The following is a 576,716-nucleotide window of genomic DNA, read 5'->3' as shown; positions in this document are numbered from 1 at the left end:
CTCAGCCAAGAATGACTCTGTCTTTAAGACCTACCCAGGTAATACAGGAGAATCTCTCAGTTCGAGGTCTATGACCTCAGTCACATCTGCCATGTCTCTTTGCTAGGTTAGGTGACATTCACAGGGTGCCTGGATTAGGATGTGATTATCTTTCAGAGGCCATTATCCTGCCTACTATACTGATTTTTCATTTTTCTTCACTTAGCTTCTAGAGTGCCACTCTTTTCTTATTTTCCTCCTTTATTGAGCTTAGTTGTAGCTCCTTCCCTGCATCTTCCTCTTCATCTCAACAATGACAGAGGGACCTGAAGCACAGTCCTCAGCCCTCTACACTCACTTTCTAAAAACCTCACTGAGGCCATTGGCCTTGCATGTGTGCTCAGCTTCTTGTCTCCTCTGAGACTAGCAAAATACCTGCTGGGCATCTTCTCTTTCCTGGATAATAGCCACCTTCAACTTAACATGTCCAAGCTCTGAAATTGATCCAAATATCGTCTCCCTCCTTATCGTCTGCATCTCAGGAAGAGACGCCGCCCTCTAGCTCAGGCCCAAAGCCTGGGAGTTATTCTTGAGACAGTTCACTTTCTTACACTCTGCTTTCTATTCAGCAGCAAGCCCTGTTGACTATTTCTTCAAAACAAGTCTGGAGTCCCCCCTTTGTCATCACTGACACCATCAGCACACTGATCCAAGCCGCCTCATCCCACCTGGGTCACTGCAGTGACCTTCTAAGTAAGAGCCCTGCTTCCACCCGTGTCCCCCACTCCACCCTCACCACCAAGTCTCCACACAGCAGCCAGAGCAAAATTTCCCCTTTCTCTGCTCACCCCACACCGCCAGTGGCAACAGTTTCCATCCCTTCTCAAAAAATGCAACATCTTTGCCACGTCCTCCTAGGCCCTATGTTACCTGACCTCTGACATCAATCCATTCTTTCACCCATGAACCCCTCATTTCCTGCACCCCAACCCTACTGGCTGCCTTGCTGTTTCTCATACACACCGTAGAGTGTGTTGTTGATGCAAAGTCTTCACCATATTTTATCCTGCTATTTTGGAAATGAATACACATCGTAAATTCTTTTGACAAGTGTCCACTGAGCCCCTGCTCTGAGCCAGGTGGGCTGCGAGGAATAACAACAGCTTGAATGTTTACTGAGAACTGTAGCCTCCAGGCCAGACACTGTTCTGTTCCTTTGCTCAAAGCCTCCGCCTAGATACCCAAATGGCTGCGTCCTCACACTCTGGCGCTGCTTAAACACCACTTCCTCTGAAAGGCCATTTATGCATAATTTTCTTTGTAGCACACACATTTATTTGTTTATTATCTCTCTTCCCCACTAGAACATAATCTATAGGAGGGCAGAGACTCCACTGTCTGTTCAGTCCTGTATCTACGGCACCTACAAGAGGACGTGGCATTTATATAGTAGGCATCCACTAGGCTTGTTTTCTGAATGAATGAATGATGCAAAGGCAGACATGGGTCAGCCTGGGGCGGAGGGCTCCCTGTCAGGGGGAACAGGAGGAGTCAGAGATGGGAGGCAAGGCCTCTGAGGGAGACGGTCTCCATGGCAACCGTGGCCAGAGGCCCAGTGGCTGCTCTTGGGGAAAGGCCAGAGGAGGCAGGTGAGCTGACGGCTCCTATGGAGACACCAGAGGAGGCAGAAAGTCAGTGCCCAGGCTGGCATCCAACTCAGACACTGGGACTCCTTCCCGGCTTCCCCATCTCGGCTCGGGCCTTGGCAGACCCAGCAGATGGGCTCCCAGCAGGGACCTGGGCCCCACCAAGCACAGCCCTGCTCACGCAGGACAAGTGCCCGACCTCCCGCTCTCTAGCCGGCAGAGGCGCCCAGAACCGTGAAATCCCGGCTCACAAAGCTGGAGCGGCCCCCGCCAGGCGGAGAGCAGCCCAGCAGCAGGGCTGTAAAGGAGGGTGCGGCCACCATGCTGCCCGGGGCGATCCTGAGAACAGCGTCCTCACGGCCTGCCAGGAGCAGCGCTGAGCTCACCTCGCCTAATCCTCACAGCGGCTCCCGGGGAAGGGGGCTGCTTATCCTCAGTTAAGAAATGTGCCAGAGCGGAGCTTGTCCAAAGTCACACAGTCCCCCTCCTCCTTCCGCTCCTCTGTGGGTCTAGTGCAAGACTCCCCTGTGGGCCACCAGGCAAGGGCCCCGCCTGCACCTTCTCCTTAGACTGCCCGCCATGGGACCCCTTCTCCCCTGGGCAGCCTGTTACCCTGTGTATCTTGTCCCCTGGGTGCTGTTGATTCCAGACTGTTGTCGAACCATATTTTATCCTGCTGTTTTGGAAACGGATACACGTTGTAAATTCTTTTGACAACTGTCCACTGAGCCCCTGCTCTGAGCCAGGTGGGCTGCGAGGAATAACAACAGCTTGAATGCGTACTGAGGACCGTAGCTTCCAGGCCAGACACTGTTCTATGTACCTGCGTGTGTAGACCCTTTCGGTTCTCACAGGTACCCTACAGGGTAGGAAATGTTGTTGTACCCAGTTTTCAGATGAGGAGACTGCGCTACACCAGGTGAGTGAGTGGCACGGTGGGGTAGAGACAGAACCCACCTGACAGCAACTCTTAATCCCTGGTCTATACCGAGCGATAAGGTAGGAGAGAGGAAAGGACATGGGGCTATGGGGGTGCAGAGAAGGGAGTGACGCATTTGGTGGGTTCCCATGGGAGTGGACAGTGAAGATACAAGGGATGTCACCTGGCAGAGGTGACAAGGACAGTGAAGGCAGAGGACGAAAGTCCAGGCAAAAGCACAGAGGCCCTAAGGTGCAGAGTGAGTTCATGCATATGTTGGTTTCTAAGCTCCTCAGAGGCAAGGAAAGAGTCTTGTTTATCTACATCAATAATTATTAGTTGAATTTTAAAAAATTAAATGAAGATTTCATCTGGCTCGGCTGCCAGCTTTTGGGCAAGACAGGAGGAAACGTGCATTTCCTGAGCACCTACGAAGTGCCGGGCCCTGTCCCGTGTGCGTCAAGTGACCGAGCCTGTATGGGAGCCCCGGTGCCACTTCTCAGACCAGGAGACTGAGGCGCAGACAGGAAGTGCAGCCTCCCACTCCCTTCCTCCTGAGGCCTCAGAGCCGTTCCCTCCATGTCTCACACCATAAGGCCTCCGGAGCCGTTTCCCACTCCTGAGGTACGAACTGTAAAACCAGTGAAGCAGCGTCCTGCAGCATCATGTCCTCTCCGCCCTGAGCATTTCCTCTCGCCCCTTCCCCCTGTCCCTTATAACCCACCAGGCACTGTTCTCCGGGGTCTGAACAGCTCCCTTCCTTTCCGAGTCATGTGGGTGATAGGACTTTCGAGGGAATAATAACCATTAAAAAAAAAACAACAACTAAACACTAAAAATATACTTAAGGACCCCTTTTTCTGTTACAGACCACTCCATGTTTACTGTTGACAAAGAAGATCCAGGAAAGCCACATGCCACTGGGTGACAGGGGGCAAGCTTCATAGGCAACGAGTCTCACTCTAAAACAAAGGGGATCAAAATTATGTATCCTGAGAGCACAAAGAGCTTTATGTACAGATCTGCTCTTGAAAAGTTAGAAACTAACCTCGTGTCCATCAACAGAGGATCGGTTCAGTAAATTTGGTAAAACCACTAAAAGCATGATGTCAGTCTATGCTCATTGAATCAGAAACTTCTTGGCTTACCATAGAAGGATAAAAAGCAGTAGTATAGTGGATGTAACGGCTGCTTTCTGCTTGCCTCTCCTATTCATTCTCTGTTTTTCTCCACCCTGCTCTGTGCCCTGTGGTACCGGCCTCTATGGACTGCTGTCAATGGGCTTCTATGCCTTCTAACGCTGGTTGGGTTGTCCAAGGGGAGGCACCAGCCGTTGGAGGGTTGCGGGAGAGTGAGGTGAAGGTTATTTACTCCTCTGGCTCCATCTCTGTTGGTTTTGTGGCTCTGGCTGTGTCTCTACTGAAGGGCACAGTTTCTGACAGGCAGCCTTCACTGTACAGCTCTGGTTTGCAGTAAACACTCCCTCCCCTTGACCTTCAGACCTAGGGGTAATAACAGCCCTCCCCTGTTGCTAGCTCTAGTGTGAACCATTATTCCTTGCTGGTATTCCTAACATCTGCCCAGACCAATGTAAATAGTCCCTTTATTAAACTTCCTTCAACTACTCACTTGAATGTTGCATCTATTTCTACCAAGAGCTCAACCAACACAATCATATAACCCTACTTAAATGAAATTATATCCATCTATAATCTAATAAGGGAGCTTTAGAAGGATGTTCATGAAAACATTGCCACAGTGTGGTGGATTTGGGTGAGATTCTTTCCTTTTTATGCTTATCTGAAATTTTAAAACTTTTCTCCACAAGCAGGCATTAGCTTTGACTCCAGAAAACCAAAGAAGCAACTCAAACTGGTGTTGTGAAGGTCAGATGAGAGAGAACCTGGAAAGTGCTTTGTACATTGGGAGCTGCTGTTCAAACTTGAGGTCCTAGCGGTGAGCCCAGTGGCGCGAGGGTTTCTAAGATACTTACATTGAGACCTGATTTCCTCAAGACAGAGACTGGCTTCCCTCTAGAGAGAAGGACTCCAATGTGAATGGACCAGCCCCGCATCCCTGGCTTTTTCATTAGGGAGCATCGCCGAAGAGTCAAGTTCAGAGGCTCTTCTCTGCTCCTCTTGCCCTCACATCAATCAGCGACCCACCAACTCTCCTCAGCCCCCACCACATACAAGGGCAAAAAGAGCCAGATGAAACCCAAGGTAATAAACTCACAGCAAAACTGCCCCTCTGGTCTCATGGGCCAGCATATCTCTGCCAAAATGAAAGAGAGGACTTCCAAAGGAATGTGTCCTTTTTCATAGACGTTGGCAATTAATTAATCACTGTTTATTGGGACTGTGTGATCCTTGAGTCTCAGCAATGGTGCTAAGACATAAATCACAGCTCTTTGGGGTAGGACTGAGGAGGGGGCCTGGGATAGCAATAAAGAGCTGTTCTTCTAACAGGGGAAAAAAATCCTTGTTTTCAAGCGGCTGGGAGAGCATTCTGGGCTATTTATAATCTGCTGCCGAGCTAAGGCATTTCTGCAGCTGGGCCTGGGAGATAATCAGCCCAGTTTTCTTCTCAAATCAGGTCTGCAAGAGAGACCCCTCTTCTCCCAGCCCACCCCACCCCATCTGCCCCGGGGCTCCCGAGCCTGGCCTCCCTTGCTTGGCTTCAGCTTCCAGAAAAGCAAAGGGTGCATTTAAAAGCAGAAAGGCCAAAATACATCTCGACTCAGAGATGAAGGCAAGGATTGTGACACGCTGGCAGATGGAGTTGTCTAGAGCAAGCCTGTGGAATGTCCGTTAACTTGGCACAAAGGGCCTTTCAGAGCTCTGGGGAAGGCGCACATGCCACAGGCTCCGTTTCGTTCTCCCAGAAGTTACTCCCGATAGAAAAACAGGGTCCCAGGGAGGATAAATTCCAAAGTACTCCCATTGTATGTCTTGGCAGGAGAGCGAGCGTCCAGTCAAAACTTCTGGAACAGGGCTTAAGAGACCAGCCTCCTAGTCTTGTCTCTGCTGAGACCACCTGAGGACCCAGGGCAAAGCCTTCATATCTCTGGACCTCGGCTTCTTTATCTATATAATGGGGGGCTAGGCTCAGTGTTTTCTTTTTCACACATTTAAAACTCATTTAAAGTTATCTTATAAAAATAATATTGCATAGAAGCCGAGTGTGAAACAGATACCAGCAGGGACACTGGTTGAAGTGAAATGGGGAGGAAGGTTGAGACGGACGCCCACCCATTTGGCCTCTTTCTCAGGCTGACCTGACAGATGATCACTGTTCAGGAGTTCAGGGCTCCATGACAGTTTGATCATTGCTGGCTCTGAAGTTCCCTTGTTCATCTGTCCCTCCATCCTCCCCAAGTATGTACTGAGCTCCTACCCCGTATCAGGCTGGACTTGGCGTTGGAGATACAAAGACAAGAAATCCATTGTCCTTCCTCATGGAGTTTGTAATCAAGTTGGGGAGATGGATATTGATTAAATAAGCACATTATTTAATATAGATATTGATTAAATAAGTACTATAATATAGATACTGATGAAATGTATTTTTAAATTATATATAATATGTAAAATAAATATGTATCTGGGTTGAGTCGAGTCCTCTCTCCAAAATTCATGTCCTTCCCAGAACTTCCGAATGGGATCTTATTTGGAAATAGAGTCTTTGCAGATGGAATTAGTTAAGATCAAATTATACTAAAATAGGTTGAGCCCTAAATCAGATATGACTGGTGTCCTTACAAGAAGAGGAGAAGAGAGGCAGAGACAGAGCACGCGACAGAATCTTATTTGATGACTTAGGCAGAGATGCAGCTGGAATCAAGGGAATGCCAAGGATTGTCAGCAAAGCACCAGAAACTAGGAAGAGGCAAAGGAAGGGTTCTCCTCTGGAGCCACTGCAGGAAGCATGCCCTGCTGACACTTCGGCTTTGGACTTCTAGCCGCCAAAACTGTGAGAACAAAATTCTGTTGTTTTAAGCTGCCCAGTCTGTGGTGTTTGTTATAGCAACCCTAAGAAACTGCTAAAAGTGCTGTTGCTCCTTAGTGTTTGTGGCAGTTACGTTTTATAAAGTTACCATAAGCAGTGAGTGAGTGAAGACTACACTATTGCTCCTAGGGGTTAGGCTCCTACAAGGCTCTGGTCATTTAACCAATCCATACATAATCTTGTTTTGTGTGTGCTTCTGTTTAAAGACACCTTATTTAATATATATTGTTGATTCATTAATGTTGAACTTGCAGCCAGACACAGTACAATTCCTGCCTTTGCTTTTCTCCAGAGAGTACTTCCTAGCCTTCTTGAGCCTGGGAACATGAGATAGCACTAAAGCACTATGCTTGGGAGCCATTGCAAATAGCAAAACCACCAACCAAAAGCCAAAAAGTGTGAAAAACACGGCACGAAAGTGGCTGTGAAAAGGACACATCTAGAGCTTGAGAGACGAAACAAGAAGCAGAATGTCACCTTCATGAACCTCAGTTGCGAATGTGTGCATTGAGTGATTCAAATTTTTTGCCACTTTGTGCATGTCCACACATGACCTTGAAAGCACTGCAAGTATTAATTTGGGAGCTACAAATAAATTTAGGGAGTAGGCAAACTCAGAAATACAGAACCTGCAAATAGTGAGGGTCAACTGTACACACACACACACAAATTGTAAGAAAGGCTGTGAAGGAAAAGAACAGAGTGTTTGAAAAACGAGAGGGAACACTTACCTTAGCTACCATAGTCAGAGCGCCACCTAAGTGGTGGCATTTCAAGCCAAGGCCTGAAAGGCAAGAGGAGCCAGGGAGAGAGGGGAAAGGTCTATCAGCAGAAGAGGCATCTTGTAGGAAGTCTGGGAGTAGGGAAGACCTCAGACCATTAGCTTGGGGTGGCTGTTCAGTGAGCAAGGTGTTGAATGGCATGGGGTGACAGTTCTGTTTAAAGTACAGTCAGATGTTACTAGAGCATCTTGAGCAGACAAATGAAACGTCCAAGGCAGAGAGTTCAAGTTCTCTCCAGCTGCTCCATGGATTTGCTAGAGCAAGATCTAGTTGCCTCAGCTGGCTACTTTGGGAAATAAATTTGTGAGACTCTCAAATTCTTCCTTGGATTTATGCAGGGATATAAATAAATGCCAAGTAAGGTGTCATGGCATAGTCATGCCTCAGTTTGTTCTGCACATAGTAGTATTTAATTTTTTAAATCAGGTTTACTAAGAATATAATGCCTCAAACCAAGGGAGTAAAACTTGCATGTGACCATCTCAGCATTTCAGCTTCCACAGCAGGAAAAGGGGAGGGAGGTATTTTTAGCAGGGAGACCTCTCAGTGCCCCTAAACCACGCTGGAGACACTGCCCTGCCCGGCATTCATCGGGCCTTGCCTATCAGCTTTCACCATGGACAAGGCGTTGGGGGCAGGGGGCGGGGGAGTGTCCCATGTTGCCAGGAATGCCTGACCAGAAACTGCTCTCGGGTGTGTCTCGAAGCTGCCTCCCCTTCATTTGACCCCAGGACTGCGCTTCCTGGCCTTGTGAAATCTCCATGAAGCAAGAAGGAGCCTGAGCTTCGGGTGAGGCTGATGGAGTTTGAATTCATGGGTTCGCCACGTGCTCAGGAACAAGCTGCCCGACCTCTCTGTGCCTTAGCTCCGTATGTCCATCTCACGGGAATTTTCAGCCCCCACCTCCACCACCACCGAACCCTCCCAGAAGAAACGGTGTGACGTTACAGAAACATGAAACCCGTTGGCACCTGGGTCACTGTAAGGGGGAGAATGCTGTAGCAGCCATTTCTTTCCTTCCTTGGGGAGAAGGTCCTTGTTCACCATGGAGACAGTCTGAGGAAGCGTGTTGCCTGGCATTTGATGAGTAAGGAAGCCCCTTGTGCTACCTCATCGTATTTTCTTCTTCTTCTCCGTGGCTTACCAACACTCCCTTCTGTAGGACATGCTGAGGAATCATTATGAGTCAGAAGGAAGAATGACGAATAAGTGATTTTCCTGGTCTGGTATTTGGAGGACAAATTCAGTCCAGGAGTTAGCTTTTCCAATCTTGTGAAAGGTGTAGAGGCTTTTGGGTGAAAACACATGGTATTTTAATACGAAAACTGCCTGCCTGCCCCGGAGAACCTGCCTTTGTTCCCCAATTTACCTGAATACTCAGCAAAAGGTTGTAAGGATCAGTCCTGGTCAGGAACTGTGGCTTTGACCTGATTCTGACACTTTCCAGTGGGGCCTTGGGCAAGTCCGTACCCTCCCTGTCTGCAAAGGGTGTGTGTGTACAGACAGCCGGGGCAGCCTGCTAAGCAGCCGTCTGTGCTTCCAGCGAGCAGGTATTTTATTACATTCTTTTGTGCTCAAGGACTCCAGAATTAGATCCCCAAATATGCCCAAGAAACATTTACACCACAGGAGTGAAGTAATGAAAACCGTCAAAAACAACGAGGTGTCCTGAAGCCACCTCGTCCTGGGAGTCCAGGTGGTGCCTTCCCTCTGCTTACCCTGAACTTGACTTCTCTTCCCTCCCGTAGGGCAATTCCCACTGCTCAGCAGATCCCGTGTTCGCATGCAGATGTTCAAGTACACACTTAACCATGTGAAACTGTACACAGGAGGGGACCTCACTTTATAAAGCAGGACTGTCCTTAGAAGGAGGTCTTCTGGCTAAAATTATCAAGTCTCCCAAATTCAGTTGAGGTCAGCAAAATTTGACAGTGCTTTGTCTGGCTGCAGGCTCTGGGCTGGGTGCTGGAATGAGCAAATAAGGAAGAGGGAATTCCTGCCTGAGGATCCCAGTCAGGGAGAGGGTGGGAGGAGAAGGGCCTGAAGAAGTTCCTCACCCCACCCCCCACCACACCGCGCTCCCAGGTGACAAGTCTTGTGATGAGATAAATACGAAGTGCTAAGAGAAGACAGACAAAAAGCTCAGCTCTCTAAGAAATGTTCTGATTAACACCTTGATCAATCATTTCTTGCCTTTTTTTTTCAACAGGTTATGAAGCATTCTCACACGGCAGAGCTAATTTGTTTTCACACACACACGCACAAGGTGACTGTGCCCCTTGATAGTCCATTAGACTAAAGTCTCACGGCAGACACCAGCAGTTACTAATAATAAGAATAATAAGCAACACTTCCATCAGTGACGGACTCCCCAGTGCCAGGCCTGTGCTGAGCCCTTGATAAACATTGTAAGGGACAAAGAAGCCAGTGACTCTCAAACCAGTAGGAGATAATTAACAGATGAATCATGGAAAAGGGGTCAGGAAATGACATTCCGCAGCTCCTCACACATATCTCTGGGACCAAAAGGAGGAAAATTGTCATCACCAAATGCAGAGAAATGCGAAGATGTAGCTAGATAACTTTGCAAATAAGTTGGAGATAGACCTATAACCAGATTACCCTCAGTTAATTACACACTGAGTTAAGTAGTTAATCGCGTTAGATTGTGAAACCAGATTAACTAGAAATAGAGAAACAGGGGAGAAGGAGAGGGGAAGGGGAGCTAATCGCGTTAGTATAAAACCAGTTTACTTGGCCTGCGAGCCAAGTGAGCCAAGTGTCACTGGTCCGATTCCCAGTCAGGGCACATGACTAGGTTGCACGTCAGGTCCCCAGTTGGGGGCACGAGTGAGAAGCAACCACACAGTGATGTTTCTCTCCTTCTCTTTCTCCTTTCCCCTCTCTCTCAAAATAAACAAACAAACAAACAAATAAATAATTTTTAAAAATTAAAAATTAAACCAGTTTATTTCATCTACTTCGGGCACGCATGCCCCTGGCTGGCGGTGCCCGGATCTGCAGACCCGTGAATAAACAAATGCCTCGCTTTGCTGCTCAAGTCCTGTGTCCCATTGTTTTATTATTTCGTACAACATGACCTCGACTCTCACAACTCTTCAAAACAGGCATCATCATTTTCCCTTTTAAAAAACATTGTGATGAGTATACAGCACATAACATTCGTCACTTCCACCGTTTTTCCGTGGGCACATTGTCCAGCAGCACCAGCACTGGTGTGCTACCCTAACCGCAGCCATCATCTCTTTTTATCCTAGAGTTGTGAGAGGTTTGGGTTGAGTAGTTAGGCTGTCTGGGTCCCAGCCCGGGGACAGCGGCCTACATGCTGTTGTAACCTTGAGCCGGGCGCTCATTCCTGAGACAATAACAGAGCTGCCGTGAGGGTTAGGTGAAGAGACGTGCCTGGCATAACTCAGTGCTCAACCAATGCAGGCTGTGAGTATTCTTCTTGTGATGACCAGAAGAAACGCTCGACTTGGCTTCTAAGGGGCAGACCAAGAGCAGTGAGAAGGGCTATAGTGACACCAAAGGTCATTCAGCTGTGACTCTGGGGGACTCCTCTGATAGCCACACCAACAGTAATCTTCCCCAGAAAGTTGTGGTGGGGATTAAATTAGTTAATAAAGGTAATGTGCCTGGCATAGAGTGAGGGCTTAATAAACAGGGTGGTAGAATTATTTCTATTTTACAGTTTTAGAACTCTGCTCCTTCTCATATGTTGTTGCAGAGGATGTAAATTGGTATAACTCCCATGACAGGCAATTTCGCAAGAGCTATTGAAACAACAAGTTTATCTGCCTCCTGACCCAGCAACCCCATTCCTGATTACACATAACAGTTGGGAAGTGATGTATATCAAGGTTACCCACTGCAGTACTGGTTGTAAATGTCCAACAGTTTAGCGCTGATTAAAGTAAGTTATGATTCGGAAAACTACATAGCTATGAAAAATGACAGAGCATGCTTTTCCTGTTCTGATATGGAAGTCTCCAACATATATTCGTTGAGAACATTAAGAAACAGAGCACTATGTATCACCATACAAGGTTTATCATATTTACAAAAAGAAGTGGGGAGTAGATAATCATATTAGCATGTAAATGCTTGCATATGCATTTTTTTAAACCCCTGAAGGGAAATACAGCAGGCATTGAGTCTCTGGGAGCTCATGAAGGGAGGAGGAATTTTTACTTTATCTTTTTATAATAACTTTTGTAACATCAAGAATGTATTAATGTTTTAAAAATTAACTAGAGTAAAATTTTATTAAGGAAAGAAGAAGGAAAAGCAGAAAATCAGGGAGGAAGCGACAGCGGGTGGAAGGGAGGAAGGGTCTGTTCCAGGCAGTGCCGGGCACAGTAAGAGCAACCAGATAGGACTGAAGGAGAGCAGGTCTGTCCCAGCCGAGGAGAGGGACATGCGGAGTGTCATCCTGCACTGGATCTGGCCGCGCCTGATTGTGATAAGGAAGGGGACGCTGACTTACCAGATAGAACGTGACAGGAGGAGCCTGGCTGCTTTGAACACGGGTGTGGCCTCCGCTACTGTCAGCAGCTGCTCCCACGCCCACGGCCTCCTCACTCCCAGAAAGGAGGGCACACGCTCAGCCTGTTGGCACTCCCTCTTTCCTGGGAAAAGAACATAAACATAAAAGGAAAGGCCTAGTACACTTTTTTTTTCTTTTTCTTTCCACTGTCTGATTCCTTAGATTAATTTACATGGCAAATATAGGAGCCAAGGGTATAAAAATCTTCTAAAAACCAGAAAGTCTTAAACACATAAAAGGCTGGGGTGGTGATAGTCAAATCCCTGGCGAGCATCTCTCTGCCTTCCTGGAAAATCATTTAGAGCTCAACTATCATTTTTCAGCCTAGGAGTTATACTAATTTCTTGTCATTGATGGTATGAAGGTAGAGATGAGTACATAGTTGTACATATACATATATATTTCTGATTGCTTTCTCAAAATTTGACTTTACCCAAATCTCTTTGCCTAGGCTTTGGCATCTATTACTATTATCATAATATTACTAACAAATATGTTACATATGTAATATTTAATACAAAACAAAATAATACAATGATACACATGTCAGTTGGTATAAAATTCATAAATGTATCCATGGGAAATAATAAATGCAATAGTAATTTACAGTTCGTTTTCACATCCATTATCTCATCTGATCTTCAAACATACCTTTAAGGTGGATATTTATTCGACCTTTACTGAGCTCCCATTATGTCCCAGATGCCATGCTGGTATTTTAGAGAAAAAACGACACCACAATGGTGTATATAAGGTCCAGACTAGTCACAGAGACCAACACAAAGCGAACATGTAATTATAGAGCTATATACAGCATGATGCTGGAGCCCAACTGAGCAATGGGGAAAAGACCAGAAAAGATTTTCAGGCAAGATGTGGCTGAGTTAAGCCTTAAAAGGTAAACAGGACATAACCAGGCAAAATCAGGGACTTGATTGACCTTGGACAGTAACCACCCTCCGCAAGTCTTCATTCCCTCGGGGTGGGGGTGGGGAGGATTGGAGAAAGAGTAAGGAGTGGTAAGGGAAAAGACAGATGAAAACATGAAGTTTTTGAGGTAGAGCAGAGAGAGAGAAAGAGAGAGAGAGACTCATTTTATAGAAGAGGAAAGTGAAGTTCCCACACATGGATCCTTACCACTCTTCCCATGTTGAGTTGCCCTTACCCTACCCTTCCCTTTTGAGTCAAAAGTAAACCAATTAGGACATTAAACTTGGCAGTTGCAAACAGCGGTCTGTTAACATAAGTCTTGAATTTTGATTCCATGTGGACCAAGATAGGAGAGCCATTAAATCAGCTATCTTAAAGGGACCACTGGGTTTCCTAACATCTTTCTCCTTTGAGCTGCAGACAAATGTTGGGAGAAATTCAACGCAACCTTGGGTGGCTATGCTTAACTCTATGTGACACATTCTTCGGGAAACTTCTCAGTCCTATTCTTTCGTGCTGGGCCTTTATTTATCAGTTTGGCTTCTGTCCCTGGGGAGTGATCTGTCTGGTTCGCTTGCCCCAGACACACCAGGGCTGATCCCTCATGCATCTGACTCTTCACCACCCACAAGTCTGAACAGGGTCCTGGAAACCCGCCTCTGACTTTACAGCCCATTGTCCCACGCCCTGGGAGGTGGGCTGTGTCTGGGCTTGTTCAAGCCTGGGAACTGCAAAATCCAGCCAGAGCCTGCGCAGCTCAAACCCTGCTTGAAGGTGGGCACAAGCCTCAGTCACGGGGCTCTGGCTGGAAGGAAAGGCCCGTGGAGCACACAGGCAGTGGGAGAGGGGCGGGGAAGGAAAGTTAGTCTTTGCTCCCTAGCGGAGTGCGAGCAGCTCCTAAAAGGTAAGGGCGATGAGCAAAACCATGGTGCCTTGATGGTGGTTCAGAAGCCAAAGAATTCCTGTGCAGGGGTTCCCCAAAGCAGACCTCGAGAAGAAGGTTCAAAGGCAGGTGAATCATTAAGGAAGTACTCCCAGGAGAGAACAGGATGGTCATGGGAAAAGTGGGACAGGGAGGGGGAAGAAGCTAAACTAGGGAGAGGTTGACCTTGAACCCAAAGGGCTTGCATCCTTTGGAGGGACGGAGGGATTTCCCGCTAAAGTCCTGGCTTCAGCCTGGTCCCTCAGGGGAGCTTTGGAGTGTAAGTTATGCCATAAAGGTTGTCCCATCTGGAGAAGAAGGACCCTCACACTGCCACACTTAGACATTGGCTAAGGGCTGCCTGGGGACATCAGCTCCCACGCACTTCCTCCTCGCTGGGGACAAAGCAGCCCCAGCAGCCCAGGCCTTCAATGAGAGCTTTGGGAGCAGGCTGCTGGCAGCAAGAATATAGAAGCTGGGACAGTGCTCAGAAATAGTATAAGGGAGTCAGATGAATGTGGGGCAGGTAGCATCAGACCAAACTGTGTTCATGTCCAGCTCAGCTTCGACCTTTGTGACCCAAGGGAAAATTATTTAACCTACTGGCAGTTCTCTTGACTGCTAAGTGGAGACACTCTTATCTATAAGACACCCTTTCACAGGGCTGTCATGCAGGGTAAATGAGATAATATGAACAAAGTGTTTAGTATAGGGGCCAGCACATGTTAAGAATTATTTATAATGTCTAATCCTGGCAGGTGCGCTTCTGGGGGGATTTCATCAAGGCAATTCTGACCCGTGAAGCTGAGCTCCATTGCCTCTGCATCTGCTCTTAGTGTTTTCGTTCCCACTGTGGGGTGTTTCTTCCTTCCCCTTCCAGAAACCCAGCCCCACTGGCTCTTAGCCTCCCAAAACCCAGTCGGGTAAAATCTCAGGACCTCGGTCTCCATCCTACCTACTGTCCCAGTGGCTCCCTCACCTTGGCCTTGCTTCCAGGAAGCATTATAGAACACTGTTCAAGAGTTATGGAGCCAGACAGTCTGGCTTCAAATTCCTGGTGTGAAACCTTGGCAAAGTGCTTAGTCTTTCTGTGCCTCGGTTTCCTCACCTGCCTAATGGGGATAACAATTGCCCTGCCCCTTGGAGCTGTTGCGAGGTGTTAGAGAATTGGTGCATGCAAAGTGCTCAGCGCACGTTTGCTGGTATGCTCAGTGATATAAAGTCCTCCTGGGTAGGACCCGCCTTTGTTTGCCACCCTGATTCTTGGGTTTGTAGTTTCCTGGTCAGCCCCTGCTATTTTTATCCTCTGGCTCTAGGTTGGGCTCCTACCCTTGTCCCTGGAGCAAAAGGTCACTTCCTGTTGGAGCCCCAGATGGTCAACACAAGAACCAGCACCAGCGTGTGCCACTTTTCTACTGGCACATGTCTGAACTGAGCTTCGCCTACTTTTTTAAATGAGGAAACGGAGGCCCAGAAGGGTTAAGCGACTTGCTGAGTTCACCCAGCTCCCAAGAAATGGAACCCAGATTACCACATACCAGGACAAACTAGGTAAAAGGAAAATTTAGGGGGCCATCCAGGCTGCCTTGAGGAATGGGGCACAGACTTATTGTGTGGCCCCAGGAAGTGGGATTAGGACCAGGGGGCCTTAGTGGGGGTGATTCCTTCCGGCTCAGGCAGTGAGAGGTGCGTTGTTGTGGAGAAGTTTAAAATGATGAAAAACACGTGAAAAGTTAATATGCTTTTGTTAGAATTGCACAGTAGGAATTCTAAGTAACATTAGTGATAAAATATTAATTCCTGCTGAGACAGACAGCTCCTCTATTGCATGACACACACTACCCATGTGCAGAAATTACAGGGAGCTAAGTTTCAACTTTGGTAAAGAAAGATGTTTCCAACAGGCCATAAAGGAATGTAGTACCTTGGGGTTGATGAGTTATCCATTACTGGCACTATATGAATACAGGCTGGAAAACCTCTTTCTGGGAGACTATTCTGGAGGCTATGGAATTCAAGGGAGGATTACCTTAAATGACTTTGAAGACACCCTCTAATCCCACAAGCCTCTACAAGGAATAACAAGTGAGGGACAGAAACAACCCTGTTCAAGCTAGAAAAGGGTCTTTGAGTAAAAGGAAGCTATTTGGGGTATTCCCCATCAAGATGTGAGTAGCAATAATATAAAAATATCCCAGGGTCTTCTGCGCACGAATCCTCTCATGAACATTGGGAATCAAACCACACTGAAGGTCTGGAAAGTAGGAGGTGAAGTCTGGTTGCTAATGGTCAGAATCATGCTACGTCTAAGAGCTAGGGCATGAGCTAAGGGAGGGAAAGGCCCAGAACCCAAAAGGTCATGGAGAAGAAGGTCCAAGCACTAGCAAAGAGACTTCAGAGTGAGCATGATCCCATCACACTAACTTCGGGTAGATTATTTAACCCCTCTGCATAGGTCCCACCGCATTGGATTATAGATATTAAATGAATTACTATGTGTATAGCCCTCAGCATAGCACATGGCACAATGTAAGCGCTACATAGACATTAACAATCTTTTGTGAAAGGGCCTACCCTAGTGAGCTGCAGGCCTCTTTCTACTCTACCCTCTGCCATGAACCGTCTCTCCCAGGTCAGGACGAAGCTATTTATTCCATCCAGGTCTCATTCCAAACCCTTAGTAGCCACTGATTGGTTTCTTGAAGTCTAAAAGTTTTGATTGTTTTTTGTTTTTTTCCTACTATAATACCTCTGTGTCACTAGAGTATGTTTAATATTGCATATTATTTACTTGTTCATTTGTTTTTTATTTGTTCAAACACTTACTGGTGCCTACTTAGAAACTGAGGTACGGGAGACAATGAACGGTGAATAAAAATAAAGACCCTTGTCCTCACAGAGCTGGCAGTCTGACTGGCACGGGGCTGCGGGAGATAACGTGGGACAGACATAAGTTAATCATAACCACACTGGCGCAGGCGAAATCACAGCTGTGTTGCTGCTGTCACGAAAGCTAGACAGTGCTGTAAGCCTGTGAAATTGGGCAACACCTTGGTCTGGGTTGGGGCTTGCTTCTCTGGGCAGGTGGTGCTCGAGCCAGGACCTAAAATGCATCTTAAGTGAAAGTTAGGAGAGTTCCAAGCAAAAGCACCGTTGCACTCAAATGTTCTAATGTCTGTCCAACTATTACTTACGAAGCGCTGACCCTGTGTCAGGCACTCTGATAATAACTTTATGTTCATTATTTCGTCTAGACCTCACATCAGCCCTTTGAAATGGAAGTTATTGTCTGGCCCATCTTACAGATGAGGAGAGTAGCACTCAGGGGGTCCAGTGACAGACACGACATCACCCATCTGTCCTCTAAGCAGGATTTAAATTCAGTTCTATCTCCAGAGCCTGGACTTTTAACCCTGAGGGCTGAACTAGGCACTCCAATGGCAAAGCTTGCAGGTGGGATTACACGTGGCTTAAGAGGAGGTACTGCTGGAAACAATGCTCTTCCTTGACAGGGAGTGTGCTCTGGGTCATTAGAAGGGTTCAAGGGCCCACGAGACGGACACTTTGGCTAACCCTGAAAATATAGGTTTAAATGATCTTTTCCACATCTTCCATTCTGGGGCTGATCTAACACAAAATGTTCATTCAAATGCGCACAAAAAATGTACCAGCTCCCAAAGCCTGCTTACACGGGGACCTAAGTAGAATGACGGTGAATGGAGTGCGCTGGCAGCCACTGAGAAAAGCCAGACAGCGTGACAGACCCAGCTGGATCTCAGATGACTTTCAAACCACAGCCTTACACAAAAGAGATGGGTGTGGGCCCCAATGGCAGTGTCTAGCTATAACGTGGGAGACGTGGTACTGTTTCTCCTTACTAGTTACTCAATTTTTAAAAATTATTTTTTAAAGATTTTGTTTTTTAGAAAGAGGGGAAGGGAGGGTGAAAGAAAGGGGGAGAAACATCGATGTGTGAGAGAAACATCAGTCAGTTGCCTCTAGTACACACCTAGTCAGGGACCTGGCCCGCAACCCAGGCATGTGCCCTGACTGGGAATCAAACCAGTGACCATTCTGTTTGCGGGCCGGTGCTCAATGCACTGAACCACACCAGTCAGGACTAAAAAAAAAATTTTTTTTTGCCAGATTACTACTTTTATTTCATAAAAACATGGCTTTGGCTCAAACTGAAATTCAAGGGGTTGAGGAATAAAAGGTTATTTTCCCTTCCTGCCAAGAGATAGTTCTTTGGAGCTTGCAGGGGTGTATCTTGGCAAGCACTGCGATTTCATTTTCTTCATGCAGGTTAAGTGAGTGTTGCCAGAGACCCGGGTCCCAGACCTTCTGCGGACTGCAGAGTCTGGAGGTGAGTCGTTTCTGGGACTGGATGCTCAAAGCCGCATTTCCTTTTGCCGAGTTCAAAAGGTAAAAATGAATATCTATGTCATATTGGCTAATTCCAGGTCTTCAAAGCACAGAACCGTAAACCTCTGTACATTGTGGACAATATACGATCAACCCCCTTCTCACAATATTGCACGAGGGGGTACTTTGTTTGTTAGGTGGTACTATTATTGTCCCCATTGTAGAGGGGAGAAAACTGTGGGTTAACTGTGCCCTAGGTCCCACAGCTTGAAAGCGGCAGAGTTCCCTTCCCCTCAGAAGGAAGCGTAACAAAGCACTCAAGAGCACAGCCCTCCATGTCAGTAAGAACTGAACTTAGCTCTGGCCGGCGTGGCTCAGTTGGTTGGAGCATTGTCCCGTAAACTGAAAGGTCGTAGGTTCGGTCTCTGGTTAGGCCACATGCCTACATGGTGGGTTCTGTCCCTTGTTGAGGCATGCAAGAGTCTCCATCTTAGTTTGTAGGCATACTGTTTTTTCCCCCTTCTTTTTTGCCAGCCTTTCTTCTTGTCTCAATAGATGCTGCCAAACAGTCCATCATTTTTCCTCTTTTCTTCCCCTTTTCTCTATATTCTCTTCTCCTTGGAAGTCTTGGTCTCTGTGGCATGGGAAGGAGTGAATGCAGAGTTCCTATTGGCTTTTGAAGCTTGCACTTGGAAATAAGACACACCCTTTGTGCTTACACTTCATTGCACAGAGCAAATCACAGGTCCATATCTAACTTCAAGATGAACGTGCTCTTGAACTACAGGGGCACTAAGTGAGGAGGCTATCCGGTGTCTCTTTCAGAGCTGTCTTATACAAGTCAGAGTCTTCAACTCCCTCTCTGTCCCAGAGATTTAAAAATATGTATTTATCATCCATTAGAAATCTAAAAACTAATAATTGCTTCCCCTCTTTGCTTGGGCTGCTAGGAAGTTCAAAGCCTAATCTGCTGTCTACCTCTAGCAATTTGACAGGACTTTATGGCATGAAGATTACATGTTAACCTTGTGGCTTAAATTTAATTTTATTTCATATCCTTGTGTTTTCCTTTTAAAAACTCTGATGTGCATATTTGCACATGCCATTCAAACCATTTTTGAATGAGTCAGAGTATAAACGAATGCAGGCATATGCACATATCACATGCCCATATAATATCTCAGCCCTCATCTCTCATAAGAAGTACAAATGGTAACTGATCACTGCCCACTGGGTATGTCTTCCACTGGCATGTCCTACAGTTACCTCAGACGCAATGTGCTCTAAACAAAACCTCTCTTTCCCCCAGACAGTCTCCTCACTTAAAATCCTCTTTCCACTAATAGCTTAGTCACATGTGGAAGATTACAAAAGAAAAAGCTAACAACTTTCACCCCTTTCTGTATCCTTGTCCTGTAGGTTTATCTTTCACAACTTCTTAATATCCAAGTGAGTCACTCCATGTTCTCCAAATACACCGCGTGTTTCCCCATTACCATATCGCTGCTCATGCTATTTCCTTTGTCTGAGATGTGCGTCCCCCACCAAATCTTCACTTGTACAGATCCTTTCCGTTCTTTAAAATCATCTCAGCTGTCATTTTTTTATGATGTCTGGCCTCATCAGCCAAGCAAATAAGAATATCCTTTCCTCCCAATCTTACTACATTTGACTTCATTGACCTCTCCCTATCCATTTCTCACAGACTTATTTTACTTCCTAACATTTAGGAAGCAACTTGGGGACAAAGACCACGTGTTACTTTGCTTTTTATTTTCAGCACCCAACTCTTTCTGCAAGAGTTGTGAACTGCCTTGAGCCTTAAGTTCATCATAGGCGAACTTGACTACCTATCAAAATGGAACATGTGTACACCTGATCCTTCCCTCTCCTTCACCCATCACATCTTCAAGCCCTTCAAGCACCTCTCCCAGTGTATCTTAAACCCATCATACTTCCTACTATCTTGGTTCGGACCCCATGCTTTCCAGCTACTTTTCCAAGCAGCAACCCCAATTTGGAGCCAGCAATGATTGCAGATGCACAGTGAATCCTGCTTCCCGGGTTAGGGCATGGATAAAAATAACCTACCTATAGGAGAGAACCATGGGAGTTCTAAAAGTAAAAACCCAGAGAAAATTATGTTGACATGAATTTTTAAAATATACTCATAGAAGAGGAGGGAGGGTGGTCGGTTCTGTCTGAGGCAGCCTGCTGCACATGTCTGAAGCAGCCCTCATAGAACAAGATTGGCACATGTACAGGGCACAGAGACAAGAACCCTAAATCACAGCTCACTTCTTGCTTGGTACCCCACATGAGTCACTTAAGATTTCTGGATCCACAGTTTCTCCACCCTCAAAGTATGGACAAATCTACCTTTCTCTGCTAGAAAACTCATGATGTAAAGCATTGAGCAATGAAGAGGGTGCTATGTGCCTGTGGGATGTCATGTAAATATACCCAAAGTCCCTCCCACCTCCACATGCAATTCCCAGAGCCCTGATTAATCCCTTTTGAAATCTCTGTAGATGGGTATTACCTCTGCCTGCCTCTCTCCCAAGATGGCACAGTTGATTAATTTTGAAATTGTCAACAGCCATAAGACTGTTTAAACTTGTAAATGGCAATTCTGTGACTCTAACTGGTTCAGAGTTGTGAGATTTGGCACACCCAGGAACCAGAAACCCACAGAGCAGGTTCACCTAGCCCCAGACACCCTGAGAGATGACAAGAGGGGTCTATAGAATTTAATGCTCTGATCATGGGTGTGACAAGAAAGAGCTGTTTTTTCTCATTTGGGGAACCTTCTTTAAAAAAAACTGAATAAGTAATCTACATACATTGTAAAAACACTAGATAACATAGCCAAAAAATAGGAGAAAATATAAATTACTACAGTCCTACCACCCACAGAAATTCGGAGTTAAGCTATGTAGCATATATAACTGTTAACATATATATCTTTTGCTAATCTATTGTCATATAGCCTTCCAGACTGCTATATATATATCGTCGTCGGCAGCCGTCCGTCTCGAGAGACGATGGTGTAGCTTCTTAAGAGTCTATCTGCACCGCCGAGAATGGCTGTGCAGTCCAACTCGGGAGTGACACGGTATCTGTCTCCTCCCGTGTTGAATCGACATCTTGCGATGACGCTGGAGTGTCCTCTCCAGTGAAGCTGAAGCTACAGAGCCTGGGCAGGGTGATATGGAAGGTCTGCTGTTGCCCATGCAGCAGACCCCCCCTCTCTTCGCAGCTGAAGGGTCCAAGGGAAAGACGGAGTCAATACAGCTTGGCTTCAGGTGCGCCGCAGGAGTTGCCGGTGTTGACTACAACGTCAAACCGCCTTAGGGACTCCGGCTCCAGATTTTCTGTCGGGGTTTACTCCCTTAGCCTTTCCCCTGAAGAGGTATGCCGCAAGGCAGCGGAGGTTTTTTGGAGTCAGAGTTTTCCTTCTCTGATGTGCCCTGACTGGAAGATCGAACCAGCGACACTTAGCTCGCAGGCCAACGCTCAATCCATTGAGCCAAACCAGCCAGGGTCTATATATATATATATATATATATGAGTGTATTCAAAAAATTCATGTCAACATAATTTTCTCTGGGTTTTTACTTTTAGAACACCCAAGGTTCTCTCTTATAGGCTATTTCTATCCATGCCCTAACCCAGGAAGCCAGATTCATTGTGCATCTGCAATCAGTTGTGGCTCCAAATTGGGGTTACTGCTTGGAAAAGTCACTATGTTGCAGACATGTCCTCCCTCTGAGGTTTAGCTCATTTCCAACCTTGGCAGCTTCCGCAATCCCACCTTAGCCCATCGCTGCCACCTATCCGGCCCTCTACGCACATGCTGCTCCAGCCCCCTGGGTCGTGGACTGTGTCCCCATTTGCCATGCATACCTCCAAACCTGGAGCAGTGACCTCATGGCTGGAATACCTTCCTGCATCTTTCTCTACCTGTTCATCCTACACTTGGGTTTACCAGTCACTTCCAGAGTACTCACTTGGTGTCAGGCTGAGCAAAGAAAGCCACGTGATCAGTCACTGGCCAAGTGAGGCCGAAGAGTACAAAGATCTAGTACCTTTGGCTTCTTTAGCAGAAGTTGGTCATTTCTTTCCCTTAAAAATAAAATGATAGTTAGGGTACCAACAAAAATTTAATTTATTTAAGAATAGCAAAGAATTGCAGTTCAGGACATGCAAGTTATGAGAAGACCATAGACAAGTTTGGAGAAAAAGGAGAACTTTTTTTATAGACGGAAAGGAGAAGTTAGGATGGGTTGATACAAACAGTCTATTGGAGGAAACTGGAAGTTGGAAGTGAGCGGGCCTTTCATTGGCTGAGTTGTGACGGTCTCTCATTGGCTGAGCTGTTGCCAGGTGAAGAGAAAATCTTTCATTCTCCTGCTGTGGTGGGAAAGTAGAAAACATCTTCCTGTTGAAGATGCAAGGTACCTCTCTTCCTGTTTGGGGTAATTGATGATGCATAGTAGGGTGTGAGAATTCCCCCTACAAGCCCTCGTGACTCCAATTTTAATTGAGGTTTCCTTTATTAGTTTTCACACCATCAAGAACATAGACATGGTGAATTCCCTTAGGAGATCAGCATTCTAATACAAAGAAAATGATGTTGGGTACTGGACAACGAAAAGAACCCAAAGGTCCTCTATGATAAGTATTATAGAATTCCAACAGTAGGCAGCAAGGAAGGAAAGACATGCTAGGAATGGAACAGAATCTGCAAAGGGAGGAAAAAAGTTCAAGGTTGTAGAAGGAACAGAAGACATGTTAGTGGCATCAGACTGGTATAACGCAGAAAGAGTCATGCCAAGAGACAAAATCACAGGTCTTAGAAATGCCATGATTAAAAGTGTAGTCCTCAAGCTGCAGCCAGGAGCAGCCACAGAAGTCTTTGAAGTAAGTACGGAGTTGTGTCTGAGAGAGAAGATTAGGTTGAGGCTGCGTTTCTAACCTGTTTTCTCGGCATGCTCGCCTGGGGCTGGCTGCCCTGTCACAGTATGGATGGAAACCACGGGAGCACTTTGCATAAAACGAGGGAGCACAGCCAGTGGAAGGCAGGAAGAACTTCATCCCTGTGCGATCAGGTGCAGCAGCACAGCCTGAGTCTGATGGCCCCGCGGGAACCCAATGGCAGAGCCCAGAACTCAGAGAGCAGGGATGAAGCTAATGGGACCAGCTAATGGGGAAGAAAGCGTTCAGGTTGCTTCATTTGCCACTGGGTTTGCTCTTCCTTATTAGTCTGATCCAAGGCAACCAGGTAACAGTCCAGGGTCTCCCTGGAAATCTGTGGTATTGTTTTACCTGCCCAATATCTGTTTCCACTTTCTATGGAAACAGTTCCTCACATTGTTTAACTTTAAGCACCCCACCCACCCACACACACACACACACACACACACACACCACAGACCCATCAGATTCTAAGTCCAAGAACTTTTAGAAGGGGTTGGCCCTACGCCCTGGCTTCTGGGGTGGTGACCTGTAACCCAGGTTTAGCCAGTCAGAGTATGCCTCCCCCCACCCCCACCATGGGGATTGGTTTAGGAATGAACACATGACCCAAGTCCAGAATATCTGCTTTGATCATTTGGTTGGGGGGCACTGGGAAAGAGGGATCCTCTTTCTGCAGGGTTGCTAAGTGGGTACAAGTTACAGTGGAGCTGTTGCTGGCTCCCCTTGGCCATCTCATTGGGAGACTCTGCCAAATAATGAAGCCAACCCAGAGGAACTTGGGATTGGGAGTTGGAGAGATGGCGTTGGGAGTTCTGGGTTCAGCCATATCGGACCCACATTCCCCAGAGATCAGTTTCTGGTTTCTGGAACCAATACATCATCTCTATTTCCTGCTTAGGCCGCTTTGAGTTCTTTTTGTCACTTAAAACTAAAAAAACCTCAATAAAATCATCTTTCACAAAAAAGTAGTGGAGTCAGGTGGACTAAAGGAGGAAGCCTGAAGACTAGATGGTGCAGGAGAGGTGTCTGCCAAAGGGCATCAGAAGCATCATAGCCCGAGGCAGAATGTGGTTCTGCTGGGCCCCTCAGTCCAACCCATTCAGGCAGTTTTTAAAACGAGCTATATCTCCTTCTAGCAAGAGGGTTTGAAGTATCTGATTGCTTTTTTCATAGTATCATGATGGGTATTAGCAGGTTGTATTTCTCCGCCATATTTTTTTTAATGAATGTGGAGAACTCAATTTTAACTTGAGGATAAATCAATAATAGTGGAAGCTCAGGCCACACTCAGTGAGATATCTTATTTAGGGAAATGAGGCCACTTTATCAATGCTACTCAAATCATAGCACCTGGGAGACCGCCCTCTGGAATTTCCCTCAGGCCAGAAGTTACAAAATGGTGACCCATGAACCATAGTTGGCCTACAAAGGTCGTCGTCGGCAGCCGTCCGTCTCGAGAGACGATGGTGTAGCTTCTTCAGAGTCTATCTGCACCGCCAAGAATGGCTGTGCAGTCCGACTCGGGAGTGACATGGTATCTGTCTCCTCCCGTGTTGAATCGACATCTTGCGATGACGCTGAAGCTACAGAGCCTGGGCAGGGTAATATGGAGGGTCTGCTGTTGCCCATGCAGCAGACCCCCCCTCTCTTCGCAGCTGAAGGGTCCAAGGGAAAGACGGAGTCGATACAGCTTGGGTTCAGGTGCGCCGCAGGAGTTGCCGGTGTTGACTACAACGTCAAACCGCCTTAGGGACTCCGGCTCCGGATTTTCTGTCGGGGTTTACTCCCTTAGCCTTTCCCCTGAAGAGGTATGCCGCAAGGCAGCGGAGGTTTTTTGGAGTCAGAGTTTTCCTTCTCTGATGTACCCTGACTGGAAGATCGAACCAGCGACACTTAGCTCGCAGGCCGACGCTCAATCCACTGAGCTAAACCAGCCAGGGCACGACCTACAAAGGTATTATATATGGATTGCAAAATATTGCCATTTAAAAATCACTAATGCACAGCCACCATGCCACCCCGGCCTGGCCTGGCCCACACAGGTGGGGCAGTGAGAGTAAAAGGCTTGTTGGTCCTGAGATCCCCATGCTGGGAGCCGGAGAAGGAAGCTCAGGCTGCACAGGGGCCGTGCTGAAATAAAACACTGGCTGAAAAAAGGAGAAAGCATGAAGATGGCAGAAGCTACCAGAAACTTCGTGAATACTTTCATTAAGTTTAAGAAGCTATTATTGCAGCAGTAAATTACCCAGCCATTGGACTGGGAATGTTCCACGTATCGCCTCTTTGTGATGTGGTTTGGACCAATGAAAATGTTTGGTCTCAAAAACCCTACACCGCCTTTGGACAGAGTCCAGATGGTTGTTCCACCATCGTGTTCCCCAGGATTACAGGAGGAGCACCTGCAAATGAAACGATGCTCTGTGGCTGTAAGCTGGCAATGCCTGGTCTCGCAGGTGTTCTAATCAGGGACCTTCACCCAAGAAGTCGTAGTTCTCACTAAGCAGCGTGCCTCATGCAATCCAATTGTGCTTGGGGAATCCAAAGCTCTTATGTGCTGTAACATGAAGAGAGAATTGTCGTGGGTCAATGAGAGGAAGTGTGAAGTGCTGAAGAAAATTTGGGGCTCTGCTCGCAGGATGGACTCCATGGTGAAATACCGGAGAAGGAAGATTGATGAGTTTTGACCAGGATGCCTTCTAATGACACTGGAATTGTGGAGCAAGACATCTGGGGGCTCCAAGTCACCCTAATTCATCCTGACAGCCTGAGGCAAGTTCACCCTTAGCTCATGCTTAGAAGCAGGACTTGAAACATCCAAGCTGTTTATTATCAAGAAGTTTTTAAGTACTGTAACTTTAAAATAAATAACTACAAAGCTCCTTTGGCCAAACATCATTATTTTATACTTAATATGCATGCAAGTATGAAAGTATAATGGTGAGCTCTAGACTGCTCTTAGAAGCTCTAATTTTTTTAAATCTTTGGCTTGCACTGTATGAAAAAGAGAAGTGTGTTTTGCTGGTTTGGGGTGGCACAAAAGTCTGGAATAATGTTTTCTATTTTTTTCTTCTAGAACAGACTCTAAAAAGGTACTAGAGGTCCTCAGAGATCCTCAGCTCCTCTGCCCCAAATAGAGATATAGAAAGATGTGAGATGTGCCTTTGTCTACAAGAAGGTAAAGCTATCTAAATCAAAAGTAAGACTTATCTTTTAGGATATTTCTGATGAAAAATCCACTGATGAACATACCCCAAACTAAAGTACGCTTCGGATTTATGGAAAATCAATTGATTTTCCTTTTTTAAAAATATGACTGGCTCTGTCCTGGCTGGTAAGGCTTAGTGGCTTGAGTGCCAACCTGCAAACCCAAAGGTCACCAGTTCAATTCCCAGTCAAGGTTCATGCCTGGGTTGTGGGCCAGGACCCCAGTGAGGGGCGTGTGAGAGGCAACCAATTGATGTATTTCTCACACATGGATGTTACTCTCCCTCTCTTTCTCCCTCCCTTCCCCTCTCTCTAAAAACAAATAAAGAAAATCTTTTAAAATATATATATATCTAGGTCTTACTCAGTTAATCAGAGAAGGAAAACTCTGATTCCAAAAAACCTCCGCTGCCTTGCGGCATACCTCTTCAGGGGAAAGGCTAAGGGAGTAAACCCCGACAGAAAATCCGGAGCCAGAGTCCCTAAGGCGGTTTGACGTTGTAGTCAACACCGGCAACTCCTGCGGCGCACCTGAAGCCAAGCTGTATTGACTCTGTCTTTCCCCTTGGATCCTTCAGCTGCGAAGAGAGGGGGGGGTCTGCTGCATGGGCAACAGCTGGCCCTCCATATCACCCTGCCCAGGCTTTGTAGCTTCACTGGAGAGGACACTCCAGCGTCATTGCAAGATGTCGACTCAACACGGGAGGAGACAGATACCGGTTATAAGCTCATCCGATTGGCGAAGGAAACGAGCGCCAGGGGTCTCCTCTGACGGTGGGAGAGGTCATCGCACCTCACTGGACAGCTACTGCCCGCCTCAAGCTGGGCAGCCCCCAGCCAATTAGGTGCCGTCTCGCCATGGCTCGCCTGCCCCACTGGGTGCGTGGGGATCAGAGAGGCGTCTCTCGAAAAGTGAGCCACAAAACACTCGCATCAGGCAATTCCAAGCAAAAAACAAGAAAGAAGCCTCCAGCTCTTCGCCTCGCTAGCTGGAACATCAGGACCATGTGTCCCGGACTTACTGCAGACTTTCCATGGATCAATGGTGCCAGGAAAACCGCCGTCATCGACAGGGAACTGGCACGACTAAACATCGACATTGCGGCTCTACAGGAGACCCGGTTGGCCGACAACGGAACTATCAGAGAAACCAACTACACCTTCTACTGGCAAGGGAAGTCTCCGGACCAACCAAGACAGCACGGTGTTGGGTTCGCTGTGAAGAACACACTTGTTAACTCCATAGAGCCACCCACAGGAGGCACAGAGAGATTACTTACCCTCCGATTGTCAACAACTTTCGGCCCAGTCAGCATTCTTAGCGCGTATGCCCCAACCCTCTGCGCCACCACCGAAGAGAAAGAACAGTTCTACCATGCACTGGACGAAGCGTTATCCAAGACCCCCAGAAGTAACGCTCTTTATCTCCTTGGAGACTTCAACGCAAGAGTAGGAGCCGACCACATGGCCTGGCCCACCTGCCTCGGAAACTTTGGGAGAGGAAAGATCAATGAGAATGGTCAGCGACTGCTTGAGCTTTTGTGTCACCACGGCCTGTGCGTGACAAACACATTCTTCAAGTGCAAAGAGATCCACCAGGTGTCATGGAGACACCCCCGCTCCCGCCACTGGCACCAGCTTGACCTCGTCATCACCAGAAGAACGGATATTGGCAGCACCCTCCTCACCCGCAGCTACCACAGTGCAGACTGCGACACGGACCATGCCCTCGTGGTAAGCAAGGTGCGCATAATGTCGAAGAGGTTGCGCCACTCCAAGATGAAGGGTCGCCCACGCATCAACACCAGTTGTGCCAGCAACCCAGTTAAGACCCAGCAATTCATCAACAGGATGGAAGATGCACTCAGCAAGGGAATGGAGGCAGACGACATTATCGAATCCAATTGGTCACGTCTCCACGTCGCCATATACAACTCCGCCATTATTGCTTACGGGAAGAAAGAGCGGAAGAACGCTGACTGGTACGAGGCTCACTGGGAAGAAATGGAACCCGTGATCGAGGCTAAGAGGAAGGCCCTACTGGCTTACAAGGTCACGCCCACTCCCAGTACACTTCAAGCTCTACGGGCTGCCAGGAACAAAGTCCAGAAGACCGCCCGCCACTGTGCCAACACCTATTGGCTAAACCTGTGCAGAAGCATCCAGGAAGCCGCCGATATAGGCAACGCACGAGGAATGTATGAGGGTATCAAGAAGGCAACAGGCCCAATCCCCTCCAAGATCGCCCCCCTTAAGTCCAAGACAGGTGAGGTCATCACTGACCAGGAACAGCAAATGCGGCGGTGGACCGAGCACTACCTCGAGCTGTACGCAACGAAGAACACCGTAACAGACACTGCTCTTAACGCCATCCCAGACCTACCAGTCATGGAGGAGCTAGACACCCCACCTACTGCGGCAGAGCTCGGCAAAGCCATCGACCGCCTCGCTTGCGGGAAAGCACCAGGAAGCGACGGAATCCCTCCAGAAATCCTAAAGAGCGGGAAACCAGTCCTGCTACAGCCGCTCCACCATCTACTCTGTCTCTGCTGGAAGGAGGGTTACATCCCCCAGGATATGAGAGACGCCAACATTATCACCATGTACAAGAACAAAGGAGACCGCAGCGACTGCAACAACTACTGGGGCATCTCTCTCCTCAGCGTCATCGGCAAAGTATTCGCCCGGGTCGCTCTTGCCCGCCTGCAGACCCTTGCTTCCCGCGTCTACCCAGAGTCCCAGTGTGGCTTCAGAGCTGGCCGATCAACAGTGGACATGATCTTCTCCCTACGCCAGCTGCAGGAGAAGTGTCACGAGCAGCATAAACCACTCTACCTCGCCTTTATCGACCTCACGAAGGCGTTTGATCTGGTCAGTCGAAGCGGTCTCTTCAGCTTGCTACGGAAGATTGGCTGTCCACCACATCTGCTTGCTGTGGTCATGTCCTTTCACGACAACATGCACAGCATGGTGTCCTACAACGGCGCAACCTCTGAGGCCTTCCCAGTCAGCAGCGGAGTAAAGCAGGGCTGCGTCCTCGCACCTACGCTGTTCGGAATCTTCTTCTCCATGCTCCTCCAATACGCCTTTAAGGACTGCAGCGAGGGTGTCTTCATTCACACCAGATCCGATGGCAAGCTCTACAACCTGGCCCGTCTATGAGCCAAGACCAAAGTCAAAGAGGTGCTCATCTGTGAGATGCTCTTCACCGACGACGCAGCCTTGACATCACACTCCAAAAAGGGACTCCAGCAGCTAGTCACTTGCCTTTCCCACGCATGCAAGGAGTTCGGACTAGCCATCAGCCTGACGAAGACGAACGTTATGGCTCAAGGCACGGGGACTCCCCCATGCATCACCATCGACGGATACACCCTGGAGGTTGTCAACGATTTCACTTACCTCGGGTCCACCATCTCGAGCTCTCTGTCAGTCGACCTGGAGGTCAACCGGAGAATCGCCAGGGCAGCCACAGTTATGGCCAGACTGAACCGGCGAGCGTGGAACAATTCCAGCCTCACTGAGAAAACCAGACTGCGCATCTACCAAGCCTGCGTACTCAGCACTCTCCTCTATGGCAGCGAGACGTGGACCACCTACGCAAGGCACGAAAGGAAACTCAACAGCTTCCACATGAGGTGCCTGCGACGCGTCCTGCATGTCGCCTGGCAGGATAAGGTCCCCAACACCGAGGTGCTGAAGCGAGCCAACATGAGCAGTTTGCATGCAGTTCTTAGCGAGAGACGCCTCAGGTGGCTCGGCCATGTCAAAAGAATGGATGCAGGCCGTATCCCCAAAGACCTCCTCTACGGCGAGCTAGCAGAAGGCAAGAGGATGACAGGGCGCCCAAAACTGCGGTTCAAAGACATCTGCAAAAAGGACATGACACAATGCTCCATCAATCTCAACACATGGGAAGTTCAAGCAGACGACCGCCTAGCCTGGAGGCTCGCGGTCAGGCAAGGTACGTCACGCGCGGAGGCTGCGCGCAACGAGGAGGCGGTCCAGAAAAGATCGAGGCGGAAGCAGCGTCAACAGCAGCAACAACAGCCATCTGCCTTCACCTGTACCAAGTGCGGCAGGGATTGTCACTCCCGAGTCGGACTGCACAGCCATTCTCGGCGGTGCAGATAGACTCTCGGGAAGCTACGCCATCGTCTCTCGAGACGGACGGCTGCCGCCGCCGACGACGACTCAGTTAACATGAAGAAACCACTGTCGCTCTAGAAGAAAGCTTGTTTTGCAGTGTTAGTGAATCACTGAAGAGTTTAAGTATGAATAGCCAAGTTATAAGTTAGTCTTAGTGGGATTTAAGTAGTTTCTCTGACCCTTTTGAAAAAATTATGACAATGCTTCTTGTTGCTGGATGAGAAATACTTTATATTTTCAGATATGATTGATGTATCACACCAAAAAAAAGTATTTCATGTTTATGAAGTATAATTTTTAGGTTCACTTAGAATATATTTTATTTAATAAATTAAAATTTTTTGACACACTATTAAATGCAGACACTCCTTTTTTAGATAAAAAAAAAAACTACCTTATATTTGATGTTTAATGTTCTTGGCCTCTGCTTTCACTTCTACACAACATTCTGAGTACGGTTTGGTGTCCAAGGGTGCCCTGTATAAATAGGCAGCCCCATTCCTTTCAGGAGTGGGGACCGATTCTTGATTACAGATGCCTATTACTAGTTAGGCTTCTGAGCTTGCAATCATCTTGAATGTATGAAGAGTGAAATAAAATAAAAACCTTATTTTTGTAGTTTTGAAGCTTATTCTTAGAACTGACCACCTCCCAGCTGCGTGGAGAGCTATACAGTATGCAAATCTGCCTTTACCTTGGACTGGCTGGTGCAGTATTTTTCCATCTGTGGGGCCTACTTTTTTGTTCAGTAGTTTGAAATATATATAAATGTACAATCTGTAAAGTTTTTATAGAACATTCAGCTGTGAAAACTGGTTAAGTGAAACTAATATTTCTTAACAAAAAATCACTAATGTTTAAAAGTCAGGAGATCTTATCTACATTTCTGGATTTTCTTGGGAAAAAAAAGGGAAGGTCTGCCTACACTGGATCATTCTGCTACTGGAGGTGAGCAGCTGCCCCTTTCAGACAGGTGTGAGCACCCCATTTGCCACAGTCTCCACCCAGCTGTTCCATTCGCTTAAGTCACCTGCCTGACACCTGTAGGCCTATGATTCACTAGAAATATCTGAAAATCCCCCAGACACATATTTTGCTGAACACTTGCTTGTGGGTTTGTCTTACTATTGTTGATAAAAATAATTCTCTGGGGCTATGAATGGACAAGTTCAGAATCTTTGGGGGTTTCATCCTGTCTCACACACACACACACATGCACACATACACACAAATAAACCCTGATGGACTGGAAGCAAACGTTAAGAACATAAGGAGAAAAAGAACTAGGAGAATAATGCCCTTCCTCCTTTGGTTGATTTACTTCACACTGAAAGAGTAGACACTCCTGGAGCTAGAGCGCCTTAGTTTGAAACCCAGTTTTACCAGTCATTGTCCATATGCTCGTGGTTCACTAACTTTTCTGTGCCTGTTTCCTCATCTGTACAAAGCACTATATTCCCCTCCTCTAAAAAATATAATTAAATTCTCATCTCACGGGGTCGTTCTAAGGATTAGATGAGTTCGCACACTTTAGAACAGTGCCTTACACACAGTAAACTCTCAATAAATGTCAAAGGATATGTGTATTATATAATGTTTACATATTTACATATGCCCTGGCTGGTTTAGCTCAGTGGATTGAGCGTCGGCCTGCGAGCTAAGTGTCGCTGGTTCGATCTTCCAGTCAGGGCACATCAGAGAAGGAAAACTCTGACTCCAAAAAACCTCCGCTGCCTTGCGGCATACCTCTTCAGGGGAAAGGCTAAGGGAGTAAACCCCGACAGAAAATCCGGAGCCGGAGTCCCTAAGGCGGTTTGACGTTGTAGTCAACACCGGCAACTCCTGCGGCGCACCTGAAGCCAAGCTGTATTGACTCCGTCTTTCCCTTGGACCCTTCAGCTGCGAAGAGAGGGGGGGTCTGCTGCATGGGCAACAGCAGACCCTCCATATTACCCTGCCCAGGCTCTGTAGCTTCAGCGTCATCACAAGATGTCGATTCAACACGGGAGGAGACAGATACCATGTCACTCCCGAGTCGGACTGCACAGCCATTCTTGGCGGTGCAGATAGACTCTTAAGAAGCTACACCATCGTCTCTCGAGACGGACGGCTGCCGACGACGACGACGACATATTTACATGTAAGTTACATATAAACATGAGGCCATATTTATAGAAATATCATTTATCAGACAACATTCATATATTCCACATATATTTGTTGAAAGTACATTTCTATAAAGCAAAATCAATGAGAGCTTGAACCCTGTGTCTAACAGTCTTTGAAATATTTGGAATGCTTTTCCCTGGGGCAGGATTACCTGAGTTAATGACCACAGGTCTCTTTGGGAAAGGACCAGAGAAATCATTGCCATACATGTCTGCCATAGTGTCACAGGGCCCCCCTCCTGAGGACGCATCACCTCCCTCAGGCAATGTGCTCTGAGTTTGAAAATAGGCTCAGGACTGGAACTGAGCAAGGAACTCTACATTTTTATTGGAGCAGCTGCCCTTAGCCTCCTGATGGCCCGCTCTCAATTTCTTTTGTTTGTAGGTTGAACAACATCCTCCTTTGCTGTCCATGCAAAGAGAGGAAAAGAATTCAAGCCAGAATGTGTAGAGCCCTCATTGCAATTGAGGAAAATCCAATTATTGGCTTAGATTTTCTAGTTGAATTTTCATCATTGATTTCATTTGGATTTCCTCTAGATCCATTTAATGTTTTCTATAATGTTACTCAAAGCTCAAAAACTCTACTGGACTAGTGGACGAAGGGATTTCAGTCTCCTGTGATTTTCACAGCTTGTTTCCTTCTGTCTATGCAGGTGGGGAAGTCTAATTCTTGCAGGGAGGGGTACAGAAAAATCACCTCTGGTGAGGAGAATTGACCAGAAGCTTCCATTTCCCCCTTTGTGGTTTGCTCATCACCAGAGCAGGCCTTTTCCCGGTAATCTTGGCTGTCACCTTGGGCAAGTGAGATCACTGAGCAGTGGGGGCGTGAGAGAGTTAGGTGCTGTGGGCATAACAGCTTTGGAGAATATTCTGGACTGAGGTAGTGGGCTCAGGAAAACACCCAGAGGCAAATGCTCTTTCCTGTGTGTGCTGGCAGCATCTCAAACCATCTGCAGGGTCGGATGGAGCGTTGGAAAGCCTTGGCTAGAAAAGCATGAGGTGATGGGGTAACATGACGCTGGTCTCCCCGACCTCTGCTGAGGTTTACTTGAGGGTGAATCTTCTCAACGGCTGGAACAAGCAACTAAGGCAAGTTCCTCAGCTTATGGCTTGGGCCTCATCTGCATTTTGCCAGCATGGGCAGAAGCTTTGTTTCTTATCCAAGAGATTTGAGCTCCTGCCATAATCAACCCACAGGTCTGAAATCCTGCAGTGAGTGTCCTTTTCTTCAAGTTGTTGATTTCTTCGGTCCTATCCTTCCCTCACCCCCTAAAATCCCTGTCCTTCTCCATGGGTCTCATCAGTATTTTAACAGAGTGATAAGACTCTAAGAGCAAATGCTTTACTTTCTGTTTATTATTATTTTATGGTCTCAAATCTATGTATATTATAGATCATGTATATATTATCAATTTATATAATATGTTATATACTTAAATAAAATTAGATCATAATTACATGTAAATTATATTTTATATATCATAATCCAAATATATTACCTATTAGTAGTATGTTATAAATAAGTATTTATGTGTGTAATACATATTATAAATTTTGGGGGGACCTAGTGCCAGCCCTCAGCCAAACTCAGCCAGTAAGTGCTCCCTAAAATGTCACTTGCTCCTCTATAAAGATGCTTCTGAAGACTGAAGTTTCCTCTCCTTTGTGTGCTCACTGCACCTTGCACGAACTTTCATTAAACTCTTACCAAAATGCTTGAATTATTTCTGTTTTCTTAATCTTTTTTTTTTTTTCATTGGACTGAACTCCTTCCAATTATAATTAGATCAGAATTTCATTCATATCTTTTGGGTGTCTAGTCCTTAGCACTCAAATGTTTGTGGAATGGTTAAAATTAGTCAAATATCTGGCTCATAGAAAATGTCAAGCAAACGTGTGTTGAATGAATGAAGAAGAAACAAATTAGTAGATGAACATAGTCTGGAGCCTGAAGTGGATCAGTCCCTCATGAACACTGCAGGGCCTGAACAAGAGAATAAGTGGAGACCCACTTACCAGATGTCTAAATAATTAAAGTTACAAAACAAGCTAACACACTGTTAAATACCATGCTGTCTCCTCCTACCTTAATACACCTTTATAACAAAAAGTCAAGAGATACATGAAAAGTTATATATTTTGTGTGACTAAAAGTTGGAAAAATATCAAAGATGTCCAAGAGAGGCTGATGATGTTGGGATAAATAATAAAGACATACATCACTTATAAATGATTATATAGCTAATCTATAGAATTTATTTTTCTCACTTTTAGCAAAAACACTAGCGTGTTTTTGTTGTTATAACCGAGTCACATAATTCATGTTCTATTGACAGTAATGGCAGATTGTATAAACTTTCTTCAATAACAAAAGCGTTTGGCTCTCTTTACGCAGAAATTCATTTCCATTTGGAAAAAGAATAAATATATAAGCTCATACGTACAAGAATATTAAATAGAGCAGTTTATTTTAGTTATGTTTAGAGTGACTACAATAGAAACAAATGTGCCCATAGCATGGCCGCACCATGTTATGCAGACACTTAAATAGCTGTCATATCAGTTGGCTTGGAGGAACGTCCTGGAGATATTTCTGAGAAAACCATATGTAAAGAAATGGGTATAATTCATCTCATTTCTGTAAATTAGACAATAACAAAAATCTTTGTGTGCATGTATATTTTTTTTTACATATTTATATATAATTTATTTGAAAATGGAGAAAAGTATGGAAGGAATCACTATGATTGTAAATCTGGATTTTCTCTATGTATCTGTGTGTTTGTGTGGGGCTGGGGGTGGTGATGGAGGTATAATAGAAAGGCAGATATGGGGGAAAGTTTATTTTCATATTTACTGATATGTAGGTATGATAATAGCTATATAATTGTTCAGAAAAATACTGTGATGTCATTCTATTTCATTCACAGTGAGCAAATTAAACACCCTGTCTGTCTGTATGTATGCTTTTAGATGGGTGAGGAAGGAGACAGACATGAAAAGACATGTATCAGGCCATTAACATTAGTTCCCTCAGGGGACTGAGTAAAACTCAAAGTAGAAAAAAGTTTTTTTCTTTATACATCTCTATTTTGTCTTCCTGGTTATAAAGAGAATGTAAATATTAATATCTCGGCAGCCGTCCGTCTCGAGAGACGATGGTGTAGCTTCTTAAGAGTCTATCTGCACCGCCGAGAATGGCTGTGCAGTCCGACTCGGGAGTGACACGGTATCTGTCTCCTCCCATGTTGAATCGACATCTTGCGATGACGCTGGAGTGTCCTCTCCAGTGAAGCTGAAGCTACAGAGCCTGGGCAGGGTGATATGGAGGGTCTGCTGTTGCCCATGCAGCAGACCCCCCCTCTCTTCGCAGCTGAAGGGTCCAAGGGAAAGACGGAGTCAATACAGCTTGGCTTCAGGTGCGCCGCAGGAGTTGCCGGTGTTGACTACAACGTCAAACCGCCTTAGGGACTCCGGCTCCGGATTTTCTGTCGGGGTTTACTCCCTTAGCCTTTCCCCTGAAGAGGTATGCCGCAAGGCAGCGGAGGTTTTTTGGAATCAGAGTTTTCCTTCTCTGATGTGCCCTGACTGGAAGATCGAACCAGCGACACTTAGCTCGCAGGCCGACGCTCAATCCACTGAGCCAAACCAGCCAGGGTCATAGAAATATAATAGGTATTTGTATATTGATTTTTATATCCAGCAACTTTACTGTATTTTTTTTTCCTAATAGTTTTTTGGTGGAGTATTTAGGGTTTTATATATATATAAATCAAGTTATCCACAAATATTGACAGTTATACTTCTTCCTTTCCAATTAGGATACTTTCTATTTCTTACCAGATTGCTCTGACTAGGACTTCCAGTACTGTGTTGAGTAACAGTGGCAAGACTGGGCATTCATGTCTTGCCTGATCTTAGAGGAAAGCTTTCAGTTTTTTACCATTGAGTATGATATCAGCTGAGGGTTTGTCATATATGGCCTTTATTAAATTGAGATACAGTCTTTCTACACCCACTTTACTGAGAGTTTATCATAATTGTATGTTTTATCTTGTCAAGTGCTTTTTCTATACCTATTTAGATGATCAGATCAATCAGAGGAGGGAGCTGGATTCTCAGGTGCCGATGCTGCTTCTGCCCCTTGTACCCTCTGCTGGTCACAGTGTGGGAGACACAGGCTCAGCTACAGCAGCCAGGGACCCCCGTCTCTGGGCACTGTCTCTGTCCTTTCCCCGTCCTGCCTCACGTGGACCCTCTAATATGCCCACCTTCAGAAATGCTGATGCAAGAACAGCTCAGGCATGCTAGCGTACTGAGCAGAGGAACCTTTTCTGGATTATAAATGTTTGTCTAGTTGTAGATTTAAGAGGAAATACAAAGGAGTCTTCCCACTCTGCCATGATGCTGATACCACTCCAACAATATAAGATTTTAAAGGCAAATACAGAAGGTTACATAATTGTGAACAAAACTTAGCTCTTATGATAATATTGAGAAGACTGGTTTTCTTAAGTGTTCTAAGACCTGATAAAGACAGTGGGAAGCACAGTATTGTTATGACACAGAATCTCTGCTTTCCAGGTAGATTAGCCAAAAAGTTTAAAAACAAACAAACAAACAAAGACCTCTCATAGTCTCTTAAGACCAGAACAATAGTCCAAGAAATCTTTGTATTTACACTGAGAGAAAAAACCAAATCCTAATTTTGAACCAGTGTACTTTTGATATTAAAAGGCATTCCTTAAAAACTTAAATCATTTCCACTCTTAGCCAGCATGAAACACATAACTTTCCTTTCCACAAACCTGCAACTGTCTTTAATATTCATCTAAATTTTGTCCTATGCTTTTCTTCTTTCTCCTCCTGGAACAATTATTTTACTTTCATACACAGTTTTTTCCTTTTACCCTTATTATTTCTAAGTCATTTTCATTACATATGTTGATTAGAATTCTTAACCCTTAGAATCCTTCATTTCTAGTGAAAACTAAAAATTAAGCAGTTGTGGTCTACACTAGAATTCTGTGGATTGGCAAATTGAGAAATACACTATATTTTCTAGAGGTAGAGTCTTGCCACAAAACATCTTTAGTTCCTCTGGAAAAGAAAACAGAGGTGGATAAACATGTATTCAGTAATGTTTCAGTATTTTATCTTATTTGAAAATCATCTACCAATTCAATGAATATCCATCATTTAAACTATCTCGGTGTAATTTTAAGGTTTAAAGTTACCAAAAAAGATTTGGAAACTTTTAAGTAGACATACCCTAAAGTATAAATGATTGTTGAGATGTTCATTTATCAACTTTTTTCTTACATCGATTTAATTCACTATTCTTAACAATTATGTTTAATAGCTCATGAACTGTTCATGAGTAATCTGAACAGTTAACCATCATCTTCTATTTCTTGCTGACAAATTCTGTAAGAAATAACAGGAGTTGATTTGACCTTTAGTAAATCTAAGCAGAATAAAAATATTTAATTCTGCCCTGGCCCATGTGGCTCAGTTGGTTGGAGCTTCGTCCCATAGCCAAAGGGTTGCAGGTTCAATTCCCAGTCTGGGCATATACCTAGGTTGTGGGTTTGATCCCTGTTCTGGTGCTTAGGTCCCTAGTCTGGACGGGTGTGGGAGGCAATGTTTGTCTCTCTCCCTGAAAGCAATGAAAAAATGTCCTCAGGTGAAGATTAAAAAAAAAAAAAATTAATTCTGGTAACTCTGAAGACATACCTGTTTTAATTAAACTAGCTTTTAATTACCAAAGATTATCCTAGATCATGTTAGCTTCTACATTTCTCAAATTATACTTGATTTATATAAGTGCTTGATTTTCTTTAAACCAGTAAAATGCAAGTCTTTGCAGATTAGTTTTGGCAATACATCCAGAGGTAGGGGGAAAAAAAAACCCACACATTTATAACATACATATATAGACATATATAAACAACAGGCAGAGACACAAATGGAGATACTTTCATTTTTAAATTTTAGCTATGAAACAGCTACAGTGCTACAACTTGGATCCAACTGTTCTTCTATAAACTAGTGAGTTTTGTGTTTCTGGCAAGAGAAGGAAGTTAAGGTTACCTGCTCAGGTGGCTAAACCTTGTTACAATATTTGTGAAAGAGAGTTTTAAGATATTTTCTTCCACCAAGGCTTCAGGTTTTGTTTCTGTTTTTTTTTTTTTCTCCTTCTGATAAGAATTGCCTCGGTTCCGGAGAAGATGAGATAGAATGTTTACATCTCCAAAAGCAGAGAAAGAATGCAAATTCTACCAGGAAGGACTTTTGTTTCCTAAGTCTAGACCTTCTACAATATCTGCAACCCTTTTGAGATGAATGGGGAGGCACTGGGGTTGGTATAAAGGAGGGGTAGGCTTGGACTTGTGTCTAGAGAGCATTTCTGTTTTTGTCGCATTTCGGTTCTTGACTCCATTTGTAAACATCCATTTGTAAACAAGACATTTACAGTTGTTTTAACTTCTCAAAAAATTGGGTTAAAACCTGATGATATGGAGGCTGACCCACCCATCCAACTGCATTATTTTTATACCTTCAACTAAAATGGAAATCAAAAAATATCCTGTGTTCTAGATTTAGAGCAGTGTGTCTGTGGAATGTTTTAGTAAGTCCTTCCACAAAGGCTTCAGGATATTCTTCTCTCTCTCTGGTTATGTAGTTTCACTTTAGCTGAGGGGAGGGAAGGCCTAAAAAATGTTCCTATCAGGCTCTGAATATCAGGTTCCAATTCTGACTGTAGAACCACTTTAAAAAAACCTCCTTTCAAATATTTTTCCTGATTTCAGCCAGGACAGGACAAACAGTAAATACACCTGAAGGGGGTGCAAAAGGTACTACCCTCCAAAATGCAGATACACCAAAAAAAAAGCAAGCAGGACAATTCCTCTTAGATACAGCATCAGTCACTAAGACCCAAGCAGCAAATGGAGTACAGCCACGTTCCTGTCCAGCCCTATCCAGCCGCAAGTAGCGTGGAACCCACATTTTTGTGTCGCTGTATTTTGTGATCCCCCAGCCTGACAGCGGCCAAGCCCAGTTCTCGGGACACAAAATGAGACAAACAAGGAGCCAATAGCTGAGCCTGGGTGCGAAAGGGTTAACAGCCAATGGATACCTGAAAGCAAATTCGGGAGTCCCAATTCAAAGATCTAATTCTTACAGATGTTTTTTGCCTATCAATCTGAATTTGGAAAGGAAGGGACAGTGTGAAGTTTTACCTTCCTCTCTTGAGCCAGGCACCACAGATAGAGATCTGGGATAGCTGACTTTGGTCAAGAATTCTCACCCATTTCCGGCTTCTGCCAGTTTTCCCAGGATCCTGTCTGTAGGCACTGGAGTGAGTGGGGGTCCCGCTGGGTCTCATCCTAGTCACCAGAAGCCATAGACGAGGGGAAATAATGTTCCTTCTACCCTTTATGGTGAGTGCTAGGCTGAGACCCCTTTTTCTTTGGAGCACCTTGTAACCGCTAAGCTTACCTAGCTAAAAGGTCTCCACTTGGCCACTGTGATTCAAGATTATCTTTGCTGAGGTTAACTTGCTTGTTCAGCCTTAAAACAAAGTTTTAGTCACCTGAGGCCTCACGGTGGACTCACGTCCAGCTTAAGTAGAAGTGCTCCAGTGAAGCCAGGAAGCTCATGACGCAAAAGCTGCGGAGCTAGGACTGAGAGGGGCTCACCCATGCCTGTGACCTCCCGGTGCATCGAGAAAACGGGGAGCTCAAGGGGCTCAATGGGTAACTTGGCCTGGTTGCTTATTGCTTCTGGGGGCTATCAGGGGTCTCCTTCAGTTCCCTCTTCTGACACCAGAACTGTTACAATTTTTAATATGCCTTAGTTTATCTTTTAAGAGTTGACTTGAGCTCAATTCAAATCGGGCAACGTCCAATCTAGCAGATAGAAAGCTACAAAGAGCTGTACAAAATGAGAAGAGAAGAGCGGGAACAAGGAATTTATGCTTAGCAAAAAAGCAGGTTGGTTATTGCAAAGTTACTATCTTTTAGGGGATAGCAGGGGTCTACCAGGAAGATTATCCAGCTTGATCATCAGGTGATTCTGATTGACTAGATCAAGAGTCCATTTCTGGGAGAGCTGAAACTGTAATTAAGTCTTGGTTTGGTGACGTAGTGTAAGTGATTTGGGCCTCTTGTTTTTAACACTAAGCACTATGCTAGTTTTCCACTAGACAAGTTTCTTTAAAAACAAACGACAATACTATAAAATACATGCAATGATAGTCAATAACTGACAAATATTTATAGTAAACTACCATATAATTTATTTTCACTTCTACAGACATGGGGGTCACAAGTGACAGAAAGGAAGAGAAAAATTTAAAGTGTGGTAATGATCACAGAGCAGCTTTGTGCCAGGCTCTTCATTCTTTCTAAACTTCATCTTATTTAACTGTTATATGAATGCTATGAGACAGGCTATTCATACTCTTCTCCAGTGATAAACCTGAGTCTTAGGGAAGTTAATTATCAAGAATTACAGTATTCCCTCCCTTATCTCGGGTATTACGTTCTAGACACCCCCACCCCCCCCACCCCCGATAGGTGAAAATCCGCGAAGTAGAAATCTTACATTTATTTTAGTGTTTATATATATATTAAGGCTTTATAAACCCTTCCCACACACTTATAAACCGTTCCCAGTCCCTTATTAACCTTTCCCTCTCCCTTATTAACCTTTTCCACACTTTTATAAGCACTACTTATGTTCTTAGACATATTCTACACTCTTAAATTTATGTAACTTTAACAACATATGTATACAGTACTGCAAAATCCTGCAATATAGCGAAAAATCCGTGATAAATAATTAAATATAATATTTTTTTAAATCCCACAATATAGTGAGGCCACGATAAGTGAACCGCGATATAGAGAGGGACTACTGTACTTGGCTCATAAGTGGTGAGCTGAGATTTGAACTGAGGTCTGACATCAAAGCCATGCTCTTAAAAGAGCAAATGTTGAAATTATATTTACCTTATTTCTCTGTCCTAAGAAAGATTGTGTTCTTTAGTGTTAAAAGTTATGAAAATCACTTAAGAGTGTTCCTCCACTAATCTATTTAATCAGACATCATTATTGATTGCCTCACTTACCCTCCCTTTTAAAAGAATGGTTTAAAGGAAACAAAATATAGGGGCAAAGCCACCCACACACATAGGCTTTTCTTACCAAATGGAAAGTAACAATGTTCTGATTTTCCCTCGTGTTCCACAGCTGAAGAAAGCTCTTGATGAAGCCAACTTCCGATCAGTGGAAGTATCCCGTACCAACCGGGAGCTGCGGCAGAAACTTACGGAGCTAGAAAAGCTACTGAACAGTAGCAATGAGAAAATCAAGACTCAAAAGGCCCAAATTAAGCTCCACTTGTCAACTAAAGCAAATCGTCGGCAGCCTTCCGTCTCGAGAGACGATGGTGTAGCTTCTTAAGAGTCTATCTGCACCGCCGAGAATGGCTGTGCAGTCCGACTCGGGAGTGACACGGTATCTGTCTCCTCCCGTGTTGAATCGACATCTTGCGATGACGCTGGAGTGTCCTCTCCAGTGAAGCTGAAGCTACAGAGCCTGGGCAGGGTGATATGGAGGGTCTGCTGTTGCCCATGCAGCAGACCCCCCCTCTCTTCGCAGCTGAAGGGTCCAAGGGAAAGACGGAGTCAATACAGCTTGGCTTCAGGTGCGCCGCAGGAGTTGCCGGTGTTGACTACAACGTCAAACCGCCTTAGGGACTCCGGCTCCGTATTTTCTGTCGGGGTTTACTCCCTTAGCCTTTCCCCTGAAGAGGTATGCCGCAAGGCAGCGGAGGTTTTTTGGAGTCAGAGTTTTCCTTCTCTGATGTGCCCTGACTGGAAGATCGAACCAGCGACACTTAGCTCGCAGGCCGATGCTCAATCCACTGAGCCAAACCAGCCAGGGCTCTTGCTTAAATATACTATTTGATTAATGACACATTGATTTCTTCTTTGCAGTTGGCTACACTTATGTTGGTTCCCTCAAACTCATCTGGTTACAGCTGTTTCTGCAAAATACATTTAAACATTCAGCAAGGACAGCATTTAGTAAGAACCACCCAGACCTTGAGACCCTTGTCCTATCTAACTAACATTAATATGAGCTTCAGCTCTGGCCATGGGGTTCAGTTGGTTGGAGCATTGTCCCGATACTCCAAGGTTGCAGGTTCAATCCCGATCAGGGCACATATAAGAATCAACCACAAATAAACGGAACAATAAATTGATGTTTTTCTCACTCCCTCTCTCTCTAAAAACAGTAAGTTAAAAAATATATATATGTGAACTTCAAAAGTGCCTGGCACCTGGTGAGTCCTATAATTTTTCTCACGAAGCTCAAGAGAGTTCAAGATCTGCCTCAGCTCACAGAGCTGGTACATGACAGCTTTCTAAAATACCCAGTACACCCCTGTTGCATCATAAAAATCATCACCTAACTGCAGAGGTTTTCTGTGCTATAAATCCCATGAATTTCATAAACTCTGTCCTACTACTGTTTCTGTAGGTTAAATTTACCAATATCAGACCAAGTGAAGGGATTGTGCCACCGAAGACTAAAAAGGCATATGGGCATATCTCTGTTGACAAGCAGTTTACATTCTAGTAGCAGAATAGGAAGAAAAAGTAGCCTTAACAAAAGGCCCTGTGTGATGAGGGTTGTGAGTTCCTAAAGAGTAGGAAATTCAACAACCATAAAAACAATATAATCAATGTTTTGGGTTTTCGGAACTTATCATGTACAAAAACACTTGGTAGGTATTTAGTAGTCTCATTTTACATAGGAGGAAACTAATTCTCAACAAGGTTAAATACCTGTCGTGGGTCACTAGATGAGTGACGTGAACTTGCTTCTATCCTCCTAATCACCAGTTTGTACCAGTCGTGACAAAAGAGACTCGGGTGGACACACCAGGGATGAGCTGCATAAGCCGACTAGAGATCAGAGGGGACTTTAGCGAAAGAACACGGGTCGTGGCCAGTCGTGTCTATGGGAGCTCCGCAGGATCCCCACTGTGCGCACGTGGCCCCACAGCCGCCCCACCGCAGTTCCAGGTTCCGCTTGGGCCACACTTGAAGCCGCATTCCTGGGAGAGCGCTTCTGATTGGCCGGCTCGGTCAGGCGGCTCCCGCAGGCCAATCAGCAGCAGTCAGTCCGTGGGCCGCGCGGGCTGAGCCGCCGGCTGGGAGCCGGGGCTGGGAGGTGGTGTAAGTGACGTGAGCGCCCCTGAGAAAAGGCCGCGGATACCTAGTAATGTCGGGCGTGCTCCAGATCCAGCACTAAAGCAAATAATGCACAGAATATAGAGAGGATCAAGGTTGTATGAGAAACCAGCTGTCTCCCCGCACTTTCTTAGTAACTGGTGGAGATCCAGGCAGGCAGTGGTGACGGGCGCATGGTGTCCGGGCGCTGACAGCCCCTGTGTTCTCTGACAATGACAGCCATACCCAGGAAGTGGGCAGACTGCCTTGGGGGGGACTCTCTTTTTCCAGCCAAGATAGTGCTGTGTAAATGTTTGGTTTCTCATGAGCTGCCAGGGTCTGGTTCCAGTTGCCCGTCTGTCTCTTCCATGGGACTGTGCAGGGGGCTTTGCTCTTTCAGGGTCAGTGAGCTGGATGGAGGGAGAGCCCAGTAGCAAGTGGGAACTATGGCTCTCACGTGGGATTCTTTCTGTCACCCACTGATCTGTATTACTTCCACATTTACTTTCAGCAAATAGAAACAGAATTGAGGCAAATGGAGCTAATTAAGCAGTATCAGAAGAAAAACTATGAACAGGTAGATGATTTCCACAAACTATGTTTACTATTCACATAAAATCCTAAACTTGGGTAACAGCTGCGTCCCCTCTTTGTGCCCTACCAGTCGCTGAGTATCCAGAGATTTGTATCTGAGATGGCTAACCTACAGAAAGAGGTGCAGCTGTTATCCAGGAGCCAGTACAACACCTCGGCATGGAGCAAACAGCAAGAGCTGCGGCTAGAGGCAGAGCAGAAAATGCGGTGGGAGCTAGAGCATCGGTGCTGGGTAAAAGGATTCCTAAGATTCTTCTCAGAGACTGTCAGGAAACAACGTGTGCCAAAACACCCAGCATTAGAGCACGCAAACTTTCTAGATTCTATAGAAGAAAACAAATGTATAGGTTTTTTATCTTCACTAAGTTCTTAGAATCATAGCATCTAGGAAGTAGCATGCAGCTTCAGATATGGTACATGCTCTCAATTTTCAATATAACAAAAATGATACTCTTTTTTAAAAGAACAGCTAAAACTGCCCTGAACAGGTGTGGCTCTGGTGATATTAATATACTGCTGTTATAATTTGAGAAATGACTGATCAGGACTTTCCTAAAAAATAAAAGTCCTTGGAGACCAGTTTTCTTAAGCTATACGGCTGAAGTGGCAAGGCTGCAGGATTTCTACATGCATCAGACTTTCTATAGTGATGCCTTTGCCCTGTGGTCAAATCTTGAAGGTGTAGAACTCTGAACCCACCCACGAACATCAGTAAGAGGCTCAGGTTGACAGTCAGAGAGACCCGGGTTCAAATCCTTGCTCTATGACTTAAGAGCTAGGCAAGTTTGGGCAAGTCATTTAATTTTCCCATGGATTACTTCCCTCACCTATAAAATGAGCGTAACAATACCTGCTTCACAGGATATAGAAAGTAGTTATGGATGGACGAAGAAACAAAAGGAAATGTATGCAAAGTCCCTAACACAGACTAGTTACCACCACCTTGAACACTGATTTCTGTCAGTGGGTAGACACTGTGAAATAAGTTTTGGCAACACTGCTGTGATTTGGAATGATTCTTGATTCTTAGCTCTAGTTAGTATGGATGGGATTGCTGGACTAAACAGTCTCACTTTGGTGGCTCTGTTAGTAGGGGCTCTGTTAAAAGTTTTGGAGATTCTCAGGCACTATTCCCAAAATGCCCCCCTTGAGGAAAGGCCTCTTTGTTGAGGGATAGTCCCTGCCATTCAACCTGGGAGTCACTGGCATGGCAATGCAATCACAGGAGTGAAATCCCATCATACTCTCAAGTCCTGCCCACCCTCCAGGGGAAGGGACTCTGCCTTGTACAAAGAATCTTGGGGATCCTTTTAGAATTCTGCTTACTGCAGTATCTAAAAATCTAGGGCAGTGTTATGAGAAAAATTTATTGTGGTTCCCAGCTTCTTTTTTTCTTCCTGTTCCACTTGAGGGTTGTGCCAAAAGTGACTCTCTAGTAGAAAACGTATTTTCTACTCTTTTTATAGTCTTTCCTCATTTCTCCTAAGGTTGCCAAGTGGTCCAGGTTGGCAAATAAACGTCACGTTGCTCACCAACCTGCTGGGATAGATGGTCGCTGCTTAGCATCATCCGCTGAGAAGGATTGTCGAATTGCTGCATTTGGGGTTCCTCAGAGAACTCAGGCCCAGTGCCCTAAGACAGCGGTTATAACAGATTAACTTCTCTTGTGCATCCGTGGTGGGACTAGTTAGGTGACATTCCTAGGAGACCCGAGAAAATGGTCATTGCTGTCTCTGATTCAGGTGAGGAATGCTGGTTGAGATCAGGCAGTGTGATTAACTGCTGCTGTTGGCCGTGGGGGCGGGTCCGGGAAATGACAGCGCGGGTGCTGTGAGTTTGCCACCTGATTCCCTCCCTGCCTTCGGGATTTGGCGCGTCAGCATCCCGCACCAGCCCCTCTCCTCGATGTCCCCCAAGGCCTCCGCTGCAGCGCGCAGAACGCCTGGCGGAGGGCCCGTCCAATAGCTGGTGAGCTAGGTTTCTCCCCTCACACTCACTTTCCAGCTCCACCATGCTTTTTACTCCTCTTCCTTCCCCCTAGTATTAGTAAAATGAGTCACATCCTCAGAGCTGTAGGCACTGTTCATCTTTGGGCAAATTGTGATGGTCCTTCAAAAGCCTTGCTTCGCCTTTGGGGAGTCCTTCATACCGTTAATAAGAAACAATGACAGGCCCAAAATGGAGTTAACTCATGTCAGTTTCCACCAAGACTTAACCGTCAACCTGACTGCAGTTTCAGCCCCTCTCAGGAGTGGAATTTTAAACAATCAGCCTGGCATTTCCAGATTAACATCCTTAAGTGCCCTGCTGCCCTTAAAAAAAAAAAAAAAAAAAGTGACCCTGCCTGAAAAAAATCACCTTTTTTTCCTTTTGCTAATAACTTTCCTTGCCCCATCTAGTTGCTGCCTACAAAAGCTTTTTTATTTTGTACGGCTTCTCAGGGTGCCTCTCCACTTACTAGATGGGACGCCGTCTGACTCATGAATTGTTCAATGCAGTCCATTAGATCTTTACATTTACTCGGCTGACTTCTTGTTCTTTAACAGCACATTATTGGTGGGATGAGAAGCCCTGCCATCCTCAGCTGGAGGGAGTCCCCAGTGCAGCCTGCCTGAATGTTCTGGGAACAATGACAGTAGCTGTGGGTGCTCTTCCAGGGGAGACCTGGCCCTCAGAGATGACAGCCTTTGGTCCCAGGAGGAGCCTACACTTCAGCATCAGCCTTTTGAGTTTGTGCCACCCAGGAGAATCCAGGGCAGTGAGGGCTGAACAAAACCTGCTGTATGAATGGAGGAACCTGCATGCTGGGGTCCCGTTGTGCTGCCCACCCCCTTCCACAGACGGAACTGGGAGTATGAAAGGCACAGAGAACTGTGGGTCTGTGTTCCATGACATCTGGCCGCCCCAGAGGAGTTCTATGTGTAAATGCTGCCATGGTCGGCGTCGTGGCTTCCCTCTGACGTTTCTATAGGGTTGCGATGGCCATGTGACAGATGAACACCTCACGGCTTCCAGCACTCCAGAATTAATGCCATCTGCATGTACCGCTCTATCGCTGGCTGGCACCTGCCTTGCTACACAAAGTCAATATTACTCAACATTTGCACGCCACGTTTGTCATGCAAATTTCATGACCTGTAAAGTCTGTCACTCCAACATCCCGAGAGATGATCATTTGTTAGTTGCCTTGAAGTAGTGAATAGATTTCTATAATGGTCCCTGACATTCCTTCCCTACAGGCATACCTCAGAGATATTGCAGGTTTGGTTCCAGGCCACTGCAGTAAAGCAAATATTGCAATAAAGCGGGTCACACACATTTTTTTGGCTTCCCGGTGCATATAAAAGTTATGTTTACACTATACTGTAGTCTATTACATATGTATTATTAGCCTTATGTCTAAAACAATATATATGCCTTAATTAAAAATATTTTGTTTCTAAAAAATGTTAACCATCATTTCAGCCTTTTGTGAGCCACAATCTTTCTGTAGGAGAAAGGTCCTACCCTTGATTTGTAAAATAATGCAATATCTGTGAAGCACAATAAAGCAAAGCACAATAAATGAGGTGTGCCTGGACCGAATATGCACCCTTGCCCTGCCCTCTCCAAAAACTACTTAAAAAGAATTCAGCCATAACTCCATTCTGCCCAAGTCCTATGTTTCTTGATACATGTAACTCTACCAAGAGCTTCTTCTTCACATTTTCCTTTAAAAATGAAATTCTATCTTCAGATTATTAAAATCTAATCTAATGTGGAACTGAGGATAAAGCTTTGAGTAGGTAGAGTTGATCACCATCAATTGAGGCAGCATCTAGAAACGGAATGCAAGGATGTGTACGGGTAGCCAACGAGAGGGGAAGGGCAGATACTAGAGGTGAAGGACGGGATGCTGATGCTGGAGGAACAGAGGGTTCCTGTGGCCAGGGCGACCCGGTAGAGACAGAAAGCAAACAGGAGAGAGCAGAAACAATAAAGTGGATTATTTGATTGATGATTCAATGGGCACATGGAAGCAAGTTAAAAAGCCACGTCAAAGGGCACGTTTCTATAGAAAACCATGGAAGACAAGGACACCCTTTTTTCCTCAAGGCATTGTAAAAAGAATAGTTTCCTTGGAAAAAAACATCTAAATTTCCCCAACAGCCCTGACTGGTATGACTCAGTGGGTTGGGTGTCATCCCACAAACCTAAAGGTCACCGGTTTGATTCCCGGTCAGGGCACATGCCTTGGTTGCGGGCCAGGTCCCTGGTTGGGGGTGTTTCTCTTGCACATCGTTTCTCTTCCTCTTTCTCTCTCCCTCCCTTCCCCTCTCTCTAAAAATAAAATCTTCAAATATAAATAAATAAATAAATAAATAAATAAATATCTGCAATAAAAGTGCTTAATCAGGTATGTTTTTTCCATACCAACCAGTTATTTTAACTATAGAGAAAGAAAAATTGTTCCCAATGTATTTAAGTTGTAAACTAGGTGATAAAACCATGTATTGTGAAGCCCTTTTTAAAATAGGTTGTATATACGCATATACCCAGGAAAGCTGAGTAGTGAAAAAAAGAAAAAACATTATTATTAGTAATGAGAATGCCTTGAGAATCTCAATCAGACCAAATCAACATACATTATCCTTTCCTCCTTCTTTACCCTAAATTCTGAAAATGTACTTTTAGCTAAGCTTATTCCCATTGCCCTAGTGTCTAAGTGCCTAGGGTGTTTGTGTTGTCTACTAGGCAGTGAGTTTCTCAAGGAAGAGACCACATCTCGTTCTTCATTTCTCTGCTACTGCCTGCACATGGCCGATACATAGTATCCTCTCAGTATATTCTTGATGGAATGAACAAATTCATGAGTAAATTTACTACACACCTTCCCTATGCTCAGGACAAAATAGCCTTGCCTTTTGTTTTTTGTTTTAAATAAAGTCCAAAGGTGCACCCTCTCTCCTGCCTTCATCTTTAAAGACAGTCTGGTTGGATAGCAAGGGGGAAAAGGCCGTGGGAAGAAGGTAAATGAATTACACCAGGATCTGAAAGGAAACAGATAATGCTAGTGATTGTTCTTGCCAGCTTGTAACAGGCAGGATATAAATGTAAGTTAGAGAAGAGGAAATTCAAAACAGGCACAAGGAAGCAGGTTGGGGATTTTGAAGAATAGCATGTTGGGAACCTACTTACTCAGAGGCAATTGGACTATGACCCTAGACAACTCGTGTTTCACGTTGCTGTTATTGTTTGAATGAAATGAAATTTCGTAAACCCAGGAGCCCCACCCTTTCCTGTCTATTTCATCGGAGCATAAATCACTTTCCAACGGGAGAGGTTTGGGTTAAGGATGAGTGCTTTCTCCTTCGTTCCAAGCTCAAGTTAACAGAGGGGAATGCTGTCTTTCTTCTCCATGGTCTCCCCCCAGCCCCCGAACAATCCCATCCTTTTCACTAAACCTTAATTTTCAAGGCATTCATGGAACATAAAACCCTCGATTATAGCTCTTCACTAGACATACCATGGACAACTTGAATTTATCTTGGTTTTTGAAAAAAATGTAGTTGCTTCCATCTAAAAATAGTAGTTAACAGATGGCTATTTTGAATTGGGGAAAATGACTTCCCTTACCCATGGCAACTTACAACCAAGGGAACTCAAAGTCCTTTAAATTGTCCCATGAACTAAATGGTTGCTACTCTAAATGACAAAGATGAGGTCCACAAATTGTGTGTGCTTCAACAGACTGCAGGGATTTAGAAGCCAGCGCATTGCAACGGAAACTCTGGGTTCAATGGTGTGTCTGGTTCAGCTCCAGACCAGACAGATAGGGTGCACTACGGGGAGCTGAAGGGTAAAATTCACTTGCCAGGCTACCATGGAGCTAACGAGCTTGGCAAAAGGCCAGGAGAAGACACAGAGGAATTCATAAACAGCCAGCTCCCTGAGACTTTCTACCTCAACATGTCCCAGGTGTCCACCTGCTAAATTCCAGCTCTGAAACGTGCAACTGCCTCCTGTCCCTGAAGAACTCTGGAGAGGACTCAGCCAGTCCAGTCTTTCTTCCCTTTCTTGTATGGTAGCCATAATGGCTCCTTCACAAAGCAGGGGCCTTGCCTACCTGTGCTACCCTTCTTGAAGTAGAGGGAGCTGTTGGGTATGTTGGAACCCAGTTATCCAAGATATTAGAGAAATACGCAGGTGCCAAGTCTCTAGAGGGATTCCCAGAATAACTGGAAGAAGGGCTCAGGAAAGCTGCCTTGACTGACTTCTGGTGCTAAATAAGGGTTTTTCTACAAGGGAGCCCACATGAACACTTCAATGTCTTCGGGGCCAGGCAGTGAATAAATGAATCTGTAGGGAAGATTATGACAGATGACAAAATCCATTCTATGTCTACTGGCATTCAGATTCAATTGTTTGTTTTTAAACCGCTGACCAGCCAAACCAAACACAGCTGTGGGCTGTCTTTGGTTTCTAAGCCAAGAGTTTGCAACGCCCTGCCCAGGTGGTCTCCTGGACTGGTTCAATGTGCTGTGTTCCCCTGACACAGCCCTGGGAGGAGGTCAGACAAGCCCTGAGTCTAACCCCTGCCCCCGGCCAGCATGGCCCACTTGGTGACTTTGGACAATTAACTTCCCCTCTCTGAGTCTCAGTCTATTCATTTGTAAAATGGAAATATAATGCCCACCTTATAAACTCAGCCTGTGAGGATTCGGGGAGATCTCACATTGAGAGCATTTGCCACTGCCCCTGGCACCATTTAGAAGTGGCAGGGAACCCATGAGCCGTACTCACACATCAAGCCCCCAGTACAAGGCAGCCCTGGGCAGCCACCCGGTTCATGTCTAAACCTCAGAGCCTCAGCTTGCACAGCTGTCTGGCTCCCCACCTCCTGATTCGTTCCTGGGTCTCTTGCACTCCGATCCCCAGCGCCCTTTCCCCCCTGGACCCACACTCGCTCCTGGGCCCCAACTACAGATTCAACTTCTCTGGCTTGACTCTGGGGCTCTTTCCTGGAAGAAGGTTTGCATCTGTCCTCCAGATCTCTCTAGAGAATCCTGGGCCACCTCTTCGAGTGGTATCTGGACTAGAATAAGTTGTGCCCTCTCAAGTCTGAGTTCTGAGGTGCCAGGCTACATCACCATCAGTAGGGGAGAAGACAGAGATTGAGAATGAAAGATTTGGTACCGAGGAGCTCTGCTCCCAGCCCTTCTTAGGGTTCCAGGAGTAGCCAAATTCTCTGTGGTCTCAGAATCTTCATAGATGTTCTTTCTTTGTTCCTCTACTTTTCCCCTGACCAAATCCTACCCATGAATTAGTCTTAGCATAAATATCCCTTTCTCAGAGAAGCTGTTAGAAGCACACACACATACAAAAGTCCTTACCTTGAAGCCTTAACTCACAAAGTGATAATATTTGGAGGTAGGACCTTTGGGAGGTAAATGGATTTAGATGAGGTCATGAGAATGGGGCTCACAGGATGTGACTGATGCCCTTAGAAGAAGAGGAAAAGACCAGAGCCCTCTCTCACCCTGCCATGTCAAGGCACAACAGTACGGCAGCCATCTCCAAGCCAGCACCTTCACCTTGGACTTCTAACCTCCAAAATTGTAAGAAATATTTATTGTTTAAGCCACCCAGTGTATGGTATTTGGTTATTAGAGTAGCCCGAATGACTAAGACAGAGATTTCCTTGACTAACAATTATAAATCTGTGCCCCACAATTTATTCTCTCAGGAAAAATTCTATGTTTCTTTCATTTTATTGATTACAATTTGTACTTATACGAATGATGAAGTTGAGTGATGATTTGTTCAATATTTTCTTCTCCTATATAAAATGTGGGCTTGGTATGCCGGCTCTGTTCCTGAGTCCTTGTTTTGCCCTCCCTAAGATGTTGCTTCACTTACAAGGGCCAAAATAACAAATCGCATTGTCCTCATGGAAGTAGGGGTAAAGGGAAGGGGAATCACACCCTTTGTCTTTAAGGACTGGAGCCAAAAGTTGCCTGTAACACTTTCACTCAAATGGACTTTCAGTCCATTGGTCAGAACTGGTCACATGACCACATGCAGCTGCAAAGTAGGCCAAGAAATGTGGTCTTTATTCTGGGCATCAATTTACCCAGCTAAAAACCAGAGATTTTATTGTTGTTGTAGAAGAGCAAGTGGGTGCTCGGGGACACTTAGCAGACTCTACCTACCACCTTCTCTGACTATAGGAAACATGACTGCAAGAACCAACTTTATTACTGTCGAGAACTTGTGTTTAGTGTCCAGTCCAGGACTTGGTCCAGGTGAGAGATGGGTTAGATGCAGAGTGGGAATCTACCAACGTGGACAGGTTTGGAATACAGGACTTGACAACAGGGGTGAGCACAGGTGTCTATGGGAAGGACACTCCCACCAGAACTGTGAGTTTTCCTCTTGTAGTATTTACCTTTTCAAGCATTTTTTTTTCTTAACTATCCAACTAAATTCTAAGATAGTCAACATAGAAGTTCAGGAAGAATATAAATATGGGTTCAAATCTTGTTTCTACCATTTAACCAGCTGTAGGAATTTTAGCCCCAGTAAAACTGAGGATTAAAATACCATGTAAATGTAAACGCACTATGCCTGATTGTACATAGATAGATAACCCAATAAATTAACTGTGGCTCTTATACTGCTGTGTAGCCCCTTAACTGTCCTAGAACCTAGAGCAGGGAGTATCAATCAATATTTGTTGGTGGATAGGTAGGTGAATAGGGAAATCTCTATGCTTCGGAAAAATTCACACATTTTCTAGGGGAGGACTGGTGTCTGCTGGACATCTACCTGACTTCTGGTTCTGAGTGGCACCTTCTCCATATGCTCCTCTTTCCCAGTCAACAGCCTCTTCTTCCTCGAGAGGGCAGGCTGGGTTTTGTGGCAATGACTAGTGGCTGGTTCAGAGGCTCAGCACTCACACCCAGTTCAAATGTCACCTCCTCTGTGAAGCCCTCCCATTCCTCTTCCTCCCATTCACTTCCTTCCCAGGAAGGCCTGGTAGAATGAGTCACTTCCTCTGTAGCCTTGCTGCTCCCTGCCCATTTCTCTTCGAGTTCTTATCCCACTGGTAACAGAGGGCGGTCTCAAGCTGGTTCCATTTGGTATCACCCAAGCACAAGCCTAGGAAACGTGTCCTTCTGCCCCTTAACTACTCAGAGCCTTGGGCCATTATAAATAAGATTGTATACACAAGATGAACCCCAATGTGATTGAGCAAAATCCAGAGTACGCACATGGCACCACTTCTGCTGATTAACATTGTACAACCGGCTGGTTGCCGAAGAGAAGGTCAAATGCCAAAGATAAACAGTAGAGTTCTCCAGCACAGGCAATCTGTGCTGCTCAGAGGTGTAGAAAGAAAACAGGCTGCAAGTAAATGCCAAGCGTACAGGAAACCCCCGGGTTCTGATGTTGAATGACGGTGGCTGGACTGAGACCAGGTGGTTTATGAATACTGATTCTGCAGGCTCCTCTCTACCTAGTTTCTCTAGGTTGGAACCTTTCATCTCGGGCACCATGGGCCCTATTTATATTCCCCTTTCAGGGTGCCTACAAAAGCTTGTTCCTAGTCTTGGAGGATGGAGGAGGGAAGCTTTACCCTGCCTCACTTTGTAATTTCTACACCTTTAGTTTTCTCAAATTCAGGCTTTGGATAAAACACTGAGAAGCTTTTTCTCTAACTCCTCTGTATTACCCCTTTGCAGAAGCACAGATGTAACACCCTCTAGTTATCTGGGGCAGTGGGGGGAGGGATGGATCGCAAGGCAGCAAGAAGCGTGAGTGGGAGATTGGAGAGAAGCAGCCGTTAAGGTTTCATAGATCTCCTACCACATCATAAGACTTCTTGTGAAGTGTTTATCCTCCTCTCCCTCATTAGACTGAACACTTCTTGCTCTCTATAATTGTGCATTATTGTTTTTGCATTTTCAGAGCCTGCACTGGGCCACAATTTTGGTAAATAGTTATTAACTGAATGGCTATAAGTGTGTATGGGAATTCATTGGAAAGTGATCCTTATACACTTGTGAGCACTTTACAGCTGCGTCTCCATTACTTTGTTTACTCCTCAAAACAATTTCATTACAAAATGACAGGCATCGACTTTCACTTTTTGGAGATCAGAGAATGAGGATACTTATCTAGGGTCCTTTTGCTTCTAAAAGCAAAGCTGAGAATGTGACCAAGGTCTGCTGGCTTCAACATTAGGAAGGAGAGCAGGAAAGGGACAGAGAACAGGTCGTGCCATCATTGGAAGGCTGGGTCACCTGTGAACATGCTCAGCTGAACTTTGAAGTCAAGTCCCTTATTTCAGGACTCCGCTAATGAAGCCTGGAGTTGGAGAATAATCTGGAAAGGATGCTGATGCTGGGTCATGCATCACTTTGTCACAGTGGCTAATAGGAGCCTTTACCACCCTAGCATAAAGCAGGAATCTTCCAACTGTGGGACCCCCTTTACATCCTTAAAAATTATCGAGGACCTCAAACAGCTTTTGTTTATATGGGTTATGCCTATCAATTTTTGCAATAATCAAACTAAAACTGAGGATTTAAAAATGTTTATTAACATAAAAATATTTATTGTGAAGATCATTTTGTATTCTTACATCTTTACTGTAAAAGATACTTGTTGCTGTTGTTAGTTTCTTTTGTTCTTACTTTGTCTCCAATAAGCAACATCGTCAGTCCATCCCTACATGGGAAGTAGGTCCCAAGTGAAAGGACCCAGCACCGATTTTGGGAGTTAAAGGAAGGGAATTGGTGGGGGTGGGGGTGCTCAGGTTCAGACCCACCTTCACTTGGTGTGAGCTACATTTGGAGAGCCTGCACCCCTATCCTGGGTAGGTTAGATTTCACCTACTTGGCCATAAGCCCCTGGGAGCAGTAGCGAATGCAGGTTTGGGAGGGGGGTCCTGGGACCCTGACCCCCTGGAGGAAGTTAAAGACTAGGGTAGGTTGATTCTTGTCCCTAGGAGACATTAGAGATTTTCAGATCAGAAGGGCTGGGACCCTCCTTTGTTGAGGGAGTAGCTAAAAGATTGAGGACACTTTCTCAGCTCCCCGGACAAGAGCTGCAAGTTAGAAGGGCCAGAGCTGGTTGGGGCTCAGCTGTTCATTAAATTGCCTGGCTCAGTGGAAGACAGCTGGGTTCTCTAATCTGACTCTGCATTCAGTTCCCCCCAACTTTCTACATTCCATGTAGAATGTCCAGCCTCTCATGGCTAGGTAGTGGGAAAAAGCAGAAGTATTTTAACAGCCTCTTCAGACAATTGTGGATATCATTTTTTGATACTCCACAAAAACTGTCAAGTGGAAGTTTCAAGATTAGTTGCAATATGAAATCTGAAAACATATCAATGAAATGTTTATACTCTGTCATATTAAAACCCATTGATGGATTTTATACTTTGAGTGGACCTTTGACCCATGCTCCCTTGTACCATCATGCATTGGTCACTAGCAAATTACTAGTTTGCTGAATTATGCAGCTCTCCTCAGTGTAAGCTCATTTCTTCATGCAATCTCAAAAAAAAAATCACACATTAATATTACCACTAATATCATTGGGAAAGTCTTTTTTAAGTATTGGAAATCTGGGAAGCAGTCAAGCTCATAGTGGCAAATGAATTTTTTCCTCAAAACTTTAATTTTCACTTGAAAACTCAAACTTTATCATTAGCAAAAATGTCAGTTGCTTCTTTACATGACAGGCTCGCTTTTTGTTCATTTGTTAAGAAAATGCCTGCCAGATACCCTAATATAAATAACTATAGGTTGTTGGTCATTCTCTTGTACTGCATGGTGGGGGGCGGGGGATAGTTTCGCTTGCAACACAAATAATTGCAGAAGCACTTTTCCTCAAGACAACCATCTTATTTTGGTATACAGCAGAAAAGCTTTTCGTGTTCCCATTTAATCATACATTAGTGTGTAATTAGCTCTTTTTTCGCCCTGTGAGTAGTTGGGGGCAAAGGATCTGATTCAGGCCGGTGCCACTGCCTTACTTCATGCTATCAGCAGCTTTACCTGCCTTCGTTTTGGCACAACTAGTTAAAACATTAACACAGTAAAAAGAGGCAACTACTGTCATAGTATTATTATGAAAATAGCTGTGACCTTCAAGACCTTCTGAAAAGGTCTTGGGGATCTCTGGGGGTCAATGGACCATCCTTTGAGAACCACTAATCTCAAGCAATAACTAGTGGTAAAAAGTCAGTTTAACCAGTAGAGGAGAATAATCATTACTCTGAGAAGGAGATTTGTGTTTAGAAATAGCTAGCTCTTCTCTGGGCTGCAGTAATATCTTATGTAAAGGGGGACAAACAATTTTTTTCAGGTCTATGAGTACTCTTGAAGAAGGAAAACTTGGGTTTATGGTCAGATTGCCAAGATAACCATTTGCTGGGCCCATGTAACTTGAGCCAGAAGAAGAAGGACCCCCTACCTCATAGTGTTAACCCCATCAAAGAGTAGAAAGTGCTTTGAAGACTCTTCCCTCACTCACCCTTGAATCTTAAGTGGGCCCCTTCAGTTCTGCCCAGCACCCCTACATTTCTTTAGTCAGTTTACTCTTCAACTTTCCAAGACAACCACAGAAGAAGAGCTCTGGGCTCTAGGGTGTCAAACCAGAAACACAATCCATAAAAGAAAAAATTAATAAATCGTATATTATCAAAATTAAAAGCCTTTGCTCTATGAAGGACCTTGTTAGAATAGAAAGACAAGCTGCACACTAAGTGACATATTTGACAAAGGACTTGTGTCTATATAGAGAACCTTCAAAAGTGAACAACACAAAAACTATTAGAAACAAAAAATTGAAAATGAGCAAAAGACACAAAGAAGCATTTCACTGGGAAAGCTATCTAGGTGGTAAAAAAAGAATGTGGCACACGTTCAACATCATTACCACAAGGAAATGCAAGTTAAAACCACAATGAGATATCTTGGTTGTGATACTGTACTGTAGTTTAACAAGATGGTACAATTGGGGGTAAATGGGAAAAGAGTACACAGGATCTGTGTCTTATTTCTCACAACTTATATGAATCTACAAGTATCTTGGGAGAAAAAACAGTTTAAAACTAAATAGACAGTGTCACGGCCCTTCTCCAAACTTCCAAGATTTTCCCATCATACTTAGAATAAACCTAAATGACTGATCATGTCTGGCAAGTACTCCAGGGTCTCCCCCTTCCAATGTCATTTCCTGCCACTCTCTTTCTTACTTACTCTTTTCTTGGACCACTGACTACCTTGTGATTCCTTGAATATCCAAGCTTGTCCCACCCTCAGGGCCTTTTGCATTTAATGTTTCCTCTGCTGGGGATTTTCTTTCCCCAGATCTTTGCATGATTTTCCCTCATCACTAGGTCTTGATCAAATTTGTAGAAAGGCCTTTTTTTATTATCGCTATCCAAAATAGCACCCACACTCTCGCGCTTGCCCCCCCTCTTCACTCTGACAGGATAGAGTGTATCATCTGTCTCCCTAACTAGGCTATAGGTCCCAGGTGGGCAGTGTCCTCGCCTATCTTGTTCACAACTGCACCCCCACATGCATGGCGCATTGCAGAGGCTCAATAAATCTTGCCGAACGAATGATTGGAAAGAGTGAAGGGACGAGTGAAAAATGGCAAGATGGCATAAGTAAGTATTTGCTGTGCTGCACATTGCTCTATACTAAGCTCTCCTTACATTCCTTGCAAAGCAAGTCTGCCTGGGCATCGGAGAATAATTCCATAAATGGAAAGACCTAGGTTTGAGTCCCACCTCTGACACTCTACTGGCCAAGTGAGTGTGAGCAGATCACATCACCTTTTTGAGTCTCTGTTTCATCATCTGAAATAAGGATTGCCCTAAAGAGCCTGGGGATAATGAGATATCAGCCTCGCACCCTCAAACCTGCCCCTACTGCTTCCCATCTCAGTACATAGTAACTCCCCATCCCACTCACCCCGCCAGGAACCTGGATCAGTTGATCAGTCTGTGCTTCCTTCTTCACTGCCTCCCCACGTAGGAAGTTGCCAAGCCTTAGCTGGTCTACTCATAACTCTCTTCCACATATCTCTTCCACCTCTCTTCTCTGGCCTAAACCATTGCAGTATCCTCCCTAATTGGCATTTCCCACTCATCTTTCACCCCATGAACAGAATCATTTTTCTACTATGCAAACCTGCTTATATCAGTACCTTACTGAAATCCTTAACTAATTTAAGGTAGTATTGTTTGTCATCTTCTAGGGTAATCTGGCTTTGGACATGCCCAGGGGGGAAAGGAGTGGCCAAGATGACCTCTGAAATCACCTCTCTTTGGAGTTCTTCCAGCTCAGTGTGTGATTTTGGCTGAAGAATGAAGAAGTCTGGATTCAAAGAGGCTTGGGTTTGAATCCCAGCTCTGCTAGCTGGTAGCTGAATGACCTTGAGCCTTTGCCTCAAAGAGGAAATCTACCAAACTGGAAAAAAGGAATGTCATGAGGAATCAATGAGATCATGCAGAAAGGGCTCATAGAATGGTGGGTGCTTGGCACACAGTGAGCATCCAGTACATGTTAATATATCTCCATCTAGTGGTGTGGACACAAGAAGGCAAAAAAAAAAAAAAAAAAAAAAAAAAGAAATGTGCTAAGGGGAAGAGGCCCCAGGGGCTCAGGGAGCAGGGATGAGGAGGAGCAGACAGTGTGAGTGGGGCCCAGAGAACAATAGCTCCTGCGAGCAAAGCAAATAAACAGAAAGGGAAGTGGGCAGGAAGTAGTTCATGGTGGTGGATGCCGCTGTTTATAAACAATGACTAAGGGAGCCAAGCGTTTGGGGCCTGGGTGGATACTCCCACCCTGCAGGTAGAGCTGGATGCACCGAAGTCTTCTCTAGAGTTAGAGAAACTAGAGGCCTAGGCCTGCCTGCCGGCCTGCGCCAATCCTACCGAAAGGGCATTTTCCTGCTGGCTTTGCCCCCCCGCGTTACAAGCACCTGGTGGATGCTGAGTACAGGCCGGGCGAAAGGGCGAGCCTCAGATTGAGAGCAGAGAAGTAGGACCGGATGGTCAGCCACGGGCGCTGCAAAGCACACTCGCTTTGGGATTCGAGCAGCCTCGGTTACGCTCTAGCCGCGGCGAGTACCAACTGCATGACCACAGCTGCGTCATTTAACTTTTCTGGCCTTCGGTTTCGTCCTCTGTAAAATGTGGATAAACTACCTACTTCAGAGCTTGTGGGGGTATTAATCGAGATAAAGATGAAAGTGTTTAGTACAGACTAGACAGTCTGAATTGCCATTGCCTCTTTTTTATCCAACTTGTTCAGTTTGCTTTATTCTTAGCACTTATGACCTGATATTTTGTAGAATTCCCCTGAGATCAGGGACTTTGTGTAGTGTCTGGTTTGCCACTGTAACCTCAGCAGCCAGCAGTATCTGGTGATACTGAATAAATGAATAAACTATTCATTTCATCCCTTCCACCACAATATAAGCTTTGTAAAAACAGAGTTGTATCGGTTATCTATTGCTTCATAGCAAATCCTAAAATGTAGTGGTTTAAAACAGCGAGGCCCTGGCTGGTGTGCCTCAGTGGATTGAGAGCTGGCCTGCAAACTAAAAGGTCACCAGTTCAATTCCCAGTCAGGGCACATGCCTGGGTTGTGGGACAGGTCCCCACATCAATGTTTCCCTCCCTCTCTTTCTCCCTCCCTTCCCCTCTCTCTAAAAATAAATAAAATGTTTAAAACAGCAAGAATCATGGCATCTGTGGGTCAGGAATTTGGGAGAGGCTCAGTAGGGCAGTTCGAGGTGGCACCACACATGCCCGTAGGGCTGTAGTCATCGGAAAGCTTGACAGAGCCTGGAGGGTCCATTTTCAAGGTGGCTCACTCCCATGGCTGACAGGCACTGCCAAGCTGGTCTCTCTCTCTGTGGACATTTGTTGGGGCTGCACTGACTGTCCCTGGTATGACAGCTTGCTTCCCCTAGAGCAGTCTGTCCAAGAGACCCCGAAGGAAGCTAGAAATGCCTTTGGGTCTTATGTTATAGGGCATTAGAACCATATATCAACACTTCCGCCATGTGCTATCAGTCATACAGATCGATCCTGACTCAGGTGGGAGGAAACCATATAAGGGCATGAACACCAGGAGCTGAGGCTCGCTGGGAGCCATTATGGAGGTACGCCACCACTATATTTCATTATTGTTAACACCAGGGCCTGGCACCTGATCAGCATTCAAAAAGAGTTTGGTGAATCCATGAATAAACACATAAGTAAGGAACTCAGACCTTGCCCTCAAGGAGCTATCATTCCAGTGGAAGAGACAGACACATAGACCTTTGTAATTCAGTGTCTTATAGCAGAAAACAGCCTGAAAATTCTAAGAAGGTATGTCTATGTTCAGCCTGCCAGAGGAGGAGATCAGGGAAGAGCTCCTAAGGTGGCTGACATATGTGCCCAAGTTCTGCAGGGTCAGTTAAAGTAGCCATGGGAGGAAAAAAAGAAATGAAATTCCAAGTGTTAAAGAGAAAACCACAGGCTCAAAATGGCATCACTCGTGCTAAAGCCCATGACATGAAATCCAGACTTAGTTCTTGACCTAATTGCAGTGTTCTAGATATTATGTAAAATTCCTGGAAGTCCAATATGTCCTGGCATAAAATGTTGTCTGTTGTCAAAATTGGGGCTCACCCTAAAAGCACGGAACCAGAGGATCACGGAAATGCCCGAGCTGACTTGGATGCAAAGGTAGCAGCAACAGACTCCATAATGACTGTAGCACATATGGATGAAGTCCATTCTGCTTCTGCAAAAATGGCTCCTCTGTTGCCACATTTTTCCCCTCCTGATGTCCTTGTTACATGGCAACAGCCTGCTTCTAAATTAGAAAAATTAAGATAGGTAGACAGTGGCTGTAAGTTAAATGAGTCATTGGGGCTATGGGAAACCCAAGACAGCTGCTTGCATCTCACGGGCTCCCTGGCAATCCCTATTTTTCAGCTCTTGCATTCCTTCACTCGGCACAGTATACAAAAACTATTTTTGTCCCCGGAGACCTCAGAACCCTTTGAGCACATGCCACTGGCCTTCATTCAATTTCCACTTAGTATGGGTTACCAAAATGTTCTTCTTGTCATGCGTATGTTTCTCAGATGGGTGAGGATCATCCCCTGCCACAAGGCTGTTGCCTTCACAGTGGCAAATAAACTGTTAGAAGTTGTGTTTTCCCTCCCCACGATTTCATCACAGGAAGGCAAATGCCTGTGGGTATATAACCTCCTGCTGCTCCCTTGTTGTCTCAGGCTGGTATGACCAGCCACTGTTAAGTCTTTAATGTCTTATGCTCAAGCCTACCACTAACAGGTTAAGGAAGTCTCCCAGGACACCGGTTCTAGGAACCCTATTGATTACAGAGAGAGACTGCTAACTGGGGGTTCTAGACGTGTCATCAGAGGATGAAAGCCCTTGAATCCTGTGGAAAGGAACTTCAAATACTCCTGACCACTGACACTGCTGCAAAACTAGAAGGCACTAAGCTTTGGGTGCACATCTTACAACTAGAGACGGCTCCACCTATCTGATCCTGTAGAAACGCTGGAGACCCTCAAATCAAATTGACTAAGAAGAAAAGTTGCTGACTCTCATGTAGACTGCTTCCATCCAAGACACCCCATCAAGACTGCTTACTTTATCAAAACATAAAAACCCTTCTTTCCTTTCCCTTATTTCCAAGGCCATTGCTAAGTGGGGGTAACCTCTGGAATTTAGAACAACTTTTTCTTTCAGGCCAAGAGAAAAACCTAACAGACCCTTGGCTTGAACAGGTACTTATCTTGGTGGTGGTTATATCCCTTGGTCCTGGGACTTCCTAGATGCTGATGTACAGCAGGGCAATGCCTCTTGGATTATCTGCATCCCTTGCTCTTCTAGAAAGAACCTACCAGGAGGCATTTATAATTCAGGAATTGCTTCTGTGGAAGAAGATATGTTCTACTGGGAGGGTATAGGTATATGATCAGGAATTTCTCCTTAACTCTTAAAAGACATAGCACATTTTGTTGGTAAGACATTAGCTGCCCAGAAAGAATTCTGAGAATCCCCAGCCAAAATTGTTCTTCATTACCATTAGCTGAGTGAGGCGGTGTCTGTTCTGTGGCCAACACCACCTGTTGTACCTGAATCAGTGCTTCTACAGAAGTTGAAGCTCAATTATATACAATCACTGAGCAAGAAACTCAAATATATAAGATCATTGAGCAAAGGAAGACCATAGGAGTTCTTCTTGGATTGCTTTGGGTCTTGGGGACTATCACTCTGAAGTACACTCCAAACGTTGGGAATTATCCTGCTTCTTAGTTATCATAATAGTCTTCCCGGCGTTCTACTCTCACAAAAGGTTTAAACGCATGCTCGCAGCTGCTATGTACCAAGCAAATGATCTCCCTAAGACTGGAATGTCAAAAAGGGAATGCAGAGAATGACCAATTTAAGGGTTATTAACCTGAAACTGTGACCTGTGAATGTCATGGACATTAAACAAAAATATGCCACACCAAGGAACAACAGATCTGCAGAGCGGCTGATACCCCAGAGTGACATTAATGTCTTAATTTTGTATTACTCTCTTAAGTTGAGAGTCCCATCAAATGAAGGGAATTTTCAAAAAGAAAACCACAGGACTGAAATGGTGTCACATGTGCTAAAGCCCATGACACCAAACCTAGACTTAATATCTCATCTATTGCAGTTTTTTTGTTTGTTTTTATCTATTGCTGTTTTGTCCTTACCCAGAAATGTAATCACCAACCAGTCTAGAATTTTCTGGCCAAAACCAATGAGATAGTATGTACACATGTAGAAAGGAGAGGCAATCTGCATTGATCAAAACCCTGGCCTCCCCCACCAAAAAAAAAAAAAAAGATAAAAATAATCTTTTTCATTTCCTAATAATTCCCCTGTCACAGCTTTCCTACTATAAAAACCTTCCATTCTGTCAACCTCTTGGAGTGTTGCCTGAATTCATGAATCACTTAATAAATTCAAATAGATCTCCAGATTTACTCAGTTTTGTTCTTTAACACAAAGAAGGTAAAACAGATTACACGGGTCCAAAGAAAGAAAGGGATCCATGAGCAAAGGAAAAGTGAAAGAAGAGATGTGTATCATCAAAGTTTATTTGCCTTTTATAGACAGTAAGACTTCCTTTACTGCCTTTGCCTATAGTAATAATATATAATATTGTTAATGTTATATATTAGTAATAATATGCCATGTATATAGTACTAATAAATAGTATAATGATAATAAAATGGGGAAGAATTGAAAACAAATGCCAAAATGATGTGCTGAGTTTCATTATCTCAGGGTTGTTTCTATTCAACATGTGTGAAAACCTACCAGACTCCATGCAAAGTGCGGAATACAGAGATTAATAACAGAGATGGCCTTCGTTTATAAGCAGTTCAGGATATGAGGGGGTGGGGGAAAGGCACTACACCAGTTATTACGGTGGGTTTCAGAGAAATGAAAGTTCCTTGAGAGGGGTACATAGCAAGGGCTCAGAGGGCCAAAAGAGGGAGCAAATTGCAGCCACTTGGAGGAAGAACTGAGTACACACAGAGGCCTAAAAATATCTAAGAGGCCAATCTGACCCATTGTCAACAAAGATACAGTTCTTTATACAGACTTATTCAGTCCTTTTCAATACCCTTCCTATCTACCGTCATCAACATCTTAGGAGCTCTGGGGTGAGATTGCCTGGAGGTAGTGGTTGATGGCAGGGGGTGGAGGTGGGGGTCTTGACACTCCTCCAGCCCACTGGTGTAGAAGTGTGGGCAGCCACACTCTCCAAACCCTAGCTCCTGACAGCTCAGGCTTAAATTATTACTCAATATTAGCTGTTCTCTGTGGGACTTCCTCTGCATTCTTAGTCCTAAGGAAATGAAAGCACTGACATGGGCTCCCCAGCACCCACTGCCAAGTGCAATGAGTGGAGAAGCAAGTAATTGCTTCATTTAAAAAACAAAGTATGTTGAAGGTGGGAAGCAGTAACAGACATGAACTAGCAGGGTTGGTGACCACCGAAGGTGGAGTAGCATCGGGGAGAGGAGCATTCTCAGTGATGGCCAGGAACAGAGTCCCAAAGGAAGAGCCTGAGAAAGGACTTACCTGGATGACTCTAGCCCGCAAGGAAGGGTTTGGCCAAGGCCTCAGAGCATTAGAGGAGTTACACCAGAGTGGATTCCCCATCTGGTAGGTTCCACTGCTTCATGGGGCTGGCTCTAGTTTTACAAGACCTCTTGGAGAATTTGAGTAATTTAGAACTCAAAGGACAGTAGCAGCTCTTCTCACCTTTCCTGAGCTATCTGCTGTCCCAGGCAAGCCACTGCCCAGGCTCTAAGAGCCTCCCTGCTCCTGATGCTGGAAATCGAGGTTCCTAAACTGAGGCATGTTCTCATGCCTCTCGGTCCAGGTGTTCTATGACCTGAGCTGGCGAGCTGGATTCGCTGGCGCCGACAGTCTTTGATTGATCAGGCCTCAGTGTTTCAAGACATCCTGTGACTTAAAAGGAATCTTGCCGAGTACTCCATGCTCCCTGATGATGCCAAGGAAACCAAACCAAGCTGAGCACAGGTAGTGCTTAACCCTGCATGCTTTCTGTTAATGTTTAAGGAACAGTGTGGCCATTCCCATAGTCTTAAAAGAGTAGATGATTGAATTCCTGTTATTTTCTGTTTTTGAATCTATAGATGATATATAGTCTTGTTTGTCAGAAAGCATTCTTTATAGTTTATATATTAACCTCCTTTTATTGTAATCCCAAGTAAGTAATTGTATATTGTAATCAATATTTGAATGTGCCTGTGAGCTCATTCCTTATCCTCTCTATACTTGTAAAACTCAATAAAAGGAGCGGTCTTTGCGCCGCTCATCGCTGACCTGCCAGAGCGTGCGGCAGCCCTCCAACCGACTCATTCTCCTTGCTGGAATTACTTTGGCGCCCTCAACCACATTTAATACAACATGCTCCCCAGGCCATGCCACAGCCCAAGGACAGCTGTCAGCTACCAGTGCATTCTTCTGTACACTAAGGACATGAACTTCACAACTGGTCATTATTGCAAACACCACTGAGACAGCGAGAAGCAGTTTTCCAGCTGACATGAATTAGTCAGGACATAGCACCTATAGTTATAATATCCATACAGCACAACCACATGGAGAGGAATCAGACTCCGGCCCTCACCTTTGGTGACAAACAAGGTCATAACATGTAGGTAGGAACAGCAAAGCCCAAGGGAAGAAGAGGTCAGCTGTCCAAGGGGTTGAGGAGATGAAGTCTGGAAATGCTTCATGGAAGAGTGAGGCAGGTCGCCCCCAACACCCTCTGTTTGGTGGAAACTGTCTAGCAGTGGTCTCAGGATCACGGATGAGAGATGATAAGTAACCCAGACACTGTATTTTGTCTGGGAGGAGGAAAGGTGGCTGACCTCTCTAGGGGAGAAAAGCCCCGATCATGCCTTCCAAGCTTCTTTTATTGAGGAGAGTATCCAGGGGATACAGACTTAGGATACACAAGTCATCAATCAATTTCAAATGCTTGGATTACTGTTAACAATCACTGATAACTGATAACAATGTAAGGAACACAGTGAGCATTCTGGGTCACAGTCTATTAGGCATCCTGGCACTATGGGGACATCAGGTACAGAGCTTTATACACCTTCCGGGTACTTGATGTCATACAGGGTCTGTAGCCAACTTAAGAGACGAGAGAAACAGAGCAAGCCTCAAAGCAGAACATGCACTCCTTAAATCCAATTCCCACAGGAACCCCCTGACTGGGCTTTCGGGTCATGCCTGCCTCCAGCCTTCCTGGTCTTCTGGACAAGACTTACAGGCCTCCCGGGGGCACCTAGCTTGTGGCTGGGCTATAATTCCCGAAACCATGCAGGATGGTCCCCTACAGAAGAGGCATCCTTTCACCTGAATCTCGGGAGATGTGTCTACCAGACAGACTGGATGAGGAAGGCATCTTGGGAAATGAAACAGTTTGAACAAAGAATAGCATGATATACAAGCACCTTTGGGCAGCTAGAGAGAGTTCCACAAGGCTTGATCCTCAGGTGCCAGGGTGGAGTACAGTAAGTGATAAATCTGAGCAGGCAGGCAGAGCCTGGGTCACAAAAGACTCTGTGACCAAGCTGAACGTGTACATTTTGCCCTGGAGGTCAAGATTTGGGAAGTTATCAAAGGGGCTAACCACTGGAGGAAGCTTTTCCTTAAAAAAAAAATTTTTTTTTTTTATGTTTGTTCTTATTTATTTGTTACTGTTAGAAAACCTCATTTTTGACTGGACTCAGACTTAGAGGCAGAAGCTCTCAGAGAGGACCGCCTGCATTTCTTGGCAATCTGTTCCTGGCGTTTTTCTTTGGCCTCCATCCTCTTAGCCAATATTTAGCATATTCTGCAGCCTCTTCCTTATTTTTCTTAGCACGTTGTTTCTTCAGAGCGATGCACCAACGTCTGTGTTGCAGGACACATGGAGTAACGAGTCACTGAATCTTAGGTTCTTTAGTCCTAGGTTTCTTACCTTCTTTGTCTAGGGGCTTTCTCACAACGTATTGGTGGATATATGTAGAGGGGCTGGTGTCTCGGGGGCTCCACCAGGCTCTCGAGGCAGAAAACAGGCAGCCTCAGGCCCAGCCCAGGCCCCAAACTCCACTGTAGGCCAGCCAGCCCTGGGCAGCATGGCCCAGACCGCCCCGGAAACGCACGCCGGCTCCAGGCCTGCCTAGGTCACCTCGTCATCGGCTCCAGGCCCATCTGGCACGGCCACTCAGCGCCCCGGGGGGAGCTCGGGCCAGAACACCCAGAAGCGCACTCGCCAGGGCACCCTGGTCATGACCGCAGGCGCCAGGGCTGAGAAAAAGCATAAGCTTGGAGGCGCTGCTACGCCCGTCCGTCATTCCCACCGCGGACCTGCACCCAAGCAGAGCTCCCATGCTTCCAACCAAGGGCTGGGCACCACCACCAGCACGGTGGCCTCTACTGTGGTGTCCCTCTCAGCCTCCACCCCCAAGGGCCCTGCCTCTGCTGGGAACACTGCAAGAAGTCAGAGGATGACCAGCCTACCAATCCCTGGGGCAGTCGGTGCGGGCGAATCACGGAGCACATCCGCAGCCTTGGCTGCCAGGCCAGCCTCTGACAGCGGGGTAATTCCCATGGATACCACCCCAGCTCCCTAGCTCTCCTCTCTGGGACCCCTCTCTGGCTCTAATGGGAAAAGCCTTGCTGTCAGGGCCCCACCATCGTGTTGCCAGAAAACCACGGGGCCGTCAACCCAGTCCCCCTGGCTGGTTTGGCTCAGTGGATTGAGCGTCGGCCTGCGAGCTAAGTGTCGCTGGTTCAATCTTCCAGTCAGGGCACATCAGAGAAGGAAAACTCTGACTCCAAAAAAACCTCCGCTGCCTTGCGGCATACCTCTTCAGGGGAAAGGCTAAGGGAGTAAACCCCGACAGAAAATCCGGAGCCGGAGTCCCTAAGGCGGTTTGACGTTGTAGTCAACACCGGCAACTCCTGCGGCGCACCTGAAGCCAAGCTGTATTGACTCCGTCTTTCCCTTGGACCCTTCAGCTGCGAAGAGAGGGGGGGTCTGCTGCATGGGCAACAGCAGACCCTCCATATCACCCTGCCCAGGCTCTGTAGCTTCAGCTTCACTGGAGAGGACACTCCAGCGTCATCGCAAGATGTCGATTCAACACGGGAGGACACAGATACCGTGTCACTCCCGAGTCGGACTGCGCAGCCATTCTCGGCGGTGCAGATAGACTCTTAAGAAGCTACACCATCGTCTCTCGAGACGGATGGCTGCCGATACGATACGATTGGTGGACATCATCTTCTTTAGAGAGGTTGAAAAGTTTGTGGGTCCTGCTAGCTCTTTTGGGCCCCAGGAGCTGAGGCACAGTAGTATCAACAAGACCAGGAATATCTGTCTCCCCTTTTCTCACAATGACCAAGCTGAAGACGCTGAGGTTGGAGTCCACAATGCAACCCTGAACAGATTTGCGCTTTCGCTCTCCAGTCCGCCTGAGTCTGTAACAGGAGTGGCCCTTGCTCTGCAGCAGGCAGACGCAGCCGTGGGTCAAGACCCCCTGCTTCATGGGGAAACCTTGTTTGTCATTCCCGCCATGGATTCGAACCACATAACCCTTCCATTCTTCACCCAGAGCGTCAGCAACAACCTCTGGCCATACGATTCTCATAAAAGGGATGAAGTTTGCATTCATCGTCCACTTCAATGAGCTTCTGGCAGCCAGTGGACGGGAAAGATATGTTCAGCTTTATCCTGAGTCATCCAACTGCCTCCGAGTTGCCACAAAAAAGAGGCCTAACTTCTGCTTATCCCAGATCACATAATGGATATGTGACCCCAGACAAGATACTTAACCTCTCTGTGCCTCAGTTTCCATATCTGAGAAATGAGAATAAAGAGAGTATCTTTTTCATAGGGTTTTTTGGGGGGAAATTTTGAAAGAGAGCAAAACGTAAAGAGCTTAGTGCAGTGACTAACATATATAGTAAATGCCCAAGTTTACATTATCATGGGTACATTCTAGAAAGATCACTCCAGTTTCTGGATAGAGAATAAAGCAGAGCTGAACCAGAATGGACCAGGAGGTGCAGTGATAATGGTCCAGAGTGCAGTGATGATGGTCTGAGTTAACACAGAGGCGTTGGGGAAGGACCACACAGGAGTGAAATGGAAGATGCCGAGAAGAGAGAACTTTCTGGAATGGGTTGCTCTTGGGAAGGAGGGGTGGCAAGGGAGAGAAGGAGTATGGATTTGCCTGCTGGTCACTGAGATTGAAAATACAGCTTGGGAGACCAAGAGGGATTTATATAGGGGTTGTTGACATGATGAGTTTGAGAAAACCAACTAAGGTCATCCAGAGACTAGAGCCGAGAGTCAGCAGCACAAAGCTAACCTGCAACTGAAGCCATCCCAGAACATGAGATGGCTTGGGGCCGCGTGTAGCCTCACGGAGAAGCCTACCAAAGTATGCAGTGGGGTGGGCTGAAGCCTCCCCTCATCCACAGCCAGTACAGGAAATAAAGAGAAGCTTGAAGTTCTTGGTTAAATTGGCCACTATGAATTCTGGGTCTCCTGTAAATTAAACTATTGTCCATGCTGTAGTCATGGTTGAAAGTCAAAGTGAATAATGAACTTTTGATCTGGCCTATTTTTTGCATACAGATCTTCAAATCGTGGGTAGTAGGACTACTTTACCATTTGACATTTGAAGGAGGGTATGTATGGCTTGTTGTAGGTTTTAACCCCATGCCTTCTGGAGTCAAGGTCATCACAGAAGTGCTTCCCAACTCTGCTGAGCCCAAGCCCATCCGTCTTTCTAGACCCAAAGTAAATGCCACCTCCTCTGTCTGCTGTTCCTCTCCCACCCAAGGCTACCAATAGGGAAATAGTTTCACAACCTTCCACAGCAATAACAATAAGACGTGTTTTTTTTGTAAAATGAATTTCTCAGTTCTGCCTGAATGTAACAATTCACTGGAGAACTGAAAAAAAAAAAAAAAAAAACCGTACAGAAAATAGAGTGTTTCTTTAAAACCCAGATTTTTAGTCATGGGAAAGAAGAAAGCTCACAACGACAGCTGGCTGAAAGTCCATGCTGCAGAAAGAGCTGTGGCTGAAGAGGTAAGGGAAGCAGGCACCTTGAGAAAATTATTGGAATTAAACTGAAAGATTATAATGCCGCAAAAAACCCTGTGTTACTAAAACCAATGCCAGGAAGACCCCGTGTGCAAAACCCTCCATGAAGACCTCTCCCTACCAAACTGCTCAATCAAAGAGATGCGCCCTGAAGTGAGCTTGCTCCATCCAGGTGCAGCTCCAATGATGAACATCAGCCTAAGGGGATCTTGTCCTTCTAAGGTGAGGTGGATGAGGGCAAGGTGAAGGTGGCTGCAGAAGGGCCCCCTCTGTTTCCAGGGCCCCTTATACCACCACCAATTCGAAGTGGACTTCAAGACTCAAGGCCTTTGGGACCTCAGCCATTTTCTCCCCCATCCGATCCTGGTTTGTGGCCACCTCTGGGCTTAACAGAATATGCACCAGGTGTTACATCTGGAAAATGGGATGTGCCTTTCGACCCTCGAGAATTTGTCCCAGGATACCACACACATGTTAGACCATTAGGCTCTGTTGGCCCTCAAAAAGTCATGCGTTTAAATGTCTAACCCTGTTTTGAATGAACATAAACTTGGAATGCTTTCTTGGCAAACTATCTTTTACACTCAAAACATGTTTTCTCATAACACAATGGCCTTTAACCTCCTTTTCATTTATTACATTTGAAATGTTTTTAATCATAAAAAAAGTAAAATACCTCCACCAGTGCGTAAGAAACTAGATTCATAACAGCTAGGAAAATTATTTGGCAAGTGGAATGTGGAAAATGAGACTGCTAAACAAGGCTGAGCAATTTACAACCAGCTAATAAATTGCAAGATCTTATCTACCCTAACCAAGAACACCTCGGAGCAAATGGTTTATACATTTCTGACCAAGCTCGGGCAGATGCACCTCAGTCCCTTTCCTGTGAAACTGACCAGAGAATAATCCTGATCACTATATACTCATTTTTATGCATTAGCATATCAAAGGACACACCTGGAAAGATGATGAATATTCTATTGAGGTCCTCCCCTGAGACCTCACTTAAAATTCCTGTGCAGTGGCAGCTCATCTCAGGGTAACCCCTAAACCTCTCTCCAAGGGCCCTCCTTTTGCCTTATTTTTCACTGAGCAGAAAAGTACCTCTGCTTAGGCTTGCTCATGTCGCTGTGATCTTGCCTCTACTGTCCTAAGCCCTTTCTTTGTTTCATTGTCCTCAGCTTTACATGTACTCTAGAAATCACCTGAATCTGTGTCATGAAATCTTTCCTGCTAAAGTCAAGAACCCACACATTCCAGACCATGCTGGGGCACATGGCCCAGGTACTGGTCCCTTTCTGGTGACACTTCCCTGGAGCTATCAGAACCCTTGGGGGAATTTTGCACCAGGCCAGGATTGAGAAACACCACAAACTAGCCTGGTCAATGAATGGTCACTGGAGTGATAACAGCACTGCAGACATGGGTTTTCCGGAAAAAGGCAGCTGCCAGCTGCACGTCCCCAGCCTCCAGTCCCCATGGACAAGGCAGTTACGTGGCCCTGGACCTCAATTACAGAAGCCTGCGCTAGTTCACTTTGTCAGACCAGAGGGAGCTGGCTGTTATGAGCGCTCTGCATTTTTTCTAGACAACTGATGTCTGAAATTGTGTGGAACGGCTTATGAACTAAAGTCTCAGTTCCTCCTTCTCCCAGGTTATTCCTCTGTGATTAAAAATAAAATTCCCAGGAATAGTTCATCTGTCTAAAATGTTTTCCCTTCAGTAATCTTTGTTGGGTGAGCCTCTGGCACCACTGGCTTTTCACTTTCTTTTGGCTTGCATGGCAGTTCCCGTGCCATCCTTGTCATGACTGACATTCTGGGCTAGTTCATTTCTTGCTGTAAGGGGCTTCCCTGTGGATTGTAGGGCATTTAGCAACACTTCTGGCTTCTATCTACTAGATGCAGTGGTATGACCCCATCCAGTTGTGACAACTAAAAATGTATCCAGACATTGCCAAATATCCCCTGGAGCCAAAATAACTCCTGTTTGAAAGCCAGTGCTCTAGAAAAACCGAGCATGGGGCTGGCACCTCATTCTGGTCTTTTTCTTTCAGTGCCTAGTACTTGGTAGGTGTTCACATGGTGACTGTGAGATGAAGTCCCTTTTGTGTGATGGCTCACGTTTGTACACGTGGTGGGTAGAGGGCTTTGTCAAAGGGGGAAGTGTGATGTTCCTCTCTTTCCTCCTCCCAGTCAAGGCCCTTTGCTTCTCTGTCTCTGGAGAAATTTGTGCTGGATTCTTATTTCCAAAATTCCATTGAGGTGAGCAAGAGTAGAGAACAAACGGGTTTTCCTCTGGGTTAAGAAGAAATTTCCACAGACTTGGAAAAGGTGTAAGAGAAAGGTCCATAGATCCCAGGAGTCTTCTGAGGCTGTGGCTGGAAATGAGGCACCAGGAAATTATGTGAAGGCCCATAGGGTTGGCTAAGACCTTGAGTCCCAAGTGTGGAGCCACAGACCTGGCAGAGCCCTCCTGGACTAAGATTAGACACATCTTGAGTGGATGGGGGGCCAATGACTGACACGACCCTCCAGAAACTTGGTCATTATGGTAAATCTCAGATCTCTGGCAGAAACGCTGGAAGACTTGGGGGAAAGAAACTCTAAGAAGGACTGAGGCAGTAAGAAGTTGGGAACGAAACCAAGTTGGTATTTTGAAAATAAAGAGATGCCAGTGTTTCTGACATCTGCCTTTCTGATGTAGGATCAGTACATGGTAAATACAAAGTGCCAAATTAATAATAGTTAATATTTATTGAGTGCTTATTATGTACCAAACACTATCCTTTCAGCTTTTGGTGAATTCTGTCTTTTAATCTTTAAACTATTTCTGTTAGTAAGTTTCCCAAGTTAGAGATAAGGAGTTAGAGGCATATTTTGGCTGGGTGACTTGCTCAGGATCTTGCATCATCTAAATGGTAGATGCAGAATAATAACAATAACAAACACATATACTATAACTGTCAGGCCACATTTCATCAGCTTTCCATGTTGTTAATTCATTTAAATCTCACAACAACCTGAAGTAGGTATTATCATCATTCCCATTTTATAGAGAAACAAATAAACAGATTAAATGATCTACCCAATTTCTCACATCATAGTTGGCAGACCTGGGATTTGAACTTGGAAAGCCTGGCTGCAAAATCTATGCGTCTAATGACAAAGCCGTGCTTCTGAGATTCCAGGAACCATGCTCTAACTATGCTTTGCTGGATGGGTGCCTGAGTATTTCCAAATGACTGACTAAAACAGGCTTTTAGTAGGAACCAAAGGGTGGTTCAAACCCAAATGGCTTGTCTGTGAAAGAAGAATCAGGCAAAGCTATGACTGGTTGGCCTGGATCTGGAATTTACAACTAATACTGAGCTCAAGACCAACCCACGAAGTGATGAGTTTCTTTGTCACTAAATAGGGATTATCAATGCTGATCTGAGGACTGATAATTGAGGACAGCAGCTCCTTATGTCTACTCGAGACATTAACCAACTGGAACATGCTAAGAGGGAAAGAATGGGAAGGAGGAGAGAAACCATGTTACAGAGAAACCATAGTGGGAATTGAGAATGTTCAACTTGAAGAAGTCTTCTGGGCCAAAGACTCAGAAGCAGTGACACTCTCACCAAGGTCATTCCCAAATCCAACACCCACTGGAGCCAGGAGGTGGGGTGATGGCATAGCACCACCCCCCCCCACCGTTTCTGCACACAATGAGGCCTGCTAGAACAGAACATGAATGGGAAGCTACAGAAATACTGAAGGACAGGAAGAACAGGAAAATGGGCAGGAGAGAGGGAAGGAAGAGGTGGTCTGAACTTAGCAAGGTCAATAAAGGTCCATAGTTCCCGAGGGACTGAACGCACAGAGCAGAGAATGTCCCGGAGACGGGGTACCACACAGGGTGTATTCTCAGGCACAACTGCAGCTCGAAATTTCAGCCCCCACACATCTCACCTCAAGCTTTAAAAGGCTGAATATTGTGCCTGGTCCACATACTGCTCCCATTCATACCGGGCCATGTCGTATAGGACATTCCACACAGCCGCTAAAGCTTGGGACAACTCACTGTTATGCCCGTATCCATAGCCCTCTCCAACAGTGGAGGGGAAGTCTGAGGGGAGCACAACCCCATAGATCTGGGGTCAAACCAACCAGGAGCTTGTATAGCTTGATGCTTGACAATTTTTCATCCACCCCAGAATGTTTTGGGCTCAGTTTTGTCAATTCACGTCCCATAGCAGGCTCCCCAAATACCATGAGCAGACTTTGTTTATACCCTGATTTCATCTAATGATAAAGATAATGGGGCTTTTTGTTTTTGTTTCAGATAATCAGAGAAATCTAATTTTAGACTCAATATTGGGTGATATTAATAAATTGTTATTTTAATAAGTATGGTACTAATATTGTTGTTATGTAAGAAAATGCTTTGCCCCACCCCTGCCACTTAATTTTTTCAAAGATGACTATAAGAATGAAATTGTTGACAGGTGAAACCTGGTTCTTCTTGCTGATGCCGTAAAGAATTACAGATCAGCAAATCTGTTAGCATGTGAGCAGGATTGATTGGTGATATGTTCTCATGCAAGAGAATGGGCCTTGCCAAGGTGGAGGGTGGAGGTTGGGGGGTGGGGAGAAGAGGCATAGGTTCAGGGCAAGGCAGGGTAAGGGTGGCCACAGGCCTGGGTGACAAGCGTGCCTGGGTGGCCAGAGGTCTGGCAGCCAGGAGAGCCAAGAGAGCGAGTCCTTTTTTCCTGAGGACTTACATAGTCGGGAGGCTAAGGGTAAAAAAGTTACATATTGACAAGTAAAGGTAGTGCCAGCTTTCCTGGGGAGATGTGCCTACCCAAACTTAGGTATATGTGGGGGTCTGTTAGTCTAAATCCTTATCTTGCTCCAGATTCCACTTGTTCATCTTGTGAAATAGACATGTGACAGAAGGCAGTGAATGAAAGTTGGAACAGTTACCCAAAGTTATTGATGGGCTGCTTCTGTAAGCATCAGGGACTCCCTGTAAGACAGTGACCGGAGGGAGGCATTTAACCAAGGCTATTTTATGGGCTTCGTCCTTTGGCACTAGGGACTCCTTTCTGCCTTTCGCACCTTGGGATGCAAGCACAGTTTCAAAGGCTTTCTTTCCTAGATAGTTGAAACAACACATAGAATTTCAGGGACTGCCCTCCTCCCGTGTTAGCCACGGTGTTTCCCGTGATGTTGGAACAGCTGACACTGTTATCAGACCAGGCTCAGGACTACTGCGTCAGTGGGTGAGACATGTCTCCCCCCTCCTCCCTGCCTTGGTTTGCTACTGGTCCTACCTAAGTGTCAAAAGGCGTTTCTTGGCAACCAGGACATTAGACGCTGGTCAACAGCAGCACAGTCTTGGAGTCCTTCCTATGCTATCTCCGGCCTCAAAATGACTTACTAAGTGGAGTCTGCTTTGAAATGCTTCCGAAAAAAAATAGGTGGGGATAGATGAAGCAAGTGTGGCAACGTGCTGTGCTGACGGCTGGTGAAACCGGCTGATGGCTAAGCAGTCCCTTGTATTCTCCATTTTTGTTTATATGTGGAGATTCTTATAACAAATTTATTCATATGTAACTTTTACCCATCGATATTTTGACAATGAAGGAATACAAAGGTTGGGTGGCTAAATTTGACTCAGATTTCTTGATGGTTCACTTAACAAAATCCAGTAGCTAATGATATAAGTGTTAAGGCAGGGGGTCCCAGGCTAGGTCACTCCCCTCATTTTTAACACTTGCTTAGCATTTTCATGAACACATTCCAGGCAAGTCAGGACCTCATGATACATTCATCATACAGAGAGAAGAACTTCAAAAGAATTTAAATTCAGTATTTTGACTGTATATTCCTGGGGCACTCTTGCTCCTCAGTTGACATTTGGCAGCGCTGGGGGTCACTTTTGGTTGTTACAACTGGAGCGTTGATACTGGCATTTAAATGGGTACAGGGTAGAAGCTACAATGCACAGAGGTGTTCCTACAATAAAGAATTATCTAACCCCAAACGTAAAGTCCTGCCCTAAAGGAGTGTATTGTAAAGACAAAAAGAACCGAAAGTTATCTTTTCAATATCACAAACTCAATATTCTAACAAGACTGGCATTGATTGCCCTTACTGCTATTCGAAAGGTTTATGGGTGTATTGTAAGATAAAGTGAGAGTAGCATTATGTTAATGTCCTTAGGATGCAAGATTTTGAGTTAGAGAAAGAGAGAAATACAAATATAAAACCAGAGAGAGAAATTAAGTTAAATTTCTATAATCTTAGATGTTTCTACGTCTGGGGCCTCAGTGCTTCTTGTCCTTTGTCCCTTCTACAGGCATTTTCATGCTCCAGGGCCTCGCCAAGGGGGCTTCTGCACTGCTCACAGGAGAGTTCTTGGCCTCAGGGTACAGATGACCTTCTTGCATACTTGCGGGCTCCTATGAGGCAGAACGCGAAGCCCCAGGCCAGTCAAGGCCTGTGCCGAGTGCAGAGCAGCACTTCCCTGCATCTCCTAGACAGAGCAGTCCCCAGGCCTCCTGGCTTCAAGGAAACAGACTCCACCTCTTGATGGGGAGTCACAAGGTCAGATTCAAAAGAGCATGCAGGCCCTGGCCTGTATGGCTCAGGTGGTTGTGTGTCATCTGGAAGCAAAAGGTCCCTTTTGGTTAGGGTTCCCGGCTTCGGGGCACATGGGAAAGGCAGCAGATCAATGTTTCTTTCTCTCTTACGGATGTTTCTGTCTCTCTTTCTCCCTCTCCTTCCCTCTAAAAATAAAATCTTAAAATTAAAAAAAACAAAACAAAAAACAAGAAAGAACTGAGCATGCAGGATGAGAGATATTGCGGGCCAACTCTGGAAAACCACATTAAGGCGGTGCGGGGTGATGTAACAGGACTTGGTCTTCCCACCAGGGGCTGCAAACTGGGCTTCTGACGGATTCAGTCCAGGGGTGGGGGGGCGGTGGGGGGGCGGCAATCAGGACCGTCCTAAGACCACACGTGTGGATGCTGGGAGTGATTCTGTATGTCCTCCTCTAACATCAGCACTTGGTACATTGAGGAGTGAGGGTGGAACTTGCCTGCGTGAGAATAAGCCCAAGAAGGACATCACAGCGGGAGACGGTGAGGAAGAGATCCGGTGACACTGCTTGAGCCCTCAGAGGGGGCTTTAAGGAGCCTTGGCAAAAAACTAAGGCTTTGTCCCCAAGCCTTTCTCAATAACTGATATCCAGAGTTCTCTGCCAGATGGCCCAGCAAAGACAGAACTCAGGATGCCGCCTTTCCATTCGAGCCTGTTCTTTTCAGGGGGACTTGGGACAACTGAACTTAGACTGAAACAGGGGGGCTAGGCAGAGCATGGGGGTCAGAAAAGAGTTTTTAGGTTAAGCCTATGTCAAACCAGATCTTGGCTGTCATTATTTGCAGAGGTAATGGATTGGAAGCAAATAAGAAGTAGATGACTTGGGGTTTCCCGGGGAATTTTATTGCCTAACCAACCCTCTACCCAGAAGCAGGGTCTAGGCTCCAGCGTCACACCTGAGGGGGGGACTGTGTAAGCATTGCAGCCCCCCACCGGGGGCATAACCTTGACGTGCTATTTCAACCAGACAAGGCAGAACCACCCAAAGGGAAAAGTCAAAGGCCACAGAGCATGTCAGCCGAGGGACGTTCCCCTGGGTGAGGAGATTTGGGTGGGGAAGAGTGGGGGGCAGCTCCTGCCAGTAGGATTTGATCATTGCTAAGGGCCAGTAACTTACACATGCTTTCCTTTTATTCTTGTTGTGAATGGGACTTTTTATTGCCATTTTCTTGGAAGAGCTGTAGGTAGGGTGGGTGGGTGAATCACTTCTTTGTCACCACCACCAGGACTTAGCACCTAGCCCTGATTGCTGCTTATCACTTAGGTCTTTGAGCTGAATCAGGGCATTTGATATTTGGAGCTTGTTTCCCTGGGAGAGGGCGTAAGAGTGCCTGTGTGTGACAAAGGCCCACAAATGCTGGGTGGCCAAAAGCGTGGGACAGTGACAGACACCATGAGGTATCACCCAGTGCTGGCTCTTCCCTTCTTTTAGACTAATGGGACTGGATTTTTGTTTGGGCACCTGGCCAAGATATTTCAGCCTCACCTGCTGGCCCAGTGCCCAAATGAAAACAGTAGGAATGATATAAACAACCTCTGGATCAAGCTCTTAAAAGGAATGGGCAAACCTTAGTCATTGTGTACTTCTTAATGTAGAAGAACCTGACTTATTAGACTTGTAGTTTTAATTATTTGTTTATATCAGAGCTTGATTACAAGTCTGTAATCTATGTTAAGTTGTCCAGGGAAAGTTAATGGTAAACTTTTAAGCTTTGGTTGATCATGTGAAAATAGTGAATAAATATTTAGAAATTTGAAGCTAAATATTGGAAAAGATGTTTTAGAGAATGAGTTGGCACATTCATTAAATGAGACAGGTGAGTTTTTCTCTGGATTAACAGCTGCTCAGACATTAATGCTACTCCTAGCCAAGGATGAGCAATATAAAAGCTAGTTTATGAACTTCTATGGGTCTCAGTTTCCTTACATACACAGAGAAGGGATTAGACTCAATCATTACTAAGATTTCACCCATTTCTAAGAGAGCAGATTACTATTAAAATTCAGGAACTCTTTTGCTCATGAATCTGTCAGATTTTTACAATCACACAAATACATGGAGCTCATATATCCTATAACAATTTGAGACTTCCAGCATGCCTTTCATTCTTTTGTAATATCACAGTTGCTTCTGTGTAACTAGACTATCAGCATTTCATCAAGGCACATGTTTCATTGACAGGTTTGTCTGGCACACAATGAAAACTCAGCCCATCTCGGAGATAATTACCAGCTTTAGCACATCTCAGCTGCTAACAGTAAACTTTCTTATTCTGCACCTGCTTCTGTAGCAATGGGGAAAGAAACAGAACTGCCCACTTATGACATAAAATTTTTACAGAAGCTGCACATCTGAATAGTTCTTCACTGTTTCCACTTTCCCTTTATCCCAACCACCTTCACTTTACAGATGAAGGAATTAAAAATCCAAGGGGCCAAATTATTCCTCACAATCACACAGCTAGTAAATGGCAGGGCAGGACTCTAACCTAAGTCTGTGTGACTTCAGACCCAATGGCTTTTTCACAAAAATACCCCCAGCTTATAGCAGTATCTATGTACCACAGAGGCTTGTTGTGAAAGTTGCTTCTCAATTTGCTAAACTTTTTTATGTAGATTCCCAGTATTACAGAGCAACACTAATTCCAATACATCCTGTGTACTATTTAGCTCTGGAAGAGGTTGTCTCTAAAGTCTGGACAGAAAAAAAGTCTCTGGATTCAGTTAAAATCAATCAAGGGAAATAAGAGGAGCTCCAAAATGTTGATGCCTGCACTCTCTGCACCTGGAGCTTAACTCTTATATAGTACAGTGGTAACTGCCATTTCCTCTTCATTGTTAACTGCCAACTGCCGACTGATAACTGTTAACGGCCCAAGGTTGCCTTGTGATGTCATGCCTGGTCACATGGCTTGCTTTGGTCAATGGAACGTAAGCAGAAGTACCCTGTGCTGTATGTCAGCTGAAGCAGCTTTCAAAGCTGCAGAGCTATTCAGTATTTCAATTTTCTCTCTTTTCCCTCTCTCATGAGATCATCAAATTCTGTAGAGAGGCTGATACCACTAGTGTGGTCCCATAATGTGAAAATGTGGAGCAGAGCTTCAGCCAACCTATAAGAATCAAGTAATGTGAGGGGGAAATAAATCTTTGTTGTTATAAGCCACTAAAATTTTGGGGATCACTTGTTATTGCAGCATAATTTACCCTAAGTCAACAGATTCAAGCAATAATGCTATAGTATTGAAAGTATTTGGCAACTCCATAGGACACAAGGCTCATACAAGTAGGTACTCTTCTTTAACTCCCTTTCAATCCCAGAATCGCACAGAGTCCCTGGCATATAATAGGCAACAAATGAATCTTCGATGGCCATCTGGATGGATGGAAAAAGAGATGGGTGACCAGTAGGATCATAGAATGATACTATGAGCTCAAAATGGAATAGAACCATGAACTAGCAAAGCTCATATGGATACCACTCTGTGCTAAGATTTTATCAATTCCACTTCTAATTACCTCACATCTTAATGTTCTACTCAAATCCACACTTCCTAAAACATCATGTCTGTATCTTACTATTTCTATCGCCACAAGTCAGCAACTTCTGTTGACTCACCAGGAAAACCCAATAGGAAAGACAAAGTAGATATCAGCCCTGCCCCCAATCACATTAATATGGCTGACTCTCCCACCCACTATGCCCTTATGAGCAGAGAAAGGCAGGTTCAGGCAACAGCTCATGGTCCAAATGTTCACCAAGAAGAGACCATGATGGTTCTTCCTTCTTTGACCTCCTGCTATTTTCTGTATGGTTATATTCTAGCACAAATGTTATAGTAGTTAAGGGTACACTCTCTAGATTCAGAAAAATCTTAAAGCTTGTCCCAAGTTGAGATGAGCAGGCCTTCATATCCTCCACAACGGTCAGTCATTGGGTGCAGGTTAGTGCAGAGCGATCCGTTTCTTGAATCCCTTTTCTCCTCACCAACCCCTTGGTCACATGTTCAGCTTTGCTGAAGAGCAGCATGTTGGCGATGACCCTGAGCTCAGGAAACTGGCTAGATCATAGCCCCAGAGCTAGAATTTGCAAATTGAAAGAACCTATTAGGAGACTTCTCTTCTCATTCCTCTTTCAGCTTTGACAATAGACCAATGCATTTTTCCAGAATCTGCCATGAAAAACCTAACCTGACGCTGTTAGGACATGTCATCTGTCACATGCTGTCATAAAATTCCTTCAGAGTCATCAGGAACTTTATGTCCCTGCCACCTGCCATAACCCATACAACTGCCTGCTGTGCCCAAGGGAAGCGGAAGTAATCACACATTTCATTCTTTTCCTCCTTGCCCTCAAATGATCAAGCTCCAGCACCTTTTTCCCCTCTTGATCTTTGATCCAAGACACAGCCACCATCTGTGTACCCAACCATTTCCTTCCTCTGAGGACTGTTGAAGACATAACATATACAAAATGATGGACCCAAACAGCACAATGCCAAGGTGTTCTCCATGGTTTGACATCATGACCTACAGCTGACATTAAGCTCCTCAGACTTGACCCCTTTCCTGAGTTGGTTCCACCAAGTTTCCAATATAAGAGGAAGCGCCTCCGGCAAGGTCCCTCACAGGCTGCCCCCTACTGGAGCCTCATTCTCTAGCCCTGCCCTGACATCCTCTCAGGGGCCATATCCACGTGGACATTCTCCTCTGACTTCCAGCTGGGTTAGGGGTTCACTGCCTTTTTAGTGAATACCGCCGCCCCCCTTAAGAAGCTGTTAAGGAGTCATGCCACAGATTGGGAAGTGGCAAGGGGGGGATGGGACAGTGAAGCGTAAGAGAGCCTAACCCAAGTCTGTTCTTATAAAGCTTGCTCAACTTAAATTTCCAGTGACTTCATTGGAAATGTTGACTCATGGCAGTGTTTTTCTGAGGAAATAAAAACACCGATGCAAAAGGCAGTTCTAAGAAAGGGAACTCCATGACTTGTTTCTACCTGAACATTTTCAAGTGATTTAGTTCTTAGAAACATGGAAAAGTCCCAACATGCATGCTGAGTGTGTCTGGCACTCTGTGCACAGGAGAAGAGAACCTAATACATTTACTGTGTGCTAGGCACTATACCCAGCACTCTCCACAAATTAACTCTTTTCATTCTCCAACAACCCCATGAGATAAGTTTTATTATAATCATCTTCACTTTGCTGATGAGGAAACTAAAACGCATAGGTGTTCAATAGCTTTCCCAAGTGGTAAGTTTGCCAGATGGTTGCAAAGTAACAAAGCTGAGTATCATTTGCTCTATGAAAAGTAACAGTCATTGAGTACCTAGGTCTCAATTTTCTAATGGAACTCTCAAAAAACCTAGGTAAGTATCATCACCTCCTATTTTACAGGTAAGAAACTTGGGACTAAAAAACAATTTAAGTGACTTACCAATGTCGCTTAGCTGGTAAGCCAGGATTTGAATGCTGAGATGGAATTACACCTTGGAAAGTGGCTAAACATCAGGAAGATGAGAAGCAGTGGTTGTTTTCAGTACAATGGAGCCAGTATGGGCTCAATGACAGGAAGTGGAAATAAACCTGTCCAGTGAGGCTGGGCACTGCAGTGTCCCTGCAGGGACTCCCTTTTGGCTCCAGCCTTGGCCAGCAGCCCTTCTATGCTCATGCCATGACCTATTTTTGCTCACCCCGTTAGTTCTATGGCTTATTTCTTTCCCAAAGAATTATTTCATAGCTGCGCCGAGTAACTATCATATGCTGAGCACAGCATACATGAGCTTAGAGATGAAAAAAAAAATGTCCCTTCAAATTGTGCATAGCAGTATTTGTGATCTAGACAGAAAAAATGGGAAAAAAATTAAGCAGCGTCTTGGACCCGCCCTTTCCCTTGCCTTCCGGCTTCCTTTATACAACAGCTCCTCTTAATCACCAGCAATTGGGGCACAAATGGCTGGACCGACTTTCCAGCTGGTCCCTCTACATCCAGAAATTTCTACAACCTAATAGGATAAAACTCTCCCTCCTGCTTTTCATCATCACATCTTAGGTACGTCCAGTTGCTTCCCTATTGGCAATAAAGCCCACTGTCCATATAGAATCCTGCTGCCAAAGTCAAGGAAAGGGTGAGTTAAATGCTGGCAAGCTGATGTAGGTGTTAATTAGGCAAAATAATTAGATACTGTCAAAAGAGCTGGCTATAAAATTCTCTGTGATAATGGGGCTGCCTATATAGCTGAATAATATAATTAGATGTAAGAGCTCCCTTTCTCACCCCCTTTCTGTTCTCAAGCCCAAACCTGCTGGTTTTGGTGTTTCCATTTTTTGCTGCAGGCCCTGGGGACTTGGCTGGCTTACTTCTCCTCAGCCAGCTGCCTCCTCCTACTCTACACCTGGGGGCTGCTTATCCTCAGCTCCACCCGATCCATGAGGCTTAAGGATTTTACAGAACATAAGGTTACGAAAACAGCAAACATAAGTAAGTTAAAAAGCCTACCAATTTCTTACAGACATGGCCCCTTGTCCTTAATATGTTGTGTACTGGGGTATTTAAATGCCTTTTAGAAATGACGAGAATTCTCGCCATCCAGATGCAATGTGTTAACTCTTGGATCCCTCTGAAATGTTGATCGGAGCCCCCACTGGGTACCAGGACTCAGCTCTGAAGGTGGAGCTAACCCATTCTCCACTCTCATCCCCTGACTCCCATCCTGGATCGCCTTTCTAACATACAAATCCGAGCACATCACCTCCCCTGCCAAAAGCCCTCTCCTGGCTTCCCACAGTACTTAGAGTAACCTCTGGCCTCCTTGCCTTGGCCTCTAGGTCCTCCATGATCAGCTCTTTGCTTCTCCAGCCTTATCTTAAACCACTCTCTTCTTCATCCTGTGCTGTAGCCCCATCTGGTCCCCTTACTTTGTACATCTGAAAGTGTCTGCCCCATCTAGAAGGCTAGCTCCTTCTCATCTTGTGGGCCCCAGCTAAAATGTCACCTCCTCAGAGAGGCCTTCCTTGATCACCTTATCTGAAGAGACCCTCACCTCAGCCATTTTCTATCATATTTCCCTTATTTATTTTCTTCAAAGCATTGACCACTATCAGCAATTATCTTATTCCCATTTTTGTGTCTTGTCTACCTTTGTTGCTAAACTGTAAGGTCCACATGAGGACAAAGATTGTGTCTGTCATATTAGCTTCCCGCCCCCCCCCCCCCAGAAGCAAGCTTTCACATGGATGCCCTCAAATACGTGTAAAGCAAAGGAACATGTTGTGCCATTTCACTGCCACTATCTGGTTAACTCGACCCATCCTCCCTTTCACGTCAATTGCATCCTGCCCCAAGGAGCCACTGTTGACCGTGGCCTTCACATCACCCACTGGGTAACCCAGATTTCAGTCATTCATCCACTGTCTCCATTAGGAGGCCATGTGTCAGATGCTGTGTTAGACAATGGTTTCACAAATCAAAGAAAGCATGACCTCTGTCTCCAGAAATTTTCCAATGTAATGGAAGAACAGGCAGGTAAGTAAGTGAGGGTCATCCCTGCCGAGATGCCATGATAGAGGAATGTCCCAAGTGCCAAGGGATAGATTAGAAGAGAATCTCAGTTAGACTAGGGTGTTCTGGGTAGGCTCCCAAGAAATGGCTCTTGAGCTAAGTTTCTATTGGTAAGAGTCAGGCAGAAAAGCAGTGCGTGTAGGGATGAAGAAGGTGGGGCCATTTAGGCCCATGAACTAGAAAACCATGGTGTGGACACCATGTGTGCTGTGCAGATCAAAGCAGGTAACAGGTTCTGGGGAAGGTATGCAGGGCAGGGAGCCCGGGGAACTGGTTTCTGCCTACTCTTTCTCTTAACGAGCTATGTGATCTTGATTGGGTCACCTTCACTCTGAGTTTCAGATTTTTTCTCTGGCTGCTATTTAGTGAAATCTGAACTGGTCTTAATGCTTCTAGCTTCCTACTTATTACGTAAGTATTTGGTCTTTATACTTACTGTCCCCTAACGCCAGTTTACTGGGTGCTCACTTTATGCCCCACATGGTACTGCGTGCCCTAAAAGATACAATTAGTGGAAAATGTGGTCTTTACTCTGGGTGCAATTACAATTTGGAAAGGGAGAGTATATGCTACAATAAAATGAGAACAAAGCAGTTTAACACAGTGTCTTATTTTGTTTGCCAATTGTTTCATATATGTTGGTCTTGCTGCAATCACACACCAAGCTTAAGGTTGAAGACCCTGTATTCTACTTCTGTTTCATCCAGTTTCCCACTTTCTAGCTGTGAGACAGTGGTCTAGTTACTTCACTAAGTATCTACTTTATCATCTGTAAAATGAGGAAAATACCAAATTTATAAAAACTTTGCGAGGAGTAAAGGACCTATGACATGGGAAGTACTTAGCACAGAGCCTGACACATAGTATTTTCTCCATAATAATTGCATCCCCTCCTCCATGCGGCCAGGCACAGAGGCATTGGAATGTGTAACAATGGAGCTGAAACACTGACAGGGCTGCGGAGTGATAAATGAAGACAGTGCACACACCTTCTGGAAGACCCTTGATGGAGTTAAGTTCACTGAATTATTAGTGAAGAATCAGCAGGAACAAAGGTAGGAAACTACTGTAATAGTCCAGGTAGAAGTGGGGGTCAGGATTGGAGTGGAGGCTAAGAGGTATAAATCTACTGTGGACAGTCAAGGGCTTTGGGATCTTCTCCAAAGAGGCAGGCCATAGCAGAGGCTTTGGGTGCAGCACGCTATGAGGACTAGGGTCACAATCATCCTTTCCCCGGCTTGCTCATAGAGCAGAGATTCTACTCTACCAGGCAAGCCAAGAAGAGCAGAGGTGGCCACCTCAAACCAGAACCTGCTTAAAAACACAGGTATCACCTAGAATGGTATCACTGCTCCCACCCCCAACTCTGCAGCCACAGCACAGATTTTTCTCAGATGGGAAGGGGGCCCATCAGCGAGCTCTAAAGCCAGTCCAGGAGGAACTGACTTGATGTGAAACAGAGTGTGAGGAAGCTGAAGCCCAAGGGCATTCTCAAAAACAATGCTGTTCAGGTGGAAAGCTGGTAGCCTCCTGAGACGTACAAGCTAAACAAACCACAGGCCGGCTACTTTACCAGAGAGAACCTGGGGAAGAGATGGCTAAGAAGAGCCTACCTGGGGTCAGAACAAATTCAATAACGACCTCAAAAGACCACCCCCACAAAGGGAGCTCAAGTTTAACTGGATAATTGAATAATTGTGGAGAAATTTATACCCGAGGACAGTGTCAAAAAAAATAAATAAATAAAAAATGGAGCACTCAACTGGCAACTAGCGGAGCCTAAAAGCTGGGTGTGATCAGAGAAAGAGACAGTCAAAGAGAGCCCTGAAAAAAACTTAATCACCCCAGGATGACAGTGCACATGCCCAAGACTGAGTCCCTTGAAAAGCCTGCACATTGTGGGGGAAACAGAATTCACTAGAACAGAGCAACCAATCACTAAACAAATAAGCAAACAATAGCCAGCTCAGGAGAGGGGCAAATTCAGAATTGCAACAGTACATAGGCTGAAATGTTCAGTTATCAACAAAGAATTATGAGACACTTAAAAAAATTTAAAAAGTGTGATCCACACACAGGGAACAGAGCAGCAGCAGAAATTGTCTGAGAGGGACCAGATGTTAGATTCAACAGAAAAGGGCTTCAAAGTAGCCATTAAAAATATGTTCAAAGAACTAACAGAAACTATGATTAAAGAAGTAAAGAAAGGTATGATGTTAATGTCACATCAAATAGAAACTATCAATAAAGAGATAGAAATTATTGTAAAGAACCAAGTGGAAATCTTGGAGTTGAAAAATACAATTGAAATGTAAAATTTATTAGAGGGACTCAATTATTAATTTGAATTGACAGAAGAACACAGGATATTTTCACCGAAGGTATCTAATCATGGGGAAACATCATATAAAATCCAAGTTGAGGGACATTTTATATATGAACTGCTCTGTAGTCTTCAAGGATGTCAAGGTCACAAAAGTAAAAAAAAAGACTGAAGGATTGTGTGAAGCTAAGAGAGCTAAGTTGACAGCTAAATGTAATATGTGATCCTGAACTCGGTTCTTCTGTTGGAATCATTGACAAAACTTGAATGAGTTCTGAGGATAAGATAGTAGTAATTACCAATGTTAATTTCCTGATTTTAATGATTAAATTTTGGTTATGTAGAAATATTAGTATTGAAAAGTCATATTGACGAAGACGAGCAATTGTGGTAGCTTGTCTCCAAGATGGCTGGGCGCCATGGATTCCTTCTCCCCATACACACAAGCTAGAGTTGCAACCTATTCCTCTGTTCCCCCAAGTGTGACCTGACTTGTGACGGCTTTGCTCAACAGAATACTAGCAACGTCATGCTGAGACTAGGTCCTAAGAAGACTGGCAGCTGCCTATGTCTCTTAGAACACTTACTTTGATGGGAAGCAACTGCTACGTAAGAAGGCTCAGTACCCTGAAACCACCAGGCTGTGAGGAAGCTCAAGCTGGCCACATGGAAAGGTTGATGCCCTTCAACCGTCACCACCTGAGGCCTATGAGACCCAAAACTCTGAAATATAACAATAAATTGTCATTTTAATGACTATGTTTTGGGGTTGTTTGTTACACATTTATATATAGCAAGGACAGCAAGTATATATAGATATATATAAGCTTCTTAGTGTTCTTTTTTCTTTTTTGCATTAAGCATATATAACATTTGTAATTAAAGAAATCACTTATTTTTCTGCAGCACTTTGGGATAAGAGTACCATTGCCTAGAATGTACCTCCCAAGATATGGTTATATTCTCCAGACAGAATAAATTATTTACTATGATATCCACTGCACCCAACTCAATTACTGGATGTAGGAGGTGCTTAATATTTGCTGAATTATTAATGTATGGGAAAACATTAAATAAATTTTCCAAGGATGAAAGGCTATTATATATTCGTTTATTTATTAGAGAGATTTATGTTGGTCTGGCATCATACTGTATTTCCAATGACTTATTGCCTTTCCCCCTATATATTTATCTGTGTATGTGATTTTCTCTTCTGCTTCTTTCTGTGACTTCCCCACTTCAGCTATGTAGACATTTTCCAATCCTTACCCCTTTTGTACACACCTAGACAAAGAGAGCACATAAAATTATAAACAAAGCTCTTTTGCAAATGAAACTTGGATGAAATACCAAGAACTCTAAACAATCAATGTATTAAAAGGATAATACTCATGATCAAATAAGATTAATTTCAAGAATGCAAGGGTAACATAACATTAGGAAATTGATTAATATTAATAAACTGTTTCACAGATCAAGAGAAAAGATTGATCACCCTAGTTTAAAAAAATTTTTTTTAGTAAACTGGATCTGGAGATATTTTATTAACATCAAGATTTATGTTAAATGAACACTTATTGATATATAGCATATGCAAGACACTGTATTAATTTTGAGGGATTAAAACATTAAATAAGGTAAGTCGCTGCTGTTAAGAACCTAAAACATAAACTATTACTCACAAAACATTACCAGTCTCCTTTTCCGTAATGGACGTTCAATCTCATAATTGGGAATTAGTCCAAAAGAAGTATTCCAAATTAAAAAATTTGCACAATGTTCATTGCAGTGCTATTTTCAGTAGCAAAATCTCTTACCCTTAATGTCCAACGATAGGGGAATAGTTATAAAAATTTCTTTATGTTAACTCATTGGGACATTATGTGTTCACTAATACATTTTATCAGTACCTACAAATGTTTCAACAGTCTAACACATAGACTAAATTAGTTCAAAGAAAATGTAGTACTATTGAACTCTGTAGATGAAGTAACATTAGTTCTAAAAAGTACAAAACATTTCTCAACTTCTGACATTTTGGATCAGATAATTCTTTGTCTGGGAGTAGGAGCTGGTTCTGGGCATTGCAGGATGTTTAGAAGCATCCTTTGCCTCTACCAGTTGGCCAGTGGCACACCACCTGCAGATTTAACAACCAAAAATGTCCCCACACATTGACAAATATCCCCTGGGAACTAACTTTGCCTTTGGTCAAGGATAACTCATGTTTAACATATAACACAATATTCCATATAGTCTGACTACAACTATATAAAAAATTATATACAAATAAAATTAGAAAAAACGAGGAAATAATACTGCTTTGACTATTGATAAATATTTGCTTTTAATTTTTCTCAGATTTTCTAGTTGTTTTAGTAGTAAGTACAGCCCTTTTAATTTTATTTTATTAATTTTTAAATTTAATTGTTATTGTTTTTCTATTACAGTTGTCCCATTTTCCCCCCTTTGCTCTCCCCTGCTCCCCCCACTCCCACAGTCTATCCCCATCCTGTTGTCCATGTCTACAGGTCATTCATATTCGTTCCTTGACTAGATCCTTCCCCTTGTTTCCCCCCATTTCCCCCTCCTCCCTCCCCTCTGGTCACTGTCAGATTTTCAAGTTGTTTTAGTAGTAAGTACAGCCCTTGTTAAAGATGTGCTTCCTAAACAGTCAGATTCAGGAACAGCTCTCAGCCCAGGAATACCAGCAATATTCTCTGGCAATGTCATTTCCCCTGGTGGGCTGATGCCTGGTGATAATTTCATTTATATCTCCTCTGATTTCTAGCGCCACCCCACCCCCACCCCCGGCGAAACAGGCCTTGGCTAGCTGCACATCTCCCTGTAGGTGTGTGTCAAAAATCACCGACTCTTCCTATAGTAGTTCCTAGATGACTTTCTTTGTAATTTTGATATATCTTCGATACCTGCTACGATGGTCAACTTTATGTGTCAACTTGACTGGGCCATGGGGTGCCTGGATATTTGATCAAACATTATTCTAGGTATTTCTATGCGGGTGTTTTTTTGATGAGATTAATATTTAGAACTCACTACACTGAGAAAAGCAGATTGCCCTCCATAATGTGTGTGGGCCTCATCCAATCCATCGAATGCTTGAATAGAACAAAACAGTTGACCATTCCCTGAGTTGAAGAGAATTTTCCTGCCTCACAGCTTTGTCCTTGGATGTTGGCATTTTTCTTGCCTTTGGACTAGAACTGAAACATGGGCTCTTCCTGAGTCTCAGACCTTTGAACTTGGACTGGAACTAGACCATTGGCTTGCCTGTGTGTGTCTATCCTTTTTGCCAGCTCATTCTGAAGATCTTTGAAATTGCCAGGCTCCATAACTATAGTAACCAATTCCTTATAATAAATCTATATATAGAAACAGACCCAGTAGGATATATATGTACACAAACACACACACACACACACACATATACAGGGTGGGACAAAAGTAGGTTTACCATTGTTTGTATGGAAAATGATACAATAATTAACAAATAATACAACAAAGTCTATTTTGTATATTCACAACTGTAAACCTACTTTTGTCCTACTGTGTATATGTAATACACACACACACACACACACACAGACACATATCCTATTGGTTCTGTTTTTCTGGAAAAGCCTAACTAATACACCAGCAAAGGTTTACCTCCAGGTCCAAGGACAGGGTTTTTCCAGAGAAGTCCAGAGCAAGATGTCACTAGCCTTGTGAATTCAATAGAATCAAATACAACTACTCAGCACTCTGATTTCCACATCTAATTCTCAAATGGCTTTGACCTTGGACTGACCAACCATGTTGCTTATCCTTACTCAGGTATGACCTTTCTCAATAGGTAAATCCACAGTGACTTTTCCTTTTGATTCTTCTTCAACTCTAAGGACACAACTTTGACTATATATATGCCCTAGAAATAAGTTCAACTTGCTTTTGTGTTGATTTCACTTCTCCACTTCCATGTTGGGAGCTGATAGTGATCAGCAATGCCCTGCTATGTGACAGAGAGGACAATTCTTTCCTAGCCCACAGAGTTAGGAGTGGTTTCTGAAACGCAGCAAAAATGTTTTGTGACAGATTGTCTTTGGGTCCCTTGGTCCCTGGGCAAACACAGCTACACAGAGCGGGCTGTCTAAGGTTGTGCCAGTGATAGCACTGGCTTTCCTGCACTGGTGATGGAAAATGAGTTAGACAGGACACGGCACACACGGACACAGCCAATCACCCAGCCACACTGCAGCCTGGGAATGTCAATGAGCTTTGAGAGGCAGGCAGATTTGCTCCAAGATTCCAAATATTTCAGTGCACCTGGAGTATCACTTACCTTGTGACATGGGCCAGGAGTGAGTCTGGACTGACGTGCTGTAATTATGGGATCACACTGTTGAAGATATTGTTCCCAGCAGATCCCAAAGAATTCTGATCATGCTGTTGAAACAGGCTGGGCAACGATGGAAAATAAACGTAGCCAGTCTGTGATTAGTCTCCTCTTTTGTCTTTTCTGTGCAGCCTGTTTGTGGAGTGGTTGTGAGAGTCACAGGAAATAATAATAACAGTAATAATAGAAAGTACATTGCACTTACTTTGTGCCAGGTACTGTTGTAAGCACTTTACATGTATGAACTTATAACAGTGGAGAAAACATTAAAAATTATAAAAGCATCCTGCCAAGATTATGTGGTATTATTAGAAGTATAATTCTAATTATTGTAATCATGTACTTTTGCCTGAGGGACTATATCCAGAAGCAAGTTCTTGCCAAAATAGAAATTGCACTCACTAGTGGGATATTAATAGTGACCGGGAAACAAATGAACTGGCTAGCCAGATGGGGCAGTCTACACCCACTCTATGAAGCCTCGTGGTCTTATCCACATGGTAGAATTTGCCTTTTCCAGCAGAAACTCATGGACACTGATAAAAACACCCACACTGCTTGCTGCCCAGCTGGCAGACCATAAGTTGTCCTGGTTGTCCTTCCTGACTGTTCTCATCAGCCTCTTCCTCTGTGTCCTGCAGAAACCACATCATCTTCCCTTAATTGATTCTCAAGTTCATCTTCCAAGCACTGGTCATATCTCTTGAGCTTTGTGGTACAAACTAGTCGGACACGGTGGCACAAAACAAAGAAAGAACTGGTTTCTCCTTACTTGACCCAACTGAGTCTGTTCATTGAACTCTATCCTCAGGACTCGAACGTCACTCACTTCCAAACAAATAAGAGGAAAATGCATGTCTCCTGCCAAAGAAAAGAGATGAGCAGGGTAGTGTGCAGTGCACCTGTCTCCTCTGCTTCTGCCCAGTGATGAAAGAGACCATTCATCCAAATATTCCCGCGATAGTCCTGGTTTCCAGTTGTTGTCTCAGGATAATTATTCACAGAGGCTCTTTCACTCTCCAAAATGGGTGACATATCATATGGTCACACTACTTATGACCCACACAGGAGTGCTGCATCCAGGTGTAGTATCAGACACACTACAATGGGGCTGGGAGGCCAGGGCCCTGGACTGACTCCTTCCCTGGCTCCATGGGCTTAGGCAACTCACTTCCTCTCTTGGATCCTCAGTTTCCCTCTCTGAAAAGTGGACATGGTTCCTGCTCTGTTCTCTTTACAGACTTGTGGTGAGAAATAAGTGGCATATTGTGTGAAAGCACTTAGTCACCTTTGCAGCACTAAACGGTGAAAGTGTTTTTTGTTGTTTTTTTTTTTTTTTTTGTGATGACAGTATAGATCAGGAGCCTGTTGTTTCATGCTGTTATCAAGAGCTTACTAAGAGGTTTCTACTTTGTGAAGATGAGGAGAATTAATTTTATAACAGGGACTGTCAAAGGTAATAAATGACTTGTTCTGCAAGTGAACTTGGCATTATGCAGATGTCACATTGTGAAGTGCCACACCCACTGTGGATTCTCCCTCCTTCCTTCCCTTTCCCACCCTAAAAATGAGTCACTATGTAATTTAACCCAAAGGAACATGGTTGATTTTTCTGGATACTAATAAACAAAGAACTTGATGGTCCCTTGGTCACTTGACCTGATGTTTCTTAGGACATTTATTCTTTTGTGGCAAAGAAAGTCTCAATGTTGATCATCAAAACTGTGACCTGAATGCACAGAATTTCCTGATAGAATTGTTTCCTAATGCAGAATCCTGTCTCAACTTTTTCACCCATATTTGCTTCCCACAGAGAAGATGGACCAGGAGGTGTGACTTCCTTCAGCTCCACTAAGACCTAATACCCATGAGGTCCCACTGAGGAGGGGGTCACCATTCATGGAAAACATTACCAAGTTTGCTTGCCAGAAATAGGCAAGTGCCCAGGTCATTCGCTCTATTTTCTCTGTGTGCTTCCTGAACAATTAGTGGCTCAGTGCCATTACAGAAGTCATTTGTCACACCATAAATTTTGCAAAGGAACACAAAGGAAGCAAACACAAAGTGCGGAACAATGGACACTAAGTCAGAGATGTGCCTGTCCTTAGATCTTTCAGGATGCGGTTTTATGGAGCCAGTTTTTAGGATTTCCTCTCTGAGTAGAGGAAATCCAGTGAATAACTTCAAAAGCTTGAAGTCATAGAGGATGTTTGTGAGGATGAGGTGAGAGGACATATGTGACAGTGTCTAGGTCATTTAAGGCACAGACCAAATGTTATTCTCCTTATCTTCTCTACTCCTTTCAACTCTTGATCTGTGAATCCACAGATATTGTTCAACCTGACCCTTTACCCAAAAGGATGGGTTAAGAGGCAAAGGGTAGGGTGGGCGGGCAGGAGAGGGTAAAGGGGAGAGAAATGGTGACGGAAGGCTTGGCTTGGGTGGTGAGCACGCAATACAATGAACAGGTGATGTGTTGTGGAATTGTACACCTGAAACCTATATAATTTTATTAACCAATGTCACTCAATAAATTCAATAATAAAAAAAGAAACAAAGGATAAAATGCAGGGGGTGAAAGAAGTAACGACCGGCAGGGGCTCAGTGATGATAGATCAATCTGAAATTGGTAGGCAGGGAAGAGGCGGAGGTAGAGGGTTGGAAATCAGAAAGAAAAAGTGAAAAGATGTCCTGGAGAAACGTTGCTATTTTCAGTGTTGGCTGGTAAGCGCTCTTCTTCCCAGCACGTGGTGGATTTACAAATGAATCAAGTGCCCTTAGCTTGCTTCATAGCATGTCATGAAGCATGCCATGCACTCAGACCTCAAATTTCTAAATGGTGTCCTCCTCTTAGAGGTTTCTACATAATTTGGACCAGTTTTGTAGGTTTCTACAGCTCTGTGGCTCCAAGAACTGGAATCCTCCTATAACATTGCTAGGAATGAAGCCTGCCTGATCTCGACCTTTTGTGTTCTGGAGGAAGATGGGCTTGCAGTTGGGTGGGTACCAAAATGAGAACATTTGGAGGCAACTAACCTTGGAGAAAATCCATGGCCAAGGAGGAACCCTGACCCTTAACATTCTGGAGGGTGGTGTGGCTCTTGGGACAATAGCCTTTGTTTCTCTCTAGTAGTTAATTCCAGATGGTTCACATTAGAGTACTCATGCTCACAATCCTCTATGATACCCAGGTTTATTCTTGTTAAATTTAACTGGTACAATATCACTTTATGTTTGCTTCACGATTCAGTTGAGTCAGTATACAAGGTTGGGTTTCTCTGCAGCATAATTTACATTTTGCTGCAATCTCACCAAATAGCTGCCTTTGGAGCCACCTGCTGACACAGTTTAGAATATTGAGCATTTAATATGAATAAGAAAAGTGCCATCCTGACCTAACACCAGAGAAACATAATTTAGACTCTGCTCTGCTAATCACCTTGACTTGCCATTAGCACAGGAATCTAATGATCTTGGATATTTCCTTACCCTCCCAAGCCTCAACCACCCTCCTACCCACCTTCAAAAAAGATGTTGCAATCTCCTTTGGTCTTTGTTTTGATACAGACATTCCTCTGCGTTGGGGATCTATGGTTCTTGGGCTTCCAATATTTTTGGTGTTCTGGGTCAACCACTATTCTGTCCCTAAGCCAAGTCTCTACTCTGTTTCACTCCACCCTAGAGATGTTGAGCAAGTGAAATGTACTTGGAGCAGGGATTGTTTCTGTAGCAATTCTCTGTATAGACTCCCAGGCCACATAACGCAGGAAGCAGTGGGAGGGAAGAAAATGAACCAGAGCTCCCTGACAGCTCCAGAAAGACCACGACTAAAAGGAGTCAAAACAGTCCTCATAGCTCTGGAGCACAGGTATCACTGTACCCAAGTTACTGAGGCTTAGGAAAGTTCATTTTCTTGGTAAAGGGCCACAAATCTTGTATGTGTGGCAAAAAATTTGCTGATGATGACATCACACAGTCCCTTACCAGATGGCTTTGCACCACCTGCCAGTTACTAAGTCCCTCATTTTAACCACCTTCTCTTTTATTTAGTTATTATTTTTTAAAGATTTTAGTTATTTATAGAGAGAGGGGAGGGGAGGGAGAAAGAGAGGGAAAGAGACACTAATGTGTGGTTGCCTCTTGCGTGGCCCCAACTGGGGACATGGCCCCCCAACCCAGGCATGTGCCCTGACTGGGAATTGAACCGATAACCCTTTGGTTCGCAGGCCGGTGCTCAATCCACTGAGCCACACCAGCCAGGACACCACCTTCTCTTTTAACATGCAAATGTTCCTGCAAAAAAATAAAACCTGACCATTGATAATTTAGTGCGAGCTGTTCTGATCTTATAATCAGATCAGCACTACATTATTAGTAAGCTTGAGATGCCATAGTAAAATACCTTCTACTGGGTGGCTTAAACAATAGAAATGTATTTTCACACAGTTCTGGAGGCTGGCAGTGTGGACTTGGGAGACCAGCATGCTTGGGTTTCTGGCTTGCAGATGATTGCTTTCTGACTGTGTTCATACATAGTGGAGAGCAAGCAAGATTTGGGGGGGGGGGCGGATTTGACACCAAAAGCAAAAATAAACAAATGAAATCAGATCACACTGAAGTTTCTGAACAGCAAAGCATAAAGGCAACCAATGGAATTGGAGAAAATATTTGCAAACCACATACTTAATAAAGGGTTAATAGATCTGAATAGACTTTTCCCAAAGAAGACAAACAAATGGCCAAGCACAGAAAAAAGGTGCTGGACATCACTAATCATTAGTGAAATGCAAAGTCAAAACCACAATAGATATTACCTCACAACTTGTTATGCTATCTATAACCAAAAGACAAGAGAAAGCAAGTGCTGGCAAGACAACAAACACTATTGGTCAGAATGTAAACTGGTACGGCCACTATTTAAAAAAAACAGTATAGGAGTGTTTTAAGTAATTAAAAATGGAACTACCATATGGTCTAGCAATCCCATTTCTGGGTAAATATCCAAAAAAGGTGAAATCACTCTCTTGAAGAGATATCTGTACTTGCATGTCCTTTGCAGTGTTATTCACAATAGCCAAGGACTGGAAACAACCTAAGAGTGCGTTAATGGATAGGAAGGCGGATGAAAGTATTGGAGTTATATTTAAAGGAGTCGTCTTAGATCCATGCCCTTCAGAAAGCTTGTGGACATTGCTGGCCAGAAGCTCCTTCTTTCTTTCTGTTCATGTTTGTTGTGGCAGACACTTGTTACTGACAGTCTTCCCCTTTTACTGATCTGGTTTGGGCAGCAATGTGTTCAGTTCCAGAGGATGAAACATGTTGGCCTCGGCCAATCACAACGCTCCCATTTGCCCTTGGCAATAATTGCTCAAGTCAGAGGGCATGTGATCAGTTTCTGGCCAATGAGAAAGAAGGGTAAGTCTGGGGGAGGGTGTTAAAAATATGTTTTTCCTTAGTAAAAGAAAGGCACATAAAAATAAGCCTTTTTTTTTTTTTTGACTTCTTACCTTTTTTCCTGCTTTGGACACTGTGGTGTTACAATGTGATGGGAGGAGTTGATGTAGCCATCTTGCAGCCATGAAGTAAGAAGCCTGAGGGGCAGATGTCATAAAAATGCTGAGGATGATGGGGAATGAGGAAGGGAATGGCTTAGGTCATTGGAAAAAAAAAATCCTTGGACTGCTTAATCCATCCCAGGACTGCCTGCCTTAGACATTTCTTGAGTAATAATATCCTTATGGCCTAAATCACTGTAAGTCAGGTAGTCTGTAACTTGAAGCTGAAAACACCCCTAGAGGATCCATATGAAGGCCATTTCAACTGTTTTCTCATTGACACTGATGCCTGAAAACAGCCATGGCTGGGCAAAGGATGAAGTTCACTCTACTAGTGCCTTCTATCAGTAAGCTAGAGGTGAGGAGAATCTACACAAACTCCTGTTCAGGTTGACCATGTTGGAGCCAACAGCAGGTGATACGAAATATCTGTTGAATAAATAAGGTGAAAGAACAAAGAAAACAAGAAAATATAAAGGGACTTGAATTTTCCATACTTTACAATACGACACCAATGCCTTTTCTGATCCCCACATTTCTGCAGCCTTATAAAATAAGAACTGCCATTTTTTGGAAATAGTAGAAGCCATCTTCTGCCCTTTATTCCACTGCCTCAAACTTTACCCATCATTCAATAATGGGGTCAGAAACAGCAACTTATTTAATAGATGAGATGGGACAAAACAGACTGAACATGTGTGTGTGTGATTCATCCTTCTTTGGGCTCTCTAAGATCTTTCTGTTCATGAAACGTTTATTAGCTGTACTCTGCCTTTTTTTGCATGTGGTCAATAACATTTTGGGGGCAGGATTTCTCTGTCCTACAACTAGAAGAGTAAGCCAATCTAATGCATCAGGAGGTGTAGAAAGCCCTGAACCTAAGGCCAACTCTCCAATCTAGTTCTACCTGTCACAAGGGTGTTGATTTTGTTCCTTATCAGATACCCCTGTCTATTTCTCAACTGGTTCAGAACCTATGGGGATATAGAACAAAATCTGATGAACGGAATACTCCTGGGAGAGTAAAGAAAGACTAAACTAGGGAGATAACACCTGAGCTTAAACGGGGAGCAAGCATTTTCTACACAGGTAGAGGTAGGCAGAGGGATAAGGGTAGGTGTGCCAGGAGCAGCGAGTGACATTGTGGCAGAGAGTAAGGCACAAAGGTAGGCTAAAACAGGTTGTGCTCTGAAAACCACAAGCAGTTTGGCATCCAGTGGGAGGAACATAGTTGCTACAATGAGGCTCAATAGAAAGGTCCTGAAATTTAGATATTATCTAGTGGAGAAGAGGAAAAAAATCCTTTTCCTTCTACCTTCTAAGTTCTCAACTTGTGTCTATAACAACAACAAAAACAACAGATTAACAGAAGAAAAGCAAATAGAAGTTTATTAACATGTATGTCTCATGTACAGGGTGGGGAAAAAGTAGGTTTACAGCTGTGAGTATGTGAAACACAGAGTTTACTCTTATATTATTTATTATCATATTATTTTTCCATATGAACAATTGTAAACCTACCTTTTCCCCACCACGTATACATGGGAGGGACTCAGGGCAAGATTAACTCAAAGAGATGATTTAGAACTCTGGCTTATATAACATCTTTAACAAAGAATAATACATCTATAGAGAAATGACAAGACAGAGTAAAGCAGTTTTAGGCTTCCAAGGGAGGCAAACTGTGGGAAGGTAAATATATGGGGGGAGACTAATGAAGTAACGTTTATTTGCAGATTCCTCTGGTGCTGATAAGAGTCTAGAGCAATCTTTAAAGACGGAGAATTTACATCTGCCTTTAGGCAGAAAAAGAAGAGGGTAGAGAGAGCTTTTCCTACATTTGTTGCTTCCTAATTGCCCTCAGCTCAAAATAATTTTTATGTCAAAGAGGCACCTATAGGGTGACATAGTCTGGTTTCTTTCAACAGTAAACCCATGTCTGTGGCTGAGTAGTGTTCATAGCATTCTTCCTGCCAGTAAAATTTGGGGGATCCAAAGACTTCTTATCATATTGTGCTGTCTCTGTGCCCTTCAGTTTCAGCTGACATAATACTTTCAGAAATCTTCAGGATGTTGGAGTGTCAATACGTAATTATACATAATTCACCCTATTAGACAAAAGCTGCAACCACAAATCTTCATGAGATAAGCCCTTTTCTGCCATGGCTTCTTTGTGTGTGTCCTGTGGGACAAGACCTTTAAGACTCTTCAGTATCCCACTGTCTAGCAGAGAAGTTCTAGGCATACCAGTAAGACCTGTAAAAGGCAATGTGTTTTGAGCAATGCCTGATATTGAATCTTTTCCCAGAAGCCATTCTTAACTTTAACATTGTTTACCATCTGGAGAGGCTTGGATGAGAAAAACAGTTTCTTTTTCAAATGCAACGTGTTCCAGCTCCTATATTATTCAGGGGTCATGCTTTAGTTTATCTCCCTTTTCTTGCATTTTATCAAAGGGAACTAAAAGAAGTCAGATGGCACTCTTAATACTCTACCTTGATCTCCTAGCTAGAATAGGGGACAGAAAAATGCTCCTGATGGTCAGGTTTCTCTCTCTCACTCTTATAAATATTTACTGGAATGTATCCATGCCTATTTGCTAATTTTTCAGGTGGCTGCTTTTATGGCATTATGGCAGAGGTGAGGACTTACAGCAATATGGTATTACTCAGAAGCATAATTTACTATTTAACCCTTTACGGAACAAACTTAATAACTCCTGACCAAGATCACTTAGATCATGTTAGCACAGATAACACTGTTGCCAAATTTCTGCTACCACATAACAAGGACCCCTTTCCTCCATCTTCCACTTTTTTTCCACTCATCATGTCATGATTTTTATGCTTCACTAACACTCTACTTAAGGACTTCCCTTTTTCTGCCCGCCACCTGTTCCCACAGTCAAAGCTACACATTTTTGGGTTTTGTTAAGGTAGCACCATACTTCAATGTACTAAATATATTCTGGCTGTCTATGCATAACAAACTCATTCCAAAACTTCGTAGCCTAGAACAAAAAAAGAACCATTTTATTATTTAGGAGAGTAGACTGGACTCCGCTAAGTGGTTCCCACCTGGGATCTCTGTTTGCAGTATGATGTTGGTGGAGCTAAAGTCATGTGAAGGCTATTTCACTCAAGTCACAAGAATTTCACATGGCTTCTCCAAGTGATTCCAGCTTCCTTGCAGCATGGTGTCTGGGTTACAACAGCAAACATCTCAGCAAGAGAATAAGAAAGAAGTGTGTGTTATTTTGATGACCTGTCCTCAGAAGTCACATATCATCACTTCTCTCCCACACTCTATTTTTGAGGCAGTTACAAAGGGTCACTCAAGTTCAAGGAGAGGAGACACAGAAGCCATCACAGGATGGAAGGAGTGTCAACATCACATTAGAAGAATAACATGTAGCATGAGAGATACTGTGGTGAACATCTTGGGATACACTGTGCTACATATCCTGTCACTCATCTATGAGAAATGTCATATTTCTCTACTTTTCCAAATCAAACTAAGTTTGTCTTGGTTTGCTTTGATGCACTCCACTGACAAGACTTGGAGGAAAGTTCAAATACACTCATATTCTTGTCCTCCCTTAGAGTCTTTACACACACCAGAAATTTTTGGTAAAGGTAAGGAAAAGGGAGGTGACAAAAAGGATTTCTGGGCTTCTGTATAATAAGATGGATGGTTGGGAGAGAGAGTATTGGAAGACAGAAATTTGTTTTATTTTGTGTTAGTATGTGTATTTGAGCCAAGAAAGAGAAAACATTTTGACTTTTGACATTGTGGTTTTAAGGCATTACTGAGACCTCTAATATGAGATGTCAAGTAGAACATTAGTATAAGAGTGAAGAGCTCAGAAATGCAGCCTGGGCTGGAGATATATATTTATAGGTTGTCTGTGTAGGTGGTATTAAAAATGTGGGAGTGGCCCTGGCTGGTGTGGCTCAGTGGACTGAGCACAGGACTGTGAACTGAAAGGTTGCAGGCTCCATTCCCAGTCAGGGCACATGCCTGGGTTTTGGGCCAGGTCTCCAGTTGGGGACTTGTGAGAAGCAACTGATGGAATCTCTTGCACATCGATCTTTCTCTCCTTTTCTTTCTCCCTCCCATCCCCTCTCTGAAATAAATTTTTTTAAAAATTTAAGTGCAGGAGTGAATGAGATTGTCTAGATAGGGAACATTTGGGGATAAGAGGTGAGAGGGTCTAGGTGGCCTAGAGGATCTTCAATAATTAGTGAAGACCAGGCTTGTAAAAGCCTGAGTAGACATGGAGGTGAGTGTGCTATCACCTCAAGAGAGTGTTTCTAGAAGGAGTCCTCAGCAGTGTCAAAACTGAGAAAAGGAATAGAGAACTGAAAAATACCAATCACACTAACAAAGATAGAGGTAATCGGTAATCTTGGTGATTTATTGTTTTTGCTGCAAGAGAAATAGTTAAAAGGTGAATGGTAAGTGATGAAACAGAAACGATGTAAGAAAACTATTAAAGCCGAGGGACTATTCGGGCATGGAGCTAGGAGAATTGAGAGGTTAGTTGATGGAGTAAAGATCCTAAGAAGGTGGGAAAGAAAATGAGTCCCAGTAAAGGGTCATTTTACATGCGAAGGGCCAATCCTCTGCTGTAACAGAAGGGAAGAAAGACAGTGCCAGGGGTGCAGACTTAAGTAGATTTGCCTGCTTGGTATGAAGAGAGTGGCTTCTGTTTTCTCTGAGCAAAAGGGGAGAGATTAACTGTATCTCCGACTGTTAATAATCACGGTGCCTTGTAAACTACTTGTTTTATATGTGGATGGATGCCTTCACGCTCCAACTGTTTCACAGATAGCTAAATGTATTGCATACTCATGTCCACAGCAATGAGAACAGACATGATAGATGCTTAATAAATACTCGATTTATTTGGATTCTAAGGTTGATGATAAATCTGATGACGCCCTGACGTCAAGAAAAGTATAAGCTCTAATCAGGACCCTATTACAAGGCGCCTGACAAATGCAAGTGATGAGAACCACGGAATGGGAATGACAGCCCAAGCAGACGCAACCTGCCAGCACATTCCTTTCTGTCCGGGGCCCTAAGGGTTAAGACCAACGAGAACAGGCTGTCGCTGTTTCCTGCACAGGTTCTGGTGACTCGGCGGAAGCGAGGGCACCTTCCGGTTCCTGGCTTGCGGGTTGAGAGTTTAGGACCCTGAGTTGGGCACTCGGAAGCAGTCGGGGCTCCTTCCTCCGGGACTTCTGGGCCTCCTGGGAGTGCAGGGCGCCTTGTGTGCAGCCCCCTGAACAGTAAGTTCTTTCTCAGGGGAAGGGACAGAGGGCCGCGGGCAGGAGTGGAAACCGCACCGCCCAGGCTGCACTGTACGCCCCGGAGGGGGAGCCCGCTGCCGCGAGAGCCCGGGGCCCAGCCCCTGCCGCCGCTGGGCCACCGTGCCTCCCTCCCCTGCAGAGCCTCTTAAAGGATCTCATCAGCTGGTGACAGTTTGCTCTGCGGGAGCTTCACCTCTCGGGGCACCCGGACCTGTGGTCCTCGCGAACGGTTCTTGATGAGCTAAGCTCCACTAAGTTCATTCAGGCCCCGTCCTGATCCCCCTTGGGGGCTGGCAGTGAGAGCTGGCCTGCTCTATAGAGGGACAGCCTTTAAGTTATTATTATTATTTAAATTGAGAGAGATTTGTTGTCCCACTTATTCATGTATTCATTGGTTGCTTCCTGTCTGTGCTCTGACAGGAGATGGAAACTGCAACCTGGCTTATGGGGAGGTCACTGTAACCAACTGAGCAACCCAGCCAGGGCCCCAAGGACAGCCTTTTAATACCCTTCATGGCCTTTGGTTTGCTGCCCTTTGACATAACCAGTGTGCCCATCGGCGCTTCTGTTACCAAAATCGTTTTTTAGGGACAATGCTGACACGGGTATCTGTTACCCAGTCTCTCACTTCCTTTGTAAGGACTTTGATAGAAATATGTAACTCAGAAACATATTACTCCATTTGAACAACTTTCTTTTCTCTTTTCTTTTCCTATTTAGGTGTCTTTTTTTTCCCCCTGCCACTCAAACATGGGACATTTATAATTAAGACTAGTTTGACCTTTTCTTATAACAAATCCCTAATTGCTGAGGGTGCTTAGGGAATGCCAGCTCAGTTTGGTATAAGATCCAGGGATGTAAATCTGTTCTCTCAAAATCCAGTCAATATAATCTAAAGAAAGGCCCTCTTTGAGGATCATTTGCAGTTTGGGGTTAGGCATAGCTTGCTGCTTCCTGGTCTAGTGTACTGAAATAGCTGAGTGTGAAAGACAGTGTCCAAATAGACTTGGGACTGAATCCTGGTCTACCCCTCTTGGGTTGCATGGCCTTGGCAAAGTTTAAAAATGTCTTTTTTAGCTCATTTGTAAAATACTGGTAATTGTTTATATGCCTAGAGGCATATTGTGAGAATTAAACGAGAAATATGTGTAAATTATTCATTTACTGCCTGGCACAAAATAGATATAATAGGGTCAAATTATAGTACAGTATTCCCTCACTTATCACGGGTATTACGTTCTAGACCCCCCGCGATAGATGAAAATCTGTGAAGTAGGAACCTTACATTTATTTTAGTATTTATATATATATTAAGGCTTTATAAATCCTTCCCACACACTTATAAACCATTCCCAGTCCCTTATTAACCTTTCCCACTCCCTTTTCCACTTTTATAAACACTACTTATGTTCTTAAACATATTCTACACTCTTAAACCTACCTAACTTTAACAACATATGTATACAGTACCACAAAATCCCGCAATATAGCGAAAAATCCGTGATAAATAAATATAATATTTTTTAAAATCCCATGATACAGTGAGGCCACAATAAGTGAACCGTGATATAGAGAGGGACTGCTGTATATCATTTTTGTTTTTCATATTCATGCCTTTGTATATCCTCCTTTCAGAATTTCCATTTTTTCCCAAATTAGGTATTTTTAATATCTTGGCTTGGATGCCAAATTCATATATAACTGCCTTTCAGTGACGGATCACATTTTCTAGTCCCTTAAAGTAGGTCAGGGGTTATATTTCACTGAAGAAGGTAAAGTTGAGGCTGAAGTAGATATTGGGATTATGATAGAGTCAAAAAAGAAGTCCCTTGTTAGATTTCTTTTATATTTAGGGGTTATTGTTTATAATTGTACTAGCCCTGTTTTGTACTAATTTCATGTTACTGGTTATAGAAATCCCAAGTTATACTTTCTAAACAGGTTTGTTTTCCTCTTTAGCTGCTTCTTATACCTGTATATTGATTTCTTAAAGTCTTAGTATTGGTTCCTCGCCCCCCCCAAAAGATTACCTTTGTTTTTTTCAATTAAAGGTTTTAAGATCTGAGTGGACAATTAGTATTGTATTCATTCTATTTTTGAAGCTTGATCCTCAGACCTTAATGTGAAATTTTAATTTTTTAAGTTATTTCTTTGGAAAAAGTAAATTGGGTTAACCCTTAATTCTAAACACTTGTATCTGAGAAAAGATTTTTCTAAAAGGACTTATAAAGACCATATTATTAACCAAACATTCTATACTTATTATTGTTGTATTACAATGGTTGGGAAGGAAGGAGGAGGAATAAATTGTAACAAATGCCTCCAAACATGGCCTGTTTCTTTCTACAGGATTTCTGATTCCTAACCTGGCTGTGATCATTGTGATGGAGCAAGAGAAAAAACCATTGGTCTCAGATTCTAATGGCTTCATGGAGAGGGGGAGTTTGAAAAACTCTTTTACAGGTGAGGGATCAAGATCTGAATATTTTGTAAATCCATTATAAGATGCACTATAGAATGTGTAGAAAGAACAGGGCATTGGAATGAGACAAACTTAATTTCGTGCTCTATAACTCATAAGTTAAGTCTTACAGCCTTAGTTTTCTCTTTATGAAAAAGAAATAAGCAATATCTGTCTCACATATTTTTTAGAGCTAATAAGACATTATACGTTCTTAATATAGGCATACTTCAGAGATATTGCACGTTCAGTTCTAGATCACAATAAAGCAAGTATCTTAATAGAATGAGTCATAATTGTTTTGCTGGTGCAGGTGCTTGCCGTCAATTTGTAAAAAATGCAACATCTGTGAAACACAATAAAGCTAATAAGCACAATAAATGAGGTGTGCCTGTAGTGGCTATCTTGTTATTTCCGTATGTGCTCAGCTATTTTCTAGTGTTCACCTCAGGTGTCCCCTCCACCCCCACCTTTGTTTAAGTCTTCTAAGAGAAAGCTAATTAATTTGTTTTTAATAAATATCTCCCTTGGTAATTGCTGACAACTGTTCAGATACTTGATTAGTGTTGTTACTAAGTACAAAAAATTCACTGCTGATATTAAAGAAGTAAAACTAGCTTTACAAACGTTTTTATATAAAATAATTTACAAGGTTTTACTTGGTTATTTCATCTCTTCCACTGCAATTCAGAATTTCCCTGGCAGAGATTAGGGACTATGTTTAGAATATTTGTTTATTTTTGCAGGAGATGAAAGTAAGAATTTAGAAACTGTTCAACACAACAACGTTAAGGCAGATAAAGAGAGGGCCTCAAAGTGGCCTAAAAATGATGGCCCACAAAATTTTAAGTCTGAGGACACAAAAGAAACACCACTGACATGGTCCCAAGGAAGTGGGATCTGGTGTGACGGTTTCTATGCAAATGATGGCAAGTCAGAGAATTGGGAAAATTCTACAATAAAACAGGAAGACAAACCCAGTGACCCAGGAGAACATGCCAATGCCTCTGTCCGGCAGAATTCATCCTTCAGAGAGAAACGCCATAAATGTTTCGAATGTTTGAAAAGCTTCAATAATAGTTCTCATTTGCGTGCTCACCTGAGGACCCACTCAGGAGAAAAACCTTATAAATGCTCTGAGTGTGGGAAATGCTTCAGTAACAGCTCTCACCTGATCCAGCATCTGAGAACACACACAGGAGAGAAGCCCTACAAGTGTGGGGAATGTGGGAAAAGCTTCAGCAATACCTCCCATCTTATTATCCATGAGAGGACTCACACGGGAGAGAAACCCTATAAATGTCCCGAGTGTGGGAAGAGTTTCAGCAGCAGCTCTCACCTTATTCAGCATTACAGGACACACACTGGGGAAAAACCATATGAATGTCCTGTTTGTGGCAAATGCTTCAGCCACAGTTACGTCCTGATAGAACATCAGAGGACTCACACTGGAGAAAAACCTTATAAATGCTCTGACTGTGGGAAGGGTTTTAGTCAGAGTTCCAGTGTGATTCGCCACGAGCGGACACACACAGGTGAGAAACCCTACAAATGTACTGAGTGTGGAAAAAGCTTTGGTTGTAATTCTACTCTAATAAAGCATCAGAGAATGCATATGGAAGCCTGTCCAGAAAGTATCCAGCCATGCACGATGCCCAATAGAGATATTTATTGAAGATACAAGAAACATTGTACATAGGACAATGATGCCTCAGTCTCCTTCAAAGTCGGCACCGAGAGACCTTACACAGTTCTCCCAATTGCCATCAGCTGCCTGATTGTATTTTTCTGAATCACATTGATGGTCTGAAATCTCTTGCCTTTCAAAGGTGATTTTAGTTTTGGGAAAAGCCAGAAGTCACAGGGCACTAAATCTGGGCTGTAGCAGGGCTGAGTCATGTGAGTGATTTGATGTTTTGACAAAAAACTCTGCACGAGACGTGATGCATGAGTGGGCGCTTTGTTGTGATGAAGCTGCCAATCGCCAGTTGCCTATGCATAGCTGCAGCCCTCTGAATCTTCCGAATAACTTCTGCAGAGGAATGTTCAAGCTTAATGCAAAATTTGATGCAGAGTCATTGCTTTACTTGCTCAGTCATTTTGAATGTGACAGCCACACAGTACACATGCTCACTTAATGGCATCTAATGCCCCCACTGACTAGTACAGTGAAGTCGTCATTGTTCATGCATGCACATTCCAGTCCACTCTCCTTGGCTGCCAGGTTACATTGATGTTGTGCAAACCATTCTTGTTATATTAACAATGGCTGGACTTTTTCCAGACAGACTTCACACAGATGTGAATTTGGAAAGAATTTTGGCCTTAGCTCCCATGTCATCAGGCATCAGAGGACACATACAGGAGAAAAACTACAGATGTTCTGAGTGCCGGAATACCTTTAGTTAAAGAGTTCCACCCTGGTGATTCACCAAAGGATGCACACCAGAGAGAAACCATATAAATGTCCCAGTTGTGGTGAGTGCTTCAGTCAAAGCTTTAACCTTACCAGGCACTAGAGGACCCACAGAGGAGAAAAACCTTACAAATGTACCAGCTGTGAGAAATGCTCAGCAGAAGTGCCTACCTCAGCATCATAAAATTTACACAGAAAAGTCTTTTAAGTCTCCTAAAGTTGAAGATTTTCCTCATGAGTGGACGTTGAAAAACTTCAGGGTAACTTGCCCTCATCTCTTCATTTTCAGTCACAAATTCATCTTCCTCTTAAGTCCCAGAGCCCGATTTTCTTTCTTTCGGACCATTACAATTAAGGTATTCTCTGATCATTATGCTACAGAGTATTTTTGGTTTGTTTGCAAAACATGTAGAAAAAGTCAACTTTTCAGTTTGGAGGATTGGGAAAGACCCACATCATCAGATCATTGAATCTGCCTAGTGAGAGATCCTGTCAAGAATGAAGAAAAAGAAGAAATGTGTTATGATCTAAGGAGAGAGAGGAAAAGCTTCAAAGGAAAACCTAAAGCATAACCCTAAAGCAAAATGACACCTGAGAGCTTCGAGCTGAGATTGCTAATTGAATTGCCTTATTTTCTCTTTACTAACTGGGTGGCAATAAATCATTACTGGTCTCAGGGATTTACCCAGAGAAAAATTCTTTTTCAACAAATAATCTGATTTCCTGGCTCTTAAGGAAGAAAGGATTCTTTAAAAAGAAAAAAATGCATGATCAATTGCTGAACATGAACTTTTGTAGTATTAGAACTGTATTGTCTAATACAGTAGTCACTAGCCACATGTGGCTGTTTAAATTTATATAATTAACATTAAAGGACATTTAAAATCCAGTTCTTTAGTTGCACTAGCCATTTGGATCATCTTTGAAGTTAGCCTCAGAGACCTGGGTGTCCTTTGGGGGCTGTTAGGGAGCAGCTAGGAATGAGTGGCCAGAGAGGAAATAAAGGCAGGGCCTTCGCCATTACAGTCTAACAAAGAACTTAATACAGAATGCTAGGCAAAAGGAAGACATGTCTCATCAATTAACTCAGCAGTCCTGAGCCTGGTTTGATAAGATTGCCAGATGTTCCCGAACATCACAAGCAAAAATAGCACAGAATGGTAGTCCTTGAGACTGTTGGGAAAGGGGGCTTCTGAAACAATTTCACTAACACAAAGAGCCTTTACTAACAGAAAGTCTTTGTAGCTGTACATTAGTCCCAAGATTTAGAAGGGGGAGGAGGAGAAGGTGGAACTTAAAAGCTGACTAAGGTATATAACCCCTAAACCCTAATAGTTGGCATACTTAGATTAGCTAAGTATCCACTTGTAGCCTTGGCTCAAGTGTATAGAACAAACTAACTTACTAACAAACTTGCAACTTTCTTTCCTCTATATGCGGGGCATTTAGACTAGCTGGGTGCCTGCTTGCAGCTTTGTGCTCAAGTGTATTTCAAAAATAAACTTGCTATTTCATTTCCACCATACATGTTTGTCTCTCCCTTGAATTATTCTCTTGCAAGTGAGACAAGAACCAAGGCAGGGGAGAGGGGTGCCTCCTGACTCGGGTCTCTCTCTCCATAACATATTTTGGTGCTGTGACTCTGATCATGACTGATTCCACCCTTTGTCTCCAGCCATCTGGGATGCAGTGAGTACCAGTCTCACCAGCAATGTTTTATTGCCCATTTCACCTTTGGGGTTAAAGGGGACACAACAGCACTATAGAGGAAGGGTATTTAGATATAGTAGGTCTGTGTTCGGGGCAGAATCAAGGATAAGATCTGAGATCGAGTGCTCAGGTCTGCCTGGGCTCCGAAGACTGAAGAGGCATCATTCACCCTCTGGTCTGAGTTCTCAGGTGTTCCTACTAGAGTCAAGGCCTCACGGAATTGTCTGGGGTTAATCTCTAAGATGTGCAGGGACCTCAAAGGAAACTCATCACTGTAACTGGCCCATCTGGGGATATGTTAAATAAGGGTTAGTCACTCAGCACTTTGAGTCCCCTGGCTGTTTTAGGCTGCCAGGGAAGAAACCAAGACACATAGAGAGCTGGAGATAACCAAAGGTGTAATAGCCTTTGGGAGCTCCTTTCATAAACAGGACACTTTGACCTAAGCCATGGCTAGGGAACAATAAGTTTGAATCATGAACCTGTTTGTAAGCCTGCTGCAAGCCTCCTGCCTCTCCCCAGGGGGGGTGGTAGTGTATTTACCAGGTGAATGCCTTGGTCTCTCTCCCTCTTGAGAAATAGCTGTGCCCCTGCTTGGGCATAAACCTTGTTTCCTCTAAATTCCAAGGGTCCCAAGTAGACTTGCAGCCAGAGGAGTGGTGGGCAGGGGAGGCTAGACCAGGGCTTATCCCCGGATCCCATCGCCAGCCCCCACCTTTTTCTCTGACTTCCAGGTGAACAAAGGCAGCCCCACCTTGGCTCACTCCTTTCCTATCCATAATTTTTCTAAGGAGCCAAAGCAGCCGACCTAGGCTCTCACCTTTAACTTCCTCCACCCTATGTTTTTCCTTCGTTTCACTGTCCCCAGAAGGAATAACTCCCCCTTCTCAATGTGCAAAAGAGGAAAAACTGGTACTTTAAAAACGGAAGCAGCTGAAGGTCTCCCAAGCCTGGCATCTCCCCTACCCCTCTTCTCCAGCCTCCTTGTAGCTGTTCAGGTTACGAGATACCAGAACACTTTCGAGCACTGTATCTGCCAAAGGGGAAAAGAATGAATTAAAAAGAAACAAGAGGGACTGTGTATGTTGTAGAAAGTCTGTACAAATTGAAGATTTGTAAAAAGTCTTGAGAGGAAATTATATAAATAAGCTAATACAAAATTTGGTTGGTTCTTTTCAGTATGATAAATGGGGGAAAGTTTTTTTCTATATCTACCTAAAAACAAAGTATTAAATTAAGGTGTGTTAATCAAATGCTTGACTAACTTTCAAAGAAAATTCATGTTTCTTAATCCTAAAAACTGAAGTTTTGTCAGTCTGTATTGGGATTTCATGACTTTTATTATCACCTTCAATAGTCAAATATCATTTCACAATACAACCCTTTGGTCAAATATGTTTGGCAAGGTTTCCAGGATTTAAATTTTAAAAGACTTTTTCTTAACCTAGAGATGGCTTTGGGGTATTTCAAAGGGCCCCTGAAATATTTCAAGGATTTATTCTTTCTTCTTACAAAAGAGAAATCTTAGACTAATCAGGCTGGTTTAATAGACTTAAAATACATGGAAAGCTTTGTCAAAAAATTATATAAAAATCTCCAAAAGTCTGCAAAGTTCTAATATACTTTCATTTATAATTTTAATAGTTATTTTAGAATGCTGTGTCTCGCAGAAGGGACTATGTAAGTTGCAGAAGAACTGCGTATGTTGCAGAGGTTCTGTGTGTATCACAGAGGGTTCTGTGCAAGCTGAAGAAGGATTATGTATGGCAGGGCAACATAAAAGAAGGAGTTGAGCCAGTGAAAAAGGGAGAGAAAGGAAAAAGGAAACAGACAAATAGGAATAAAGTAGGAAACTCCAGGAGGAAAATTGAAATGAGGAAAACTAGAAATAGGAAAGAAAAGGAAAGGCATATAGATAAATGACAAATGACAAATGAAAAAGCCAAGAGCGCCCTTTAATTTTCCAAAGCCAATCATTACTTCCCAGTAGAAACCCCAGGTAAAATGGGCAGTTGGGGACAAAGAAATTAATTTCTCAGCCTGATACACTTTCATTTATAATTTTTAGTGTTATTTCAAAATGTTGGTACAAAAAAGCAAAATCCTTTGTCAATTGTAATCACTGAATTATGACCTAACTTGGAGTAACTTACATTGTTCTCTCCCACTGCTGCATTGTAGATAAAGAGCAGCACAAAGAGGGTCTGCTAGGGCTTATGCTAGTAAAATTAGCTGCTCACCACAGTCAACAGTACACATCAACCAGGGGGAAATACAATCCAAGATCAGGACCCTAACTAGATCTACTGAATTAGGACAAATGAAGGACAAGAGGGGAAGAATATAAATCCTGCCCCTTTTTCAGGGACAATTTACTAAGGCTTTACAAAAAGTATACAAACCACCCTAAATTTGCCAAGGGCCGAGCACTCCAGGGAATACATTCACCTACTAAGCAACTGATAGAAATAGCCATGGTGCTTTTAAAAATCAAGACAGGGCAAACCTAACCCTAACCCAATAGAAACAAAGGGTCACCTGCCAGTTGCAGCTTTAAGCCTTATAACCATCTCAGGACACTCGGTCCCCAGAAACCCAGAGAAGGGAAGGGGTAGCTTCACTGCCACCCATCTCTGCCAGACAGCCTTGCTGCTGTCTTGTGGGCCAGCCTTACTGCTGCCCATCACTTGTGTTTTCCTCTTCTCTGGATACCCCTTGAGAGCAACCTATGGTCCAAATATAAGCTAACTCTTAACCCCAGTACCATCTAGTGGCCATTCCATAGGTACCCCCTTCTACACACTCGCTTTTAGAAAAAGCCTTTTAAAAAGGTGCCCTCAACATCATCATTACTGCCATAGGCTGGGAAGCTACTCCGACAACCCAGATAAGTACACAGATGTATTCCAACACCTTACCTTAGCTTATGAATTAAGCTGGAAGGACACTGTTGTTTGTCTTTGGGCAGACCTTATCAGATCTTGAACTGGAAAAGGTAGAAAGGAAGCCAGAAAATTTCCTAATAACTTACATCTATCTGTTAGCAAATACCCCATTGGAGAGTCAGCAGTTCCACCTGTAGACCCTGAATGGGAGTACAATGACTCCTCCCAAAAATGAGAAATAAATCACTTTCTAATTTGCATTACAGTGGGTCTCAAGCCAGGCTGACACAGGCCATTAACTCTCCCGGGATCCATCTCCGCTGTCAGCCACAGCTGGGATGGGCATTCCACCACATTTTTAGAAACGCTAAGAGAGGTACTTATCAAACACACCAGTCTAAATCTAGAATCATATGAAGGTCAGGTCACATTAAAAGATAAGTTTCTAACCCAATCTGCCTCTAATGTTAGGAGAAAACTCCAGAAACTTATCCAGGAGCCCAGAGTCTCCTTAAATGAAATGTTATCCGCAGCAAATAGTCTTCTACAACTGGGATGAGGAGAGAGAGGCCAGGGCTCAGGAGAAGGAAAAAGGAAGGAGGTTAGGCATGCCCAAATTATAGCTGCCTTTGCGGAACAGCCACATCCCACTAGCCCTTCCAGGGCCACTACCAAAGACATGAAGTGTTTAATATGTCGAAAGATGGGACATTGGGCCAAGGAATGTCCAAACCGTGACAAGCCACCTCAGACGCCAGGCCATAAATGCAAGAAGGCAGGTCACAGGGTGGCACTATGTTCCTAGGACCCCAGGGCCCCCAGGCCTGAGGCTATGACTGCTTTAGCTGCCCACCCCAGTTGGCCCCACCTCAAGAGGTCACCGTTACTGGACTGGAGCCTAGGGTACACATGGATGTGGCAGGTAGGACAGTAATTTTCTTATTAGATACTAGGGCCACCTACCCTGTCCTTACTTCCTTCTCTGGATGCCTCTTCTCACAATCCTGCACCGTCCTAGGTGTAGCAGGAAAGCCTACAATCAGTACTTTCTCTTTACTTTTAAACAGACAAATTCACAGGGACATAAGTAACAACTAAGCTGAGCTGTCCTCCCTCAGGAATTTAGGGACAGCTCTCATTTATTTAGACAAGCATTAGCAGAAGACTTAAGGGACCTGTCACTTGACTAGGGGGTAGCCTAGTAATCCAGTATATAAATAACCTACTTATCTATTTTGGAACTGGGCCGTGAACATATAATACAAACCCTGAATTGTCTTAAACCATTAATCTAGGACAACTACAAAAAGCATTATAGATGTATAGAAACAAACTCAAGGCTACCAACACAAACTAGTTAAACTAGGGGACATAGTCCATTTAGAAGTTTAAAAGGACAGGTCCTATAGTTTTCAACCACAACCCGCATGGCAAGGACCACTCCCTGTCCTTATGGCTTCGCCAACAGCCATGGAGGTCCCTGACATCTCCAGCTGGATACATCACTCTCGAGTCAAATGGTGGAAGAAGGAGCCAATTCCTTCAGGACTTCCAAAACAGCAGACAATACCACCTACTCCTGTGAGCTGGTAGAGGATCTCAAATTACTCTTCAAGAAACAAAAACCTAATACAGTGAAGTAAAATATTAACTAAAACCTTAGTATAATTATCTCTATCACATTCCTGTTTATTGACCTTCTAAGATCCCAGGTCCCCCACCACTACCACCATTAACCAATAATGTTTATTTTTTTTAATTTCTATAACTACTGTGTTCAGGACACTTACAAGGGGAATGGGAGGCAGACATACTAGTAAGCTTTCCCAATATCATTACTAACGGAAATCATCTTGCAGATTACCATAAACAGCCGAGTACACTATTCCCATCTCAGTTTCAACCTACAAATTTTAGTGCTCTAACCACCTGAGCTACCCAGACAGGGCTTATTTTCATATTTTTAAAATGAAGTTTGTTTTGGGGGGTCATATTGTGAGAAACGCTCCCAATAAAAACCGGGACACAGGACTTGAGCAGCAAAGCGAGGAGTTTATTCACAAGTCTGCAGAGTCGGGCGCACCCTCAGCCAGGAGCATGTGTGCATAAAGTAGACAAAGCTGGTTTTATAGTAAAGTGCCCCACCCTAAAGTGAAATTCATTAGCTTCCCCACCCTAAAGTGAAATTGATTAGCTCCCCCCCACTAAAGTGAAAGTGATTAGCTCCCCCTCTCCTCTCCTTCTCCCCCGTTTCTCCATTACTGGTTACTCCGGAGTTACAATCTAACGCGATCATCTAAATGCCCCTATTGAGATTTGTAAATATGCTAATACTGTCAAGTCCCTTCTCAGAGATCCTCTAATTACATTTGTCCTTTGTTACTAATGACTTTCTGCTGGTTTGGGAGTCACTATGTCCTTGTTTCTTACAATATTATGCCCAGGAAAGTGTTTTGACACATAATTATTTTACTAGCAGATAAAACATAATATTTGGGGTGAAAAATTGTAACCGTAATTTAACATTTCAATGAAACTACATTTTCTCCAGGCTGCTAGCCAGCCCTCTATTTTCTTAAGAGTGTATATATAAAACCCTGTGTTTTTACCCCTTATCTAGCCTTTTTTACAGCTTAGAGAAGTAGTCTGCTCTGGGGGAGAAATGACTGCTCGTCCCCAGCTGTGAAAACCCACAGGTGTCTGTAGTAAATCTAAATTCCCCTTTGAAGAGAGAACACCGAGACAAAGAGAGTAAGTCCCCTCCCCTTCCTGTGCTCCTCTTCCCAGGAGAAGCAGCACTTCGCATCCCCCTCCCCCCAATCTCTTTGTTCTGCTTTCCCTCTACATCTTTATAAAAAACCTTCCCCTGCATTGAAATTCTGAGATGGGCTTTTGAGGACAAGAAAAGTCCCCCATCTCTCAGATTGCCAGCAATCGGAATAAACTTCTTTCCTTCACGTCAGCACCTGTCCCGTGAGTGAGGCTTTTATGGCCACAGGCAACCTGGACTGGGTACAGCTGTTACAGAACCCCCGGGCTGCTCCAATTGAAAACAAACCCACGGGCTCTTTAGTCAGGGGCCCGATTGCCGTCGCCAAAACCACAACTCTCAATACCGGAGTTTAGGGAAAAGAAAAAGAATTGTTTATTTAACAGTTATATAGATTTAGTTATTTGCGGATTTCTGTTAAGTCTTATATTCTTTAAACACCCATAAACACATATCCTTGCCTCCCCCACTACCAGACCTGGGCAGTCTTAGGAAGGTCAGAAACCGTTTCCCTACTTCCTAGGCACAGTTCAGCTTTACCAGTAGCTGCCAATCACTCAGTTCTGATTGGGGAGGTCCTTTCTGTGCTGTGGTGCCCTCCAGCTCTCAGTGCAGAACCACCTGGATTCTCAGCGTCCTTGCAAACTGCCTTCTTCCTGTAAACCGCATGGATCTCCTCTCCTTCTTAAAACCGCATGGCGAGAGCCTCTTAAAGCAGCCTGGAGTCCCCTTCTCTAAGCCACATGGAGGGAGCACATGAGAGCCAGAGAGAGCTAAAATGGCCGCAGCTGCTTATATATCCCTGACTGCTACCACTGACGCAGCGGGTGTTGCAAACAGTTCTGACCATTCACAGAACCCCACGCAGACTCTGTGTGCCTTTTCCATACCGTCCCCTGGTTCAAGACCCCTCCCATCTACCTGAGGCCTTGGAAGCACCCGAGCAATTTTGCATAAGAAAGACACCAGCCATCAGCCTCAGGCGTGTGGAGGCATTCTGAAAGCTGCTTCCTTCTCCCCATCCCCCAGCGGCAAACTCTGGGGATTTTTGGACTCCCCTGTTTCTGTAACACAGGTTATTTAGCAGTTTCAATGGGATGACTGGTGCCAAACTTCCTTAGACTCAGCAAAGTGTCTGGTACACGATGGCAATGAACTTTAGATTTTGTGGAGATAGTGCAAAGCCTTTTGCTAGGTGCTGTGAGTGATTCTGACTCACCAGACAGAGATCCGTCCCTTAAGGAACAAAGGGACCAGCAGGATGATAAGACTTGACGGTAAGTGTACAGTCAGGGATTGGAACAATAAGGTATGAATAAACTTACAGTTCTTGGTGAGGGTCAGTGGAGACTTGGTGGCAAAGGTGACAATTCAGCTGTACTCCAAATGGCAGAAAGGATTTGTATATAGTCGTAGGGTTTATAGTAAGCAGTCAGGGTTAGACAATGGGTGAGTAAAACAAGGGGTTCCTAGGCCATTAAATTCTAGGAACATTTCATCCTTCCATAACAAGGGCCATCTCTCACCCCGACGATAGCACGCCTTTGCTGTTCTCATTAGGTTTGTCCTGAACACAATTCATGTTTAACTTCCCCGGAGGCCTTACCTGACTCCCTCCGACCAGTGAAGGACTGTCACCTGTTTCCATGGTTCCTTGTTCACTCTCTCAGGGCACTTATGACACACCTCTCTTTGTTTTACTTCTTTGCCCCTGTTGTGTATTTGTCTGGTATAATTTCTAATGAACTTGTTTATGACTTAAGTTGCTTTGACCCCCCCAAAGGTGAATTTTGTTTAAATTAAGGAAGCTGTGCCAGGATGTCATGACACCTGTTGATTTTGGCACTGCTGGGGTCTTATCTGTAAGAACATATGAAGAAGAGACAGTCAGGCGATACCGTTTTTTTTTGTGTGTGTGTGTGTGTGTGTGTGTGTGTCTTTTCAAAAACAATATAAATTTATTACCTTACAATTCTAGAGGTTTAGAAGTCCAAACTGGGCCTCATTGGGCTAAAATCGAAGTGTCAACAGAGCTGCATTCTTCTGGAGACTCAATGGGAGCTTTTCCAACTTGTAGAAGCCTCTTAGATTTCTTGGCTTCTGGCCCTCATCCTGTAACTTCAAAGACAGTATTGTCAGGCCGAATTCGTCTCTCTGGTTCTCACTCTTCTGACTCCTTCTTCCACTTGTAAGGACCCTTATGATTACGCTGGGCTGCTCTCCGATACTCCAAATGTGGGAGCTATTTAAACTTTAAATACCGAGAATTTTTGCGGACTTACTGAGGGTTTGGTCTGGGCTAGTCTTTGCTCATCTAACTAAACAGCTCTCCAAAGATCTTGAAACACTTGCTCCAGGCCATGCTCAGGCTACCCTTGATTGGCAGTGGCAGTGGCATTAAACCATGCAGCAGCAGTCAGGAAGGGAAGGCACCCTGTTCTTGCCTTGGCGGGGCTATTCTTTGAAGGCCATGGATGGTGAATGCCGTGTACAGGTCCCTGTAATAATAACCTTAGGAGCAGCCCACCGAGCCTTCCGACACCGGTGCCACAGCCCCGCTGGCTCTGCGCCCCAGCACTGAGAGGGACCTAAGCTGGCAGCTGATACCCAGCTATTAGTCGGAAGAACTGACTCTACGGAGAACAAAGATGCAGAAAGCTATACTTCACTCAGTTTGGACCTTCATCTCCCCTTTGCCTGGAACAACAGTGGAGTTAATCTATCACTGGTTTGTGATGTTATTGATCAGTTGACTAAGAGACATTATCCTACATGCTACTGGCTTGTGCAAGATTACTATTATAATTCCCACAGTGAACCTGCATTAAATAAATATCTGGAAAAGGCGATCTCAGTTTCTGAGCATAATGTGCCCCAAACGAAACACTCCCATGCCCCCCTCCTCTCGTTTTTGATTTTGAGAAAACAGGTGCATGAGCGCATCCTCAGCCTGAGCACAGTGACAGGTCTTAGCTGACAGCCGTGGGTGAAGGACAGGAATACCTGGCACATCCGGGCCTACTCGTTCTTCCACATTCTGGTCGGAAGTCACGTCCTCCAGCCCCTCCTACCGCCTACACACACACTAGGCACAGCACACAAAGGTTGTATCTGATTCGGCTGGATAACCCCTCGGCCACCAGCTAGTAAGCGCTCACTAAGTGCTTGCGGAATGAATGGAAACATTCGAACTTTAGGCGGGAGATCTCCAGCCCTGGATTTCCTCAGAATGGACACCACTTTTCCCACCCAGGACCCCAGCGGCTGGGGCAGTGAGAAGGAAGCTGACCGTGGGACCCAGGGCACAGCCCCACCTCCTCCGCAGCCAGCCAGCGCCTTCCCAACCGCCCACCGAGCGGCCGGCTCGGTCCCCACGCCCCCACCCCACACCACGCAACATCGCCCTAGCGCCTCTCCGGGCGTCACCGCGAGGGCCGCGCCGCCCGTGATTGGCCAAACGCGGCATAGCGCCACCTCGGCCTACCGCGTGTGCGCGCCCTCATTGGTCGGCGGCGCAGGTGGGCGAGGCCTGCTAAGAAGGCACACAGGGCGGGGCGGGCTCGCTCTTTGGGGCCCCGCCCCCTGGCCCGTCGCCGGGTCCCCATCTCTCGCGGCTTAGGCGCGCGGGGCGGCCAAGAGACTAAGGGCGTGAGGCGGTTGCTCTGGTTACTGCCTTAGCGCCGCGCGAGGGATGCTGGTGAGGACGCCCCAGGGAGCCTCCGCCGCCGCCCTCTGAGGGAAGCTCTCTGGAGACCTCCATTCACCAGCGGGGCAACGAAGGCGCGGGAGGCTGGGCGGCGGGTGAATCGGGAGCCGCTGCGGAGGAGACAGTGTCGAGGTAGGTAGGGGCTGCGCTTCTCGGCCCGGGAGCCGGTAGGTTCCCCGTGACCGTGGGCTGGGCCTCTGGCCGTCGGGTGGGGGGGAGGAACCCGACTCCGCGCTTGCGGGCGGTCGCTGTCGAAGAGGCGGCCGCATTTTTCGCGGCGCCAAGATATTTCTTTCATCCACACCCTCCCTCCCCCCATCTTTTTCTGAAAGGGCACCTGATGCTGTTGGGAGAGGACACTTTTACAGCACGATGAGCCCACGCCAGAATTAAAAACACCGGTAACAACCGCCAGGAGAACCATCTGAAAGAAAAAAAGAAAGAAAAATAAATGGATCGTCCCAACGAGGAGAGAGCCTACATCGGGCGCTGTTGGAGCCGGCGATTTTGAAATACTGTTCCGTCCTAACTCGTCCCCTCCCGATACTTGTGTACTAACTTCATGAATTTCTACATCACTGTGATTTGCATTGTGGTCCCGTGACGGCGTTAACCGGAGCCGGACCGGGTCCCAGTGCTCCTTTCGGGAACACATTTTGGGGAGAATCTCTGACCATCAAAACCCTACAAGGAAAGAAGAAGAAAAAAAAAAAAAGGATCTCAAGCGTCGACCTTTGCCACCAAAGGGGCCTTCGAGCCATGTGGACCTTTCTGGGCCTTGCCACTTTCACGTATTTTTATAAGAAATGCGGGGACTTCGTCACGTTGGCGAACAAGGAGCTCCTGCTGTGCGTGGCGGTGTTCCTGTCGCTGGGCCTGGTGCTGTCCTACCGCTGCCGCTGCCGCAGCGGGGCCCTGCCGAGGCGCCGGCACAGCGGGGCCCAGCTCGCCGCGCTCTCGGGGGTCCTGGCAGCCTTGCCTTTCGTCGGCTTCTTCTGGGCCAATACCCCGCCTGGGGCCGAAAATAAAGAGCAGCTCGGGCCTCGGGAGGTAGGTGGCATTCGTACTGGTCCAGCGAGTGAGCGTCATATTTTAAAATGGGGATTGGGGCCTCCACGTGTAAATGTTCTCCTTTAAGGGGAACAAGGCCGCAGCTTAGACCCTCAGGTGCGGATCCTCATTTAATGGCCCCCCCGCCCCCCTCAACCGAAGCTTTTGACTCTTCCCTGGCTCTCTGAACGGTGACTGGGAAATCGTTGTGTCATTTCACGTGGTTGAGCCCCGACCTAGTGAAATTGATTGGATGGTGAAAGGTGAAATCAAACGTGCGCGTTTCATGCGGAAGGAGGGCCGGGTCCCCTCCGTGATAGAAAGTAAAACGGCTTATGTAAGTCCTTGGGTCAGGACGGTGTGTGTACCTGCGAGGGAGGAAACCCGCCGCAGGTAAGTGCTTCGTTGTCCAGGCGCGACGGCCGTCTGGGAAGTGACAGAACAATTTGAACAAGTGGCAGGGTAAGGAGTGCTCAGCGCTTTACAGCCGCGCGCAGGATGCCCTCCCCGTCCCACTCCCGTGGGGCCTTGAGCAAATCAATGCGGGAGGTCCTGATCGAGGGAGGGAGGGAGGGAGCAATGTCCACGGGGCAGTCCTGTCTCCGCATCCAAGGCTGGGGCTTCCAGCACACGGGAGGTTATTGGGGTCCTTGCAAGGGCCTCAGAGGGCAGCGGTGGGAGATGGGAATCCCGGTGGCCAGGGGCGTTTGGGCTTTCCCCCCGGAGCGCCGGAGGATCTTAAGCATGGGAGCAACAGTATTTGATGTTTACTTTTCTGAAAAGAACATTCCAGCTGCCGTGTGAAGACTAGCTTGTAGGGAGGCAAGAATGGGAGTAAGGGTACCAGGTAAGGAAGGGCCTGCAGCTGTAGACCAGCCGAGGCTGAGGGGCCTGCAAACGGGGGGTCTGGATCTGCGTTATTTCCCTGTATCAACAGCACAGGTTGGCAAGGTTTGCAGAAGAGAGGGACTCGGTCTAGAAGTGCTGTTCCCCCACTTCTGGCTGTGAGACCTTCGGCAGATGCCTGAGTTTGTGTAAGAATCGGTTCTCTCTCCTGTTCGATGCGGACGCCGGCAGCCTTACGGATTTCATGCTTGGTCCGTACTTGTCTAATAAGTAGTCGCTATTAACGTTAGTCTGAAGGTAGGGTACCTCTGTTAGGAGCCTTTTGAGTGGTGCCGCGTTCAGTGGTGTGGTGGGTGTGGGCTGGAGGAATGGGAGAGCGGGGAGGGGGCAGATTTGATTCTCAGTTTGAAATGTTGGAGATAACTTCCCTAGGGGTCACTGAGCAACACTTTCCCGGGTGGCTGGAATGGTGTCACTCGCTCTGTGTAGACCAGTCTTGGCGTAGGAGCATTGATTAGCAGCAGTCAATATTGGTTCCACTTTCTGCTTTGTATTGAGTACTAAGTTCCCATTAGTGCTTCCTCTCCTGACCATGACTTCCTCCAGTCCCCATTCCAGGGTTGTGTGTGTATATTTTAACAGGGAAAAACCTCAGAAGAAAAACTAATAAATAATGGTTAAGACAACAAAAGGAGTTTATCTTTCTCTCAGAACAATCATTTAAATACAGTCAGTTATTTTGGTCATTGAGAAATGCTATACTAATGGGAAGAGCAGACTCTTTTCTACTCCTGGTAGAGGACAAAAAGGTAATTTCTCTAAGAAAAATTATGAAAAGTGGGATAGACAAGGCCCAGTCCATTGTTAAAATATAGGAAGGGTAGGTGAATATTAGAATCACAGAGAATTAACGTTCTAAAGGATTATATGGGTTATCTCCTTCCCTTCTGCTTGAGGTCTCATTAAAACCACTTCAAAATGACATTTTAGGCGTATCTTAATCCTTAAGGTCAGAGAACACAAGGAAGTTGGTTCCTTGCAATCCTCTATCTGAAATGTATTCATATTTGTGAATCCACATACAAAAAAAAAAAAAAAAAGAAAATTACTGATAACAACATTGAATTGTTCATTAAAAAAATCAAAACCAAAACTCGGTGGGCATAAATCTCTCCAGAGAGGACTTTTTCATCTTCTTATGTTCAAAGTTAAGAGTTTTTACTGTCAAGCCAATTAGTGATAGGTTTAATGTTTGTCCTTATTCGTAAATTGGAGGACCAGCTTGACCTCATTGACCAGGCTCTCTTAGAGTATCATAATGGGGATAAAAGGGTTAAAGTAAATATGTTTTTATATGTTATAGATTAAAATTGTGAACAGATCAAGTTCGAAGGGACAATGAGTTATTTTCTTCTTTTTTAGAATTTCGTAGGATTAAATAATTCTCAGTACATGAGTAGCCAGGATTTGACAGTCTGTTACATAACGTGGTTTTAGATTAAGGTAGACTTTTCAGATGACAATCCAGAAAGAAAATAAAGATGAATAGTGAAAATATATAAAAGGTGCTGACTGGAAGTTGTATGTGATTTGCACCTGTTAGATGCTCAGTATATGTTTGAAGAATTAAGTAATTAATGATAGGATTTTCCCTATAATAAGTCTTTGAAGCCATAAACTTTTTTTTATATTTGGCCTGGAGTGAATTTCTAAATATGTCACAGCATTTTCTAAATACCATATTTGGAAAGGAATATACACTTAATTTTATTGGGTTACTATACATTTTTATTTCTCCAACATTTTGATATTGTTGGTTTTTATATATGATCAGGATTTTAAAACATAATGGTTCATTTGGCTTGGTAATGTTTAGGGCATAGCTTTTGCCCAAGATGCAGAAGTCCAGTGTGTCTATATAATAGTATGATTTAAGGTTAACAATGTGGATACATAATTTCTTTTCTTTTTAACAGTGTAAGAAAGGCACCAGTATTTCAGAAACCACCTTAATAGGAGCAGCGGCCTCTACACTGATATCTTCTCAAAATGACCCAGAAGTGATCATTGTGGGATCTGGTGTACTTGGCTCTGCTTTGGCAGCAGTGCTCTCCAGAGATGGAAGAAAGGTGACAGTAATTGAGAGAGATTTACAAGAGCCTGACAGGATAGTTGGAGAATATCTACAGCCAGGTGGTTATCATGTCCTTGAAGACCTTGGTCTTGGAGGTAGGTTCATATTGGTTTTTAGGAGTTAAGTGCTATAAGCAAGCACTGTTCGCTTTAGATATCTCATTTTATTTTCATTTATAAAAGTTACTCTACTCACTAAGTGTGATTAAAAAGCATATCAGAAAACTAATTTATTTTGATCTTAGCATGGATGTATGATATGTTTTTCTTTCATCAGAAATGAAATTATTTTTTGCCCTAGCTGGTGTGGCTCAGTGGATTGAGCACTGGCCTGTGAACCCAAAAGGTCACTGGTTCAATTCCTGGTCAGGACACAGGCCTGGGTTGCTGGCCAGGTCCCCTAGTTGGGGACATGCAAGAGGCAACTGATTGATGTTTCTTTCTCTCTCTTTCTCCCTCCCTTACTCTCTAAAAATAAATAAATGAAAAAACAAAATAAAAAAATGAAGTTATTTTAATGTGCTTTATCTTAATATATTGTATTTTAATGTATTTAAACATATGTATGTAACAATATTAACATACCTGCTAAAGTACACTTTTTCACTTAACATGTTCATATTTTTACTACTGTTAACCGTTCTTTTTCATTATAATTGTAAGCCTATGCATAAATTTTCTCAACTGATACTTCATAATGTACCTTACCTTTTTAACGTACATTAATATTTAGATTATTTTCAGTTTTTCTTTATTAGAGATAATATTGTAGTGAACCTATTGTGTATAACTTTAAAAATTATTAAAATTTAAAAATTATATCTTCAGGGTAAATTTCTTAGTTGAATTTTCAAGACTAAGATTATTACATCAATGGATGCTAACTTCATGTCAATTTTGTCTAATTTCACTAGCAATTTTGATAGATTTGGTGCCTTATATTTTAAGTTTTATTTTATTCATATTTTAAAATCTAGTTTTAAACAGTTTTCATGATTTGTTTAGTGTTTCTATATTTAAAACCCCATTATTATTGGAGTTTTAATATTTTTCCTATGGATTTTAATGTGTGTTATATATACAAATATTAATCTTTTGTGATATTATAAATGTGCTAAGATTATCATCTTCTGGAAGTGTTAAAATTTCTGAAATAGTTAATGTCCAGTTCTCCAAATGCTATCATACCTTTCTGAAGACAGAGATCCTTTCTTCCATGTCGTCTTTGTGCCTAGTATAACCAGAGGGGCATAATAACAAAGTTCTTTTTTTTTGGATGGAATTGTTTTGCAGATACAGTGGAAGGTATTGATGCCCAAGTAGTAAATGGCTACATAATTCATGATCGGGAAAGCAAATCAGATGTTCAGATTCCTTACCCTCTGTTAGAAGACAATCAAGTGCAGAGTGGAAGAGCTTTCCATCATGGAAGATTTGTCATGAGTCTCCGGAAAGCAGCTATGGCAGAGCCCAAGTAAGAATATGGCTTCAAACATATAATGTTAAAAAATTCACATATTTAAGCCTTTATACAAATGCTTTATTTGTAAATTTTTGTAAGTGTTTAGGTATGGGCTATACCATAGGTCTTATGCTAAAATAAATCATAAGTTAGAAGAGTGTTAAATCTTTTTAATGCCTTTATTAAGGATATTATATACATAGTGTTTTTTTGATTGTTTATTTTGGAATGACATAGAACTATTGAGAATTTTCCTTTGAATACATTTTGTAATTTTTATATGCTTGGAATTTAGAGAATATGGTTGTCGTAACTAAGATGTAAGTCCATGTGTGCCCATTTGGGAGTTTGGGTTTGTGGCTTTGATATTTCCTACTGAAGTCAGGACAGAGGCCTTCAAGGGGAAATCCCTGTTCCATTCTTATGAAAGACCTAGTCTGACAAGACTGGTTTCTTCTCTTATTTATTAACTTGTATTTGCCTCTAGCCTTTAAACATTATAATTGAGGAACTTTTAAATACGAGAATCCTCTTGTCATTGGCATAAACTTAAGTGCTGAAGAAGTAAGTGGACTCATTCTTAGGACTGAAAGGATTTGATATCTATGGAAGTGCAATATGTTTATTGTAGAAAATATCCCAAAATATAAAGAAGATTTAAAAAATTATCCATGATCCTCCTGAGTAGAATTAACCACTCTGAATAATTTGCTGGATAAACTTCAATTCTGTTTTCCCATATGTGTATGAATTGGTTGGGGGTATGTTACGTTTTTCTGCATGTATTTTATTTTTTAATGAATTGAGATAAAAATCTAATGTTACTTTTTAAAATACTTTTTAAATCATTACCTGAGTAATTACAATCAATTAAAAAATTAGATAAAAACCACACATAATTCTAAAACCCATTAAGGATGTTCTTACCTTTTTTGTCATTCTAGACCTTTTTCTGTGTACATGTGTATACACCTACATGCATGCCAGTTTACATGTGTAAACTGGAGATGAGAGATAAGGAATTTGATTCCTTATTTAAATTGCTCAGGTGTGCTACTGTAGAATTTATTTCTGTTTATTTTTAGTACAGAGTTTATTGAGGGCGTTGTGGTACAGTTATTAGAAGAAGATGATGCTGTGGTTGGAGTTCAGTACAGAGATAAAGAAACCGGAGACATCAAGGTGAGATGATATATCAAATATAAGCTTCTTTTTAGAGATTTGTCTCTTTTTTCTCCTACCCCTTTAAAAAACTAGGCTCACCAAATTATTATTCAACAAATGGACTGAGTTCCTTCTAAGCCTTGTGCAATAGGATGCATTTCAGATTGTAACACGTAGTCTTTAGCTCACCTCAGAATGCTATACAAATAACTTTATAAATAAATACCACTCTATTAACAATATTAAAAACTGAATAAAATATACACTAGAGCAGAAGCAGAGGGGAACAGGAACACAAAAAAAAAGGAAAGGATTTTTTCAATATAAAAAGAAATGATTAAGATAAAATACACAATTGTTTAAATAAGAAAGGCAAAGGTAAGAATTTGAGGAAATAGCAGGAGAAAATAGTTTCCAGTATCTGCTCACGTTGGCCCAGTAAAAGAAGAGAGTCAAAGGCTAATGTGTAGATTGTTTTGAGGCTGCTCTATAGGCTCACCACCTCCTAGAAATTGTCCTCTAATGAGGGTGATTGTAAGGTAATAATACATATGTATATCCATGTGTACAAAAATTCTTTATAAAGTCCTAGCCACTAATTGAAGTACTGTATAAAGTTACGAAATTCTAGAATAAAAGAATTCAGCTAATCCTTGGAATTTATAATGAGATGTTGCTTTTTATTGGCTATGCTTGCTTTGTAGTTTTCTCCATTGTTGATCAAAATGTAACTTAATCCCAGATGGTTTGGATGATAAGAGTTTGAAGGAAGGTGATCCTCAGGGACTCAGAGGAAGTGTCTCTAAAGATTGGCAAGCATTAACTTAAGCCCACATAACAGCTTCTTCAATAGTATTATCTCAAATACCCTCTACAATGTTATCCAATAATATACTTAAATTCGTTCATGCACATTTTAAAAGAATGGTTCTTTACTGTTTTTTTCTAAGCATTTAGCTGACTATTCTTTTATCTTCTGTTGTAGGAACTCCATGCTCCATTGACTGTTGTTGCAGATGGGGTTTTTTCCAAGTTCAGGAAAAACCTGATCACCAATAAAGTTTCTGTTTCATCTCATTTTGTTGGCTTTCTTATGGAGGTATTGAAGGAATGTAATTGTAGAAAAAAATAAAAGCAACTGGAAACTTGAAAATTATTAAAATATTTTATTTTTTTTTCTAGAATGCACCACAATTTAAAGCAAATCATGCTGAACTTCTTTTAATTAATCCGAGTCCAGTTCTCATCTACCAGATTTCATCTGATAAAACGCGAGTGCTGGTTGACGTTCGAGGAGAATTGCCAAGGAATTTAAGAGAATACATGGTTGAAAAAATTCACCCACAATTGCCTGGTAAGAAATAGGATTTCACTCCCATTGTAATCTAAGTTTGAAAGCAAATTTCACAAAAGGCTCTTCATTTCCAGGTGTCACTAAAGCTGTGTCTCACATAGGCCAGAGATAAGGTTGGCTGGTGAAAATGCATCCAGGCAAGCAATACGCTGGAGCTGGACTATTTACACATATGAAAATCTCCAAATTAAAAAAAATAGTTTCAATATATTAATTATAGTTTTCAAAATTGACAGAATTGTAATATTTATAAAAATAGTCTGACTAGCAATCTAAGGTCTGAATATTTGAGATATCTCTTACACTGAACTACTTTAAACTTGGTTTTGTGGTAATGATAGCTACCATTTATTGAATGTGTGCTATATGAGAGGTATTTTACAAACATAATTTTATTTCACCTACACAACTATCCTGTGACGTTGGTATTACCATTATCATTCCTATTTTATAGATGAGGGAACCACGATTCAGAGAGGTTACTTAGATTCTTCAAGCATAAACTTACTAGTAAGTGGCAGAGCAAAGGCGGAAATCAGGCCTGTGTGGCTCATACATTCCTGCCCTCAGAACATGAGAGCTATAAGCAGTCTTAGAGAGATAGTTTTGAGTTGAATACAGAAAGGTTTCTTGAGATATTAGGTATCTTTGTAAAAACATAAAAATTAAAAATTTTTTGAACTGGAAGGTGTAAGAAGTGTAAAAGAAAAAATACCTATTAAGAATATAAGTAAAATGGAAGATAAATGCTGTTTGCCAATTATGATTATAGTAATAGGAAGCTTTGTATGAGTACATTTTGTTTAAATATTGTTTTTTTTCAAGTTATTTTAAAAATTAAGTGAAAGCACTCTGTTTAAGAATTAAGAATATTAACAGAAATGAAGTGAAATGAAAGTATACATGGACCAACTTAGATTTTTAATAATGATGTTTTCAACATTTTATTACATTTCGGTTTAGTTAAGCCATTTTTAAAGCTTTTCAATGGAAAAACGAGTTATGCATATTTAGGAAAAGGAGTGTCAATTATCTGATATTTTTAGCTTTTTTTTTTTTTTAATTGTAGATTATTTTTTCCAGTTCAGAGGTTAGTTGGAGCATTCTACCCTGAAATCATGGAGGGAAATGATTTGTAGGTTATATTAATATTACGTTACTGAAATCCTTCTCCTTGTAGAAATATAATGGTTTCAACATGGGCAGTCTGCTCCTGTATTCCCAGAGCACACTGGGAATGGTACGAAAAGAGAGTTCATTTTCTGTATGAGTAGAAGCACAAAGTACATAGAGATAAACTAATCATTTTATAAAAAAACCAAAGCGCAGAAAGGTAGAACTCTCTACATCTTATCCTTTCTCTAGTGTATATACCCTTCTGCTGGTTGTGAAATGGTAGTATATTTCATCTCATATTACCAGAATATGGTAGTGACAATAAATTGTTAAATATGAAAGCTTTCAGTTCACATTTGGAAGAGAGGTGGGTGGTTTTCTCCCTATTTCATGTCACCAGAATTTGCTTCACTCTTCTAGTTTTTTAATTTATTTAGCTGCATGTCTTTTTACATTAAATTTCTCTTGGAGTCCTTAGTCATTCCTTAGCATGACTATCTAGATGCTTAATAATTTTATTAATAAAATAATTAACTCGTGATTTAGCACCAGGGGATATAACACTCATAACAGATGTATAGTAGGTATTTGTTTATACTTGATAAGAAATTGTAATAATTGGACGTTGAAATGTTATAAACCATTTATTTGGTGGGGTGGGATTTATTGCAGATCACTTGAAAGAACCATTCCTAGAAGCTGCTCAAAATTCTCGTTTGAGGTCTATGCCAGCAAGCTTCCTTCCTCCTTCACCAGTAAACAAACGAGGTATTGATTTATTGGACTTATAAAGGGTATTCCAGATATGCAAATTGAATATGCCAAATGACATATACGTGGTTAAATTTATGCTGCTGGGAATAACACGTGGGACAGAGAATTGGTTACTATAAATTAACACAATGCTAATACAAATACTAGTTTTATGATATCTTTAATATTTAGAGTATATAAATGATTGTTCTAGTCACTAGGGATACAATAGTTAAATACAGCTCTTGATCTAGAGAAGGTAATTTTCTAGTTCAGATATACAGATAATTTCAGATTGCTGTTGATAGCTGTAATAAAACCCCACTTACAGTGCTACAGATTCACTGTGAAGGGGTATACTGGTAGAGAGGGGAGCTTGTGAACTGGGAAGGGTGGTTAGGGAAGACATTGCTCAGGAAATGAAGCTGGAGTTGGGACATGGTGAGTAAGTGGAGCTCATTAGGCGGACGGTGAGATGGGGGACCTCTAAGTAGATGGAGTAACATCTGCAGTGGCCTGCATGGCTGAGAAATGGGTGCACTTTGAATGAACTCAAGTGGTTTCCTATGGCTGGACGACCATTGGATAGGTATTGGAGTGGTGAAAAGTTAATTTTGTGTGGACATGTTTTCATTTTTCTTGGGTATACAGGTAGTATTGCTCAGTCATATGGTAACTGTGTAACTCGGTGAAGAACTGCCAGACCCCGTTTTACGTTCCTGTTAGGAATGTGTGAGCATTCCAGTTTCTTCGTGTCTTTGCAGTATTTGTTATTATCTGTTTGCTTATAGCCATGATAGTAGGTGTGAAGTGATACCTCATTGTGGTTTTGATTTGTGTTTCTCTATCATCTATGGACAGTGACTATTCAGACTTTGTACATTTTTTAAAAATTTATTTTTAGAGAGAGGGGAAGGGAGAAAGAGAGGGAGAGAAACATCAATGTGTGGTTGTCTCTTGTGCACCGCCAACTGGGGACCTGGCCCGCAACCCAGGCATGTGCCCTGACTGGGAATTGAACCTGTGACCCTTTGGTTCGCAGGCAGGGTGCTCAATTCACTGAGCAACGCTAACCAGGGCTGTACATTTTTAGTTGGGTAAATTTAAAAAAATCTTGAGTTCCTTTTGTAGTCTATATATAAATCCCTTATCAGATATATGATTTGTAAAACTTTCCTTTTGTTCTTTGGGTTGTCTTTTCTCTTCTTTGAGGGTGTCCATTAAAATTTTTAATTTTCATTAAGTCAGTTTATCACCTTTTTTTTGTTGCTTGTGCTTTGGATGTTGTGTCTCAACAGGCTTTGCCCAACCCAGTGTTACAAAGATTTACTTCTATATTTTCCCTTCAGAGTTTTATAATTTTAGCTATTACATTTCAGTGTTTGATCTATTTTGAGTTAAATTATGGTGTGACAAAAGGGTCCAGCTTCATTTGAATGTGGACATCTAGATGTCCCAGCACCATTTGTTGAAAAGACTATTATTTCCCCATTGAAGTGTCTTTATACTCTTGTCAAAATCCAATTGACTGTAAATGTAAGAGTTTATACATTCAACAATATTTTGTAGTTTTCAGAGTTTAAGTTTTGTATTTATTTGTTAAATTTATTCCCATTTTACTCCTTTTGAGGCTATTTTAAATGGGATTGTTTTCTTCATTTTAAGATTCTTCATTGTTAGTGATAGAAATATAATTGAGTTTTGCATATTTATCTTTTATCTTGAAACCCTACTGAACTCATTTATTAGTTTTAACAGTTCATTGAAAAGTTTTAAACAAGGTAGTGGTTTGATTGTTTTTATTTTAGAGATAGTACCCTGATATGTTGTGGAGGGAGGATGGTTTGGAGGAAAGCTCAGCCTAAAGCTGATCGTAAGGCTATTTAATTACTCCATGTGGGTGATGATGAAAGGCGTGAACTAGGACTGTGGTAATAAAAATGGAAAGTAGGGTGTGGATTGGGTAATGTTTAGGATGAATGCATGAAGCTGAGGGATTCATTGGATATTGTAGCAAGGGAGAGTGAGGCCTCTTAATGGATTCTGGGTTCAGGCTTAGATAATTTTGCCAGCTATTTGCTGACATTGGAAATATATGGAAAATAGTCTAAGTTTAGGGAAGTGAGGGGAGAGGTGATGAGTTCACTTCTGGACACATGGGTCTGAAGTGCTGATGAGCATTTGAGTGGGGGTGTGGAGCAGCATTGGAAACAGGAGGGTGGAGCTCTGATGAGAGGGCTGAGTGGGAGCTGTTGATATACTTTGGTTCCGAAACATGAAGGGGTTGTAGCTCACTATGGGGAAACAGGCATGTGACACTACCAACCAAATTGACATGAATAGTGTGCTGTGGGAGCATAACCCGGTTGGCGGGATTGGAAGTGGAGTAAAAGAATAAAAGCTGGTGGTAGTTTGTGGATTTTTAGTGACGGTATCTGAGTAATACATACAAAATTTTAATATTTAGAGGTTACCTTTTAATGTTACATGTATTCTATAGTTAAAAATGTATATTAAGACAGAAAACAATTATCCATAATTCTGCCACGTTAACACTTATTATGGTTATCTATTACTCTCACAGATCAATTTAAACATATGTTTTAAAAGTCACAGGTGCACCAGGCTGACAATGGACTGGGAATCTTAGAATCAGGCAGTACAGTCAGGAGGTGCACCTAGAGTCAAATTGTGGAGCTTCCTGCTTCTGCAGCTGTGATACAAGGGGCTGATTTTCAGATAAGATTCAATCAAGGTTTATTCTCCTAAATTCCCTTCAGATGGTTTTGAGAATGTCTACCTGATGCCTTTCAGCTGGAACTACAGTGTGTCTGGGTGGAATCTTCCCAGGCCTTACTTTCTTCCCTTAGAACTGGAAGGCATTTCTCTTTAGTATGCTGGCAGGGAAGAGCGCTGTGAAATGTCAAAGGCCTCTTTATTTTTTCCCCGTGTTAGAAGACTTGCTTTTAATGCCTTGGATACCTGTAGATTCTTGAGAATTTTTTTCTCTCATGAGAGAGGTCTTATAAATGTCTTGACGTTGTTTGGTTTCAACCTTAGATTCACACATGGGTTTCAGGAGGGCAGGGACCACATTCTTTTTCTCACTGTATTGCCAGCATGTGGCACATACTAGGTGCTCAAAAGCTATTGATTGAATCAGCTCTTGAATTTTTGCCTCAACAAATTTTAGTCATGATCTGTTCCCTTGTCCTTTCACATTATTATTAACCAACTCATGTCAATAATATTTATAAATTAACATACTTTTTTTTTTTGGTCTCAAGCAGTGCTCTAGGATGATGTCATAATCTAATGATCTCTTTATAGGGGTTCTTCTTTTGGGAGACGCATATAATATGAGGCATCCTCTTACTGGAGGAGGAATGAGCGTTGTTTTTAAAGATATAAAACTATGGAGAAAATTGCTAAAGGGTATCCCTGACCTTTATGATGATGCAGCTATTTTCCAGGTAAGATATTAAATTATTCTTTGATAAAAAATGTCTCAAAATAGATTTCTTAATGGGGTCTAAGAGGAATGGGGCCTTGATGTGGAGATCTGTACTTAGGAGCCTGATACTTAATGGTTCACAGGCAGTCCTATGCAGACTTAAAGAACCCGAGCTGTGCCCTGTGAATCTCAGAGAACTCAATTTCCGTATTTGAGTATTAGGTAACACTGGATTGCAGGGGCCACTTCGCTCAGAGTGATTGTAAATTTAGCTTCAGAGTCACATAACTTACTGCTCTGAAGATTTGGCAGGGGGCATGGTAAACGGGCATAATTACTTGTACATGGACCTCAGGATACATATCAGTTTGAGGGGATTATAAACACCAGTTGGTGCTTTATTTTTCTTCTTTACCATAAAGTAAGTTAACTTTCATTTTTAGGCCAAAAAATCATTCTATTGGACAAGAAAAACATCTCATTCCTTTGTTGTGAATGTCCTTGCTCAGGCTCTCTATGAACTATTTTCTGCAACAGATGGTAAGTGCAGATATTTTTTAAAATAAATATCGAATTTAATATTTTCAGTACAGGAACAGAACTTAATTACAAAAAAAAAAAAAATTAGTGATTAGGATGGAAACAAAAGCTTCCTTTGTTTGCTGACATCAGCTTGGTAGTCTTTTTTTAACTCCCTTCTTGAGCATCATCATGTATCTGTTGAGACACAGCTGTGGCCCTTCCTTAAACAACCTTAAGAGCAATACATCAATAATGTGTTGTTATTAATTCCTTTGGTCCAGATCAGATCCTGCATATCCCCAGATACATAAGGTTGTGATGGAGGATCTTTCTGGCCATGAATTAAAAGCAATATAGTTGTTCCTTTTATTCTTCCTGAACACATTTCAGTTTCTTCTTGAAGTGGTGTTTTATGAAATGGATGTGAGCTTCAGGTCACATGTAGATTCGGTTCCCTGTTGAAACGCACAGGTAGCAGAATGCATCCACCTTTTGCCATTTGAAATCTTCCCATGCTTTTGTTTCTGTTTCCATATTCACTGTAGAGGTGGTGATCAACCTCGGTATTAAGGAAAACATGACTTTGCAGGAAGTGTTAGAAATCGAAGAAAAGGCACTGTGCCGCTTCCCAACCACAGTGGTGGACAGATCAGTTAACGAAACTAGACTTTTAGGTTTTCAGGAATAAATGTAACTCAAATCTCACTACTTAAGATATTCACACAAAAAACTATCTCTTTGATCTGGCTGAGGCTTTGGTGATCTGATTACAAAGTATGATATAGTACAAATGCCTTCTGTAGCCTCTATAACCATCATTCTTGCTTCAAAACAAAACAAAACAAAACCCCGTCAAAACCAAAAAACTCATTGATGGTGATTTGCTAACTGGTGAGGAAGGTAAATGGCTGGCTGGGCAAGTGAAAAGAAAAGAACTTAGTTTGAGTTTTTCTACACTCTTTAAAACTTTTCTAAGTCTTGAGTTTCTTACATTATACATTGAATCTGTCAATAAAACAACAAAAGTTATGAACAATGGGAGGATGATGGAGCTTTATTGGAACTCAAGTTTACCTACTGCATCCTATTTTGTTGTAAACAAAAATGTAGGCAGTTGTGAAAAGAACATTGTTTCTAAACTATTAAAATAGGTTATAAATTGATAGTACTATATTGTGAAAATTGAATCACTTATTTTGAAAAGTGTACAAAACTATACAGATGTAAGGCATTTTTTATTCACAGCTTTTTTACTTTTTTACTTGATCATTTATGGCTCAAAGATATGGATCAGACATGTCACGCAAGGTATTTGGTTTCCAGAATTGTGATTTTATAACAAAGCGTTTACAGAATGTTTTGCATCATTTAATGAATTTACAACATAATCAAGGAAATATTTAAAACAACTCTGACTTCTGGGACATTTTTGATATAGTCATTATTTATTAACAAAAAAGTTAATTCATACATATATCACTATCCATAATGTTGATTGTGGAATGTAAAAGAAATCTTGGGTTGTTGAAATTCCAGGGCTAGATTATAGAAACAATTATAGGTTTGATATTTGTTATATCTTCTTTTTTTTTTCTGACTTATCATTAGCATCCTAACATAAATGTGTAAGTAATTTGATTGAGAGTATTTTTGAATTTTACTTTAGATTCCCTACACCAGCTAAGAAAAGCCTGTTTTTTATACTTCAAACTCGGCGGAGAATGTGTCGCTGGTCCTGTCGGGCTGCTCTCTGTGTAAGTCGCTTTGATGACACAAGGGAAACATTCCAGATTTTCTTAGGGTTGTTGTTTATGAATTACTGCAAGTTTTCCTTCCTTACATATTTTGTCATTTTATTATCCATAGGTATGCAAATGAGAAGGTAGCCAGATAAATGAAAAAAAGCAACATTTAGTCCTATGTTTTTACTTTTGGGAAACAGCATAGATTAGAAATTGTTGGTAGATGAGGGTAAGATCCTTGATTAAAATAGAAGCTGGTTTTTTGCGTATGGAATAATCTGCATGATCTGATCTATGGGAGCCATGGATAATTTGAGAAATTTACATTTAAAAATTAATTCAGTTGAGCCCGGACTGGGTGGCTCAGTTGGTTGGAGGATCATATTGTGCACCAAAAGGTTATGGGTTCAATCCCTGGTCAGTGCACGTACCTAGGTTGTGGGTTTGATCCCTGGGTGGGGCGAGTACGGGAAGCAGCCGATTGATATTTCTCACATTGATGCTTCTCTCTGTTAATAAAAAACATATCTCAGGTGATGAGTAAAAAAAATTAATTTGATGTAAGTGCAGGTACTCAAGAAACTCAGTAATAATTTTGACACAGCAGATGTTGTCTTCTCACTCATTTATAATCTGAATGTCAGTATTGTTACCTTTCGGAAACCTAGACTCCAATAGGCCATGCTATCCAGGTCCTTCACACAGGGATCGCAGGATTACTGAAAGAAACAGCTCAAAACATGACTTGTGTAAATTAGACTAAGAGGAATTACTGAATTCTCTGACAGGGGTATATTCCAAGTAGTTTCTTGTAAAAATATTTTTCAAAATTTTGTCTCTGCCATCAAACTTAACAGGCAGAAACACAAGCTTCTAGAGTTCTCTAAAATGTAGAATGTATTTAGCTTTATAGATAATACACATAACTGAAACTTTTTTATAGTAAATTTGATCTCTGGGTCTTACCAGTATTTATGTTCTGTTTTTTTTTTCTGTTACAGGCTGTCTCCTAACCCTCTATCTTTAATCGGACACTTCTTTGCTGTTGCAATCTATGCCACATATTTTTGTTTTAAATCGGAACCTTGGATTACAAAACCCCGAGCCATTTTCAGTAGCGGTGCTGTACTGTACAGAGCGTGTTCTGTGATATTTCCTCTAATTTACTCAGAAATGAAGTATTTGGTTCATTAAGCTTAAAGTGGGACCATTTGTGAATAAATATTTGGAACTCACCAAGTCCTAAGAGAACTTTGAAGAGGATTTATGCAGCATAGTACTATACCACTTGTAAAGTGGGAACTCTTGGACCAAGATTGGAATTAAATTGTTTTTGAAGTTCTTTGTATATAAACATGTAAATATATACTGTACTTTGCAATTTAAAATGAAGGCTCAAACAAGATAGTTTAAAAGAAATGATTGTTACCATAAGTTAGTGCTAAAACTGAGAACAGTTTTGCATTCAGTATTTGGAATGAGTTGTCGTGGGACATACAAATAAAATGAAGAATGAACCCTTATGTCTTTGTTTTTTGTTGTGGACTTTAATGTAGTTTCAGGATAACGGAAAAGAAAACCACAGTGGGATGGAAAATGCGGGAAACCTGTTCTCACTGATTTGGGAAGTTTGCCTTAAATCTCTGGACCTGATTTTCCTTACCTATCCAGTGAGGCAAGTTAACAAGGTTCTTTTCTGAGTTCTTTGAAAATACCACACATTCATACAAGAAAGCAGTGAAGGGTTTTTCGGTATCTTAGGATTTGAGGTTTTCTGAAAAATAACTTGTCATAAAATTAAAAAACCGAAAGGAATCTAGAAAATCATTTAGCCCTGATTTTACAGATGGTGCTAACTGTTCAGCCGGGGACCAAGTTTAGGTAGCGGCAGAACCAGGACTCACACTTCACCTCCTGATAACAAATGAATGCTTCTTCCTCTGTAACTTGCTAAATGACTTTTGAGCACATTTCAGTTTTCCTTCTTTTCCTTTTTTTCCACTTGTTCCTCCTCTCCAGAGCAGGACAGGGCTAAAACACCTTCCTTGCTCTTTTTCAGTTGCTGCTATAGGATGGCAGTGCCCTTTTCAGAGTAATTTTATGCAGAAGTGATTTTGAATTGTGGGAGTGGAGGGCAGGGAGGTAAAAGCTAACGGGCAAGCTGTTACCAAGAAAAGGGCTTTTGGCTACTCCGGCGTGGGGACTTGGGGGAGGGCAGGCTCAGGGGCTGCTAAGGGAGGAAAGGGTGGAAGGAGTGGCTGAAGGTGGGCAGTCCCACAGAAGGGATACCGGGAACAAGGGTATCTGGGATTGGAAGGGGTCTTGAGCCTCAGACACCAAGAAACTCCCATGGTCTGTGGTCCACAGATTGTGTGGTTACTATACTTCACTGTATTTGCTACTAGTCTATCACCGTGTGCCTGCCGGTCTGTCATGCATGTGCCACAGGACCTACCAGATGCATCCCTTACCTTCCAGGCAAGGCTTTATGCACAGTGAATATATAATTTTTGAATAAGCAGAAAGATGACTGGGTACTGGCAATACTATTTTACTGAAAATCTGGAGTTGCACAAATAGTTCTTTAGAACATAAAACTAAATGGATTTATACTTAATTACAATCAGCATTTGCAAGAGGCAGTACAAAAATGTGTTCTGCTTTTACATGATAGAAATTGCATATAATACCATGATTTAAACAATATTATCTAGTTCCATGAGATGCATCTCACTCAGAAAGTCTGATGTTTCCCATAATAAAGGGAAAACGTGCAGTTACAGGAGCAGTTGAGTTTCATCGTCTTAATTCATTTTAGTGATAGTCGGAAGATTTAGGGACAATCCTTACATCAAAGTAGAAAACGTCACAGGACTGTTCTGAACTCGTCAAAAATGAAATTAGGCACATGTGCTTCAGCAACCTAAGAGAATAAAACAAAGGACTTAAATTATTCATAGTGTCACTCAGAACAAATCCAAAACATTCCATATGGAAACTAAATTCATGAAGATATCCTTCACAGCAGAGAGAGTCATAGGGAAAGCCCAGGACTCACAGGCGGGCAGCTGCTTGAGACCACTGCCTCTCTACCTGGTGTCCTGTCTTGGTGTCTAATTTCTTGGCACTGCCAACATCTCAGGATGCTGCCCAGCTCCCCCTGCCTCCAAATCTGAGTTCCTAAGAACACTTTGATCAGCGAGGAAGTACTAAGAGGTAACATCTCTAGGAAGAACAGGTAGTCTGGCAAGTGACCAAGGCGGAGGGGGAAGAGGAGGAAGGCCCACAGAAGGCACCCATCCCCTTGGCTGTTCATAGGGGAAGCCCTGAGGGGTGGAATGGGTGGAATATAGAGCTACGGACTCTCCAAGTGCTGGAAATGGGTATTTTTTAAAAGCAGTGTTTAATTTTTTTCCGATTATAAAGATATCACCTGCTAATTATAGGAAATTTAGCAAATGCAGAAAGAGTATAAAAAAAGAGTCTAGCCCTGGCTCATGTTGCTCAGTGGACTGAGTGCAGGCCTGCGAATGGGAAGGTCACCAGTTTGATTCCAGTCAGGGCACTTGCCTGGGTTGCAGCCAGGTCCCCAGTTGGGGGCATGCGACTAATCGATGTTTCTCTAACACATTCTCCCTCTCTTTGTCCCTCCCTTCCCATCTCTCTGAAAATAAATAAGTGAAATATTTTTTAAAAAATTCTAATTTCAATCCCTTAGAAAAACTAAAACTGATTATTATTTTGTATTGAATTCTTCCAGGTTACACACACTCACACACACACACACACGCAATTAGGAACACATAATCTATGTCCTTCTTTACCTCTTGGTGAATTTAGGTGCATATTCCTAAAGGTGGTATTGCTGGGAGGTAAATTACAAAACCTTTTTTAAAGATAGATAAAGCCAAATTTCCCTCCCCTAAGGATAAGCCAGTTTACACTCTGATTGACAGAACTGAGAAGTACTATTTCTCCAAACCTTCCAAGCACTTAGGGACCCAAAATTTGACTTTGTACCAATTTAATGGGTGGAAACAGTAATTTTACTGTTATTTTAATTTGTGTCCCTTGACTAGAGGTCAGATTGAACATCTTTACAAATGTCTGTTGGCCATTTATATTTCTTTTCCTAAAAATTGACTGTTAATATCCTTTGCCCCCCCGCCCCCCACCCCCTTTTTTTCCTTTTGGGATTCGGTTGATTATTTTTTTCTTACTGGTGTAAAGAGCATACTGTAAGTCAAGGAAACTGGTGTTTTGTTAATACTTCTTCCAATTTTTAAATTAAGAGATATTTGACAGAATTGTTGAATTACATTTAGCATTTATAAGAGATCAAATCTCTATCACTTTCTTACAGTTTCCTCCCTTGGTGTTTTATGTAGTTCAGAGAGCTGATACATTAATTTTAGTCAAATATCTGCTAATTTAGTTGTTTCACTTTTCAGATTAACTCTGTAATTTATTTTGAAACATGGGAGGTGTGAAGAGACTAACTTGCTATGTTTTAACCACATAATAAACTTACTTTCTTTCCCAGCATTATTGACTAATACGCCCTTTCTCTAATTTGAGATGTTACTTTTCCTTATATATAATTTGAATTGTATGTGCAGGATTTGTTTCTACACTACACATTCTAGTCTACTGATCCATCTTATTTTATACCAGTACCATACTATTTTGATTTTTATAGTCTTATAGTATATTTTCCTATTTGGTATAATATGTTTTAAACTTTTTTCCAAATCCTATATTTTAGCCCAAGTCCTCTGAAATTTCTAAAAAAACTTTTTCCCAACTTAAAAACAGTATCTGGGATTTTAATCATAAGTGTAAGTAAATATATAAACTAGGAAGAACTGATATCTAATAGTCTAGTCTCCTCATTCAGAATTCTACATGGACTTCTAAATCTTATATTTTAAAATTTTATAGCTTTTTTCCTAAATTATTCTTTCATAGTTCCTCAAAAAGTTATTCTTGTCTATATTATTGTTAATTCTGTGAATAGGAACTTTTTTGCATTATATTTTTGAATTGGTTATAGGATATTTATTTTATACATTATTGCTATAATCAGCTTTTCTGAACTCTTAATTGCTTTTCACATGACTAGTGGATATTCAAGGGAGACAATTAGATCCTCAATGAACACAAATGTGTCTTCTTTCCACTGTGCATATTTCGGTCGCATTTATTTTATCGTCTCGCACCTGGACCACGGTGCCGGTCCTGCCTTCAACGAGAACACCACTGGCGTCTCTACTCAGAATGGCATGGCCAGTTAATTTTTAAAACATCTTTGGCTTTTGTTATAAAAATGGATCTTTGATTCCTAACTTACTACTTTTTAAAAATCAGAATGGCTTTTCAGCACCTATTGAAAGTCTTTCATATTTTAATACCAACCTCCCCACTTTGAGCTAAAACCTATCAAAGTAGAATTACTAGTAAGCAAGGAAGAGGAAAACAATTTCTCAAAAGGTAGAAAGTAGTGTCATTTTCAGAAACAGTGGTCGTACGTAATTTTAGCTGTGGTCTGAACTTAATCAGGTTACTCTGGAGAGGGAAGAACACATCACACTTGGTTCTTTCTCTACCCCGGCCACTTGGGGAATTCTCGCCTGGATTGCACATCTTACCCCCTGAACTGGGCGAGCTGGTGGCAGAAGGAGGATATGGGAGACAATGAGAGGGGGACGGAAGTTGTATTAAACTCTGCCTTCCTGAACAGCACTGAACATGGCAGAGAACGTAGGATTTTAGACCTGTGGGGCAGAGCGGTGACGGGACAGGTACCCCCTGTGAATGAGCTACCAGACCTCCTAAGGAGTCCAGGGCCACGCTTGATGCCATCTTTTTTATAAGGATACTGTCCTTTACTTATCACTTACCCTCCTGGGTAGCTTTGTGTACCGAACATAATCCTCCAGGAACAGAAGGGCACCCACGACATCTGCAGGCATTTCAGGCACCTTCTGGCTGTAAGAGAGAACAGTCTGGATCAGTTCACTGCTTTGCGGACAGGAGGCCCTCAGTCAACATACTGAAATACTGAATCAGCAACAGATTACTCAAGGAAGTCAAAGAAGAAACAAATCTATAGAACATCCTCTTGATTCCCATCTAGTCGTCATCCTGCTCGCCTGTCTTCAGAGCAGGACGTAGACCTTCACAAAGTGGCCCCGGATGTGTGTCTGGACTCATCTCTCTGTACCCTGCTGGCACTTCATGGTTCAAAGACGGGCAGGTCCCTGGAGAAGCCATAGTTTCCCATGCCCTCCAGTCGCTGCAGCTACACTTGCTCTGCAGGCTTATTTGCAAGTTAACTTCTAGACATCTTTCTAGTCCTCGCTTGGGCACTTGCTCCTCTGTGAAGTCCTGCCTGGCTCCTGTGGGCAGATGGCTTTTTCCTTTGCTCTCAGTATACTTGGCATCTTCCATCAGCCCTCTAAAATTTTTCAGTTGTTTGTGCGCTGATTTTTTGAGGTCCTGGGCCAAGTCTTCATCATTCTGTCTCCAGTATCTGGGTTTGTGTCTAGACCGTTACTGTACATTTGATGGTATCTAATAAATCCAGCACCTTGTCGTTTTCCGTATGGATCCCACTCATGCATTCATTCATTCACACCACCAACCACTCTGGAGCTGAGGATGCAGCGAAGTGCATGACAGTCTTGTGGAGCATACATTCTTATTTTTATCAAAACGAGTTTTAGGTGAGGAATCGATTTCCAATTGAAGTACAGATTGGCATTTTCTAAATAACAAAGGATTTTATGGTACTGGATTACTAATGTATTTCTCTGATGATTTTTTTTTTTTTTTTTTGCTTTCAAAAAGAATGTTTAAGCCCTGGCCAGGTAGCTCGTTTGTTCAGAGCGTTGTCCTGATGTGCTAAGGCTGCTGTTCGGTCCCTGGTCTGGGCACATACAAGAATCAACCAATGAATGCATAAATAAGTGGAACAACAAAATGATGTGTTTCTCTCTCTCTCCCCGTCTTCCTCTGTCTTTAAAGATCAATAAATAAAAATTAAAAAGAACATATATGAAAAAAAGAATGTTTAAGATGATTACACCTGGAAAAGTTCCCACTGCTCTCAGTCTTTCAGTGAGTGGCCTGGGCTCTATTTATATTTGCTCTGCTTGGGACCAGGGCAGGAGGGCATCCCCATACATCTCAGCTCCCGTGTCGCTTCACTGAGCCAAATCAGAAACCCTGAGCTGCAGCTCAGCTCCTGATCATGATGACCTTGCTCAGGTTTGCCAGGAACCTGCTGGACTGGAGCCACACTTAATCCTTTGCAGTCGTGAGAGAGGAAGAGTCCGCCAACTCTGGGCAGATGGTGAACTGCGGCGGGGGCAGCCAGTGTGCAGGTGATCGGGAGCAGCCACCCTTGTCCCGCCTGAACCTAGTCCTTGGCCTCCTCTCCCCATGGTTCTGGGTGAGACCCATCAGATTTCCTTTGCAATTGTCCTTAGTTTGTGACTGTTACAGTTTCATTATTGAGACTTCCCCATCTTTTAAAGCTCTCTTCTATTTTTCAATTATTAAAAAAATTGGCTCTTTGAAACAAGACTGGCCATATGTCCTAGAAAAACATCTAGTGTTTGTTGTTCTAACCATTAACTAAGATGGGGAAGAGCTGGCCTGATTGAGGCTCATGGGAAAAAGATGGCAGGATTTAAAAAGATAAAATCACACCAAGCCACGGTAGACAATGGATGTGAAGGACCAGTGTCGCAATTTTAGGCGCCCTGTGCTTGACAGTGTAATAACCCTCCACTCTAAGGTGGGGGACAGCATTTGGAATCTGGGTACAAGTTTGCGAAAACACATTTTAAGATGGCCAGTAAGAAACTAGAACCCCCAGAGGAGGTGAGCAGCCTCTGAGCCACAGCACGTTAGGAACGGCTGGAGGGACTTACCCAAAGAAAGAGAAGACCTAGGGCAGCAGGTGACATTAATGATTTGAGGTGATACTGCAGAGGAGGGTCACTGCATTTATTTTGTCTAATCTCAAAGGGTAGAAGAAAGCCCAATGAATGCCATTTTCAGAGAGACAGGGTGACATTTTCTGTGTGTCATAACGAGGAACTTTCCAATGATGAGAACGACTCCACCAGTGTGCTGTGTCACCTTGGGTGGTCACGAGTGCCTCACTGCTGGGTGTGTCCCAGCAGAGACTGGATGACTACCTGCCAGGGACACCTGAGAGCTGATTCAGGCCCTTGGTGGGCAGTAGATAAAATGGCCTCTGAAGTCCCACCTGACCAGCTGAGGCCCGGAAGAACATCCTCGCTATCTTTAAGTTACGCTGACAGAATTTACCAAGTGGTTTTCTTCCAGATTCTGAATGTGTAACATGACAGAATATGTCAGGCTGACCCTTTAGGGTCACAGTCAAGGAGGCTGAAGACCCAGCATCTCATGCAAATAACTTTTTCTATCCCAGAAAAGCTACATTTGCTGGGCTGGGGGGAGAATTAAAGGAGCTTGGAATTAAATGGGAACTTTGGTGTGATTTCAGTTTCATTACACACCAGGAGCCTGGGCGGTGTCCAGGGTCTGCCCAAGACATGCCCCTGCCTCCCACTGAAGGGCGTGGAGCTGTCTCCTGGCTGTGGCCCAGCTGGGCACAGGTTCACTGAGGTCTGAGCATGGCATGCCGCTGGCAGACGAATGGTTGAACTTTCTTCTCCAAGCTACCTGGGGACTCTCTGGGCAGAGACACTAAGGTAGGGGCCGACCCTGAATTCCTCCGAGCAAGGAGATGTGCCCTGACCTGCTTTACAGAGCAGGGAAGGCAGCCAATCTCCATCTCTACTAGGCAGACAAGAGGAATTCCGTGCACAGTTAAGAGCCCATCCTGCAGCCCTGATTCCATGCATTCCTGGCTGGCCCTATGTACCTGGTACACTGCTCCACTGTGGAGCGGATAAATTGGCCGATCAGCGCCAGGAACTGCTCTGTGTACCGGGAATGAAACTGCTTCAGCAGGGTGAGCAGGCCCAGGACGAGTGGCGGCCAATCCACGGGGTCGGCGGGTTTCCGGCAGACCATTCCTGCAAGGCAACACAGATCACCGGTTACACCACCAGGCCGTGCGCTGGCCTTCGGCAGCGTTCGTTCAGTGCGAATGTTCGTGAGTGTCAGCACGTCTGGGGCCCCTACCATCACTGGCACGTGATCACCTGGAAAGAATAACAACTCTGGAGTACACTATGAACTACACAGGGATTGGTGGAGGCTTCCAGTGGCCTGAAGGAGTCAACACAATAAAATCATTACTCTTTTTATAATTACCAGCACTTTTGGAGTACATAGTGAAGGCATGGGATTGTAGAAAAAATGTAAATGAGAAAAGAAAAATGACCTATAAGTGACTTCTATTAATGGCGGCATGGCATATAAGATACCTGGAACTACTCTCTGAAATGATAACTAAAATGCTGGATAAAATGTTTAAGAAGCATTTTTAAATCCAATGTTGAATGTCACGCAAGAAAAGAATCTGCAGAAGTCAGGACCGTAGAAGAAGGAATCTGTGAAGTGAGCTGAGTGCCAAGGCTGGATTTCTCACTGAGGATTTCTGCCCAAAGCTAGAGCCCTTGACCTTCTGCCTGGATGGTTGCATGGGGAACAGAGACAGAGCTTAGGGTCTCCAGGGGGAAAACAACATTGAAAAAGAAGAAAGTTAGAAGAATTACTTGGCTGATTTCAACCTATTATAAAGTTACAGTAATCAAGAGGGTAGCGGCACCAAGATAAGTACTAGATCAATGATCCAGAACAGAAAATCAAGAAATAGTCCCACCCTTACACGATCACCCGAAATTCCACAGATATATGAACACTTTAATAGAGAAATAGCCATCTTTTCAATAAATAGTGCTGAAACTCGATATTCTTTATGGGGAAAAATACAAAGCTTGACTCTCACTTCACACTGTAGATAGAAAGCAATTTGAAATGACCAAAGGCCTCAACACGAAAGCTGAAACTATAAATCTTCTAGAAAAAAACAGAATATCTTTGTGATCTTGGGGTAGGCCAAGAGTTTTTAGAACACAGAAAAGACTAATTACAAAGAAAAAAAAGATAAATTGGACACAATCAGCATTAAATACTTCTGCTCATTAGCGTCACCGATAAAAAAATGAATAGGTAAGCCACTTTGTGAGAAAAATATTCAGAATACATATATCTAACAAAGGATTTATATTCAAAATATAGAAATAACTCCTACAATTCAGTGATAAGAAAGCAATCAACCCAATTTAAAAACAGGCAAACGACTTGAAGAGAGACTTAACAAAAAGAGATAACGAATGACCAAAAAGCACATGAAACGGTGTTCAGCATCATTAATCACCAGGGAAAGGCACATTAAAACTGCAGTGAGACACCATACACACCCAAGGGAATGGTGAACATGAAGCAGAGAGACACTGCCAAATGCTGGTGGGGTGTAAAATGGTACAACTTTATTTAAAGGCAAACTGGTCAGACAGACCCTCAGACCACCTATTTGGGTTTCTGTGAAGTCTCTTACTTAAATCAGAAATCCCCAAACAAGCCATCCTGATTCACCTCCTAGGCCTTGTCAATCCTGAATTACTCAATGCCCCTTGTAGGAGACACTAATAGTATTCAGAACATGGAGAAATAATCCCTTCTAGGTGGAGAGCAAAAGTGTGCTTAGAACAGACTTCCTCTGTGAATGGAGCCCCACAGAGACTCTTTCTTATAAGACAGACTAAGACAGGCATGTGTTATTAGATCAGTCTTGAGAAAGATGCCCACAGGTTAATTACATGTTTTTAGAATACATGCGCTGATGTTTCTTCCTCAGTCCTACTTCCCAAAAATTTGATTCTCAAACTAACAAATCAGTCTAACGCAGAGAACTGTAGTCAGGTATAGATACATTTCTGGGACACTTACAGGTTTGGTCTGTTTTGTTTTAAGATCTGAAAATTCCATGGAATAGGGCCATGCGAACCAGAAGCAGTTATTTAATTATAATCCACCCCACCATTCTTTTAACATTGTTTCTGTAAATGATGACTTATAAATTCACATATAGCCACAGATTAACAGCCTGTCTGCTTAAAGGATTCTAGGAGCTAACCTCAAAGGGAGCAGACTACAGCCTTCAGGCATCTCGGCTCCAGATGTGCTCACCTTCAACTGACAAAAACCAGACCACTGCTTGACCTTGACCGGCTCCGAGATGGCCATGGGAGCAGGCTGTGCTGACTCGCACACAGCACTGTCAACGAGAGCCCACAAGCCCCTCTGGTTTCCTTTGTTCTGCCTTCTCCTTCCCTGCACATCAAAACCCCTGCATGAACGGAGGTGTTAAGATAGTCTTTGTGATGAGAGTCCCCCAATTTCTCAGGCTGCCAGCTCTTCAATAAACCAAGCTTTTTCTCCTGCCAGACCCTGTCTCTTGATTGATTATTGACTTTCGAGCAGTAGGCAGCTGAACGTGCTTTCCTGATCAGAATGAAGGTGCCTGACCTTAACCTTAGGTACAATGAAGGAAATATGACCTAAGATTGGGGCCAGTGGAGCAACAGTCTTTAATGAAAACAAGATGTCTCACGCACTGACAACTCATGATTATAGAGAACCATGTATGCTTATTTAGTAATAACACAGGGAGAACATGAACCTCTGAATCTTGAGATGAACCCTTAAAACCATTTTGGAATGGTTCTTGACATTGATTCTGACCGATTTATAGAGAAGGATTTGGCATCAGTTGAGTACTTGCTCTGTGCTGGGTACTGAACTAAGTATGTTTAAAATCTGGTTGGCCTGAGAGGTTCAGTGCTTGGCCACAGTCACCACATAGATGATAGTGGTGAAGCCAGAATCCAAACACACGTTGGTTCCCTCCCTCCTACAGCAAGTGTCTATCCGGGGCCACCAGGCTCTGCATTTGGTGGCAGCAACAAGGATTGTTATAGGAGCTGTCTGGAATCAAGAAATATTTTTGAACAAGAGAATGAAAACTATAAAGGGACTCCATATCTGTACCCTAAAAAAATCTTATGAAACAGGCAGGGAAATACCTCAATTGCTGGTTAAAAATTAATATGGTTACATTTATTGAAAAGCTCTTATAGTACTTCTAAAGTAAACTAAATTTTATAGTGGGTTTTTTTAAATCCTCACCCGAAGATACTTTCATTTATTTTAGAGAGAGAGGAAGGAGAGCGAGAGAAACATCGATTGGCTACCTCCCTCATGCGTCCGGACTGGGCCTGAACCTGCAACATTGTGATGCACAGGACAGCGCTCCAACAAAGCCACCAGGCCAGGGCTACAGCGGAGTTTTAAAAACTCTACTTAGATAAAAAGTTTGGCAACAGGAAGTACTTGGGAATCTATTAGAAAAGTGATTATAAAAATCGTTCCAGCCCTGGCTGGTGTGGCTCCGTGGACTGAGCACCAGTCTGCGAACCAAAGGGTTGCCGGTTGCGGGTTCGATTCCCAGTCGAGGCACTTGCCTGGGTTGTGGGCCGGGTCCCCGGTTGGGGGGGTATGAGAGGCAACCTAGTGATCTATCTCTCACACATCATGTTTCTCTCCCCCTCCTTCTCCCTCCCTTCCACTCTCTCTGAAAATAAAGAAATAAACTATTAAAAAAAAAAATTGCCATATAAAGTGATCAAGGATGAAAAATCAGGGTTATATTCCTGGACAGGCTAACTCTACTGAAAGCCTTTGGTATCTATTGTTTGTGCTGAACATTTTCACATGTAATCATACATGTCTTAAAGTGCTAAGTAACCCTGTACTACTCTTCTCTCCTAACTATACCGCTGCTCTTCATGCTGCAGCTCTAGACACACAGTATGCATGTGGCATCTACTGACAGAATAGGACCCCAATCAAAAGAATGTCCTTTCACACCATAATCAGCCGCCTAAACATTAAAGAAAGGGGGGAAGCCAGGCTTCCACACATTTTACAAGCTGGAAATGAAGGTGGACTATATTTGGCTGATATTAAATCCACTGTACACATTCCATGAAGGGGCATTACATTTCAGAGGCCCAAAGGCATGGACTTTATAAACATGTATTTAATTAAGGAAAGATTTCATGTGACATAGCATTCTATACAAACAGCTGTTTTGTTAGTTATTAATCGATTGAGATTGTTACTTAATGCAAAGAATAAATGTCATACCATACCTAGGTTTTTATTGTACTGAAGTTTTGGCAATTGAGCGATCAAAAATAGAAAGTTGACAACTGGGAAATAGGATAAGCGCTTGGTCGTTATGTATATCTGGAAAGAGAAAGGTAAGAAAAGATGGATTTTTTTTTTCCATGTTGCACAATACCGCAGAACACATTAACAAATGAAAAGCTTCTTAATTTCCCTTTGCTTTTCAGGCTACCTAAAACTAGAACGGTTCCATTAACTTGAACTAGAACGGTTCCATTAACCTGAACTAAAATGGTTCCATTAACTTGAACTAGAATGGTTCCATTGACTTGCTGCCTTCAGAGTTTTATTTAACACCAATGGACCCCCCCACACCCCCACAAACATAAATACTATATAACAACTAGCCCTTCTGGGAAAGGCACAATTTTGCTGAGATTAGCAGTTACCTCACCGCTCCCCATGAAGGTCATTAACAAAGGGAGGGGAAAAGGGTGATGAGCGAGAGTGGGGCAGAGCGCCAAGGCAGTAAGTAGTCAAGGCGAAGTTGGAGGGAAGGGCGGGTGCGAAGGAGACAGAAAGAAAGAAGGAAGGGAAGCTCCACATGGCAGCAAGTGGCAGTTCGTAAGGAGAAAGCAGATGTCTCCTTTGTCATTCGCTCTCCCCCTGGCAGGTCACTGAGCAGTCCCCCTCCCAGTTCACCTGGCAGAGCAGTCAGGGCACACCCAGCTACTTCCATGCTCCCCTCCAGCCTGGGTACTGGGTAGCAATGTGGGGAGGAGCCTGCTTAGACCGCTTGGCTCCACGCATCGCAGCGAGTGAGGAGCCCGGGGAAGGGATGCCCCTCTGAGCCTCAGGCTGAAGGCAAGTCTCACAGATCCGCTGTGAGATGCAGCGAGAACACACATGGTCGTTAACAGTGCTTGGCTCAGCAGTACTCAGAAAATGTAAGCTGCTATTTAGGTTCATGATCTTTTAACCAAAACCCAGGGGATCATACAGATTTCAAAAATTCACATTTTATCGATTTTACAAAGGTAATGTAGGGTCTAGGTTAACAGCCTCTAATCCAAGTCATCAAAACAGGAACGTTCACAGGAACACGTTTTGCCACCAGGTGAGATCTGATACTAACCTGGGAAAAAACTTTCAGTTCTCAAGAGGATTTTGGAGACCAGAACTGCAGGAAAGAGTCTGTAGTTCCAGATTATAATTGTGATTACTGTCCACCCAAAGGAAAATATCTTTGGGCGGGAAGGACCAATGCCATCATTTAGCTGCAATTCAAGTATCAGATACCAGACAAGCCTAAACCTAATCTCTGCAGACAGAGCACTTTTTGCTCTTTAAGGCGCCAGGACAAACACGGCTATCATTGGATTCCCACCTCCCGGGCCCGGCAGAGAAGGTGTGAGCACATCCTCCCATCACACCTGGGAAAGGAGCTCAGAAAGGGCAGGGACTTGAGTGAATGGCGGCTCTGGAATCTGAACCCAGGTTTCCCAGTGTTTTATTTTAGCACCGTGATCAGCTAGCTGGGCCAAATCACCTTTTTGGATCACTCTCCCGCCCACCACACCATCAGGTATTTTAAGCATCAACCTTATTCAGTGGGTCGTGAATGCCGGCTGCCTCCAGGTAGGCAGTGATTTCATATAAGAGTGTGTTATCTTCTTTGGGGTAAGGAAGGGAAGGGTCCTGGTAGTGAGCTTCGATGTCTGCTAGGAGAGCCCTAAATGGAAGAAAAAACAAAACAGTGATAAGTGTTAGAGATTAACTGAATTTATACAACAGTTAATATAGATTATGATGAAATCTTCCAGGGCCGCAGTCTCGTCTGGAAAATGAGGACTTGATCCTTCTAATTCTCAATTGCTAGGCCTGTGACTGGGTATATGTGAAAAATTTAACCTCAAATTACTTTTATCTCTTGGAATTAACCCAGATCAAATGCTTTCATTGCTCAAGTTTTATGAATTGAATGAACTGTTTTCAGTACCTACTTTGTCAAAAGCACCGACTTAGTGACCAAGAAGCACGAATCACTTATCTTAAGGAGAAGGCTAGAAATGAGACCGAGTTGCTGGGGAGGTGGAGGATGTGACCACACTCCAGGATGTGCGCCCAGAGCCATTCCTAGTAATTAAAATACTTCTAATTGCCCACAGGGTGATTAGACTCAATCCAGAGGGAAGTCAAGTGTGGATCTGGGTAATCCAGTTGACCCTTGAACAACATGGGAGTTAGGGTCACCGACCTCTTGTGCAACTGAAAATCCATATATAACTTTTGGCTCCCCCAAAACTTAAATACTAACAGCCTACCAATAACATACACAGTTGGATTAACATGTTTTATATGCTGTCTGTGTTATATATGGTATTCTTGAAGGAAGCAAGAGAAAAGAAAGTGTTAAGAAAATTCTAAGAGAAAAGACAGTTACTGTATTTACTGAAAAAAATATGTATATCAGTGCACCCACAGTACAAACCCATGTTATCTGAAGGTCAACTGTAACTGCTTTCTCAGTCTGTGCAAGCACCCAGCACGGTGTCTGGTGTGCATTAAGTAATCAATATATGTTGGTTGAATAAATGAATCCATTAAAAAAGAAAGAGAGGGAGAGAGAGAGAGAGATAAACACACACACACATACATCAAGGGACACTAATGAGGAAACATAGATCTGATTATCCATGGGAAGGAGGCCCATTAATCCAGAGCCTTCTTACCCAAAAAGAACTTAAAAGAGTAGGTATCGAAGAATCTGGGGTGCTAACTGATAATGAACAATGCAGGCCCACAGCTGGCTCTTTCAAATGCTGGCACTTACTTATTGAGATTCTCCAGGGCAGCTGCCAGATGTTTGGAGTCAAATCGACAAGAATAATTTAACTCATTGGCAATCTGTTTTCTCAGAATCTGCATCTGCCCAACCTGTGAACAAGTAAGAGAAAGAACAGGTAGAGCAGGGCCGCATTTTGAAGTGAGGATGAGGAGGCACATACCAAGGTGCCCACTTTTCACTGGAGAATCACAATGTCCCACAGAGAAACTGAAGGACGGGCTTGGACGGGCTCCATGGCTAAGAGCAACCTCATCCAGATGGAGCACAAGAGACTGTTCAAGGAATGTTGACCTCAAAACAGCCCCGAAGTCTAATATTGTCCACAGTGACTTGTTCGGGCCTTTACGTATTACCAGTGTCTGTTCTAGAGCTGGAGTTTTGATCTTTTGAAATAAATTCTCCAAGATTAGTAGCTGCTAGGAGTGGCCCTACCTCCCTCATTCGTCCTAAACTGAACTTTCTCAAGGCTTAAGGATGCCATTTCCTTCTAATACTCTATTTGGTGAATATAAGTCTTGCACATCACTCAGGAACAAAGATCATGTAATAATCTGGGTTAAAAAATAATCCACACAAATCTACCAAGGAGTCCCCGCTAACAACGTGAACTTCTAAACCCAGGTCCTTAACCTTGTTTGTGTACCTTGAACCCCATCTGGAGTCTGGTGAAACATATAACACTGTCCCAGAGCAATTTTTTATGTGTAAAAAATAAAACATAAAGGATCATGGGAGCCAACTGTAACAAAATATAATGATCAGACTTTTAAAAGAACAGATTTATGATACAGAATTATGTTCCCATGGCTGATCAATCACTGTAATTCCCAAGTAGCAATGAGCAAAAATGATACTTGGAGATGTCTGTCAGGTGACAGCAAACTATTAGGGGATGTGGTCTAAGAAAGATCTCAGCTTGCTCCCAGAAGCTCGTTGGCATCATAAAAACAACAATATACTCAACTTTTTGTGCTAGTAAGTTTTTTATTTGCTAATCTAGAGAGGCTATTTTATAATACCAGCAACAATAAGGTAGAAATGAACATCTTTCCTCTAAATTGTTGGGAGCAGAGAAAAATTAAGAAAAATAAGAGTAGTCGCCCTGGCCAGTGTGGCTCAGTTGGTTGGAGCATCATCCCATAAACCGAAAGGCTGCAGGTTTGATTCCTGGTCAGGGCACATATCTAGATTGAGGATGTGGTCCCTGGTTGGGGCACATATGGGGGGCAACCTATTGATATTTCTCTTCCTCCCCCCCCTTCTCTTTAAAATCAATAAGCATGTCCTTGGGTGAGGATTGAGAGAGAGAGAGAGAGAGAGAGAGAGAGAGAGAGACCTTCTCTATGAACAAAGTTATTAATTATTTAAGTGGTATTTGTAATAAAGTATTAAATGACCTCAAATGTATTACTTTCGGCCACTATAGTTACTAGACTACCATTCGAACTGTAAGAAAATAAAAGTCAATGTAAAAAATGCTACTTATAAGAAACCTTTTGTTAATAGGAAAACATTATTTAAAAATCGGAATAGAGGACAAGAAAATTGTGGGTTCTCTCAGACCACTCAAAAATGTACCTCTAACCTTGCATCTGGCCCATATAATTCTTTGCTTAATTTTAGATACTCTGTCAAGGATTACCTTAAAAGTATCAATCTACAATTAGAAACAGAAATAAAGTCAGTTTAATATAACTTGTTCTTATCTAAAGCCCATTGAATATCGGTGACCAACACTTTCTCGGCCTGGTGCGCGCTTACCCCAAGCCTTTGGTACAACACTGGAGAGGCCACGGAGCCTGGGGGCTCCTCTGCCCATTTATTTGCCCACTTAGAGATACTTAGACTATCATCTTCTTCCTGATTTCTCTCGAGTGGCACCGACCAATACAGCAGCCACTAGCCACAAGTGGTTACGTATTTAAACTGATTAAAATGAAATAAAATTAAAGGCTTGGTTCCTCATCCCCCCTCCCCCAAGCCACATTCCAAGTGCTCAATGTCAACATGTGGCTAGTGGCTATGGTCACTATCCAACGGCACAAATTTGTCCTCAGGGACCAGCAATTCAAATGAGCTGCGGCCTGAAGAGCCACTAGACTTGAAACCACCTGGCAAATAAGCAGAACACATCCAAGCCTTGTCTAAGAACCCCTGTCTTCTCCCTCGGCCTCCTACCGAGATGAGACTCAGGACTGTCCAACCTCAGGGCATTCTTCACTCCACCCAGCTTTTCCCGCAATTAGAAACTTGGCCCCAGAAGCTCTCAGTGTCTGAAAATCACTTGGTGAGGGACCGTTGGACCTGTATAAAAACAGGACACCTAGCAGAGCCAAAGACTCCTTGTATTAACCTATCCTGAGTTTCCAAATTAAACACTTAAATACACATACACGACCCATGAATAACTCACTAAAATTATGGGAAATAAACTGTGAATTTGGCTGAGACAATAATGAGAACTGTCTCAACGAGCAACTTCTATAACTGGGAACAAGAGAATGTAACTCTTGTGAATTCCTGTGACATTCTAGACTTTTCCTTTGCTAAGTGATACCTTTAACCATGAACCAGTTTTCTACCAGGAAATCTAATAGAATGTTAGTAGGTTTTCTGAGGAGACAGGTAGTATTTCCTTTAAATCTGGGTCACCCAACAACTGACGATGCTTCAAACATAACAAGTGTTCAGTAAAGGGCTGCCCAATGTCTCAGGTCATCATGTGATGAGAGAAGGACATGCAGAAGGTTTGGAGGTTCCCTGGGAGCCACCGTCAGTGACAAGGCAGGAGAGTGGAGGAGCGGATTCTACAATAAAGTTAATTTGCATCCAGCAAATTAATACCTTCATTTCATTTTATTGTTCATTTCCAAAGACACAGCACTCTATTCACAGTGTAAGACAATCTGTGCCCCAAAGAACCTGGCTTTTCCCATCTCCGCAGACACCAATGGTCTGTGAACTTGTTTAGATAATTATTGAATGAGGACACTTTCCATTTCCTGTGCAAAAGCACCTCTTGTCAAAAGGCATTTTAGAAAGAAACAGATTTCTTGAGCAAAAGGAAAACATGAGGCCAATGAAAAGCATAGTCAAGAAAAGCTTTAGAGAGGAAGATAAAGAAACAAATGAATTATGGAAATAATAAACTGAAGTACTGTATTTTTGTTTTAATGACAAAGGGAAAAAAAAAGAGTAGCTTTCTTTGAGCAACAAAATGACAAGAATAATAAAAAACATATAGCGTCGATTATCACCCTTTTGTCCACAACGTACCTTCATGATAGCCTCGAGATAAGCTGGCCAAACCTTCTGTGTTTTGGCAATGGCGGAAAAATAAATTTTATTCGAATTTGCTGAAAGGTTAAAATACAATTTTGTATTTAGTGAATTTGGAAAGGTCACAGCATCATCCCACCTCAGGCCAGTTTCAGAATACTTACCTACAATGCCTTTGATGGGGCTGACAGCATTCATGAGGGTTTTTAAAGTATCCTGAACAGTTCTGTCCCTCAGGATAATTTTCTGAAACAAACTGAGGAAATTCTACAACAAGAAGGCAAAATAAAAGAACCAAACACAGTGAATGAAATGAGCACGTACTCCAGTTAACTACACGTTTGGTGGAACACAGGCTGGCCTAAATCACACCCCACTGTAAGCAGGGTGATGGGGAGAGGCAGCAACTTCTGGTTCCTCCCATTTCTACAAGTTTGTTGCTGGTTTAAAAAAAAAAAAGAAAAAAGTCTTATCTTTCCAAGGTGAAACTCACAAAAATCATCTATCCATAAAAATACTATGCTGGCCAAGAAATTCTAGCTGGTTCTTGTCCAACTACCAAATGGGACACTATGTGTGTCGGCGTGGGAAAGAGTGAGAGAAACGTCAGGTGAGCTGCTCGCACCTTGCCCAGGGCTGCAGGAAACATGCATGAAAGCCGAAGGCTCACCTGTAGCTCTTTTACTATCATGAAGCACAAAAGCCTGTCTAATCCGTTCAGCCCGAAATTCCCCAACGTGGTCTGGATTTCTGAGAAGAGGCGGCTGCTGGTCACTTCTTGATGAGTTTTCATATCATACCAAGTGTTCAGTTGGTCAATGTGACAGGTCATCCTAAAACAAAAACAAGACACACTCAAAACCCAAAAGCAGCTGAGGATTAATCGTGCAGAGATGTTGGGCCCAACAGGAGTTGCAGCATCAGGTCTGAAAAAGTGATGTGATGTGAGTTTAATAACCTCTGTGTCGAGGCAACCAATCTATATCTATATCTATATATCTGTATCTGTATCTATATCTAATCTATATCTCTTCAGTGATGCTGATGGATCAGGAAGGTAAGACCAAGTTACACCACCTTTTTCTGCCCTGTGCTACAGTCCCTGATTTGAATGACTTATTTCTACTGAATTGACCTATTGTTTGAAGTCATGTTAAGAGGACAAAGTTAGATTTGGGTATGAGGCTGGAGAACTTTAAAGCCCAGAGGGTCTTTCTTTAAATTTCCAGAGACAGTGGACAAGACAGTCATGCGTCATTTCTATTTCGGTGAGAGAGAAACTCCAAATCTGGGCACTCTACCTAACACCTGCGAGTGTGATGACAAAGCCACTCCCTCTTTCCTCCCAGTTCTGGTCACCAACCAATGACTCCTTTCAGACTCAGGAGTGTGATGATGATGATGATAACAACCAACAGTATTTATTGAGCACTTCTTATGTGCCAGGTGCTAGGCTGAACTCCCCCTGTGTGCTGTCTCCTTCTTCCTCATAATGGCTCAGTGATATATAAGCCATTTGACCCTCAATTTACAGGTCAGATAACTGAGGCTTAGAGAGGCCTGATTCCAACACCATACCCCTAACCACCATTTCACTGGTTCTCAAATGTTGGGGTTGGGACCTTAAATCACTGGAAGATCATGTTAGACAGATGGCCAGATCCCTCTCGCAGAGAGTCTGATTTGGTAGGTCTGGCATGAAGTCCCAGGCTTGGCAATTTCACAGACTCCACAGATGACACGCCCCCAATTCTATGAACCGGCATTTAACTTCACTGAAATGGGATTTCGGAGGGAGTGAAAGAGGCTCAGGAGCTAGAAATCAGAAGAACAAGATGATTTCCAGACCCACACATGACTTCCACTTTCAGGTTTCCACGTGCCCTCCTTCCCTCTCCCAGTGAGGGTCACTTACGAGGCTCCCAACACTGGAGATGAAAATACAGGACACTGAAGCCCAATCATGCTTAATCCTTTCTGCAAGTATTAGCATGGCACTGGGTGGGGAATTTTCTAGAAGAGATTCAGTGATCAACTCATGGGTACCAAGAAAGGAGAAACTACAAAATGTTTTGGATCAATTACTCTTTTAGACAAACTCACTTTCGCTGGGATTTTTGGAAGAAGTTTACATTTTGTCAAGGGCAGTTATGACATTTTTGCCCATGTGAATGAACACACACACACACACACACACACACACACACACACACACACTCTCTGTCTCACTGCATACAAGTTATGCAGTCTGCCCTTGAATGCCAAGGGACTTAAGAGCTGGACTCCAGAGTCAGAAAGCCTGTTGTGTATTCAGGGTCCATCATTTATTAACTCTGTGATCTTGTGCAAATGATTTAGCTTTTTCTGTTCCTGTTTCTTCATCTTTAAAATGCAAATAACAATGCCTACCTCCTAAGAGTCTTCTAATGAGTAAACGAAAGAATGTGGATCATGTTCTGGGAAGAGAGCACAAGGTAAGTGCTCAATAAAATGTCAGTTCATACTATCAGACATGCTTGGGTGCTGGGCTAAGAAACAAGGAGATAACCTTAAAAGGTCATGATAAGAATTGTCAAGTGTAAGACCCCAGCAACTGGAATGGGGTATGTGCCATGGTTACTAGGTACAGATGAGCAATTTGTAATAAAAAAAAAAAATTGGTACATTGGCTGTCCACAGGTCCAAGTGAGTAGAGTGTTAACTGGAGAGGAAGAGGAGTATAGACTAAAGGTGGCCAAACAGACCTTCGGGTTGTTTCAATCTACAGTTCTTTGGCCTGGGGTCACCTCAGTCACACTGAGGAAAATATGCAGCCTCAAAAAAGTGAATTTTAATAAACCCATTAGAAGGGACCCAACAGTGACAGGAACAAAAGTGTGACCTGAGCATATGCAGCACATGTTTAGACTTCAACTGTCCATGGCGTTCAAGGCCTGGTGGGACGCAGATGCACCTACTTTGGGTCTGTGATCCGCAAGATTTCTCTGCAGAGTCGACCAATAAACGTTACAGACTCATCCACAGGGGTGAACTTGGGAATTGGAATATGAGTGGACTGGTACATACTTTGCCAGTCTTGAATCTAGAAGAAAATAGCAAATATTGAGTACATCTTTGACAAGGTAACCTGGTTATGCTTTTCCCACAGTTTTACAAGAATAATGTTGCATAAAAGGTGACAATAAATGCTCTTTGGTTTCAAAGAGTAAACTTTCAAAGCTATATTAATAGTCATTCCAAAATGCCCCCTACCACATTTATTAAAAAAGAAACATTTGTGAGTAAGGTGAATGAGGATAAGAAGAGACACAGAACTTCTGGGTTTGGCTCATAAGTGAACAGGTATCAGTGTAATAAAGCTGGAACATACTTAATCTTTCAATACCTGAATCATCAATTCCCGAATAAAAACTTACAGACTAGCCCCTTGTTAACTACTAAAATTTAACTTCTCAGCTGTGATACTGAAGAACTTGGTGCTCAAAATAAAGGGCAAAGGACTTGAGTAGACATTTCTCTAAGGAAGATATAGAAATGGCTGATGAGCACAGGAAAAGATGTTCAACATCATTAGTCATCAGGGAAGTGCAAATCAAAACCACAACGAGATACCACTTCACATCTATTTTAACGGGTATAATTTCTTTTTAAAAAAGGAAGATGACAAGTGTTGGCAAGGATGGGAGAACTTAGGAAATTAGAACCCTTAGACATCGCTGGTGGAAATAAAAATGGTGCAGCACTGTGGGAAACAGCTTGGTGGTTCGCTGCTCAGTTACACATAGTATTACCACATGGCCCAGCACTTCTGCTCTTAGGTATATACTCCGACCAAACCCAGCTGACTTCTGAACTCGGGACACTTGAATTATAACAATGACAACAAATGGATTCATTCTGTAGCCACTTAATCATGATCAGGTCTGCTTTCTCCTTTGGAGAGTGAACCCCCAGAAGTCAGGTGTCATATAAACTTTTCTAAAATCCTCACAGTTCCTGAAGGTACTCCGAAGGTATTCATGACTTTCTAGTGCTTAGTGATTTTTAGTAACTGTTTAAATAAACTTTCTTGTTGGCATTTCTGAGGTCTAGAGTATGTATTTTAAAAGTCAGAAATAAATATAATCAAGAATTTAAAAATGTATTTCAATACCTTTGTTCTTAAAAAGTTATTACACTCCTGCTCGACATTATAATTTATAATACGAGATACTTCCTCCTGCCAAATCTTCAGAGCATAAATGTTGACGTAGTCCTGTATGTATTCAAAAGAACGGTGAAATCCATCCATGGTAGCTCCCAACTCTTTTAGCTTGGGCATCAATTCACTTGTCTGTTCAAAAGGGGAAACATATATTATATTATATTATATTGCAGTAGACTGTCAACCACTAATATCTATATTGAACTTTAAATGATAGACATGATGACTAAGAGATCATAGTGCTAGTCCAAGACAGCTTTGGAAATACTTATTTCCTACCCATCTAGAATGAGTGGTAGCAGGTGTCTGACATTCAGCAAAGAATAAATTTCATTCATTTGGAAAGGAAGCCTCATACAAAAACACATAAAAAATGAATGTTGACTGTCTTGAAATACAAACTATTTTAAATTGAATTTACTGAGGTGAAAAATACCCTACATATAAATTTCAGGCCTGTTTCTTTTTTCTCCTGAGAAAAATTACCATATTCCTTAACACATTAAGCAAAATAAAATCTTACAGCCTTTATAGTTTCTATCAGCTTTGGGGTTAACAAGGTCTTTTAACTACAAGAAGTAACTGAATTACAAACATCAGTTCGATTCTTAAATTTGGAGTTCAACAGGTGAAGGAAAAAAAGAATTGATCTTAAAATAATTACAATATAGGATCAAAAAGAACATCCATTGATTGTATTAAAAAAAGTCATATATTATATATATGTTTGGAGGAAAGGTCTTGTTCATAATAGTTAAAAATGGTGCTCTAGTCCATTTCTTCAAACCGAATAGATGGAAAGAGAAAGGACAGACTCCTTTTGGTCATCTGGTACCTTGGCTCGCGGGTTGAAGATCAGTCCCCTATGAAGAGCAAAAGCGACACGTTTAACGAGCTCCTTCCTTATTCCGTCTTCTAGCAACTGTTTGGGATCCACCTGAGGGCAAAGCAAAGGGCAATAACCGCAGTGAGGAGAGCTCGATCCTGAAGAAATCTGGAGGAAAGATGGTCTCCCAAATCCAGAGCGGAGCGCTTTTCCTCCTCTGTCCTAAAGGAGTGGGATGGTTTTCCTTCCCCGACTCTGTGATCTTGGGCAAGTAGGACAGAATTATTACAGCCGCCACCTCTTTAGGACTTGGTTTATCGCAGTAAAACTCATATGAGAATTTTACACGACATTTCAAAGGTGGTGAGTATGGAAAGTTTTAAGTGGCTTCACATTGTAATCACTTCGTTAAAAGTAAAAAGTTCCTTTTCTTGTCACCAGGAGAGGGTGGAATGAAGGGCCTACATTTCAATACAGCGTGTCTTTCCTAGGATGTAATCTAAAGGCAGCTACAGCCATATGGGCAAACTCAAGTTTTGGGTTGGACCACTCTGCAAGATTTAACAATTCTCTTTTCTTTCGGCACTCTTGGAGCGGTGTTTGTAATTGGGGAGATAAAATATGAAAGCAAATCTGTTATCTAAGTTTGTTTTGCTGAATCTTTTCTCTATAACAAGAAGGCTTTTGTTATTCTCCCAAAGATAGTCTCCTATCAGATCTATAAAACATCAAATGGCTTTAAGGCACTACTCTGAATTTTCTGAGACTTGTCTCTTTTAAATTTGTAAAGCACCATTATTTCAAAAAGTCATAAAGGTAACTGATGGGTTCCATCTGGGTTTGATTATATCTAAACTTCAAGGAAGATAACTGCAATGAAAGTTGCAGAAATTACAAAAGAGAGAAAAACACACTGAACCACATTAAGGCTACATGATCTGCAAAATCCAGACTGGGGAGAAACTACAGGTCAAAGGCCTTAGGTTCTCAACAGATAAATTGTGAGGAAAAACAAAAAAAAAGAATAAAGAAACCTGGAGACTATAATAGACTTAAAAGATACGGCATATTTTCAGAAAAATGGGCAAGTGTAAATACAGGGTAGACAGATTTATTCTTGGATAATAAAACTATACACAGACTGAAATTAGGTCAGGACACATGAGGAGGAGGTCTGGGGTGGGAGCTGGCCAAATTGTGTCTCTTGACTTGAGTGTTGGTAAAAATGAATGCTATTTATCTTAAAATAACCCATTAAGCTACGTAACTGTTTCTGTAGTTTTTAGTATCTATGCTCTATTTTCTAATAAAAAGGTAAACTAGAAATACATATAACCAATAAGAATAAAATCAAATAAATAACATGAAGTTAAAAAAAAATTCATTAAAACAAATTTAGTGAAAAAGTTAAATATTTTCATGAATCTGAAGGTCTCTGATGACCCTTCCAGTTTTCCCTAGACTTTTGCTACCTAGGGAGCATTCATGGCAAAGAGAAAGCCCCTTCATACACCTCCTTCCTCACATTTTCCCCCTCTCCTAAATTGAGCAAAAGTTTACCATTTTCAAATGGGTCCTCCAGAACTTTATTTACATACAAAAATATCTGTCCTTCAAATACTCATTTAATTTCAAAATCTAAACGGGATAATATGCACACATACTGTTCTGCAATTTACTTTTTTCACTTTAATTTCCGGAACTCTTCCAGTGGCAAATCCACTTTGAATGGCTGCAGAGCAATCCATAGCACCAATCCCTTACTGATACTTAATTATTACTATTTTTTCTCTACTTCTAACAATGAACACATATCCCTTTGTATACCTCACTTGCTCTAAGTCATACTAACTCAAGCGAACTTAAGCTTTTCATAGGAGTTTGAAATAGATCCTTAACATTGGGAGGTTCCAGATTAGTAAGGGCCCTGAGTTGTTAGGATGGCAAAGACAGTCTCCTGGGTGGAATGGGGTCAGGATATCCCCTCTGCTCTTATTATCTGGAAGGGTGTGGAAAAGGATTTACATTTTTCTTAAGCAGTCTTTCCTCTGATAATTATCGCTAATTGTTAGGTTTTATTACATCCTTCTCATGTAGGTCACTTTGTCATGTAAGATGCTTAATCTGGTCCAAAGATTTATCACTACTTTATGGATTAGTCAGAAGTGATAATCTGCATGTATATTTTCTTCATGTCAACTGAATTAAACTGGCATCAGGAGTAAAACATGCTGAATGGGTTCTATTAATATTCCAGGGGTAAATGGTATTTCTTTTAATGTACTTTCAGAAAACACACTCTGAAGTTCTATATCCATCTAGATTCATTCCCTGTATTTTCTTGGATTTTATTAACACAACTGTTAACCTGGGAATTCGATACCTATACATTTTTTAAAACATCTGAAATGTTCAGATTCTATTGATAACAGATAAACAGAAAACTAAAGAAAGCACAATCAACTCTGTGAATGGCTACATCACTAATTACAGGATTATAAACTGAGACAGCAGTGAGATACCACTTTATACCCCCCGGGAGAGCAAAAATTAGAAAGTGGAGAACAATAAGTATTGGGGGAAATGTGGGTAGATAGACAGGGAATAGTCATTTTGGAAGGCAACCTGGCAGCACTGAGCCAAATTAAGTATCGATATGCCCTACGACCCAGGGTCGCATTCTGGGTATGTAGATTTCAAAAGTTCTTGTCCAGTGAAGACATGTTCAAAGCCGCTCATTTTGACACTGTTTATGATAAAGGGAAGCGGAGGTGAGATATTAGGCAACACAGGTGCCTGTCCCTAGGGCAACGGTTAAGCAAAACGTGAAAGTCTATGCCGCGGTAAGAAGCAGCACACACACACATTTATTTCAATAGCCATACATAGCGAGAAAAGCTAAGGAAAGAATGACACAGAGCATAATAACTTAGGTCGATCTAAAACACATGCACATAAATAATAACACCACATGCTAAAATTAAGAGTAATTTGCACGCTTAGGGACAAATGTAAAGAGTGGGTGCTGTGGGGGATGGGCATGGGTATCCAGGACATGAGAAAGAAAAAAGTAAGAGAACAGGAGCTTACACACATCAGTGATGACAACAACCCGACAATGACAGTAGGTATGGTTATCTCAGTTCTCTGCACCTGGGGTGCAGTGTAAAAATACGAAAAAGAAAGACGGGTGGCAGAAAGGGAGACAGAACCAGCCAGCTGTTTTGTCTAAGGGCAGTAAACCATTTTTCTTTATTATAAAAATTCAATAAAATGGATTTTTCTTAGATTTAAATAACTTGGGTATTACGAAAAATAAGGATATTAATGCTCTCTCTTCCTCCATCAATACATGAGTAATATGAAGCTCAAAAGCTGAAGGTGAAACAGCAGGGATACAAGATGACGTCATTCCCTCTTCCCATAGTGATAAAAGCATAATCCTACAAACTAAGAGTCTCGCTACGAGGACGCACGGACCAGCATCAAAGCCGTTACCTTGATGATGCCGACCAAAGTCGTTTTCATCATTAGTATGCCTTCAGTAAAAATGGAAATAGCATGAGTCAGCTTGGCAACCTGTAACAAAGGAAGAGCGGTTAGTGAAGAACTTCAGATGAAAACTCTTCATTTGCAGGGGAAGTTAAAATAGCTGGCTAATGGTCCTGGGATGGGCCAAGACCAAAGGAATGAGCATGTAGCTTTAGGAGTCCTGTGGGTACATGTTCTGGTCAGAAATGAGGCTTTGTTTCTCATTTTGGGCAACTGAGTCAGAAGACATTAAATAGTCCTTCAAGCCTCGACCAATCATTTCCCCCTCTTTGGGCCTGTTTCTCCGGCACAAAAGGAAGGCAGCACTCAATGACATGGATGGTCCCTTCCGAGAAGAAAAGGCTCGCCAAGACACTAAGAAGATCATCTCCCCTCTCTTCCATCTACATCTCTTTTTCCAAGCAGCACCAGGAGACATCGGTAAGGTAGACAGATGCTATATTTCTGAGTTAGAGCAAGTGTGGAAACCCCAAGGCTGAAAATCTAAATTCACGGCGTCATTTTTGGAGCCGTGTCAGAGGCTGTGAAACTGACACTGGGAGGAACTGGGAGGACACTGGACACCACACTGCAATTTTCTCTTCATTTCACTTTCCGCATCTTTAAGTTCAGGGAGAAAGAAAAGCAGGTGTTTGGGAACAGAGACCTCTGAGGCCGCCCCACCACTGAGCAGACTGGGAAGTCTGGCTGCGGGAATGGTTACTGCACCGCAGACTGATCTGAGCCGCTTGTTCGATGTACAAAGCAGGCGTCTGAGTGGGGAAAGTCTAGGAAATCCGGCTCAAGGAAAATAAGGCCTGATTCACCCGGACTAGTCACGAGGAGAGTTATCAGCAGACCCCCGCGTCCCCTGAGAACGCCCAGGCCGGCAAGGCCTCAGGCGACACCAGGATGCTGTAACACAGAGGTGTGACTGCACCAGGAGGGCACACGAGCTATCACTGAGAGCAGGAAAAACAAATCAGAATTGGTCTGCTGGCCCCAGGGATACGGCAGGCGACACAGACTTGTCATATTTCATGGTTGGGGTTTTAAATACAGAAAGGCATGAGTCAAAGGGACAAGCCACCTCATATCGCGGGCCCAGCTGAGCATAGTCCTTCAGCTTGTCTTTGTCCAGGCGGGTCGGCACTTCGATGATATCATGGGTCTGCAGCTTTATGATCTTTAGAAGAGAAGTAAACATGCTTTCCGGAATGATCTGCAAAACCTTTGATGAAAGGGAAAAGACAAAAAACAATTAAACAATTCTTTCCTTTTATTTTTTAATCCTCACCCAAGAATCTATTAATTGATGAGAGAGAGAGAGAGAGAGAGAGAGAGAGAGAGAGAGAGAGAGACACTGATGTGAGAGCCACATCAATTGGTTGCCTCCATATGTGCCCCAACCAGGACCGAACCCACAACCTGAGCATGTTCCCTGACTGGGGATCGAACCCTTAAGCTTTCAGTTTACAGGACCATGCTCCAACCAGCCGAGCCACATCGGCTAGGGCGAACACCTCTTCTATTTTTCTTAGCTGATAAATGTTAGGCTGCCAGGAAGAAGGGTCCCTGTGGGCACAAAGCCAGCCGTCTACAGGAAGGGATGCTTTTTCAATAACTGCTCCAGGCACAGGGCTACAGTCCTTCAAACTTGCATTGCTCACAGGATATAAAGCTACTCATCACAGAGATGCTGCAGAAAGATGCATCTTTTTCACGTGAGAAACTTTAATTTATTTATTTACAGGCAGATGGCTACCTTTAATTAGTTAATTTTTATTTCTCAAATATGGTTGACATTCAATAGTAGGTTAGTTTTAGGTGTACAGCATAGTGATCAGACATTTATACATCTTATAAGGGATCCCCCTGGTATTTCCGGTGCCCACCTGGCCCTGTACAGTTATTACAACAGTACTGACTGTATCCCTGTGCTGTACCCAGTCCAAGATGCTAAGTGACATGGCCGGAGAGTATTCAGCTAAATTTTGAATCCAGGCCGGTACTGCTCCATGTTGCACCTTAAGTTCTTTAAACAGGAATCAAAATTCCCCTGAAAATTTTACTAGGATATTTTATTACATCAAGATCTGGCTTCTTTTTACCAACTACGTCTGTGCCTTTGAAGAAGCCACTATGATCTGTTCCTCAGTTTCTACCCCTCTAAAATGGGGGTTAAAACCACCTGCATTTAAAAAACAGGAGTCCACGTTCTTTGAAAGTAAAGACACATGTGCACATCCACAGTACCAGCAAGAATACCTTTACTTTCAGGTGTTGCAAATTTCTGGAATAAAAATAATAAGAAGGGACAGAAACATGGCTGTACTTCTTATAGGGCCCCAAGCATACCTTTTGTATGTAAAATAGCAGTTATTTTGCCAAGAATATAAATATCACTCTGATGCATTTCCTACCTTTCTCACATAGGACACCAGTTCACCAGAATAGTACTGAGATACACTGAGAAGGTCGGGGCTATTTGCTTGATTGATACGAAGAAGGGGCAGGTCAAGGGCAGAAGCAAGCTGGAAGGAAAAAGATATGTCTGCTGTGTTTCGAAAAGTCCTAGAAATCTCTCTCTTTCCAGAAACAGTAACATGTACCAGAACTCTTGGGCTTTGTCTGAGAGCGAGCAACGGCCACCGAACCTCGTCAATGTCGTTAATAGTTTCTGACATTGATATAATTGTTTAAAAATGGAAGTCTTTTGCTATAGCAGTGGTTCTCAAATTGTGGTCTCTGGACCAGCAGCTCCCATATCACCTGGAACTTGCTAGAGCAGCCAGTTCTCCTGCCCCCCACCTCAGACGTACTGAATCAGACACTCTGGGGGCGGGGCCCAGCGATCTGTGCTGTGACCAGCCACTCGGGGTTTCTCATGGATCCTCAAGTTTGAAAGCCACTCTGCTACATGAGACAACGCATCCTCTGTGGAAATCAGACATTCTAATGGACAGACTATTGTACTAAGTCCAATCAAAGATGTCATAGCACGTAAGAGGTGCTGTTCCTTATGTCCCTCTCAGAAAGAAAAAACATGCTGACAACTAACTATGATGTGTCATCGATGATAAAACCCACCCCCAATGGCAGAGATGTCAACGTGAAAGAAACGCTCCTCCGAATTCATATACAGAAGACATGAAGTAAATAATCTGTCCATTTGTCATGGTCTGACATGACCTTGAGAGCAAGGGCCACGCAGAACTTTTAAAAATGAACAAGTAAAAGAATTTAATTCATATCCAGGGAATAGGGACCCACAGGATTCACAATTTTTAGATACCGGTAAAACTTGAAAAAAATCTACTTCATTTAAAAGGAATTTTCCAGAAGATGATCTAACTTATTCATTCACACTTTTGAGTATTTCTGGCATCTTTTGAAACTATGCTCTTGTAGAAAAATTGCTAACAACTTGCAGTCTCTAAATATACTTAACTTATCCAGCTTTCTAAAAGGATGGGACCTCGGGCCGAGTGACGGATGAGGGAGTAAGGAAGGCCGGCTCCTTCCCAGGGGCTGAGAACGCGGCCCGGCTGCTCTTCGCTCACCTTTAGGAACGTGGCTCTGAGCTTAGTCACCATGGACGGGTTAACCCTTATGCTCTCTTGCATGATAGACGTGAAGCTGCAAAAAGAGGGTACGTGGTAAGGAGACCTTCACAGAGGCTTCATCAAGGGCAAGTGTCAGGGTATCCACATTACCTGTCAATCAACTGCCACGCAAAGGAAAGGTCCCCCACGATCTGCATCGTGATCAGGACCTCCTCTTTAATGTTAATGGTTCGGATCATTTGGTGGAGAAACTTGCGAGTGTCAGCGAGAAACTGACACACCTGCAGATTTGATTCCAGCTGGTGGAATTCTTGAACCTGTGTTGCACAAATAAATACATTTAATTTTATAATCCCGAATGGCCTTTATGGTGTTCGTTTTTCCTTAAAAATCTTCCAAATAAAGCCTATATCTTACTAAGAATTTCTTGGCAAAAATTTTATTTCAAATTATAATGTCAGAAATGTGTACGCCAAGTCATAAAACCTTGCACAAATTTGTAGAATTAGAAACTGAGCCCTGGCTGCTGTGACTCAGTGGACTGAGCGTCGGCCTGCGAACCAAGTGTCACTGGTTCGATTCCCAGTCAGGACACATGACTAGGTTGCATGTCAGGTCCCCAGTTGGGGGCACGAGTGAGAGGCAACCACACAGTGATCTTTCTCTCCCTCTCTTTCTCCTTTCCCCTCTCTCTAAAAATAAAATAAACAAATTAATTAAAAAATTAAAAAAAAAAAAGAAACTGAGCAGTACTTATCCTGTAAACATAATAACTGAACACTCCATTTCAGTATCAATAAACATGTATTGAAAAATCCTCTTAATTCTGAAGATTTGTGGGACTGCTAAAAAAACAGAATAAGTACCACCACAACCTAGGTGCTGGCATGTGTCCATTATGAAGTTCTTTTGATGTTCTTTTTAAAACAAATAACAATTCCACTACATCCTGAAATTCTAATGCACATAACTCAAGGGGCCTGGACTACATGCCAAAATAATGCAAAAGATAAAAAGCCATCTGAGATTTACAAAGTTGTTTATAGTTATACCATAGACTAGAAAATCTAAAAAACAACCAAACTAGAAATAGTACAAGTGGGGAATTGTTCTGGAATGCTTAGGGAATCTGGAACACTAACAATGCACTATTTACACTTTGTGGCCATTAACAGTGCACCCTAAAAACCTTGCAAAATTAAGAACAAGCCTATAAGAAAATCTGCCAAATGAAAAAAAGTATTAATGACATCTTTAAAATGTACAATTTTACCAATTGGACAGAATTATAGATGAGTATAGGCTGATGTTTTAAAAATAATAGAGTTCATGGTTATTGCTCTGATGTTTTTATTTTCCTTTTTAAACCTAGTTAAATATACCCTTAAAATTTTAAGAATGCGAAGGTATGATAATTCTTTTTGGTAAAACCATTTTTGAGTAGCTAAAAAAACAATGAACCTTTTTCAAAAAAAAAGAAAACATATCATTTACAAGCATATGATTATTGTACAGCTATTTTCATGTTTCTGTATGACTCCTAGCTTCTTCCAAGGCATACATTTTTATAAACCTAAAATCGGTGTAAACGATGGAATTTTCTTTTTGCTTTCCCTCATTACCAGTTTTCTCAATGTTTCTGCATTGTTTTTATAATTATTTTTCTAAGACTTCATGTTTCCACAGTTGAAATACGATTTTTGCTACCATTCTCTTCATTCTGATCATCTAATTATTTTCCCAATTTTAGGACATTGTATATAGTATTACAGTGAGCATATTAATTCATACTGTTTTTGCTTTTGATAAAATATTTTCTAAGATAGATTTCGAGGAGCAGACAGCTGGGTGGGTCAAAAGGTATGATTCATGATCCAAGAACTGCCATTTAAAAAGACTTTCCTTACCTCCTCCAAGGCTTGTATTAGCTGCACAGTTTTTCTGCCTGCAGCAGTAGAGTCATCATAATTTAAAGATAATATTTGTTTGGAGATCTCTCTGAACCAAGCTTGAAGATTTTCTATTAATACCAAAACAAGGAAAGACTATTGATATCCCACAATTCTTGCAGCTGTGGCTTGAATTTAATCAAATTACCATTTACAAATATAGTTCTTACTCATAGAGCTTTTACTATGTGCCTGCCACTGCTCTCACGAATTGTCCCAACAGTAACCCCAGAAATGCCTACGGCATGTGGCTCAGTAGAAAAGATGAAACCTTCTGAGAAGCTTAGTCTACGATACCTGGCAGAAAAAGGTTTCAAGGCCCAAGGACAGCCATAACCTGACATGTGCAAAGGTGTCCGTGGCGGAGCGGGGGAAGCAGGACGGTCATAGGGTTAATGGGGAGAGTTTTCTGGAGAAGCAAGGATGGGTACAGGTCTGGACAGGCAGATAAGGAAAGAGGGATGGTTTGTCCCTAGATGGAGGGACAAATATGAACAGGGGCTTCAGGGCGAAAATGGCAACGGCATGCCTTGGGGAGAAAGAGGAAACCAAGACATCTGGAGAGTGAGATACGAATGATGAGTTGCGGGGACCTCTGAATGGCTCAGGGGGCCTTATCTGCATTCACAAACCAGCTGGCATTTCACAGGCAAGGGCATTAACATGCTCTGAGTACCTCAGTGTGCCAGCAAAGCCCTAAACGTTACCTTCTTTAATCTTCACAACTACCTATGGAGGCAGGAATTAGGACCCATTTCTCAGATAAGGAAGCTGATGCCCAGGAATACAAAGAGTCCTATGCAGGGCTCCACTGTTACCAAGTGGTGCAGCCAGGATTTTCATACCTGTCTGTCCTGATTCAAAGTCTTTGCTCTTTTCAAATCACCAAGTTGATTCCCTACAGTTTTTTGTTTTTTAATCAGCGGGATGATTTCACTTTAATGAGAACACTTAAGGGCTTATGATCTAAATTACTATACTTGACATGAGGAACACTAGTTATAATTTTAACTTTTTTTTTTTTTTCCTTGGTAGGACTGAGGGACAGCTGTGGAGTAGTAGGAAGAGGACAAGATTTGGAGTCTGAGGTCATGAATTATATCCAGGCTCCAGACCTTTGCCACCATAGGCAACTGATTACATTTTTAAGCTTTGGTTTCCTAATGTATAAAATAAGGATAAAGATTCTTATCTCCCAGGACTCTTAAAAATCAAATGAAAAAATATTTGAGAAGTACTTTCTAAACTGAACTATACTATGCAGCCAGAAGAAGTACAAGATGCTGTTTTGAATGACCTCCGAAACAATGCTGTATTTATGAGAACCGAAAAGAGACTAGGATGGCGGTTAATGGGCACGATTCTACATACTAAGCTGGTTACTGTTATAGGTGGTGCTTTGTTCTTCAGTCACAATGTTGTGACCTGCAAAACATGTTGCTGATCTGAGTCACATTAAAAACTGGTTGACTTTCTTCTATCAGAATAATAATATAATTTGGAAATATATTTTAGACAACGATTGTGCATCAAATAAATCAACAAAAGCCAAATACAGTAATTACAAGCTCCTATTGATTAAAAATAGTAGTTTTTTTTTTTTTATTTAAGAAAAACCTATACTATTAAGCAGTTTTATTGTATAACTATCGGGAAGGATTTGACAGTTAAAACAAACATTAAACATTTAAAATAAAGTATAATTTGTCACTTTACAATTCAGAATGGTCTTTTGGGGACAATTTGAAAGGTTTCCATTTATATCAAAATCTGAAAAAAAACCATAATTTTCCTATTGATAAATTTTCCTTAAAAAATTAAAGTTAAAGGATTAAAATTAAAGTTAAACTTAAGCTATATTTAATTTCAAAAGGGTCTGCAGTTCTTCTCTTTTGCCACTAGGTGGCAGGTGCAACAGTGAAAAAGAATGAGATTAGAAGACAAGAATCTTCCATATCGTCTTTGTTAGTAGTTATTAATGTTCCTGGATGAAGTATCCTTCTGAGAAGATTGTGCCAGTTATAGGTCCTTCCTCCCGCCCCCAAATGCACATGAGCTGACACACTAGCTCTGCATACATGGTGGAGTGGGGCTATGGATCATGGCTCTATACACTATCTATGAACCAGAGAATAAGAACCCTTGATTTAGCTTAATCTCATGCTTCAAAGGCAAGAAACCAGAAGTCCAGAGAAGACCTGGAGATTGCCCAGGAGATCTTCATTAGCAACGTCCTAGCATATGATGAACGACAACGTAAAGACTTTCGACTCCGCCAATTCTGACGATCTGTGTGCCTGCTGCCAGCCCAGCAGCACTTCCCCTCCCGCGTTACCGTTCTTCTCCACTCTGGTCAGGGGTTTCACCCCTGAAAAGACATCGGCGAGCTCTGTCATCCGCTCCGAGCCCTCCTTCTTGTGATGCTCCCACTTGGCTTGCTTTTCTGAAAGCATTTGCTTGAACATCTGTTGAAGGAACAGAAGAAATTTATTCCCTTAAGAGAAAATCCAGGTTAGGCAGTTTACTAAGAAAGTCTCGGTGACACCCAGTTTATTAGAAAACTACAAGCCTAACATTAACACTACCCTGATGCCAACTCCTAGGCTTTACTTCTTTATGCAAACGGAGGGGCAAAGCTGGACCACCCCCAAGGCAGGGGCTCTCAGGTCAGCGGGGCCGGGCACCCCCGGGAGCGCTAGCACGTTTTCAGACTCCTAAGCTCCACCCCCCACCCAAAGATTCTGGCTCAGAAGCTCTTAGGCAGGCCCAGGAATCAACATTTTAACCTGAAATTAAATTTGCCGACTACAGCTCTAAGGTCCTTTTGAGGCAACAATTTCTGTGATGTCTAAAACAAATAGAGCAAAACAATGAGAAATATGATTTTTGACATTTCAGCTTGGTTCTTTAACCTATGTTTTCATCCATCCTACTTCCCACACCAACCCTTTTTCTAAAATCACTTTCTGATTTTCCTATAAACATACTAATTGAAACTGATTCTTCTGATTCTTATACGCAGGTGCGTCTCCTAATTTAAGGATTATCTCTAATCCAAATCTCATTTTATGATTTATAAAACCTGTGGGTTCAACCTGTGCATGAGTGTTTGAAGGACTCAAAGCCATTTGCTGTGCAATGAAAGCCTCTGGGGGATACTTTTGCTGTTATTGCTGGTCAGACGACACTGATGGACCCTGGGCACTCATAAAAGATAGGGTGGGCTCTATAAATAATTCTCACTGCTCCTCATCCTATTGCATATTTTATTGATTACTCATCCTGCCTGATCACTAAAGATTCCTCTGCCCTTGGCCCCACAAAATTCCACCCAGCCTCAATCCCTTCATGTGCAGATGGAATCTCCCTATCCCATTGCTCATTTTCTTTCAGTATTCATTATGAAACAATAAAGAATTTCTTAAGAGGACAATCAGTATTCATGCACTTTTACCTTTTATGAGCCCAAGAAAATAAACCCCTGTACCACCGTGGCATTCCTCTGACCTTATAAAGTTACATGGAGACAAGCCTCTGAAAACACTCAGCATATACATTAACGTCAGGTTAATAGTCAACATCTACTTTTTCTGAGCTACTTAATAGCAGAACAGTGTCCTCAGGTACCTAGAAGCTAAGGAAACATCCCGTGTACTCCTAAGCAGACTGAGGCAAGGTTAAGTATAGTTCTGCATGTCAATGTCCTGGGCAAGTTCCTAGGCTCACCTGATCCAAACCCCCCAGGCTACTGTTCACAGAACCTGGGCATTCCCAGGTATGTGCCACTTTTATTGTGCCCACAGAAGTTTCTTTAGGGATAAGACTAACCCCAGAATTTCTGTCAGTGAACTCAACACTCCCTGAAGTCCTTAGAAGACCTCGTTCAAAGGCAAAGCGCCCACCCTACTTAAGCCCGTTCCAATAAGTTATCATCGCTTTTACAGGAAGACTTGAATCCCACAAGGCATGGCCCAGGCCGGCCCGTCTACCTCTCCAGCTCACTTTACGCCTCCTTTCTCTTGCATTCGGCCCGCCCCGGCCAAGTGGTCTTTCCGGCCCTGGAGCTGGTCATGCTGTTCTGCACCCAAGAGGACTCAGACATACTGTCTTCTCTTTGGATGATTCTCCATCATACTTCCTATCTTTGTCTTAGCTCACGGTGACAGGTCCCTTCCTCAGGTCCCCTCAGAAGCTTCTCTTCCCAGGGAAGTCATCAAAGCAAGGGCAGGGTCCTTTATTTTAGGTACCCAGAGGACTCTGTTCCTTTCCTTTAGATCATGCATCTCAGTTTGCACCGACGTCTTCATTACTCTGATTCTCTGGGTCACGTCCTTCTCCCACATAGACTGGAACCTCCACAGTCCTGTGCCTTTTCCCCATCACTGCACCTCCGGTGACAGCTGGCACTAAACGCTTGTTCAATATTTAATTGTCCTCTTTCTGTAAAAATTATCTCAGACAGTCAGAATCTAAAGCTGGAATCAGAGATACTGCTACTCAATCCCAATCTTTCACAAAATATTTTTTAAACATTAAAAAAACCGAGAATTTGGCAATTATTCATTCAATATTTTTACCTCTTTGAGTATAAACTCAAATTGTGCGGTGTCCAACAGCAACTGAAAGAGGATCTTGGGATTGTACCTGGAGTCTGCTAGGATCTGGTCCTTGATTTGGCGAAGGCGTTTGTTGTTTGGGTCACAGGCTAGAATAGGAAAAAGAGTTTCCTTTTATTAAACATGTAGGAAATATCTATGAAATGAATTCTTAAATACTTGCCTTCATTTTAAGTCTTCAAAAGCTAAATAGCAAATGTATGCTATGGGAGAAAGTGTAATTGCATTATTAAATATGACAATTGGATGTGACATGGAATGTCATGTGCGATATATTGTTGAATGGAAAAAGCAAGCTACAGAACAGTATTTCCAGATTTCATAGGCATTTTGCGGTCGGTTTAGTGTCCACTGGCAACATGGACAGGCAGAGTCTTCCGCCAGCGTTTTCTAAGTGGGTGGCTGCCTTACGTCCTGTCTGTTTGGAGTTGCTTTTGGTTTAGGGCATTGAGCTCTGCCACTCAGTTACGGACAGGTATACAGAAGGGCTCACACGGGAGGCCTGAGACTGCTATTTTCAGAAAGGCCCGTTTGCAGGGTTCTCCCTTGGCTGGCATCTGGGAACTTGGATTTTGGAAGAGTTCCCACCATTTTTAAACTGGTAACAATCGCCCTCTGTGCCTTCACTGTTTGTCCAGACAATGCTTATAATGAACACCTGCCCCCCAGCTTCCGGGAGTCTGGAATTTTGGCACATGCCCAGCCGAGGCTGCCTGTGATGAGCCCCCGGAAGAGACCATGGTTTCTCACGAGCTCCCCTGGCTGGCCACATCTCACGCGTGCTGGCATGGCGCATTGCTGTGGGAATCACACGCATGCATAGGACTCCACTGGGAGAGGGCTCTCAGGAGCTCATGTCTGCTTTCCTCTAGACTTTGTCCCGTGCGCCTTTCCCCTGCACTGATTTGCTTTTTATCCCGTTGCCATAAAAAATCATGGCCATGAGTACCAGTATAGGCTGTCTTCCTAGTAAATCACTGAACCTGGGGTGGTCTTGGGGACACTTGACACAACAGGGAAGCAGGGTTACCCACACAAACACATGGCACCTGCAAATGGAAAAAACCAGGCCTGGGACTATTCTGCTCCTTATGAAGACCCCAGGGCAGAGCCGACACTCAGAGCTTTCTGGACTAGCCACTATCAGGGCCAGAGCTTGTGGCAACCAGGCCACGCTCACAAAACGAGGCAGTGACCGACCCACAGACAAAACACCAGAGGTCCCGATTCCCCGTTCAGCCTCTCAGCTGTCAAGCTAAACTGTTTAAAAAAAAAAGTATGCCTTTAAAAAGTATATAGAATAAAAAAAACATACTGATGTTTGCTGAAATTGGTTTATGGGGCCAATTATTACCTATGAAAGAATAAGAAAATAGGGCAAGGCAAGAATGGATACAAGTAAAAGGTACCAGGGCTGCAAATAAAGTCAAAATAAAAACTTTAACACAACAAACACCGTCAGATTCACAGCTGGTAAGGTTCCAGGTCCCGGGGAGTGACTCTGGCATCCCAGGAGCGCATCCCGCCAATCAGTATCTGCGCCTGACACGCACAGAACGACCGTGGCGTACGAGCCAATCCAGGGGCATTTCAGTGCTTCGCTTATGGTGAAGCCTGCAGAAGCCCATTTTCTACGTTGATTTCTAAGTTACTCCGTCAGGAGAAGACTCGGGGCGACCTGGGGAAGGGCTGAGTTTTCAAGCAAACTGCAAAGTTCTGATCTGTCACGCATTCTCCACAACTACCTTGGAACTGGTGACACTGGTCACAGAGACCATTTTTCAGCTTCATATTTACTTAACTTCAAGAAAAACCCACATAAGGATTTTGACTTGTGTTTATATTAATTCTTCTTTTTTCTTTTTAGTCCTCACCCAAGAACAAGTTCATTGATTTTAGAGAGAGAAGAAGGAGAGAGAGAAAGGAATGTTGATGTGAGAAACATCCATCGGTTGCCGTTCATACGTGCCCTGACTGGGGACTGAACCCACAACCTAGGTTCGTGTCCTGACCGGGGATGGAACCTGCAACCTTTTGGTGTACAGGACGATGCTCCAACCAACTGAGCCACCCGGCCAGTTCTAATTCAACAAGAACACTTCTTATGTGAATTTGCTTTCATTTTTAGGATAGGGGACATCACTGTGCACTAACAATTAATTCCCTGGTATAAACCAGGTTTGGTTCCAGTGTTCTCTGGGCCTGATCCTCTCTCTAAGATCTGAACCATGATAACATGGGGGTCAGACTTCAGTAGCCAGCTAGCCTAGCCTAATCAATGCTGGCTCAGCGTGTGTTTCCTCAACGGCTGCAAGGTACTGCAGACGCCTCTGAGCCCGGGAGGAATGCCTGAGGCCAACTAACAGGACGGGGTATGAAGACTACGTTTTCCTTCCGGCACGTGACTGAAACCCCATAAAAGCCAAGTAAGCAGCTCCTCTCCCCACATGTGACTCACAGCCAGAAAGGCAAACCGTTTGTTTCTGGTAAATTATGACCTTGTGTAACCAGGTCAGACAACTGCCAGGCACAGAAACGGAAAGCAGATGTGGCCGAAGATCAAAGCAGAGGCCTCTGAGCGGCCGAGGTGGTCCCTGGCATGGGGCAGGCCCAGGAGCCCGCCAGCTCCCAGAGCGTGGGCAGTGCTGCCAGGAGAGATCACCCAGAAGACAGCGATGAGGCTGAGTCACAAGAAAACTGCTGCTGGTTTCATGATGGGATAAGGCGAGGGCTTGAGCTGTTTATAGGCTTGGGAACGTATGGCTTTTGGCAAAGAAGATCTTATCTGAGTCAATGTAGTAAAATCCTCAAATTGGAACTGAAGTGTATGTAAGACCAACTCAAGTAATTAAAAACAGAACCGTTCCATGATGTAAAACTTTAGCCACGGCACTCACGCTGTGAGTGAACTAGAAACTGAGGAGAGACTGAAGGGAGATCTAGGACAAGCAGCAAAAGGATGGAAAAAACTAAAGCAACTGGAAAGGAGCCGCTGTGAGGAAGACTTAAGAAGGGGAGAACTCTGGGCTAAAAGCCAGGTCTCAGCAGGGCCGTGCTCCAGGGGAAAATGCATTTTCTTGTCTTTGTTAACACCTAGAGGCTGCCCACCTATCCTCCCGTCCTCCATATTCCTTGGCCTGGGGTCCTTTCCATGGTCAAAGCCAGCAATGGCCCGCTGAGCCTTTTTCATGAGGCCACCTTTCTAGCGCTGACTCTTCTGCTTCCCTTTTCTCAATTTAAGGGCCCTTGTGATTGCACTGGACCCCCTGGGATAATCTGCTTACTTTAGTATCAACTGATTAGGAACATTAATCCCATCTGCTACCTCAACCTCCCCTTTGCCATGGAACTTAACACCCACAGTTTCTGAGGATTAGGCCATGAACATCTTTGGGAGGGATGAGTAGGGAGACATCCTTCTGCCTGCCACGGACCTAGAGCTATCCTTTTCCCATGTATACATCTGATCTCCCAGTTTGACCAGAGACAAGCTCCTTGAGTGTGGGAGGCAAATTTCCTGATTCCAAGCAGCTAACGGTACGGGGCAAAGGAGCTGTTCAGGTGGGCACTGACTTGCCCAGGGAGGCACAGAAATGACTCCGTAAGAAAACAACTTGATTCTCATCCAGGGGCTAAAGCACCCCACGCCATGAAGCAGATCTCAGCCCAGAAAGACCTCCTGCAGAGAGACACGCACGCCGCCCCGCCTGCGCCTCACCTGCGTCGGCCGTGTGAAGCATCAGCCAGCGGAGGGCCACGTTGCCGTCTCTCAGGCAGTTCAGAAGCCGCGGGATGTTGTCCAGCACCACCTCCTCCCTTAAATACCCTTCCTTCAGAAACTGGTGCACTTGGGTGTGCACTCTCTCACTGACAGTAGCGTATCTGCTCGCCTTTGCAAAGAAAAAACTTGAATTACATTTCAAAAAAGAGAGAGAGAGAGAGAATTATCTGTTGAAAGCCAATCATATTCAGATGAATCCTTGGATGGATGGTAACATTTCTATGAGATGACTAACAATAGACTATAATAGTTGAGAAGGTTCAAAGGCAAGTGGTTTACTGGACATTTTTAAGAAGAGTATTGCACTTAAAAGAGTTAAGAGACTACAATCTAATCCTGGCTGGGATTAAATACTGGTGTGACTTTGGGTTTAACCTCTGCATATTGGTTTCTTCAAATGGAAAGTGGAGAAGTGGACTAGGTGGTTCCCTTCTGTTTGGGGGTGGAAAGAAACACAAAAGCAGAAGTTAAATGATCTGTTCTTCCTGTTATTATCAACAAAGGAGGCAGAGCAGAACAGAAACATGCAAAAGAGGAGGCTTCTACAAAGGTATGAAAGCCTAACAAAAACACACCTCGGTGTAAGAAGACCGAATTTGCAGACCTTTTGGAAATTTGGTCATTCTGCTTTATCTAAAGCAAGAGTTAAATGTCAAGCATCATTAACCTAATCAGGCTGGTTTAAAGCTGTCACTAGATGCTTCACCAGGAGACTCTGAAGAACTTCTTACAATGTCACAAATGAGAAAATGCAACTTTGGAAAGAGATTTCAGTCATGAAAAATGAATGCTCTGATGCCAGTAAGTATGGAAGCACCACTTTCTCTAATACATTTCTTGGAGGCATTCCAAAATGGAAATTGTTTTGTGCATTATTTATGGAACGCAATGTATCTGAATAAAACATGCTGAAGTTTTTGAATCAATATTACTTTATCCATAGTGGAAACTCAAAAATTCAAAGTCAGGCTGAGGAAGATAACTGTTTAGAAACACTAAGTATAGTCCCCAATAAGTGTTTCTTTCTACTTCGTGTTCTTTCTCAAAAAGACATAATGTAGCCATTTACACTTTAAGGAGAGGAAGGCCTTTAGTCTCGTTGCTTATCTTGCACATCAGAAACGATGAATTTAAATTACAGTGACAGGACGTATGTGGACGTTCAGTTACTATCTTCTACACTCGCCCGGTTGATGGAAACATTAAAATTCTGGGTACTGGTAAAGGTAGCTCAATCCATAAGGACACAGTCTTTAAGCAAGAGTAAATAGCCAATGGAATCCATGTCACTCTGATTCATCTCGGCTTGTTGGATCTTCCCTAGGACCCAAGTCTCCCATTGATGTATACGACACCAGTTAAAAATCTACAATTGTCTAGCTTATTCAGCAAAATTCAGCTTTCGTTAATCATTGCATTCATGTTTTTGCGGACATCTTCCAAACGCCTTGGGAAATCTACTTGGCTCCTTTCCCACCCCGTGAAGCCATGTTGGCAGCTGTTTGAGAATCTGATCTGTCAGAACTTACCTGTTCTCTGACATTTGCAAGGTCCAGGGTATTGTTTAAAGCAGTTTTTGCAGCTTTGTAGGGTTCCCAAGCATCTGCCAGATTAACTGTGATCCCCATGTAAATGCTAATTACCTGAAAGAGGAGACATTCACTCAGTATTTGCTAAATACCCACTCAGTCCAAGGCAACGGGCTGGGAAAATAGAAAATTAGAGAAGACATTGCCCACGCCAAGTTTAAATGCCATTCCAAAGAAAATCAATGAGAAACAAAGCTTTTCCAGATACACAGGGAAGTGTTCTTCCTCATGTGTACTTTGGAACAAAAGGGACAATGTTGTTATTCATGGAACAGTAAGTAAAACAAGGTTTTCCTTTCAAACTGCTGTGTGTTAGATTCCTAGGTGAAGAAAAGTGAAAGGGGGAAGGGAAGCAGAGACTTTGGCTTTGACTTTGACTAGAGAGTGTACTCATACATTTTCATCTCAGTCTTTACACTCTTAAACGTTACTGAGGATCCCAAAGAACTTTTTATAAAAGGGTGGATTATACCTATTGGCATTTATCGTAGTATACATTAAAACTGAGAAATTAAAAAAATATTTAATTCATTTAAAATAAGAGCAATAAACTCATTAACGTTTACATAATTTTTTTTGTATTAAAAACATCAAATGAAAGTCTCCCCCACAAATATCTGTGAGAATGGCATTGTGCTACATTTATTTTAAAAATATTATATACAATCCCTCCTTTTTCCTATTCATGTTTTTCTTTAAAATTCTCTTGGTGTAATCTTAGTATTTTCTCACTAGCTTTTTACTGGTTGGCATTTGCCTGGTATATCTTTTTTTCATTCCTTTATTTTCAGGGTGTCATGTGCTTTGTTAGGAGTATCAATATCATGTAACTGGAATTTCACCTTCCTTAATTCTAAAACTGTTTCTGAGTATAGCATTATGGTCAACACTTTATTAAGCTTAGGCAAATAAAGCCGGACTGAGTTTTCTTCTTGGTTCCTTAATTCTCGCCCTTGGGTGATCATTTACAAACAGGAAGCATCATCTCTTAATTGCAGTCCGCTCTCCTCACCAGCAAAGCTCTTCGTTCAGGTCCGTCATCACAGAGAGTTTGTGATCCAACAGATGGTAAGGAGTGAAATAAAACCTGCTGCCTGAGAACATGGCCCAACTCGCTGTTCTTTGTTAAAACCTCTGAGCAAAGAAAACATTTAATGTATATATTAAGTATGTTAAGTCAGTTTTATTCCTTAAGAGTTAATGTTAAGTGCAACATTAAAAAGTTACAAGCAGATCCCTGCAGTAATTTAAACCTTCATAGCTCCATCAATGTTAGCTGATAAAACTTATTATAAAAGTGAAATTCCTGTTTCTAGAAGGATAAATTAGACGGATTCTGCTAGTTGAGATTCATAAACTAGAAAAGAATAAAGAAAGGCTTGTGTAACTTAGCTGCACTCTCTGTAGCTAAAGTCTTATAATACAGGGTTTTATCTTGAGAGTATCTACTTAAGGAAAACAAAAAACGAATCGGTTCAGAAAATTTTACTGGCTGATTTATTCCTTCATGTTACGATTTATAAAATTTTCAACACAAAGTAATTTTACCTGAGTGATTTTATGTCTCACTCTTCACAACATGTGACGTCTGGGTAACAGGCCAAAAGAATGGAAAAACCAGTTCTCCAACATGCTTACTATAGAAGAAGAAAAACAAACAAACACCTAACAGTAATACTTGCCCAATTATCTGGAAAGTATTTATCCACGATCTCTCTCATCTTTGCTTGATGGGTATGAAGGATGGAAGGATCAAAGTAGAGAATGACGTACAGCATGGCGGCCTGGGTGGCCAGGGCTGTGCTGCGGTGCTCTGGCAGGGGGTACGCCGAGACCTGCAACGCAGAGGACACGCTGAAGGCGCAGCCGTCGGTGACAAACTGAACTCACATGCGCCAAATACATGATCTAGTTCTAGGATAGATCAATCTCTAGAAGTCCATCTCCTTGGAGGATCCTGGACACTGGAAGCAATTCTCCTGCAGCTGCTAACCAAGGCTTTCCTTCTTGCCCCTAACCACACTGTATTTTTCTCTTCCTTCCAGCCCTCGTCTCTGTTGCAATTCTAAGTCTTTTTCTTACAAAAACAAAGTGGTAACCCCCGGTTTCCCACTAGCTGTCTTTTCCATCACAATCTCTTAGAACCGGCAGACTCCATGCTCACCATGGCTGTTTTCTCATTTCTTATTTGTTCATCAGCTCACTGAAATCATCACCTCAATGGCATTTCTGTGGTCACTTACAACCATAGTCACCCAATTCAATGGCCTTGTTTTGGCACTCTCACATGTAAGTATCTCAGAAAGGGAATTCTCTCCTCCTCTGTTCCCCAGACACCACTCCTCTTAACCTGCTTTGCTGGGTGGGCTCCTTCTGCCTGTCTCTCCAAAGCTGGTGTGTCCCAGTCCCCTGCCTCCTGCCTTAGGAACCTTGGTCTGCACATAGTACATACCGCCTCGACGATGATAAGCAGAAAGGGACAAAATCATTACAGGGACACACAGAGCAGTGTTACATGGAACCTGGCCAGGTCTCTGGAAGGGCCTAGAGCTATGAACCTAAAAGCCTTCAGCTTCTCCCCTTGATGTGCTGGCCCGGCTTCTTGCCCACTCTCCAGGTGGTCTCTGTAACACGGCAGAGTGATGCTGCCCCAAACTTCAAATTTTGCATGTTGCGAGTATGCCCGCATCCAAAAACTGTTTCTCGGGCCCAATTCCAAATCACCTGGAGAAAGGGAATCTGACCCATCATGGGTCAAGTGACTGGCCCTGCTCCAATGAGCTAAGGGCAGTGGAGGTGCAGGGCTGAGAGTGGGGTGGACACACAGCACAACCACAGCTTAATCCACGTGCTAATGAAGGTCACGGGCAAGGAGAAAACGGAAACACATTGCCTTGAGACATGGACCAAGTGGACTGTACAGGAGGCAGGAGGGGTAAGGACAGGGAGTGAAAAATAAGCAAGGGCTTTGGAGTCACACAGACCTGAATTCTAACTATGGTTCTGCTACCTAGCTATGTAACCATGTGAAAATTATTCAATCTAAGGGTTAGTTTTCTCAGCAGCAACATGAGGATTAAGCTGCCTACTCTGCACAGCAACTGCGAGGAATAAGAGAAAATGGTTTATGAAAAAATCTCTTATGATTCTGGTTCATACTGAATTTTCAATAAATGGCAATAAATATTATAAAGAGCTGCTATCTGCAGGTAGCTCCTGATTCTGAGTTATCTTTAAAAAAAAACCCAACTTTTATTTACACTTAACATATTCATACAAAAAACTAACAGGTCACCTAAAGAACTGTACAGAGCAGGTGTGCTCTGTGATAAATGACATCTAGTAATCACAGGTTCAACTTTCTTCTAGACACATAAAATTGTGTCTTCTTCTGGAAAATGAAGTCACATGGCAATTTTCTCTGGTATCCTTTTTTGGAGAGGAGAGCGAGACCACTTTCAAATGTGCAGGATTTTCAGTGTTACTCACGCTGCCTTTATCTGGACTGCTCTCAATCCCCTTGGAGACCTGTTACAATGTTGCTGCCCCTGTTCCTCCAAGACAACACTCCCCTTGTTTACTGTAATTCCTTTAGCTGTCTGTCTTCTCTCCTCAACTACAAGCTCATTATACATAGTGACCATGGCCTCCCTTGGCCAGTGATGTGTCCCCAGCACAGGCTTCTTTCCAAATATAGCTCAAATTCCATCTCTTCCACAAAATCTCTAATACTGCCCAAATTAATATCACTCTTTCCTCTACCATCCCATAGCACAGCTCAAAGATCTTAAATAATTTTTAGCTGCTTTTTACTCTTTGCAGGAAGGAGAAAGGGCAAGAATGGACTTAATCCCCACCTGGTTGTAAATATCGTCAGACCTTAGCCGACCAATGACCATGCTGATGAAGGATTCATTGATAGGCACTCTCCGGAAATAGCTCTCAGGATAGTTGGGTGGTCTCTTGGCTCCTGGTTGGCTGGAATAACCTGTACTCCGGAGCAGCTTACAAATATCATCCATATTTGAATCAGCAGAAGATCGAGCAGCACTGAGTCATGTTCACAATGGGAAATAAAGGGCCAAACCACACATATTAGAAACTCAGAAGTCCAACAAAGCAGAAGGATCTCTAGACTTTTGTCTAGTTTTAGATATGACTGTGGGTCAATCTATATCCTTAAGATTCAAAAATATATTTTCAAAGACTGTTAAATACAGCAATCTTATCCGATGGGTTCTTGTATGTAAGTACAGTTTTATGTTAAGGTCCACTATCCCTTTTCAAAATCTTTGGGTCTGGATTTGTTTCAGAATGTAGCATTTTTCAAATATAAGGAAGTAATATGGTATGTAGACCATAAACAATATAATACTCCAGCAGGGTCTCAGTTGGCAATCCATGATCAACACACATTAATATTTCTATAGTACAATTTTGGAATATTCACACGTGTGAGATCATATTTGCTGTGCTCAGGTTTTGACTCCGTGAGTACAGGTTCATTGTTTTGCTGCCAAGGAGTGATTTTGTGTGCCTATGTGTGTGCATGCATATACATTTTCCATAACTCTTTGGATTTCAGAATTGTACATAGAGAATGTGAACCTGCACTAATGTTTCATATATTAAAAAAAATAATTAAAAAAATTATGACAAGAAAGGTGTACTTTCTATACAGATTAAATCAAAACATCTGTGATTTTCAGGATGGTTGGGAGCAGCAATCCCTCAAAGAGACTCAGGGAATCTCAGACTTGAAGATGACCGCCTACTGGATGTAAGATTCTCCTTTATCACAACCCTGACTTGCAATTTTCAATGCCACTGCAATAATGGATCCTCACATTCCCATGAATTAGCTGTTGTGGCCCAAGGAACAAAGCTGGATTGTTGAAGCTGGGCTTGAGAGACAAACCTTCTTCTCCACGTTATTTATCATTTTTGTTTTTTCAGGTACTTTCAGAAATAGAGGCAAGGCCACTTGAGGTTCATTTTTAAAAACATGAATGTTAAGGCAGCTCCTGGGCAAAGCGATGAGAATGAATTATGCACATGGGTGGGAAGTCTCTTCCAACACTGAGAAAGCTGGAAGGAAGCAGCCTAGCTGAGCAGCGGAAGGTGAATGTACTGCTGAGGCAGGCAGCAGTCCCAGGTGTGGCTGAAAATACAATGTCCCCAAACAATCCCCGCTCTGTTGAGAATCTCCCTCCTTGTCCTATATTGTAAGTTTAAAAATATTGATTCTAGTCTACACAGCTTTGGCCCAAGTTCCTAATTTTGACTCTTGCTTCTTGACTGTTTCTTCTCTGAATTATGATTATTTCTGACAATCACCTTGTATCCAGATTTTGACTCAACCTGTGTGCTAGGTACTGGAATTACAGAGTAGGTTCAAGTGGCTCCTGTTTTTAAGACTCTAATTCTTGAAGATCAAAACTGTGAATAATAAAATGGCAATAAATACAAAAAAAATAAAATAAACCACTCTACTTCTTGAAGTCACAGCTGTGTACGGACATACCTAATACATGATCATGATCTGTGCTGTTGCATGTTTTGTGTTTGCTTCATACATATAAATGGGGAGAATTCACTTTCAACCTGACCCCTGAATGATAACTTTACAGAATCAGCAACCTATAAAGGACAACAGAAAGCTCATTCATTCATTTCCTTACATCTGCCAAGAGGTAACACTTGAAACTTTAAAAAGAAAAACAAACAAACAAACAAACAAAAACCAAAAAAGACCATTCATTAGACATCCAAATTCCCAAATTTATCTTTAAGGTAAAGAAAGTTCAGATTCCTTGAAAAACAACAACAACAACAAAAAGTAACAGAGGCCCCATCACGGACATGATAATCTATAGATCTCTAATTATCTACAGCATGTAGAATATTTCATCTATAATCCCTAGATTATATGATATCTAATCTATGATGACATAAAACACAGAGTAACTGCCATATTACATGCAGAAGAGGTAGACTCTTCTATTTTCGCATTCTAGATCGTACGGCGGCTGTTCACGCTGAATACTGGCACGGAACCCACGGTGCATTTTCCCATAGCAGGCTTTCGGCGGCGGCAGCCCCCGCCCGGCGTACCTGTATCGGTAGTAGGAGACCAGCATCCGCTCTCTGACCTCTCCTTCAATCTTTTGGTCAATGACCAGCAGCATAACTCCATACAGGTAGAGTGCTTCGCACTGTGAGGAGAGAAAGACAAAGGCCAAACTCACAGGTGTGCACATGCTCACAGAGGGTGGCTGATGATGGTTACGAAGATCACTTTGCTCCCGCTCCTCCTAAAAGCTTTATATTACAAGGAGGACGCAGGCTTCCCCCAAAGGGTGCTCAACTCCTGTACAGAATGGGCTTTGGAAAATGTATGCGAGATGAATTTTAACTCACAGTGACTATCTTTCAGTTTGGCCTGGTTTTGATATTTTGCTTGGGATGTCAAAATGGAATCTCAATATTATGAATACCTCTAGGTCATTCACCTATTTAACAAAAATTTCTTAAGTGATTACTATGTATGAGGTACTAGGCTAAATGTCTGGGATGCAAAAGACAAAGAGAGGATTGTTATACTTAGAACACCAGAACCTCTGCACAGTCTTTATTCCCTTGTAATTCTGTTCGAAGGCTACTATGCTCTAAAATCAGGTACAGAACTGTCAGAAGATAATTGTCAGTTTATTTTGCTTGTCTTAAAGAAGGGAACTCCATGGATTTGTGACTTGCAGGGGGAAAAAAAAAAGAGATGCTAAGCTTGACAATCTTGAATTTCTATTTTAAACGGTCACTAGAACTTACTAAAAGTTGTTTTCCGTCTTCATTGAGCAGCACACTTTCTAAGGTTTGCTGAATATAAATACCTTCATTGAGATCGTCCAAGTATCTAGAAATGAAACCCCAGAGCAAGTTAGTCATTGAGAATGAAAACTTTAACAACATCTTTGAGGAAGAAATGTAAAGCTTTCTAAAAGATAAGGCAAGGTACTAGGCACCCTGGCCTTCAAATAGTTTGTGACCTGCAGGTCATCACCATTAGGGTCACAGGTTGATATTCACAGCTGCCCCAAGTAAATAGTCCCGATTTATGAATTACAATGATCTTAGGAAATAACGATCTAAGAACATGGAATAGCTAGTTTAAAAGCTAATGAGTAATGAATTCTTAAGAGCTGGAAGGAAGAGAAAACTGTGTGGTGAGAGATAAGAAGGCAGACTATGGTTGCCAATGCTACAAGTATATGTTCCTTTTTTTTCTACTCCTTAGATATAATATATTAGAATAAGATCATAAACCACAGGATTGAAAGCTATATGAGTCAGTATAGACCAAGATTATTATCATATTTCGTAAGAGTGGGAAATTACAATAAAACTCTAAAATACTTAAGATGTCTAGTGTCACAGGAAGGACAAGAAAATTAGGCATGTTATAATCTAGTAAATTTTGTAGTAACGCAGAAAGATTTACATGTTCTAGAATGTCCCTTTTCCCTCTCCAACATTTACTATCAGAATAAAGTATTACTAAATTAATCAATACCTGTTTAAGTCTACAATATATTTATGCACACTCTGAAATGCTAAATAAAATCTGGTCACAATTTCTATGTTGTTTTCACGAAATTCTTCATCTAGATCCTGTAGCTCTGGCTTAGCTTCCAGTTTGCTTTCCCATAATTCTGGACCCTAAGAAGAAAAACACATTTATAGAGACGTCAACGAAAACATACTTGTTGGTAACAACTTCTATGCATTTTAATATATTTTGTTCTTATGCCTTAAAAGGGATGTCGAACGTTGAAAGGAGAGCAGCAGAAAGTAATGAAGCTAACAGAAGCCCATATATAAAATCCCTTTCAAACAAATGAGTTTGAATTGCAACAGCAATTAGCATGCTTTAATGTGAAACATATTATACCAAAGCAATCTTTAAAAAATTCGGTTATATTGTGTTAGGGCTTTACACAATGCCTTTAAGTTATTTTCCAGTTAGCTGATACTAAATTTGGTTTAAAAATCTCTTCTACTGAACTCTTTCTCCATAATGACATAACCACTCAGAGTCTCAGGCTTCCAAGACAAAGCATGCTTTCATAGGAAAGACAGGGGTTCGAATGTCATAGAGGAAAGTTACCTTAAAATAGCTGAAATCAAATATGATATCTCCATATTTCTGTTGATCAGCTCGGTCTTTTAACCTGAACACAGCAGGAATAAACTCAGAAAGCCTCAGAAGCTCAGCAATGATGGCGTTGCCACAGGAGACAATCCGGAGGATGGCCTGGCCACAGAGGTTGTTCTCGGCCAGGAAGTCCAGCATCCTGAGGGTCATCAGCTACCCCGCGCCCGGCCACTGGGAGTGCTGAGCCGGCTTCAGAGCTGGGGTCTGTGAGTCATTAGATGAAACCAGGTCTGCTGACAGATGTTTGCTCCATTTAAGAAACTGTACCAAACAAACAAACACCACCACAAAACCCTCCATTTTTCAAAGAAGCATGTGAAACACATACATAATATTTTTCTCCCCAACTCCCTAAAAAAACAAATAAGGACAAATGGATTCTGATGGGGCGGGCATTTATTCTCCACTGTTTGTTTTCCATATGGAGGGGCTTTGATACATTAACCCTCTTGGCCTCATTCTCAACCCTTTCTTCACTTTACCCCATGAAGAAAGATCCAATGTAGCCACCTGAGCTTGGGAGCAGGGACCACTGAGCCTGTGTGGCTCCAATGTGCCCGCAATTGGGCACTGATTAGTAAATTTTCCTTACAGGAACTGTGCTACTTGTTTTAGCTTTGGAAAAAGACAGGTCCTAAAATCCACCAGAACTGGTTGAGGGAACACCTTTAAAAATGGTCTTCTCGTATGTTAGGTATAGGAAGTCCTTGTTATTAAGGGTAGTACAGGCCTGAGAAAGGCAAGGACAAACATTTCAGACCAAGCAGTAGAAAAGTGTGACTAGGAATGTATCTTAAAACATTGTAACTAAAACGGATGAAAGTTAAGTTTTATATTTAGCAAAATTTGAGTAAAATTGCAACTATGTTCTAATTCAATGGACAAACTGAAAATGAGTCGGAAGCTGATTTTACCAAACTATGATTTGGGTAATGCAATATCTTGTACTTCCTAGTTGACTTTCATAGTTGATCTTTAAAGAGGTTAATTTTTGCAAAACAGTTTCAAGGCATCATTCGGTTTCCCAAAGGCCTCTCCCAATTCTTTCTCAAATCATTATCTTTTGAAGTGTTAATTTGTGTCATCATCTTCGTTACATTTCTCTCCTCATTAGGCTGTCCTGTGTTTGGGGACCAGATAAGGCTGTCCTGCCTCCAATGCCCCAGCTTGGTCGGAAACTCCCTGTCCCACAGAGGTTTCAGGACCATGGCAGAAAAACAAATTTATCCAGGACATTGTATTTTGTCTGGAGGGATGGGAGGCGGCTAATCCCTTCAGGGGAGAAGAGCACAGAATTGCCATGTCCAGTGCCTTTTATTGAGGAGGGGATTCGGGAGATACAAGGTCAAGACTTATGAATCATCAATAAGCTTTTAGAAGCTTGCATTACAGTTGACTGTTACTGATTACGGGTATCAATATAGAGAACACAGTGACCAGTCTGTGTCAGGGTCTGTTAAACATCTTGATGCCACACTGGCATTAGGTGCAAGGCTTCATACATTCTTTGCTACAGTTGTTTATAGAACTAAAAGAAAAGCAGAGCAAGTTCTAGAGCATAATATGTATTCTTTAAACCCAATTCCCATGGGAACCCTCTGAGTGGCCTTCGGTCCTGTCCGCCTCTTAGCCTTCCGGTTTTCCGTTGAGTCTTAGAGGCCTCTCGGGGAAGCGGGGGGACTGGTTCATGGCTTGGGCTAAAATTTCTGAAACCACAAGCAGCAGTCCCCTACATCCCCTCTCTGTGACTTTGGCTAGGTCAGCATTTGTCACCTTCATGGAAGCCTGGCTCACTTTTCAACATCATGAATGCCTTTGTCTTTCCCAACATTTGCACTTTTACCTTCCACCTCCCTAAAGCTAGGTTAGACATGAGACCGTTTTGACCAATGAGGTATAAGAGGAAGTCTACGGAAAGACTTCTAGGAAATATTTATTCTTCCTGCTACAAGGAGAGAGACAGGTGGAGAGAAACTTCGCTCTCTCCTCCCTGGCTATCCTCCTTCTTCCTTCCTTTGAACCTGGCCCAATGAATATGTGATGCCTGAAGCCACAGTAGCCACCTTGAGACCACGAGGTGACAAGCCAAGAACCTGCAGACTGTGGTGGTGAAGAAGAAAGAATCTGAATTCTTATTGATGTCACTGATTCACTGATTCAACTGTGGCACTATCTACCTCTGTAATCCTTGTTAAATAAATTGTTTTTATGGTATATCTACAATTGAGTTTTAGACATTTTGAAGGTAAAAGCCTTCGTAATGATATAGATTAATTCATTCAACAGACATTTGCCCAGTGCCTACTATGTTTCAAGCACTGTTTTGGGACCTGAGGGTAATGCAGTGAGCAAAACTAAGTTTCTGCTCTCATGAAGCCTACATTCTATTGGGAATAGGAAAGAGATAACAGATATCTATCTATAGATAGATATAGATAGGTACAGACACATATACACACACATATACACACTCAGCCTGTGATAACTGCTATGAAGAAAAAGCATGATTAAGGGATGGAGTGTATGCTATTCCACACAGAGTGCTTTGTGAAAGCCTTCCTGATAAGAGGATACTTGAGCAGGGACCAGAGGAAGTACAGGAGCAAGCAGCAGGGTGTCTGAGTACAGTCAGTAGCCTCTAAGGTGGTCCCCAATGACCTCCACCTCGTTATTCATGTCCTGTGTAGGTCCCTTGCCTGGAGTGTAACTTCCTGACTCTCTTCTAAAGAACAGAAGATGGCAGGCTGGAAGATATCACTTCTGAGATTAGAGGACAAATAGACTGTGACTTCTAGCTTGGGTACCCTCTCCAGCTTGTCTGTCTGGGGGAAGGTTGTCATATTGTGGGAGGGCCCCGTGCAGAAGCCCATGTGACAAGGGTCTGAGAGATCTGCCAACAATCTCTCCAGTGAACTTGGAAATGGATCCCAACTCCATCTGAGTCTTCAGATGGGACAACAGCTCCTCTTCACAGACCGACTGTCACCTGCCAAGAGACCCTGAGCTAAAGGCACCCACCTGAGCCATACCTGGTTCCTGACCATAGGAACTACTATCAGATAATATTTACTGTCTTAAGCCACTAGACTTTGGAGTAGTTTTTTATTTTACAATAGACAATGATCTGGGAGAAAGGCATTCCAGGTAGAAGTTTATATAAGTAGGTGCAAAGGCTGCAGGGCAGGAATGTGCTAGATGTATTTAAGAAATTGGCCGGGGTTGTTACTGCAGAGTGAGCAAGGGGTAGAAGCAGAAATCAGGGGAGGGGGATGGGGCTGGGTCAGATTGTGGCTGAGAAGCCACTACAGTTGTCTAGAACGCTCTCTCTCTCATGAGGGCACCCTATATATAACACAGACGAAGGCATAAATTATTAACAAGTCCTTTCAGTTTTCTCTGTGATGCTTGCTTGTTGAGCCACTGCTATGGCCTGGGATGGGAAATGAGAAATAAAAAGGGAGAAAATAATGGACAATGGACAAAATGTCACCCACTGAGGTCCTCTGAAGATCACCACACTAATCCAAGTCTCAGCAGCATGCAACTCTAGACTCGACTGAGAGGAGGGCAAACGATGATGAACAAGTTTAACTGTTACCAGAGTTTGGATACGAGGATGGGACAGATAAGGGGGCCATGGAGAAAACAGCATTACCTGCCTCGTTTTTAACCCCCTAAATATGGACACACTCAGCACCTGCACACATATGGTCAGGTTGGCTTAGACCTGGGATAGTAACTTAAGTCAAGACTTGTGTGTGTGTATCTTTTATTTTATTCCTTAAATCCTTACTCAAGAGTTACACTGTAGGCACCATTCAAACTATTATTTGGCTAGTGTATTTGGTAAATACCCCATTATTCGCTGAAAAACTGGCTATAAAGAACAGATCTAAAGCCATCATTAAAAGTGCTCAGTCATGTTCCAGTGATCTCAGAGAGAGGTGGCTTTAGAGAAGGTGTTAAGCTTCAGTTGAGCTAAGAAAAAAAAATCAATCCAGAATGATATGCAAATAAACACTGTAGCAGAAGCTACAGTAAATCTTCCATTTGGTTCTACTGGTGCTAGGGATGAAGAAGATTCCAATACAGGCTGTAATACTATTTGGCGTGAAATGAAACCAGAGATCCCCCTCACTTTCCTAATTGCCTTTTACAAGGCACCCCGAGAAGTGGTTGCTATTCTATCCTTAGGAATTTGGTGTGAAACTGTGTTTTTCAGCTTGGGAAAGGGATCTTAGGACAAGGACAACCTGCTCAACCTGCTTTCAAGAATGAAGCATGACATCATCCTATCAATTACCCAATGAACACAGAACGGAACTCTGAAGGACGTTAAATTGTCTTGGGACAAACCACTGTTGATCCTACTCACAGGACAAGAAAAGATAGGTCTATTTTTATTCTTTTATAAAATCTCAGTTCCAGAGAGAAGAAAGTACTGGTTTCCACCAACCCACTAGCAGGAAAAAAATCGATTGGTTGTTGATCAAGATAAAAGTGACCCGAATCTGTTTCCGGAAAGATACTGAAATGAGCCTGATCACTCTAGTCTGATTCATAAGTCCTGGAAAATACAGAAGGAAGGTGTCTGATTCTTACTGTGGACAGAGGCAGTAAAACATCTGCTTCCCTCCCAACCCCCCTCACCCCATCACTTATGATGCAGGGAGCTCTGTGCACTCAGAATCAGGAAACCCGGTTCCCCTGTGGGCTCTGGAAGGCTGTTTGTTCGTTTGCTTTTTACTGGAAGATCATCCACAAATCAGAATCCTCGAACCGTTGTTTTCGAAATGCAAAACACTCTGGCACCAGCGTGTCACAGGTGAGGGAATGAAGATGCGCAGAGGAACTCACAGGACATGGCAGAGCTGGAACTCACACCCGGGGCCGTCAGACTGTAAAAACACTCACTAACCACTCAGTGTTCTCGAGAGTAAATGGGGGAATGACGACGTCCGCACATAGCATTGCTCCCCCACAACGTGGAAGGTTCAGATGCGGGCCAAATCGCTGAACATCACTTAGTAAAGCGCCAAAGCGGCGTGGAAAACCATGTCCCTCTACGTGGACGCGAAGAGCCTGGACTGCAGCCTCAGCCCCAGGAAGTCTCTCAGTCCTCCACGCCGGGCTCCCCCATCCAGACCCCATCCCACGCCACAGATGTCCCCTCGGCCAGTGCGGCCCAGGAGGGGAAAGGGGACGTGAAAGTAGGGGGCGCGCGCATCCCGCTCGACTGACCTGTCACCTGGGGCGCGCCAGGGCGCGCAGCGGGGCCGCCGATCACGCGCGGAGTCGGCGCCCGGGTCCCCACCCCCGCCTCTGCGCAGGGGTCCTTTCCACGTTCAGCCGGGGACCGGGAGCCCGCGGGACCCCAGCTTCCGCCTCTGGCGCCCCAGGCGGTCACATGACCGAGGAGGTGGGGAGCGGGGCGGGGCGTCATGTGACCAGTAGCGGGCGACGGCTGATGACGTGCGAGCCCGCGCTCGTAGTTTCAGCAACAGGAGAAAGGAGTTGAGGAACGAGCTCAGGTCCAAGTGTGGGAAGTCAGGGCGCAGGCGGACAGAGCCGGGTCGGGCGGCAGGTAAGGCAGCCGCGGGGAACGGCGCTGGGGAGCGTGGCAGCAGGTGTCGCCACGCTCCCTCTCGGGCACTTCGTGGGTCTCCTGACCTCAGGTCTGTGGACCTGGGCGATGGTCCTGATTCTTTTCACGTCACAGCAGAGAGGCTGTGGCGACTTACCGCCTCCCCGGAGATCCCATCACTGCATCCCTCAGCCCTGGGCGTGAGGGGGAAAGATCACACATTCTTGATCCAAATATATCTGGTTTGGACTGTTTTTAAATCAGGGCGTCGGGCAGGTCGTTTAGATGAACTCTGGGCCTCAGGTTCATTTTCTCTCACGTGAGTGTTTATGAGGATTAGAGATAATGGGAATGAAAAGCCCGGGCACGCGTGTATGGCATACGGTGGTTGCTGTTAGTATTATCTCCAAATGTTTATTGATCGTCTGTTTGGTGTGCACTGTTTTCTGTGCTGTAGAATATTTCAGAGTGAAGGAGTGGCGAGTGAGTGAGCAAATAGTTGTGATGAGCTGCGTGTGTGTGTGTGTGCGCGCGCGCGCGTGATAGGGTCAATGGTCACATTGTAAGGGGCAGAGAATCTGGTGACTCTCAAACCAGTAGGAAATAGCAGCAAAGGACAAATGTAATCTCGAATTAGGGGGTCTCCGAGCCAAAGTTAACAGTATTAGCACACTTACAAGTCAGGAAGGGGCATTCCCCAGCTCAGCACAAATGCCTGCCTCTGAGATCAAAGGCGGGAGATATTCATCACCATTTCCACAGGGAAATGGGAAAATGTAGCTAGACAGCCCAGCAAACAAGTTAGGAAAATTTCAAAGGAGAGCTGGAGACAGACCTATAACCAGATCACCCTTAGTTAATTGTCACCCTCAGTTAGTTTAGCTAATCGCGATAGATTGTAACTCCGGAGTATCTAGCATGGAAAAACGGAGAAGGAGGGGGAGGGGGGAAAGGGGGGGGTTTACTCGCATTAGGATTAAAGCAGCCTGCTCCGATTGTTGGTGCACACCTTTGATTTGGCTTTTGGCTGCGCCCAGAGCTGCAGATCTGCGAATAAACTACTGCCTCAGTTACTGCTGAAGTCCTGTGTCCCTGTGTTTTTGTTGTGAACATTTCTCACAACATGAGGGAGGGAACAAGCAATTGCTTGTATGGAATTGGGAAGGTTTCAGAAAGAAAGATGCATCCTTGCAGCTTGAGACATGGCTCTGGTTAAACTTATACAGGCCCCCTGGGATTTGAAGGAGGTCAGCAGGCTGTCTATACATTTTTATTTTTTCTTTTTACCTCTGCTTACCACTGAGCTACACAGGAAGATGAGAAGAGGGAACAGGAGAGAAGTATTTTTACATTAGCTGATAATTGGTCCTGTCCACAGAGAATCTTGTAGACCTGCCAGTGTCTGCATGTTTGTGGCCCTAGCCCATTCATAAATTGAAATCCTAATCCCAGTGTAATGTTATTAGGTGGGACCTTTGGGGGGTGCCTAGGTCAGAAGGGTGAGCTCATGTATGGACTTACAGCCTTTATAAAAGAGGCTCCAGAGAGCCTCTTGTCCCTTCTCCAGGGACAGTGAGAAGGCATGGGCTGTGAACCAGGAGGGGCCTTCACCCAAACTTAACCATGCTGGCACCTTGGTAATGGACTTCCCGGTCTGCAGAACTGTGAGAAGTACACTTCTGTTGTTTTTAAGCTGCCTAGTCTGGTATTCTGTTATAGCAGTTGAAACGGCCTAAGACGAGGCCAAGTACATGCTGGGGAAAAGCCCAGCAAATGTGTTAACCTTATTTTAAACTTTTTTTAAAGACCATAGGTACAGGGACCAACAAGGTGGTTGTTACCTGGGGAAGGCTCCAGGAGAGAGAGACAGAATGAGAATGAATATGAATGAGAATGAATGGGAATGCACCCTAGTGACCTCATCTAAACCCGATTATCTCCCAAAGGTCTCCTCTCCAAATACCATCACATTGAATGTTAGGGCCTCAACCTAGGAGTGATGGAGGGACACAGTTATCTCAGCGTTCTCCTTACTTGTTTGATTTTGAGAACCCTCAGGGATGGGGCACCATAGAAATATAGTTTCCTCAGTGTGTCCAGTAGAGATTCTGATTCACTAGGTCTGAGATAGTATCCATAAATCTAACTTTAGTGAGCATTTCCACTGATCAAGATCAGAGAAGTTGAAGAAAATACAATATTTAGTTTATCCTTAATAGTGCTATGAGGTGGAGAAGATATGCAACTTAACCAGGGCTGTGCAGCCTCACGTGGCGTGGACAGAAGGGAATTCCCAGGCGTCTGTGTCCAGCCTGTCCCTCACAGTATTGTAATGATGCAGGGGATGGCCCCATCTCTTCCTGTTTTAAAAGGTTTTATGTGCTGGGGGTCCTTCTGAGTGTTTTATTATACGTTTATTATACTAATTGCAGAGAAGGAAAACTCTGACTCCAAAAAACCTCTGCTGCCTTGCGGCATACCTCTTCAGGGGAAAGGCTAAGGGAGTAAACCCCGACAGAAAATCCGGAGCCGGAGTCCCTAAGGCGGTTTGACGTTGTAGTCAACACCGGCAACTCCTGCGGCGCACCTGAAGCCAAGCTGTATTGACTCCGTCTTTCCCTTGGATCCTTCAGCTGCAAAGAGAGGGGGGGGTCTGCTGCATGGGCAACAGCAGACCCTCCATATCACCCTGCCCAGGCTCTGTAGCTTCAGCTTCACTGGACAGGACACTCCAGCGTCATCGCAAGATGTCGATTCAACACGGGAGGAGACAGATACCGTGTCACTCCCGAGTGGGACTGCACAGCCATTCTCGGCGGTGCAGATAGACTCTTAAGAAGCTACACCATCGTCTCTCGAGACGGACGGCTGCCGACGACGACGATTATACTAATTGAATCCTTGCAGTAATTCTTGAGATGGGCGCTAGATCATCCCTATTGTACAGAAGGGAAATGTGAAGCATTGCGAGGCTAAATAATTTCCCTAAAGTCATTCAGTAGCAAAATCAGGCTTGGAACTCAGGTAGCTTGGCTTCTGGGGCTACATGCTTAACTATATTGCTTCCATATTCTACTTCATAATGCAGCTAATGTTTATTTTATTTTACTTTTTAAATTGGGATTTATTTAGCTTTTTTTTAAGTGTGTAATTTCGCTTTCCAAAGATTTTATTTATTTATTTTTAGAGAGAGGGAGAGAAACATCAATGTGTGGTTGCCTCTCACACCCCCAACTGGGGACCTGGCCCGCAACCCAGGCATGTACCCTGACTGGGAATCGAACCTGTGACACTTCGGTTCACAGGCCGGCGCTGAATCCACTGAGCCACACCAGCCAGGGCTAATGTTTATTTTAATGTCACCATGTTTCATGTTGCCCGTAAGTAAAATTGATATTCCAAGAAGATATACTCCGTGTATACTGTGGCCTTACCCCCCTGTGTCATATATATAGCACACTTTGATAATTGTGCCTCTTAGAACTGGGTACCCAGTGCAGTAGCCACTAGACACATTAAAGTTAAATTGATTAAAATTAGACAGGATGAAAAACTCAGTTCCTCAGTCATGTGCCTAGTGGCTGCCATATTGGACAGGGCAGATTATAGAACGTTTTTGTCACGACTGAAAGTGCTGCTGGGTAGCGATGGTCTAAACGATTTAGAATCTGCACTGACTAGGAAACTGAATAATTAAACCATATCATTTGATTCTTGCAGGTTTGCATTTTTGGAGCAAACCCCAAAATCTAAGTAGCTTTGCACAGTTGAAGTTTTTGTTTCTTTTATGCACTGAGCCTGATTAGTGGGCAGTTTTGATTCTCCATCTTCAGTATATAGCGTCTGAGGTCACTTCTTGCCTGTTTCAAGCTTTCAAAATGGGAAGGAGCATGGAGCAAGTGTGTGGTTCCTATGGGCTGGACCTGGAAATGGCTTGTATAGCCGTTGCCTTGAATTCAGTCACACGGCCACACCCAGCTGCAAGGAAGGCTGCAAACTGTGGTCAGGCTGTACGACTGGGTTGAAGAGGAAATGAGTTTGGTGGCCACAAAGTCAGTATCTGCCACAAGTGTCCGTCCTTAGTTACTCTGAGGAATAATCTAAGAAGCAGTCCCAGGAGGCTTACTGTTGCATTTAGTGTTAGGATATGATTGAGGATATTTTCCAGTATGACTTATTATCTCATATATGGTGGTCCATGCTACTTTCATTACCATGGACAGCCCCATTTCCCCGGAATTCCTGGTGTGCTTTGTCCTCATGGGGAAAGAATCCTGTAACTTGCACTTTTTGAAAAAATCATTAAATTTATTGGGATGACATGGTTAATAAAATTATGTAGGTTTCAAGTGTATGCTTCCATAATACACCCCCTGTGTACTGCATTGTATATTTGCCACTCAAAGTTGTCTTCTTCTGTCACCATACATTTGAGGCACTTTACCCTTGTCTATCCGCCCCCCCCTCCCCGATTTCCCTCTGGTACCCACTGTATTGTTGTCAGTGTCTGAGTTTTTGTTTGCCTTCTTTGTTCATTTGCTGCTTTCTGTTTTATATGGACATATGAATGAAATCACATGGTCTTTTACTTTTTCTGTCTGACTTCGCTTAGCATGATGTTCTCAGGTTCCATCCATGGTGTCACAAATGACCGTATTCTATCTTTTCTTATGTCTCAGTAGTATTTTATCTTCTTTATCCAGTCATCTATCAATAGCCACTTAGGTCGTTTCCATTATCTGGCCACTGTGAATAATGCTGCAAGGAACATAGGGGAGCATACATCTTTATGAATATTTTTAAAGATTTTGGGTGCATACCCAGAAGACGGCTTCTTGAGACATATGGTAACTCTATTCTTTATTACTTTTTAAAAATTATTTATTTATTTTTTTGTTTATTTTTTTATATTTTTTAGAGAGAGAAGAAAGGAGAAAGAGAGGGAGAGAGACATCACTGTGTGGTTGCCTCTCACTTGCGCCCCCAACTGGGGACCTGACGTGCAACCTAGTCATGTGCCCTGACTGGGAATCGAACCAGCGACACTTGGCTCACAGGCCGACGCTCAATCCACTGAGCCATAGCAGCCAGGGCTCTATTCTTTATTTTTTGAGGCACCTCTATACTGTTTTCCTTAGTGGCTGTATCAATTTATATTCCCACTCGCAGTGAATGAGGGTTCTTTTTTCTCCACAACCTCTCTTGACACTTGTTATTTCTTGCCTTGTTGATAATAGCCATTTTAACAGGTGTGAGGTGGTATCACATTATGGTTTTGATTTGAATTTCTCTTAATAGCTAGTGAAATTGAGCATCTTTTCATATATCTAGTGGCCATTTGTATAACTGTCAAAATGCTCATAGACAAACCTGTATTATGATACAAGTATAACACTGGTAGAATCCTAAAGAATCCTAAAGCCTATGATTGTATTCTAACTTGCTTTTCCCTTTAATCTGTTATTTGATTATGGTTTTTTTGAATTTATTTTTCCGTTAGTATTTATATTGTGTAAACTGTCTCAACTTATTTGTTGTAATAAAGTGAGATTGTACATAATAATACCCTCACCCAAATGCAGATATTAAAAAATCATCATTGGTTATTCCTAATCATGTTTTCTCTTTCTTTTGGTATAAAGTGACATAACAAGAACCTTGATCCATCATTTGGATTTTAACACACGTAACATTTTGCCCTATTTGCTTCAGGTCTCGATTTTTACGTTAAAAAAGGTAGATAAAGCCAAAGGTCCTATTTGACCATCCCAAAGCCAACTGGACTGATTCTTTATCCTGCACGCAAGCCCCTGTCCACCAGTGGTTGTTGGTGCCATTCAGTGCCACAGGAATCCCCAATTTAGGGTGCAGTGAAGAAGGAAACTTTATTAGTGCAAACAGCTCAATTGTGATACCAGCACAGCTGTGAAGCAACCATGGGGAGAGGCCCCCTCCCTGGCTAGATTGCTCTGCTCTGCTCTGGTTCAGTCTATTCCACTCCACGCTGCTCCACTGCGCCTGCTCCGCTCAGGTCTGCTCCAGCAAGATGTCTTTGTTGTTTCGGTTGGGGGGGTGGGGGAGGAAGCAGTGGTTACTCCCTGATAGGGAAAGTGTGCTTCCCTCAAGCCAGAGGGGAGAAGTCCCTGGCCCTGACTGGTCAGAATGCAGCTTCTCTGATTGGCTGGTGAAGATGCCAATGAAGATAGAGCTGCATGGCCCCAGTTGGATGGAGGAAAGTGTCAGTCCTATTGGTCAAAATACAATGCTGGGAACTCCATTCTAAGGGCTGGCTCACATGGCAGGAACACAGTGCAGGGAGGCAGTTCAGTGCAGGGCAGGCAGCTTAGTGCAGGCTTCTCCTTGAAGCCCAGTCTGCATGGGAGAATCCTGTTTAGGAATGGCTGTTTTTAAATTTAAGCCCAGTTAGCCACTAGGATCTCTTCTGGGTAGCTATCTTTTTTCTCAGGGCCAACAGCCCTATACACTGCTTGAAAACATCCTAAATATTGGTTAGCTGAGTGATCTGAATTGACAAGTTCTATTGTTGGTGTTTGTCTGTACTACACTAACATCTCAAAAATAGACATCGGTGTCTTAGGCATCTTCTTTGTGCCCTTCCCTTTCTATATCCTGTGGTTTTTTGTTTTTGTTTTTTATCCTCACCCAAAGACATTTTTCATTGCTTTTAGAAAGAATAAAAGGGGTGGGTGGGGGAGAAGGGTTGGGGGAGAGTGAGAACGAGAGAGAGAATGTGAACAGAGGAACATCAGTATGAGAGACAAACGTGCATTCGTTGCGTCCTGTATGTGCCCGGACCAGGGATTGAACCCATGACTCTTTGGTCTCTATGGGATGCTGCTCCAACCAACTGAGCCACACTGGCCAGGGCCATTGTCTTTTTCAAATGAGTCTTTTAATGTGACTTTTAAAACAATGATTGGCACAGTATGGCATTCGATACCTTTTGTTGAATGAATAAATTAATCCAATTAAAAAGACCAATAATTTAAAGACTACTGTAATCAGATGTGAGATAAAGGTGGTGGCAATGGAAAGGATGGAAATGTGAGAAATACTAGGCAGTTCCCCAGGTAACGGAGGAAGGGCAGGAGGGATGCCCTAATGCTAATTAATAGTGTACTGAATGCTGGACCACATTGTGATATTCATTCACCTTTTAAAGACAGTAAACCTTAGGTTCAGAGAGGTTTAAGCAATCTACCCTGGTTACTCAGTAGTGAAGTGGCCGGGCCAGAATTCATGCTCTGCCTGTGTGATTCTAAGCAAATACTTTTCATTCTGCTACCACACAGCCTTCTCATACCTCTGAGCCTGTGTGAATTTCCTCTACTTTTCCAGTTTGTTTCAGTGGATTGAATTTCAAGTGTTTTCAGAATTAAACAAAGATGTCTTTTTATTGGCAGCTTTACATAAGTGGTCCAAAGCTGAAAGAATTGGTGGCTGAAAATGCAGATTAGGGAGCATTTAATATGAGGGTAATAGCTGAAACTGTAATAGTGGATGAGCTGTCAGAAGGTGTGAGTTTGTAGAGAAATTCCACTTTTACTGAAATGGAGTCTGTGGTCTCAGTGAATCTGTGAATCTCTTAGAACCCAGATGAGCTTTCAAGAATACACATTTTTGAGCTTTCAGAATTCAATATGCATTAAATCAGATAAGTGAAAATGACAGATTTTCGAACTATATTATTTTTATTTTTTAGAAAAACGCATCAAATGGGCAGTCTGCTTATTCTGACCCATTTATATTTTACATTTTTAAGAATTGTGCTTCTGTTCAGTTCATCAAAAAATCAAGGAATCTTTTGGAAGGGCATATTCTCCCTCCTTTAAAAAGTGATGACAGTTGGTTACCATTTCATGTATTGAGTGCTTCTGTGTTGATGGCCCCGATGGGATACAGAATGTGCATAATAGTGTGGCCCCTGTGGGATATTGGGTACATTCACGTAGATGTATTACAGCAGTTTTATTTTCCTATGCAGTTTTTCTGACTCATAAATTTTGTTCATTGTGTTTGAAAACTTAGGTAATAATTTCAAGATGCCCGGACGTTCCAGTACAAATTCAGGTTCAACTGGTTTTATATCCTTCAGCAATATAGAATCTGCTCTCTCTTCCTTAAAAAATTTCCAGAACTGCATCAACACTGGAATGGACACAGCTTCTAGTGTTGCTTTGGATCTTGTGGAAACTCAGAGTAAGTAACAATTAAAATGTATTTCTTTTCTGTCTACTTTGAGATAACGTGTAGTGGCATTACTCTAGGGATATGAGATACTGCTCACCATGTGTGTATCCTTGGGACAGTCATTTAATCCCTCTGAGCACCTGTTTTTTCATCTTCTTCTACACATCATATGGTGATGTACCGAGGATGAAATGAGATGGACTCATTCTTGTGTGTTCAAACAGTTATATGCCACTTGAAACTGCACTAGAAATTTATGGGTTAAAATATGAAGGTTCCTGACCTCAAGGAACACATAATCAAAAACTTGTGGCATTTGCGAACATTATAGCCTACAAATGCATTTGATAAATTTGCTTTCCAATAACTCAACTGTATTTTGTTCATGCTAATTACCTTATAGACAGACTAAGCTTATGCTATAGGCACTACTGCCAAAGGAAGGCAATTGATGAACTTGACCAAAATTTTTGGATCAGAACATCTAGAACAGTGGTTCTCAACCTGTGGGTCGCAACCCCTTTGTGAGTCGAACGACCCTTTCAGAGGGGTCACTGAAGACCATCGGAAAACACATATATAATTACATATTGTTTTTGTGATTAATCACTATGCTTTAATTATGTTCAATTTGTAACAATGAAAATACATCCTGCATATCAGATATTTACATTACAATTCATAACAGTAGCAAAATTACAGTTATGAAGTAGCAACGAAAATAATTTTATGGTTGGGGGTCACCCCAACATGAGGAACTGTATTAAAGGGTCACGGCATTAGGAAGGTTGAGAACCACTGATCTAGAAAGATGTTATTTGCTTTTTTTGGATTCAGGTTGTTTTTATCTTATATATGGAGGCAGGGAAGCAACATTATTTTTTTTTGTTTTCTTTTTAATATCATTGGTTTTTGTAATTTGATTGTGATATGCCTTGGTGTGGTTTTCTTTGTTCTGTCTGGTGTTCTTTCAGTTTTATGGATTTGTGGGCTTCCAGTTTGGATCAAATTTGGGAAAACTTCTGCTACTATCTCTTCAAATACTTTTTCTGTTTTTTCTTCCTTCCTCTCTTTCTGTTTGTTACACTGTTTGATTATGTCCCATAAGTCACTGAGGCCTGGTTGATTTTTTTTTCCCAGTCTTTTTTCTCTCTGACTTTAATTTGAATAGTTTCTATTGCTATGTCTTCAGGTTCACTAGTCTTGTTTTCTGCAGTGTCTAATCTGCTGTTAAGTCTATTCAGTGAATTTTTCATTTCAGGTGGTGGGTTTTTCAGCTGTGGAAACCATAAGAAAGAATTCAATGGAATCTTACTTTTACCTTGCATTTTTCTCTTCATTATGTACATGTTTTCTTCTCTATTCTTGACTCTGTGGAGTATATTTACATAGCCGTTTTAGTATCCTTGTCTGCTAATTCTGTCATCTCCATCCATTGCTGCAGCTTAACATGGACACTGGATGCCTTAGGTCATTGAGTATTTAGATTTTCCTGTCTTCCTTTAAATAGTGTCTACATTTGTTCTGGCAGGCAGTTCTTTGTGAATTGGGCTGATCCTTTCCAGACTCGTTGTTAAACTTTGTTAGGGCGGATTTCATGTAGTTTTACTTTAGGGCTAATTTGACCTTGTTACAGAGCTCGGCCTTCAGGAGTCCCTGTTGATTGACAGCTCTGCTCTGCTGGGTGGGATTTGAATGTCTTCTAGTGCTGTGCGAATTCTGGTAACTGTTCACCTTCCAACCCCCTGCAGTAGTCCTCTGCAGCTTAGTCTTCAGCATCAGGCCCAAGGGGATCCCTGTGCAGATTCCAACGGTGCTTTCTGTGCCCGGCTCCTGCCCAGGGCTCTGTCTTGCAAAACCCGGCTGCTTCAGCCTTTTCAGCTCCAGCCTGTGGCTCCTCAATCCTTCAAGACTTCTGCGCTCTCCTTGGCTTCCTCTTCCCTGCTGCAGGGAGGGGGGCAATCCCAGGGATCATAGTTCTGCTCCGCCAGCTGTCCCATCGTCTGAAAACATTTGTTTCATATATTTTGTCCAGCTTTCTAGTCATTCGTGGCCGGACGGCCAGCTGCATACCAGTGTACCAGTTATTCATTCGTGGCCGTACAGACTTAATGTACTGGGATTGTTGTTATTAACATCACACTCAAGCTATCGAATCTGTGTAAGCCTTTTCAGTTTAGTTCCGCGACTTTGAGGACTGGCCATTCCCTAATGGTGATGCCCCTCAGAGTCGTGTCCTTTCTCTTTGTGTCCCTCTGCCAGGGTCTGTCCACAAATGGACCTCAGAGGGTTGCTTAATGCTATTTTTGGACATTTGGCTTTGGTGGGTACCCCTGGATAAGTAATAATAAATCTTAAATCATAAGACAGAAGAGCTGGAGCATAAATCTCCCGTAGGACTGTATATTTATTTTCAGGATTTGCTTTGAAGGCTTCTGAGTGTTTTCACTACAAAGTTCCTCTTTTAAAATTATATTTTGGTGCAAAAAACAACATATACTCTGTAATTTTAAAAAGAATTGTCAGCATTGTTTTTTTTAAAACTCATGCTTGACAGTAAGAGTCAGCCAAGTTTTTCTACAAGGGATTAGATAGCAGATATTTTCAGCTTCTGGGCCGTGTGGTCTCTGCTGTGGCTTTTACGATTGTTATGAAACTGATTTTGACTCTGTGGACCTCACAGAAGCTTCTCAGGGACCACAGCCTGAGAGCCACTGGTTGTGAGTGAATTGAACTGCTGTGAACGGCCATTAGGGGACGTGAGAAGCTCCCTCCGGAGAGAGTGCCCGCGATGACCCCCCCTGGAGTAAGTCAGCCAGAGCGTATTAGGAGAGCAGGCTGACGGGACCCCAGACTGTTATGTTGTCCGAGGACCCAGACTGTAGACAAACACCTGGTATTTAAGGAAAGTGGAAGGAAGCCCAGCCTGTAACAGTGGAGGAAAGACCTACAGGAGACAGAGCCAACATAACCACTCAGTTGCAAGGACTTAGGATCATCCAGCCTTAGTTCTATAACTTGCTCAAAGTTAGATAACTTCTCTGAACTTCTGATTGCTTCTCTGTGAGATAGGGATAAAAATGGCCACTTCCTAAGATTGTTGGAATTAAATAAAGTGATATGTGCTCCTAGCATAGTGTTTATTCAATAGCTCTCATAAAGGATAACCAGCAGTGAGTTCGTTTAAGGGTCAGAACTAGAACAAGGGCCTGTGCTGGGAAGGGGGAACAAGGTGGATGATTTTGGACATCTGTTTAAGGCTTTAGGATTGAGCTTTGCTAAATCAGTAATTCATCCAACGTGTTAGCCAAAATGATAAAGAATAATAAAGGTTTTTTCAAAGTTGTTTACAATCTTCCTGGGAAGGAAGATATATACAGACATGTTATTCAGCCAGTAAGTGACCACCGAGTGCTTAAAAGGTGATGCTTTGCCATTTAAAGTGGAAAAGACATGTGGTAAAATCCAGTTTCAGAAAGATAACTCCCGTGGCTGCTGTGGAGGAAGGAGAGACCTGCAATGGCTAATGCTATTATTTCAGTCGCCCGGGTGAGAAAGAAAATAAGTTTAAGATATTATAGTTGAGATGAAGAGGATTTCATTTGAATGCTTCATACGCACATGGCCATACAGTCAGGACACTGCAGGGCTTTGCTTGCGGAATGCCTGGTTTGTATCCCTGCTCCAGCACTTACTATTTTTGTGACCTTGGGCAAGTTCTCTAACCTGTGTTTTTCTTAGATTTCTCATTGGTAAAAGACAGTGTGGCGATGAAATGAAATAATACAAATTATGTAGAACAGTACTTGACACTTACGTGCTCAGTAAATGTTAGCTATTATTTTTTTAAGTCATTCAGTTTGCATCTGAGTTGACCGTTTCGTTGGACAACAGGGAATGGATTGGGAGAAATTGAAGTGCAGAAGAACAGGATGGAGAGTTCATGAACTATCTTCAAAGCAGAAATATTCTCTTTTTCTTTTAGCCTTATAAGGTTAGGCACACTTCTTGTCGACCTTTTGGGTTGCCCTACTTTGTCTCAAAAGTAGAACGAATGAGCTTTGTTAGCATAGGTATCGTTTCCTCATTTTGTACTGCAATTCTCTTGTCTCTGTATATTAAATTATTGGTGAAGGGGATCCTTGCTTCCAAGAACCCGAGGGGTGTGCGTATGTTCTGTTTTGTTTCCTGTTAGTTGCATATTCCTATGCCAGGTGATTGTCCCTATTCATTTTTCTAGCTTTGAAATGGTCACCTTTGCCTGTGTTGAGTCACAGCATGTGGTGTCCAGGTGACTGGACTCTTAAACTGCAATTGTGTCTGTGTTTTTCCTCTAAAATTGTTAATTTTTCTAGTAATAGCTTCTTTATTTGACCTCATTGAGAAATTAAATTTGTTACATTAGGGAATTTTCCAGATAACTGGAGCTTAGTTTTCAATGACTTATTGTGTACTTTCCTGCTCTCTTAAATAGTATGTACAGACTTAATTTACCGGAATTGTTATTAGCATCATCCTTAAGCAATTGAATTTGCTTAAGTTTAGTTCCATGACTTTGAGCAATGCCCCTCCCCTAAAATGGTGATGCCCCTAAGAGTCGTGTCCTTTCTCTTTGCGCCGCTCTGCCAGGGCCTGTCCACACGTGGACTTCAGTGGGTTGCTTAATGCTCTTCTGTGGAAGATGTACATGCATGAGGATTGAAGGTTTTTTATCAGATTCTTGCTAAATATTTGTGAGGAACATTTGGAAGAAGAGCATACATTTTCAATTGCTCAAGGGTCCAATACATAAGAAACCTTGTTGGAGACTTCTCGGTTCTTCTCTGTAGATTGCTTTTCTTCTTATGGCTTTGTGGAGCCATAGGGCAGAAAGACTTCAGGTATTATGGTCACACAGGCAGTCGGATGTTCGCTGGACCGTGCCAGGGTACAGTGATGATGGTGACGGTCGTAACGATGAAGATAACCATAGCTAAACTTGTTACACACTTGCGATGTGCGTAGGCACGGTGCTGTTTTGCACAGGCTGTCTCATTTGGTCCTAACAGTAAGCCCGGGAAGCAGGGACTGTTGTCATCCCCACTGCGTTCCGGAGCAGACTAAGGCTTGGTGAGACTGTCCTGAGGGCACAGAGTGAGTAAGTGGAAGAGCCGAGATTTGAACACAAAAGGTCTGACTCCATGGTTTCTGCCCTTCACTGTTCCACTTGATTGAAAATTGATTGTGTCCATTGCATGGCATTTGCAGCAGGCAGATAACATTGAAGTAACATTTAGCTCAGAAAAGTTTAGTTATTTGTTGAAGGTGATAATATCTGATTTTTCTCTTCTGTCCTTCTCGCCTTTCCTCCCCTTTTCTTTCCTTTTCTTTTCTCTTATTTCCTTAATTCCAAAATGAGGTTGCATGTTTTGTTTTTCCTGAAATGGCCTGTCAACTTCTGTCTTTCCTGCAAGTCAAGTTCTCAGTAGCTCCCCTCGGACATTCTCGCCCTCTGAAGCCAGAGACTGCCATCCCTTGGCTTCAGCCTCTTCTGTTGGTAAAGGCAGAGTTGAATATGATCATCATGGAGGGAAGGAGTTGGGACATGTTGGGGTCATTGTACTTACACTACTCTGTCTATTTCTGAACTCGTAATGGCAGGACAAAAATGGCTATCAGTTTTCTCCTTCTGTCAGCCACTTGCAGTCCTGCTGTATAGAAGTGATGGAGTGAATTGATTGAATGACAGTATGTTCTTTCATGTATCCAGAATTTGTATTCTGGCTAAGAATCATCACTTTAAAAAAAAATTATATTTATTTATTTTTAGAGAGGGGTGAAAGGAGGGACAAAAGGAGGGAGAGAAACATTGATGCACGAGGGAAAAATTGATGGACTGGTTGCTTTTCGTAAGCTCCCAACCATGGACCTGGCCTGCCACCGAAGTATGTGCCCTTACTGGGACTTGAACTGGTGACCTTTTTGTTTATGGGAGAGTGCCCAACTCACTGAGCCACACCAGTCAGGGCAAGAATCATCACTTTTTAAACCTCATCTTAGTCTCCATCCAGGCAAGAAAAAGTTTTTACTTTGTTATAGTTACTTCAGAGTTACTGATGGATAGATAACAGCCATCAAGTTAAAAATTACATGGATATCTGTGGGCCTCGTGAATAACTGAACTTTCAAATTTGCAAATGTTAAGCATTTAGTTGAGTGAATTGTTCTGATTCTGGCTGATTTGGTGATAATATTCTAGTTTTGCTCCCAATATAAGGCCTTCTAAAAATTTAATGAGGAGAGGCAAAAATAAAATTCTGACTACCCATATCACCCTATCACCCATCGCCTTATTTTATGAAAAAGGAGTAATCATTTTACTTAGATCTTTTATGTTAAAATTGTTTTGAAAATTACCGTCCGTAATGATTTGATAGGCCAGCCTATTAATAGCCTGACACACTTAAGGCTTATTTCCTTAGGAAGATTCACATTCTGGGTTTTCATTACTTTGTAATATATTTCTTCATCCAGAGTATTATTTTTTATAGCCAGCCAGGGCTCTAGTTAATTGGGAAGGTTTCTTTTTTGGCTTTGCTTCTGTTCTCTATTCCACAATCATGTTGTTGCCTGGAAGCAGTAATTAGAAGCAGGTGATTATAGTGGTGGATGTGGTCACAGTGACAGTAAAGATAACAGTCACCACAGGGAGACAATGTTTGCCCTTTTGTTTTGCTTTAATAATGGGAGCCAATCATAAAAGCAAAATAGTATTGTAACTCAAATAAGGTAATTAAAAATACATACTTAATTATGCTATCTATAGTGCTAAAAGTATAAAGGCATTGCCTACAGAGTATCAAAAATCCGGCTCTCTGGGAAAACCTAGTTATTTTTCAGATATAAAGGGAAAAACTCCATTATTTCTTCTCCTGCTCATACTTCTGACACTTCTGGGCAAGATCTCCTCTAAGACCTAAGTAGAAAATAAACCATTTTGCAAGGCTTCATCAGACCTGCGTTTCCCTTGATTCCTTCATAATACAGTTGCAGAGAGCAGATAATACAGTGGGCTCTTTGGTGGCGTCTCTTACCATTACGGTAGATGACTCTTAATTTAAAAAATCACCAATATTCTACCTCCTTGGCCTTTCATGGGTTTTCAGGTGAGTGTTCCTCCCTCTTAAGATACAATAACCTACCATTCCTGATATTCTTGGTTTCACAGGGTGTTTTGCATTTATAACATATTTTGTTTTGTAAATGGGTCTGGGCTTCCTTTAGAACTGGATTTTCTCAGGGCGAAGACCTCAAGGGACTAATCTGGTATTTCAGAGGCTGGGACTCATTTTTTGCTCATCGAGATGTTGAAGGTATATAAATGTCTTAATAAGTGGTTTGTAAGACTGTCCTCTGAATATGGATATTTGGATCAGAATATAGAAAAAAATTTGCTTTCCAAAATTAGAAATGGAGCACTTTTGTTAATTTATGTACCTAATTTTAAGACTTTGCACTTAAAACGTGAGGGCGCATTAGAACTGCTTAGAGGGCTTATTGAAACACGGATCACTGGGTCCCGCCACTAGAATTTCAGTAGGTCTAGGGTGACCTCAAGAATTTTCAAGTCTAACAAGTTGCTGGGTAATACTGATGCTGATGCTTGTCCAGGGACCACACTTGGAGAACCCAGGTCTAGTCATTCATTATTTCTCCTTTGAGAGGAAACACACGCCACCAGGGGGCACTAGAACACTTCACATGAGGTAGCCGTCCGCCTTACTGACCAGTTTGTTGATTGCAAGGTTCAGGATTGTGTCAAAGGTGCAATCTCTAAACTATGGGAACTTAACAGCGTAGAGCCTGAATTATCCCGTATAGCTAAGATAGAAACAAAAACCAAACCAAACAAACAACCATATCAGACCAGAGAAAACTGTAGGACTATTAAAATTAAATTTTAAGATGAACTATTTCTCCCAGGAATGAGGAATATATCCATCTCTTTTCCGTTGCTTTATTTTCAGTTATCCAGGTTTCTCAGCTGCATTTACCAGAGGTAGATACAGGCCTTGTCAGAAAACAGAAACCTACATCTCATATTTATTATTCTAAGTTAATGGACCCCGATTTTGTTGCTGATTACATTTCAAAACCACTTTTGAAAGATTTACACCTACTGTTCATATCCATATCATGTTCTTTTTTCCTCCTACCGGGGGGCCGGTTGTGTGTGGGACAGGTTTGAGAGGAGCTTTCCCTTCCCGCTGGCTTCCTTGGTCAGAAAGTGGAGGAGTTTTCTTTTGCAGAGCGCTAGCGAGGAGAGGGGGGGCTGCCGTTAGCCTCAGCTCGCCTCACCTTTCCCTGCAGCCTCGCCCCATCCATTTCCTGCTGTCCCCACACCTGCAGCTTGGTCCCTCCACAGGGTGGCGTGTGAGCGAATAATCACTTGCTCTGCTCTCCTGTTAGCCAGGCTGTCCCCTTCACACTGGATGCCACTCTTTGAAGTGTAACTGAGTCATAGTTTAGGTTTTAAGACAGAAGAGGGATAGTATCTCCTAGACTCTTGAGAATAATCTTTGCTTTGATCCTACTTTTTTATCTTCGGAGCCGAGGCACGGGTTAGGTTTCAGTGACCTAGCAGAGTATGAAATGACTGCTGCAGAAAAGCTGAATTGGAGTCACACAGTCAGGTTTTGAAGTTAGGCACGTGATCCCATGTCTCTGGTCATTGGAAAGGTTTAAGACTAGGGTAAAGCAAGGCAAAGATGCCAACTCATGGCAGACGTAGAACTTATGGATCATCTTTCAGACATCAGATTCCTTTTAAAAAAAGACATAAAATTTTGTCTTGTGATAAGCAGAAAGGAGCTTGTACTAGGTCGATGATCAACAGTTGAAACTAATGAGATTATTACAGAGATTATGTCATTATCTGGGCCCTGGCTGGTTTGGCTCAGTGGATTGAGCGGCGGCCTGCGAGCTAAGTGTCGCTGGTTCGATCTTCCAGTCAGGGCACATCAGAGAAGGAAAACTCTGACTCCAAAAAACCTCCGCTGCCTTGCGGCATACCTCTTCAGGGGAAAGGCTAAGGGAGTAAACCCCGACAGAAAATCCGGAGCCGGAGTCCCTAAGGCGGTTTGACGTTGTAGTCAACACCGGCAACTCCTGCGGCGCACCTGAAGCCAAGCTGTATTGACTCCGTCTTTCCCTTGGACCCTTCAGCTGCGAAGAGAGGGGGCGTCTGCTGCATGGGCAACAGCAGACCCTCCATATCACCCTGCCCAGGCTCTGTAGCTTCAGCTTCACTGGAGAGGACACTCCAGCGTCATCGCAAGATGTCGATTCAACATGGGAGGAGACAGATACCGTGTCACTCCCGAGTCGGACTGCACAACCATTCTCGGCGGTGCAGATAGACTCTTAAGAAGCTACATCATCGTCTCTCGAGACGGACGGCTGCCGACAATGTCATTATCTAGACCTGTTTCTCCCTCTTCTGTATTTAGAACTGAAATTATGTATTTGTGTTCTGTATAAATGTGAAGTGTTATTGATATATAGCAGCACTGTCCAGTAATAACAATACGGTGTGAGCCACGTGTGTGATTTAAATTTTTCTACTATGCTCATTACAAAAGGTGAGAAGAAAGAGGCGAGATTAATTTTAGTAGTGTTTTATTTAATCCAATATATCTAAAGTATTTTCAACAAGTGATCAATATAAAAATTATTGATGAGCTAATTTGACATTTTGGGGGGGAGGGCACTAAGTTCAAAATCTTACGGTGCACCTCAGGCTGGACCAGCCACATTTTATATGGCAAATAGGCACATGTGGCAAAATGGCTACTGTAATAGCAGCAAGTACAGGAGAGACGTCACTTTTCAGGGACTGTCAGAGGAGGGCAAGAAATTCTAAGGGCAGTTAAGATCAGTTAGTTTTGCAGCTTTTTGGCAGTTTTGGTGAGTATTCAAATTGAACCAGTTGGAAAAACAAGATAATACTACTTAATTGATTTTTTTTTTTGGCACTTTTCGTTCCTCTGCCATTGGTATACCTGGCATTTTAGTTTTTTTCCAAAATTGTTTAACCCGCTTAAAAATTACTTACTTCTGGGGATCTTATTAATATTTGCTTCTGTTTGAAATGTCACATGCTGTTTGAATCCACACTTACAGAACTTTCATTTTTTGTAGTTGATGTGGCAAATTAGTTTCTTATGGTATTGGGCAACGCAGAGAGGTTACGTCTCCTCAGCAGCCAGAATATACTCTAGTTGCTGTAAACAATGAGGCCTGTGAGCAGTTGACCTTGGAAATGTTCTAAATTGCTTGTCCCTGGGTGCCGCTCCAGGCACTGGCTTTCTTTGTGGGTGGGAGTTATGAACCCATTTTGGAGAAGCATCAGAGGCTCTTGGGGCAAGCTCCAAACAGATGTGCTTCTTGCTTCTTTCTCGCACGGGACCAAGTTGCAAGAGGCATGTTCCTCGCATGAATTTCTTTAAATGCCTTGTCGAATCAGACACTTCTGCCTGAAGTGGAGAGGAAGCTTCGTTTACCTTCAGGTCTCCCCTTTCCCTTCCTTCTAGCACCATCTGCCTGCCGTGAGGATCGCCGCTTAAAAATGATTTCATCGCTATGTCATTTGCAGTATTTCTTACACTTGCTGAGCGAGCACATAGAAGGCACCTTTTATGGTTTTCCATTTATTCTTGCTGCTGTCGTGTCAGACCCAGAAGCAGCTAGCTGAATAAGCAAAGGGAAGGAAAATGTTAATTAGAAGTTAGACACAGTGAGAAGTTATAGGCAATACTCGGTGCACAGAGAGGAGGCAGGATACTTACAAAATTTAGTTTCTCTCTAAACGGGTGGTGGCAGCAGTGGTGGCTTTTACTCCAAGACCAGGCTTTAGGTTTCCTTTTCTTTGGGGCAGTGCTTGGGCGAGGAAGTTTTCTCCTTTTACTGTCTAATACGGATTTAAAACATTTATTTGAGTTTAGGGGATTTTCACTATTCTTAGATAATGGCTAATACTTTGCGTTGATCAGTTACTAATACTTATTGGCCCATGCCCTCAAGAAGCTTGGAATTTAGTCAGTAGATAAGACAAATATATGCAAATAGAAGGAGAGCTACATAGTAGTAAATGATATGTTTCAAATGAAGAGATTTTGAGTCTCTCTGTCCCATTCATGACTTCCTACATTATGACCTAACAGTCTGATTTTTATATCCGATGGGCGCACACCTCTTGTAGATGCTACTTACTAGGCAAGCTAGCAGACAGACAGAGCTTTTTGTGTATTTACCTGCCATGTTCTAAATACCTTGTGGCTATTCATACATTTAATCCTACAGCAATGTTGTAAGGGCAGGTAGGTGACATAATGAATTGCTGTTTTACTATGACTACGCTGAATCTTTGTCAGCACATTGTTCCTGAAAGTGTGCCTGTCCCCCGCTTGGCTGCAGTAAGCTCTGACCTCAGTCCTCTTACCCGCCCCACATCGCCTCCGCCTGTGCGCACTGCTGAGACAGCCCGTTTGCTGGGCTGTCACCGCTGAGACTTCCTCCTGAGGACAGTGTGTAATGCTCATCATTGACGTACAAGGTTCCCTTGCTGGGTTTCAAACAAAAGGCGTTGACTGGGAAGGACTATATTTAAAAATCTGGATTACCATCAATTGTTTCTACTGTGTAGAGCATCCTTATCTGCTCACGTCTCTGGCCGTGACCAAGGCATCTGGCATTTGCTCTCTGAAAAATGGTAGCTGTCAGTTTCCATATGCCCATTTTAAACCATTGACCATAGTTTATAAGAATGTTCACGACGTCAGCAGCCACACCCCTCGGTACCCACCCTAGACTCCAGTTACGGAGACTCGTTGCGTTCCGCCATGGGCTCTGCGAAGCCTCCGGGCCTTTACCCACAGGACCGCCTCTCCCTCGGCGGCTCTCCCTGCTGACTGCTCGGAGCGCACTCACTCAGCCTTCCAGGCCAAGCCGAAGTACCTTTCTTTTCTAGACGTTCTTCTCCCACCCAGACCAAATGGCTGTTTGAGTCCTCTGTGTCGGCTTTGTATCCGTTCATCAACACAATACAGCACTTCTTTGCATTTAATTGTTTCTAAGTCTACATTCCCAGCACTAGCTATGAGTTTGAAAAGGCCAGTTAGTACATTGTCTCCCAACCAAGTTCTATCTCTTTTGCAGCTACCCAACTCTGCCATAAACAATATAGAAACAGACGAATGGGTTTGATTTGACCAATAGACTCCTGGTCTAGGTAAAAGCCATTCTGTGATAGTGTCTTCATATGTGTAAGGCTAAGGATGGGTTACATTTTATAAAATCAAAATATAAAGTGACCTGAAAAGGGATGATAGAATTAACAGATAGGTTCTTGTAAATAATCTTCTTCTTTTCTGGCCAACTCATTAAATTCCTAGTAGAAAATAATTTTTAACTTTACATAGAAGAGTATGAGCCTTGGCAGCCTCTATATCATGGATTTGTACCAACTCTTACTTGAAATTTCTTTTAGAGTCAGGCATGTCCATATAGAAGCTCACGTGGTTTCTTCCTTTCTAAAGAACTGTACGTTTTCTGAAGTTAGTTCCACAGTACGTATTCTAGATACAAGACTTGTCAAATATATGATTTGCAAATACTTTTCTTTGTCTTTTTACTTTCTTGATAGTGTTCTTTGAAGCACAGACATTTTTAATTTTTGTAAAGTCCAGTTATTTATTTTTCTTTTGTTGCTTGTGCTTTTGGTATCAGATATAAGAATCCCTTGTCAAATCTAAGATTATGAAAACTTAATCTTATTTTTTTCTAAGAGTTCTATAGTCACAGCTGTTAGATTTAGATCCATTTTGAGTTAATTTTTGTCTCTGTTTGAATTAAGGGTCAATGCCATTCTTTTGCCTGTGGTTCTTCGGTGGTTCCAGCCCGGTTCTTTCCCCGCCAGGCTGTCTTGGCACCTTGTCGAAAGGACGCCGACCACATCAGTGTATTTGTGCGCTCTCATTTCCGTTCCGCTGATGGAATTCCGTATGCCTGTCTCTGTGCCTCTGCCACACTGTCTTGTTGCTGTTACGTGGGAGCAAATTTTGAAATTGGGTAGTATCGTTGTCTAATTTTGTTCTTCTTTTTCAAGATTGTTTTGGTTGTTTGGGGTCCCTTGTAGTTCTATATGAATTTTAGAGTCAGCTGTCCATTTCTGTTAAGAAGCAACTAGGATTCTGATGGGATTGTATGAATCTGTTGATTAATTTGGGGAGCATTACCATTTTAGCAATATGAGGGCCGTCCAGAAGGTATCCAGCCATGTAATATGAAAAATAGAGACATTTATTGAAGAAGATACAAAAGACAAGAAACATTTTAGAGAGGACAATGATGCCTAAGTCCCCTTGAAAGTAGGCACCTGGAGACCTCACACAGTTCTCCCAGTTGCCATCAGCTGCCTCATCATATTTTCCTGAACCTCATCGATGGTCTGAAATCTCTTCCCTTTCAAAGGTGATTTTAGTTTTGGGAAAAGCCAGAAGTCACAGGACGCCAAATCTGGGCTGTAGGGGGGCTGAGTCACCTGGGGGATTTGATGTTTTGCCAAAAAACTCTGCAGGAGACATGATGCATGAGTGGGCGTGTTGCCGTGATGAAGCTGCCAATCACCGGTTGCCCATAGCTGCAGCCTTCTGCGTCATCTGAATAGTTTCCATGGAAGAATTGTTATAGGGGGAGAGAGAGAGACCCAGGTCAGGAGGCCCCCTCCCCCACCTTGGTTCTTGTCTCACTTGCAAGAGAATTATTCAATCAAGAGACGAACACATGTAGTGGAAGTAAAATAGCAAGTTATTTACGAAACACATACAAGCAGAGGGCTGCAGGCAGGTACTGGCAAGAATAAATGCCCCCCGTATGGAGGAAAGAAAGCAAGTCTGTTAGTAAGTTTGTTCTACACACTTGAGCTGAGGCAACAAGTGAGTACTTAGCTAATCTAAGTATGCCGACTATTGGGGTCCCGGGGTTTTATACCTTAGTCAGGTTTTAGGTTCCCCCTCCTTCTCCCCCTTCTAAATCTTGGGAACAATGTATAGCTGCAAAGGCTTTCTTTCTCAGTTAGCAAAGGCGCTTTGTCTTAGTGAAATTGTTACAGAGTCCCCCTTTCCCAGCACCGTCTCAAGGACTGCCTTTCTCCTGTGCTATCTTTGCTTGTGACGCTCGGGACACCTGGCAATCTTAGCAGGATGGTTACAGAAGTCCCTTTTCTCAGCACGGTCTCAAGGACTCTCCCCTTCTCCTGTGCTATTTTGCTTGTAGTGCTTGGGGCACCCAGCAATCTTATCAAACTGAGCTCAGGACTGCTGAGTCCATTGGTGAGACACGTCTTCCTTTTGCTTCTCGCCTCCTGTCTTAAGTTCTTTGTTAGACTGTCATGGCGAGGGCCCTGCCTTTATTTCCTCTCTGGCTGCTCATTCCTAGCTGCTACGTAACAGAATGATCAAACTTAATGCAAAATCTGATGCAGATTTGTTGCTCTTCTCGTTCAGTCATTATGAATGCGACAACCACACAGTACACCTGCTCACTCAACGGCGTCTACTGTCCCCACTGACTCGTACAGTGAAGTCGTCATTGTTCACACATGCGCATTCCAGTCCACTATCCTTAACTACCAGGTTAGATCGATGTCACACACACTGTTCTCATTATATTGGCAGTGGCTGGATTTTTCTCCAGACAGACCTTATATTAAGTCTTCCATTTCCATGTAGGGATATTTTTACATTTATTTAGATCTTTTAAATTTTTTTCAACAGTATTTTCAGAGTACTGGTTTCACACTTTTTTTTTTTTTTTTGGTATTCCAAAACATAATATTCTTTTTGATGTTATTGTAAGTGGAATTGTTTTCTTAATTTAATTTCCAGATTATTCACTGTAAGTGTATTAAAATATAATTGATTTTTATATGTTGATCTTGCAGCCTTCAACTTTGGTGAACTTTATTAGTTATATTTACATTTATACATATACATTTAGTAGATTCCTTAGGATTTTCTATATACAAGAGCATGTCGTCTACCAGTAGAAATAGTTTTGTTTTTTTCTTTCCCATCTGGTTGCTTTTTATTTATTTTTCTTTCCTACTGGCCCTGACTAGAGCTGGGAATACAACGTGGACTAGAAGGGGTGAGAACTGCCATTCTTACCTCGTTCCTGATCTCGGTGCCGAAGACCCAGCCTTTCATCATGAAGTCCTGTGTAAGGGGGGCTGCAGAGCTCCCTCCTGCGGTGTCCTTGCAGTGCCCCCCACTGAGAAGGCAGAGCTCGCTCACTGTAAGAGGAGATGCTTAAAGCCATCCATTCATTATCCCAGAGTGTGCATTAAAAGATAAAATTTGAGCTGAGAGGCAATTAATTAAGTGGCACAGCACACAAATAAGCAAGTGGAATAGAGCCTGAAAGGAGTGTGATAGAGGCCTGTGTTCAGGAAGCAGTGGGGTTCATAGGCTATTCTAGCTGAGGGCTGGTAGGAGGAATTTCACACTGGAGGTGATGGCGGAAGATGGGGAGGGTCCCTGGGAGAGGCGGCCTCTGAGGGAAGCGGAGTTGAGAAGAGGTGTGAAGGCCTTGGTGTCAGGCTCTGTGAAGGGCCTGAGGCTTTTTCCCCTCTTGGAAGCTACCGAGTTAGCCACCCACCGTGCTTCTGTGGACACTGCCGGAAGACAGGAGACAGAGGTCTTTATTACTACTGCACACCAAGCAGTGTGAGTCCCGTGTTCCCGTAGGTTTGCGTGCTGCCCCCACCCCGCCAAGTCCTTACGGGGGTGACATGGAGGGGTCCAGAGTGATTCTGCGGTGTCACGGCTGAGCAACCTTGAGCTTAAGGGACCCAGACTTCTCTCTCAGGCAGTAAAACCTGCCTGCCTGCCTGATTTTGCCCTGGAGGATGACATTGTCCTCAGTATACTGCCCTCTGCCCGGGAGGGAGGCACTAGCTCCGTCTTGCAAAGCTTTGTACATTATCCAACGTCCTTGGAAAGATAGTTGGGAACAAAAGGGCCCTGATTCCTCTGCTTGCAAAGTGTGCAGAGATGTGTGAGACCCGTGAAGGATTGTTTCCCAACACCTGGCAGACGTAGGGTACTGCAAGTACCTCATGTTGGAGATTAACTTAGGTTTGGGCCTTTCTGAGATTTTAACCGCCACGTGTATATATTACATCAACAAGATGGAAAATATTTCTTAATGCAGGAAGGTCATGGTTGTGGCGGGATTCCTTTCTTTTTTCCCTTTTTGCCGAAAAGGATAGCACAATACTTTGGTTTCCTAAGCAGAATAACCTAGGACTTGAAGAATTCTGGAATCAAGTAACCTGGGTTCGAACTCAGCTCTGCCCATTCACTGTGACTTTAAGGAAGTTTGGCCTTCTCATCTGTAAAATAGGGATAGCATTGTAAAATAGCAGCTTCTGCCTAATGAGTACTTAACTCTGTGCCCACAAACACATTAGGGTTGATATGAGAATTAAATAATGTGTGTAAAATACTCCCCACTGTGGTTGGCACACAGCACTAACATTATTTTGTTTTGTTAATAATTAGTTGGGCCTCTTGCAGGTGAGGGAGATGGACCTTTTGGAGTTCTTGGCTCAAAATTAGTAGTGTACAGAGTCAGTATTGTACAAATTTAATACTGTACAGATAGCCATGAGTTACCATGCAAGTTCTGTGCCTTATTAGCTTTGCAAGTTTGAACCAATTAACTTCACTCTTTGCGCTTTCTTTTCCTTGCGTGAAAAATATGGACGATATCTCTTCTTCATGGTTGTTCCTAGTTTGAAACAGTTTATATGCTTTGGTATGCAGGATTTACTTCTCCTTGGCTGGTCAGGCTATAAGCACTTGCATTGGTTATGAGAATTAGTGGGAAAACAACTTAAAGTATATACTTTTCTGTTGGGATGGAGAATGGCACCCAATGTGTGTTGAGGGCGAAGTGTTTTTGTGTGGAGGAGGGAGGATGGGCATTATCTTCTTAATAGGAAAAAGAAAAGACATTGATGATGATAAGGTCTAAGGAGCAGAAATGTGTTCCAGTTTCAGAAAAATTAGTATGGGATTTAATTTCAAGCAAAAAGGATCCGAGCTCCTGTGGGGCCGACTAAAATAGGCATTTAAACCAGTTAACAAAGAAAGATTATGTAATACGTTACACAGAAGGTACAGCTTTTTGTTAGTGTTTGCTGTTCTCCTGCAGCGGGACCTTCCAGAGTTCTCAGGCAGTTTCAGAGTTTGTTGAGCTTGGAGGAATTACCCGGTATCTGCCTTACCTTTCTTCTCTCACTGCTACGTTTATGAGTTCATTTGGATCTTGGCTGAAACTTAACAATATTGAAATGGGTAGTGTTGTTATCTGCCACTTGTTTATAATTTTATAATTTTCTGAGTGCACCATGCACCTGTGTTTCGGTAGTTAATAATTGGTAAGCAAAGAACAAATAGTTGTTGCTCTAATGAACCCTAACAGATTCATATACGAAATCCCTCCAACACCCGGAAACCTTCTCTTAGACCCGGTGGATGTCAGAGCTGATCACGCAGGTCCTAAGAGGGGATTCAGATGCTCAGCTGTGAAACAGCTTCTTCTCTTTCCTCTTCTGTTTTTTGGTTAACTGCTTGTATGTTTCAGTAATTTTTTTTTCATTCTTGCATTTAACAGATATTTGCATCTTCACCCCAATGATACCATTTTTGCTTCTCATTCTTATCATTCTTGGCCATATGACCAATGGGGGAACCTCTCAAAATATAAGCAAAATCTTTTACATAATCTGCCCCTCACATTTTCATATAGTTATAGCCCAAGCAGGGCTAATGACTGCCATGTGACCAGGGATTTTAATATACTTTTGTTCCTAATTTATTTAATGGTTTTGGTTGGCCTCAGTTGAGTACCATGGGAATAGATTTCTCAGAAAAGGGAAGTATATTTGCCAAAATTTGATTTTATTTGTTAGAATTTAACAGGTGACTGATTTAACTTCTCATTTTCATTAAGAATACATTTTAAATCTAGATCTGGAAAAGAAGTGAGGTTTAAAAATAAGACAGGGTCTCCTACATTTATTGGAAGCACTGAGTATTTATCATGTGCTGTAGTAATGACGCTTCAGCAATGGACCCCAGCAAGTCCTCCGTTCACTGTGCTTACATCGTGTTCCTCACGTCAAGGGCTGGTGCTCATTGGGGTCATCTGTTACCCCAACTTAGCAATAATAGCAATAGATGAAATTGGTACCAGGAGTGGGGTTTGAACCCACATTAGCATCTGTCCATATTGCCGTGAAGCAAACTACCTTACAACTTAACGTTTTAAAACTGCAAACTGTTTTTTTTCTTCTTCTTTTTGTCCTAATGTCTCATGATTCTGTGCACTGACTGGACCTGGGCTGGGAGGTTCTTTCACGCCATGTGATATCAGTTAAGATGGCAGCCATGTGGGGGCTCGACTGGGTTGGAACTTGGCAGATGGCTCCCTTACCTGGCGGGCAGTGGTGCTGGCTGCTGACTGGATGTCAGCCGAAATTCCTGACCAGAGCCTTGGGATTCCCTTCCTATGGCCTCACCATGTGGTTTGGGTCTCTCCCACCATGGTAGCTGTTCCAAGAGGAAGGAAGCAGGAGCTGCCAGACCCGTTAAGACCTGGACTCAGAAGTATCCAATTATTCAAAGCTTCAATTCATGGTTCAAGAAAATAAACTCTACTTCTCAATGAGAAGGTAACATTCATATAAGGACCAAAAGAAATGAAAACCAAAGGCTAACTGTGCTAGATTTGGGGACTCTAGCAGTGGTTACAATAGTCGTGCCCTGGACAGAGGCTAGAGAGAACAGGAAAGGGCCGGAATAGGGGTGGTAGGCTCCTGTCAGTTAGATTAAAGAGTTGGGACTTTCTCTTTAGGGCAGTCAGAAGCTATTAAAAGTTTTTGAAAGAGGAATGAGATCATTTGTATTTTTCGTTCATTCTCTGGCTATACTGCGGTAAATGGTTTCTGTAGGAATGACCCTGGAGGGAGGCCGAACAGTTGGGAAGCTATTGCGTGGCCCCCAAGTATTAGTAGTAGTGACTTGGACTCAGAAGGGGTATGGGGTTGGTGAGAAATAGACAGATTCCTAAGAGACAAAGGAGGGATAATTGATGAAACTTGATGATTTATTAAATATGCAAATCAGGGAAAAGCAGACATCAGCAATGACACCTCAAATTTCTGACTTCACCATCCATGTTAAGTCCTGTGTTCTAATATGGGGTGTAACTGTGCTAGGGCCACAGTAGTGACCACGGGGTTAGTGGTTTAAAGCAACACAGATTTATTCTCTTACAGAGCTTGAGAGTAGAAATCTGAAACAGGTTGCACTAGGCTAAAATCAAGGTGTTATAAGGGCTGTGTTTCTTTCTGGGGACTAGGGGAGAATCATTTTCTTGCTTTTTCCAGAGCTAGCAACCACTGGTTGAGTTGGTATTGCCATGTGTCACTCTGGCATTGACTCTCCTGCTTCTCTTTCACTGATGTGGATCCTTATGATTATATTAGCTGCGCCGATAATCCAGGTTAATTTCTCTCTCCATCTCAAAGCCAGCTGATTAGCAACCTTATTTCCACCTGTGACTTTAGTGCTCTCTTTCCATGTAATGCAATGCACAGGTTCTGGGAATCAGGACATGGGCATCTTGGGGGGTGGGGGCATTATTTTGCCTGCCACAGATGGGAACCTGAGGACTGGAATATGTTTTATTTGGGGTTGGGGGGGGTTGAATTCAGTTTTATTCATGTCTCCAACTGGGATGACCAATATGCAGTTGGTCTTTGGGCTCAGGATAAAGGTATAGATTTAGAGCTAGCCCGTACCTGGGAATGGAAGCCACGGAATGAATGTTGTTTCTTAGGGAGAGTGTGCAAATTGTAAAGAGGGCCCGGGACAGCGTCCTGAGGGGTACAGTTGCAGACGTAAGGGATTGAGAAGGAGCTATTGGAAGGAAGGGGGAAATTTAGAAGAATTTGGTTTCAGGGAGGTTGGTACTCACCTCTGTACACTGTTGTGTGTTTCCCCCGAAAGGATCCTTAAACTTCTTTTTAAACCTACTTCTGTTACAGATCAGGAAGCTGAGGCTCAGCGAGATGAAGCGACGTAACTTATTCTATAACTGGCTGATAGATGTGCTTCTTGATTCTTTTCATTTTGAAGGTGATATTGAGGAAAGATTTGGGCTGTGTGTGTGTGTTTCATTGGCCTTCTGAACTCTGAGAGAGAAAGCCGCTGGAATGATGTCTGACTCGTGCCTTCGTTCCATGCAAATCAAGTTCTTTATACCAAATAACAGAATTGAGAGTTATTATTTTAATTGTGTACATTTTTCTGAGTACAGCTTCACTTCCTTCCCTCTGCAGTCTTTCTTTCACTTCCTTTTCTGTGTATGCTCTCCTTTTATTTTTAAAATAAACATTTTATTTTGGAATAATTTTAGATCGATAAAACTTTGCAGGTAGTGCAGACAGTTCCCGTGTACCCTCACCCAGCCCCCCACATTGTTAAGGTCTTACATTCCTGTGGTACGTTTGTCAAAACCAGGAAACGACATTACTATTGACTAAACTAAATAGTAAACTCCAGACTTTAATGGACTTCACGAATGTCCATTTTTAAGACATTGTCCAGGATCCAGACCAGGACACCACATTGCATTTAGCCATCATCTCCTTGGGGGCTTCATGGTCTGTTTCAGTTGTTTAATTCTTTTTTTTTTTTTTTTAATGAAGAAAATTTTTTAATAATCTTGACAGTTTTGGGGAATCCTGGTTAGGGATTCTGTAGAATGTTCCTCAATTTGTGTTTGTCATGGTTAGACTGTATGTTATTTTTGGAAAGAGTATCATGGAAGTCAATCGCCCTTCTCATCACATCATACCAGGGAGTACATGGCATCAACATGACTGACTGGTGGTGTTGACCTTGATCACCTGGCCCCAGATGTGTTTGTCAGGTTTCTTTACTAAAAAGGTGCTTTTCTTTTTTCTGCTCTACATACTGTTTTTTGGAAGCAAGTGACTAACTCCACCCACATGCAAGGGGGAAGAACTAAGCTCCATATTCTGGAGGGATACATATCGACATACAATTTTTGGTGAATTCTTCTGGAAAGAATTGTATTTTCCCTGCCCCAGCCCCAGAATTAACTATTCTCCAAGGAGCTCTTGTTCCTTTTACCAGAAAATGAGGTTTAGAAACTAAGATCTGAGCTTTGGGGGTGCTTGTTGCTGCCAGAATCTCAATGCTGCTAGGCCCTTTCAGCAGACAGAGTTGGGAAGCATGTGTATGTATACTAACGTATGTATACACTTACATGTCATTATTTCTGTATCTGTCTATCTGTGTCTATAGTAAGGTAAACATGTGTTTATACCGATGTCTTCAGCTCTAATCTAGTAGTACCACATGGTCACATTCTAATCTTCCTTAGTTTATCTGTAACTTCCTCTCCAGCGTTAAGAAACCTGGCCTCATCACCCATTTATTTATTCGCTTGACCTCAGTATACATGTAGAGCAGTCTCAGAATTATTAACTCATATCTCCATGACAAACAACATCATTAGTGAGCACACAGTGTTTATATGTACAGTTCTTTTTGTCTTTAGTCCGACAGTTTTGAGTCAAAACAGAGTTCAAGGTTACTTAGGTCAGTTCCTTTTTCCCTCCACCCCTTCCAGTGAGGTTGTGTCCAACATCTGTAATTCAGTTAAATTCCTTTGTCATAGTCTACATTCTATCTCTGATCAGAATGTCCTGTATATATTAAAAATTTTGTGAGTTTGATTTATTGTGGGTTTTGACACATCACAATCTCTTTTTGAAACTGTGCACTGTACTGAGGACGTACTGGGATGTTTGCTGGCAGCCGAGCTGGAAGTGTAATTCTGAGACCAGGACTATGAATGAGGCCGTGGTCAGGTTTATAGGTCAGCAGTCAGGGTTAATGAACCTTCTGTGTTCAGAGGTCGGGACTATCAGGAACTTCCGGTAGTCACGGGTCTGGAGGTGGTGGGGTTTAGAGGATTAGGCAGATCACAAATACAAGGTAAAGAGTTGAGTTATGTCATTGCATTGGGACATAGATATTGGAACTTAAAGTGATGACAAATGGAATCTACCTGAAAGAACCATATTAGGTATACGTGGTACACAGCCAACAGGAGCAACACTTTGGTAGCTGCAGTGAGTTCTGAAATGGAAGAATCTTGGAGATTGTAAGTATTTAAAGGGAGGGATTCTGTCTCTTTCAAACCCTACCGAAACCTTTATCAGACTGCAACCCTCAGCAGCCTGCCTTAGACACACCCACGATGGTTTTCTAAAAATTGGAGCTTCTGAAGGCAGAGCCCGGGAATCTGCATTTGAAACAAAAATTCCAACTATTTCTTACACATTCTGAAGGTGGAGAACCCCTGCCCCTAGAGTGAATGGCGAGGTGCCTTGCACAAGTAGGTTTAGTTTACCTTGTGTGTTTACTAAAATGAATTGCAGATTAGTTCTGAAAGCTTCTGATTAGAGAGCCAACTTTGGAGTAATAATAGTAAAAAAAATCTGATTCTTATTGAAGGTTTAAAAAGTTTAAGTAACTTGCGCAAGATCACAGAAAGATCTTAAGTGATAGACCCAGAACTCAGACCCAGCCGGTTGCCTTCAGAGTCCATGCTGTTTATGACATTGTGAAAACTTTGGGGGTTCATTCCGTGCAACCCCACAGTTTCAGGGAGAAATTCAGCAACCCAAGAGAGAATAAATAAGAGACTGTTAAAACCACACCGTCATTCCGGTGCTGCAGCAAGCAGTGTTATAGTTATGTTCTTGAACCCTAAGAAGAAGCATATATCTTAAAATGATTTGGCAACATCATATTAATGTAGAAGTACAATACCATAGAGCGTAATAGTACGATTACAGATTTATAGATTCTTATACCTGAAATGGACCTCACAGGTCTCCCTCTTACAAATGAGGGAACTGAGCCCCAGAAAGGTTAAGTTTAATAACTCAAGGTCTCTGGGCAAATTACTGACAGCCCCAGGTGTCCCGATTCAGTACAATATTATTTCCACTTTCATTCTGCTTCTATCTTAAAGTATCCTTATGAAACAATTAAAAATGTATAACTAGAGTTATTTTAAAAATCCATTCCACTTAGATGAGCCTAATTAAAAGTCCCCCAGGTGTTCTCTGGAGGATAAGAATTTGTAGCTGAAATTAGAAGCAAATCTAGTAAATTTGGAAGGAATGTTGGGTGCACTTGCAAAAATAAACATGAGTAAATGGCTTAGGATATTTAAGTAGAAAAGTTGGTTTTCACACAAAGGCTTTGTAGAATGTATTATTTACGGGGTCTTGCATTCAGTTTTGGTTTTCTAACTTAATAGGCCTAAAATAATTCAATAATATAAAAATTGGGAGACAGCTTGTTGAGTCTGAGATTTGTTGAAAATGTGGATTTGATGTAACGGTTCTTTTTTGTCTTAAAATTCTGTAAATTTAGAAAAAATCTCAGAGAAAAGGTAATTTGGGCTTTGAACTTTAAAATATGCATTAGAACAGTGGGTCTCAAATTTTACTAGGATTCAGAATTACCTGGAGGATTTGTTAAAATATGTATTTCTGGTCCCCACCGCAGTGCATCAGAATTGATCATCTAGTGTAGGGCCTGAGAGTTTGCATTTCTAACAGGTTCCCAGGTGATGCTGACACTGATCGGCTGGTGACCACACTTTGAGAACCACTGAATTGGAGAAAATAAAATAAAATAAAGCGATCAGACTCTTGTGAGGTTATTATAGACTAAACACTGGGTTCTTTGGTATCTGTTACATAAATAATTTCTATTAACTATCTACTAGTAAAACCATAATGATGACACAGAGAAATATAATATTGGGTTGGCCAAAATACCTGTTTAGTTTTTTCTGTAAAATAAAAGACACATTTTTTCATTTTCACCAATAACTTTATTGATTTGGATATTTTGAGTATGTCCGCTATAGCCCATGTGGTATGACATTGATCTCAATGTCTCGATTTGATCACTATCAAGTTCAACTTGTCTACCCAACCACGGAGCATCATCCAACGAGAAATCTCCAGCACAGAACTTTGCAGACCACTTTAGACATGTTCGATTAGTCACAGCACCTTCTCCGTACACTGCACAAATCTTCTTTGTGTTTCAGTTACATTTTTACCTTTCTTGAAATAATAAAGCATAGTATGCCGAAAATGTTGTGTACTTTCTTCCATCTTCAATATTAAAATGGCTACACAAAAATTCACCAATTTTGATAACTTTTTTTGATAACTTTTTTTTTTAATGCATGCTGACATGACAGCTATCACAGTACAATCTAACAAAATTGTTTTGCATGAAGTTAAAGACAACTAAGTGCTACTAGAATCATCTTACAGAAAAAAACCAAATGAACTTTTAGGCCAACCCAGTATTTGAAGTCCATTCTGAATCATGATAAGATCAAATTGTGTTAACTGTGGTTAAATTACCGTATTTTTTGCTCCATAAGACACACTTTTTTTCCCCCCAAAAAGTGGAGGGGAAATGTCTGTACATCTTATGGAGCGAATATTGCAGTGATGTGTATTACCTGACCTGTCAGCGGTGGTGACAGCTGTTAGAAGAGGAAGTGGCGGGCCCATGTGAAACCCCTGGGGACGCTTAAGTGTCCCACTTTACTGCTGAATCTCAGGGCGTCTGGTCAGTATGAAGATAGCAAAGAAAGTGATATCAGTGATTGTGAGCTACTGAGCTTCATAAATTGTGACACTAGGATGATGAGTTCTTGGGGTTCCCAGAAAACTGGAAGAGTAACTTGAACCTGAAAGTTTCTCCTCATTTGTGAATGACAGTGATGATGCTTCTTCATACCGCTGTTGACTGACTGCTGTTCACTTTACATGGTTGAAATATTCTGTTATATTTTACTAAATATTTTAGTACACCATTTGGTTCAGAATATATTTTTTCTTATTTTCCTCCTCTAAACCTAGGTGTTTCTTATGGTCAGGTGCGTCTTACACTGTGAAAAATATGGTGTATGGTCAAGTGTACTTGTTCAGTTGTCTGAACATTAGGAATCTAGGTGTAGAATCATTTTGGTAACTAGTTACTCCATGTCTTCGTCAACACTTGATATGGGTGGTCTTCTTCATTTTAGCGATTCTAATAAATATGCAGTGGTATCTTACAGTGTTTTAATTGCATTTCCTAATGACCGATAATCTTGAACGTCTTTTCATGTGTTTATTTGGCACTCACCAGCTGGATGGAGTGTCTGTCCAAGTCTTGTCCCACTTTGTTATGGGACTATTTTTTTTTTAAAACATTTAATGCATTGTGAGAGTTCTTTATATATATTCTTTATCAGATGTATGATTTGTGAGTATTTTCACCCAGTCTGTACTCTTAACAAATTATTTTGAAGAGCCCAAAGGTTTTAATTTTGATGTCATCCAGTCTATCAATTTGTTCTCTTCTGGGTGTGTCTTTGGTCTTATATCTAAAAAGTCTTTGCTCAACCTAAGTTCCTTATAATTTTCTTTAGAAGCTTTAAAATTTTAGGTTTTGCATTTGTGTCTGTGGTCCATTTTGATTAAATTTTTGTACATGGCTCAAGGCATGGTAAATCAGAGGTTTTATTTTATTTTTTCTTTTTGCATGTGATAGCCAATTCTCCCAGCACTGTCTGTTTAAAGATTATCTTTTCTACACTGAATTGCCTTTTCTTTTTTGTCCAATCAGTTATCCATATATGTATGTATGTATTTCCATACTTTCTCTTCTGTTCCATTGATCTATTTGTCTCTCTTCACCTCAATACCAGACTTTGGGATTACTGAAATCAAGTAGGTTAGTTGTCCAACTTTTTCTTTTTCAAGGTTGTTTTGGCTGTTCTAGGTCCTTTGCATTTCCATATGAATTTTAAAATCAGTTTGTCAATTTCTAAAAAAAACCAAAAACTGAGATTTAAAAAAAATTTTAACTAGAGTGACTGCCCTGGTATAATAGGGATGCTTTCTAATCTAATGTGCATAGAATTCAGGAAGCCACTTGGCAGGGACATATGACATGGAAATCAGTGGTTCCCAAAGTGTGGTGATTGTTGAAGTACTTAAGAGACGGGACTCTTTTATTCAGTAGAGCTTGATGTGAGCCTTCCCTCATTAGCTCTATGACCTCCGTTCAAAGTAGTTAAGCTTTCTGAACCAGTTTTTTTTTCTTCCATCAAAGGGGGATAATGATACTGTCTCTTTCAAAAAGTTATTCTAAGGAGTAAATGAAATGATACACGTAGATTGCTTAGCATAGTGTCTGGCACATAGTAAGTGCTCAATAAATGTTAGCTACTATTTAACTTCTTGAAAGAGAAGTGAGAGAAGCAAGGCTGTCAAATTTATGGCTTACATGAAAGGGGGAAATTAGCTGGTAATTGGACGACATTGATATTCAGAAAGACCTTTAGCTCCTGAACAAAATGGAATTCCAGATTTCAGAGACATAGAAACCTAACAGTCTTATGTTTTAAATTTTAAATAGAAAAACTCGGTGGTACTAATATTGGAAATGAGAGGTCTGGCTTAGGAGCAATCTCTGTTGAGTTTTTTTCTGGACAAGTTCAACCCATGATTTCACTGGCATACATGTAATAATAGTACTATCATGGTCCTCATTGATTAACCCCATGGCTGTAATTATTGTTTTTTATTCTGGAGTTCACCTTGAAAGCAGGTCAGCCAATGAACTTGATAATCATTGTTTATCCTGGAAAAGTAAAGACTCGGATGGTAGGTGACATTTAATAACCACCTTCAGATCTTTGAAGGACTGTAACCTGAAAGAGTTAACTGTGTGTGGACCAGCAGGTAGATCTTCTGTAGCTCTGGAGTTGAGGACCAGGGTTCAAGTGCTACTTCTTATACGAATGATTTCGGTAGACTCATTTAACCTCTCTGAGCTTCAGTGTTCCCACTCATATAAAACAGAGAGTAAAATCGTTCTATATTCAGGTTATGAGGTGTAAATAAGTTAATGTGTGGGAAAGAGCCATTCAGCTTTATTGTTGTCATTGCCTAGAATTGCTCTAGGAAGGTGCTGAGTCAGCTCTCTCTTTGGAAGGAATCTAGTAAATTAGGTGTTCAGCAGTGGAACAGCTTTCCCATCACACTGAGTCAAAGGCCAGATAGTCATATTAGGTAGGACTCTTTAGAAATTGTTGCATGGAGTAGAAATTTGTAAAAGCTCTTTGACGGACGGTACAGTGCTACCTTGTGTACTGCTCTCCTTAGGGCTCAAGCACAGCGGTCTGTGCTTGGTAAATGTTGGTTAAATGAATGAATGGAAATTCCCTCTCTAACCGTCACACTCTGTTCTTTGTTTAGCATCACTCCTTTGTTGGTGTTAATATGTTCACATTGTTCTTCTGTAACAGAACCCCTGGGCTGCTCCGATTGAAACAGAACCCATGGGCTGTTTAGTTAGGGGCCCGATTGCCCGCTGCCAGAATTATAACTCTTAATACCAGAGCTTGGTGAAAAGAAAAAGAATAGTTTATTTACACATAGTCCTAGCCCTCCCAGACCTGGCCAGTCTTAGGAAAGTCAGAAACACCATTTCCCTACTTCCTAGGCACAGTTCAGCCTTACCAGTAGCTGCCAATCACTCACTTCTGATTGGGGGGATCCATTCTGTGCTGTGGTGCCCTCCAGCTCTCAATGCAGGACCGCCTGGATTCTCAGCCTCCTTGTAAACTGCCTTCTTCCTGTAAACCCCGTGGCGAGAGCCTCTTCTTTAAAGCAGCCTGGAGGCCCCCTTCTCCAAGCTACATGGAGGGAGCACCCGCCAGCTAAAATGTCCTCAGCTGCTTATATATCCCTGACTGCATCCTATGACGCAGTGGGTGTTACAAGCAGTTCTGACCATTCACAGAACCCTACGCAGGCTTTGTAGGCTCCTTCCGTACCAACCCACAGTCCAAGACCCCTCCCATCTTCCTGAGCCTTGGAAGTTTCCAAGCCGATCTTTGTGCAACAATGTTTCCAGCCACTAGCCTCAGGCATGCAAGGGCATCCTGAAAGCTGCTTCCTTTTCCCTGTCTCCCAGCGGCAAACTGTGGGGTTTGTTTTTGGACTCCCCTGTTTCTGTAACACTTCCAGATACAGTTGTTTGCCTTTTATGTTTTGTTTTAGAATGGACATTTTGACACCAAACTTTCTATTCAGGTGCACTTACTGAATGAAGACTAGGGCACATGATTTTCAACGTGTGGCCTTCTGAGATTCGTTTGGCCATTTTGTATTTCTTATTTCTGCTGCTTCTATAAGTATTTTAATTTCTATAGTCCTTTTTAAAAGAAGATGCTTTAGACATAGAATATCTCTGTGAGATTACATTCTCAAGACCCTTATAACAATGGCTGCCTCTGATGAGGGAGTTTGGGGATTGGAGACATCATGTATTGAACTGTTTGGATTTTTCAACCATATGCTTTACCAATTTCTTAGCCATTTACTTTATTAATTTTTAAAAGTGGGTGAGATGACTCCATTGTTCAATACTAGCTTAAGTGAAATAGAAGATGTGTATTGGGGAATATTGCCAAGTACACTTAGTTAAACAGCATGATAGGCTCCATTTATTGAGTCTACTGCATTTAAGGCATCACGTTACTTATGTTTTCTTTTAATTTTCTTAATAATCACATGAGGTTTAAACCTCACTTCTTTTGACATTTGCTGCCACACATTCATGCAGGCCCTTTGGTGTTGAACCAGAAGTCAAAGCCAGGTTCTGTTCTTTAAGTCTCCTCCTGGGCCTGTAAGCCTCAGGCTGTAGCCAGCCTAGCCCTTGGCCACAGCCAAGAACTTGAAGCCCAGAGAGAACCGTAGCCGTTGGCTAGGAAATGCTGTTGGGAAGTTTGCTTGCTGCCTTGAATTCACCACTTCTTTTCAGCCTACCAGGGGTTAGAGAGAAAGAAATGGGCAAAAAGGATATAGAAAAAGAAGTTTCATTGACAAAAGTCATCTGTGGCCGTGTTTTAAAATGATAGATGCCTATAACCTAGGATTTATATTGCTTTTGATGACTGGTAGACAAGATTGTATCCAGAGATTGATTTCTGTGATTTTATGACTTCAGCTCTTCACAGAATTTACCTCAAGCAACACTTTGAGTTTATCGTGATAGTTTATAGAATATTAACTTCTCGCTCTAAGGAAATATCTGTCTATATAGTGAAAGATAGCCTTCATTACTCAGAACTGTTAAGTCAACCAGTCTTTCTTTTTCACTTTCTCTTTCTCTCTTTTAAGAGAAGTTAATGTTTAGGAGGATTCCTTTAGCTAGAGAAGCAGTTGTTCATTATTCCATGACTTTTGTATGAAGTATGTTTTATTGGTTTCGGGGTTGTAGTTCAGACACTATAGCACAAGCCTTCCATGCTAACTTTAAGTTATGCATGAGGTCATTCCCAACTCTGCCATTTATTAACTGGGTGACCTAGGGCAAATGATTTAGCCTCTTTGAGCATCAGTTTTCTTATCTCGAAGTTAGGTTTAATTATACCTAATTCACGTTGTTGTGACAAAGGCTAGGATGGGTCGTGTGTTCAAAGTGCCTGGCATGGAGTCAGGACTCAGTGAAGATTTAATCTTTGTCTCCTCAGTTCATGCCCAGTGTTTTCATTTGACCACTTAAACTGGAAGTCACCCTCTGCAGAGAAGCATGAGGGCATCTGCTTAGCCCCTATCCTAGTCTGCTGAACATCCTTCAAGACACGGTCCAAATTTACCTTCTCCTGTTAAATTTTTCTTGCCTTCTGTGTTAGCCACTCCTTCTTGCTTCAGAGCATTTTTACTCTCTGTCTGTCATGTAGTAAGTGCTCTATATACATTTACTAGGCCAATGAAGTTTCTCTGGGCTTAGTGTGTGTGCGGTGTGGGATGTTTACAAAGCTCATTGAGCATTTCAGTCTCGTGAGGCCACCTCGGTGCTTTAGGCTCAAGTTAGTAAAAATAACAGAGTTAAGGAAGTTTTGTTCACTTGATACTTTTTGGCTCTAAGGGCAAAATGCTTTTAGCATTAAGATTGGTTACCTTTGCAGAGTAGTTATCCATTGCGTAATCATTTAAATTGCAGATAATATTTTGTGAGTACTTTCTGTGGGCCAGGCCCTGTCCTTATCATTCTACCTACATTTTCTCATTTAAGCCCTCATATCAGTTTTAGGAGTAGCTACTGTTATTTTACCCATTCTGCAGGAGAGGAAACTGAGACTCTAGTAAAGCGACTTGCCAGAGACTACATAGTTAGCAAGTAATGTAGCCTAGATTTGAATGTAATCTGACTCCAGAGCTGGCTTTTTGCGTTACTATATTATACAATTTCCCTGTTTTGTATTATTATAAGCAGATTGTATAGGTGTGTAAAGATGATTATAAAAGTCAATATTTCTTGAAGATTTTCCCCAAATTTGCTGTTTATAAAAGGATCACTCGCTTACTAGTTTGTGCCATACACTTCAGTATAGCACTGTTTCTGGTGGGAAGCACTTATAAAATGTGCATTCGGTTTTAATTTTACCACACTAATATCTGTGTGGAGGGATAATTATGACTAAAGTACAGTGGAGTGAGAAGTAACCAAGTTTCTATTAAATATTGCTCAAGCACTGAGTAAGTCATTAAACTTGACTCCTGATGCATATATGATTGCTTAACACTAGGCTGCCAGGAGAAACACACACAGCCACTCACAGGGGTAGGTGTGTGTGTAGATCTGTGTTGCTACATATAGCCAGAGCTATCTTTTCAGAGGAAGGGGTCTTCTGCAGGGGGAGGGAGAGGTGGTGTGGTTTATGCTGCCATTTATTTGAGTTTATTCAAAAAGAAGAAATTTCTTACAAAACATAGAGGAATCGAGTTCTTATTTGAAGAGATTAGGAAATACTTGTTCTCTGTTTCAGAAAATAAAATCTCCCTGATATACTGATATATATATATATCTCCCATCTACTCTAGGAAATTTATAATACAATCAGGCGATTCCCTGCCTCCTTTCCCTCCTTGATATGTACTTATGGCATGGAATATTTATCAGATCCTCCTGAGAACATGATTCATGTTGAACTGGAGTCAGCAACCCCGTGAGAACACTAAATGTCTGCTTTGTCTGGTATTTCACTAATAAAATGCACAGAATTGAATTTAATCACTATATATAATCGGTATTGTTCCAGTTCAGATATGCTTGTACATGACTTTGTAGGATTAAAAAAACAAAACAAAACACCTGATTCTGCAATTTTTATTTATTTGGGACAGATTTTCAGAAAATACCTTGGCTGTGGGCAAACCCGTGCAGTTGAATGAGGGACAAAAGGTTGGACAAGGTGATGTGGGTGAAATTTGTCTTTGGGGTGTGCCTCTCTGACACACACGCTCACTTGTCCCGGTTGTAAAGGGAAAGAAGTTTTATGGATTTATAAAGCACAAAGCAAAGCATTTGGTTCTATTCTTGAGATTAGGGAGGATTCTGGAAAGAACCCGTGGCTGAGATCATAGGGAACGGCAGAGCAAAACGAAAAGACATCTGGTCGTATAGAGAGTCAACGTAGAAATAAATGTACCTGGGCAGGTGAAAGAGGAGGGAAGGGGTCATTTTCCTGTGGGCTTCACTGAAGGCACTTCTGCTGAAGACCTGGGGGATGACAGGGAACTTTCCTGGCTCTGCCACCTGTTTCAGCTGTGCTTCCCAAACCTCGGGGCTGGGCCTCAGGGAAGAGTCGATTTCTCTGTAGTGCATGCCTTAGGCTGTGGCTAGGCAGGGGCCTTATTTAGAGCAGTGGATGGAAAGTGACATCTCTTAGCTGCATCCCTTACCTTCAGTTCTTGATGACCTAGTCGCTGATCTGCAGCTCAAGCTTGATTGTTCTGGTGACCATGCCCACCTGAACTTGGGGAAGCCAAAATGAAGAATGTTCTCCCCATTTTTAACCCATGGCCTAGAAAAGGCCACTAGATTGAACAAAGATGTGACTAGACCCTAGACAACCTTAGAACTCACCAGGGATAAACTCTTCATGTGTCCCTGCTCTTTTACGTAAGAATGACTGTATTGTGACAGCCTCACTGCCTCCCTCTTCTAGTCAGAGGACCTGGGACTTGTTTTAGTTGAGTCTACAGCTGCCCTTTCCTTTCACAGACCTGTCTCTGCTCCCTCCTTTTGCCCCAGGCTTCCATATTCCGGTCGTCCAGCGTTGTCACCACTTTGCTTTTACACTTGTTCCTGCCTCAGTCGCTAATCTTACCCTCACTGACTTCTCATGAGTTTTGTTTTCAGTTGAATTTGATTGCAACACTGAATCACTCATTTCTGCTTAATGTGGTACTGATCTTGTAATTAGAAAGAGAGAGTTAGTAATAGTTACAATATTGCTGTTAGTGCATTTTAACATTGAGTAACAGATGACGTGTCTAATGAATAGCGTGGCTGCTTAGATTGCATAATTATAGGTTTGTTTGACTTTAGGGAAATTGTATGCAGCCCAACTTCATCCATTCAGATACTTTTTATAGTATATAACTACCAAAGGACTTCAGTCTAAAAAGAAGCCTTCCTTTAAGGATTATTATTTTTTTTCTAGGGTTTGCCACTCAACAGGAAAAAGAAAATGAAAGAAACCATCTTTAAGAATGGGTTTAATGCTGTGGCCCTTCCTGGTCTAAATAACACTTTTAAACTTCTTTGCATACTTCTAGCAGTTCATAATGCTTGGGATCACTGGGTACAGACACGCAGATTGGTAGGCGGGCAGCCTGTTACTATCATATTAACTGAAACACTTATAATTTTATAATGTAAATCAAGGTTTATCTGTGCCCTTTGGACTTGATTTGCTGGGGCAGGAGCAGGGGGGATAGATTTTGCTGGTTATTGTACTAACTTCTTAACCGTTCTGTAATTAGCATACCAGGTGCGTTACGCAGGTCTCGCACTCACTGAGCTCTCTCCGTGAGCCTTGCCCATGTATTTATTGGCTTGTAAATGAATGCTGAAGTGTATCACTTAGGTTCATACGATCAACCCAGCAAGGGCTGACTGTAATAAATGCATGCCCATAGAAAGGCACATCCAAGAAATGGAAAAATCCCTAGATACTTCAGACCCTGCTTGACTGAGGAAGGCAGTCCAAGGCTGGAAAAATAGAAATGGCTTTGACATTGGGCTCCCCTCGGTGTATCGGGACTGTCCCCATCACCTTGAACGTTGTCCTCCATGGCTGCTCCCTCCATCTCTGTTGCTGCCACGCTCTTGGCCTAGTCCAGGTTTGGCTTCTCAGCAGCTAGAGTTGGCTTAGTTATTCTCCTAGCGTTCAGTGGGTGACTTGGTTGCTTTGATAGTACCTCTAGTTAGCCTTGCTGATGTGGGAGGTCACTCTCTTCACTAGTGTTAAAATGTAATACAGTTGAATATATATGCACCCCTATGTTCATTGCAGGGTTATTTACAATAGCCAAGATTTGGAAGCAGCCCAAGTGTCCATCAGTAGATGAGTGGGTAAAAAGCTGTGATACATTTACACAATGGAATACTGCTTGGCCATAAAAAAGAAGGAAATCTTAGGAAATCTTACCTTTTGTGGCAGCATGGATGGACCTGGAGAACATTACGCTGAGAGAAATAAGACAAATACCATATGATTTTAATCATATGTGGAATCGAATGAACAAAATTAGAAACAGACTCTGAGACTCAGAGTACAGAATGAGAGCTGTCAGAGGGAAGAGGTATTACAGGGCTGGGTGAAAAAGGTGAAGGCATTAAGCAAAAAACAAAACAAAACTCATAGCAAGGCAGTGGCTGTGGGTGGCCAGCGGAAAGAGCAGTCATACATGATAAAAGTACAGAGGGACACCTGGGGAGCGCTCCCAGCACCAGACCAGACAGCGCAGCTCACGATCCCAGCACCGGGGAAAATAAAGCCTCATTGCTTCTGACTGTGAAAACCAGTGGGGGTTGGGGCAGAGATTAAAGATAAAGAGAGAAACTTAAAAGCAGCAAGAAAAAAGTGAGTTACCTACAAAGGGCTTCCTCTAAGACTATGAGCTGATTTCTCAAAAGAAACGTCGCAGGCAAGAAGGGACTGGCAAGAAATATTCAATGTGATGAAAAGCAAGGATCTGCAACCAAGATTACTGTATCCAGCAAAGCTATCATTTAGAATGGAAGGGCAGAAAAAGTGCTTCCCAGACAAGGTAAAACTAAAGGAGTTCATCATCACCAAGCCATTATTACATGAAATGTTAAAGGGACTTATTTAAGAAAAAGACGATCAAAACTATGAACATTAGAATGACAACACACTCACAACTATCAACAACAGAATCTAAAAAATAAAAACAAAAACAAATTAAGCAAACAACCTGAACAGGAAGAGAATTCTAGGTATGGGGATCATTTGGAGGGTTATCAGCTGGGAGGGAGAAGGGGGAGACATGGGGATATGATGCAGGGATTAAGAAGCATAACTAGTTGGTACAAAATAGACAGGGGGGAGTTAAGAATAATATAGGAAAGGGTGAAGCCAAAGAACTTACATGCATGACCCATGGACATGAACTAAGGGGGGTGGGATTACTGGGGGAAGGAGGGTACTGGGCAGAGGGGAGCAAAGGGAGAAAAAATTGGGACAACTGTAATAGCATAATCAATAAAATATACTTTTTTAAAAAGTGCATAGACACAGATAACAGTGTGGTGATTACCAGAGGGAAGGGGCGGTGGGAGCAGGTAGAAAAGAGTAAAAGGGGGGGAAAGTGACTTGGGGTGGTAGACACACAGTACAGGTTAGAGATGATATGCTATAGAATTGTACACCTGAGACCTATGTAATTTTATTAACCAATGTCACCTCAATAAATTCATTTAAAAGAAATCTTAGTACAGCTGACTCTTGAGCAACGTGGGTGTCAGGATTGCTGACCTGTGTGCAGTCAAAAACCCATGTATTACTTTTGACTCCCCAAAGCTTAACTGCTGTGAGCCTGCCACTGCCCAGAAGCCTTACCAATAACATAAACAGCTGACTCACATGTTTTGTATGTTAAATGTATTACGTACTGTATTCTGACAATAAAGTAAGCTAAAGAAAAGGAAATGTTATTAAGAAAATCATAAGGAAGAGCAACTACATTTGTAGTAATCATTTAAAAAATCTGTGTGAGTGGATGTGTACAGTTCAAACCCATGTTGGTCAAGGGTCAACAGTAATCTTCTAAAAGGGAAAATTATTATTTTTTATCACGTTCCTCTACTTAAGGGGTTTGGAAAAGCTTTTTCAGGACCAGGTCTGATAGCATTTGAGCAGCATTACCTACTGTCCTACTTGGAAGGGATGATCACCAGGGAGCTAAAAGGAAGCCCAAGGTCACAATCTCCTCACCCCTGTGGCTTTGTTCCCTGGATAGTCACGGAGGAGTAAGTGGTGCTTGTCCTTGGGTTCAGGCACCTCCTAGCCTAGGTGGGCAGGTAGACAGACTGCAGGCAGGAAGCCTGAGGTGGAGGCCTGCTCTGCCCTGGGCAAGTTCCTTCCTCTGCTCAGTGCTTCAGCTTCTCCCCCATAAGGGGAGATAAGACTACCGGTCTCTTAATGTGAGGCTTAATGTAAACGTGGTGTGCTCCGTACAGTCTTGGCACATCAAAAAGTGTTTAGCGATCGTTAGCTACCGCCACTGTTATTATTGTTTATATTTTTGTCATCATTGTCATTACTTTCCATGCTTTATCCACCTGCACCAGGTTTCCCTAATGCCAGGCTTGCAGAGGTGTGGTACAGAAATGCTTTCCTCTCTGGGACTGCCATTCTGTGAATTTTAACATCCTTCGTGTGATTCCCTTCCTCCCTGTTCTCCCCACGCCCCGCCCCCACCGCCTTACTGGTTGGTGCCAGCCTCTTTCCTGTGGAAAAATCACAATGAAAATATAATAGGCAAATGAATTTATATCATGTCTTCTTTAGACTTTAATTCAATCGAATATCTAAGGCAGGACAGTTTATAGTTGGTGAAAGTTTAATTTCGAATGTTATTAAATAATGGCCATATAAAGAATATTGAAGAAAGAGTTGCTGTAATTCTTGGTTGGATCCCAAGAACACTAAGGCTTCATTCTTGCCTATAATGGATTAAAATCTGTTTGGAGAAACGAGATGAATGCTTATAAAAAGACCAGATTGTTTATGGTTAAAAGTGCCTAAGTATCAAGTATGTAGTTGTTGTAGTAAATTAAGTGAGATCTTCTAGCCTGACATAGTTTAAAAGCAGGTGGGGAGCGAGCTCAGCACCTGAAGGATGTGTGGTTGCAAAGATTGGTTGGTGTGGACTTCTAGGAAGGGCCTTCCCTGTGATAGTGGGGGGATTTTTGATAGTGGGATTATATCCGTGGGATAAAGGAGCGGCAACTCTGCCTGGTCAGTCCCTCCACACCCACTGCATCCCCCACCCCCTTTTTGGTCAACAGCCAGCTCCCTGTTAATTCGTTTAACTCTTTTTTTCCCTCCCGAATTCTTGAATTCTTTGGGGGTTTATATGGCCTGTTGGCCTTCTTTCTACAACACTATGCTCTTCTTTTCCTGCCTGAATTCTTTAGTAGAAAAAGGCACAGTTTCTCTGTCTTCCCTAGCCTAGTGTTTCTGAAACATGAACCCAAGTAACGTTTTATAGAAGAGGTTATTTTTGTGGTAATAAGGGAAGGTGAGGATTAACAAGAAGAATAAAAAGAATCACAAAAATAATCTTCAAATAGCAGAGGCAGTTTGCAACTTGATAATGGACGTTCTCGTGGCCCCTCTTCCAGGGGCCGTTACGGAATCTCTGCCAGTTCTCGTCTTCCGTCTCTCGTCTCTGCAGCGGACCAAGACGTGACTTTAGCCTGAACTTATCTGACTGGGCATCACTTCCAGGTGTGGTGTCATTCTCAGTTATTTTTAGGACTGACTTCCTGATCTCTGCTGGTGTTTTCCCTTTGCTGCCTCAGGCTGCGCCATTCATTCCTCGGGTAGGTTCTTCGTTGCGTCTCGGCCTTGGGCCCCGGACCTTTGCGGAGGTCGCCTGTCAGCCACAGCTGGCCTCCGGAGGTTGTCCCTTAGGCTCTGTGCTGTCAGACGCTGACCCAGCCGCTGCTCACTTTCTCCTTTACAGGGAAGCTCTCCTTGGCCTTGCTTTTGAAACTGCTGTCTGACCCTGATAGTGAGAACCATCATCCTATTTATTTTATTTTGCAGAACTTTTCATAGCATTTTTCTTGTCAAAGGCACAGTTGTTAAGTGCTTTCAGAAATTAACTCCTGTGATCCCAGTGGGAGGTTGTCAATATTGTATCAAAGTCTAGCTGTTGTAGCAGCCAAGAGGGTTCTCCCAGGAGCAGGTTAACTCAGGTATTCTAGGGAATGTGTTTATAATTAACTATTGTAAAATTAAAGACTAACTTTAAAGCCTAGGAAAATCACTTTAGAAAGCCAAATGTAAATGAATCTTACATTATTTCATGACCATGAGATGATCTGTCATGTTGTTCTTCAGAGGAGACAAGAAATACATTTGAATGAAGAGTTTTTGAGTATCTGCAATTCCAAATGGGATATGCCAGCTTTATTTTCCTTTCAGTCAGCTTTTTTAATATTAAAATTTTTATTATCCTGTGTCCTCTCTCTTTTCCTTTGTGTTTTAGGGCTTAAGAAAACAATTTTAGAACAGTCTTAAGAAACTTAGCTCACTTTTCCAACCTCCTCTTCCCAGAGGGGATTTTAATTTTAAAACATAGTAAGCAGAGTAGTTTCATATTCTGGCTGATAATCCAACATCTGAAACATTTGTGGATCTGTTTCTGTTGATTCTTACTCTTGGTGGCTTGTTTTCTTGTGTTTTTTAGGGCAAGGTCCCCCTCGCCACCTGCGCTCCCCGCTTCCCATCCTGTGGTCTGCTCATTATCCTTAACAGTTATTTTTTGGAATTCTTTGAGGCTAGGATGAAAGTGGGGACTTTCACACTGAGGCCACCCCACACCACACCAAGACTGGGAGTCCTTAAGTTCCTTGGACCACTCAGTTGAGGGGAACCCGGGCTGCAAATCCAGGAGGGCTGGCTTGTGGCCCTAGTTTTTCAGAAACAGGTGGTTTTCTCTCCCTCTCCCCTCTGTTCTGCTCAGTGGCCGAGGCCAACCTCCCCACAGCCCAGAGACAGGGTGCCATTACTTCCAGTTCATCTTATTCTGAGAACGGGAACCTAGCTGACTATGTGACTTTGTTTGGTGCTCTGCTTTTCATTCACATTTTTCCCCCATAGATTTTGAACTGGTTGATTTTTACTATCTCGTGACTCCTTTGTTTTTAAGAAGATTTCTTTCTTTTTTTCAAATTGTTTTGTTGTTGTTTTTTTTTAGTTCTCAATAGGAGGATTGGTTCTCATAACCCAACCGGCTGTTAGTAGAAGTGGAAATCTTCCTTATTTGGTCTTTAACAGTCCGTGAGGGCCGTGTGCAGGGAGGGCCCGGGGTGCGTTAGTGGATGAGGGAACTGAGGCTGGGAGAAGAGCAGTGATTGATTGAAGATCATACAGTGAGTGGCAGAGACTGGAACTCCTGAGTGGGAGTCCACCTGCCTGCCGTTCAGCCTTTTTCAACAGGGTATGTTCTTAGAATTTTGAATGAAGCACATACATGTTGAGGAAGTTTTAAAAAGCATGTAATACCTTTAAAAACCATTTAGAGCATTGACTGACAGACGCTATATTGATACAACTTTTTCCAGATGTGGCATTTTAAATGGAAAATAATAATTGCTCTTTCCTTCTTTCAGCTGAAGTGAGTAGTGAATACAGTATGGATAAGGCGATGGTTGAATTTGCTATGATGGATCGGGAACTAAACCATTATATGAAGGCTGTTCAGTCTACCATAAATCATGTAAGTTTATACCACTCTTCTGGTTGTGTTTGGTTTCAGCTGTCTGACCTGGGAATAAAAACACAAAATCAAAATTCTTCTCTAATTTAATATTTCTTTAATTTTACTGTAGCAGCCATTAATTCCTTCTTAATCAGGAAGTTCATAGAATAGGAATCTTAAATATTTTCCCAGTTAGGCCACATAGGTATGGTTAGGACATTGCATCCATCTTAGATTTTCCTGCATCTTTGGGTCTCAAACTTTTTAACCTAAGCCTCCTTAGAATGTGAGAAGATTTTTATAAAAATGCTAAAAATTCCAGAGAACTTGTTGTTATTTTTCTATTTCTCAAGCTTCCAATTAGACCAGGTTTAGTCATCCATCCTCCGGCTTTAAGTAATAAGCAGCTATTGCAAAATTCATAGAATCAGATAACATGGAAGAGTTTCAGAGCAAGTTTAAAAATAAAGAAGCTTGGCATTTTGGTTTTTCCAGAAGCCAGACTTATCTCTGTTGACTCCAGCTGTCACAGAACAGCAGAGAGACAGCTCAGGTGGGAACATGGCAACCTCCTTCTCAGCAGCGCTGGGTTGAGTAAGAAATGAGCAATACAATTGCAGTAATGTTTCTGAGAACTGCTTTGTGCTCTGAGTGGTGGAAACTCCCCTTTGAACTGATTTCATATACCTGTGTAATAGGATGCCTTGTAGTGCTGGTATTTTTTTTTTTTTTTTTATTTGGCTTTTCTAACTTACATCTATGGGAAAATTCCGAAAACCAGGTGTTTTACGAGATTGGGACTATCCGGTGGAAGATACATTTTTGAATATGGTTTAATCCTTACGTCATGCCTAAGTGAGCATTACCTAGTTCTATGAAGTTATAAAAATCTTTTGAAAATTGTTTTCTGTTTTAAATTTTTTTCTGTTTGTTTTTTGTTGTTTTTAGTATTTGATTAGTATTTATTAAGTGTATGATTTGTGATTAGCCTAAGAATATCTGCTTATATCCAAGTAAGAAACTCCTTCAGCTTGTAAAATTCTGATGTTTCTAAAGCATGGTGGCTGTTAGTCCTTGTACTGTGACTATTTCTGCCATGGGAAATATGAAAATGACATCATGTTGGGGCATTTGGAACTGGATAACAAAGCATTAGACCAGAGGTGTTCAATTCCAGCTGACTCCTGGAACCAGCCAGTCTCTACTCAAAAGAGAGTCCGGTTTCATTGGTTTGGAGCAGGATTAGGGGAACCTGTGTTTTTAAAAACTCGTTCTAATAATGTATCCAGGTTTTAAAACCACCGACTTAAGCGAACTAGGCTGACTGTGGAATAGTGTGTTTGCTCCTGCAGATCAGAGTTGGCCCTATTATATACACCAGTCTTGCTTTGACCCTTACGTTCTGTGGAGGGTATTTGATAGGCTTGTCTATTTTGACTTTGATGTCGTACAAATGTAACAGCGTAGTGTACATTCTAGATAAGAAAACCAGATTTGGGAAGTTAAAGAACTTAATGTGGATTTTTTTTTTTTTTCCTATCAAACTCTAGGATTCACAGATACTTAAGGTATTTTTAAATAAAGAATTGAGCTCTTCTACCTTCAAAAAACTGAGCCACTCATTAAGAAACAAACAAAAATAAAGTCAAAGACAGAGAAGCTCTTCCCCTCCCACACTCAGTAGTTAACAGCATTTCTTTCATCTGGAGGCCTCATCCCCTATCTCCACTCCATAAACAGGAAAGATTATGCTCTGAGTTTTATCCCACTGTTCGGTGCTCACCTCGCACTGGACTACAGAGCAGCTGGATCTAGTGATTCTTGTGCTTGTGAGGACGGTCCCTGGTCTTTCATAAGAAGAGAAAACCTGTTTATTGCTCTTCCTGAAGCAAAGTTGTGTTCTTGACACAAGACCAAGAATAGTAAACCATAATTTTAGAAAGTTTCTAAGGTCTGAAATCATAAGGGAACATGGCCAGTATTTTGGGAAATCTTTTATACCTTTTAATATACTATGTAGTCTTTACATATTTGAAGTTATGGACATTGCTCTCTTGTTGCTTGTTTTGGTGAGGGGTAAGAAATGAGCAAGGAGCTTGAGGGGGGCCAGAATGGTATAGCTCCTTAGAACTAGCAGTGATCTCGGGATCAAAAACCCTCCCAACATTAGTTCTTCCGTTTTCTAAGTTATGATCCTGAGCCAGCAAACGAAACCTTTTGGAGCTTTATGGTCTTCATCTATAAAACCCTTGGCCTGCCTGTTTCACAAGATTATTATGTGAGTCAGGTTAAAATATTGTGTGTGTATATCAAACACTATGACATTCATAAAACTGGCTAGAGATATAAGATATGTTACTGCAAACCCAGATTTCCAAGCGTATTCCTTAGGAAGATGGAACAGAATCTTTCTCAAAAACAAGTACTTTGCTCACTTTATTTCAGGGCTTTGAAATAAATCTTTAATTGACTTTGACCTGTCTAGCCTAGGATTTAGGAATCATAGGATTAGTTATAAGCTAGTTAAGTTACAGTATGAGGTGTATTCATGATCTCTAAAACAAAGAAATTGTTTTAAGTAAGATTATTAAGAAAAAAACATGGATTACAGGAACCTGTGTGAGTCCCTGTTTAACTAATGCTGTCATAGACTTTTAGGAGCTGCACACTCCCATTACTGCATCATCTGCCCAGGTTTCTGTTTATGAAGTTTAATATAGTCACAGTACATTAAAAATTAATCATCGGAGAGCTTTAGAGTTTATCATTTAAATAAATCTCTCCTACTCTCCCCTTCGCAGAATTCTGGATGCTATATACCTCTGAAAAGGGTTTAGAAGTTTTGGAACCTTAGAAGTGTAGGTCGGCTTACCAACAGTCCCTGGGAAATCCCTTTCAGCAGAAGCTCTCAGGTTGCCTCTCTTTGTCCTTTGAGAAAAGAGAGCTGCTATATAGTCTCCAGTGCCTGAAGGTTTTAGTTGGAATCAGTATTTATTTTAGTTCTCTGAAAATGAAAAAAAAAAAAAAAAAGACTTTGTCTCAGTAGTTTGTAGAGGGAGTACTATGCAGTTGCACTTGAAACACACACACACAACATGCACACACACACACACACACACACACACACTAAACAGATAGTCTGTAAGTCATTTATAAAAACTTCCAGGACAAATGGGTTTTATACCTGTCGCAACTCTTTAAAACATTCATTTCGAACCACAAAGAGTTCTGTATGAATTGGTTGGGGACTTTGAGTCATGAGATCACACAGGTGATGGAGAGTTTTGAAAGTTGAAAAATGACACACAGATGAACTATGGTGCAGCTACTTCCTGTCTCACTGTCACTGCAGGGAAAAGCCATGCTCAGTTTCAAGATGAGAGCAGAGTGAAGTTCTGAACATCACCCTCGATGACCTAATGCTCCTTTCCTTGATTTCAAAGCTTTTATTACTTGGGTATATTGAATGGACACCATTGGTTGGCTCTTTGTTCTCAAACGTTTATTTAATAGATACTTAACACCTTTGTGTGTCAGGTTCTTCTAGGTGCAAGACACAGGAGGTCAATCAGCACAGCCCACATGACCCCCCCCTTCAGGACGTTCGAAGTCTGAAGAGGGGGACAGACATTCAACACAGAGCCATGCACACGTTAAACTGTGGTGGGTGCTCAAAGGGAGAGCACGGTGTTCAAGGAGAGTAGGAACTCAGGGGGCATCGTATTCTCGGGGGGTTGGGGAAGTGACATTTAATAAGGTGAACGTCAAACGAGCCTCAGCATGGGCATTGTGACACAGAGCTTCTCTGTTCATGTGACTTCTGCACGAAATGGAAGATCTCTTTTCCGATTGTCTTAATGTCAGAGTTTGATCAATCCAAAGAGTTAATCTGAGAAAATTGTGCCAGAGAAAGCCTGCTTTTATAGATAGAACATTACAAGCCTAGAGAGTAGTTGAATAACCTACCAGACCTTGGTCGGTGATTCGTTCATTCACAGATATCGGGGCTGCTGTGTACCAGGACCCATGCTTAGCTGTACAAGTCATGGCAGTAGCTGATCGAAGAACCAAGTCATTGCTGACCTTCTGCTTCTGTAATCCCTCTTGAAGTGAGACTCGTTATCCTGCATTGAATAAGCAGTAGCAATACCGTGTAATTCTTATTCTGTGATTACATGATTGTGTAAGACTAAACCTGTGACCCCATCCTGTGGGCTTCAGATTCCAGGGGGAGGAAACCAATTTAATTCCAGGAATCCCCAAATCCATTTTCAAGTGTACATTTTTTTCAAATAAGAGATGGTGAAGAGTTCAGCTGCTTTCATTGGGGAGGTTGTGACAACTTTTTATAAACTAATTCTCAAAGTGAAAAAGGATGGGTGCCGTAAAGCTGAATGATGAATGGCCTAACAGGCTCAGATTATTCCACACATCATTGGCAGCCAGTGATAAAATGTACATCCCCTCTGCTTTCTCATGAGCTGTCTGGTCCTAGAATTTAGCAAAAGTAATAAAACTTGAGATTCACACAATGCTTTGGCGTTTATTATTTTTTAATTGTGTAATTTTACCTCAACAAACTTTAAATCTCAAAAGAATTGTCAGACTTTACCTATATGTTGTTCTTTTAGTCCGTGCTATTTCAACATGCTAGTGTATTGGAAAATCCAGAGCATTTGTATTTTCTTCACTTTCCTCTCCTACCCTCTTTGGTGCTAGGTGTATCATATGGATTATGTAAGATTTGAAAGCATTGAAACTGGATAGTTGCCACATGCTTGTTTTTGTTTTGTTTTTTAAGTCAGTGTTTTATAACAGTTCCCACCAAAAGCCTGGGGAGGGAGAGTATTTTTGTTCTTCACCCAACAGGAGCAATTAAGGACTAAACTGGTCTACTTGCGTCGTTTCTTACCAGTCTCTTCATGGACATGCCCCGTGTGCTGTGGTTTTTACTTGATAAGCTAACGTGAACATTTAATCTGGCTGAGAGTTAGAAGAGTGGAAATAAACCTCGTGTAAGCTGTTGAAACCAGCACAATCTCAGATGTAATAAAAGGACCAGGTGGGTCAAAGGTATAGCTTACCTCAGCCTTGTCATTAGGCAACTAGCTGGGAATGTTTTTGACATGTCACTTCCCTGTGCCTCCTGTGCCTCCTCTCCCTTCACCCTCCATCAGCTGGGAAGCTTAGCTTTTTGTAAATCTTGCTTTAAAGTGACATTAACATCCACTACTTTAACATCAGCTCTTACATAGTGTCTTACAAGTTGGAAGTTACCATTTTAGGTAACCCAGATTTGGGGAGCATTTCTCACTTAGAATGCAGACCTTGGGCTAGCCAAAATTTTTTCTTCTTTCTTTCTTTCTTTATTTTTTCTTCTATAAGATGGCTCTAGTAGAGAAACATTTTTGTTAGACAGTATTGTGATAGCTGTCATATCAGCGTGCATTTAAAGAAAAACTCATTATAGTTGGTGAATTTTTGTGTAGCCATTTTAATATTGAAGATGGAAGAAAATACGCAACACTTTTGGCACATTATGCTTTATTATTTCAAGAAAGGTAAAAGTGCAACTGAAATGCAAAAAGAAAGATTTGTGCAGTGTATGGAGAAGGCGCTGTGACTGATTAAACATGTCAAAAGTGGTTTGCGAAGTTCTGTGCTGGAGATTTCTTGCTGGATGATGCTCCCTGGTCGAGTAGACCAGTTGAAGCTGATAGTGATCAAATTGAGATATTAATTGAGAACAATCAATGTTATACCACATGGGAGATAATCTACATACTCAGAATACCTAAATCAATAGTTATTGGTGAAAATGAAAATGTGTCTTTTTACAGAAAAAAAAAGAAAAACATACGGACTTTTTGGCCAACCCAATAATTTATAGTATTTGAAGCAAGTTCCAGGTCAGACAGTGTAATTTATTGGATATGATCATCTACTGACTAAATGTGAAATGCACCCACGCTGTGATTCATTGACAAAAGAGGAAGGAGAGGCAATTAAGGGGTTGTAAAATTTGAGGACAGAAGGTACCTGAGCATCAGAGAAATGACTGTTGTCAGCAGAACCGCAAGAAGGTGAGCCCTAACAGTGGAATTAGTGACAATCTCTTGGAGCCAGTTTGGAAAGTACTGGAGAATCCCCTCTTCTCCACTCCCTGTCGCCCACAGTTGACACTCCACAGTGGTGTGCTGCCTCTTAAGACCTTTCTTGTCAAAAGTTTGTAAGTGGCCTATATATGAGCCTTTTCATCCATAGGAATGTTGCCCACATTAGGAATTAACCTGGGGGTGGTGAGAGGGTGAATTTAGGTATTAATTTTTTATCCACTTGGCCCCAAGGTATATCTGTTTTGGTGATTCCTGATAATTAATTTCTATTCCAGTGCTTTAGAACTCCCTCTGTAGTTAATTCCAAATGAGGATTGTGTTTGGTCAGCATTTTGTCTCATATGCAGAGAGTGTTAGGTCTTGGTATGGTAGTTAACTGATTGAGTTGCCTCTGTAGGAAAGAAGCTGGATACACACCCTCAGGCTACCAAGTAATGTAAGCTGCTAATAGGTGCACTTCCTGGTCTGTATTGAGGCTGATCTTCATGGGTAGTTTCTAGAAATCCATCTTCCTGTTTTGTAGCTGTTGTGTTAGATTTTATTCAACATTATAAAATCTTTACACTCTACTGGGCCTTAATGTGACTCTGGGGCAGCATTTTCAAAGCTTTGCTGCATAATACCAATTAATCAATATGTGAGTAAGCATATTGGGGAAAAGGGATTTTGTGGCCGAATAAGTTTGGGGACTGCTTGATTAAAAGAGTGTCCTTAAAGACTCTAAAGCCTTTATTGTGTTTTTATGCATTGTGAGTCTCCTAAGAAAGGTAGGTGATTTTCTAAACTTATTTGACTAGGAAACCTTTCTCTTTGGGAGAAGGACTGATACTCTATAGAACCTACTTTGGGCATTATCTCAACCCCCTATCTTACAGAGGACTGAGAGGTGGACCCAGCAGTTTATGCAGTTTTTGTGGCAGCCAGGAAAGTGGGGAGTGCATCACATTCCCTACCTGAGATGGCCTAAGAGGTGTTTCTGTGCAAAGGACCTGAACAGACGCTTCTCCAAGGAGGACATACAGAGGGTCCATCGACATATGAGAAGACGCTCAACATCACTAGCCATCAGGGAGATGCAAATTAAAACCACAGTGAGATACCACCTCACACCAGTCAGAATGGCCATCATCAACAAATCAACAAACAACAAGTGCTGGCGAGGATGTGGAGAAACGGGAACCCCAGTGCACTGTTGGTGGGAATGCAGACTGGTGCAGCCACTATGGGAAACAGTAGGAATTTCCTCAAATAATTAAAAATGGAACTGCCTTTTGACCCAGCAATTCCACCGCTGGGACTATACCCTAAGAACCCCCAAAACACCAACTTAAAAGAGCTTATGCATCCGTATGTTCATAGCAGCACTATTTACAGTAGCCAAGTGCTGGAAACAGCTTAAGTGCTCATCAGTGGCTGAGTAGATAAAAAAAACATCTGGTACATTTACACAACGGAATACTACACAGCAGAAAGAAAGCTCCTACCTTTCGTGACAGTATGCATAGAACTCGAGAGTATTACGCTGAGTGAAATAAGCCGGTTGGCGAAAGACAAATACTGTATGATCTTACTTTTAAGAGGAATCTAATGAACAAACCAAACTAACAAGCAAAACAGAACCAGAGGCATAGAAACATGGAACAGACTGACAGTGGCCAGAGGGGAGGAGAGAAGGGAATAATGGTGGAAAGAAGGGGAAGGGACCACTCAAAGAACACGTGTGAATGACTCAGGGGCATGGACAACAGGGTGGGGACTGGCTCTGGGAGCAGGGGGTGGGCTGGGCAGAGGAGGGCAAAGGGGGAAAAATGGGGATGACTGTAAAAGAATAACAAAAAGTATATGTCAAGCATCCAGTGTGGCAATTGGTGCATAGTAGGCACTCAATAGACAGTAGCCTTTATTATTAAAAGGAAGAAGGAGGAGGAGGAAGAAGAAGGAAGAAGAACATCTAGAAAGGGCCAGGCCTCTGAAAAGACTATATTCATTATTCTAGCAGTGAAAAAGAAGAAGGAACATTTTTTAAAAACATGCAGTCATTGCTTGGCTATCAGAGTCCCTGTTTAAAGCAAACAAGACCCCTGTGTGGAGTGTTCTTTCAGGAAAGCAGAGAGAAGGAAGTGTTTTTGAGGAAAGGAAGAGAGGGCGTTTACAGGAGGGGCACAAGGGGACACAGCAGGTGTGTGGGCAGGAAGAGCCCACGGACCTTTGAAGGCCTGGTTCACCGCAAAACTACAGTTAGGCACCGGGGTGCCGATATCATTAAACACCCTGGCCTCTGTGGTACCAGGCAATCCTGGCAGCTGATTACTTGAATTATTTAAATAATGTGCGTGTTCTTTAACACAGCGAACTTCTGCTTATTTCTGACACTGAGCGTCGTCCGTAAGGAGCAGTAGAAGGGAGATGAGGAAGTAGGTTGAGCGGGGTAAAGGATCACCAAATGGTAAGGTTCGCTGTAAAATGAGTGCATTTTCGGAGCATGGAGGGAAAGCAGTTGCTGGTTTATTAATCTCCTAATTAAGCTCAGTTAGTACCAATAGTCCGCTTAGTCCAATGAAGAAACAAAAGCTCTCGCCATGTGTACACCAAATAGTATTAACAGTGAAATAGATTGACAGAGAGAATTAAAAATGTGCTTAAGAAATTCAGAAGAAGGGAAAAGAGCCTTTGGTTATATTCTGGCTTTTCTACACTTTAACTCTGCGCCTCCGTTTCTCCTTAAACTGGGGATCCGAGTGTAGGTCATAGTCATAGAGTTCTGGTAACGATGGGAAGTGATAGCATGAAACCACCTAAAACAGCCTGTCATACCGATCTGTAAAGCTGCCCAGAGAATTCCGTAAAGGAGAAGTCATTTGCTATGATCAAACTTAAATAGTATCTGGAAGGGAATTTTTAAAAATTTGGAGAGTAGAGTAGGCAGCAGGGAGTAATTGGGAAAGGCCAGAGACTTTCCTTTGAGAGCTGGAAGGAAGGGCCTCTTTTCTTACAAGGAGTCTTCTGATGTTTGGGGGAACTTAGTGCCGTTCATAGTGTTGTTAACCAGAAAGGATTGAGCAAAATATGGGGACCGGGCCAGTGTGGAGGCCACTGAGCAGTATGGCATCTGGCCAGTTGCATTTGAAGTCCCCTGATTAGTGAGTCTACTTGAGTCTGTAGGTTGAGAAAGAGATTATGCCCTTTAACAGGCTAGTTAATGACTATGGGGCAGCCGGGGGGCTGGGGGCACGGGGGGGTTCATACTAGAGATAATAATCAGACAACTAAATAAAAACTTTGGTAATTCAGGAATAACTTGGAGTTTTCTTAGATAATGTAAACAAAAATTACTTAAAAGATGTGCGCCAGTACTTCAATAAATACCGTAATTAATACTCATGTGCACAGACAAATATTTCTTGAGCTACATTTCCATCTTTAAGTGGTTTTTGTTTACATTATTAGTAGCACCCATTTGAAAAATGTTGGGAGAGAAAAACGCTTTGGTCTCATGCCTCTGATGTATCACATGCAAGTTGTCAGCTGCATTTTAAATACGTAAGTCTCCATCGTTGACAAGTGAAAGAACGGAAGGAGGATAAACGGGAAGAATATTGGGGGGGAGGTTATTTTTTTAAGCCCTGCGTGAGTTTGCTGTCGCACTGGAGGGAAAAGCTCTTCTGTCCGGAAGCAGAGCCAGTGCCCCGGGAGCTGTCGCTGAGGGAGTGGAGCAGATCTCTTTTTCTTCTGTTTCTTGCAAAGCGTCGAGTGAGTCTGGTCACAGTGACACTTGGTTTTTCATTGTTTTGTGTCATGGCCAACCTGGTATTTTAACCAGTGGAGTTCGTTGAATTTTATTTCTTCTGGGCTTCTTTCTCTTCCCTCCCCACCCCTCGCCCCTGGCCTGGAAAGTTCATATAGCATCTTTTAAAATAGTGAAAATCATCATGTTGTTATGTGGAACCGTTATATTAGAAAGGAGAAACACTTGAGGGGAACCAGCATCTCGGGCTAGAGTAATACGATTTGTTCCTATGAGTTAGCTTCTAATAGAAAGTGATCTTTAGAAAGACCAAGTCAGTGTTACTTAAAATTGGAAACAATAACCAGGAATAGTTTAGGATGATTGCATCACATGGCTGAGTTCCAGACATCCAGAGGTCTCACATACTTCACTGCCTGCCTTGGTTGCCTCAGCTATTTGTGGTTCTCGGCATGTTGTTGACACCGAGAAGAGAATCCTTCCTACCCAACAGGTTACTCTGTCACCCTGAGGTTTATTTTCACCCCCAACATGAAACAGAAGCCCAAAAAGCCACATGAAATACTAAATAGGAACTCTAAATGGACTAATCCTGGGTGGGCTTGGAGCATACTTTTGCAAATTCAGACCTTCAATTTGATGCCTAAGGTTACACACGAACAGTGTGTGCTTAGTTTTGGTTTGTTTTTTAGAAATTCTTAAGCCATGACTTAAAGCACTTATAATATAGATGTGATTAGAATATGTCCTACCACCTTTCCTATAATAATAGAATTGCTCTGCCAGATTATGGCATTAAAGTGCCTTTGTAACGTGAAGTGTGTATGATCCCATTACAGCGGTGAATTGGTGTCAACGTTCAATGTAATTATTGAGTTTCCTTCTAACCTGCCTGCTGGATGGCAGTGACCTTAAGCAGGCTCGCCAAATGCACTTAGTTATATCTGCCCCTATCTCTCTCAGAGTGATTTCTTGATTGAAAAATGAGATAACGCATGTGAAGGCACTTGAGAGGTAAAAGCGCCCTGTAAAGGCAAGGTCTTAGTGTGCTGCCTGTTCGCTTTTAACTTCTTTCCCTCACCACAAAGATGACCGCCCGGTGCGCCACCTGAACTCGGGAAAAATGGTAACAGGTGACTTGTGTCTTGTTTCCTCACATTTGTTTCCCGTCCCACAGCGGAAATGAGCAGGAAAAATGTGTAAGTTGTACATTCACTTTTTAGCTTTAATTTAGTCATCTACTTGGTAAATGTTTATTTCTGTCTCCCGCCCACCTCCTGAGAGTTTTGCTTGAATGTCATGTAACTGTTCAACAAGTGACTAATGCAGATTAGTCCCTGAGTCATTTTATTATGAAACACTTGAAAGTTGAACATCTATATATAACAATGAGGAAATAATATAATTTATACTTTCTGATATGATCATTTTAGTGACTAACTCATCAGGGGACAGTGAAGAAGGAAATTCACAGAGCCAGACAAATTAGTTTAAAAATAAAGTCTAAATAGATCACAACCACCTTTTTCTCCTTCTCCCCCTTTTCTAGGCCTTTATTGCTTGATTGATAAGGGTGTTGGGCTGGGAAATAAAGATCTGGCTTTTGCATCTCGTCCTGCCAGGCTTTGACCTTGGGCAAATCACTTGTTTACTTCAGCTTCCTCATTTCTGAAATGGGAGTAGTAATAGTATTTGTTCTGGGTACTTCACTGGGCAGTTATAGATAAAATGAGATTATAAATAGGAATATGTCCAAAAAATGTGAACGATGGTTATATAGTTATTTTATCCTGACAGTCCTCATCGGACATCTTATATCTGAGGCCACAGGACCAAAGAGTGAAAACGACTTCCTGAATCTGCTAAAGAGGATCAGCAGGCAGCCCCTGAGTCTCTGTGAGCTCAAGGCCCTGGAAAGAGAAATCCGCTGCCAGTGTTTGGATTGCGGAATACCGTTTCCCAGAGAAATAATGCTCAGTGGCTAGTTTTCCAGGCTAAATTAAAAAATAAATTTAAAAAATGATTTAATCATAAATACTTCATTGTAATCCAATTTCTATAAAACTCTTAACAAGGCCCATTGGTAGTATAGGTATCAGTTTGGTATTTAAAACATTCCGGAGGACTTAGTCTTGTTGATAGTGAATTCACTTCTCTGCTGGTCTCCCCCGTGATATGATATTTGCCTGGGGTCATTGACCATTTGATTGAACCGGATTTGGACATGTCGTCAGTTTCTACTCCAGTCCTCTGGTCCTTTAACCAAGAGTCTGAAACGAACATTTTTTGTGCCAGCTAAGGGGGAAGGAGCCCTTTTGGATCCCTGACCTCTTTAAGGACTACAGTAACCTTCCAAGTTAGGTTCAGTAGACATGGTAGTCTGAGCCTCAGGAAGGTTCAGGGACATGCTTAGTCTCAAGAGGCTTTTTGACATGTATCAAGGCTCTTTTCATGACATCTCCATGCCTCAAGACAGACATAATTTGATGAATTTATTTTCAGTTGGGATGAAGAATACTTTTGTCCAGTTTCAGTTAGTTATAAAGTATGCTTTTGATCTTTTACATAGCTTACTGTAATTTTTCAAAAGGTAAAGGTTTGGGACATTTAGTCTAAATGAAAAGTGACTTCTCACCGATTTGACATGGTAAGGAAGGGGTTCTGTTAGGAGTGAAGAAGAATGGCTTGAGGAAGCGGATATCGTTGTGTGGAACCGTTATGTTAGAAAGAGGAAAAACTTTAGGGGAGCCAGTGTCGCTGACCCTCCGAGAACTTTTTGTTTGTGGTGTACTGTATTTTAAAAGTGGCAGTGGTGTGGATATGAAGGAATTCTTTTTCTAGTTTTAATGGGATGTTTTGTGTTTCTGTTTGTTAAAACATTTAAGTCCTTCCCATAATAATGGTAAGCCTGGCTAACATTTCTCTAGTGCTTGCTGTGTGCCAGTCAGTATTCTAGGTTGTCTTCCGTTCACTCGGGTGGAGTGACTTTTCATCTCAGCAGGTTAGCCTACAGATTGACTCACGATCGGCTTGTAGAAGCAGCGAGGGACAAGCCTCTCTGTGGAAGAAGGGGGTGATCGGGTCAGTGTGTGGCATTATAGGGAACGTGTAAAGACTATTTCACTGGAGTAGTAGAATACTGCAGTTCGAATCAGAAGAGGTAGCCTACCTGTGTGACGTTGGACTAGTGACTTGTCCTCTTAAAATCTTCAGTTGCCATATCTATAAAAAGAGGGCAATACTGCAGGGGGCTGCTGCAAAGGGTAAATGAGATGATGTAAGCAAGGACTTCATGACCTCACAGCAAGTGAGACTCCACATAACAGGCATTGAGAAAATATTAATGGCCTCTTTTAATCTCCATGCACAAGGTGGTTTTGACATTGAGTTGGAGACCAGAATATGAAAGCTGTTTTATAAAAAATTTAAAATATCATTCCCATTTAAGATAAGATTTTCCATAGACTGCATAGCCTTCTAGCCTTCTTTATCACTTCAGAGTGAAATGTATGGAGGAGTCAAGGGAAAAGGGTGACGGCTAGATCCGGACTTTACAGGGTGGCTACCAGATCTCTGGCAATGTCGGTGAAGGCACAATAGCTGGCTTAACGCTATCCTGTTACAGGGCCTTATGAAATAGTATTAGCTATGCTTGCAGACGTGGCGGCCACCTCGGGGCTCTGCCACCTATTCGGTGTTTGGTTCAAGGAAGTTATTTAATCTCTCTGGGCAACAAGAATCAAATTCTATAAATTATTTTTTAAAGTTCTCTAAACACTGTGAAGCCTCTAACCAGTTTTTGTTTATTGTTGTAATTTTCCTGTGGTCCGTCGGAATTCCAGTTAGGCTAGTGACGGGTAGAATTCGTTTTCATTTACTCAGGAACTCTTCCTTATAGGAAACGAATTGGGAGGCGAAAGGCGATTCGATAGCTCTGGTCATGGGAAGTAATTTCAAATATGAGGAAGCCGTACTAATGAAAGAGAAGGCAACATCAGGGAATTTGATAGGCTGCTAGGCAAGAGTAAATAGAGCAGGCAAAGGAGAGGGGCCGTTAATAAATGCTGGGGTACTGGTAAATCCAGTCTTTATTGTGTTGGGTGGGATGGGATAACTGAGGGAAAGATTACATCATATTCTTGGCTTGCTCTCACTCTGTCTTGCAGATGTGTGGTGTGGTATAAACATAAGGGATTGGATTTACTGTTTGCTAGAACCCTCAGGACACCTTTGTGTGTTAGAAGTTAACTTATGGATTTAGAGAGAAATGTAGACTCTCCAGAGTAGATATTTTGCTTATCTTTGTTCAGTTTCTGTAGTCATATTAAGTAGGTTTTCTGTTTGGTTCCAACAGAAATGGTGAATTTGCCCTTTTGGTTATTAGGATCCTCCAGTTCATGGAGGGTGTGGCTGCAGGGCCCTGGGGGGACATGGAACATGGGGAGGAAGCCCCTACAGCCCTCTTCGTAGCCACCATGCAGTGGCTGGGGTCTTCCCAGCGGCCCCAGGTGGAGACAGCTTGTCTTCCTGGACCAAGATGCTTTGGAAGAAGGTGTTTCTATGAAACTTAGCAGTGCCCTGTTATCCTCTCAGGTCTTCAGCTTTCTCCAGGCCAGAGAGCACTGCATGTGTACGTCCCTCCTCTTCTGCACACACTCGCACAAAGACTGGAGCAAAGAGTACTTCCGTCGTTATTTAGATTCTAAAGCAGGACGCCTCTTTCCCACCGGACACGCTTCAGTATCACCAGCCACTGCCAGGTTGTATGGGAAAGAGAAGTCTATCTAAAGGAGTACAAGAAAATTAAGATTGTCAGAAGTGAGGACTTTCCTAGGAACCTTGACTTTGATGGGTGTAACATAGAATAAGCAGGTAGGGAGAAAAGGCTATAATATAGGCTTTGTGTATTGAAAAGTGGCCTTGAAAGAATTTCAAAGTCAATCCTAATGCAAAGAGGCTAGGAAAGAAATTATGGGAATAGTTTAGGTTAAATTGGTGGAATTCTTTTACGTAAAACATGTTTCTTACATTAGAAAAATAAGCATTGGAGACAGTTTTCCCAGTTCCACTTGAGCCCATGTCTTTGAGGAGGTGAAAGTAAGGAAGGGTAGAACCTGAATTCTGCAAAAAAAAATTTATTTATTTGTTTATTTGTTTTTGAGAGAGAGGGGGAAGGGGAGGAGAAGGAGAGGGAGATGAATATATGTGTGCAAGAGAACTATCTATTGGTTGCCTCTCGCACACTCCCAACTGGGGACCTGGCCCACAACCCAGGCATGTGCCCTGACTGGGAATTGAACCATCATCCTTTCAGTTTGTGTGACCACGCCCTATCCACTGAGCCACACCGGTCAGGGCTAGAACCTTACTTCTTAATAGGAAGGTATATGCCTTCTGGGAAACTTCTGTGTGGCTATCATTTTGCCAGTGTCGAAACTAACCTGGAAGTCGATTTGGTTGTCCAAAGGTCTCCTTAATCAGGTAGTTAGAATATTTCCTTTGATAAGCATTGTTTGGCCTATCATTTCAAAACCTGTTAGAAGAACTTTTGAAATCACTAATTGGTAGGTTAATTTCTACAGAACATTTGTTCCTTTATTTGTGGGCCGCTCATGAGTTGAAGCTGCGCTTCTTAGCAGGGTGTCATCTCCGTCCCAGATTCTTGATGGCTGCGGTAAATGCCTGCACAAGCGGAGTTCCTGCTGCAAATACTGAGGCGTGGTCCACAGGTCCCTTTGACAGGCCCTTGGGAATTTGTGCGTTCTACACTGCATTTAGGAGGGGGGAAGGAAACCCTGGGGAGGTGGGAGAAAGGAAAAAGTTTAGAGTTCTTTTTCTCCCGGTTGCCTTTTTCAAACTGCAGATTCCCTCCCTGGTTCCATGTCGTTCCTGTGGTCACCCCCTGTTCTCCTTGGTACTCAGACCTGCCTGTCTGGCATGCATAAGATATGTGGCGCTAAAAATAGAGCATTATTTTTGTGCTTGGTCTGTCTAGCATGTGCTAAGTACTTTATATGCATCCCCATGTAGCCTCACAATAACTGGGTGCCGTAGGTAATAGACCATGCTTGTGTAGATAAGGAAGCTAAGGCTGAGTGCCCGAGGTGACACACTTAGTGAAAGACACAGAGGATAATGTTCAGTCCCTCGCTTATTTGACTTCACTGCTATTTATAACTCCCTTCTTCTGAATGTGTTCCTTGACTTTCACGACAGCACACATCTGTTTTTCCTCCTAGCTCTGGCCACTTCTCCACAGCCTCCCTGGCGGGCCCCACTTCATCTTCCCATCCATTAAATCTTGGTATTCCCACCGGTTCTCTGATTCTTTTCTCATACCGCACTCCTCTTCTGCAAGGTGACACCTGTGCTTATGACCTGACAGTCTTCGTGTTGCTGAACCCCACATCCTTCCTTCCCTTCCAGGTCGCTCATCTGAGAGTCAAACACATAAATTCAGTCATCTGTTGACATCTCTCCCTGACTGTGCTCTTTGCCTTCAACATGTCCCAGAGTTTTTCCTCTGATTTTCTTCTGGGATCCTATTACTTTGTAAGTGGCAGTCCCATCCACTCAGCTTCTCACATCAGAAACTTTGCTATCATCCTTGCTCCTCCCAGCTGCTCATGTCTTGCATTCCATCACCAAATTTTCTTGATTCCCCAGTCATTTCGCCCCCCTCAGCCCTGGTTTCACAATCTCAAGTCTTTTACGGCAAGTTTGCTGCATGACGTTTCTCTCTCTCTCTCTCTCTCTCTCTCTTGACTAGATGTCACAATAAAACTTATTTGTCTTAAGTTTTGCTCTCTTCTAATATGTTTTCTCTCTGGTAGCCCACGAGATCTTTCTAAATTGAAAATTTGGTTATGTTGCCTGTCTTTTTCACAACTTTACCCTCCAGTAAGGAATAGCTGCTCTCAGGAATAATTTAAAACTTCCCCTGCTTAATTCTGTCCTCTTATCCCCCCCCCCACACTCTTTTATGCTAGTTCTTGAAATGTCCCCTTGCCTCTGGCCCTGGCACGCACTATTCCTCCAAGGGGAGTGCCCTCCTTTCACTTTCCAACAGCTACCTCTTCTGTACCCTTCACAAACTTAGAATAGCTTCTTTAATAGCCCTCCTGACATCACCTAGCCTGTCTGCCAAGTGTATTACTCCATGTGCTCTTATAATGCCATGTACTTAATCATTTTTCATAGCATTGGTAGCTAGAACCATATCTTCTCTCTGAGTCTCAGATATACAACTGTCTTTTCATTTCCATTTTATTTCATTCCCATAGGCCTTTCACATTTAACCTTCAAGACTCAACTCTGTTTTTTCTTTTTTTTTTTTTCATTTCTCTAAAACCAGCTGTTCCTCCAGACTCGCCCGCCTCAGAAAATGGCAACTGTACGATTTTCATTTAGCCGGGCCTAACCAGAGCTGTCTTAAGGTTCCTTAATTGTTCACAGCCCATATCCAGTCCATCAGAAAACCGCATTGTTTCCACCTTCCAAGTAGTGTGTGTTTAGCCGGACCCTCTCTTGCTACTTCTGCCATCACCTTAATTCAAGCCATCGTCACCTTCGCCCAGGTGACTGCAGTGACCTGTGGATCGGCTTCCTGCTTCTAACTGGTTTCTTGCTTTTGCCCTTTCTCCCTAAATCTTGCTTTTGCACCCATTGCTCCTTCAAAGAAAGAAAGTCAGATCTTCTCACTCATCTGCTCAAACCCTCCCCCTCCCTCTTAGAGTAGAGGCTAAAGGCTACATGTGGCCTCCGTGGTCTGTGCCACCCCCCACCCCCCATCCTTCCTTCTGACCTCATCTCCTTCCACTCCCCTGTCTTTTAAAATTTTCTTCAGGTCTTTGTTCAAATGCCATCTTTTCGGTGAAGGAAGCCTTCCCTTGCCATCCATCATAGAAGAGCTCACCTACCCTCGCCCTGTTTTATCATCGTTTACAGCAGTCATTCTATCGTATCGGCAGCCGTCCGTCTCGAGAGACGATGGTGTAGCTTCTTAAGAGTCTATCTGCACCGCCGAGAATGGCTGTGCAGTCCGACTCGGGAGTGACACGGTATCTGTCTCCTCCCGTGTTGAATCGACATCTTGCGATGACACTGGAGTGTCCTCTCCAGTGAATCTGAAGCTACAGAGCCTGGGCAGGGTGATATGGAGGGTCTGCTGTTGCCCATGCAGCAGACCCCCCCTCTCTTCGCAGCTGAAGGGTCCAAGGGAAAGACGGAGTCAATACAGCTTGGCTTCAGGTGCGCCGCAGGAGTTGCCGGTGTTGACTACAACGTCAAACCGCCTTAGGGACTCCGGCTCCGGATTTTCTGTCGGGGTTTACTCCCTTAGCCTTTCCCCTGAAGAGGTATGCCGCAAGGCAGCGGAGGTTTTTTGGAGTCAGAGTTTTCCTTCTCTGATGTACCCTGACTGGAAGATCGAACCAGCGACACTTAGCTCGCAGGCCGACGCTCAATCCACTGAGCCAAACCAGCCAGGGTAACAGCAGTCACTACCATCTAACTAATTATACACTTTCTTCTTGTTCTTGTCAGCCACGATGTGAGATCCATGAGGGCAGGGACTTGGTCTCTTGTTTACTGCTGTATCCCCGGCAGCTAGAGCGGCGCATGGCCCCTAGGGGGCGCTCAGTAAGTACTTGGTGACTTCGGAGTAGTAGTGAAGACTTGGACTTAGTAGTTTAGCAGACCTGCCAGTGCAAGTCCCAGCTCCAACACAGATGAGCAGTGAGCATTTTGACTACTTGAAGTTAGACCACTTCTTTTTTTTAAAGATTTTATTTATCTTATTTTTAGAGAAAGGGAAAGAGAGCAAGAGAAACATTAATGTGTGGTTGCCTCTTGCACACCACCAACTGCGGATCTGGCCCGCAGCCCAGGCATGTGCGCTGACTGGGAATCGAACCGGTGACCCTTTGGTTTCCAGGCCAGCACTCAATCCACTGAGCCCCAGTAGCCAGGGCGAAGTTAGACCACTTCTTAACCTCAATTTCCTGTAATGCAGGGATGTGTTAGCTCTTACTTCCTAGGTTGTTTGGGAAGATTAAACAAAATAATCCATGTGAAGGGCTTAGCTTGGTAACTTGTCCGTAATAAACTAAACTATATATTGAGAGCTGCTACTGCTCTTGATGCTGCTGCTAATTCTTATCATACTCCATTTTAATTGATTTTTCTTGTCTATCTCCTGCACCAGATTTTTTTAACTTACTGTTGTGATAATAATGATGACAATATGGTTGCCAGAGCTGAGGGGAGGGGGAAGAGATGGGGGGGTGATTGGGTGAAGGTGGTCAAAGGCACAAACTCCTACATGTAAGGCAAATAAGTTCTGAGGATATAATGTAAAATAATGATAGTGATAACAATATGAGCAATAATAATGGCAGCAGTTCCCATCTGAGCGCTTACTGAGGGCCAGGAGGTATTATTCTGTCAGTCAGTACTTTCCAGTAGACCTTTCTACAGTAAACAAAATGTCCTGTGGCCACACAGTAGAAAGGTAGCCACTAGCCGCATGTGGCCATTGAGCACTCGAAATGTGACAGTGTGACTGAGGAACTAAGTGACTAGTTTTACTTAATTTTAACTAATTTAGATTTAAATAACCACATGTGGCTAGCAGCTACTGTATTTGGATTTCAAAGCTTTACATTCCTTAACGGTGCTAATTTCTTTAATATTGATGACGACCCTACGATTTGGATAGGAAATCAAGTTTCTGAGACGTTAAGTAACCTGCCCAAGATTACACAGCTGGCATGAGGCAGAATTGGGATTTAAAGGTTACCTCCCCTGGTAATCTGGTTTCAGGACCTGTACTGGCACCTTCCGTGCCATCCCACAGGCCAAGGGCCAAGGTGGCATGTCTCTGTTCTTGCTGCATGGGAGGCCAAGAAAGCGAATTTCTGGTTCCTGTCCGTGAGGTATCGCTCACAGGGCGGGACATTCCCCAAGCCTTGCAAAGGCGTTCCAAGGATTCTTGACCAGTGAGCTTAGCTGCTCAGCCTCTGTTGCATCCACGTTTCTTCCAGACTTAAATTTGCTCACAGCGACTGCACGGCAGATCATGGCGCTGGTAAACAGCACAGGCTTTCTGCTGACATTGCAGCTGTCTCACAGAACTGGGAAACACGCTCTCTGGCCACAGAAGGGGGAAAGACGGAACATTTTAGCAGTCACTGTTCCCAAGTCTAGGATATTTGGGCCACGCTTATTACTTTTGTTACTTTTCCGCAATGACACTGTGTAACTAATGAGCCACCAACTCACTTGTTATTCAACATTAAGAGAAAGGGAAAGGGAGAACATTAGTTAAAACCATAAACACGTGTATGTCAAACCAAGGAAGATAAAGAATGGTTACTTTAGTCTTCGCTTCTGCTGTTGGCCCTGAACACAGAATTGGTGTTCTTCATTCCCTTTCTCTACTACCCATTTCATGTTCGCTTTGCCATCAGCCAACTGAGCTGATGTAGGTTTTCATCCGACGAACGCCTAGGCTTTTATTCCTGAGGTATGTATGTTCTTGATGGTCCCGTCTGTATGGAGTGGTTCCTGACCTCCATTCTCTTTTTCCATTAGACATGGCAAAAGCCAGGAGGTATTTCCGGTTCCAGACACACACCTCCCTTTCTCACTCTGTGGCCTCAATCCTATTTGCCCTTGATAATGAAGATGCATTGTCCCAACCAGCCTTTTAACCTCACTTTTTGTCTGTCTATTGAAAAAAAGTCATGAGGAGCTCAAAATTGCCTGCTTGCCGTTTAGGCTTTCAAATCAGTGGAGGCATTGTTGAGTCCCGTAGTGAAATCATTCTTCTCTTGGTTACTGAGACTTAAACCAGCAGAACTAGAGTTGCAGCCATGTGGAAAAATGCAAGTTGGTCATTAGGTGTGATGAGGAGGGGGAGGAGATGTGTAGCTAGTTCTACTTCTGTCCCTTGGTCCCTAGGCCCATGTGTTCTGGCTATGGGAGAGACAATGTCATATACTATTCAGTGGTTACAAACACCCCGTGGGACATCATCTAACTTCATGAGGTGGTGTCACCCCTGTAGCACTGGAACTGAATTTCAGTAGATGACTTAACATTCTGAAAGGTCATCTTTCTGGATAATGGGATACAGTATTCCCTCACTTATCGCGGGTATTATGTTCTAGACTCCTCCGTGAAGTAGGAACCTTACATTTATTCTACACTCTTAAACCTACGTAACTTTACAACATACGTATACAGCACCGCAAAATCCCGCGATATAGGGAAAAATCTGCGATAAATAATTAAATATAATATTTTTTTAAATCCTACGATACAGTGAGGCCACGATAAGTGAACCGCGATATAGAGAGGGGCTACTGTACTTGGTAAGACCAGTAAATCTCATTAGCATCAACCTATTGCTGTACTTTTTTCACTGCAGAATCTTGAGTGAGATACCATAATGATAAATAAAGCATTTAGTAATTCTGTGGACGACAGAGGCATGGTGGACAGGAAAGGCAATTTCAAATTTAGAATAAGTATTTTTTCTTCTAAGAATTAATACATGGCCACTGGAGTTTGACAACGTATGCCTGAAATCAAGTATGCTTTCATAAAATTAATATGGGGTATAAAAGTTCATTCGGAGTTGTTACTTGGAAGCGCCTGCAAAGCAAAACTAAGTTGAAAGGGGGTTTGAATGAGTTGAAACCATCTGTCACTGACTCAGTATGACCTTGGGCAAGACGCTTAACTGCTGTGAACGGCCCAGTCCTCACATCTGTAAAATTGGGATAATGACTCTCGTGGTCGTAAGGCTTTGAACCATCCAGATGAAAGGTGCTGTGCAAGTGCCAAGTGTTTGCTAATAACAACAGTAATCAGCCTCGTCCCGCTCTCCCCGCAGCGTGACCTGGGTTTGAATTGAATAGTGCCTAAAAGGGTTGCCCACCGAGTGATGTCCTTGATGTTTACGCTGCGACACGTGCTCCTAGCATCTGCTACGTTTCCTCCCCAGCACTTAGCACGGTTGGTACTGGTGTATTTGTTCGGCTCTTTGAATAACTTTTGTTCCTCCACCAGATCCCAAACCCCTTGGGAACAACAGGGGCCAGGTTAGTCTGTTTGCAGTGCATCTCCAATGCCTAGCACAGTGCCCATGTGGTAGGCATTTGGTAATACTTGCTGACTAGATGAGTAAATAAATAATGCACGTAACTATAAATTCTGCCAAAACAAGGAGAAAACGAGAGGCAAAATGAGCAGTGTGTCTTTTCTACCACACACCCCCCTTCCCAGTCCCCAGTACGGGAATCTTACTAATGTATTCTGTGTAAATAGGTAATTCCTGTTTGTCATAACCTCAGAGTGGGGATGGTGCTGTGAGGAATTTATTGGAGTAATTTCCAACAGCATAAATGTTTAGTAACAGATGCACGTAACTGGCAGGTTGCTTCATTCAACTGCCATCTGTTAGACAACGGCCTGTTCCACAGGATCGGTCCATTAGAACTAGACCAAAAGCACTCACACATGTTTAAGTTTACTCCTTCTCAACCTGTTTCTGAAAGGCTTGAAGGGAGGGAAGGTGTCCCCACGTCTGGTGGCCACTGCTCCATCATGGCATGTTACAACACCTTGGCAAGCTGTGAAGTCCATTCGATGTGTCACACTGCTCAACAAGGAAGTATTCTCTCTGAAGTGTTTTGTCAGAAGTCAAACCAAATAATGGCGCTGGGAAACTCACTCAACTGTACCTAATTGGGTCCACCAGAGTTCAGTGCAGATTGTGCAATGGGCAACAGAAACTGGCATGCGACGAAGGGTGTAATCTGTGCTGGTCATCATGAGTGTGTGTGACTTAAAAAACAAAAACCAAAAAAACGGGGCAAAGGCAGTATAGTAAACTCTGTAGAAAATGTGATGTGTCTCCATACGTAAATATATGCAATTAGGTTAGAGCCACTGGAAGCATAACAATTCTTAGCCTGGACTTGCCTTTCAATAAAAACTTTACCAAGCTTTCTGCCATATAAAGGTGGAGACAGTGTTGGCCTATATAAGTGTACCCTGTGCATGACCAGTTGGGTTGGTGGTGTGTCATCAGTCTGGGCCAGCTTCCATCAATGTCTCAGTGCTTAGCATAGTGCCTGGTACCCAACTGGGACTCAGTAAATATTTGTTGACTGAATGTTCTAGGACCCACTGAGGCAATTTGTTCTGGATTCCCAGCATGAAAGCTGGTCCTGGAGCCTGAGGTCAACCTGGATATGACTTGGAACTTGGAATACTTAGTGTGCTGAGCAGAACACAAAGCAAATTGCTCATCACTGTTATGTACCCATAATAAACTTCTTAACGCTGTGAGATTTCCAAAATGTAAATCATCAGGTATATGTTATTTTGGGAGCCAAGCATCTAAGAGTGGCTCTTTTAGAGAGAGTATATTCATCTGAGTCTTGGTTCAGTTACAAAAACGACCGATTTTTATCCTAGATTCTCATATGACTCAGAAGTGTGTGAATGACTCAGCCCATCAATACCTTTAGCACCTGTGATCTCCCCTCCCAGTGAGATGGTGGCTATAAGGCAATCATGATAATTGGAGGAGGAGACCTTGACTTTGCCCTATGGCCGTAAAATGACACACTGAGTAATTGTATATGTATACAGCACTGTTGGAAAGGAATAAGGTATATTATAATCACATAAATATTTAAAATTTTAGGTTCCAGCATGTTGGCAATAATATGTAGCTTCACTCTGAGTAAGCACTGAGTTCTGCCTTTGTTTCTGCCATTATCTTTTTTTCCTAAAAACAACCAGGTCTGTTCACAGGGACAGAGCCACCGGAGGAGGCCTGACTTAGTGGTTGACAGCCAGCGCATCGATCACATGCCTCTTGCTGACATGAAGGAAATGTTGCAGTCACAGGAACGTTGGGTTCCAATGACATATAACTAACCAATTACAAGTGATTTTGAGCAGAAACTGAGCAGTTGGAGAATTCATGGAACTTTGGGGGTTTCGTGTGTTTTTTCTAGTCACTGCTCCATCTTCCTGACACAATTCACTAAACAAGGACCGGGGTATTCTGAAGCCCACACTCTGCGCTTGCCTCATCTGTTACTCAAGGCCCCAGAGGCCCCTTCGCAGCCCTTATTTAACTTGACTTCTCTGCAGCACTTGACACATCTTGAATTTTTTTTCCCTAGACTTCTACACACTTTATTTTAGTTGTCTTTTTCACTTTTGTACCTTTTTCTTTTTTAGCTTCTTCTAGCTGCTTCATAAATGTGGACGTCTCCAGAGTTCTGTTCTTGGTTCTTTGTCAGTTTCTGTTGCATTTAGTCCCCTTGGCAATCCCATTTATTTCCACGGTTTCCATTAAGATCCAGACTGATTTCCTCCACGCGGGTGTTTCCATGTCAGTCTGCCGAGCTGCAGACCTGGATACACAAAATGCTGACGACAGGAACGGCTGCTCCTCACTGACTGTTCTGTGACCGGCAGCTCAGCGTCTCGCCACTTCATTTCATCTCTTCCTCTCAGCAGCGCTGCGAGGGGAAGACTGACAGCCTTTTCTGGTTGCAAGTGAGAAAACTGAGGTTAGATGCATTTAGTAACTTTCCTTAGGTCATCCATTTAGTAGCAGAGTCTTATTTTTAATCTGAACTGTACAGCCCAAGGTTTTAATCATCAGCACTTCAGAATAGCATGTCAAAATGGAATCTCTATTTTACTTTCCCCTCTCTCCCCCACACCCGTCTTGTTCCGTTATTCTCCGTCTTGCTTGAAAGATTCACATTTCACCCCTGAAGTAGAAAGAAGACTGAGAATTGCACTTAGACCCCCCTCCCGTTCCCCCAAATATTGTGGATCCCCAGAGTACTTTTATTTTTATGTCCAGAACATGTCGTATGCATTAAACAGAGGTTTCAAATTCATGGCCTGTAGGCTGATGTGTCGTTTGGACTATACATTATTTTCAAAACCAGGAAATGTCCCCAACGGTCTAGATTTCTAACATTTCTTTACAGACAGGGCTTGCTGTCTCTCGAGGCAGTGATCACCCAGAGCTGTGTGCAGCTTCTGCTCGCCTGGGGCTTGTCCTCACCGCGCGCTGTTGTCCTGCGCTTTGGGGGGCTGCCCAGGTCCTTGCGTGCCCGGCCCCGGAGGCACTTAGGACACCCAGTAAACCCTAGTGTGCTTTCCCAGCCAGTGGCCTTCTTCCTTCACGACTCTCTGCCCTAGTACTTGAATGATTTTCTCCACTGAACGCCAGCAGTTGCTTTTTCTTAGTGTTTTGGATTTGTTTCCCCCTTGGCTCCTTCTTCTCAGTCGACAAACATGTTAAAGGCTCTGTGCTAAAGTTGGAAGGAAAAGAATAAAATTTTCTTGACATTACTATGTGTCAACATGAAACACGAACATGACTTAATTGAGTCTTCACAGCATTGAAATGGGTGTTCCTGATGCCTGATTAAGAGGTGAGAGAAATCCAAGGCGCAGAAGGACCGTCCGAACCCAAGATCCATGCACAGGGTGGACCAAGGTCTGTCTGACCCTGAGGTCCATGTTCTCTCTCCTCCATCATGTGACCTTCACTACAAGCCACTGTTACCCTCTCTGCAAATAAACAAGTCTCTTTAGCTCTCTCTTTCCCGCGACTACTTCCTGTATCTCTTCCTCTTCCTTTGCCATGGAAACTTATTCATTTGTTCACACAGAACTCCCTTAATCTTTTTCCTGGTCTCAGGGCAGTCTAAGTTGACCCTCCCCCGTCACCCCCTTGTTCATCGGGGTCAACTGAGCACCTGCTCTCTGGCAGCCAGTGCACTAGACGCCGGTGGGATGGTGCTCGCCTGGGAGCCACCTGATGGGCTGCCAGGCCGAGACAGTAAATAGTTTCAGTGCATATACCGAGTGCCTAGCATGTAAATCCAGGGCTCCCCTTTCAGGCCTTCTCTAACCTGAGCTCCCTTGTGTCATTTCTCCCAAAGGACAAGCATCACTCGTGAGGAAGTTTACTTGTGTCCTTCCTTCCGTGGCTTTCCTCACTCTTGGCTTTCTGTGTTGCTTGTCTTAAAGTTCCCTTCACGTCTCTCTTCTTTTTCTTCCCATGTCCTCATTTTAAACGTCTTTCCAGCCGCTTACTAAATCTCTCCACTTAGCTGTTAAACTGACGTTCAGGATGTCCCCCTTCTTTCCCAACAAAACGTTATTTTACTAGTTGCCTATACTAAATATTGAATATCATAGAGTCGTCATCAGTCCAGTCTTCCTGTCACAAAAGGACTTCGCTGTTCTGCGTCAGAAATTGCATTTGGCCACGTGGCGGCCCCTCTGCGCCTAGTTAACATACAGCGGGAACTTCATCTCCCCCTCTGCCAGTAATGCATCTTACATATTTTAACCATAGCTGTCATTTTTTAAAAAAATTCTCATGGCACATTACTTACTCCTTGAAATCTTTTAGTGTCTTTTCTGCTGCCTACTAGACCGGGCTCACTTCCGAGCCAGGCTTCCAGAGCTATTCACCATCTGCTCCATATTGACATTTCTAGTCCTCTCTCCTGTCAGGCTGCGGTGCTTGGCACCTGGAGGGCACTCACTGAGGACTGGATGGGTGAGTGGGTGGTGCCTAAAAACGTGCCCTTTTCTCTCGCAAGGGCAGTATGACGTTCTCCTTATGTAGGTATGATATGTGTAAGTTTACTTCTCGTTTGTTGCTATTGTTTTTAAATGGTAATAGTATAAAGATTAATCGTGTATCAGCTATTTTAAGGATTTTATTGTGAAATTCATTAACTCACTGTATGAGGAGGGGACCCGAAAAACCCAAAATTTATTTGTAAAAATTTGTGTATTTGTTCTTACATTGTTTAATCTTCAGTCACCTTCAAAGTACTCTCCATTTGATGCAGTACACCCACGGAGACATTTTTTCCACTGCTCAAAACAGTTTTTAAACTCATCGCTTTTGATGCCTTTTAGTGCTTCTGCCATGTTTTTGTTTTGTTTCACCTCTTCCACAGCGGCAAAACATTTCCCTTTGAGGACTCTTTTCATCCAGGGGAACGAAAAAAGTCATTCAGGGTGGGAACGGTTGAACGTGCAGGGTGGGAAACGGGGATCTTGCCATTTTGGGTCAAAAACTGCTGAACACCCAGCAATGTGGGCAGGTGCACTAGTAAATTCCCCATCATGAAATGGGCAATTGCATCGAAAGAGTCTTCAGGAAAAAAGTTGTACTGAAGCTGAATGCAGCCTCTCACAATGATACCAGCTGGTACAGTGATACAGATGGATTCCTAGAATACTCACCTAGAGAGGGAAGCCTGTACTACAAGGGGCCTGCCCTCTGAAGATAATTCCATTTTGGGGGGAGGTCCCCCTTGCAGGTGCCGAATTGTGTCCCCACCCCCCAAATTCTTATGTTGACATCGTAATCCCCAGTACCTCAGACAGGATTGTTTTTTTTTAAGGTAATTAAGTTTAAATGAAGTCATTGGGATGAGCCCTAATCCAATATGACTGGTGTCCTTATAAAAGAAGAGGGGGTTTGAACATAGACACACATGTGAAAACACAAGAAGAAGATGGCCATCTTTAAGCCAAAGGGTGAGGCCTCAGGAGAAACCAACCTTGCTGTCACCTTGGTCTCAGACATTTAGCCTCCAGATCTGTGAGAAAATAATCATTTCTGTTGTGAAAGCCACGCTGTCTGTGACTTACTAACAGCCTTAGCAAATGAATACATCCAGTGCCGCTGGACTCACTGACGTTTTAAGTCTTGTATGTAGGGACTTATCCTTAGGAAGGGGCTGGACTGGGATCTAATAGATCTCCCCACTCCCCACCCCCACCCCCGTCTCAGAATTCTTTGAGGTGTTTTAAATTTGTCCTCAGAAAAGAGGGCCCTCCTTCCCTTTTTCAGACGAGATAACACTTGTGATCAGCTCCCAATGAATGGCTTTTTCATTTCCCTTTTGGGATTATGTATCTGTTTCTCTTGAAGAAACAAACAAAGCAAGAAGCCATTACAAATGTAGTTAGTCCCCATTTATTGCATTGATTTAAACGGATAATGAATTTGAAATTTTCTAGGCTCTCGTTTTATTATCTAGAGTACAGTAAGTTCCTTCTGCAATGGGTAGCTATGCCAACTGTATTATCAGATTTCCAGAAAAGATATTTGCTGCTGTGAATTTATGTGCTTTACAGCAGTTCTCTTGAGGTTCTGGCCCTGGGAGGAAAGAGTACTCTGAGTCACGAAAATTTGGTTTATTCAGATTTTCTTAGTCATATTTCAGGTTCCATGTTGTCAGCCTCAAATGCCTTACCGTCCACCCCCCTCTCCCTCTTCTGTCCAACGCCTCAGCAGCAGTGGTTGTAGTTGAACTTGGAAAATTATGTGAGTGAGTTAGACTATGTCAGAAAAGAGCATTTACATTTCTAGACCATCCACTCAGATCAGATATGCTCTGATCATCCCAGATTAAATAATAACTTCAGACTCGTTAAAGACTTGGAGAAGGTTCATTTGTATGCCCTCCTGTAAGATTGCCATTAATATCTCAGGTGGATGGGAGTCAATTTTATTTTATAAATCCAGAAAAAGAGACTCTAATTTCTTTCTAAGAACTTACCATTTATTTTCTGTATCTACTCTGAACTCTTCGTGCTATAAGATCTTGAACTGGTTTCGCCTTGTTCTGTCTAGTGTAGGAGTAGCGAGCGGATAGCCAGTCACCATGTGTGATAGCTCTTATTCTGGAGACGTCAGGCATTATTAAGTTGCCTTTCTACCTTCTCTTTTCCAAACTGAGCTTTATTGTTTTTTTTTTTAGCCTTACAGGACTTATTTAAAATTTTTAATTGTGCGTAAGACTTGTTATTAAAGTCTTGCCATGTTTTTCCGAACTCTCCTTGGTGGTGGATGCAGCGTTGGTTGAGTTTCATCAGTACAATGAGAACAAAACCAGTTCCTTCACTTTGTATTATAAATATAAACTTAGGCATTTGGGATTTATGCTTCATTTCATTTTTGATACAGCTAATTAAAATACATAGCAATTAAGCAAAAGAAAATTATACAATTTCTTCTTTATGACAAAGGGTAATCTAAGCAGATTTATTGCAGATAATCCTTTGACTTTACATGCATTGATACTTAGATTCAGAGAAATCAGAAATATATCCACCCCACTGACTAGAATCAATACCAAGAATTTTTCCTATCTATCTTACAGTCTTAGCATTGCCTCTAACTGACTAGATGATAGTAGACAAATCATTTGACTTCTTTTTATATCGTTTTATTTATTTAGGAAATTGGGGAAGGTAGATATCAAGATTAGATCAAGATTAGATGATCTCTAAGTTATCTTCCAACTGAGAAATTGTATTTTATCTCTATTAGTAATTATTAACAGTTGATAAATTGTGGGTTTCAGTGGATAAGTATATTTGGAGCAAATTGGAATAACCCCTTAGAAATATATTACTACATATATGTTGAGTACTAACTACTATGTGCAGGGTGCTGGCAACACAATGATAAGTCAGACATTTTTCAAAGAGTTTACATTTTATTAGGGAAAAGAAACATAAAAATAAGTGCAATGGGACATTACTGGGCTTGTGGAAGAAATCTGTCGCATATCAGGGCACAGGGGAGAGTTTGGTGAGTTTTGCTGGATTGGGGGAGCCAGTGATTCAAGGGACCAGTTGTGAAGGCCTGAAGAAGAGCCACTGCCGAGAAGCGGTGGGGCCGGCAGCTTGATTGTAGTGGATAAAGTTTGAGGATGAGGAAGTAGAAACAGCGGGTAAGAGATGATTTCTCTCTTTTCAGGGAGCTGGACATAAGGAGAAAACACCTGAGGGGAGTGGGCCGGGATTAAGGAGGTGGTTTGTTTTTAAATATGGATGTGAAGAGCCGATTTAAAGGTCTTGAGGGAAAAGGCTTCTAGAGAGGGAAAGTTTGTTCTGAAGGAGGAAGAAGATGGAATTCAGAAGGAACTTCGAAACAAGGTTGAGGGTAGACAGAGAGGAACATGGATGAATAGATATGTGATAAAGCAATCATAGCAAATCATTAATTGTGGCATCTAGAAGGTGGGTGAACGGTAGATTACAATTCTTTCAGCTTTTCCACATGTTTGAAAAATTTATAATAAAACGTTGGGCGGAAAACAAGAACATAGATTGAGATTTTAGGTTTGAACAGAAGAGGGGGCACTTAATTCCTTGCTGTAGTGAAGTTCAAGCCACTCTCACCTGCTGCAGAGGGCCAGAGACGGGGAGCGAGGAGGATGGAGCGGGGAGTGACCAACCACACGGGGAGCTGGGGAGGGGACCGAGCAGACCTGGGTTAAAGGGAGAAGTGGTGATGCTCAGGTCCTGGTGAAGTAGAGGACCCGAGAACCGGACTGGTGTGCCATTTTTCCCCATTAGTTGTCAGGAGGTGGCAGGGCACAAAGGATACAACTCGGTCATGAGAAAAGAGGAAGTACTGCCATTTGCAACAACGTGGATGGATCTCTAGAGTATCGTGCTAAGCAAAATCAGTCAGATAGAAAAGGACAAGAACCATATGATCTCACTCATGTGGGATATAAAGCAGAGCAACAAATGAACAGATAAAGCAAACAAAAATTCCGTGACACAGACAACAATAAGGTGGTTACCCAAGGGGAAGCGGGGCGGGAGGAAGATGAAGGGGCTGAGGGGGTCAAGTACAGGGTGATGGAAGGAGACTGAACTCTGGGTGATGAGGACTAAACGCAGTAGACAGATGATGTATTACAAAATTGTGCACTGGAAACTTTTAATCTTATGAACCAATGTCACCCCAATAAATTTAACAAAAAAAGAAACGAAGAAGAAGAAAGCAATGAGTAGATGGGATGAGTGATTCCTTCAACCTGTTCTGGAACAAGTCCCAACCCCTTTGGTTCTGTGTTGGGGGGATTCTGTTTTCTACCTCATGATATTTTTATTTGAATGAAACGAGATAAAAAATAATGTTGCAAAACTGTGTTATTGTTAACATTTAACTAAGATAATCTTATTGTCTTTTTGTCAGGTAAAAGAAGAACGTCCAGAAGATATACCAGATCTAAAATTACTAGTGGAGAAGAAATTTTTGGCTTTACAGAATAAGAACTCTGACGCGGACTTCGAAAATAACGAAAAATTTGTACAATTTAAGCAACAGCTGAAAGAGCTAAAGAAGCAATGTAAGTCCCCCTGCTTTGCTTTGCTTTGGCTTTTTGAAATTAGGGAACTGGCTTGATGAGCAGTCTCAGAAAGCTGATTTTATAAAGTTTGCTTATCTGCTTGGCTTGATCCTCTTTCCAAATGGCTTTTGTTGTTGTTGCAGTTCTGTGTTTTGCCCAGTTTTTGGTTCTAATCAGCCTGTCCGCTTCTGAAAGCCTACAGTTTCCACAAAGTGCTCAGAAAATTTACATTGTGCTGTTCCCCTGCTGAGGAGGGGAATCGGGGAAAAAAACACCGAAAACTATTTTATTAAAATAACAGGAATGTTTTTCAGATTTTAAACTGCTGTGCCAAGCTTTAAAATAACTCTACTTTGATTCTAGTTTGGTTGCTTTGGAATAGTTAGGAAGTGTTTGCTTAGACTGTTTTTTTCTTCTCAAATATGGACTCAAATTCTCTTGATGTCTTCTGTCTTTGTGGTACTATAAATCCCACGAGGTTTTGAAATTTGTTGTCTTCCTCGTCAACTTTATTATACTCAGGTTTTTTAATTAACATAATTTTGATTGAAAAATGAGATTGGGAAAATTATTTATTATGGAAAAAATTTTGTAGACAGTATTTGTCAGAAACAATACATCTTTCTACACAGTGAAGTATACGTCTACGTGTTTTCTTTTCTTTTTTTCCATGTAATTGACATAACAGTTTTATGTAATTTGATTGTTTTTACCTTAGCATCCATTGTCATTTTTTCTCTTCAGCATAAGGCTCTTTTATTGCTTAAAGAATTGAGTAGTGCAACAAGTAACTTTTTTTAAAACTTAAGTTTCACATCAGCTTCATTTGCATACACATGGAATAAGAGAAATGTTATATGACATGATATACAGATATATTTGTGACTTTATTTGTACTAAGTATAGGGGTTCATATTTTGAAATAGGCTTTCTTTTAAATATGAGCATTTTCTTTAAATTGATGCTGATACCTCAAAAAATAACTGAGGAAGCTGCTTTACTTTTGACTATTTTAAAAATTAAGTTTCACAATTTGGAATGTTTTGCAATCATGGTGGACTTTTGCTCTTACTGTAGATTTAAACAGTAAGCATTTTCCCCACATTTTAAGTCTGTTTTCTGTTCTTCACTGGTAGCATTACAGCTACCAAAATCTTTCTAGTATAATTTCCACTGTTGCCCCAAATGGGTGGTAATCACCCAAACAATTAATAGTTTGCTAGTGGCTTTCTGGTCTTAAAGATGCTAGTGAATTTCAGTTTTAGTGTTGTTCAAAATAGCCCCAAATGTGCTTTATGTTACTAGTTGGAGCCGGAAATCACAAATTATGACAGATTTAGTATCTGATCATAGTTCCTGATTTTTAAAAGATATTTTATAATGGAAGTTGAAGGATAAATATCTAAAAATATAAAATTCTTTCTCCTTCATTTTTTACAAAGCTATTATTCTGTCGGAAAACGATAAAGTATTTTAGTCATATGCTCGTGGGGCAACATTTTCTAGTTAATGTATAATTCAACAAAATGATAGATGTTGAAAATCGTAACTGTTGTTTAATCCTTTCTAAAATTGGGGGTTTGGGGGAAGGATTCTCCAGGCCAGCAGTACACATCATTTGGATAGACAGTTAAGCTTTTTGAGAAATTAAATTTATATTGTAAGAAACACTTCCTTATATAAGGTTTCCTTCCCTATGTATGGTAATACTGGAAATAAGACAACATCTTTTTAAAAAGTTTTTAAATCTCAACAGAACAAGAAAAATATTAATCCTCTCTTAACGATGTCTTTCCCTTAGCTACAAAATATAATTGACAGTGCGCTTTTATTGGCGCTGCTTTTGGTTAACTTGCACCAGGCCTAGTGGGTGTTATTTCTTCAGGGTTAGTGGTGCTGGGAGGGTGCTGATTAGCATCAGGCTCCTGCAATTTTTGTGGGGCCAAGTCAAGGGGATTCTGATTTATTATAAAGGAGCCAGTGAAATCTGGTTGCTTTGAGGTGCGTGCTCCTGGAGGGCAAGGTATTATAATCATTTTGTTCTTAAGGTTTGAAAATATAAGCCAGGGAGAGATGCATGCATCAAGTTGCTTGCTTTGGCGAAGTAAAGGCTGAAGCGTTTTTATGGTCTGCACATTTCCGAAGGGTTCTTCTTTCATGAAGACCACCACCAAGTCTTCACCAACTTTATTATGCAAGAACCTAAATCGCATGGGATTCAATTTTACCAAATCAGGATCTAATCCAAGAAATGCCAGAAAGCTCTTAGGTGTGGTGGAGAAGTGAAGATGGAGCCTGAAATCAGGTGGTCCGTCTGGTGGGTGGGCCTGGGGAAGTGCCCTGCGGGCCACCTCGGGCCACCTGGGCCACTGTGCCGGCAGGAATGAGTCAACCAGCTGTAGTCTGCAGTTAGTTCTCAACTCTCTGGTCTCAGGATCCCTTTGTGTTCTTAAAATTACTGAGGGCCCGCTGAGAGCTTTGGTTTACATGGGTTATAGCTATTGACATTTATCGTATTAGAAATGAAAACTGAGGAATTAAAAGAAAAAGTAATCCATTTAAAAAGATCAATAATAATATACCCATTATACATGAACGTAAACAGCATTATGAATATCTGAAATATAACAATATATTTTCTAAACATAAAGAATTAGTGAGAAGAGGGACATTGTTTTTCATTTTTGCAAATCTCCTCAATTTCTGGCTTAACAGAAGGCAGCTGGAGCCTCGTACTTGCTTTGGTATTCAGTCTCTTGTAATACATGACACGCAGAGTCTGGCCTCACCGACAGTTAGGCAGACCTGTGGAAAGGCTCTTGCAGACCACCAGAAATTCTCGCTTTGAACACCTCAGAGCTAGGCCAGGGGCCGGTAAACTACCGCCTGTGGGCCAAATCCAGCTTGTGGCTTTCCTGATTTTTAATTGTTGGGGGAAGAATCAAGAGAAGCATCGTTCTTTTGTGATGTGTGAAAATTGTATGAAATTCCGATTTTAGTGTCCATTAAAGTGAAGTTGTGTTGGCGTGTAGACACATCTGTGTACACATTGTGGGTGCTTTATGCTGTAATGGCAGAGTTAAGTGGTGAGAGAGACCATCGGACCCACAAAACTTACAGTATTTATTATCTGGCTGCTTTCGAAAGTAGTTCAGTTACCCCCTCGTCTAAACCGTAATCAAAAACAAGGCAATTTGAGATTTTCCCATAAATACTCTACATTTGCCTCAGGTACGTTCAGAACACTTTTTGCCTCCTGCATGTGAATCATTGCAGTTGATGATCTAAGATAAATGAGAGGCAGAGCCCTGGTGCTTGCAGAAGACAATATACACGAACATGAAATGATGAGAACCATTAATAACAAATATCGAGTCAAAAGCAAAGAAAGTGTGTCAGAAATAAATGTGATACAGTGTGGCGAAGAGTCAGGGCAGGAATGCAGGTCTTATCTGCGTGGCTCATGTTGCCAGTCACTTGATAGGGGCTGCCGGGAGCTGTGTGTCTGAGAAGATTCTGAGGCTGCGTTCAGGCCCAGCAGGAAAGAGTATGCGTGGGAAGGAGGCAGTACAGATTATCTGGTAGTTAGCATCCCTAGAAGGCAAACATAACAGATACGCTCTACTCATTTGAAGATAGGGTTACTTTAAAGATAACATCCTTCAGTAGCACACAGTATTTTTTTTAGCAGTTACTTATGTCTCTTGGATATTACCAGGCATCATACCCAACTTCTTTGAAAAGATCGTTTTATCCCCGGGTACCAAGTATCCTGTGTATTTCAGATATTAAGTCTGCTCTGTTTACTTCTCGGGATTATTACCAAGCTCTATTGAGATAGTGGATCTTTGCAAGTCTTACTTTAAGATTTAAGTTATTGAGAAAGAGCTAGACCAGCATAGTGGAAAGATTATGAGCTTAGCAGCCAGAGGATCTTGGTTTGAGTTACTTAGTATGTAGCCTGTCTTCCTACCATTGTCGCCTGTTTTTCTTAGTGCTCATTCTTTGAGTCATACAGATCAAGACTAACTGCAGAAAGTTTACACACTTCTAGACAAGATGACTACAGTGGTGGTGCTGATGGTAACTGAGTTAGGGAACAACTTCACGGAAAAGGATTCCGTTTTCCTAAATGATGATCATGCATTGCTAACCCAAGTTGTGAAATAAATGATATCATTTGGTTTGAGGCAGAAGTAACCAGACTTTTTTTTTGGTTTAATTATTTTAATTTATCTAAACAATATGTTCAGATAATGTTCTCTCTTCCTTGCCTTTTTTAACTTAAACTGTCCCCACTATTACAATTTTCTGCAATTTTAACATCAGGAAAACTTAATGAGAATATGCTGACACCTCTGTATAGACACTTTCTCGGGTCACCAAGCAATCTTTCTGGCGGCCTCTCTTCCTTTTCCTGTTACATGATTAGCAGGCATCAGAAGTTTCAGTGCAGGTCAGCAAGGCAGACACTGAGGGCATTAGACAAGAATTAGTACTTAGAACCCTTCAAAATATAAGGGTTTCATTTGTGGTCAGAAATAGAATTGACTGTGAACTTGAGATCTTTAGTATTAAAACAATCTTATATAAAATCTAATTTTGTTGGTACTTTCAAATGTTAAGAATAAAGGAAAGCATATCTATTAAATACAAATTTGCTGACCCGAAAATGTTCACAGATTTTTCAGTATGCATACAGGGCAGGGCAAATGTAGGTTTACAGTTGTTCGTGTTGAAAATAATACAATTGCAGTAATAAATTACAATACAGGAATAAATGTGTTTTTCCATATGTGAGGTATATAGAAAATAAGATAAGGAAATACTTGAATCCATGAGTGAAACTTAGAAGTCAATTTCAGTGACAGTAAGGTTTATATTTGACTATATATACAAATAAAGGAATTTACACTGTACTCTTACAATTAAATGTATTTACAAATTAACTGGGTGCCTTCCCTTTAAGCATGCTCAGTGTAGATCTCAAAACTGAGAAAATAGGGTGTGTGTGGCCGTTCACTTCACTCAGGGACCCCATTAAATAGGAAGTTTTGGGGAACATAAGGCCTTCACTTTGCTGTTGCTAGTGGGTTGCTTTCCCTTTCCTTCAGCATCTGTTCAGAACCACAGCGTAGTTCCACGAGGGCAGGGACTCCTATGTTTTGCTTGCTGCTATAGTCCGTGAACTTCAGCATCAGGTCTAGACACGTAGTATCAATAGTCCAGGCCCTTGGTGGTCACAAGAATTTTCAGAAGAACCTTCGTAGACTGGAGATCTTATGCCCTATCTAAAGGCAACGCCCGCCACCTGTTGTGCCAGTCGTTGCGGTGAGTGAGCGTGGACCCAGCGTAGCCAGATCTTCAGGTTCTTCTGGAAAACCCAGAGACCTAGCTGATTCGTTACTAGATTTTTAAAACACTACAAACCAGCCCTGGCTGGTTTGGCTCAGTGGATTGAGCGTCGGCCTGCGAGCTAAGTGTCGCTGGTTCGATCTTCCAGTCAGGGCACATCAGAGAAGGAAAACTCTGACTCCAAAAAACCTCCGCTGCCTTGTGGCATACCTCTTCAGGGGAAAGGCTAAGGGAGTAAACCCCGACAGAAAATCCGGAGCCGGAGTCCCTAAGGCGGTTTGACGTTGTAGTCAACACCGGCAACTCCTGCGGCACACCTGAAGCCAAGCTGTATTGACTCCGTCTTTCCCTTGGATCCTTCAGCTGCGAAGAGAGGGGGGGTCTGCTGCATGGGCAACAGCAGACCCTCCATATCACCCTGCCCAGGCTCTGTAGCTTCAGCTCCACTGGAGAGGACACTCCAGCGTCATCGCAAGATGTTGATTCAACACGGGAGGAGACGGATACCGTGTCACTCCCAAGTCGGACTGCACAACCATTCTCGGCGGTGCAGATAGACTCTTAAGAAGCTACACCATCGTCTCTCGAGACGGACGGCTGCCGCCGCCGCCGCCGACGACAAACAAAACAATCAGTTTGTGACCTTTGATTCTACCTTTTTATAATACCATTTTCAGTGCCTTGTTGTGAACCTAATGAGGGACATTGACATTAATTTGCTCAATTAATAGTAGATTATAATTTCTTCAGGGACAGGGATGCTTTTGCTTTCAAGCTGCCCAAAGGCAGGCCATAATGCGCATTTGACGTCATTTGGGAAAGTAGAGGAGCAGCCTCGTGGCCTCCATAGAAAAGCAGATGGAGATTTTGTGGTGAGGAGCCAGGTGTGGGAGCCCCTAACCCGTGTGCAAGTGGACACTAGGGAGGCTTATAGAGAAGATTCGCACCTTTGCGGATTGGGAAGGTGTGTGGGTGTGAGTTTTGAAACCTGGGAGAAAAGAGATGAGGAAGAAACAAAGGTGATGCCATAGGGAAAATGTTGGGCTGTGTCTGGAAGTACGGTGAGTGCATTGAAAGTGGGCAAAGTGTGGGCCACCCTGACTGAATCCTGGTGTATCCTTCTGCCTCTGAATACCTCTCTGTCGTGAGATAGAGCTGCCTCTCCAAACACTGTGCATTGCTGACTGGTGGTGAACCGAAGCCCAGGGCCCTTTAAGACAGGCATAAGTTCTTACTTTATCTCTATATTCCTTTTTTCCTCACATAATCAGAGCTCAGGTTATATTTACTGAACAGAATTATTGACTAGGAAAAGAGGGTCAGATCCTAGTTAAGGCAGTCTGATGTTAAAACTCCTTTTCCCTTCAATGCCATATCATCAGTAAGGAAGAGAGGAAGAAGAGGAAGAAGAGGAAGAAAATTAGTGATTTATAGGGTTGGGATTGAAAATCAGCAGCAAAGGTCAACCACTTATATTGTTTTAGAAAATCCTTTAAATTGCTCAAAAAAGCGAACATACATGATTTTGTGTGTATAAGCCTTTACGGTGATACACTGGTGCAAACGTACAGTGTCTATAGCGATATACTGTGTAATAACATAGTAGCATCATGCGCAGGAATTGAGTACGGTTCCCTTAAATGTGACTGCTTAGAACCAAGTTTACGAAAAATTAGGTTTGCTGCCTCCTCTATAGACAGTTTTATCATCTCCGTGGCTCTCAGTTATTCATTTTATTTCTTGATGTTGACGAAGCCATCACCATTTCCTTGTTGGATGACGACTAATTATTGGGAAATGCTAAAAATCATAAATTTCCCAGCAGAGGTGGACTTTTCCAGGCTGGATCGCATCCCTGGCCTGAGGACTTATGCTCATTGAGTGAAATTTCTGTCTTATGCAAATGTTGTATTCTTCGTGTGTTTGCTTCTCCCCCTCTTCCTCTTCTCTGACTGAGTCAGTATGGGTGTCCCTTTCCTCCCTTCTGCTTCCTTCACGTTTCTCACCCCATATAGCTTCTCCTTCCCGCATGCCTATTTACATCAGTGAGGCTGAGTGGTACCGTTCGGAGAAGTCAAGTGACATTTCCAAGATTGCAAAGCTGGTAAACGGTGGAACCAGAAGACAGGAGGTGCCAGGGATCGATTCGGGGCATCAGGGAGAGTGGTAGCTGTCCTCCCTCTTCTGTTCTATGAAGTTTTTCACTTCCAGAAATGTTTACATTTTAAAGCGGATCAGGGTACCAAATAAGTAATCGAATAAGCGGAGGAAAAAGATTAATGCAAATTTCACTGACTGGAATTTCAGGCAAGGTCTTCAGCACTCAGGGCGCTCTTGTGTGGCGAGAAGCGAGGTTTTCTACGTGCCTGTTATAATGAGCTTTAGAGCAGGGTCTACTCAGCCTGCGCCTTAGGTTTGCCCTCTTCCTTTTGGAAAGTAGTAATAATAAAAGTAGTAGCCTGGTGCCTAGTCCATGTGGAACTTAATGAATACTTGTTGAAGTAATGAATAACCAGGTGAAGCTCAAGTGCCTACCTCTGCACGGGGTGTGGCACTTACATTCTTTATGGGCATTATTGTTGATTTCTCACAACTCTAGGACCCTTGAGTAGTAACAGTTTGTTTGGGTGCCCCATAGAGCCACATCGAGGACGATGAGAGAATCTCTTTCTTGGTCCCTTCCATTCAGAGGTCAGGGAGTAGGAATCACATCAGACATCATGCAGTAGTTTATTTACTTGTGCTCCTTCTTGCCTTCAAAGTAGTCCTAGAAAAACATGCAGTCTCGTTTGATAGATAAAGAAGTGAGACTCATCAAAGGTGAGTGGTTTGCCCAAAGTCACACAGTAAGTTGAGGGAGACTTACAGGGTCCTCCTGTCCCAGGTCCCATGGTTTTGGCAATACCGAGAAGTTCAATAAATAGCACCTACGAGCGTCACTTCCTGTGTGATTAGTTGCTACGTTTTGTCAGAGAGGGGTAGGATATTTCTTATACTGCAAGTTTAGAACAAATTCCGTGAAATTTGTCTCAAACATAACAACCGTAATCCCACACACACATACGTCATCTCTCTTCATCTTTGTGACATCCACGTGCAGGAGAGGAATGCATGAAGAATTCAGGTTCTGTTCGTAGCTGCCTGCTTCTCGGAGCTGACATATTTCCCCTGTGTCTCATGGTCGGGAGGTCACAAGGATAACAGATACATTCCCGGGGAAAGGGGAAGCTTTCGACTGAGAGATGGCTATAATTAAAGGCATTAGGAAAGAAAGGTTCAGTTATCAAGGGAGAAATGAGTCAGCAGCAAGTTTAAACACACGCTGTGAGCTGTGGACGTCTCACGGCGGCTCATTGTGAGAGCGTGTGATGCCATCTGTGCTCAGAAGGCAGCCGGGACCTAGAGCAGGGGGCCCGATCCCAAGTGTCCCGGGGACGATGCACCTCATACTTAAGAAAATCATTATCTCGTCCAGTTACGAATTTCTGAGCGTGGAAGGATTTAAGTTTCAGAATTGTTAGGTGGGTATTCTGGGTGCCCCTTTGTAGCTGATGCCTTCCCTCATTTCCGGCCCCTGGCAACCAAGTGTTTTGTGTTTTTCTCCATAGTTGTAACTTTTCCACAATGTTGCAGACATGGGATCATACAGTATGCAGACTTTTCAGTGTCTTCTTTTGAGATTCATCCATAATGTTGCTACTGTCACCGACTTGTTGCGTTGTGTTGCTGAGTGAGATCTCATCCTTCGGATGAACATGTGCCGTAGTTTTTGCAGTCAGCAGTTGAAGGCCATTTCAGTTGTTTCCAGATCGGGACCATAAAGCATAAAGCTGTTATAAACAGTCATGGGCAGGTTTTTTATGTGGACATAAATTTTAATTTCTCTCGGATAAATATCCAGGCTCATATAGTAAGTATAATATATATTTAACTTACCAGAAGCTGACAGACTGTTTTCTAATATGGTGCACCGTTCTGCATCCCCATCAGCAGTGCAGAGAGGGGCAGATGCTGTCCGTCCCACCAGCATTTGGTTATTTTGGTTTTGTTTTCATTTTAGCCATTCTAATAAACGTGCAGTGGTATCACATTGTGAATCCCACACAATGTAATGTATGTTTTCCTGATGACCAATGCTGTTGAGCATCATGTTCCTTTTTTAGATTTAAAATTTTCATATAATGTTCATGTTTTTCTATTTATATACCTCCTACCTTTATTATTGAATTCATTCGAGAAACATTTAGATACCCTCTGCAACACCTAGAACAGCACCTGGCATGGGACCAGGGCTTCACCTATATTTGGTGAATGAATGAAAGGTGAGAAAGGGGGGAGTCAAAACCCAGTTCATGGAACTTCTTTCCTCCTGGGACAAATATCCCACGGCAGGTACTTTGACACACATTCATCCTGGGAGGGAGAGGTGGGGTAAGGCTGTGTGTCCCTCTTCACGGTGGAGAGGGCAGACTCGGGCATCCTCTGTGCTCGAAGTCCAAGTGTGGTTGCCGCTTGGCTGGAAGTGTTCCCAGACGTTGGGGCAGCCTTTCTTGCCCAGTTTAACCATTGCGTGCTTACTGGTGGAAGTACTTACTTTCTGTTTCCCCAGGAGGACACTATTCGTAGACTTCATTTCAGTTGTATAAAGCAAGAAATTTACAAGTCAGACTCCACGGCTTTTACTTCCTGCCTTAACAACTTCCGTCTCCCCTGTACGTCACCAAAGTAATATTACATTGACAATGCCTCTTACATTAGATAGGTTTTAAGAACCAAGAAAATACAGTGGCGGCTTGTTTAGGTGTGTTTTCCTTCTGTATCAGAGCTTTATTTTACATTTATCTAAAACAAATAAATATTATTCCTCCAAAGAGATGAGTAAGAATTTTCAGCCGTTTAACAAGATGTGCTGTCCGGTCCCACTCCTAAAACCTCCACCAGTGCCTTTCCATTTCTTTCTGCTGCTCCTCTGCTAGTTGCAGTTTTACCCTCAGTCTCCTACTTGCCTCCTGCTCTAGACTTGCCTCCCACGCGTTTCTGCCGGTGATTGATCATTCTGAAAGCGCAGGTCTGGTCATGGTCACCCCTCACGTGGCCTTTCATAGGCTCCCCCAGTCCTCCTGTAGTGAAGACAGTGAAGACCACTCTGGCGCTAGGCTTCTTTCTCACTGTGTCTCCACCCTCCTCTCCAGCCCCTTGATCCAGATACTTTCAGTCTCTGGAAGGTATTGTGTTCTCTTCCACTTCCAGCCCTGCACACTGGCTGACCTCTTCATGGAACGGTCTTCCTGCCCCTCCCTCTCTTCACTGGGTTAGGCAAGTTCATCCTTCTGCCTTAACACAGATACCACTGACCTCGGGGAATCTTCCCAAAGGTAGAGCGAGTGCACATCTACAATGTGGGGCCTCTAAGAAGTTTAAATTTGGAGAGGTGTAGCTAATAGTGTGTGAGTCAGTTTGGCAGGAAAAGAGGAATTTGAAGCAACATTTATGATAGCTTTGAAGTACACTAATTATTTTGTTTAAATAGTGAGCAAAAGGGAAACCAATACTGGCATCCAATTTATAATCTGATGTTTGAACATGTATTAATACTGTCCTTTAAAATAAAATATTCAGTGTCCATTGCTGCTGGTGCTAGTACTTGCTGGCACAGATATACTGTCTGAAGTATACCAACTTTCTCATCTTAACTGACTCATTTGCCTTGAATACACATTCCCCCATGATCCCACTTTTAAAAATAGGAAGAATATTACTATGGTTTCACAATTCCAAGCTTTGAGAAGCGGGGAGCTATTCTTTGTTTTTGCTGTGATGGCCACTGGCCTGCAGTAGTATTCTGGTCCCTGCGTGGGCTGGAGACTGGAGGTCATAGTTGGGGGAGGCGAAGAGGCCCCCAAGGAGCAGAGTGTTGGGAGAAGCACGTCAGAATTCTAGGTTATAAATACCAACATTGTAATTAATAAAATACACCAACTGTACCTGAGGATCGAGCTTAAGCTTTGATGATACAGTGATAACTTAAGATATCGGTAATCAATTGAACACTACAGGTACAGAATATGTGCCATGACTCTTTAAAATGTTCTCCTGGTAATTGTACTTTTGGGAATCAATTCTAATAAAATAATCCGAAATGCAAATACAAAGGTACTTCTCAATGATATCCAATAGGAAAATTTGGAAACAAGGAATTTGTGAAAATTATTTACTAGAAAATGCAATGTTCAGAAATCGCTTTCTCACATAATGTTAAATTTTAAAGCAGTGCAAATATCGCATGTGTATTCTGTTCACCATTCTTGAGTAAGGAGATAGTATAAGCTAGGAACAGAAGTAGAAGATGACACAGGACATGAGGACCAGCAAGTAATCCAGTTAGCTCATAAGTACATGGCAGGCAAGGTGACAAGGGTAAGCTGGGACTGATTCGTGGGGCTGCTTGTTGCCTTGAGTAGGACGTTTAATTAGTTATGGGGCATTAAGTTTTTCATTAGGTGAGCCATCTGACTGTGGGACATAGGATAATGTGGGACGGAAAGACGGCTTTTTAAATGGCTCACCCAGGCACCGAGGATATCCTGCATTACGATGGGGGAATTGGAAACAAGAATGAATGCCGGAGGCATCTGTAGAAGTAAATCTGTAGGACCTGTCAGTTCATTTAAAACAATGGGAAAATAAGAAATTCAAGATGGCTCACAGGCTTCTAGTCGGAGTAATCGATAAAGGTGATACCATTAAAAGTAGTAAGATGTCTCTTGGAAGAGCTGGCCTGTAGGTGGGGAGGATGACTTTATCGTCAAGTATATTGGACTGAAGGTGCTGGGTTTCGGCTTAGATCTCCGATGAGTGGTCGGAAGTGGGAGAATGAGACCATGGCTAGTGAGAGGGTGGGAGGCTTCTCCCCTGCTCCCTGGTGCTCGCTGGAGCTGTGGGAGTAGATGGCCGTGCAAGGGGAAGCGTCCAAGAGACTAGCATGGAGAGGAAGAAAAGGAGAAGCCAAAAGGAGGGCCACAGTGGCCGGGAGGAGGACCCAGGGGCTTTGGGGCCAACAGCAAAGGGACAGTTTGTTTTAGCATCGTTTTCTTAGAGTTCAATTTCCTATTTCCAATGATGCACACAATTTTTACTCCTAAATTGAAAATTATTCATATGCTTCATATTTCAAAATTCATAAACTAAACTCTATAATCTAATGAGATTTGGAGGAGGTGGAATTAGCCATTGTTTTTGGGGGGGGGCTGTTATTAGTATTGATTTAAGAGTTTGCTTCACTGCTTATTTTGACTCTTCTACGTACGGATATTTAAAGCAGTGAAGAATAGAAGTCATACCCAACTTCAAGCAAGAAACACACTGTGTAGTTAAAAACTTCTCATGATGCATAAGGGGATAGAGATGAGGTGTATTCATTTATTAGATAATAGGTTTAAAAAAAATCAACCAAAAAGCTAGCAATTACTTTTAATTTAGAAATTGTGCTTTCAACATAATTAGAATTTTGAGATGATTTACAATGCATTGTATTAAACAGTTAGCAACGATTTTCATTGCCTGTAAAGTTCAAAACTGCTGTGGAACAGAGATTAGAATTGTGATACCATATAAGTGTTCTCTTTTTAAATTTAAGTGGTGATGCATTCCCGGCTCTACCAGTTAGTTTGTGTGGTGGAACAAACCACCCCAAAACTTTAGTGACTTCAAACAACCCCTGTTCACATGGTTTGCACTTCCAGGGATTGGCCATCTGGATTTGCTTTGGGTGGGTGACTCGGGCTGGTCCAGCCAGCCTCACTCACACGTTTGCAGTCAGATGCCTGATGGGCTTGGGGATTCTTGGTCTAGGGCTCCCTCAACTGGAACAGCTTTTTCCCAGTCCGTGTGGTGTAGTTCAGTTTGTTCACATAATGGTAGAAGGGAGGTATGAGCCTCAAGAGCAGGAGCAGCTCTCTTGATGTCTCAGCTTAGAAATTATACAGTGTGACTTTTGCCGGATTTGAATAGTCAAAGCCATCACAAGGCAGATTCTGGGGGTGGCCAGGTTTGTCGTCTACCCCATTATCAGTTTTTAACTGCTGAGACAGCATGGGCTGTGTGTGGGTGTAGCCAACTCTCTCTTATTATGCAACCCGTAAAAACAAGGGGTATTTGAAGTAATCTCACTTTCTTGAGTCATCCGTTTGATCAGAGACGTGTTTCTGCAGATACCAGAGCAACTGAAGAGGTCATTTCACATAAGTAAAACCAAAGTACAACTGGATATCTCTGAGTGACTGTTTTGTGTGTGGTACTGGGCTGGGTATTCAGGAACAGGGAAGAAAGAAATGTGGCATATTCTTTTCTCTCAGGAAGTTTGTGTATTTATAGGATGGGCAAAACTTATGTCTATTCAGTCCCACAAGTATCTGTTATTAATGTGTCAAGGACAGGGCTTTAATCAAAGGTAGTACACAGATGGACATGACTTAGACCTTTCAGTGGAACAGAGAAACCGATATTTAAAATAACTGTAATTCAAAGCAAAATAATAAGTGCCATTAGAGAACCTAAACTGTGTGCTATTGACCGAGAAGAAGGCAAATGATCAGCTGCCAGGGTATGTGATTCGTATAATTAACGCCTGACAAGAGGGTGATGAGTTCATACAGAAAATGAGTTTTGAACAGGACTTTGCAGAAGAGGTAGGATTTAAGTGGAGCGCTGAGAATCCTACTGAATTTAGGAGTGAGTTGTGTTTTTCCAAGAAAGTAACTAAAGTGGCAAATATTAGAGGGCACAAGATAAATATTGTAGAAAGACTGTATGGAATACATTATGCTGCAAAGGTGTCTGGCGATTTTTTTTCCTCCAATGGTGCCAAGGCTTAATTTTCTTTCATCAGTTATTTGTGTACTTTGGTTGGGAAATGGAGTCAAGAATATTTATTGTACTTTATTAGGGAAGTACACATTTCACTTACATCTAGTAGTGCTTTCTTTAGTCATGTATTGATTTAAAAAAAACAGAAACAAATATTGTGCGTCCCTGCTGACAAGGAAATCCAAAATTAACAAAAATAAGGAAATCCCCATTGAGTAACGTCAACTGGTACTTTCTACAAGTCTATCTAGATCTATTTAAGAGCTAAGCGAATAGAAAGAAATTGGGGAATTTCCTATCCTAACTTTGACAGGTAAATTTTCTTTTCAAACTTTCAGTTCTAGTTTGTCCTATTTTAACAATTCAAACTATTTTCAGAAAGACAAGGATTGATTAAAATGAACTTTATTTAGTGCTAATTGAATAGCACCATACTTTAATGTACACTAACTGCCAAAGTACTCAATCTAACTATATAATTAAAAATAGAATAGGAATCATAATTTTTATTTTAGTAAATCAAAGATAGTATTTCACTGTTTTAAGTGCCATTTACAATATGTAGTGAATCCTATCATCCAATTTATCTCATTGTCTTTCCTATGAAAACAGTGATGCTTAATGTATATTATCTAAGATGAGTGTTACCATGTGATGAGTTTTTATAGAACTCTGAGAGAAAATTTTCTACTAATTCAGTTATTTTCAGTGATGGGACTTTTGAGAATTTATAACTGCTTTTATTTCATTTATTTTAATAGCTGGAATATATGTTTGTTTCAAAGAGGATGGATCACAAGGCTATTGTAAATTGAAAGTGATCTACCCTGAAGGTATTTTGCGAAGTCCTGTGCAAATAAATGTAAGGAAGTTATTACCATTCTGAGACTGGCCTTTATTTTTTCAGAGTGCTGGTAGGTCATAGGTTAGTTCTAGAGCCACACTTTTTGGGTTCCAGTCTGGATCTAGCCCCTTACTAGCTGTGTCACTATGGATTAAGAAAAAAAATCTCTGTGGCTCAGTTTATCCATCTATTAAAGTGGTATGATAATAATATACTTACTTTATAGGGTTCTTGAGAAGATTAAATGAATTAATATATGAAAGTGACTTAGAACAGTGTCTTGGCACTCACTAAATGTTACGTAAGCATTAGCTATTATTGTCTTCACCACTGTCATTATCACCACAGCCTGCAGAATGGATAGATAATCGCTCTTGGGTACGTATGAGTCAGGTTTTTCTCTATGGAATTCCTCTTCTGCTCTCGTGTGGCATTCTCCTCAGAGATCGCCTTGAGGATGAGGGCTGGGTCTCATTGATTTTCATGCCCTCAGCATCTAGCATAGTTCCTGGCTCATAGCAGACATTTGATAAGTGAGTGGATTACATTCTCTATTCATACACATGACTTACTAAGAGGGAAATGCAGAACGGGAGCAGCACTCAGTTTCTGTGTAATGTTAGTCTCTCCTTCTAACCCACCTTGTCTTTGCAGACAGCAATGTCTTCCTCTTGTTCCTTCTTCCTCACCAGTCTGTCCCTCAGGCTGATTTCACCCAGAACACCTTCCGTGGGAAACCTTTGTTAACCATGCCTGCTCAAGATAGTCTCTTCCTTTCTATAGCCTAGAGAGATAGAAAGAAGGAACAGATCTTTTTGATTAAAGGATATGTCCATGTAGTATAAAGTTCACAAAGTACAAAAGACTATGTGATTAAAAAGTAAGGTCTTCGCCTCCCTGGAGGCGGTTACTATTGCTGGTTTCTTATGTATGTCTGTAGAAGTGTCTATGTGTGCACATGTGTATGTGTGTTTTGATGGTTGCATATTGGACACACTGTTCTACTTTCCTTTCTCACTTAATAGATTTTGGATATTCTTTATAGCAATACATATAGGGCTTCCTTGTCCTTTTTAATGCTGCATAGTAGCTCATAATTTTTAACCAGTTCTCCGATGATGGGGATAGTTGTTCTTTGTTATCGACATTGCTGCAATAAATATTCTTACACACACAAAATTCCACACAAGTTGGTCTATGGCTGTAAGATAAGTTATGGTGAAAGTGCTGTGTCAAAGCATATGTAAATTTTAAAATTATATTGTGGCAGATAAATTGCCCTCCATAAAGATTATGGTTATTTAAGCTCCTATCAAGAAGGTACAGGAGAGCCCTGGCTGGTATGGCCTGTGGATTGAGCACTGGCCTGTGAACCAAAGGGTCACCAGTTCAATTCCCAGTCAGGGCACATGCCTGGGTTGCGGGTCAGGCTCCCAGTTGGGGGTGTGCAAGAGGCAACCACACATTGATATTTCTCTCCCTCTCTCTCTCCGTCCCTTCCCCTCTCTCTAGAAATAAATAAATAAAATCTTAAAAAAAAAAAAAAAAAGATGCAGGAGAGCCCGTTTCCTACATACTGGCCAACTCAGGTGTTATTAAATCTTTTGGTGTGTATGACTTACATGTCCCAGACACGCTGCTCTTATTCTGTTTCATGTTGTTTTAGCCTTCGGAATATGTCTATCTTCCTTACATTATCAGCTCTTTGCAGCTTTGAATAATCTGATATTTTCATTGACTTTTTATTCCTTAACTTTAAAGGAGAGTTCTGGTTTCTGATGTTCTAGCCCATTGGCATGCACTTGTAAGCCAAGTTATGATATGAAACATACAAGGTCTGTCCAGAAGGTGTCCAGCCATGTAATATGAAAAAGACACATTTATTGAAGAAGATACAAGATACAGGAAACATTGTACATAGGACAATGATGCCTCAGTCCCCTTCAAAGTAGGGACCTTGGGACCTCACACAGTTCTCCCAGTCACCATCAGCTGCCCTGTCGTATTTTTCTGAATCTCATCGAAGGTCTGAAATCTCTTCTCTTTCAAAGGTGATTTTAATTTTGGGAAAAGCCAGAAGTCACAGGGCACCAAATCTGGGCTGCAGAGGGGCTGAGTCACCTGGTTGATTTGATGTTTCTCAAAACAACTCTGCACGAGACGTGATGCATGAGTGGACATGTTGTCATGATGAAGCTGCCAATCACCACTTGCCCATGGCTGCAGCCTTTTGAATCATCCGAATAGTTTCCACAGAGGAATGTTTAAGCTTATCACAAAATTTGATACAGATTCATTGCTCCACTTGCTCAGCCATTTGGTATGCGACGGCCACACAGTACCCATGCTCACTCAATGGCGTTTGCGGCCCCCACTGACTAGTACTGTGAAGTCGTCATTGTTCCCGCATGCGCATTCCAGTCCCCACTCCTTTGCTCCGAGTTCCATCGATGTCGTGCAAACTGTTCTCGTTATATTGATAATGGCTGGAATTTTTCTGGGCAGACCTTGTATAGTCATTCTATTGTGCGTTCTGTGTTGTTTCCCGCTCAGTGTCCTAGTGCTTTGTGAATGTTTATGGATTGATTTTCGCAAGTGGACAGAACCAATCTATATGTACAGTAATTTTGAAGAAGGGAGGGTTGTCATTTTCTAAATATTTTATACTCGTTCCTGTTTTTGTATTAAATGTTTTAATTAATATTATTCGTATCAGCTACTATATACATGAGTCCTTCTCACAGCTCAAGCTCAGTTTATTTGCTACTGACTTTTACCTTGTTAGAGACGCTAACACAAATTCACTTGAAGACCCCAGTAAGATTCTCTAACTTGTTTCCTAATAGCTTTTCTAGGTGTACTCTGCAGTGCTGGCTGAGTTAGGCAGGAAGAATCTCTAAAAGAGGTCATTCTTGGGTAATGAAGAAGCTCGGGGTCTTGGCTGAGCTGGCAGGGTGCCCCCGCAGAGCTGTGGCATGAGACCAGGTTGCTGTGCAGGGAGACTCATAACCAGGTGGGGATGAGCACCTCTCCAGACAGCAAGGTGAGAAGAGGAGAGTGGGCAGCGAAGCGGTGAGTCACACCGAGGGTGGAGGGCGTACGATTCATGGAAGTTGCTCAACGTCAGATCATTCATTGAAAGGCATTGCCAACATGTGAATTATTTTGCCATCTTAGTTTGGAAATTTGGGGTGGTTGACTAGGTGAAGAGACATAGGGGCTAGATAGCACTGCCTCCCAGAATCTGAAGAATGCCGTCATTAAAATTACTTATTTCCAGCTGTGGGCCAGGAGAGGCCCACTACATACAGCTGTGCCGTTTCTTATTCACAACACACAGCACTGGGCCGCGGAGGCACGGGGTGACTAAATGCTGGCCTGTGTTCCAGTCACCATGGCATGTATTGTACCTGTGTCTCTGGAGGAAAGGGTGCCTTCTGGTTCATCTGCTGAGTCAAGTGCTCAGGGCAGGCAGGCAGAGGCTGTGTTCCATTTACCTCATGTCAGAGACTTAACGTGAAGAACATGCTCTAATCTGTTGAAAAAATCAGGTAGGTCAATGTGCAATAATATTTTCTTGATCTAAAAATTGCATTTAGTAGTAAATGATAACAAGTGATCACAGTTTAATTCCCTGTTCTAAAAGGAGACTAGGAAAGAAAAACAAAACTTATTTGGCTTTGAAAAAACAGACCCCCCCCCCCCGCCCCCTTTATAAAAAAGAAATCTTGAGCATTTGTGTTGTTTTTCCTGTCCAGCTTTCCTACTGTGCCCTGCGGTTCTCCCTGGATGGACACCAAAGCGGAAGGAGTCAGGGCATTGAAAAAGGCCCTGTTAGTCTTCACAGGTTCCTTGCCTTTTAACAGAGGACAGGAAACGAGTCATGTTCTTGACTGCATTCTCGCTGGGCCAGAGGGTTAGCCATTCTGAGCTGTGACTGGAATGCCCGTATCATTTGTAGGCCTAAGCTTCTCTCTGGAAGTTTAATAAATAAACGTGTTTCGAGGGTGATTTAGCTCAAATTTAGTGTCATAAATAGTAATGTCTATATTAGGTACCAGTGCTTCCCCTTCCCCCCCTTTCCAAATTAATTCTTATATTTTATAGTTAGGACACCCTGTGAATGGAGAATTAAGGTAGGAAGTTAGAGCTGGAATAAAGTCCTGCTCCTGAGAGCCTTATAGAGAATCATGGCACATTGAATAATAAACTCTTTTATTTCTAGTTTAAATGTTTTCGAATATTATAATTGTGTGCCAATGTCATTCCCCCAAGTTCTCTTCACGGGTAAGTGCTATTAGCCTGGCCTGGGCCCTGCAGCAAGATAAATACAAGGTTGGTCGAAGAATTAGGGAACTGGATCAAGGTTTAGAGTACCAAGGGTCAGTAGTAGGCCAGTCCCTTCCAGCCCGAGTGTACGCAAACAGTGAGGTCAAGACAAGTCATAGGTCAGAGCGAGGTAGACAGACCTGGAAATAGTAATAGCATCCAGTGCCGTGGGAACAAGAGAATCCAGAAGCCAGGCTTCTAGGATTAGGATATACATGAATAATAAAGAGATGAGGTCAGAGTCGGTAGGAAAGGAAGCTGAGTAGTGGGAGCTCGAGTCCAGACATAATGTCATATATCCACATGATAATATTATACAGAATAGTTTTGCTGCCTTAAAAAATCTCATGGTTGAACAAATCATCCTTCCCCATCTTTGCCTCTGCTTAGATTTTAATATGTTTCTTCTGTGAAGATTTATTGTTTATACTCCTCTAATCTGAAACTTTGAGGTCAAGATAACTAAGATCCCTGAACTATTATTGTATTAGTAGAGTTAGTGAAATCAGTAATTATAGTCCCTTGGGATTTCAGATCTGAAAATTACCTATATAATAAACATGTAGCTAACAAATGCAGAGCTTTAGGCTGCATGGGTTCATATAAGATGCTTGGTGGGTGTATAGTTATGTATTCCATCCATTCATTCCACGGAGATTTATTAAGCACCTACAATATGTGCCGAGTGCTGTGCTGGATTCTTTCCATGGAATTAAAGATTCCATTCAAGCCAGTTAAAGACTATTTTAGGAGTTCTCACTTTATGCACCCCCATGGTACCCCTCTCACAGTTGTTCTGCAGGAGCCATGTGTTTTGAAAGATGTCTCTGTTCTATAACTGCACTTGTGGTGGGCTTTCCCAACTCACTGGAAATATTGTCGCCTTTGGTCCTCCATTAAAATTTTCAGGAAATCCTGATGGTCTAGGGAGCTTGAGAACTGGTCAGGATGTTTTTCAGAGCATGGATCACTCAATCGGGCTGGTCTGGGTGGCTGTAGGTGTGCCCAGTTTTGTCATTCCAGCTGCACCGAGGTACTGTGAGTGGCTCTTTTCCAGCCTCGCCTTGCTCAGATTACCGTTTCTCTGTCTTCTCCAGTTGCTTGCTGACTTAGCCTTTTCCACTTGACTTCCTTTGTGCCAGTGACCATTGAAATGTGAAAAACACACTGTGCTAGGATGGAGCGTGAAGTAAAGGCTCCCGCCCTTCGGAAGGCTGTGTTCCTTAAAGCACCTTTTGACTAGTCTTCCCCACAGCGGGAGCGTATGCCTCTCAGTATTTTGTTGGTTCATCTTCATACTTGTTCTCCATAATGTCAGTAGGTACAGCACATTATTGGCAAAACCTAATTGTTTTCTATAAAAGTTGATTATCAACAGAAGTGCTGAGATTCTGCATTTCCTCTGAGGTGCATGCATCCTACTTAGAAAACCAGTACTGGGGTACCTAGCTTTAATGGTTTTTACTGAGCAAAATACCTAACCACGGTATATAACCGTAGCATAGATTCTATAGACAAATGCTGAGGATTTTAACAGCCATAAATTGACAGGTGGATTTTATTTGGAGCGAAGCCTTAGCATCTATTTTGAATTTACTGTGCTACTCAAGTGTAAGAACTCCATGCACATTTGCAATATAAATAGCATATTCTGAAAAATTAAGATATTTTTTTCAAATCAATCCAATTCTACCCATTCATCTCCCATAACCAATATTTTTTTAACACCTTTTGAGTGTTCACATTATCACATTACTGGACTCATCATTCACTGTACATGATAGTGTAGGAGGATTCCATTTGGCCTCTGTTAGTCCACATGTGCTACTGTTTCTGCAAGCTAATTTTTACGTATTGTAGTCCCCTATGGTGACACTATCAGAGAAATGTGAGTGGCCGTCACTCTTTCACACAGAGCCACATAAAACCCGTGAACAACAGTCCACTAGAAGCACTTTAATGGTATGGACTTTTAAATGAGTCATTAATAGTATACGCTCTACATACTTGCTTTTTGAATCTAGAGGGGCAGATAGACAGAAGGAGATGGAAGAGTGGCCAAAAGTTGCTTATCGTGTTTCCAGTGTTCCAAAGCCTGTATTTAAATGAAAGATGAGCATTTCTCCTTAATTTATCTGGCCGGCTTCCTGTGCCTAATGGCTACGCATATACCATAAACACCAGGAAGAAGCAACCATGGAAACACTTGTTTTCTTGTTGGGCTAAATTTACTCTGGGTTGAATATTAACACAGTGCCTGGCAGTACTTTAAAAGCAAAAATAGCTTAAGTGTGACTCACTCTGAGTCATTTACTGCTGGTGTTGCTATGCTGCCTAGAGCTTGACATTGAACAAGCTGGCAGCCTGTATTGCTACATTTTTTCTAGGAACTCTGAACACATTTCATTCTTGTGAATTCGCTTGTGCAATGATATTAAATAGAGTAATATGTTTATTCTGTTTCAAAGTCAAATGAATTTGAGAATGGTGAAACTGAAGTATTTTTCTTGGGCTTTCTGGAAAAGCTAGATTCTCAGAATTCTCCTGTGGTTCAAAAACTTCCTTTACTTTATAAAGAATTAACAAAATGTCGTGGAGATTTTCTATCAGAGGCTTGGGCTTTTCCGATTGTAAACATTATATGGCCTGAAAATCATTCTCAAAGTGGGCCTAGTAATACTACCAAGTAGGATTCATTAATTTTCTGACATAACCTGACAAGATGGACCATGCTAGTAAGAAAACTTTTCCTTTTTCTTTCCTCTCCTTTTTTTTTTTCTTTCTTTTTTAATGTGAGACATGCAATGTAGCCTGCCTTTATAGTTAGTTTTGACTATATGACTTATAAACTTCTCTCTTGTTAGTAAAGGTTATATAATGAGAAGTTCATTGGTTTTGAAAGGCAGACCAGACCCACCCACGGGATTTCTTATTGGCCCTTTAAATGTATTGCATGCCTTTCCCTGAGTAACCCGCGGGGCTGCGGGGGGGAGTGCGCAGCTGGTTGGCTGACTGCGGAGAAACCTCTGAAGGATCAGTTGATCTCATCTGGGCCGGGGTCAGAAATGGCTGAGAGTCTCAGACCATATAGATGAGGACGGTTTTCTCTTGATGTTGCAATCTTTATTTTAACATGTTTTTGTGTTTAGTTTTTGGAGTTGCCTAACAATATAATTTCAATTGAGGCTTAGTTGCAGCTCTTTTATTATAAACTGTAGAGAACATGATTTTTTTTTAAAAATTTATTTAAAGGCACTATCATTTTGCCTTAAGATTTCAGTGATTTTAAAAAAAAAGGAGTTTTCTATGACAGCCTAAAACCAAAATGATCCTAACCCAATGCTTGATGTTATTTTGAAATTGTTTTACCATAAAATTCTTACATTAGAAGATGTAACTCCAGCAGAGAATTTCAACATAGTTGCATAAATCATGTTTCATATTACAACTTGTTCTCTACTTGACTTCATTGAAATTAATAAAAGGACTCTTTCAGAAGGATCTGGTGAGTTAGCATCATTATTTAAAAAAAAAAAAAAAAGAGTAAAGAACTTACTCATAATGTATCCTGTGTTGTTAAGTTTTCAAAGTTAGCTATCTCGGCCACACCCAAAATTCTTTCAGAAGGCTGAAATCTACTTATTCATTTACTCTGGCTCAGAATTTTCTTCTCAATAAAGTAAAAAGTAAAAGAGCTGAGATAGATTTGAATTTTCCCTAAGATACATGATGATTTCATGAAGAACTTACATTTGGAAACTGACTTGCAGCCAAGTCTTGAATGTAACACATAATTCCTTATTCTGTGGTTTAAAAGATCCTTTAAAGTTGGGCTTTCTGACTTGGGCCTTGTGGGTGCTAAAAACATCCCCAAGGTGCTTTTTATATCCCAAAGGGTGCCACCTCCCCACCCTAGATCGAGAGGTGAGAGAATGCCAGTCCGCTGCAGCATCCCCAGTGCTGTGGTCACGAGGACCCTTACTGCTACATCGTGGAGGCCTGTGAGTGAATTATTTGGCCTAAACTTTGGCTCAACAAGATTGTCAACCAAGCCTTTTCAGTTTGTGAACCAGGGGCCAGTCTAAATGAGCCTCCGCATAGCCCTGTGGCCAGTGTGTTGTCATTGCAGTTACAGAGCTGTGTCTTGTCCATAGAAATGTATTAAGGTACATTTCTTCACACAGGACCTAGCATAAAATAGGCTCTCTATAAAAGCTCGTGAAATCTGACTTTATTCATAGGGTAAATATTACCACAGCTCACCTGATTTGGTTTGCAAACCTGTTTTTTTCCATTCAAACGTGTATTGAGGTCTTATTATATGCCTGAAACTGTGAGATATTTGAGACAAAAATACCAATAATCCCTCAAGAAGTACATTCTTAACTCAAGCAGATGTGCAAGTTATTAAAGACATTAATCATGCTTTTTAAAAATGTCCGGGCACAAGGATGTCATGAACTTGCAGTAGTAACATTTCTTTTTAACCAGTAACAGCTGGCGGCCTCCTTTGAGCTCTCGCTGTGTACCAGTTCTGTTCAAGGTGCTGTGAGGTCGGTGGTGGAATCTTCCCCATTTCACAAAGGAGGGTATTGAGGCTCACGGAGGTTGAGCAATGTGCCCAACTTCATATTCATGATTCAAACCCAGGAAACCTGGCTGCAGAATCCGTGCCCTTCCCCGTTACGTAAGCTGTCTCCTGTGGGCTGGCTGTGTGCAGGCAAAAGAAAGAACTCTTAAGAAGCAGGAGAAAATAGAAAGTCGGCACACCAGTGACAGTGTGATTGATCTCTGTTGTGGGACATTTGATTTTTTTTTTTTTTTTTTTAATGAGTGATTATTTTGAAGTACCTTTGCTAAAATCTTTGTTGCTAAAACGAAGTGTCTTCCTCAGTGGGCCGATGCCGAGAGTGATTTACCCCGTCGTCAGCATGTCTTTCTCAGGCTCTCAGCGCTCATCCCTAAACTGCGCTGAGTCTGAGGACTTCTGTGTCCCATGTTGCCCGAGAGCGGACCATCCGGTGCTGGGCTCTGCCCGGCAGGGGGCCCCGAGCGTGGGCGGGGCCTGGAACCTGCCAGGCGCACAGGAGCACTTCCCTTTCATCGAGGGGGCCGCCCTCTTCCATCCTGGGGGCTCCTTTGCGCTCTGACAGCCTCAAACCCAACCATTCTTTTTGGACAGTCAGCCCTGCTGCACCGTGTTTCAGAGCCCTGCGGGTCTTCTTTCTTTCTCGGCTTCGTCCGAGTGCATGAGAGCCCCGGGTGGCAGAGGTGACGGGACCAGTGCAGCCCCTTCCCGTGGCCTGTGGTCGCCAGTGCCCCGCTCAGGAGCGGGGGCCGAAGGCGCAGGGAGCGGAGACCCTTCCAGGAGGTCCTCTCCGCTCGTTCCGTTCATATTGTGCTTTGGGGCCCATGTATGGAGCAAGGCGCTTCCTCTTTGTTTCTTGATATATTTTACAAGAAAGTGTTTTCTCTGAACATGGGAGCCAACGATACTTGTTGGCCTAACAAAGCGATCTGCAAGGACATTTTCATTTTCACTTTAGGCAGCACAGCTTCGGGCCATTGCAGACAAATTCTCATACTGCTTGGTGAGGTGTAGAATAACACGCGTTAGGGAATGAGTGCGTTTTCTGGTAGCGTTTTCTTATTCTTCAAGTAATGGTGTCCAAAAGACGAATTAATAGACTTGTTACATTTGAATTGAAGTGGATCATCATGTCTCTGAAGTTGCCTTCCCTTAACCCACAGGTGGAACACTTCGTAACAGTTTTGATTCAGTACAGCCATTATACTTATTTGTAAAAAAGAATGTATAGAATTTCCTTCAAGGAAACCAGAAACAAGCATTTATTCTTGAGCTTTATGTGGCACATGACACGGGCATATTGGGATGCGCTGTGGAAATAAATGCGTTCCCACCCTGAGGACATTACCACCTGACTAAATATTCTTGTGGCTCAGCCTTTTGTGGACTTTTCTTTCAAACACGTCCAGTCTTGACTTTTTAAAATAACATTTTATAAATTTGCCAGAAAGGGAAGGTGACCATACAATTATCAGATGGTGGATTCTCATCATGGGACATCCGCGTGGGTCATTTGTAACTAAAGACAGTGCATCCTTTGTAATTGAAGACAGTGCAAATGAGGACATGGGATGGCCGGGCACAGAAAGTAGAGAGGTGAACAGCTGCTGCCTCTGCTCTGTGCCCTCGTATCTGTAGCCAGGATCAGTTCTAGATCTCATACCTGATGCAGGGGTGGGGAAGAGCAGGGTGGAGGGGGGCGGGGGGGGCGGTTGGCAAGCCAGCCTGAGCCTTGCAGGCCACCCTAGATTAATGCTCTCCTAGGTTTTCACTTCCTATCTCCTGAGGAAGGATTGTCGGAGGGCCAGTGGGAGTGACTCTTAAGAATAAAAATGTGGTTTTGGGAGGGGTAGAAAAGAGAGAGAATTGGAGGAATAAGCACAAATGGGGGACAAAATTTAGGGAGGAAGACAAAGGAGAGGAAGAGACAACTTTCCCTGTCCCCCTTACTCTCCCTATTTGGCAATCTGGTTATTTCTGCTTTCTTCCTTAGCTTCCTCTTTTCTCTGCCCCTTCCATGACACTGCCCTTCCAAATGTGTTCTCTCCTCCCTGTCTCTCATCCTTTTGTGTTGTTCCAAACTCTCTACCCTGCATCATTTTCCTGTAGGGGCCCTGCCCCTCTTGCAGAGGGGTCCACTGGCAGGTGCCACATTCACAGCCATGTCTGGCACAGTCCGAAGCCCCTGCGGTCACTCAGTATCAGTTTTAGAATCAGTCTTTACTATTTAACAAGCTCAACCAGACTTTCTAGGTTCCCTTCAAGTCAGAATGACCCTTGCACTCATCCCTGTCCGTGTTCCAATCGCGTGGCCAATCTCCAGATCCATGGGATAGGGGACAGGAGAAGACCTGCCTTGTCACAGATATGATGATAGCCATTTTGTAAACGGCAATCCATCAGTTCTGCAGGTTGACCGTGAGAAAGTGGAGGGATGTTTCCTGATGCGAGGACAGGGTAGCTGTGGCTCAGAACAAGCCACACAAAGGACATGTGGTTGAGCTGAATGCCAGCCGAGTCCTCCTCGAACCTCCAGAGCTGGTGCTTTGCTCCCTACCGGATTCCGAATCAGATGTTTACTTACTCTGCTTTTTTTATAATTAAGGAAAAACACTTCTTAATACTTTTTCCTAAACTAAAGCATTAACTCTTGGTTTTAAATGATGTCTACTCTCTGTTAATATTTACTCGCTAGTATATTCATGGATAAGAATTGATATTATAAATTTTTTAAATCAGTTTAATAAGTTAAAAATGATATTTTATATGTACTCAATATGAAGTATCAAAATGCACCATTTTTTAGTTCATTTCTTTGTTATTTTTAATTTATGTATTATAAATATTAAGTAATGGTATTTTTTTTAGGTAGAAGTTATTTTATAAAAGTTACTTCAAACATTGAAACAAGTGATTGGTGTGTTTTTTCGGGTAAAAATTTATTTCTTTTGAAAATGTTTTGATACATTTATTTATTCAGTCAGCAGACATGTATTAAACCCCTTCGAGTACAAGGTGTTAATTGCTGAGAATAAAAAGAAGAAAAGCATGCTTTCTGCCTTCAAGAAGCTTATAATTCATGCAGGTAACATACATAGAAACCTAATTTTATATTTAATATAAATGTAGTAATATTATAAGTCCTGGCTGGTTTGGCTCAGTGGATTGAGCGTCGACCTGCGAGCTAAGTGTCGCTGGTTCGATCTTCCAGTCAGGGCACATCAGAGAAGGAAAACTCTGACTCCAAAAAACCTCCGCTGCCTTGCGGCATACCTCTTCAGGGGAAAGGCTAAGGGAGTAAACCCCGACAGAAAATCCGGAGCCGGAGTCCCTAAGGCGGTTTGACGTTGTAGTCAACACCGGCAACTCCTGCGGCGCACCTGAAGCCAAGCTGTATTGACTCTGTCTTTCCCCTTGGATCCTTCAGCTGCGAAGAGAGGGGGGGTCTGCTGCATGGGCAACAGCAGACCCTCCATATCACCCTGCCCAGGCTCTGTAGCTTTAGCTTCACTGGAGAGGACACTCCAGCGTCATCGCAAGATGTCGATTTAACACGGGAGGAGACATATACCGTGTCACTCCCGAGTCGGACTGCACAGCCATTCTCGGCGGTGCAGATAGACTCTTAAGAAGCTACACCATCGTCTCTCGAGACGGATGGCTGCCGACGAGTAATATTATAACACAAGAAATAAATACTAAAGTGAAGCTGCAAGCCATGTGCAGGGAGAACTCAAAGGAAAAGTGGTTCATCCTGATCAGTGGATAAAGGGAAGACTTCCTGGAAGACTTGACATTTGAGCTGGGCCTTGAGGCATGGTTACAATTTCACTTGGAGGAGAGGGAGTCAAGTGCCTGTGAGGCTGAGGGTGTTGTATGATCAGAACCACAGAAAGGTGGGAATGCAGGTCATATTTGAGTAAGGTGGGTGTTCCAGAGGGGCTGGTGTGTAATGTGCCGGGATCATGGCGGGGCAGGTGTAAGGGGAGCGAGGCAGGTGCATTTGTAGCAGAGCAAGAAGGGGTCAAAAAGCTGCTGATCCCTTCGTGTGTGCCTGGCTCTGTGCTAAGTTCTTTTCCGTACACAATCTCACTTGATTTACATAACAGTTTTGTGAGCTATCAATTTCATCACTCAGAGGTGGAAATAAAAGTTCAGAAAGCCTAAGTAATTCCCCCCAAAGTCACAAAGCTTGTAAAACTCAAGCCTAGGCCTGAAGTTGATGTCTTTTTTCCCCCTACTACTTTCCTAGGTTCAGCTAAGAGTATAGAGAGCCCTGAAAACTACTTTAAGGGGTCTGGTTAATTTTGTAGGTAGTGCTGCTTTTTGGTAAGTGATATCTGACTAGTGAAGATACTTCTAGTGGCAGAGTGAAGGATGAGCTGCAAAAAGATATCGCGAGAAGGGAGACAAGACAGAAAACTACCGCAGACATCCAAGCAAGGCACAGAGAGTCAGAGCGGCTGCGCTGCCGGTGGACGTTCGGCGCGGGGCGCGGGGAAAGAGACAGAGAGCTTAAGCATTTAGCACACTGGTGTCCAAGGACAGTGAGGAAGCCCAGGCTGGGTTCCTGGCTTTAACTTTCTTTAAAAAAAGCACACACCCTTAATAGTTAAATACTTTTGAGCATGTACCCAGAACAAACGTCTTAATATTTTACCCCCTCCCCAGAGGATTTTCTTGTGCATACCCATTTTAGAGATCACTGGAATTAAGGAGAGCTTGGCAGGAGGGAAGGGTAGAATCGAATGACAGTTGGGCTTTGTCCACATACTAATTTTGAGATGCTACAAGGATTGCGGTCATTCGAAGATGCTTCATACCAAGTTTCAAGTGCATATTCAAGGTTACAGAAGGAAAATGATACCAAGCTTATGTTCCGGTGGAATTCAGCTTTATCCTCAAAATAGAGTTCAGTATTTTTTCCCAGTACTACCTTCTGCATAATTGTGAATTAAAAGGGAGTCTGTTTTATATTATTTTTTAGCTCATATCTGTTTTAGTGTTTTATCATTTGCTTCTCAACTAAATATTTACAAATTTTTAGAGACGTTGTCCTCGGTAGTCTAAATTAAAGAGTGAGTATTCTTAAAATAGATTTTTTGTGTAATCTAAGACAGGAAGATCTTTTCGAAGACCTGGTGGATAGTAGTTTGTTGACCTACTCAGACTTGTTTAGAATACTCAAAGGTATCAAGCCTAAATGTGTCCTCCGAACAAAGAGATTCACCCACAGAGCAGAATGTCTTTATAAATGGCTTATGCTTTGTAATAACTTTCTCAGAAGTGTAATTCTCACTTCCTTCTGGCCAATCCTTTGTTACTGAATTAATACCTATAAAACTTAGCCCAGAAAACTTTTAATGTACTAAGACCCTGCAATTATATAATTAAAGGCACAGATACTAGTTGGTGTTTTGGGGTTGGTTCAATTTGGTTTGATTTTAAATAAGATTACTATTTTTTCAACCTTCAGCCAGTAAAATCTATTATCATTGACATTCAGAGCATGTTTTCCTTTGGGAAAGTAAGGATGAGAAACAGCTGTGGTTTCTCCAAATCTGGTAAAGTCCAATTAACTTTCTTCTTTTTGTGTATTTTCTATTCAATGTCAGTGTCAGTAACCTTGATGAATATTTATTGAATACCCAATGAATAGTAGTGCTATTGTAAACTGATCACATGCTGATGTAGAAAAGCCATATTATTTTTTTATTGCTAAATGGATAAAAGGCACATGGAACTTACAAGACTGGGTCAAGTTCACCAAATGAGTCTTTGGTGTAATTGGGCAAAATGGATTCTCAAAACAAGTACCTGAAAATGGAAACCTTCCTGATGGAGGAAATGGCAAAGCAAAATCCGGCCCATTGGGTCTCCCTAATCCGTCCCCTGCCTTTCTTAGACAGCAGGGGGCAGCAGCATGAGCTATTAGTACCCATGGATTCATCTGCTTTTGCCAGCTCTTCCCTTCACGGAGTCTGTACACAGCAGGTACAACTGCCCTGGATGGACAGCAAACTGTCGAGATAGAAGACTGAGGCACTGAACAAAATCACAGTGTGGATCCGTGGTTAATAAAAATCACAACATCTAATTTTACGTCTAACACATTATCCTGTTCTCTTGCTTTTTAAGTCTTTATTCTAGAGGACAAATATTTAGGACCATGAGTCATAGAGTAAACTCTATAGACTCAGGATGTTTATCGTTGTTTTACAGGTAGCAGCAGGATGATCCAATAGACAGGAAGTCCTGTGCCACATAATGTGAGTTAGTACATGTGAGTGAATGATCGCTGACATCCCTTCAAGAAAACAACTTGTTTTCATAGCTTATCAGTGAGTTCACAGTCTGTTGCTGTTTTGTATTTGGCTAGCGTGCAACAGGTCAGCTATTGCAAGAGCAAAGTGGTAGAGCATTGTAAGACCTCTGGTTCTGCCACTTTAATATTGAAAGGTACCCAGAGACCAGCCTCTTTAAAGGCTTTCTTGTTCCCTGGAACAGAGTTTTTGTTTCCTTTTTTGAACTCTGCATGATAGAACTCTGATCATACTCATCATAGCACTTTTGTACAATGTAGGTTGCAACCCATCAGTGAAGAATGAAGTCATTGTAAAAGGCTGTGACCAGCATTTTATTAAAAAGGAAAAGGTTACTGAATGGGGTACATTAGAAAATACTACAGTATACCATGGCCAGGTAGCTCAGTTGGTTAGAGCATTGTCCCCATATGTCAAGGTTGTGGGTTCAATTCCCCGGTCAGGGCACACATACAAGAATTAACTAATGAATACATAAATAAGTAAAACAACAAACGGATATCTCTTTCTCTCTTTTCCCCCATCTCCCCCTCTCTCCCTTCCTCTCTTTAAAAATCTGCACTATTTTTAAAAGAAAGAAAATACAGTATGCATCATGCATAGGAAGAGAATTGTTTCATGAAACTTTTGTTTCATTTAAACTTTTTTTTATATCTGTTGCATGGTAATGTAAAATATATTTCTTACTGCAGGTCACGGTTAAGAAGTTTTTTGAAAAGCACTTCACTGTAGCATGAATCACATCACCATGTAATTATCAGTTTATAAACCTGTTCTCTCTACTAGACTACACACCTCTTGGAAGAAGGAATTACTTTTTGTCTCCTAATTCCTAATGCCTAGGTCAGAACTGACTGACACATACTGTATATTCAGGAAATGTGTGTGGAATGAAAATGGAATGAAAGCCACTTAACTTCTCTGGGCTTCGTATTTCTTTTTCATAAATTAAAATGTTAACCATGGCATCTTGGTGTTATTGTGAAGGTCCGTTGAGGTAATAGATGTGAAAGTGCTTTGTATAAGTGCTATGCATGTAACAAGGATTATTGTCTGGTAAGATTTTTGTTATGGTTGGGCACATAAACCTCAGGAGTTCTTGAAGTCATAACTCAGTGTTATAAAGATGACATATTTATTGCTCTACTATTAATAGTACCGAGATGGCCCTTTTTAGGTATTGAGTTAGGAGACAATCCTGAAAAATTAGGTATGTGCCTTTTTTAGACTTCTTATTATAGAACATTTCAACATATGAAGTAGGCACAATAAAAGGCGAACTTCTGTGTACTTATCCCCACCTTCAACAAGCGACAAGTCACAGCCAATTTTGTTTCAGAGTCCTCTCCTACCTGCCCTTTTCCATATTACTGTGAAAGTGTGTTCCTTCCTCCTCCTCCTCCCCCTCCCCCTCTGTTTTTATCTTTTTAAGTAAGCATAAGTAGTCTTAACATTTCTTTTAAAATACGATCTTAAGTACAAAGCACTGTCGGTTGGCAGTGTAGACCGAAGTCCCCTGTAGTGCTGTGGGAATGAGCTGTACTCTCACAGGAACTAGCAGGTAACCAAGATACTGTATTTCCCAAGATTTTCATATGATGGTGACCCACTGCATTGCAAAACGGTGATCACATTCCAGAGGCGTAACTAGTTCTGAAGGCTTAGTTACACAATTGCCACTCTTTGTCATCTTCTACGGGGCTGTGGCCTTACAGAAAAGAAGTCTGAAGCATGACAGATCACTTTTAAGCTTTTAAAAATTTTATTTTGTACCATGTCATAGCCCTCAAGCTTTCGACCTCTAGCTAGGCAACACAGAGTAACCAGCTGAGCTTTTGGAATGCCGTAAAGCTGTAATAAATGCCGCTTTAAGACGACAGTCCAGGGTTGTAACGTGTAACTCAGAAGCCAGAATCCACTGAGGAGAAAAGAATTTTTAAAACACAGTAAATCAGTATCACTTCTATGAATAATTTTTCTTGATCTCTCTTGCTTTTCATAATTTCATGATTTGGGCCTTTATATAATACAAATACAAATAATTTTAAATCCTAAGGATGTTTAATTCTGTCAGATATTTTACTTATGTCAAATGTGGGATTTTTTATTTTTAACAATGTATTGCTAAGTTTTGCCCACTGCAACCATTAAGTAGTCGGTAACTTTGCATGTTTCAATTGTTTTAAGGTTTTTATGCATTCCTGAAAATAGTTTTTCAAAATAAAATGAATATAAATGCACTTTTATCTTAAAATATGTCAAGCCATATTTGTACTAATACAAGGAGATGATGGCCCCACACCAGGGGGGGAGGGTAGTGGATCAAGAGTGAGAGGGAGGGGAGGCGAAACCCACATGGTTGGAGTGTCGTGACCCCACCACGAAGATCACACGTCTAGACCATCCCACAGGTCTCCCCTGCTGGAAGCCTAGAGATCACCATCTTTTCCTTGTTTATTCCCTGCATCTAACAAATAGATCTCTGTTGGTTATTTATTTAGAAAAATCCCTGGGTTTTAGCTTTTCCACTCCCATGATTAGGATATCAGTTCTGATCCTTATCAACATATCTCTGGACTGTAATTGCAGTTGAGAAGAAATGGACTCGTGCATTTGACTGTGGCACTTTCTGTACATGTAATCCCTATAAGAATCCTGAGAGGCAGGAACATATCTGCATTTTTCAGCTTGTGAAAACTGACTAAGCTCTTTCAAGGATGTTATATTGCTAAGGAAATCTCCTTGCTCTGAGGCTTTCTTCCCCTATAGTGCATTTTATACAAGAACACTGGGATAATCTCCTTAAAATGTAATTTTAATATAATAACAATAAAACCTACAATTATTGATCTCGCACTTACAAATGACTGGGGACTTCTCATGCTGGACCTCATTCTGCACAAATTACTCCATGAGGCTAATATTATCTGATGTCATGACCTTGCACAGTAAGTAACCTGAAATGGCTTCTATTTCCCATCAAACAGATCATAAGTCCTTAATGTCGATGACAGTTCATAGTTTAGGCTATGTCTCTGTTTTGTCCACTTAATCATGTCTCTCAGCGTCAGCTGGCCTTAGTCTTAGGTGAACTTCCCTGTGGTCCCCTTCAGTTACCACCCTCATTTCCTTTCTAATGTCCACTCAAAACAGAGCTGTCACCCCTTTTCGCCACCCCTGCTCTCCCATTTAAACTCTCCCCGTCCTACCATGCCCGTTTCACGTCCTGCCTTTCTGAAGAAGCCTTCCCCAGTCAGTTGTCTCCCTACCTATTTTTTCCTTCTTGATTTCCTTCATCAGATATGTTTCCCTTGAATATAATTTAAAGTTTCCCCCTAAATGTAAAAGTAATATATGCTTCCTGTGGAAGTATGATATAGGATATTTGAAAGTGAAAAGATAACTTCCGGCTTGCCTGTCCTAGTCTGGGGGAATACCCACTGCTGTGTGTCTTTATAGAGTTCTGTTTCTGTGCATAAACAAGGATGCTCTTGGGCACATAGATGTGGGCACGCCTATTTACAGACATGGGAGATAAATGTAGTTACATTTATACACGGACACCATCCTACAAATTTTTCTTCGCTTGACAGTATATCTTGGAAATTTTTTCATGTCAATGAATATAAGGAATTTCATTTAAGCATCTCTCTTTATGCCTCAAATTGTTTCGTGTCAAATTATTTTATGCATGTACATCATATCTTCCTTCACAAAAAGAAAATGGAAACACTTCAAGGGCAGGAGTACTTACATATATAGGCTCTTTCTTCTCTGTCCGTTTATTCTTTACTCTCTCCACATTTACTGCGTATTTCACATATTTCATACTTGTGCTTCAGGAAATCAAGACGTTTGACTCTCATAACCCCTAAGGAGTTAGGATCTAGCGGATAAGAATCTACATTTACACACATAACTGCAACACAGGGAAGAAATTGAGAAGTGACACAGATTTCTGTTACTGGACATATGGCCGATTAGGTCATTTGAACAGTCCTGCTGGAAATAATTGACCCTGTTGACTATGTATAAGAAGACAACCTCATAACAACAAAGGGCTGAAAGGATAAGGAATTAAAGGCCAGAGTCCAAGGAAAAGCGAGAGTGTAGAAAGGCTTAGAGAGAGGAAGCGGCTCTTGCCCTGAGGGTGTTTCTGGCAAATTTGAACTGTGTCTGTCTCATAAGTAGGAAAACTCAACAGAAAACTGGGGAATGATTAACATAAAGTTCAGATAATGGAGAGGGTAGGCGCATGCAACAAGTTTCTGGGGTGCTCAGAATTTCCTATTTATTGACCTAGTGGTAGCTATCCAGGATGATTTATTTTCTAAACTGAGTATATTTCTTTTGTGCACTCTTCTATATACATATTGTAATTTACAACAAGGAATTAAAACTGAAAGAATAAGTTATGAGACTATATCTATACATATGTGTGTGTATATATGTATATATACACACACAATCATCCCACCCGTGTGTATGTTATACATGTGCATGTGTATGTGTGTAATATATAAATGGGATGTATAATACATGTTTTACATGTTGATATAATAAATATATAAATTTATGTTTATATATAAATATGCATGCGTTGGGGAATGCGAAACTGTGTGTGTGTGTGTGTTTCATATACAGGGAAAAAAGGTCTGGAAGAGTGTTCACAAATTACTGAGGGCAACCTTGAGAGGTAGAAAAAGCATGGAGAAGTAGCAAGGAAGGAACTTATTTTTGTGCTTCATACCACTGTTGTTAATTTTTCTTTTAAATATTCTTTTTATTTAGCATTTTTTTAAAGTCAGATTTTAAGGAAGATATGGCTTCTGTCTCTGCCCCTAGATATAAAAGCACTCCCTCTACTATGCTCCATACCACCTGACACAGTATCTTTAAAAACAAAGCAAAGAAGCACGTCTTGTTCCTTTGCTAGGTTATAAGCTGTTAAGAGAACAAGACAGTGTCGTGTGCATCTTTATATTTCTTGTGCCTAGTAAGTCCTGGTACACAGTAGAAGGTCTGTAAATACTAGAGAGAGATGGGTGAATAAATGTACCTTAAGAAGAATCTAGGGATGTGGGCATCCAGTAGATGTAACTTTTTATTAGAGGCTCTTGTTATATTTTTTGAGAATTATTTTGTACCTGGCACAGCAGTGGGCATAAAGTTGGCACAGTGAATACAGGTTGATTTGAATTTGACACTTTGTGGAACCTGTAGGCAAATGTGGAGTCTACCATGCAGTGCCCCTCTGGATCCCAGAAAACAGGAATATGAAAATAGCATCTGAAAATTAAACTAAGAAAACGACACCTAACAGATTAAATCCAAGAGAAGCAATGTGGTCGTAAGAGACATGAAGACGCCTTGGGCAGTAAGATTTGACTGTAACCTAACTGAGGGTTATAACTGACATCTTAAAAACACATACTCATAGACAATCTCCATCAGAAGAGCATTTTCTCTGTCTCCAAAACAGAGGAAAAGAAAAGCTATTAATGCAATAGTCATGATGCCTGACGAGGCACTCTCTGACCGATGCATCTGCCAGGCGGAGCTCAGCATCCCTAGCTGCCTGGCAGGTGGGTGACCTGGTCACAGAGAGCGGCAGAGCCTCATGCCATTTGTCCTGGAATCCTGCATAATTGACTCCACTTGCTCTGCCTCTGTGCGCACCAAGCTTCCCTCCGGTAATTTGCCTTCCCGAGGAGACAAGTCACTCAGGCTGATACAGACATTCAGTGTGCCTGATTCTTCTGTTATTCATTGTGAATAATAAAGTCGCTTTCGTCTTTTCTTTGTTAACACATCAGTGTCTTGTGAGTTTTGTTAGCCTGAGTCTGCATACCTGGGTCCAGTCAATGAGGTCGGGTATCAGAGTTTGCAAGGCTCATCGAGGTGAATGTTACCTTGTGGCGTCTATTGGAGTGGACCGCTGGATTTTCCAGGTGATGCCCATTTGTGTCGTCCGGCTCCACGTCTCCATTCCATTCCACACTTCACGAGACTAATTCTTCTCAAAAGTATTATGTTAACGTCTTAATCACGTGCACATTTCAGTTAGAGAGCCCCAAATATTCTCTCAGTGACAATAGATCCTTTTCCTCTGGTGAGTATTATCTATTTGGATTTGCAAATTTCACACCAGTATGGATGGGTGGGAAATTTACTGGCGGGGCCCCATTGCAAGGACCTCCAAACACTCATTTCCAGTTCTGCCTTCTCAGCCTCCTCTGGCTTCGCTTCTGCCTCTCATCTCATTGTGAGCATTGATCCTGGCACCACACTCGGTCACTTCCTAACCTGGTCTCTCTTGCAGCGGGGAGACCTACGGAAGATGGAGGATACAGTGAGTCCGACCAGATTAAGGATAAGGAAGCCAGTAGAGCAGGCCGTGAACGAGGTTATAGACTTTTTTCTTCCGTTCTCATCCTTCTCTCTTCCCTCAGAATAGCCCCAGCTGCTTTTGGAAGGGTTTCAGGTCTCACACACCGCTATGGAAAAAACAAAGCTCAGGTTCTCAATGACACATTTGGCTCGTCTGTGGATATAATGGTACTTACACCAGATTTTAAGAAATCATTAACAGTTTCTTGCTGAAGAGGCTATCAGAGTAGATAACAGGGCAAAAAAAACCAATACAACTCTTAAGTGAATCCTGGAATTTTTAAAAAATGAACTGTTCCATCGAATAAATAGACTACTCGGTGGGACTTTGTTGATCATCAGTTTTTCCCCCTCTCTTCTATTCCTCCTCCCCCCCGCACTCCAAATCCCAGCCAGAATAACTGACGGCGACATTTCACTGTACATTTACCAGGAATGTCCACAAAACAATCCTCAATTGTCACTGTGGTTTAAACAGATTAGAACCTCACCAAAATTTCAGATAGGATAGGTAAATAGAAAATCTTGAAAAGACTTTTTTTTTTCCAAACTTGGTTCCTAAGAAATTATTGTTTTAAAAAAAAAAAATCACAGTTTTGTTCATTTATACAATTAGATACTATTGGATTATTAGTACGTCTAACAAATACGTGAGGCTTCTATCCCTGCACACTACTACAGAGCGCTCTTGTGTGTTGATGGCCAGTGGCGTGGCGCTGGATGGCTGTATAGGTGATTAGGGACCATTCTTGATTATTTAGCTGCCGGTTAACGAGTCAGTGAGTTCTTTAGGCCTTTTGAGCAATCTCACCACCCTTTGGCTTTCATTTTCTTTGGGTGAAGGATGGTGCTGAGGAGGGCAGGGTCCAGTTCTCATCCCCTGTGTTTCGCAGCCGGAGACGTCATGGATGAAAAATCGGTAGCCGCGCTGCGGTCTCTCCAGTGATGGAAGTTAGGCTAGGAAGCATCGAAGCACTCAAAATGAAGCTTTTCACCACTTCCGCAGTCGTTGTCCTAGCTTTGTGGATCAGTAACAGCCTCTTAGGATACAGAAGTTAGCCTTGCCTAAAGCAAACCAGGAAGGATATAGTATATTTTATGCTGACATAAGGAATTAGCAAAAAGGAAAAAATCATATTCACTTCCTTCATTAAATGTTTGAGTCCCGGCGAGAGGATAAACATGGTCAACAGTTATTTCATAAATACCCACAACTGTCTAAACTACCTGTATTTTTCAGAACTTACATGCATTTTCTCATTTTACCAAAATACACGATATATTGTCAAGTGCCTGCAACGAGGGAGTCCATAAACTATATTCTGAATATAAAGACAAAGGAGTAGCCTGAGCCAGAGAAAAGGCGGTCTCCTGAGAAGCAACGAGCGTTCGACCACTCCTCTCCCTGCCCCTCCTTTCTCCCAGGCCCAGGCCACGGCCTGCCTTTGGCTTTTTTGCCTTCTGTCGAAGGTCAGAGTCTAGACAGGGACTCACTGGACAGAACTAAAAAAGACAACTGGATTGGTGGAACAGAACTGTCCTGAATTCGGGCAGCATTGTGGCAAGCTGAAGTTCGCAGTTTTCAGAATTATACAGACATCTTCGGGTCTTGGTGTCCTTCGTGCTAAAGCCAGACGTTCACATACTGGCTGCGTAAGGACCTACATCAAATGGCAGAGTAGACTCAAGTGCCTTTTCTATCTGTTCTGCCTTTCCAAGTTCTTCTGGCATTATCTGCTTTTCTTGAGTCTTCCTGTGGCCCCCTAACTTCTCTGAGTCTTGTCCCTTTCCAGTAAAAGGTTTACTGTAAGGGTTGATATCATTAAGTCCATCCCTGTGTGTGTCTGTGGCTCTGTGTCTATGTGTTATGTGTACATAGTATCTACATTTTGTTTTTGTTAGTAATGCACTTTAGAATATTCCTTTCTTCTTCTAACCAAATCAACTCCAACAGTAGTATTCCTTAAACTTCTAGGATTATGGACTCTTTAGACAGTCTGAAAATCATCCTGAAAATGTACATACACCTAAAATGTTGGGTAGAATTTCACGGCGTTCGTGCACACCTAGTTCCTGTTATGGACCCCAGCGGGGTTCAGAATTCCTGTCCCAGGATGGGAGTCCAAAGTTACCTACTTTCCTGGTCACTGGTGACCATTGAAGATACACTTATGCACCAGGCACTCACTGAATGTCCACTGTGTGCCGGGAACTGCGCAGGGCATTGTAATGCAGGGAAAGGACAGGGGCCCACCCATCAGACGTATAGAGCGGTGGCAGAGACAGACGAGTGGACAGACAATTACTGGACAGAATGGCTGCAATGGTAGAAGTCTAGGATCCTTTGGAGAGCACATGAGCACTTAAGTCAGCTTTGGAGCATCAGGAAACTCCCTAGAATGACGCCTGAGTTGTTCTCCCATGTGGAAGGGATGCTATGCACTAAGTTATGAGAGTTATAGACTTGTGTGTTATGATGAGAAATTTGGATTTTACTTTAAAGGGCCTTAAGTTAAGGAATGATTTTTTTTTTTTTTTTTTTAATATCTGTGACTGAAAAATATAACTGGCTGTAGTGTGTGTGGAGCATGGGTGGGCAGGGGAAAGCAGGATGGGGGCTGGCAGCCTTGGGTGGTAAGCCAGTAACGACAATAGTGATGTTAACTGAAGGACTGACAGTGTGGGTGACAAGAAGAGGGGGAATTGAAAGGATATATGTTGTCTGACTGAATTCATTTCTTCAGTAAGTATTTGTTGTGCTCCTGTTTGTTAGACACTGTTACATACAGTGGCAAACTAGAGAGATACCGTCTTAGTTCTCAAGGCTAGTGATGACCATAACTTGCAGGCTTCTGGAGTGGACAGCTCAGTGTGTGTGTGTGTGGTGTGGGGGGGGGGGGGGGCGGGGAGTGCTTCCCACCAGAGCAGAAATGGGTGTGTGTCTCAGACCAAAGGTCCCTGGGCAGGAGAAGTGCTTCTTCAACCTACAAAAACCCCGTCTGGGATTTCAGGACGTCCTTGTAGCTGTGAATCGCTGTGTCTAATGAGAGACGTTGCTGTATGAACAGTAGCTGGGGAGGGGCCTTAGAACCATTGATACTGATGACAGATGGAGCTAGGAAGTGGGTGAGATTGCCCAGGAGGAGCATGTGGAATGAGAGGAGAGGGGGACCCCGCTTTGGGGGAAACTGAGGAGGGAGCCAGGAGTGTGTAAAGAGTGGAAAGCATGTCCCAAGATGGAGCCAGGGAGCAGTGGGGAGGGTCACAGTATGGCCGTGGCAGTCCATGTGCGGGGGTATTGGAGAGGCTTCTGGGTCAAGGTGATGACCTGAGCTTACATAGTCAGCTTCCCATGTTCACCAGCGCCTTTCTTCCGAAGGGAGTCATGAATCTTCACATCACAGGGCTCGGGCAGTCAGCAAAAAATAATGAAGAAATTTTATGCTAGGTGAATTATATCTCAATATAGCTGTTGTTAAATGAAGAGAATAATAACGACGAAAAATCAGTCTTAGACATATTGTAACCACGTTGTCATTTCAAAAATGAATAAACTATAAGCATTCACATGTGGGGATGAGGTGGGGTGGAGCGAGGGAGAAGATGTTTTATACAAAAGGAAAATAAATTTGTATCCAGTACTTAGTAGCATGCTATGTAACAGTCATCGCCTTAGACATTAGAGAGGAAAGGGTTGTTGCTCAAATTTTACAGCCAGATGAGACTTCTTTTCTTGACAACAAAAAGTCTTTGACATTGAATGACTCAAAATATGCCACTCTTGTGCTTAACCTAAAAAAATATGTGCGAAGACATCCTAGAACCAAACAAGTAATTAGTAAGAATAAAAAACCCAAAGAACCCGGTAAGTCGAAGAAATTGTAATCGAGTATTTTTAAGTGGTACGGACTTAACTGTGAATAACAGTTGTTAATATAGTAGTAAGCCACATGCTAATGATAAATGGTCCCTCAAAAAGAATAATGTTACAGCTTAATAATAATGGGGATCTGTGATCATTAAGTGTTTCAACAGCTCGGCAGAAGGAAGATGGACGAGTGCAAGGAAATTCCAAAAAGCTGTTTTATTGTTGGCGCCAAAAAGAAAGTTTAAAGTTAAGTAGTGCTAATGTAGAAATAGGACAGATAACTTTTCAATCAATTGGCTAAGAGTTCGGGTGGGGGGACATTTGAATGCATAAGAAATAGAATACTGTATAGTTTAAAATTAAAACTGAGCATATTTATTGCCATGTACTGACTGCCCTATTCTATTAAAAGACAAGGATTCAAATTGATTTTTTTAAATCAGCCATAACATGATCCAGAAGCACACCTTAAAAAAATTTTTAAAAAAGGTATACAACAATAGTTGTAGAGGGAATTCTTAAAATATATATATTTCAAAAGTAGTATTTTTAACTATGACAATAAAGGCAATCTGTAAACTGAATGACCAAAAATAAATTTTAAAAAAATAACCAGAATTGACTCAAAATAACTAACACTGTGATGACATTGACAAAGAAAGAATTAAAACAAATATTTCTTCCTCCCTCAAAATGCAAATTCTAGACATACTCATTGTTAAATGTGGTCTTTTTTAAAAAAAAAAAAAAGATTTTATTTATTTACTTTTAGAGAGAGAGGTGGGAGCGGGGGAGACATTGTTGTGCAAGACACATATGGATCTATTGCCTTCCGCACGCCCCTAACCAGGGACCTGGCTGGCAACCCAGGCATGTGCCCTGGCTGGGAGTCGAACCTGTGACCCTTTGGTTTGCAGACTGGCACTCAATCCACTGAGCCACACCAGCCAGGGCAAATGTTGTCAAATCTTAAAGAAACAGGTATTTCCTATGCTTCCTAATCTATTTCAAGTCACAAAAAATTATGGCAAATCTCCCAGTTGATTTTATGAAGCTGAGATGATGATGACCACATTCTGTGTTCTTTTCTTTTTCTTAAAAGCTAAGAACACTTTTTCTTAAAACTACACGTATGAAATCGTAAGTCAAATACTAGCAAAGAATTGTTAATATGATCAGTTCTGATTTGTGTTAATAACGTAGCATTTGTTTTTCATTAGAAAACCAGTTACACAGTAATCGCATTGAGAGATCAGAAGAGCAGAGCCTTTTCAGCCACTTATTCCTGTGAACCAGACATCGCTCTGGTGATCCAGCAGGGAACCAAAGCAACCAAGTCCCTTTCTTGGTGAAACTTAAGCTCCAATGTGAGAACAGTAAGAAACAGACACACAGCTCGTGTAAGAAGCACATGTGAGATTTTGTGGTGTGATAGATTTTCAAACCAGTGGGGGAAAGCTGGCTATTTGAGAAATTTTTTAGAGCCATCGGCTAATGTTTTAATGACAGTCAAATCCAAGATTACTTTAAGATGCGTTCCAGTGAATTAAAGATTTTATTTAAAAAAATTAAAACCAAATATGAGAAGCTATAATCAGGGAATATTTATATTAGCTCACGTTCTGCTAGACGTTTTCACTCATGTCAAAAGGAGAAGTTCTTGGAAAGAGTTATTAGCTAAAAGATAATGTCACTCTGTTTCCAAGATGATAAGGACAGAAGCAAGTGCTTCAAACTTGCAGACAATCAGCAGAGCATAACACGTTTGGAAGCTGTATTAGAAGGCTACAAAGGACTGAAACTTCAAAGGGTAAGCCCAGCATCATTATGTGACACATCACGTTTTTGCAGCCAAAGTCCTGCTGTACTAACAAGATTCGAACATTTTTCAAGTGGTTCCTGCAACCTAGGTATTGTTCCAGTGCTTTCGACATGCCCTGCCTCATGTAAACAGTACTTAAAACAGTCATGTGAAGTGGGTACAGATAGTATTTTACATATTTTACTGGTAAAGATAAGAAGAGAACGGTCCCAGTAGCTTGCCTGAGGGCGCCTGCTGGTAATTGGCAGAGCCAAGATTCACACCCAGTCTGGTGCCGAGGTCCGCCTCCCTGACCGTCATGCTGTACCAGACGCAGCAACTGATTTTCTAACTAGTCCCAAGGTCTCAGAAAAACATCTTTCTGAAGATGAATTCAGGGAGGGGAACTTTTTACCTTCATCTACCAGAAGAATAAATGTGGGTGATAGCTTCTCAACTCACGGCTGCAAAACACACTTGGGGTTTGGGAGGGACCCTTCTCTCACCTACATCCAGTCTTTGCCAGGAGATCTTCCCGGGGAGTGTTTGGAACTCAAACCTCACTCAGCTGCCAAAATAATGTCCAGAAAAATCCCTCCGAAGTATTTTTGAGCAAAATATTCTTGTGTTTACTCCAAAACAGGTGAGCAGGCTTTGAACGCCCCGCACGCTGTTGGCCTCCATTGGCAAGGCTGGTTTTCCTCGGTGTGTGGCTGTGCAGGCCGAGCTGTCTGGTCAGTTTTTTCCCAAATCTGACATTGTTTTCATATCTTAAGTTCATGATATTTATTTATTTTTTATTTCAAACATTAAAGGCAGGTTTGAGTTTGTTGGGTTTCTGGATTTTTTGTTTTTGTTTAAGTGTATTTAAGGCGCCATGGACTTTTAAAAACATTGAGAAACACTATTTTCTATGTTTGCTTCTTGCTGTGGAAAGGTAAAGATGCTCACAATGTATTTTGATTACTTTTTTAATCCTCACCCAAGAATATGTTTATTGATTTTTGGAGAGAAGGGAAGGGAGTAAGAGAGAAATAGAGGGAAAGAGGCACCCATTGGTTGCCTCCTGTACACGCCTTCACCAGGTATCAAACCCACAAGCTTCTGGTGTACAGGATGATGCTCCAACCAGTTGAGCCACCTGGCGAGGGTGAAACTGAAGCTTTTAAAGCAACGTTAAATGAGTTGCCCAAGTTCTGACAGGGGCTAAGTGTCAGAGCCAAGATTTGAACTTGGACCTGTAGTCAAAAGACCTTTTTCCCTACAACGTACTATACTGTGCTGCCACCACACGGCACAGATCCCAGAAGGGGAAGCAGGCTTGGGGTTTAGGACAGGGAGTCTGGCTTTTAACATGCTGAGTTTAAGAGACTTACACAGTATCAATTTGGAGGCAAACCATTGGAAGTACACTCTGGAATCTGGGGAAGGAGCTAAAAATATCCTCAGCGGTGCCATCAGGAAATGCTTGTAGCCTTGGAAATAGATGAGATTGTTGGGGAGCAAGGGGGTACTCAAGTTCTGGAGCAAAGCAGGCCCATTCAAAGCATTGTCGCCCACCAGCGGTGCTCCCCCTGTTAGTCTCTTTAGATCTTAAGCCTAGCTTTTCTTACCTGTAAAATAAAGATTAATTGAAATCGCAGTACACAGAAAGTACTTAACATTGTGCCTGGCAAATGGTAAACTCTCAGCTATTATTGCTTTCTCAGATTAGAAAGAAAAAACTGTCCTCCCACGCCATGTCTAAGTAAAGCTAGGTGACACCTGAAATAAGGATATATAAAGGGAGCTTATTTATGCTCTCTGAGTTCCATGTTGCCTTGTCTTGGAGAATGTTGAATTCTGTTATCTGATAGAGAATTTGAATTAGCAGGTGTACACAGATTCTGATTTTTGGGGGGGCGGGGGGGCAGTCTTTGCAAAGCCTTGCTTATAGTAGATACATAACAAAGTACTGATCGATAGCAATTAACCCCAAGGGGCAGGCCCTTTTCTGGCACTGCACAAAAAGACGCGGTGGATGGGTGTTTGGGGAATTCCTGCAATAGTTCAAATGGATCACATGAGGGTTTTTTTTTTTTTTTTTTTTTTAAGTTTTTACTTTACCTCTGATATCAGTTCCAGGGGATTATGTGGTTTCTCAGATGTGCTGGATAAGAAGTAGTAACTGCATAAACATTGGGTAGGGAGTGCCGATCGTGTTTTAAATACACCTCTTAGTTTTTCCTATAAAACCAGCATCTCATGTGACTAATATTTATTATGGCATTGCCAAATTGGTATTGAGCCTTCCCTCCAGAATGTTTCCAAGGAAGTCATATAGGCTGTCTGATTTACAAGACAATTACATTTTAGAAACTACATTTTCTAAATGTTATCCACAGAAAGAATTCTGAGAAAAAAATTTATTCCCTTGGGGAAATGAATTTTGTTTTCTTGGTAAAAGGCTACCATGGATTCAGTTAATTGTCAGTTTTCGCTGTTTTTTTATTTTTATTTTTTCTAGTCATAGTCATAATTTCTCCTATAAGATTATCTAGTGTTTTGAAGCTCCTCAGAAAACTAGAAGAGATTAAATGTTTTCCGGTCCAAAGTATGTGTTTCTAAAGCTATAATTAGGTATCTCTCGGCAAATTAGCAAACTAATTTATTTATTTTTTTATTTAGTCAAAATTCACCTTTTAGAGTTAGGCTTGTTTTTGATCCTAATTAATGTCCAATTATTTCTTTTTTTTTTTTTACTTTAATAATTACCTTTAACGAGTCAAAGTCAAATACCTCTGTTGTTTATATTTGTGTCTCAGTCATGTTTAAAGATGTCTGATAGCAAGGTCTTACGCACTCTTTCGTATTCTTTTGAATGGCTAGGTGCATGTCAGTACCTAGTATTTGAGTCATCAATGTGCCACAGAATGTTTTACAAAGACATGCAGTGCGTCATCAAGTCATCGAATTACCATGATAGCTGTAAATGGGACCCAATTTGCAAGAGTAAATAGTATCCCCCTTTAAAAGAAAGAACATCAACAGTACTCATCACTCACATTCTGAGGTTTAGTTAGCTCTGACTTGCTAAAAGAAACTGAGCAAGTAAATAGTATATACGTACAATCTATATCAAGTTCTGAGTCATTGCTTTTTATGTGATTGACTGACATAGATTCTTTGTTGTATTGTTATCTGTACACCTCAGGGTTTTTGTTTGCTTGTTTTATGGGTTTTTTTTTTTTTAAATAAAGAGTTAATAATTTGATTATCTCATAAATCCTTCCTATTTCTAAAATGCTATAAGATATTAAGTCTCATTTTCTCAGAGCCTTAATCCTCTTGCCAGTTGACATAGAGCTGTCTGGAACTTCCTTGGTGTGAGTGGCTGACTGACACCGTGACGTCTGTGTAGGCAGGAGTGGACCCCCTTATTCAGCAGACATGTGACATGCTCGCAGTCCAACGAGAGCTCATAAGTCAATAGGGAAGGGTGGTGGTTTTACAACATGCCACCGCGCTACCCCCTGGATCCTTTGACACTCCTCCCTTCCAAAGGTGGGGCTCTACTCCCTCCCCTTGAATCTGGGTTCTGTGCCTACCTGATAATAGACTATGGCAGAAATTATTCAGTTTCTGGGCCCAGACCTTAAGAAACTAGCACTTTCCAAATAAAATCATTGTTTTTAAAAAAGCCCCGGCTGGTGTGGTTCAGTGGATTGAGTGCTGGTCTGCGAACTGAAAGGTTGATGGTTCAATTCCTGGTCAGGGAACATGCCTGGGTTGTGGGCCGGGTCCCCAGTTGGGGGGCGTGTGAGAGATTTATGTATCTCTTGCACATTGTTATTTCTCTCCATCTCAGACAGTCCTATAGGCTGTCTGATTTACAAGACAAATTATATTTAGGAAACTATATTTCTCCCTCCTTTTCTCTCTCTCTAAAAGAAATAAATAAAGTGGGTTTTGTTTTGTTTTTTTTAAGAAACTAGCAGCGTCCATTTCCTGGGTCTTGGGGACACGAGCTCTGAGAAGCCAGCTACCATGCTGTGAAGGAGCCTAAAACGCCCCTTGGAGAGAGCCAGGGAGAGCATCCACCTGTAGCTGTGCCCGAGCCATGTCAGAGAAGGCCCTCCAGCCCCGGGAGAGCTGCCCCAGCCAACACCATTCTCACCGAGCCCTGCCCAAATTGCAGATTCATGAGCAAATAAATGACTGTCGTGCTAAGCCACCCAGTTTTGTTGCCAAAACAAGAAGACAGACACATAAACAAGCAATTCTGAAGCAGCGTAGAATCATGATGACAGTGATATGTAGTGGATTTCACAGCAACACCGAAGAGAGACACCTAATCCTTCCTCCGTGTCAAGGAAGACTTCCTCAATGAGATGACAGGGGGACTGAGTGTTGAGTGAGTAAAGGGTTAGCCAGGTGCTGGGAGGGACAGCCGGGTGTGCTGGGCAGAAGGCACAATAGTGTGATCAGAAGTTAAGGCAGGGTGGGAAGTGTGGTTCTAGTACGAATCCCTGAGTTTGGGGTTTTTTTTTTTTTCAATTTGGCCACACCACAGTTTTGGAGCTGAAACTAGATTGGGCTCATCTAACCCAACCTCCCCTTTTATAGTTGAAGCCACTGAGTCAGCAGCAAGGTGAAGCAAAAGAATGCAGATATCCCAAGTTGGGTGTCTGGGAGACCGAGCTGGAGATAAGCCCGCTCTCGGGATCAGCGCCCGTGGCAAGAGAGGGAAGAGGGAGGAGCCAACTGCGAAGACCCAGTTCTCAGCAGCAGCTTCAGCCAGGCCTCTGTACCACATTGACCAGCCCCTGCGTGCTGTCACCTGGGAAGGGCCATGACCTTGAGCAAGGAGACTCTTTAGCTAAAGTGGTACCTAAAGAGGGCTGAGAGCAGAGGGCTTTCTGCCATCAGCAGTCCCAGCCACGGCATTCCTGAGTACCACCTGTAAGTCCACCATGGACTCTGGAGTTATTTAAATATGGGTTTAAATTCTAGCTCTGCCGCTTCCTAGTTTCTCAGAAAGCTGGTTACATTAGGGACGTTCTTTAACCTTCAGGACCCTCTACTATAAAATAGGAAAAATAATGTAAAAACGAAGTCTTGGTTTCCTTCTTTGTGAAATAGGAAGAAAAATTGTACCACCCATTTGGAAAGGTTGTTAAGAGGATCTGGTAAGATCGTAGAGGCCCTAAAGTACCTACTTTTAGAAGATTAATTATTATTATACTGTATATATGTCAAGTGCCTAGTTCAGTGCTGGATACATAATATTTGCCACGAAAGTTGTTCAATAACTATTTCATTAAAAATGTTTCAGAAATGTTCAGTGACTTTGTAGAGGCCAAAGTCAGTGTCAAAGCCAGAGCTGGAATGCATCTGCTTACGCTGCTCTTGGGTTTGAGTTTCAAATCAAGGAATACGGGAGGAGCTGTCTCTACAGTGAGTCAGAGTGTGGTGTAAGGGAGTGGGTCCCTAAATGTGACTTTACTCTGGAGAGTCTGATTCCTTAGGCCAAGTCACTGGTGTTAGCCAATGTGAAAATGTGTTTTTCAGAATAGAGCCAAGAAGATAAAATTAAAGATGAAGTCATCTGGGTAGCAGAATGGCACCAAAAGAGCACTGTTGCAGAAGGATGCTTACAGTTTAGGACAGGTTACTTTGATTCATTGGGGATGTATATATACATATACATATACACATGTGTATACATACATACCTACATACAGGGGTGGGCCAAAGTAGGTTTACGAGTGTGAGTACCCAAAACAATTTATTCTTGTATTATTATTTATTGTATTGTTTTCCATATGAACAACTGTAAACCTATGTTTGCCCACTCCTGTATATACATATATACATACATATACATATATGAGTATTAACAATGGCTGGACTTCTTCTGGACAGACCTTTGTGTAAACACATATATGACTGTACTTAAGTGCATGCCCATCAGATCTGACTGTTTTCCCCAGCAGATGGAGATTCTAGTCCTGCTGGCTCCCTCACTTAGTGGATGTAGACCCAGGGATAATTTACTCTCTCCCCGGGCTTGAGTTTCTCTCCAAAACGAGGCATTGGATCTAGGTGAGCGCCTTCGTGTTCTGTCATAGCTTAATTCTTTAATTCCCAACACACCCTACAGCACAGACTTAAGACAAAACACGCCTATGTTGTCCCACAGATAAATGACCTTATTCCTTGTGTACAGAGGAGCACAATGTGTTGAGCAGTGCCTGCAGAGGAAGGTGTTCAGTGGCTCTTACTGAAAACCATGGTAACTCCCAGGAAAGAAGGAGAGAAAACTCACTGTTTTGTGAGTCAACCAGAGGGCTCCCTAGTCATCACAGAGTCATGTCCTCGCCTGCAGTTTTTGTGTGGAACCATCCAAATTTGTTGTCTAACGTTTATTTACAATCACTCTTGTGTTGGATACTGCTCAGGGCAAGTTGACGCAAGCTGCGGCCCTGCTTGATTCATCCAGGGAGCGGGCAGCAAGGTTGGAAATGCGAAACTTCTTGTTTTCGCTCAGAAAACCTAGGGGTTGTCAAACGTAGTCTCGACCCAGTGCCATCAAGCCTTTGTTGTTACAAAAGCATCTTTTTCCCCCATTTTTTCAGTTTGGCTTCTCTGCTGTTACTATGCTCATGTAATTGGGTTTATGACTTGAAGAGCTTTTGACATTTTGGCAACTAAACTCTCACTGGAGATTCATCACACTTAAGATGTTTTAATATAACTTTTATTAATATCTTGAATTCTGGGAAGTTAATCAATATCAATACACATACACTTTTAGATTTGTCCTTTCCTGAACCATTATACATTTTCACAGAACAAATATTTAGTCCTTATGATTTTGTAACCAAGGGATTTAAAGATTAACTTTGAAAATAGGTCAGGGAAAAACATCTACTTTGGTTTACAGCTAATCAGGCAAGGAGTTAAAAAAAAAAAATTGAGGAGCTTTTGAAAAGCATTTATGAGATTAGTTTTATGTCATTTTCTGAAAGCCGCTATCTGTAAAGTTGAAGTATGAGTCAAAGTTATGCCCCTCCTTCATTCATCCATTCATTATTATTCATCCATTCCTTGTTCATGCAGCCATTCACCCAGGATTGCCCCAGACGCTGGGGTAACGGAGATAAATAAGACAGCGAGCACTTACTGAGCTGGGAAAAGCTGGGGAGCTCAGTGCTCACAGCCACACAGTCTGGTGTCATGGCTGAGCATTATGGGGTGGGGACAGTTGTTTCCCTACACCCACTAGTAAGCAGTGTGACTCTAGGTGGGACCCATTCTGTGCCCATATCCTCGTCTCTGAAATGGTATTGCTCACCCCCCCTTACTTCATAGCGTTGATGGAAAAATCAAATGAAATAATCGTTTTGAAATCACTATTATGCAAAGACAAGGAGTAATCTTGTGACTGGCAGGCAAGTGGTTTGGACCATTTCATTGCCTCTGTGAAGAGTGTTGAGGTTGAGTACATTTCTGTTGTTCTCTTGAACTAAATCTGTGTGTGTGATGGTTATTCTTATCACTTCTTTCACATGTACAACTACCCCACTTCCTGTTCACGGGGCAGAAACTTCATAATGAGGTAGCTGGAGGAATGATATCTACAGCTGGTCATGCTTATTTAGAAAACTATTTAATCCATATCTGCATTAAATCAACAAGTATTAAGTGCCTAGACCTAAGTGGGCAGAGAGAGCATTAAAGACTGAGATGAGTTTTGTATTCAAGAAGCCCAGACTTCAATTTAAAAATTGAAAGTGGCCAACTAGAAATCATTATCTTAGTTGTAGTTTCCAAAGGATCTGACCAGAGGTATCCAGTTGGCTTTGTAATGTCTCTAGCGGCCTTCTGTCTGAGATATTGAAACGCCCCTTTATCCCTACTGGATAGACAAGCTCATCTTATGAAGAAATTAGGAAATTACTTCCAGCATCTGCTAAGCTTAGGTCTACCATGCAGGTCCTCTAGAATGAGGCAAGTGGTCTGATCTTCCCTAGAGCGAAGCCAATCCTGGACCCACTCAAGAATCCCTCTCGAGTATCAGCTCTGGAGTACAGAGATTTTTGTGTTTTTACTCACTGCTCTCTCCCCAGGGCCTAGAACAGTGCCTAAGAACTAACACTCACTGAAAGTGTTTTGAATGAACGAAAGTTTCAGTCTATCATATAGAGTCTTCTGATACTCTCATACCTGCAGATAGACAGTTTCTCGAAAATAGTGACACAACTTTATTGGTCTCCAGATTCCAGTGTCTGGCATATAATTGGTGTTCTGGGTGTTTGTCAGATGCACATATGGACGGCACGCCAGGGCTGTGGTGGATGCCCCAAGATCAGGATCCCCAATCTCTCCCCAGCAAGAGAAGGACTTACTCCCATGAAATCTGAGCCATGGCCCAACATGGCCTGCTACAAATGTGAAATTTCACTGAAGTTTCTTTTTAATAGTTTTCCTGTTTATTTTAGATTTTCTACTCCATCCATCTTTCTTTTAAAAAATAATACTCAGCATGATGGATAAAATTGATATTCCAAGAAGAAACCTTGTGTATATTACCTGCTGAGTCCCATCCAAGTTTGTTGTACATGGTGGCACTCGTCCATGCAGCACGGCCCAGGGCAGGGCAGGCGAGTCTCGAAGCCACTTCAGAATCCTGTGAGGGATCAAAGAGCCCAGAGAGAATTGACCCAGGACAGGAGAGAGAAGCTGGACGACTGGCCTGACTTAACTTCCTGGGAGTTTTATTATGCTGTCTGTCAGCCTCTCTGACTCTTCTGACTCTTTCTGAAATAATAATAATACTAAAAAAATACCTTGACATATGCCTATGTCTCGTTTGATCTTCACAACAGTTCCGGGAAAGTGCTGTTTGTTTGTTTTCAATGTTAATTGTTTACACAGATGAGAAATCTCAGACAAGGAGTGGGGCCAGGACCAGGGTGCAGCAAGTCAGGCACTTGCCTCAAGCGCAAAATTTAAGAGAGTGTCCCCAAAACTTGATAATCAAGGTAAATACTATTTTGTGCAGCACTTTAATATACGAAACTTTGTGCAGAATCCAACAGAGCCAAGATTAAGTAAGGTGAGGTGAGTGAGTTGGGTCGTTCAGGTTAAGTGCAGGATCACTCGGATCTTGTCTTGATTTAAAATTTTATTTTGTTCATCCTGGATGTTTTGGCATTAATTTTGATTTTTAGAATATTGCCTTAAAATATTCATCATCTTGATAAGTAAGTTTCTTTGTACCCTCTTAAGTTTTGCCTGTGAGGCCCACGCCTTCCTCGGCTCATCCTAATTGCAGCCCTGCGTTAGAGATCATGTGCCCGGTCACACAGCTTGTAAGGATTGGAGCCTGCACTTGAACCAAGGCCCCTGGCCCCTTACGTACTCTCTCTCTGACACACCACATGGCCACTTAAAGGGCCTGCATGTCTTTGTCTCCAAACGTCTATTCATCTTCGTGTTGGTCTACGTCTTCTTAAGCCCTATTATTGTAAATGCATATTAGACACCCTCTATTGATTTTTGTTTTAATTATTTTTCTATTATTGATTTTAGAGGAGAAGGGAGGGAGAGAGAAGGGGTGAGAAACTTCAGTGTGAGAAACATCGGTTGCCTCTTGCATGCGCCCCAACTAGGGACAGAACCTACAGCCCAGGCATGTGCCCCGACTAGGAATCGAACCCATGACCTTTTGGTTTGCAGGACTATGCCCAACCAACTGAGCCACAGCGGCCAGGTCATGCACCCTCTGTTGTTTTACATTATTTTATTTCTAAGCATTTCTGGGTGAGTCTTATCTCAAGGGCACACCACAAAATTATTGCCTTGCTTCAAACTAAATTCTATAACTCAAATTAAAAGCATGCACATGGCTCACTCCGCAAGAGCTAGGGCAGAGGAGGCCAATTTTTAAGCACCATCAAGTTGTAGAATGACATAGTGATTAGAATAGCAACTAGGAATTCAGCAGCATCTCTTCTTTTAAAATCTAACCATATGTACTTTTTAAAAAAATTAGCAACGTGTCTTATAAAGTCAGAACGCCTACAGCTTTTGCTCTTCAGTGAAATTTCTTGAATAATAAAATAGTCCGCGGTAACGAGGAGAGATACCATCATCCGTATTTACCTTCTGTGGGAGGAGGGGCCACAGGACCATGGGGAGACCCAAATGATCTTCTTCTGTGAAGATTTTGTTTTTCTAAAGTGCGTATCAGTTGGTCCTTTTATTTAAGGGGAAGAACAGAAAACTGTCCAACTAATTGCTTTTCTTACACTTGGCCTTACTTCTGAGTAATTTACAGGCATCCTTAAGAAAGTCAGCTCCACTCTACCTCTTGAAGAGGAACACAAAAAGAAAAAGAAAAAAAGAAAGGAAATACTGGAAGCTGGAGATAAGAAATAGAAGGTAAAATAAAAGAAAGCAGTATAGACTTTTTTCTTTGCAATTAAGTCTTAGTCGAGGTAAGGAGAGTTGAGGAGTGTTTATTCAGAAGGACGAGAAGAGATGTCAGGCGTTACTGTGTTTTGGGGAATATCACAGGGAAAAACCCTGATGTATAATAAATGAAGGCATTGAACATTTTGTTCAAGGACCGGACAGAGAAGCAGAAAAGGGTCCCTTTCCTAAGTACGCATTCTTTTATTGCTTTACTTTAATGACTATTATTACGTATGGGGGCTTTCATTCATTCATACGGTATTTTTATGGGAGTTTATGAGAAGTGAGACTAGAAGGTCAGGACTAAACGGCGGAGGGAGTTGAATGCTAGATCAGGAAATGAGAAGACACAGAGGAGGACTTAGTTGTGTGTTAAAACAATAAGTATTCTGAACAGTGTTTTTGGTTGGTTAAATTAGAAACACCAGAAGTGGTGGCTGTGAGACACATGGGAGACAAAATGGGCATTCGTCCCTGGGGCTTACGTTGGTTTTTCGAAGGAGAACGAGGTTTTAAAAGGACCCCAGGGTTTTATCCTGAGTGCCCTAGAGAATGATCAATCCATTACAGGGGGGAAAAAGGGGGCAAAAGGAACTATTTAGGGAATGGAGGTAAAGATGGTCTATTCAAGTTCACACATTCTCTTTGAAGCCATGGCGTGATGAACAATTAAAATGTCCCTTAGGTTGTCGAGGATGCAGACCTGGGTTATTTGGAAGTTGTGTATTAGCGGGAGCAGCACAGAGGGCTGAGAGGGACACGCGGGTCCCTTGGCTGGAAAGAGGAAGAATCGTCATAGGAGAAATGGGCTGAGATGGAGGAGGTGCAAGGCGCCATAGAAGTGTGGGGGCCACGGGAGGAAGTAGTTTCAGGAAGAGTGGTGTAGCAGGGCTTGCAGAACAAAACTAATGAGTAATCACAGGACTCATCTTGAGTCTCGAAAATAAAAATTGAGAGCCAGGAGGAGGAAGAGTGTCAAAAAGTAGGAAGCTAAAGTAAGAGGTAATTCTATTGGACGGCCATTATGTGAACCTTAAACGAAGTTAATTTGATGAATGATATTTTTCCTGGATGACTGGTAGACACTTAAATCCCTCGTGTGTTGTCAATTCAAAGGCTTTTTAAATTGGTAGATATTGGGGGATTAACATACATTTGTCTCTTACTTTGAGTAAGAGAAGTTGGTTCATATACGGCTGATTAGATTTTATGTGTCCAGTGGCATCCCCAGCACAGAAGTAAAATGCTGTTTTTCTTTCACTTTTATATCTGTGGAGCAAACAAAACCATACACTTTCCAATGACACATCTGGGTATTCCATTCACTGCGTGGTTCACTTATTTTCTGTCCCTGTTATGGCTTTGAGAAAGAGGAGTTTTTTATAGCAGGGGTCGTGATAGATGTGTCCATTCCATGATCACAGCTTTCTACAAAATTATCAAGACTCTTGCTTTTTTTGCTTTGAGTGTTTGCCCCTGGCAATAGTTCATGGACTCTGATAAATCTAAAAGCTAAAAAGGCGAACTTGAATCCTTACAAAGATTAACTTGGTTCGCTTCTTGAGTCTTAATAACAAGACATCCTGAGTCAGTCATCATCATCTGTAGTTAAAAACATCAATCAGATTCATTTCCCAAGAGCCTTTCACCAAGCTGCAACTGTAACAAAGTAAGTTAACATAACTGGTTAGTGTATCCTCTGGAAGTCTTTGTTCACTTATTTATTCGTTCATTTACCATTTATTGAGTACGTACCTGCTTTCTGCCAGGTTGAAGTAAACATCAGTCGCTGCCTCTAGGGTTCTTCAAGACTAGTATCTTTACAAGTAAGAAGAATTTCAACACAGTGTAGTAGACCTCGAGGGAACTGTAGGAAGAGAGAGAGGTAAAAAATGAAACCGGAGTATATAGGGGGCGGTTTATGCGAATCCTATGTTGCTTGCTAAGGAATCTGAATTTTATCCTGAAAGCAGTGGCATGCATTGAACTGTTTTTAACTATTCTGGGTAGGATGACAGATTTAAGGGGTGGGACAACTGGAGGCAGGAAGACAGTTATAAGCCAATACAGTAATTGTGGTGAGGAGGGTCTTATTTAAGGTACCAGCAAGGTGGGTGTGGAGAGGAGAAACTGAACTTGAATTTGGGATGTAGCAGCCATGTGTTGAAGACAAGAGGTAGGAGGGAGTAAGAGACGGGTAGAGTCAAGGACAAGTTTGTGGTTTAAATGCCCAGGCCACGGGGGACAAAAACAAGAAGTGTGAGCTCTTGGCACCTTTACCATGAGCGAGATTACAGCATCTGAGTCATCCAAGGCGGATTCAATCCCTGACATGAACCCTACCTGTTCATCTTTGAAACCAAGGATGAAATGGCTTTTGGCCCCTGAGAACCTTTGGAACAGCGCTGGACAGGTATGAATCACGCTTCATAGGCAGGAACCCGTGGGTTTCTACCGCAGGGCTCTGGAGGGTGTGCGCTTGGTTTTATTGCAGTAGGTGACCCTTTTGATAGTGGCTTTCGGTCTTGCTTTTTAATAGCTCTGTAATCATATGTATGTTTCACCTTGATAATGATTATTATACTTAGCACTCTGTATCTTCAAAGAACTCAGCAACATTGAGTAATTAATCTGCATAATACCCCTGTGAGTTAGTGGGCAGGGGTTGTTGCCCCATTTTCCAGATGGGAAACCCCAGAGATTCTCAGTGACTTGCCCAAGGCCACACAGCGTGGCAGTGACAGACTTGACTTCTAAATCTGCAGCTCCCTTTATCTTATCATACCCAGCCGGGTTGGTGGTCAGTCTTCACTTATCAGACCATGCTTCATGGCACCGATTCAAAAACCTCAGCATTTAGATCTAGAAAAGGGCAAGCAGGGTACAGGGCAGAGTGAAAGTGACCAAATGAGAGTGAAAGTGACCCTGCATTTGGTGGGGGGGGGAGTGCAGGGATGGAGGGGCGGGGCGGCTGGGAGCAGTAATAGAACCAAGTCTCACCTCCAGCATATCCAGGGAAAGAGGGACCATCTTCCAACAGCACTATGGCAACATTTCCGCTCCCAGGGCATCTTGTATGGCATATCAGTGTAACTGGAACACCACATACAGCAGCAAGAACACTCTGGTTATAGAAATTGTCTTTAAAATTTTCATAAGGCTATATGAAGAGGAAAGAGAACTGACTTGGGAGCTCAACAGACCTGAGTTGAAATTTCTCCCAGGAGGGAGCTGGGGGACCTTGGGCCGCATCCTTACCGTCTGGCAGGGTTAGATGATGACGTAGGTCAGGTGCCCAGCATGGAGCCTGACAGTTACTGCTCTACAAATGGTTGCTGTTATTTTTATTCTCATTCAAAGACAGGGTGTCATGCTACAGGGGCTCTTCGGCTTTTCTCAGTTGGATGACAGGACCCGGTAAATTCAGCTTGTGAAGAACTGCAGCCTATTACAGAGGCCAGAGGAACATTTGGATATTGAGTCAACTAGAAACGGTATCAGCCTCTTATTCACTGACAAATATGGGAAGGTAATTTCAGCAGAGCAGTCATCAGTGCGGGCCTTCCAAACACTATAGTCATGTTACAGTAAACTTTATATTTGTTGCGTCACAGAGATTTATTGAAGTGATAAAAGTTATTATGGAAAACAGTGTGCAGTAACTATGGCAACAGTTATTTGATCTCACAGTAATTAGCTGAGCATTTAGTTGCCCAATACTTTCACAAGGCCTTCGTGGTTAGTTCATTAAACAAAATTAGCTTTTGTTTGAACTGTCTTCCTACATCGTCCTGAATTTGATTTTAGTTCAAAAGAATTGGAAAGTGTATTTGAAAACTACCTTTCCAACATACAGTTTATGGACATATTTGAGGTTGCAACTGGTTTTTATTTAATTCTTTTTTTATACCACAGTGTGATTGTGATTCATCAGTTTATCCTCTGAAGTGTGTCTTTCTGTTCAGTGGAGTGGGCTAAGCCATGAAGGGTAAACTGGAGATCAGTTTCTTAACTCTGGCCCCATTCTGGCTCAGAATGCAGACGGGTCAGCTGGTATCCTTCCCTTGGCTTAGGTTCTGTACCTGTGAAATTGGGCTGCGGCATTATGTGTTAAAATCCTGAGGGCTCATGAATGTGGTCATTTCTTGACAATCTGCATGTCTCCCGATGGGACCTGGAGCTAGTTGGGTCTCAGGTTTTCTAAAGCAGCCCCCGCCAGGTGCCTCTTCGTCCCTGTTCAGCATACTCAGACTGTTCAGTTACCTCTCCTTCTGCAAGGCGGAATGTATTGCTATGATTCACCTCAGGGATGATGTCATTCTCAGAGGACTTCCAGGGCTCCCGAGACAAGGGCCTCTCACACTTTGTTTAAGAAAGGCTTGTCTGCTCTCTAGCCGCTCCCTGCTCCCCTCTGTTACGCAGGTGAAGCTCTACCCATATTGTTTGGCAGATTGGAGGTCTGAAGAGCAAAGGAAAGCTTCACATTCAAGATTTCAAAACAGAAAAATAATGAAAATTAAACAAAAAAAGGTTTTGTCTCATTGACTAAAACTGAAGGGGTTGCAAAGTAAATTAGCAACACAGGATTTATAAAAACTCAGTTAAGGTTCCTTATATGAATTTTATTTTAATTCCTGTCAACTTAGTGATTTTAATTTTGGTTCATTCAATTTTTAAAAGGCTTTTAAAAACCAGTTGCTTTCTGAATTATATGTAATGCTCTTTTTTTCAGCTGAACAACTATGTTAGAGCCATAATATTTTCATCTCTGCATATTTATGCAGAATTTGCCTAATTAGATTAATTTTTATGTAAGATAAATGCATCTTTAGTTTCATGACTAGGGCTAGAATTCTTATGATAATCTATATGTTCTTGATTGGTCTTAAAATTTTTTTGAACAACCTGAAGATAATGTTTTAAAAAGTAGAGTAATGAGTTATCCCACGTGACTTCAGCACCCGACTCACTCTTGTTCCCAATCGTCCCCGTTTCTGCTTTTATCCTCCATGACTTTGCTGTTTCGGCTGAAGTGCCCCTAACCTCTTCCTACCTGTCTTCTCTCCCACATGGTCTTCCTTCTTCATAAAATAGTGGCTTTCTCTCACTCCATTTGGAAAAAGTTGGATGTCCTTTGATGGAACTCTCATTGCAGCGTCTGTGAGACTTTCTGCAATTTCCCTTCTACCCTGTCCCCTGTTCCCTAACTCTTCCATGTCATCTGTACCTAATTTGGGGACACACTTTTCATCCTGTGTTATAACTTGTGGTTGAAAATGATCTCCTCCCATGAGCTATGAACTCCCCCAGCAGAGTACTGGTGTCTTCCCATGGTACCCAGCATATATGACCATGGCATCCAGCATATATGGCCATGGTACCCAGCATGTATGATCGTGGTACCCAACATATATGACCATGGTACCCAGCATATATGACCATGGTATCCAGCATATATGACCATGTGCCCAGCATGTATGACCATGGTGCCCAGCATGTATGACCATGGTACCCAGCAGATATGACCATGGTACCCAGCATATATGACCATATGGAGCCAACCAAGGAGCCATCCTCATGTCACCACTCCTTGGCTCCCTAAACTCTCATCCTCGTATTTGCTCCTTTGCTGCCAAACCCAGCCACACTGCCTGTTCACCCTTGAACTCCTCAGATTTTGTATTTCTCTTCTCTAGACCTAGAAAGTTTTCTGTGTCCAGATCTTCAGTTATTTAAGGAAAGCAGGAGGGGAAATTCTATTTATGGACTGCCCATTGTGTTTTAGGTACTGTGCAGTGTTTTTAATCATTCCCACAACTCTGTGAGGTAAGTGTTAACGTCTACACTTTTTATCAAGAGAAACTAAGGTTCCAAAAGATTTAAGTGGCATAAGAAACTCACAATTGAAAGGACTGGAATTTGCACACAGGACTCCCAGCCTCCAAAGCCCAGCCTCTTTCACTTTTTCCATTTCACTGGCTTCGCTTTGATGACTCAGCCCACCATGAAGTCTGCTAGCTGGAGCCGCCACGGCCGCCCTCTGTTCCTTTGAGCTCTCGGCCCTCTGTGTGCATCAGTCAGCCACAGAGGCCTGCCTCCCCTCCGGGTCTCTGTTCCGCTCTAGTGCTCTAGGTGGCTGCTAAAGAAAGGACACAGATTTTCTTCCGGACACGCCCTTTGCAAAGGCAGACTGCTCGATTTCATTTAGACCAAGAATGCCCAGTGCATTACTCACGCCTCACCCCGAGCCCCTGCAGTGCCCAGGGCCGGCACTGACGAACAGTCATGAGTTCATTCTCAGCACGGCCTTCCAGAAAGCCATTACCGTTGATGAGAATTCAGATAGGGGAACAGACCGATCCGCCGCTCTGTTCGAGCCCCCCGCTGGCTGTGGCTGAGCGGTTTTCCCGCTCTTCTCCGAGCGTTACCACTCAGCCAGAGTTAATATAAGTAACACCCTCAAACCCTCTTCCCGGAAAACAGCTTTCTGGACCCGCCTTTCCTTTGTTTTTGCTCGCACTCAGCCTTCTGCTTGGCCCACCTTCCTCCTGTCATTGTGGAATAATTAGCAATAGAATCATTTCACCTTGTTGTAAGTTTCATCAAGGCAAACCTGTATGTATTGTTCCTTATTGTGCATAGAGTGCCTGGTAGTGTCTGACACAAGGTAGAACTCAATGGACATTTCAGTAAAGAAAGAAGGAAGGGCCCTGACTGTATAGCACAGTTGGTTAGACCGTTGCCCAGACACACCAAGGTTGTGGGTTCTATTCCTGGTCAGGGCACCTCTGGGAGGCAGCCAATGGATGCACAAATAGGTGAAACAACAAATCAATGTTTCTCTCTCTTCCTCTCTCTCTTTCTCTCTCTCTTTCTTTTCTCTCTCAAATCAATCAATTTATCAAAATAATTTTTAAAGAAAGAAGGAAAAAATGGAAGGAATGATGGACTAGGCACCGGTAATGTACTGAACATATATCTTTTTGCTTCCTCCTAATAACCCAATGAAGTCATTCTTTTTTAAAATTTTTATTGTTGTTCTGTTACAGTTGTCCCATTTTTCCCCCGTTGCTCTCCTTTGCCCCACCCACCTCCCCCCTCTCCCATGGTCAATCCTCACCTTGTCAGCTAAAGAAAACATCAGCAAAATGAAAAGGGAACCAGCCAGTGAAGTCAGTCTTATTATTCCTGTTATAGATGAGCAAATGGAAGCTCAAAGAGGTTTCTCTGCTAGTAAATGGCAGAACAGGCCTGTCTTTCACAGACTTGTTCAAATGCCATCTCTCCTAGAAAGCCTTTTATTATCCCTTCTGCCATGACCATGGCACTGCACAACGGTGGGAGCCCCATTCACGTAGACAGTATGAATGACGCTCCCCTCCGCCCCCCAGTAAGAGTTGGTGGCTCTGGTGACAGCCGTATGTTTTGATGGTATCATACTTGAGGGCTTTCTCACAACAGTCTTCCCACTCTGCCTCACATCCTGTATTAAGTCCTAGTTCCCCTACTAGGTTACGCATTCCTTGAGGGAGGGAATCCATGTCCCCTGGTGGACATCACAGAGCGATTGTTGAATGGTCAGACATCCTGTCTGTTGTTCTACTGAGCTTGATTCTCTGTGACGTGGTTCTGTCAGCCATCTTCCGTCCCCTCGGCTTCCCTCCCTCCGTGCCCACCTTGAGTCTTTCCTGCCCATTCCTCAGGAGGGTGTCAGCTTCTCAAACTGCATCTCTCTAGCAGCAGGTTAAGGCCACCATGATATGCATCAGGCTCCAGGACCCAATGACGAAACCCTATTGTACTTTTCATGAACCTCAAAAACGTTGATCTCAAAAGAAAAATGTTTGGCTCTGAAACACAGAGAAGTACAGGATCAGAAATAAGTGTTAAGCAAACAAATACAAAGCCAACTATTTTGACATCTTCCTGAAGTATTAAATTTAGCACGATTACTGCAGCAGCGTAGCAAACTACAAATTAAACGAGTAACTGGTAGCCAAATAAGTTCAAAAACAAAAATACAAACATTCTTTCAAAAATGTTGTGGCCATCAAATTATTTTTATTGTGGGTGATGAATACAGCTTTTAATATGTCTGATATGATGTCAGGCAGCAGCGTTCCAAAAAAGAAACATACTTGAGATCTTCAAAATAAATTGCCTGGCTTCCTGGTGCTGTGCACGTAGCCCAAGAAACATGTGCTGGATTTTAATTGATTGTAATTCAGTGATGATGGTCTTTGTTGTTATGGAGGGAAGGAAGCATGGATATGTAGGTATCTCACGTTTTTTTAAATTTAATTTAATTGATAGAAAGCGAAAAGAAGTTAAAAGGACTTTTCTCCGCTTATGCAGAGTGAGCGCCACATTCCTGCCCATATTAAGCACTCTTTGGGGCCCTTGGGTAATACTTGTAAGGGCCACCTAAGGTCTCTGTCCTGGCCCTCCTCTCGGGTTTACCTGCCACCCTGTCTGGTTCCTTCCAAGGGCAGGAAGGTGGTGAGGGGTGCATAGAAGCCCTGAGATCAGGGTGCTGGAGCAGACCAAGCAAAGGGACACCGTGGCCAGGACCCAGGAGCCCTCACACTGCTTGCTCTTGCCAGGCATGCCGGAACTGACCTTTCCACTCGCCCTTCACACTTGAGGTGACACCAAGCGCTGAACCATTGTTTTAGGTGCTGATTATGCAGTGGCCACGTGAACAGGGTAATAGAGGTATTTCCTCAGCCACGCGTATTGCGCAAGTACAAGGGAGATTTTTGGTATCCTTTTGCTTCAGTCAGGAGGTTTTTTTTCCTTTCTTTCTGTTTTTTGAATGTTCTTTTGTTTTTCATTATCTAATATAAATGACAGTCCCAGAAGCTGATACTCAACCGTAACCTTTCCTAAAACTACAGACTTGCGTGGCATTCACTAGCTATGTGTAACGTGGGTATGCCATCGCTCCAGAGGGTGCATACCTAATCTTGTCCCCCTAGTAACCATCTAGCAAGTTCAACACACAAGGATGGGATTGGAATCGGGGCACACTCGGCTGGAGTTCAGAACCATAGTCAGAGGCGGAAATGTAAAGCATATTAAATACATTGTGTGTTTGTAGAGTCATTAGAATATATCAACTAGAACCACCATGAAGGGCATTTTGGGGTGTGTGTGTGTGTGTGTGTTTTAATTAAGTGGATTCATGTGATCTATTATCTCCAAAAGTTTAGAATTGCCAGTTAAATGTATAGGTATTTTTCAAAAGAGATCATCAAAAAAGACATTCCACTCTTATTACAAAGCTATTTGCGGGGTAATTATTTTGATAGATGTGGTTCAGTGCACCTGGGAGCTGAGAGAGACATGGGGCCAGAGGCAGTGAGCACAGATGGAGCCTCGAGTTACAGCAAGGGATGTCCATCCCCCACCCCCCACCCCCTGCCACGTATTGCAGATGGCTGACTGTGACAGCAGGGGACATGAACATTTTCTCTGCTGCTGTCAGAAGAGTGGTGTCCAAGGTCTTGTTATTTAGGATACTAATGGCCATGCTAAGACTTCTCTCACACACAAAAAATTTATAATGGAATATGTTATGATAAGATCATTCTGTTAGGAAGAGTATTAATTAGCATCAGGTCAGTAGACTGGAGTACGTAAAGTCTGCTTGAACTTGTTTATAGCACGTTTAGGGTTAGGGCATTTCCTGGTCATAAGGCGTCTTTTTGATGCGTTCAGCTGAGAAGATTGCTACTTTAATTTTTAATCTGTTGTTTTTGAAACTAAGTTGAAACACTAAGCAGACCTAAATTATAATGTGTGATCCATTAAAATAATCAAGTACATCATACACCTTCATTGTTAGGAAATAAGTGTGCACATTTAAAATGTCAGCTTCTTTGCATGCTTGCCTGTCTTCTTGGTGAATAGGTGATAAACCCTTTTTTAGCCTTAAAAAGTTTGAAGGTGGGGTTGTCGATTAGCAGAGAAATGACTTAGTAAATCCAGTATAGTCTTCTACACTATCCATAAATTAGCAAGAAATGGCTTGAACTTTATACACCAATGAGCATGTATTTTGTCGTTTATTTCTTTCCTACTGGAGTGTAAGTTGCTTGAGGGCAGGAGCTGTCTTTACATCCTCAACTAGTGGTTGTTGAATAACCGTACCAGGACTCATTGCTGAGAAAGCAACGCTTCACATCCCAAAGGCTGTCACCAAACAAATGGTAAAGATGATAGTTTGGAAGAACCTATCAAGGTGTCTTCATTAGCAACCCCAGCAGGAACATGGGTAATGTGACCTAAATTGTCACACTCTCTGCAGCCGCCTTTGCTGGAAGTTGGTTCATTATAAAATTAGTCTTGTATTTCTCCTGGAGAAAAATAGGTCCAATATTCCCTCAGAGAGAACCTGCAAAAAGTCAGCAACTGAATTTGGTTTGCCCAGACTTCCTAAACTCATGAAGTGTACTTTTAAAATCATTTGCCTAAAATGTTCTATGATTGCAACATCTGCTAAGCCTAAGTTCTTTCATTACACAGTTTTATTGTGCTTTGGATAAGCTGCTTATTTGAAGCAATACAGCTGAGTTCATATTAGACTTCCTAACAAGCAGGAATTTTTTTAACAGAGAAAGAAACAGCATATTCCCTTCATACAGAGTATTAAAATAAGTCCTCTTCAGAAGGGATCCTATTAACCTCATTTTTAAAAAGTCTGTATTTGAAGTTAGCTGAAATAATATAAAATGATACCAAATGTGTAATTCTAGCAATGCATTTGATCCCTTATATGTTTCTTGGTTTTTTTGTCTAGGACCCAGACAGAAGAAAGCAGTTAAATGTGTATAGATTCTTTATTTAAGGAAGAGAAAATTCAACAGCAGTTCGCTGGCTAATGGAAGAAATATTTTTATTACATTATAAAATCCAGGATTTAGTAAGGGAAATCTCGTTTTATACTACTGTAGTTGATCTGGAACTCTATTTGGATTGAATAAACCTATTTAATTTAGCAATTTAAGATGTTCTCAAATGCACGCTGGCCTCCCTGGCTGCTGCTCTGCAGAGACACACACACACACACACACACACACCCCAGTCTTCCTGAATAAGAAGCACAGCTGCAGAGACCTCAAAACGTTCAGGAAGAAAGCCCCGCCCACCTACCCAGAAGGGTCATTGAACGCAAATGCGAACTTCTGATCTACAACTCTCCTGACAATTATAAGTAGATTAAGATGGCTTGACAAAAAATTCAAAGTTTTCGCCAATGACAGCCTTTCTTCCTTAAAACACGTGGGTGAGATAGAGTTCGCTGTGTACCCAAAGGGTGCAGAGCGCTGCGAAATAGCAGTCTGGGTCATTTGACCTAGAGCCAGTGGAAGGTCATTGGCCCAAATGGTCATTTTGATGGTGGTGCTCTAATTCTGGACACTTTCTCATCTCAGAGACGACAACATTGAGATTGAGCTGTTGGTTTATTTTGTCATCTGAGGCAAAAATGAAAGCTCAGTCACTGAATGACTAAAATTTTAATGTACTGTACAGCAAGTCTGGCAGAATACACTGTCGGGTGTGTTGAAACAGTGATTCAAGAATCTTAGAAGGCTCTGATGCACTCCCAGATCCTCCTCCGCACTCTCTTTAGCTCATAGTTTGCAAACTCATAATCCTGTAGGGGCCAAGGGGGAAAGTAAGTGGGCAATACCGGTTCTATTGACATCAGCAAGCTACAGAGCAAGGTGCCCTGTCTAGTATCATACCTTCTAATTTTTCTTAGAGAAATTGGAAGTTTGCATTTTTTAATTTAAATGTGTTAATTTTTAAATCTTGGCTATTGATTGCAAATTTAAAAGCAATGTGGAACTGAGTGAAACTTGTGTGCAGGCTGCATGTGGTTGGTGGGGCATTTATTTTAAAAAAATTTATTTACTTTTAGAGAGAGGGGAAGGGAGGGAGAGAAACATCATTGTGTGGTTGCCTCTCCCATACCCTCAACTGGGGACCTGGCCCACAACCCAGGCATGTTCCCTAACTGGGAATTGAGCCGGTGACCCTTTGGTTCATAGGCCAGTGCTCAGTCCACTGAGTCACACCAGCCAGGGCCGTTTATTTACTTCTGCTCCACTAATTCCCTTGATTTAAGAATCATAACTTATCTTTTTGATTTCAAGTTTTTGTCTCTTAATTTTAAAACACAGATGTAACCCTGAGAAAGTCAGTACTTCAGTCTGCATCATTGAAGACTCGGTCATTTCTGCTGAGTTCTGTTCAGCACACAGTTACTATGTGTTGTCTGTGTATAATTCATTGTGCGTGGACACTGGGGATTAGTGGGACACTGCCCGCAATGTATACATCTGCTATGCAGGGTGCCCTGTGTTACACTTGAGTTGGAACTCCAATGTCGAGCCACATTAGGCAGCCCTAGACTCTTTTTTCACCTAAATTGTGGATGGAAACTGTGATGAGGGCAGCTATGCTATTATAAGAAGGCCATGTAGCATAATTGTTGTCCAGCAAGTCTTAAAGCAAACTGTCTGAATTAGAATCTTGATTGTGCTTCTTAAGAGCTGTCTGACCTTGAGCCTATTAGGTAACCTCTCTGGTCTCACTTTCCACATCTGTAAATGGGAATACTAATAATATCTACATCATTGAGTTATTATGATGATGAAATAAGATAGCCTCCTATGTAGAGCTCTTGGCACAGTGCCTGACACAGGAAACACATGGTAATTATTAACTACCACTGCTACTGTTGTGTTTAAGAAAGCACCGAACAAGAGAACCATGCTTAGGCATCCGTTCTGCCTCTCCTATTACCTGTGACCAACTGCCAATCGCTTAGTTAACCTCTGTGAATATCAGTCAAATAGGATAATATAAAAAGTACTTCTTGGTGGTGGGGGAGGGCTGTCAAGACCAGAGACGGGGAGTGGGCATGGCCCTCCGGACACAGCACCATCAAGGTGTAGACCGTAGAAGAGTCCAATTTTGGTTCCTCTGTGATTGTATGATGAGCCCAGTCTTGCCTCTCAGTTTGGACTCACGCACCCTGTTCCACAACACAGCATTGGAATATTGTTTGCTTTAAAATAACTGAAATAAAGTTTCAGAGGGTAACAATGTTACTTCTGGGGATTCCCACTTTGTTAAAAAATACCCCCTGAACAAGGGATATTTCCTTGACTCTCACAACTCCTTTAGCTGACTTGAGCTGACGCAGAGAGTTCCACACTGGCTAAGACTTCAGAGTGACAGGCAGACGCAGGGCTGAGGCCGCAGTCCACTTCAGAGCACAAGTGCGACATGAGACTGGCCCATCCAGTAGTCAGAGGCGGATTAAGGCCAGTTGAGGCGCAGAAGAAAATATTGGGCCCCTTAAAAAAGAGAGAGAGAGAGACAGGGAAAATAAAAATACATGTTAACCATATTTTTAAATAAATAAAAAATATTATGTACTATTAATATTTTATTTCCAGTAAAATTTGAACATATGTATAATATAATTAATAATAGCATAATAATAATCACAAAGTTTTGAACTAATAGTTGAACATAGAAGTGTAAAGTTGGGGTTTTGTGGGGCCCTTCAGACGTCGGGGCCCAGCGTGGCACCCGGTGTGCCCGCCGTTAAATCCGCCTCTGCCGGTAGTCCTCATTTCAGAGCTGAGGCAGCAGGACTGGGGAGGTTGCGTCCTGTGCAGGACTGCGGAAGAGTGGGGGGCCCTTTGCACCACCCCAAGCTACTTAGATCCAGTTGTTCGTGGGATTCTCAGCTGCCTCTCCGGCCTCTCACAGTTTTGAAGACCTAGCATTCAGGTTTGCTTTGGTTGTCTTTAAATCTCTTGGGGGGAATGGCACAGTGGATATGGAAGCATCTTCAGAGTTTCTGCACCACGTCAGTCACTGTTACTGGAACCTGAATCTAAAAAAAGGACTTCATGGCTTCACTTTATTCTGTGATAATATTAGAATAACTAATAACAGCAACAGAAGTCCAAGGAGAACTTTATGTTTTGTGGGGGGGAAAAAACCAAAACAAATGAGAATCAATTGATCAAAACAGTGAAAACTTTTCCCACCTTGGACCTTGTGGGAAAGGAACCTAATTTGTACATATTCTTTTTATAGTTAATGAGCTAAGTGACTCCGAGACAACACCTGTGTAATTTATTTTTAAAAATCTTACTAAAGTCTTCCTCTCAGTGAGATTCTAGGAAAGAATAGCAACAGCTGTCCCCACATCTGCTTGAATGATGCAGTGTGAAAAGGATTCTAAATATAGTTGAACTTGAGTCAAATGCACTTCCATGCTGTGCTACAAAGTGCCAGTGGAACCGGATCTGAAGGCGCTTATCATTAAAATAACCTAAAACTAAAATCCTGTGGTTTGCTCTGGAAACCAACAGATATTTACCTTGGGCAACCTTTGTTAGCAAACTTGAAATATACCTGGTCCATTCCCACTTGCCAGATGGAGAGAAAGATTATATCAGCAAGGAGGAGTAAAAATAAGACACATCAGCACAAGCAAGTGGCTTTATACAAGACGTCTTCATCACATTCAGCAGCTTAGAGATGCCTTGTTTCCATTCTTCTGTCCTTGAATTTCTTATCACCTGAGTTAGCAGCTCTCCACAACCATCCCTCCTTTTCTCTTTTGACTCCCCCTCCCTTTCTTCCTTCCAAAAATAGTTTTAAAATAACCCACTCTGTGCCAGGTACTTTATACCCTGAGGATCCAGAGAAAAGTATATAGACGTAGTTTTTACTCTAACAGAGTTTTCAAGTTTAAGTGACATAATAGATTTTATTCGTTAAACATGTATGTTTAGATAACACTGCACCTATAAAGCTCTCAGTAAGTGTCAGTAAATATCAGCTACACGGGAAAACGATATGAGGTTCTGTGAAGCCTATAACGGAATACCGAATATAATAGCTTACCTGTATTGAGTGTGTAGGACACACACATGTACTTACATAAATACATACACATTGTTGTGTTCAAACATGACAATATTCTAAGGGTAGATGTTTTTCCCAGTTTACAGATGAGCAGTCAAGCTCAGTGGCACTGCATTGTCCAAGGGGTCATGGCTAGTAAGCGACGGAGGCAGGATTTGAACTCAGGTTTGTCTTGACTAAAACTCGAGTGCTTAACCATGATGAGGATGTACGTGAGATTAGACTCTTACTGGTACGGTTGCCGCACGCTACCCCCGGGGGCAGTGGTGCTGGCAGCATGTTTTTGCCCCACCCCCAGTGCCTGGGGTGACTAATTAGTACTCATCACTTTACACCCCACCTCTGGCTCCTCCTTAAGCTCACAAACCCGGCCAGAAAATCGAAAGAAAATAATGATCAGTGAAAGCTGACGGTCTTTGCGTTAACACTTCCTTTCCTTGGTATGGATATGTCTTTGCAATGGTTTCAATGAAAACTACTCAAGGAGCGATCTCTTCCAGAGACCGGAAACACCGCCTTCGCGTGGGCACCATATGGCTCTCGCTTCCCTCCGTTTTGTAGGGGAAGAAACTGAGGCCGAGAGCACAGTATAATAATTATCCAAAGCCAGTAGCTAATTTCCAGCCAAGCTGAGACCCAAGCTCAGATCTAACCCCTGTGCAGCCCGAGAAAATCATGTTTGTGCAGTGACTGTAATCCCCTGGACTGGGGGGTATTGTCACCGCTTACCCCAGACTGGCAGGGGATGCTAATGGGGGGAGCTTTTTCTAACCTCACCACCTGTGTGCTGTCTCCGTAGGGCTTTACTGACTGTGTAAGGAACCCCCAGATAGAGCAGAATTTGTCTGGCTCCCGCTGGTATAGCTTTCAGCCCCGTGTCCCTGTTCCCTGCCTGCCCCGCCTGACCTGAGGACATATATTGCTTGGCACCTAAAAGCTCAAATCTGTTCCAGTAGAGTACGTAATAAGTATGGCCTTCTCCTCCACGACCTCTCTCTTCAGTTCTGTCTTCTTGCCAGGATCATCAGTCCCCATCTCTGCGCCTCTCCTCTCCACCCAGAAACGCTCTCCCGTCTTTCTGTCTTTCCCTGTCAGAGGGTTGGTAGGTGAGCGAGAAGGAGGTCAAGATGGTCCTGCAGTAAGCAGGTGTCCCTGCTCTCGCTTCCCCTTCTCAAGCAGCCTTCTTAGGAGCGCGGTCTGAACACCCAGGGCCCACTTCCTCTCTCCCGCTCTCTCCTCCCCAAGGGCCACCTGGTCCCTCCCATTGCTCCTATGACACCTCTCTGGAAGATGTCTCCAGCCACCTGCAGGCCGCAAAAGGTTTCAGTCCCTGCCTAACTGGGTCTCTTTGCTCCCCTTAAAATTGTTGACTATTTAAATTCTAGAAACTCATTGCTCCCTCCTTCATCTCCTCTGTGAGCTTCTTCTTGATCTCTGCCTGCACCTGACATGCTGTTCTTTAGGATTCTGCTTCTGGCCAGTTGCCCTCCTTCCTAGCGACTTTCCGTGTGTCACTTCAGTTATTGTCGTGGCTTCAGCGTGCACCCCCACGTCAGGCGGCTGAGCAGGATCTCTGGCCCCAACCTTGTTCTCCTTGCTCCCCCTTCCACTTGGGTGTGGCGGCACTGCAGCTCCAACGTGACCTTTTTGCTCCAGAATCCGCTGTTCCTCCTGCCGTGCCCACCTTCCCTCCCAGGGATCGCATTGCTGTTACTCTGCCTCCCAGTTATTTCTCAGATTGGTTCCCTCCCCACGCCCTGGTCCTTCTTCCTGGCAACTGCCTTTTTAAATATTTCGTTTTTATTTTTCAATTACTGTTGACATTCAATATTATATTAGTTTTAGGTGTACAGCCTAGTGGTTAGACATTTACATAATTTAGAAAGTGATCCCCCCAGTAAATCTAGTACCCTTGCACCACACACAGTTTTATCACAGTAATATACCTGGTGACTATCTTTATTTATCTTCTTCCCTGTGTCTGAAATGCTTCTCTCACTTGTTACTGTTAAGCTAGCCAACATGTTCTTATTCATTCTTTAAAGACTCATTTCGGGCTTTTTGCCCTTTTACTTCTATGCATGTGTCTTTCTAACACTCTCCAGATACTGTGTCTCTGTCTTCCCCACTAGGCTGAGCTGCCTCAGGACAAGTACTGTTCCCCAGTCTTACCGTCATGCTCCCAGGGCCTACAACACTGCCTACAACTTTCTAAAACCTCCAGAAGTATTTGTTGACCGGAATCACACTTGCTCTCTCTAGAGTAATCAGAACACATGAAAGGCACTGGGAACCGTAGCTTTGGAGGAAAATACAGGGAACGATCCAAAGCATCTTGTCCGTGCGGCATTACAGGGCTCCCGCAGCGGACACGCAGGCCCACCTCTCTCTCAGGTCTTTGCCTGGTGTGTGAGCGTCCCGCAAACATGCCTCTGAGAGTCTGCCTTCCCCTGCTCACTCTGGGACCGGCTTGGAGGCCGAGCTGGGGACGGTCAGACGCCTCCCACCCATGCTGGTGTCTCCAGCGTGGCACTGATCGGAGGCCTTAATGGTTTCCTGTTTCCTTGTCTGTCTTTCCCAGTAAACTGTGAGCTCATTTAGGACAGAGCTTACTCTGCTTACATTCACAGCGCCCGGCCGATCTCCGGTGAATAATGAAAAGAACATACTTTAAAAGTAGCAAATGTTGGTGGGTGTGCTGATCTTAAAATCTCTAGAGTATATGCCCCTCCCGCAAATGTAAAGCTTAAGTTTCTTTTCTTGATAGGACCTTAAAACCATGTATTTTAGATGTGTTCAAATGCTGGTGTCTCCAGTGAACTGTTGTTAATCAGGCTAGCTGATCAACGATGGAGCTGAAATCAAAGCCTTCATTATCAAAGCCTTTTTGTTTATGAGTACAAATACACCATTGATGTGTATAAGACGAATTATTTTCTCCCCTGAATGTTAACGAGCTACAAAAGCTGGTGTACACATGTGATAGTGTTTTTCACAGGAGTTTGAAAAATGTTGGGCTTTGATGTCCTTCTCTTGAATGGAAACGGGTCTGCATTATAAAATTGCCAGTGAGGAAAACGGGAAACTTCTAGGCGAGCACCTGAGAAGCATTGTTTGAATTCCTAAATATTAAACTCCCACAGAGGCATTGTTTATAGCATAAGAAAAGAGCTACATTTTTTGGTAGGAACCCATATGTCTTATGTTATGAAAATGATGAAATTAAGTCGAATCTATTAGTATCTCATATTATGTAGAAATCTCTCAGTTAAGATATGGTGAAAGCAGAGGAAATTAACACAAGGTAGGTTTAGCAGCAGAAACAACAACAAACAGCTATAAAGATGTTGAATGTCTCATGGGAGAAGGGACTAGAACCAGAATAGGAAGTCGACCCTTTCGGTCTTCCGCAGTCCACACACTCTCATCTCTTCTTTCCAGGGTGCGCTTCTTTTTCTGTCTCTCTCTCTAAACTAGCTTTCTCAGGATTCCTGGCCACCTGGAAGAAGATGGCTACCACCTAGCACTCTAGGTTATAGATCCTCTTTCAACCAAAATAAAGTGCTCAGCCCGAATTAGACTCTCTCGGTTCCGATTGCAACCTCCCAGAAGAGCGAAGTTGGTTGGTATAGCTTAAGTCAGAAGTCTACCGTAATCCAAGCAACTGTGGTCAAGGGAACAGAGCGATGTGATACAAATATTGTTACTTTGGCACCCACATGAATGCAAAAGGGGCAGTTCTCAGACACGATGGGCTATCATGAGAGAGAGAGACAGCCCGTACCACCACCAAATACCAAGGAAGCATGAAGTGAAGTCAACATGGTAGCGCTCATCCCGGTATATGTTACTTACAGGCATTTTACCTGTTTTCTCCACCAGACTGTATGCAGCTTGAGACCAGGTAACATACTTTAATTATGTTTAATCCTCTTGTTCCTGGAGCCATGCCTGACAATAGGCACTCAGTGAATACTTCCTGGATGAACTAAAACAGATATGAGCTCTGCCTTTGTGGGAATTACAGTCTGGTAATGAAATCAGACAATAAACAAACAAGCGGATAAAAAGCTGTAATTGTAGTAAGCACTAAGACCATTAAAGAAAGGGGAGAGAGAGAAAAGAGGAGTTACCTAGCAAGAACAGAAACTTTCAGAAAATCCTCGATGGTGTGAATACCCAAGGTAGTTGTTCTAACTTTGCTTATTCATCTCAACAGGCTGGAGATAGTAATCATAAAAGATTGCATTTACATTTCATTGGATTTGTAACTGCAATGCCAAAAAAAAAAAAAATGTGGTTACATTAAATACATAGGCTTCTAAAAGATTGCTATAAAGAGCTATATGAAGATTATAAATAAATGTAATCAGTGTTTGTTGATAGCTTTTAATTTTTACCTGACTTTTAAATTGGTCCACTCCTCAGAGCTTGGTGTAATTATAAAACAGTTCTCTGAGCTGGTGAATGATTAATTAAATGCACAATAAGAGATATACTTTGGCCACCTCTGCAAAGAGATCTGTATTAAGATTACAAGTAACAGTGCAAAAGGCATGTCCTCTCAAGAGGAATCCGGCAGGATCAGATGATGCACCTGGATGTGGTTTGTGGTGATTGAAAGATTGTATCCAGTGATCATCGTGATGGTAAAAGAGACTAAAGCAGAAGGAATCCGTGAAATGTGTTTTATTAGTATACTTGTTGCCAGTATCTTAACAGAGGAAGAACTATTCTGGAAGCAAACCTGATCCGCTAAACAATAATTAACAAAGCTTTACCTAGCTGTATTAATTAGAGTAACTAACAGGTGCTTCTGTATAAACAACTCCAAAACCCCAAGAGGCTTATTACTGTGCATTTTTCCGTCTGGGAAACTCGGTGCAGATTGGGGGAAAGTTATCCAAGGACCCAGCCTCCTCTTCCTGAGGCCCCTCCATTCAAGCTGGCCCATGGCCGAAGTGTGAGGTTGGGCCAGGCCTAGACCAGGAAGTGCATATCACTCCCACTCGCATTTTCTCAGCCAGGACTGAGGCACATGTACCACACCTACCTACAGGGAGGGTTAGGATAGCAGATAGTTGGGCACCCTGGAGAAAGAGGACAATGTTGATATTGGTGAATACTCTCAGTGTCTGCCACACGAGCAATTGTGGGTTGGAGAAGCTAGGGAAACAAAAGTAGTGCAAAAAAGCCCTTTGTATCATCAAAAGAATTTTGCTAAGAAAATATGAAATTGTTTCACACAAGTTATAATTTACAAAAAAGCAAACAGACAAAAACACCTCCTTTAGTCTGGAGTAGCATTTCCCAACCAGGGATTTAGGGACGAATCTAAGTCCATAGTCTCATTTGGACCTGTCCCAGTGGGCCTGGTTTATACCCGGTGCCACGTGTTCCTCTCTGTGATAACAGTAGCTATGCCTGAGTTCTGTTTCCGGGATGCTGCAAATTTAAATTCTGCTACAGTAAGAGCTTCCAATATTGAGCACTTGCCGTATTCCAGGCACCCTTCTAGGTCCTCTGTATCTTCACAGAAATCCATGGCACGTATGGTATTATCCTCATTCTACAAATGGCGGAACTGAGCTATGGAGATAACATCTGATGCCTTGCACCAAAGCCGCACAGCTAGTGATAAGTTGGAGAGCTCGAATTTAACCCCCAGCTGACTAACTACAAGGCGCAGCCTCTTGAACATCAAGCTATAATAGGGGAAAAAGCAGAACCACCACCCACCACCACAACAGAGCACCTGGGGAATTCCTGACGCTAAGGACCTTAAGTATCAGAGAAGGGGAATGTTGGCCCACCCGGTACTCTCAGGGCTCTTGTCTGTTAACCCTCTGAGTGCCATACGTAATTCGAAATTTGGATCAACATGAGAAAAAGTTATATCAATATATAACCTGAGGTACCAAAAAAGAGAACAAAACATAAAATACGAATTATTCCATTGTTATTTACATTTATAGCCATCGAAAAAAGAGTTGCTGGGAGTGACGCTGGCCTTTTGGGGAAATTCGTCAGCATCGCTCACAGTGATGTGGGCACTGAAAGGGTTAATCTGCTTTGGAAGTAACCTCTGTCCAGGACGTTTCAGATTCAGATTTGATCAAGGGAGATAGATACAAACCAGGCACTTGAAGAGCTTGAATCTCATTGTTATAACCAGGACTGGTCAATATTTGAGGGACTTATTTGCACTTGAGATGCCCCAGATTTAGTTTGGTCAATAGCTGTAGTGGTGCTGATCAGCTTTCCTCAAATAGGGCTAAATATTCCTGGTTTGACTTTTATTTATGGACTCCAGTTGGTTATTTTTTGAAATATATTTGAATTCATCTCAAGAAATGATCGTTGAGCATCTACTATGCAGAAAGTTCCGTGCTTATCAATGTAGGGGTGAAAGAAAAAAAAAAAAAGGCGAAAAGCTGCACCCTCAAGGGTACTGAGTAGGACAAGGAGCAGGTTACTTTAAAGGTTAGTGAGGTTGCTAAACCTTTTGAAAGCTGTTCTTTAGGTCCTGACCAAGTCTTAACGGACAACTCACCGAGTGTGGTGAGAGACGATAGCACAGAATCCTCAAGGAAGCAGCTCTTGCTCTAGTTAGTCCATCTTATTTCCTTCTCTCTGATATGCTAATATGCTTTTTTATAACAGCGTTATTGAGATGTAATTTATAAATGACCCATTTGAACTGCACAATGCAGGGATGTTTAGTATATTCCCAGAGGTGTGTAACCATCACCACAATCAATTTTAGAGCATTTGTGGAAGAAAAACCCTGTATCAGGTAATAGTCACTTTCCATTTCTCTCCAAGACCCCCAGCTCTAGGCAACCACTGATCCACTTTCTGTCTCTCTCTATCTGCCTGTTCTGGACATTTCTAATAAATATGCACATGTGGCCTTCTGTGACTAGCTTCTTTCACTTAGCATCATGCTTTCAAGGTTCATCCATGTGGCAGCATGTGCCAGAATTTCATTCTTTTTTGTGCCCAATAGCATTCCATGGTGTGATTGCACCACATTTTATTTATCCATTCTTCAGTTGTTGGTCATTTGAAGCGTGCCTTCCTTTTGGCTGTTAAGAGTAATGCTGCTATCAACATTCGTGTGCAAGTGGACATCCGTTTTCATTTTCATTGCTTGTGGTATTTGTCTGGGAGTGCGGTTGCTGGGTCATATGGTAACTCTATGTTTATCCTTTTTAGGGACTGCCAGACTGTTTTCCAAAGCGACTGCGCCATTTCCCATTTCCAGCAGCAGCGCGTGAGGGTTCCAATTTCTCCGCGTCCTCGCCGACACTTGTCATTATCTGTCTCTTTTGACTGTAGCCTCCTAGTGGGTGTGAAGTGGTATCTCATTGTTTTGATATGCATTTCCCTGGTGAAGTGATATTGTGATATTTATTTTGCCAACCTAAGCCAAAAGCTGTAATCTGATACTTTTTCATGTGCATAATGGAAGCTGTCTTACATTACGGGATTATTTTCTGAAACAAAACCGTAGGTCTATTCAAGACAAACATCATGTATGGGGTTAGAGTTATACCTGAAAGAACACAGAGAAAAAGGGCCTAGAGTTAAGATTGTGCACTCATCTGGGAAATTTGTTTTGTGGTATGAATTCATTGACAATGTTCCGAGGCCTTTATGTAAGGCACTCAAGTCCTATTATGTGACATTTACCGGATAATCCAGACAGCACTCTGATTAAATCCGCAGTGTGATGTCATCCAGCAGACACTTGAAAGGGGAGAGGCATGTCTCTTCTAGCTTTATCAGTCAAGATTCGCTGCAGTTCACAGCGCAGTGAACTTTTTCCCCTCTGTTATCCGTCGGTCTGTGTCTCATTGCGGGCCAATAACCTGTCACCTGAAACTACTTAAAATAGGCTGGTCTTTCTCAAATGTCGTGTGGCTGTGATGCCATCGGATTTGGCTGCAGAAGAAGGGAAAGCACCTTTTTATGACTTTAGTTTGCCTCCAGAGCCCTTGTTTCCAGTAAAAGCACTGTGATTTTTGCCCTTCGCTTGTACACCTAGCACTGGTACCTTCCATCTCGTCACTTGGGGGGAGCTCCTAGTGTGCTTATCTTTGTGTGTCTGCCACGAAGAGAAAGACGTGAGGCTTAAAAGGTGTCAGTTCTGCCATCTTGATTTCACAGCTAGGAGATTTGTGGAAAGAGCCCCCATAAAGGCCATTTGGTGAGAGAGAGAAAGTTAGAAGTCAGTCAGAATTCAGAGGATGCTTTCTTCAGGGAAGGTCTCAGTATCTCTCAGAAAGCACCCCCAAAATAGAGACCCTAAGGGCGGACTGGTCATCCTCCCTGATCCTGAGAGAGAAGACCTTGCGGATCTAGATGGTCCTCATTTGGCTCTGCACACATGTCTGCAGGTAGCACAGCTCTGACAAGGTCTGGAAGTGCCAGGAGGGAAAAAGAGACTAAGAGCTGTTAATTAATGCCTTCATAATGTATCACATATGTTCTGCCTTATTTGTTCTTACCTTTTAAAATGCATGGATGTAGCTTAGTTTTGGGAGTGGTGGGAAGTATCAGCTAGGGTTATAGGCAGAGCTTGAATTTTGTCTCCTCAAAGGGAAGCCATAAGTGTATATTTAAGGAACTTGGTTTGTTTGGTGTTAGTTAGTTTGTTTTTTTTTTAGCTTTAGTAACTTCTGTTTTGAACCTTCTGTTCACTAAAATATTATTTTGGCTAGCGCTTTAGCATATCGTGGCCCCATGATAATTGTTGCCACTAATGAAGATCATAACCTACTGTATAACCCTGACCCATGTGCCTTTAGAACTATCAAAGAAGAACTAAATCTATTTATTAAAGTATTAGGAATTATAGTTTAGATTCTTATTTCTGCAAGTGATTATCATCCCTTGAGAAATAATAACACTAATAACCAGTGCTCATCAAGCATTGACTGTGTGCTGGGCGTTGTAGTAATGGCTTTGCATTGGTGATCTCATCTCAGTCTTTGCAGGGACCTTTTCTGAAACCGGTACTGTTAGGCAGTGTCCCCACTGTACAAAGTGAGGTGCAATGATATTTCATGCTTGCCTTATTGGGAGCCTGCACCCTTAGCTTTCTAGCAGACATCCCCTTTGTGCACAGCATATTTAATGAACATTGTAGCCCCCCTTTCCTGTACCACAGGACATGCTAGAAATGGGGTGTGGGGAAGAGATGGTGAATGAATAAATGAATGAGAGATAGCACACCTCTAATACGTAGCAAATCGACACGTTTTGCTGGAGGCATTTTCTTGTTGGTTTCCGGGAGGGGCGGGGCTGTCCTGGTAATTTCTACCAAAGCTTTTAAGATTTCCTTCCCCTCCGTATTCCTGCACTCAAACATGAGGTGATAGATAACTGCTAAAGAGAAGCCGACTCAAGGCTGGTCATTTCTGTAGGAAAATGGCCAACGCATATCTTTCCTGGAACAAAAATGGACTAGCAATTTACTTCTTTCCTCTTAAGAAATTAGAACAAAAAAGAACATTGACCAATGCCGGTTTCCCTCAGAAAACCAAGGACCTCTGACTACTTTTTTTGCATAGAAAATCCAGAGTATATTTTGAAATTCAGGAAGAATTTGCTTTCTCATTGTAAGCGTAAAGTTATTCATAGTCAATTAACTTAGTATTAAATTCAATTAAATTACTCTAATCACTTGGCTGGGCCATTTTACTAAAGGAGACCCTAAAAAATCAATGAATTAATTAACATCTCACACTCACTCATAAACACACCCATTTCGAATAGCCTTTATTTCATACCTATCATGCTTTGTAATCAAGGGAAGTGTTTGAGTATGATGTCACTGAGGTTGCATTCCTTTCAAAATGCCTGGCAAGAAGCAGCACTTACACCAGTAATCTCCTCCACTGTCAAACTGGAATCATAGATAAACCCTGGAGCTTATCTTGCCCGGTCCTCCAGACTCCCATAAGGGGAGCACTTCTAATCGGCCCGATACAGTCTCCTCCACCAAGCAGTCCCCTTGGACTGAGGCTCCTCCTGAGACACGCAGCACATTCCCTTCCCAGGTGGTTCTGAACGGTAGGAAGGATTTCCTTTGCGGAGCCAGATTCTGTGTTCTGTGATGCCTGCTTCTCAGCACTACCTCTTCCTTCTGGAATGAAGCAGTGAAAACTGGAATAGAACGTCTTATCATGAGCCTTTATGTGTTACTCACACAATGCAGAGCAAGTATGAAATGTTTTTCAGAGGCTTAATCTGCACACTTTGTAACATTAACCCTTGATGTGGAAGCTGAAGCGTGGACCCAGACAGAAGTCAGATGACAGTGAGAAGAACGCGGACCGTACGCCACGCGCGCAGCCAGCCCTTCATGGGCGTTAACTCCTCAGTCCTGACCACAGCCCTCTGAAGTGTATACTCCATTTTACAGATGAGAAGACTGAAGCTCACGGTTAAGAAACTTGCTCAGAATTACCCGGCCAGTAAGTGTCAGGGCCACTGTTAGAAATCAGGCAGTCTGGCCTCAGAGACCCTCCTGTCCGTGCCTTGGCCATGCTGACTGACCACCCACGCTCCGGACCCCACGAGTGTGCCGTGCTTGTTAGGTGACGCAGGGAACTCCCCGGAACTGCCTTTGCTTCAGTTTCCCCATCTGTGGGAATGGGCCAGTTTCTTATAAGAATTCATGGAATACCACTGAGCATGAGCAGTGGTTCTTAATAGCGATGGGTTTAGGATTTCGGGGTTTTTTTCCTGTTCTTTTTTTTTTTTTTTTCTTGTTCTTTTTTTTAATTTAGGCCCCACCTGGAACTCCTGATTCATTTAAATACTTTGTGGTGTGTGGTTTGTTGTCACCAGTTTGAGACTCATGGCAACATTGCTGCAGAATAAGCAGGATGTTTTGTTTAAATTAATCTTCTTGATAACTTGAGAATTCACATCTTTAGTCAGCATTGATGGGATTGTTTTGGGTGATGTTAAAGAGTCTCACTTCATAATCCCATAGAGATTGCTCCTCAGATACTTAAAATGCACCTCCTTGCCCCATATATTTATCTGTGTACCCACTGAAGGCTCCGCATTTCATAAATAGTCTGAGGCTGAATAAAGGAGTGTGTTTGTTATTTTTCCCTGCATTTGCCAGCTCCTTGGCAGCGACCCAATAAACTAGTCAGACAGTAAGCCCTTGAAAATATTATTAGCATCACCTACAAACATTTTGTATTTTCAAATCTGTGCACAGTAGAATTCAAGAGCTTATAAATATTCTGGTTGATACGCGTTCCTCACCGACAAATGTGTGGGCTAACTAGAGAGGAAATAACTTATTATAGTGCTGCCTTTTAAAAGAGAGGGGAAGACCCCTAAGGAAAATGTAAATGATTCCTTTAATGCATTTCTGTAATGAGAATTGGGGGTAATTAATTTCATTGAGACCAGCTGGAGAGCTTTTTGAGTGGCCGGCAAGAGCTTGCTGTGTGTTTGAAGACTGTTCTGACCACGAAATGTTGGCTTTCTTGAACTGGAACAAGGGCTATGCCATTCGGGTCTCAGTCTGAGCCGGATGAAAGATGCCGAGGCCGACTCGGAGATCCGACAGGCTGTGGTATCTCGGTCGGGAAGTGTGTTCCACTCAGCATTCATCTATGGAACACCTCATGCATGGGGCGGTGAGGGTACACACATGTGACCGGCATTGTCCCTACCCTTCAGTGCACAGTCCGTGGAGGAGGGGAGGACGGGTAGTTTCAGTACAGCTCAGCAAGCGCTATGGCGGAGGGCAGGGTGCTTAGCCTGCCTGGGGCAGAGGAGCAGGAGGCCGAGGACCGGCCGGTCTGAGAAGGTTCAGCGGGGACAGTGTGCTGATGGGGGTCTTGAAGGTTGGAGCGGCACTAGAAGGTGAAGAAGCGATGGAAGGACGTTCCAGCTGACCTCTGTGTCTTCCCAAGCAGTTCTTAGTCATCTTGCCTCACCAGCAGCATCAGCTCCAAAGAGTGCCCTGTCTGGCCCACTGACGTCAAACCCTGTCGTTATGTGACAGTTGAAGAAAAAATGCATTTCTGTGTCTCAGTGATTGGCTGCTTTTGTGAAGTGTTAAGTTGTAAGAAAAACAAAGCCAAACATGTGGACCTTTCTGTCCCTGAGGCGAACAGCCTGCCTTACCCATTCGGGCTGACCTGCTCTATCATAACCTGAGCAGAATTAGCTGAGGAATAGGCTAGAACCCCAGCCTCAGGGCCCAGGGGAAAGGGAGGTGCCAAGGAGAACCGTCTGCCTGTGTGTCTGGCATCTGAGGGGACTGTGAAATCAGCGAGCATCAGACAGTCAACAGCATTCAAAATAGTCATCAGCCCTGAAGGTAATGGGGGCAATGGCACATGACTTCCAGCCTACATCACTTACTAGCTTTGTGACCTTCAGCAAATTACTTAACCTCCCAGAGCTCGGTTTTCCCCAAAATAAGCACTAATGAGCACACCACCTTACACAGCTGAAGGGTAGGGGTGAGGATTAAATGAACTAATTCATGGAAGCACTTGGAGTAGTTTCTTGTTAGCTGGTAGGGGACAGAGTCCCAGTTCCCTCAGAAGGAGACCCAAATATGTCAAGACCTTTGCAATGAGTGATGTATTTAGTCCAAAGTCCCAATTCTCCTCAAGGTGTTACTAGTTTACCGTACAAGCCAATGTATCCATTCAACACAGATCTGCTGGCTGTCGCCTTTGTGCCAGGTGCTGTCCTACTAAGCACGGGGAAAGAAATGAGAGGCATCAGACCCTGTGAGGGACCTGGTGTATGAGGAGGCCTGGCGCGTTGCAGGAATGACAAGGTGTCCATGTGGAATGAGTGAAGAAAAAAGCAGGAAATCAGATCAGAGAGGTAATGAGGGGCAGATCTTAAAGAACCTCAACACCATTGTAAAGTCTTGGGCTTTTTTTACTTTGAGATCAATATGGGGTAAGAATTGAGAGAGGAATTCTGACAAGCACTGCTGATTATTGAGCTTGTAGAAGATAGCAGACACTGTGCTAAATGCTGCATTAGAACAATGGTGCAAGACAGATGTCACTGTCCCCAGGGAGGAAACCCAGACAGGAGTTAGGAGGTTGGCCTGGGGCAGTGATCCACTCCAGGTCGGTACACTTGATGATATTATACTGGAATTTAGTGAGTATAGGAATGTGTTTGCTGCCAGATGGGTCGTAGCAAGACTACTTTAGGCTCCACTTGACTATTGCACAAGCCCACGGCTCAGGAACTGGGTGGGAACTCAGTGCCTGTGCTTCTGAAGGACTCTGGAAATAGGGACAAAAAAATGGGCGCGCACAGCGCTCACCACATACTGGGACACTAAGCAGGTGGACGGAGTGTCGATGCTTCTGTTTTTCCAACGGACTTGAAATGAGCTCACTCTTTCCACGTGTAAAGACCCCCCTGTCACCAAGCGCTTTTTACGGGCAGGGCAGAATCAAAGCCCAAAATACCAGAGGTTCAGTTTCCTGTTTCTGACCACACTAGACCAGAGAATGAGGCAGCTTTCGGAGCAGCTGTCTCCACCCGTGAACCTGCACTTCAGCTTTGACTCAGAGGAGCCTGTGGGAACCGTCAGACTCCTTACTGTGCAGGATGTTGCTCTCATCTGAGTGGATGCCCGCAGAGGCGGGCTGGGTGTGCAGCCCAGAGCTGCAGTGCAGACCACGAAGGCAGACAAGGCTCGCTGACCAGAAGGTCAGTGCTTTTGCAGGACCAGCTGAGGGCCTACCCAATAATCCTCTTAATTCATACTCACTCACTTAAAATTTGTGGTGACTATTGGAGGAGCTGAATTACAAGGTGAAGAAGAGAGTGTGTTCCTACTTTTACACAAGTGTATAAGTTAGCTGCCTATTATTTGCAAGCACAATGCTGGGTGCGAAGAAGGCTAAGATAAGGGGTCTCTGCCCCCTCGAGCTGATTGGGAGGCACAGTTTATAATCCTCACAGCGTACTGCAGGTGTTCTCTTACCCACATATTCCCATTGCTGCGTGCAGATTCAGCTCTGTCTCCTCGGCGACGATGAAGAGAAGACAACTACAGTTAAGTAGTACCAGCGATGTCCGTCAGCCACTTCATCTTAGGTCAGGCAAAGAAGCGCATTCTTTCTAGCACAAAAGGAAACATTGGCTGTGGGCTGTATCCAACCTTTCTAAGAGATTTATATGAGATAAGAGGGAAACTCATTCTTCTGGCAGATGTACAGGCTGGAGTCAAACCTGATTGCGAATGGACAAATTACTTGACTTCCATTAGTGGGTAATGATTAGCCTTATTTTTTTAATCTGTACGACAAGGACAACTGTATTTATTTCATTGGCATGGGCATGATGTTTAAGTGAAAAATATATAGAAAGGTTCTGACAAGCCATTAACATAATAAGGGATAGTTCCCACCCTGTTTCTTAAAAATGTGGATGCAGACTTTACTTGTGGGAGCCAGTGACAGTTTTCGGGCACGGGAGTGACATGATGGATGTAGGTTCTAACAGAGATGACTGTGGTGTCACTGTGATGTGTGGGCTTACATGCAGAAAGACCGGAAGCCAGGAAACAGACTAGCAAATGGTGACAGCGGTTTAGCTAAAGTGAGGGCCTGAGAGAAGGCAGGAGGAGTGGGGCTGGAGCAGACGCAGTCAGTTAGGAGTTCGAAGAACAGAATTGACAGACTTGGGGACTGTCTGAATCTGGAGGGTGTGGAGGGACCATCAGAAGGAAAAGGAGCCTTGAGCTTTCCATTTTAGGGGGCTGGAAACACGGAGATTGAATTTGCTGGCATGGAGAATAATAAAGATACTGTTTTACGGCAGACTGAAACGAAATACCTGGCACTGAGCTAAGGAATCTAATAGATTGTTTGATTTAGCCCTCATGACAAGTCTGTGGCGGAAGACATATCGTGGCCATCTTATAGTGGTAGAAATGTAAACGCAGAGAAGCCCCGCATTAAACAGCTCGTCGGGGTCTTCTGGAAACACGGACACGGATTTGTCTGACACCAGAGTCTCACATCAACTGCAGCAGTAAACGAGCCCTCGCTCAGGAGAAGGGGAAATGGAGTAAGATTGGGAAGGTGAAGATAAAACTTAGTTCTAGAAACATTAACCTTGAGTTGCTCGTGGAAGGCAGAGAGATCTTGAGGGCAGCTGGAAAATCAGATCTGTAACTCAGAGGAGGGGTTTCGGGGGGAGATATAAAAATGTGGGCGTTGTTGGCATATGGTGGGGGTGTGGGGGAGTGAATGAGATCACCCAGCAAGGGATGTAGAGTTAAATTGAAACAGACTCCCAAGTAAATGAAAGTTAGAAGGGAATGTTTGCCTAGTTGAGTTTAGAAACAAACACCTTTATGGGATGGAGCTTCTCAGGCCCAAGGACAACATTCTGCTCTGGTATATAAATCTGCACAGCATTTATTTTTCACTGGGTAGGTATTGAGGTCCACTATGTGTCAGTCATTGTTGGAGGTTGGTTCCTGCCTTCACAGAGCTTACAGCCTAGGAGGCCATAAATGAAAAAGCAATTAAAGAACAATACCAAGGCATCGTTCGTTACACTCCAGGCTTCAGTGTTATTACCAGGCGCGCTCTTAGTGTTCTAGGTACCATCAGCTCCAAAGCTGGACTCGGGAATTAAGATCACAGGTCGTCATAGGGGAGAAGGTTTTATTTTAGAAAACAATTGCTGGGCCTAAAAATAACCATAGATTATATCTTTAGAGAAATGTTTGAGAGCAATGGTGAGAACAAGTGGGATAATATATACTGAAATTAATTTGGTTACAGTTGATGAAGGAAGCCGAGTTTCTGAAGTGTGTAAGGCAGAAGCTACACTGAAGATTCCGTCTAAGTTCTTAGGGAGGCTGGGGCGCTGTCTCCAAGTTAGTCCCACACAGACACTTCTTTTCTCAAGTGTTAAAACTTTTCTTTTTCAGTTGAGCACCAGATAAAGTATTAACTGGCCTGCCTAGAGGAGCCATGTTACACACAAAAACACTTACCTTTAAATCACAAACTTGCACAGTAAGGGGGGCTTGCGGGGAGCTGGGACCGCTGAGAAGCAGCTGTTTCCGTCCACTGGCCCGTTCCCCTTCTCTCTCTCCTCCCCACAGTGATTATGGTTGAGTGTGTGTGTGTGTGAAATGATGTGGCGCAGCTCCACTGTACAAATATTAGAGTCAAATGTGCACATTGAACTTTCTTAGGTGGTTTTTCCCTGTATGCATAATTGCTCTTCTGAGACCAGCATAAAGGGTGAAAGTAGCACATTTCTTTTCCATTAGAACAAAAAGTCACCAAACTTTCGTGTTATACAGCAGGTAGCCCAGGCTCAAATGGTGGCGGTTACCTTGATACCCAGCCTTCATTTTGAGAGGTTATCTAGCTAAATGATTAAGAGCACAGCACTGGAGCCAGACTGTCTAGGTGTGAATTCCTTATCTACCCATCACTAACTGTGGGACCTCAGGCAAAATACTTAACCTCTGTGCTTGAGTTTCCACATCTGTAAAATGGGGCTAATGGTAGTACCTACATCCTCGGGGCTGTGTGAGGAATAAATCAATTAGAACTGTACCTGGCAAATGTCTAGGAAGCAATCTGCAAAGGTGAGGTCTTAGTACTGTTATTGTGTTATGCCAGTGGATTAGGCAGCCTGTTAAGATACTAGCCAGGCCTGTGAGGACGGATTTCCCCCAACCCACTGTACCTCAGTCATAGGTCAGCTCATCTTTCACTTAGCGTGGAGGGAAGAGTCCTCCTCTTCCTCTCTTTTAACACCGAGGATCATTGGTTCCTGTAGATCCTCATGGTTGTCAATTTGAAGCCATAGCCAGAGACAAGGACTTTCTCTTCTTTAAAATAGAAACCCCCTTCCTTCTAAACACACATGTCGTGGCTGCGTTTAGAAACCTTCTGCGAGCAGTAGAGGAAGAGAGTGAGAAGCCTGGGGGGTGGCATGGCGCCTCGTGCACCAGGAGGAAGGCAAGCAGGTGGCCCACCAGCCTGTGGTCTCCGTTTGGCTGTGCGATCAGAAGGGGAGTAGGGCTCTTTTCTCTCTGGCTGAACTTTTCCATCAGCCCTGTTGAGCTGCCAACTGGAAGACCCTGTCTTGGGCTCCTTTGTCTCTAGCAGCAGCAGAGAACAAAGCCGAGGTTTTTAAATAGGTGGTCTGAGCCCAGCCTGGAGTCCGTTGTTCAGACCTCACACTGTGGCGCCACAGAACATCTCCCTCACTGAGCACCTTGCCCACCGGGCCCTTCGGGTCTCCTGACGCCGACCTCCTTCCAGCGGGCAGCTAGGAAGTGGGAAACTGGACATTGTTAGTACAATAAACTCACCGGCTTCCTGGACTTACTTCTAAAACCCCACACAGGAGAGTTACAAAGGGCCTTTTGACCAAGCAACAGTGTAATTTACTCCCTGGAGGACACGTCAGATCTTGTTTCCTTTTAACTGCTTAAGGGTTAAAAACCATTACTGTGGTCACAGAGGTCAGCCGCTGGAGGCCGTGAGCTGGACCCAGCCCACAGATGCATTTGCTGTGGCCCACATAGCTGTGCATGCATGGATCAGTTAGCTGCAACACAAACACAGAGAGATTTCACATGACAGTCTGCGTTTCCAACTTCTTATTTTAAAAACTCCAGATTTGACAGCACGGGGTCTTCCCTCCCATGTGGAATAGCTGCCTGAGGGGGAGCATCACCCCGCCTGCCCCTCCGCTCTGCCCCTCCGCTCTGCCGGACTCCCCACCTGGGGCTCCTTCCCTAACCCCAGAGGCACTGGATTTTATAATTCAATTAGAGCCTGGTACCATTGATTTTTTTTTTACAATAGAATCCCAAATGAAAAGTGAAAATTCTTCTCATTACTCTTCATGACCTAAATGTAACAGGATGCTAACTATTGAGTCTCAGGCCTTTGCTCTCTGCTTTAGATGAAGAATCCCAAGCAAAACATTTGTCTTGTCATTGATTTTAAAATCACACAACTGAAAATTCTCCCTGCCTTATGTGTTCCCTGAGTCAGAGAACAGTTTTTTTTTGTTGTTGTTTGTTTTTTTTAACCTCTTTCATGGTGGCATTTTGTGCTGTTCTGGTTGCTACCAGTAATACAGGCTAAACAACAACCCAAAGCTGCACCCTCTGGCCTCGTCCTTAGTCATCTGCTTTTGGCTGCGGAGACAGCTGAGGTTATAGGCTGTATCTGGGCAAGGGAGCGTGGAGACCTAGAGGGGAAATAATGCTTCACCCTCACGGAGCTGAACACTGAGTCATGGGGCCACAGAATACAAAGGTGATGTGTGCAGAAGTATTTCCAAATTATTTTCATCGGGCAGCCATTTGCCTCTCTCTCTTTTGAGCTGCATGACCAGCCTCCTAGCTCCCCCAACTTTCCACAGCCACGCCCCAGGCCCCCATTCAGGCAAGCATGCATCAGTTGCTAAAATCTACCCCAGCTCAAATTCTTCTTCCTCTGTACAATGTCTTTATTCTGTAGATAGAGGGAGTGCATTTCTGGAGCTACCTGCCAGCCCCCTGGGGGCACTTTGAGCAGTTAGCCTGAGGCCAGGCCAGCGGTCTGTGAAACAGTTGTGTCGTGAGAACACAAAGCCGAGTTATTAACTGCGTAGAAGTTTAATCAGTTATCAAAAATCCATTAAATACTTCGGGGGCTTTGCATAAAAAGTCGTAAGTGAATATTAGTGATTCATTCCATTGTCATCATTGTCCCAGCTCACCATCGGGGTGTTTTATTAGTTTGTTCAAATTCCCACGACTCCGATTTCACATCAGGTCTGGGACTCCTTCACCAAAATGTTGTTCATAGCTTCAGTAGGTCTGAAATTTCAGAGAATTGAGCAGGGCCTGCACTGAGCTAGGCCGTGATCTAATGAGATTGGCCTGTCAAAACAAGAAGCACCAGTCTGTGGTTACAGGGTTTTTAAAAAGGAAATGTTAAAACTCTGCTGTGAGAACCTCAGAAAGATAATAAAACACGTTAAGTTGAAAGCCGGATTCTTTTTCATTTTGCTGTGATAGACGGGGCATTGAAGCAGAGACGCTGCAGCGGAATGAGGTCTGATTAAACAGGCACAGTCGATGGTATCTTTCTATTGGGAAATGCTAATGGTGTGTGTAATTAGTAGGATGAGACATCAGAAAATGCTGGAACCGTTTTTGCTGGGACCCGGAAGCGTACTCGGGAGACTAGAGTTGGGCGGGTATGAGTTCCATTCCCAGCCCTCCAGCTGGAAGATGGGGGGCAAGTTATTTAACCTTTTTGCGCCTCTCTTTCTTTATCCCTAAAATGGGAATTGGAACACGGTAGAACTGTCATGGGGACCGGAAGAGACCCTGCGTGGAGCATGGTTGACGCAGCACCCAGCGTGTGATGAGGGGGCCACTACATGGCCGCGATTGCTCTTAGGTTAAGTGGGAATCCGCGGTCGCTTTTAGTTTTGACTATTTAATATGGCTTTTAAAGTGAAGACCAGTATCGCAGTTTTTGTTCCTAAGTTCTCTGGAATTAACATTCGAATCCAGTCACTTTAAGTCCCCGTCCTTCCTCTTCTGTGTACCCACTGGCACCTCATTCACTCTCCAGTGACCTTTTCATCTCTCAGCCAGTCTAATGAATAATCTCGTGACTAGATGAGCCAATCTGGTGAGTACAAGTTTAAGACCCCGTCTGAACCGAGGTTCGGACAGCCTCGGGGACTGAGTCACTGAGACCTGTTCCAGGCTTCTGGAGCTCCTCTGGTGTTTCTGTTTCCTGCTCATTTACCGAAGATGATAAATTCTACATCATCTCTACTGCTGAGTTACAATGTCATGATTAACAAGCCCTGTTTATGAGATGCCGTGTGTGTTTGTAACCGCTTCTAATAAAGCATTAATAAAGCACATAGTGGATTGATGAATTTATGTAGACTGCAAGGGGAAAACCCAGTGCGCCTGGTGATGTCATTTTTAATGTTACATAATTACTACCACTGAAACCTAACTGATTTTACCAGATTAATTGGGGGTCAGAGTTGCAGTCATAGTTACTACCTTCAAACTGTCTTACTTTTGTAAGTTGGGGAGAGGATTTTGTCCTGGGGACCTGACTGTGGCATTTGCCCTTGCTACTCCCCGCTGAGAACTTAGGTTTCTGCACCCACAGCTAGAAGCAGGAGCAGAGTCCGCCTTTCCTCTACCAGATAATAGAAACTGCGAAGAAAAGCACTCTCTTCACTTCTGGATGGAATTAGACACCAAATAAGAACTCCCTTCGGCTCAGTTCTTTGCTTCATTTAAAACCCAGAATCTTTGTAGAAGTTGGGGGGGGGGCAATATGTGTGCACAGATTGTTTGATGTGTCATTTTACCCATAAAATCTCCAAAGGAGTAAATTTTATTTTTACCTTGGACTCTCAGAAACACGAACAATAGGAACAGTTCATTTGCTCCAACATAGTTTATGATATCACTAGACATTCTTGATGAAATTGTCAGCATGAGTATGCCATTCACTTAATAATCCCTGCTTTATTCGTGGTACATTGTGCAATATGTCAGCATTTCCCCTTTCTTTCCTGTAAACTGTAACTTTTCTGGTGATTAGCATTTAGAGTCTCTTCCTGATTAAGGAATTGTCAGCTGAAATCATCAGGGATTTCCCCTTAGCTGTTTTGAAAGAAGTCTGAAGAATTTAATCTGTTGCTTGGAAATTAAGAAATTTGGAATAATTTCTGTGACTAAACGGTGAAATATAATCAAGAGATGGTTGTTTTCCTTGAAATTAAGATAATGATAGGGCCAGAGGAGGAATAATAAAAACTTTAGAAACTATAAAGCCTTCAAAACATTTAATAAGCTTTCATGTCTCTGTGCTATGCTTTTCCAAAGATGTACTTGTTATATATAAGAGCTAAACTGAAACGGAAACATTAAAATGAAACTTGAGTTGCTTGGAAAGTGGTTTCTTAATTTCCTGATGTCCTCCTAGTTAACACACCTTTTTTTATTTTAAAACACCATTAGAAAACCTTCTGAAGTACCAATCCACATTGCATCCACAGGGCCACCAGAACACACTGGGATAGTATTATGGAAAGCGTACTGGACAAGGCCAAAGGCAAGGCATCTGTTAGGTGCAAGGGGTAAGCAGGAGACAGTTGACGGGGGTGATACAGAATGGGGGGACTGTTCCAGAAGAGGGGTCAGAGAAAGCATCTGGGAGGAAGTGATGTTTGAGCTGAACAAGAAGGGACCTACAGGGATAGAGCACAGGGAAGAACTCGGAGGAAAGACAACAGTGTGTACAAAGGCCCTGGGGCTGGAAGGAAATGGTGACCAAGAACAATGAAAAGGCAGATTGGTGGAGTGTAAGGCAAAGGTAGTGGAATAAGACCCAAAAGGTAGGAAGTCTATTGCTGGGACAAAAAGGTGAGCAATTAAGCTCATTTTATGCAAGCTTCTTTCTACTGTCTTTCAAAATCATCCTAATTCTAAAAATGCCATGCGAAAAACACTTTAAAGCAGGGGCCCCCAGTCTCCAGGCCGCAGACCAGTACCGGTCCGTGGCCTGTTAGGACCAGGACCACACAGCAGGAGGTGAGCTTGCATGTAATGCACTTGAATGATCCCAAAACCACCCCTTCTCCCCCCCAGTCTGTGGAAAACCTGTCTTCCACAAAATTGGTTCCTAGTGCCAAGAAGGTTGGGGACCACTACAAAGAAACAGTAAGGGCCTGTATGCCAAGTCTGCACCAGCCACAAGCCCCAAATTTGTGTTTGGTGGCAGACAGGCTGTACTCACAGAGGGGAAGGGCAGGACCTCACAACCTGCTGGCTTGTATACATCTCTTGTCAACTTCCACCTTGCTCGGGAGCCTGAAGCCAATCCTTAACATAGGGTATCTTGTGACGGCTCCTCTCCATCCACCCTCAACCCCCGCGCCTGTGTTACACGGACCACATTGCTTCTTAATGCCTGTGTTCCTCTGTGGACGGGGGTGAGTGGCACTGCTTGGTCTGGTGACAAAGAAGGGAAATAAAACCCCACAGCTTTGCCTTCCTTCTCTGAACAGGAAAGAGAAATTGGTTTTTCAGGACGAAATGAAAAATCAGCGGAGCCCAAATGATAGAGACGAGGTTCAGTCTACCGGCTATTACAACAAGAGAGCAGCACAAAGCTACTGATGCTGGCTTCCTCTTGCCTTCCACGCACCTGGGCCTTCCGGACAGCCCTGCGTGACCAACTGCAGGCACACAGCATTTTCAGAATGGTCCTTTAGAATCATGGAAAGTGAAAACGATTGGCATGAGGAACTCAAAGACCGGTAATCACACAGGGTAGCACACGTGCAGAGACTTGAGCCGGATGGATGTCAGAGATGATTTGTTCAAAATAGTTTAGCAACTAGAAGCAAAGTCGTTACTGCCTAAGTGGGTATTGAAGCAGCAGGCCAGTTCCTCACTGCCATTCCAAACTCCTACAGACCCTGGCCTTGGCTGGGGAGCTTAGTTGGTTAGACCAGCGATCCCCAGCCCCCGGGCCACAGACCAGTCACAGTCCCTGGCCTGTTAGGAGCTGGGCCGCACAGCAGTAGGAGGCGAGCAGCGGGAGAGTGAGCAAAGCTTCACTCACGCACATGCCCGCCTGAGCTCTGCCTCCCCCACTCCCCTACCCGGGGAAGAATTGTCTTCCACAAAACTGGTCCCTGGTGCCAAAAAGGTTGGGGACCGTTGGATTAGGGCATCATCCCCATACGCCAAGGTTGCAGGTTGAGTTCCCTTTCAGGGCACATACAAGAAGAAACCAAGGAATGCACAACTAAGTAGAACAACAAATTCATATTTCTCTCTCTCTCTCTCTCCCCCTCTCTAAAATCAATAAATAAAATTAATATTTTTAAAAAGCTGATGCAGACCCTGTAAAACAGTAATGTGCTTTTCTAGGTTTGTAGTTTCCCTTCAAGGAGGCTTGCATTTTAAACACTCAGTCTCTCCCCAACAATAACCAAGTTCAGGCGGTGGTTGTCTGCCAGGTATCCTTCTTACACCTCTGAGAGTGGACCCGTGATCCCGACCGCTTTTTCTCTCGTTGGTAAGGGCTGTACAGCAAGTCAATAGCTGCTTAGCATCGCAGTGAGAGGACGTACAGCAAAACCAATGTGACCACAGACTAATTGATGTAAACAAGAGCTAAGTTCCTATGGCATCTCCTGAGCGTCCTACCCACCAACACAGCGGCCTCCAGGCTTTGGTCCCAGCTGTAGGGTCCATTCATGGTGCGCTGTGGGCCTGATGCTGCTGCTGCTACCACAGTTCAGTGCGATGCTAGACAGGGTCTAGATGGGGAAATGGGCAGAGTGTGGCAGGTACTGGAATAGCAGAGGTGTAAACCAAGTGGCATGTCGGGCGCAGGGAGAGTACCTGATCCAAGGGAGCGGGGTGGGAGTCCAGGAGGGCTCACAGGGGTAAGTGGGCTCCCACTGAAGGGCCCCAGGGGAGATGGTAATTAGGCACAGAAGCACATGAGCCAAGACGCACCGAAGAATGAGGTTGCCTATAGCGCGTCTCTCACCACTGACTTCTCTCGTGTGACTACACGTTTTTCCTTTTCCTTTTCGTGTGTGTGTAGTGGGAACAGTTCCAAGAATAGTGAGACAGGGACAAGTGCGGTCCAGGAGTAGGGACTGCGAGGCTCCATGTAACAAAACGGTATTGCGTGAGCTTTAGAGACAGAAAGACCCGGACGGGCCTTGGGCGGTTCCTTTAACCCAGACTCCAGCGTCCACATTAACAACTTGGGAAGGCGTCGATCTGGGCTACTCTGAGGATGTGCTGAGTGGCGCTGTAGCACAGTCAAGGGCTGGGCTGGGAGTCACATAGGCCTGTGTTCAAGTCACGCTGCCTTCTCATGTTACCTAAGTAACGGTGCGCGTCCCTGCATCTTTGTTTCCTCACCTGTAAAATGGGGACAACACTATCTCCCTCATACGCTTGTGAAGATCGAACTAGCTGATTCATGGAACGTGCTTATTAGGACAGTGCTGAGTCCCTGATACCCAACAAAGGTTAGCTCACCTCTGTCACCTATCGCAGACCCTCGCGAAGGTTGGTTCCTTTCTCCTATGAAATATGATCGTTTGCCAAAAAAAACAAAATCGAAACACATTCATAGATACAGAGGATAGACTAGCGGTTCCCAGAGAGGAGGGAGGCTGAGGAGCTGAGTGAAAAAGGTAAAGCGATTGAAAAGTACAGACTGGTCATTACAAAATACCCCCTGGATGTAAAGGGCAGCATAGGAAATATAGTCAGTATATTACATTAACTATGTATGGTGCCGGGGGAGCACTGGGAATACCAACGGGATCACTTTGTAAAGTATGTAAAACTAATACGAAACAGTATTGAATGTCAACTGTTATTGAAAAGTAAAGTTTAAAGTTATTTAAAAAAAAAAGAAACACGAAGGTTTGTAATTTTAAGTCCCTTGGTAATCTCTTCACTGTGACTGTGCTAAGCGAGTGTTCTCCATGAAGATGTCTTCCATTCAGGCCTCACTGAAGTCATTTTCTTTTGTTGGGCAGTGGCCTTGTCTTTGTCGAATGCCTGATGATTACAAGCAAATGAATAAATAGCGTACCCTCCTCTTGAAATCGATCTGCCTAACTTGAGGGAGTTTCCACAGTTTTCCTACCGCCCACAGGACATACACAAGCTCAGTACAACTCAGTGTAACTGTGTATATATCTAAGCTCAGTATTATGGGATGCATAGGGCCCAAGGCCCTGCTCTCTAATGACTTAACTGAAAACAATTAGGCAACATTATAAAGTATATGACAAGGTACAAAGTCTATTCTGAGTATGTTTATGACACAGCAGTGGGTACATTGGTCATCCATGGGAGGGAGAAGTTGCTGAAATTGGCAGGGGGAGGGTTCAGGCTTTAGGAACTGTCTTATGGCCGCCCAACATGTCTTAGAATCGTAGCTTTGGGTTCCTATCATCCCTGCACCTCATACCTCTTCTCTCCTCCATGCTTTGAAATTCTTTGTTACCAAGCTGTATTTACAAATAATTATATCTTCCATGATTTATTAATCAAAGATAGTTGCCCATCAGATATCTTGATGAGCATGTTATATGAACTTAGTGTAGCGACACTGTTACCTAATTTCAGTTTATAGGAAAAAAAAGAATAAACTGAACTGTCTCACTTATTCATGAATTTAGGATATAAACTCCTGTTACTATCATGCACATAATGTGCATCCAGAAAATATGCAAACTCCGGAAGCCACACAGAAAGGGGTTGATACCTTGGACTACATAAAAACTTTTTTTAGATTATTTATGGCACAAAACACCCTGAGGAAAGTCAAAAGAAAAACTGTTAACTGCGGGGGGAAATTGTAATTCATGTGATAGAGGATTAATTTCCTGCACAGAGTCATACAAATCAATAAGAAAATGACAACAGAACTTTCTAAAAATTCAAAAAACATAAATAGGCAGTTCCAGAAAAAGAAATACCAGTTACCGGTAAGCATGTAAGATGTTTAACCTTGCAAAATAAATGAAATTAAAATAACTTTTTTACCTATCAAAGTGGTAGAGATAATACTCAGTGTTATAGAATATAGAGGAAAACAGGCATTCTCAAAAATGTTAATAGTATTGAATGATCAAGCTTATTTAGAGGGCAATTTGACAAAATCATTTAACAATGACACCGTAATTTATTCAACAGATATTCCACAAGTTTAACCAAAGGTATGTATGCAGTGACGTTTATTGCAGCACCTATTATATCAGCTACAAACTAGAAGCAAGACTTCAGCTTCTGATCAAGATGAAGTAACATATGAACCATATTTAACCTCCACCTGAAACTTTTAAAAAAAGAAAAAGTTGGCAAAAATATATGAAACAGTAGCACTTAGGGCCTTGGACATCACGTATTGGAAAGCAATGACCCAAAAGGAGTCCCACAACTGCTTCAGCATACTGCCTAGAGAGTCTCCAGGCCGGGCAGCACAGGGAGGTGAAATGTCCGCAGACCCCCTGTGGACTCCCTGATTGGAGGAGATGTAGGGAGGAGCCTGGGGAAGCCAAAATGTCTAGACTAGAATAGGGAGCTGCGCAGAGACAAATCTGGAGAGCTAAAGAGGTCTCCCTTGTGGTGAGTTGAATACAGACGAGCCCATGCCCATGGGGAAACGACCCCAGGCGAGAGAAAGAACGGTCCACACCATTAGAGAAAACTGCCTGGAACTCACAGAGGAATGGGAATAGTGTCTCTTCTCAATAGCCAGAAAGGAAAAAATTTCATAATGCAGAGGTATTACAGTCTTGCCTCAATATTGGAGAAAAATTAGCCATAGATTAAGCACAGCGCTGATCACTATGAACAAATCTTAGAAGAAAGACCCAAAAGGATCAGACTGTTTCCAACTTATTTTAACAGCATCAGAGACCAAAGCTTAAGAATGTTTAAAGAAAACACAAATAAACATTACCCCATAATGCTTGGCATCCAAAAAAAAAAAAACTACCAGGCAAGCACAGTAGCAGGAAAATACAACCCATGATCGGGATAAATCAATTTATTGAACTGACCCTGAAATGATGAAATGACACATATAAAAATAAGTAAGCAAGAGCATTCAAACAATTACGATTGCATTCCATATGTTTAGAAAGCTACGGGAAAGATTGTCCGTGTTCATGTTAAGTAGAGACAAGGAAGAGATCAGCATTAAACTTGTAGACATAGAATCTACAATGGCTGGGTTTTTTTTTAACTGGATGGGATCAGTAACAGCCTAAACACTGCATAAGAGAAGATTAACGAGCTGGATGGCACAGCATTAAAAGCTATCCAAAATGAAACAAAGGGCAAAAGAAGACTTTTTTTTTTAATTGAATTTATTGGGGTGGTATTGGTTAATAAAATTATATTGGGTTTCGTGTGCACAACTCTATTAACACATCATCTGTATATTGTATTATATGTTCACCACCCCAAGTCTTCTTCTATCACCATTTATCCCCCCCCTAAACCCTCTCCTCCCTCCCTCCACCCCCTTTCCCTCTGGTAATCACCGTACAAAAAAGACCTTTAAAAATGAACAGGGTACCAGTGAACTGTGGTACAATTTCAAGGGGTTAAATATATATGTCATTGAATTCCCAATGGAGAGGGGAGAAAGGGAGAGACTGAAAAAATATTGAGAGATAATGACTGAAATTTTTCCAAATTTGATGAAAACTATGAACCCACAGATCCAAACTCAACAAATCTAAGCACAAGAATCATGAAGAAAACTACACCAAGGCATATTGTAATCAAATTGCTTAAAACAAGAGGTAAAGAGAAAAAAAATTAAAGCAACCAAAGAGGAAAAGACATGTTACATACAATATAACAAATACAAAAATGACTGCACTTTTCTCATAAATAATGGAACAGTGGAGCAAAAATTTTAAAGTACTGCAAGGAAGAAAAACGTGTCAATCTAGAATTCTATACCCAGAAGAAATATCTTTTTTAAAAAAGTAGATGTGATAAAGACTTTTTGAGACATATAAAATGTGAAAGAATTCATCATCAGCAAACCTGCATTATAAGAAATGTTAAAGGAAATTCTTCAAGGAGAAAACAATGATATCAAAGGTAAAGCTGGATCTACACAAAGAAGTAAAGAGCACTATAAATAAATATATATATATGAATTTTTTAATTTGTAACTTTAACATTTTTAGGTGATTGTGGACTATTTAAAGCAGAAATAATAACAATGTTTATATCATATAGAAGTAAAATATGTGACGATAGCACAGAGGCTGGAAGAGAAGAAATGGAAACACTGTATATTGTTTTAAGTCTCTTATAATATACGAAAAGTAGTATAAAATCACTTGAAAGTAAGCTGTGCTAAATTAAAGATATGTACATACTAAGATTAAAGAAATCACTAAAATACCACAACAAAGGATTATACCTAATAAACCTACAAAGAAGATAAAGGAGATCATAAGAAATACTCAGTCAAAAAAGGAAAACTAAAAGAAGAAAAAAAGAATAAGAACAGATGAAACAAAGAGAAAACAAATAACAAGGTGGTAGGTTTTAACCCAACCATGTCAGTGCTCATTAAATGTAAATGGTCTAAGCACTGCAGTTAAAAGACAGAGTTTATCAGACTGGATATAAAAGCAAGGTCCAACTATATGCTACCTATAAGAAACCCCTTTAAATGTAAAGATACAAAGACTAAGACTTAAGAATGGAAACCCCTGCTGACACTAATCAAAAGAAAGCTAAAGTGGCTATTAATCAGATGAAGTAGATTTTAGAGCAGAGAATATTACTAGGGATAAAGAGGGTCATTACTTAATGATAAAGAGGTTGATTCATCCATAGGTCATACATTGATAACACCTAATAACAAAGCTTCAAAATTTATGAAACAAAACCTGATAGAACTGCAAGGAAAAGTAGACAAATCCACACACAGTTATAGTCAGAGAGTTCAGCAAGCACTCAGAAAATCGGTAAGGATATAGGACACTTGAAGAGCGCCATCATCAATCTTCACCTAATTGACATTTACAGAACTTTCAACCTAATGAAGCAGAATACGGTTTTTCTTTTCAAGTGCATACGCTATATTTACTAAAGAGATCATATTCTGTGCAATAAAGTGTTTCAATCAAGTAAAAAGGATTAAAGTCATATAAAGTATGTTCTGAACACAATGGAATTAAATTAGAGATCAATAAAAGAAAGATATCTGGGCATTTTCCAAATATTTGTAAACTAAATACATACTTCTAAATAACTTGTGGTCAAAGAGAAATCAAAATGGAAAATAAAAAAAGTATTCATCATATTAATATATCAAAAAGAAAGAGACCATGTGATCATTTCAGTAGATGCAGAAAAAGTATTTGACAAAATCGAATATTACTTCATTTAAAACTCTCAGCAAATAAGTATAGAAGGAATCTTCTTAAACATAGTAATGAGGGTCTCTGCAAAATCTTTAACTAATATCATACTTTATGATAAAAACCTGAAAGCTTATTCTCTAAGGAAACAGGTAAGCATGTCTGCTCTTACCATGTCTATTCTGCATTGTACTGGGTATTCTAAAAGGTGCAATAAGATGATAAAAAGAGTTAAAAAGCATCCAGAGCGGAGATATATCAGAAAAAAATATTGCTATGAGAGGTGTCTGAGATTTTACTGCCTATATTTCCTTCTAGGATTTTTATGGTTTTGTGACTTCATTTAGGTCTTTAATCCATTTTTAGTTTATTCTTGTGTATGGAGTAAGAAGATAGTCTAGTTTCATTTTTTGCATGTATCTGTCCGGTTTTCCCACCATCTACTGAACAGACTGTCTTTAGCTCACTGTATGTTCTCACCCCCTTTGTCAAATATTAATTGACCATAAAGGCATGGATTTATTTCCAGGCTCTATTCTGTTCTATTGATCTACACGTGTCTTTTATGCCAGTACCATGCTGTTTTGGTTACTATGGCCTTGTATAGTTTGATATCAGGTTGTCTGATATCTGCAACTTTGTTCTTCTTAAGATTGTTGAGGATATTCAGGGTCTTTTTTTGGTTCCCTATAAATTTTTGGAATATTGGTTCTAGTTCTCTATTTTAATAGATTTTTTTTTTTCTGATATATCTCCTCGGGCAAGAGAAACAAAGAAAAAATAAACAAATGGGACTACATTAAACAAAAGCTTTTGCAGAGCAAAGGAAACCGTCAACAAAACGAAAAGACAGCCTGCTTAATGGGAGAACATACTCACCAATGATACATCTGATAAGGGGTTAATTTTCAAAATTTGTAATGAATTTAAACAACTCAACATCAAGAAAACAATCCAGTTAAAAAAATGGACAAAAGACCTGAATAGACACTTCTCCAAAGAGGACATACATATCACCAATAGACATATAAAAAGATCCTCAACAACACTAATCATTAGAGAAATGAAAATTAAAACCCCAGTGAGATATCATCTTACACCTGTCAGAATGACTATCGTCAGTAAATCAACAAACAGTAAGTATTGGCAAGGATGTGGAGAAAAGGGAACCTTCATGCACTGTTGGCGGGGATGCAGACTAGAGCAGCCACTGTGGGAAGCAGCATGGAGTTACCTCAAAAAATAAAAAATGGAACTATCTTTTGACCCAGCAATTCCACTTCTGGCAATTTATTGGAAGAAGCACAGAACACTAATTACAAATATATGTACACTTATGTTCATTGTAGCATTATTTACAATAGCCAAGATTTGGGAGCAGCCCAATTGCCCATCAGCAGGTGAGTGGATAAAAAAGTTGTACATTTACACAATAGAGTACTGTTTGGCTATAGAAAAGACAGAAATCTTACTTTTTGAGACAGCACAGGTGGACCTGGAGAGCATTATCCTAAGTGAACTAAGCCAGTCAGAGAAAGACAAGTCCCATATGATCTCACTCGTGTGTGGAATCTAATGAACGCATAGACACAAAGAACAGACTGACAGCTGTCAGAGGGGAGGAAGGTTGGAGGGGCTGGGTAAAAAAGGTGAAGGGATTAAGGAAAAAAGAAAAGATAAAACAAACTTTATAGACACGAACAACTAACTATATGTGATTACCAGAGGGAGAGTGTGGGCGGAGGTGGACGAGGGCACGGAGGAATGAATGGTGGGGGAGAGACTTGACTTTGGATGGTGAGCACTGGATGCAGTGTGCAGATGACGTGTTATAGAACTGTACACTTGAAACTTGTATAGTTTTATTAACTAATGTCACCCCCAATCGATTCAAGTTTTTTAAAATCATCCAATTTGGAAAGAAAGTGATAAAACTATTTGAACATGACAGGGTCACCTGTGCAGAAAATCCAATGGAATCTACAAAAAAGACCCACTGTTACTAAAAAGTGAGTTTAGCAAATTTACAGGATAGAAGATCAATTTAAAAAAGCAACTATATTTCCATATACTAACAACAAACCATCATAAATTGAAAATGATTAAATGCCATATATAATATTAAAACATTAAATACCTTTGGATATGTGCAAGAACTATAAATGTTGCTGAGAACATTCAAAGAATACCTAAAATAAATGGAAAGGTACATCATGTTAATAAGTTGGAAGACTCAGTATACTTAAGATGTCATTTCTCATCGAACTGATCTGTTGGGTCAAGCGACCCCAATCAAAATCCCAACAGGTGTTTTTTGTTGTTGAAATTGACAAGTTTATTTCTGAAGTTCATGTAGACATGCAGAGGACCTAGAGCAACCAAAATAACTTTTCAGAAGAGAGACAAAATCAGAGAACTTATTCTACCTGACACTTAGAAAGCTATGGTAACCAAGACAGCGTAGTTAAATAGACACAGTAAATCAGGTTCATGGAACAGAATCAGGTCCAGAAATAGACCCACACAGGCAGCCAATTTATTTTTCACAAATGTGAAAACACAGTTGTGGCTTTCCACAAACATGCAAAAACAGTTCAGCCTCTTCAGTAAGTGGTCTTGTGGCTATTAGCTATTTGTATATTTTAAAAATAAACTTTGATCCATAATGCACTTCTTATATAAAAATTAACTCAAAATGGTAATAGATCTAAATGTAAAATCTAAAGCCATGGAAGTCCTAGAAGAAAACACAGGAGAAACTGAGTTCTTGGTTTAGGCAAAGATTTCCTACATATAACGCAAAGGAACAATCTGTTTTTTTACTATAAGTTAGTTTTATCAAAACTAAGAATTGCTCTTGAAAAGATATTCTTAGCTGACTGAGTAGATGAGTGACAAACTGGGACATGTTACTTGGAAATCACAACTGTAATAAAGGACTTGTGTCCAGAATGCAAAAACACTCCCAAACTCAAATTTTAAAAATCCAATAAGAATAGAAAAAAAGGTTTTGGAAAATTATTGAAATAGACAAAAATACTCAAGTGAACAGACACTGAAGAAAACAGGCAGGTGATGCATACATGTAAAGATACTCAATGCTTTAGTCACCAGGGAAATGGAGGTTAAAATCATAATGCGATACCACTACCCATCTATAAGACTGGCTCAAATTTTAAAAAATTAAAAATGTAAGACTCACCGTACCAAGTGGTAGCAAGGATGTGGAGTATCTCATTCTCTTAGGTAGCTGGTGGGAATGTAAAATGATACAGCCGTATCAGAAAGCAATTCAACAGGTTCATTAAAAGTTAAGTATTGTATATACCTGCCATACAAGCCAGCCACCCCATTCCTAGGTATTGTACAAAAAGCACTGGAAGCATATGTCTGTACAAAGACTTCTACTGTACAGATGCCCATAACAGCTTTTTTTATAATCGTTCAAAACTGGAAACAATCCAGATGTCCACCAATTTCTGAACGGACATTCTATGGTGTATCCATGGAATGGAATGCTACTCGGCAAAAAAGCAGGAACACACTATTTGTACATGCAGCAAGGAGCTAAACGAAAAAAGAACACGTACTGTATGATTCTATACATAAAATTTAACAGTGTAAATTGACCTAAAGTGGCAGAAAACAGATCAGTTCTTGCCTGCAGGTGGGAAGGATGCGCAGGAAGATATGGAAGGGAGGGATCATTACACAGGGCTGAAGGAAACTTGAGAAAATTGATGTTTACTATCTTGATTGCAGTGATGGTTTCAGGGATGCACTCTTGTCAACACATATACTTTAAATTTTAATTAATTGTATGTCAGTTATACCTCAGTAAAAGAGGGGGACAGGAAGCTCCTTAAATGTTCATTGTTAGAGGATTAATTAAATGTATTCTGGATGTTATAAAACAATATTTAGCAGCTATTTTTTAAAATGAAGTCAACCTATATGTGTCATTATGAAATGATACCCCCAAATATTATAGAGGTAAAAAGCAAAGGTGCAAAACAATACATATTAACATATGATCCCGTTTTGAGTGAAAATAGGCATTATATATGTGTGTATGTGTACCTATGTGTCTCTTTATAGTATGTATAAAGAAATACATCTTGTGGGGGGTTATCAGGGATTTCTTATGTACACAAAAACTTAACAGCATTTATTTCTGAGGATTGGGATTGTGGGTTTGTGGACAAGAGGGAGAGGCTTGTACTTCTCATTTTATTCATTTATGTTGAAATTTCTTAACCGTATGCGTGCACAGTTAAAAGTTTGAAAAGAAAACTTGGTTTAAAAAGAGAGAGAGAAAAAGAAAAAGACAAAAGCAAAAATTAGGAATGTCAATTGAACTGTAATTGCCAGTTGAATGTAGTTGCCAATTGAAGGATATACAGTATTCCCTCACTTATGGCAGGTATTACGTTCTAGAACCCCCCGCCCCGGCCCCCGTGATACGGGAAAATCCGTGAAGTAGGAACCTTACATTTATTTTAGTATTTATATATATTTTAAGGCTTTATAAGCCCTTCCCACACACTTATAAACTGTTCCCAGTCTCTTATTAACCTTTCCCACTCCTTTATTAACCTTTTCCACACTTTTATAAACATTATGTTCTTAAACATATTCTACACTCTTAAACCTACATAACTTTAACAACATTCATATACAGTACTGCAAAATCCCGCAATGTAGCAAAAATTCCGCAATAAGTAATCAAATATAATGTTTTTTTTAAATCCCACGATACAGTGAGGCCGCGATAAGTGAACCGCGATGTAGAGAGGGACTGCTGTAATATAGTTAATACATAATCCAGTTTGTTTTTTATTCTTTTGTTATAGAATGTCACTTTTAAAGAGACTTTAAAGGTTATTCTGGCTTAAGAAATAGATTTTATGGGTTTGTCCCAAATAACTAAAATATTTTATGCCTCATTTCTTGATCAGATTGAATTAAAGAGTATTATTTTTTCAGAAGTCTTTAAATTGAGCTTTAAAAAAACCTTTTAGTATGTGAGAGCTACAACCTTATTACCAGAGAACAAATACGTGTATGAAACAGTATCAGACAGATCATTCCATAGAGTGATTCAATAAAATTAGAATACGTACAAAGTGTCATGACATGAAAATATATGAATGACGTGAAAATCTGTGAATGGGACACTATTCAGTCTGTATTCTCATGCAGATTGAAAATTTTGGAACTGTAATAAACTAACTCGGAAATTACTCTAGCTAAAGTCTAACCAATGGTTTCTTTTTATGTTACTAGATTCATTGTGAAAATTATAAACAATTTTATGTGATAATGAAAAAATATAGTTTCTGAATGCATTTTATTTCACCCTCATCATTAAAAAATAAACCTCGGCAAAAATTAAAAAAAAAAAAAAACCGAAGAAAGAAAAACAAGAGGACAAGTACAAATCTAAGGAGGTTAGAAGGCTTTTCCTTGCAAGTACTGGACACAGGATGTAAGGAAATTAAAGGTGTTGAAAGTAAGATTTCTTTAGGAATATTACAGACGCAAACATTTGACCCGAAGGACCCCACTTCTCCAATATGGTATAATTGTTGAAGGATTTAAAGGCAAAATCATATTAAATAATCAGTTACCATAAGGGATGCATTTACAAAGACTATCGTATCTCTAATGGGTCTCACTGGATTAATGAATAGGTAATCTGGGAACTACCTTTATATCTTTTGTGAATAGGTAATCTGGGAACTCCCTTTGAATCTTTTGTGATTGCATGGATTAAAGATCTCTTCCTCAATACAAGATTGCCACCATATTCCAGAGGTATCATGATTATGGGTGAGGTTTCTCTTGCACAAGGAAATACATTTAAAAAAACTGTTTTGAGGAAATAGCACAGTTCAGTTTTCCAAGTGGGACAATCACTTTTTAGAGGCAAACATCATTCAAAGACTCCTCACTGACTTTCTTCTACAGATTCTTTTGATCATTTTATTTTTTAGGTATCATGCTGAAATTGATTGTCAGCATCATGTCCTCAAGTAGCATTTTCTAAACCTGATTATAAGAAACTTTATGATGCATCTCTCTGTAGAGGAGATTCCTAGATTTTTTGTAAATTGTGCATTAGTGCAAGGTGAGGTGAAACTAAGTATAAGAACTATATTCCCCCATAAAGGTCGAATTCCATTCCTGTTATAGCGTCTAGTGAAAATAAAATAAATGTGTATAAGAGCACGTGGAGAGCTATGAACGTGTAAATGACTGAGCATCATGAGGGCCAGGACCGGGTTTTGTGACAGGCACAAGGAGTGTTTCAATACACATTGTCATTGGAGAACATCTGGACACTGAGCCCTGCTGGCTTGGGAACTTGGTTTGCTGCCAAGCCAGAGCTGGTGGTGAGTAGTCCTCTCATGAGAGCCCAACTTAGGGATTTTCAAACTGTGGTCTTGAGGATCCTCCGTATGATTCAGAGGCTGGTGCACAAAATCTGAACCTTACTGTTTGGTTTCTGGTATGATTCAATGATAGCATAGCCTTCCTCCATGTTTCATCAGAAACAATGTCAGCCTTTCCATCAATGTCTGTGGGCTGGGTTTCTATTTTCCGGTGTTTTTCTTTTTAGTGGCAGGGGAGTTTTAATTTTTAAATGTTGTGGTTAAAAATAACATCTTAGGTCATCTAGTCCCATCCCTGTCGTAGATGAGGAAATGTCTGGTCACTGCTTCAGTGGGACCCGGAGTCAGATCTCCTGACCTCAGCTCAGCACCTTCTCTGCTACCTACCTTGTACCTGTCCCCACAGCCCGCAGGACTAAGATGTGACGGGGTGTTTTCCAAACTCACCCAAAATTGAGCTGTGAGTTTGGTCCCAGAGAAAACCACCCCTGAATCACGTCGCAGCAGCATTAAGGGAGGCTTCATAGCTCAGTACCATCCCCACCTGGGAAACCAAGTCGAAAGTGTTCGCAAGACCAGCCTGACCTCACTCCACAGCGGGGTGTCCTTTCTTGGTAGTTACCTCTGGAAGACAACGATGAAGGTGTGCGTGGGGGCGGTAAAAGCCTGGCGTCAGCCTGGCTGCTGCGCCCCAGGTCCTTCAGTCTGGGGGGCAGCTGCCCCCACCACCACCACCACCGCAGGCGGTGAGTGAGGCTGGCTCCGTCAGCCTGGCTCTTCCTTCAAAGCTGCCACACAACTTGTGACCGGCCATCGTCTTCTGATGTCCTGTTTCCTCTCTTTTTAGTTAACAAGAACACTTCCTTCTGAGCAAGTAGCGTGCTTTATTTACACTAGGAGTTTGGCATTTAGGTTGCCGCCTACTTAGGGCCCACATCTGCCTCTGCCTCTGGGCAACCTCATTGGCAGACGGGCTCGTTCTTGCTCACCAGCAACACGCCTGTCCACCTCGCGCCAGGGCCTCTGGACAAATGTTTCGTTTCTGAAAGCCCTCCCTTACCTGTTAGCCCCAGCACAATATAGAGCAGTAATGAGCGTGGCCGCTGGGCCCAAACTTATTAGCAGTGGGATGTGGGGCAAATATACCTCTCTGTACCTTGGTTTCCAAATCTGCAAAATGGCCATATTTATAACCTGCCGGGCTGTGGTGAGGCGCATTGGGAACTGGGTTAAATCCACACAGCACTCACTTAGCACAGCGCCTGGGACGTGGTCGGCACGCAGTAAAATGGTGCTGGTGGCGGCAGCGTTATTAATAGTAAGGTTCGTCACCTGTCCTGGAGGGTGGTGGGCGGCAGTCATGCCGACGTTGGCGCCCACGAATGTGAGGCCCGCGTGCTCACTTCGCTCTAGGACCCATCTGCGTCTCTCCAGGGCCCCCCAACAGAAACAGCACTCGGAGAAGGGTTGACCCGTGGGCCAGCGAGAGTGGGAGTGAGAGCCTGATCGTGGGAGTTAGAGCCGACTGTGTGAGAACCGGAGGGGAGGGGTAACAATGTCGGAAGCGGGAGGGGACCTTCATGTGTTCGGAGCACACGTCTTTCAGAGGGATGGAAGTAAAGCTGTTCTCGCTCCAGGGGAAAACAGAACTAGCTTTTTGACCCACCGTGAAGATACTGGCGATCCACTGCCCTTGGATAATCTCAGACCTCGGGGAGGAAGGCTAGGATCCGGCCCTAAAGGTTTGAGGAATTCATGGACCAAATGATTAGCTTGCACCTGAAGGAGTCTGGCTCTAATTCCACCTCCAGCCACATTCATTTCTTAGCCCTCGAATGTATACTTGGTGCTAAAGAAAACAGAATGTAGGTCCAGCCCTCAGAGTTTCGCATCCAGCTGAAAAGGGACAGCGGCAAACCTCCGGGTCCTGGATTTAGGTGAGCAGGGGTCCTCCTCACACCAGCGCCTACGAACAGGAGACCCCAAGCGCTTGCCTCTGTCTAGGACCCTTCTGCAAGGGGCACAGTTTGGTCTAGGTGACCACAGACCTCTCTGAGATTTGATGTGATGCGGAGTCCACTAAAAGAGAAATGCAGACCACGTTCCCTTTACGCGGTAGGATTTCGTGCTTGCACCCAGATGCTCTGAAAGAGGAGCTCAAATGTCGTAGATAAAGGCAGAAGGGCGCCTCATCATTTTGAACGAGTCATTAGCTTTCTATGACTGTTTCCTTACCTTTAAAATGTTATCAGGACCCAGTGCACCCCCACTCCCAGGGCGCCTGTGAACATTAGATAATAAAAAGATTGTAAAACGCTGTGTAAATGTCACGCGCCGTCCGATGGGAGAAAGTAACCTCGAAGAGGGGAGGGAAACACTGCCTTTTCTTCCTTACTTTTTGTACAGAAAGCAACCGAGTTCTTCTTATACACTTTTCTATTACTGCTTTCTGATAGCAAGTTTGGGGGACTCCCTTCTAAATCGGACCATGTGGTAAGAAGGTACTTAACTGTTTCTGAACCCGAATCTCCTTGCAAAGAAGTTAAGTTTCACTTAGAGTATTTCAGATTCTCATCAAGAGTAAAGTTGCAGCGTAAAGCGTGGTCCACGTCTCGCAACCACAAATTTATTTGCAGGGGTAAAATTGGGAAAGTTTGGAGAACGAGGAGGGATGTCCGATTTGCAGGGTGCTTCTTATAAGCTTCTGTCAGCAACAACCTTTGCAGGAACAAACAATATTTCCATATTTCATTTATTTGGCACCTTTCCCGAAAGAGGTCAGAACTGCTTTGTGGGCTTAATCTATTTAATTCCCACAACATTCTTGCCATATAAGGAGCTCTGTTATCCTCAGCCTGCTGATGTGGGACCTACCTCCAGACAGGGAAACCAGCTTTTCAAGAGCTCAGGCACGCGCGAACCAACAGGAAGAAAGAGAGCTGGACTCCGGTTTCCTTAATTGCATTTATTACCCTCTTCCCATTTGTCCAAATTCCCGGAAGTAAAGCAAATTTGAGAATTCTGTAAAGGGTCTGCTTCCATCTCCAGTTCAGAGTCTTCGAAAATCGGCAGATTGTTTGCTGATCCTTCCCACCCAGTGTTAGATAGTCTGGAAAAGCTGACCTTCGGCGCATTAGCTCTAAAGGTCGTGTTCGCAGTATTGCCTAATTTATGGAGTCAAGTGTACCTGTGTTCAGCCTGCTCTGTGAACTTCAGTTTTCAATCAAACGTGATAATAGTGCTGGTTGCGTCAGAGCGGTGGCAGTGGGAGGGGGCAGTGTGTGTAAGTGACATGCTTGTGTGGGGCCTGGCCCACAGAGTCAGCCTGCGCTAGGGGAGAGCGCGCGTGTGGCCGAGCAAAAGGTGCCTAGCGTAGTGGTCCCCTTGTTCCGAAGACTTTCCCTGAATCTTAAGCTCTCGCCAGGCAAATCCAGACACATTGAGAGTTCTCCTTTAAAAGAAGCTTCACACGTTGCTATGACAAGCCTGCTGCTTTCTGCCTGTCCTTTTTGGCATTCCGTGTTGGTTCCAAGAAGCTTTGCTCAGGCAGGAGTCCTGCACTTTAGCTTGGCTTTCTGTCAAAACAAGGTCACCTCTTTACTTGCCTTGTAAGTCTTATGAACCAACTTTTGATTTCAACATTTCTTGGGTTCTCATAAAAGCAACCATGCAATGTGCTTGGAAAGGGTCCACCAGTTGGGGTTCTCAGAGGTGGGGGGAGAGATGATCTAATAGGTTTTGGAACTTGGAACGGTTGTCTGAATGAACACTAAACTGGGACTTCAATTTCATCAGCATTTATTGCTGCCAGTGACCTTTGTTCCCGTTTGCGGGGCACAGACGGAAATCAAGTGCCCCAGGCCTCACTCCAGCCTTGTGCAATGACTCTCCTAGAGCGGACCTGGGATGGGGCTTTCTTTCTCACGGTGTGTTATTCCTTGTGGTTCTGAGACCCGGCCAGGCTTGGGAACCGCTGCTCAAGACCGTTCTTCGGATGAGGAGACTAAGGCCTGAGAAGTGCCTCCTGCGAGACTGCACACTCATCGATGGCCGAGGCTGGCCAGAAACTCAAGTCTCCCTCCCACTCAGGGTCGGGTCGTTCCCACTGCTCTGCCGGGCCCCTGGGTCCACTGTGGACGCAGGAGAAGCCTACAAAGCTGTCTGTGTTATAGAGATAAAAACTCCTGACCCCAAAGAGCCATTGGGAGGCTAAATTAGTTAAAGGGTGCTCAGTCTGCATCATTCTGTTCTTCAACAACTGAAAGGTGCTAAATTAAGCCATTTTGCAGAGAGACATGAGTCATCTGGTGGCAGCTGCCTCCTTCGCTGGAGGTGCTTTGCTCACTGTTATCTAAACCCATGCGTTAAGTCCAGTGCCTTACCCAGATAATGGTCCCTGCCCTTGAAAACAGCCACTGAAGCTAAGGGACCTCAAGGTTATTCCCACAGGAGCAGAACAACACTGATAGGCAGAGAAGACAGAGGATCTAGTATATTAAATTCAGACCCGTCTTCCAGCCCAGAGGAGCTTGGAGACATCCATTCTGCATCCCTGGCCAGGAGGGCTTTAGCCCAGCCACGTGACAAGTTGGACCAGAGTTTTCTTCCCGCCTCCCCATGCTGGAGCAGGATTGTTTTCCTCAAGGGTCGGAATGTGACAGTGTCCATTATGTTTAATCAGGAAAGGCTTTAGCTGGGAACTGGCATTTCAAGGACATCTCAAGATGAGGCCATCAGAGCTTGGGCTGTGGCATAGAGATGCTGGGAAGAGTGTGTTTGAGAAGGATTTTTTTCCCCCCAAAAAGGTTATGAAGTATCTTAAAGCAACCTAGAAAGAAGTCTTGAAACAGCGGCTGAGGTTCTTGGGGATGATTTGTCCCACAGAGGGAAGTCAAGGCAGACCCTGAGTTTTGAGCCAAACTCTCAAAATCACCGGCAATGAAAGGCCTGGGGTGGGGCATGATGGGGTGCTTGGGAGGTGGGGAGCAGCTCTGGGTGGTTAAGAAAAATCCTTTTCCCCATTTCTGGACAGCTCTCATGTGCCAAGCCCCATGTTTAGCATTTTACCTGATGTGTCTCTAAGCTCAGAGCAGTCCTACCAGGCAGGTATTTTTCCGTTTACACATGAGAAAACAGAGATGCGCTGACTTGCTCAGGGGTGCTGAGGGAGGCAGGATTTAAGCCCATGTTGTCTCCTTTCATGAGGCCTCTCTGAGGATACTCAGAGGAAACTTAGAGTTAGCAAGGAGGTAGCTAAAGAATTCCATTTTTTAGGAGCAGAATGGGGGCTGTTTCACAGGATGGGAGAGAAAACAGTACACAGGCTCTTGCAGTATTCTGAATTACACTCAAGGTCGAGTGGAAAATGACTAGAAGTCCCTTATTTGGCAAATCATTGACATGGTGACGTGACCCAGTAGGAGAAGAGGAAGGACCACATCAGAAAGATAAGCATATGTCATATATGATAAAGTTACTGATGATTTAGGGTGTTTAAGATTGAGAACTAGGCATTGCTCAACCAAAGGGGAAAGTTCAAAGTGGATAGGTAGTTTTGATATGTCAACTGAACAGATAATACAGTGGCACTGACTGAGATAGAGCCACAAAAAACATCATGTATGGCCCTGTGTGCACATGGCTTTAACTTAGGCACTACGGGAAGGAAGTGAATAACCGGGCCTAGGAAAGAGACAAACTAGGAGAGGCCATCTGTTGTCATACAGCACCTTTTAGTTAAGCCTGATGGGACCCCACTGCCAATAAGAATAGATATTGAAGTGGTTTTGAAGATGTGAAAGACAGAGTTGAAGCAGAAAGCAGAAGCAAACACATGCAGCACTCTGGAGCCCCAGGGGAGGGGAGAGGAAAGAAAGACCCACGTGGTACTTTCTTATGTGCTCAGCACATTAAGTCATCAGTCACCGAAGTTAAAGGAGGCATTCAGTTAAATACTCAGTCCTCACAACAGTCCTGCTAGTTAAGTGTGGCCCGTTTCACAGATGATGAAACCAAGGCTCTGACAGGTGGTGACTTGCCTGAGATCAGACAGCTAGGGGGAGGCAGGATCCCCCTAGATCTGACTCTGAACCCCTTGCTCCTCCCTCACTGCCCCGCTGCCTCGGTCAGAAGTCCGGCAGGGGCCGTGGGGAGGCTGGTCATCTGCAGAGTCGGAAGCTCTGAAAGGGTGGTGAGGACCTGGCTGCGTCGGGAGAAGTGAGGAGGACGCTGGGGGTCTTGCCGAGTGAAACTGATGCCAAGTGGAAGTGGGAGAAGCTGACCTCAGGGAAATTCACATGGTCGGGTTCACAGTTCTCTTTTCCATGTGTGACATTTTACTGTCTGGAACACGGGTGATGAAATATTAGCTGCATCCAGCTTACTCTTTGGGGGGGGGGGGGTGCGAGTTCCTTGTTTGAAAACTCTTTGCAAGCCACGTTTTAGTCTGCGTGGGAATGGGTTGGGCTTCCAGGTCAGTGCGTCTTCAAGTAAATAGTTCCAAGAAATATACGGGCTCCAGTGTGTGCTTTTTAATATTTTTACACGGGTGATCCTGAGAGAGACATAGACCTTCACACCAGTAAGACCTCTGGGGGCTGTGGGAATCCTTTCCCCCAACGAATGCCATGATTTGTCCCTCTCTCTTCAATAGTGTCCCCGGGTCTGATATTCTTGCCCTTTTCCATGACCGAGGGACCACTTAATGTTTGTGAAATTATAGGTTTGTATGAACTAATTGGTGGAACTCTTTGAAAAGATAATTATCACTTGGAAAAACGGGGTTAATGTATATGAGATGTCTGTCATCTTGAAGTACGAAAAGAAGAACGGGGCAAGGTTTTGCTTTAAAAGTAGGTTAAGTGTTCCTGCCACAGTAAGAAGCCTGTTTCTTCTGGGAAAATGTATTGAGCTACTGGTTTAATTTCTATTACTGTTGCTGACTTGCACCTTTACTCCCCTTCTAAGTATATGACAGGTCTAAACATAGTTCTCCTTTGTAGTCCACTGACTTTTGTAAAATAATGCTGGGATTATTAGGTTTCCCGAATACAGTTTTCAAAGTGTTGGTAATAACCACATTGCACCTACCTGCTCTACTTGGGTAACCATTTCTGTTGCTCAATTTATACTTAATATTGGTCATAGTGAAACATGTTTTCATCACTTGAAACTCAAATTTTATTTGCTAAGTTACTAATGGCCATTTATTTCTGTAACGTACACTAGGACGTTATGCAAGTTTAGTTTGCAAATAGGTTGACTCTTAAAGGCAACATTTGGCTTTGAGATCAGTACCAGCAGTCATTTGAGTTGACTCCTTAAATAGTCATAAAAACCTTGTTTGTTTGTTTTAAACATGGTCTGATTCCTCTCAGGGTAAAATTTGGATAATGACTGGCAGGATAGAGGATTCAGAACTGGAATGGGGTTTTGAGACTCTAAAATCTACTCTTCTTCTATGCTCACCCCTTTATTTTACAGGTCGGAGAAAGAACAAGTTCATGGCAGCTATGTGGCCTGTAACACTGGTGACAGAGCTGGGACCTTTCAGTCATCCTGGTGCACTGTCCACCAAAGTACTGTTTTCTTGTAATTGGCAAACAGTTGACTTGAAAGCACTGCTTTCGTACCCTACATATTGGTTGGGGAAAAAAATGCCTTTTATATACAATCAGATCAACAGAACACAAGAGTGTCTTCCAGCCAGATTTCCCCAAGTCCCCTTTGCTTGAATTTTCTTCTCGCTTTTCCTTTGAAAAGCCATGTTTCTTCTGCACTTTTTTTGCACAGCTTATTTGTTCTGACAGCAGTGTGCAAACATCTATTGCATCGAAAGTCCCAAGCAGAGTTAAAAACCAATGGTTTTTTTCTGAATTTCATTAACAATGGCAGCAAACATTTCAGCAGAACCTCAGAAGCAATACAGAGAAGAAAAGAAAAATCAAGTTAGCAATTATATAGTTAATGTGGTACAGGATGAAAGCCTGCATTATAAAATCCTGAGTGTTGTAAACTCTGCTTTTGAATCAGCCTGCAGGCTGCCTGTCCTTTCAAAATACAGTGCCTATTGTCTGTAGCAGGATTTTAAATGAAACTTACTACCGGAATAATAAATATACTGTGCATGATGAAATTGAGTGTTTATGGAAAAGGTTCTTTGATAAGGACTGACTCAGGCCATTGCAGTGCTTAAGCTATCTTGGCATCTGAAATCAGACCACAGGTTTTTAAAGGATTCTCTGAAAATTTATTTATAGCTCTAGCCCTGAATTTACAGTTGACATGAAGGGCAAGGATAAGCAAACCAGCCAGGGAGAGCAGAGTCCCTCTTCACAAGATAGGACTTACCCTGAGAAATCTGGCCATTATGCGTGTAATTCACATATGGGATCAATTTTTTAAAGTGCCCTGACACCTTGTTGCTATGAAAGGATCCCTGTTTAGCAGTATCTGGTGTCATCCTGGTCTGGCTTGTATCCCTTCCCCTCCCAACTTCCTGTCCCCCGGTGCTGGTGCTCCGTCTGCACCTGGGTCTCTCTTACTAGGCCTCCCCTCTCCCCTGCTCAGAATGGCCTGCCTCCTCCGGAGCCCACTGTTGAAGCTCGTAGAACGTATCCCACTTCTGTCCCAGCACGAGGCAGGGAGTCCTTTAGGTCAGGGGCTCTGCCTCACCAATCATCCGAGCCCCGCAGAGATGACAGGCCCTCGGTCAGGGGTGCTGGCTGGGTGGGCTGAAAGGAAGCAAGCAGGCAAGCTCCTCTGTACCTTACATGGTAGGAGGCATGTAAACAACAATAATACTGGGGAAATGTCAGGTTATATTTAAAAAAAAGAAACAAACCTGACTTTAAAATGCTTTTATTGCTTAATTTATTGAGATAGACATATAGGCTCATTGTACGTATTATTGGGGTGTCTGCTTTTAAGCTCCTCTCCTGAGAATGAAAAAGTGTGTCAAGGGTGCTTTTTCTCACATTTTGCCTCTGCGCATCTTACGTCCTGTTTCTTCAAGATCCCTCCCAGTGTGACCGTCCCTCCAACAGGCGTGGTTAGAAGCCTCCCTGTGATCTCCCATGGTCTCCGAAGCTCATGGCCATCTCGGTGCTCGCTCTGGTCAGGGGTTTACTTGTCTATTTCAGCCCTGGGGCTCTGCGTCCTCTGCACCCAGGAAGACAGCGGGGCTCTGCAGTTACCAAATGAAAGTTGCATGAACTGTCCCTTGGGCTCCTGAATGAGAAAGAGAAATTAAATGTCCTTTAAGTTTTACTCCTGATCCTAGGACACCGTAAGCCTCCAACATGGCTGTCTTTGAAGACGACCTGAACTTGAACCATATTTGGGGCTTTAAGCTTCAGTTATCCAACAGCTGTAAGAACACTCCCAGACCGTCATTATGAAACTAGGTTAAAATTGGAAAGTTGATGCTCTTTACCATTTGCTGACAGTGATTAATGAAGTTGCATTGCCGTCTTTATATGAATTATGAAAAGTAATGTAACCGAGTTCTGAAAAATAAGAGCCACAAGCCCTATTTTCTTATTCTTTTTTCGTTTGTTCTCATCTCTAAATCTGCTGTACATGGAAGTGTGCATCTCTGTGCTCTATTTTTTTTATTTTATTTTTATTTTTTTTACTTGTTCTCACTCTGCCACTCTCAGTCTCCTTAGCCGTTGAATCATATTTTTGGAATGAAGTAGTCAGAGGCTTTTTAATCATTAGCTACCTTACAATTTAATTTAGAATAGAGAGCAGAATGATAAAGTTAGATATGCGAGGCCTCTGTGGGTCATCGGGTAACCTAGTCTACTTTTGGTAACAAAAATAAAATTCCCTTTAAATAATTGCTGGCTCATTTGGAACCAACTCTGTCAGGATGAACGGCCTTCAGTCTGTGTGAGGAACCGGAGTAAACCCGTCTTCCCCCTCACGATGGGCCCCGTTTTTCCCCACGCTTAAATTTTTCCTTGTCTTAATTTCATTCCATTGCTTCTAATTACGACCCCTATAATTAGCGTGCTAATTACCTCCCCTGCATAATTTTCCTACCTCCTTGATGTTCACCCTTCACGTATTTTTAGCCCGTTTCCTCTACGGGCTCCTGAGCTCCCTCCTCCCCTTTTCACTCACGGGGCTCAATGGCTTCCTCGGTCACCTCGCCATCTTGCTCTCTCCTTTGTCTTCAGAGAATCTTTAGCTAAGGAAGAGAATTGGGGTCGGGAAATTGCAGGGCTACCCTAGAGCCTGGTCCTGCGATGCTGTTGTGGGGTGCACGCTCGTTATCCGGTGCCTTCTCACTTCTTGGTCGGATCCACACTTGAGACCAGAGACGGTGGCTCCAACCCCACTATCTGCTCAGACAGGAAGTTATTTGAGATCTTCTGCTTTTCCTGCGGAGTTTGTAAAGCCTTTCTTCTTCTCTCCTTTAGTTCTTCCTTCCTTCCTTTGTTTTGTCCCTGCTTCATAGCCTGTTCCTCTATTTACATCACTGCTGTGTCTGAGCTTGTGAGCATCTGTAGACCACGCACTGGGGTGCTCGGGCCTGGTCCTCCCAGAAACTGTCCCCAGAGTTCTTGCTCCTGATGTTTTCGTTACTGCCCTGATGTATATATATATTACGTTTGTTCCTCTAATGAGTACAAAACATTTATCTCATCTTCACAGTATCCTGATAGACAGGAACAAAGACTGATGGCCTGCAGGAAACTTAACACCCTGTTTAGGGGAGGGCTCAGTGGTACCTAGGCCTGCACCTGACAGGTTTTGCACAGACCCCTGTTTTGCAGAAGAGCTAGGGAGTGAACAGAACACTTTTTTAAGCCACCAAGGACTGCTTAAGATTGGACCATGTTCTGACCCTGAGCCCCTAGCATCGGCCGTGCCCTAGGGACATAGAGACGAACAAAAGTGGTCCCTGGCCTTGAGCTGCTTACGGGTGAGTGAGGGGGACAGTGGCAGAGACAGGCAATCCCTGATGAGGTGTTGAGTGCCTGGATCAGGTCCGGGAGCCCTGAGTGGGCAGGCTTCCCAGAGGAAGGCAGTAGCCCTGGCGAACTGCCCCCTGGGCTGCTCCTCTTCCCGGCCTTTCTCTGTGGCCCGCCCGAGGCTTGAGACCACCGCCAGGCTCTCGCTGCTGCCTCCCGATTGTCACCTGCCCCGAGATGTGTGAGCTTCCAATGAGAAAGGTCTGTCCCTCTTGACATTTCTGGGTGTGGATAAGGAAAAGAGTAAATGTTTCATGCTGAGCATATTGTCAAGGGCTGTGAATGTCACGAAGGAGGAAGTTTTAAAAGTGTGATTTCTTCATGTTTACAAAATGAACAAGTGACTCAGATCTATTGTACACATTCACAGAGCTGTGTCCTAAGCTGATCCTGATTTTGAAGTCATGTGTCTTCCTTTGCCTGTGGGGAGGTGAAGGGGACGGGAAGCGGAGGAGGGGGCAGGTGAGGAGAGGAGGGAGGCTTGGAGGCCTCTGTCCACGTGGTACCTCTCCTTGTGGTAGTGAATGAAGACCCCCCCCCACGTCCTCCGGCTTCTTCCTCCCTTTCTTCTCTCTCTCTCTCTCTCTCTCTCTTGCTCTCCCCACCACCCGCCACCCCCCTCCACCACGCCCGCCCTCTTTCTTCCTTTCTCTCTCATTTTACTTCTTCCATCCAGTTGGCAGGGGGTGTTTTGGGTTGTTTTCTGTTATGCTAACTTCAGGCAGGACCCTGAACAACTGAAAACAGATGTCAAGGGCGACCAGAGCGCCCGCGGGCCCAGGCGGGCCGCCCGAGCCCTGCGCAGGCTGGGCCGCGGAGCTGCACCCTGGGTGGCTTCGCCGGCATGGTTGCTGACAGGATTGGTAAGCTTCACTAGATTTGGGCCCTCGGGCTCTGACCTTTTTTAATTTCTTCCATATTGAAGGCACCTTGGGAATGGTTCCCTCTCTCTTTTTTTTTTTAACATGACTACATTGTGCCACCATTAAGAAAAAGTTTTAAGTGGACCCAAAATAAATACGGATACTCTTATCACATGCATGGAAAAATAAGGCTATTAATTAACGAATACCTATTGTAGACTCTGTGGCATTTTGTAATTACCATGCTGAGTAAATCCTGCAGAGTAACTAACGTACCCGATTAAACTTGGGGTCCCTTGGAGGGAATGTGTCAGTCGTCACAGTGTCAGGACAGCCGACCCATGTGATCAGCTCGGCCACTGCCCGCCCTCACCTAACACAAGGACCTCCCCCTTCCCTGCACTGATCCCAACGTGGGCGTCTTCGGGCGCTCCTGATCCTTTCGGGATTAAAATGGATCGTTTTAAGATTAAATGTATCCTTTATTTTGAGAAGCTTTACGAAACCAAGTGTGATATTAGGGATAGCTTTACTCGTCATTCCAGTCTCACCTTCTCCACAGGTATTTCATTCTTGCTCTGTCTAGAGCTCGGAAGTCAGAGGAGATGGAAGGGAAGATATCACGTAAAATGTGATCTATTACCTTGTGGGGGGGGCAGGTAAATTTGAGCTATTTTTACTGTCATCAGGATAACACAGCTGGAAAATATCAGGGATGGAAATGGGATCATAGCCCCTGCTCAACCCAACACTGAAACGTTGCAGTTTTAAAAGTTGAGCAATTACAATTTTTAAAGTTCCTTTTTTAATATAATAGTCTCTGGGCTTGATTTCATCATTTGTTTCAGTTCGACAAATTGAATAAACAAATCCGTCCATCCTCACTGCCATCAGGCCTGCATGCCTCATCAGAATTGCTTGGTCTCGTGATGAGTGCTAGATGTAAAATGTGCAAGCGGAATAGTTATTTTTCAAAAAGCTTAGGAATGTTCCCTGATTCCTCTACCACCAGTTCACACACAAACTAATGAAGTCACCTGGACCCCGTGGGCTGCAATATCGCTGCTTCCCTGCCAGTCTTTGTTCTACATACCATTTTTAAGATTACTTGCTCATACTCCGTGTACAGACTTAACTTCATTTCCCACCTCCGGTGGTAGCATAAGCATCTCCAATGCTACAGAGTATCTTTAACAACCCTTAGGTGTTGTGAGTGGGAATGCCACAGGTCCCCTAACTTCTCAGTGTGTCAGATACCCAGCTCTCCCCAGCGCCCCTCTGTTATAAATCTGTTCTTGAATATCACTGTGTGTGCCCTCTGCCCTCCCTGGGTAAGCCCAGCAAACTTAAAATCATTTGCATGTTTTTGATAACACTTTTGATAACATACTGTACTTCCCTATGAACAGAGGTGGTTTGGGGCAAGTAAGCAGAATTAGAAATGATCTAAAGACAGTATGTGACATGGTTTGTTTCTTGGAGTATGACCTCTGTCACCCTGCTATTGGTAATTTGCTTTTGCACGTAGAGTGGAATGGCCTAGGCCGTGTGATATGGCTCCCTTTCTAGAAAATGAGTAATTAGATCAACGAACAAGCTGCCTTATTCTACACTACTTGCCTTCAAAACAGTCTTCTTCACCGTTTTCATGTTAGTATCATAGTCCACTTTATATGTAGCAATATTCAAAGTGTTCACTCAGTGAACATTTACTAAGTTCTTGCATCTTGCCTGGCCCACTGAGAATCTGAAGGTAAGTAAAACAGAGTCCGCCTTAAGGGATTCACAGTCTGGGAGGAAAGCGCAAGAAGCAAATACATGATTACCGCCTGTGCAAAAGGGACACTGGAGGCAAAGGAAGGAGCACCTCTGCTTGGGGACTTCATGGAGGAAATTCTTGAGCCAGAGATTGCTAGGGGAAGGGCTAGTGGAGGTGCAGAATAGCATGGCCAGTGTGGGAGAACTGTAAGTGGTTTCGGGTGGACGTGGGAGACAGCATTGAGGTGAGTAGTGGTAGGAGACGAAGATGCTCTGGGCCAACTAATGACAAGTCTTGCTGTCATGTGTAGGAGGCCGTGGTTTGAGAAAGATGACTCGCTGGAGTGGAAAGGGTAGATTGGGGAGAGACTCAGGCAGAGATGAATAAAGAACCTTTGCAATATTCAAAATAGGAAATTCTGGGGACTTGACTTAGGCCAGCCGCGGTGAGAATGAAGAGGAAGAGAGAGAGGCCAAGATAATTTAAACACAGAGATTGCATGTACTGTCTCGGCTACCTGGATGTGTGGCATTTACAGCACTCTGAAATAAAACGTAATTTCAGCTCAAACGGCATTTCTCATATCTGATCTTTCCTTGCTTCGTACTCTGCTGTGGATCTGAATAATGGTGAGTTGTAGACCTCGATGCTCACTCATCAGTTTTCCTGTTGTGTGGCTTTCTAGTTCGTTGCCCAGAACAAAGAAATAAAATTGTTACAGAGTGAAAGGGGGTTCTTTCACGTGGCCCCTTGGCGTAAAACCCAGCAACTAGTGTTGAGGAAGACAGGTCATTATTTACAATATTCCACCCTGGGGAGGGCAGTGAGCACTTCAGCTCAGAGCCCTGTTCTCCCACGGGACCCAGCACTTCCCTTGCTCCCCAAAAGGCTAAAAGCCAAAACCATGCCCAGAAGTTCCCATCCCTTATCTGTCAGCTGTCTCCTTCAGGATCTGGGGTATGATGTCATCAGCCTCCATATAACAGTCCAGGAAAACATGTGCCGTGTTGCACTGGATCACACATGGTTCTCTCTCTGCCCTTGCAAAGCCTCATGGTTCTCTTCTTCTATCTTCTCGCAAACCGAGTGGATCTCTCCTCCCTACCTCCTCACAAACCACATGGTTCTCTTCTCTCTCAAAGCCGCATGGTTCCCTGTCTGCAAATGGCTGCCACCTTATTTTGAAATCCCTGACTGCAGCCTGTGACGCAGTGGGCATGATAGCCGGTTCTGACTGGTTCTGACCATTCACAGAACCTTGAGCAGGCCTGTTATGCTCTTTCTTCACCGTTGTATAGTCAAAACCCCTCCCGTCTCCTTGGGGCCTTGGAAGAGCCAAAGCCATTTGCATAACTAAGACACTAGCTACCTGCCATAGATATGCAAAGGCCTCTAGAAAGCTGTCCCCTCCCCGCACCCCCCAATCATAGGCTCTGTGGAATTGGGGGGGACCCTGCTCTGTAACAGAATGTGTGCATTAAATTTTCTGCTTTTCTTTGGTAATCTGGAGATGGTCCTTAAACCTTCTCTTACAAGAGGTATTAAATGCATGTACTGAGTTTGGGGATATTTTCGGTATTTGTTGGCTTGAAATGAATATTGTAGGACCATCACAAACTGGTTGGTTATTGTCTCAGGCACTGGGTCTTGATTATTTTAAAACCCTCATATTTGACATGACATATTTTGACAGTATTTAAATAAGTAGAAGCAAATCATTACATGATGTCTGTCAGCTGTGGATGAAGCACATGTCTAAAACAACAGATCAATTAGTCAGTATGATAATGTGAAAGGATATATCTTATTACGGATGTCAGCTCATTTGGAGGAAATATTTTGAAATTCTCCGTTCAGTTTACTTTGGAGATCTTTAGTGGAGTGTGTTGAAAGAGCCATGGACATGAAAATGGGCAGAAATTGAAGCTGTTCATAGCGCTGTGTTAGCTAAACACAGCTGGGCTAATTTAGGCCTCCCTCTGCTGTGGGGCATGAGAGAGCTCATCCCAGTTAGAATCCTGGGTTGAACTATCTGGTCGTTTCTTTTTGGGTGATTCTGTATCATTTTATGTAACTGAGCATACATATTTCAGGTGCCCACTTTATGCTAGGTCTGTGGGTATTCCCCATAATAATGTTAATAATCATACCAATATTTATTCATTGCTTGCTATTTTCCAGGCACTGTTCTAAGAACTTTTCATACCTTAACTCATTTAACCCTTATACAGCTCTATGAAGTAGGTATGATTGTTAGCTGCATTTTACAGCTGAGAAGATAAAAGACAGGGAAAGGCAAAGTAACTTGCCCGAGAGTACCCAGCTCCAAAAATGATGGAACCAGGATTGCAACCCAGGCAGGCTGTTTCTAGAGCCCACGGTCCAGAATGCTGTAGTCCTTCCTTCCCTCTTCTTTTCACACCACCCAGGGAGCCTGGCTTAGTCATCACTTTCTCCAGGAGGTTCACCTGGTTTTCCCACCTTTCCCTCAGAGATCCTCTGCGTTACTTTGGTACTTTGTATAGAACGCACATATTATTTCACTCATTGCACAGAACGTAAATGTTCGTGTTAGTCTCCCCTACCAGACCCAGTCTGAGTCCCCCTTGTATCCACACCTGGCACTTGTGTAGCGATTGGCACAGAACAGATGTTCAACAAAGACAACTTGAGCTGAGTTGACTTGACTTCAACACACACAATGCTTGTCCTCAGAGAGCTTTCATTCTACCTGGAAAAGAAGCTCCATCCACAGGAAACTACTGAATAATGTAGATATTAAAGCTAAGAGTATGGTACAGGCAGCAGGTGTTGTGGGATTTCAAAGAAGGGAGATTGGCTATAGGGGTTGGGTTGGGTTGGGTTAGGCTGGGCTGAGCTGGATTGGATCAAGGTGGATTGGATAGAGATATCTTCTCCAAATACATAGAATCTGAGATGCATATAGGTTATAGCTAAGAGAAGAAGGAACAACATTGGTTGGAATGTTGACCTCAGTGGGCTAAGACCAAAATGCTCACATTAAAGGGGGGCAACAGAGTTGCATCAGAAAATGCAGGTTGAAAGGCCCTTCTTTTTGACACAGGTCAGATATCAGCTCTCCAAAGAGGCCCACCTGTCCTTTTCTGGAAGCCTTTTTCCGTAGTATCTGTGTATGCAAAGCTCTCACAAGACTGTTTTGCATTATATGACTAAGAAGGTGTGATAAGAACAGGAAAGGACATTCAGGCATGAGATTACAATATTCTGAAACACGGGCGCTGGAAACAGCCTGTCTGTCCTACGTGACTGAGCTCCCTAGGGTTCCAGGATCGTTTTTGCCAATACCGACCAGAGTGCCTGGGGCACATAGTAGTGGTAACAATGATAATAACAGCAGTAACAATTTTAAAAGTGTGTCACATTCATTCTAATAAAATATATATGATAAGTAACATGTATTGGCTCCTTATCTTCTAGCCATTATTCTGATTGAATTCTTTTAGCTCAAATCTGTATTTGTTGAACATCTTTGTTGAAAATTGATTTCTTGAAATTCGCCATCCTGCGAAGGCTGTGTGACCTAGGAAATCTTTAATTCACTAGGTCCTCTCTGGACATGATCTGCTTCTGAATTCCGCAAAAGCCACTCACACGCAGCAGTCTTAGGTGCCAGAGGGTATTGCAAACTAGGATTCAGTTCCCTCCCTGGCAACTTGGTCCAGCCAGACATCTAGCATTCAGGACAGGCCACCCGTCCCAGAAAGAAACTGTGATGCAAAGCTGGACACCCAACAGTACCACAGAGTGACTTCAAAGACACGTGCATGCATGTGCGCGCACACACACACGCTGCACACTGCTCTGAGCTCCTTTTCCACTTAGAGTCTGAGATATGTCCAAGTTGACAGGGGGGCCCACTCAGAACCCTCGCTGGAGGACACTGGGGAGGAGGAACAAGTCAGGAGTTGGCACAGACACTCCGCAGACACTGTAACTATAAAGTTTCAAACTTGGAATCATGTTCTTTTGCACAGGGAGGCCCCCAAACCTTCTGTGTACAGCTCAGCCTCTCCAAACAAGCTGTCCTAGAATAGTGCAAGCAAAATAATCTGGACAGCCCAGTAAGCATCTCAAGCAGGCAACGAATATTTGTAAAGTATTTTCTTTATATGCCACTAACTCTTAAGGGGAAGGTGCTTTTAGAAAAATGTCCAGGCTTAATTGAAAAAGCACATAGCAATCAACTTTTATCCTCAGCTAGCATGAAACTGTCTAACTGGTGGCCAAATTTGGGATGCCTGAAGACAGACAAGTGACTAATACTAGGGCTGTGTGTGGCCATGACCAAATGTATTTTCTGACCACAAGACCATGTCTAGAGTCTCCGTTGTAATTACCACATGGCCTACTGTAATTGTAAGACTTGTATTTACTTCCTGCCTTTGACATGTAATTCAGGGTCCAAGGCTGCACCCCAAGCTAGAGTGAAATCCTCTGTTGTTTGCCTAAAACCTATAAAATCATTATTGTGTGACGGAGGGTGTGTGCGTTTGTGTTGCCACATCTGTTAAACATGGTAAGTATTATATCCTGATGAAAAATATGCCCACTCCTGCCTCGTTGGATACAGCCCTTTACAAAATCAGATGTTTATTGAATATCTATTACTATATGCCGAGGACATTTTAGAGTCTAGAAATATCAGTGAACAAGACAACACAGCCCCTGGAAGAGAGCCAGGGAGGGGGAAGGGGGAAGGGAAAGAGACAGACAAGAGAACACTTCCGTGCGCAGATGCGATGTGGAGAGTCACCACGGAGTAATGTGACAGAATGCCTAGGTGTCTTCTTTAGCTTGCGGCATCGGGGAGGGCCCCTCCAAAGAGATGACATTTAAACTGACATTTGAAAATGACAAGGGAAGGGGTAAGACAGGCAAAGATCAGGAGGAAGGACATTCCAGACCAGTTAGTGTGAAGGCCCAAGTACAGGAAAGAGCTTGGTGTGCTCCAGGAGCAGGAAAGCGACTTGAGCGGGCAGAGGGGCGGCTGTGCAGGCCTGGCACGGAGCGCAGGGATGGGCCGGGAGGCTGCTGCTGCCGCGCAGGTCCGGGCAGAGGCCGCCGTCCTTGGGACTGAGATGTAGTGCAAACCGAGAGAGGGGTCTAGGTTTAGATTAGGGAATGTACCTTAGAGCCAGTCCACAGAACTTGCCGGTGGTTTGGACGAGAGGAAGGAAAAGGAACAATCCGTAATGATCCCAAAGGTGTCTGCTGGAACAACTCGGAAGGTGAAGTCGGATGAGAAAGGCTGAAGGCAGAGCTGCTTAGCTCCTCATTAGCCGTCATAACTGACTGAACCGTGAGCCCACGCCTGGGGTCCAGCACGTGCCCTCGCTAGCCACCCGCAGCGCTCCAGCACTGGGGAACGCTCGTAGGCTTTTGGAGCCCTTAACTGATCGCTTCAAGCATTTCCATGGTTTCTCCTCTCTGGTATTCACTTTACAATTTCAGGTCACTCCCAACCCTCGTGGGAACTCTGTACATTTTAGTTTCTGTCCAGGCCTCCGTCCTCCGCACCTCGTTGGGGTGCCCTGTGCCCACATGTGGTGTAAGTGCGGCTCTGCGGTCTGCCCAGCTGCTCGGGAGGCCCAGCGGCCGGACAACGTCCCACGACACACCTCAAATGTGTTCGTGGCAGATGGTGTGGCCAGTGATCTTGTTCTTCTCTTCAGAAGCGGGAAAATTTTGAGATCCCTTTAATAACAATTAAACTAATTCAATCCAGTTATTTGTTATAATACTGATATTTTCTACCTGTGCCTTAAAAATATTGTCTATACAATGGAAAACAGTAGAGTTGTTTTTCATGAGTATTTTGTAAGGATTAAATGAAACAATGTATATAATGTGCTTAGGGCAAGAGCTGCTCTATAGCACTCCATGGACTTGAGCTATTATTATTAACATAATAATAACTTGGGGGGGGAGTGGCTCTCAGCACCAATACACTAGCTTTAGCATTCAAATTAACCAGGTCAAGAAAATAGAGCTATATGTAGATTGAGTCCCTGCATGATTTGATCTATATATTTTTTTTTTCCTCTAATTTCCTTTCAAATCAGGCTTATTAGAAACTTGTCTTTGGGTCAGCTAATTTCCATGTAAGTGACACTTACTGCCAGATGTGACCTTTTGTTAGCACACTGTAGAATCCCAACGTTAATATCACTTTCTATAAATACAGGTTTTGGATGAGGAAATGTTCTATCTCGGGAGAAGCTGAGCTGCGGAGACTCTTTCTCCTTTTAGACTCTCGGGCTGTGGGCTCTTACTCACTGTTGGCGTTCTTCCTCTGTCTCCTTTTGTTAAACCTCTGCCTTCCGTGATCACTGAGGTTGATAGCCACCTCCAGTGTGAGTTCCCCACTCCGCCTTCCCTCGCGGTTGGCATTGCACTTGACTTGTGCTTTCTTGCTTCCTCTACCTTTTGAAATTTAAAAATAGAAAATAAAAAATAAACCCACAGCCTTTCACGTTGGCTGAACTCTGGTGTTCAGCTGGCAGATTTTCCGGTGAATTCCACAGTGTAATACAGACAGTCAGAAATCTGCCGCTGGTTCAGAATGAGCCCTGTGAGAAACGGACGAAGAGACGCTCTGATTGTGACCGTCCGACACCGAGCAGAAATGGGCAGCGGGAGGAGGCTTGGAACGCCCGTCGGGGAGAGCTCTCCCAGCTCTGCTCCTGACTCTCCTCCTGACCTGTCCGCCTTCCCCGGCCCTCGTGAGGAACCACTGGGTGGATAAAGAACTCTTTCAAGAGTCTGGACTCTTGCCCCGTGAATCCCAAAGACAGGTTCTGGGAAGCACAAAGACCCTTCATAAGAATTCCAGAGCCCCCGCCCCGTATCATAACAAACATAGTAAAATACGGCAGCCTCCACATTAAATACAATTTTATTACTGACAGAATAGTTTTGAAAATATTTTTATAGTTTTTCTTTGGAAATAGGTTGGCTACAAGTAGCTGGTTTAACTTATAATTGGCTAAATTTATCAGCAGTTAGCACACTTGAGAATTACTAAGTTAAAACCTAAATCCAGCCTATGTGTTGCTTCCAAATGAAATACTGTTGACTGCCAAATCAACAACAGACAAAGTTAACCTAACATTACATTTTGTGGACCTTTAACATTGATTAATTCAATTTTGTAGTTATGCTATTTGAAGCCAATGCATGGGTCTCAAGGCCTCAGACATTTGTATAGGCCCTTAGTGGCCAATGGTTGAAAACGCCTTCCCTGGGAAGTCCTAGGTTCTGGGGTCGGCACTTTTGCCCCCTTCAGGGAATCAAGGCTACTTTGAAGGGCATTTCTCTCGGAAAATAAAACATGCTGGCATATGGTGAAACACTTACAAAAATCAGAGTCACTGGGGGGCAGAGTTCCTGGGTTCTAACCCTTCGTTCACTGGGTGATCCTGAACAAAGTCCCTGTGATTTTTCCTGCCCTGAGTTGTACTTTCCTAGACAGGCCCCACCTGGCCTCTGTTTTCCCTCGGTGAGAGGCGAGTGGGAAGGAATGAAAAGCGTATATAGATTCAGAGTCAGATAAGCTAGATTCAAGCTAGTCCTACCACTGAGTCACTCAGTAGTTCTCGAAGCCTGACTCTGGAACCCCTAGGGTTCTCTGAGAGCCTTTCAGGGTGCTCAGGAGGTCAAAACTATCTTCATGATGATACCAAGCTGTCGTTTGCCTCTTTCTCTTTCTCTCTTTTCACAAGCGAATTTTTTCCAGACGTGACGTAGCATCGCAGCAGATTGGATGCATACACAGATATCAAAATCCAACTGTCTTCTGTTAAGCCAAACACCAAAGGTGTTTTCAGACATATGAAGCATTGCCACTGTTATCACTAACTTATTTTTATTCTGGAAAATATAATTGTTTTTAATTTTTTAAATGTCATTTATGTTAACATGCAATGGGGTTGTTTTTAAACAACTTAATACATACATTTTTTAAATTCCTCCATCTTAAGGTCTGATATGGCAATGTTGACAGATACAACCCGCATTTAAAAAGTGCTTTGGGGTCCTTAATAATATCTAAAGGAATAAAAGGGTCCTGAGACCAAAAAGTTAAGAGAACCCCTGCACCACCTAATAGTCGTTAATTACCATTTACTGCGTGTTCCCTTGCGCCTGGAGCCGTGCAAAGCACACCGCCTCCTTCATCCCTTTTAATTTTTACAAAAAGTTGTAAAGGAGAGCTTTAAAAAACATCCTCGCTAACCTAAGGCCTCCCGGCGGGAAGTGACAGAGACCACCGGGTGCTTCTGACACCACAGCCACACCCTTGGTGACTGGACAGCTCTCCTTCACCAAGTAACTGTGGCCCTGAAAAAGGGGATTCTCCTGCCCCGAGTCTGTTTCCTCATCAAAAGGAGGCCGAATCCTACCCACCCTGTGGGATTCTTTTAAGAGCAGAGGGGTTAAGATGCACCCAAGTGCCTAGCCTAGGGGGCTAACACCGAATATACTCTGAGCACCTGGTAACCGCCTTCCTTCCGTTCCTCCCTGTTCTTGGCATGTTAGACTCCGGAGGCTCAGCCGCTTTCCTTGTTCCCTCTAGGTGGTCTTCAGGCAGACAGAGAGGCTGATGGAACCGAAGGAGTGGATGAAGATATGATTGTGACCCAAAGTCAGACCAACTTCATCTGCCCCATTACGCAGGTACTGTTTCCTCCTCCCTCCCCGGAGAGAAAAAACAATTCCCCTCCCAGAGGCCAAGGATTCCTGTTTGCTTTCCCAGCTGGAGTTAAGGAAGGAGGAGAGAGGGGAGTGCTGGGGGTCGAAGAGTCCTTGGGCTGGAAAGAGGCTTTAATCAATCCTGCCCCTGTAGGAATAAATTCCTGGCCCACAGGCCAAGTGGCATTGCCACCAATGGCCTCCCTGCTGTTTCTTCTGTGGTCATTTGTCCTAATAATGTAAAGCCAGAGACTGGGAGGTTAAACAAAGGAAGCCCAGGGGCCAGCCCCAAGTAATTGGTGGCCTAAGTTACTGGAAGTAGATTATTAACATCACTGAAAGACTAATGTCTCCTTGATTGCAGCTGGAAATGAAGAAGCCAGTGAAAAACAAAGTGTGTGGCCACACCTACGAAGAGGAAGCCATTGTTCGAATGATTGAGTCCAAGCACAGACGGAAGAAAAAGGCCTGGTGAGTTGATCCAGGAAGGGAAGTGGAGCCTTCTAGTGCGAGGTGTCCATGCTAGAGGAAAAGCTACATCAACATCTCCCCTAAAGTACATTCACCTCCCAGATAGTGTAAACATGGAAGCCGGCTCTCCAGAAAAACAATGCATGAGGGGAAAATGAGTAATCTCTTCGGGAGAAGCTGAAGGAACTTCAACCACACCTTTTTCAAGTAGGAGAAACTGGAACGGGATTGCATTTTCATCATTAGATAACGGGAATTTTTATGAATTTGTGCAATAGCCTGAAAAAAATTAACTGTGATGCTAAGAGAAAGACAGAAAATCTTTCCTATCTTTAATTACTTCAATAAGTTCCCCAAAGAGTTAAGTGAATTTGTGGATACTTGGTCAGTGAGAAATTATTATTATTTTTTTAAATTGGAATGTTTGGAGAATCTTCTTACGAACATTTTTACCCCCTTCTCAGTGCGCCCCACCTTCGTACCCCCATGACCGAGGACACGACTCTGTACCTGTGACAACACTGACCCCTGAGCCAGCTAGACTGATTTTTTTTTTAGGTATTATGCTCTTATCACAGATTTGGAATTATCACAAGGAATGGAATTGCAGGTGTGACCAGTTCTCAATGGACTTCTGATAACAGTCCCTTTGATGTGAGCTTTGCTTCTCCAGGGCCCAGAAATTTGCTGGTCCAGACCTAGGGTTGGAATTCCCCACCACTCGTCATCTGGGCGTGGACTTGCAGATAGGGTATTTGAGACTCCAGATATCTTGATGGTCATTCAGTCAAGTAATGTACCCTGTTTATTCTAGAAGAACAGACTACTCATTGCAAAATGGAGAGAGTTTGAGTACGTTATCTGTCTTGAGTTTCCAACTTACAGTTGAAATGTCCTATTTCCCTAGTGAACCTCCCATTTCACCTGTAAATAATTGTCTTTGTTTCTAAATTACTCAGCCTTTTTTCTTCTACTAACGGTTTTTCTATTCATTCTCTGAAAAGCAAAATGTTAATTTTTTCTAACATAATTGCTAGGAATAGGTATTCCCAGGTAGTTCTGTTTCACAGCTCTTCTTTCTTAAAGTTGGTGATATTCTCCTAGAGACAGGTTTGGCAAGGGCAGCCACAGATACAGAGCACGCTCCTCACAAGCCCCGGGGGGGTGAGGGCTGGTGGGGGGGGCAGACCCCCAGAACAGGCTTCACGTTTAAATGGATCTTCCTAATTATATATTTTGACTTTCTAATGTCCTTGGCCTTTTTTGGATTGTACATGATATTTGGAAGCACTTGAATAACGCTTGCCATTTAGAAAAAAATATCTTTTTTCCTCATATTTCTATAACTTGGGTGTAGATTCTGCAAACTCTTCAGCTTAATAATAACCATTAAGTCCAAGTGGAAGAAGTCTGGGAGATTTATAAAGAAGGTAATATTTTTCCTGAGCCTTCAAAAATGGGAAAGATTTCAGAGAAGTGTAAAGAGGAATCCTTCCGGTCAAGAGGCTTACCCTGCTCAGAGCCTGACCACTTGGTGGACAGTAGACACTGTTTCAGTTATTTATGTTAAAGGGACAATAGAAGGATGATAGACAGGAGCAGTAGGGGAGTGGTGTGAAGATTCATTATTGAAAGTGTTAAATGCCATGATTTTGTTGGTCTTCTCGTCCATAAATTGATGCTAATAGTTGTAATTGCCTCATTGGTAAGTTTGAAATTTGAAAAAAATATACATAAAGTATCTCAGGTGACTGGCACATGGTTGTCTTCATTTTGGCTACCATAATTCTGTAGGCGTGAGAGAACATTATTTTGAGGGAGTAAGGTGGGCTGACCTGGAGTTTAGGAACTTACTTCAATAGCAATTCACGGGACGGATTTAAAAGGCCTGCAGTGAGATGTCAGCTACGGTGCTTTTGGTAGCATATTACGTTGTAAATCATGAGAACCAGGACTGAGACAGGAGTCACGGGGACTGAGGCAGGGATGAAAATAAGAGTGATGGCGGAGGAAAAGCCATCAGAATGTGGTAGCTGAGCGCTGAAGAGCAGTGAAGGAGGACCGACACTTATAAGTGGGTGCCTCCGAGGACGGAGGTGTCGGCAGCCGACGGAGAGGGCGTGAGAGAAGAACACGTGTCGGTCCTGTTCCGTTTGACGTCCCAGCCGCGCAGCCATTTGGAACTGTCCTGGAGGCGCGTGCATGTGGATTTTCGAACTTGAGAGCGAGCTCTGAGCTCGAGATGTTGATTGCGAAGCCGGGAGCACAAAGGAGTCAGACGTGGCCGGGGCCACCACCTGAGAGCTGCAGGGACAGGGCCTGGGCTTGGCTGTTTAGCGCTTGCCCCGGAGCCTGAGCTAGACCCTCATCAGTGAAGGGGCAGCCGGAGGAGGGCGGCCCCAGTGCAGCGGTCTGAGACGCGGTCGGGAAAGAGGGAGAGGCAGAAGGGCTGAGTGTCATAGGAGCTGTGGGGGGATGGGCTGGGTCTGGCCGAGTGGGGGGGAGGTTGGCAGCAGATGGGACTCGGGGCCTCTTCACAGCATGCCTCAGAGGCTCCTGATGAAGCACGAGGGCGTGTCATTTCCCGTGATGCACGTTCGTGTGATGAGCAGTCCTGGCTTCCCTTTGTTTAAAAATGTCTGTGACACATCCAGCTTGAGAAGCCTCAGTTCTTCCTGCTAGATTGTTCTTGCTGTGTTCATCAGACTGGAGGCCCGGGCCCATTGTGTTCCTGGGCCCTGACTCAAGTCTGCTGTTCCTGCTTCAGTCTCTGGGAAGGCCTCTCTCCATTGGTTTGAGTCAGAATAGAATTGTGGAGACTGTAGCCCTAACTAAATACAGTAGTTAGAATGATTTCCTGAAATCTCTCTCTTGATAATCAGGCTCTTTATTGTCTTACTAATAAAGCTGTCTTATGATGTTTATATTAGTAAGGTATTTAGAGTTTTCCACAGTCACATCGTTCCTTTTTTTGTTTAAGAACCCGCATCTGTGGAACAAAGTCACATTTCAGAGCCTGAAGAGTGAGCTTGTGCAGCAGGACTCCAGCACTGCGCTGTTGTAGTCCTTTCTGTGATTTATAAACAAGTCATGTAAGCTCTCGGAGCCTCAGTTTCCCCATCTGTAGGGTGGAAATGACAGCACGTCCCAGAACTCAGGATCCAGGAAATGGTGGGGAATTCTAGCCTAGCTCTGGATCAGCCAATGTCTCGGCCGTGGAGGAGCAAAGCACTCAGGAGAAGGCTCTTTTGGGTCAACACAGTGCTAAACAGGTAGCACTCTGGTCATTAGGGTTGAGACTATTAGTGTTGTCAGTACTTAGTGGCATATAGTTTTAGACTCAGAAGATATATCAATGGGATACAGTTACTCTCTGTGTTTCGGTATGATAGGAATTCATCCCACTCAGATTTCCAGAGGGGTCTATAGATCTTCTTTCTAGAACTTTCTGGAGCTGGATTGGACCTTGGAATTGTTGGAACCCAGATCCAGGAGCTCATAAGACTCACAATCTTATGCTTTTGAGCTGATGCTGAGGCCGAGGTTCCCACAGCCTTCTGGGACCCCTGAGGCCTGGGTTCCCTTTGCTCTGCACTTCCGTGCTTGCCGACCCCTGCGGCGGAATGTCCTGCCCTGCCAGTGACCAAGTTTGGGACCCAGCTTCCCCTTCAAGGTCTGCAGGTCTGACTCCTGCACAGCAATGATGCAAGAGCTTGAGAGCTTAAGACTGGGTAGGGCCACACCCACCTTGCTCACCGGGATGTGGTGGGGGTTAAGGCACCATTGCTTACATAGGGTGTTGTTGCCCTGGAGGGGGAGGGCCCTGATTCTGTGTCATGTCCTCATGGCCTTGTCTTAACCTTTGTAGCTTAAAAACTTGGGTTTGTTTGCTTGAGAGGGGGTGAGGAACAAGGTTCTCCCCCAGCTTCCACATCCACCCCTCCTCCAAAGCCTCCCCTGAACCCTCATTCATGCTGGACCAAGTGCCCCTCCATGATGCTCCCGTGGGCACCACGTCCATGTGGCTTCAGCATGTCAGCGGGGCTGGCTCTTCTCCATAAGCTTCTTGGGTGCAGAACAATTCCTAGAGTGGGAACCGCACCTTGTAGCACCTGAGTGAATCCTTGACCCTTGTCACACATCGTCCTGGCTATTTCTCACAAAACCCTATGCTCTACCTTCCTCTTTATAGAAGAAGTAACTGAGGCACCAGAATTAAGTCAGTTGCCCAGAGTGTCGCAGGCAGGAGGTGTGAGCCAGGTCTTTTTCACTCTCGAGCCTGTATTTGTGTTGTCGGGTCGCCCAGCTCCCTGTGAGAAGGCTTTTGGCTGATGCTTCTGTGCCCAGAGTTTATCTCCTAAGTGAGCTCAGACCTCTCTGTTTGACGTGGGCCACCCTGGGCCCTGTCCCTTGCAGATAAGTGTGCCTGCCTGCTCTGCAGCTGAGCGGTATGGTTCATCCCATCAGACGTTCTCAGAATGCTGTCATTTACCCACTAAAACTGCTAATGTCATCAGGAAGTCCTTCCCACCCCCTCCCCACTTCCCTGTCCACTGCTTCTTCACTGTCTGCTTGGCGGGGGTGAAGCCTTGTTCTGCGTAGGGGAGAGACCAAGGCCAGGCCAGCAGTCCGCGGGGTTGTTCAGTGGGCTGAAAAATATTAAGTGAGGGTCATCCCAGCACATGTCATCCCAGCCACGTACCTTGTGTGTCACAGAAGTTGAAATGATAAAAAATGCCTTTTCTGACATCACGAACGTGTTCATATCCTTTTCATAGGCACAGCTGTTTAGTTTCATTCTTGAAGAAACAATTCACTTGGAGGCATACGGGTGTTTGGAACGAGCGTGAGACATTTCTCAAGCACCTGCAGGCCTTACCCTAAGCCAGAAGCGGCACACCTGGGCCCCACCCCCCGGATCCCCTTTCCTACGGTGTCCTTGCTAGAATCACATTTTAACACCTTGTACCTGACCATCGAGGGCACGTTTTAGTATTTTAAATATAAATACTGTTACCAAGCATATTGGTCATTACAGTGACTGATGTTCCTCTGATATAAAGTGGCCTTGACCCAGAGACCAGGGCCAAGCAAGTTTCTCTCAGGTGTTGAACTGTTGGACTTCCTGCTTCTGGACAAATGAGAGGTCCCGTGATCAGATGCCTTCCCCTCCCGGGTTATAGCTTTTGTCTTGTATTTGTTATTTTTGATCTTGTTTTGTATGTTGTTTTTGATCTTACTATATCTGTGCTATTTGGAGAGTTGTCTCAGATCACTAGACCAGAGCCGTGTGTGGGCAGGAACCTATATTTGTGTTTCACAGTTGAATGCCCAGGACCTGGCACAGGACAAGTCACATGGAAGGGCCGAATGAATGCATGAATGTGTGCACATGTGTGTGTTGGATGTATGAAGACGGAGAGATCATCAACTTTAAAATGTATTAGAATGGTGATCAAGGAACCAAATGACCATCATAGGAGATCAAGAAGGGAACCAACAGTATTGAGCAGGGGGTTGCCTGCAGTCCCTTGAAACAGGAATTGTTCCCCATTTTAAATACGAGGCCCCGGCGGCTCAGAAAGGTAAAATGAGTGCCTGTGGTCTCATAACTAGCAAGCAGATGGTGGAGACAAAATTCAGACGTCGGTCAGCGTGACTGCAAACAGTGGGCGCTTTACTTTACCAAAGTTTTGCTTGTGTTGAGAAGAAATCAGGTGACTTCATCCAGCTCACTGCCTGCAGAGGAGACCACATCTAAACAGGGCCCTGGTGTGAGTTCCTCCCCAACCCCACATGGATGACTCACACGCTGATATCCTCGGCCACAGCACCGGCCCCCTCAGTCTCCCCACCGGGAGGACTAGCGGGCATTTCAGAGGGAGCATACGCCTTTGAGGACCCCTGCTTCCTTCCCAGCCTGGTTTCCTAGTCGTTTCCCTTAGAGGTGAGGGTACCGCCCATCGCCCATTGGCTCCTCTCTTCCTTTTCGCTCTGATCCATCAGCAAGTCCTGGAGGTTCTGTCCTGAAGCTCATCCCGGCTCCCACCCTCGTCCGAGCTGCCCCCTCTCTCCTGGACTGCTGCAGGGTCCCCCCGCTGTCCCTGCAGCCACTCTGCCTGTGTTCTCCACTAAGCAGCCAGAGCCGTGTTTTCTAAATGTCAACCAAATCACAACCCTCCCGTATTCAAACCCTGCACTATTTTCTCTTCATGTTTAAAAGGAAACCCAATGCCCCACTCAGCCTCCGGCCTCATCTCCAGGTGCCCTCCCGCCTGCCCTGAGTGTGTCAGTCCCCGGACCTCGCCCTTTCTCCAGGCCACCGGGCTGCTGCCTCCTGGACTGCTGCACCTGCTGCTGCCCAGCCTGGCCACACAGGGCGCTGGTTCTAGAGACGACCTCAGCAAGGCTTGCCCTGACCCCCGCTGGGAAAGCCTCAACCCCCCAACCCCCCACAGCCATCTTCCTTGCCTTTGTAACACTTTACACAAACTGAACTTCCAGTCTGCAGCCATCTGGTGACTCAGTGACTACCTGTGTCCCCCCACTGGAGCGTGAGTGCCAGGGAGTGGGCACTGGGCAGGCGTGGCCTCTGCCCCCAGCTCGGGACAGGCCCAGCGCAGATGGCCATCCCTGAACACATGAATGCGTGCACGCCACTCCCGATGTCTAAAACATGCTTCTTTCGGGTAAAATGTCCTCGTGTGAGTACTTGTATGGGAGAGCAGTTTATGCAGAAGGCAGTCACGTTGGGTGACCTGACTTCATTTTCTGTTTCTCCCAGTTGCCCTAAAATTGGCTGCAGCCACACCGACGTGAGAATGTGTGATCTCATCCAGGACGAGGCACTCAGGAGGGCGATTGAGAACCACAGCAAGAGGAGGCAGCGTCAGTCCGAGTAGGAAACAGCCGCCCTCCCGCAGGGAAGCTCGCAGCCTACCTCCGCCCCGGCCACCGGTAGAGAGCGCGCTCCTCCGAGCGCCCCGCCTGGCTGCATCGCGTCCCTTGTTTGGGGTGAAGCCTGAAGGTTTTAAGTATAATTGAAAGCAATTTTCTATGTTACAATAAAAAGTCCAGGATATTATATTGTTTATTTTTAAGTATTCTGTAACTTGAAATAAAACTTTGATTATCTACAGCGCGTCCTGTCTGTCCACGGCCCGAGCTGTAAACTGCTCTATGGCGCAGGCTCCGGAGGGCCAGGCCTTTCTCTGTCGCCCACTCCAGACTGTTTGCATTAACAAGACAGTTTCAACTAGGCCATGTCTTTCAAGGGGTATTTGAAATGGAAACACATAGAAACACCCCAGTTGCAAGCATTCTCTTATCAGGACAGTAAGCAATAGCATGAGGTGATAAAGCGAAGCCAGTTAACTTACCCATGAAGGTTTGCTTTGTGTAGTGACAGTTGCAAACGTGGGGAAGCTTGTCTTTGTCACTCTAATTGCACAGGATGCTCTGTAGCAGGCCAGTCAGCGCTGTGGTCATTGCTGCCCGCCATGGGAGCTCTGCTGACCGCGCCCGCAACCCCCAAGGCTCTGCACTACCGTCCGTGGGAAGCCACCACACCTTGGTTGTTCCCTGCCTTGCCTGGCGGCTCTCTGCAAGGGACTTCCTCCCCCGGCACCTTGGGGCCTTCAGCCACGAAATAAAGGTGTTGAGCCAGTCAGTCTTCAACTCCCCTTTAGCCCCATAAGTCAGTGGACTTAAAACCAGCAGGGTCTTTAAAGTGAATCTCATTGATTATATTCTAATTGTGTGAAGAGTGCTAACCTATTAATAGTCTCCATAGCAACCTTTTACCAACTGGAGTATTCAATGAAACCCAACACATATCCTGACTACTCTAGGAAACCAAGAACAGCAAATAATGGCTAACATTTATTGAGCACTTACTGCGTACCAGGTGCTATTCCAGCTTTCATATGTATTAACTTCTGTAATCGCCTGATGAGAGTGCTACAGTTATTGTTCCCACTTTCCAGATGAGTAAGCCGAGGCCCAGAGAGGTGAAGTGACCCCTGGAAACTCATAGAGCCAGTAAGTGGTTGAGCCGGGACGGGAAGTTAGGTTGTCTGGTCTAGAGTCTGCATTCTGAATCCCATGTTCCCCTCCACCCAGTTGATTTGTGTAGAATCCTAAAATCCAGTCAAAGTCCACATCTAAAAACTGAACCTTTTGTAAATAAGTAAGCATGCACGTGTGTATGTGCAAAAAAATGCTCATTAAAGTGCAGAGAATCACTGGATTTGACATCTAAGGGGCAGTAACGGCCACGAACTAATAACTTATTTCAGTTGAAAAGCCTAGTCTGAAAAGAGCAGAATTGATTTTGAAAACCTTTTCATGGAATTCAGAAAGTAGTATGACATTCAGCTGCTACAAGCTAAGTGATTTTGAATTTCTTAAGATGCTTTATCTGAACGAGACTTCCTGAGGAAATGATTAAGTCTGAGCCAGAACAAACATACTTTTCATGGAATGTGGTTCTTTTGTGAAATACTTTGTTTCCTAAACAGGGAGAGACCAGCATGAAATGCTTGCCCAAGGTTCAAGTTGCATTTTTCCCAGCCCTTTCCAAAGAGAATGTAAGATATTAGTGCGGATATCACCATCAGATAGAAAAATGCCAAATGGCACTATGTTTGCCCTGCGGAAAAGGTATGGCATTTATAGCCTGTGAAGCTTGTTCCTTTTTGTAGTCTCCACAAACTATGTTTCGTATATTTGTCTAGCCAATTAAAGAATTTTAAGTTTTATATAAAATTTATTTGCATCTTTGAAGATGCAAATATTTGGCGGTCATTGTGAATCTAGCATATGCGTGCAATTTCTATTACAGGAATTTTCCCCCAAAGTGAAACGTTTTCTTCAAATGAAATTGTATTTCTCTTACTGAGAAACCCGACAACATGAGGCAACAGAAAGGGGAGTCTTCCTAGTCGAGACGAGGTAGGAGTTCCAGCCCCTTCCTCCCAGGGCAGCCCCAGAGTCCCGCCCGAGATTACCCAAGGCCTCGTGGGTGACATTTGAAAACCACAGCAGACATTGGAGCTAAATCATTTTTCCAGATATGACTGATTTAAGACTTGGACAGTTCTGTGAACATGGCATTTTTGTATATGCTAGTTCCTTTAAGAAACTTCCAACTGGGTAAGTTTAAAACATTACCACAGACTACCAAAGATGAGATAATTTATTTCTCCCCTGATCTAGAACTTCGAACATGGAGGTCCAGCTTGGAGCAGCCCCAACAGTGAGTGCTGTGTCCAGCTGAACGAACGCTCCCCGACCTTGGCTTATGTGGGGGAGAGAGAAATTACAAGACTAAGAGGAACTGAGGCCACCATCAACTGATCACTGCCTACCTACACATCAGGCTCAGGTCTAAGTGCCTAAAATGTCTCACCTAAGTGAATCCTTCCTACGACTCCAGAAGGCAGGGCTGTTAGCCCGTTCTACAGATGAGGAAACTGAGGTTTAGAGTCATCAAGTCCTTTGCCCGAGGCCCCTCGCTAGTGTGTGGTGGAGCCCACACCGGAGTGGAACAGTGAGTGCAGAGCCAGCGACCTGACCCACCAAGTTCTTTGCCCCGGGACCCCGGAGGACACCAGTAACCAGCCCACCTGCTCTTCTGTCCCATAGCCCTCATTCCCATTACTGAGACCACCGTTTCCCAGGCTTGCGAGCCCTGGTCAGCCACACAGTTAGCCCAGCCCAGTGCTTCTCTCCTCCCTAGTTCCCTCTGCAAAGACCCCACCAAGTCCAGGCCCCGCCTCCTGGCTTTGTACTTAGACTATTCCCCAGCCTTCCAGCCAGCCGGTCCCCGCCTCTGATCGCCCCCAGCCATGCTCATCTACTAGAATACTGGGGGGCTGGTCCCACATCCTACCCTACAGAATGCACTTCAGGCCTGACACTTGGATTGTATCACACAGCGGCTCCACTCCCATCTCCCCAACACTCCCTGTGTCAGTTCACCCCCTAGTTGACAGGATCCCCTCAGGGATGAGTTAACCCTCAGTAGTCCTGACTAGCACGTGTAGATGACCTTGGGCAGGTCATTCACTGCTCCAGGCCTCAGATTTTCCCTGTCAACTCAAAGATTGGGGCTGCCCCTCAAGGTTTCTTTAAACCCTAAGACTCCACAGCATATTGTCAATGATTGGGACGTCGGGGAAATATACAGCCCTTTGGAAGGAAAACAGGCTGACATGGAAATCAGTATGTACTTGAACCAAATGTATATATTACAGCTTCAACTATTCAACAAATACTTTTTAAGGCCCACATGTTTTGTGCTAGTCTCTTTGGATACAAAAATCTCCCGTCTGAAGAGTCTTGTCTAGTTGGGGCAGATGGATAGGCACAAAAATGAATTCCACAGAAGGTTGCATGAGTGCCACGTACAGAGGGCAGCAACACAAAGAGGAAACGGAAAAATTATTGCATAAACAAATCGTACTTTCGTACATCAGGTAACAAGATTCAAAACAAGTTAAAACCTGATTGGAAGATAAGGGCAAACCATGAAGGTGGATTATCCAGCTGAATTGGAAACTCGTTATGTTTTGGAAATCTGCCTTCTAGCTTATATCAAACTTTATGGAAGGGGGTAATTAATCTGAAAAAATGGAGGGGGAGCAGGAGCTCATGCACATGTGCTAGTCAGTACATACAAATTTGTGCAGCCACTTGGAAAAGTTTGGCTTTATAAAAAGAAACTTAAACAAATTTACCACACAACCCAGCAATTCTACTCTGACGTAGGATTTCCAAGAGAAGTGAACACCTACATTCACACAAGGACTTGTGAATGAAAGTTCTTAACTGGCATGAGTTCTAATAGCAAGAAAGTGAAGACAATCCTTTGTCCAAAGGGTGAATGGACATGCTACCACAGTGGATCATACCATGGGATACTACTCGGCAATGGGAAGGAATGAGGTACTCATTAATACATGCTATAACATGGTTGAACAGTATGTACTTACATGGAATGTCCAGAAGAGACAGATCTGTGGGGACAGAGAGCAGATCAGTGGTGGCCTGGGGCTGGCGGCAAGAATGGGGAGGAACTTGCGCAAGGGGTCACTTTGGGGTGAAGGAAGCGGTCTAGAACTGGATGGCGGTGAAGATTACACAACTCTGGGTTTGCTACAAGTCACTGAATCCAACACCTGACACAGGTGAATGTGATGGTCTACGAATGATACAAACGAGGAAGCTGAGAGGCGATTGCTGCCGAGGACAAGGAGGAGAGCGTTTTCCCTGTAGTTTGGAAAGAACAAACAGCTATTAAGAGCTCTCGGTGCTCCAGAGTCAACGGGTAGCCAAATCTCCCATCAATCTTCTAAGGAGAGTGTTCAAATCTTAATTGTAAAGATTGTACTGAAATAAGAATTCTACTCAAGCCTCAAGAAATCTGGGATTGAAAGAAGCAATTATGATACAGAAAAAAATTAAAGGTTAATGAGAAGATAAGATCAGAGACTGATAACAATAAGGAACTTAATTTTATCTATTTCTATTTCTTTATCTCCCAATTGTATATTCCTTTTCTACGCAGTGATTACTAACAGTGATCAGTAGTGCTAATTAGCTACTTTTTTTTTTTTTTTTTTTTTAATATAATGGAGTGAAAACCCTGCCAGGTCTCACTGTTCATCCTGCCACCCGGAAGGATGAAATTCAGTCCCTACAGATGACTTGGTAATCATTCAGTGGATAGCAGAATGACCCAAACTTAAAACAAGATCATAAACATTTATGACCACAGAAAGAAACACTTAGTGGGAATTTTTGCATGAACAAATACAAAGTTGGTTTGCAAACAAAAACAAAAAGAAAAAGCAAGCTGTAATTATGGAAGGAAGCAACCCAAGGATCGTCCTTTGTCGTAAACAGAATACAAACCAGAAGTGCCGTGTGTAGAGAAAGAAGTCAGGATGCGGCTGGGCACTGGCCGGGAAGGGTGGCCATTCAGAGTCGGGGAGGACCGGCCAGCAGCTCTGCGTGGGGCCCCAGGCTGTTTTCAGGCTGGTTACGGTCACCATAGTTCAGATTCATCCACGGGACAGTAAAAACAAGTCTAAGGATGATGAAACATAGATGCAGTGTTGAAAGGAATCGGGATGTTTTTGCCCGCAGAGAAAAAAACTGAGGCTTCTGTTTTATACAAAACATGGGACTATGTGAAGAATATGCTACAAGGCAGTGAAGTGCCATGAGACGGCCAACTAAAGGCTCTTTGATCCTCAGAAGAAGAAATTACTGTTAGCGTCTTAGCATAAGACCGCTTATCCAGGACGGCATAGCATGGGTTCCCCAGGGAACTGTGGGTAACATTCAGAAGGTTTATGAATTAGTATGGGGGGGAAATTACATCTTTACTTTCACTAACCTCTAATTGGACCTTAGCCTTTCCTACAATTACAAATGTAGGCAACGAGTTCCAGTCGAATGAAGCGGTACATAGTGACTTCCTTGCCGAGGAAAAAACTATTAAATATTTTCATATGCATTCCTATTGCTGTGGAGATAAATTTGCACCCGCCTCTTCTTTTAAAATGCAGTGCTTCGTTTGCTTCCCGCACTGATGAATGAACACATTGGATTTACCCTCTCGCCTTTAACAACAAAAAATCCAGACGACACACACATGGAACAGTGCATCAGAGAGCAGCCCTCGCTGCCTGCCAGGCAAGTTCCCAGGCCGCTGGTTGGCTGTCTGAGCCGAGGGGCTAAAGATGCAGGGAGGCCCAGCAGCGAGAATGTGGAAAGCAGAGGACTGGGAAGGAGACAGCTGCTCAGACAGTGAACTCTGGGGACGAGCAGAGGGTCCCCCTGGACTCTTCCGCTGAGTCATCCTCAGCTCCTGTCTGAGGAAACTACCTGAGGCTGGGAAAGAACCTCTTGGAGCATCAGAGGGAACAAAAACCCAGGTCACCCAGGCCCCAGAATGTTCCTTCTCCCATCAGCCAGAGCGGAGCAGTTAACTAGAGATGCGCACGTTCTGTTTAACAATGCTTAGGAGAAAGCCTCAAAAGCAAGGGTAGGCAAATTTTTGTGTGAAGGGCCAGACAGTAATATTCTCAGCTTTACAGGACATATGGTCTCTGTCGCAACTGCTCAACTCTGCCACAGGAGCAGGAAAGCCCCCGCAGAGGTTGCGGAAATGATGGATTGATAGTGGCTGTGTGCCAATAAAACTTTATTTACAGACGCTGAAATTTTAATATAATTATCACATACCACAAAATAGTATTCTGTTGATTTTCTTTTTGTTTTTCAACCAGGAGCCGTACAAAGATAGGGAGCCAGATGTGACCCCTGGGCTGTAATTCACTGACCTCTGATTAAAAAGATTAAATTGTTTCTAATTAACTGATTCCCAGAACAATTCTCAAAAATATTTAAAAGGGTACCAAAAAAGAGAGAAAAATTCAGCACTGAACAATGTCAAGTTTATAATGTCTGGTATCAAGTCTGAAAGTTCCAAGTAAGAAAAGAAGTGAGAAAATATGATCTATAATGAGGAGAGAAATTATTCAATAGAAATAGACTCAGAAATGACTGTGGTGATAGAATTAGTGGAAAAGGACATTAAGACAGCTTTGAAAATATATTCCATGTGCTCAGAAAGGTAGAGGAAAGCACACTATGTTGTGGAGGGACATGGAACATAAAAATGACTCACATCATCTTTGTTTGTTTGTTTCTTTATTACAACTATTTTTATTCCTGGAAATAAAATGTATATCTGCAATGAAAAATACATTGTGTGGGGTTAACAGCAGACTAGACACTGCTGTAGAAAAGATTGTGAGGTTGAAGGTACAGCAATAGAGCTAGCCAAACTGAAAGACAAGAAGAAAAGGGCACAAATAAAGAATGGAACACACACAGAGAAGACGGCAGAAAGGGCATCAGCCGGCCGTGGGACGGCAGCAGGCAGCCAAACACAGGTGCATCTGGAATCCCCGGAGGAAGCAAAACAGGAGAACCAAAAGAAGTCTTTAAAGAGAGGAAGTACAGTACTGATTGAATTTGTGGCTAGATCGACTCTACTGTCTTAATAAAGAGGCAAATCTACTAGATCACAAATTCATTTTTCAAAATGATTTTCAATAGGATTGGTTCCCTTTGTCATCTTAGCTTTTAAAAGCGTTGTTCTGAAAGGGGGCCCGCCACTTTGCTGGACCACCCCAGAGCGCAGCACACGATGGAGGTCAAGAACCCTGTTGGCACTTGTACCGCCTGAGTTGCTAGCCTCTCCCGTGGTTCTGGGCCATTCTCTGCAGGGTCTGCAGTGCTTCATAGATCTCTAGTACCTGGCATGGAGCCTGGCACCATACAGCATGGTTCACTGATAGTTTGGTAAAGAATGAATGAAAACAAAAACGTTCTTTCTGTCCTTGGAAGATCGAAGCAGAAGAAACAGGCGTAAATTAGCACAGATGAAGTTTCCCCCAGACCAACAGTAGTTACATTCTGTCAGAGTCCACCCTCCACTTTTCACATACATAATCCCATGAATCTTCCCAACAGCCCTGGGTGCAGATAAGGAAACTGAGGCCCAGTCCCCGCCCTGCAGTCCTCACGTGCGGGGTCTCAGCTTGTGAGGAATGGGACTCCCCACCCCCAAAGCATGTCCCTCGTGACAGAGCTGTGGCTTGACAGGAAAGGACTTCTTGGTGAAGGCTGATCAAGGCCTGAGCCAAACCGTGGCATGAATATGTGTGTTCCTTGAGGGAGCCCCAGCCTCAGCAGCTCTGATCCCCTCAGGGGGGGGGTGTCCCAGACTCCTCTAACCCTAGGGTCTGATTCCCTTTCATCAAGGTGAACTCACGCCAAGGGCACTGGGGAGAGGCAGCAGGGTGGGAATCACAGGTACAGCTCTGGGCCCCCTCATCTCTAACTTCCTTCAAAGGCTCCCTCAGGGCCTCTTTCTTGACTCTGTTGGGAAGCAGTAGAGGGTGGTGTCATGCGAAGCTGCAGCCCATTAAAGATCTCCAGTTCTTGTGACCTGCATCCGATCTCCAATATCCAAGACAAGTTTCTGCCCCACTCATTGAAATGATTCTTCTACTAGAGTAGGAGTAATACTATGAATAAATAATTCCGGGCTGGCTGGAATGCAATAGAGCAAAAGTGTGGGAGCTTCGGGATCAGGGGGTCATGTTTCAGACCCCTGGCATGGGTGGCAGTGGTGACAGCTCCCTCACACCTTATTTCCTGCTGTCCTAGGGCACTGTCCTTGTGACTTACGGTGGGTGTCTCATCTCCCTCCGTCAGCTGTGTCTCATGGGTGAAATCACATCTGAATCATACATCCCCTACACTTCCAGGTTTCCCAAAGTGAGGTCCAGAAACACCTTTATCAGAAGCTCTGAAGAGCTTGTTAAAAGGAAGACACCTGGGTCCCAGCCCAGACCAACTGTGTCAGAATCCTGGGAGGCAGGCCCAGCAATCTGCACTTTTTAAAGTTTACCAGCTGGTTGCGATTCACACTCCATGGGACGACTGTGCACCTGGCACATAAGAAAAGCCCAAATGAATTAACGTTGGGTTAAGAAAGCCAAAAGGAAAAACATAAGCACTAAAGGTATAGTTTTCGAAAGACCACATTCTTAGGTCAACAGCTCAAAAATGACTGCAGGTAAATTCCAAGAGTTAAATTCCAAGAGTTGTACATCCTTTTCCTTAAAAACAAATCTTCCAATGAGTTGAAAGCTTGATGACCCACTCCATCCTGGTTCTATCCATCACTCCCTCCCTTCCTGCCACGTTAGACTTTACTACCCAGACGGCTATTAAATGGCTGCACTTGGCAGCATCTGCTCATCTCCATCCCTCAGGGCCCCCAAATATGGTAAAGTCTCAATTAAAACAGAACAAAACAAAACTTCCTCACTCTTCTTTCCCTGATCAATCTAAATTCCACACACATTGAAGGCTTGGAAGTGGACTAACGTGCTTCTTCTAGAGAGAGAGGGATCGCTAACCATCCTCTTAGCCGGTTCTGGGCTCAGTCGATATTTTCGGCTAGAGTATTGGATTCTGCAAGAAAGCAGTGCGTCCCAAACGGCACCATTTCAAGCTCCTCCATCAGAGTTTTCCCATATCTGCTGTGGCCTATATGATTATTTGCCTTTTTTTTTTTTTTTTTTTTTTTACTTTAATTGAGTCACTTTAAATACTCTTTGGCCTTCTCCTAAATAAAAATAGACATGAAATGACCAGTCTGAAGTGCTAAGTATATTTTAAAGCATACTAAAGTAAATACATAATTCTTAAATAAAAGAAATGGCTGTCTTGAAGCCCCTACAGTCATCCTGGGTGGTTCTGTGGGGGACTTGCAGAGAGCAGGACCTGGGGTCCAGGCCAGTGCCCCCCCCCCAAGGGTCCTCTTAAGAACCTCCCTCCACACACTCTAGCACTGAAATAAAGAAGTCCCTGGAGCGTAGCTTGACACCAGCGCGAAGCTTTGGCTATTAATCATCAAGGCATGGCCCGCCCACCCACTGCGGTTGGGGTTTCAGCAAGACTGGCAGAAAGGACAGGCCCGGGAGGGGGTTGTGCTGACCCACGGATCTGAGTTTCACATGAGAAGTGCAAACAAGGGAACATGCTGGTTCACACCCACAGCGAGCTCAGCCAAGCATTCCCACCTCTCCCCGAGTCAGTGACGGTGAGCGCGCCAGCATGTCCCATCTGTTTCCTTGAGGCAGGTGACATCCGGCCAGCTGTGGGCGCCTCACTGGGAGAAGCCAGTTCCTGGCACCCTGGAGTGCTTGTATTCTACAGATCGATTTTTCCTGTGGGCCTGTGTTTGCCTTTCAGGCAATATGCTGCATCTAACCACATGCTGGCGGTAGCTGTTTAATGCCAGCCAGAAAAGGCACCGCACGGAGCCAAAGGTGAGGCGACAGCTGGCCGATTGTTGATGATTCACCAAGCGGACACTGAACCACGGCATGGAAAGGGCTGCCACTGAGGGCACATATCAAGTCACAGCTGAGAAGCGGGCTTTGGCTGCCCGGAGGGATTGCAACACGCTTTTAGCTAACCTCAGCTCTGCAGGGCCAGGCACTCGGGAGTAAGGTTTAAGGAACTCAAGCGCCCTTCGGCGTTTTTCCCAGAACAGCTGGGCATGTCAGAAGACCAAGTTCCAATTTCACTCTCTTTCTTACTGGCTCTGTGACCTAAGGTGACTCCATTAACTCATCTGTGCCTCTGTGACTTCACCTGTGACAAGGAGCTCTTACCCCCTCTCCGCACGTCTCCTGGGGCTGTCCAGATCCAGCGGGACATGGCCTGTGGAAGGCACGGAGCGCAGGTGAGCAGGAGCCTGGCTGGCTTGGAGGCTTGGTGAGCCCAGGACGCCTCGGCCTTGCTCCTGCTTCCAAGGCAGGTGCGGCATATTATAGAGCGCTCGTCATCCAGGAACGTGAGCTACTGCAAAGTACCAGCCGAACTCACGATGGGTTAGCTTGGGCATCAGCAGGGATGGGGAAGAACCACATTTGAGGATGGGGTAGTTCATCTTCCTAAAATACATAATTTATATCTTTACAAAACATTTAGTCCCTTCCAAAGATAATAAGGAATGAGGCAGGCAGAGCCTTCCTTCAGGAGGCAAGAAAGCCCTGCAGCCAGGAAAGACGATGCGCCAAGGAGCCTTGACTTGGGCAAAGGCATTCTCCCAGGGGACCAGCATGAGCAGATGCCCGGAGGCTGAACTGCAGAGAGCAGGAGTGAAGGAGAGGGCAGGCCAGGCGGATGAGAGCCCAGGCTCACCGCAGGGACCCGAGCACACAGAGGGGCCCGTTGCGGGCCAGGTCAATATGTACTTACGGTCCGAGCATAAAACCGTCTAGCCAATACTAGAAATGTTAGCACTTGGTTCATTTGGGACACAATAAAGAAAGGAAACTCTCACGTTTAAAGAAGAGGGAAAAGCCAAAACTGTAAGCAAAAAGACCCAGGGAGAGTTAAACCACAGAAAATATAGAAAGAGGCTGTGCTGAGGGATTTAATAAAATTTCCACATTTTTAAAGTGCACTGGGTGAGGTCTGGGAAGTGAAAGATAGTCGTTTGTATCATCCTTTTCTCCCCCAAGGAAACCAGCCAAGAGCCACTCAAAACTCGGGCTTCAGCTGATGCAGGAATTGGTGGGAAGCCGCACCTGCCTGCCGCTCTGGATAAATTTGGAGGCGATCCTGACTCCCTTAGCCTCGGGCCCTCCATCCTTGAGAGGAAAGGACAGGACCCCTGACCCCTTGAGTGGTGGTTGGGAGGGTGAAATGGGACAAGGCCTCCTCCAGCATCCTGCTCCTCGCCCATGTTGTTTCTCCACCACGTGGATGAGAAACGTGGACGTGGCAATGGCGTGAGCATGGCTGCCGAGGGAGGAAACACGTCTCTGTCACTTCCGCACACGCAGCTTCCTAGACTCTCGGCACCGAGGTGAAGTATGGACCACGGGGCAGTGGCGTGGGACGCAGGAGTTAGCAGGCTTCCTGGGCCAGCCTGGAGCCAGCCCCTCCAGTCTGTGGAAAGGGGCTTGCGCATCACCAGGAGTTCCACTCAACAGCTCTACCAACACAAACTCGGGACCCGCGTTGGTGAGTCAGAGACTGAGGCCAATAACTTAGCAAACGTCAGAACTCCACATTTGCAGATCTGTCCTCTGAATTTGAATGGGCCGTTGTTGGCATTTGTTATTGGACATATGGGCACGTGCACATGGTAGAGAGGGGTGTAGAAATACCTGCCCTTCTTAGCGATCGCCCTTTCTTGCAGATGCCAAGGCAGTTTTCCAGAGGGAGCTCAGCAGCAGCAGCTACAGAAACCGGATGGATGGGTGTGAACCCCGACCCCAGCTCTGCCATTGGCTGTATTAGAAGCAAGTGTCTTTGTGTCCCTCGGCTTCAGTTTGTTCATCTGGAAAACGGGGGTCGTAAGCAAGAGAATGTAGGTGACGTGGGAAGGCAGGGCGTGGCATACTGTACGTGCTCAGTAGAAGCAGCCATGGTTAGCAATTTTGTGCCATAAACCTTTATTGCGTATCCACTATGTGCCCAGCATCTAGGCTCTAGGGACACAGCAGAGTCAGCGCTCCTCTGGACTCTTCCCAAAGGGGCTCAGTGTCAGCCTGTACTTCACTCCCCTCACATCTAGGACCCCCATTTCCTCCTGGGGATGCCCCTGGTCTTTGTCCAGCATCCGCTGTTCCCTCCTTGGGGCCCGCTTGCTCTGTCTGCCCTGTCCCTGTCACTGTCTCCATCACTACCTTTGGACTAGACACAACGGTCCCCCTCCCCCAAAGCTCTGAGGCCCTCACCTGCCTGCGGCCTTGGCAGGTGCCCATCTCTTGGTCTGGACTCTCCCTTGTGCCCTCAACGCCTGCCCTTCTCACCCGGCCAGCTCCTCCTCCCACTTCGGGTCTCAGCTTAGCTGTCCTCTCCTCCACTCAGCCCCCACCCTGCAGTCTGCACTGGGTCCTTTGTCTCTCTGGCCCCTCTGCTTCCCCATCACAGCACCAAACACAGGGTTCCTCCAACTGGGGGACTAGGGTTGCACTGACATATAGCAGCTGGGCCCCAGGTGCCTGTCAGAGGAGCACGTGAGAGCAGGAGACTATCCCCTGCCCTGCATTCCTCCTTCCACCTCTCTTGGGATCTCTATCATGGCCACCCCGCTCCAGGTCGCAGGTGAAACTTAGCCCTTCAGTGCTGCACACGGTCGGGTCATTTCCTCTTTCTTCCAGAAGCTCGCTGGTCATGTGGGTGGAGGAAAGACAACCTTCCTCATGGGGGAGGCTCGGGGCGGGGGGTCCTTCCTGGGGGTTCCCTGAGTCATCCAAGGGGTTCTCTCAATTTCGTAATCATGTGTTGTGTGGGTGATATAAAAGAAATCATGAAGTTCTAGAATGATCTTTTCTTTCACTAAGATGAAGAGGAGCCCTAGCATGAGTGCAAATGGAAGCAAGAGTTCAGAAAAAAAATCTAGCGAGAAAAAGAGAGAAAAGAAACTAAGGCGCTAGGATAGCTCTGGGAGCTGAGAGCTGATGCCTCTCTTCATCCGTTCATCAGACAGGTGCTGGGGGCCTGCCTCGTGCCAGCCCCTGCCGTGGTGCCAGGCGGGGAGAGATGGTAAGGTCCCTGTCCCAGCAGGGAGGCTGAAGCGTGGGTCCGTGCAGACGGGTGATGGGTGCAGGCGGATCTTCCGCAGGGCCCAGAAGGAGAGCTTCTAGACGGTGATACCCTGCGCTGATGGGATTTTTCCTCTGCCCTGCCTGGGGAGCCAATAATGCACTTGTGGCCACAGCAGAGGCGCCTGGAGGTGCATCCCCGGTGTTCTCAGTTGGAATGTCAGAGGTCTTATTCCACAGAACAGTGAAGAACTGAGAGAGAACAACCTTAGCCCTTGCAGTGGCTGCGTGCGGCCCCGCCCACGCGCTCCCGAGGCATTTGGTTCTCTAGCCACGGAACGGTGGCTGCCGAGCCGCACAGCGGAGGCCCTCTGCCTTCCCTGGGGGCAGCTCGCAGAGAAGGACTGGTTGTGGTCGGTAGGGGAGTAGAAAGGGACCGACTCTTTGGAGCCTCCCCGGCTCCAGAGTTGAGTGGGCTGAGGCCTCGGTTGCTCCATCTGCTTCCTTCCGCCCCCCACAGCTGTTGTTCCCAAGTGCACCCCAACACACCCACAGGCAAATCTCCAGCTCAGAAACTGATTCCAGGAAACCCAACACAGAACGAAGCCCGTATTTCAGAACTGCTCTGTGTGCTGTACGTCAGCTCCATTATGGGTCCACGGACAGTGGGGGATGGCCTGGGAACCCTGTGACAGCCACTGTGCAGCTGGGAGGACACACTCAGAGGGCCACCCAATTGACTTCCTATGGTCTTCGAGGACAGAGAGAATGGAGCCCCGCACCGTTCCCTGGGGAGATGTGGCCCCAGGATTCCCAGGCTGAGAATGTTCTCATTCTTTTTGGCAATTCTAGCCCACGTCTGGCAGTCTTCACCATCTGGAAGCTCTTCCTCACTTCAAACCGGAATCCCTCCTTCTGTGATGCATCCCGTTTCCTCTCTCTTTTCCTCCATGGAGCTGTGTTCTTGCCAAGAAAGAAACTTAAAAGGGAACCGAGACATATGGTTTTCTTATTAGGATGGAAGTCCATGTTTTAGGAGGGTCAGGGGATAGCTTCAAAGAAGGGCCACGGAACTACACGGGCGTGTCTCCAACATTTGAAATTGATTTCTTAAAAAGGTAACCCGAACAACTAGGGCTCTTTTTTGTCCAGTTTATTGAACTTTGGAGGAGCAAAAATATACTGAAGACCCCTATTCATAAAGCCCTGAACTGGGAGTCTGCCATCATTCATTCCAAACCTGTTCCCAATGGAAAAAATACGATAAAGATTAAACTAAAACAAAAACAAAACAAACTTGTTCCTGCTACATCTAGCGTGCCACTGTGGGGAGGCTCTTTGCCTTGGAGTCTCAGTTTCCCCTTACTGTACAACAGGGGACGCCAGCTACCCACCTGTATCAGGGTCACTGAGGGAGTTAAGCTGAGGACATGAAAAAGCTCAGACCCTGATACCCTGTTGTAATATGAACATTTGAGACTGAAGTCCAGAGCAAGTTTATAAGTGACGACGAGGTATAGAGTTCTACGCATTTTCTCTTGAGAAATTGACAGACTGATACTAACTTTCTTATGAAAACACAAAGGACCTAGAACAGGCAAACAGTTTTGGAAAAGAACAAAGTCAGAGGACTGTCACCTGATTTCGAGTCCTCCTGCAAAGTCACAGCAGCCAGCATCGTATGGGACTGGCGTAACATCAGACAAACAGATTGATGCAGCAGAGGGGAGTCCAGAAACACAGAACTACACAGCTATGAAAAACAATTCTCTTACAAGGGTGCAAAAGCAGTTCTGTGGAGAAAGAATTGTGTTTTCAATTAATGGTGCTGGGACTATTGAATACCCACATTTCAAAAAAGGAACTTGAACCCTACCTTGTGCCATAGACAAAATTAAACCCAAAATGGACCATAGGTCTAATTGCAAAACCTAAACCTATAAAATTTCTGGAATAAAAAACATGGGAAAAAACCCTTTGACCTTGGATTAGGCAGAGATTTCTTCGATACAACTTCAAAAGTATAACCCATCAAATAAATGGATAGAATGAACTTCACCAAAAAACAAAAACAAAAAACCCCCAACAACTTCTGCTTCTTAAAAGATATTCTTGAGAGGATGATAACCTAACCCACAGACGTGGAGAAAATATTTGCAAGTCATATATCTAATAAAGGTTTTGTACCCACAATATATAAAGAACTCGCAAAACCCAATAATAAAACAACGCAGGTATAAAAAGATGGGCAAAAGATGTAAGCAGACACTTTGCTCAAGTGAATAAACAGATGTCAAACGAGCACATGGAGAGATACTCGATGTTATTGATTATTAGAGAAATGCACGTTAAAACCATAAGGAGATACCATGACAGGTGTATTAGAAGGGCTGTTATGGATGGAATGCTCGCGTCGCTGCCAGTTCCTATGGTGAAGCCCCAATCCCCAGTGTGATGTATTGGGAGGTGGGGCTTTTGGGAGGTAATTAAGGGTAGATGAGGTCACGAGGGTGGAGCCCCAGTGATCAGATGGGTGCTTTTATAGGGAGAAGAAGAGACCAGAGTGCTCCAAGGTGGAGGTCTGGGGGCCTCTGGCCAGTGACATTCCAGGTGGGCTGACACTCTGGCCTTGATCCGGCCCAATCCCATGCACCTGGATGCTCAGACTGCCCAGACCCTGGAACGGGGGTGGCAGCAAGTGTGGGTCGGAAGCCTGGGTCTGAGCACTGGTCTGGCCATTACTTGCCCTCTGACCTCAATCATCCTAGTCCCTAAATCTTTTTGGCACAACAGAAATATTGCTGCGGAGAGGAGTAGGGTGTGTGGAGAGAGCTGATGGCCTCAAGTTCACCTGGCTGGTTCACATGTGGGGCGTGCCACCTGCACGCCGGGTTGGGTTTCTTGCAGGTTCCCACAGAGACCGCCCTTTTCAGGGAGGTGTCTGCTGCTGCCTTTCCCTGCTGACTAGGGACAAGTCCACTCATCCCTCCGGAGGCCTGGGCCTTCAGCCGGACGAATTACTCAGGGGAAGTCAGAGCTCATCGTTATTTGACTAATCCTCATGAGGCAACACACCGGGACTGTTTGTTTAGCAGGATGCAGCCTTGCCCTGTCTGTCTGCTGGCGGGAAGCCAGGCGCCTCCATCCTAGGAGCCCCGAGCCGTGGAAATCTGCATGGGAAGGCCCAGAGCTAGGTTTCCAAAGCAGAGAAACTGCATAACACCATGTGTCAGTGGCCTAGGGCTGCTGAAATAGATTGCTATTATCTTGGTGACTGAGAACAGCACAGTCTATTCTCTCACTGTCGGAGAAACCAGTCTCACATCAAGGTGTCTGCAGGGATTTAGAAGAGAATCTTTTCTTGGTGCTTCCAGCTTCTGGCGTTCCGTGGCTTGTGGCTGCAAAACTCCCATCCCTACTGCCCTCTTCCTTAGCCACTTAGTCTGTGTGCAGCTTGGGCAAGTCACTGGAATTTGGGGGGGGAGTCTCTATTTCCTCATCTGAAAACGGGTACAGACAGAGCTTGCCTCCCTCAAAACAGTGGCAATGTAAACACAGAGTTACCATGTGACCCTGCAATTCTACTCCTGGGTACGGACTCAAGGGAAATATGTCCGCACAGAAACTTGTACACGAATGCTCACAGAAGCATTATTCATACTAGGCAATAGATGGAAACAACCCAAATGTTCATTAACGGATAAACAAAATGTGGTATACCCCTAGAATAGAATAATACTTGGCAATGAAAAAGAATGCAATACTGATTATCTATTACAATGTGGATGAACCTTAAAAACATTATGCTAAGTAAAAGAAACCAGCCACCAAAGACCACATGCTTAATGATCCCATTCCTGTGAAGTGTGCAGAACAGGCAAATCTAAAGAGACAGGAAGTGGATTAGGCAGTGCCAGGGCTAGGAGGTGATGGAGGGGAGCGGCTGAGGGCTGGCAGCTAAAGGTATGGGGTTCCTTTGCAGGAACGATGAATGCCCTACAATTGCCTGTAAGGGTGGTGGTACCATTCTGTGAACCCTCGGGCTGTACGTGTCAAAAGGCGGGCTGTACGGAAAGGGTGGCCGCGCAGCAGGGTGGCTGGGCACCTAGGTCCTGGCCTCGAATAGATCTGAGTTTAAATTCTGGCTCCACCACTAACCAGCTCCCTGAGCTTGGGGGAAGTTAATGAACTTCCCAGAGCTTCAGTACTGCATCTGTAAAATGGGGACAGTCCACATACTCACCTCCCAGGGCTGTTTTCGGATAAATCCGAAGGAACTCGTAAAGCCCAGGAAGGGAACGCCAGGCGTGGGCTATTATCACCCCGCTGTGGGATGTCTCGGATTTGACGGCGCACGGACAAAGGGAGGTTTGGTCTGTGTGGGATGCCAGTTTCAGGCGGGGGTCTGCACCGTCTCAGGAAGCAGAGGTGGGGGCTCTAATCGCGGTTCCCAGCCCCTACGCCATCCCACTGTCCCACAGTGATGCGAACCACAGGGGGAGAGGGAAGGAAGTTATGGCGCTGCCTTCTTCCTCTCCTGGCTCTTTAATTTGGGTGGGTGTCATGCAGGGATGGCCGCCAGGGAGCTTGAGGACACCTAGGCCATAGCGAGATGATCTCTTACGTTGACCATCCACACGCTCAGTCTAGGCCACAGGTTGCGGACAGGCTGAGCTGGGTCCCTTCTCCCTGGCTGACCCGCCCACAGTGTTGCCAAGCAGGCCCCAGAGCTCCAGGAGCGAGGGGGCTTTTAAAAGGCCCTGAACCAGGACTTGCTCCCCTGAAGCTTCCTAGCATGCTTCCCCCTCTGCCAAGATAAGGGGCTGTGGCGGCCATAGTGGAGAAGCTGTGTGACCCGGGACAAGTCCCCTCGCTCTCCTGCTGTCCACTTCCTTATTTGTAAAATGGGGGTGACAGTGACAAGTGGATGGGATCACAGCGTGAAAGGGCTCAGAGCTTGTTATTACTGTCTTTGATATGACCCCCTCCCTAAGGAAGCTCCCAGGAAGACATCCACGCAGGAAGGTGACCGTTCTGGGCACCTGTTTACTCCTCCTGCCGGCTCCATGTCCAGGCTCCGTGAGGGTGTGGGCCAGGCCTTCCTTGCTTGCTAATGGACTCTCAGTGCCCAGCACAGTGCCTGGCACACAGGGCACTGCAGAAGTACTTGTGAATAAAAGAAAGGATGAGTGAATACAGAAAAGGCGTTCAAGAGAAGGAAGGCAAATGATGTCATATGTCCAAAGGACGTCTAACCAACACACCGCTGAGTCCCCTACTGCACGGGGCCAGTGCTCTAGTTCCTCGTCCCCCCACCCCCCACCTCTCTGACTGCTCCTCCTCTGCCTGCCCTGTGAGTGTTCTCCCCTGTCCCTTCGGTCCCCAGCTCGGCACAGAGCACTCTCCAGGTGACGAGTGCTGGGCTTGACCTCAGAGGAGGCCGCTAAAGCGTTTCCCAAAGGGGCCGTCTCCATTTCTTCTCCCACCAGCAATGGATGCGAGTCCCCATGGTCCCACATCCTCGTCAACGCTTGGCGGTGTTAACTCACCTTTCGATTTACTTACAAGGCAACTTTGCAAAGGCAGGATGTTCTCGCTGTTTTTCTAATAGTCACGACAACAAATGCATAGGTATTAAAAGGAAAACCATCCTTTCAAGCACCACCTCAAATCAAGTGGAACAGCTCTGCTGGACAGACCTGCCCCATTGGAGACCGGTTTCTACCCAAGCTGTCCCTTCTCCTCTTGATCCTCAAGGTCTCTCAGGGTCTCTGAGCCCTTCACCTGGAATTCCCTTTCCAGTCTCCTAGAACACAGTTCAACCCTCACTTCCTCCAGGGAGCCTTCCTGGATCTCACCCCACCTACGCCCATCTCAGCCAGACTTGTTACATGGCCCTGCTCCGTTCTTCAATGGTCTCCTGCTTCTCTCCACTCTCTGAACTCCTTCTCCCCTGGGGATGTGACTTTAAGTAAATTCCCAAGGCTGCTGTGGCAGGAAACAGGTCTTCACTCCAGGGTAGGGGGAGTGGGAGGAAACCTTCCCACATCCTTAGCGCTGAATGGGAGATGGCTTTGGGCACATGAGGGAAATATGACTGGTATGCAGGCTTCGGGCTGCTCCCCAACCCCCACCTTCTGTCTCAACTTACACAGGCCCAGCTCTGGGGGGCAGGGCTGGACCCCACCTTCCCTGACAGGCCTCTGAGGGGCAAGAATCCGGATTGTTGATGTTGCCACAGAAAAATGTCCACGTTGCTTAGAGCATTGTTTCGCCCTTGTGCTGAGCTAACAAACCCCATGCTTCATCCACAGGGGCCACATGGGGATGACCAGGAACAAGGTGGAGTAGAGAGGCTTTGAGACTGTCCCCTGTGGAGTCAGCTTGGCCCCCACAATGCTCACTCAATGAGGGGCTAAGGGCAAATTAAGCATTAACATTTGAATACAAATATAATATCATGAGCCCCCTCGAGGCCCAGGCCATGCCTTCAAGTAATGGGCTAGAAACTCACCACATTTTCCCTTGTGAATCCCCACAGAGGACCCCTAGGACGGGTGTGATCCCAAGCGCCTTGCAGATTCAGAAAACTGAGTCACAGAGAGGTTAAATCAGCTGCCTTGCTAGCAGGCGGCAGAAGACACAGGGCCTTTGGGCTTTGCAGCTGAGTTCTTTCTCATCTGCTCTCCAAATACAGAGGGAGAGCATAACGGTGTTCAAGACAGCAGGCCAGTGTGCACACATGGGAAGAAGCCGGAAGCAAGGCCTGATTTGGAAGAGCTGTGTGGTTCCCTCGGGAACCTGAGAAAGAGCCACAAATTCAGGTGGCGTTCGCCCATGGCCCCCCAGGGAAGCTTAACTCACAAATCACTCAGTAAGGGCCTGCCTTCTGAGGATGGCCCTCTTTCAGGTGTCACAGAAGTGTGGTGTGTGTTGTCTGCTGGTTGTACTACTTACCACCAGGGCCCTGCGTTGGGGATGGATGTGCTCTTAGGGACCTGGCCTAATGTGCTTTATCAGAGAACCTGGGCCCCTGGTGAAACTTCTACTAAATGGGCAGCTCCTTTTGCCCCTCGGAGCCTCCGTTTTCTGCGTCTGGGAAAAGGTGGGTAGAAGCAGGTGCTCATTCCCCTCAGGGAGTGGATGTGGCTGTGCAGGCAGGGGAGCAGGTGAAAGATCTGTGGAAGGGGACGGTCCAGATGTTATTCTCAGCCCTGCAAGCCCTGAATTTGCTTCCTGGTTTCACCTGGCTGCCAGGAGTGTCCCTGGGAGGCGAGCAATGGCGCGTCATTGAACTTAACGAAGGACAAAGTACGGATGTCTTTATAGGGTATTTGAAACACAGTGAATCGAGGGAATATGTAACTAGTTCAGAGGATGCCTGCCCTACCCTTTGTCATCCTGAACACCTCCCAGGTGGCTGTGAGATGGCTGGGACTCCGAGCCACCTGGGTCTGGGGTGCCCTGTCTCTGCTCAGCTGCAAAGAGTAAGACCAGCTTCTCGGGTCAGCAACTTGGCGCGATGCCTAGTGCCCATGGTGCTTACAGAGACCCATGAAAGTGGTTCAGCTTTCATTTCGTTCTTTCTTTTTTAAATCCTCACCCAAGGATGTTTACTGATTTTAGAGAGAGAGGAAGGGAGAGAGAGAGAGAGAGAGAGAGAGAGAGAAGCATCAAAGAGTTGCTTCCCATGCGCGCGCAGACCAGGGCTCAAACCTGCAACCTAAGTATGTGCCCTGACCAGGAATTGAACCACGAACTTTTGGTGGATGCCAGGACGCTCCCACCAACTGAGACAGCTGGTCAAGGTCAGCTTTCATTTCTTTTAAAATCAGAAGAAAAAATGAATACAATAACGATGAATATGTAATAACGAATCTAGGCTAGATCACATTTATTGTTACACCAATGTAGCCATGAGACAATTTTCATTTCATTTATTTATTTACTTTATGGAGGGATACATGGAAGTCACAGTGAGGCCCTGGCAAAGGGCAGGGCCCGGGGAGCAAGGCGCATTTTCCCCCTTTGTTTGGGACCACTCAACGAGTTTAAGTAGGCAGAAAAATGCCGCTCTTCTTTGCTGTGCTTCTCACCAAAGAGGCAGACTCTGTGGATCTAGCCCTTGAGTCTCACGTTGGACGATGGACGTGGCAGAAATGACACTGGATGAGTTCTTGTTGTAGAGCCCCACGGGCTGTTCAGTTATGAGGGGCTCCATTGACCGTCGCCGGAAGCATGACTCTCAACACCAGAGTTTGGTGAAAAGAAAAGGATTGTTTATTTTAAAGATTTTGCAGATTTAGATCTGTGGAGTTCCCAGCTTCCTTGCAAAAGCAAGCATGGGTCTCCCCTCTACCTCTGCAATACCACGGGATTCTCTTTCCCTCCCTTTCTCTTCGTAAGCTGCCCGATTCTCCTCCTCTGCCCGCCGCGTGGAACTCTCTTCTTCCTTCCTCTCCTGTTTTCTTCCTCCCCAAGTGTCTGCCGCCCTCTCCTGAAACCCCTGACTGTGGCCTGTGACGCAGTAGGCGTGGTAACTGCTTCTGACCCTTCACAGAACCTTCCACAGGCCTTGCTTATTCACTGCTCATTATTCCTTGGGGCTGTGGAAGAACGGAACCATTTACATAATTAAGTCCCTAGCTACCAGCCATAGATATGCATAGGCATCTTGAAAGCTGTTTCCCTTCCCCCTTCCTCCAAACCACAGGCTCTGGGGGTTTCTGGGGTCCCCATTCTGTAAAATTCTGAGGCCAGGCCCCCAAATGTCCTGCAGCTTCCGTTCTCCTGCTTTTAGGACTGTGGGGCTGCCAAGTGACGTAACCTGGGCTATCCAGATGGAAGATGAGGGACCCTGGCAGCAGCCAGCCAATCCTATGAATCAGAGCTGCCCAGCTGACCACGCACACGGAATATGGCCAGCCAAGCCGGACAGAACAGCCCAGCTGAGCTCGGCTCAAACTGCTGACTCACAGGTCCTCAGCGGCACAAATACTTGCTGTCTTGGTCACGATGTTTTGGGGTGGTTTGTTCTGCAGCAAAAGCCTAATTGACTGGGCAACTGTCCTCTGCCTTGAGGAGAGACTTGTGAATGAGGAGGGCCAGGTTGTCACCCCATCTTCTGGTCCAAGCCTGAGGAACCAAAGCTGGTCAGCGCTGACCGATGGAAGTAGAACGCAAGCCACAGATACCAGCACGTGTGTGACTTCAAATTGGCTAGGAGTCACACACGGTCCTAAAAAGTTCAAAGAAGCTGGGGAGATTCGTTTTATTGTTTATTTGCTTTTATTTTTAAATTACGTGGCTCCATGTTTATTCGAATGGAAAGATGTCCCCCAAATAGTGGAAGAGGCAGGTTATAAAACAGAAAGGAGGTGAATTTTAATAATATATTTCATTCAACCCAATATGTTCAAAATATCAACATTTCGATACTTAATCGGTATCACAATGACTGACTGATGAGATATATTTTACCTTCTTTCATTTATACGAAGTCTTTCAAATCGAGTGGCTGTTTTACGACTCAGTCCAACTCCGTTCGGACCTGCCGCCTCGGCAGTACGTGAAAGCGGTTGGTGAGCGCTCTGGGAGGCGGTGCTGGGCCGCCCCCCGGAGCCGTTCCTTCCCCCCCGTCTCTCGGGCTTTGCGCCCCGCTCTTCTGCCCTTGCTATCTGTGTTTCCTTTGCCCACAGGGGGTGCCCGGACTCTCCCAGGTGTCCCCACTCCTAGCAGTGACAGCACCTGCATGGGGAGGACACACGAAGTCACAGTGAGGCCCTGGCAAAGGGCAGACCCCGGGGAGCAAGGCGCATTTTCCCCCTTTGTTTGGGACCACTCAGCGAGTACAAGTAGACACGAAAATGCCGCTCTTCTCTGCTGTGCTTCTCACCAAAGATGCAGGGTCTGCGGGTCTAGCCCTTGAGTCTCACGTTGGACAATGGACGTGGCAGGAGTGACATTGGGTGAGTTCTGAGGCCAGGCCTCCAGAGGTCTCACAGAGGCCTCGTTGGACCCCCGTGGCCACTCGCAGGTGTGTCCCGCCTTGAGGGAGCGGGCTGGCCGAGCGGGGACAGCGTCTGTACACCTGGAATCATTCCTTAACGTCGCCCCGTCATCCGCGCCTCAGGCCCGTGGACGCCATCGCACTGTTTCTCGGCCTTGCCCGGCAACCTCCAGGAGCGACTTCAAACTTCTCCTGGGGCCCGTGGGCTTGGGGGCCGACTCTGCCGGTCCCGTTCCTGCGCGATGTCCCGCAGGTCTGGCACGGGGCACAGCATTCCTGCGTGCTGAGCTGGGGCCCTCCTGGCTCCGGAAAGGGACACCTCCTGTTCCCAAGAACCGCCCCTACCCCAGCCTCTCTGTTCCAGTTACTCACACTTATTCATGTGCCGGGAGAACAACAATGGTCCACAATCAGCCCAGTGTTTCCAGGGAGAGACGGCAAAGGGCCTCTCTGAGTCACCCGCGGGGCCGTTCCAGAAGAAGGCTTGGCCTGCCCCCCGCCCCTCCAGGGGAAGTGGGGCTGTGCCACTCAGACTCCACTTCCTGACTCTAAGTGACAGGGATGGGTCACCATCAGGGCTGGGAGCCAGTCAGGTGGATACTGATGCCCTGGGGCAAGTTCTCACTCTGCGACCTTGGCTGTAGAGCTTAACCACTCAGACTGCTCAGGAGCGAGACCAGTGTTCCTGGGCTTGGGGGGTCTGAGTACCCTACTGCCTTCAGAGAGTCTGCCGCTCCAGGGGGCTCAGGACAGGAAGGCTATGCTGACGATGATGAAGTGATGATGATGATGATGATGATAATGACAAAAAGAGGTGATCTTCAGATGTGGCACGTTGCCAGCTGATCCAAGGGCCTTGGGAGAATGCCTCCCCCCAGATCTGGCTACTGCCCAATTCAGGGGGCACAGTGGGAACAATGGCTGCTCTGAGTGAGTGACAGGCCTCCCTGGCACTGCCCTGGTCGGAATGAACCGGCCTCGGGGACTTCCAATGGCCAGGCGAAAGGACACCCTGGGCTGCCCAGAAGGCAAGGGGAAAGGGGCCCTTCCCGAGGGAGACTCCAGCCCCAAAGATCCGCTGTGGGAGAGCCCCCTCCACCGTCTGCCCAGGCTGACCACCATCTCCCCCAAATCCCGCTGACGCACCCACAAACCGCTGGTCCTGCTGGTGTCACTTGTTCTGGGGACGCCCTGCCTGGAGCGTTGACAGCTGAACCTCACCCCACCCAGACCGTGTGTTTTGGGTGAGGATGGGCGATGCCTGAGTCTGCTTCCGGGTTCCCTGCCTCTGACAGTAGGTTCCGGGCACTGAGAAGCAAAGAGAGGCTGGCAAAAAGGTGGGCAAAGTACCTTTTTCAGCAGTTCAGTTAAAAATGTTTATTTAAAAAAAATGTTTATGGAGAACTCATGTCCATTTCTTATTTTGTCATTTGGACAACTCGGCCACAAGCTCATTGTGCAGGAGAGGAAACTGAGCCCTGGAATGAAGGCTCTGCACCAGCCGCAGAACGTCGTGGGCTGACCTCTGGTGCTTCCTACTCCGGTGTTGGTGGTGAAATTGAGTTCTAGCTTAAATCTCAATGAAATGACAGGAAAAAACAAACCCAAACAAACAAACAAACAAAAAACACTGATAGTCTCTGCAACTGTCTCTCCCTTTGGAGGCCTGGTAAGTGTTAAGCTGTCCTGACTCTGGGCTTTCTCTGTGCTGCTCTTCACCTGGCAAGTCCTCCTTAGCCTCCAAAGTGCCCGGCAGCATCCCTTCCTCCCCTAAGAAGCCTCTGGAAGAAGCAGTCAGCTGAATCATCGTTTGCAGCATACAGTCGGGGAGGTGGCAGGAGACTCGGGGTCCTTGGGCCGCATAGCTGTCCCCCGACCCCCCTGCTGAGTGCTCTTAAAGGCTGGGACTGTTACATCGCTGCGTTCCCAGCCCACGTCACCAGCAGACACTGCCAACATAGCAAGTTCTTGTTCAGTTTTGAATTTCTTCTTATATGAGAAAATCAGCCCCTGTTTATTATAATACAGTAATCTCAGTTCCTTACAAACTCATGAACTAACTCATACATGGCAAGTTGTCAGGCCTCTGAGGCAGCCGGGAAAGGGTCACAAATAGCCAAGAATTTAAAAGATAGAGAAGATGGGGGGAACTGGAGACCTGGGTCCCCATCGTGTATCCTCTTCTGAACCTTGACATGCCCTCAGCACCAAGGTCCAGAGAACACGTTTCTGGGGGAGGGAGCTGGGAGACGAGCCAGATGAGGGATGCCTGCGAAGGCACTTGGTCCAGCCTCCCTGGTAAGACTGGAGCTCTCTGGCCTGTGCCTGAGCTCTCATGCACAGAAATGACGCGTGGCAGTTAGGAAATGCTGAGGCCAGTGTGCATTTACATTTTTTGCCCTCTCATTATCCTCGCCAGGAAGGTTTCCAGCTTGCAGTAGCTCTCCCGAGCGAATTGGTGCTGGGAATGAGGAGTGGCTGGAAGGAAGCAGCGTTTGACTCATAGGGAAGAGGCCATAGACCACACAGGTGAAGGCCAGGTAGTTGTGTCAGGCCGGCGTGAATCCCCTCCTCCTGCTTTTTCCTCCTTTCTAGAAGGTTCCAGTTCAATCTGTGGAGAACGCCCCTGCACTTCCTCCCAAATGCGCAAACACACACACACACACACACACACACACACACACACACCAAGAATGTGCTATCTTCCTTAATCTCCAAAAGCTCTTCTTTTTCTTCATTTTGCAGATAAGAACAGCTAATATTTATTAATGTTTGCCATACCCCAGGCTCTGTGCCAAGAGCCTTACTTGCATTAGCTAAGGAAATTCTCACAGGAAGCCCAGAGAGGTTAAGCGACTTGTCCAAAGTCACACAGGCGATATAAGTAGTGCAGCCAGGATTCAAATCCAGGCATTCTGACTCCAGAGCTCAGCCTGGAAGCATAACCATAGCTCACTGCCCAGGAGGGAAGTAAGGCACAGTCAGGTTAAGTGACTTGCCTGATGTTGTAGAGCCATGATTTGCATGTGGATCAATCTGGCTACAGGTCCCTTTGTTTTTGTTTTTGTTTTTTAAATCTCTCCCTGACACCTCTACTTGCTTCTGACCCTTCCGGACGGTAGACCCTCCAACACTGGAGAAATGAGCACCAGAGGAGAGTGTGAAAGTTCAATTTCAGCCTCATTTCTGCTGTTTGCTCATTCAGTGACCTCAGGCAAATCAACCGTTGTCATCAGTAAATTGAGACTTGGGTTTGCCCCTCCCATCCGAGAGGACTTTGTTGATCGGATTCGATTAGGGGTGTGAAGACTTAGGTGCAGTGAGGGGGTTGGCGGTGGTGTTTTGGTTGCTTTTCTAGCACTCCAGCCTCGGGAGGCTGTTCCTCTGGACCCCCTTTGACCTGCAGGGCCCCCGTTCAGGCGGCTGGGTAAGTTTGGGGTTTCCTGCTGCTGTTCAAAATGACCACCCTCCACAAAATGCTCAGGGATGCAAGGTTTTGCAATCAGTTATTGCATCAGGAAAGCTCTCTGAATAGCCCCATTCTACCCTCTTCCCCGCCCAGGTGCTGGCTCAGCCAGCGGGAGGATGGGCATGGAGGGGAAGGATACAGATACTTCCTCTCCCACGGCCCAGACAGCGCCCGTGGCAGGAACAGCTGTGTGGATCTATCCCAAACACCCCAGGAGAGTGCCAGTCCTCTAGGGAGATGTGAAGATGACCAGAAAGCCGAAGTCGGACTGGGGAGTAGGGTAGGGGGCGTGAATGGATTGGCCAACAGCGTCCCTGCCCACCCCAAGGAGCCCGCAGCCCTGCTACGGATCAGCTGTCACACCCTCTCTGTGCCTTGTGTTCCTCGTCTGCAGAATGGGAGCCATAGCTCACCCCTGTCTCATTGGGGGTCCATGTACACATGTAACCCCCTTTTAAAATCAAGTCCTCAGTAAGCACTCAGCACGCTCACCATTATTATTATCCCGTGGCTCTGTTTGGTCTGCTTGGTCTCAGAAGCACCGTGAAAAATCCACAGTCTCAGTGACCATGGCCCTGCCACCATGACCCTGAGACCGTTCCTCTGACCTCTGTGAACCTCGTCTTTGCAAGGGGACTGCACCCACCGCATCCACGGGCAGTGGTGTGAATATGGTGAGAAAAAGGGTCTGGAGGACCCAGCCCAGTGCCTGGCACAAAGGAAGTGCTCCTCAATGGTGGCCTTTATCCTGACTCTTGCTTGGATGGGACCCTGAGGGAAGCGGAGCTCGGGGAACAGAGGAAGTGATTGTGCAGAGGTGAAAGGGGGAGGGAGCCTCCCCGGGGATGGGCAGTGAGCATCCTCGCCCCCCTGGGCCTGGCTGAGTGCTGCGTCCACTTCATTCTCTAGGGAACCATGAGGGAGGGGGCCGTTGCAGGATGGGGCACCCTTGGGATCTTTCCCATGCTCTCTGTTTGCTTGCTGGTTTCCACCCAGGGGCCCATAAGGCATTTTTAACCCTCTCCTACCCCATAAACAATTAATTTTCCTGCAAACGTCTGGGATGCAGACCCTCCGGTGATACGAGGACTGCCCATCGGCAACCCCAAAGGCGACGGGAGGTGTCTGCTAAGCAGCAGTGGCTTGGGCTGCCAATGTCTGCACCTCCTCCCAGTGCTGTGCTCTGTGACCTCATGTGGGGGCTTTGGAATGGGCCACAGCGGGGGTACTTACACCACGGAAACTGGCAAGTATTACAACCCTGAATGGATTTTACAACATTTACCGGCACCCCACTCTTCCCCATGAACTTGGAAACGAGATTGTCAGAGTTACGGTAGGATGGCCTTCAGGGTGTGAGAGGGGAGCCGGAGAAGCCCCCCAAACTCCCAGCAAGGTGAAGTGGAGTAGCTTCTGGAGAGGGATGGTAACTTGGGGAGCAGATACCTAAACAGTTGCTCTGATGTTGTTTGGAGAAAGATAGCGTCAAGCAGCACCGTGGGGTAAACGGGGACCATGCCTCTGTCATTGTCACCGACACCTGGCTGCCCTGCTGCCATCCTGTTGACTTCCTTCCCCACACCCTGACTTCTCTCGCCTGTGACACTGTGTACCACACTGAGTGCCCCCCCAAGGAGTGGACCAGACTGACCTAGTCCAATCGCCTCAGTTAGCTCGGGCTGCCGTAGCAAACGCCACACACTGACCGGGCAGCTTAAACAACAGAAACTTGTCTCGTCACAGTCCAGAGGCCAATGTGAACATCTCTTCCCAATGCCGTGACCCTCTGTGGGTACTTCGGGTCAAGTCCAAGATCAAGGTGAGGGCAAGTTCGCTTTCTTCCAAGATCTCTCTCCTTGGCCTGCAGGTGGCCACCGTGTCTTCATGTGGTCGTCCCTTGGAATGTGTGTTACCCGTGTTCTAATCTCGTCTTAGAGAGATTAGGGCCCACCCACGTGACCTCGCTTTAACCTCATCACCTCTTTCACGGCCCTACCTCCAAGCACAGCCTAGGCAGCGTGACAGTCTCCATCCATCTGACGTTCCTCCTGGTCGGCCTGCTGACCGTGGTAATTCTCACTACGTACCAAGGGGCAGGAACCAGTGCAAGAGAATCTGCCACTGACATGTCTCCACGCTCCACAAGGACAACGGCAGTTTCCGGAGCCTGGTCCACGAGGGGCCTCCTGACAAACTGACCTCTCCTTCTTGTGTGTCCCTCATCTAATATCTGTCATTCTGCTCCTGCTACAGTGCTCAGTGCTGCTGTCTTCCTCCCTCTCCTTTGGGAGCTCACTGAGAACAGGGTGGCTCTTTGCTTCCCATGTCTCCCACGATGCTTGGCACATAGTAGGAGCTCAATAAATATGTATTGAATGATGAAAGACTCTGGCCAAGGACAAAGATTCCTTCCAGGGTCCCAGTACAGGTTCATCCTGATGTACAAAACAGGAACACTCCCCAGAGGTCTTAAAGCAACTTCTGGTAAGCTGGATCGTGTTTTATGTGAGCTAGGTAAGCCCTCTCTCAAACCCACAGGTGGGGCCATAGGTTGTCTCACCCCACAGATTAAGCAGAGACACTTAGTCTTCAGTTTCCTGAAGAGGAGGAGCGAAGAGAGAGGGAGAGAGTGTGCGGGAGCAAGCCTGGGAAGGAGGCAGAGAAGGAATCGTGGAGGTGACTTGAGGTGGGCCAACCTTGGGTTCGAATCCTGACTCCTAGTCTTTCTAGCTGTGCTTAGCTTCTCTGGGTCTCCCTCCGTCGGTCAGCAAATGGAGAAGATAATATCGATTTATAGGGTTGTCGTGAGGGCAAACGAGAGAAAGTATCCAAAGCCCAGTGAGTGAGAGAGAGAGTGGGTGCTCCACAGAGACGGGTCCCCTTCCCCAGCAAAGGCAAATCTCCCACGACCAGGCGTTCTCCCTGGGAAGGAAGTCGCCTGAATCCACAGGCTGTGTGGGCAACGACCTCAGATTTTTGTCGGCCAGGTTGGCGTAGAGCGAGTTAGAGCGCCTACAAAGCCCCGGACAGCTGCCCCCGCTGAGCTGGCAGCGGCCAGTTGCTGGGCCCCGAGGAGCGGAGCCCTCCACGCTGGCAGCAGGGAGACCAGAACCATCTGGGTAGCTGCGGGCCTACATGGCCTGTCTGCCGCGCGGCTGAGATGGCTTCCCAGCCCCTCCGCACTTCCCAGGAAGGGACATGTGGAGGCATGCCACAAACAATTGGTGACCCGACGTGACTTGTCCCTAAGCCCATTTAACCTCGGTCTGCAGTCTTCCCAGAAATAAGGCCAGAGAGCCACAAGCCCAGAGTTTTTTTTTTGTTTTTTTTTTTTTTTTGTTTTTTTTTTAATGGAAATCCCAGAAACCAAAGAGTCCCTTGCATGGGGCCAGGCTTCCTTTGAGAACGAGGGAAGATGTGCTGGCAGGCTGCCACCGCAGCCCAGTGCACGCTGAGTGACAGAAATGGTGTGTTTGAAGGGGCAAGATGAATTCCTTCAAAATAGCCTGCAGACTTCAGATGGGGCTGTGGTAGGGTGGGGACTTCTTTTAATAAGAAAAGGGAAAAGGCAGCCTGTAGGGTATATGTGTGTGTGGGTAAATATATATATATGTGTGTGTGTGTATATACAGTGATCCCTCACTTATTGCGGGTATTACATTCTAGACGCCTCCGCGACAGGTGAAAATCCGCGAAGTAGGAACCTTACATTTATTTTAGTATCTATATATATTCTGAGGCTTTATAAACCCTTCCCACACACTTACAAACCGTTCCCAGTCCCCTATTAACCTTTCCCACTCCCTTATTAACCTTTTCCACACTTTTATACACACTACTTATGTTCTTAGACATATTCTACATTCTTAAACCTACGTAACTTTAACAACATATGTATACAGTACCGCAAAATCCCGCAATATAGCGAAAAATCCGCGATAAATAATTAAATATAATATTTTTTAAAATCCTGTGATACAGTGAACAGTGATATTGAGAGGGACTGCTGTATTGTGTGTGTGTGTGTGTGTGTGTGTGTGTGTATTTAGGTGAACATTTACGTGTCAAGGTGACTGACTGATGAGGCAGAACTGCTACATGCTGGGCACAGGGGCCTACCCAAATCCTGAAAGAAACTCAGGGAGATTACAGGGCAATTATATGAGTGGTTAGAAAATGTCTTCTTCAGGTCCATCTATACCGTTCCAAAAGGTGATATTTCCTTCTTTTTTGACAGCCAAGCAGTACTCCATTGTGTAGATGTACCACAGCTTTTTTACCCACTCATCTACTGATGGCACTTGAGCTGCTTCCTGATCTTGGTGATTGTAAATAATGCTGCTATGAACATAGGGGTGCTTATGTTCTTTTGAATTAGTGTTTTGGAATTTTTTTTTTTCTTCTATATTCCCAGAAGTAGAATTGCTGGGTCATAAGGCAGTTCCACTTTTAATTTTTGAGATATCTCCATTCTGCTTTCCACTGTGGCTGTACCAATATCACCCCAATAAATTAAATTAAAAAAAAATTTTAAAGAAGTTAATTAAAAAGAAAAGAAAGGAAATGGCTTCTTTCCTGTCAGCTCAGCTCACACTGACCCCGGCAGAACAGAAGAAGGTGTCTCTGCTCAGCAGGGTCCCTTTGCATGTGGCTGGCTGAGCCCTCTGCCCCAGTGTGGGGTAGGACCATCCAGAGGATGGGGCACCCTTTTCTCATTAGCATCTAAACCTGTCCTATGGGCTGGTGAGGCCCTGCCTGTCAGAGTTCCTCATTTATCCAGAACAGTTCCAGAATGTTCCAGTCATCGATTGCTCTGTAACAAATCACCACAAAACATAGGGGAAAACAGTCCTATGGGTCAGGAATTCAGAAGGGCCACAATGGGGATGGCTCTCGTCTACACCATGATGTCTGGGACCTCAGCTGGGAAGATGCAGATGGCTTCCTGGCTCTCCTGTCTGGGGCCTGGATTGGTCCAGCTGTGGACAGGCTCCGCTGAGTCTGTCACCTGGAGGGCCTACCTGTGGCCTCTCCAGCACTGTGTCCTCAGGGTAAATGAAGTTCTTACCTGACCTCAAAGGGCTCCAAAGGCAAGTGTCCCAGGGGAGAGGGTAGGAGCTGTCTGGCCTTTTGTTACCCAGCCTTGGACACCTCAGAGCAGCGTTTTCACAGTTAAAGTAGTCACGAGTCTGTGCAGATCCAAAGGACTCTGCCTCTCAGCAGGGAACATGGCAAAGAAGGTACAGCTATACAATGTCTGTTCAGAGTAAGTCCAGCCATTGTTAATGTAATAAGAATGGTTTGCATGACATCAATGTAACCTGGCAGCCAAAGAGAGTGGACTGGAATGCGCATGTGTGAACAATGACGACTTCACTGTAGTAGTCAGTGGGGGCTGCAGACGCCATTGAGTGAGCACCTGTACTGTGTGACTGTTGCATTCAAAATGACTGAGCGGATAGAGGACCAAATTTGCATTAGATTTTGCATTAAGCTTGAACATTTCCCTGTGGAAACTATTCAGATGATTCAGAAGGCTGCAGCTATGGGCAACTGGTGATTGGCAGCTTCATTATGACATGCACCCACTCATACATCACATTTTGCGCAGAGCTTTTTGGCGAATATCAAATAGCCCAGATTTGCCCCCCTGCGGCTTCTGGCTTTTCCCCAAACTGAAATCACCTTTGAAAGGGAAGAGATTTCACTATCGATGAGATTCAGGAAAATACAATGGGGCAGCTGATGGTGATTGGGAGAACTGTGTGCGGTCCCAAGGTGCCCACTTTGAAGGGGATTGAGGTGTCATTGTTCTATCTACAAAGTTTCTTGTATCTTCTTCAATAAATGCCTCTGTTTTTCATATTACATGTCTGGATACCTTCTGCACAGACCTCATATTTTTAAAACATCCACAGTGATTGGTCATCTGGACTGCGCAGAGAGGAAAAAAGAGGGGCAGCACTTATACCTAGAACACCCTCTCCCTCTGGGTTGGAGGGCACCTTTCCCAGGCTGAGGACCCCTCTCTTTTCTGCCATCCAGAGGGTCTCATGGGAAGACGTATCAGGGGGGCACATCTGAAGACGCCAACTCAAAGATCTCCAGGAGCCAGGCTGCTAATGTAAATGTGGGGAGGCAGGCGTTAGGCAATAGGGAGCAGTGGGGGGTGTGGTGAGTCAGAAAGAGCTTGCCTTACTCCCCAAGGAGCCAGCATCACTGTGGTGGCCTAACAAAACCTGGCTGCAGAAGATTTGGCCTGTTTTGTGATTCCTGATATTAAATAACTGAATTATGTCAGCCCTGGCCGGTGTGGCTCAGTTGGTTGGAGCATCATCTCCTAAACCAACTTTAATTCCTGGTCAGGGCAAATGCCTGGGTTGCAGGTTCGGCCCCTGGCCAGAGTGCAAGTGAGAGGCAACTGATTGGTATTTCTCACATCAATGTGTCTCTCGCTCTTTCTAAAATCAATAAGCATATCCTCAGGTGAGAATTAAAAATAAAAATGCCAGAGATGGATCACCAAGGCCAGTAGTTTTCACACTTTTTCCCTCTAAAGCAGTGGAAGTCTGTTCTGAAATAAGCTCTTACAGAGACGCTTCATGTAGAACATACGGCTTCCAGTCAAGATGGTGACATAGGAAGACGTGGCTTGTCCCTGCTCACAACCATATCAAAATTACAACTGAAATATACAACAGCCATCACTCAGAACCATCAGAAATTGAGTTGAATGGAAGCCTGACAACTACGGGATTAGAAACCACATCCATCCAGATTGGTAGGAGGGGCACAGATGCTCACAGGCTAGGCCCACACCCACCTGTGGGATATCTCAGGAGGGAGGAGTCCCAGCCCCTCAGCCCAGGGTTCCAGTGCCAGGAAGATAAGTCCCCACAACTTCTGGCTCCAAAAATCAGCAGGAATTGAGTTGGTGGAAGAAACTGCTGGAGCCCCAAGCACTTCCTCGTAAAGAATCCACACGCAGACTCACCTACTCAGAATCAGTCCCTCTGAGCTCCAGCACCAGGGTAGCAGCGTGAAAGGCACCGGTGGTATCCAGGGAGAAACCGAAGTGTCTGGCATCAATGTGAGCAGAGGTCATTGTCCCTTTTCTAACCCCTCCCCTCACAGAGCTGGCAAGCTGGTGCCATATCTGAGACTCCATCAACCTGGCTAACAATGTTTGACCACCTTGGAGATCCCCAGGGACTCTGCCCCACCCAATTTACAGGTCCACCCAAGTGGCCTTTCCATATGAATGGTTGGTCTTGGTTCATGCTTCACAACTTCTTAAATCCTATCAAACAAGAAACAGCTGGCCTCAGTGAACCCCAGGCCTGGTACTAGCAGCATCCAGCTTAGATTCACAGCTTGGCGTCACCTGGGAATCTCCAAGCCTAACACTACAACAGCCATCTCAGATTGCTTTATAGCTCAGGCAGGGTGGCCCCAGGTAAAACACAGTTTGGGGCTGACACTGGCCTGCATCATCCATGGAAACCTCAGGCCAGTGCAACTAGTGGACAGCTACAGACCACGTCAGAACACCACCACCTTGTCCCCACAAAGATGATCCTCCATGGAGAGAGTAGGTTGGTGGTTAGTGGTCACAGCCAGTCCTTGTAGCTGACCGACCTGGGTAAATCCCTCCCATTGACCTGCCAACAGCAACCAAGGCTCAACTGTTACAAGAGGAGGGTGTACTTGGCCCACATGTAGGGTGCACCAGGAGTACCTAGCTTGGGTGATAGCGGAAGCTGTGCCACTGGACCCTACAGGACACCAGCTACATTAGGCCACACTACCAAGACACAGAATCAAAATAGCTCTACCTAATACATAGAAACGAACAGGGAGACTGTCAAAATGAAGAGACAAAGAAACATGGCCCAAATGAAAGAATAGATCAAAACTCCAGAAAAGGAGCTAAACAAAATGGAGATAAGCAATCTATCAGATGCAGAGTTCAAAACACTGGCTATAAGGATGCTCTAGGAACTTAGTGAGGACCTCAGTAGCATAACAAAGATCCAGTCAGAAGTGATGGATATACTAATTGAAATAAAGAACAATTTACAGGTAAACAACCGTAGAGTGGATGAAGCCAAGGATCAAATCAATGATATAGAACATAAGGAACTAAAAAGCAACGAATCAGAGCAACAAGAAAAAATAAAAAATAAAAAAATGAGGATAGTATAAGCAGCCTCTGGGACATCTTCAAGAAGTCCAGCATTCGTATCATAGGGGTGACAGAAGGAGAAAAGAAAGAGCAAGAAATTGGGAATATATTTGAAAAAATAGTGAAAGAAAACTTTCCTAATTTGGTGAGGGAAATAGACATACAAGTCCAGGAAGCTCAGCGAGTCCCAGACAAGATGGATGCAAAGAAGCTCATCCCAAGACACATTAAAATTAAAATGCCAAAGGTTAAAGTTAATAGAGAATCTTAAAAAGCAACAAGAGAAAAAGGTTAGTTATCTACAAGGGAATTCCCATAAGACTGTCAGCTGATATCTCAAAAGAAACTTTGCAGGCCAGAAGGAATTGGCAAGAAATATTCAGTCATGAAAAGCAGGGACCTACAGCCAAAATTGCTCTACCCAGCAAAGATATTATTTAGAATCAGAAGGCAGATAAAGAGCTTTCCAGACAAGAAAAATAACTAAAGCAGTTTATCATCACCAAACCATTATTATATGAAATGTTAAAGGGATTTATTTAAGAAAAAGAAGATCAAAACTATGAACAACCAAATGGCAAAAAATACATATCTATCAATAATTGAATCTAAAAAAAAAAAAACCTAATCAAACAAGAAGAACAGCGAAAGAATCATGGATACAGAAAACTTTTTGATGCTTGCCAGACCGGGGAGGGGGGCAGGGGGGTTAGGGAATGGATGAAGAGGTGAGGGGATTAAGAAGTACAACTAGGTAGTGACAGAATAGCCATGGGGATGTAGAGTAAGTATAGGAAATGGAGTTGCCAAAGAACTCACAAGCATGACCCATGGACATGAACAATGATGTGGGGATTGCCTGAAGGAGTGGGAGGTGCTGGGTGGAGGGAGGGCAAAGGGGGAAAAATCAGGACAACTATAACAGCATAATCAATAAAATATAATTAAGAAAAACTGGAATGGATAGCTCAGAATCCCACATCAACTTCTTGCTCTCCTCCCAAGGTGCCACCATGAAACCTCAGGGATCCAAGGAATTCAGTTTGAAAACCTACCAGTTTAACCTCTTCATACAAAAAAGGAAAAAAGGGAGACCTGCCCAAATTCATCCCGTGAATAAATGGCCGAAGCAGGCATTGAACCCAGGTCTTTTTTGAAATGAAAACCTGTACCCTTTCCATTGGTGATAGAAGGAATACCTCACATGTGTACAAAGCTGTACACACATGACAAAGTGTTTTCACATATATGATATTTTTTTTTAAGGTGAGGGCCAGTGACGGGCATGTGAAGAAGTGGGAGAGAGCTGCAGTGAAACTTCCAGGAACCTTTCATGATCAGTACATCCCTCGGACCTGGGCAATACGGCCATGACCTGCCCTCTTCCAATCACATCTTCCCTGGCTTAGCCAAAGTTGTGCTTACCCAGACCCTGCACCTGTCCATCTAGTCCATATTCCAGGTACCCAAGACCTGGAATTCCCTGCCCCAATGCCAAGAGCCTGCTTCTAGCACCCGGAGGTCTCTTTCTTGGGTCAATTTTCCCAAGGTGACCTGCTGGCCCTGCTGTGTGCACCTATAGGCCTGTGGGTGATCAAGGGCGGCACGGTGTATGTGGATGGCGTTGGGATATGGTGGCTGGGATGTCTGGGTTGTGCCCTGCAGGCTCTACAAGGCGAGGGCTAAAACTGAGAGAATAGGAATCAGGCCCCACACTCTAGCTTGGACTGGTCCAGTCTTCCACAGAGCTTAGGGGGAGGCCTGCAAGGATCTAAGGCTCCCTGTGCGTGTGCTTAAAATAAAGTAGGAGAACACAGTTGAGTGGAAAGTGCCAAGACAGAAAGAGGACTCAGCACCCCCAGGAAGACATTTAAACCTGACTTCTGTGCTGGGGAAATCTGGGTGGCGTTTTGAAGGATGGACAGCAGTTCATTCGATTGGCGAGGGGATTCCAATGGGAGGGAAGAGCACAGGCAAAAGTGCAGAAGTGTGAATTGGCATGATGTTTTTGGGACCCTACTAGGAGCTGGCGTGGATAGCATGGAGGTGAGAAGAAGGGTGAGGCTGGGAAGGGAAGAGGGGCCAGGAAAGAGGGCCTATTTTTCCACGCGCTAGTGGCTGGATTTCATCTGAAGGTCCCTGCAAGGTCTGAGGCCAGGGCCCAATGGGATCAAGTTGAACTTTTAGAAAAAGCGCTCTGACAGTTGTGTGGGGAATGGATGGAGGAAGTAAAGGACGTATTTTGTTTTGTGCACCATTATATCTCTAGCATCCAGTAGATGCACTGGCAGACGATGTGCCCAGGGCATGCTGAAGAATGAATGAGTGACCCAGTTAGGAGCTTACTGCAGACACCCAGAAGGTCCCAAACTAAGATCACAAGAATGGAGAGGCGTGGATGGACATGGGAAAGGTACAGGTTTGTATCAGTCAGGAAAATGGAACCCAGGCCAGGAAGTTCAACAGGAAGAATTTCATGTGGGGACCTTGGGACAAAGGTATTGGAAGTGCAGAAACAAAATAGAACAAAACAACCTTCAGGGAGGCAACCCAGGAGTGAACAACATCAGGAAGCCATTGCCACCCTAGAGCGGGAGGGACAAAAGTGGTGTCACTTGAAGTCCAGGAGCCAGAGTGCCTAGAGTAAGCCAGGGCCGTGAAGAGGGAAGGGTGCCGCGGCTGGATCTCCCAGGAAGCTGACCCAGAGATGGAAATGAGCAAACAGAGGGGTTATTAGGGAATATTCTGGGAAGGGAAGGAACACGAGTGGGCAGAGAGGAAGGCTGGGCTGGGTGCGACCTCAGACCACCCTTACATGAGCGGTCTGAAGCTGGGATGCCCTCCAGAGTTGGCTACGTAGGGGCAGGGAGGCCTGAGCTTCATAATCCCACCACCATCAGTCACTGGATGTAGCCCTCCTGGGCAGGCAGTGAGACCACAGGCCAAGTGGCTCTTCTCAGTCTAAGCAATTTTCCAAAATAGCTCCCCAAAGGCACTCCAGCAGCTGGGGGTACTAAGTCCTCCAGAACAGACAGATTTAGTCCCCCCAGCACATGGCAACAGCCCTATAAAGGGTCTGTCTAGAGGGGCTGGAGCCACAGATGAGGTGCCGCCAGTGCCCAGAGCAGGGAGAGAAAGGAAGAAGCAGTCACTACCTTCTTTTCCTCCCACCACTCCCATCTTCCTCCAGGGTCTCCCATTGGGCAAACTGGGCTGGAAACCAGTGGGTAAAATACATGAGAAAGTTTACAAGGGGTAGCTCCAGGGAGTTGAGCGGGCGAAGGCAGGGGATGGTTCTGACAGCAAACAAGTCTAAGGTGGATCCAGTGACCCACTGGCTGTGGGGAACAGGAAAAAGGTGGATTCCAGGGGAAACGACTGTCAGAGATCCTGGTGCCAGGGGTCTGTGGCGCTGGATGTGGATGAACCATGCCGAGTTCCCCGTCTAAGTGCAGACGTGAAGTTGGGCTGCTCAGTGGATCCCTAAAGACTGGCACAAAATAAACCTGAAAGACTGAAAACCTCAGGTGGGCTTTTTCCTGGTCACAGGACTAAGTGCAGCCTCCTCAGCACGGCTCTGGAGCCTTTTACGTTTTCCCAAAGGACCTTTGTATGCTCAGCTCCCTGCGTTCCTGCAGCCACCCTGGGCTCTTTGAGTTAGCCCCGCCCTTGTTCACGTCCCTACCTGGTCTAGCCATCCACCATTCATACCCCCCCTTGAGCAACAGTCTCATCATCCACACATTCCCCAGGTCAAATGCTTTCTAGATGGTTCCTCCCTAACTCCTCTGTTCTCCTTACAAATCCTAATCTCTCTTTGGAGTCCCCACCAGCAAGCTCCGCCAGGTACTAGCGATCTGAACGCAGTGAGCGACTTCATCTTTGCGGGCTTCTTCTGTGACATGGGGCAAAAAAGAGCCGCACAGCATGGTTATAACACTGAAGATAAGTAATATGTACAAAGTGTCCAACACAGTATGGACCTCAATTAATCTCAGCTATTAGCATTATTTTAATTGTCATCTCTTAATCCCCAGGGTCTAACCCTTAGTGGATGCTTGATTCGTGTTTGTTGAATGAATGGAGACAGAACAGAAAAGGATTTATCCTTGGGTCCCAACCTGATTTCAGCAGAAGCGCAGGGACTCTGATAACAGTTGTCTATGTTAGGTGTCCAAGGACTCCAAATTGACTCCAAATGAGATTCTAAGGGGTTTTTGTTTGTTTGTTTTTTGCTCGTGGAACTTTGTGCAGGGTCTGGCACACATTTCGTGCCCACCCAAGTCACATTGTAGGAATGTATGCACACAGCCCGGCAGGGTTGCCCCTGTGTAGGCAGTATCTTTGTCTGTGGTCACAATGACTTCCACACCCCTACCCGCCCACCCGGGAACCGGGGCCCCACACCCTGCTATGTTGGCTGGGGAGGGGGGCCGGAATCCGGCGGTGGCCACGTGGGCCCCTTCCGCCCGCTCCCCACATCCTTTGTTTCCCACCGGCCGCGGCTCAGGAAGCTCTTTCTGCGAGTCACCGCGAAGGGGCGGCCAGGGAGCCTGGAGAAGCTATTTCCGTGCAATCCGGGCAGGCGGCAGGCGCGGGAGGGGCGTGGAGGTGGAAGCAGCGCAGAAGGCCCAGTGTTTGCTTTTATTTCATCCAACAGAAGGTTCTATTTGTGGAAGCGAACAGACGCTGGGGATTAGAACTGGGAGGGGGCAGGAAAAGGAAAAAAAAAAAAGCCACATCCACTACCACGCACAGGTCTTCCCCGGAACTACCGCGTGGGGGTGAATGACTGGTTCTGGAATTCATCACCTTTCCTGTCCTCCCTTCCTCTCGCTGCACCCGGGCCTCCGCGGCGCCCACGGTTCCAACCGGAGGTTCCTAGGCATTGGGCGGTGGGGGGATCCCCGGGGACGATAGGCTTAACGGCGGACCTGCAGCTCGCTGCGGGTGCAGAGAACCGCCGTGCGCGCGCCCGCAGACCATTGTGCTAGGTGTGAATGGGGAGCGCGCACCAATCCCCGGTCGCTTCGCCTCCCGCGGCCCCGCCCCTCCCCGCCCGCCCACTTCCCGGGGACCCTGACGTCACGGGAACTTTTTCCTACCCCTCCTCCGGCTGGTGTAGCTAAGCCCTAGGCCAGCCGGAGTGCGCGCGCCGCCTCCTGCCCGGCCCAGCCCCGGGGGCGTGTGCGCGCGCCCAAGCCGGCTCGGGAAGCACCACCTGAGCGCGCGCTAATCAGAGCATCCCCAACGCTCGGGCCACCCCTAGCGCCCCCGCGGACCCAGCTCCACCTCTGTTCCCCCTCCCTCCCGAGCCTCCCCCTCCGCTCCGGCGATTGCTCGCTGGCGGCAAGGCCCGAGTCGTCCTAGCCACCTCATTGCACAACCCGGCTTCCCAAGTGTTTACACAGCCCGGCCTGTGAGTGTGTGTGTATACAGCGTGAGTCACCGGGAGGCGGAGGAGGTGGAGGAAAGGAGAAGGAGGAGTGCACTGGCCGGGATCGGTGCGGCGCACACACTCACTCACGCTCAGTCACTCTCTCCGAGCGCGTCTCGTTCGCTCACACACACGCCGGGAGCTCCGGAGCTCGTGGGGTCCCGAGCGCCACCGAAAAGTTGCTCCGGCTTTTGCTCCGCACTCACTGCTTTTGGGAAGGGCATTTGATCTTCGTTCTGCCGAACCTGCAGGATCCCGTCCTCGCGGCTCGGGACCTTGGGAACGCCGGCAGCCGCCGCTTCCGCCTCTGAGACTGTCCGCAGCCTTGACAACAATAGCGGCGGCCTCTCACAGCGAGGCGCACCAAGCCGGTGCTTGCGGGTACCCGGCGACCCGAGCCGGCCTCCGCCCCCGGGGCGCGCGGCCAGCGTGGTCCCCGCGTGCAGCCGGAGCGCCGGGCACAGCTCCTGCTTTGCCCCCTGTGGGGGCCGAGCCCAGCTTCGTCTGCAAACTCCATCTCGTGGACTGGAGTAAAGTCGCGGCGCCCGCACCGAGCCCGCAGCGCCTTCCCGCGCGGATCCCGGGACGTACAAAGCCGGGATCATCCCGTCTCGGGACGGGATGCGGGTCGGTCCCGTGCGCTCTGCCATGAGCGGCGCCTCGCAGCCCCGCGGCCCGACCTTGCTGCTCCCGGCTTCCCGGGGCGCCCCGGCCAAGCGCCTGCTGGACGCGGACGACCCTGCGGCCGTGGCGGCCAAGTGCCCGCGCCTCTCCGAGTGCTCCAACCCACCGGACTACCTCAGCCCCCCTGGCTCTCCCTGCAGTCCTCAGCCTCCTCCCACCGCGCCGGGTTCTGGCGGCGGCTCCGGGAGCTCGCCGGGGCCCAGCCGTATCGCCGACTACCTGCTGCTGCCCCTGGCCGAGCGCGAGTGTGTGTCCCGGGCGCTGTGCATCCACACGGGCCGCGAGCTGCGCTGCAAGGTAGGCTCGGGGTTTGGAAGGTTGGGGGCTGGTGGGGGGACGGCGGTGGCAGGCAATGGTGCCTGGGGACTCACCCACCGGCCCCCGGGGGTCGAGTGTCTCACCAGCGCATGACTTTGAGGCATGGTGGGTACGTGACTGGAGCCGGGCGACACAGCGTTTGACCAGGTTCGCCCTTTGGGGGACGGAGGGGTTTCCGATGGACTGATATAATTGGGGGTGGGGGGTCGGCAGCCAAGAGGAAGTGCAGCGTTCCATTGCTTTCTCTCGACAGTATTTTCTTAGCGCCTAGAGCAGCGTTCCATATAAGTTATGGAATTGAAATGGATTCCAGGGCCATGCCATTCCCCTTCTCTCATTCTCCTCTCTCCCCCCGCCTCTGGTCCTGGAAGGACGCCCTGCAGAGGGTGCCTCCTTGGAGCTTGGAGCGACCGGCAGCTCCTTTGCCCGGGTTTCAGGGCACCCGGGCTCATCCGTCCGTGTCGAGCTCGGGTTTTGGGGATTCCAGCTGGAACCCGCGCTGGGACGAGAACTCCCGTTCTCCCCAGAAAGAAGATAGAGAGTCTGAGGGGATCTTCCAACCCGGGAGGGGTGGGGGATGGGGGGCGGCGGGAAATTGCCCGGAGTAGAAATGTTGGAAAGCCCACACCGGCTAGGAGTCCTCGCTTCCAGTCATGTCTTTGTTTTCTGGCCAGCGATTTTTTTTTTTTTTTTTTTTCCCTTCCGAACGTAAGGGATTCCATCCAGGAGATACAACTCCTAGAAACCGGATCCTCCGCGTGCTCGCTCCCCCAGCGCCCACAGACGCAGACCATTCCCACAGCCCGCCCTTTGCGAACCTCAAACCCCCGTCTCAGGCATCCCTGAGAACTCTCTGGGCGTCTCCTTTTCACCCGAAGGATGGGGTCACCCCTGTTAAAAGTCGCTTTTGGGTTTTCCGCAGCTCACCTGACACCCCCCCCCACCCCGCCCCGCCGCCACCTCCCTGGGCTCGCTGCTGCCACCTAGTGTCCGGCCTGAATGAAATTTCATGATCCAGCCCCTTGGAAAGGGGGGGAAAATCTTTTCTTCTGGGTGGTTGGGGGGCTAAGAGCTGTTTTGGGAACAATATGTGTGTGCGGTGGGGTGCGGTGGGGTGCGGTGGGGTGGGGTGGGGTGGGGTGGGGTAGGGTGGAAGGAAGGGGCAGCAGAGATGTGTTTCGAGCTGTTGCCAGGGCAGCCCAGCCTCAGAGGTGGGGTGGGTCTGGCCATTGTGCAACCGCTTGCCAGTTCCTCTGAGCCGATAGATAGTAGCTGAATCCAGATGGTGACAGCCCGTGTGTCACCGTTTCCAGTTGAGTCCTAGGATATGAGTAACCAGGCCAAACAAAAGGCTCTTAAAGAGAACAGAGAGCCTTTGGAGGAGATGCTACCCATTTCCTGGGTGAAGGTGGAGGTGGGAGTTGGGGAGTGCGGGGAAATAAATGAAAAAAAGAAAAAAAACAAAACAAAAAACTGGAGAGTATCCCATATCCCGCCTGCGAGAATGTTCACCCAAAGCTGCTGATGCCTGAACCAGACGGTGGGCAGGTTGCTTAAGGCTGCTAGTCACAGTCTTCTCTCTCCGAGTCACCAGTTCCTTCTGACTAATGACAGATCTGCCTGTTCTCCCGTCCCGGCTTCCCCTCGGAGGCTGCAGTCTCCCGTCAGTGAGTGCTCTCTCTGGCTGAGCACTCTGGGTCTGTGGGAGGCCATGCATCTCCAGGGCCTGCTTTTGAGCCCCTGGAGATCTCAGGGGGGACCACTTTATCAGCCCCTTGGTGCAGCATTGCCTGCCAACAAGGAAGGGCCACAGAAGGTGGGGACTTAAGGGCTTAGCTCGCTGGAGCCAATGGCCTCATGGAAGGGGAGAGCATTTAGAGAAGGCAGTTCTTTCAGACCGTCCACTTGGTAACCTGTTGGGCTATCTGCTAGCCCAGAGCCCTGGATTCTGCTGGTTTGGGGTGTTAGGGGCAGCCCGGGTTGCATAAGGTGGGGCAGCAGAGATAAGGGGGGTAAATGAATGGATCCTATGGTCAACCAAAGCCCAAAGATGGAGAACAGCAGCCTAGCCTGGGATTTTGGAGGTGGCCTCTGGTTTTCTTGCCTCTTAAGTGGGTCACCTTCTCTCTGCAGGTGTTTCCCATTAAACACTACCAGGACAAAATCAGGCCTTACATCCAGCTGCCCTCGCACAGAAACATCACCGGCATCGTGGAAGTGATCCTTGGGGAAACCAAGGCCTATGTCTTCTTTGAGAAGGACTTTGGGGACATGCACTCTTACGTGCGAAGCCGGAAGAGGCTGCGGGAAGAGGAGGCTTCCCGGCTCTTCAAGCAGATTGTCTCAGCCGTTGCCCACTGTCACCAGTCAGCCATCGTGCTGGGGGACCTGAAGCTTAGGAAATTCGTCTTCTCCACGGAGGAGAGGTGAGCAGCCTCCACAACCCCTCCTGTGGCCTTTAGGAACGCAAACGAAGGTGCAGGTTCAGCAGTTAGGGACAGTGTTGTGCTTCAAAACCACACCAAAGGCTCGGTTGTCCCAGTTAGTTGTTAGAAGGCCTCTCCTGAGGCGCCGTGGCCAAGGTTGGCTTATTCTGCACTCTTGTGGGTGTGGCTTGGGGACACCTTGGTGCTTTCGTAGGATGTCATGTGTGATGACAGGAAGCCCTCTCCATTTCCACCCCAGGATCAGGCTTATTCTTCATTGTTGTCAGAAAGGTCAGCTCTTCTGGGGTGCAAATGTCAACCTGCCCTTTACAACCTTGACTCCTAGCAGAAGTTCTCAAATCCTTGTTTTCACTGAGTGGGTTTTCTTTTTGTCCCTAGAAGGTAGAACAGAGCTCCCTTTGCAGAATTCTGCCCTCCTCTACACCACATTCCTGTTTTGTCTCAGGCTTGGCCCCTAATGTTTTCTTCACATTCTCCGGTGACTTTTTGGACATCTTACTTGGCTACGTCTTCAGAAGATAGCCACACTGAATAATATATGGAAATTGGCTGGAATTGGTTGCTAAATATAGATCACAGCTTACCTCATAAAGGACAAGATGCGCTTGATAAGAGAATAATGAGACCTTCAGGTTCAGAACTGGGGTTTCAGACAAGAGAATTCAGGAAGCCACATGAGATAAATCTTACCTGATTTCAAGAGGTGGGCCACGTCCCTTGTTGATTAAAAGCAGTATTGTTGTAGAATGTTAGAGGTGGCCATGAGTTATTTGGTTGTAGCTGTTCATACAAGGCTGACCCCACCTGTACTTTTTCACCCTTAACTCCAAATCCTATGAGAAAGTACCGGGTTGAGTTACCAGAAAGCTTGGCTTTGTATCTGACCTTGCAATAATGATTGGAACATACTGATTAGCAAAGAAAAGCGCAGTGTTTGCAATGGAGAAGTTTCTAATTCCTGGCACATGCTCCTTTGATATAGTGATGTATTTTCTGAAACATGCCTTTCACACCTCCTTACTAGCTTTTGAAATCCGCATTGCACAGACGAATATCATGTGCATGAAGTTTGGCAACCCGAGGGTTAAGCAATGGCAGGCTGACGCTAGCGTGTAACCAGCACAGGTGCAGGGTTTTAGTGCTACAGCAGCCAATCAGGGGCCGACAGTGTGGGTTGAGTCATATTTTCCGTTTACAGAACCAATGGGTATTTTACATAACGATGGGGAGGTCAGGCTGAGGACATACCGAAGTTAGCACATGCATACTACACTCCAGGGAACAGGAAGGCAGGAAGATTAAAAAAAAAAAAACAAAAAAAAAAAACCAGACCTTTGAGAGGAAAAGGAATTGACCCATTAGCCAGTACCAAATGTTTGCGCTTCACTCCACAGCAAGTGGCTTACTGAAACGGGGCTATTTCTGAGAAGCAGAGAGGAGCTCGGGCCGCCACCAGAGAGCAGAGGTTCCCCACGTGGGTCCAAGAGACCTGGGTGGCTGGATCTGGATAAGGAGGCCCCTGCAGCTTCATTAAAGAGCCTTTAACTAAAGATTGTCAGTTGTTACCTGAATGGAGAAGCCCCCATGGAGAGTCCTTAGGCTCAGGTGTTGGGGTACTAAGTATGTAGATGTTTTAGGGCGCCCGCATCTTTCAAATCCACCAGCCACTTTTGTTTGCTCATATACCCTCTCTGCCCAGGCTAAGTGTTCTTTGCAAGTAAACATCCCAATAAGGGCCGTGGACCTTCCTTGCACTTTCCCATCACAGAGATCACGGTCTGGGCCCTGGTGGACAGAGTTCCCTCTGTGTGTATCTATCAGTGGAAGTAGGAGTCTTGACAACTTGTGCATAATAATAGTGACTTTGGGTTCTGCGCTCTGTAATGCAAAGCGTGGGTCCAATAGCCCTGCTTGGCAGTGGTGTGGTAAGGATGAGATCAGCTTGTTAGGATGCTTGGGCCCTCCCTGGAGAAGAGAATCTCCTGCTCTTCTCTGATAGCTCTGTAGAAGATGTCAGCATTCCCCAGAGATCAGCTCCCACTCCTGCAATGTGTACTTTGTAAGTTGTGTAAGCCCTGTTAGGAGACTTCTTCTTAGCTCTAGCATAATGAATAGTATTTGGGGCTTTGCATCACACGCTCCATCCCAGGCGCTGTCTCCATACTTTGCAAATGTTTATTGCAGTTTGTGTTGGTTTGTGAAATCCTGAGTCCTGGTGGTTGCAGGCCACTGCCTACTGGATGAAGGGGTAAATGGCATTTCTTGGGCCTTGGCAGTGAGTGCCTATGGGCGCTGTTATTGGGAAGGCTTTGTTTTTCATAGCCGCTGATCTGGAAGTAATGGCTTGTTCCCTGTCCCGCAGAACCCAACTCAGACTGGAAAGTCTGGAAGATACCCACATAATCAAGGGGGAAGACGATGCTCTGTCAGACAAACACGGCTGCCCAGCCTACGTGAGCCCCGAGATTCTGAACACCACCGGGACGTACTCCGGAAAGGCGGCGGATGTTTGGAGCCTTGGGGTGATGCTCTACACCCTTTTGGTGGGACGATACCCCTTCCATGACTCAGACCCCAGTGCTCTTTTCTCCAAAATCCGCCGTGGACAGTTCTGCATTCCTGACCACATCTCCCCCAAAGCCAGGTGCCTCATTCGCAGCCTCCTGAGGCGGGAGCCTTCCGAGAGACTCACCGCTCCTGAGATCTTACTCCATCCCTGGTTCGAGTCCGTCTTGGAACCTGGGTACATCGACTCAGAAATGGGAACTTCAGACCAGATTGTCCCAGAGTACCAGGAGGACAGTGACGTTAGTTCCTTCTTCTGCTGATCCCAGAAACCTCAGAAACCTCATAATTCTCACACATGGCATTTCCTTTCCAAAGATGGACAGGCCTTTCAACGTGGTGCCAACCAGATACGTGATGGCGTAAAGACTGTAGCTGCTGAACGCAACAGGGCACCGCTCTGGCTGGCTGCGACCAGTGACTGTTGGTGTGAGCAGCACTCGGCTTGGCTGCCCTGCAGAGCTATTTCCCTTCTGAACGAGCCCTCGCCAACTACCCTGTGTCAGATTCGGGGGTCTGCATCTTTTATAGGTGGCAAGGAGTATGGATACCCTACAGCGTGTAGTCAAGTGACATGAACATTCTGAAGGGAAAGGAAGTGAATCACACAATGGCATTTGGGGCAATAACCTATTTTAACAGGGTGGCAAATAATTCAGGCCAATAAACCTGCCATCTTTGAACTTGTCCTTGGTAGCTAGACTTTCGCTGCCCTAGCTGCTCTGAATGGAGAGTTCTTTATTTCTTTTTTGGTTTGGTTTGGCACTCACCCTTTCTTCACATACTTTTAGCAATGACTCTTCCCCTTTTGGGGGACAGACTGTTTTAGGAACATAGAAGCCTGCCTGCACCATGAACCCAGACTCTCTCCTTATTTCCCGTGAAGACCTCATTTGCCCTAATGCCTTCTTCCTGACCTTGAACCGTCTCTCCACTTTGCTCTAAAAAGCACTTACCAGCTAACAGTAGAAAAGTGTCACAAATGATTGGAACTCCTGGCTATTTCAGAACTCTGAGCTCAGACAGAGGCTGTAGATTTTTAAGAATAATTTGGGCCTTTGGAGGCTGTTAGCTTTTTTTGGTTCTTCTCAAATATGATAGCATTTATCTTTTACATTTTTTCCCAAGACCATCTCAGGGTGGAGTGTTTTTGTCTAAGAGGAGAAAGATATGGAGTCTCTCCACTCCCCTCTCCCAAGAGCAAATGTTAAATTTCAGAGGAAGTGAATTTTGGATGGTTCTCAGACCACGTTCCAGAATTATACTTTAACCCTGCCATGGATATGGTCTGCCCTTGGTATCGTGTGTGTGTCTGCACTTTTGCATGATGGGTTGTTAATATTTCAAATGTGGTGTGGTTTATGAATACATCTGTATCATCAACATCTGGAGGAAATAGCAAACCCCAAACCTTTAAAGTCAGAAGGGACTTTAAAAGTCATCTAGTCCACCTTCTTTTCTCTTTCTGCCACCTCCCAATGCAGAAGTCCCCCCTTCACCTTCTTTTACAACTGGGAATGCAGTCTCTGTTTGAATGCTTCTAGAGACGGGGAACTCACTCCCTACAAAAGAGAGAGCTGAACAGAGAAACTGCAGCTTGCATTAAATAACAAGTACAGATGAAATACCAGTCAGTGTCTCGGACAGGACTGAAGCTAGGTGGTTAAACGGGTAAACCAAACATACTGTATTTTGAGAAATGGCACAAAAACGGGCAGTCATCTTTAAGGGCTACGCCTAGGCGAACTACTAACATGAATTGTTAAGAATGCCGTGTATACCTCATGTACTGTGTACTTTGTACATATATTTTACCTTTTATACATACGTGCGATGTTTTTTGTTGTTTTGGCTCTGAGGCTTGTTGTGTTGTCTGTGTCTGTCTGAATAACCTGCGTGTCTAAAACCACGTGAAATGTGAATGATTATGGGCAATATTACCTTGACAGAATCATGGGACTCGGAGAAGAGGGAGGACAGAGGCCTCTGTCGCATTAAGGCTCTCGTGGTTGCTCGATTGTTGTATCTGTGATACGTTACCTGGCTAAGGATTCCGGCCGGGTTGGCTGGGGCTTCTGCCGGAAAAGCTAGAAACACTAGATCCTTCCTGTACATGTGTATATATGTGGACAGTGAGATGGCCATTTTTGACTTGTAGAGAAATTTTAATAAATCTGGTTTTGTAAATAGGCGCAGTGAATTTCTTTTGAGTCCAATCTGCCTTTGCCACGTACCAGATGCTGGGGGAGGCCAAGGTCTAGTCTCAGGGCTTGGAATTTCATGGGGCAAACAAGTCAACAGTTGATGATGATTATATATGATGATCATATATGACGTTGACAGAACCCATTCTCTTTTCCCGTTGAACTGGGCAAATTCATTTTGATGGGTGATGCCAATTTGATGAAACCAGATTGGTGAGGGCTATGGGTTGAATTTAGAGTTAAGAAGCATTTGAAGAGGGGCGTACATCAATAAGCCTTGAGTTGTAAAAATCCATCCGGTCTTTTTTAGGTCTTTTAAGAATTTGATGGAAAACGTGTATGAGTGTATCAAACAGCATTTTACTATAATTTCAGATGTCCATATACCTGAAGGCATCCCAAAGCTTCTTGTTGAGGACTACCTTCTTCCCGCCGATTAGATTTAACTAAAATTGCTACTCGAGGCATTTCCTTTTTTTTTTTTTCTGTAAGTAAAAATGGAAATAAAACTAAAGACATTTTTGAATCACAAAGGTAGAGAAAGGATTTTGATTTCATTAGGTTTACAGCTTCACTATTACATCAGAATCTATTCTAAATGAAGTCAATTAGCATCTGGAGTGATTTGTTTCTAAATCCTTATATTGTAAAGTGTGACAAATGCACAGAAAAAATGCACGTAAAGTATAAAACTGAATTCTCACAAACTGAACACACTCACCTATGGGGCAGCCAGATCAAGGAAACAAAGCTGTGCCGGGGCCCCAGGAGCCCCTTCTGCCCCTTTCCGTCGCCGCTCGACACCCCTTCCAAGGGTTACCGCCATGGGACAGAATTTTTGCTCTGAAGTTTCAACTGTAAAAATTAGAATAAGGGCTCAATCATCAACTTGAGGCTTAAACGAAGGGGCAGACAGCAGTGACAGATGACACAACCACCCTTTTCTAGGACTCAGGCCTTGATCACCTGGGAAAGCAGACCTATGACACCGAAGTAAGAACAAGGCAGGCCTCACGACTCAAGGATTTAAGAAAAGAAATGGAAAGGGCACCTCAGAAGAATGTGGAAAATGGCCAAATGCCTGGGTAGTTCAAAAACGAAGAAGCTGCGGGTTGGTCTAGGGCCATCCCATGAATGCCACCCTTAACCCCCCGAGTACCTGGGGCAGGTTCCAATCTCAGAACGTACATTACAGTGTCTCCCTGCTCCAAGGAGCCCAGAATGAGGCTCAGCATAACTCCTAGCTGGCTAATACTAGGGACTTCACCGAGCTTTTTCATCTAAGGGTTTCAAAACACTTTGCAAGCAATTAAGGTTACAACACCTCTTCGTGCTGTTGTTACATGCACTAATGGAGAGAAATATGGGTCAGGATTGGCCGGAATGACATGTGATGCCACAAATCCATACATTTAATCTCTTCGAAGATTGGAACAAATCTGGGGCAAGCCCAACCACTGACATTTAGAAGGTCACAATGAAAATATTGAGCCCTGGCTAACTAGCTGATCACTTTTAATTTTCCCTTGTGCCTTCCAAGTCCTCGTCATTAGAGGAGTGCAAGTAATATATCAATCTTTTATTCGTATTGTAGTTACTAGAAGTTTCCCTCCCCACCTCCTCTCACCCTCACAACAGCCAAGTGAAAGAGCCAAGTCAAATATTATTTGCTCCATTTTAGAGGCGAGTAAAAGGAGGCTCAAGTGTTTTTCAGGAGCCTCTCAGGAAGAAACAGTTTGGAACTGGGACTTGAACTTGGGTCTCTGGACTCCTTGCCCAAGGCAGTTTCTAGCTCTGCGCACCACTACAGTAAACCTTGTGGGGAGATTGGGGATCGGAGGGTGGAGCAGGAGGATGGCTGAGCAGTCAGAGAGCCAGAATGGATAACCATTTTGTTACAGTGTTTGTAATTGCTGTGTGCTTATTGTCACCGTCTACACGGTAGCCCCAATTGGCACGGATTTCCGGTATGAATGTCAAAGTCCAGTTCAAGAAAACTCCAGTGATTTGAACAAAAGCAACTGGAACGGCTTCGTTAGTGGAAGCAGATGAAAAAGCTTATAATGAGGCACTTTTTCAATACAATGGCATACAGGGTTGGATTGTAGAGATGGTGTATCACTATACCCCAAAACACGTATTGGCATAACCAAGAAAAGTCAGTATATTTTGACGTGGCCACAAGCTGTAGGAGTTTCACGCTCAATGAGTAGTTTAGGGAGAAATCTGTTGCTCCTGGAAACCCTGGTGATGGGATTGATCTGCTTCGGACCTATCTTTGGTCTTGCCAGCTCCTTTTACCTTTTGTTAGTCTAGGTTTGATGTGCTTTGGGGCTTGGACTGGACTTTGGGCTTGTATCTGCAATGCTTGTATCCCATTGTTGTCATAGGAATTCTCTGTCTCCGTGCAGGTCTGTCCACACTGGGCTCAGTGAATTGCTACATTGCTGGAATTGAACTTCACCAGAAACTAGCGCTGTCTGAGAATGTATCCTGTGAATTTCCATGGTCTTTCAGCCTGGCTGGCATCTCAGCTTCTGCGGTCTTCATTTGGGCAGCTCATACCGACTGGAAAAAGCACACTAAGGAAGGCATGTCATGTGGCATGAGTAGGAAGCTGGCTGCTTTACAATTACCATTTTCGGGGGGTATATTTTATTGATTATGCTGTTACAGTTGTCCCAATTTCTTTTTCCTTTGTTCCCCTCCGCCCAGCCACCCCCTCCCTCCAGCAATCCCATCCCCTTAGTTCATGTCCATGGGTCATGCATATAAGCTCTTTGACTTTACTCTTTCCTGTACTATTCTTAACATCCCCCTGTCTATTCTGCACTCTCCTACTATGCTCCTTAATCCCTGCCCTGTTTCCTCATTTCTCCCCCTTCCCCCTCCCAGCTGACACCCCTCCACATGCTTCTCATACCTATGACTCTGTTCCCATTCTGGTTGTCTGCTTTGTTTTTAAATTTTTTTAGATTCTGTTGTTGATTGTTGTGATTTTGTTGTCATTTTAATGTTCATAGTTTTGATCTGCTTTTTCTTAAAGAGGCCCCTTTAACATTTCATGTAATAAGGGCTTGGTGATGATGAATTTCTTTAGCTTTACGTTGTCTGGGAAGCACTTCATCTGCCCTTCCATTCTAAATGATAACTTTGCTGGGTAGAGCAATTTTGGCTGTACGTCCCTGCTCTTCATGACTTTGAATATTTCTTGCCAATCCCTTTTAGCCCACAAAGTTTCTTTGAGAAATCAGCTGACAGTATTATAGGAACTCCCCTGTACATAACTAACTGCTTTTCTCTTGTTGCTTTTAAGATTTTCTCTTTATCTTTAACCTTCGGCATTTTAATTATGATGTGTCTTGTAGTGGGCCTCTTTGCATCCATCTTGTTTGGGGCTCTCTGTGCTTCCTGGGCTTGCATGTCTTTTTCCCTCACCAAATTAGGGAAGTTTCCTTTCACTATTTTTTCAAATAGATTTTCAATTTCTTGCTTTTTCTCACCTCCTCTGGCACCACTATGATGCAAACATTGAACATCTTGAAGTTGTCCCAGAGACTGCTTATACTATCCTCATTTTTTTAAATTCTTTTTTTCTTCTTGTTGTTCTGATTGGTTGTTTTTTGGTTCCTTATGTTCCATACCATTGCTTTGATTCTCGGCTTCATCCACTTTACTATTGTTTCCCTGTAAATTGTTCTTTATTTTAATTAGCATATCTTCACTTCTAACTGGATCTCTTTTATGCTGTTGAGGTCCTCACTAAGTTCCTTGAGCATCCTTATAGCCAGTGTTTTGAACTTTGCATTTGATAGATTGCTTATCTCCATTTTATTTAGCTCCTTTTCTGGAGTTTCGATTTGCTTTTTCATTTGGGCTGTGTTTCTCGGTCTCTTTGTTTTTACAGTCTCCCTGTTTATTTCTATGTATTGGGTAGAACTGCTTTGACTCTGTGTCTTGGTAGTAGAGTGTGGTCTACTGTAGTAAGGTCCAGTGACACAGCCTCCCCTTTCACCCAAGCTGGATACTTGAGGTGCGCCCTTTGTGTGAGCTGCGTACACCCTCCTCTTGTAGTTGAGCCTTGGTTGCTGTTTGCAGGTCAATGGGAGGGATTTACCCAGGCCAGTCAGGGGGAAGGATTGGCTGTGACCACTGATCACCACCCTCCACCGTCCATGGATCAGCTGTGCAGGGGTGGGGTGGTGATGCTCTGATGTGGTCTAGCTGTCCACTGGGTGCACTGTCCCTGGGATTTCCATGGGTGGTGCAGGCCAAGGTCAGCCCCCACCTGTGTTTTACCTGGGGCCACCCTGCCTGAGCTATAAGGTAATCTGAGATGGCTGCTACTTGTGCTGGGCTTGGAGATTCCCAGGTGATGCCAAGCTGCGAATCTAAGCTGGCTGCTGCTAGTGCTGGGCCTGGGGCTCACTGAGGCCAGCTGTTGCTTGTTTGATAGGATTTAGGAAGTTGTAAAGCGTGAGCCAAGACCAGGCATTTTATGGAAAAGCAGCTTGGATGGGCCTATAAATTGGATGAGCAGAGTCTCTGGGGATCTTTAGGCAGGCCCAACAGTGTTAGCCAGGTTGATGGCATCTTAGATATGGCACCAGCTTGCCAGCTCTGCGAGGGGAGGGATTAGAAAAGGGACAATGGCCTCTGCTCCCCTTGATGCCAGACACTTCAGTCTCTCCCTGGATGCCACTGGTGCCTTTCAAGCTGCTATCCTGGTGCTGGAACTGAAAGAGACTGAGTCTGAGTTAGCAAACGGTTACCCCACAGCACCCCATCCAGCAGTAATGGCATCCTCTTTTTATAGATGAAGAGACTGAGGTTCAGAGAGCATAAGGGTTTTGCTTTAAATCACGCAGCACAGAATTTGTTTGCTAGGTAACACACCCAGAGCCTTTAACTGCAAAGGGTAACTGCCCCTTTGTTTTCAGAACTGGGGGGATACTTCATCAATGATTTAGCCCTAAATGCAATGTGTTATCCTGGAACAGGAAAAATGACATTAGTGGGAAATATGAGTGAAATATGAGTGAAATCCAGATAAAGCCTGGATTTTAATTAATAATAATAATGTGCTATTGTCGGTTTCTTAGTTGTGACAAATGTCCCATGGGATGTAAAGTGGTAACCTTGGAGGAAACTGAATGAGGAATATATGGGAACTCTCTGTGCTATCTTCGCAGTTTTTCTGTATATCTGAAGTTATTCCAAAACAAAAAGTTTATTGAGGTAAAAGATTCAGTCCATACTTGCCCCATGTTCAGCTAGGGGAAACCAAGGCTGAGATTGAGGAAGTCACAGTGGCCAGGCCACTCCTGGCCCAGCACGCAGGCCTGATGCCTGCTACGCCGGCGTCCTGGGTGTTGACTGGCACGTGACGGGTGACCTTCTGGAATGTGTCTAGAGCCGAATAAGGTGAATGTGAGGCATTTCCATGGAATGTGTCAGGACCGTTTCTTGATATAGGACATAGCATTTAGAAACGTGAGTTCCTAGGTCTGACCTTTAGCTCAGTGACTATGTGACTATCTTCGTCATTGCCCTGCTCTGGTCATCGCTGTCGGTCAGCCACCATCCCAAGAGGCAGGCTGAGGGCTGTGCCATTCAGTCATGAATTTGGATTCCATGCCTCATTAGCTAAGAAGGAGGCGGGAGCCAGTTGAGGAAAATATCCATGAGAGGAGTCTTGGCCTCAGGTTGAAGAGAAAGGAATGCGGGGGGCGGGGCTCAAGTACACTCCACACAGATTTTTCATCCAAGTTCCAAGTCGAGAAGAGCTAGTCTCGTCTCTGGGAGGTGAAGAACCGCCTAATCTGCTCCCTTGGGGTCTGCAGGAGGGCTCCTCACCTTTGTCTGTGGGGAGGCTGCTGCCTCCGAGGCCAGGAAGCAGGTAAGTGTGTGCTCCCCATGCTGTAGATGGGGAGGCCACACCCCAGACAGGGCTAAGAACAGCCACCCTGCAGCCAGTGCTCACTTCCTATTTGCAGTTTTCTTCCTCCGCAGGTGGAGGTAGAGTTGCTTTCCCGAGTGCATACTCATCAGCATCGTTCTCACTTCGTCACCGGGCCTGCGAATTTGTGGATGACAGTTCACAGTGAGACTTTCACCCCGAACGCACAGTGTGTCCTAGACACAGTGCTGGGGCCAGAAAAGGAATAATGGGAATGAATAACAAGGATGGTGGGAACCCACTGGTACCGAGTGTTTAGCATTTGCCCAACCCTACGTTACCACTTTACAAGCATGGCCTCTTTTAATGCTTACAAGTCTGTGGGGAGATATTTTTATTCGTCTGACTTTACAGTTGAGTACATGAAAGCCCAGAGGGGTTAAGTCACTTGCTCAGGGTCACGCAGCTAATAAATAGGATCTGAACCTGGGGAGTCTCGCTCTAAAGTACATGCTCTTAACATGTGAGTGACCAGCTGCCCCCTGTTGGCATCCATTCACCTTTCATATTTATTACCACAGCTGAAGTCCTATCATGGGGGAAAACACTTTATGTTTGACACTTTGCAGGGCTGGCAGTAAAGAGGAAAGAGCTTGAACTTCAGGGTTGGAGAGACCTGGTCTCAAATCCCAGCTCTGTAGCTAACTAGTATGGCCCAGACAAGTCACGTGACCGCCCCACCTCAGTTGCAATAATGACTGAAAAGGCAGTAATAACACCCATGTCCACACTGAAGGCTGTCACTGTGAGGATTACACGAAGTAATGCATGCCCTGGGCCTAGCCCACGATGTCCTGTATGCTGCTCAAATTTAGGCAAATTCCTTTGAGTGGGAAGAACCTAGGCTGCGAAGTCAGACAGAGCTTAGATTTGGAGCCCAGTCTCGCTCCTTATTTGCTCTGTGACCTGAGGTGAGTTGCAAAGCTGAGCCCGGACGTCGTCATTCATGAAATGGGTCCATGAAGCCAAGTGTCCGCAGGGCTGCATTGCTGTAGGGCTGTGGCGCTTTGCAGAAAAGCAGGGCTGCGGGCGGGGCTGGGGCGGAAACACGCAAAGCGCCTGGTCTGGGACTGCAGCCGGGCATAGCGTTCCCACTGACATTTGTGTGTTTTCCCCTCCTCCTTTGTCTTCCTGTTCTTCCCCTTCTTGATCACAGGCTCGGGGAGAGTTGAGCGTCCTGGGGGACAGCTTGGAGGCGTGGGTCAGCGGCAGGGAGCTGGACATCATCTGCTTTGTGGGGGTGGGGGTGGGGCTGCTGATCTGTTCAGGTGAGTGTCCAGCAGTCTGGTTTCTCCAACCTTGTCCCGCTGGCTACCTCCTTCAATGTCTCAGAAACACCTAGGGCACAAGGGACTTGAAACCACCCTGTCACAGATACCACCTTGATTCCCAAAGCAGGGGTTTCCTTGGGAATCCCCCAAGGAGACCAGGGATTTAAAAAATGAACACACGGCCAGTTTCTGCGGACGCAGAGACGTAGCTTAGTTTCCACCAGCAGGGTGACAAAATGGGGAGCCTGGAGTACAAATGCCAGGGTTGGGAGTGGGCCTCTAGTACTTACTGTGAAGGCCACTAACCCGCCTCCACGTCTGCTGCCTTCTCTGCGAAATGCGGTTAGTAAAGATTCTCACTCCCTGAGATGCTGCCATTTAAATAAGATCATACCTGTACACCAGTCCCACATGCCTGCTACGTACAAAAGGCTGAAGAGATAGATGTGGGCTGCCGGAAACCAGGGCCAATGGTGGTCAAAAGCAATGTCAGTCCATTAAAGGAAACGCTGACCAGGGAGTCTCACGTGTGTGTGTGTGTGTGTGTGTGTGTGTGTGTGCGGGGAGGGGGCTTGATGAGATGCAGAGTCTAGTCATCAGGGCTGGGAGATGGGGCCTGAAAATCTGCACTTTTAATCATTTCTTGAGTGAGTCGATGCTGCTGGCCCTTCAGCCACAAATAGAGCAGTGCGAGGCTGAAACCCATTTCCAGAGACCTGTTCAGTCTCAGTGAATTCCTGAAAACAGGTATGTATTGTTTAAATCTAGGAGAGGAGAGTGGAGAGGAACTGATGTTAGTGAGTAGCTGTCCGGCATAGGGTATGCTGAATGAATTCTCTAGGAACCGTCAGGGTGTCTCTGAGGGGTGTTGTCAATCCCATTGTACAGATGGGGAGCTGAGCCTCAAAGCTACAAAGTTCAGCAAAAGGAGGGACTGGGATATGGACTCGGCTCTTCTTGCCTCCAATGGCTGCACCTCCCAGGTAACAGCAGAAGCCTGAGAACAGGGCTCAGATAATCCAGACAAGCCACTTCCTCCCTCTGGACCTCAGTTTCCCCAAAGGGCATAGCGAGTGGTCTGAGTATAAATGGCCCGTAAGCTCCCTCCCTCCCTCCCCAGCCTCTGGGCGGGAGAGTCGATCAGTCTGCCTGCTCCCTACTCTTACTCAGCCTTCACTTGGCTGCTGCCCCACTCTGCTGCCTCATTTGGTACTGCCCGTCTGGTCACAGACGTATCAATGTCACACTGTCAGGTTAGAAACACCAGCAGAACTGCTGGACACAGTCATCTTCCCCAAGGCAGACCAAGCGGTGCGGTTGGTGACCAGAATAAACTGGCACCTGGGCCAGAGAGAACATTCTTTCACTCCCCAGAGAGGAGCCTTTCGGCGTCCCTGCAGGTAGAGAAGGCCACTTGCGTCAGCTGGAAGTCATGAGGGATCCAGTGTCACCTGAAGCCCAGTCCTGGAGTCTTGACCCCACAGGGCCTGAGGGCTCAGAGCGCTGGTTTGAATGCACATGTGAGGAGGCAGGCAGGTGGGACCGCATTTGTCAGGTGGGCTGTCATGTACCTCCTGGGCTTGTAGACCAGAGCTTCTGAGAACCCAGCAGGATGTCAGAAGAGCATGTTGGCCAGAGCTGACTTCCCTGGGTTCAAATTCCTGCTCTGCCACTTCCCAGAGCATGACCTTGGGTTAGCTATTTGATCTCCTGGACCTCAGTTTTTTTCTCCTATAGAACGGGGCTCACTGTCGTGGGTGGCAGGTTAGGGGTGCAGTGAGATTTAATGGGATAAAACACAGAAAGCCCTCAGAGCAGTGCCTAGCCCATGGTAAGCACGGAATGAATATGAAATATTCATTGAATATTCATTGAATATGACAACCATGCCCATGGAGGCGACACCTCTCAGGGCACGGACTTCTCTGTTTTGTTTATTGATGGGTACCCAGTGCCCCAAAACAGTGTCTAGCACATGGTAGATACTCACAGATACTTGTGCAATGATTGGATCAGGGAGGGGCTAGAATGGTGATTTTCCAACTGTGTCCCAAGGAACCTGAGGGTGCCTGGTGTCACTATGTGGCGGGAGTGTGGGGACAAACACTGAGGGGAAGTCAGCATCAGCCCACGCCCTTTCCCTATCCAGAGCCTCTCTGGTTTACATGTGACACAGGCCGTTTTCTGGGTAAAATGTTATTGGGAGGAAGATTATTGCAGCTTGAAAAATAGTTGAAAAATCATCAATATCCCAAATTTGGTTCCTGGGCCCCAGATTGCCCTGAGTGAGGGCTATAGGACAGCTGCTACCCTGACCCCACCTATGATCTACTGAATCAGATTTCCTGAAGCAGAGGCATGTGTTTTTTAACCCATTTCATAGGAAATTTCTATTCATGCTAATGTTTGAAAAACACATGGCTACTCATTTTACAAATAGGGTAACCGAAGCCTTGTCAGGTGAGGTGCCTGGCTTGTAGTCTCAAGGGGGGCTGTCAGAAGGGCTGGTGTCAAGGTGCCTTAACTCCTGAGCCAATGGTTCTTCTATGTTGTGCCTTCTGTGACTCAAAACACAGGCCCGCCACTTGAGAGGTCGCTACCAGATTGTAAGAGGGAGTGCTGGCAGGACACAGGCTTGATCAGCATTACCTCGGCCTTCTGGCAGATTTCTGGTTCTTAGAGCTTTGGCTTTGCCCACTCATGCCCCAGGGTAGGCACTCAGTGGGTATTGGCTGAATGGAAGGAGTGGATGGAAGGACTTTCTTGTGGAGAGGTATAAACAAAGAACACACATGCTAGTGGCAGGTAGCCCTAAGCTCTGTGAAGAAAATAAAGCTAGGTAAGGAAGAGCCACCCTGCACTGATTTTCTTCTAGAAGTTTTATAGTTTTAGGTTTTCACTGAGGTCAATGATTCAATTTGAGATTTCGAATTAACGTTTATATATGATGTCAAAATTTTGGGGTTATTTTTTTCCAAAAAATATCGATCAATTGTTCTAGTCTCATTTGTTCAAAGATCTGCTTGACAGACAGCAAAAAGATTATGGCTTTGCCCACCGTTCCCTGTAGAACAGGATTTCTAGAAAGTATGAGTGACGGCAGAGGCGAGGTGGAGGGACATGTGTGGGGAAGACTCGTGGGAGAAATAGGGCTCCGAGTGACCCACCAAGGAGCCCTCATGGTGAAGAATCCCAAGGACCTCCATGATGAAGCCGGCAGCCAGTCAGCAGGGTGCAGGCCGGCCCGGGAGGGACCTGGTGCCGTGTTTCTCCTGGTGTTCTCAGAGATTTGCACCGGTCTTGCGTAAAGCGCAGATTAGGAAAGCATTAGGTAACGAGAGGTGGCCGGAGCGTATTACACACCAGCCTGGCGTGCGGCCACGGAATGCAGCCTGCGGGGCTGGCCTTGCGGAGCAAGTCAAATATCTCTGGAACCAAGACAGGGATGGTTTCCTCTGTCCCTCCTGCAGCCAGAAGGGAGATCCTGCCGTGCCCGGCGGCTCTCTGGAGGCTCCTCAGTGTCTCCTGGCTTGTGGAGGTGGGAGAGAAGGCTGGGAGCCCCTGGGAGCTGTATAATTTAATGCATTTTAAGAAGAGGTATGTTGCTGAGGCTTTGCCCAGAAGAAGGTGAACAACAAGGAGAGATTCCAGTCCTCCTGCCTCCTCTAGTCCCCACCTCACCAGCCTTCCCCCAGGATCACTTAGACACTTGACCCCCACTATCCTGGCCCAGGGACCAAGGAGGGACCTCACAAAAAGCTGCTTCTTTCAAGACTAATACTGTCGTGGCTCAAATATTTGGTAAGCATTTACTGTGAGCTCACAGATACGCCCATTGATAGGCCCCAGACCGGATCCTGGCCCTCTTTGTGTTCACACTCCACCTGTGGAAGATGTGAATTCCCATGCATTAAAGGTGAAAAGGAAACTCACCTTCGCTGGGGGCCTCCCTCGCAAGACACTGTCTCAGGAGTCTCCAGACATTGTCAGATGTGTTCCCATGTGTTCCCACAGCAACTGTGTGAGGGCCAGGTAGTCATCTTCACTCCTAATGTGGAAATAGGGGCTCAGAGAGGTTAAGTAACTTACCCAAGGTCGCACAGCTGATAAGTGTCAGAGCCAGGGTGTGACCTCCAGACTGTCAGACTGCAGAGCCTGTGAGCTTTCACCGATGATGTTGCTAGGCTAGATACCAAGAGCTCTGCTTGGGGGCTGGGGGACACAGGGACATGAGCCATAGCACCTAACAGCAGTGCCTCAGCATCTGGGGAGGGGTGAACGGGAATAACTACAATGCTGAGATAACACGGACTTTTTTTTCTTTTTTAAGACCTTAACAGTTTTGAGGAGTGCTCATGGGTCAGGTATTTTGTAGAATAGTCCTAAACTGGGGTTTTTGTCTGGTGCTTTTCTCATGATTAGTCTGGATTTATGGGTTTTGGGGAGGAAGACCGTGGAGGTCAAAGTTGCACTTACTTTTAAGATCTCAGTTCGGTTAGTTTAGATGAAAATGTGCTGTGGTTGACATCATAAGCTTGCGAAACTGCCATGCTGATAAGGGTAAGAGGACCTGAACTCAAAAGCGAAAACAAAAATAAATCACACAACTAACTCCCTGCCCGCGCCCCTCCTCCCCCATGCCAACAATACTGCCCTTGCTGGGGCTCGATAACTTTCTCACAGAAGTAAACCGCTCAGAAGGACCTAGGAGCTTCTCCTTCCCCTGCCTCTTACTCACACCTCTTTCTGCTTCAGTTTTCTTTCTGAACAGATCTTAGCGTCGGAAGGTAGGAATGTGGCTCTGTTCTTGAGGGTCTGCCCAGGGAGCCCCCCACCCTCTCACGCATTTATTACATTCCAAAAGCTATGTTAGGGACGGGAAGGTGACCGAGACAGGGCTGCTGCTCCAAGGAGCTGGGGTTTGGAAGGAGAGACACATGATGAACAAAAGCTGTCATTTGTCATAGGTCTTATGAAGTGGGCATGTGCCTGGGACCGTGTGGCCCATGGAGGTGAGGGGAGGCCATCTTTTTGTGTTTGTGTGGAGCTTGCCGATCAAACAGAATGGGGTAGTATAGGATGCCAATAAGATGAGCACATTGCCCTGGCTGCTGTGGCTCAGTGGATTGAGTGCTGGCCTGTGAACCAGAGGGTCACAGGTTCAATTCCCAGTCAGGTCACATGCCTGGGTTGTGGGCCAGGTCCCCAGTTGGGGTTGTGCGAGAGGCGACCACACATCAATGTTTCTCTCCCTCTCTTTCTCCCTCCCTTCTCCTCTCTCTGAAAATAAATAAATAAAGTCTTAAAAAGAAAAAATGAACATGTTAAGGAGCAGGGCCCATGGAAGCAGAACTCAGCAAGGATGGTCCTTTCCCAGAAACCATCAGCCTTCCGGTGAGTCAGAGGTGCCTTTTCCCTTCTCAGTCCTGCCTGTGTGATGGCAGATGGTTTGTCTAGCACCCGGCTGCCCTGTGGGAGGCCACCCAGCTTATCCAGAGGCTGTGCCATGCTGTGCCAACCCCAATCCTCCAACCCCTGGCTCTTGTCCATAAAGCTTATGTCAAACCAACCGCTAGGAGAGGGCAGGACGGTGCTGTGCAAAGCGCTCTGAATCTCCAGCCAGAAGGGTTGGGCTCACTTTAAGGTTAATGACAACTGTCTCTATTTGGGGTACATATGTAAAAAGTCAGCTTTTATGCTAAATGTCTCGTGGGCATCGTCTCATCTAATTCTCCAAATGCTATGAGAGAATACTCATACGAATGGGAGGTGCTAATTATTGAGCGTTTATTATGTGCCAGGGTGTTCAAAGAGCTCAGCATAGATCACCCTGTGGGGTTCTCACAATAACCCTCTTCGTACGTAGAGCTGGAGCATGGAGCACCAGCCCTGTAGATGCAGACACAGACCATTTCCCAGCAGGTTCCCACATGTGCCCCCCAGTCATTGCCATCCCCCCCAAAATAACCACTTTTCTGACTTCTAGCACTGTAGGTCAGTTAGGCCCATTAAAAAAACGAGTTATTTGTATTCAGGTGGACTTTACGTAATAAAATTAACCCATTTAATGTAAACAATCCAGTATTTACCACATTCACAATATTGTACAATGACCTCCTCGATCTAGTTCCAAAACCTTCTCATTACGCCCAAAGGAACCCTGTACTCGCCATCGGCCCATTTCTAAATATCAGATAAATGAGTCATGCAGTGTGTACATTTCGCTCTGATTTCTTCCTCTAAACAAACATTTGTGAGAGTTACCCATGTTGTACTTGCAGTGGCTATCAATAGCATCCCCATTTAATAGATGAGGAAACTGAGGCACAGAGAGACGAAATAGCCTGCTCATGATCATGCGCCTGGTAAGCGGTCGAGCTGTGAGCCTGGCTGTTGACCCTGGGACACCATCCCCGGAGCGGGGGCTGTACTGCCCAGGAGGTAGCAAGCTGAAGTTAGCCAGCCAGGATTCCAGCGAGATTCCTCCGACGGCAGAGCCCACACTATTGACCACGAGACAATCTTCCCTTTGACTAGACGTGCGACTTGGGACCCTTTTTTGAACTTTAGTTTCCCAATTTCAGTAAAGCCTATGAAACCTCAGGGTGGGACACAAACACAGCCATTTAGGCTTCAGTTGACCTGGTGATGCCATGACTCTGTGGGACCGTGGCAGGCGCTGGATAGGCCCTTGAGGAGAGCTGTCATTGCTTGGGAGTGGGAAGCCCAGCACCTCCTCTTCTCTCTGAGTGTTCATAGAACTTTAGTGCTTCCTGTGTTTAGCTCCATCCAGAGGCCACCATGTCAGGCACCTAAAATCCAGGGTCTCTGCATTTGAGGAAGTTCATCTTCTGAACTATCCCCTCCCAGCCTGGTGGCCTAGGCTACGTATCCTCTGTGCAGGCCCTGCTGGAGTCCCATAGGATGGCTCTGTTATCATTTATGCAATCGGTTACCAGTTGGTCCAGAAGTCAGATTAGGGGAAAAAAAGAAAGTCAAGTGACCAGACCTGGGACAGGTGTGCTCCCGAAGGGGATGGTGCTCTGTTGAAATGAGTCCCCATTCTTTAGCTAGTGCCAGAAAGTTACCATATTGCCATCTTCTATAAGGTTGACTCCAGGGTTCCCGTCCTTTGACTGAATATAAAATACTGTCACATCATGAGATGTCGTCCTCCTGAATAACAACGACCACCTCCGTCAGGCACTGAGGCTCCTTGAAAGTCTCAGTCCCGAGCCTGTTCTGTGTGTCCACCAGGAAAAAGGATCGTGGCGGGTGGTGCACCCGCAGAGTCCTGCTCTGTTATCCTCTCAGGCATGGCGTTTGCCACTCTGGTCTTGTTTAAACCCCAAGGCTTCCCTTCCAAATGGTTTCTAAGGGGAAACAGAAAATGGACGTTCCTGAATGCTCTGCTGACCCAGGAATGCTCTGCCAGAGCCATTTCCTGGATTACAACCTCTTCTCCCATCAGCAAATTGTGTGAAACAGCCTCCTGTCAGCTGTAAACCCTGATGTGGAAAAAAGGGCTGACACCCAGGGCTCCTTTTCACAAAGTTGACATTTCTCATGAATAGCAAATTCCTGAGTGTGGGCAGTTGACCAAGACCAGGAATTCTCATTAGCTGGTGATCATCAGGCACGACTTGGCCTGCGGAAGGCAGCCGGGAGGAGAGGTCATCTGTGTGGGCAGGGACGACCCACGGTTGATAATTGAGCACCATCTTGCCAGAGTGGTTGCTAAAATACTAAACTGCTCTGTACGGGCTAGTAACTCCCTTCACCTCCCCAGCAGCTCAACAACTCCAACCCTCTTTGGGGACCCACAACTCCCTCAATACAACAGCCAAAGGGTTAGTGCTGACCTGGCAAAGCCTTCCAGACAAGGTTCAGCTGACAAGGTGTTCCCCTCCGTGGATGGATCTGTGGCAAAGTGGTGGGTAAATAAATGGCCTGCCCGCCCTGGCTCTGGGATAACCTTTCCTTCCTTAGGCCCCGCTGAGACCTGTGACCAGGCCCCCGCCTTCTTCCTGTTTCCCAAGAATTTGACCTCTGATCCCATCTCTGCAGATATGAAGGACATCTAGGAAATGAGTGAAACTGATCATTTCCCTTCCAGAAGCCCAATCCCGCTCTTCTCTCATCCACGCACCCAAGCGGTCAGCATGTGCTGTTTTTTTCTCCCCTACCCTCATCTCCGTAGCATTTCCTGGTTTTCCCAAACAGAATTAGTCACTTCCCTCTCTGTGTTCTCATAAATGTAGAAGAAGCCATCATGTCTCTGTGATCCAGTTTTGTTTCATGAACACAGTGATTTTTATCTTACCGACATATGAAATCTTGTGTCTGTTTCTTCTCTTTTTGCGTTGACTTCTGGGAAGCTCAGAGCCCAAGTCATAGCTCCCCTTCATCAAGTGAGTGATCTGTGCTTTGTGAATTGACTTGCTCCCTAATTTTATCTTTCCTTAACCTTTCTCCTCTCCGTTGCTTTATTAATATACATCTGTATTATTTTCATCTATGGGTCCCACTTCAAATTAATAATATATTTTTGAAACTCCAGGCCAAGATGGAGACCTAGACAGACACACTGCATCTCTCTCCACAACTAAGAAGGAATGCACTACCTCAAAACTAGAGACAACCAGAAGTTCCAGAAAATCGAGCTGCACGGAAGTCCAACAAACAAAGATGTAAAGAAGAAATACTAATCCAGACAGGTAGGATGGGCAGAACTGGGGTGGAAAGGACGTGGTGTGGTGGTGGCAGCAGTGGCAGTGGCAGCAGTGATGGCAGCAGCGGGCTGGCGGAAAGTGTAGTCACATGTTTTAAAAAGTTGGGAGGGATACCTGGGGAGTGCTCCCAACAACAGACCAGAGTGCACAGCGCATGATCCAGTGCTGGGGAAAATCAAGCCTCATTGCTTCTGACTGTGCAAACCAGTGGGGGTTGGGGCAGAGGAAGAAACTGCCAGTTTCTCAGCAGAGTCTGCTTGTTTAAAGGTCCCCCATGGTCCTAGAATGTCCACAGACCCACCCACTCTGGGAACAATGGCCGGGGCAACAGCTAGAGAGACACCAGGCCCATTTGGAAGTGGGAGAAGTGCCTGGAAAAGGGGCAAGTGCTGAGCAAGTGGCATTGTTCCCTCTCTGACCCCTCCCCCACACACAGTGCCACAACATGGTGAAACGGGTCACCCTGTACTGATGAATACCTAAGGCTTCACCCCTTACAATGTAACAGGTGTGACAACTCTACCTAAGACACAGAGGCAAACAAACACAGGAGCCTGTCAAGTTGAGGAGGCAGAAAATTATGGCCCAAAAAGGGGAACGGATCAAGGTTCCAGTGGGAGAACTAAGCGATGAGGAGATAGCCAACCTAACAGATGTAGAGTTCAAAATGCTGCTGATAAAGATGCTCACAGACTTGACAGATATCCTTAAGTATGGCGAATGCATGAGGGAAGAAGTGAAGGCTATGCTAAATGAAACAAAGGAAAATCCACACAAAACCAATGGTGAAGGGAAGGAAACCAGGGTCCAGAGCAATGATTTGGAACATAAGGAAGAAAAAAACTGTCAGCCAGTACAGAATGAGGATACAAGAATTGAAAAAAATGAGGAGAGGCTTAGGAACCTCTGGGACAACTTTAAACGTACAAATATCTGAACCATAGGGGTGTCAGAAGGAGAAGAGGAAGAGCAAGAAATTGAAAACTTATGTGAGAAGTTAATGAAGGAAAACTTCGCTAATTTGGCGAAGGAAATAGATGTACAAGTCCAGGAAGCAGAGTCCCAAACAAGTTAGATCCAAAAAGGACCACACCAAGACACATCATCATTAAAATGCCAAAGGTGAAAGATAAAAGAGAGAATCTTAAAAGCAGCAAGAGAAAAGCAGAGAGTTACCTACAAAGGGTGCCTTTAAGACTATCAGCTGATTTCTCAAAAGAAACTTTGCAGGCAAAAGACTGGCAAGAAGTATTCAAGGTGATGAAAAGCAAGGACTTACAACCAAGATTATTCTATCCAGAAAAGCTATCATTTAGAATGGAGGGGCAGATAAAGCGCTTCACAGACAAGGTAAAGCTTAAGGAACTCATCATCACCAAACTATTATTATATGAAATGTCAAAGGGACTTACTTAAAAGAAGATCAAAATTATGAACATTAAAATGACAACAAACTCACAACTATCAACAACTGAATCTAAAAAATAAAAACAAAATACAAAATACAACTAAGCAAACCAGAATGAATAGGAACAGAATCATAGGTATGGGGATCATTTGGAGGGTTATCCACTGAGGTCGGGGGAAGGGGAGAATTGAGGAGATGGTGCAGGGACTAAGAAGCATAATTGGTTGGTACAAAATAGATAGGGGGAAGTTAAGAATGATATAGGAAAGGGTGAAGCCAAAGAACTTATATGCACGACCCATGGACATGAACTAAGGGGGTTGGGATTGCTGGAGGGAAGGGGGGTTCTGGGCAGAGGGGAGCAAAGGGGGAAAAATTGCAATACTATAACAACATAATCAATAAATATACTTAAAAATATACTTTTGCACTGTCAACTTTAATGAGGTTGAATTACATAAGAAAATGCATCCATTTTAAGCAGTATTCTGTCGATTCATATGACAGATATAAACACCTGTGTAACAACCACCTTAATGATGATGTGGACTATATTTCTATGATCCGCAAATTCACTTGTCCCCTTTTCCACTCCATTTGCCATCCCACCCTCATTCCAGGTACCAATGATAGGCTTACAACCACTATATGTTAGATTTGCCTTTTTTCTGGAGTTTCATGTAAATGGAACCATGTAGTATGTGTGGTGGTCTTTGAAGACTGGTCTTTGTGTCTGGCTTTGTTTATTTGGCATCATACTTTTGAGATGCATCCATGTTTTTGTGTTTACCCAGCAACGGTTCCTTTTTACTGCTTAGTCTGCTCCATTGTATGACTGTATCACAATTTGCTCTTTATTCCCCTATGGATGGGCACATGAGCCATGTTCATTTCTGAGCTGCTATGAATAAAGCTGCTCTCAATATTTATACATAAATTTGAGTGTCGAAAAAGAAAAGACAGCTGACGTATTAGCTGGGGTTCTTCAGAGAAACAGAAGCAGCAGGATTCATTCATTCACTCATTCATTCATTCCTCCACTGGAATCGGCTTACATTATTTTGGAGGCTGACAAGTTCCAAGACCTGCAGTTGGTAAGCTGGAGACCCAGGAGAATGGATGGTGTAGTTCTGTCCACAGGCAGCAGGCTCGAGACCGAGGAAGAGCTGATGTTCAGTTGGAGTCTGAAAGGTGTTGATGTCCAGGCTGATGCTATCAGGCAGGAGGAATTCCCTCTTACTGTGGGATGGTCAGACTTTCTGTTCTATTCAGGCCTTCAACTCATTCGATGAGAGCCTCCCCCCCACCAACTCCCCATGTTAAGGAGGACAATGTGCTTTACTCATTCTATTGATTTAAACATTAATCTCACCCGAGAACATTCTGACAGAAACAACCAGAATAACGTTTGACCAAATAACTCTGGCCCAATCAGCTGACACATAAAATTAATCATCACACCTGGTCTCAGTAAATACACAAATAAATATATAACCGAATTCAGTGATTGATTTTGGCTTAATGGCTTGCCTTCCTCACTGAGTATGCCTACTTATCAATTAGGAATGCATTTATTTGCAGCGAAGAGGAAGTTTAATACCAATAGCTGAAGCAAATAGGTGCTTTTGGTACTCACACGCCCAAAAGCCTAGAGGCGGGTGGATGTGGCATTGGTTTAGCATCTCGATGGTACCTCCAGAGACCTAGGCTCCTTCTCTTTTTTATCTTCCACATTCTGATGCAGTGGCGTCATGATTGGAGATGCAAGGTCGCCGTCCCCAGGTCTCAGGCCATAAATGAGGCACAGGGAAGCAGAAGGACTGAGGGAGACAGCTCGGTCTGCCCCTTTTTACCAGGAAAGCAGAGTCTTCCCAGAAACCACAGCTGGTAGATGTCTCCTTCTACCTCACTGGCCAAAACTGGGTCACGTTACCGCCCCTAAGTGGCGAGGAAACTGGGGAGCAGGATTGTCACATCTGGTTTGGTCCAGTCAAGGGCACGCTGTTACCCTGAGTGAAATCAGAGTTCTGTAGCAAGTAAGGAGTGTGGAGTGGGTGTTGGGCAGTTACTAACTACATCTGTCACTCGTGAAACTCATGATTAAGGCCTTAGCATGGTGCCTAGCACACAAGGGTACTTAAGAAATGTGTGCTTGGTGGGGCTGATTTCGGAAGCTCCCTGGGTGGGGAGACAGAGTTGGACCACGAATCAGAGAAATTGGGGTCTTGATCCCAGCCCTGACACTCCTGGCTATATAACCTTGGACTCAGTTTCTCAATTCTGTAAAATGGGACCAATTCTTCCTAAGTTAGGATAATGTCAGTGAAAGCACTTGGCAAAGGATGAGACAGGTTATTACTGAAAACCCCTGTTACCACGGACCCTGAAAAGATGGCGCTTTTCCCTCAAATCCCAAATTCTCTGCTCCTCTTCCTGCTCTGCTGTCTGTAATGGCCACGAAGCTCTACAGATTCCAGGAAGAATTGAGATAGTGTCCACCCTTCCGAGTGGACTTCATCTTCACTTCCTCCTGAGCATCAGCTAGAGGAATGCTGTGATTCTCCAAGGTTATCTCCCACCCTGCTCTGAGCATAGTTCTAGAGACTGGAGCTTCAGCTGGAATCCTGTGTCTATACTGCTACTTCCTGGGCCAGTACTGTGTCACAGGGTCCCCAGGACTGTTTGCTCCCCTGACCTTGCTCTCTGTCACTCATGAGTCAAAGTTGTGCAAGTTCACCCAACGGCCCCCTGGGGAGGATTTCACCGAACACCACTGTGGCCTGGACGCTGGCCTCAACACGCTGTCCCAACAAAACTCCTGGCTCCTGACTTCTCTCTGTCACCTTCTGCCCTCATCTTCCTTGTCTTGACATTGTCCCTTGACCCCACTGGCATTAGCTTTTTAATTGTGGTTCCTTTTCTCTCCCCTCACCCATCCACTCACCATCACTTCCCTGAAATAAATGACCACCCAAATGCCAAATGCCCCAGCACAAGTCAGTTCTCCTTCTGGTATTCTCTGGGACATCTGCACTCTCCCTGACACTTCCTTCAGCCATTCTCTCTTGTCTTTTTCAATTGTCACCCTCCAGCTGATCCTTGAACATTGGTGTGTCCACAGTTCTGACCTCACCCCATTTCTTTTCTAGGTACACACCCCACTGAAACAGTTGCTTCTACTGCCGCTGGTTGGTGCCGAGGTCAATATTTCCGACTCAGGTCTCTCTCTCCAGAACATTCTTTACCAATATGGGAACACAGAGGTTAAGTACAAAATACGCCTTATTCACTGACTTGCTCCTATACTGTCTGTAGGGGAACAATGAGGAAGGGTGCCACAAGGGAATGGCATTCGGTAGGGAGCTCATCGTGCCCAAGGAACTAATGGCGCCGGGGCCCTCTGGTGCCATCTCACGCATTCCTTTGCTGTTTCAGTCTCCTCATTTTATAGCTGAGGAAACTGAGGACCAGGGAGGTGGAATCAACTGTCCTTGGTCCTACAGCTGATAAGTGGTTCAGTGAGACTTTAAGCTCAGGCCTTCTGCCACCAGAGGTAGGACACTCATTCCACTGCGTATCTCCTTCTCTAAAAAGCCATATTTAGACAGATGGCCTTTTAAAACCAATTAGTCTAGACCATGTGAGGTTTTACGCCATTTTTTTTGGGCCCAGGCCCTGATGGGAAGAGTTGCAGCCTGGGCCCACAACGGAGCAGCAGGCACGGACGCAGTCTCGAATTAGACTGGGTCAGCAGTAGCAGGCTTGGGTGTCATGCAACGTCAACCCTGAAATACCTTGGGCTGGCTCCAGTGGGATTCGGGGCCAGCTGGACACCGAGGGAGCCATGGAAAATCTGCTCTTCACTGCTGTCCCTGCCTGGTAGGCTGGGACTCAGATTCCTCCAGAAATATCTGGCTGGTTATAACTGCCAGGGGAAGGAAGGAGTTAATCCTTCTGGCTGGACCTTTTGCAAGAAGCCGCATGCTTTGGTTATTAAAAGTCTGCCCATCGTGGGAGGGAATAAATGGGCCCTTCTGGGTGCCTTGTTAAGCAGCAGAAATATTTTTCTCTTGGTCAAGCACAGGCTGGGGGTTGGATGCTTGCCCACAGGTTCAAGGTGGCCGGTGCCAGGCATGTGAGCAAGACTCCCTTCTCCATATCTCCCGAATCAGGTTTCTGCCTGGAGTCTTGTGCTCACAAACCTTCTGCACTGCCTTTTCATACTGCCCTAATTTTTACTTTCTCCCTTGGTGGCCATTGCCATAAACACAGATTTCAAAAAGTCACAACACACCAAATGAAAACCCGAGGCTCTTGCCATTCCAGGAAACTGACTTGGATTTGTAAATTTAATCTTCTAAAATCACCCAGTTTCTTCTTGCAAAGAGAGCTGTCTGGAGGAGGCAAAAACACAAGTTAAATCATTAAAAACAAATGACAGCACAAAAAACACAAACCACAAAAAATGATAAATTCTATTTCATATAAATGAAAACATGCTCTTTGAGGAAATAAGATGACAAGCCACTGCCAGGGAGAAAGTATTTACAAGGCAAACACTCCAATTAAGAAACGGTCAAAAGGTTTTTTTTTTTTTTTATAAACCCTTTACCAAAGAATACACATGAATGGCCAATAAGTCTGTGAGAAGATGCTCAGGATCATTAGTCATCAGGGAAATGTAAATTAAAACCACAGTGGAATACCAATACATATCCCCTGGAATAACTCAATTCAAAGGCCTGGCAATTTCAAGTACTGGTAAAGATTGGGAGCAAGTGGGACTCTCACACTTTGCTGGTGGGGAGACAACATAGGATAAATATGATTTTTAAAAGTTTATTATATTTAGATTAGCCAACTGGACTCAGTTTTGATGATCTTAATATTTGGACTACACTCCAAAGTATTATAGTCAGGGATCAAATCCACGCCTTCCTCTGGCCATGAGATCCAGTCAGACTATTGGCTTTGGCCAGTCAAGTCACAGAGTTTCTTCACATCCTGTTTGATCTGGTGCCTGCTGGCCTTGATGTCCATGATGAACACCAGACTGACCTTGATCTTCAGGGCCAACTTCATGGCCGGGGGAACTTGATGATAGCACACGGTCAAACTTGTTTCTCCTGGGGATGTTCTTCTGAGATGACTTGTGCTGCCTTTGGAGCCATAGCATCTTGGGCTTCTGGAAGTAGGTGACCTGTGGATCTTCATTGTTTGGGCGGCTTTGGACACCTTTCAGCCCTGTCTTCCTGGTCTTTGAAGCCTTTGCTTTAAGTCAGATTTCTTGTTAGAGGTAGGGCTTCCTTTTTCACTTTGGGTGCCATCTTTACACAAATCTGGAAACCACTTTGGAAAATAGTTTGGCAGTTTCTTGTGAAAGTAACTATCAATGCCTAGAGGAATGAAGTTATATGTCCACACATACACATATATGTAACTGCTTCCAGCAGCTTTACTTGTAATGACCCCAACCTGGGAACATCAGAAGCTGGTAATTGGATAAACAACCAGCGGTACCTCCGTGCATTGGCAGACTACTCAGTAAAGAAATCAGCTATCGATGTATGCCACAACATGGGTGAATCTTCAAATCATTACACTTAGTGAGAGAAACTAGACTTGAAAGCTGCATATGATAGGATTTGTAAAGTGTAGTGTCCAAACGAGGTCAGTGGTTGCCAGAGGCCAGGGAAAGGAAAAGAGAAGGGGTTGACTGCCCAAAACACAAGAAACCTTTTGGGGATGATGGAAGTGTTCTATACCCTGTGCTGATGGGTACATGACTGGATACGTCAAAACTCACATAACAGTACTCTTAAAAAGAATCAATTGAAAAAAAAAGGATCAATTTCATTCATGTAAATAAGACCTCAGTAAGCCTGACTAAAAAATAAGTCAGAAGAATCATTTTGAGCTCAGGCTTTGGAATCAGTGGGTCTGGGTTTAAATCCCTGAGTTCCCATATATTATCTTTGTGACACTGAGCAGATGTCTTGACCTCTCTTTGTATCCATTCATACATTTGTGAAATGGAGTGCAGTTGTTTGAGTAGGCTAACAGCTGTATCAAATTGGTCCCAAATGTGTCGTGGTTCAAGAAGGGTGTTTTTTGTTTACATAACTGTCTAAGGTGGTTCCAAGTTGGTGGTACCTGTGCTGCAGGCAGACATTTGGGGATACTGGCTTCTAGTGGCTTTGTCATCTTAATTATATAGATTTGAAGGTCACCTTGGGGGTCATTTCAACCACCCAGTCAACAAGAAGATAAAGATTTCATGGAGGTATATATGGGTCAGGCCTGAGTATTTCTTCCATTTATATCACACTGGAGAGTAGTATATTACTCTCCACACCATGTAATATATTACATGGCCACACCAGCTGCAGGGAAGGCTGGGAAATGTAGTCCAGCTGTGTGTCCAGGATGAAGAGAAGAATATGGGTTTTGGTGATCAGTAGGCAAATGGGAATAAAAGGATATGGCACATAGCAGGGTACAATAAGTGGCCAAATGATGGTATGGATTGCAGTCATAATAGCTCAATAATATCCCAGCCTCAATAATAATAATAATTATTATTAATATTATAGACTAGGGGTCCTAGACTCAAATGCTTCCAGGGGCCAAGAATATGCCATAGCTTTGTGAACTTGTTCAGGGTTTAAAAAAATAGGGAGTAGTGAGGTCCAACTGGAGAGGACATGTCTGCCTGATGGCTTATCAATTCCCCCCACTTTTAAGCCCCAGAGTTGCATGAACAAAATGAGCCTGTGAACCACCTACAGTGATTTACAACAACGTCTCGTATGCTGTAGACTCTTGACAGCCAGCCAGTGAGGTTGATTCTATTTGGGAGTTGGCTATCAAAATCCATTTCTTAAAATTTTTCTACTATTAGAATTGTAGCGGGGCACATGAATGAACAGTTAGACTGCCTTTCCCGGCAACCTGAGAGGTTAGGTGTGACCATGTGCCTGAGTTCTTGCCAGGGAAGTTATATGTGCCGCTTGTGAGTCTGAGACTGGAGTCATGGGCAGACCTCTCCCTTGCCCCTTGTCTTCCTTGCTCTGACACCTGGAGCCCAGGTGAGATGGTGACTCAACCTTGGCCATGTAGGCAGCAATGGTATTCTAGTCTAGGGGATGACGCAGAAGCAAGAAGTGGGCACCTGGATCTCTGAATGACCGGGTGGAGCACAGCCTCATTGCTGACCTGGACAGCTCATCTTGAGACTGTTTCTTGAAAGAAAAACCTAAATAGTTGGTCTTCTCTGTTATGGCAGCACAGTCTTCATTTAACAAACTGCTTGCCCCTCTCACAAGCTTTATTGCTCCTGAAGTTCTGATCCAGGCCTCAGCTAAATCCCAAATCACTGTGAGCCAGAGGATTCAGGGTTGCTCGTAAATAGTCAAAACTTCTGATTATGAAAAATAGAAAAGGTCCCATCACTTATTTGATCAGTCAAAGACCATGTACATCAATCATTTATTTTCAACTTCGGAACAAGGGGGACCATCTCAGAACAAGGAGATGGGGAGGATGCTCCTTTCCTCGCAGGTCTGCTGGGCTACATCCTGGGCTAAGCATTTACAGATGCAATTTCAGGTTCGTTCTCATAACAGTCCGACCACAGAACTGCTGTTACTTTACATTGCAGATGAAGAAACTGTGGTTCAGAGAGATAAAGTCACTTGGCCAGTACATGGTGTGTAGTCATGAGCTCAGACTGGGCTGGTGTAAAGGCAGTGGGTCTTGTACTGGCTGAGAGGTGTCCAAAGCCTTCTGTAGACTCCCTTTTGGAGACAGAAGCCTGAGGAGGCCTGAGCCCAGGGCAGGGCCCAGTCGTGATCGATAAATATTTGTGTCTGGACCAATGCTTAGGGGCTTCTCTGGCTATGTTTTTCGGGGAAAGCCCAGGTAGACTAATTATGTGAACGACTAATTGATGTCATGTTTGATCGGCAACTGTGGTTTGCAGATAGGTAGTGACCTGCCCAAGGCCACGCAGATGGTATTTGTCAGAAGGAGGACATTTATCTTCTGTGAAAGGTTACAACATCCTGACGGACTACGAGAAAGAGAGGTTTTGTTTTGATGCAGGAGGGAGAGAGGATAAAGAAGGCACCAAGGCTCATCCCCTTCTTTATTTTGTTCTCTGTGGCTCCTGTCTGTGAACCCTCAGAGAGCAAGTTCATGTACTAATAAGAGCAATACTCGCCCTCCCTGTGCCCGGCCCCTGAGTTCTGATAAATTCTTCATGTCCTTATCTGGCTTATCTGCACAGAAATCCTTCTGCGTGGGAACTACTGTCAACTCCATTCTACAGATGAGGAAACAGAGGTTATGTTTCCCAACTTGCCATAATCACCCTTTGTAAGGAGGAGGGCAGGAATTCAAGCCTAGGCTTTCCAATTCACGTCACAACAACCGCTTAGCACATCTTTGCTGGGAGCTCCCTGGAAAAAGGCATTATGCCAATGCAGAGACTCGGCGATTCCCAGAGGAGGGAATAAAGGAAGCCCACACACAATAATTGGCCATCGCTAACATGGAGGCAGTATTTACTAGGCGTTGGGTGCTCTTCTAGAGGCCCGACAGGTTACCAGACTTATTTAATTCTCACAGTGATCCTTTGTTACAGGTACTAGGATTACTCCTCATTTTACAGATTGGGAAATTGAGATTAATAGTTTGCACAAGGACATGTAGCTTCTAAATGGTAGAGGCTGGATTTGAACACAGAGCCACTACTCCACGCTGCTTTGCAGGGTGTAGCGATTCCAGAGGGCATTGAGAATGCACTGTGAAAGAGAGAAGACCAAGGTTTGCAGCTCTGAAGGACACCGGCGGAGAGGGTACCCAGCATACCCTTCCTGAGTCGAACCACAGTCCACGTCTGATATCACCTCTGGGAATGGGCCTGGAACACCCACGAGAAACAGCCGATAGTTGAACGAGGTAGCTTCCCCTCTTAGGGAGTAGAACATTCTGAAAGGGAAGGCTCTGGGGGTTTGGAGAGGCAGAGCGATCAGCCTGATAGTCCCTCCCATTTCCTCCCTCTACCCTAAATTTATCCTGCCTGTTTCTCCACCTGCTCTTCAAATCCCTGTCTGTACTTCAAAGTCTGTAATGGCCCATGACAGTTTCATGTTCTCCCTCTCTCCCCAACGTCGAGCAATTGTGGTCCCATTGCCAGCACCATTCTTGAAGGGCCAGCCGAGCCTGCCTGGCATCTGGGCTCTGGGGGCAGACCAACCTGCACCGAAGCTGGTAGACCCATTAAGATCCTGACCTAGCTAGTCCTGGACTTTACCAGGATGAAGGTTCAGAGAGGTAAAGCATATCTCCCCAGGCCACGCAGAGTATTAGTAGAGCATTCTTTTCCTGGTTCTGCTTAACTAATCTGAGCCTTTAAAATGGTGACAGTGATACCTTTCGGGGCAGCATTTCCTTTAATCAATGTAGACATTAGCCCTGATCCCCACTCTGCCCATTTGTCTTTTCAGATACTGTATGTATCTTCTTTTATGAAACGGTAGGAAATTGGAGGTCGGAGGATCTTAGAGTATTTCATTAACCACTACAGGGCCTTGTCCGTGGAGGGGGTGAGGCAGGGTGACACCTGGCTGGTGTGGCTCAGTGGACTGAGCGTCGGCCTGCAACCAAGGGTCACTGGTTCGATTCCCAGTCAGGGCACATGAGTAGGTTGCACGTCAGGTCCCCAGTTGGGGGTGTGAGTGAGAGGCAGCCATACAGTGATGTTTCTCTCCCTCTGTTTCTCCTTTCCCCTTTCTCTAAAATAAATAAACAAACAAACAAGCAAATAAATAAATTATTTAAAAAACAAAAAAAGATGTTGGTTAAGAAAACAGCTCTCCAAATATTGTCCAGAGCCAAAGTCAGGGCCAGAATCTCTGGGGCTGTTTGGGCATTTCAGCTCCATGTCAAAAGTATCCTGGGGCTCTGAGGGGCCAGCTTTCTGGATGAACCTGTGCTGGAGACAGAGCCTCGCCCCGGGGAGTAGAGTAGGGGGCTAGTCAAGCTGGTCCAGAGTGAGACTCCGTTTTTCTCCGCTCAGCTGGTCGGAAGGGAGCTGAATAGTCATTTAAGTGCTCATTGCGACAGGCGCCTGGGCCCCAGGTCGAGACAGGCGGCCTCAGGTGTCCTGGGTATTGACGCAGCTAATTACATGATTGCTTCACTGGGGGACGGGAGATAGGATCGGGCTGAAAGCCCTGGTGGGACCCAGCCCTTGGTGCCGTCTGGAAAAGCCAAGGTGCCCCAGCCAGTTCCCGAGGTGGCTGGTCCCTTGCAGCTGCTCCTTGCCACAGCGTGCCTCTCCCGGACAGTCTTGGCATGGCTGCAGAGGGAGAGGGGCGCCCTTGGGGAAGGAGAACCTGGGGCTCCGAGGAGAGGTGCTGACAGATGACTTGATAACCTTCAGATGGTGCACCTCTCAGGTAAGGAGGGAAACGCCACTCCCTGGGGAGTAGGGAAAAGAAAAGAAAACCGTCAAGGACGTCCTTGCAGGGTAGCTGATCCCAGAAAAGGGCAAGTCTGGTTTCACTATCGGTCCTACCTTGACCTTATTGCTGTCTCTGAAGGGCATAAAGATTTCGGCTTTATTTCCTGTTCCCTATGGATAAAATTGGCCACACTTATCTTATGTTGGAGCTTTTTTAAAAAAAGAAGAAGGTAAAACCAAAGATCAGTGTCATTCACAAAGCTGCTGACTTCACTTTACAGAGACTAAGCAACTAAAAATTAGCAAAAACAATGCAGACCATTTCCCTGTACTTCTGCCCTCATGGCAGGTGCTCAAAGCCCAGAGGGTCTTCCGTTCAAAGACAGCAGATTTGAGATATGAGCAAGCCCAGCTCCAGAGCAAGTCAGTGTGGTTTAATCAGGGAAGCAGGAATGAGCCTTTGAGCACAGCGCTCAGAAAGCCAAGAGGCCTATCTCCCACCTATTTTTTAAACTCGTCTCCTGGAATATCTGTGACTTTGGAAAACATTGACTGTGTTTATATATGTTAAACGTTTTCCACATATCCTGACAAAGCACTGAGTTTGGTCAGACTGTCATTTCTTTGGCGGTGTTTTGGGGGGATGGGAATGAGGGTGAATTGCAAACCAACATGAGCTTGGCTTTTCCTGTGTTGCTTTTCAGGACTAAGGATCTGATCCTTTATCATGATCAATTGGAAAACTTTCACCTTCCCTTTCCGGGTGTTTGATGAGACAAAAATGTAACCCTTTGAGCATGATTCCTGGTCTACAGAAGGTGCCTAATAAATGCTAGATCCTTCGTGCCTCTCTTTTGGTGCCTTTTTTTCCTCATTGCCATGACAACATGCCCTCCCCGCTCTGACTGTTTATATACAATAACATGCTGTATGTATGTATATATATATTTAGTTATTTATTTGTGTGTGATGGGGGCAAGTTTAATTGCAAGGGGTACCCTGATTTCTACAATGTAAGAATCTGAAAAGAAAAAGCAGATCTTAGAATTGAGGGGTTTCAGTAGCTTATCGAAATGGACCCAGGAACCGCACTGCTTGGGAGAGGCCCCGGTCAAGGCACTTGACAGCGCTTTACAAAGCTGGTCACGTCTGTTATTTGGAGATGTTTTGGTGGCTTGACTTCAAGGACACACATCTCCCTCTCCCTCCCTCTCCTTAAAATCCTTAAAAAAAAATCCTTCCCCCAGCTTTATGGGGTATAACTGACATCTAACATGTGTAAGTGTAGGGTGTACAATGTGGTGATGTGAGATATATGTACACATTGTGAAATGATCGGCACGGTAAGGTCACTTAGCACATCCTTCACCTCACATCATTAACTGTTTTCTTCTAGGTAAGAGCTTTGAAGATCTGCTCTCAGCAGCTTTCAAGTGTACAAGACGGTATTGTTCATGGTTACCATTGCAATACAATGTGATATCACACAGCCACCATGTTGTACATCAGATCCCCAGAACATATAACTGGAAATTTATACCTTTTGACCAACATCTCCTCATTGACTGGCTGCCCTTGACCCCTGGCAGCCAGTATTCTGTCTGTTTCTATGAGTTCGTGTATTTTAGATTCCACATACACATGAGATCATATAGTATCTGTCTTCTCTGTCTGACTTATTTCACTTAGCCTAATGCCCTCAAGCTTTATCTATGCTGCCAATGGCGGGATTTCCTTTTCTATGGCTGGATAATATTCATATATATATCATATCTTCTTAACCCATTCATCCATACATGGACACTTAGGTTATTTCTGTGTCTTCCCTGTTATAAATAATGCTGCCATGAACATGGGAGTACAGAGAGCTCTTCAAGGCAGTAGTTTCATTTCTTTTTTCTTTTTTAATTCAGCTTTATTGAGGTGTAATTGACATAAAATTATAAGATATTTTACATGTATATTGTCTTGGTTTGGTATACATCTGCATTATGAAAGAATTCCCCCAACCAGTTAATTAACACATCTATCACCTCCCATATTTATCTTCTTGTGTGTGTGTGAGAACACTTAAATTCTACTCTCATAGCAAATTCCAATTATACAATACAGTTTTAGCACTACAGTCATGTTAGTTATTTCATTTCTTTTGAAAATATATCCAGGAGTAAAATTTCTGGGTCATGTGGTAGCTCTGTGTTTAATTTTCTCAGGCACCTCCATACTGTTTTCTATAGTGGAAACTAATTTACCTGCCCACCCGCAGTGCCCTGGGGTTCCTTCCCTTCTCCCCACATCCACATCAGTACTTGCTATCACGTGTCTGTTTAATGACAGCTATTCGAACAGGCGCGAGCTGCTCTCTCCCTGTGGCTCTGATTTGCACTTCCCTGATGATGCATGAGCACCTTTTTCTGTAACTGTTGGCCATCTGTATGTCTTCTTTGGAAAGACGTCTATTCAGGTCCTCTGGACATTTCCTAATCCAGCTATTTCTCTCTTTTTTCTCATTGGTATTCACTTGGACACCCCCGAGGCACCTCATACAAGATGTATCCAAAAGCAAACTTTGGATTTTCTTCCACAAACTCCTCCTTTCCCAGTGCTCCCCATCAATGAATGAATGATACCTCCATGCACCAAGTTGCTCAAGTCCCAAACCTAAGAACCATCCAGGACTTGTCTCCTCTCACATCTTACAACAAGCATTTGTTAAGTATTTGTGAAAGGCCAGATACAAGTGTCCTAAAATAGTCCAAGGTCTCCGACAGACATGGAACCCATGGGAGGGACAGGTTGATTCTGGCCCAGCTTAGGCTTCTTTCTCTTCGGCCTGGGAGATCATCATTGTAGGAAGGCAGGAGCTTTCAAAGCTGAGTAGTGGTTCTTACCTGGCAGCTCCAGCAAGTCATTCATTCTTTTCTGGGGTCACTGCAAATCTTCCATACCCTGTGCACATACCTGATAGGGACTTAGCGTCAAGCCTTGTGGTAGAGAGACTAAACCTTTCTGTGTCTCAGATTATTCAACTGCATTGTGGGGAGATAAAATGCACCCCACATACCTCGCAGGTCTCTCTTGGGAATAAGAGGGGAGAGGTGTGACCTGGTGGTGAGGTAAAAGATTCAGCTGACTACTTGTACAGTGTCATTAATCCTATGAAGCAGGGAAGGGGCCAAGGCTATCTACTATTTTAGTGCAGGAAAAAATGATTCAGAGATGTTTAGTGACTTGCCTAAGGTTGCACAGCAAGCTGTTTTGAAATACCTCTCTGAGCTTTGACCTACAACCTGTTCCTCCCACCGCCCTACTAAATCATGGACAACAAGACTGCTTTCCAGTTTCCTCTCCAGTGATTTCCTCTTCTTCACCAAGTGTGGGACCACTCAGGAAGATTTGGCAAGGTGGCTGATGTCCACATGGCCAGGCCTTCTCCTAGCCTTGCATCTGAAGGCTGGGACCCCCTCCTTGACACCCCTGGGCTCTTTTCTGAAACACATAGAAGAGGGTCAGGAACATGCTGCTACTGGTCCACCAATGTTTACTGGGTCAGGCTAACTGATTGCAAAATGAAGATTGGGAAAGGGTACATGGGGGGCAGGGCCTAGGCTCTGAGGGCTGGGGTGGGATCCCAACAGACCCTCGGGCCACAGCCATGTACCGGCTACTCTCGCTGCCAGGTGATCATCAGGTCCCACCCCCTACAAGGGCCCCAAACACCCAAGGGCTCTGTAGAGCCTACAGCCCAGTGGATGCCAGGCTGACATGCAGTGAGCGCTCAGCCTGCGGTGCCTACTGTTACTACCGAGAGCTTTGGGGCTGCTGCTGTGGGGGCGGGTCCCTTAGAGCGTGGCCCCAGCCTCACCTGTCTCCTCCCTAAGCACTGCTCCTGCCATCCACCCAGGGGGGTGGAACATGATCTCTGGACATCCTGAGAGGGGCAGGAGGGGCTTGCAGACCCTAAAATACCTGCCGGCTAAGACTTGACCTTTTACCTTTGGAAGAGCACCCACAGGGCCACTTGGAGGTTCTGGACTCTAAACTGAGGTTTCAGCAGGGTCCAGACACAGAGATGCTGAACCGGCTGACAGCGGCCGGGGACCCACGGTGGCAGCAGGAGGTGGGAGGGGACCCCGCTCAGGAGTTAAAGGCCTGGCCGCTGCTGACCACCTGACTTTGCAGTTCCTGCTGACTCCCTCCGAGGGGGCCTGGAAAGAGTCAGATACAGTGAGGGGCGGAAGCTGAGGGCATGATTTCAAGCTCTGCCATGTGTCGGCTTTATGGCTTTGAGCGCAACACTGTGGCCTCTCTGAGCCTCAGTGTCCGCTTCTGAACAGCGGGGGGTTATGGAGCCAGCTGCTAGGGTTGGCGTGGGAGGTGTGCCCACTCTGATCGTAGCAACGCCCTGGGAGGAAAGAGGCAGGGTGGGGGTTATGTCCTGATGTGGGCATCTGTGTGGACCTCCACGTGCCACAACCGTCCCAGAAAATGGTTAGTCTTTACACTATTTCCAACCTGATTTAAGAGCCAGCGGGGGGGTGGGATGGGGGGGGGGCTGGGGGCTTGTGTGTGTGTGTGTGTGTGTGTGTGTGTGTGTGAGGTCTCACCTTGCACTATGCTTACAACCTTCCCAGGAGACTGGCTGGCACCAGGAACCCAAGCGGAGGCTACTCGATAAACCAGAGTATCCAAGATGGAGTCTGGAGCCAGGTGGCCTGGGTTCGAGTCCCGACTCTGCCTCTTCTTAGCTGTGTGTCATTGAGCAAGTCAGTTAACCTTTCTGTACCTTGTTTCCTAATCTGTGCATGGAACAATAGTGGTGCCCTCCTCATAGAGCTATTGTGGGGATTGAAATAAGTTAATGTTTCAGGGCACTCGGAGTAGTAGTATATCAGTGCTTGTAAGTAAAACAAATCCCCATCCATCCTGGGCCCTTCTGGAAGGCCTAACTCTCTGTTTTTGGCTGCTGTCAGAAGGATGGGCAAGACTTCAATCTCTCTCATCCTCAAATGATTAGATTAGAAGGGAAGATGGTAGAAATAGCCTGCCTGCTTTTGGCTTTAACTAAATATTCACAGATATTTGAGGAATATCTGTCGTTTGGCAATAGGTAACCAGAAACCAGAATTGGTAAAACCAGGGCACCTCCCCTACCTCCCTTGTTCCCTGCACCAGACCTCTGATTATAAGCAATGATGCCCATTTCTCCAGAGCATCTGGGAATTGTCCAACAGGAGATTTCTGCACAGTCTGTCCTCAGGGGGCATCCAGACCTTCAGCTCTTGGTGTCAAGTGCAGAAGAACCTCCCATCCTGGTCGAACTCAACTGGTAGGAGGCTGGACTCAGGCATCTGGGGGTGTGGCCATGTCCCTGACCTGTAGGCAGGAGACCCGAGTTCTTGTGTGGTTTCTGCCCCTGTATGGCTTTGGGTCCTATGAAATGAGAGGATGGTGGCAAGAAGCAACACAGTGTGACGAGGTATAGACTAACTAAGTGACATTTGTGAAATCCTTTTTGCAGACTATAAGGGACTGCAGCCTGGAAGCAGCACAGGCCAGGGGCTGCTAGTCCTGCTTCTGCAGCAAGCATGCTGTGTGACCTTGGGCAAGTCACTTCACCTCTCTGAGCTTTGTTTTATTTACCTTTAAACGGAGTGTCTAGAACTGGATCAGTAGTTTCCAAACCAAGTGCACAATAGAATCAACTTGAAGGGATCGATATAAGAGACACAGATGCCCCACCCTGTCCCAGACCAACTCAATCCAAATATCTGGGGGAGGGGAGCCTCAGGATCATTTCCAAGCTGCCCAGTTGTTGCTTGTGTGTAACTGCATCTGGGAACATCTGTCCAGCTGACCCAGAAGCTTGTTTGATCTCTAGGACGTTTGTGAGACACGGTGGTCACCGGTGCTGCTGATGCTGGGCCACCACGCCCTTTGCAGGAACAGGGAATTCCTGCCCTGCTGCAGAGCCTATGTCCTCAACTCTGTGCACTAGGGTTCCCTTGGGGAGCTTTAAAAATCTTCTCTGCCTGGGCCTCCTCCCCCCGCAGAGCAAGTGAATATGAATGAGATCTTGGGGTTAGGGCATCCCTAACTCATGCTCTGAGTGAGGCAGGCAGCCTGGAGGTTAAGGGATGAGCTTTGCAGCCGGGTGGCTGCATTTAAACTCCAGCTCTATCTCCTGGTTGGCTGTGGAGTGTGACAAACCCCATTGTGATACTGTGGTTTATAGGATATTTGGTCTTCACCCACGGTTCCTGCCTCACAGCGCTCCAAACCCTTGAAATTTCCTAAGTGTGGAGAGTGGTAAAGATGTTATGTTAATAAAGGTGACTTTTGGAGCCCCCACTTATGGGTGGGGGCTGCTTGCCTGGAGAATCAATCACATGATTAAAGATTTGGAACTTTTGAGGGGGGATCGGGTGGAGGGATCGATCAAAAAGGAAAGAGAACTCATGGACAGGGACAAAAGGGTGGTGACTGTGGAGAGGGGACTGAATGGTAATGGAAAAAATACAATAAAAAAAAAAACGATTTGGAACTTTTAGCTGACCCCTCCCTCCAGGGGAGTGAGACTGGAGGTCGAGTTTAGTTACTAATGGCCAGTAACTTAGTCCATCATGACTGTAATGAAGCCTCCATAAACACACAGGACCGCTCCTTGGCGCTTTTGTTGGAGAGTTTTCCCTTGGGGGGCTGGACGCTTCCTTCTGCCACTGCGACAGGCCTCTAGCTCCATGTGGACAGAAGCTGCTTCGTTTGGGACCTTGTCCCATGTGTCTCTTCATCTGGCTGTTGACTCATAACCTTTAATATCCTTTGTAATAAGTGGTAATCTATTGAGTAAATGGGCTTCCTGAGTTCTGTGAGCCATTCTATGAAATGAATTGAACCCAAGAAGGGGGTCATGGCAGTGTGGTTAGAAATACAGGTAATAACCTGGACTTGCAATTGACATTCTCAGTTGGAGGGGGTTGTTGGAATCTCCAGTTGAGAGCCTGTTGGTTAGCCTGTAGGCAAAAGTCTGGGTTGTGGCTGACCTCTGAAGTGTGTGTGCGCGTGTGTGTGTGTGTGTGTGTGTGTGTGTGTTTTGAGAGGGAGTGTGCAGCCTTGTGGGACCGAACTCGTAACCTGTGGACTCTGATGCTACCTCCGGTAGACAGGGTCAGAATTTAGTTGAATTCTTGTACCCCTTGCTGGTGTGTAAGCACTGAGGTTGTCGGTAGGGGGATTGCAGTGAAGAAGTATTTGTAACACGGGGTTCATTATGGCAACTGCTTCATGGAGCTATGGAGACTGAATGAGTTCCAGGGAAGGCCTCAGAACAGAGCTTGGCCCACAATGAATGTCAGCTGTAATATGAGGGCAGGGACTGTGTCTTGTTCACCCCAGACCCCAGTGTCGGACTGACTGTGTATCCCCAACAACAGCTGGTTAGGTTGGACTGAGCAGTAGCCCATCTATAAAGATAGGCACATGCCCCTGTTTCTAGATATTCTGCCTTGATCTTATTTCCTGTGAAGCTTGTTTGCTAACCCAGCAGTTCTTAACCCTGGTTATGGATCCAAATCATTAGGAGAGCTTTTGAAAAATGCAAATTACCAGGCTCAATTCCTTACAGCCTCCCCCGCCCCAAATACCTCTATCACGGGTCTTATTCGGCAGGTCTTGGACGGGGCCCAGGAACTTGGGATTTGGAAATTCCTCCCCGGTGACTTTAATGGCCAGCCAGGGCCGAGAATCACTGCACTCAATGCCCAAGTCGATGTGAAGCCACAGGCTCACCTTCATCTGTCTGTCCATTCACGCAACACAGGAAAGTTCTTTGTCCGTCTGGGAGTCTGAATTTCCATTCAGAACATATAACTTTGCCAGATCCTTTTCTAATGGTTGGGAAAGTGTTCCATGGGATCATTTACATTTTCTCACCTTGTGCTAGATGGAAAAATGTTCTTTTGCAGCAAGTCCAATCAAGAAGCAGAGTCTAGTTTGCTTCCCCTTGAACCTGAGCTGATCTTGCGAGTCCAGCAAAACGTGGTGGGAGCGAGGTTGTGTGAGGTCTGGGGCCCGGGCCTCCAGGAACTTCATGGCTTTCATCTTCACGTCTTGGAAATCTCTCCTGAGGCCCACAGCCCCACCGCCTTCCGGAGTCCTGAGGCCAGTGTGGACCTTCCGCCCTAAGGAACCCGTTCCAGGGACTGCAGCCGTGTGAGGAAGTGCAGACAAACCAGCAGTTTGTATAGCCAACCAGGAGAACGGTGAGAAATCATCAGTCATTATTGTTTTAAGCCACTGTGTTCTGGGCTCGTTCATTAAGTAGCAATAGATGTCTGACATAGCAATACCTCTTATTCACTTCTTTCATCTCAGGGTCTTAATCAGTAAGAAAGGTTTCCAGGGCAAGGGGGGAGGGCATCAATAGAATGGGACAATGCTTATTTCCCCAGCATCCTGGGGGTTGAACCTGGGCCCTAGGTTTAGCCCAAGAAGCTAAACCGCCCCAGAGACCCATGATCTGGGACCAAGGCAGACCCCCAGCTGGGCTGTTTACCTCTGGAAGCCTCGTCCTGTGGGCAGCCTGAGGCTCCACCTGCCCTGACATCCTCTGTTTGCATTGTGGCAATATCCATTCTGTGGCCCCGGGGCCTTGGGAAAACCTGGTGCAATCCAGAATGAGTTAAATGCTATCTGAGCAGAAGCCAGAGGGCCTGTTTTCATTTTCAAAACTCCATGTGTCAGTGACTCTAATGCAATGTCCAGCAATATCTTGAGCAAGTGACCGGCAGGGGACATAGGATGCTGTTTACTCAAGATAGCCCCATCACGCAAAAGCAGCTTGCCTAACCCGCTTTGTAAGCGCTGGTTACGAGACCACCGTTGCAACAGGGATTGCTTGGGTGATGGTCCCAGGAAGAGGCTGGTGCCCCCAGGCCAAGTTTGGGGCTATCTCCCTCTTTTTGAAACCCTTGGGACCCTGGGTCTCTGGCAAAGAGCAGAGACAAAGCCTTGTTGTAGATCAAGTGGACTTTTTCAGGATGGGTGTCCTGGGGAAGAAGGCTTTGTGCCACGCTGGGAGGTTACGGCCCCCGTCGCAGCAGAGGCTGGCGGCATTGCTGGGGCTCAGGGACGGTGAGGACCGTGTGGTTTGGTTCAAAGGCCAGTGGCAGGGCAAGAACATGGCTGAAACGGTTGGTTGGGGTAGTGGGTCTCTGGGGTTGGGAAGTGTCACTCTCTAGCACCAAAACTATGGTGTGTGGGTGGCCGTGTACCCTGCCTACCTTCCGGAATGGCCCTTGTGGGTGTCCGTCTGAGGATCAAACTATAATCCTTCATTCTCTCTACCCCTTGCCTCTTGGCCAGAATCTGAGTTGTAACGCCCCCCCCCCCACAGCCCACCCTTATCTGAACAGCTCTTTAAAATGTTAAAGCACTTCCACGTGTTCTTAGTGAGTCCTCACAATAACCCTGAGAGAGGTTTTATCACGCCCATTTTACAGCTGGGGAAATCGAGGCCCAGAGAAGCCAAATGTGTGATGTGAGGCTCTAAGTCAGTACGTCTCACAGAAATGTAAAGTGGGTCAGAAACTGGGGCTGCCTCACAATTTAATTCTGGTACTCTTATTTAAAAAAAAAAGTAAAAATAAACAGATACCATTAACTTTAATCATATATTTTAAACCCAATATATCCAAAATATAATCATTTCCACATGCAATCAATATAAAAATCACTGTGCAATTTTACATCTTCTTTTCCCATATTAAGTCTTTGAAATCTGGGTGTATTTTATACTTACAGCCCCTCTAAACTTGGACTGCTCACACTTTGAGCTCTTAACAGGCACACAGACCAGCGGCTACTGTATGGCTGCCACAGTTCTAGAACTTCCAGCTCTCTGTGCTTTCCCCTTCCCACTGCTTCTCTGCTGGCCTGTTTCCCTCATTGCTGGAAGGAGGTGCGTAAGCCAAGGCATTTCCAAGGCCACTCCCAGCTGGGAGGTTTCCTGATTCCAGAACAAAGCCAGAATTTTGTCCGGCCTTCTCTTAGGCCCGTGACACCGAGGGTCCTTGGAGGGAGAATTCCGAAAACCACAGAGGCAGCTGTGTTTCTGCCTCCGTGGCCTGCAGGGGTGCTCAGTGACAAATCCACAGACGTAGGGACAAACAGACTCATAGACACACAGACACGAGGACCCCAGTCTCCCGGTCACAGACGCACGGCACACAGGGACAAAGACAGACACAGGGACCTGGCCCCTGTGAGGGCAGTTAAGGGAGATGGGGGGAGCGGGGACAGGCACTTCTGAGTGTGTTCTTGTGCACGAAACCCAGATGTCACAGGGCCGTCCTGTGCGTTCAGATCTGGATGAAATTGCCACAGGCACCGCTGAACCCAAACCCCAACCCCCTCCATTTTTTTCGCCCTGTGTATACGTATGTCTCTGTGTGTATATATATCCAGGTCATTTTCTACATGCGGACACTGCGTCACCATAAAAGAAGTATTTCAGACACACAGACTGTTAGGCAAAGTTTGACAGCCACTGCCACTGTCAGGAGGCTCTCATGGTCCCGACCCAGTCATCCTCTGGTACTGTCCCCCCATTCACGGCGGATTCTGCCTCCGTTTCTCCAACTTCCAAATGCTGCTTTGTTTCCTCAGAGCCTGCCACGCACCCTCCACTTCACTGGTCTTCCTGCCCATGCATCCCCCGTGTCCTGCCTGTGGGAGCACAAAGCTCTCCCACGCAATCTTGGTCACTTCCAGGTGGAGCCTTGGTCCTGCACTACCTCACCCCCAGTGTGAGTTTTAGGCCTCACCCCAAATCCCCAGGCACCTGAATCTAGGAGACACTCCTGAAGATTCCCTGGGGCTCACGGGGAAGCCTCGCCTTCCCCCCTCATCGCTGCCCCTCCCCAGTCTCCTGCTCTCTTGAGGCAGAGCCCCTCCCTCCTGCTGATACTCCCCCCCCCCCACGTCCCCTCTCTGTGTCTCCCTGCCTCCCAGGTACCCATCCAGTTATTTATGATGCCCCTCTCCCCACACCCTAAACAAAAGCATTCTCTCCTTCAGAGAAATCCGGGTGGCAGCTCTTAAAACATTTTTTCTGCCTTTAATCCCTGGAGTCAGGTGATAAAAAGGGCAAGAGCTTTTAACCTGCAGTTACCAGCAATTTTACTTATTTCAGCTTTGAGAGGATGAAGGTAGATGTCTCCCGGGAAGGTGACACCTTTCTGCCGCTGAATGCCTGTCCCCTGTCACTACCTACATGCCCATATATATGCACCAGCCGTCTCCTTGGTGCTTTCTAGAATCTCATTGAATTTTCAGAAGTCTTTTGAGATAGGTGCTATTATTACCTGGATTTTACAAAAGACAACAGAGACAGGACAGATAGTGCGTTCCCCAAGCTCCCGCAGCTCGGAGCACATTGGGGCTGGGATTGCACCCGGGTTCTGTCCCGGTCTCTGTCCCCCTGCTCTGGGTCTGTGCCCGAGGGCCAGTGCTCCATCCAACGGCAGAACTGTGTGTGTGTGTCGTGGGGATGGGGTGCAGGGTCACAAAACTGCTCTGCAGTTGGGTGGAGGTTGAGGATCTGGGTCCGAAGGGAAGGAGTGGGGGGTGGCGACACACTGTGGTCAGGTGGGGATGACACGGGCCTCCTGCCATCATGCCCCAAGGGCGGCAGCAACTTCTGCTCTCTGCAGGGTGGTGGCCTTAGAAAGAAGGGTGCTGCGTCTGAGCTCTTCCTCCTCTTTGTCCTGTTCCTGCGCTCCCCGTCTATGTGCAGGAGCCTGGCTCAGCCACTTCCAAACCCTTGGCAACTGCCTCCTGCACAGGGGGATGTTCCCCGGGTGTCTCTCTTGGCCCCTGGAGGCATTGCTCAACACCATGTTTGTCAAAAGACAACACAGCCCAGTGTTTTGAAATGAAGTTCTTAAACAGAAGGCAAAAGGTTTTGTTTTGGTTTGTTTTGTTTTTCACAGAACAGAATTCCTCCGCCCCACGGGAGGGGGTGCGTGATCTCAGGTAGACAGAGTAATCTGTTCTGACTCAGACCGAAATCTCTCTGGCCTTTGGGAGAAGTCAGCTTTCTCATCAAAGTAACTGCCTGATGGTGGAGGCGGATTCTAGAGCTGGGGGAGTGGGGAGGGTAAGGCACGAGGTGACCACTGCAGGCTGAATGGTGGGGTAGGCATGTGGTGTGGCCCCTTTTCGGGCAGCCGGAGGCCTGCCTGAGCTTGGGGGAGGCAGCTGGGGGACAATATGAGAGTGGGGAGCTGAATACACCCTTCCTTAACAAGAAGAGGGTGTCAGGGTGTTGGGTACTTTCCTGTGGTTCCTTCCAACAGCCCTAGAAGGGGACCTTCATTCACCCCAGGCTGAGAGCTAGGAAGCTGAATCTCAGAGAGGGGAAGTTAGTTGCCCAGGATGCTCCCGTTTTGGGGGGCGGTGTGAGGGACCTGGAGCGCAGAGGAGAGCCCAGGGCAGGCTGGGGCTGGGGCTGGAGAATCGGTCAGTGCTGGGGCCTTCCTGGTGTGGGTGGGCGCGGGACATGTGCGTGGAGGAGGCTCCTGCTTCTTAGTAACAGGGCCCTGAGAGCCTTCCTGACTCACTTCTATCTGGACCACTAGCCTTTTCCCCTGAAGCTCAGGCAGCCCCAGGGGGCCATGTTCAAACTGCCTTTCCAAAGCTTCCCCAGGGTTGATCTCTTTGGGGCTCTTGTCCCTAAGCCTTTGCAGGTATCCTTCTATCTCTTAGGTCACCTTCCCTCCTCCTGCCTGAGGCCTATTTTCACAAATGTTGCATGGATCTTGCCTCCTTCAGGCAGCCTTCCCTGATTGACTCACCACACACACCTGCTACTCAACACTCAGAGGGCTTATGCAGGTGGGTCCTTTGTTTCTCAGTATGCAAGCGCAGGTGATTAGGGCAGGTGAATAAAGAGGACTGTACCTCACACTACAAAAGGTCCAGTGCCTGCCTTTGTTAAATGTTAACTGCCATGCCAGAGAAAATGATTTGATGAGTGGAAATCAGATTTATGCTCAGACCATCTTTAAGGTCTAAGATAAGGGCTCTTGTGTTCATATTCAATCATTTACATGTTTTTTTAAAAAAGTCGAATTCACTCTCCTCCTCCCCTTTCTCCTTTTGATGGGAAAAACAACATAAAAATAACATTAAAGGTTTCTTTTTTGGGAAAAAAAAAAGAGAAAAAAGAACTTTCTACCCATAAACCCTCTTATTTTTGAACATTCCAGTCTCTGTTCACATGCACGTCGACTTAAATAGCTTCCAGTGTGGAACTTTTACTTGGCTGCTGGGCTGGGAGCTTCCTGAAAAGAAGCAGAGTTGTCCTTCACTGAGCAGCGCACAGGCAGCCGGCCAGGGACAGGCACGGGATACGAGGGTCATTGTTAGGGTCACTATGCCTACTAGCTCAGTGGAGTAGAGGGACCACTGCCATCATTTGGAAGGTGTGGTCTCTCCCCCTCTTTGATCCTCTCAGCAATGTTGCAGGGTAGGTACTGTGCCCTGGGAAGCTGGTTAAGTAACCTGCCAAAGTTACAGACTTGGCAAGTGGCTGAGCTGGGATTTGAACTTGGGACCTCTGAGCTTGGTGCCCATATTCTCTTAATCACAGCAGGGCTCCTCAGCCTCAGCACTGTTCATGTTTGGGGCTGGATGTTTTTTGCTGGGGGTGGGGCTGTCCTGTGCATTGTAGGATGTTGAGCAGCATCCCCCCCGCCCCACCTTGAGTTGTGACATTAGTCTCCAGACAACGGCAAGTAAATACCCAGAGTTGAGCGCCCCTCCAAAATGCCACAAAGAAGAGCGCACTGTGCTGCTTGGTCTTGGGTGTCTGGGCTGCACGGACAGTAGGGGCCAGCCCACGCGGTTGCCTCCCTGGGCCCCCTGCTGTGCGGGTTTGCGGTGGGTTCGGAGTAAGCCCAGGCTGTGTGGGAGGTGCCCACGTGAAGGTCCTTGCCCAGTCTTTGCAGTTCTACCTGCATGGCTCTGCCGAGCGGTGGCTGCAGCATCTCCTGGCACCTTCTCCAAGAATTTCAGACTTACCTGTCCTTTGCAACACCCAGGTGTGTTTGGGGGACTCACACGTGGGGAGAGTGGCCTTGGCTGCTGTGGGTACACTCAGTGGCGTTGTGCAAATTTAAAAAATGCACCGTTTGCTCCAGGTTCCAGGGCACAGAGCTTGGTGGGCGGAGCAAGACCCGGAAGCCTGCCTCCACCGACCACCTCTGAGGTTCTTGCAGCGTCCACGACCCGCACACCCATTCACAGCGGCCTCAGCTTAGACAGCTCTGCTAACCCTCCTCTTCCTCCTCCACCTCTGGGAAAGGCGGGGCCTGGGTGATGGAAGCCCGCAGGAAAAGCCTGGATCTGCCTCCCCTCCCTCCGAGTCCGACTTCTTCCTCACCTGGCTTTGCTCTGTGCTTGCTTATTTATTCACTCAACAAACATCGGAAGCATTTACGTCACGCAAGCCCCATTTTAAGAACTTGGGTTTGGAGCATCAAAAGTGAGGCGGTATGACAGAGTGTAGTGATTCTCAAAGCCTGGCTTGGGAACCTTTTCAGAGACTCTGTGAGATTCTAGAATTTTCTCCATATGCTCTGACCCTAATAGCATAGTGCAACCATAGTGAACTCAGCAGCAGGTACGGAAATCCAGTTCTCTTAACCCTACATTCCGGAGGTTTGTAACATGTAAAACAATGCCTCCTTTCTCATGAATTGTTTTTGTTTTGGAAAATAAAGTTATTTTTCATGAAAAGATATTAGTTATGTTAACATGAAATGAGTGTGTTATGGCTATTTTAAGTGAATTCATAAAGATAGCATTTTCTGATTTTTATTTTTTAATTCAATCAATTTTAATAGATATAACCCACAAGAATGAAAGCTCACTGGGGGTCTTAATAACTTTTAAGAGTGGAAAGAGCACCTGGCCCTGGGCTCGGGGGCCACCTAGCCTGGATTAGCTGGTTGTGAACCGTAGGTAAGCTCCTTAACTTTCCTGAGCCTCAGTTTTCTCATCTGTGAAATGGGAGTCTAATGGTCCTTTCAAGAGGGGGACTGTGAGAATTTCAGCTCACTCGCTGGAACCTGGGTCCTATTGGAGGTGTGGCTGGCTCTGGAGGACAGCTGGGGTGGCTTCAAGGGGGAGGTGTTGAGTGGAATACCGCCAAGGGGGGGGGGTTCCAGCCTCCTCCGCAAGGTAAATATGTGAGGATTGGGAAAGTTGGTCAAAGGAAAGGAATTCAGTTTGTGAAATCGCTTCAAAGGGGCATCAGAGGCAACCTGCTTTGCCTTTGATTATTTTGATTGTTACCTTTCAAGTTTTGTAAAACTACTTACTTTCTGTCCCTTTCTTTTTAATGGACATGGAGGCCTTCTCAGGGTGCAGAGCAGGGGTGCCTTGCTGAGGTCACTCAGGGGGGATGGCAGTCATGTCTGCTGGGCACACAGGCCTGGGAGTGGCTTTAGAGAAGTCCAGAGGCCCAGCCGAGGGGGTACCAGGCATTTGTCCTGACCAGGGCAGCAGTGGTAGGGCTTCACCATCACGTGAGCCGCCCTGGGCGGCAGGATGCTTATTCGTCAGCTGTCCGGGGACTGAATTCCACCCCGATGAGATCTCCTCTTTGGGGCAGGGTCCTTCCTTACCAGTAAACTCTTACTAAACTATAAGAACCAGAACAACCTGTCACCATCCACTGATGCCTCACGGTGGCCTTATTTATTTGTTAACAGAAAGCAGATCCTCAGGGCCATGGGGTGGAGGACAGAGAAGTTTTGAATGTCATGGGGCCTTAGTGAGTTTCCAGCCTCCCTGTCTTTCCTCTTCCTTCTCCGGGGGCCCCTTGGACCCATCCCTGGTATTAGGACCTCTCCTGATGGGCAGATGATACATCTCAGGTCTTTGAGTCTAAGCAGCAGAGACCTAACGTCCATTCTCTCTGTGCCTCGGCTCCTTTCTGCCTTGTTTGTCTCAATTCTGGGTTCAAGTTGCAACAGGTAAATAAGTAAAAGCTGTCGTTGGTAGTTGGCTGTCTCTTCATGGATGTGTCTTGCTTCCGTTCTCCAGGTCTTCGTCAGTAGCATGTGTTTGTGTATGTGTGTGTGTGTGTGTGTGTGTGTGTGTGTTTGTGTGTGTGTGTGGTGGGATGGGGTGGGGACGGGGCTGTCATGACCTTGGGCTCTCCTTCCTCTGCAGCCAAGGCCCATGTGAGCAGCTCCATGGCCCTGCCTGCCCGGATCGCAGGCACCTCACCCCAGGTGGTTAGAGGCAGCCGGGTGGGAGTGGTTTGGGTTTTTCACAATGACAGTTTCCTGAAAGTCACCCTGGCTCTGGGCTGGGGATAGCTGAGTCCAGGCCAAGGGGGGAAACATAGAAAGAGGAAGGCACTTCCTGTTAGAAAGCAGAGGGCTGGCAGGGGGGGCCGAGGGAGCCGTGCCCTGGGCCCTCGAACCTAAGGCACTGCGGGGGCCTAGCCCTCCTGGTGCCCCCGGCAGAGGGGTGCCCTCCCATGGCCGGGGTGGCTCCGGTTGGCCTGCACACCTCTGCCCCATCCCACCCTTGGTTCCATCCAGCTTGGGCCACTGCCCTCTGTCCAACTTGATTGAGGGCGTGGCTTCTCTCCCTGTCCTCCCGGCCCTTAGACCCCAGACTAGTTGCTTTTGAATCTGCTTTAAAAAAAAGAAAAAAAAAAAAAAAAAAAAGGAAGGAAGGAAGCTGAGGGTTTCCCTCTCAGAGAGGCCACACTACCCAGGGAGGCCAAGCCACATGTGGTGGCTCCTTCTAGGTCCCCTGTCACTCCAGGAATGAGGAACACTCCCGGCTATGCCAGACCCCTCCCCTGCCCCACCCCATGCCCACCCTGGGCCACCCAAGGCTCATCTCCCTGGGAGGACAGTAAACACATGTAAGAGCCTGCTTCCCATAGTACTGGCTATTCACAGTGGGCAGACACCAGCTGTAACCCCGGCCCCAGGTGGCCAGATCAGTTGACAATGCCCTGCAATTTCTTCTTCCTTTGGACTCAGGTACCGTCCACTGACTCCCCTTCTGCAGTCGCCTATTAGCTCTGGGGTCGTGAGCAGGCTTGGCCTCAGTTTCTAAACTTGCCAAATGGAGGTATAATACGAACACCCACTTTTCAGTGTTGACATGACAATTCAGTGATATGGAAAGTTGCTGTCACTGTGGCTCACGGTTCATGTGACCACATATTCCACTTGGCCTGGGACAGCCTCGTTTGAGTCTGTTGTCCTAGATGAAATTATTAATAGTTTCCCTTGTTACTCTCAGAAGTGTCCCGGTTTGGACAATCAGCAATATAGCCACTATTTTCTGTCTTAGTTGCCAGAGTTTCTCTTTCCTTGGCCAGTGATGGCCTGTGTAGGAAAGGACACTGGGTGTGCTCTGGGTTCCTGTCCCACTCTGCCACCAAGCACAGTGTGGCTTTAGAGGTGCTGGCTCTCTGAGCTTCTATGTCCCGAGCTGGGTGGATAATGTCACCCACCCACCCAAAGGGCACGGTCACGCATTGCTCCGGTCTGCATCCCCAAGGCCTGGCACACAGTAGGTGCTTAGCTAGGTGGTGACTGACTTGAGCAGCATTTGCTGTGACTGGAGAAGCCACTCCTGCCTCTGCTTCACTCTCCCGGGATTCCTGGTGCTTGAGTCAGGGCCAGTATGTGCCTGTGGCCAGTGCCCCTGGGGCCCTGTCCACTCACTCCCCAAGCCACCAAACCCAGGGGAGGCACAGGCCCCGGCTGCATTGCTGCTGCTTCCAGCTATTTCCCTGATTCCTCTGAGCACCTGTGTCTTCTGCCTCGAGCTGAGAGATTGGGCAAGATGGGCAAGTGGCCAAGTCAGGCTGGCTTTCTGGCCCCAGGGGCCACACGGAGACTGCATGTGGACTCTGGCCCTGCTTCTAAGCAATGGTGTGACCTCAGGCAAGTCGCTTAGCCTCTCCAGGCCACCATTTTCTCAAGTGCACCATGGAGAAGTCTTAACAGAGACATTGAGGGGAGTCAAAGAGGGGGGCTGTGCTAGGTGTTCACATAGTGCCTGGGGAACCAGGCAGCCACTTAATAAATATTTGTCCCTCCTACCAGGCTATGCTTGTGACAGAAGTGCACCTCTTCTTCCACTCCTTTCTCCTCTTGGCACGTCCCCAGGAAGGCAGTGGGACACTGGTCACTCATCACCACACCTGATCTGAGTCCGGAGAGGTGTGGCCCGTGGCCGAACCAAGACATAAAATGCAATTTTTACCAAGAGGCGAAGGCTCAACAAACCACCGTCACTGAAAGCCTCAGACATGGACATGAAATTGGCCTAGTCCCTCACATCATACTCCTTAGTCCCTAGGGAGGAAGCAGGACAGTCCAGGCGCACATTTCCTGAGCACCTACTAGGTGCCGGCGTTTGCACACGCGCGATTCACTTCGTCTTTGCCTTGACTCCGAGGAGTGAGCCTCGTCAGTCCCTCTTCAGGATAAAGCACGGAGAGGTGGCCTTGCCCAGGGCTGTCTAACTTATTTCCGCAGAGGGATGACTTGACCCCAGGTGTGTCTGCCACTTACCTTGGAATACCTTTCACTCCCCTGCCCCACCTGGAGGCCAAGTGTTCATTGCGTCTCTCTCTCTCCCATAAAACTACCCAGGTCTTGGGACTGCCTCAGCTTTCTCTTTCCCTGGAACCCGATGCTTGCCTGCCACCCACTTCTCAGGGGTGCTTTGAAGATCAGACGGAGGTGCCCTGCTGGGGCCTCATAAGGGCAGGGTGTTATTAGCTGGAGCACAATGACAGCAGCGACACAGTTATAATGGGTGCTCTCCAAATACGCTGTCGCCGAGGCCAGGGGCGGGCATCATTAGCTCCATTTGAGAGACGGGAAAGCTGAGGCCAGGATCGTCATGGGTGAGCTGCCCACGGCACCATGATGAGTCAGCAGAGGCCCAACATAGCCTTCCTCTCCCTCTGTTCTCCTCCCCTCTTGAGAAAAGGAGGGTGAGCACACCTGGGGGGCTCTAGCCTGGCAGAACCTGGCATAGGGTGGGGGTGAAGACAAAGGAGGATGGGGGAGTCCAGAGCTCCTTCCTCACTGAGACACTGTCCCCCAACTTTCTTCAGCTGTTACTTTGAGGCTAAGACCTAGGCCATGGTGTTGCTGATGTCAGGGCTGGTGACAGTATGTGTCCTGGTTCTTCTAAAAGAGAAGAAACTAACATCCAGGAGGGAGGTGGGAGGGGAGAGGCAAAGAACTCACATTTGCTCAGAGCCTTTCATGTGCCACCTACTCTCCATGCAGACTGCCATCTCTTCTTCACTCTACCAGCGAAGCAAAGGAGGCCCAGAGGAGTGAAGTAACTCATAGCAGGGTTGCACAGCAGGTGAGAAGCAAAGCTGGGATTCCAATCCAGGCTCATCAGGCTGCAAAGCTGTTGTTTTGGAAGTAGCCCACCTGACTCCTTGGGATTTCTTTGGGAGAGGTGGAGTCTACACAGGTCAGCTTCACGGATGTGTGGCCCTGCCCTTGGTTTAACTGGCTCTGCTGTTGCTATTTTAAAATTCTTAATAATCTTTGAACAAGGGATCCTGAATTTTCATTTTGAAATGAGCCCTGAAAATCATATGGCTAGTCCTGGGTCTACACACAAAAAGCTATGGATGGGGCCAGGTGCCTCAAACTTGCAGAGGGTCTTGGACCCATCATTGGTGCTCAGTGTCCCCATCTGTACGTAAGCCTGGGTGAAAGGGCCAGGTCTCACCAGCATCATACTCATGGCACCTGGGCCCAGGCTTGGTGAGGACCTCTTGTGGGAAGAAGGACTATAGTGGAGCTAGAACCTGGAGTTCAGTGTAGGGAGACCTGGTAACTGGCAGAGCTTTAGAATGACCACCAGGACCTAGAGACCCAAGCAAGGGGCCACAGGAGCTTTCTGGGCTGCTGTGGGTTGATGGAGGGCATTAATCCAGCTATTAGTCTAGGACAGCATCTTTCAACCTTTGTCATCTCATGGCACAAATAAACTAACAAGATTTTACAGCACACCAAAAAATATATCATACATTTTGCTAATCTGACAAAACATAGGTATAATTTTGACTGACTTAAACAATAATAACAATAGTAATTACCCATTTTGCTCCAAAGCAAACTTTTAAAAAATTAGGTGCCTATACATTTTTTAAAAGTGCATTTTATTGATTATGTTGTTACAGTAGTCCCAATTTTTTCCCCCTTTGTTCCCCTCTGCCCAGTACCCCTCTTCCCTTCAGCTATCCCACCCCCCCTTAGTTCGTGTCCATGGGTTGTGCATATAAGTTCTTTGGCTTCACCCTTTTCTATATTATTCTTAACTTCCCCCTGTCTATTTTGTACCAACCAATTATGCTCCTTAATCTCTGCACCATTTCCCCATTTCTCCCCCTTCCCCCTCCCAGCTGATAGCCCTCCAAGTGATCCCCATACCTATGATTCTGTTCCTATTCTGGTTTGCTTGGTTGTATTTTGTTTTTATTTTTTAGATTCAGTTGTTGATAGTTGTGAGTTTGTTGTCATTTTAATGTTCATAATTTTGATCTTCTTTTTCTTAAGTAAATCCATTTGACATTTCATATAATAATAGCTTGGTGATGATGAACTCCTTTAGCTTTACCGTGTCTGGGAAGCACTTCATCTGTCCTTCCATTCTAAATGATAGCTTTGTTGGCTAGAGTAATCTTGGTTGTAGGTCCTTGCTTTTCATCACATTAAATACTTCTTGCCCTCAAAGTTTCTTTTGAGAAATCAGCTGATAGTCTTAAAGGCACCCCTTTGTAGGTAACTTTCTTCTTTCCTCTTGCCACTCTTAAGATTCTCTCTTTATCTTTCACCTTTGGCATTTTAATTATGATGTGTCTTGGTGTGGTCATCTTTGGATCTAGCTTGTTTGGGACTCTGTGCTTCCTGGACTTGTACATCTATTTCCTTCTCCAAATTAGCGAAGTTTTCCTTCATTATTTTTTCACATAATCTTTTAAATTCTTGCTCTTCCTCTTCTCCTTCTGCCACCCCTATGATTCAGATGTTGGCATGTTTAAAGTTGTACCAGAGGTTCCTAAGCCTCTCATTTTTTTTCAATTCTTGTTTCCTCATTCTGTACTGGTTGACTGTTTTTTTCTTCCCTATGTTCCAAATCATTGATTTGAACACTGGTTTTCTTCCTTTCACCATTGATTTTGTGTGGATATTTCTTCGTTCCACTTAGCATAGCCTTCACTTCTTCCCTTATGTGTTTGCCACACTCAAGCATATCTGTCAAGCCTGTGAGCGCCTTTATCACCAGTCTTTTGAACTCTGCGTCTGTTAGGTTGGCTATCTCCTCGTCGCTTAGTTCTCTCACTGGAACCTTGGTCCGTTCCATTCTCTTTTGGGCTATACTTCTTGGTCTCCTCATCTTGACAGGATCCTGTGTTTGTCTGCCTCTGTGTCTTAGGTAGAGCTGTCGCTCCTGTTATGTTTTAAGGGGTGGAGCCTTACGTATTCGTCAGTGCTGGGTGACCTGTTTCACCATGTTGTGGTGCTGTATGTAGGGGAGGGGTCAGAGAGGGAACAATGCCATTTGTTCAGCACTTGCCCCTTTTCCAGGCACTTCTCCCACTTTTTTATGGGACTGGTGCCTCCCTAGCTACTGCCCTGGCCGTCGTTCCCAGAGTGGGTGGGTCTGTGGACTTTCTAGGACCATGGGGGCCCTTTAAACAAGCGGACTCTGCTGAGAGACTGGCAGTTTCTTCCTCCGCCCCAACCCCCACTGGTTTGCACAGTCAGAAGCAATGAGGCTTGATTTTCCCTGGTGCTGGAACCATGAGCTGTGCGCTCTAGTCTGGTGCTGGGAGCACTCCCCAGGTGTCCCTCCTTAGTTTTTAAAATGTGAGACTGTGCTTTTCACAGGCCCGCCACTGCTGCTGCTGCTGCTGCCGCCGCCGCCACCGCACCGCATCCTCTCTGCCCCGGCTCCGCCCCTCCTACCTGTCTGGATAAGTATTTCTTCTTTATATCTTTGTTTGCTGGACTTCCATGCAGCTTGATTTTCTGGAACTTCTGGTTGTCTCTAGTTTTGAGGTAGTTGTATTCCTGCTTAGCTGTGGAGGGAGATGCAGCGTGTCTGTCTAGGCCTCCATCTTGTCTGGAATTCCTATACTTGTATATAAGGATTCCTGGTACTGAGAATTATCCAACTAGATGCAACCTTATTATGCAAAGTGACCAATAAGATGCAACTCTATTATATGACTTATATACTTATGGCTCAAGACAGGGCATTCAGACAGATGGCTACTGTTGTGTTGGCTGCTGTCACTTTTTTAGTTGACAGTCTAAGGAAAAAGAGGTCAGTGCCCCTGACTAAATAGTCAGGTATTGCATGTTTTAAACATTCTTGCAGCACACCAGTTGAAAATCACTGATCTAGGAAGTTGCTGAGAAATTGTTGGCATATATAATCGTTACTTTTTGCTGGTTGGAACTGGATGGGAGGCCTGACAAGCTTTTCCTTTCAAATAAACATTTGGGCTCCTTTCAAAGTCATTGCCGGGAGAGACTGTGAACTTATTCCAATGACATTGCTGTAGAAGACGCTTTGGTGACCTAAGCACATCCTCATGGGCTGTCTGGTTTCAGCTGCATCTGCAGGGGTGGACGGTCCCTTGTGAGCTCTGGTTCCTACACACAGCCTCCCAGGCAGGCACCGGACACCTACTCCCTGATTTTCTGCCTCTGGTTCCGTTGTGGGAGGCCACTCAGTCTTGTTCAAGGGCAGCTCCAAAGTCAAGGTCCTGGAATACTCTAGTTTCTGTGCCTACTTCAAAAGCACAAAATTACACCAACATTTCCTCCTTCAATGATCCGTTCCCCCCATCTCCCATTTCTGCTTCTTGGGACCAACTTCTAATAAACTGTGTGAACCCCAGTTCTTGTCTTAGGCTCTGCTTTGGGGGGATTACAGGCTGAAATTAATCCCTTTTCTGGGCTGACTTTCAGAAGCTGAGGCCTGATCTTTTGTATCTTTTCAAACAGAGCAAACATTTTCTCTTCCAGAACGGGGAGATTTCTGGCAACAGCCAAACATGACCCAAAGCAAAACCTGGTCTGAGGTGGGTGATAAACCACGCTCAGTGTGGCAGCTAGGGCTGGGGGCAGGCCTTTGCCAAATGAGACTCATTCTGATCTTGACTGTGTCCTTAGCTGTGTGATCTTGGACCAGTGAGTTGGCTTCTTTGTGTCCTGGGGGTTTCATTTGTAAGATGAAGGACAGTAGCACCCAGCTCCCAGGTTTGCTGTGAGGATTGAGCATATTTGTGAAATCCTTTGTGATTTATAAGAAGCTATACATACAGACAAGAGTTATGATTGCTTGAATACAAGACGGTGGCTGCCAAGTAAAGAGATAGGAGTCAGCAAATTGTGAAGGCCCATTCCCGTGGGAGTCGGAACACATTCGATCAGTGCGAGCATCTTTAGGAGGGCCTTGCCAAGAGGCTCTCGGGTTGGAATAACTGTTTTCTGCCTGTGGTCACCGTGGGATGGTGGTTACAAAGCACCTTTGGTCGTCCATGGGTGTGCCTGAGATACTGTTTGTACAGACAAGTGGTCTGGGTTCCAGACTTGTTTGGTGGGCCTTTCTGAGCAAGTCCTTGAAGAGAAACACATGACCCCATGGCAGACAGTTGATGCACTGACCTGATGTCAGTGTAAATACTGTGCTGGGGTCTTCCGTCTACTTGACAAATATTTATTGAGCAATTGCTGTGTGTCAGTCCCTGTGCTAGTGCTGGCGATATAGCAGGAAGCCCCAACCCTTCTGAGACCACGTTCTAATGGGGGAAACTTGTTAAAGAAATACAAATATAGGGACAAGTTATGTCATGGAAAAGAAAAAGAAAACAGGTGAGAAAATGGAGAGTCACAGAGCACTTCTACCTTAGAAAAACGACCAAGGAAGGTAGTTTGAGGAATTGACATTAGAGCAGAGACTGGCATGGCATGGAGAGAGTGAATCATGAGGGATTTGAGGTAAAGGCAAAGGTAACAGTTAGTGCAAAGGTCCTGAGGTGGGAGAGAGGAGAGAGAGGAGAGAAAGGATAGAGGGAGGGAGAGAGAGGAAGAGAGAGAAGGAGGCAAAGAGAGAAGGTGAAGTCAGAGAATTCTGGAGCTAATGAGGTAATGGGGAGGCCAGATCATGCACAGCTTTGTAGGGCAAGGCCAAGTTTAAGTCCAATCTTTGACACTAGCTGCTGTATGACTTTGAATATGCCCCCTTCAGCTCTCTGGGTCTAATCTCCTCATATGCAAAATGAAGGGTTAGACTAAGGCAAGTAGTTGTCAACTCTAAGATGTCTGCTTTCTAAAATTCAATTTAATTAAAAAATTATGTTTTTTATTATAAAATGTCTGCTTTTAACAAGCACCAATGCCCAGGCCCCACTGTAGTCAACTGAATCAAAATCTCTAGCGATGAGGCCTGAGCATCCATGTTTATTACAAGCGCTTCCACGCCGGGTGGTTCTGTGGGCAGCCGGAATCAAACAGCTGGGCCAGGAGGTGTTCAGGGCCAGCGGAGGAGCTTCCAATGGGAACATCTCCCTGCCTCCTGTCCAACTCAGCCTCCTGTCTCGGCGCAGACCAGCTCCAGCCACGGCCGGCAGCCTGCCTCACCACCAAGTGCCTGCATCTGCAGGAAGACAGATGGGCCCTGTCCAGGCCCTTTTCCTAGCTGCAGACCCCAGGGCCAGAGGGCACAGGGCACTGGCTGCTTGGTGCTGGGAGATTTTGTTTACTGTGCACAATTCAGTGCTACAGGGCCACACAGCTGCGATCTTGCCTCATCGCAATTGCCAACAATGGGGGGGCGGGGGAGGATGGCCTTCACCCCGCCTGCTAATTTCTCAAGTTCCTCTTTCGGGCATATGCTTGTCCCTCCGTGTTCCCGTGGCTGCGTGGACGTGGACCGAGGCCCAGAGGGTGACTAAGAGGGGAAGCCCCTGCACCGTGAGGCTCCCAGCGGCTCCTGGATTGCGTAAGGGCTATTTTTGAGGCGATTGCAGACAATCTGATGAATCATAACAAACACATATGGCTCTGGTGGGGGACTGTCCTTCCTCATGCTGCTGTGGAAAGTGGAGTTTCTCAAAATGAATCAGCAGCAGCCGAACCCCAGGCCTGTGGGAGGAGGGTGAGGGTGTGCATTACACATTTCCAAAGCATTGGGGTGCGGCCTCTGAGGTCTGGATGCGGGGGCTGCAGGGACCCAACTCTTTTTCGAGTCCTCAAGTGACTCAAAAGGCCTCCCTCGCCCACCTGAGCCCACCACCTGGAACCTTGTGACCCTCGACACTGGATCATGGAACAAAGTCCCTTGCACTTACCAGGGACTTGAGAACTGAATCAAATCTGAGGTGGTGTGGCCTAGCATAGCTGAGCTGCTTGGTGGCCGTACACAGACTCTAATCCAGAAGCCCCAGATGCCTCCCCTTGACTTGGTGACTCATGCAGAAATTCCTGACCATGAGGAGAAGGCTCAGACCACTTCTGTTAGGGCATATCTCCAGAGTCTTCTTTGTAAGGTGTGGGTTATTGGGCAAGCAAGCTGAGATTAATGGGGTCGCCCTGGAACTCCAATCCTCTCCGAGGCAGACTGTCCCCCCCTGACTGTCTGCTGTTCAGCTAATCTCAAAGGCTCTTTGTGCTTTGGACCAAACAGCAGAATTATAAAGGAGGCCCGAAGTCTGACTTTCACAGTCTTTCTGCTCCTCCAGGCTCAGAGGTGTGCCAGCTAAGAGGTACTTGGGAGACCCCAGACTTCGGAATTAGACAATCCTGGGTTTGAGACCCAGATTCAACATGGTGACTTGGGGCAAGCCCCTGGAGGTAGCTGATCCTCTGTGCTCTCATTTTTAAAGGCAGGAAATACCATCTGCCTGGTGAGGCTGTCATTAAGAACACACAAGGCTCACATGAGGCAGCAAAGTGCAGACGCTGAGAACCCACATTCTATGGCCATGGGCTTAGGTCCTTGCTCTGCTACTTACTAGCTCTGTGTCCTTAAGTAGGTTACGAAACTGTTCTGTGTCCCAGTGTCCTCATCTTTAAATAGAGATGATATAAAGGCACCTTCTTCATAGAGTTGATAAATAAGCTAATATATGTCAAATTAAAAGAAAGATGTCCGGTACAGAGTAAGTTCTCAATAAGTGCTAGCGATTGTTATATAAAGTGAATATCATCGCAAGTTATCACAGATTTATTACAACTAAACCTGAAGAAAGAGTGATTGTCATTGCTGTTGTTGTTATTATTATTATTTGGATTTGGATAAACACTGAGACCGGAAGGGCCATTGGAGAGAGAGACATCTGAAGTCACGAAGACTGTGGAAGTCAGACTATCTAATTCCTTTCTAATTCTGTTGCGTGAGCCAAAGTGGAAGGAGCCTTTGTGATTAGCTGGACAGCAGAAAGACAAGGGGGACAGTCTGCCTTGGAGAGAACTGGAGTTCCAGGGCGACCCTATGTATCTCTTTGTGAAGATGATGACCGCAGCCAGCCCATTAACCCCCACCTTACGAAGAAGACCCCGGAGAAACCCCAGCAGCCCACCCGGCCTCAGGCAGAATCAGGCCACTGAGATTGAGAGGAGAGTTCCCTTCTGTGTTTTTCAGAACAACGTGCTCTATTGGGCAACAGCTGAAAATGGGAGCGATTTTTCTGTAGCTGCCGGTGCTGGTGAACGAGCTTCCTTGCAGACACGACGTTAGGAGGGTTTGAGATTCTGGCCAGTAGCTCTTGGGCACAGGCCTTACAGCTGGGCTTGAGGTTAACCCAATTTCAGGAACCAGATGTCCTAATACGGTGGTTCTCACTCCTGGCTGCAAATCTGAATCACATGGGAAGCCTTAAAAAATAATGCTGCTAGGGCTGCACCCCAAAGTAATTGGATTCGAATGTGCACAGACAGACCCAGGCTTTGTAGGGTTTAACAGCTCCCCAGATGGTTCTGGTGTGCGTGGAAGGGTGACAGCTACTGCCCCCAGTCCATCCCACTGCTCTGCATTGAGTTCTTGAACTACCTGCCCCTCCCCCACCCTGTCTCACCCCACTCCTCTTCCTTTTATTGTGATCCGTTCTCTTTGGATACATCACAAGGAGATAATTTGGTTGACTGAGCCAATCATTCAGAAGTATTTATTGAAGGTCAATTGTGTACCCAGTACTGGTCTGGGAGGGGCAGGCGGCGAACAGGAGAAGACAAATTCCTGCTCTCATGGAGTTAGAAAGGGAAGACAGGACAGGGCCCATAGAGAATGGTTACGGATGGAGAAGAGAGCAAGAAATCGGGGAAGAGGCGTGGGCATGATGGGTGGTCAGAGAAGGCAAAATAAAACAAGACCTGAACCAAGTGAAGGAGCTGTCGTAAGGACATGTGGGGATAGAATATTCCAGAAAGAGAAAGCAAGTTATGAAAACCTGAGGAGTGAGCGTGCTGAGCACATCCCCCTCCAGGTCATTCCACGGCACACATCACATCTCATCCTTTTGTTTACCGTCCACCCTGTTCCAGTCCTTTAAAGGCGCTGCTGCTATTTCATTATGTTCAATCCTAACTTGTTTCTTTTGACTTGGCTTAACCAACTGGGTAAGGAGGCTCATATCAGGTAACAGGTGGTTACATTTGTCAATTACAATAAATGCTAACCCGGAGGGTTGCTGATGGGGACGGCACTGTCTCGTTGGGCTCAGCTCAGATCTGGTAGATGATCTGCCTGGCAACCACGTGCTAAAACCATGAGCAAGTTTAGAGAAGAATTAGAAATGTGTCACCTCAGATACATTTCCCCTGTGTAGCCCTCTCTTGATCTCAGGGATTTTTTTGTTTGATGATATAATCCCAATACAGGACCTCAATGGGCTCCAGAAACCCACCAGGATTCAAAATAGGGGCCCTTCTCTTCTTCTCTCACCTGCCACAGGTTTATGGGCGAAACATCCAGAAAAATGTCAATAGCAGCACATGGTGACTGCCCCCAGGGTAGCGGAAAGGGAGCGAGGGGAAGAAATGAAATAGGAACTCATAGAAAAAAGAACTTCTAGACGACGCGCAAATGATTTTAGAGATGATCTTGACCAATACCCTCATTTGCAAGGCTGAGGGGTAGTGACTTGCTGGGGTCACCAGGATCTTAGTGGAGAGATTCCAGAGTGGCAACCAGCTTCATGTCTAGACTCTTATTTTCCTGCTTCAGTTTTTCTGGGCCAGGAGGGGCCATGGGGACATGGGTGGGGTGCTTGGTTCTTGTTTCATGGGGTTGAGTCTGGATCTCACTAGGTCTCCCTGGAAGTGACCCTTCATGCAATTCTTTGGCTTCAGTGTCCTTCTTCCATCCACCCCTGCATGTCTGGGTCCTCCCCAGGCCACTTCTTTGATGCATTCAATGATTTCATATGAGCACATTAAATATCTCTAAGGTACTTCATATACCCCAAGAGCTCTACTGGGGTCTGGGGCTTTCTTGTTGTGTAAGCGAAACATGGACCCTGCCCTCAGGTGCCGCTCTGACCCAGCTCCCTCTTTGGAAGGAGCAGCTCTCATCTTGAACTCTGGGCCTGTTGTCTTTACTCTGCGTAAGACACCACCCCTCTGTGTAATAACAGGATTGGTGACTCATCTCTGGAATCTAAGCTCCTTCAGGGTAGGATTAGTGCCCGGGTTTGTGACTGTCTCTTCTAAACATGTGGCCCAGCATCTGACCCAGCCATCTTTGTGAGGTAGTGAGTTCCCTGTCACTGTCAGATGAGGGGGGGTGGGGTGGGAGGACTAACGTATCAGAGGATTAGGCAGGATCCTCATTCCTCTAGCGGAGAGTTTCAGTTCCTCATGTGACATTGTAATGACACCTGCCATGTACTGGATATTCACTACACCCCAGTGTCGGGCTTTGGGCTTTATAAACACAGTTAATCCTCACATCCATCTTCTTCAGGAGGTAGTATTAAAACTTCCAGGGTATAGACTGGGAGTCAGAAGCTGAGATGTGTTAGTGCTTTGCTCCGGGATGCTCAGCTTGGAGGTAGCGGCAAATGAATTTAAACACAGATTCATTTCTATGCCCATATTTTTCAAACCGAAGATTATTAACAATTAGTAGGACAGGGAATTGATTTAGTGGGTCATGATTAGTGTTTAAAAAGGGAATAGAAGAGAAAACATAAGTATATTGCTTATACTAAGACTTAAGAATTGGTTTCTAAAATTTTTGTTTCAGGTGCACGCACACAGCTAATCAGTGTTCTGTGTAATAATGTAAAATGCATTTCTTGATTAAAAATATTTAAAGGCCACTGCTCTAGGTGTAATGCCCCAGACACACTGATAAAAACAACAACAACATTTTACTGAGCACTGCAAACTGCAACCAGTTCTTTCTCCAGAAAGGAAGCCAAGTCATGTTGACAGACAAGCCCCTGCCCATCCAGGCTGTCCTCCCCACCCTAGTGAGTCGACATCCCTGGCTGCCCTTGACCCAGCCTGTGGGGAGGGAACTGCCTCATCAGCTCCCCAGTGAGGCTGCAGCAGAATATACTGGGCTAAGTTCAAAGTGCTGACTCTCCAGAATGTGTCCTGTCTGTGCATCCCTCTTTGTGCATCACAGCAGGATGATGCATGACGGGGACGCATCACTGAGCTGCTTGGGGTCTGGGCCACCGTCCCCTCACCTGCTTAGCTGGGAGACTGCTTAACCCTCAAGGCCCAGGGGCCTCATTATTTTAAGATGTGTTTGTTTGTTTATTTACATTCCTGAAGTACAAACACAGTGATATGTTTCCAAAATTGGACACAGGGCAGGTGGTTGTAACAGAAGACACAGGATGGGGGAGGAGAGGAGAGGGGAGGGAAGGGGAGAGGAGAAGAGGGATGGGCAGGAGAGAGGAGGAGCGGCCAGCTCTTGCCTTGTATTTTCAAACTGTGGGCCATAGAACATCAAAGCAGGCAGAGACTTCTCAGATATCACCTGATCCAGCCCCCTAAGTTTTTGGGTAAGGAAACTGAGACTCTGAGAGGGGAAGGGATTTCCTAGACAACATAGCCGTGATGGAAAGAGATGAGTTATTTTTGCTCAACTGGGTTCTGTCGGTGAGTGACAGGGCACCCTGGCTGTTGAGTGTGTCAACTGAAAGTGCCTTCACGCAAGGTTTTCCTCCAGTCACCAGGACTGACCCAGACAGAATCTGTCCCTCTGCCTCATGTCCAGCCCTGCCTCCCCGGAAAGGGCAAGGTGCAGGGGACAGCAGTCTGGGTGGCACACACCCCACATCCCCGTGCAAGAAAACAGCGTTGGCTTTTCCAGACCAAGGTGAGTTAGGCTTCTGCAGCCGAAGCACAGGGCAGAGTCCCTGAAAAGAGCTACCGTTCTTATTCTGACCACAAACACGGTGGCAATGCTCCTGGCTGACACTCACAAACAGCCCATTCGGAACCAGAACTTCATGGGGGAGAAGAGCAGGGAGCTTTTTCCTGGGCAGCTGGTGGCAAGGAACATGGACAAGTCACAGGCAGAATTGGCCCCCAAATAAATAAAACCACACAGACCTGAACTTGAGCAAACCCAGGAGAAGAAGGATCCATGGAACATCTGAGTAGAGGAGCTTTGAGAACACCTTACTCAGTGGTTCCCAAACTGTGTTCTGTGGCACCTTAGGGGGTTCTCATCCCCTTTGCACCAGGACAGATCAGCTGCAGAAATATATACAGTACAGCAGTCCCTCTATATCATGATTCACTTATCGTGGCCTCACTGTATTGCGGGATTTTAAAAAATATTACATTTTATTATTTATCACGGATTTTTTGTTCTATCGTGGGATTTTGCGGTCCTGTATATGTATGTTGTTAAAGTTACGTAGGTTTAAGAGTGTAGAATATGTTTAAGAACATAAGTAGTGTTTATAAAAGTGTGGAAAAGGTTAATAAGGGACTGGGAACGGTTTATAAGTGTGTGTGGAGGGCTTATAAAGCCTTAAAATATATATAAATACTAAAATAAATGTAAGGTTCCCACTTCGCGGGTGTTCCCTCACTTATCGAGGGTGTTACATTTCAGACCCCCGGCCTCTGGCGATAGGTGAAAATCTGCGAAGCAGGAACCTTACATTTATTTTAGTATTTATATCTATATTAAGGCTTTATAAACCCTTCCCACACACTTATAAACCGTTCCCAGTCCCTTATTAACCTTTCCCACACTTTTATAAACACTACTTATGTTCTTAAACATATTCTACACTCTCAAATCTATGTAACTTTAACAACATACGTATACAGTACTGCAAAATCCCACGATAAAGCGAAAAATTCGCGATAAATAATTAAATATAATATTTTAAAAAATCCTGCGATACAGTGAGGTCGTGATATAGAGAGGGACTACTGTACATTGTGGTTCTCCTACAAGGCTTGCTGCAAACCCCATGCTGGATCTTTTCCACCTCAGAGGTGCCTCTAACCCCCTCCGCCCCCTGGAGTCTGCAGGGCTTAAGCCTCAAATGCTGGGGCTGTTTATACCAAGACTAGGACCTGCGCATGGGCTCCATTCAAAGCTGGATGTCTTCTGTGGCTCTTGGGAATTGGCTCGGAGGATTATTCTCATGCATGGACTATGCTAAACTCAGAACCTGAAGAGGCTTTCCGGGTGGGTGCTTCCATCTTCATGGAGTGAGACGCAACGATTTGTCCTTCACTTTGGAGGGGAGGTCCTGGCCTTTCCCAGAACCCGTTACAGCAGATGTGGCAGGAGCCTGGATGTTCATGGGGTTCTCCTCCCATCTCTGGAGTGCTTGTACCTTATCAAGCCTTCCAAGGCTCTTTTCACTTCTTACTCATACTCACCAATTAACAGGAAGTCCTGAATGTAGTTGACCAATGTGATGCTCTGTGGAATGTCTAGATGGCCCGCATCTCTTCAGGCTCTACTGTGACAAAGGACAGAAGAGTCTCTACAGCCCAGGGGAAGACTGGAAATGTCTAATATTGTCCACACCACATGAACTGGAGCTGCTTCTGGGTCTCCGTCCAGAGAGAGAGGAGGTAAAGGAACACATCCAGCAGCCCGGCAGCCCTGTCCCAACACTGGCTGTGTTAACCTGACCACAGAGCACAGCAGTTACAGTCGGAGCCACAGTTGGTTGTGCTGACATCATGACATCAGTGTCAGCCTCTAGATCCTTCCAGATTTTTTCTTTTTCCAGTGGCCAGACTGGCAAATTAAATGGAATTAGGGTGGCAACTACCATTCCTATATCCTTTAGATCTTTAAGGGTGGCATTAATCTCTCTTGTGAAGCAATATTGATTTTGATTTGCTATCTTAGCTAGTGGGGGGTGGGTGGAGGCAGTTCACAAAGTTTCTACTTGCCTTTCCCCACGATGACAGTTCTTACCTCACCAGCCATGCAGACAACGTGGAAATTCTGCCAACAAAGTAGGTCCATTGTGGTTTTGTATTCAGGGACTAAGGAAATGACCACTGGGGAAATCTGTGGACTTACTGTGAGCTAAGCCTAAGCCTGGATTGCATTTATTAGTGACCCCCAGACATCCTTATTCTATCAGGAGACAAGATGATTTTTTGAGTCCCATGTATCAACCCAGACCCTATGTCCAACCAAGAGTCCTCAAGATTTCTGGGTATTATTTTTCCCCAAGTAAAACTCTTCTAGTCACTTTGACATGGTGCTGCAGGGTTTTTCTTCCTGGGTGTGTGTGGGGGTGGGGTGGGGTTGGGGAGTTGGCCCTTTCTTCAGTCAGTGGGTTTTATGTCTGAAAAAGGGCTCAGGTCTGGAAACTTGGCAAGGGATCCTGATCCTTGATTTATTCTGATTGCATAGATTGAGCAATTTCCTTGCTGACTACTCATCCAACTTGCCTTTAGGAATGTCAAGTTCTATTAACCATCTCCGTAGCTGTCTGTGGGGCAGGCCCCAAGCTGCCTCAGTGACTTTGCTGCTTGTGACAATATTGGCATTCCTCTCACTTCTGATGGTTATGTGCCACTGGGATTCCATTATTCCCAGTCCTATCAGGGGAGTCTTTGCAGACCCAGCATTTTCTGGCTGAAAAACATCAAACTTGGCCTTCATCGTGGGTTTGGCAGTCAGGCGATGAGGTGGGGGTCTAAACTGAGCGTGGGATAGGAGCACATGTTTTCTTGCCACACAGAGAAGGGAAGATAAATTTCTTCATCATTTTAAAGCTAGGCAGGAGTGCTAGCGTTTCCTAGGAGTCCTGGGCCACTTCTGCAGGCTCCAAGAGTTCTGGAAAATGGGGGTGGGGGGGCTTCAGGATTCTTGAGTGTACCCACAATAATGCCTCTATTCCAAGACTCAGGGCTTAGTTTTTCTGATTAAAGCTCTGACCTTGGCAAAACAGAATTGCCAGGGTTGAGCATTTCCTGGTGCTCTGCAGCCCTATGACAAAGACCTGGGCCTCATGCTTCTCCCCTCTACCCTCGGACTGTAGGAGACGAGCACTCTTTAGAAACTGCTAAGGAGGCACCCTGACTTGGACACCGTACCTGAAATGGGTGATTTCATGATTTTTCTCCAGTGCATGAATGGCATTCAGCTAGAGCCAGCTGATTTTGGTGACGTTATAATTAGTGCCTCATCTAAACTGCCCAACAGCCTGAGACAGGGCACCTACCATTCCACTCCCTTCCACGGTTAACCCAGCTGAGTTTTCCACCAGTAAAGGGCTTCAGGTTTATGCAGCTATATTGCCCCAGGGGCTATGTATACTTCACACACCCCCTGCCCCCCAAGTGCTGGAGTACTTACTCATTGTCACCAGCCAGCAAATGGATAACCCAGCCCCCAAATCCCATTTTAATCAGTGTCCTTAGGCAACCCCTCTTCAGGTACCAACTCTCTAAAGTCAGACACTTTGGAAGTAGATGCTGGGACAGAAATTTGGATGTAGGGCATTTAATGGGGAGTACTTTTGGGAACGCCTGCCAGGGAAGAAAGATCAGGCAGAGGGAGAAGCCGGACGCTGAACAGTCAGAGTGGAGGACTCAGCCCGTCCCACAGGGGAGCTCTGAGCCAAGCCGGCCCCGCAGACCTGGCCCCAGCTGAGGCCTCAGGACGTCTGCATTGACCAGTAGTGGGCTGCTTGCAGGATGGGGAGAGATCTCTGGGTGAGAGCCACTCCTGGGGAGAGACCCAGGCAAAAGGGGGCCTCATTCTGAAAGGGGCATCCCAGCAGCTTCCACAGTCCCCACTACTTAGCGTGGGGTCCCCCAACCGGCAGCATCGGAGTCACTTGGGAACTTGTTACGAATACAAAATCTCAGGCCCCTCCCCAGACCTGCTGACTCAGAAGCTCTGGGTGTAAGATCCAGCAGCCTGGGTTTTAACAAACCCTCTCCGGTAGCTGGAGGCAGCGTAAGTTTGAGTTCCACAGGCCTAGAAGGAGCAAGATCCAGCGGGTCATTTACACCGAAAAACTCTTCTGCCTGAACTCAGTTTCAACATATATTCACAGAGGCACATTTGATTAAAGCGTACGTGCAGCGATCTCTATTTATAAATGGTTTCCTTGATCTATTTTTAAAAATGCGTTTGGGTGTTTTTTAATAACTGGTGCACGAGGGCAGCTGGCTCATTGGTTTCACCTGCTTGGGTGCTGAAGCGTTTCCTAAAGAAAGTTCCAGCAGCTTCCAGGAAGTACCTGGGTCTTGAGCAGCTTGGGTCTCTAGAAATATTGACATAAATTCCAAACAGCCCAGTGGAAAAGTGCTGACGTCCGAGGACCTGGGTTCAGAGCCGGGCCCCCCAACTCCTCTGAGTGTGTGACGCTGGGAGACTACTTGTCCTTTCTTGTCTCTAAAAGCATAGGGTTGATGTGAAGAGTAAAAGGGAATGACACCCAGGAACTGATAAAAAGGCGAGCTCTGCTTTCGCTTTTGGTGTACAGGGTTCCAGTTTCTTCTCCTCCACAGCCACACGGTGCGATCTTGGGTACATCCCTTCCGGTCTCGGGGCTGTCCCCACATCTACAGAGTGGAGGGGCATTGATCTTGACAGATGCGAATTTCCTTGCATTCCACTGTCTGAGTACCTGTGAGCAGGAGTCACACTGGTCACTTTGGTCACCCAGACATTCAGGACCCAAGTCCTCAGGAAGGGAAGAGTCTTCCAAGAGAGTTCAAAATCTCCTTCAAATTCAGTCCTCATTCCCGCCGTGACCTAGGAGGTCCCGTGTCTAGGACTTCTACTGACCGCTCAGACCCCACCCCCTGTGGAATACACGCTCCAGCCATTCTGCCCCTTCCTAGTCTTCGAACAACCCAGCTTCCCCCTGTACACAGCCTTTGCCCTTCCAATTCCCTTTCCTGGAACGTTCCACCTTAGCTCCTTGCATGACTAACTCCTTCTCATCTTCCGGGCCTCAGCACATTGTCACTTCCTCAGAGAAGCCTTCCCTAATCACTCCGCTAAATTAGTACCCGCTCCTTGACCTGGCTACTATCGCATCAGCCCATCTGTTTCCTTCCAAACACTTTTCACAATCTGAAACTCTCTTGTTTTGTTTGATTATGTGCCTGCTGGGCTCTTGTGTGTGCTGTTCATAGAAGTGTCCAGCTCTACGAGGCTGGAACCACTGACCTGGCCTTACTCATGACAGCGTCAACAGCGAATGACCTTAGTTAATGCTCAAAGAATATTTTTGAATGGGTCGGAGCGTGGAGACGTGTTCCTGGGCACTCAGGCTGGCTCTGTCTCTCTCCCTCTCTCTACTTGTCCAGCCCCCTTTGGTTCTCATCACTGAGAAATGGGTTTTAACAGGCAGGCCCGTTTCCTCATGCCATCACGTTACTGCACTCACGGCTCATGCCGTCCAGCCTCAGGAAGCCACGGGACATGCTGGCTGGGCCGAGTCTGGCTCTGCGGCTGGGAGTGCCTATTCCGAGCTCCTGGCTCCCGGCAGCCTCCCCAGGCCTTGTGGCCAACAGAGAGCAAGAGCAAAGAGAAAAAGGGGTTGAACTTGGCTTTGTCCTCCACTAAACCGGCAAACAAACACACAGCATCTGGTTTTGAATTTCACTGAGGATGTGTCAGCAGAGCCTGGGCTACACCAGCCTCGGTGGGTGGGGTTGGAGATAGAGGGGTTATGTCACTGGTGAGGTGTGGTGGCGTAACGTAGGGTGACAACACTGTGCAGGCCCGGATGTGGTGTCAACAAACAGGGGCATGAGCTGGGAGGTGGGGAAGTGTTGGGCTGACCCCTCAGGGCAGGGAAGAATGGTCATTTCCTGACAATGTCTACCAGCCTCCAGGCGCTTTCACAGGGGAATTCCATGAGGATTCTTCCACCCACCAGGCAGGGCCCATGTCCCCATGTCAGCTGCACACATGAGAACATCACCCAAGGTCATTTGGTCCAGGTATAGAGTGGGGGTCTAAAGGCAGTTCTGTCTTAGTGTCCCTCTTCCTAGGGACTCTGGGGGGACGTTGTGGATCACCTGCCTCCACGCGTTGTGAGTTTAGTCAGGTTTCTCAAACTCTCTCTTGGGTTTCTCAGGTATATGGAGATATCACTACCTCACTGATCTGGTTGGGATGAGGAGTGAACGAATGGAGCTTGTGAAACACGTGGAAGACGGCCTGCTGCTCTGTTCCCAGATGTGTCTTCCTGTTTTGTGAGCATAGATGTCTCAGCCCACTGGTGGAGGGAACACCGTGAAGGGAGGAGAACATGAACTGGGGAGAAATGGGGTTTCCTCTGATTGGCTCCCAGGGAATGGAAGCTGCCTCTGGGTCCCCACGTGGGGATCTGCCAGATGGTAGGCGTTCTTTCTCCTGAGGGCGTGCTCAGTAGGGGACTCAGTTCCCAGGCCAGTCTGTCTCCTCCTGGTCACTCTGTTGGCAATGAGAACAGGGTAAGGTCACAGAGGGAGCACTTAAAAACCCTCAGTCTCGTTGACCCCTCAGCAAGACCTTGAAGATGAGACAGTGTTCTTCTCGCTTTCCTTTTACTGATGAGCAAGCCGATGATCAGAGAGATGAGGCCAGTTCACACAGCACTGCAGGGATAGGTCTGGACTTGAACTCCTGTCCACGTGTATGGCTCTGGCTCTGCTGTGATTGACAAGCAGGTGCTTCTCCTCTTCGGGACCCAATTCCTCCATCTATAAAATGAGGCAGCTGAACCAGGTCACCTTTAAGAGTCCTCCCAGCTCTGACGTTCCCTGATCTCCCCTAAGATAAAGCCTCTGCTCATTTCTTTGCCTTCCTATATAGTTCCAGCTACTGGATCGAAACATGTGCAGTTGCTTGTTTTTTAGGCCGCAAGTAACTGAACTGTTGTAATTTCACAGAGTTTTGCCTGCCACTTTTGTCATTCCACTTCCCAGCAGAGTTCCGGCCCCTGTATCCATCTCCTAAAAGACTGTGACCTCCCAGAAGGCAGAGCCTCCAAGGGCACTGGAGCTGGTGGGCTTTGGATGGATAAAAGGAAGAAGATGCACTTGGGAGAGAAAGGAGATTTGTATCACATGTCTTCTGTGTGCTAGATGTTTTCATGGGCGCTTCTACACACATTCTTCTAATCTCTACTACAGCCCTCTCAAGTAGGTATGATCATCTCCACTTTATAGAAGAGGAAACTGAAGTTCCAAGAGTTTAAGTGCCTTCTGATGAGCCACACAGCTTAGGAGATGGCAGAGCTGGGATTGAAGACCAGGCCTACCTAGCTTAAGAGTCAACAGTCTTTTCATATGAAGAAACTTGATATTTGACGATCTCCAGCATGTGCAGATTATAGTACCAGGTATTGCAGGCTGGAGGATATCTAATTACCCATATGCTTATCCCTTCAATAAATATTTATTATAATTCTTACTATGTGTAGGATATTGTAAGGGGTTGGAATTAGTGCAAGGACAAAGTAGATCTCGTTATTGGCCTCATAGACTCCATAATTTAGCTCCCTATTCTTCCTCTAAGAAGTAATGAATTTGTCTACTTACTGATTCATCAGTCCACTGTTCCATCTGTCCATCCATCCATCCATTATGCATATATTCATTCAACTGACTCACACATATATACATTAATTTTTTCACATGCTCAGCCACGTACTCATTTAATTACTTTGTTACTCTTTCCTCTCATTCAAGTACATAGTTTATTCTTTTATTCATTCATTGATTTGTTCTGATTCATTCTTCTATTGCCTTACTCCCTTCATTGATTTATTTGATGATATGCTAATTTATTTACTCACTCTCACGTTTGTTCATTTTTTCAATCACTTAGTCATCATACACTTATAGGTCTGTTCTGTGTTCCAGGGGACCAAGACACAGTTGTCTGTGAGTTCCAAAGGAAGGCTGTCACTGTCCTCATCTTCTTTGAGAAGCCAGTGAAGAAGACTCCTCTGTGGGATCTAGCTAGTGGGAGCCCTCAGGGAGCCATTGGGGGGCCAGGGAAGTCCTGCAGCCTGCCCGCATCGTTTCCTAATCTGGGGAGCTTCTCAGGTGAGGCAACCATCTTCCCACAAAGTGTCACCTGTTGCCACCTCCTAAGAAGTGATCAGCTGGGAGATGCTGCCAGCTTTCAGCTCCTTGTCTTTCCTCCCTTCCTCCTCTGAGAAGACTCCCCTGAAGCTATTGGTCTTCCCTGACTCTGGGCCAGGGCTAAGCAGTGACTAGCTGGGCGGAGGCAACGCCCAGCAAGATAGGAAGCCTGTTTGTTCCGTGAGGCTTATCTTGGGCCTGTGTGGCAACTGCAGACAGAAGCTAGGAGAGGAGAAGCTTGGCATCTCATCGGTGACTGCTGTTTTCGTATTTATCTGGGGTTGGGGACGAGGTAGGGAGTGGAAATGGGAGTTAGTCGCAGCAAAAGGAATTCATTAGATTGGACACCTGGAAGAACTTCCCAGCATCAATGCCGTGAAGTCACAGGGAGATAGTGCAGCTGCCTTTTATCCTCAATTCGTGGTACAATGTCATTAAGTACAGGTGTCCAGTGAACGCTCACCGAACACATAGGACTAGTGGTCTGGAGACTTGGGTCAATGTCATTCATTCCCATTGGGAACACTTCTTCTCTCTATTTGACTCCTTTGGGCAACTATTATGTGGTTTGTGTTCTTCACGGCTCTGGGTTTCCAACCAGACAAAGTGTCTGCATTGTTGGAGCTCAGAACTGTGGCCAGAGGGGTGAACAAGCCAGCAAAGTTTGAGTGTTTGTTCTAATATAGCATGTTTCCTACCCCCCCCCCCCACCAATTTAAATTTGGTTCTTCTCTTGTATGCTCTTCCTCATCCTCCACACTCACACAGATGGGGAACTTTACTCCTTTTCCCAGTTCCCACTAAAACTATCATCCAAAGCCTCAGTATGTGTAGAAAACTTTACTGAAGATTTAGTGAGGAGATGGAGTTACACAGGGAGAAGCAAATATTTAATTTTCAATTAATTAGCCATAGATGTTCTTTTAGACTCTTAGCCCAACAAGGGATTTGGCCACCATCTTTCCCTCACTTTCTGTATTTCTACTTCTTCAGTGACAGACGAGGTTCCCAACAGTTGCAGTTGTCACTAGCATTCCTCTCTCTCGGCCACACTTATAATCATGTGTACACAGTTTGTTATTCTAGCTACATGTAAGCTCCTTGGAGCACCTGCTCAGGGCCTTGCCCACAAAGAATGGTTTGGAAACAGTTATTTAGTGAATAAACAAGCAGATGAATGAGACCTGCGTCAGATCATTGCGCATAAATGGATTTACGTTTTTGAGAGAAAGGAGAGTAAGTCTAAATTTTCTCAAAGTGATGCCACATGGAATTCTGAATTGCAAGATGCAATCTAAATATGTGGGTTTGACCTTTGCCCTTCTGTCTTCCCTGCCCAAAATGATGAACAGCATGAGCTTTAGAGTTTCATGCTGTGGATTTCGACCTTGGCCCTTGCCCTGGGCATCCTTGGGTGAGGCGTGCATCTCTTTTCCGTTCCCTTATCTGCGCAGTGGGCACACAGAGTGGTTAAATGCAGACCCTAGAACTGGCCTTCGGAGTTCGAATCCCAGTGTTAACCACCTATAAGCAGGGTAATCTCATACAAATAACTTACCCTTTTCAACCTCCCCTTTAAAGTAGAGATAATAATAATATTTACCTCATAGGGCTGCTGGGAGGATTAAGCCAGTGGATATATTTGAGGGGCGTGAACAGTGTCTGGAGCACAGTAAGCTCTATATAAGGTCAGCTTATATTATTATCTTCCTTGGAGAGAAGAGAGAGTAAGGGAATACAGGTTAGGTGCTTGCTCAGCACAGCTTTTTGGCTGGTCTGGCTGCTCCATACCTGTTGGCTCTCATCATTATTGCATATTTTATCAGCTTCAATGCACATTCTTTTCTTTCTGTCATCTCTGGAAATGGGATGCCTCTGTCAGTCACTTTTGGGATGGAGGCATTCACGGTGTAGTTTTTATTGCCTGAACTTTAATTTTTGCCGAGTGATGTCAGCTGCTTGGAACTGCCCCCAGGAGATAATGGCGGGGCACTCCCTGAAGCGCTACGTTGTCCCTGTAATTACCCCTCCGCTCCAGAGGGCACGGAGGGTGACATTGTGGAGCCAACTGTGGCTGTACACAACTCCGAGCTGAAAAGTGATTCAGAGGAGGCGGATTCTGAATGTGTCCAAGTTTCAGGGTTACCCTGAGCAATTTGCTTCATTGATCGTTCCCTCTTCGGGCCTGCATGAGATTGCTCTACAGTAAGAGCTCATCTAAATCAATCTAAAAATGCTTTTAGTAACAATAAAATATACATTTGAAATAATAAAAACCTATTGTGTCATAATTTCGTAGGTAGCATTTTTGTCTTCCTTCGAGGTACATAAAATAATGGTGGATTTCACAGTCTCCGGCATCTTAGATGGATGTAGTATGGTCCCCACCAATCAGCGTGCTCTGGGCAGCCAGCCCACTGTAGTCAGTGCTGTGGGATGAGAGTCCACGGTGAGAGGACGAGAAGTCGATGCTGAGGCCTCTTCCTGTGGACTGGGGCATTGCTGGGGCAGCCCAGACCCGCGCATTCTCCCCTTAACATCCTGCTGCCAAACTGACCTGCTCTGAGTTTTCTTGGGTCACCTGGTCTTGGCTAACTGTCAGCTTTCAGGCAAGTCAGTTCGCTTCACCTGAGCAAGTTTTGACTGCTGGGCTAGGCCTGTCCCATGACTGTATGAGGGACAGGTCTGGGTCGGGCAGGCAAGTAGGTCTGATAAGGAGGATGGGGCAATTTCTGGCCTGCATCACCTCCAGGGCTCAGGGCAGGGGCAAGGGAAAGAAGGGTGGGGACTTGTATGCAGTGAAAGTGACAGGCCTCTCTGAATAGCAGAGAGAGAGGGAGAAAGGGACAGTCTCAGAAGCAGGCCTGTCTTCTTGTATCCGTGTGCCGGGGACTTACAGGAAATCACTCAGTGACCCCTGCCTCCCACTCCTAACGTGAGATTCTCTAGGCTTTCCTGTTTGGTTTCTAGAGGGTTCTGTGGGGAGAAGAAATTTTATTTGTCAAGAAGAGTAGGCGATGATCACTTAGGTTGGTGATATTGGGTACAGGTGGTGACATGTGGCATCAGGGAGGGAAGGGCCCAGGAAGGGGTAAGAGGGTGAATGGGGCGCCTGATTGTAGCCAATGCCCACAGTACATGTGGGGGAGGATGGTGAGCGCCCACTCCTTTCTGAAAAACCACTCCTAGGGTGTGAGTACATATGTTTGTGTTTTCACTCCCAAGTCCAAATTCCCTGGCTAATGAATGATATTTTGAATATACCATGTACTGTGAATTCACCTTCCAGGAAAGGAATAGTTGATTTGGCTTGGCCATTTCTAATTTAAAAACAATGAAAAAGAAAGAAAGAAAGAAAGAAAGCAAGAAAGAAAGAAAGAAAGAAAGAGCAGTCCTTTAGATATAACTCCTTCCTGTGTTACATCTGTAAGTTATTGCTACATTGCTATGATTGAAGTGCTTCTTGATTGGGCTTTTGATTGATTGATCCAGTGAGCAAACGATCGCCTAAGATGAGTCAGGTGCCATGCTAAGAATAAGGGGCACATAGTAATAAAACAGAGGGTCCCTGGCTTCAAGAAACTTCCATGGTAGTAAATAAGCAAATTCTTACAAAATGAAACACTTGCCTACGTCACTTCATCTTTACAGCCTCCCTTTGCAGTGGGTATTGTTATCTACTTTATAGATAACGAAACTGAGACTCCAAGAGGTGAAGAAACAAGTGTAGATAGAGGACTATGGGAGTTCAAAGGGATAGAGATGATTTCCATCTGGGAGTGGTCTGGAAAAGCTCTGGAGGGAACGGAGGCAGAGTCGGCCCACAGCAAGTGGAGAACAGGAATGGCCAGCTCCAGGCCTTGGGGCACAGCCAGGGCAATGATGAGGGGAGGCTGAGCTGCCTGGAGAGCAGCCAGTGAGGCTGCTGGCTGAGTCTGAGCCCCTGGGACCTTCCAATGGGGGAAGTTCAATTCCATGAAAACAGGTCAACATCTGAGGCAGATAAGGAGCAGTCATTGCAAAGCCGTATCACAAGGAGTTGCTCAACTTCAATGGGATAAGCAGCTGTGTCTGGTGGGGCAGCTCAGTGCTGGGCAAGTCTCCTCGGCCTGCCCACTCCCTCCTCTGAGCAAACCAGCTCAGCCTTATGGGCCCCAGCCTATGGAAACCAAGGCAGACCCTAGAGGAAGCCAACTGTAGATAGAGGCTTTAGCAGAGGCTGTGGCCTCTATTATTCCTTTATTCATTCTACAAATGTTTACTGAGTACCTACAGAGTCCCAGAGGCTCTGCTAAGAGGTAACTAAAACACTATCTCCACAATCAAAAACTCAGTCTAGTGAAGGATGGACCAGAAAACAGTTGATTACCATAATAATAAATAATGAACACTTGCCATGTGCCAGGCATTGTTTTAAGTGCCTTGCATATATTAACTCTTAGAATCTTCACAATAGGTGGGTTATATTATTATTTGTATTTTATGGAGGGAGAGATAGGAGCAAATAGAGATGGACATGCTCAAGGTCATAGAGCTAGTAAGAGGCAGAGCCAAGATTTAAACTCAGGCTGACTGGCCCCAGAGCCCAGGCCTTGAACCACTCTGACATGCCACCTCTGGTTTATACAACCAAATAACTTGTTTATTCAGTGCGAGGTGACCAGACAGGATGCTACAAGAGCACAAAGAAGGGCTCCCCAATCCAGTTAGTGGGAGAAGGCAGGAGGACTTCCTGGAAGAAACGTATATGGAGGCCTGGAGGACGAGTGGTGGTGACTCAGTCTGAGGAGAGGATGGGAGACGGTTCTAGACAATGGAACAGAACCAGAGAGAGACATTGGTAACAGGAAGCACAGACTACTGAAAAGTCTATGAGGAACCCATTATGGCTGGAGCAGAGGTGGGGGAAGACTCCAGGTTGGATGAGGAGATAGACGGGGTCATGGTTTGAGAAGTGCTGGAAGTATCTCCTTCTGGCCCGGTCTTACCTTGGGTTCCCAAGACTCCAGCACCTGTCAACATACCAGACATACATGGGCCCACTCAGAGGGTCAGTTGCCTTTGCATAAATCCCGCACATCTAGGGACCGTGCTTCCTACTGAGGCCATTCCTTCAGGGTGACTTGGGAAACTAGGGATGCAAAGACTTGGCCTTTCCAAACTTCAGTTTCATCACCTCTAAAATGGGGTTTTGTAATAATCCTGGTTAAGGTGGAACCTGATAGAATGTTTGTGGGGGGCCCAGACTCCTTATTTTCAACACATTTCTAGATGAGGGGACCTTCACTAAACAAGTGTGGGATTTTACAGCAACGGCTTTCAGATGGGGTTTTCAAAGGTTTTTGGACATGCTAATAAAAACAACCTGGTGACTTCTGTTAGTCACTATCTTCTCCTAGGAGCACTGTCTGGTTGTTTATCAGGGCAGTGTGCCTTAGAACTCAGAGTTCAAAATTGGATGTCAACCATGACAATTGACCGACTGGGGTGGGTGACTCTGATGGATGAGATTGAATCAATAAAACAGCATGTGCCTCTCATCTGGCATGGTCAGCTTCTGCAAACACCACTGGGTCCTTCCTTGGAGGTCCATCAGTGGGGTTACCACGCCATTCTTAATAACTATCAAGGGCTAGTGCACGTCACAGTCTGTTTTGAGACAGTGGTAAGAGGAAACATTCCTACCTGCTTGAACAATTGCAGGAATCGAAGCAAAAATGCAATGGTTTGAGGCCTCTGAGGCCTTCCTGGGAAGACCAGTTGGACTAACCTGTATGGGTTGAATTGAGCAGTCATAAGGGAAATGAAACTTCGTGTCATGCTTGGGAAAATGAAGTTATGGCACCATATGGACATCGTATGTACATCTATATTCTTGAAAAGTTTGCCTCTTGTTTCATGTAGTGGTTTATTCCATATATGTACATATCCATGTAGATACATATATAAAATCTCAAAAAATGTTTTCATGTTCTTATAATGTAGATTTAAGTACAGTAGTTAAGAACCCAATCCTTAGCAATAAACTTCACAAAACAATATATGGTTTTCTGAAGGAAACAGAAAAGGCCTGTCTAAGCTCCCCTAAACCCTTTTCTTCCAGGATTTTTTTTTTTGTACCCATTTGAAAGGATGATTTATTAACTATGAAACCTTCTCTGATTATTTTTTGGCAGGATTCCTTTACTTCATCCTAAATAGTTTTGAAATGTTTATTGCTTGACTCAGATGATTAATAATGAAGAAAGGAATAAAGAAGAGGTCATAGATAATTGCATTTTGCAACCCTTTGAAAGAATTCCTGAAACACTTAATATGGGATCCATTTCAAACCAAAGATACATTCAAAGACGGGGATTAATCTCAGTCAGTACCCTGCTCAATTTATCAGATACCTGATCTTTTAAATGTTATTTTAGACAATTTCCTAAATTTCATAATCTCTTAAAGGATATTAAACCCAAATGAACACAACATAATATAATGGATAGCCCAGAGACATTTTCAAGGAATAACATGACTTCCCGCATGCCGGGCCTCCACTCTGCATAGCAATGCTTTGAAAAATCATCAGTCTTTTCTCAGCTGCGTGAATTCATAGCATTGAGAGCTTTGGGGAGTTCCTTTATTTCTTTGCTCACAAATCATAACTTATTACTGCTGAATCTCAAACCTCTGGGTCACCACGTGCGGATGAAATGCTTAGCCATCTTTTCATCAGCATTTGCTGCAAATCCACTCAATGTTCTGCTCCCGTTTGCAATGTGATGATAGGCCTGGCCAAGAATTTTATTCAGATCAACTCCAGGCTGCAAATCCGTGTTTGTAGCCCTGTGCAAATTGGTTCCAGTGTTTCTTTCAACCTGGATGAGTCCTAACAGCCTTTCTTTGTTCATGCTGGTCCTTGAGGTCTTCTTGGATCTCTTTTGCTCAGTTGACAGGTGTTCCTGCATTGCATCGTGAGTTGGTCCATCCCATATTATTGACTGAGTTGAGGAAACAGTGATCTCATGCTTAATGTTCTGAAACATTTCATTCTTCATTGTTCCTTTAGAGATTTCATTTAAAAAATGTGTATTTTTTATAGCAATCAACCAGTAAACTCCTCAGTCCAGGTGAGTTCTATAAGGCCAAGGAATTTTTTTTCTTCTCTCTCTCTCTCTCTCTCGGCTAGACTGTGTCATGTGCACAGTAGGTACTTACTAAATATCTCTGGAATGATCAAGTGACATTTTCCTTTTCTTTCATGGTTTACTCTGATTTCAGATATATTCCTAAATAGTTTTTCTTTCCAGATACATAGATCCATGTTTCAAACCAGGGGTTGGTGAAGTTTTTCTGTAAAGTGCCAGAAAACAAATATATTAGGCTTTGTGGGACAGAAAGGCTCAGTCACAAGTGCTCACCTCTGTCACTCTAGCACAAAGGCGGCCAGGAACAATATGTGAACGAATGAGTGTGGCCGTGTGACAAAAACCTTTATTTACAAAAACAGGCAGAGGGCCAGATGTAACCTATGGGTCATGATTTGTTCTCAACTACTAATTTTTAAAAACCTGTTCTCGTCACTTCCTTATTTCCCTTGAGTGAGTGATACTTCCCCCCCAATGGTTTCCCCACAAATCAATACCAGGTCTGTCATGGCAATGTTATTTCTTTCACGTTTTCTGAAACTTTTCATTTTTTTCCCCCTAACAGAAATAGAAAATTCCCTTTTCTCATTGCTAAATTTTCCTGGCAGCACAATCAATCTGAGGGATAGAATGCTATTGAACTCCAGTCTTCAAAAATCTGTTTTCCAGAATCTTTGCACTCTGTAATTTGCCTTGAACTTTCTGTACTTTGAAGGCACATTTTGGTTGATACAGCGCAGCTGCTTTTTATGTTATATATATATATATATATTTAAATCATGTGCAGGATCGCGACTCAAGATAGCACTGTATCCTGCCTCCATACTGGTCCCAGATGCCCCCTGATGCTTTCTTTATCTGTGGTGATGAAATTTGCTGTCATGATCTGGCCTACCATTTGACTAGCGAGTTTTGTGAAGAATGATTATACAGGCTTGCAAACAATTACAGGCACTGGGGAAGAAACCACAATTCATCACACTTAAAATATCAAGGGTCTATAGGGAATATGCTCATTAATTAAAAAAAGGTTTGCTTAGAAAGGCGGAGTGCTGGCAGGAATTAAGAAGAAGCAAGCCAATGGGCAGGATAGCACCTAGGCCTGTTGAAATGTCATCATTGGTTGACTTGCGTCAATACGCTCTTAGATTTTATTGTAGTGTTGAAACACTAGGTTAATACCATCATGGATCATATAGAAATGTAATGTACATTTCACAATGCAGAACTAATTCCATATAACAGCAACAACAAAATAGTTACATCTGCTGAGTATTTACTATATGCTAGTACTTATACTAGTGCCTTTGCATGGATTATCTCATTTGATTCCCATGTAGACTGACTAGTAGGCATTCTTGTCCCCTGTTAGCTGTGCTTATGTTGTACCTTGTCCAAGGTCACAGAGTTAGCACGTGTGGAACTGGTATGGGTGTTTCCAATCGGTACAATTTTCTCTTCCTTTGAAAAATGTGGTTGGAGGAGAGAGGAAGATGAAGAATAGGGACGCTTTGACTCTAAATGAACCCTCCTCCACATCCTGTGACCCTCATTATACTCGAAACCTGCCCCTTCTCCTGTAGAGGTTAAAAAACCAGGAGAGAAAGTTCCAACACAGTTGTGGGGTGAAGTATTGGGGGGGGGGTCAGGAGTGGAGTGAAAAGACCATCAGATATACCCATGGAAGGCTAGCCAGCCCAATGGGAAGGGGAGGTGCATAGAGAGAAAGACATTGGAAGAGTTGCTGGGAATGTTTCAGATTCATCAAGATTTGGGTAAGCTGAGAGATGTAGGAAGTTGGCTTATTTAGGACTTAATGCTCAAGTACCCACCTGTGTCTGGGAACATGGTAATGTCTTCAGTGGGAAGGGAACGCTGAGAGATGTTCTAACGGCATGTTAGTTGGGATTCTCTAGAAAAACTGAACCAATAGGATATCTATACAGGGTGTCCCCCCCAAAAAATGTATACACACTTTAAATAATTATAAAGTTGGTGTTTATTAAAGTACATTTCATTTTCAAAATGTAATAGAGTCTACAGACATTATTTAATTGCTTTGTCAATGCCTGTTTTCAAACCGACGTCTGCTCTGGTCCAGGCGCTGATGACAACGCGAAGCAATGGAATCGCAAACATCACGAAACAGCAAGATGGGGCACCCCCACGCCACCATCACAATGTTAGATCCTCCCTTGATGAGATTTTGCCAAACAGGTGGATTGTACGAAGGGGTTTCGTAGAATATCCTGCGCGTTCACCAGACCTCACACCACTAGACTTTTTTTTTTTTATGGGGATACTTAAAAGACAAAGTCTATGCTCTGAAACCCGCAACAGTAGCTGAATTGAGAGCAGCCATTGAACGACGAGAATGCACACAAATACCGAACGAAATGTTTCACGATGTTTGTGATTCCATTGCTTCACGTTGTCAGCAGTGCCTGGACCAGAACGGACGTCAGTTTGAAAACAGGCATTGACAAAACAATGAAATAATGTCTGTAGATTCTATTGCATTTTGAAACTGAAATGTATTTTGATAAACACCGACTTTATCATTATTTAAAGTGTGTATACATTTTTGGGGACACCCTGTAGATACACAAAGTGATTTATTGTGAGGGCTTGGCTCAGGTGATAATGGAGACTGAGATGTGCCATGATCTGCCATCTGCAAGCTGGAGGCCCAGGAAAGCTGGTGTGGTTCTATCCACACTCAAAGGCCCGAGAACCAGAGCTGCCAGCAGGCTCAGTCCTGGTCTGAGTCTGAAGGCTTACGAACCAGGAATGCTGATGTCTAAGGGCAGGAGAAGACGAATGTCCCAGTCAAGCAGAGGAAACAAATTCACCTTTTCTCTACCTTTTTGTTCTATTTGGGTCTCGAGCAGATTGGATGATGCTCATCTGCATGTGTGAGGGTGGTCTTTATTCACTTTATAGAGTCGAATGCTAACCTGAGACACACAGACACATCCAGATCACAGACACCAGCTCTGTGGACATTCCTGAGCCCAGGCAAATTGACACATAAAATTAACCATCACAAAGAGCAGGGCGTTGATCGGGCTTGCTGCTTTAGAGGGAATCTTAGTGGGTATGATTTTTCCTAAGACTTATACCAACCTCCGCTTCATGACTACTGTGTTAGGCACCCTACAACCACACTGCCTCCCAACTACGGACCCCACTTTGCAGATGAGAAGCTTCGCACTCAGAGAGGTACAGTGTTTTGCCCAAAGTTGCACAGTTCCAGGGTGGGGTTGGAGGAAGTCTAGAGGATGTGGCTATTGCTTCTCCCTAGGCTGATTCCAAAGAAGGGGATCAGAAATATGGCATTTGTGGTGTGGGAGAATGACTCAAAACAGGGACCCTGTCTGTTGTCCCCTCAGCTCTCTCCCCAGAGCCACAAACCCCAGACTTTCCTCATGTGACTCTAGTCCACTCCATCCTCCCTCCACTGGAGCCCAGGGTGAGTAGCTGTGAATGAAATTTTATGTGTTGGCCCTTTAATAGAGCACCTCTGTCTCCAGTGGACTCCTGTCTCTCCCTGGCAGACAGAAATCCCTCTTCTTTTCACTATTAGATATTATATGGGTGTCTCTTACCAGCTCTGGTGCTCTGAGCTAGGGAGGCTGACTTGATGTGTAGACCCCACATTTGTCAGGGGGATCCCTCTTATGCAGCCGAGATATCTCTTTAGAACCTCAGATGCCACCTCTAGTAGTGGGGCCAATCCCTTACACGACTCCACTTCTATAAATCCTTGTTATGACTTATCTTCAGCTAGTCTTCAGTGGGTTATTCAGGATGATTGTTCTATAATTTAGTTTTATTTCCAATTTGTTCCTGCCAGGAGGTGAGTGTAGCTTTTACTTATCTGCTGTAATCTTGGATCTCTTCCATCTTCTTTACTAATGGGCATATGTACTGATCCATATTTCCTCAGTTAGTGTTCATGCTCTACAACCTATTTGGCTGGCAGATTGCAATAAATATAAGAGATATACCAGTTGTATACAATCAGAAATGAAAATATGAATTGAAAATTATTGAACTAATGAGCTAGAAAGTTAAAAATGGACTCAAAGTATTTTGTTATCTTTAGACATAATGGAATAAATGTTAGTGTTTTTTACTCCAATTCTTTAATATCCATCCAGATCTAGTGATGTGGAAATTTCCTTTACCCATCTCCCCTGGGAATATTGCACCAAGTTTTATGTTTTATATATATATATATATGCCCTGGCTGGTTTGGCTCAGTGGATTGAGCGTCGGCCTGCGAGCTAAGTGTTGCTGGTTTGATCTTCCAGTCAGGGCACATCAGAGAAGGAAAACTCTGATTCCAAAAAACCTCCGCTGCCTTGCGGCATACCTCTTCAGGGGAAAGGCTAAGGGAGTAAACCCCGACAGAAAATCCGGAGCCGGAGTCCCTAAGGCGGTTTGACGTTGTAGTCAACACCAGCAACTCCTGCGGCGCACCTGAAGCCAAGCTGTATTGACTCCGTCTTTCCCTTGGACCCTTCAGCTGCGAAGAGAGGGGGGGTCTGCTGCATGGGCAACAGCAGACCCTCCATATCACCCTGCCCAGGCTCTGTAGCTTCAGCTCCACTGGAGAGGACACTCCAGCGTCATCGCAAGATGTCGATTCAACACGGGAGGAGACAGATACCGTGTCACTCCCGAGTCGGACTGCACAGCCATTCTCGGCGGTGCAGATAGACTCTTAAGAAGCTACACCATCGTCTCTCGAGACGGACGGCTGCCGCCGCCGCACAGCTACAAAGTGGCAGAAGCAGGATGTGACGACATCCTGCTGGTTCACAAAGATGCATCTTGTTCATTTCTCTCCTGACCGGTGACTGGTCAGGGTGTGGCCGGCCTTGGCTTCGACTGAAGTGAAGGGAGTGGGAGCTAATGACCTTTGTTTCCTTGGCACCAGGTTTAACCAGCCTTAGTTTCACTACCGATAATTAACAGAAATAACTGCTTAGGCCTGTGGATTGTTAAAAAGCACTTTGACATCTGTCATTATCCAGGCAAGTCTGTGATGTGGGTCTATTTATTGCTCCCACTTCATAGATGAAGAAGCTGAGGCTGGAGTTCCTTTCCGGTCCATGGTTCTGTGAGTTAAGATTTACAAACCAGGCCCAAACAAGGAAAACAAATGTAACAAGTAGGTAAGAGCAGTAACCTGTAGCTGACTACTTGGGCTGAATCCTGATCCTACCACTTCCCAGCTGCATGACTGGGAGAAGACAGGATTTGGGGAGAGGGTAGAGAGCTTTCCAGGCAGAGGAAAAGAGGGCTTTCCTGAAATAGCAAGGGGGCAGTGAGAGCCATTAGTGAAGAAGAACGGTCTTGGAATAATTTATTTGCGCTTGATTTTTCCCCTTCTCAACTTGGAACCTCAGATGCTTAAAATGGGGCCAATAACACCCACCTCACTGAGTTGTGGTTGAGAGTGTCAGATGAAAGAAATTGCTCAACCTGGTGCTTAGTCTGCGGTCCAAGTTCCACCGTGTGAAGGCATTAGAGCCGTAGTATTTGAAATGTGGTAAGCCTAAAGGAGCTGGCCTGGGTGACATTTGAAGCTGTCGGAGTCTGGGGACTAGGGATGTCTCAGGGACAACTCTTGAAGATCGGTGATGAGATTCAAATGACCCTTCAGGAGTCCCGCTTGGGCTGGAATTGCTGGCCCGGGACCCACTGTCTGGAAGTTCGCTGTGACCAAGGCTTTGCTCCTGGTGGCCATGGACAGAGAGCCCCTGGGGTCCCTTTCCTTTCCTTTCTTTCCCATAGGCTTCTTCATGGGCTTTTATTCGTCACTCTTGGCAGCATGGACTACATCACTTATGGGGCCCAGTGTAAGATAAAAACAAACCGAAGGCCTCCTGTTCAAAAATTATTAAGAATTTCAAGTTGGCGATAGTAGAACGTTGAACCAAAGTTAGGGGAGGTGGCTTTCTGAGCACCTCCTCTAACGGGACCATGCATAGCTGCATAGGTCACACAGTCATGGAGCTGGCCCTGACTCTTGGCCATGCCTGACTCTGGACATCTGAATAAACTCTGAAAACTTCAATTAGCTGGGCAAGTACTCTGGACCACACACCAAGCATGTAGGCATTGAGGAACATCCATTGTTTAATGTATTTTCTCTTAGCCATTTATTAAGTGCATTGGGAGGCATTGGCAAGACCAGTACTTTCTTTGAGGAAGTCTAGAGTGGCAAACATATATGTACACACCCTATAATTAATAAATTAAGTACTTTTCTTCACTGAGTCAACATATGATACTTACTATGTACCATGTGCCTGGCACTGTGCTGGGCACCAGAGATATAGAAATGAGTCAAATACTCTGAATCACAGAATCTGAGACCACACTGTTGGGACTAGAATCCTGATTCTATCACTGACCTGCTGGATGACATCAGACAAATTACTTAACTTCTCTGGGCCTCGGGCTCCTATGTACAAAGTGAACATAATAACAGTACTTTCCTCATAGGGTTGTTGTGAGGATTAAATGAGTTAATCCGCACATTAAATGAGCTAATAGGAGAGGATTTTTAGAACAGTGCCTGACACATCAGGCATGATACATAAGTTATTATTTCCCCAAGGAATTAAAAGTCTGGTGGCAAAGAGTGATGCACACGTACGTGGACACAAGATGTGCACAGTAATTCATCTGCTTAACAAGTAGTTAATTCTCTCTGTCCTGTCCCAGGCTAGGTGTGTGGTGTGGGGGGATGGAAGGAGGATACAGGCTGCATCTCATCCTTACAGTCCTGTGGCTGTGTGACAGTAGAGCAGGACCCCGTCATGACAGAACCACCGTTTCAGGATACATTATCGCTTCTCTATTTTGTGCCGCATGTAACGATGTGAGGAGAGCAGATGTGTGGTGCAGGAGTTGACAAGTGGCTCATGGAGCCCCAAGCCAAGTGCCACCCACTGGCCAGGGCGGCGGACAGGGGTCAGGGGAGTGGGCAACCGTTTCCCCTTTGCATCAGGGACCTTTCTGGCGTGTGGAGCAGAGGCAGCCTTTGGGCCTGGCAGTGTGGATGGCAAGACGGGCAAAGCCAAGCCCATGTTTGGCCAGGGAGAAGTTCACCTCACTACACACCCTCTGAGTCACCGTCCCAGCCCCGCAGCCTGGGGCTGAGCTCACAGGCCCTCTGACTCAGGCAGTGTGGGATGTCCTCATCAGGGCCAGGGAGGAGATTGTCCTGTACCCCTCGGCCTCGGTCCCTCCGTTGGTCTCCACCTGCCTTCATTAGCCCCTGGTCTCTCTGCTACATGTGTGTCGGCTTGCTCTTTGCAGAGAGGACTGCCACCAACCCCATCCAGGAGCAGATGCCACAAGATCTGGCTCCTCCATGAAAAATTGCCTCCCCCCCCCCAGCTTCTCTTTGCAAAGCGAGCTAGAAGGTGCTGTGATTTGGATGGGTGGGTGAAGCCGCTTATTAGGGGAGGCAGTGCTGTGTGGTGGGACACAGCCAAGATCTGGGCACTTGTGCCTTCCTGTGTGACTCTGGGCTACTCACTGCCCTTCTCTGGGCCTCTGCTACTGAAAGCGTCCATGAGACAGGAGCCCTGAAGCCAGCCAGATCACTAGGGAAGAACATGCTAACGAGGCACTGTCTTTTGGCCCCTTGCCCCGCAATGGGTGGTCCCTAGAAATGCGGCCTCAACATCCCTTTGGAGCCTGTTAAAAATGCAGACTCCCAGGCCCCATCCCGCCCACAGAATCAGAAACTGCGTTTTAACAAGATCGACTGAGCTTCATGTGCATGTTGACGTTCTGAGAAATGTGCAAACTTGGCTGTGCATTGGTACGCGAGGAGCTTTGAAACATTCTGCTCTCTGAGACTCACTCCCAGAGGTGTGGGTTTTGGTGGGCTGAGGTGCGTCGGGGGCACCTGCAAAGCTCGCAGGTGATTCAAAGATGCAAGAGCGCTACTCTGGTGCATCAGCATGAGGCTGCGAAGCTCGGTCCTGCACTTGAATAAATGCTTACAGCGTCCAGTCAAGTGCAGAAAGGAACCCGACAGGGTGGGGTCAGTGCCTGTCACACCTGGTGTGTGTGGTGGGGACTGTAGAGGACTGAGGAGGGCCGTTGACAGGATGACAGGGCCCAGGGGCCATTGAGCTGCAGCCTGTTCTTATGGTCAGAAAGCTAAAGCCCTTATTACATTATAATATATAAAAATATTGTATATGAATGCACTAGAATATATTAATATATAATATTGCATAATATATACAATATAATACTCCTGTGTCTGTTGTTCTTCTCAAAAGGTAGCCTTCAATTGGATATACTTTTCTTTTTTATTTTTTAAAAAAGGCCCTTTGCAAATAGTTGGTGGTGACTGTGCTGCAGAATCTTTATTTTTCAAAAAAATTATTTTCACTTGAAAAATCACATAGAGTCAAGCACGTTGTTTAGGAGTCATGTGACAATAATAATGTGTGCCAGTTATGTGCTGTTGCGTGACAAACTGCCAGCTGTGCTAAAACACAGTGCCCTGAAATAACAGCTGTCTCTTTAGCTCGTGATTCTGCCGGGTGGTTCTCTGGTCTCGGCTGCGCTTGGATGATCTTGGCTGCGCGGGCACCGTGTCTGCGGTCAGGTCAGCTGGGCCGTTTCCTCTCAGAGGGCCTCACTCACGTGTCTGGGGGCTGGCTTGGCTGTCGGCCGTTGGTGGGAGTGGACCACCTGTCTCATTACCATTCAGCAGGCTGGCCTGGACTTCTTCACTGGTGCGTAAGTGCTTCCCCAGCCCTTGATGCGGTCACGCTTCCTCCTTTTCCATTGACCGAAACAAGTTCAGGGCCCAGTCCAGAGACTGAGTTACGAGAAGACCACCAAAGGGCATGGGTTCAAGGAGAGGTGAGCAAATTGGGGCAGTGGCCAAAGCCCGTCTACCACATCATTGCTAATTAAGACAAGACCAAGCTATATAACCAGTGACTCTATTTTTTCTCTCAGAAGAATGGAGACAAATTCTAAAAAATATCCCTGAATTGACTGATGGGGCCAATAAACAATTAAAATGTTTACTTTTTTTTGTTTGTTTTACTTTTTAACTTTATTGCTTTTTCTTGATTTTTAAGGTATCAAGCTCCTTGTCAAATTCCTGTTAGAGAAAAGTATGATTTAAGAAGGGTGAATCCTTCAGAATCCTGCCATTCCAGGGACAACACCTATTAACAGTTTGGTATATAATTTTCAGTTTCTTTTTCTGTGTGTGTACTAGCAAATGCCACACACAATTTTCTTTTTCAAGAATCAATTCATTCAATAGTTATTTACTGGATGCCACCTATATACTGAGAGGTACATATTGGTGAACAAACCAGCATAGTCCCTGCTAAAATGGGATAATATTGTTAAGGTAAAAAGTGATTGTTCCCGTCACCTCTACAGGTCATACATCTTAAATATTAGCCAATTGGGAGTATTAATATAATTTATTGAATAATTATTTTGTGATAGGCACTTGGATAAAAGCATAGTATACATGATTTCATTCTGATATTCACTAGTAGCCTAGAAACAATGTACTTACATTATTTGCATTTTATGGGGAGGAAATTAGGCAGAGAGAAGTTAACGAACAAGACATAGCTAGTAAACAGGGCAGCCAGATGCTGACCAAGGTCTAATAATTGCTCTAAAGCCCACACTCCTAACCACTCTGCCCAACGGACTCCTGATTCCTATAGAGCTACCTCTTTCTTTTTAGTGGTTGTGTAGTATCCCATCGTGAGGACACTTCTAAAGCTGAAGTATTCCAAGTGTGTGTTGCTGTGGTTAAAATGACCCACCTCTCCATACTGTCCCATGGGCTGGTGTGTTTTGTTCTCCGTGGTTGAAATACACTCCCTCCTCCTTCTTTGTAGTTAACTTCTCTTCATCCAGAGATACTTCTTCACTCTACCACCTGCATCTATCTAGGTGCCATCCTTCATGGGCCCATAGTTTTCAGGGATATTCTCATTCATGACTCTGATTTCTCCCTGACGTTTATTTGGCTGATTTTCCCACTTGACAATGAGCTACCAGAAGCCAGGGTCTCTATTTTACTTTCTTTGGTGGTTGTACGTAATCCCAGCTCTTAGTACTTGGTTGGAGTAGAATAAACTCATATAATGTAAATTGAATGAAGTCATAAGTGAACTTTGTATCCATGGCACACTTTCTATGTTAACTAATAGAGCTAATTTACAGGTGAACAAATGTGTAAATTAATTTTTATTATGGGCATGTATATGAATATAGAAAAGTTCAAAAGTGAAGGGTATATCAATGAAAAAATAATTTTTCCCACTTTAGACTTCCCTAATCCTGTTTCCCAGAGGTAGTTACCTTCAATGTGTCATTACTATAGTTTTCCATGTATATAACACAGGGGAACACATTTTTAACATAATTCTTGTTGAGTTTAATTTTTTAGCTGTTTTAGACTTAACTAGGCATGCTGATTTCAAAACTGCAGTTAGTTTTCTTCTATCACGTCAAGTTTTCTCTACAGCTTATCTTAATGCTACCACTCTAGGTTGGATCGAGCCTGGATCGAGGGAAGCAATAGTGCTCTCCTATTGGCTGAGAGCAAACCTCCCTCAGGTGGGGAGGGGTGGGGGATGACCTTGGAGACCAGTGACAGGTTCGTACTTGTCTAGGCTATTTAGTTGCACAGGAGACAGTGTGGTGAGAGGCTGTGTGCCGCTCTACAAAGTGAATTGTATTCCGAAGTGTAGTCTGAGTTCTTGTCTGTATACAAGGAGTTAGCAGAGTTTATTTTTTTATTTACATGTGTGCTTATTTCCTTTCCTTCCAATCATCTCTGCCTCTGCTATTTCTTGTTGTAAGTGCCTAAACAACCCTGATTTGTTTTGTTTTTTCTGTGGCAGTTTCACCATTCCCAGTCAAAGGACAAACATCAGCGCATATGTCAGGCAAGCCTAGTTTGCATATTTTAAAGTAAAACTTGATGATCAAGATAATTCTTGGGCCCTTCACAAGGTGTGCAAGCAGTGTGTCAAGAGTTTAAGGATGTGGATGAAGGAAACACGTGATAAATTGCCATTTGTTATACCTATGGTTTGGTGAGAGCCCAGAGAGCATTCAAGTGACTGTTACTTTTGTCTAGTGAAAACGTCAGGATAGAACAAAAAAAATAAATGTGAAATAGAGTATCCCAGTCTACCATCAGCTATACACCCAGTGCCTCATTCAACTGAAATCCCAGTGCCAGTTTTCATTGAACTACCCTCTTTTGAAAAACAGGAGTATGGTGAAGAATTAAATGACAGCAATGATGAAGATTTTGAAATTAAAGATGACTCAGTTCATAAGGGATTTGATCAGCATGAGTTGAATGATTTGGCACAAGATTTGGGACTATCCAAAAAGGCGTCAGAACTCCTAGCATCAGGACTGCACAAGAAAAACTTGTTTGAAAAAGGAGCAAAGGTATCCTACTTTCGATCAAGAGAAAGTGCATTTCTGCAGTACTTTCAAAGTGACAGTGGCTTTATGTATTGCCATAACATACATGATTTAATGGCGGAATTGGGAATTCCAATCTATAATGCAATTGAGCGGTAACTGTTCATTGATAGCTCGAAGCAGAGCCTGAAGTGTGTCCCCCTCCACAATGGCAATTTATTTGGTGCAGTCCCAATTGGCCATTCAGTTTGTTTTCATGAAGAATATGAAGACATAAAGAGAGTCATTGATCTGTTGCAATATCACAAGCACAATTGGATCATGTGTTGACCTTAAAATGGTCTGCTTCCTTCTTGGTCAGCAATATGGATACACCAAGTATCCCTGTTCTCTGTGTACGTGGGACAGCAGAGCTCGTGAGAAGCATTGGGTGGAGTCAAATTGGCCTCCAAGATCTGACCTCAAACCCGATGATCCAAACATTCTACACGAGCCACTTGTTGACAGGAAGAACATTATATTCCCACCTCAGCACATAAAACTGGGTCTCATGAAGCAGTTTATTAATGTTTTGCCAACTGAAGGAGACTGTTTGAAGTATCTCATTTTGGCATTTCCTAGCCTGTCATTTGAAAAGATAAAATACCTTAATATGTATGTTTGGTAGCAGAACTTTACTACTTGTACACAATTTGACTTATAGTAACAATATATAGCCTTTATATGAATAAAATCGTCGGCAGCCGTCCGTCTCGAGAGATGATGGTGTAGCTTCTTAAGAGTCTATCTGCACCGCCGAGAATGGCTGTGCAGTCCGACTCGGGAGTGACACGGTATCTGTCTCCTCCCGTGTTGAATCAACATCTTGCGATGACGCTGGAGTGTCCTCTCCAGTGAAGCTGAAGCTACAGAGCCTGGGCAGGGTGATATGGAGGGTCTGCTGTTGCCCATGCAGCAGACCCCCCCTCTCTTCGCAGCTGAAGGGTCCAAGGGAAAGACGGAGTCAATACAGCTTGGCTTCAGGTGCGTCGCAGGAGTTGCCGGTGTTGACTACAACGTCAAACCGCCTTAGGGACTCCGGCTCCGGATTTTCTGTCGGGGTTTACTCCCTTAGCCTTTCCCCTGAAGAGGTATGCCGCAAGGCAGCGGAGGTTTTTTGGAGTCAGAGTTTTCCTTCTCTGATGTACCCTGACTGGAAGATCGAACCAGCGACACTTAGCTCGCAGGCCGACGCTCAATCCACTGAGCCAAACCAGCCAGGGGGATATGAATAAAATAGCTCTAAATAAACAGCCTATTCAGGAAATTTTTTCTTTATTTTCCTTTGTATGTACATTTTGTATGATTTTTGGGATAAAGGGAGGGTATCCTGTACCTTAAAAAGTTGACGTGATAGAGAAAAACTGGGGTCATTTTTGGATTCAGAGGCCAAAAGTTAGTCAAAAACAAGTGTCATATCTAACTAAATGAAAATTGTGTTCCCCAGTGTTTAATCCAAACATGTACAGTCTCTTAAAAATATCACAGATGGTAACATACTGTAACATTGCCCTGTACCTTGGCTTTTACCCTTAATTTATCATGGCTATGTTTCCATATCAACAAAACTGGTCTACTTTTTAAATGGAGCCCCAGAGTATTCAATTGTAGAAATTGTACCATATTTAGTTTAGCTGACCTTTATAAACAAGTTTTTTATTTGTTTGTAACTTTTTTGTTGATTTTTACTATTATAATATTTGCTACAGTGAACATTCTTATATGTTCATTTTGCTTTTATATTCATGTAGGATAAATTCCTAGAAATGGAACAGTTAGTATTTTTTAAAACTTATTTTTAATTAAAAAAAATAACCCCTCACAAAGGTGGCGGAGGCAAAGAATTGCCCCGAGGGCCAATACCAACCTCCGCTTTTGAATTTTCCACTTCACCTTTGCAGAGGACATATGGCCTTCTACTGCCCAGTGTCTGAATAGCTTTTAAATTTTAAGGGTCATGTGGTGCTTGGTGGGAACAAGGCCCTGCTACAAAAGGGGCTGATGTTCCCTCCCTGCCACATGGTGATGTTGCTGGTGGACACTGGCATTTAGAATCTGAGGGTCGTGGAATAAAGACACGCAGATGCGTGGAAGTTACTCTCAGGGAGATGGGACCCTGAGAAGACTCTTCTCCAGCCAGTCAAAACCCCTGTGACTTCCCTGAAACTCCCAGTGTCCTGCCTCTGTTTTGACCTCTTCCTGGAATGGTGGGCCCACCTTTCCATCTAGGGGAACTCCTATCATCTTTCTTGACTTATCTTAAATATCACCTCCTCCATGAAGCCTCCCTGTACTTCCACCCAGAATCATTCATTCCTAATGTCATGCATTCAACATACAGATTTATTGTTTTAACAAATGCTTTATTCCCACTATTATTTGAGATGCCTTGGAATTTTGCCTTTTTCTGTGCTATGTATGGTGCTGCTACACAACACTCTGTGATTAAGAGCCAGGGTGCCAAAGATAGACTACCTGAGTTCAAATCCCAGCTTTATCACTGGCTCCAGGACAAAGCAGAGCTGCTAGGCAGGAGGAGGGCTGGGGCCAGAATCCCACCCACTTGGCCTTCCTTTCTCTGGGCAGTGGCTCTTGGAAGGTTGCTGTGGAACCCTGGGGGTCGTGGGAAGTACAGTTAGCAAACTATTGATCTATTTCACCCATTTGCTTGTACACATGAGGAACACGTGGCCTGCTGAGGTTTAGTGACCTGCTCACAGTCACACAAAAAAGCCCAGCTGCACCATAAAATCTGAGTCTCTTCACGCCCAGTGGAATATTTACTCCAGTGTATCATGGATTTCCAGAGAGCAAAATGGGAAAGAGGTCTAAATTATCCTTCCGTGAACTGAGCAGAGTTCATGTCATCATTTATTTGTGCATCCACTGGTCACTTACATGAACAGTCCCTGTACTCTGAGTGCTGTGGTTAGGAACCTGACTCAGTGCTACCAAGAACTTGGGCACCAGGCCTGAAGGAGGGCAGGGGAGAGGCCCACACCATTCCCCATTCAGAGTCTTGGCAGAACAAAGTAGGGTATAAAAAACACACGGGATAAATCCGTCACACAGATACAAGGGCGTGCTGCCACAGAGCTATTTTTAAGCTTCGGTTTAGGAATTTTATGAGCTCCGAAGTGACTGTGATTTCAGGCATGCCCTTAGTGATTCTGTACGCAGGGCAGTTCTGAGAATCTGTGCCAGACCTGGATATAAGCAAGGGGCTGGGGGTGTTAGCACTGGCAGGAAGGGAAGGGGGGTACAGAAATAAAGGCAGGGGTGGAGAGGACGCTGATAGCAGACAGAGGTCCTCTTGTCAAGGGTCTACTATGTAGCAGGCTCTGGGAGAGTCTCTGTCGATACAGAAGAGTGAAGGAGAGTTGCTGTCCCCTTTAGTGGTGTAGACAGTCAGGACTTTTTACTTGGAGGGTGGAAAACTGCACCCAGATATGTGACCCTTGACTTTGGCAAATGCCATGTTTTCTTTTGATCTGCCAGTTTTACCTTAAAGCACAAAAGTGGAATTCATCTTAGTCACTCATAGATGTTATTTTTCATGGGCAACTATTGAGTAACTACCTGGCACCCAGATACACACCGGAGATACAGAGAGAGGGTCCCTGTCCTTGAGAGGATTACTACTCAGTAGGGAAATAAAATGTGCCCCCAAAAGGTCTGTTGGAAAGGATGAAGGGGTTGGAGCAAAGTAACGGGTGAGTTGTCTCGAGTTATAAATAGTACTATGGGTCTGAGGGCGCTTTTCCATAACCTCTTTTAAAATTGTTAATTTATCCCATGACAGGGTTAACTAAAGTCTTAGTTTCTTTGCTTTGGCTGGGATTGAATCATCAATTCAGAGTTGAATGCTGGTCAGAACCTTCAATTGGCTGCTGATGACATTCTAGGCAGTTTTGAAATGCGATTCGCAGATCCAAACCGTGGTAGACACGGTGCCCGGAGTGTGCATGTCCGGTTGTGGATAACACACACACACACGCGTGCACACACATACACACACACACACACACACACACACCCCGGATTAGTAAGAAGTGAGGAAATGTATTCGTTCTTACTCAATAAGTGCCATTAGTTTGGTAGACAAAATCTTTCAAAACATGAAGCCCAAAGGGAACAATTATGAAAGGGGCCCTTGAGGATGAAGAGCGTGGGAACTGCTGGTGTGGCCTGGCCATCTGATGGAAAACTTGATTCTTAATATCTCCACGAAGTGATCAGCCACTCTTTGCCTCCTTCCAGTGACAGGAACTCACTACTCTTTGAGGAAAGGTGGATGTGTCACCTGGGTTTAAGGCCCTCAGTTGTACACCCCCTCCCCATCCCCATCACTGTTTAGTTTCTATGATGCTCAGTTTTCTTCTCAATTCTGCTGATAAATGGCTGTGTGTTTGGGACAACTTATTTACATGCTTTGATTCTCAAAATAGTCATTTTCATGACGAAGGGCCCTATTGGGATGTGGTGGAAAATGCTAAAGTTCACCACCATTCAGTCTTTTCTCCTCTCTGGGCACATGAATAAGCCACATTTCCCAGCATCCTTTGCATCAAAGAGGTGCCATGTGACTAACTTTGCTCAGTGGAGGGTAGGTGGACATTTCCATGCCTGGCTGTTTACACTATAAAATATCTGGTATTCTGATTGATCTTCCGGGCTTTCCCTTGGAAAACCTCATGGCTGCATGATTCCAGGTGGACTTAGAAGCCACCTCATGATAGAGACACAGTGTGAAAGCAAACTGGGCCCCCGAGTCACCCTTTCGCAGCAGGGCTTCTTGACCAGAAACATCACCACTGGACTCTGTGAGACTAAACACACCTTAGCGCGGCACAGAGATGGTGCTGAGTTAATGCCTGCCAGAGGGAGGGAGGATAATGGCAGAAATAAAAATATAGTGTTAAGTCACGGAGATTTGGTGGTTGTTGTTTTTTTTTTTTTTTGTAACAGCTGTTAATTATCCAGAGGGGTCCAAAATAACACTCATTTCTTCCTGAGGTCAGAACCAAAAAAGAGCTGGAGAGAAAAATATCAACTTTTTAACCAATAAAGTTGGGTTGAAGGGTGGTAGAGGTGTGCCATTGAAGGAGCTCCATGACATTGCCTCCTAGAATTAGACAGACTTGTTTACTTGTCAGTTGAAACTCTGGATATGCCAGGGTTTCCCTACCCAGACATAATCCTACAAGCAAATCCTAAAGAAAGAGAACCCAGAAAGGCTTAGCTCATTGACCAGTCAAATGGCTCCATGACTCATGATGAGTGAGTCTACTGGGAAAATGAGGCAGGAGGTGTTACCTTGGATAAGGTTCCTCCACAGGGAAATGTGAGGCCAGGAAACCAAGGTTCCTACCAAGGTTCTTTCTAGACATAAGTGTTCGTGAACACCCATGACCATAAGATCCCTGAGGACAGGAGCCCCATCCTCTCCCATAGCACCCAGCACGATGCTAGGCACAGACATGGTGCTGAGCTAATGCTCGCCAATGGACCAGTGACACTTTATGAGCTGATGTGACATTTCCCCTACTGCGTCACTCCAGAAGGAGCAGAAATTGCTGTGGTTTGACCCCTCACACTGCCAGTCCTTGCCTAACCCAACAATTTGGGAGTGTGAAAGGCCAACCCGATGACCCAATCCTTCCTTGGGGACCATGCTCTCCTTCTGCCCACCAAATCTCATGCTGGCCAAAACACTTGACTCTGCTGAGGTCCTGGTCAGCCCATTTTCCTGGGGGTCACTGAGTATGTCTGAATCCCATCACTGGTCGTAAGTTCATGAAATCAGGGACTGTATCTTACTTATGGCATCAGCTGAGAAGTATCTTCAGCCTGTAGTAACTGAAAAAAGAGGGCTTTATTTTTCTTTCTGCTGAAAGGTATCCGACATAAGGAGACAGGTCAGCTTTGTGACATAGTTGATATCCCAGCTTCCTTTGATTTGTCTGCGTTGACCATCTTCAGCTTCCTGGCTCCCATTCTCAAGGCTGACTTATAGTTCTGAAACGGCCACAGCATTCCCAGCCATGTGCACATTTCCGCTAGCAAGAAAGAGGAGGGAGAAAGAAATATAAGGTCCCCCTTCTGGGTCTACTCATCCTGTTTAGGAGTTTTCCTGGGAGCACCAGACAGCAAATAATGCCTATGCCACGTTGGCCAGAACATAGCCAGTGGTCTCATTTCTCTAAAGGGTGCCTGGGAAATAGAGGTGTTTAGCTGATCCCGTTGCTCCCCCTTCAAAATTAGAATTGTGTTATTAAGGGAGAAAGTGGGGGTTGGTGATAGAAGGCAACCCAGAGTCTCTGCCTCACCTGTCTCTCTATCCTCTGAAGTCCTGATCACACAGTAGGTATGTATACATTTAATTCATCCCTTCATTCTTTAAAAACAAAATCCACTGAGTACCTACTGAGGTCTCCATGCTGGGAAGAGAAACAATACAAAATACATAAATGAAAGAATAATATAACGTTAGATAATTATACATGTTAACAAGCAAAATAAAGCAGGGGAAGGGTGGAGGTGAGAGATAATTTTAGATTGGGCGGGGAACGGTGGCGTTTTGGAGTGGACATCATTGAAGCAGAAAGCTGAATGAAGCAAGGTCGTAAGAGTTGCAGGGTTTGAGGGAAAGAATTCTGCAGGAAGGAGCCCTGGGTGTGGGAGTATGTCTGACATGTTGTAGAACAGACAGCCAGGAGGGAGAAGTAGTTAGGAGCCAGATCTTGTTTGACCTTGTAGGCCATGACAGGGACTTTGAAATTTCTCCCGAGTGAGGGGAGGTATTGGAGACACAGTCAATTCAAAATCTCTCCCCTATCTTCTTCCGGCCACCCCATTACACATATGGTAGACCCTCTCATTCTACCCACCATGTATTTTTTTTTTCTCTCTGTAGTACAGTTTGGATAATTTTTTAAAGATTTGTTTTCACTAATTTTTCTTTCAGATGTGTTAATATATTATTTCAGAAATCCATTTGGTTTCTAATTTTAATTATTATACTTTTTATTTCTAGAAGTTCTAGTTATTTTTCAAACAAAAAGAAGTCCTGGGTAGGATGGGGAGCAAGTGCCCCAGCACTTAAGTATATACACAGACTAGATAGCTGGTTCCCAGGCCATTTGGATTATGCTGACTTGCAAATCAAACCAATCACCAGCGATGGATGAAGAATAAACAAAATGTGACGCATGCATACAATGAAATATTACTCAGCCTTAAAAGGGAAAGAAACTACACCATGCTGCAACAGGAATGAATCGTGAGAGAATTATGCTAAATGAAATAAGCCAGATCCGAAAGGACACACACTATATGATTCTACCTAGAAAAGGTGCCTGGAACAGGCAAACTCATTGGGATAGAAGGTAGAGCAGAGGCTGCCAGGGGCTGGGGGAAGGGGTGAATGTGGAATTTGTGTTAAATGGGTTCAGTGTTTCAGTGTGAGATAAAGAAAAAGCCCTGGAGATGGATGGCAGTGATGGGTGCAGAGCAGCGTGCATGTACATAGTACCACTGAGCTGTATGCTTAGAAATCCTTTAAAAATGCTTAAAACAAGCAAACCGGTATCATAAAGTTGTCAGCTATGAATGTTTTTTCCATTGAGAGCATTAAAAATCAAACTATAATTTGTTATAACCATCATGCATCAAAGAAAGGACATTATTAAACCTCAAGAAAGCCGGAAAGAATGTCTTCTCAAGGCCCATGCTAATTCTTCGAATGGAGCAGTACCAGTGTTATTAAAAAAGCAAAATAATCAAATACATTGCGTTAATTTCTTTTCTGTTCCTTAGTGGATTGTGTGGTCAGTGTCCCCAAAGCCATGGAATGGCTAGGTGACCCACTGTTGGAAAGAGTCAGGAGAACTCAAGGAACATACAGGAGAATTGGATTTAAGCCTCTTCAAACGTATTTGCCCAGGGGAATGGATGAATGGATGGATAGTTGGCAGGTGGGCTACAGTCAGGGTGACCGCAACTAGGGTGACCACATGAGACTGTGCCCTTGTCCCCAATCTGGTTTGGATGCTAAATGGTACAGTCACCTGGCTGCTGCCTCTTGTGCGGGAGAAGCATGTGGACAGCGGCTGTTGGGTCAGGAGAGTCTGCTCAGTGAGACCCTGTGTGTGTCAAGGGCCTTCCTGGGATGTGGCAAGCAGCAGGTTCTTGATAAATGGTAGTTATTATTATTCAGGGCATCTAGAAAAAGCTCTGGCTTTGAGTCTTCAGATATTGGGTTGAATTCCTGTGTATTAGGGCTTTGACCTTTGGCAAGTTACTTAAATTCTCTGAGCCCCAGTTTCTTATCTGTAAAGGAGATTCAATGAAAGCTTCCTTACTGGTTGTTTGGAAGCAGAAGTGAAATAGAACAGTATTGATCAATGTGTGTAAAGTAGTTAGCTTGGAGCCAGGCACACAGTAAGTGCTCAAAAAATAATGTCCGTCCCTTTCTCCCTCCCTTCCTTCCTTCCTTCCTCCCTCTTTCCCTCTCTCCTCCCCTTCCTTCTTGCTTTTCTGCCTTCTGCAGACACATATTTAGCCTCCTGATTCCAGTCCCTTAGGTGCCTCCCCAGGCCCAGCTTTGGGAACCTTCTAGATTGTCCAGGAGAGATGCAGCTTGTTTGAATGCTGTCTTGGTCCGTTTGGGCTGCTATAAGAAAATAGCACAGGTTGGGTAGCTTGTAAACAATAGAAATGTATTTCTCACAGTTCTGGAAGCTGGGAAGTCCAGGATCATGGTGCTGGCAGATTTGGTGAGTGGCTGGCTATTAAGGGTCCTCTTCCTGGTTCAAGGATGGCACCTTCTCGCCATGTCCTCGTGTGGTAGAAGGGGCTCGGGGTCTTTCTGGAGCCTCTTTTATAAGGGCACTAATCTCGCTCACGAGAGCTCCACCCTCATGACTTAAGCACTTTTCAAATAACACTATCTCTGGGAATTAGGACCCCAACGTATGAATTTTGGGGAACACAAACATTCAGACCATAGCAAGGAGTTCTGCACTAAAACTACAGGTGTCCTGATAAGAAGCAAAGTATAGGGGTGGGGAGGAAGAGGGATGCCTGCAGGACGCAGAAAACCCAAACTTGTATTCTCAAGGGGCTTCGAGCTTCTCTGGGTTCAAACACCTGCTTGCTCTTGAGAGAGTCCAAGAATACTTTCAACTGGCATTCTCAAAGACAGTAAATGATCTCTGCATCCCTATTTTATCCCTAATTTTCTATGAACTTCTAAACGTGACCACCCAGTTTGGCATCCAGTTGAGGACAAGAACACTGGTTCTCTTCTTGGAGCCTAGCATGAGCTGGGATGTCTCTTAGGGCTCTTAGCTTCTCTAAGCTACTCTTTGAGCCTCTGTAAGTGTCTTTTGGTTGGCTCATGAAGATGCTGAAAGTTCATGAGTTGACAAGAGATGTTAAGTTAGGGGTTGGTTGAAACCAGAAAACGATTCTTGAAACTGACTTTTAAGAAGGAAGGCAGGTGGGGTTGGTGAAGAGGGTGGGAATAGAGCCCTGTTGGAATCCTCCGGCATCTGGCTCACTCTTCCTGGCCAGTCTTGACTGAACAGAGCTTACCTTCAAAGCCTGGTTCACAGTTCACCTCTTCTGAATCCTCCTGCGATTGCCCAGACAGGATGTATCACTCCTTTCTCTGGGCTCCTGGAACCGGTACACATTGCGGCATCTGTCATATTGTGTTGTAATTATTTGTGGGCTCCAGACAAAGAAGTCCCTGAGGGCAGAGGCCTTGTCATTTTACCTCTTGCCCCAGCTTCTGACTATGGGACTCAGCACACGTTAAGTGACTGAGAACTATGGGTCAGCTTGTTTCGCACTAGCAGTGGTCAGGATGGTCCTGAGGAATTAGGGGCTGGCTGAGTACCACGGGCCACTGAATATCATGCTGCAGGGCTACAATCTGCTTGGCAATAACTCTATTCCACATTTCCCAAAGATTGTTCTCGTAATACATTGGCAGCATGCCCAAGCCAGGCTGTGACTAGTTCCTAAAACAAGTTAAAGCTTTCCTTTTGGGACAATTCCATCAGTGGGACAGATGAGCATGTTCCTCTGACCGCTGTGGCTGTCACAATCCTGATTGTTGGGCCGCTTCTCACTTGGTTCCACATAACCCCTAGCAGCAGCCCTGTTGTGCTTGGCTGGGCTTCTGGCTGGTGAGAAGATGAGCTGTGTCTTCCCAGATCCCGGGGTGGAAGAGAGCTACATCCACACCCCAGCCCACAGCTGCCTGTGCATGGCTGCGATGGAAACTGGCTCCTCATCCAACAGATCTCAGGGCAGATTGGAAAGTTCTTGTCAGAGGAGGGAGTTGTGTCATTGTTGGTGCGTGGAATGCAGCCAGGCTGGAAACGAGACTACAGTCTTCCCATCATCCTTGCTTTCCACTCCATTGGAAGACCGTCCCGCTTTCCAATACCAGCTGCAAAGAGCCTCGGCACTATCTGCCCCGGATGGACCGAGTTTCATCAGATGAAGGTCATGAAAGTAGACCGTAGGATGGCCAGACAGTAGAAGGTATGCCTACTTGTGAAGAATTCACCATCCGAGGCCATCCCTATCTTTAGGATGGTGCATTTTTGACCCTTGAAGTCCTACTCAACACACTCAGGTGCGAACATGAATTCTGGCACATGGGTTTGTAAATTAGTCTCAACCTGAGTCATCCCAACAATCCCCACCCTGCCCGTGATCCACAGGGAGCCTGAGATTGGAACTTGGGAGTCCTTTCTGCTCAATCCTTTGACTGGGGGACCCACAGGGGTCTCCCTGTGATATGTGTATCTAAAAGAGGGGAGCACACTGGAAATGGAAGCACTCACTTAGTTGAGAAGCAGAATTGAAGAGTGTACGTAGAGCATGGAAATGGGGGTCAGTTCTACTGATGCCCACCTAGTTCTGTGAGCTTGGGCTAAGCATGTCATTGCATTTTGTTGTTTTTAAAATTCATTTAACCAAGATGGAGAGGAGCGTCGCAGATATCTCTGTCAGGAGGCATCTACCTACGGCCCCCTCTGGAAGGGCACATACTGGGAATTCTGGGAAGAGCGGAGGATCAGGTTGTAAGAGCCTATGACTTTGAGAAAGAAGATAAAAAAGATCTGAGTGGTTCAGAGGAGGATGTTATTGGTGCAAAAACTCTAGTAATTGATAAGCTCGGGAAGAAAAGGAGTTCTGCAGGAATAGTTGGGGAGGTAGGGAATGAAGTACAGAATATGCTGGAAAAATTTGGAGCTGGCATTAACAACCCTCTTCCTGCAAAGAGGAAAAGACAAGCCATGTACGCCAAGGCTTCTTTCAAAATTGAACAGATTTGCAAAACCCAACAAGATTAAAGGCAGAAGCTTAACCAAGAATGTTCTCAGCAGTCTCTGACTTTGCTTCAGCAGCGGGAGATAGGCATGCAGAAGGCCGAGGGACAGGAAGAAGAGAGAGCTAATTTGTTTCGACAGCAACAAAAGATTTTTCAACAATGGAGAGATCTTCACAGTCACAGACTAAAAACAATGAAATATTATATGGACAGTTTCCCAAGAGTATAGAGGACTTGGAGAAGAACCATGATACTCTACTTACTGGTGCACAAAATGAACTTAAAAAAAGAAACGACTATGTCACACACAAAATTATGATGGATACTCAGCAACAAGAGATGGCAAGTGTTCGAAAGTCTCTTCAATGCATGTTATTCTGATGACTCTTTGAAGGGAGAACTTGAACCTAAGTCGTCATCGTCGTTGGCAGCCGTCCGTCTCGAGAGACGATGGTGTAGCTTCTTAAGAGTCTATCTGCACCGCCGAGAATGGCTGTGCAGTTCGACTCGGGAGTGACACGGTATCTGTCTCCTCCCGTGTTAAATCGACATCTTGCGATGACGCTGGAGTGTCCTCTCCAGTGAAGCTGAAGCTACAGAGCCTGGGCAGGGTGATATGGAGGGTCTGCTGTTGCCCATGCAGCAGACCCCCCCTCTCTTCGCAGCTGAAGGGTCCAAGGGAAAGACGGAGTCAATACAGCTTGGGTTCAGGTGCGCCGCAGGAGTTGCCGGTGTTGACTACAACGTCAAACCGCCTTAGGGACTCCGGCTCTGGATTTTCTGTCGGGGTTTACTCCCTTAGCCTTTCCCCTGAAGAGGTATGCCGCAAGGCAGCGGAGGTTTTTTGGAGTCAGAGTTTTCCTTCTCTGATGTGCCCTGACTGGAAGATCGAACCAGCGACACTTAGCTCGCAGGCTGACGCTCAATCCACTGAGCCAAACCAGCCAGGGGCATTGAACCTAAGTAATATGATACAATTATAACATTAGCTAAGAGGCATGTCTTTACAGTGGTTTTAAAAATTCTAGTTTAAAATATTACATCATGTTAATCATTAGCTTAAGTGTAAGCCTCCTCTTTTTGTTAATCTCCAAATAAAATCTAAACAGTTATGAGGGTAGCAGCAATTCCTAAATTGTAGGTACCAAACTTTCTGTTTGTTAATAGTAATAGTGAATTTTTCTAACACTTGTTAATTAACTGAACAATAAAGATAATTTAATTAAAAAAACAGCCCTGGCTGGTGTGGGTCAGTGAATTGAGTGCTGGCCTGAGAACCAAATGGTTGCCAGTTCGATTCCCAGTCAGGGCACATGCCTGGGTTGTGGGCCAGGTCCTCAGGTGGGCGTGCATGAGAGGTAACTACACATTGATGTTTCTTTTCTTCTCTTTTTTCCCTCCCTCTCCCTCTATCTAAAAATAAATAAATAAAATCTTTTAAAAAATAAACAAACCAAAGATTAACACAGTATTTAAATAAGTGTAATGAACTATTTTGTGTGCATGACAAATATTAATTCATTTAATCTCTACAATATTTTATGGTGTAGGTATAATTTTTAAACTCATTTTATCGATGAGCAAAGCGAAGGAGAGATATGTTAATTCATACTCCAAGATCACACTGCTAATCAGTGGTGGAGTAAGTCTGAGCTCCCTGGGATGTCAGAACCATCAGCTGTGAAATGGGGATAAAACATGACACCTTGCCCATCCCAGGATGTAGTCCCACAGAGCTTCACTTGTACCTCTGTCATTCTTGGAATAAAATCCCCTTAAAATGCAGCCGATGAGGCCTTGGCTCTGTTCTCTGTTCATTGATTACCAGTACAGATAAGCGGCAGGGTTCCTGACATGCAGTAGGCATTTAATAGATATTGAATGAATGAGTGAATTCACCCCGTCACCCTGTGTTGTGAGGAGAGGGGCCTGGCTTGTCCCCAAACATGGCTTTCTGAAGGCACAGGCAGTGTCTTATTTACCTCTGGGGCTCTATTCCTGGAGCAGCCAGGTGCTCACACTAAGTGAATGACACCTCGTTACTGCCCTTTGCCTGAGGTCGGAAGTCGCCTGTGAGTCATGAAGGCATGCACACATCTAAATGCCATAAGCCAATGGACATTGACACCTGTGAGCTATGGAGTAATCTTTCATGGTGAGAAAAGATAAAGTGGAAGAAATGGGATTTTTTTCAATTACTGTGTAACAAATCACTCCGAAGTGTTTGGCTTAAAACAGCAATGATTTATTATTTCTCCCAAGAGTTGGGCAATTTTCGGTTGTGATGTCGCTGACGTTAGTCATGTAGTTGCACTCACCTGGGACCTTGCTGGGGCTGGCCCTCCCAAGATGGCTTCTCATCCTTGGGCCCTCTCTTCTCATGTGGTTTGTTATCATTCATCATGGAGCTTGAGCATCTCTATGGCCCAGCAGCTGGCTTCTGAGAAGCAGGAGACAGAGCTCTCTAAGCTCTCAAGGCCAGGCTCAGGGGTCCCCAGACATCATTTCTACCGCATTTGGTTGTGCAAACCAAGTCACAAGGCCATACCAGATCCAAGGGGAAAGAAAATAGACTCCACCTGTTGCTGTGAGGAGCAGGATGCATGTACAGAGACGGGAGAAACTGTTGGCGGCCCTATCGGAGACTCGGCCACAGGGGTTGGACCAGGAGAGGTGGCAGGAGCCCTGAGTTACCCTCAGGCAGATAAGGAGCTGTTCAGGGGTAGGTTGTGGTGAGCCTGCCGGGAAGCAGCTAACTGGTTTCCTTCTCAAGTGATAGCCTGGGATGTAAGAACTTTCCACCCTGACCCGGGAGGTTCTGAGATGACCAGGCTCTTGGAAAATACCAAGTTTTTCTTCTCTCCCAGGTGATGAAGCAGGTATAAAGAGAAGTGACGTGAGCGTAGCGTACCACCAGTCAGCGCCAGGACGAGGGCCGCTTTTGTCGAGTGGTCAGGAGTGTGGCTCTTGGCCTGAGATGTTGGCTTTGTCACCCCAAAATGGGATGAGACATATAATCTGCTTGACCTCTACCTCCTCACTTCATTAATCCTGCTAGTAATGCCTGCTTTATAGGGCAGAATAGGTAGTGGTGAACAGCAGGTGTTCTGGAGCCAGACTGCCTCAGTTCAAATCCTGGTTCTTCCTTTTACCACCCATATTATCTAGGGCGAAATACTTAACTGCCCTACAACTCAGATTCCCCTTTTGTGAGAGGGGATGATAATAATAATCATACTCACCGTTTAGAGTTGTGAGGGTCCAATGAGTTTAAACATATAGATGCATCCAGAACAATGTCTGGGACCTAATTCACAATCAATGGACACTGTCTACAATTACTGAAGTGTTTCTTTGAAAATTAAAATGAGATAATGTTTGCAAACGCCTAGAATATGCCTTGGCCGTAGTAAGTAAAAGCTATTGTTAGTGGGAAGGTGAGCGCTTTAGTCCGTTTTCTTGCCTTACCATGCTCATACCTCGGGAAGTTTGGGGCCAGCAATCCATATTTCTCTCTTTAATTGTTCTTCTGTAAGCACAGCTAGTCACTGTGCTGCTGGTTACTAGTGGGCAGGGAGACTGTGCCTCTCAAATAGAAACAGGCTTTGCCCTCTTGGGCTTCAGTCCCTCTGACCATTGCTGGCTTATCATAACTGTAGCTCAGTGTGTTCATCTGCATAATGGGAACAACAGGACCTACCTTGTAGATTTATTGGAAGAATTAAATGATGTGATACCTGTGAGAGACTGCCTGGCATAATGCAAGTGGTCAACAGAGGTTAGTGGATTATAGTTGTTGTTATTATTATGTATCTTCCAAGGCCCAGCTAAAGTGCTCCCTCCTCCAGGAAGCCTTCCCAAGCTTCTCCCGATGAAAGGTAGCATTTTCTTCCCCTAGGCTTCCATCTCACCCTTTGTAGAGTTTTTTTTTTTTTTTTTTTTTTTGATATCATGTGTTTCTCCTAATTGAATTACAATAATTGAGAAATGAGTCTTCTCTTTCACGGTAAGCTCAGAAATGAGCTTTTATGCTGAAATCAGCCCTTGTGTTCCACTGGTTCACCCCCGGTCTGGGCACAGAGCAGGTACTTACGCAGCATTCAGGGGAAGTATCCATACAATAATTTGCCACTATCACATATTGATATATATGTTAATAGAGCACCTATTTTGTGCTAGGCTGAGTTCTAGCAGGGGCTAAAACGAACCCATTCCTTCCTCAGTTTCCAAGGTAACAGCCCCTCCTTTGCCCCATACAACCCTTCAGGCTGCTCCTTCATGATTCTGTTACCTCTTTCAGTTTGACCTCATTTGTAGCACATCCTTGCGGGGTGGGGAGGGGCAGGCCGTAGGGCAGGAGGAAGGGTACAAGTAACTTAGAGGCCTGTATATCCGGGCCCCCCAGTGCTCTGACCTCACCTTCCTCCTCTGGACAATGCATCTAATGCCACGTTGCTCTCAGTGTCTTTGGGATTAAACAGGAACACGTGTGTCAAAGTGCCTGGCAGACAGGAGGCCCTTCCCAAATATAATTACTGTTTTCTGCCTAGGCCTGGGAACAGCTTTGTGGCCCTGGAATGTACTACAGATGCCACAGGAGATGCCCTGCTAAAACTTTAACGTGGGCCTTTTGTTCCCATTGTTAGTGAGGAAGTTGTCAGTTAAATCAGGGGACAGGCATCAGGCCAGCCTCCCTGAGAAGGGCAAGTGCAGAGCAAGAAGCTCGCACATGCTTGAGAGAACGGTATAAAAAATGTTACTCATTCTGGGTGTTTAAAAGAGAGAAGGTGCTCCTCGTGGTGGTCATGGGGCAGGGAGGGAAGGATTCATGAAGTTAGAGAGGAGAATCAGTTCCGAGGTAGCGACCCCGCTGTTTCCTTATACCCTGGGAAGTAGCTGAAGATGAGAAAACGAATTAGGAAAATCATCCTTTAGGAACTCTACAGGGGGTCTGGCTGCGGGTCAGGCAATTGGCTTTGGCATTTGTATGTATCCAAGCAATTGCGCAGGCTGATTTTAAAATAATTTTGTATTGAATTTATTAGGGTGATATTGGTTAGTAAAATTATACAGTTTTCAGGTGTGTAGTTCTATAATACATCATTTGTATATGGTACTGTGTGTTCACCACCCCCCGTGATGTCAGATGGCATCACCCTTTATCCCCCGTTTACCCTCTTCTCCCTCCTCCCACTCCCCTTTCCCTGCATCTGTGGGTTTCTGTGCTTTGCTTAATCCCTTCGCCTTTTCACCCAGCCCCCCGACGCCCTCCGCTCTGACAGCAGCCCAGTCTGTTCTCTGTAAACGTGAGTCCAACAGTGGAACTGTGCGGTCGTAAGAATTCGTGGCAGAGAGAAGCCATGGCAGTTGTACACTCAACACATCCCAGTTCTTTTGTGTCTGGTGCGTCCGAGGACTCATGTTGTTTTTACTTGGCTTGTCCCCAGGGCTCTGGGACAATTCGCTGGGAAGCAATGAAACCTCCAGAGAGATGCTGGACTTTCTCCTTTTCCCGGAGATGCGTGCCTAAGAGACTCATTGGAAAAAATAAGTGGAATGTGACCCTACTGGCGCTCTGAGTTGAGGGGTCAGCTCATACCAGTTGGACTCATTACCCCAGAGGGTGTCGGCCTTAATTAAGGTTTGTTTTTAGGATTACAGGAGGAGTAGGTCTTGTGAGGGCAGGGGATAGTTGGCCTGCTGGGTGGGCATGAAGGTAGCGAAGAGGGGTTGTGTGTGGTCCAGTCGGAAGGCTAGTTAGCCTGGTCATAGTGTCTGTCAAAGGCAGTAGTGGGAGAGGATGTGAAAACGGGTCACTTCTGGACTGTGAAAGGCCTTGGGTGCCTCTCTAAGGGGTCTGGATTAGCTCCTGGCACATTTGCAGGAGTGAGTCTACCTGGCTGTGACGGTGAGAAGCTTGAGGGGCTGACGGTCTTCAAGATGGCCGTCTACCTTGGCCCTCAAACTCCTCATCCACAGTGTGTTCTCAGAAAACAGCCAACGAGGCAGCTCCCAGTGGCCGGGATTGCGACACCAGATGTGTTTGTTCCCCGTGTTTGTGAAATACCTCAGAGGCACGGTTCCAGTCCCACCTGACTCGTTTTCTGATTGCCACACAGCCTTGGCTCTATCTGCCAATACTCCGCTGGGGCTGACTGGTCAGAGATTTTGAGATGTTTGTGGATTCAGAGTTTAAGAGACCTTATTTCCATCTGCCTGAGTAGCTTTTTACCTCCCAGAAGCTTCTGAATAACCCTTGTTGGCCTTGGAGGCAGCTCTGGTGTCCTGGAGCGAGTAGTGTGACCCTGGGCCAGTGGCTTGACCTCTCGAAGCTCTTGTTCCTTCAACTGCATAATGAGGATAATAATTCCTATCTTGCAACTTTGCGACCCACGAGTAGACCGCCAGATGGAAGGTCAGGGTACCAGCTCACTCACTAGGCTTTCTGCCCCAAAGGTTACTGAAAGCAAAGTTGACCTCAAATTTCTGAGTCATTAAAATTCAATCTTGCATTTAATTCTTGCAAATGAATTACTATCAATCTTTGACTGAGAGCAGGAAGAAGAAGGCTGGCTAATATATAACAATGGGAACTCGAAAGCCCCTGGAAATTGTCTCAAACAGATGGTCCGTAGTATCTATAGAGCCCTAGGAAGGGGACTGCAAGGGGCGTCATTTCTTTCATTGACTTCCTTCTACTGAGGGGGAAAAAACAAACAAAAAATCCTGACATTGGGGAGAGGAAGAGCTAACAATTATTGGGCTTCTATTATGTGTCCAGCACCGAGAGACTAAGAGAGTAGTTTTGCACATATTTTCTCATTTTGTCATCTCCTCGAATCTAAGAAGTAGGCAGCATTTTCCCCACATCGCAAGCACTCATTTCATAAATATTTGTTGAGTGATTATTTTGTGCTAGATATTGGTCTAAGACAGCAATTTTCAACCTTTTTTATCTTATGGCACACATAAACTACTAAAATTTTGTATTTTTTAGTAATTATATTTTTTACCAATCTGATAAAAAATAGGTATACTCTTGATTCATTCACACCAGATGGATATTGTTGTGTAGGCTGTTGTCATTTTTTTAATTTGAGACGCTAAGGGAACAGAGATCAGTGTCCCTGACTGTTTAGTCAGGTGTTGCATGAATTAAAAATTCTTGTGGCACATGGGTAGAAAATCGCTGCTTTAGAAACTAGAACATAGGAGAAAACTGAGACCCTGCATGGTAATATGACTTGCTCACGGTCACATAGCAGGTATGTGGCCGATCAAGGTAAGATCCCACCTTTTCTAAGGCTGGTTTCAGGGTTATTTTATTTCTGGGATGCTGCACAGACAAAGACACACAAATATGCACATACTTGTACATACACACAAATGCATCCGTACTCACAAGCACATACCTGCATACACACTCATACATCATGAAATGCACACATTCTTACACACACATGTACTAAATATACACCATTCAAGCACACAAACACAGTCACATATATACTTGCACATGTATTAGCACATGACATTCCATGTATTGGTAAGAATTTTTTCAAACTGCTGGAATCTGATATTTCAGATCAGTAATATTATAGATACAATTTCAAAGATTTCATCCTTTTTTGGTTCCTTTTTTCCCTCTCTCCTTCCTTTCTCCCTTCCTTTTTCTTCTCTCCCTCTCCATTCTGTGTCCAGACCCCTCTTTGGGCATTTTTTAGCCATGAAGTCATGGGGAATTATCAGGATTACTGGACTCAGATGGGGAGACTCAATCAGAAAGCAAAGACTCTCTCTAAGGTACCAAAGGCTGAATCTCTTTGCCAAATTCTGCTTTAAACGAGCTTTCTCCCATGTTGCTGCACTAATCTCCTGAAATTCCCTTCCCACCCAATCCTCTGCCTCTCTGCCATCACGGGTGGTATGCTCAAGTTCAAGTCAAGACCTTGCAACCGGGTGTCCCCAACCTCAGTTCCCACCTCTCCTGCTCTCTCATGCATGAGCCAGGTGCCAGTGAGGGCCTCTTCCAAGTGTTTCATCACACCTTGGGGTGGGGGTGCCTCTACTTTTATTTCAACACTTCGCTTCCACCTGGCACCTCACTTGCCAGATAATACGTGAAGTAACTTCTGATGGCTGGCAGCCTTCAAGGAGGGGAGCTGTGCTCTAGTCTGTAAAGTGTTGGTAGGGGCGTTGCAAGCCTGACTTGTCCTTAGTGATTGCCCGGGAGGTAGGCTGGGGTACTGGGTTTTAGCTCAGCTCATCAGCGTAGGAAATTCTGACTCCTCAGAATATTTCATCATCCAGGCAGCTCAAGGTGGGGCGGTAGAATTTGAGAATCTTTGGCAACTCTTGTGTCTCAATCCCTGAAAAGTGCCAAGAGACTCACGTTACCTAACTCATCTATTTTCCTGTGGTACCAGGGATCTCTCTATGTGTATCTAAAACACCTTTGCCTTGAAAGGACCTGGAAAGTGTGCTTAGGGATTCATTGGAAACTTTAGAGTCCAGGTTCAAGCACTGATGATCTCTATGACCATTTGGTTGTGTTGCCCCATTGGGTGAGTTTGCTGTTGAATTTTAGTGCTCATAAATGACTCATCCACGACAGCTGTCCTAGGGGACAGCATATTGTGCAGACAGCCCAGGGATGGGTTTAGTAACATGTGCTTTTTCTGGGGCAGACTCCCTGTAACACACACACACACACACACACACACACACACACACCCCACTGGAGAAGATTAAATGGGAAGATGGAAATAGGAGATGCAGTAGAGAACACCGCCCGATGAGAAAGGGAACTGAGCAGCCAGGTGCCTCATGGGCATAGAGCCAGACTTTGGGATGGTCCAAAGATAAAGAAGTGGAATTCGGAAAGTGGGCTTCTCTTGGGCACTTAGCTGATAGTCTTACATGGTGATTACTTACGATCAGGTCTTCTGTTGTAACTAGACCAAAAACTCATGGCACACAAGAATCAGGGCTGAAGCATAATTTCCTTCCCTGGTAGCCCCGAACTCAGACCCTTAGGGGTAGAGACTGTTCAGTCAATGCAGGAAAGGAAAGGAGGCTAGGCTACATGAATATGGTGTGATGTCATGCTCAGAATCCTCTACAGTGACTCAATCGCTTCTGGTGGCTGAACTCACTTCAAGCATGTGACCCCCCTCACCTCCCTTATTCCGGAGCCCATTTTTGTACCTAACAGTGTCAGGCTTGCTGGGCTGTCTTCTAGCAGGGGAGGCAAGATTTATACACGCAGGGCACAGGACCATCATGAGCCACAGTGCGTTTACTGAAGTGTTGTGGTGTTTGGATGTTAGCCCGCGGCTGCCATTGAGAGGAGTGAGTGTCCCTTTCTGTTACAGGGAGGTCTTCTCGGGGCAAGTGGGACGATGGGGGCACTGGGAGTACAAAGAGAGGAGGCTGGTCGGGGCAGAAAGAACAGCACAAGCTAAAGAACAGCACAGGGCAGGCACATGTATGCCTTTGTTCATTTTTTCTCTTGTTTACTCATTCATTCATTCCGAAAAGACTTCACGAACCCCGCTCTGTACCAGGCACTGTCCCAGCCTTGGGGAGCAGAGCCGTGAAAAAGCCTGGCTTATAAAGTTGTGCAGGAGGCAGATAATGAACAGATATGACAAGAGCCCTGGCAAAAGAATGGAGTGTCATGGAGGTGTGGATTAGTCAGGGGCCAGGATGAGAGTCAGTGAGGGACAAGGGGTCAGCCTGGAAATGGGACAGGGGAGGATGGGACGAGTGATAAGAAGGGTTTCAAGCATGAAGTTCCGGGGACAGAAAGAGCCTGGCTTTTGCAAGACACTTGAAGCAGTCCTGTGTAGGAAGTCCAGGGTGGGGGAGCGGGGCAGAGGAAGGGGTGAGTGAACAAGATGGGGTTGGGGAAAGCCAAGAAGAGGCCACACAAGACCTTCTGGGCCACAGTAAGGGTTCTGGACTTCATCTAAAGCACTCTAAGCTAGAGATGCTATTGACTTGCATTATTAAGGTGCGGGAAGCATGGGGTAAAACCGTGGTAGCTCAGTGAGCTGTTTAGAAGGGAATGTCCTACTCACCAGAGATATTCTGGAAGGTTGTTTCCAGCTCTGCCCCTTTGTGCTGCCAATCTGTGCTTGGGGAGGAGCCAAGGCACTACCCGGGAACCCTCCGAGCTCCCTGAGGCCCTCCACTCATCAACTGCACCCTCTTCTTCCCATAGCCCCCTTCAGCTGGCCGTGCCCTATCCTGCCCAGCCCCCCAGTTACCCCAAGGAGCCTGCTGCTCCCCTTTTCCACGCCTAAATCCCCCACTCCCATCCCCAATCAAACCCCTTATTTTTGTATCAAGAACCAGGGCCCCTCGGACTCCGTTTGTCCTCTGACTAGCCTGGTGCCTTCAGCCTGTGGGGCTCATGGCTGGGTCTGTAAACGCTGCTTCTGTTGTTATTGTCACGGCATATAAGGCCCTTCCCCATCCACCCCTCACCCCTCACCAGCCTCCTTTCTGTCTCTCCTCTCAACTTGCCATCACCTCAGCCACATTGGAGCCCTCTCCATGCCGCGGGCACACCCATTTCTTTCTTCTCAACACTTTGCTCATGCTGTTCCCTCTGCCTGCAATGCCCTTCCTTCCCTCAGCACCCTGAGACCTAGCTCAGGTCTTGTTTCCTAAGGGGACTTTCCCTAATGGTAGACATCATGCTCCTGCCCCGCCCAACTTGGAGGCAGACGGAGTTCTTCCTTCTATCCCCCCAGCGCTTGGGCGCATTTCTTTATTATAATACACATTAGTGTGTATTCCTGCAGTTGTTGTGTGTGTGGGGGGGGGTTAGTCTCCCCTCACAGGTGTGTTTCCTGTGGGTGGGGATGTGTGTTATTCACCTGCCCACTCTGAGTACTCGGCACAGAGCCCAGACATGTTGGGAGGATGAATTTAATGGCCTGGTGCACTTAGCTGCTTGAAGGCAAAGACTGTGTTTCCCCAGCGCCTGACATCCAGAGGGGTGCACTCAGTTCTCCTTGCCCTTGATTGATGGATGGTATGGCAGGTGTAGGCAGAGACATGAAGCAAGGAAATGTATGAAGGGCCAAGGGGACGGGGAATTTGGACAATGGTATCAGGAGCCAAGAGGTGATGGCAGACCCCTGTGGGGAGGACCCAGGACTGGAGAGCTGGGTTGTCATGGGGCTGGGGAATTCAGGCTGGATCCTTTCCTAGCCGTGTGGGAGGGAGAAGACCCCACCCAGCCTGAAGGGGAGCATTAACACATCAGAATGACTTGAGGACTATTTCACGAGCTTAGCTTTTAATAATAAAAATGAAATTATATTAAAAATACAACCATGTGTGGGTTGCAGGACTCGTTAACCATCCCTCACACGGTCAGATGCGTGCCCCTTTAATTGAGGCAGGTAATGACTGTGATAATAATACCCTGGATCTGTTTATGGTCTCTTTCTTCTGAGGAGCTCAAAGCACTTTCTCTTCCTATCTCATCTCTCTCCAAGACTTCCCAGGGAAGTGGGTCTTATTAAGCCCATTTCTCAGGTGTCTGTGTGCTATGACTCACTCTGTGGCTCTGGCACTTTCCTCCTCATCCCGCACCTTTACCCCCGGCCTGGGTGGGGCCCATGTGCTTCTCTCCTCCCTTAACTCTGAACCTGGAACACCTCATTTCCTGGGTGACTAAGAAGCCTGGCTCACTGCGAAGGGTGCTCTGCAGGACCAAAGAAGCAGAGAAACGGGGGGCAGGTGATGAAGGGGAAGGAGGAGGAGGAAGGCCCACGGAGAACACAGGAGGTGAACAGAAAGCTGAAGGCTAGACTCCCAGCATTCCGAGGGCAGGGACCACATCTTGTTTTTCTTTCCAATCCCTGGACTAAGCACAGTGCTTGGCATGTTGCACGATAGATGTAAATACCCATGGTATCATTCAAGACCCAGCTCAACCATCACCTCCTACAAGAAGCTTTCTTTGGTTTCTCCCAGTGCCCCCACCATACTACCACTGGACTCTCAAAGCCCTTGGAGCTGCATTTATCTTTCTCAGGCAACTTTGCATTAGAGTTAACTGTTAGTGTGTCAGCCACCCTCACTCAGGTGTCAGCTCCTAGAGCAGGCATGAGGAGGACTCCTCCCATTTCCTTAGGGTCTGTTAGCACAGGACTTTCACACAGAAGGCTGCATATAGAGAGGTATAGGCAAGGCTGAGTGTCGAAATAAGGAAGACCCAGATTTCAACCCTGGTTCTGCCTCTTATCTGCTGGGTGGCTTGGGAAGCCCCTTGACCTCTTAGAGTTTCCCCGTTCTCATCAGGGAGTGGAGCTGAGGAAGCCCAAGCTGTGTGGCTGTGGCAAGGTGAACCACAGTGACAGTGCTTGGCACCCAGTAGGTCTAGCTCAGTGTTCATTTCCTGCGGTTAATTTTAAATTTGGTGATTCCCAGCCCTGGCTCCACATCAGAACCACCCTTCTGAGGAACAGACAGCCTGGAACACCCCTGGGAAATTCTGTGCCCATGGGGCTGGAGTGGGGCCAAGGCAGCTGCCTTTTAAAACATCTCCCCTGGCTCTTCTAATGCTGAGGGAGGGTCTTATGAAACATATGATTGAATATAAAATGGTACAAAAGTCCCTGAGTTCTCTGGCTTCTAGGGTTCAACTCAGAAAGGGCAGTAAAACCTCATGGGCAAAATGATCAATATCATATTCTTGATGGAACCACAGGTAACAGATTGCCTTTGGCCTTCACCAGTCCTGGAGATAGTGGGAGAGAGGGATGTCCATGATCATCAGGGACTCCTACATTTTCTCATGGCCAGGGAAGCAGATGAGGGCAGGAGCAAGGCAGGCTGCGGTGCTTTACTGGGTGCTGACCCCTGAGGAGGCCCCGCTGGATGGCAGCTGGAGAGGCAGCCTTCCACGGTGTGGGACAATGGACACAGAGCAGGGTCACACCCATTCCTGGCTAAGTCAGACCAGATGTGCTTCCTTTGCAGGAACTTGGATGGGTGGACTGAGTGATTTTTCAGGGTGTGAGCCCGTGTTTCTAGACTGCGAGTCCAGTGCTCTGTCTGACATCGAGGAGATCCAGGGTCATGGACCCCTGCCCTGGGAGCTCAGCCATGGATTTGCGGCAGATGGCTACCTGGATGCTCAGGGAGCACGGAGGAAGGAGAGAGCCTCAGGGAAAGTGTGTAGAGGAGGTGACATGTGAGGAGGCTTTTTAGGTGGAGATGAGGGAGAGAGCAGCTGTTCCTGCTTCCTCATCTCCCACTCATTTCTGCAGCTCCACCCACTGCGGCCAGGCTTCTCCCGCAACATGGAGCTGCTCTCACTGAGGTCATCGGCGACCTTCTGGTGGCGAATCCAATAAATGAGTCACAGCCTTCCTTTTAACTAATGTGGGGGTCACATTTGACACTGAGCTCACTTCTCCCTTGACTCCAGGTTCTGCCTTAGCATCCCCCACTGTCCCTTCTCGATGTCCCCGTGAGCTCATCTTTCTGTTACCTGTATATCTCCCACCCACCTGTCCATCCTCCCACCCATCTGTTTATTCTGTCTGTCTGCCTGTCTATCTATCTATCATAGGAATTAAGGAGAGTTTAATGAAGGCACTATTTATGAAAGTATGAAAGGATTAAGGGAGTCCAACAGGAGATAATGCATTACTCTAAGATGGATAATCTATGGGAGTGATGAGCAGCCCTAGGCTTGAAGGCCATGTGGTTATTGAAACCCAGACTATAGCTATAAAAGGGGACTTCCTGTTAGCAGCTTCAATAGAAGGATACAGTCAACCAGAGTCATGAGTATCTCTGACTCTTCCCTACTCTCGAAGGCCCCTGCTCCCTTCCTTTACATGCCCACCCTGAGAAGTCTTCTCTGCTGCAATTCCTGACACCCCCAAATTGCTTTCTTCAGCTAAGACTTCTCTCCTGACCATCTGACCCCCTAACTCTCTACTTACTAGACGTCTCCAGCTGTCCTTTTCAAACGCAGCATGTCTGCAGTGAGACTCATGACCTTTCTCCAAACTGTTGAGCATATGCATTTCCTGGCTGTGCGAATGGTATTCCTGAATGCTGCCCCTCATTTCCTCTCCATCTCCCTCACCAAGTCCTGTCAAACCCATGCCCAGACATTTGACAGATGCTGTCCCTTCTTCATTCCCACTCCCACTCCCTTTGTTTAGGTCTCCTTTATCTCTCCCTAGACTTTGAAAATTGCTTCTTAATTAACCTCCCGATTCCCATCTTACATCTTTGTTGCTGAAGCTGCTGGTCTCACCTCTTAAAGTTCATTCTCTTTCTCTTCTTAAAGAACCCAACTTTTTAGTTAGGTGCACAGCCAGTGATTGAAATGACGACACCTGTCAGCCTCTCTTGCAGCTAACGATCATTCGCCTAAGTGCTGTCCAAGAAGATATCAGCGGAAGTGTCCTTTGGAAGTGTTGGGAAGTTTCCTTAAATGGGAGAGGATGCACCCTTCTTTCTGCTGCTCTGCTCTGCCACCTGGAACATGAATATGATGGCTGAAGCTCCATCATTAGAGAATGGCCTTCCACAGCTCAAAGAATGCCCTTCACCAAGTGAAGCCATGAATCACTATTTCTGGACTTCAATGCAATGGTGAAATAAATCTGACTTGACTAAGCCACTATTGCTCTTGTTTCTCTTTTATTTGCAATGGGCCCAGGAGGATGGGCGCAGATGTTGCTGTGCCCCACACACCTCCTTGGACCACCTGACTTCGGCACAGCTATGAAGACAGTTGCATGCATGCTGTGAATGTTGTATTTTAAACATACAGGGCTTGTTCAAAAGCACAGGAGGGCAGCCCCTGGCCAGGCACTATCTGGAGGAGTGATGGGAACGGGGAGATCTAATGCCTCCTGAAGGAAGCCCTCAGCCTATGGGGACTGAAAGTTGGTGACAATGTGAAGTTCATTAATAGTGACTCAGAGGGTCTCCAGCAAGACTGAGTTCTAGCTGCCCACAGAGGTAACCAGCTCAACGACACGCCCCTTGTTGTCTTGCCCCCCAATCCCTAACATGCTCTCCTTGCTCTGTCCCTGCTGCTTCTTGGGGTCACCTCGCAAGTAAACCATCTCCACTCATGTTCTTGCCTCAGGCTCTGCTGTTGGGAGAACCCACAGGGTTCTCTCCAAAATGTAGCTCTATGTATGCCCTTCCCTTCCCCAAAGTCCGTCTCTAGAGCCTGTTAACTCCTGGATGGTGATACAATTCCTTGGCCTTGCCTACATGGCCCTGTAGGCTCTGGTCGTCTTCTCACTGGCAGCCCTGTCCTTCTCTTGGCCCCCTGTGTGCCCTTTGCTCCAGCCATGCCACACCATCAGCAGTTTCACGCTCTGGTGCCTTCTCACCGACTGGAACGTCCCTTACCTTCCCCCACAGCAAAAGCCCAGGTGCATTTCACCATTCTGCTCACGTGCCCCATCTTCTGGGCAGCACCCCCGCCTGCTCCCACCCCCAAGTTCAGCTGGAGCTGGACCTTGTCCAGGGTTTCATTCTTATTTTACACCAAACTCCGATCATCTCATTAGCTGTCTCTCTCTCCTCTTGACTTTGTGCTTCTTTTCAGAACAGAGACTGTATACACCATCTAGCGGACCTACCACTGAGGAGGGTCAGAGTGGAAACTCAGTGTTTGTTGAATGGCAGTGTGAGTGGGGACAGGACCAGGGTGAAAAGCCCAGAGAAGGGCATGTGCCTGGTGCATTCTTAGGCTGATAAGTGGTCCACACACGGAGACCCCTCACTGTAGCATCCCATTTCCCCAAGATCTGGTCACCTGCCCTCTCAGCCTGAGCTCCCCTCTACCCCCCACACCTGTCCTCCTGCTCAGAGCTTTAACCACCCCCAGCCCTTGGTCTAACACTCAGGGGCTCATGAGCCGCTCTGACTCTGCTCACCCTTTGCCTGAATTGCTCCCTCCCCCACTTCCTGCCCTCCCCCGCCCCGGGATATTTCCCCCGGTCCTTCAATACTGTATCTAGTACACCTGCATCCCTAAATTCTTTCCTGCCTTGTCCGTTGTGAGTTTGTAGGAAACTGTCTTATTTGGGTTGGGTGTGTTGAGCAGGGTAGGGAGGTTTGTGTGTATGTTTATAACAAATATTTACACGAGGCTTAATCTATCCGAGACACTATTCTACTTGCCGTACATATATCAACTAATTAAATATACATAACAATTATATAAGGAGGGCCTTGTTATTGTCCTCATTCTACAGATTATAAAACTGAGGCACAGAGAAACTATGTAACTTTTCTGAAGTTACACAACTAGAAAGTGTTAGAGAAGGGATTTGAGTTCAATCAGTTTGGCCCCTAGATCCACGCTCCTACGTGGGTCATAGGCAGGGGGCTTTGACTGTTGTGCCAAGGAGGATGAACTTCCTTTCACAGGTGTGAGGGCCACAGAAGAGCTCTGAGTGCAGACGCTGTGGACAGAATGAGGGTGGCTCTGGACTGTAAGGGGCTATAGGACAAGGGGTGTGGGGTGTGCTCCTCAGGCCCCAGGGCTCTCGGCTCCTGAGAAGCCTTTGACCAACCGGGGCAGGGCATGTGTGGTGGCAAGGGGGTCCTTTTTCACTGCCACCCCGGATTGAATAAAAGAAAGTCAAATGCTTGGTATCTCAATCACCTTGCCCTCCTGGGAGCTCTGAGGCTGAGCTCTGGTGACCAGGGTAGCTTGCAGGACCCGCACAGGTAGCTGGGAACAGCTTCAGAGGCCTGGGCTGTGGGCAAGACACGGGTGTTGGCCCCATCGTCATCGAGCAGGGAGAGGGAGGAGACTTCCTGGCAAGAGATCTGCTCCTGGCCCTCCCCAGCCTCCCTTCTGCTCTGCCTTGGAGAGTGAGATGGGGGCTCAGAATAGCAAAGATGGTGTTTGCTAATGATATGAGGTCTCAGGAAGAACCCTGGACTAGCAGTCAGGAACTCTGACTTAATTGGCTGGGTAATTTTGGTGGCAAGCCATTTCTCATCCCCATTTGTGAAAAGCAAATGCTGGACTGGATGCTCATGATGGACCCTCCCAGATTGATCTTGGATGATTCTAGCTACATGTGGAAGGAGGTAAATGGGGTGTGTTATGGCCTGAATTGTGTACCCCTAAATTCATATGTCAAAGTCTTAATCCCCAGTACCTCAGAATGTAGCTGTGTTTGGAGATAGGGTCTTTGAAGAGGTGATGATGGTTAGATGAGGTCCTTGGGGCAGCCCCTGATCCCATCGGCCTGGTGTCCTTGTAAGAAGAGGAGTTAGGACACAGACACACACACAGAAGGGTGACCATATGAAGACATGAGAAGGCACTGTAAGTCAAGGAGAAAGGCCTCCGGAGAAACCTACTTGCTGACGCCTTGATCTTGGACTTCCAGCCTTCAGAATTGTGAGAGCTGTTCAAGCCCCCTAGCCTGTAGTCTTGTGTTGCGATAGCCCCAGCAAACTGACACAGGGTGGCACCACTGGCTGATCCAATGACACTGTCCTCAGCTGTGGGCCAGGCTAAACTAAGCATGAAAGGAGCGCATGCAGAACAAGGGTCGGTCTATGTCATCTTGGACAACATATGTTGAGTGTGGTGTGTGGTCAGGGCTAGAGGAGAAAACCCTAGCCCTGCCCTCAAGGAGCTTCTAATCTCATAAGGAGACAAACATGCAACGAGGTAATGCTTGCCCAATGGGAGCTCTATGGTCATGAAGCCAGTGCATCATGCAGACCCAGGAAGTCTGGGATGGCTTCACAGAGAAGATACTTTGAAGGGTCAGCTGTGATACCCACCAATCAGATACTGGAGGAAAGAGCCTCTCAGGCAAAGGGATCAGCATGTGCAAAGGCACAGAGGCACCCATGATTCCGCAAGGGGAGTGAGATACGTGGCTGGAAAGCAGGGCTGGGCTGGATCAGCCAGGCCCATCTGTGGAGGTTGGACTTCATCCCGACTGAGCTGGGGAGCCTGTGGATGGTTAGGAGGAGGCTGATTATGCATTTCAGCATCACAGGGAATACAACTTATAAGCATGGGACTCAGAGGCTGGACCACCTGGGTCTCAGCACAGTTACTTACTATCCGGGTGAGCCGGGGCAGCTTACTCAGTCCCTTGGAATCTCAGTGTTCCCTGGAGAAAATGATGATGATAACAGAACTCGCCTGATAGGATTGCCATGCGCCTTAAGTAGATTAAACCCCTACAGCGTGACTTGAACGGTGCCTGGGGACGGTTCTTTACTCATTGGCTGTCAGCTCAGCCTCATTCACACCTGCTCTCACACATCGTGGCTGAAACGATTGCTTCATCCGCCCTTTCCACTTGGCGCAGTGGGAGTGAGGTCAGTAGAGGAGATCCGTCATCACACTGGAACTGGGAACTGAGAGGGGCCGAGAGCCTCCTGGAAATGCAAGGAGAACTTGCCATGATGCGTTTCTGTGGCGTTCCAGGAGGCCCGGCCCTCAAAGGGGCACCCTCCGAGGCTTACAGGTTTGTGACCCATGTCGGGGAAGGAACCGAAAAGGGGACCTGAAAGATGTGTCTTCTCAGAAACAGGCAAAGAGGGCAGCAGGGGTGGAGGGGCAGTGCGCCAGAGGCCCCCAGGAGCGGAGCCACCGTGACGAGGGCTGGGAGGTCTCGGGGAGCTAGCAGGCCTGCAGGTGCCAGAATGCCAGCCACCGGACTAGCCTCGGTGGAGCCTTGCTTTGCTTCACTTTCTGGTGTTTGGTGAGATAAAGTAGCACAAAGGGCTACCCTTTTTTAAAAAAATAAATTTAAAAATTTATTTTTAAATTATAGTCTACATATAATATTATGTATTAATTTCAGGTATACAAAAGATTAGATGTTAATGTGTCATACGAAGTCATGGCTGCTTTAAGTCTGATAACCATATGATACCATATATAGTTATTATAATATTAGTTCACATACCCCTGGCTGGTTTGGCTCAGTGGATTGAGCGTCGGCCTGCAAGCTAAGTGTCGCTGGTTCGATCTTCCAGTCAGGGCACATCAGAGAAGGAAAACTCTGACTCCAAAAAACCTCCGCTGCCTTGCGGCATACCTCTTCAGGGGAAAGGCTAAGGGAGTAAACCCCGACAGAAAATCCGGAGCCGGAGTCCCTAAGGCGGTTTGACGTTGTAGTCAACACCGGCAACTCCTGCGGCGCACCTGAACCCAAGCTGTATTGACTCCGTCTTTCCCTTGGACCCTTCAGCTGCGAAGAGAGGGGGGGTCTGCTGCATGGGCAACAGCAGACCCTCCATATCACCCTGCCCAGGCTCTGTAGCTTCAGCTTCACTGGAGAGGACACTCCAGCGTCATCGCAAGATGTCGATTCAACACGGGAGGAGACAGATACCGTGTCACTCCCGAGTCGGACTGCACAGCCATTCTCGGCAGTGCAGATAGACTCTTAAGAAGCTACACCATCGTCTCTCAAGACGGACGGCTGCCAATGAGTTCACATCTGTTCTTAATTCAACGTTTTTTACAAAAGAAAATATATTTTCACTCCCTTCACCCATTTTTCCCTGCCCTCACCCCTAGCCTCTGGTAACCACCAATTTGTTCTACATATCTATGAACTTTTATTTTTATTTTTAAATTTTAGCTGATTCTACAATAAGGAAGATCATATGATATTTGTCTTTTTCTGCCTGACTTATTTCACTTATATAATGCCCTCAGTGTCCGTCCATGTTGTGGCAAATGGCATGTCTGGCTTCTGGTGAAAATCAGAATATCTGGGAACAGTAGTCAGCATTCCCATGTGGCAATTATCAGCAGGAACTGAAAGGTGGATGTTGCCACATTAGGCTCCCTTAGCCCATTTTAATTCTCTGTCCAATCCCCGTAGACATTTGCATGTAAATTGCCAAGTCTAGGCCAATATTCTCATGTCAGAGATGGGGAAACTGGCACTCAAAGTGGAGATGTGATTCACTCGATTTTACTCAAGGGAGTGATCAAGCCTGGATGTGACCCCAGGCCTTCTAACACTCAGCCACACAGCCCACACCCTTGCTTTCTTCCTGGGCCTCAGTGCCCCTGTGGGAAGGGCAGAGGAGCAAGGGGACCCAGCCTATTTACAGTTTCAATCAATCATAATTTTATTAATAATACCAGCCATCTATAAAAGTCTACAAAGCAACAAGGGCTTCACACACACATAACCCTCATAACAATGCTGGAAAGTAAGTAGTATTACCCCAATTTTTCAGGTGAGGCAACTGAGGCTCAGAGAGGTTAAAAAAGCTTTCTTGAGGTCACTGGGCCATTGTGTGGTAGAGCTGGGACTTGAACTTTGGTCTAGCCAATGCTAAAGCTCCATGGCTTTATGGAAGACCTGTTATGAATTAAGTCCTAGGTTAGGTGCAGATCTTGGAAAGTTCCAGAAGCCACAGTCTGAACGGCTTGCCAAAGGTCAATTTGGACAGGTGAGGGCATGCCAGGGGAGGTTCCAAGATGCTGAATATCTTATAAGCTACATGGCAGAAAGGTGACTTGGTCTCCCTTCCTGAGACTGCCTGGCCTTTCCCTCTCAGGCATTCCCCATGCTGGGTCAGTGGCCCCAGCTGAGAGCTCCCCAGCACCGCGAGCTGACCTTGAACATAGCAGTTGACACATGATGTTACGGCTTCTTTCAGTTTGTCTGTCTCCCTCTATAGATCCTCTGCTCACTGAGGCCAGAGGCCCTGTTCCATTTATGTCTCTGTCCCATCCAGAAGCCCAGAGCTTGACTCACAAAGGTCACAATGAGTACGTGTCTCTAGACTGAATAAATGAAAGTACGATGAAGCACCATGTCTTCTCTTTGAACTTGGTCTGCTGGGATTTGGGTCTTGGTTCTACACATACAAACTGAGTGTGTTGGACAAATTAGTTACCCTCTCTGGGCTTCAGTTTCTACATCTGTCAAATGAAGATGATAATCATGCTTATTTCATTATTTATTGTTAGAGTTGATATATTACCCATAAAGCACTTAACACAATATCTCGTACTGTGCCGCCTAATACAGTATCCACTAGTCACACATGGCTACTTAAATGAACTAATATGAAAAATTCAGTTCATCAGCTGCTCTAGCCACATTCCCAGTGCACAGCAGCCTCCTGTGGCTAGTGGCTACTATACTGGCCAGCACAGATATTGAACATTTTCATCATTGCAGAGAGTTCTGTTGGACAGAGCTAGTCTAGAACACAGTACATTACTGCTGTTCTTACTGTTATTGTTACGGTCTCTCAGCTCAAGGTGGAGTGGGATACCAGAGCTCTCTTCAGCGTCAAAGGGGGAGGCCATCTCTCACGCAGCTAAGGCTGAAACCAAACTCTGCATGTACCCTCTTCCTGGAGTGCCTTCCCCAATCCCCGCCATCACCTCGTGACATTCCACATGTGCTGATGCTTGGACCTCAGGCTTTAAGGTGCCTGAAATGGGCTAGCCCAGCTTAAGAGTCCTCCCCTCCTCCACGGAGCTAGGCTCTCTTCAAGGGCTGGGCCTGGCTTTTATTCATCTTTGTGTCTTTAGTGCCTGGCATTTGGCAAACACTGAAAGTAAATTTCTTGGGGAATGAAGACACTGTGCCTAAAGGTATCCAAGGATCTAAGATGCGCTTTTGCTCAGCTTTGTGGCTGCATCAAAGGGGTTCTCAGACAACTTACAGTGTGGCCAGGAGGCATGAGCATGGGAAGTAGTAGCAGGATGAGGTGGCCTTCGTGAATGATGGCGCCACCATGGAAGTGACAGGAAGCACAAGGTTAGTGGCAAAGCCAAGGTGAATGGATGTCACCATATAAAGGAAGAACTGCCATGTGTATGGGAGACATCCCCAGGCCTCCTTGAATCTGGAAACAGAGACTGAGGTTTCAGCATAGCTCTGGTGGGTGTGGGACAAGCCGCAGGCATGACATAGTTACTGTTACATGTCCCCGTTTTTGTCCTGTACTGGGGAAATGAAAGTTAACCAGAATCAAATATCTTTAGTCTGTAACTTTGAAGACTCTTTTGGTTTGGCTTCTCTCATCATTGGAGATTATTTCTTTTATGGGTGTGCTTTCTCTGCCACGTCTGTATTGTTTCAAGGAGAAGTGGGCCTGGACATCTGAGGTAGACTGTTATATTTAACTTGAGGTAATCAGGCTCAGTCTCCTTTTATCAACCCACAGATCTAGAGGGAGAGATGTGTTTTTTTGCTCCATAGAGTCAACAGAAACCACCATTGCCTTGACATCCATTCCTGTTCAAATCTCCCTCTGGCCCTCCCCAGCTTAAAAACCCCTCAGTACCTTTCCTGATTCACTCCCTTTTGACCTCAGGGTAAATGCAACTCTGAATCAGGGTCCATATGGCCCTGATGTCTGTCCACCTCCAGCTCCCACCCCTCCCCCATCAGCCTCATTCAACTTTCTGTTTTCCTAACTGCCCAGCTCTTCATCACCACGGGGCCTTTGCATGTGCCCCACCTTATCATCTGGACAACTTCTATTTCTTGGTGAGGCCTCAGGTTAGATGTCACTTCTCTGAACCTGCCTCTGTCCCCATCCCAGGATTCCCACAGTGAGCTGGGCCCCAGATACCACCTGCCACCTGCCACCTGCCACCTGCCATCTATATTGCAACGACCAGCTGAGGCCCTGACTGCTGTCTAGTCTGTAAGTTCTGAGAAGTAACTGTCTTATCAACGATCATCAACTCGGTGTCCAGAGGCATAGAGGGTGCTTGGTAGTATTTGTTTGAATGGGTTGAAATGTGAGCTAATGAATGTCATCATCAGATTCATATGTCAGTCTCTGATGACTGGTTCTGACAATCTAGATGCCTTTTCAGTTGAATGTTGAAATGATTTACTCATCACAAGAGTTTATTCATTTACTTTCCAAAAAGGGTAAAATGAGTGGCTTTGTGTTCTTTTGCTTTTACAGCATAGAAGTTAATAGCATGGACTTCAGAGCCAGACTGCCTGGATTCGCATTCCAGCTCTGACCCTCAGAACCTGTGTGATGTCTGGCAAATCACTTAGTGTTTTTTTTTTTTTTTGCCCAGGATACCAATAATACTTATCTAGAAAGGTTGTTGTGATGATTAAATCAGTTTATATCTGTAAAGAGCTTAGAAGAGCCCCTAACACATAGATGCACTGTATAAAATTTGTTAAAGTAAATAAAGAATATACCTCATAAACAATATGGAGGTCTCTTAGATGATAACCTCCTTTTGGAGTAAAAATTTGGCATGGTCCCAGCACAAGGCAAATTCATGACAGAGGTGAAGTTCATTTTTAGTGTATGACAATCCTCTGCTCCTACGCCCTTTCTCACCCTCTGTGGTAACTCATTCCTTTTTTAACTCCCAGAAAGCTCATCTTCTCCATCTAGCAGCTGCTTTCCTGTCTGCTAAAAGGCCAACTCATACTCTACTGTAAATGACTATTGGTGTTTAATGAGCGTGGTCACCAAAATTACTGTCTTAGCATGAAGTGTCCTGATTCCAGGAATCCGGGAGGGCAGAAAGACCATGTTATACACACTGTACACATCTGAGTGCAGCAGACTTTGGCCTGCTTTATTTATCAAGGCTTGCAGAGTAAGGGATTAAGAGTGGCATGTTAGACCCCCGGAGCTTAACATTGAGAACCTTGGGGTCCATTGGGAGAAGAGAAAAATTGTATCCCTGGGGATTTGATAACAATGGATGAGTTTTAAATAAAAAAAAAAAAAAATCAGAATCCTGGTTAGCCCACACTGCAACTCCAAGGTTCTAGAGCCCTCAGATGTCATGTGACCCGACCTCAAAGGAGAGCTGCGGTTTTAGGTCAGAGTGACAGCAGCCAACAATTTAGAAATCGGAGCTCAGTGTGGGACCCGTGGCAGGAGTCGGCCTGGGGCCCGTAAATGACGCCATTGTTTGAACTACATGCAATCAAAGAAAAAAACTCAGGAAAAGAAAGAAAACCAAACCACTTGAAAAATTCGGGACAACATCCCTTGCCAAAAAATAAAATTTTTTTTTAGAAGAAAAAAATGCAACCTGAAGCCAATGATGCAAACAGAAAACCAGTGTCTGGGCCTGCTCTGAGGGCAGATGGCAGCCTCTTGGGTTTCAGCATCAGCTGGCCGTTGCGTAAACAAAGTGTCTCTGGGTGGCGGTGGCCTGCTCTGTAAGAGCAACCCCTCTGTTGGGACTTGAGCCTTTCAGTGTCCACATTTTTCCGGTCTGGAAGTGCCCTGTTCTGAAGTGCCCCTCAATTTGGGCTTTGCTGGGTAACACGCAATGTGCTGTTAGACTGACCACAGTTGTTAGCTCGTATCAATACATCCTTTCATATAAACTCTTTCATTCTGGATTTTATGATGAGAGGGGGGTTATTTATTTTTATTCCCATTTTACAGATGATCAGATGAAGCACAGAGAGGCTGAGTTGTTTGTAAAGAAATAGAGCTGGGGGTTGGTCCAGGGCTTTCGATGCTAAACCCGCATTGCTCCTGGCTTGCCACGTTGGTGCCCTGTGCCACAGTCCTTGCACTTTCCTGCCACTGTTGACTCCAGGTGCCTTGTTAGGAGCTGCAGCAGCATCGACACAGAGCAGGATCCTGACCAGCGAGGGTATTGATGCCTCCAGACTTCCCTTTCTGCCCAAGTCTCGAAATTAGCAGAAGCCTCCAACCCCTCCTCCCAGGTGCTCAATGTTCTTCTGTGCTTGCCTTGTACTCTGGCTCCAGCAGATGTGAGCTTATTTCCAATGCTTAGTCATTAGGAACTACCATCCACCCCACTGCCCACCCCGGCAATCAGGAAGCTATGACAGTGGGCCAGGTGAGAGCTGACAATACCTTGGACCAGGGTAGAAGTGGCAGTGATGGAGATGGAAGGAACTGAGGGCTCTTAGGGGGTCAAATAGACTGTTGCATCACTGTTTGGCACTGAGGATACACGGAGGAATAAGACATAGAAATTCACCTTTAAGGGGCTTACAGTCTAAAAAGAGGGAGGCATGCGTGTAACAAATATGTACAACTGGCTATGGCAGAGTTGATACAGGCACACCCTTTTCCATGAGACTTTCCTGCTCCTCTCTCAAGAGACTAGGCTATTTTCCTACCCCTTGGATCTGTACTGGTCTTGTGATGTGCTTTGTCAATAAAATGTGATGGAAGTGATGGTGTGCCAATTTTAAGTCTAGATCTCAACTGGCCTTATGTGTTACCACCATCTCTAGGAACCTTGTAGAACTTCTAGTAGAACAAAGGCTAACCTCCTTGATGATCAGAGACACATGGTCCAGTCATCTCTGTCACCCTCTTTGTTAGCAGGCCAACTATGAAGTATGCAAATATACATCTTAGACCAGCTAATTCCCAGGCATCTGGCCAGCTGACCACAGATGCATGAGGGAGTCAGCCAAGATCAGCAGAGCCTGGCCCACATGAGCAGATTAGTTCAGCCAACTCACGGACTCATGAGCAATGATAAATACTGCTCAAAGGAGAGATTGGCAAGCTATGGCTTGTGGGACAGCAAGCTGCCTGCTTTTATAAGTAAAGTTTTATTAGAATGCAGTTATGCCCAATTACTTATGTATTGTTTATAGCTTCTTTTGAGCTACAAAGGCAGAGATGAGCAGTTGCACTAGAGACTGTATGATGGGCAAAGCTTAAAATAGTGACAATCTGCCCTTTTTAAGAAAATGTTTTCTGACTGCTGGTTTAAATTTGGGAGAGGTTTGTTACACAGCAATAACTAACTAATACATTAGGTGCTGGGAAAAACGGGCCAGTGGGAGCCAAAGGAAGACATTATTAGTTCTCTACTGACTATCGTATGAAGTGGTTGGGAGAGGCTCTGTAGGGGAAGTGACGCTTAATGTGTCTTGAGCCAAGTGTAGCCTTGGGCTTAGAGGGAAATGATGAGAAAACCAAGGGTCAGAATGATCATGAGTAGGCCAAAGTCACATTGCAGGTCTCCTGGTTCCCATTCAGAGGCTTTCCCCTTGTTCAAGTAGGCAAGTTAACCTTCTGAGTAAGAGAGCCCTGGGAACAGAAAGAGCTGAGTTTGGATTCCAGCTCTACCATCTCTGAGATGTGTGATTATGGCCAACTTAATTTCTCTGAACCTTAGTTTCCTCTTCTGTAGAATGGGGAAAATAATGCTGATCTCATAGAGTTGTTATGAATTAAATAAGATGGTGGGCACAGGTTCTGGCATATCATCTGATTATAAAAAAGCTGTAGAGGTAAAGACAGCTTAGAAATTCTTGCCATGAGATTTTACATTTTAACCAGAATGAGAGATTTCAGCTGAAGAAATTGTTGCTCTACTGCTGAAATTTCTGGTGGGATGGACGGTTTTGGACCACTGAGACCTATACCTCACGAGGACCTCTGCTTCCCTGATAAAATCATCTCCCTTTGGTGACCCCCGCTGCCAACAGCTTCCTGGGCCCTCACTCCGGGCTGCCCACTCTCTGTTTCACAACTTGCCACAAATGTTTGGAGATCCTGTGGACTGAGGTGGTTCAGATACTTTGCGCTGATCTCTAACTTCCTGTTTCTCTGGGCAGAGGCTGAGCCAATTCACATACACATTTAGAGGATGAGGGCACATGGAGGGTGTTGAGCCAGATTCCAGAGAGTGTTCGTCCAAGAACTCACTGTATATCAGGCCCTGCGCTGGGCCCTGGGAATCAGAGAGGAGCCAATCATGGTCTTCCTGAAACTCAGGGTCCACTTCTGGAGGTAGACCAGAGAGCCGATACTGTCGCTACGAGGTAGTTGATGTTGAGGCCGAGGGAAGCAGGGTAGCTTGGGACTCAAGATATGGGACTCAGGTGAGTCTCAGCTGAGTCTTTCATCCTACGTCTGAGCTTGCCCGAGAAAGACTGAAGGAGAAAGGCATCCCAGGCAGAGGAAACAGTGTGAGCCAGGACATAGTTATAGAATAGCACAGCCCGTGCAAGGCATGACAGGAGCCTTGTGTTGCCAGCATGAAGTTTGGTAAGAAGTAGTAAGGTGGGGCTAGAAGGTTAGGCAGGAGCTTATAACCATAGTTATCAAAAGTTCTGGAGCACAGAGGGGCCTGGCAAATTGGTGATAATGTGGTGTAGGGGATCTGAGGGACCCTGCCCAAAGGCCACCATAACGAGTGATGGTTTCTGTTTTTGAAGCCCCCAGGACGGGTAGAGGGTAAGGAAATTTCCAGAATCATCATGGGCCCATTAGCTCTGGAGCCCATGACGGTTTCCCCATCAGGTTACATTCTATTTCTTACCAAACCTAACGGGTTTTATCACGTTGCTTCATAACGTCTGGTGGGACACGGAGGGGCTGATAAACTGTGCTGAGTGCATGAGTCGGGGATGGGGGAGAGGAAGAGAGAGAGGATGGAGACATTCCGTCCTGTGCAGCGTGGTTTTGAGAGGTGACAGGGTCTGGGACAAAGCCAGGCTTCAGTGCTCGGAGGAGGTGTTTGGTAAGCATTTGGAAATCCTTCCTTCTCTTCCAGATGAATGAAGAAGTGAACCCAAACCTGGAAGTGGAAATTTAAAAAAAAAAGTCCCATCATCACTTTGGGAGCTGAGATGGCCAAGGGTCACAAAAGAAAATTTCTCAATGAGGAACTGCCCAGCAAGGGAGAAAAATACCCTTTAAAAATACTTCCTGCGAGCGGTGAAATGGTAGGCAAACAGGAGTTGCACCATCCACGCAGTCCTTTCTGGGTTCACTTTCTGAGTTTTGAGTGAGTTGGTTTTGACAAAGGCAGTATTCTGTGCCCCCCACCCCCCCCATGGCAAACTCCCCCAGACTCTGTCCACAGACGTTGGAACTTCCAGCTGATTGGCTTTTGCAGGCCCCCATCTGGCATTGATGGGTCCTTAATAATTGATCTGTAGGGAGTGGAAAAGGAGGCAAGTGCTTCCCTAGTTATTCTGGATCAGAGTGACCCAGGACATTGGAAGGCCTGTGCTCCATTTCTCCGCCCTCAAGTAGGCTTGTGGGGACCATCTCAGGTCAGCCCAAAGCAACTCCAGTTTGTACCCAGGGACGGCCGATGTGCGAACTGGGCTCATCATCTTCCGCCCCCACGGAGACAGTAGGGACAGCTCCCTTTGATGTGGTTCATTAACGTCCCATGACCTGGCAGGGCGTGTTTCAGGCCCAGGGATTGGAGTGTGGTGGTTGAGGGCACGGGCCTCTGAGTTAAGCTCACCTGGGGGGAGCCCTGCCTCAGCCTCTCACAGGGGAGTCATCTTGGGAACACGATTCATCGTTTTTGAGCCTCAGTTTCCATATCTGAATTAATAGGGACACCAAAGTTCACCTCACAGGGGACACGATATCGTGAATCTCAAGAGCTCATGACGTGCCCAGCAGGAGTGTCAGCTGCGAGCGTGTGAGTGGGGTTGTGTGTCTGTGAAAACTTGAATGCGCCTTTAGTGTTCATGCCCAATATTGTGGAGAAAGCCATTTGTGCGAGACTCTGGGGCTTGGGGCTTCGCCATGGCTGGTCAGCTTTTATTCATTCAGTCACTCAACACGTGTGTGCTAAGGGGCCAGCCTGTGCCGGGCTCCGTGCCAAGCTGTGGGGGAAGCTCGGAGTGTTTATTGAATAGTCACCTCTGCCAGTTCTTTTCTGCTGCCCAACCTGATCTGTTCCCTGCCCCTCTCTGTGCCCTGGAGGCTCAGCCTTCTGAGTCCATGCCACAGTGCTCTGTCACCGGACTTCTGGTTGAGTTTGGCCCTGGAAGGCCCGGCAGGAGAGCAGAGGGCAGAAAGAGAGGTCCGTATTGCCAATGTGTCTCCCCACTAGTGGTTCCCGTCACCCCTTTTTGAGGTCATGGAACACTCTGCAGACTCTAGGTGTGGTTTTCAGTTCTCTGGCTGCTCTGGGGCAAGGCTCAGCCACTCTGGGTGGTTCCAGGGTGCTCTCCACTTTGGGGAGCAGGAGGGGGAAGATCAGCATCTGCACCCAGCTGTGCTCTGCCAGGGGCACCCACGGGCAGCTGCTGCAGCCCCCAAGTTCCTCCTTTGGGACTGCTCTCTCTCCCTCACCCCCTTTACTCAGTTCGCTGCTTTCGGCGGCCTCCCTCCTTCTGCCCAGGATGCCAGAGGAACCTAATAGCGCATTCTCTAGTGCAACACACTGCACAGAACACCTACTATGTGCCCGGCCCTGGTCTGAGCAATGAGGATAGGCCTTCTTGGTGGCTGGAAGAGCCAGATGAGACTGGGGGTGAAAATTATCCGACACAGAGCCTAGCATGTAGGTGCAAAGGGACTAGGAGCTACAACTGAATTTGAATGATGCGAGCCTTTCTCTTTTAAAACCAGGCTGTGATGGACAGGTGTCCATCACGGTGTAGACCGCAAGCCCTAGAGGTGTTCAGAGGAGCGGAGAGGGCTTGTTGGATTGGTCTGGTCAGAGAAGGTTCCTCTGGGGATATGAGAATAATCCTTACCATGGGAGAATTATTTTTGGATGGCAAGAAGTTAAAGTCTATATTAAATCCTAATATTAGAACGATCATCCCACCCACGTTGGGTAGATGGCTCCAGGTCAGGTGTGGCTCAGAGCAATGGGGGTTTGCATCCTTCCCTGAGCTGCTTACCAGCAGTCATCAACTTCTCTGAATATCTTAGAAAATAAGGATACCACACCTACCATGTGAG

The 576,716-nt window shown here is 44.6% G+C and overlaps 5 protein-coding genes, 7 long non-coding RNA genes and 4 pseudogenes across 13 annotated transcripts; 11 read left to right on the top strand and 5 right to left on the bottom strand.

Moving 5' to 3' along the window:
• The first annotated feature begins 18,120 nt into the window (after positions 1-18,120).
• LOC150004007 (uncharacterized) lies at positions 18,121-47,290 on the top strand. Its single transcript, XR_016512264.1, has 3 exons — positions 18,121-18,178; positions 26,172-26,273; positions 47,011-47,290. It is a non-coding gene; the product is annotated as an uncharacterized LOC150004007 (long non-coding RNA).
• On the top strand, positions 22,569-25,782 carry LOC150004008 (chromodomain Y-like protein pseudogene; annotated as a pseudogene).
• A 19,516-nt stretch (positions 47,291-66,806) lies between the features above and the next one.
• LOC150004006 (small ribosomal subunit protein eS6 pseudogene) lies at positions 66,807-74,221 on the bottom strand (annotated as a pseudogene).
• An 8,611-nt stretch (positions 74,222-82,832) lies between these two features.
• LOC150004005 (uncharacterized) lies at positions 82,833-87,456 on the top strand. Its single transcript, XR_016512263.1, has 4 exons — positions 82,833-82,901; positions 83,186-83,330; positions 85,318-85,465; positions 87,248-87,456. It is a non-coding gene; the product is annotated as an uncharacterized LOC150004005 (long non-coding RNA).
• A 415-nt stretch (positions 87,457-87,871) lies between these two features.
• On the bottom strand, positions 87,872-94,806 carry LOC150004004 (uncharacterized). Its single transcript, XR_016512262.1, has 3 exons — positions 94,650-94,806; positions 91,076-91,261; positions 87,872-88,017 (listed from the first exon to the last, which is right to left on the bottom strand). It is a non-coding gene; the product is annotated as an uncharacterized LOC150004004 (long non-coding RNA).
• Positions 94,807-101,844: 7,038 nt separating this feature from the next.
• On the top strand, positions 101,845-108,106 carry ZNF572 (zinc finger protein 572). The gene is made up of 3 exons (XM_090283378.1): positions 101,845-101,978; positions 104,349-104,462; positions 105,207-108,106. The coding sequence occupies exons 2-3, from the start codon at positions 104,384-104,386 to the stop codon at positions 106,133-106,135; spliced, it is 1,008 nt and encodes a 335-aa protein (XP_090139504.1). The 5' UTR covers positions 101,845-101,978; positions 104,349-104,383; the 3' UTR covers positions 106,136-108,106.
• A 7,316-nt stretch (positions 108,107-115,422) lies between these two features.
• On the bottom strand, positions 115,423-117,599 carry LOC150004002 (uncharacterized). The gene is made up of 3 exons (XR_016512261.1): positions 117,245-117,599; positions 116,207-116,359; positions 115,423-116,101 (listed from the first exon to the last, which is right to left on the bottom strand). It is a non-coding gene; the product is annotated as an uncharacterized LOC150004002 (long non-coding RNA).
• An 819-nt stretch (positions 117,600-118,418) lies between these two features.
• SQLE (squalene epoxidase) lies at positions 118,419-135,066 on the top strand. Its single transcript, XM_090283377.1, has 11 exons — positions 118,419-118,997; positions 121,820-122,072; positions 123,270-123,450; positions 124,524-124,620; positions 125,588-125,701; positions 125,785-125,956; positions 127,745-127,840; positions 131,156-131,298; positions 131,723-131,819; positions 133,468-133,555; positions 134,545-135,066. The coding sequence occupies exons 1-11, from the start codon at positions 118,707-118,709 to the stop codon at positions 134,735-134,737; spliced, it is 1,725 nt and encodes a 574-aa protein (XP_090139503.1). The 5' UTR covers positions 118,419-118,706; the 3' UTR covers positions 134,738-135,066.
• Positions 135,067-136,345: 1,279 nt separating this feature from the next.
• On the bottom strand, positions 136,346-190,544 carry WASHC5 (WASH complex subunit 5). Its single transcript, XM_090283375.1, has 29 exons — positions 190,383-190,544; positions 185,094-185,402; positions 184,500-184,645; positions 183,758-183,842; positions 183,044-183,144; positions 180,787-180,979; positions 178,612-178,764; positions 176,870-176,983; positions 175,278-175,449; positions 171,521-171,648; positions 169,279-169,408; positions 166,902-167,014; positions 165,145-165,311; positions 164,992-165,067; positions 163,852-163,962; positions 162,519-162,659; positions 161,396-161,476; positions 157,907-158,008; positions 157,021-157,200; positions 155,825-155,949; positions 153,538-153,700; positions 153,032-153,134; positions 152,865-152,944; positions 149,574-149,677; positions 148,343-148,472; positions 146,764-146,860; positions 142,464-142,617; positions 139,444-139,531; positions 136,346-136,466 (listed from the first exon to the last, which is right to left on the bottom strand). The coding sequence occupies exons 2-29, from the start codon at positions 185,289-185,291 to the stop codon at positions 136,410-136,412; spliced, it is 3,492 nt and encodes a 1,163-aa protein (XP_090139501.1). The 5' UTR covers positions 185,292-185,402; positions 190,383-190,544; the 3' UTR covers positions 136,346-136,409.
• A 61-nt stretch (positions 190,545-190,605) lies between these two features.
• On the top strand, positions 190,606-402,200 carry NSMCE2 (NSE2 SUMO ligase component of SMC5/6 complex). Of its 2 annotated transcripts, XM_090283373.1 has the most exons (8): positions 190,606-190,725; positions 198,775-198,945; positions 237,900-238,006; positions 268,932-269,085; positions 305,712-305,795; positions 394,476-394,576; positions 394,956-395,062; positions 401,847-402,200. In XM_090283373.1, exons 2-8 carry the CDS (start codon positions 198,789-198,791, stop codon positions 401,962-401,964), a joined length of 828 nt encoding a protein of 275 aa, XP_090139499.1. In that variant the 5' UTR covers positions 190,606-190,725; positions 198,775-198,788; the 3' UTR covers positions 401,965-402,200. The 2 variants fall into 2 exon arrangements, with proteins under 2 accessions (XP_090139499.1, XP_090139500.1); XM_090283374.1 differs by lacking the exon at positions 305,712-305,795.
• Positions 402,201-440,878: 38,678 nt separating this feature from the next.
• Positions 440,879-441,917, bottom strand: LOC150003998 (uncharacterized). Its single transcript, XR_016512260.1, has 2 exons — positions 441,697-441,917; positions 440,879-441,550 (listed from the first exon to the last, which is right to left on the bottom strand). It is a non-coding gene; the product is annotated as an uncharacterized LOC150003998 (long non-coding RNA).
• A 297-nt stretch (positions 441,918-442,214) lies between these two features.
• On the top strand, positions 442,215-450,522 carry TRIB1 (tribbles pseudokinase 1). The gene is made up of 3 exons (XM_090283372.1): positions 442,215-443,302; positions 445,457-445,749; positions 448,133-450,522. The coding sequence occupies exons 1-3, from the start codon at positions 442,943-442,945 to the stop codon at positions 448,596-448,598; spliced, it is 1,119 nt and encodes a 372-aa protein (XP_090139498.1). The 5' UTR covers positions 442,215-442,942; the 3' UTR covers positions 448,599-450,522.
• A 1,896-nt stretch (positions 450,523-452,418) lies between these two features.
• LOC150003996 (claudin domain-containing protein 1 pseudogene) lies at positions 452,419-453,522 on the top strand (annotated as a pseudogene).
• A 9,102-nt stretch (positions 453,523-462,624) lies between these two features.
• Positions 462,625-477,526, top strand: LOC150003995 (uncharacterized). Its single transcript, XR_016512346.1, has 3 exons — positions 462,625-463,163; positions 466,330-466,486; positions 476,681-477,526. It is a non-coding gene; the product is annotated as an uncharacterized LOC150003995 (long non-coding RNA).
• Positions 477,527-477,532: 6 nt separating this feature from the next.
• On the top strand, positions 477,533-479,219 carry LOC150003994 (uncharacterized). The gene is made up of 2 exons (XR_016512259.1): positions 477,533-478,372; positions 479,082-479,219. It is a non-coding gene; the product is annotated as an uncharacterized LOC150003994 (long non-coding RNA).
• Positions 479,220-546,665: 67,446 nt separating this feature from the next.
• LOC150003993 (synaptonemal complex protein 3 pseudogene) lies at positions 546,666-547,400 on the top strand (annotated as a pseudogene).
• Positions 547,401-576,716: the final 29,316 nt, after the last annotated feature.

This window comes from Furipterus horrens, unplaced genomic scaffold (assembly GCF_987537825.1).
Source record: "Furipterus horrens unplaced genomic scaffold, mFurHor1.1.pri manual_scaffold_7, whole genome shotgun sequence".
NCBI lineage: Eukaryota > Metazoa > Chordata > Mammalia > Chiroptera > Furipteridae > Furipterus > Furipterus horrens.
The sequence above is the reverse complement of the archived record's forward strand: the minus strand, read 5'-3'. Positions and strand labels throughout refer to the sequence as shown.

Coding starts and splice junctions, on each gene's coding strand:
- ZNF572 (XM_090283378.1), top strand. CDS start 104,384: ATGGAGCAAGAGAAAAAACCATTGGTCTCAGATTCTAATGGCTTCATG. Junction 104,463..105,206: donor TTTGAAAAACTCTTTTACAG/GTGAGGGATCAA, acceptor TTATTTTTGCAG/GAGATGAAAGTAAGAATTTA.
- SQLE (XM_090283377.1), top strand. CDS start 118,707: ATGTGGACCTTTCTGGGCCTTGCCACTTTCACGTATTTTTATAAGAAA. Junction 118,998..121,819: donor AGCAGCTCGGGCCTCGGGAG/GTAGGTGGCATT, acceptor TCTTTTTAACAG/TGTAAGAAAGGCACCAGTAT. Junction 123,451..124,523: donor GCAGCTATGGCAGAGCCCAA/GTAAGAATATGG, acceptor GTTTATTTTTAG/TACAGAGTTTATTGAGGGCG.
- WASHC5 (XM_090283375.1), bottom strand. CDS start 185,291: ATGACCCTCAGGATGCTGGACTTCCTGGCCGAGAACAACCTCTGTGGC. Junction 184,646..185,093: donor TTGATTTCAGCTATTTTAAG/GTAACTTTCCTC, acceptor TTTTCTTCTTAG/GGTCCAGAATTATGGGAAAG. Junction 149,678..152,864: donor ATCTCGAGGCTATCATGAAG/GTACGTTGTGGA, acceptor ACTTGTTCACAG/GTTGGGCAGATGCAGATTCT.
- NSMCE2 (XM_090283373.1), top strand. CDS start 198,789: ATGCCCGGACGTTCCAGTACAAATTCAGGTTCAACTGGTTTTATATCC. Junction 198,946..237,899: donor GGATCTTGTGGAAACTCAGA/GTAAGTAACAAT, acceptor TCCTTCTTTCAG/CTGAAGTGAGTAGTGAATAC. Junction 269,086..305,711: donor GAAAGAGCTAAAGAAGCAAT/GTAAGTCCCCCT, acceptor TCTCTCTTGCAG/CGGGGAGACCTACGGAAGAT.
- TRIB1 (XM_090283372.1), top strand. CDS start 442,943: ATGCGGGTCGGTCCCGTGCGCTCTGCCATGAGCGGCGCCTCGCAGCCC. Junction 443,303..445,456: donor GCCGCGAGCTGCGCTGCAAG/GTAGGCTCGGGG, acceptor TTCTCTCTGCAG/GTGTTTCCCATTAAACACTA. Junction 445,750..448,132: donor GTCTTCTCCACGGAGGAGAG/GTGAGCAGCCTC, acceptor CCTGTCCCGCAG/AACCCAACTCAGACTGGAAA.